Source organism: Lampetra planeri, chromosome 14 (genome assembly GCF_965212315.1).
Source record: "Lampetra planeri chromosome 14, kcLamPlan1.2.h2, whole genome shotgun sequence".
Taxonomy (NCBI): domain Eukaryota; kingdom Metazoa; phylum Chordata; class Hyperoartia; order Petromyzontiformes; family Petromyzontidae; genus Lampetra; species Lampetra planeri.
This window is the reverse complement of record NC_136120.1, coordinates 9,934,866-10,511,581: the sequence shown is the minus strand read 5'-3', so window position 1 is coordinate 10,511,581 and position 576,716 is coordinate 9,934,866. Positions and strand designations below refer to the sequence as shown.

General features: G+C 48.3%; 14 protein-coding genes and 1 long non-coding RNA gene across 28 annotated transcripts; 2 read left to right on the top strand and 13 right to left on the bottom strand.

Annotated features, from left to right (window-relative positions):
- Nucleotides 1–43,344: 43,344 nt before the first annotated feature.
- Nucleotides 43,345–84,050, bottom strand: LOC144722459 (solute carrier organic anion transporter family member 5A1-like). The gene is made up of 9 exons (XM_078600721.1): nucleotides 83,183–84,050; nucleotides 65,488–65,620; nucleotides 57,310–57,539; nucleotides 53,512–53,676; nucleotides 49,926–50,124; nucleotides 48,581–48,743; nucleotides 46,696–46,940; nucleotides 44,646–44,710; nucleotides 43,345–43,925 (listed from the first exon to the last, which is right to left on the bottom strand). The coding sequence occupies exons 1-9, from the start codon at nucleotides 84,048–84,050 to the stop codon at nucleotides 43,345–43,347; spliced, it is 2,649 nt and encodes an 882-aa protein (XP_078456847.1).
- An 11,768-nt stretch (nucleotides 84,051–95,818) lies between these two features.
- On the bottom strand, nucleotides 95,819–126,412 carry LOC144722369 (tyrosine-protein kinase HCK-like). 3 transcript variants are annotated; one of them, XM_078600569.1, is made up of 13 exons: nucleotides 121,967–122,078; nucleotides 121,756–121,853; nucleotides 118,605–118,942; nucleotides 112,849–112,939; nucleotides 110,981–111,079; nucleotides 110,291–110,394; nucleotides 108,652–108,786; nucleotides 106,912–107,064; nucleotides 105,899–106,078; nucleotides 102,905–102,981; nucleotides 100,567–100,720; nucleotides 99,811–99,942; nucleotides 95,819–98,190 (listed from the first exon to the last, which is right to left on the bottom strand). In XM_078600569.1, the coding sequence occupies exons 4-13, from the start codon at nucleotides 112,887–112,889 to the stop codon at nucleotides 97,997–97,999; spliced, it is 1,269 nt and encodes a 422-aa protein (XP_078456695.1). In that variant the 5' UTR covers nucleotides 112,890–112,939; nucleotides 118,605–118,942; nucleotides 121,756–121,853; nucleotides 121,967–122,078; the 3' UTR covers nucleotides 95,819–97,996. The 3 variants fall into 3 exon arrangements, with proteins under 3 accessions (XP_078456695.1, XP_078456696.1, XP_078456694.1); XM_078600570.1 differs by lacking the exons at nucleotides 121,756–121,853; nucleotides 121,967–122,078 and adding an exon at nucleotides 126,200–126,412; XM_078600568.1 differs by lacking the exon at nucleotides 121,756–121,853 and having other exon boundaries at nucleotides 121,967–122,093.
- A 109-nt stretch (nucleotides 126,413–126,521) lies between these two features.
- LOC144722370 (DGAT1/2-independent enzyme synthesizing storage lipids-like) lies at nucleotides 126,522–137,767 on the top strand. Of its 2 annotated transcripts, XM_078600571.1 has the most exons (7): nucleotides 127,283–128,576; nucleotides 129,815–130,153; nucleotides 130,972–131,139; nucleotides 131,741–131,934; nucleotides 134,282–134,342; nucleotides 134,646–134,785; nucleotides 136,865–137,767. In XM_078600571.1, the coding sequence occupies exons 1-7, from the start codon at nucleotides 128,546–128,548 to the stop codon at nucleotides 136,967–136,969; spliced, it is 1,038 nt and encodes a 345-aa protein (XP_078456697.1). In that variant the 5' UTR covers nucleotides 127,283–128,545; the 3' UTR covers nucleotides 136,970–137,767. The 2 variants fall into 2 exon arrangements, with proteins under 2 accessions (XP_078456698.1, XP_078456697.1); XM_078600572.1 differs by lacking the exon at nucleotides 134,646–134,785 and having other exon boundaries at nucleotides 126,522–128,576.
- Nucleotides 137,768–164,381: 26,614 nt separating this feature from the next.
- KCTD6 (potassium channel tetramerization domain containing 6) lies at nucleotides 164,382–168,250 on the bottom strand. Of its 2 annotated transcripts, none has more exons than XM_078600567.1 (2): nucleotides 168,142–168,231; nucleotides 164,382–165,855 (listed from the first exon to the last, which is right to left on the bottom strand). In XM_078600567.1, the coding sequence occupies exon 2, from the start codon at nucleotides 165,818–165,820 to the stop codon at nucleotides 165,104–165,106; it is 717 nt and encodes a 238-aa protein (XP_078456693.1). In that variant the 5' UTR covers nucleotides 165,821–165,855; nucleotides 168,142–168,231; the 3' UTR covers nucleotides 164,382–165,103. The 2 variants fall into 2 exon arrangements, with proteins under 2 accessions (XP_078456693.1, XP_078456692.1); XM_078600566.1 differs by having other exon boundaries at nucleotides 164,822–165,860; nucleotides 168,142–168,250.
- Nucleotides 168,251–173,191: 4,941 nt separating this feature from the next.
- BPNT2 (3'(2'), 5'-bisphosphate nucleotidase 2) lies at nucleotides 173,192–181,581 on the bottom strand. The gene is made up of 5 exons (XM_078600565.1): nucleotides 181,163–181,581; nucleotides 179,153–179,312; nucleotides 177,413–177,508; nucleotides 175,744–175,908; nucleotides 173,192–174,648 (listed from the first exon to the last, which is right to left on the bottom strand). The coding sequence occupies exons 1-5, from the start codon at nucleotides 181,517–181,519 to the stop codon at nucleotides 174,395–174,397; spliced, it is 1,032 nt and encodes a 343-aa protein (XP_078456691.1). The 5' UTR covers nucleotides 181,520–181,581; the 3' UTR covers nucleotides 173,192–174,394.
- A 4,025-nt stretch (nucleotides 181,582–185,606) lies between these two features.
- On the bottom strand, nucleotides 185,607–212,904 carry LOC144722365 (ADP-ribosylhydrolase ARH3-like). Of its 2 annotated transcripts, none has more exons than XM_078600563.1 (7): nucleotides 212,861–212,904; nucleotides 199,885–200,067; nucleotides 198,357–198,450; nucleotides 195,572–195,785; nucleotides 193,763–193,941; nucleotides 190,565–190,662; nucleotides 185,607–188,598 (listed from the first exon to the last, which is right to left on the bottom strand). In XM_078600563.1, exons 2-7 carry the CDS (start codon nucleotides 200,057–200,059, stop codon nucleotides 188,246–188,248), a joined length of 1,113 nt encoding a protein of 370 aa, XP_078456689.1. In that variant the 5' UTR covers nucleotides 200,060–200,067; nucleotides 212,861–212,904; the 3' UTR covers nucleotides 185,607–188,245. The 2 variants fall into 2 exon arrangements, with proteins under 2 accessions (XP_078456689.1, XP_078456688.1); XM_078600562.1 differs by lacking the exon at nucleotides 212,861–212,904 and adding an exon at nucleotides 201,480–201,560.
- On the bottom strand, nucleotides 190,691–193,756 carry LOC144722366 (uncharacterized). Its single transcript, XR_013586041.1, has 2 exons — nucleotides 191,827–193,756; nucleotides 190,691–191,646 (listed from the first exon to the last, which is right to left on the bottom strand). It is a non-coding gene; the product is annotated as an uncharacterized LOC144722366 (long non-coding RNA).
- LOC144722363 (zinc transporter ZIP12-like) lies at nucleotides 205,324–237,170 on the top strand. Of its 2 annotated transcripts, none has more exons than XM_078600561.1 (12): nucleotides 205,324–205,375; nucleotides 220,117–220,192; nucleotides 221,371–221,453; nucleotides 222,139–222,322; nucleotides 224,130–224,302; nucleotides 225,773–225,922; nucleotides 228,307–228,369; nucleotides 229,668–229,754; nucleotides 231,339–231,387; nucleotides 232,196–232,348; nucleotides 234,402–234,589; nucleotides 234,996–237,170. In XM_078600561.1, the coding sequence occupies exons 3-12, from the start codon at nucleotides 221,385–221,387 to the stop codon at nucleotides 235,122–235,124; spliced, it is 1,245 nt and encodes a 414-aa protein (XP_078456687.1). In that variant the 5' UTR covers nucleotides 205,324–205,375; nucleotides 220,117–220,192; nucleotides 221,371–221,384; the 3' UTR covers nucleotides 235,125–237,170. The 2 variants fall into 2 exon arrangements, with proteins under 2 accessions (XP_078456687.1, XP_078456686.1); XM_078600560.1 differs by lacking the exon at nucleotides 205,324–205,375 and adding an exon at nucleotides 212,592–212,824.
- Nucleotides 237,171–240,290: 3,120 nt separating this feature from the next.
- PPAN (peter pan homolog) lies at nucleotides 240,291–268,358 on the bottom strand. The gene is made up of 12 exons (XM_078600559.1): nucleotides 268,189–268,358; nucleotides 264,839–265,009; nucleotides 263,703–263,804; nucleotides 263,079–263,129; nucleotides 261,358–261,528; nucleotides 253,746–253,822; nucleotides 251,154–251,261; nucleotides 250,233–250,356; nucleotides 246,315–246,393; nucleotides 245,855–245,984; nucleotides 244,181–244,356; nucleotides 240,291–242,680 (listed from the first exon to the last, which is right to left on the bottom strand). Exons 1-12 carry the CDS (start codon nucleotides 268,198–268,200, stop codon nucleotides 242,178–242,180), a joined length of 1,704 nt encoding a protein of 567 aa, XP_078456685.1. The 5' UTR covers nucleotides 268,201–268,358; the 3' UTR covers nucleotides 240,291–242,177.
- Nucleotides 268,359–271,658: 3,300 nt separating this feature from the next.
- On the bottom strand, nucleotides 271,659–293,311 carry LOC144722361 (uncharacterized). The gene is made up of 12 exons (XM_078600558.1): nucleotides 293,172–293,311; nucleotides 289,841–290,043; nucleotides 289,173–289,328; nucleotides 288,392–288,532; nucleotides 285,112–286,407; nucleotides 282,497–283,847; nucleotides 281,622–281,725; nucleotides 277,272–280,148; nucleotides 276,838–276,909; nucleotides 275,142–275,166; nucleotides 274,465–274,607; nucleotides 271,659–272,603 (listed from the first exon to the last, which is right to left on the bottom strand). The coding sequence occupies exons 2-12, from the start codon at nucleotides 290,010–290,012 to the stop codon at nucleotides 272,554–272,556; spliced, it is 6,387 nt and encodes a 2,128-aa protein (XP_078456684.1). The 5' UTR covers nucleotides 290,013–290,043; nucleotides 293,172–293,311; the 3' UTR covers nucleotides 271,659–272,553.
- A 6,070-nt stretch (nucleotides 293,312–299,381) lies between these two features.
- Nucleotides 299,382–318,396, bottom strand: CHEK2 (checkpoint kinase 2). 4 transcript variants are annotated; one of them, XM_078600554.1, is made up of 15 exons: nucleotides 317,951–318,396; nucleotides 315,820–316,243; nucleotides 313,411–313,541; nucleotides 312,579–312,708; nucleotides 311,037–311,127; nucleotides 309,731–309,827; nucleotides 308,001–308,054; nucleotides 307,162–307,226; nucleotides 306,348–306,444; nucleotides 305,254–305,340; nucleotides 303,765–303,928; nucleotides 302,669–302,784; nucleotides 302,198–302,283; nucleotides 301,974–302,057; nucleotides 299,382–300,937 (listed from the first exon to the last, which is right to left on the bottom strand). In XM_078600554.1, the coding sequence occupies exons 2-15, from the start codon at nucleotides 316,148–316,150 to the stop codon at nucleotides 300,851–300,853; spliced, it is 1,620 nt and encodes a 539-aa protein (XP_078456680.1). In that variant the 5' UTR covers nucleotides 316,151–316,243; nucleotides 317,951–318,396; the 3' UTR covers nucleotides 299,382–300,850. The 4 variants fall into 4 exon arrangements, with proteins under 4 accessions (XP_078456680.1, XP_078456681.1, XP_078456682.1 ...); XM_078600555.1 differs by having other exon boundaries at nucleotides 317,965–318,396; XM_078600556.1 differs by lacking the exon at nucleotides 317,951–318,396 and adding an exon at nucleotides 317,881–317,903.
- A 7,589-nt stretch (nucleotides 318,397–325,985) lies between these two features.
- On the bottom strand, nucleotides 325,986–377,812 carry MCM3AP (minichromosome maintenance complex component 3 associated protein). Of its 2 annotated transcripts, none has more exons than XM_078600552.1 (31): nucleotides 377,749–377,812; nucleotides 374,167–376,164; nucleotides 371,736–371,956; nucleotides 371,264–371,345; nucleotides 370,005–370,170; nucleotides 368,289–368,488; nucleotides 367,356–367,495; nucleotides 365,404–365,601; nucleotides 362,673–362,941; nucleotides 360,653–360,815; nucleotides 359,886–360,043; nucleotides 358,691–358,890; nucleotides 357,363–357,697; nucleotides 356,445–356,750; nucleotides 355,037–355,137; nucleotides 353,693–353,803; nucleotides 352,838–352,942; nucleotides 352,281–352,481; nucleotides 351,419–351,577; nucleotides 349,753–349,821; nucleotides 348,490–348,618; nucleotides 347,501–347,691; nucleotides 346,609–346,983; nucleotides 345,109–345,206; nucleotides 343,012–343,173; nucleotides 341,810–342,035; nucleotides 340,444–340,734; nucleotides 339,297–339,411; nucleotides 338,505–338,651; nucleotides 335,737–335,821; nucleotides 325,986–326,602 (listed from the first exon to the last, which is right to left on the bottom strand). In XM_078600552.1, exons 2-31 carry the CDS (start codon nucleotides 376,091–376,093, stop codon nucleotides 326,390–326,392), a joined length of 7,143 nt encoding a protein of 2,380 aa, XP_078456678.1. In that variant the 5' UTR covers nucleotides 376,094–376,164; nucleotides 377,749–377,812; the 3' UTR covers nucleotides 325,986–326,389. The 2 variants fall into 2 exon arrangements, with proteins under 2 accessions (XP_078456678.1, XP_078456679.1); XM_078600553.1 differs by lacking the exon at nucleotides 377,749–377,812 and adding an exon at nucleotides 377,050–377,259.
- Nucleotides 377,813–379,251: 1,439 nt separating this feature from the next.
- Nucleotides 379,252–417,741, bottom strand: LOC144722358 (uncharacterized). Of its 2 annotated transcripts, none has more exons than XM_078600549.1 (27): nucleotides 417,125–417,741; nucleotides 414,542–414,706; nucleotides 413,435–413,567; nucleotides 412,384–412,518; nucleotides 411,233–411,342; nucleotides 409,611–409,739; nucleotides 406,613–406,709; nucleotides 406,023–406,144; nucleotides 404,011–404,086; nucleotides 402,770–402,876; nucleotides 401,883–401,989; nucleotides 401,005–401,144; nucleotides 399,353–399,463; nucleotides 397,223–397,354; nucleotides 396,625–396,747; nucleotides 394,304–394,381; nucleotides 392,651–392,755; nucleotides 391,927–392,073; nucleotides 391,223–391,365; nucleotides 389,818–389,981; nucleotides 389,128–389,332; nucleotides 388,246–388,345; nucleotides 387,056–387,130; nucleotides 385,451–385,594; nucleotides 384,243–384,362; nucleotides 382,694–382,846; nucleotides 379,252–380,585 (listed from the first exon to the last, which is right to left on the bottom strand). In XM_078600549.1, the coding sequence occupies exons 2-27, from the start codon at nucleotides 414,655–414,657 to the stop codon at nucleotides 380,565–380,567; spliced, it is 3,093 nt and encodes a 1,030-aa protein (XP_078456675.1). In that variant the 5' UTR covers nucleotides 414,658–414,706; nucleotides 417,125–417,741; the 3' UTR covers nucleotides 379,252–380,564. The 2 variants fall into 2 exon arrangements, with proteins under 2 accessions (XP_078456675.1, XP_078456676.1); XM_078600550.1 differs by having other exon boundaries at nucleotides 401,005–401,138.
- Nucleotides 417,742–422,298: 4,557 nt separating this feature from the next.
- On the bottom strand, nucleotides 422,299–530,270 carry LOC144722356 (sodium-dependent lysophosphatidylcholine symporter 1-B-like). Of its 3 annotated transcripts, XM_078600547.1 has the most exons (15): nucleotides 494,265–494,399; nucleotides 480,359–480,475; nucleotides 479,088–479,107; nucleotides 478,229–478,353; nucleotides 439,525–439,657; nucleotides 438,434–438,512; nucleotides 437,378–437,541; nucleotides 434,212–434,311; nucleotides 430,864–430,988; nucleotides 429,029–429,112; nucleotides 425,380–425,463; nucleotides 424,464–424,576; nucleotides 424,204–424,347; nucleotides 423,697–423,850; nucleotides 422,299–422,698 (listed from the first exon to the last, which is right to left on the bottom strand). In XM_078600547.1, the coding sequence occupies exons 1-15, from the start codon at nucleotides 494,335–494,337 to the stop codon at nucleotides 422,687–422,689; spliced, it is 1,527 nt and encodes a 508-aa protein (XP_078456673.1). In that variant the 5' UTR covers nucleotides 494,338–494,399; the 3' UTR covers nucleotides 422,299–422,686. The 3 variants fall into 3 exon arrangements, with proteins under 3 accessions (XP_078456673.1, XP_078456672.1, XP_078456674.1); XM_078600546.1 differs by lacking the exons at nucleotides 479,088–479,107; nucleotides 494,265–494,399 and adding an exon at nucleotides 529,700–530,270; XM_078600548.1 differs by lacking the exon at nucleotides 479,088–479,107 and having other exon boundaries at nucleotides 494,284–494,410.
- Nucleotides 530,271–546,323: 16,053 nt separating this feature from the next.
- Nucleotides 546,324–552,076, bottom strand: KLHL31 (kelch like family member 31). The gene is made up of 3 exons (XM_078600545.1): nucleotides 551,954–552,076; nucleotides 548,171–549,356; nucleotides 546,324–547,807 (listed from the first exon to the last, which is right to left on the bottom strand). The coding sequence occupies exons 2-3, from the start codon at nucleotides 549,349–549,351 to the stop codon at nucleotides 547,075–547,077; spliced, it is 1,914 nt and encodes a 637-aa protein (XP_078456671.1). The 5' UTR covers nucleotides 549,352–549,356; nucleotides 551,954–552,076; the 3' UTR covers nucleotides 546,324–547,074.
- Between the last annotated feature and the right edge of the window lie 24,640 nt (nucleotides 552,077–576,716).

Genomic DNA, 576,716 nt, shown 5'->3' with positions numbered 1-576,716 from the left:
GAATGGGAGGATGTTATGGCCATTTGAAACGTGACACGCCACCCATCAATCATCTCTATTTCGCAGTATTCGTAACGTTCACCTCGACTATATTCTTGGTTCTTTCGGTAAAGTCACGTAGAAGGGAAATAATAAAATAATTAAAAAAAAACATTATAAGATTAAATTCTCACGACGTTTCGGCCATAACGCAAGCAGCCGTCCTCAGGTGAAGAACAGGGCTGTCGGAAAGACAGCGTCCTAAACATTCACCCCGACTCTTGAAAACACAAAACCGCACGCTTAAATTAATGCGTAATGTACACTAAACCGAATGCGATGGCTTTTGGCACAACCGCGTTGCCTTAATGTTATGCATAAGGCAAGCGCCTTTCAAACAATGGTTCATTATTTATAGTGGTTTTTAGGAGGAAAAAAACTACGAATTTATTCATCTTTTTAAGGAGGCAAGCATTTAAAACGTAGCCAGTTTTTCCTTTAATTCAAAGAAGGCCTCACAACGCATTCAAATTAAAACAAAAACAGAAGCAAAAGTTGCATTTGATAAGCCGCAAATTAAAAAAAATCACAAAGGGAAAAAAACTGCATTGAATAGTTAAACAATCTGCAATCATACCTGCAAGCAAAACAGTGTACATCTCTGTGTGTGTCTTGAACAGATCAGCAATAATACAGAGAATATATTCCAGCAAAAAAACCCCATTAATTATTTGACAATAATAATTCAATACAATAATGAAACAGACACGCGCGCACAGTCACAGTAGGATGCGATGCTGCGCCGGTAAACCAGACGGATTGTGCGAACATACCTCAAACAGCGATCCGATCCTGTGCCTTTGCAAGTACGCCTGCAACCTTTCCTGTGACATCTCTTCCGACAACTCTCGCGATCACCTGCATTTGATGGGGGAGGGGGGTGGGTGGAGGGTGCGGAAGCACTGGGTCTCAAATACACAGAAGCATCGGCTACTGCTGCTGCCGTTCCTGCTGCGCGTTCATCCTAAGAGATGCAAACAGGACCGACCGCGTGCACAGCCCCGCACGCACACACACGCGCGCGCGCACAGACGCCCCGCTTGGGCAGAGCCGGTAATGAAGATTGCAGCTGCTGGACTATTGAAGGGAGAGGAGAGAGGAGGGAGTGGGGGGGGGGCACCTTTAGGTGATGTGCTCATCAAGCATGCTGCGCTTAGAAGAACATCATTTATCCAGATGCCAATACAATTTCCTATGAGCAATGTGTTCCACTGCTCAAGAATATGTTTATGTTTGATTCATTTATTATTCATTAGACGAGTGCATAGGACTATGTGACATCCGTTCTGCGTATGCGATTTTGACATTGATGTTGAACGTGGACATATTTTGTCGTTGCCATCGTCATCATTGTTATTATCAACAATATCAGCGATGGTCAAAGCACTGCTGGATGAAGAATTGCCCGAGATACCGCTGCCTTGCATGATCCTGCGATGCACTAATCCACATCGCGCCTGAACACAAAACTATTTCATTTCTGTAGCTTGCACAGCGGGAATACCCACGTTCCATTCCTTGGCTGTCACACTATTATTATATTTGACAAAAAAAAATGTCTTTATCATCGTATATATGTGTATATATATCTGTACATATACATGTGTATATTTTGGGGCCAAAATAAAAAGACAAAAGTGGCATACAAATGAAGCACTTCTTTAGACTTCTGTAGATCGTGCTTGCTACTGGAAGAATACAGATCTATAAATAGTCTGACGTATTGCAGCCCGCTAGAGATACATCCCATATTCCCAGGCACTCGCTGCTTCACTGCGCGAATATACATTGAATGTGTAATGACACAAGTCAAATATATAATGAACGTTTCATTTTGCAGAGATTTTTTTCGATGCAACTATTGATCTATAACAAAAAAACACTACGGCATTGTAAACATAGTAGATAAGCACAGTGAGTATTCTAAGTATTGTTGACAAATGCATTGATTTCCCACTGTGTGTGGGTTCTGGTGTGACAGAGTTAACAAACAGGAAACAGCAGGAGGTGCAAACTCGGCATTACTCAATAGCCCTGGGATGATAAAAACAAGATTGCACCGTGGTAATGGGGTGATGGTTTTGCTCAGAGGCCTAATTTATTTCAAATTTGGTCTCACAAGCCCATAAGGATAGTAATTACGGACAGAAATGGGGGCTTCGTTCCTTATTTTTTCCCCTTCTTCCTGACACCGGAGCTCTTGAAACAACCACCGTCAGTGGTTTTGCCAATACGACTGCGCATCCGACGCTGCGTGCACTTTACCAGATGATTATGACGCTTCTGTGGCCACGTGCCAAACTGAAATCAAATGGAACATTCAAGACGAGACAGAAGGGTTTTATATTTTATTTTTTAGGGGGGTACGGGGGTGGGGTGGGCTAGTGGCAAGTCTTCTGAGATTATTTGCATGAATCGAACCAACGGACTGCACTGTTTTAAAAGAGAAGCTGACCTTACAGACGTCTATCACATCACACCCGGGGTGGATTTCAAGGAGTAACAAAAAGGATACTGGTGCTACGGCGAGGAAGCTATTTCAGACACCGATGGAAATTGCAAGTGTCTCACACGAATGTCGAAATATGTAACACTACTGCTTTGAATTTTGATTTAAAGCTTTCGTGACTGCAGGGATTCATATTATTGGTTCTTTCGGTAAAGTCACGTAGAAGGGAAATAATAAAATAATATAAATATAAAACAATAAAAATTCTCACGACGTTTCGTCGTGAGACGTTTCGTCGTGAGAATTTTTATTGTTTTATATTTGTATTATTTTATTATTTCCCTTCTACGTGACTTTACCGAAAAAAAACAAGAATACTACTGCTTTGATGTACATTTCATGTGGGGACTATATTCAATGTCGAGGCAGATTCAATTGAAACAAGAAAGTCTGGAGGCTGCAGCACATAACATATTAAATGTGCAACCCTCCCAGAATTGCGATATGCCTAAGAACAAACACACGCAAGGGTACATTGTGATCTGAAGTGTTGTCGGTGTTGATCGGCACGACGTCCGACGTTTCACTCCACATGCTCGCAGATTCTCTAGTAAGCAAATATTCAAAATCGGACATTGTGCTGAACAGCACGTGGTCACAATCATAAAACACATCGGAGAGGGATGCAGCACGGCTGTGACAAGCTACACAGTAGTAGGTACGGTGCATTGTTGTAAAACGTACAGAGCTCTCGAATACGCAGTCTTGGATTCGAAACCAGGCCCCAAGAGGCCAAGGCCAAAAGTCATAAGGCCAAGGCGAGGAAGCTTGTGTAGATGGAGGCCTGTGCCAAAGCCAATCAATGCCGGGTCACCTTGGCTGGCTGATTAGTTACAGTGATAAAAGCTCATATTGCAGTATGAAAAGTGTGAAACACTCTGAAATAAAATGGACTTACATCTAATTAACATAGAGGAGAAAAAAAACATATATTTTGGGAAAACATGTTTTTTTTTTCACTAATAAAAATTAACAATCGATCACTATTTAGACATTTTATGAAGGTTATCGTTGTGACAAATGACACGTGACCAGTTTGAAATCATGAGACTCAAGCCATTGAAGTCCTTGAACCAAACCTATCGGCCGCAAGCTGAGAAGATGTCCTCGGGACTGGAAATATGTGACAAGTAATTGATCAATAATCCTGCCAATGATATTAAGAGGATGCGTCTGTGGAGGATGTTAGCCTACAGCGCAGAAAGCAGCTCCCCAAAAATTGTGCAAACACGAGGTGTGAATGCAATCATCGGTCATAATCCATGTGTGTACTGTTGATCATCGATAATTATCCGGCACGCAATAATTCGATTTCCAACATTATCCATTGGTTCGATTCGGCAAAGCCACTCCAAATGCTGCAATCAGTCTGGCGATCGACGAAAAAAAGTAGCTCTGCTTGATTTCAGTGTTAAATATTTTATGTACAGTACATTATACAATACATACAACTTACAGCATGAAAAAACTGCACGCATATACGTATATCACCCCACGCAGTCTTCGATATCTGAGTTGTAAGTACTGTACAGTAACTTTTTAAAGTAGGATATTTATTTATTGTATGTTTATTTATGCCAATTGCATATAGTAAACACGTAAAAACACTAAAAAAACATATAACAACACCTAAAAACGGAATATCATGTAAGAATATGCAAAAATAAGATGTTAAAAATTATGATGGTTGGTGATTATCTGACGATTTTTGGAAATCCGACGCTCCCTACCCCCCGAAGCCGCTGGATAATCGATTATCTACTGTGTGTAGATTATCGATTATAATCGATTATAATCGATTATCTACTGTGTGTAGAACTTCTTTTGCACCGTACGGAGCCAACCCTTGCAACCATTAAACGTCAAATTAATCATACCAGCACCTACTATCTGCAGACAGTGACGTTACACTCTGACCACATGTCAAGGAATGTGCCCGTTTAAACGAGTGAATGTTTAAATTGAAAGGCGAGTCAACGTGCTAAGCTTGGCGATGCTGTGGGCGATAATCTTAAAAGAACCTCCCAGCACGAGTGCAAGCACTGCTTGACTTTGCATCTTCTGCTGGTTTCACTGCTTCGAGATGTTGCTTCAAGATACAGGATGCTTGTGGGGAGAAGAAAGAAATATTTAAAGCTCATCGGATTCCTCCAAAATAAATAAATATTCCGATTCTGATGTTCAACAAGTTCCCTGAATTTCGATTTAAAGCTTTCGTGACTGCAGGGATTCATCTTCTTGGTTCTTTCGGTAAAGTCACCTAGAAGGGAAGTAATAAAATAATAAAAATAAAACATAATAAAATAATATAATAATAAAAATACAACATCATAAAATCATAATATTATAATATTTTATTATCTTCTTGGTTCTTTCGGTAAAGTCACGTAGAAGGGAAGTAATAAAATAATAAAAATAAAACATAATAAAACAATTCTCACGACGTTTCGGCCACAACGCAAGCAGCCATCCTCAGGCGAAGAATGAAACACCCCAAGCTTGGAGCGTATATTTAAGCTGGGTTAGAGGGGGGGGAGGTGGGAAGAAGAGCGCCTAAACAAAATAATTTGCATATCAAGAGGAATTCAGCATATGGAAAATGCGTAGGAGGTGGGCGGGGGGGGGTTCCAAATCAATACTATGCCCGTGCATTATGCAGGATTAGCAGCATCAAAGGGGGGGGGGGAAGGGGGGGAGCATTAACAAAGGAAAGGAATGTTAATAGTATGTAGCTGTAGTTACTAAACAACCACGTAAAAAACTACAGTATAAACTGCATGACAAACTAAAGTATAAACTACATAGCATCATCAGTAAACTTACTATACTCTACAATAAGCTGAGTTACTAACAGTAAGTAATACATGAAAAATTCTACGTTGTAAAAAATTATATAATATGCTTCCATCTAAACTTTATTCTCTTACATCACACGCGTCTATACCGTACTATATACTTCCATAGGCAAAACCAACATTAAATTACATACTGTATTGCTATAAACCACCCTATACCTTATACATTTTTAATATAACACTATGTATTATTCTACCCACCCTAATGTGTATCAAAATGGTTTATTACGTCCTTCCAGTGATTGCTAAGCCAGAATCCATCTTCTCGGTTAAAATTGTCTCTGTGTTTGTAAATGTGGATCGCCTCATGTACGAATCTCTCATGATAGCCAGATGGCTTGCAGAGAACCTCTGTCTTGGAGAAGTCAATGTCATGTGAGCCCACTGAGTTGTAACAGTGATCTGCCACGGCTGAGGTGTTTGTCCTACAGTGTTTCAGGTCAGCTTTATGTTCACGGATGCGGTCCGAGACATGTCGTTTGGTTTCCCCAATGTAACTGCTACCACAGAGGCAACTTAGTTTGTAGACACCAGGGTACTGTATGTCTGGAACCACATCTTTTACAGACGGTACCAGATCACGGATTTTATGTACTGTGTTGAATCGGACCTGGATCTTGTGTTTAATCAGGATTTTGGAGATCTTTTTTTTCCAAAATCCTGATTAAACACAAGATCCAGGTCCGATTCAACACAGTACATAAAATCCGTGATCTGGTACCGTCTGTAAAAGATGTGGTTCCAGACATACAGTACCCTGGTGTCTACAAACTAAGTTGCCTCTGTGGTAGCAGTTACATTGGGGAAACCAAACGACATGTCTCGGACCGCATCCGTGAACATAAAGCTGACCTGAAACACTGTAGGACAAACACCTCAGCCGTGGCAGATCACTGTTACAACTCAGTGGGCTCACATGACATTGACTTCTCCAAGACAGAGGTTCTCTGCAAGCCATCTGGCTATCATGAGAGATTCGTACATGAGGCGATCCACATTTACAAACACAGAGACAATTTTAACCGAGAAGATGGATTCTGGCTTAGCAATCACTGGAAGGACGTAATAAACCATTTTGATACACATTAGGGTGGGTAGAATAATACATAGTGTTATATTAAAAATGTATAAGGTATAGGGTGGTTTATAGCAATACAGTATGTAATTTAATGTTGGTTTTGCCTATGGAAGTATATAGTACGGTATAGACGCGTGTGATGTAAGAGAATAAAGTTTAGATGGAAGCATATTATATAATTTTTTACAACGTAGAATTTTTCATGTATTACTTACTGTTAGTAACTCAGCTTATTGTAGAGTATAGTAAGTTTACTGATGATGCTATGTAGTTTATACTTTAGTTTGTCATGCAGTTTATACTGTAGTTTTTTACGTGGTTGTTTAGTAACTACAGCTACATACTATTAACATTCCTTTCCTTTGTTAATGCTCCCCCCCTTCCCCCCCCCCCTTTGATGCTGCTAATCCTGCATAATGCACGGGCATAGTATTGATTTGGAACCCCCCCCCCGCCCACCTCCTACGCATTTTCCATATGCTGAATTCCTCTTGATATGCAAATTATTTTGTTTAGGCGCTCTTCTTCCCACCTCCCCCCCCTCTAACCCAGCTTAAATATACGCTCCAAGCTTGGGGTGTTTCATTCTTCGCCTGAGGATGGCTGCTTGCGTTGTGGCCGAAACGTCGTGAGAATTGTTTTATTATGTTTTATTTTTATTATTTTATTACTTCCCTTCTACGTGACTTTACCGAAAGAACCAAGAAGATGAATCCCTGCAGTCACGAAAGCTTTAAATCGAAATATTTTATTATGTTTTATTTGTATTATTTTATTACTTCCCTTCTACGTGACTTTACCGAAAGAACCAAGAAGAAGTTCCCCGAACACAACAAAATAAATAACTGGAGGGACACGAATAGGAGACCACAAAAAGGTATACGTACTTAGGCAGTGCTTAATTTCAGCCGGAACATTCCGGAATGCTGCTCCAAGGAATTATTTTGACACGCCACATCCATCATGCCTCGTGTTGTCTGTAGTCTGTTCATGGGATTATAGGAATGTATGGTAGAATATTATAGGATAATGGATAGGCGTACCTTATTTTATAGTGGTAGTGTACTCTTAGGTTTTATTCGGTAAAATCACGTAGTTAAAAAAAAATGGCAATAAAATAAAATTATAATAAATTAAAATAACTCAATTAAATCACGACGTTTCGGAGGCAACACAAGTCTCCGTCTTTTTACCTACGTGACTTTACCGAAAAAACCTAAGAGTATGAATCCTTTGCAGTCACGAAAGCTTCAAATCTAGAAATAGTGGTAGTGCCTTCCACCGATAATCTCCTACTACAGTACAAGGCAGCCTAGCAATGTTCTGTAGAATATCGAGTCAGAAAATGTAACCCTCTATTTAGGGCAATTATTTATGGTGGAAGGGTTGTAATGATGAACTACGGCCAGGTCAGTATGGGGTACTTTTGGAAATGTTTTACTGATAATGAAGAAAGTTTTCAATCAGTGTGCACTACCCTCCACGATGAACGGATGAGAAACAAAATGGCACAAACGTTTAAAGGAGTGCAAAAAAATATGGATAGGTACATGCTTGGAAGTACAATAAAAAGACATGAAGAAACAACTAGATCATAGAACATGAGTTGGAGATATCATATTCACTGTTAAGAAAATAAAGGGTTTCGGACAGAACACATTGTTAAGGAGGATAATTACCTATAAGATGGGACTGGTGAACGAGTGGCAGCTACAAGTTCAAGTTCATGTATTAGGTATAGCCCTGTGAGCCATTCGGCTCTTGAATCGGGTGCAACCGCAACAAACAAAAAACCAAAACATGAACAAAAAACATCTTAAAGTGAATATGTGACTAAGTGCAAACAGAAAATCCAAGAAAAGACAGCAAAATATTGCAGAAAAAAACACCGTGTACACCAACGCTGTGTGCAAAAATCCCAGTGGGATGCAAGTCAAACAACAACAACCATAAGACAACTTAGATTAAGGCTATCAGTCTAACTCTGTACTACAACAAACAAACATGGCTAAACCAATACAGGAGATAACATGCCTGAGAGGTCGACCACTATGGAGATGGAGTGATGAGATCAACTCACGTTCAGGAGCAAGATGGATCGTGGCTTTCCAGAAATGCGACGGATTACAGACATCTGATGAGACGTTCACCAAGCAGTGGATAGATAATGACCGATGATGACAATTAAAATGGGGTGGTTTGATGTCTCAGCAATTAATGTACTCGATTTAAAGCTTTCGTGACTGCAGGGATTCATCTTCTTGGTTCTTTCAGTAAAGTCACGTAGAAGGGAAATAATAAAATAAGAAAAATTAAACATAATAAAATAAAATTCTCACTTTTTTATTACTTTTTTCTTACTCGATTAGCTGAGCCTTCTTATCTGGGAGTTTGTTGAAGGATCTCAAAGTTACGTGGAATCCCTCCCCGTAGAGGCGGTTACATTTTGATTTAAAGTTTTCGTGACTGCAGGGATTCATCTTCTTGGTTCTTTCGGTAAAGTCACGTAGAAGGGAAATAATACAATAATAAAAATAAAACATAATCAAATGAAAATTATCACGACGTTTCGGCCACAACGCAAGCAGCCGTCCTCAGGTGAATAAACAGAACTGTCGGAAAGACAGCATGATGTATAAGCGTGAGTCCCTTGAGGATATGTTGGGACGCTGTCTTTCCGACAGCTCTGTTTCTTCACCTGAGGACGGCTGCTTGTGTTCCGGCCGAAACGTCGTGAGAATTATTTTATTATGTTTATTTTTATTTTTATTATTTTATTACTTCCCTTCTACGTGACTTTACCGAAAAAACCAAGAAGATGAACCAACATTCAATTCTGCAGCAATTTAAACGTACGCTTGCGATTAGCCATATGCTGTCTTAAATTGGTTATTTAACTACAAACACTCGTAGAAAACTGAACTTTCTCTAGAAATTATACCGTGTTCCGCGTTCACTCACCTCTCAAGCCCCGTGCTGCATCTTGTGATCAGTCAACGTGATGTACGATTGAGGAAGCATCTTCTTGGTTCTTTCGGTAAAGTCACGTAGAAGGAAAATAATAAAATTATAAAAATAAAACATAATATAATAATTCTCACGACGTTTCGGCCACAACGCAAGCAGCCGTCCTCAGGTGAAGACCAGGTCTGTCGGGGAGACAGCGTCTGAATGAAACAGCACCATGCTTGGAGCGTATATTTAATCTGGGAGGAAGCGTTAAACTCTGAAGCTGATCGTTAGAAACACATTGAGCCGCGGGAACATTGGGAAATGGTGTTATTGTTTCTGCTCGTCCTTGGCAGCGAATGAGATACAAATATTTAGGTGCAATGAATTACTTTACCTCCGAAGATCGCCTCTCTGTTTCGTTTGTTGTGATGAGGGCTTCCAAAAAAATATATAAAACGATGGCAACAATTATTCACCTCGTGCTTGGATGTAGATTGCAAACGACTCGTGTCGCAAATAAAATATAAAGGACGTCCCTTGCTGTTAGAGGTTTCTTTTGTTCAATTAGTTTTCGTCTCGTTGACGACTATGCCAGAAAGAATCGTCGTAATAACCATTTCAATTGTTTGACATCATTCAAATATGCAAACCAATTTTCATTTTTATTGTATTAGGTGACTGTGTAAATCACACATCGAAAGGCAATCTAAATGACAACACAACTGGCCGAATTAGTACCTTGTCCCTTTCATTGAACACTCATTAAAAAAATGCCACCCATTCTTGAAACCTTAACCAAATTTACACAATTTAAACAACATTATTTAAAATTCTGCATATAGCATGGCTTCTGACAACATACCTCCCAGAACCGAATAATAGCAATTCACAGCTATTGTTTCATTGATGTGTGCAGGCCTGGGTATGCATATGCTGTATATTGTATTGTATACCATCATAGTAATTGCTTAGCCACCTTTATTGTTGAAGATAAAAGCACTGGAGCCATGGCAATGATTAAATAATCTATTGTTAAGTGCAACATGTATTTAATTGCTTTCAGAATTATGTTCACAGTATATCTGTATTACTCTGTTGATGAACATCAAATAGTAATATTTCATTTTTTAAATCAACAATCTATTTCATGAGGACACGACAACGATTTGCAATTACTTGCACATCACGTAGCTGTGATGAAATTGGCTTTTTAAAATCTGTCGAATGTGGTCCGTTCAGCCTCGTTCCTATACCACTGCAGCTTCCCCTTTGGAACCCAGCAATTCCTATTAAATGTACAACTCTTCAGTTTAATGATTCTCTCATTGTAATCAGCAGTGAAGTAATTAAATTCTTTATATTAAGTTCACTTGCTTGCTTGCCCGTTTACGACCGTGCAAATCTTTCGGTCGTTTTTTAACCCACTTCCCGTGATCCAATCGAGCTGACATTTTGCACACAGACTCGTTGTGCGTGACAATTTCTTTTCGTGAAATTATTTTTAAAAAATTTACACTCTTTAGGAAAAAATTATATTTAATTACCAATTGCTTAATGGTGGCAGGCAATCATCTGACCCATAGGTGGCAGCCATCTCAAGCCAGAGGACGAGAGGACTCTAGCCGCCACGCATATAAAGGATTTATAGTGAAAAACTTTGTTTTTACGGGTTAATTTTTTTATATATTTTAAAGGACAGGCGACCACGCAGTTACGTTTATCAGTGTGTTGTTGTTGTGTTTTTGTCAGTGTATTGTTGTTGTGTTTTTGTCATATGCAGTCCGCTCACTCGCAGGATTGCAAACATATCCCTTTGCAAGCTTAGCATTTCCCACCGTTTGGTGTCGGATTATTATTTTTGTAATTTATTTATTCGCGTACTTGTTTGCCTTAATTCCTTACAAACTTCTGCAAATTAGATGTATGCAAAGACGTGGTTTTCGTAATGATGATTGAACAATAAAGTGTGTTATTCATGCACATTACTTCCTACACCATCTGGATCAGAATCAAGGACATCAACAAAGATAGAGAAACAAAAATAGCAGCTCAAAATAGGACGCATAAGCATGGAGAGCTGCATGCTTGATAACTTGAGAGATGGAAAAATGAACACGTGGATTACAGAACATGCTAAGTTTGAGACGTTACAGTGAGTGTTGATTAAAGTCGGTGGGTTTTGGGCACGATATGCAGCTGTAACGGTGTCCAGCCAAATGAGGAGCATCCAGCCGAGGAGATGCTCTACCATGGAGATGGAGCAATGAAATCGCCTCTTGTGCCAGTGCTAGGTGGACTGTTGCCTCACATGACTGAGAGATGGAAAAGGCTCGGGGTAGACTTTCATGCAGCAGTGCAGTGACCATAGCTGCCGATGACACTGAAGGCATCCGATCGTTAACTCATTTGCATTTAAAACCACTGACCCCCCGCCCCCAATCTAATGAATTCATGTCAGTTTGGGAAATGTATAACCAATATTTCAATTAATTTGATCTGACGTGTTGTTGGCATTATTTTGCGTAAAAAAAAACACGCGGAGAGATGTTTCCCAAAGGTTGTTTCCAAAAGTCATCAAAAATGCCACGTCACACCGCAACAGGCAGTCGAGTAAGAGGACAAAAAGGCGGATGTTATGACTCGGCACATAATGACGAGGACCTGGCAAAAAAAAATGTGTTGAAAGTATTTTTAGCATATTGTACACACATTCAGTTTCTTCCCATCCACTGCTGGACTCTTCAACAAAGGCCAGGGGCTCAAACTGACTTTAACGCTCAAACTGATTTTAACACAATATTTGCACAATGACACCCTGCCATATTTGCACTATGTTACCCTATTTGCATTTTTGTTTATTTTATATTGTATATTATAGCTATTGTATATTTTAGATTTTATTTTATTCAATTTTTAAATAATCTACCTCCTTAGTATTAGTTAGACTTGTACCTTTAGTATAGTTAGACTTGTAAACCACTTATTTAAGATTTAAAATTCCTAAATGTTGAATGTATGCACCTTCCGGCCAAAGTAAATTCCTTGTCTGTGCGAACTTTCATTGCGAATAAAACCCTTTCTGATTCTGATTCTGATTCCCGTGCACACGCGAGTCCTCAATTGACTGCTGTCGAAACGGGTCCTAGAATCGGCGTTACACGGTCGCATTGATTGCACCAAAAATCACTGAGTGTGGAATTTACGATCTCACTTCATCAGTAATACAGAGTGCAGCTTTTCTTCGCCTTAATTACTCCAGAGCAGAGGTATTCAACCTTTCACTCCCGGAGTCCCATTCCAATTCATATCATATTACTGGAAAGCCATATTACCCTTCCTACCACACGCGCAACCGAGCCGTGTGATTTATTGCTGCGGGCATTCGAGTGCTGTACAAAAGTGCTGGCGGGCCGTATATAGGTTGTAACCCATTGATTGGAGAGCCTAGCTTCAGCACATCCAGTTGAATTATTGCGGAGCGCGCGAGTGAATTACAGGTGAGGCTGTCGAACGTGAAATATGTGCGGCACACTCGGGCTGTAAATGCAGTCGCGAGTCTTTATTTTTATTTTTTTAACTCGGCAATTATTTCACCTAAAATGACGTGACTTGAATCAGGATGTTGGGTCCTTTAATTATCGAAGCTCAATATTTGGATAAGTGATTATCACATTTCCCTTTTTTTATTTAAATGCCGCAGTTTCAATTTTCAACAACAAACAGTGCAACGTTTAGGTTCTCATTATACTGTGTCCGTCTGGTATATTATTCTTACCGTGAAAAATGCCAACTCCACTGTGTTAACCATTTGGTAAAAAAAAAAACACACACACGAATACCCGGGGATAATATGATGAGCAATTGCACAAAAACAAAATGACGCACTTCCACCTGTAACCACAAATGTAATTATCAATTGAAATCGTTCGCATTGGTCACGGTACGCATTAGTGCGCTGGTAAAGTGGTTGCAGAGTTAGCATCGAGGTGCTCTGCTCAATGGAGAGTTGAGGATGGTTCAAATGAAAACCATTGTCTCATACTCTCGTCTCAATTGCAATAAATTATTACACGGAGACGCACAGCATTCTCTATGCAAATGCAAACCCCTTGAAAGCACAAAAGTCCCATAAGAATCGGCCAGCGTTTACGCAGCCTTTCCATCACCTTTGCACACAAGGATGACACCCACTGAAATCCATTTAACCTTAACCTGACTTTAGTCACATACACTCTGGCCTCTACAAAACACCAAGCCAAGGGCTTTTGGTTGTTATTGGTTTTCTAGAAATGTTGTCAAATGTATAAATAATACAAACCCGCAACATATACAGTATGGTATTTTTAAGGTTTGACATTATTCTTAACGCGATACAAATAATGTGCCACTTATAGTAATAGGTTTTTACCCTTTCAACTGGTACAAAAACTGACACCTTTATACAAGGCATCATGTTTGCAATAACCACAACACAAACAGTCAAAATGCAAACAAATAGAAACAACTCTGATGATGATAATGATATGCACTGTCCTTGAAGTTGATTGGTCCACACCCGAGACAGCTTTTCTTAGAGCCTAGTCTCCATTGGTATTGGACCAGATGATGCCAAAAGGCGCACAACTCAAAGACAATGCACCACTTGTTAACGTCCCTAGTTGGTTTACTTGAGTATGTACAGAATATTTTTCAATAACATAATGATGATGATGATGATGCAATTAGATGGATGGATTTAATTGCAAGCAACATGGTGACTGTGGTGGTATCCAGTAGCGATGTTAGTGGTAGGCAGCATAGGCGGTTGCCGATGGTGAAATATATATATCTAGTTAGGGACGGTGGCCAGGGCGTGGGGTATAGATATTGAAATAATTCAGAGGGCTCGTGGAATGCCACCTCGGGCAGTAGCACACCTAGCCCCTAGCCTGGGCAGTAGCTTTAACCGGATTCTCATGTTTAAATTTTGATTTAAAGCTTTCGTGACTGCAGGGATTCATCTTCTTGGTTCTTTCGGTAAAGTCACGTAGAAGGGAAGTAATAAAATAATAAAATAAAAATTATTATGTTTTATTTTTATTATTTTATTACTTCCCTTCTACGTGACTTTACCGAAAGAACCAAGAAGACGGATTCTCATGCACAAACCATTAGTACAAAGCAGTGGCCCTGTCTTCATAAAGTCAGACCCACCATTACCCCCCCACCCCATCCCACCACTCCCCTCCCCCTGTCCAACAGATGATCTTGTCATACACCACCAACCACTCCATCCAGTGCCCAACTGCCACATCTCAGCTGGCACTTCCCAGGGCATGCACATCGAGGGGACTTTGAAGATGAAATGCACGTGAAGTAGTAGGGGTCTTCAGTATGGAGATGTAAAACGAGAGGAATGGTATTATGCATGCTGAACTTCTTCTCCCGCCCTACGTAGCCAAGTGTGCTATTCGGTGCACATGAAGATACTTCATGGAGAAGCGGAGACCCACTCATTGGCAGAGAAGAAGGCGACGACGATCTTGACCTCGTTCTTGAATAGATTAAGTGTCTCTGCAGTAGTAGGTTTTTACCCTTTTAAACTGGTACAAAACTGACACCTTTATTCAAGGCATCATGTTTGCAATAACCACAACACAAGTAGTCAAAAAAGCAAACAAAAAAAAGAAGCAACTCTGATAATGATAATAATATGCACTTTCCTTGCAGTTGATTGTACCAGTTTAAAGGGTAAAAACCTACTACTATATTTTGCCACTGGTAAAAGAGATCTCATAGTGTCTCTGCAGTGTTGATGGCCAACCTAAGGGGCACTTCAAACAACATGGGCAGCTGTAGGGAAGATGTGACCTCAAATTTGTCGTCAGCGCAGGTCGAATAGAAGTTTCAAGAGCAGCGTTTCACCTGAATAAAGGTGGAGCTCATTGATCTCACACAGAGAGGATGGCAATCTCTTTGGGATGGTATTTGTGGAAACAACCGCATGGGCCGAGTTGTTAAGACCATGGATTGGGGGGCGTGGGGGGGGGGCGCGCGGGGGGGGGGGGCAGGAAAAGGATTTGTAAAATTTGAAGATGATAACTTTCCATCGAATTTCTCTAAGGAATACATTTTTCAGGATGGGCAGCAGTCTTGAGGGCTGGAAGAGCAGTGCCAGAAGAGATGGAAGCATCAACGAATCCTGTAATGTAGAGCGTTGAAGTGAGACTCCTTTAAAGCGTGGGTATTCAAGCCCTGAAGGCAATTCGTCGCATGGTAGCAATGCTTACATGCTCAATCATATTCTTAGGTTTTTTCGGTAAAGTCACGTAGGTAAAAAATTTAAATTAATAAAGTACAATAAAACAAAATAAATTTAAGAAAACAAAATCACGACGTTTCGGAAGCAACACAAGCCTCCGTCTTCAGGTGGAACCGTCACAGCCACGACAGCTGTATCAAGTAAATGAGAGATCACAAGAAATACCACCCCGTATATATAATGGTTGAGGGGGGAAGGGCCAGGAACGGCACACTTTTTATTAATATGGTAAGGTGAGGCTTAAGACTAAGAATAGACTGCATAACAAAGGACTGAGCCTTTGTTATGGAGAGGTGCGGTTTGTAACTAACACCTAGCATACATAACAAAAGTGTGAAAAAAGAAAGCAAGTAAAAATTAAAACTGGTAAAACAACAAACTGGCTGTCTATCAATAACCTGTAATAGTTGTCTGTCAAATAAGATGGTCCAAATAAGTGTAGTTACATCTTTTTTGCATGGTTAATCTTATTTTTATTTTGTTTAATTTTACTTTTATTAATTTAATTTTTTTTACCTACGTGACTTTACCGAAAAAACCTAAGAATATGAATCCTTGCAGTCACGAAAGCTTCAAATCTAGAATTAAATGCACAAAAAAAATATTCAGGGCCTACCTTGGCTCCTCCCACCCTCAACCAGTATATATACAAGGACGGTTTCCTGGAATTCCTCTCACTTGATACAGCTATCGTGCTGTGACAGTTCCACCTGAAGACGGAAGCTTGTGTTGCCTCCGAAACGTCGTGATTTTTATTTTATTTTTATTTTACTTTTATTAATTTTAATTTTTTACCTACGTGACTTTACCGAAAAAACCTAAGAATACGAATCCTTGCAGTCACGAAAGCTTCAAATCTAGAATTCATGCACATTCAGTTTAGTTTGTTGTCCTTCCCCCGCACAAGCCTTTAGCGATATTGGCTACGTACGGTTGTATTGTGGTTGTTGTTGTTGTTGTGGTTGTTGTTGTTGTTGTTTGACTTGCATCCCACTGGCATTTTTGCACACAGCGTTGGTGTACGGTGATTTTTTTCTGCAATATTTTGCCGTCTTTTCTTGGATTTTCTGTTTGCACTCAGTCACATATTCACTTTATGATGTTTTTTGTTCATGTTTTTGTTTTTTGTTTGTTGCAGTTGCACCCGATTCAAGAGCCGAATGGCTCACAGGGCTACAACCTAATACATGAACTTGAAATGAAATGAACTTGAACGGTGCAAAATAAGTTCTACATACTTACAAAGCTATCTTGCAAGAATGTGCTTCTCACTTTAAAAAAATAACATAATAAGCAGGGGATCAAGCCGATGGCATTCAAACTGTCATACACTTGCACATCCAGGCGAGCTTTCAATCTTGAAAATTGCCATTGATATGAAAGAAAGTATTTTGTTATTACCACAGACATCTGCAAATGTCTCCTGCATGTACAATTGTACAGGGGTCATTGTTCTAGATTAGAAGTTTTCGTGACTGCAAGGATCCACGTGACTTAACCGAAAGAACCAAATAATAATTCCTGCAGTCACGAAAGTTCTAAAATTAAGATTGTTTATACCAGTGTTGGCTGACAATAAAGAGTACTGTTAAACGTTAGGGATGTTAACACTTGGTGAAGTAAAATAGTGCCTGTCAGATAAGATGGTCCAAAAATGTGTAATTAAATCTTTTTTGCATGGTTGATAACATCTTTCCAATGATTAATAAGTTTGTACCCATCATCACGGTTGAATTATGTCTGTGTTTGTATATCTGAATGGCTTCGTGTACAAACCTTTGATGGTAAAGTCACGTAGATGAAAAATTAAAATAATAATAAAAAATAATAAAATGAAAATAAATAAATTAAATCACGACGTTTCGGAGGCAACACAAGCTTCCGTCATCAGGTGCAACAGCCACAGCAAAATTACTGTAGTGAGTAGAGAGAGCTATTTGTGACGGCCCCCCCCCCCCCCCCTGGCTCCCCCCCCCCTCTTACCCTATATAATCGCTTGTCACAAATTTCTCTCTCTGCAGTCACGAAAACTTCAAATCTAGAACTTTCCACTCATGTTCGCCAAGGCTGAGATTCTGAGATTTGAACTCAGGCCACTGGCCGGGTTTCGAGTGCAGTGCACTAACCCAGGCGCTACTGCTCCAACTCCTGTCTGCCAGTACAGAATCACATGCCAGAGAGTGATTAAATATTTAGTGAATGAGATATGAAAAAAATTGTATTAAACATAGTGCATTTACACCATTGGAACCTCCTTTGCCAGTAGCAAAATATGATAATTGTTTTTTTACCCTTTTATCTGGCAACAAAACTGACACCTTTTTTACAAGGAGTCATGTTTCCATTGACCACAATACCTGCGGTCGGAATGCAAACAAAAAGACGCCAAAAGGCGCTTTTGGCGTCATTTGGTCCAACACCATGTGAGACTAGGCTCTAAGAAAAGCTGTCTCAGAATGTGGACCAATCAATTTCAAGGACAGTGCATACATTATCAGAGTTGTGTTTTTTGTTTGCATTCCGACCGCAGGTATTGTGGTCAGTGCAAACATAACTCCTTGTAAAAAAACGTGTCAGTTTTGTTGCCAGATAAAAGGATAAAAAAACAATTATCATAGTGCGTTAACTCACGTTTTTTATACTGTATAGGGACATCAAACAAATGCAGTACGTATAAATATATTATTACCATCAGTTTTTTATTTCTTAACAATTTTGTTATTGATAGCCCGTACATGGGAAATCAGAAAAAATTAACCCGTAAAAACAAAGTTTTTCACTCTAAATCCTTTATATGCCTGGCGGCTAGAGTCCTCTCGTCCTCTGGCTTGAGATGGCTGCCACCTATGGGTCAGATGATTGTCTGCCAGCATTAAGCAATTGGTAATTAAATATTTTAAAAAATTTCCCTAAACAGTGTAAAATTTTGGGAAAAAAATTTCACGAAAATTAATTGTCACGCACAACGAGTCTGTGTGCAAAATGTCAGCTCGATTGGATCACGGGAAGTGGGTTAAAAAAACGACCGAAATATTTGCACGGTCGTAAGCAAGCAAGCAAGCACGCAAGCACACAAGCACGCAAGCAAGCAAGCAAGCGAACTTAATATAAAGGATTTAAAAAAGATGCACAACTCTGCTATGAATTCAGGAACCCGAGTTTGATTTCCAGCCACTGCAACAGCATTGGTGAGTAATATCTGAGTCGGTCCTTGTTTCCACAACCCCCACCCGACCCACCCACCCACCCTCCCTCGCCAACCTACACTGACCAGATTGGTGAAGTATGGTCAAACCACCACAATTATTGACAACACGGGTGGCCCAAAAGTCAGGAGACATAGGGGTTTTTTTACTCACTTTAATACATACACAGAAAATATTTTCATTTATTATTTAAGTTAATATTTTATCTCTTATCGTGATTAGTGTCTATGTTTAAATTTCCTTTGGGGTCACCTCAAATCCATCGTTTACAAAACTCGGGCCAAGAACCCTGTGAATGAATTGAGACGAAACATAATTGATGAATGTATGTTCAAGGTTACACCCGCAATCTTTGAAAAGTCCGAAATTAATTTTGAAATTGAATTCACGCACGCACGCATGCATGAATGTTAATAGAAGTCAGTTTGAACCTGTGTTAAAGTAAATGAAATAACCACGTTTGATTTGCAAATATATATATATAACCCTATATGTCCTGTAATTTGGGCAACCCCATAAATCTTAATATGGGACTTCAAAAACCCTAAAGTCATTTGGGTTGTTGGCATTCAACTTTAAATACCACATTTTTACGTACTCTACATTTCATTATTAGAGGTTCCTGCAATAAATTAATCATTGTAAACCATCAATATCTTTGGTTGCTGCACCCTAAAAGTTCACGCGACAATTTTCCCAATGAGAATTGTGTATTGATGATGCAGCCAAGGCAAACGATGTAAACCGCATCTCTTCCACGATATTTCAGGATCTCAGAGGGTATGGACATGTTTAAAATGCGCCATTAAACCTATGTGTACGCTTACGCTTATGAAACTGTTAGATAGTTTAGTAAAGGATTATTAAAATGTATTTATAATATTCAGTTGATGCTGCGTGTCCGCCACAATATATTGCTGTAAAAATATAAAAACAATTGCGATACTATGTAAATAAAAAAGAACAATTTGCTAAAACCTTGGCCACAATATCTAGACTTGTCTTCATATAAATCAATGCATACATTTCTGTTTATATGGTTGTGGTCATGGTTGTACTTTATGAATCCCTAATCTCTGCTATTACATACAATGAAACAAGAAAATGTAACAAAAGAAAAAAACAGCAATGTAATACAATACACTATTATATATTATTGTAAAAAAAAAAATTATTAGCGAATTTTTTTATATTTTAGGCAGAAAATGGCAGGAAAATAGTTTTCAAATTTAGATTTTTTTTCCTGGGGGTGGGTTTTCAAAATTAGATTTGGTCCCCCCCAATGTTGACTCCATGGCTACGGCCTTGTTACAGCTTCTAACAAAAAAGTAAAACTTCGAGGACAAACGCGTGTTGGCAAGTGTTACCATCTTCCTCGGCACAAAGTCAAATCTTAATTGGTCTTGGGCCCCCCATTTACCAACTTTGGTGAAGTATGGTCAAACCCCCACAACAAAACTTGGCGTGGCAAGGCCTCCATCCAGCAATTCTCACTATTTTATCGCTACTACCATAGCTACTTCTCCCCATGAACATCATGTATTGGTTCCTCCACCCAAATCGAAGGTCTGTTCTACCAGATTGACTAGGCACAATAACACGACTGAGATGATTCTGCGGGGACCATCGGTGAAGGTGAAGTCATCGGCACTCAGAGCACGCAGCAATTTCCAATGAGCCACATCTCGATTTCTGCTTAGGGGACCGTCCATAAATGACGTCACGCACCTGGGGGTGGGGGGGGTCAGACATTTGTGACGATGTGTTACGAGAGGGGGTGGTGTAAGAAATGTGACGTCATATCAAAATGCGCAACTTTAAATAAATATAGACAACACGTTCTACTTAATTAAATAGACTTTTTAATAAATGTGTTCTCCTATAACATCAGAGTGCAGCGCCACATTAAATACGCACTACAATGACAATAGTTTAAAGCGATTTGAAGCATGTTCATGGTTTCGGGGGGGGGGGGCAGAGCTTTGTGACGTCATATTTGAGGGGGGGTCTGACTTTTTGTGACGCCGTGTGACGAGGGGGGGGGGGAGTCAAAAATCGTCCAAAATCGCGTGACGTCATTTATGGACGGCCCCTTAAACAAATAACAGTATATTAATTACTGCCTGCTATACGGGTTAAGCTTCCGCGGTAATTGATTAGACTATCTGTGCCAAACGACTCCAATGTCCGTAATGATTGTATAACATGCTAATTACACTTGCCATTACATTCATTTGGCCAATGACACTTCAGGTCGATGTTATCTTTCTCCGTTTTGTCATCAAATATAGTGAACAAATACGTCACCTTTTCGATTTAAAGCCTTCGTGATTGCAGGGATTCATCTTCTTGGTTCTTTCGGTAAAGTCACGTGACGCCGTGTGACGAGGTGGGGGGAGGACGGCTGCTTGCGTTGTGGCCGAAACGTCGTGAGAATTGTATCTTATTATGTTTTGGTTTTATTATTTCATGATTTCCCTTCTACGAGGCTTTACCGAAAGAACTGAGAAGATAAATACGTCACCTTTACAACAGCGTGTATTATGCACGGTGCATTGATTAAAACGATAGTTGTTGAAAAGCATAATCTATATCACAATAATGATAACAGGCTCATTTATAGAGCCCTAATTCAGTTCACAGCTGGGTGAATGTCTCCACCGCAGGTTGTGTGGGTGTTGGCCATACTTCACCACAGGTGAAAGGTGAGCAGAAGTGGCTGGTGGACAGTACCGGTTCAGCCTCATTGGGGAATAAAACTCCGGCCACGAAATTCGTATCGCTCCAGTTCCTCTTCATCATCACTGCACCCTTAGATCAAGGACTCCAGCACTGTTAATGTAACTCACGTACCTGTGGGATCGTCTATCCTACAGGTTTTCAAATATTATTATTTAAACTACAACATCACCAGATTTTTAAATCCTTTATATTAAGTTCACTTGCTTGCTTGCTTGCGCGCTTACGACCGTGCAAATCTTTCGGTCGTTTTTTAACCCACTTCCCGTGATCCAATCGAGCTGACATTTTGCACACAGACTCGTTGTGCGTGACAATTTATTTTCGTGAAAAGAAATTCCAAATTTTCCACTTTTTAGGAAAAAATAAATTTCACTAACACAATCATATATTTTTCCTAAACACAGAAAATTATTCAAGAAAACAACAAAAATGTACAATATAAGCAATCATACAAAAACTGAAAACCTTATAATCCTTATATACGACTTTCCTTATATTTAATTTAAAATACCAATGTGATAAAAATGAAACTCTTACTCAAGAAAAACAGAAATGAATAATAAAATAAAACCGATGCCACGCATATAAAGGATTTATAGTGAAAAACTTTGTTTTTACGGGTTAATTTTTTTTCACACCATGAGCACACAGACAATTCTTTACGTACGCTGCTCATTGCTCGAGTGCACACAGCTGCTGTTGATTTCGCGAGGATACAATGTTTAATTAATGCTGATTTGGACAGCGCAGGCTTATGTAATTATTGCAAGACAACCAGTCATGCGGTGGTTAATTGGTGCACCATCTCCGGCAGTGATCCTGTATGTTTGTCATACTTTGCACGGTGCCAATTTGGCATCACTATAAGGAAATGAGAACAAGTTGTACAATGCTTGTTTTCATCTTCTTGGTTCTTTCGGTAAAGTCACGTAGAATGGAAACAATAAAAATAAAACATAATAAAATAATATAATAATATAATATAAATTACTTTATTATATTATTTTATTATGTTTTATTTTATTATTTTTATTGTTTCCATTCTACGTGACTTTACCGAAAGAACCAAGAAGATGAATCCCTGCAGTCACGAAAGCTTTAAATCGAAATTTTATGCTTGTTTTGTTTCTGAATGACTATCATGTGTGCAGGCCAGCTTGCTGATTATAATTATTATTATTTATAAAGGAGATACTTACTGCAGGTCAATATTTCACATCAAATGTAAACTAACCTAAAACTATTTTATTTTTATTTTATCAGGTAAGGCCCACTGAGCTATATAGCTCTTTTTCAGAAGCGACCCGGCGACAAATGCTAGCTCAACAAAGTTGCTTAACATGTGGAAATGTATAGCGGCCAAATGCTCTCGCGCATGTTTATAAATGTGGAGGCAAAACAATCCAAGCGACATTGGGGAGACCATGCAAGCTCCAAACGCAGAGGTGTCAGGGTCGGGATCGAACCCACGAACCTCCTGTATACCAGGAGAGGCAGTTAACATCTCGCCACCGTGGCGCCCTGTGGGTAAACGTGAGCTATCTGTAATGCAACATCCACGGAGAGATTAGAACAGAAAAACCAGGAACACGTGGCATTGGATGAGGCAAGACCCCCATTGAGATTAATTGTCTTCGTTAAAATGCACATCTCATCAAGTACGTTTTAATACGGACCAGGGTTTTCCTAGGAGTTCATTTGTTTTTTTTTGTATGTGGACACTGAGCAAAGCCATCGATAAACAGTTGCCTAGTTTTGCAAGTAATACCGTAAGGTATTAATTCTAGATTTGAAGCTTTCGTGACTGCAAGGATTCATATTCTAAGGTTTTTTTCGGTAATTAATTTTAATTTTATACCTACGTGACTTTACCGAAAAAACCTAAGAATATGAACCGTAAGGTATTTCATTTCCACTGTTTCTGCAGGAGCAGTGCATTGTGGTTAGCCTGAGTTCCTTCACGTCACTGACGAGTCAAATCTTAATTGGTCCTGGGGCCCCCATTTACCAGCTTTGGTGAAGTATGGTCAAACCCCCACAACAAACTTAGCGTGGCAAGGCCTCCATCCAGCAGTTCTCACTATTTTATCGCTACTATCATAGTCACTTCTCCCCATGAACATCACTTATTGGTTCCTCCACCCAACTTGAAGGTTTGTTCTACCAGGTTGACTATTTAGTCTCGTCCACAGTGTTCAACCACCACACAGCAGGTTACAAGAACTTCTCTTGCTGCTGCTTTCCTCACGTTGCTCGACTTTGGAATGCTCTGCCCGCCCTTCTATCTGGCAACAAAACTGACACCTTTTTACAAGGAGTCATGTTTGCATAGACCGCAATACCTGCAGTCATAATACAAACAAAAGAACATAACTCTGATAATGTGCACTGTCCTTAAAGTTGATTGATCCACACCCGAGACAGCTTTCCTTAGAGCCTAGTCTCATATGGGTTGGACCAGATGGCAAATGAGGTTCCCATAGTGTAGATGCTTGCCCCGAGCTCTCATACTCTCATACTCTGATGGTGCATTGTCTTTGAGTTGTGCGCCTTTTGGCGTCATCTGGTCCAACCCATATGAGACTAGGCTCTAAGGAAAGCTGTCTCGGGTGTGGATCAATCAACTTTAAGGACAGTGCACATTATCAGAGTTATGTTCTTTTGTTTGTATTATGACTGCAGGTATTGCGGTCTATGCAAACATGACTCCTTGTAAAAAGGTGTCAGTTTTGTTGCCAGATAGAAGGGTAAAGAACCAATTATCATATTTTTTACTGGCAAATGAGGTTCCCATAGTGCTCTCCACGCCGTCAACATTTTCCGACTTCTTATGAACCACTCTTTGCTTCTTTCGGTAATGTCACGTAGAAAGAAAATAAATTAAATCGTAATAGAATGCGACGTTTCGATTGCAACACAAGCAACCGTCGTCATGTAAGAATGAATGAGAAAACAAACATAGTCAACTTGATTTGAAGCTTTCGTGACTGCAGGAATTACTCTTTGGTTCTTTCGCTAAAGTCACGTAGAAAGAAAATAAATTGAATAATAGAAAACGACGTTTCGATTGCAACACAAGCAACCGTCATCAGGTAGAAAACAAACCTAGTAAACTTAGAAATACAATGCAATACAAACACAGAGAGTCGGCTAACACAACAGTCAACACCCACCAAAGATTGCTAAATTTGAGAGAGAGAGACAAAACACAGACACGGAGACAACATAGACATACACACAAGCAGATAAAGACCTTTCTCCATTCAAGAAAACGTACTTTTAACTCTTTTATTTTCCCTCTTCAATCACGCTGTTAGTTGACGGTCACCTGACTTGTTTTTTTATGGCCCATCGGCCTCGTGGCTCAGAAACGAAAACGGAAATTGACCGCATTGCAGAGACAAGTTTGCGATATTTTTGTATGATACGCACGCACGCACGCTTGCTACACACCCCACACACCCACCCACCCTTCCCAGTTGCCAGCTCAGAAAGGGCCACGCGCTGCCAGCAACACAAACGCTGCCCTCGAGATTAAACGGCGCACGGACCGTTGCGAATTAAAGTGAAATATGTCCTTCATTTTGCACACTTATCGTGGACGCATTTCCCCCCCCCCCCCCACCAAAGAGGACATCTGCTCCGAGCTCAAGAATTGTGATGTCTACATTGGCGTGCATTTTTCGATTTAAAGCTTTCGTGGCTGCAGGGATTCATCTTCTTGGTGCTTTCGGTAAAGTCACGTAGAAGGGAAGTAATAAAGTAATAAAAATAAAACGTAATAAAATATTTTATTGATAAAAATAAAACATAATAAAATATTTTATTTTATTATGTTTTATTTTTATTATTTTATTACTTCCCTTCTACGTGACTTTACCGAAAGAACCAAGAAGTTGAACGTGCATTGTTGAAATCCAATCTGTCGTCGAGCACGAGGCTTCTTTGTTCTTGTACTTTTTTGTTGTTGCACGAAATGTAAAAATATGATTGTGTGCGTGCGCCCGTGTTTTCTTATTTCGTGTGCATGCCAAGGCCCAGTGTGCTGTGAAAGAAAAAAAACAACCCCAGCAAGACATTATCCACAGTGCAGTAACTCACCTTGGCTGTGCACCCGGCATTTCTGCCTCTATGCATTATTAAACCCCGATGGCAAAAGGGGAATACAAAATAGTCTCTTGGCAAAATAACTCCTCTGTTCGATATGCTCGTTACAACACCGGCTTTAATTTTCAAACCCACTGGCCATTTTCTAAAGGCAGATAGGCTGTTGTGTAATAATGTCCATTCAGTGAGGGCAAATGATGCCTCTGCTTGTGAGGATGGTTGCTGCTGGAACGTGATTGCCTCGTTCTTTTTAAATGATCGTCGGTGGTTGTTAATTTTATTTTATTATCGCTTTGTTGGAGGATCTTTGCTGGCTGAGACAGTTTCATGATGTTATAATCACCGTTACCTCTGCGCCGTTGTAATGAGAAAGGAAGCTAACGTAATAAATTGATAGCCACATTTTTTTTGCATTCTGATATTCGAAAAATTCAAAGTGTGTTGGAGAAAGGGCCCTCTGGGGAGGATATGTGACTCAAAAGAAAGTTCAGACGAAATAGATTGTTCACATAAAACGACTTGTCTCGACACACCGTACGTTGTCAATACTGGGGGGGTGCTTACTGAGCACATTGTAAAAATGTCTTTGCTGAAAAGTAATTTATATTGAGCTGCAATCATTAATAGCACGTGCCGATATATAACACAGTAAAGAGAATCAATATTTCCTGTGACCATTTGACTAATATTACATCATACATAAAACATAACAACACACTTTAAAAATATATTAGATATTATTCCAAAACAATTGCATTGACATGTGTAGGTGAGTGCTTTGCACTAACAGGGTTCATTTGCAAAAAAAAACCTGCCAGGCCAGCAGTAATCAAGCAGCTTCGAGACAACATATTTTTGTTTCATAGTTAACACAACATCTTTCATCTGACATCAGTCGTCTTAGCACACGTATCAGAATGTGTAATTTTCTTTGACAGGTTTCCAGGTTAAATTGGTTTTGTTTTCTAGGACTGACATCACTGCGTTTTTCCCTATCCATGTGTAAGCACGACTAAAAAATATATACTCTTCGTTACGACATAGTTTCGCTTTCAACGTCAATGAACGTAATTCACTGGCAAAAAAAGAACACACGACCATTGCACTTTAATAATCTGTTGCCATTAAAATATAGATTTCGTCCAACGCAATGATCACTGATCGTAGACTTGAGATGAAATGTAACAAAAATCCGGCCTTGAAATCCACTGCAAGATCTGGAATACTCACATCGAATCACATCAGTTAGCTGTTGCAAGGTCCAAAACAGACTTGTATTCTGCTCTTGCTGGCTTCCTCCATAGCACTGTAAGTTGCCAAGTCTAAAAAAACACCTCCTATACTTTAGAAGCTAACCCCCTCTTCCTGATGACGAACGCTTTTGTTGCGATCGAAACGTCGTAGTTTTTGTTATTTTTCTTTGAAACTATCTACGTGTAAATTTTGATTTAAAGCTTTCGTGAGTGCAGGGATTCATATTCTTGGTTCTTTCGGTAAAGTTACGTAGAAGGGAAATAATAAAATAATACTAATATAAAACAATACAAATTCTCACGACGTTTCGACTGCAACACAAGCAATCATCAGGTGTCAAATCTACGTGACTCAATTAATATTATGTCAAGATAAAACACCTTTATATTATATATTATGTTATTTTATTATATTATTTTATTATATTATTATATTATTTTATTATGTTTTATTTTAATTATTTTTATTATTTCTCTTCTACGTGACTTTACCGAAAGAACCAAGAAGAAAAGGTTGAAAAGGTTGAGAAAATCTGGAATGGCATTCTGTCATCTGACTCTCCTAACACTGTCGCTTGTCCTCATATCTCCCCACTCAGCCTGTCACCATAAATAACATCACGAAACTCATCTCCAACCTATACACGTTTTCTTTAAACCTCAAATCTCTGCTCACCAAATGCATTCCTAGCTGCCTACCTATCCTGGTTCCCGTACATTACCAGCTGTGTCAATGCCTCCATCTCATCCAACACCATTCCCTTAGCTGTCTGGACTGCTGCGACGGCCACACCCAATCCTGAAAAAAAATTAACCCGTAAAAACAAAGTTTTTCACTATAAATCCTTTATATGCGTGGCATCGGTTTTATTTTATTATTCATTTCTGTTTTTCTTGAGTAAGAGTTTCATTTTTATCACATTGGTATTTTAAATTAAATATGAAAAAAAAAATTTCCCTAAAAAGTGTAAAATTTTGGAAATAAATTTTCACGAAAATAAATTGTCACGCACAACGAGTCTGTGTGCAAAATGTCAGCTCGATTGGATCACGGGAAGTGGGTTAAAACACGACCGAAAGATTTGCACGGTCGTAAGTGCGCAAGCAAGCAAGCAAGTGAACTTAATATAAAGGATTTAAAAAGCCTACACCGGACCCTGACATCCCTGTGAACTCCAACCCTATCTTCTCCGATCTTCCCAAACACCTCTCTTTCTATGGCATCTATGGGCCAGTACAGCCTGGCTTCTGCCAAGGCCATTCTGCTGAAATTGCTCTCCTAAATGTGATAAATAACGGTCTCTCTCTTCAGACTAAGCTAGTAGTGGCAGACCTTTCTGCTGCTTTGCAGACCACTGCATTCCCTCCGGCGTCTACAAATCTGAGCCTTTCTGCGGCGCTTCATCTCACCTCTTTAATGGTGCCCAGCAAGGCTCTTTCCCTGGTCCCCATTTATTTCTCAATAAATATCCTGCCTTTTGGAAATATCGTCTCCAATTTGAATGTCGACCAGCGTGTCTATGCTGACGACACCCACCTCACCATGAAACTCATGCTCCCGTTTCTCTTGTCTTACCTCGACGTGGTCTCATCTTGCATTGGATCTGACTTCTTCGAGCTGATCGTTGCCAAAACCGAATCCATCGTCATTGGCAAAAAAAGTCCTTTCCCAATAAAGAAATTAAGTTTGAGTGTTGCACCTCCAAAAGTCTGACAATGCCCTTGCAAAGAGTGTGAAACCTTGCAGTTGCCATTGATCCCAAAGCTCTCATTCTTTTCCCACAAAATGTCAACTCTGCTGGACCTCGTACCTCCTCCATCTGCGCAACATCAGCCCAAATATCCCCATCCCTTTACTGGCCCTCAAATCCAGCCTCGGATCAAATTCAGAATTGCACTCATTTCAAGATGCTCTCACGGTATCGCCAATGCCCACCTCTCCCCCGCTTACGACACTGGAGTCGCCTCCACGCATTCTCCACTGCAGCAGTAATCAAGGCCTGCCATCGAAGCCTCTGGTCAACAATTATCTCAGTGCAAGGTCACTTAATTGTTCTCCGCTGCAGCTGCCATAGTACGGGCTGTCTCTTGCCCCAGCCACCTGTGCTGCTGTTTCCCCGGCGCCGGATTAATTCCTGGCTCCAAAGAAACAATGTTGTACTCTGCCTATGACCGACTGCCTCTTCTCTCTATATATAACAAAAAATGCCGAATGTTTCTTTACAGAGCTTTGAGAAAACGGGTCGGGCTTTGAATGGTTGCATCAATCCCAATTGTGTTGTGTCATTGTACCGTCGGTCAATTCACAGAGCTGACAAAAAAGTAGCATGTGCATGGCATAGGCATATAATTATATTTGTATGCTCTTTTAAAAAAAAATGGCCAAATGATGTCGGCTTGCAGATGCTCACTTTGTAAAATTCTAAGCTCACTCGGCTCCTGAACATATGCTGGCCGTAACACATTCCTGCGGAGGGAGCTGGTAGGAACGTTGGGTTGCTCGGTCAATGGCCAGGGTCAACGGCGGCGTGGTGTATTCCGCAAATATGCCCGACTGTGAGGGCGGGCACAAGCCGGCGTGAGTAGGTTAAACGTTGAGTTTTATAAGGGCACCACGGGGTGACCAGCCCCTCCCCACCCAGCCCCTCCCCACCCTCCCCACCCAGCCCCTCCCCACCCTCCCCTCCACTCCCCACCCAGCCCCTCCCTCCCCACCCAGCCCCTCCCCACCCTCCCCTCTCCACCCAGCCCCACCCCTCCCATTTTTGGATGCACGACGGACACAATAATCCCCTGTGGGCTGGTGGAACCAGGTGGTTCCTACCAGTATAAATGTATTCCTATTCAACGATTGTGTGGTGAACATTACTATTCACGATGGCATGCGCGCGTTTGAGTGGTGAAGGGCTGCCCTCTACAGATAGGACAGAGTAGTGAGCAATGATTTAAAGGAAGAGAGCAGAAGACATTGAATTCTATGGACCATGAAAACCATTACTAAACAATGTTCAGGGAAGTATGAAACGCCTCGTTACTCATCTCATTCGCTGAAGATATTTTAACTAAAACACTTTTTTCGTGACTGCAAGGATCCATACTCTTTGGTTCTTTTGGTAAAGTCACAACTAAATGTAGTTGTTTTCACTTTTTATTTCATTTCATTATTACTATTTTCACCTACACGACTTTACCGAAAGAACCAAAGAGCATAAAAAAAAATGTTCGCAAACACATTCACATGGAATCACACCGTAATGGAATTAATCGACAGATACGCCATGTGTATGTCATTTACACGTTATGTATAAAACAATCACGTGTGTTTCATTATTTATTGTATCATACGCGGCATCATACATATACAGTGTCAACAACATCGAGCACAATAATCAAACGGTAGCATACGCTAACACATGCTATTATTATTACTGCAGAGATTATGTTAATTTGCCTCTGTATTCTTCTTTGGTTGTTTCATAGTAATTATGCTGCGTGTGTGAATGTGTTTGCAATTTGATCTACGCAGACGTGCTACTGTTTATGTCAACGATGCCACAGCCTCTTTGGAACAATTCAAATTCCCCGTGACTCTTCCACTCATAAGGGGCCGTCCATAAATGACGTCACGCACCTAGGGGGGTGGGGGGTCAGACATTTGTGACGATGTGTGACGAGGGGGGGAGGGTTTGAGAAATGTGACGTCACATCAAAAAGCGCAACTTTAAATAAATATAGACAACACGTTCTACTTAATTAAATAGACTTTTTAATAAATGTTTCTCCTACAACATCAGAGTGCAGCGCCACATTAAATACGCACTACAATGACAATAGTTTAAAGCGATTTGAAGCATGTTTTATTTTCAAAATGGAAATATGGTTTTGGGGGGGGGGGGCAGAGCTTTGTGACGTCATATTTGAGGGGGGGGGGGTCTGACTTTTTGTGACGCCGTGTGACAAGGGGGGGGGGTCAAAATGTCCAAAATTGCGTGACGTCATTTATGGACGACCCCTAATACACTAGGGAAGCTGCCGTGTCCTCATGGTTAGCCGTTCGCGCAATCGACTTCAAAACCTCCGCCCAGTGCCGGATTCTTCTAGTAGCACAAATAGCTGCTACATGTGTAGTAGCTACTACATGTGTAGTAGCTACATATGTAGTAACTACATGTGTAGTAGCTACTACATGTGTAGTGGCTACGGGCCCCGCACTTTCTAGGGCCCCACGCTAAACGCTTTCAAGCTATCAACTCCGGTGCAGTGATGCTGCACTTGCTCTATTACTATAGTACTATACCGCCTTAAACTTTTATGAACGACTGCGTGTTTAAGGTTAGCGATTTGTCGTATTATCTGGTTGTATAGTAAATGAAAAAAATACAATTACTTTACTATTCACGTTTAAAAATTTGTGTTTTAATATTTATTTATTTAGGGCCCCCTTTATAACGTATGCTACAGGCCCCGCACTATCTCAATCCGGCACTGCATCCACCTCATTGCTCATCTCCTCCGTCTCTCCAGAAAATCATCCTCCTCCTCCTCTTCCTCCCCGAGGTTCCGGCTTTCTCCGAGCCACACTTTGACCGGCCGTCGTTTTCTCCCCGCAGGCTTCCCCCAACGGAAGTGCTCCACGGAATAGGACCTCTTTCCATCGTAGGCTCCCTCGGGGTCGCTAAGCTCGGCGCTTGACGTCTGCGCGTTGTCTTCCTCGGCCCACGCGTTCCTCTCGGTCGCCGCGACGATCCCGTCCGGGCTCATGAGTTGCTGCATTCGACGTAAATAACGCGAGATGTAGTCTTGCAGCAGCTTGGCCTGAGACGTGTCGTCGTTACCGTCGCCGCCGACGCTGCTGCTGCTGCTTCTGTCGCTGGATATGCATTCGTTTTGGATGCCTGGCGCGCAGAGCTGCAGCAATGGCACGAGGAAGCACACGCACGGTCCATTGATCGGTATGAATGGCGAATGTTACGATAGAAAACGAATTTGAAGTCTCTGCGACAGCGTCTACAAAAGCTCAGCATATTGGTGAATGATAATTGTTTTTTTACCCTTCTATCTGGCAACAAAACTGACACCTTTTTTTTTTACAAGGAGTCATGTTTGCATCCCATTTCAAACGTCCACTGAAACTTGGCCTTGCACCACTTTGCTTGAACATTTGAATGCGTTGGGGGATTTTTTCCCACCCATTGGGGACACAGCAATTATTGCGCGAGAGAGAAAAACGAATTATCTGGTACAACAAACCACCCCTTATTGAGATGGGATTTTTACGTGAATATTTTATTTTTTAATATTCTTTGCTTCTTTCGGTAAAGTCACGTAGATAGAAAATAAAACAAATTTAGCTTTTATTTTATTTTCATTGTTCTATATACCTGACTTTACCGAAATAAACAAACAATATGAATTCCTGCAGTCACGAAAGTTTTAAGTCAAAATATACTTTTTTATGTTTATATATCTTTTTTTGTTGTAAAATTCATGGATAACCTCACCTTGCCAATGATGGAAGCACCCACCGCTGAGCCCAGCACACAGGCGAGCAGCAGAAAGAACCGCGTGTGCATCTCGAAGTGAATCTGGAGGACACCGCGCATCACGCGGGTTACATCACACCCACACAGAGGTCGCAAACGGGTACCCGATACCCGTACCCTACCCGATACCCGGCTACCCGTACTCGGCCGGGTACGGGTAGCCGTTTGTGACCCTGGTGCGGCCGGGTACGGGTACGGGTAGGCCGTGAGTCACCGGTGAGTAACCGTTTGTCACTCATCTCGGGTAGGGAACGGGTAGGTAACGGGTACCCGTACCCGGCCGGGTACCCATTTGCGACCCTGGTGCGGCCGGGTACGGGTACGGGTAAGGAATCAAAACCCGTTTGCGACCTCTGCACCCCCCCCCCCCCTTTCACAGCTCCGCTCCGGCAGCATTTGCCAAGAACCCAAACGCGAGCGAACTGTTGATGCCAAAACCTGCGCATTGTCACTGCTTGAACAGAACGCTCAGAATCGTTTGTAACACGACGCGAGGCACCAACAGCTGCCTAGCTGGTGTCTATCGCCCCCAGGCGTGGCGCTAGGCATAAGCTAAGCAACGCGCTGTGGGCACCAAAACACCGTCAAGGGGTTCCTGGATTTGTGAGAGAGAGAAATAAATGTGGGTGAACCCTACATCTGCTTGGTTCTTTCGGTAAAGTCACGTAGAAGGGAAATAATAAAGTAATAAAAATACAACATAATAAAATTAAATAAACATCTAATTTAAATAAAAATAAATTTAAAAGAAAATTAAAAGAAAAGAAAATTCAAATAAAATAAAATAATAATAAATTAAAATACAAAAATAATATTAAATAATAAAAATCGAAATTGAACCCTACATCTCTCTTCACATCTGACTGCATATTTGTCTCCTATCTGCATGTGTTTCACTTCAATACGTCTCCGTCTGGTCCGTATTTCTCTTTTTCTATATCACTGCATCTCTACCCCTGTCAACGTGTTTTCTGTCGTCTCAGTGGAAGTTGATACATCGAAAGGGGACCTCCTAAAAATTGATTCTGTTTCGGGCTGGTCGTGGGGTAGCATCACCACTGCTTAGAATGAATGAATGTGTATGTTGGTGAAGTGATCATCGTAATTTAACTTGACGGGTCTTCTTTGCACACCAGTTCATGTGCATTCGCCTTTTTTGCAAGCAACAGTTCCAAATTGTTCAGTTTTATGAACATGTGAATAGCATGATAACGTTGTTGATTACTTGAGATTTGCACAGATTTTCAAGTGTGTGAGACCAAATGTAAATGTTTGGATTGTATTTTATATACTGATGTACGTGAAGTTAAAATTCAATGAATAAAATCAGCAATATTTGAAATGTACGCAATAATGTTTGTAGAGATACAAATTTAAAGACGAACTTTTCATATTAATGTGCTTAGAACATTATTGTTCCTGTTAACTATAAGATGTGCTTTGTAGTTATATGTGCAATTAAATCAAGTAAATGCGGCCACAACTTTAGAATGCATACGCCTGACAACAGATATACATTAAAACTACACTTGCTTTCAGCATTGTACGAGCATTTTTGTTTTTACAATCACGTAAAAACGAAAAGTCAGTGACCCGAACCAACGAAAACTTACAACACATTTTCACCGTTGTGATATACGATGCAAACGAGAACGGAATAACATGTTACCTTTTGCGAAGTCGCTGCACAACAAAGAGCTTCAATTCAGAATCTCAGCAGTTCGAGACACGTGCGGACTGAGGTCAGGATTCTGGAGAAGTAACGATACAGGCAGCAACGGAGGGAGACCTTATAAGATGTGTGTGTGAAGGGGGCTGGGTAGATTAATGCATGCGGTGGGTGTATAGCACAAACGTACATTCGCATATCTAAAGGACCTACGCGTTTTGCGCGGCTAAGTGCACTTCCATAGGTACCGCTCTCAGCAAATCGAACCATGCTGTATAGGTGAAAGACTAAGTGATGGGTGGGGAGATCGGTGCAGTGTTTTCGCACGCTGCACTACGAATCCAGCCACCCGAGTTTGACTCATGGTCCCATTGCATGGATGTTGAACTTCTTTTGCACTTAGATACGTGGCCGACCGTGCTAATCGGAGGTGCGGGGGAAGGAAAACAAACTAAAACACAATTTTGAGTTCTAAAGAAATGAGTTTTCAACCTATATTTAAAAGTGGCATAGCTCCCAATGGCTTCCTAACATCGGAAGAAAAAGCGTTCCAGACGGCCGCAGAAGCGCATCTGGAAGCGCGTGAAGGAATCGCCGTCTTTGTTCGTGAGGATGACCACTGGTAGTGAGTTATAATATAGACTGATCCTGGACTCCCCAATAACCCACGCTGACCGACGTGGTGAAGTATGGTCAAACAGCCCTTCATGACTGACAATGAACGGGGAGTCCATCAACAAGCAGTGCGTTGACAAGGAGCTGGACATTCATTGCCTGGTGATTGCAAACATTTTCAATTAATACCGTCAAATAAAAAAAGTATATTTAGCTTAATTACAGCCTTTGTAACTTCCATATTTCTATGACGGTAGCGGTTTCAATATATAGGACAAGTGACACTGAGGTTTCACAAATTAGTATCGATGTTATTGACCACTTAGCAATGCAGGGCTGAGTCAATCAGGCATCAATGTTTAAACGTACAACCTTACGGTTGCGAGACAAGCACACGAACCTCTGCACCACCCAACAGGATATCCCGATACATAACAACATTTTCATACTGTATCGTTGTTCATATCATTCATTGAATTCGCTCATTCAAACGATATGCCTGTAGTAGAGTTGATATGTAAACACACAAATAAAATACCTGCATGCCAATGTATATGCTATTTCAATAATCCCTATCAGATGTTAAGAATGCAAGTTCTGCATTTATTTGAAATATCTTTATTGGCGTCTAAAACTACGGGCAGGATTTTTTGTTGTTGTTAATTCTCTCCTCTGGCCTATGTGCACGTTCTATAAAGGGCCATTGCCGGAAACGTCACTTCTTGGACCCTTTAACCTGTGTCATTAACGAATGTGTTGAATTTATTTGTTGTGTGTACAACATTGTGCCGTTTTTTAAAAACAAAGTGCTCATCTCTGGTGCGTCAGTCATGATGGGGGGGGGGAAGAGCTTGTCCATTCTTCACCATGCGAGGCAGTGCGGATAGGTGAAGGAAGCAAGGTTTAAATTTCGATTTAAAGCTTTCGTGACTGCAGGGATTCATCTTCTTGGTTCTTTCGGTAAAGTCACGTAGAAGGGAAATAATAAAATAATAAAAATAAAACATAATAAAATAATTCTCACGACGTTTCGGCCACAACGCAAGCAGCCGTCCTCAGGTGAAGAACAGGTCTGTCGAAAAGGCTTGGAGCGTCTATTTAAGCTGGGTTGGAGGGAGAAGAGAGCCTTGACAAAAGAATTTGCATATCAAGAGGAAGTTAGCATATTTATGGGAAATGCAGATATGGGATTAGTACTACTTGTGAAATGCGTAGGAGGTGGGCGGGGGGTTTAAAGTCATATTATGCCCGTGGATTATGCAGGATTAGCAGCATCAAAGGGAGGGGATAGGGGGTAGCATTAGCACTGTTCTTCACCTGAGGACGGCTGCTTGCGTTGTGGCCGAAACGTCGTGAGAATTATTTTATTATGTTTTGTTTTTATTATTTTATTATTTCCCTTCTACGTGACTTTACCGAAATAACCAAGAAGATGAAGCAAGGTTTGTCTCGCCTGTTGCCAGGCTAGTACGAATTATCCAATCTAGAATAGCTTGGTAACACCTAGATGGAGAAGCCTCCGTCCAGCAGTGGATTGATCATGGCTGGCTGATGATCATAACTCTTTTCAGAGTATACTTCTCAGAGTATACATCTGCTGCTGTGTCCTCACCGAACTCTAAACAGATTTTACTTCTTGCATCTTGAATCCCTGCCTCACTTGATGCAGCAAATCTGGCTGTGACGGTTCCACCTGATGACGGAGACTTGCGTTGCCTCCAAAACGTCGTGATTTTTATTTTATTTTTTATTAATTTTAATTGCATTTTTTACCTACGTGACTTTACCGAAAGAACTAAGAATATGAATCCTTGCAGTCACGAAAGCTTCAAATCTAGAATCTTCTCAGAGTCTCCGAACCGTGTCTAAATATTGTCCTTGACGTAGATTATTCTTTTAATTCTACACATTAATGACATTTGAAAATTACAAGTGAATTCATGAATGGTCAAATTCCGGGTGACGACCAATGTCTATTCGTAGGTGAATGTGACGTATTTATACACGGCATGATTATGGCAACGTTGCAAGATAAACATAGCAAATAAACCATACAATTGTGGTTTTCATTTATTGTAGATGCAAAATATACATCGAAATTCAAGCTATATATATAAACATATTTCATGCAGTTTTTTTTTTACATTTTTAAAGCATACACTGATTGCCACCATCCTTAAGTGATTATTTTCTTACAGCCAGTCCCTTCAAAATAACACACACATCTCGAAAGCAAACGTCACAATGTTCACATACATGTGTATATATACACACACACACAGAAACGTATTTTACTGTATGTGGGTAATTATTTTACAAAAAAATCAATTCCACTTGAAAAAGTTGTTAGCATAATTTTGCATTATAGTTGCATATTGCTAAGTATGACCACTGGGAGGACAGTGCCACTGATAAAATATTTATAGTCATAAACCAACACATGTGCTATCATGAAGCTTAATACAATTCCAAAGACAGATTGTAAATTCCTGTAAACAAGTGCACATGTCGTTACTAAACCACGTGTATACCTGTCCCAAATCGATCACCAAGCAGTGGTCCAAAAATCTTTTGAATGTTACCACTGCACTCATACTTTCGGCTGCAGCTACAAGCAAGCGCATTTCTTTTCGACTTAAAGCTTTCGTGACTGCATGGATTCATATTCTTGGTTCTTTCGGTAAAGTCACGAAAAAGGAAAATAAGAAAATTAAAATAATAATAATAATAAACAATTCTCACGACGTTTTGGCCACAACGCAAGCAGCCGTCCTCAGGTGAAGAACAGGACTGTCAGAAAAACAGCGTCCTAATGGCTCATTATGTTTAATTTTTCTTATTTCTTATTTCCCTTCTACGTGACTTTACCGAAAGAACCAAGAATATAAGCGCATTTCCTTATGAATCTACCAGTGTTTCTCCACGCCTGCCGCGAAGACGGTCGCTATTTTGAAAGTTCGCTTTGAACACGTGAGTGGACGAAGAACAACGTGATAAGAATGACAGGTTGCTGAGCTCCTTTGCATGGGGGAACGATTGGGCATCTACGGCTGGCCAGGTCATGCTGCTATAGGGTGCTGTGAGAGTGCACAGTGTGTTCTATATAAAGCGGATGCAATAGATCGATAAACATTGATAAGAGGACAAGCGCTGGCAACATATCCAGCAAATATATTACGACTAAATAATAGTAAGAATAATCAACGATTTTTGGGTTTAGATCGCGTTATTTATAAATGTGTCGTAACCCTCCACCACCCGACACGGCCAATCAGTAAAAAAGTGTCACGTTGACAAAAGACAAATAGTTCACTGCTTTAGCCCACCGGTGTGTTGAAGCGCGAAACCACAACATTTACAATTTGAGTTGTACGACGTTTCGCTGGCAATTGCATCCAGCATCATCGGGCAATTAGCCAATTAGCCCGATGATGCTGGATGCAATTACCAGCGAAACGTCGTACTCAAATTGTAAATGTTGTGGTTTCATGCTTCAACACACCGGTGGGCTATTTGTCTTTTGTCAACGTGACACTTTTTTACTGATTGGCCGTGTCGGGTGGTGGAGGGTTACGACACATTTATAAATAACGCGATCTAAACCCAAAAAACGTTGATTATGAACAATATTGGTCGCGAAAGCCTACGTGTTAAACTGAATAGTAAGAATCACTGTCGAGTTTAGTCTATTCACGTGAGCGTGCCTTGCAAAAGAGATGGTGCAACTCAACGTTCTATGTAAAACAAACAAAAACATTAAATTGCGTTGACAAAGTAGGAACGTGCACATCAGATGGAGAGACTTGACAATCGTTCGGCATACTAATGTGCACGTGCAAAACAATCCGAGAGTAATTGAATATCGCAGCGCATTTCTGTTGGCCTTGGTGATACGCTTGCCAGCATCAATATTGTCAATACGGTCGGTACCGTCTCCTGCTCGCGGGAGAATAGGGTGATTCAAGCACAACAGTTATCCCTGAATCTCTTGCAAAATTTCGTTCTCGATAAATACAACACACTCGGCTATTTGAGTCCATTCTTCCCACACCGTTTCAACCCGACTAGATTCTACACGCTGCTCATGTACGCAGTCGTATTAAAGTCCGATTTTAAACCTTAGCACAATTAATCACAGCCAAATAAGAGGCTCGAGAAAATATGAATACCATAGGTGTAAGAATGAAGCCACGTATACAAATTCTGACTCTGCCACAATTCAAACACAATTTTGTTTTAAATAGTGCTTTGATGTCATTACTTTTATTGCCACAAAGCCACTATATTACGACCACAATATATATCAACACAATTCTACACAATGTCATTCCCATTGTGTGTATCAGCATTACGTCTCAAGGCGAATAATCCATTCGGAACTCTTGCAGGGCAGTGCAAAGCCACCTGTGTTAGGGGGGACAGGAAAAAGAGTACCTGGAACTACTTTTGAATGCCATTAAAGCAAACAAACCTCTTATCTGCATTAGGGGGAAAACTTTTTTTCATCCAGCCTGTAAAAAAGAGAAACATGTGTCACGTGACAGTCAAACATGATGTTTGTCATTTTCAACAGTGGGAATATAGCCAACATATTCTTAGGTTTTTTCGCTAAAGTCATGTAGGTAAAACATTAAAATTAATAAAAGTAAAATAAAAAAAATCACGACGTTTCGGAGGCAACACAAGCTTTCGTCTTCAGGTGGAACCGTCACAGCCACGACAGCTGTATCAAGTAAATGAGAGATTGCAGGAGCTACTATTTACTTGATACAGCTGTCGTGGCTGTGACGGTTCCACCTGAAGACGGAAGCTTGTGTAGCCTCTGAAACGTCGTGATTTTTATTTTACTTTTATTAATTTTAATGTTTTACCTACGTGACTTTACCGAAAAAACCTAAGAATATGAATCCTTGCAGTCACGAAAGCTTCAAATCTAGAATATAGCCAACATTAATGAAAAACAAAACGCTTTGACCTGGGGTGTTTTTGTTTATCGTGTGTGCAGTCATTCGTGAACAGGATGAGACCATTAACTCGCTACACGTGAGAGTCCGATTTAATCGCAGGTGACTCTAGGGCGGTGGTTCTTCTTAACCCGGGGGGCACGCGGCCCTTTCTGCGGGTGCCGGACATGGCCAGATTTTTTTGTTCAAAGCGTTTTGCTTTGTATTTATCAACATACATTTTTTTTTAAGATTCAAAACCAAAGAGGCGCAGGCTGCAGTGAAGGTTAAGGACCCACTGCTCTAAAACACAAATGTTTAAACCAGGATCTCTGAGCTTTGATGTCCGAGCCGCCCATCTATCTCCGTCACCAAATATTTTAAACTCGGATAAATATAAGGAGTGTTACAATTAGCCAGCCCCCCCCTCCGCATCCCAATTCAATAATAAATGATTTCATGTGTTTACATTGCGGTGAATGTAGTGGCTTCCAGTGGCTAGAGCAGTCAGGCCAATCCGTTACGTACAACATTCACAAACTCAAAACGTGTACATTCTTCGCACACGTTTGTCCGTGACGTGTAGCGCAAGCTACAGCGATCAATATTCACCGATGAATCATTACACGCGTGTTGTTACATCGAGAGCACTTGGAGCAATCCTGACAAGCTCCACTCTCTATACATTTGTCGGCGTTTTTATACAACATGCCATTCTCACGAGAACTCAAGTCAAGGTAATATGTACAATGGAGCTCGGCGTTTATATTTAGCTCAATTTGCAGAGACTAAAATCGATCGTGAATCACACGATGATTTGTAAAAAGGGAATTATCGTCGGTTGTAAAGTAGCAATGACCAGACCAGTATCATCCATTCTTCTCATTATTCTTGCAAAGTGGTTCGTTCGCAGGTGTCGTATTGCTAAAAAAGACGTGTTATATTATAAGAACGTACATTATATTGTATGTGCATCTCAATAATAATACATATATTACAATGGTGTAGTATACACTGAGCTAATTTTTGTGAAAACACTCTACATAAATCAAATTGCTTTTTGTGGTTAAGTACTGCATTGAGTTACAATAGTGTATGTGTTCCACTTATATTTACATTCATAGCAGAAGGTAAAAAAAAAAACTCACGATGAATATTGCATCCAATCGTTACATTGCGGTAGCAATTATTTCGCAATTTCTTAATCACATTTGCATATGAATGATATGTAATTCATACCTGTCCAAGTGGATCCAATGCATCTGGACAGGTGCACGACGCCACAAGCCAAACAAACGCATGAGAATTGTTACCAAGGGAAGGCATCGTTTCGCGAATCTCGCCGCTAGATCGGCGCTTGCAGACAACGCACTTTTCCGCGTGTACTATGTACAATCTTATCGACGCACAGTGATTCGTATCAAGCAAATATCAGGTCGAGCATAGATCCAAGTGTATTATGCCAGGTTGGGCTGCGTGTTGAGCATTTACTCTCTCTCTCACTCGAGCTTTTGCCACGCACGACTACTGCCGAATTATATCAATCGGAATATGTACTGGTAGGAACTTCCTGGTTACACCAGCCCACAGGGGATTATTGTGTCCGTCCGTCCGTCGTGTATCCAAAAATGGGAGGGGTTGGGCTAGGTGGAGAGGGAAGGGTGGGTAGGGGCTGGGTGGGGAGGGTGCTTGGGTGGGAGGGGTTTGGCTGGGTTGGGAGGGGCTGGTCACCCCGTGGTGCCCTTGTAAAACTCAACGTTTAACCTACTCACGCCGGCTTGTGCCCGCCCTCACAGTCGGGCATATTTGCGGAATACACCACGCCGCCGTTGACCCTGGCCATTGACCGAGCAACCCAACGTTCCTACCAGCTCCCTCCGCAGCAGGAATGTGTTTCATCTGATAAGTCAGACGAATGCAGAGAAGTGAGTGTATGAGTATGAACACGAGTAAGATTTGCTGTGCATGGCGAAATTTCACGAGGATAAATTAACGTACGTTGAACTTCTTTCGCACTGCACGTAGTAGCCAAAGCGTGCTCATCGGAGGTGCAAATGCTCAACGCAAGCGGCTGTGAAAACTTGCGTTAGGTTAAGAATGTAGCTGCACAATATTTTTAAATGTTTCGTATCAATGTGTGTTGTAGGCAAAGTGTTATAGTTCCATTACACATATAAGGTTATAACTAGTCTGAGCATGAGAGTGTAAGCCATCAGCACACGTGTTTCACATGTAAACTAAAGTGTTATTGAGTTACATATCCAGTTTATTGTATATACGTGTTCCTTATGCATGTGTCTTTCCGTATTTATTCGTGTGTTCTTAATGATGTCTTAGTACAGTAGAATTGTAAGCAGATTGTAACGTTCCAAAATAAATCATCTTGCTTCACTGACATTATTCAGTGTAACCAGTGACGATTATGTACGTGCGGATGAAATGATGCTCCGTTAAAGTGAGTGTATAATTTACATGGTTTGTTTAACATTTTACTTCTGAGCGCAGGCTATTGTGATGGCATGCCTTGCCATACAGCACCGAGTGACCGGCATAGATGTCCGAGTGAGTGCAATGTTTGCGATGTTTTTATCAGGTTATTGTACGCCGCTGCATTGCATGTAATGTACACTTTCTATACATGGGACCAGATCCACATATTTATTAAGCAGCTGACATGCAGCATTGCTGATAATTCCATCCTTTCCTTTTTGCAGGTAAAGGAGACATCAACACACTTTCATCTAAAGTCATCACGAGTTTAGCCCCTACTCTATTCATGACCGTTTACACACATATCTGTAAATATGGCTATAAATTCCAAATGTTGCGAAGTTTAATTTAAGTATTTTTTTTTCGTATTTATTAGCCGAGGTGTTTAATGTTTTTTTTTTAGCACGTGACGTTTTTACGGTTTATAACGAAATACTGCACAAACGTGGCACGTTCATATTTATTTATCTCTATATTGCAAGACGCACACGTTTATACTCCCTTCACAGTTCTAATCGCCATACGTACAATATATGTCTGTAAGGTGTCAACATCCAGCACTAACTCCCATCTTTGCCAAGACGTGTCGAGCCAACGTGGAAGAGTAGGCCAAAGAGCCCACCGTCAGGGGCCTCATAGGGCTTCCTCTGGGTGGAGACACCATCGCCACATTGCGATGCTGTCCCCTTACACTCGGTGCAACGATGCGACGCACGTACGTAAGCGCGCACGCTCGCACACGCACGCACGTAAGTACGAACGCGCGCACGTAAGCGTGCACGCAAGCACGCACATGAGCGTGTACCCACGCACACTCAAGTGCTTGCGTACACGCACGCACGCGCGCACACGCACACACGCACGTAAGCATGCACGCGCGCACACGCATGCACGTAAGTACGCACGCGCGCACGTAAGCGTGCACGCAAGCACGCACATGAGCGTGTACCCATGCACGCTCACGTGCGTGCGCGCTTGTGTACTCGCACGCAAGCGCGCACGCACGCGCGGACGACGAAGGCACCGGACGCGCGACGAACCCCTACACCCGGGTGCTGCCGAACACGACGTTGTCGTTGGAATCGGCCGGCGCCATGGCGCTGCACAGGCTGATGGACGCCGCCCCGTCGCTGTAGTCCCGGTGATGGACCAGCGCCGGACTGCCGGCGGGCGCACCCCTCGGATCGGCCGCCGCCGCTGCGGCCGCGGCGGCGGCGGCCGCAGCGGCGGTCGCGGCGGTCGCGGCGATGGCGAGGTTGCCCGTCACGAACGAAGGGCAGGAGCGAGTTCGCATGCAGCCGCGAATGCGCGCGCTGCGTTCGGCGCCGTGACCACCACCACCGCCGGCGCCGCCGGGCCTCCCATCGGCCGAGGAGACGGCGCTCGGCTTGTCGCCGGCGGCCATCGAGGCGCGCTCCTCGCGCCGCTTGATGGAGTACCACGTGAGGAAGATGAAGATGAAGCCCATGAATTTGATGCCCGCCACGAGGCCGAAGTAGACGAAGCGGAAGGAGGTGACGTCGTACTCGAGGCACGAGCCGTAGGCGCCGCAGTCGTGCTGCTGCCACAGCATGCACGTGGTGTCGATGACGGCGCCGAAGTAGATCGGAGTCGGGATGTACGCTGGCGGGAGCGAGGGAGGCACGAGCGCCGCGTCAAGTGCCGTTAAGCGGCGAGAGCTCTCGAAACCGGGCTGGTAGAACTGCCTTTTTGTGTTTTAGTTGATTTATTTTCATTTAGTTTGTGCTTAGAGCCCGCTCCTTTAGTACCATGGAATGATAATAAAAAAATACTTTCATTTTATATAGCATCAATCAGCACACATATTCACCAAGCAAAAGAAAACTCTACTACCAAGCAAAAATCTAAAATTAATAAACAAATTAAGAAATGTCACTGAGGCGAGTGTCAACGCCTTCAACCTTTGCCCCCCAAAAATTGAAAACTTTAACTGAAATTAACCTCAAGGTTTACTCAACTTAAAGTTACAGGACTGCGCATTGCAAGCTCGCCACTGAATACTTTGGTCATCATTTTCCTGGTGGCCTGGGGGCTGTGTAGCATGGGTGCGGGCTTAGCATCGTTGGGTTGCTGAGAGTGTGGAAATGTTTATCTATAGAGGTGGCCTTTTTGGCTTGCAGATAGTTATTTTGCTTGAACATTTTGAGCCAGGCTCAGTCTGAATTCTGGATACGTGAAGTCCGGTTAGCCGGGGGTTTATTGGAGAATTAAATCGCATTATTTTGCTTTACCAGTTTCCAAACCGAGCCTGGCTCAGTCTGAATTCCATACACACGAAGTCCGGCTAGCCAGAGTTTACCGAAAAATGAAATCTCATGTTACCTAGAGTGCGCAGCAACACAAACTGCATGCCGAGTGCCAAAGGCCTTTCTGTTTCTTCCACCGATCTGGATCAAGACAAAGATAATCATCATTCGGTCTTCCACGATGACAAAGCACAAGAAAACACAAACACTCGCGTATTGCACCTACACCACGAGTATACCGCATGTTCGTTGCAATCATTAACGACCATCATCATCATCATCATCCTTCATGGTCTTCGGACACCATCATGCAGTCTGACTTCTGCACATGTTATTGCTCCGTCTCAGCGGTGGTCATACTCTCAGCTGTGGCCCTTTCTTGGCTACCGCTCCGTCACCAGTCTCGTCCATCGGCCAAATTACCTCCCAGCTATATGACGTGTCCAGCCCAAGCCCGCTTACTTCTATTGACAGTCAACACGATGACCCACCTCCTCCCCCCACCCCATAACTTTTGTTCATTTTTCCTCGCCTTCCCCTTATAACAAAAAAAAGTGCGTGCTCACGCACGCACTCCCTACGCAAGTGGGGTGGTGAGATCATTTCATTCAGAGAGTATTTGGCTGCGATACATTTCCACATGACGAGAAGCCAATTCATTAGGCGATGGGGTTTTTTTAGTGATAGCCAGGTCGGTTCTGATAAAAAGAGGCAATGGGCCTTACCTGGTTATTTTTTTTTTTAGGTATTCGTAATAAATTTCTCTCCCTCTCCCCCAGCCAGTGAGCTCTACGTTTCGGGCTTCTGCCCACGGGGTTTCTGTGTCTCCTTTTCTCTTTTTAAATCCTTTATATTAAGTTCACTTGCTTGCTTGCGCGCTTACGACCGTGCAAATCTTTCGGTCGTTTTTTAACCCACTTCCCGTGATCCAATCGAGCTGACATTTTGCACACAGACTCGTTGTGCGTGACAATTCATTTTCGTGAAAAAAATTTTCCTAAATTTTACACTTTTTAGGAAAAAAAAAATATATTTAATTACCAATTGCTTAATGGTGGCAGGCAATCATCTGACCCATAGGTGGCAGCCATCTCAAGCCAGAGGACGAGAGGACTCTAGCCGCCACGCATATAAAGGATTTATAGTGAAAAACTTTGTTTTTACGGGTTAATTTTTATTGCTCGTGATATGTACCGGGCTTTTGTCAGAATAAAACTATTTTAAACAGTCAATGCGATGACTCCAATTTCAGTTTGCCCTCTGCTTTCCTCCTTCTGTATGTCGGCGTAATTCCCAGCACACGACAAATCAGACGATACATGCTCATTGAACATTTCTCCTTATCGCACATTGGTTTTATTAATCATCATATTGTGCTTCCTCGTGTCTGTGCAATTCCCACGTTCTTCACCAATATCGGTTATTGATAACACGTAGCCTGCCTGGGGCTATTAAAACGTGCATATTAATTTTCTCTTGTTTTGGCGGGGAATTGGTGGTACTGTGATTAGCACACTACGCTATGTACCTGGCGACCTGAGTTTGAACTCTGGCCACGGTTAACACCAGCCGTGAGTGATACCTGAACTGGTCCTGGGTCCCACGCCTTCACCAAACCGCACGGTGAGGTATGGACAAACAATCCTCCATAACTCACGTGGTCTACGGAGACTATTATCTCGTAGTCTGTGACTTTCAATGCTTCATTGTTCTTCAGTGGGGCATGAGCAGCTAAATGTAAAAAATAATTTTAAAAAAATCACTGGCTTTGAGTTCGTAAAAATAACCAAATGTAGTTTTACTCAAGAGGGCTTATATATATTTATTTATTATAAATCCACTGCTGAATGAAGGCCATATCGATCACAGTGGTTGTTTTGACCATACTTCACCACGCTGGTCAGTGTAGGTTATTGGTGATAGGCGGAGGGGAGACCAGGACGTCTTCATATATCCCTCGCCACTTGGTGTCATTTGCCGTAACCGGGAATTGAACTCAGGGTGCCGGATCAGTGGCGCGGTGCGCTGCGCGCCAACCGCCGCACTACCGCCACTCCCAATGCGTTCCCCTCTACGTCAGCCAATCGGACCTTTGCCCGAGCCTAGCACGGAAAGGACCGCAGCACCTGAGCGTGACGATGATGGCGGAGGGTTGAGCGCAGGCCGTGATGAGCGTGACAATGAAGAGGAAGATCAGGAAGGGCACCAGCGTGCGGCAGTCTCTGGTGCACTTTCCCGGCAGCGCGTGGCCGCTCTCGTGCAGGAACGTCTTGATGATCACCAAGTGGATGTGTCCCCGATGGCCGCTCTCCGTCTGTGCGATCACCTTCTGGCTCTGGATGCACGCGCAGTCCGTGAAGTTGTGGATGTTCTGCGAGCGGCCGGAGTGGGAGCGAGCGGGAGGGCGAGAGTGGGAGGTCACACGGATGTCGGTCGAACGTCGGGTCACGTGCAGGGCGCTTTGTACGCACGTGCGTTGAACCTCTTTCGTGCCGTGCCTAGCCAGCCGTGCTAATCGGAGGGGAGGGGATGGCAAATAGGTGCACGGAGCAAGAGCACAGCACAGCGAGCGGCTGAATTGCTCAAGTTTCGTGATAATTATTAAATAGTTATAGCTAGCCATCGAACAAAAATGGTGACTGCATCGCACGCTTTCAGATGCGCTTCTGCGGTCATCTGGAATGGTCTTCCTTCCGATATTAGGAAGCGACTGGAACTATGCACTTTTAAATGTAGATTGAAGACGAATTTCTTTAAAACTGAATCGTTGTGTTTAGTTTGTTGCCCTTCCCGGACAACTCCAATTAGCACGGTTGGCTACACACGGTGTGAAATTAGTTCAACATTTCTATCTAGATGGAGTGTACAAGGAACATTTTGGATTCCATCATCTTTTCATAGTGTGATGCACAACGTACATTTTCAAAAGGGGCCTGGTCACAACTGATAGCTCTACTGAGTGGCTTATCGTGTGGAAATTTAGAGCAGCCAAATACTCTCAACGCACGTTTCTAAAAGTGGAGGTAAAAACCGGAGGACCCCGAGAACAATCCACGCGACTACGGGGAGAACACGCAAACTCCAAATATACAGCAGCAGGCGTCAAGGGTTAGGGATCGAACCCACGACCTCCTGTATACCAGGCGAGGTAGTTAACATCTCGCTGCCATGGCGCCCAGCAGAGACATCCAAACTCTTTAATTTCAACCGCCTCCATCTAAAGTTTTATGCCATACCCAGCACCAACCACCAAGAGTTGAACGAACCGAAGATGCCCCGCGGCAGCACGTGGCCAAAACCACGAGGGAATGAAACGCTCAACCCGCAACTCGGCAGTCGGATTACAAGTGGCTCCGACAACCTACGTGGCAGAACCGCCAACGGCAGCAGCAGCAGCAATAGGCACAAACATGGCCACGCACACCATACAGACATTCACAACAACAACAACAACTGTGGGGATAAAAAAAAAACAATTGGTCAGGCCCGTTGGGAACGAACACACTTGAGCCCTCTTCTTGGTTCTTTCGGTAAAGTCACGTAGAAGGGAAAAATAAAATAATAAAAATAAAACATTCTAAAATAATGCTCACGACGTTTCGGCCACAACGCAAGCAGCCGACAGACCTGGTCTTCACCTGAGGACGGCTGTTTGCGTTGTGGCCGAAACGTCGTGAGAATTTTTTTATTTTTGTTTTATTTTTGTTATTTTATTATTTCCCTTCTACGTGACTTTACCGAAAGAACCAAGAAGATGAATCCCTGCAGTCACGAAAGAAGCTTTAAATCGAAACACTTGAGCCCACTTGGTGGTTAGTGGTGATTGGTGGTGGCGGTAGTGGTAGTGGTGGCGGTGGTGGTGGTAGTGGTGGCGGTGGTGGTGGTAGTGGCGGTGGCGGTGGTGGTGGTGGTGGTAGTGGTGGCGGTGGTGGTGGTGGTGGTGGTGACGGTGGTAGTGGTAGTAGTCGTGGTGGTGGAGCTGCAGTGAGCCAAGCGCGTGTGGCGTCGTACCCCGCTGGCCGAATCCCTGGCGGCGGCCGTGCAGCCGGCCAGGCAGGGGTTGAAGTATGTGATGCCGTCAGAGCCGCACACGGGGCTGTACTGCTGCATGCGGCAGCCGCAGTTCACGTTGCACTCCCACGTCAGGTTCCGCCGCGTCACCTTCAGGGAGGGCCTGACAGCAGACCCGACGGGGCGTTGGGTGGCGGCCCGTTTGACGCGTTTGCTCGGCGCGAACGGCGGGGTTTTCGTAGCGGCGTGTCGCGTACGGTGCCCGGGGGACGCGCGTCAACGGGGCCCCTCCGGTTAGCTACGGTCGGCTCGGTAGGGCGCGAAAGAAGTTCGACGTACATGCATAGATAGGTAACGGGCGCGTACGCGCATTGACGGGCATTGGGCGACGGAGCAGTTTAACGCCACGGCCGCCGCCGCGGTGCGATGCGGAGTGCGCGTTTTTCGTGGAATCGTTGCGTCGATCGAGATTGATCGTGCGCTCGAGATGCGTGGATTGAATTGTGGTGGAGAAAGAAGTGGGCTTTTTTCTTCTTGGTTCTTTCGGTAAAGTCACGTAGAAGGGAAATAATAAAATAATAAAAATAAAACATAATAAAATAATTCTCACGACGTTTCGGCCACAACGCAAGCAGCCGTCCTCAGGTGAAGAACAGGTCTGTCGGAAAGACAGCGTCTGAATGACAGACCTGTTCTTCACCTGAGGACGGCTGCTTGCGTTGTGGCCGAAACGTCGTGAGAATTATTTTATTGTTTTATTTTCATTATTTTATTATTTTCCTTCTACGTGACTTTAGCGAAAGAACCAAGAAGATGAATCCCTGCAGTCACGAAAGCTTTAAATCGAAATTTAAGTGGGCTTTTGTTTTATTAAATCTGTATCGCAGGCGAAGGCGGCCGCTTGCGGTAGGCCTTCATCCAGCAGTGGATTGACCTTTGGTGGTGGTGCTGAAAATGATATGCTAATGTTACCTTTGCAGGCTACTGGATGAAACTGGACTGTATAAACGAGAGCAACACAACCGAATCGTGACTGTTCCTCGAATCGCTGTGGGGGAAAGGATCGTTCCATGAAACATTGTTTAACAGTTTACACGCCGCAGCATTGATGCCAAATGCACGTTTCATTTCAACACGGGTGCACGTTTTTGATACCGCCAATAAATCGCAACGCACGTTAAATCCACGAGAGCGTGACGTTTCCGCGCGCCAATTATTTTTTGTTATCTTTCGTGCCGTCGCAACTTCGTAATTTTAACGATTAAATTGAACCGCCCATCATTGTGTCGCGAGCGCTCGAAGCGGTGGCGCGAAAGTCGGCCGCAACTGGCTTGCGAGGTCTGACCCTGTGGTGTAGGGGATATTGATGCCTCCCAGGTTGATGCTCTCGCATCCGGCGATGAAGAGCGTCGAGAAGCAGAGCAGAGAGACTCCGCAGCAGATCATGGCCAGCTTGGCGGATTCGCGAGCACCCAGCTTGAGTTTCTTGATGATGAGGCCGCCAATCACAATGCCCACACCCGCGCTTGGGACGATCACGATGCCTGCGCGTTTGGTCAAGAGGTTGCGGTGAATGAATTGGTCAAAGGAGGTCAAAGGTCACCGTCGTATGTTCTCCATCTAGTGTGCGATGATAATAATATCTACCGAATGTTGTGATGTCACCAAGTTGACTTTCTGGTATCAGATACGACGTATTACAAACTCCCACTGCACAAAAAATGTATCGTCTTTACGACCCTGTTTCCATTCCTCCCTGAAAACAACCCCCCTCTCTTCTCCCATCCTACAGCGACTGCTACTCCCCAGATATCACCAGGCATACCCCAACCCCTACCATTTCCACTACCCCTATCACTACCCCTAACATTACCCCAATCACTACCCCAACCCCTATTACTACCACTACCCCTATCACTACCCCTGTCACTACCCCTATCACTACCCCAACCCCTATCACTACCCCAACCCCTATCACTACCCCTATCACTACCCTAACCCATATCACTACCCCAAACCCCATCACTACCCCAAGCCCTGTCACTACCCCAACCCTTGTCATTTATTGTATGCCAACCCCCCCTGAACCACTCCCACCTATTTTCCTGTCGCCACAAATACACCGCCACTTTTGATCACCACACTCTTTATCTCAACCACGATCATCTGATGTATAATTTGATAATTGCTCTAAAGCACCTCGAAATATGGTGCGTTATGAATCGATATAAGAGAAGGGGCTCCAACAGAAGGGGATTTAGAGAGCCCCTCGCAAGGTCATTTTGGCCTGCTCTTCCGCACTGACCAATCATCTTGGAGGAGGTGGCAGTATCCACACTTTACCCCTCCACACACGATCCACCAATCGACCAACTCAGATGTAACCATCTCCACTGCTGGATGGATAGAGGCAGTGGTGGATTTAATAAACTCGTCGATTGCGTCAACTGTCGCGCCATAAGATCGAAGTCAGTGACCCCTGGATTGCAAGTCGTCCAGAATGCTAACCATTACACAACGGTAGCATCCCTTAGCTACGCTACCGGTGAATAAATTCCAAAAGGCCAATATACGGATGTGCGTTGTCCACTTGAAAGAAAATACAATTTCCCACCATTTGGCTCTGGATTTCAAGGTTACCTGAAGACTGAGGCTTTTATGATTATTTCCTTCAGAAATGCAATCACTTTTGCCGCAAGGGAGTTTTTTTTTCCCGATATTTTTCTTATCACACAATTGCATGAGAGCCACTGACGTCAATCGAAGACCATTCATTCGGGCTGTATGGGTGGCATGTACAGCGTCTAAACAATAGTGATTGAGAGGCCGTGTCTACTACACGGGGACCATTCTTCGGGAAAAAGCATTTCCCAATTCATGAACATCGCTTAAAGTTAACCTTGAGCACAAAATTTAGGTAATTATGCCATTTTGGACATTCCTTCTTCCATGAAAGAAAACAAAATCTACAATAACATGTCTGCTGAAGGCCTTGTAACGTCATTACCAATGATCGGCTGAATCTAACGTGTAGGCTAATGCTATTATTTACCATTGATTTTATTTATCACAATATCGCACCCAATGTTGAATAAGGATTGGCTGTTGTTATAGTTCCGAAATTTACAATCAAATATTAAAATAAAACTGCACATCAACGTATATTAAATTTCCTATCATCACGTCACATGAGACTCGTGCAGAAAATTGACGACACATTTAATGGAGGCTCCATTGTAAAAGCCACTGACTTTCTCACCAGACTGTATAGAGCAGAAGAAAATGGTGATTACACAGTTACACATCTATAGTTCTAAGTTGTCCCTCTCCCAAGACGTCTGGTGAGCATAAAAGAGTAGGCCAAATACCCTCCAGAGGGGCTGTCTCGTGCTCCCGCAAGTGGAGACCCTCAAACAACAATGGCACGAGCAAGATATTGCAGGGCTGCCCCTTTACACCTATTACTACGTAACGTGTATCGCCAGAAAGTCAATGGTACATGGGGCATAGACGTTAGACAGGATGTGACGTCACAACATCCGGTAGATATTATTACAGATTAATTAGAGTTATTTTTACATATTTTGATTATATATACACGTGCAGATATGAGCAGTCACTGTATACACTCACACAACCACATGATGCAACTCTTTAGGAATGCATCTTCTTGGTTCTTTCGGGAAAGTCACGTAAAAGGGAAATAATAAAATAATAGAAAGAAAACATAATAAAATAATTCTCACGACATTTCGGCCACAACGCAAGCAGCCGTCCTCAGGTGAAGAACAGGTCTGTCGGAAAGACAGCGTCTGAATGAATCCCTGCAGTCATGAAAGCTTTAAATCGAAAGTTCTTTAAGAATGCTTATAGTTCGTTAGGATTGACTGAGGCACCTTGAGGATTGATTTTCTTTGGTTCTTTCGGTAAAGTCACGTAGATAGACAAATAATAATAAAAAAATAAAGTGAATAAAATAATAAAAATAAAAATAATAAAAAACAAAAAAACACGAATGTAAACTGTAGACTGGTTCTTAACCGGAGTGAGTGTACTGGCAGTCTATAATGTAAACTGTAGCCTGGTTATTAGGATTCTTGAGATTCAATGTTATTTCCCTTGGCTCACAAAGGCATAGTGGAGCACACTCAGGATACCTAAAGTTCAGTGTTACTGTTGAGGCACAGAGCCAGACTGAAACATCTGTAGGACTCTCAGGGTGCAGCATTATTGCCTGAGGCCCAGGGAGACAGAAGAAAGCACTTTCAGGTTTCTTATCATTCAATGATATTGCCTGAGTCCTCCTGAAGCCAGACTAATGAGCCTCGAGGAATCTCGGGGTTAAACATGAATGCTTAAAACTCAGAGGTTCAGTATCAAGGGCAGCATGGAGACCTCGCTACGTATGGGCTCATTAGATGCGACACTGCGCACAGAAATTTGACATTGTGATTAGATGCAAGCATATGCTGCCCTTCATTGTTGAACTATTAAAGATATTTTTTATTATACCAGGTAAGGCGCACTGAGCTGTATAGCTCTTTTTCAGAAGAAACAATTACACCTCAATGTGGAAATGTATAGCAACCAAATACTCGAAAACCCGTGTTTCTAAATGTGAAGGGGGAAAACTGGAGGATCCGGAGAAAGATCTACGTGACCACGGGGACAACACGCAGACTCCAAATATATACAGGTCAGAGGTCGCAAACGGGTTTTGATTCCTTACCCGTACCCGGCCACACCAGGGTCGCAAACGGGTACCCGTACCCGTACCTGGCCGGGTACGGGTAGCCGGTTATCGGGTAGGGTACGGGTATCGGGTACCCGGTTGCGACCGCTGATACAGGTGTCAGGGGGTCGGGATCGAAGCCACGACCCTCCCCGCCTACCAGGCGAGGGAGTGAACATCTCGGCGCCCCGTAGCGTACCCGTGTAGATGCTGGCGCTTGAGGCTCGGATGCCGAACTGGGACTCGATGAACTTGGGTATGAAGGTGATGAAGGCGGTGACGATGGCGTTTTCCGCGGTGTAGGAGAGGCTCATGAAGAGGAAGGTGCAGTTTCCCAGGATGCGCGCGGCCGCTCGAGGGAGCTCTGCGGTACAAACGGGCACACAGAGTCAATCAGTTTGATGGGGGGTCACGGGGGGCTGTTGTAGGTTTGGGGGACGCCCTCTCTGTGTATTCAATCCTTTCCCTCCTCGACTGGGGGACTGTGTGTTGTTGTCTTGGGGGGAGCGGTGGTGTAGCGGTTAGCACGCCGCGCTACGAACGTTGCGACCCAGATTCCATTCCCGTTGACGCCAACATCCAGTGACGATTATCTGAACCGGTTCTGGGCCTCCCCTAGGTCGACTCAGCCACAAATGAGTACCTGGTGCAGTGTGTAAACATCGTCACTAGGGAGACAAAGGCGACCGGGCGTGGTGTTGGCCGCCCACCCCCTCGTGTGCCGTGCCGGCCTTCATAGGTGCTCGCTAACAGCACTTGCCCCTACAGTCTGTTAAGGCTACACGGGAGATGTTTGTCTGCGTTTTCTTGGTGTGGTCTTGGATTGTTCTTGCTGTTGTTTAATTGCCTTGCCCAAGCTTGGCAGTTTGCTGTACTTATGCAATTCGAACCTATATGCTTTATCTATTAAATAAATCTATTTTCAGTGATTTTCTTTCCTTTCCGATGCTTTGCACTCCTATAGGTTTATTTTTGCATTTGGTTGTTGCTGTCACTTTCTGACCCCGTGCCCCTACTGGACATATGAAAAAAAAAACAGCTTCATAGCTCATCGGATTTCTCAAGGTTAAAGAAAGATTCAGATTTTCACCACCACCTTTTACTTTGGTTATTTCAGTACTAGTTTTTGTGTGATATACGCATATGTAAGCCTACACTACACTATGCATAGTGTGGTAGTAGTATACGTAGTAATGGGCTTGCTCTAATTACCAATTTTATGTCATTAAGCCCCTGAATTAATCTGGCCCTGCTTACAGGCAGATGGTAAATTCATTTTTCTGACAGAGCTGGGTCATTGATCCTTAACTACGCCGCACTTAATGGGTTACATGATAGCGATTACGTAGCATGCCTATTTTAACTACGTTCTGGAATTAATTGTACACTAAACACCATATTCTGACCCTGCCATCTTTGTCGGCATTGAGGGCATTGCTTTATGGCCAATAGTGCCGCACTTGCGAATGCAATTAGGCAAGCCATTTGTGACTGGACCATTGTTCATGGCAGTTTTGGAAGAAATAAACAACCCAACATTTTTTTTATTTAAAGCTTTCTTGACTGGTTCTTTCGGTAAAGTCACGTAGAAAGGAAACAATGAAATAATACAAATATAAAACAATAAAATTCTCACGACGTTTCGATTGCAACACAAGCAATCATTTGAAAAAAGTGGCCACTTTTTTCAAATTTTCTTGCTGTGGTTTTCACACCTGATGATGATTGCTTGTGTTGCAATCGAAACGTCGTGAGAATTATATTGTTTTATATTTTTATTATTTTATTGTTTCCCTTCTACGTGACTTAACCGAAAGAACCAAGAATATGAACCCAAAAACAGGTACTTTAAAATAGCAAATGCACTTGTTATTCACGTTGTGTTTAAATACCATTTGAATGCCATATGTAAGTTTCTCTCACTTGTGTCAAATATGTTTAGTTTGGATTGCCTACTAGATTTTCCCTATGTATCGTACTGGTTGTTTATGAACCGTGTTTATAAAACATTCTCCCCTCTTCTCTTCCATGAAACTCCTGTAAAGCAATGATCACTGTTTCATTGCTTTTATCGCTTTATTTTGGTGATTTCGAAAACGTCTTGGTTTAGCCATATTTGTTTGTTGTAGTACAGATTTAGACTGTTAACATTAATCTAAATTGTCTTGTGGTCGTTATTGTTTGGCTTGCATCCCACTGGGATTTTTGCACACAGCGTTGATATTCGGTGCTTTTTCTGGAAGACTTTGCTGTCTTTTCCTGGATTTTTCTGTTTGCGCATAGTCACTTTAAGATGTTTCTTGTTCATGTGTTTTGTTTGTTGCGGTTGCACCCGATTCAAAAGCTGAATGGCTCACAGGGCTACACCTAATAAATGAAACTGAAACTGGAAACCCTCCATTCACCATGTGACGTGCTTGCCATTTTAGCCAGGTCACCATTGCAACGAGACCTCCTTAGCTCAACTCTCATTAAATCACGGGGGGGGGGGCGGGGGGGCTTCTACACAACCGACCAATGAGCTTGCCAGGAGAAGCGGCCCGTGGATCATCTCCTGAGATGCCCCGCAGCACCACAATTCTACTCCTCAAGATTTTGCAATGCCGACGCCAGAAACGGTGGCCTGTGCCGAACGTTGGGAGAAGACTGCGTAGGTCGGACAGGAGACAAAAAAATAGCCGAAATAATCTGACTAACTGATCTGCGTTTGGTGTAAGATAACAATGGCTTTTTGTTTAGTGTGTGGTGTGTGTGTGTGTCGTAAGCCAGCACGGTTAAGGAAGTGAAATATAATAATGGGCACGCAAAATTTTCACTCCGCAAAACTGATATAGGGAGAGAGGCTCAGGCAGCGAAAGACATCGAGACAAGTCAGCAATAGACGATGATGGAGAGACACAGACACAGACGGACAAGATGAGACAAAGGGGGAATTCTAGAGACAATGACGATGAGACGGAGCGAAGGAGACAGGTTGAGGAGACAGAGGCAAGGTAAATTAAACACGGAGAGAAAGATGGGGAGGGTTACACGGAGGTCGACGGACAAGAAAGACAGAAGAACACAGAGGGAGACAGAAAGACAAAGAGATTAGGAAGATTATTCTAGATTTGAAGCTTTCATGACTGCGAGGATTCATACACTTAGGTTATTTCGGTAAAGTTTCGTAGGTAAAAATAAAAATAAATAATAAAAACAATAATAGAAACAAAATAATTTTCTTATTATATTATTATTTTATTTCTATTATTATTTCTGTTATTTTTATTATTTATTTTTATTTTTACCTACGGGACTTTACCGAAAAACCTAAGAGTATAAAGAAGATAGATAAAAACGGTTGATAGTAAGAGGGAAACACGGACAATGAGAGACACAGGGATGCAAAGGGAGATACAAACAAATAGAAAGGGAGACAAAGTAGGGAGCAGATGAATGCAGCGAGAGGAGAGGAGAGATGAATACATTGAGACAGGGTGACAACGACAAAATGCAGATAGAAAGAGACGTTCCAGTATAGATATATTAAAAGAGTACTATTCGGATTATAATTTCCAAATACCTTGCCAAACTTAGATAGCGTACAATATTTGGTTTTTAAGAGAAGGTTAAAGAAAAGGTGGTTTGCAATGCACCCTTAAATATAATGAACTCGGCGACTTGCCTCCGAAGCTGCTTATAAATTATCTATTCATTTTCTTGGTTCTTTCGGTAAAGTCACGTGACTTTACCGATAGAACCAAGAAGATGAATCCCTGCAGTCACGAAAGCTTTAAATCGAAAAATAATGTATTGTTTAAGCATGTGGGTATGAGGACTTGGAACGCTCGAATTTTAATGGTGATCTTGCTATCTCGTCATCATTTTAGATCCGTAATTTTGGAACCAATTTAGTTTTTTTGTACTACTTCTACACAGCTAGCACCACCGGCGGTTCGAATCGCATCCATTAACGTTTGAGGTTTGCGCGGCGAAGCCAAACGCTTCCACGGCTAACCTCTGATGTCTTTGCCAAAGCCGACGGACGAAGAAGCGTTCGATTCCTCGTTGCTGGGGCACTTCTGCTTGAGTCCGTTGTCTTCGCTCTTCCCAGGGTCCTCGGCTCCCGGCTCGTCACTGCCCTGCTTGGATTTCTTGTGCGGCCGCGGGGGAAGCTTCTTTGGGAAACTGAACATCGGGGCGACCACCAACGACATGGCCACTGCGCACATGAGGAAGCCGCTCCACCTGCAAGAGCAGAATGAGGCTCAGAAACATGTATATATATATACACGTGTTAAGAGAACGTAAATGAACCGTGCTCACATTTATTATACACGTGAAGAGGAGAATCGAGCTGGTCGAAAAAGGGTCTTTATATGGACACCAGAGGTCGCAAACGGGTTTTGATTCCTTACCCGTACCCGGCCGCACCAGGATCGCAAACGGGTATCGGGTACCTGATTGCGACCTCTGGGATGAAGCCATGTTGCAGGCGCGGGTGGGTTGATTCTAGGAACTTGAATTGTGAGAAGAGACAAGGCGTTGGGAAATGAGTGACAAACAGTTACTCACCAGTGACTCACGGCCGACCCGTACCCATACCCGGCCGCACCAGGGTCGCAAACGGGTACCCGTACCCGGCCGGGTACGGGTAGCCGGGTATCGGGTAGGGTACGGGTATCGGGTACCCGGTTGCGACCTCTGATGGACACCAGCTCACACCCCACTTACACTCATCATCCCAAAAGCCAACTCCGAACTCCCCAATTCAATCCCCTTTCGTAGCCCGTCTCCCCACTTTTCCGCCAAACACCTTCCCTGGTCTTTTACGATCCGTCCCCGTACCAATCCGATCAGTGTCTTCCACTCAGATATCGCATTGCGTGTCGTGCACGGCAGTGCTCACGTGACCCCTGACCTTTAACCCGTGTTGGTGTTTGTGTGTGAGGGTACCGAAGAACATCCTCGACACATCCTCTGCAGGGAAAGCATGGCGATGTTTAGTGCTTTCGATTTAAAGTTTTCGTGACGGCAGGGATTCATCTTCTTGGTTCTTTCGGTAAAGTCACGTAGAAGAGAAATAATAAAATAATAAAAATAAAACATAATACAATTAGTTTATAAAATTATTTGAAAGTCACGTAGAAGGGAAATAATAAAATAATAAAAATTTAACATACAATTATTTTATCTAATTATTTTTTTTTTATTTCCCTTCTACGTGACTTTACCGAAAGAACCAAGAAGATGTTTAGTTCGTCGCATATTTAATTGCTTGACATGGCCAGCGATCTTCCCTTTCATCAACCCATGCTCAAGTATGGCATATATATATGTAAATAAAGATCCGCTTGGTGTTGAGGAGTCTTTATCCAGCAGTGGATTGACAAAGGGCTGAAAGATATATATATATTTTTTTGTTCATACACACATGTACGTATATTGAACGTCTTTCGCACAGTGCATAGCCAACCGAGGTGCGGGGAAGGACAACAAACTCAACACAAAAAGCACTTGTAAATAAATGGGTGTTCAATCTAGATTTAAACGTGCTTAGCTCCAGTGGCTTCCTAATATTGTAAAGAAGTGCGACACGGCCGCAGAAGGGCATTTGAAAGTGTGCAATGCTTTCACCGTCTTTGTTCGATGGCTCCCTAACATAATGTCACTTTACTTGCCAATGAAAGCCTCTCAAGTGTGCACTCAAAAGCATCTAGAACTGTTATTGATGAGCATTTTTGTTTATATTTTTTAATAATTTCATAGAACAATGTTTTAATGTACGTGTGGTATACATCTACTCTGCAAGAAGAGCATTTGCGGTGCTCAATTTACACGCATATGATAAACCAATCTGCCCTCTAGTGGTGCATTACAATATCATGTATATTTTTTGTGACACTATTCAATTCAATTTAGAAAAATCCAATACACTATTTCAAACATGCGCCACTAATGCAGGAGGCTAAGGTCAATGGCCTGGGAGGGGTGTCCATTATTGATGGCTGCGCAGTTATTTTTGTCTATCGCAATCAAGGCAAAAACATTTCAATGTGACCTTAGCTCCTGAGAGCTTGCAGTGCGTTCTCAATGGATCATGAATTTCGATGGCGTTACGCAATGCAGCCGGGCTGAGAGTGCCCTCTGCTGTTATGACACGTTGGGAGGACGATTAAGCACCACGTGGGGTTTCCTTGAGGATTACACTGGTCAACAACAAAAAAATAAATTTTTTCTGGCCTCGACTTTTGCAGCTGTTTTAGACTAATTTCAGGGTGCTGATTCCAAATCTGATCTCAGATTTGCTCTATCACATCTCATTTTTATGCTCTCGGCATACCCCATTTTCATAGATTTTTCCCGAAATTAACTCTGTCACTTATGATTGCAAGTTGTTGCGAGTCAGTGACTGCTTTAGTGTTAAAATATGGTGCTGTATTTTTAGGATAGTGCGTTTATAATTAAATTTTATGTAGATATCCACATTTATTTAATATATTTCTTCTGCAGTTTTTATTGAAAATGCAATATTTGATATCTCAAAAATAGACAAAAACTGATGCCAGATTTGGAATCAGCACCCCAAAATTACCTTAAAACCATTGAAATACCTTGTGCCAGAAAAAGTGTGTTGACCCAGTGTTATCGGTATATGACGAGTGCTTACGATCTCTGCAGATACAGAGTGATCCCACAATTAAGGAGCATTACATGTTGTTTACAGGAAAAGAAAAACAAGTCACGTGACATAAAATAAACATTAAATATAAACGGAATGTTTTTTTTTTGTTCATATGTTACTTTAACTTCCTGGAAGAGGCTCAGAGTCGAGCCGCTCGCTGCTCCTCCGGATTGAGAGGAGCCGGTTGAGGTGGTCCGGGCACCTGGTAAACGATGTCCCCCAGTCAGAACCGGCCCTAGACCTTTGGGGGCCCTAAGCAAAATTTGGTTGGAGGCCCCTTTGATGTATGATTTTTTTTCACCCACTCGCTAGCAGTGACTTTAGGGGGCCCTCTGCTGGCCACGGGCCCTTTGCAATTGCAAGGGTCGCTTAGTGGCTGGGCCGGCTCTGCCCCCAGTAGACTCCCCTTGGAACTCTACCGGGCAACACGTCCCACTGGGCGAAGACCCCGGGGCAGGCCCGGGACACGCTGGCTGGACAATGTCGCTCGGCTGGCCTGGGAACGCCTGGGAATTCTCCAGGAAGAGCTAGAGTCTGTATAGAGTCTTGTATAGTAGGGTGATGTAGTGTATAGTAGTGTATAGTGTATAGCAGAGGTGTGGACTCGAGTCATGTGACTTGGACTCGAGTCAGACTCGAGTCATGAATTTGATGACTTGCGACTCGACTTGGACTTGCATAACAATGACTTTGTCCCACCTATGAGATGTGGACTCGAGTCATGTGACTTGGACTCGAGTCAGACTCGAGTCATGAATTTGATGACTTGCGACTCGACTTGGACTTGCATAACAATGACTTTGTCCCACCTCTGGTGTATAGTAGTGTATAGTAGTGTATAGTGTATAGTAATGTAGTGTATAGTGTAGTGTATAGTGTATAGTAGTGTATAGTAGTGTATAGTGTATAGTAATGTAGTGTATAGTGTAGTGTATAGTGTAGTAGTGTATAGTGTAGTAGTACTGGAGTCCGTTGACAGGGAGAAGTGAAGTCTGGACCGCCACTACTCAACACGCTGCTGCCACGACCCTCACCAGGACAAGCGGATTGAGAAACGAACGAAGTTTAACTTCCAGAAATCAATCATTTGTAATTAAATACGAAATCTGACTCTTTTGATATTCATTAAATATGATCTAAAACACGGCATGTAGAGAAATTATATGATTAATCAGATGTTTATCATCATCAAGGGCCATATGAATCCATCGCCGGATGAAGCTATCCCCAATCTCTTCCGCTCTCATGATGCCATCGTCTATAGCAGTGGTTCTTAACCTTAACTGCAGCAGCTTTGCACCCCTTTGATACTCAACCGTTATAAAATGTATCATTCATAATCAACGTTTTTTTGGGTTTAGATCACGTTATTTATAAATGTGTCGTAACCCTCCACCACCCGACACGGCCAATCAGTAAAAAAGTGTCACGTTGACAAAAGACAAATAGTTCACTGATTTAGCCCACCGGTGTGTTGAAGCGTGAAACCACAACATTCTGGCGAATTGCCCGATGATGCTGGATGCAATTACCAGCGAAACGTCGTACTCAAATTGTAAATGTTTTGGTTTCACACTTCAACACACCGGTGGGCTAAAGCAGTGAACTATTTGTCTTTTGTCAATGTGACACTTTTTTACTGATTGGCCGTGTCGGGTGGTGGAGGGTTACGACACATTTATAAATAACGTGATCTAAACCCAAAAAAACGTTGATTATGAATAATATTGGTCGCGAAAGCCTGCTACGTGTTAAAATGTATCATGTTAACAAATACACATAGGGTTTGACGAAACAAAGTAGTTGCACTTTTGTGCCCGTGCTTAATTCGTTTTTCGAGGATTTACCTTCTAAAAAAGAAAAATCTGGCCACGTCTCGCACTCCGGGAATAAAAAGGCATCACGCACCCCCAGGCGGTGCGTGCACCCCAGGCTAAGAACCACCGATCTCGAGTCTCATCGCTCGTCCCCTTGGTGCCTCCTCTTGGATGTTGCTCCCTCGTCTGGCTGCCATTCCGTCACCACTCTCGTCCATTGGCCGTGATCCCTTCCAGCGGTGTCCTGCCCGTGCCCACTTGCCGTCTGTGACACGTCTTCATTTGCAAATCAGTCTCCGGTTCGTTGTGTTGCTCCTCACGTCTCTCCGCATAATCCCAAGCGTGCATCTCTAAATACTTCTGTGTGTCCTTTTAAGTTTTGTGTGTTCATGTATGTGACCCATATGCCTTCGCTGCAATATGCACTGACTGAAAACTTTCCTCCTTTGGCGGATCGGTATGATGCTTTTCATTATTAGTCCCATCAGACATACAGCTTTTACATGGTCTTTTCAATGTATCCTGTTCTCAAAGCGTCGTTAGGGGGTGTGTTTTGCACTTTTTGTTTTTAGATCTATAACCAAACAAAGATTTGCAGTACACTCAGAAAATTAGCTGGGGCACGTCGTGCCACTAGAACGAATGAGTATCATTGGTCAAGAATAGTTACAAAGGGGCAATCGAGAGCACGTCCACCGAAGAGATGGAGCGATGCAATCAGCTCGTGTGCCTGTGCTGTGTGGAATGTTACATCGCAGAATTTGCACGAGATGGCTATGGTGACTTGGGGAGGCATTCATCCAGCAGCAGAATGACCATGGTTGCTGATGATGTTGTTGATGATGGTAATGAAGGAGTTTATACTGGTAGGAACCTCCTGGGTTACACCAGCCCACATGGGATTATTGTGTCCGTCGTGCAGGGAGGGGCTGGGTGGGGAGAGAAGGACTGGGTGGGGAGGGGAGGGTGGGGAGAGGCTGGGTGGGGAGGGTGGGGCTGGGTGGCGAGGAGAGGGTGGGGAGGGGTTGGGTGGGGAGGATGGGGAGGGGCTGGGGGGGGGGCTGGGTGGGGGGTGGGAGGGGAGGGGCTAGGTGGGGAGGGGCTGGTCACCATGTGGTGCCCTTATAAAACTCAACGTTTAACCTACTCACGTCGGCTTGTGCCCGCCCTCACAGTCGGGCATATTTGCGGAATACACCACGCCGCCGTTGACCCTGGCCATTGATCGAGCAACCCAACGTTCCTACTAGCTGGAATGTGTTGCCATTTTGCCCAGCTTATAAAGCAATTACGTACCGATATACTTTGTGGAGAACAACCACAAATATATACCCACGCTTAGAAAAATAAATATCTGACAAAGTCTATGGGCACATATAGATGTGTACCTTGTACTGAAATAAATACATCTTTCTTTACTTATTCGGAAAAAAATGTCCCCAACATATTATACACAATATTTCAAAAAAATTGCGATAACTATACGAAGACAACTGCATTTGCTATCCATTGTAGAAATATATAAAAACTTTTGTCACTAAGTTCACAGGGAGATATACCAAGCACTATGAAACTACCACGTGTCCATTCGCTACTGTGCAATACGAACAATTGTTCAAGGAATCATTAAAATGGTAACTATATATGTGTGCCTGTTCTCCACCTGAGCACAGAGTCAATCAGACTCTGTCTTCTCGACAGACCTGTTCTCCAACCGAGGACGGCTGCTTGCGTTGTGGCCGAAACGTCGTGAGAATTAATTTATTATGTTTTATTTGTATTATTTTATTACTTTCCTTCGACGTGACTTTACCGAAAGAACCAAGAAGAAGATCACCAGTTCATAACACAGTGCACGTACCAATTCCACCGACCATCAGCAGCTATAGCAGGAAATCAAAACAGACGGGTACGGAGGCCCAGTGCTCGAAGCCCTGCGTGTAGCAACATAAATTATGAATCTTGGATCAACGCATTAAAACTGTAGTCGACAAACACCGCGGACAAAATGAATTGCCAGACTGTGTCATTTATAAAAAGTGCCTTACTCCCCCTCCATGCGTCTCCTAATGAAGTGCACATTTGTTACAAAGGTCCCCAGTTTTCGGAGAACGGAGTGTACCTATCCATGTCGTTGTACGTTCATTCAAATCGTTCCCCCCCTCCCTCCTCCCCCCACTTTAATGGGATCAGCAATTGTAAAGATTGCTGACTTCAGCTTCGAGCATGATTACTCCTTACTTGACAACATTGGAGATTTACACGCCAACAAAACTATGCTGACCTTGCAAAACTTTGGAGATTAACTTGCACAATTAAGAGAGCGGTAAACGCTCCATTGGGGAATTCCATCCACAAGCTGCACTCTGCATCATTCATAAAATTCCATCGGGGGGTTTTGGTACAAAATAGTTCTTATTTTTTTCAACGAGCCAAACTGGGACATACCATCATAGAGGAAAGTATCGCTGTAAAAGTGCCATTTTTAATATTAATGTTCCAATAACGCGTGTAATAATAGAATTCTACTAAAATAATGATGGCCTCCCTCAAGCTGTCAGTAACGAGGACAGTTTAAATTTCGATTTAAAGCTTTCGTGACTGCAGGGATTCATCTTCTTGGTTCTTTCGGTAAAGTCACGTAGAAGGGAAGTAATAAAAAAAAAACATAACAAAATAATATAATTCTCACGACGTTGTGGCCGAAACGTCGTGAGAATTATATTATTTTGTTATGTTTTATTTTATTACTTCCCTTCTACGTGACTTTACCGAAAGAACCAAGAAGATGAGGACAGTTTAACCATACTTCACCATTGCTGGTAAAGGACCCATGAACCAGATGTGATCATACCACTGACATGAGCCATGGGTGTGGACCGAACACAACGGAGTCCATGGCCCAGTGCGCTAATTACTGCACCACAAATCTACCCCATAACTCATACATTACTGTAAGAGATGACGTTATGCTTTCAGCAAATTACCGTTCTGCACCGTGGAAGGTTGTGCTGTACATTGGAGTAGGTTTGTAGTAGCGTAGCTAAACAGTAGGTTATTGCTGTGGACAGATCAGTAGTCCATGAAACAATAATGCCTCATAGAACAACTGCGTTTGGTCAAAGATAAAAGTGTAAAACCGTGCAAATCCCATAGCAGGTGGTGGTGTATGTATGTTGATCTACTTTCGCACCATATTAAACCAACAATGAAGATCAGAGGTGCGGGGAATGCACAACAAACTAAACACAGCACCTCCGATTAGCACGGTTGGCGACGTACGGTGTGAAAAAAGTTCAACATAAATCCAAAAATCCGTGCACAATATTGATAAGTAGGGAGTGGTCACATTATCATAGAAAAAAAAATGAGAAAAGGCCTTAATGCATGAATGGTGAACTTCTTTCGCACCGTACGTTCTAAATAAATGAGTTTGTCAATCCAGATGATGATTTAAAAGTGCACAGCTCCAGTGGCTTTACTAATATCGGAAAGGAAGAGAGCATTCCAGACGGCCGCAGAAGCGCGTCCGAAAGCGCCGCGCGACGCAGTGACCGCGCCTCCGTTCGACGGCTCGCCAAAAGTTGGCGAAGGGGTGTGACGTGTCCTACCCCCTGTCTGCAGCTGACGTGACATTGACGCGTGGATGCTTCGAGGGAACGACGCGTTCTCTGACGGTGGTCCTCTCACTCACCAGTTCCCGACAAAGCGCGGGTCGCCCTGGTCTCCGGGGGCCTCCAGCCAGGGGTCGACGTACAGGCCGATGAGGATGCCCCCCAGCAGGTATCCGACTGCAGGGCCCAGGGCTCCCATCACGTAGAGCATCGCTGGATACACGAGAGCAAAAGGGAAAAGCGAGCGTTCTCCGTTGTACATCGGGTAGACTAAGGGCAAGCGATTGTTAAGTGGAGATCAGCAACAACACCAGCAGCCGGCATTCGCAAACTAAGTGTTGGTGATGACGTCAAAGTTAAAAGTTAATTTATTAGGTATAGCCCTGTGAGCCATTCGGCTCTTGAATCGGGTGCAACCGCAACAAACAAAAAAACATGAACAAGAAAACATCTTAAAGTGACTATGTACCAACAGAAAATCCAAGAAAAGACAGCAAAATATTGCAGAAAAAGCACTGTACACCAACCCTGTGCAAAAATCCCAGTGGGATGCAAGTCAAACAACAACAACAACCACAAGACAACTTAGATTAAGGCCATCAGTCTAACTCTGTACTACAACAAACAAACATGGCCAAACCAAAAAACTTCTCGAAAATCACCAAAATAAAGCCATAAAAGCCATGAAACAGTGCAGGTCATAGGAACTGTGACCGAATTTTCACAATAAACGACGTAATACAACATGTACTACCAAACTCTGCAGCCATAGCTGGCTGCATGAGTCACTCCACAGCAGTAGGAGCATCACCGCGGCACCTGTGCCAGGCCATGTGCACATTGAGGCCGAAGTGAAGGGTCGAAGCCAGTGCGAACACCTTAGTCACCCACACATTCGTGTTCCTGACGACGTAATACAGTGCACGAAGCACCATGTTACTACCGCAGGGCACACACACACACACTCCTCCACAGGAAAAAAATGAGTTTCATATATTCACCATGACTCTGATATTCGTATACGTAACTGTGTTTATACGTTGTCATTTTATATTCGAGATAGTTTTCTCCTTTTAAAAAAAATGGCTAAAAATGTTTGCAGTGACATCATAATAAATGCATGCTGACATTTCTTCCTCGTGACTTGATTTGTCCAGAAACTGTATTTAGCTTTACAAAAGAGACTTGTATATAAGGGCCCTGAAAATGTCTCACGTTTGGTATTCATTGAAACGAAAGTCAACCACATTTCTTGGAATATGTGATCGGGATATAAAAAAAAACAATTATATCAAGCAGAAGAATGTGAGCAGAATGGAGTGAATAAACCAAAATATTTGATAATAAACATTAACATACCAACGTGCTTAAAGAATTACATTTTCAATCAGTGCACATTACCTGCGATGATATTTTGATCAGAAACGTTGCCAATTGCAACGAAATTCTGATAAAGACACGATTCACATTTTGTGAATCGCACTCAGGGACAAAGAGAAAATCACGTGGATCAGAGAAGAAACACGCATTGTTGATATTATGTTGACTGTTTTAATTAAAGCAAGCGGACCTGACGAGGAAACGTCACAAGGAGCTATAATGGCTGTGGAATGATGATGATGATCATCATCATGATGATCATCATCATCATCATCTCGTCATTTGTTTCCAACTTTCCTCTCTTGTCTTGTGCCGTCAATCTGCTCATGTAGTGGCGACATCTTTCTGGCACCAATCTCGCATGTCCTCGTCAAAGCCATTCTCTGTTAGCTTTTCCACTCTTTACGGTTCCTTCCATTTTTCCAAACGACAACAACAGCACATCTTCTTGGTTCTTTCGGTAAAGTCACGTAGAAGGGAAATAATAAACTAATAAAAATAAAACATAATAAAATACAATTCTCACGACGTTTCGGCCACAACGCAAGCAGCCGTGAGAATTGTATTTTATTATGTTTAATTTTTATTATTTTATTATTTCCCTTCTACGTGACTTTACCAAAAGAATCAAGAAGATGAATCCCTGCAGTCACGAAAGCTTTAAATCGAAAAAACAACAGCACACTTTTTTATTTTCCTGTTCTTGTCCATCCTACATACGTGTACAAACAGTGCGGGATTCTTTCTCGTGACTGCCTGCATCAGCTCTCTGACGACGTCCAACGTTTTTCTCACTTCTACGTTGGTCACTCTTTGGTTCCGGTTTAGATGCAGCAGTATCCTTTTGCGTACATTTCGAGTGCCAATATCTTATCTCTGCGAGGCTTTTTTTCATGGCAAGCTGCTGGCAGAAAAAGTGGCGGCCAAATGAGAGAATGTGCCCAAGAGGATGATCACCGTGGCGATGTGGAGGTGAGATGAGCTCAGTCGAAGGAGTGAGATGGATTGTGGCATCGCATAAATTGATGGATGTCGTTGGTGTGGCCATGCATTCATCCGACTGTGAATATATCATGGCTGATGATGATGCGGTTATTTTTTTAAGTTTCATGTCTTTCTACAATTTTCAGCTGATTATGTTGCTCTATTTGGCTTGTACGTAGAATATACCCAGGTTTACAAAATAAGACGAAGCTTGCAGACACATCGCTGCCACAGCTGCCTAAACGATTTCATAAAATAAATGCAACCTTTTTGCAGCTCCGATTCAGCACGGTTGGCAACATATGCTGTGAGCATAGTTCGACATACATACATGCATACTTTATGTCGTTTGCTCTGCCGTGTTCTCGCCTGTGGCCTGAACCGAACAAACACGGCGCATTGCAGTTCTTCGCAGGACGGTATATCAAACTCACGATTTAATGTTCCAGAACCTTGAAACTGCACACGCCGATCTAGGTCGTGCACCATTCGCAGCCAAAAAAAAAGCAGAGTCACTAACCAAAATAAATCAAGCTCACGTTGTGAAGAACGTGGCAGCAACTCACCGACAACCGGTAGAAATCGATCTGAAAGGCTTAGCGGAGCATGGCCAATCTTTTCCGATGAATTTGTGCCACGCTGGCACGGACAGCCACACGCACTCTTAGCATCGTGAGTGGTGGGGAAAGAGGAAGGATAGCATCAGCAATGTTCTCTTTGGATCGCCACTACGTACGCTGCCTAATTTTACAGCCGTAGCATTCAAGCTGTTCCAGTCCATCTTCTTGGTTCTTTCGGTAAAGTCACGTAGAAGAGAAGTAATAAAATAATAAAAATAAAACATAATAAAATTACATTTTATTATGTTAAATTTTAATAAAATAACATTTTATTATGTTTTATTTTTATTATTTTATTACTTCCCTTCTACGTGACTTTACCGAAACAACCAAGAAGATGAATCCCTGCAGTTACGAAAGCTTTAAATCGAAACTGTTCCAGTCCATTAGGATGTAATGCTGCAAAACAGTTTTTTTTCATCTTTACCCATTCTTATTTTCCAGGTGAATTGACCATCCGTCGAATTGTGTCTTTTCCCACCAAGGTAAATGCAATGATCAATTAAATTAAAAACATGAAAAAAACTTGGTACAAGTAAACCCGTAAAAAAAAGTTTTTCACTATAAATCCTTTATATGTGTGGCATCGGGGCGGCTAGAGTCCTCTCGTCCTCTGGCTTGAGATGGCTGCCACCTATGGGTCAGATGATTGTCTGGCAACATTAAACAATTGGTAATTAAATATTTTAAAAAATTCCCTAAACAGTGTAAAATTTTGGAATTTTTTTTTCACGAAAATGCATTGTCACGCACAACGAGTCTGTGTGCAAAATGTCAGCTCGATTGGATCACGGGAAGTGGGTTAAGAAACGACCGAAAGATTTGCACGGTCCTAAGCAAGCAAGCGAACTTAATATAAAGGATTAAAAAAATAGACCAACTCACTTGCAATAGTGCATTGAACCAGCTGAGGACCCAATGAAAACCATCACCTTATAGCAGGGGTCACCAAACATATTTCCAAAATCATAAGCAAACACAAGATCCAGATTTGATTTAACACATTACGTTAAAATTAGTGATCTGATCATTGTTTTAATGTGGTTGGCTCACACAAAATTGATTTCTCTAAGACGAAGTTACTTTGCAATCCCACTGGCTATCAACAAATATTTATTCATGAATCCATCCTATATATACAGACATAGACACAATTTCAACCGAGAGGATTGGTACAAACTCAGAAATCACTGGAAGGACGTTATCAACCAGTTTAAGTCATAACTGGCTGTAATGTTCCCATTTTAGCACTGTCCGTTGCTCACCAGTTTTTTAATCCCTCACATTAACCTAACCTTCTCCGCTGAGTATTAGTTAGACTTTGTAATTTTAGTATAGTTATACTGTATACCACTTATTTAAGTTTTTAAGATTCCTACATGTTGAATGTATGCACCTTCCTGCCATAGTAAATTCCTTGTTTGTGCAAACTTTCATGGCGAATAAAACCTTTTCTGATTCTGATTCAATATGCCGAGGCCCACCGTTTTTAATCCCTCACATTAACATAACCTTCTCCGCTCAATATGCCGAGGCCCGCCATTTTTAATCCCACACATTAACATAAGCTCCTCCAATCACGCTCCCCCAGGGCTCTTATGCCCCGCCCACTCCGTTCTGACACTTGGGCAACGCCCATTTTAAACCTTTATAAACAGTTTGCCTTTAGAGGCTAACCCCTCTTTTTTCTCTCCACCTGATGACGACCGCTTGTGTTGCGATCGAAACGTCGTAGTTTTTTGTAAAAAAAAAAAATTACTGGTAGTAACAAGGCTGGATTATGGACCAGGCCAATGGGGCCAGTGCCCCGGGGCCTGGGACTGCCGGGGTGCCTCCAAGCCTCAGGCCGTGCGCGGTGCGTGGCCCAAGACTTCCGGAGGAAGTTGAACGCCAGGGCTGTCAGTGCGCACAGTGCAAGCTGACCACTAGGGCCCCCCAGACCCCTCATGCGCTGACAGATTGAGGGCTTGATTGTCTGTGAGTGGATTATACTGGTAGGAACCTCCTGGTTACACCAACCCACAGGGGATTATTGTGTCCGTCGTGCAGGGAGGGGCTGGGTGCGGAGGGTGGGGCTGGGTGGGGGGTGGGAGGGTTGGGGCTGGGTGGGGAGGGGCTGGTCACCCCGTGGTGCCCTTATAAAACTCAACGTTTGACCTACTCACGCCGGCTTGTGCCCGCCCTCACAATCGTTGACCCTGGCCATTGACCGAGCAACCCAACGTTCCTACCAGCTCCCTCCGCAGGAATGTGTTCAGATCGTGCATGCCTCGGGGCAGCTATTGAAGGAACCAAAATAATAAAGACAAAGAGGCGAAAGTGAGCAGCTTGCTGAGATTTTAGAAACGTGAAATTAATAATGAAAAGCAACGTAAAGAAGAACGGTTTTTTTAGTCAGTTTATTTATGAATCAGAAACATGGATATTGTCAAAGAGGGTGAAACTAAATCTGAAATATGTGTACAGGAATATGAAGGTACACACTTGGAATTGCGCTGAGAGAGAGGAAAAGAAACACGTGGATAATAGAACATGCGCAAGTTAAATACACCATATTGATTAGTCAGAAGAGTAAGTGGGTTTGGGTAGATATGCCACGAGAAGGGGGGATGGAAGGTGGAAGGTGAAACTGATGATGGAGTGACAGCCAAAGGAAAGAGCATGCCTGAGAGGATGACCGCTGTGGTGGAGATCACAAGATCAGCTCAGCTGATGAGTAGGATTGAGTGTGGCATTGCAGGACTGTGAGGGGGGTGGTGTTGGCATGATGATAATAATATCTGAATAGCAAACAGAGAATGATAATTGGTGAATGTAAACAAGAATTTTGAACGCCAAGGGGGAAAAAAAACATCGGTATCCCAGCTGCAACAAACAAAAAATATATATATATTGCTTTTCGATTTAAAGCTTTCGTGACTGCAGGATTCATCTTCTTGGTTCTTTCGGTAAAGTCACGTAGAAGGCAAATAATAAAATAATACAAATAAAACATAATAAAATAATTTTCTACGTGACTTTACTGAAAGAACCAAGAAGCTATGTATTGCTATCAAGTCCAAATATATACCACAACAACATATTTTCCAATTAAAATCAGATTTGGTTTCATGATAAAACTCAATTGCATTGTTCAATGGGTACTGGGGGGGGGGCAGACCACGGGGCGGGAGGGGGCAATAGCTACACACTTTGGCAGACACATAACCTCATTTTTCAATTTTCGCTCAGCTCATATAAATCGGAGTCTTGGCGTGTACCCCTTGTGTCTACAAGCTTTAAAATACCGGCCACGCTAATTGCACGTTGCGCTTCAGAGAGCAGCTTTAATTACCCCTCATGCATAAGCAGCAGTTTTACTTTTTTTTGCCCTTCAAGCACCTCCATTTCCCGCAGCACAGAGAGCGTGACTCACTTCGTTGCGTCTTTCTCTCAGCAGCGTTACGCAAGAGAGGGGAAGAAAACATTAATCACGCGAAAATGCAAACAAATATTGTTGCGCAACATTTCCATCCGTTGAACAGAGGCCCTGTTTCCCAACCACCGATGCTTAAAGGGAAGTTGTTGTTTTTTTACGAATGTCCTTGAGAACACATTCACACTTTGCTTGTCCGGTATAAATTGCCGTGAAATAAAATCCATGCCGTATGATCTTGGATGCCCACCAAGTTATACGGTTACACAAATAGCACTTGATTATAGTGACACATCACCTCTACATTTAAGCAAGGACACCCAAGGTAATTCAATCACACCAGCCCTGTCGTTAACAGAGAAATGCTCCCGGTTGAGTGAATTTCAACCTTTATTGAACCTCGCTGCTCTTGGACTTGACTTGTTAAATCGGCCCAGCGACCACTATCACGCAGCCGAACGTGGCAATGAAATAAGACAAGATATGGATCAGAAGACGATGCCCAATTCGCATGACACCCTCAGACCAACAGGCAGGCTTTCGCCACTAGCCACGTCACATTAGGGCACTGCTGAATGCGACAAAGGCATACAAGCAATCTGACATTAAACTTCAAATACTTTTATTTTTAAATCCGTTATATTAAGTTCGCTTGTTTGCTTAGGACCGTGCAAATCTTTCGGTCGTTTTTTAACCCACTTCCCGTGATCCAATCGAACTGACATTTTGCACACACACTCGTTGTGCGTGACAATGCATTATTGTGAAAAAAAAATTCCAAAATTTTACACTGTTTAGGGGGAAAAATTAAATATTGAATTACCAATTGCTTAATGGTGGCAGACAATCATCTGACCCATAGGTGGCAGCCATCTCAAGCCAGAGGACGAGAGGACTCTAGCCGCCACGCATATAAAGGATTTATAGTGAAAAACTTTGTTTTTACGGGTTAATTTTTTTAAGATTTGGCACATAAGAAGTCACCCACGCAAACCCCGGCGATTCGATGACTTGTCACAACTCGGGGGGCATCGATTCGAGTTCCGTCTTATTTGTGGGGTTTATTTGTTACTTCATTCCATTAGCCTCAACGGGACATCGGCAAGTCACGTGCATATGAGCATAGACGTACGTGAACATGTTGCACACTCGAAATGAAGGACGTGGGCAGGTGCTCCAAATCGAGGGCAAGCACATTTATTTATTGTGGTTAATATTAATCTTGGGAAGAACAGCGCCGTCACTCTGCAAAATGCAACAACACGTGTGTTACAACCAGCCTTGCGCCCGAGCCGCCATTAACCATGTGACTGGTATATCCGCGCGGTCATTCAATAGCCCTGCCAGCCACCTACAGGCCCGACTCAGTCATCACATGCTGCTGTACACACATGCATTGATGCACTGCACAGCACATCAGGACTTTCACAGAACCACACTTTACTCCCTTGCTGCACAAGGACATACTTAAAAGAGTGATCCATTCCTAATGTGCCACATATGCAACAATTGATATCGTTAAAGTGGGAAGCCTTCAATTGGACATGCGCAAATGTACGGACGTGGCACATGCGTGGCCTAGTCTGTCTGTCAATCCACTGCTGGTTAAGGGCCTCAGTGCAGCTTGTAGGCTGTGAGGATTGTTTGACCATACTTCACCTGGCTGGTCAATGTAGGTTCGTGAAGGTCGGGAGGGCACAGAACATCAATGGATGTTTATGCACTGCCCTCTGCTGTTCACAGCACCTATTTAACCTGTCTTTTAGGCACGGTCATCACCCATCCAAAGTTATTCTCTAGTTCCAAACCTGCTTAGCTTCTGAGAAGACTGGCCACACGTACTGAGTGAATGTACACTTCCTGCGTTCAATTTGCACGAAACAATAATTTCACACACGTGCAATTCGATGCATGTATCGTGAGCGGAAGTTCTCTATTTTAATCATTACATGATAATTAAGGATTTGTTTTAACAAATGCAATAGCACAACGACCACTTTTGGCGTTCTCTGGTCTAACACTGGTGAGACTAGGTCCTAAAGAAGCCTGTCTCTAGTGTAGACCAATCCGTTTCAAAGACAATACATTTCTTATCAGAGCATGTTTTTGCGTGGGGTAATGCAACAAAACTGACACCTTTTTTTTACAAGGAGTCATGTTTGCAAAGACCACAATACCTGCAGTCGTAATGCAAACAAAAAACTCTGATAATGTATGCACGGTCCTTGAAGTTGATTGGTCCACACCGAGACAGCTTTCCTTAGAGCCTAGTCTCACATGGTGTCGGACCAGATGACGCCAAAAGGCGCAGATAAAAGGGTAAAAAAACAATTATCATATTTTTTCTCCTGGCAAATGAGGTTCCAATGGTGTAAATCTTAACACCTGTTTTATTGCCATGAAGGGTCAAACCTATTCTTATTTTTTTCATACTTGGAATAAACAAATTGACCTTCAAGGCCCTATTTAAAAACAATCGAACGCCAATGCAAAGCAATGCACAAAAAATCGTGATACTGCACTGCCAGTTGAACCGCAAAAGAGACAAACAGCACAACGCATTCATCAATAACACTTCCCATAAGAGAAAACACATTCCTGCGGAGGGAGCTGGTAGGAACGTTGGGTTGCTCGGTCAATGGCCAGGGTCAACGGCGGCGTGGTGTATTCCACAAATATGCCCGACTGTGAGGGCGGGCACAAGCCGGCGTGAGCAGGTTAAACGTTGAGTTTTATAAGGGCACCACGGGGTGACCAGCCCCTCCCCACCCAGCCCCACCCCCAGCCCCTCCCCACCCTCCCCTCTCCACCCAGCCCCACCCTCCCTCCCCACCCAACCCCAACCCAGCCCCTCCCTCCCTACCCAGCCCCTCCCCACCCGTCCCCTCCCAACCCAGCCCCTCCCTACCCACCCAGCCCCTCCCCACCCTCCCCTCTCCACCCAGCCCCACCCCTCCCATTTTTGGATGAACGACGGACGGACACAATAATCCCCTGTGGGCTGGTGTAACCAGGAGGTTCCTACCAGTATAAACATAACATACGTGACGTTTAGGCAAATGGTCCTTCTCGAAAGGGCAACATTATTGACAACCGTGTTGAGTCTCTGTTAGTTGCGTGTGTGTATGTGTGTGTATCATTTTAGATTAGAACTTACGAGATGAATTCATATTCTGGGGCTCGCTGGTCAAGGGAGGAATGCATCTACTGGGTTTTTGATCGTGCAATCCATCTCGCGACTCCCAACGTGGAAACGTGCCCATCGATCTCAATGAGGCATTGTTGCATGAGGACGGGCGCATTGATCTCTTGCTGAGCCTGAAGGGTTTCTCATTGTACGTCAAGTGCGACGCTGGCACAATGCATCCCCCCCCCCCCGCTTTTAAGCGGTGATAGAAATGTGATCTTGCCACCAAGTGCAAGCAACTACTTAGAGGCAGTATCGTGAACTGTCACACTGACGAATATAATGAAGTGCTTTGTGATTCGTATGCCATCGTCTGCTTGGTCAATGCTTTTTTTGCGTGTGTGACAACGTGAAATACACAACGACCACCAGCTGTTGTCCAGTTACGAGCAAAGAAAAAATAATCTCATTGCATATGTCGACAGCACTGCCTTCGAACACAAACACACATATACACTAGGCCGACGTTTCAAGCAAATGCCCCTTCTTCGGAGCAAACACCGTCATTAAGATTGTGGTTCAGCACCGTTGAAAATATTTGATGCTGGTTTAAATGTGTCCAAATGATGAGCCGATAGCAAATGTCGACCAAGGCTGTCACCAAGACATTTGCCATGACTATTATTATTATCATTATTTCATGACTGATAATTACATCATAATTTGTAAAAATGGAATGCACGCATTCAATAATAGTAATTGCATCTACATTGTGGGAAAAGGCTAGGAATGTTTTGCACATTTAATACCGAGTGGAGATTTTCACGACTAATAATAATTATGTGAAAAGGTCAAGTGCAGCCCTGCAATTGCAGAACTAGAGGGAGCTCCAGATCCCCCCTCTAAGACAGCCCCTCTAGAGAGCAGGGGTGGGGAACCTTTTTTCTGCCAAGGGCCATTTGGATATTTATAACATCATTCGCGGGCCATGCAAAATTATCAACTTAAAAATTAGCCCGTTGTTATATTTGGTCAAACATTTAATTAACTCGCCCCCTAATGTGACGGCTGGAACTGCTTCTCTTTGGCGAGGCGTGTGATGATGTTAGCTGGTCTTGATGATGTTGCTGCTACTCGCAACTGCTTTTCCAGGTTTGCTCCTAGCTTTATTGAATTTCGAGGCCCGCCTGCGGTTGCCTTGGCAGGGCCAGACACCAAATAATTTCGCGGGCCGGACGTTCCCCACCCGGGCAGTCTAGAGTGTATTTGGTCTCCACTTTATTGCTCCCCAGAAGTTTTGGAAGAGGTGGGTGTCCCGCACTTTACTCTGCCGTGGGACTCGCCTGAGTGCACCAATGCACACTGCTGTATGGACGGAGGGAGCGGAGCGGAGCTATAGAAGAAACATGCCACTGGTTTTTCCTGCCACGTCGGGGCTACGAACCGAAGACATCTGGATTACGAGTTCGGTGCGATAACCATGCCACCACGTGCAGTGTCTCTGAGCTCGTGTATAATGGAGTAAAGTACCTTGTTTTTTCGTGGCAACATTCAGCAAAACAAACAAACAAAAAAGCAATGCTGCAATACCACTCTTTACAATTTGCCGTGCATATAATTAAATGCCATTGCAATTCGATGACTTTTCGTGATTGCATGCAGGAATTCAATGAAAACAAATGTACTATTATTTCAATACCGTTCTGAACATAGCAGCCTTCAGTGGTAGCAATGGCTCATGTGGGCCGATTACATACTAAGTAGACGAATCTTAAATATCTTCTTGGTTCTTTCGGTAAAGTCATGTAGAAGGGAAGTAATAAAATAATCAAAATAAAACATAATAAAATAAAATGTTATTTTTATTATTTTATTATTTCCCTTCTACGTGACTTTACCGAAAGAACCAAGAAGATGAATCCCTGCAGTCACGAAAGCTTTAAATCGAAAAAGAATCTTAAATAATGAATTGTTACATGCACGATTCAATGTGGGCATTGTGACCATTAGAATCAATTCAAATCGATGAAGTGATGCATTGTTCTTCTTGGTTCTTTCGGTAAAGTCACGTAGAAGGGAAGTAATAAAATAAAAATAAAATAAACATAAAACATAATAAAATAATTCACCTGAGGACGGCTGCTTGCGTTGTGGCCGAAACGTCGTGAAAATTATTTTATTATGTTTTTATTATTTTATTACTTCCCTTCTACGTGACTTTACCGAAAGAACCAAGAAGATGAATCCCTGCAGTCACGAAAGCTTTAAATCGAAAAATATATGATGCATTGTTGCAACAATTTTGTAATTTTGGCCAAGAATCGTTTTGTTTTTCTCGTGACCCAGGGCCTCCTCCTGGTGCCTTAAGTTCTCGCCAGATTAAACGAAATAAGCTTGAAGTTGAACCATGATAGACGGGAAACATTATTTCACATTCAAAGCCCACACATTATCTTCGTTTGCCAACTTGACCGTATGGGCGTTCACTGTTATTGTGTACGATATTGACCGCGTTCAGTCTTTGGCCAAGCGAAAAAAAAAGAACATGACCTCCCATGGGGATCCGCAACGGGCTGAAAAATGGACAGCGACACCGAGGAGGAAGGGAAGGGAGGAGAGGCCTCGTGCGCTGCCTTACATCGCTGAATTTCCGTCCCACCGTGTATCTCTTCGCAGTGATTTGTGCCCCCCCCTTCCCCCCAGGACTCGTGTGTACTTCTGCAGAGGTCAGGGACGTGTGCGCTAATTGATCTTGGAGACAATCACTGCCAAATCTCAAGGACTTTTCCCTTTCAATGCCGCAGACTTTCCACCCCCCTCCCCCTCCAAACCCCGAGGCCGTAAGCAGCTACTGCCACTGCAGCCGGTGCTTTGGGATCGGGGGATCGGGGGGGGTCAGCCGGTCATTGCTGACAGAGAACGATAGAACGAGAGCAGCAAAAGGAAACTGCTGCGCTTGAGAAATACACGCCATTGTGGCCGGAGTGTGAATGCGACGGGGATTTATTTTTTTTCAGAATGCAAAATAAAAATGTCCTCGCTCTCCTAATCACCCCCCCCCCCCCACACCTTTTGACTGTTTAATGTAATTCAGCAAAAAAACAAATGCGTCCGGTATTTCACGCGTGCGGTGTTGGATGCTGCATTGGCAATAACGGGCTGCACTGCTGTGCACAGTTGTGCCACCTCTGCCCTTAAAATGACCTTCCCATCTAACGCCTGTGGCAAGTCAATATGCCGGCGTTCTGCAGCAACTCCGTTCTTCGCATATTATATAATTAGCGGGACAATACAATGTGCCATAAAGGCCGCTACAAAATACATTTGAGCATTACAATAATTTATTGCGTCATGTTTACATGTTTGACAATTGCAATGTCAATAAATATGTGTATGTATTTATTTCCTAAGTAAATACATAATGGCCTGATCAAATTGCTGAGAAGGTGTTGAGACAAATATATGAAATATCTTATTACAATGTCTTACAATGTGAAAATCATAATTTTTCTGCCAATCTAGCCATCCATACATTCATTCATTCGCTTCAAATGGCTGAGAAATGATGATCAAATTTTGACTTGTGAATGCTGTATGAAGTCATTGTATTTAATACAAAACAGTTACAATGCGGTGGGAATTATGCAACAATGATGATGTCACAACAATGACGAAATTGTTTGAAGAGAGGCTAAAGAGAGAGAGAGAGGATGATGCAGTGTTGTGATAAACTAAAGCATGGACATTTATAGGTGGTATTTAGTAAGAATCATTGTCACCACCGCCATCACCATCTTCAGACGTAATGTGTCCACTGCGGGGTGACGGCCTCCCCAAGCCATCTCAATCTTTCAAAGTCTTACGCTTCGACAAATCGTCATTAACTTGCACACGAGATGATTTCATCACTCCGTCTCCACGGCGTGTTTTTACCTTCTTTAGCTGCCACTCTGTCGTTAGTCTCGGCCACTGGCCATCATCCCTTTCCAGCAAACAAATTGAATTACTGAACACATTTTTGTCACATTTTATTTTACCACTGAGCTGTTCAGCTCTTTTTCAGAAGCCACCTGGCCACAAATGATAGGTCAACGAAGTGGCTCATCACGTGGAAATCTATAGCAGCCAAATACTTTAAACGCATGTCGATTCTAAATGTGGAGGGAAAACCGGAGGACCCGTAGAAAAAATCCACACGACCACGGGGAGAGAGAGAGAGACATCCAAACTCCAAATATACAGCAGCAGGCGTCAGGGTTGGGATTGAACCCACGACTTCCTGTATACCAGGCGAGGGAGATAACATCTCGCCACCGCAACAACGTGTCCTGGACAAATCTATGTGCTTTGCGGTGTCCCTAACTTGCATATGTTCTCCAATCTTCTCCAATCAAGTTCAAGTTCATGTATTAGGTATAGCCCTGTGAGCCATTTGGCTCTTGAATCGGGTGCAACCGCAACAAACAAAAAACAAACACATGAACAAAAACATCTTAAAGTGAATATGTGACTAAGTGCAAACTGAAAATCCAAGAAAAGACAGCAAAATATTGCAGGAAAAAACACCGTACACCAACGCTGTGTGCAAAAATCCCAGTGGGATGCAAGTCAAACAACAACAACAACCACAAGACAACTTAGATTAAGAAAACTTAGATTTATCCATGTGTCCCTCAGTAGAATTCCCAGCGTGCACCACTCCATCCTTTGTGGGACATTATCGGCTTTTGTTCCACTTTGGAAATTTCCCTATTTCTGACCCATACGTCATAGCAGGTAATATACACTAATTAAACACTACATAGGTACACCGAGAAATGACTAATGATCAGATTTTGCATAGTGATGGGCATTTCCAGTGACCATTAGAGGCATACTGTATGTGAACTTAAGCAGTCCTGTTTACGACCACAAAGGCGCTTGATTTTCTCTCTTCAGACGGCACTCTACACAGAATTGGTTTCCATTAACATGCAGAAGTTTACAGGTTACCTCAAGACTAAATGCAACTTTACTCTGCAAACATCTTCAAGGATCATAGGATGAAAATGAATGAGAGCTCATGAATCACTCGGCACATACAGCATTTCAAGTGGTGTAGGCCAGATAATTAATAATAATATATTAACTTCTTTTTCTTCATAAAATAAGGACAAAACTAAGGTTGCAAATGCACTAAAATCGATTATTGAAATGATCTGGATGATGCACAATTACTCAGCGACACATGTTCAGCATTTTCAAGCAGAGTATTTGAGCCAAAATTTGCCACATTGTATTTGTCAAGCCTTTGGTTGGCGACCTATGTGGTAATTTTTTTTATTCATAGCAATTAATTGGAGGTAAGTGACATCATATTTTGTTTTGTAAAACTGTATCTGCTGGTGACATACGTAGTGCTTGTGTTGGTTGCGTGGCATGCTCTAAAACTGAGCATCAATACACTGCAATTCAAGGTGACGTGACACATTAGAAATTAAACGTATTCTCAAACTCAACATATGGTCTAACAAAACCTATGCGGGGAAATATTATGAAAAAAATATGAGGTCACATGTTAATGTCCGCACTTTACAAAGGCAATGGTACTATCACTACAGTAATCAAGAAATTAGTTAATTAAAATTGATTGTTTCAATCATTCTAGTGACCCTGAGTTAATTGTACTTGTCCATCATACCAGTGACTGCATCAGCACATGCGTTCTCTGTCTTTTGGAATGCCCTCATTGTTGTTCAATACTCGGTCGTGTTGTTCAACGTAACTACTCTGATCCGAAATGTACTTGTGACAGTTGTGACAATGCACGGTCTGATACGCTTCGGTACATGACAAACGAGGCCCTGAATTAAACACATTCCTGCGGAGGGAGCTGGTAGGAACGTTGGATTGCTCGGTCAATGGCCAGGGTCAACGGCGGCGTGGTGTATTCCGCAAATATGCCCGACTGTGAGGGCGGGCACAAGCCGGCGTGAGTAGGTTAAACGTTGAGTTTTATAAGGGCACCACGGGGTGACCAGCCCCTCCCCACCCAGCCCCACCGCCAGCCCCTCCCCACCCTCCCCTCTCCACCCAGCCCCACCCCACCCAGCCCCTCCCCATCCAGCCCCTCCCCTCCCACCCCCACCCAGCCCCACCCTCCCCACCCAGCCCCTCCCCACCCTCCCCTCCCAGCCCTTCCCCACCCTCCCCACCCAGCCCCTCCCCACCCTCCCCACCCAGCCCCTCTCCACCCTCCCCACCCAGCCCCTCCCCACCCTCCCCTCCCCACCCAGCCCCTCCCCACCCTCCCCTCCCCACCCAGCCCCACCCTCCCCACCCAGCCCCTCCCCACCCTCCCCACCCAGCCCCTCCCTGCACGACGGACACAATAATCTCCTGTACCAGATTCCTAACTTATTCTTCTTCATGATGATTATTATTTAGATTTTTTTTTTACCAGGGAAAGCCTCCCTGAGTCTCGTGACTCTTTTTCAGCAGGGTCCTGCCAAGTTTTCACAGTAGGAGGGGGGGTGCAATGATTGTTCTGTGATCACTGTTACATTATTTCATAGTTTTATTTTAGTGATTTTGAAAACGTCTTGGTTTAGCCATGTTTTTTTTTGTAGTACAGAGCTAGAATGATAGCTTTTATCTAAATTGTCTTATGGTTGTTATTGTTTGACTTGCATCCCACTGGGATTTTTGCACACAGCGTTGATATTCGGTGCTTTTTCTGCAAGACTTTGCTGTCTTTTCCTGGATTTTTTTGTTTGCGCGTAGACACTTTAAGATGTTTTCTTGTTCATGTTTTTGTTTGTTGCGGTTGCACCCACGTCACGAGCCCCATGGCTCACAGGGCTATACCAAATAAATGAAACTGAAACTGTAATATTCCAATTGAGTTCTTTTTTGTCTTCTTCAAATTTGTAAATATTGGATGGTAATGCAGGAAAACAATGTAAGGCTATTCACACTGTGTACAAGTTGTTTAATCTTCGTCAGCCATTCATTTCTGCTGAATCGTATAGATGCCAATTTCATCGCTCGCTGTCAAAAGGGTAAAACAAGTATAACCCGTAAAAACTAAGTTTTTCACTCTAAATCCTTTATATGCGTGGCGGCTAGAGTCCTCTCGTCCTCTGGCTTGAGATGGCTGCCACCTATGGGTCAGATGATTGCATGGCAGCATTAAGCAATTGATAATATTTTTGTCCTAAAAACTGTAACATTTAGGAGAGAAAAAATTTTCACGAACATTAATTGTCACGCACAACGAGTGTGTGTGGAAAATGTCAGCTCGATTGGATCACGGGAAGTGGGTTAAAAAACGACCGAAAGGTTTGCACGGTCCTAAGCAAGCAAGTGAACTTAATATAAAGGATTTTTTAAAAAGTAGACAATCGCCGTTCAGCCAGCCAGGCTGATCCTGTCATATCCGAGAAATTACTTGAAACAAATTTGACAGGATTTGTTGTAAAGGTCAATGATTAGCATCGTTGCCTGATATTTCTTACCCGATGAAAAGCAAACGTGAATAGCATTAAGGTCATGAAGTTACGCCGTGTGTAAAAACTGCCACAATCACAATAGCAACTAGATTTTATAATGAATAGCTAAATTCATCTCAGTATTGTATTCACCTTCTGTGTCTGACTTGGCAGGTGATTAATTTAGTAAATTAATCCATTTAGTTGCAGAAGAGAAATCACCAACGGTACAGTATAAAGTTTAAATAACACCGCAAATGAAACGATATGGGAACCCTAATTGTCATCGAGGCAATGTGTATTTCAATGTATAGTGGCCATTCCACCTATTCTTGTTTTCAGGATGGTCCTGCATTTAGGATGTTTGGACATTTCCTTTCATTCGTGTTTGCCTTGTTGTGACACCACCAGAGTACCGTGGGAAATCAGCATTCAGGCGCGGCGGGGTGGTAAACAATCAAAGCTCTGCACAGTTTGATTTAAGAATGCAAAGCCATGCAGCCTCCCCCCGCCCCGTTTAGCATGTCACGTGACCACACTTCAGCACGCTGAACAGCGCGTTTGTGAAAGCGGCGGTGGGGGGGGGAGGCATAGACGTCGTATCAGATTACAGTGGTACCACAATGGAGTTTTCCCCACGCCCCAAATACTGTCAACCGTGCAGTGTTTGAGCACGCTGAGGCTTTACACAACGTAACCAACCAACATGCCGCATGGCAGACGGGAGGCCCGACCGCCATCAGTAGCGTCCACCCCTCCACCACCCCCCATGCGACTCACCCAGATAGAGCGACGCGTTCTCCTCCTTCACGTTGTCATCCAGGTAGGTCGGCCCCAGGATGTAGATGGGAGTGGAGCCCATGCCCACGAGGATCTGGGCGCTCATGAACAGCGCCAGGTAAATCCCGTGACTACCTCCCCCGGTGTTCCTATCGCACGGTTTGGCCGCCTTGGGAACGTCCGGAGACGGCAAACTTTCGTTGGCGTTGGCGGCGCCGCCGCACAGAACTTTGTCGCTGTCACGACGCTCTGCCTCGAGCTCCTGGAAGCGCGCCGCGTAGTTTTCGTGGTAAGGCGGCGACAGGAAGTGGGGCAACGTGAAGATGACCGCTCCGAGAGCAATGAGAGCTCCGCCGACGGCCAGCCAGCGTGGCCGGTGGCCGCGGCCGCCGTAGTAGCTGACGGCCACCACCACCAAGAGGCTGCCGATGTCAAAGCAGCTGACCAAGAGGCCCGACTCGGAGCTCTTGAGGTTGTAGCGCTTCTCCATGGTGGTGATGACGCTGCTCAGGTAGCCGGACACCATGAGCGCCTGGATGAAGGTCAGAATGCAGATGCAGAGGAGGAAACAGCGCGAGTCGGCGAACTGTCTCGTGCTAATGTACCTCCTGACCCGCAGGATCACTGCCTGCCACGTGCACGCCAGGTCTGTCGTGCCTCCGTGATGATGTCCGGCCACCACTGTCCCACCACCACTCTTGTTCGACTCCGGGTCGGCCGTCGCCGCCGTCGCCGCCGTCGCCCGATGGACACCTCCGGCCACGCCATTGAGGTCGGGAAGGCTCTTGGACTTCATCCGCTCCTTGTTATCGTCCGCATCTTCTTCCTGTCGTGGCTGCTGCTGCTGCTCCGCCGCTCGGCAAGGCATGGTCACGCAGACGCATAGATAGATGATGATAACGATGCGGAGCTTGTTGTTGTTGTTCTTGTTGTTGTTGGGTTCTGAGTGTGTGTGGCTGCTGCTGCTGCTGCTGCTGATGATGATGCCCACCACTGCGAGCTCCTCGTCTCTGCACGAGCGCGCTGCAACGCAGTGCAATGCGGTGGGGATGCAGAGCGGGTAGAGTGTGTGACCGTGTGTGTGTGTGTCTGTGTGTGACTGTGTGTGTGTGTGACTATGTGTGTGTTTGTGCTCTCGCAACACAAACGCTCAAAAAAGCGCAGAGCAGCAGCAGCAGCAGCGTATTGCCACCGCAGGCGAAGTGTTCATTCAGAGGACGTCCCGACCGACACACGCCTGCTGCCTGCACGCGTACGCCTGTTCCGCTGCGCAAAACGGATGCCGCCTCTGCTGCTGCTGCTGCCGAAGAACAGTTGTACGTACGGAGGAAGACACTGGACGGGCAAATACGCATCCTCTTGCTCCCGTTGCTTGCTGCTTACTGCTGCTGCTGATGCCGCTGCTGCTGCAGATGCCCGAAAACCCCCTAGCACCGCTGTGTTGAAGTTCTGGGTGGCTGTGATGTCACGCCTGGGCTTTGTGCTCACTCAGCACGACTGGGCATCCACGAACCACTCACGTCACCCGCATGCACACCCTGGGAGGCTGAAGCAATGACGTAACCGCACTTTGAAGTCTGCATGAGACCGCCGCATGTGCCTCTCGCTCGCTCTCTTTCTCTCTCTCGTCGTATGCCGCAGCGCACGTTAACATTGAATCCGCATCGAGGGGAATTTCGCTGAGCTGTCGCGTTAACACGGAGCCGTACGAATCGTAACACACACGTAAATAAACGATCCATAAGTCCGCTTGTTTGAGCCGCGGGCATTTTCTGTATAGGAGAAGCCTACACGTACCTTAGTTTTGGCTCTATGAGCCTCAGGCATTAACACTGAACACGAATCAACGAGCCTTAATCTGGCTCTATGAGCCTCATGTATTAACATTGAACCCTAATAAATGAGACTTAATATGGCTCTACCAGCCTCAGGCATTAACATTGAACCCTAATCAAGGAGCCTTAATCTGGCTCTATGAGCCTCATGTTTTAACATTGAACCCTTATAAATGAGACTGAATATGGCTCTATGAGCCTCAGGCATTAACACTGAACACGAATCAACGAGCCTTAATCTGGCTCTATGAGCCTCATGTATTAACAATGAACCCTAATTAATGAGCCTTAATCTGGCTCTATGAGCCTCATGTATTAACATTGAACCCTAATAAATGAGACTGAATATGGCTCTACCAGCCTCAGGCATTAACACTGAACCCGAATCAATGAGCCTTAATCTGGCTCTATGAGCCTCATGCATTAACATTGAACCCTAATCAAGGAGCCCAATCTGGCTCAACGAGCTTCAAGCATTATTCATACTAAAACCTATAAATCATAAATTAAAGATGAGTCTGCATCTTTGAGCATTGAGCATTACTACTTTTAATCATAAGAAGCCTAAACGTGCCTTAGTCAGGCTCTGTAAGCCTCTGGCATGAATACCCAATCACAAGATTGCCCAAGTATATTTTGTCTGGCTCTATGAGCCTCAGACATGAACCTTGTATCCCAATGATCAAGGATCCCAATGGAGCTCATATCACACAAAGCAATCGGTCAAATACCCCAAATACATTACCCCGCTAAAGATACTAATTGAAGGCTTTCCAGGAAATGTGTGTGATTATGTCTGGCACTGTTCTTTCTATGGGTGTATATATGTATAGGAGACCGCTGTGCATATATATAATTTGATTACAATACGGAACATTCGCATGAGAAATGAAGCTGTGGTGGTAGTACACTGTAAAAAATGTGACACATTGTTACTTAAAAAAATTATGGCAACAAAGTGACACGTGATATAATTGAGTAGATTTTAAGCACTACAACTTTGAATAAAAAGTATTGAATAAATTAACAAAAAAATAATAATAAAAAATAAGTACATGGTAATAAAAGCAACAGTTAAAATATGTTGGATTTAGTAATAGGATTCCAAATGATGAGTTATAGAGCCTAAAAAAAATTGTGTAAATCCAAATAGATTTTACAAGAAAAAGTGATATATATTTACTTAATATCTGAGCAATGGTAATTTAGATTTACTAAATATCTGGTGGAATCTGATTAATATTTATTAATGATCTGGGTGAAATTGATTTACATTTACTAATTGTCTGGGTGAAATTGATATAAGCTTACTAAATATCTGGATCAAAATGATTTGGATTTACTAAATAAAATACTTATATTGAATGTCTGTTACTACTATAGTAGTAATAAAAGTGTCTGTCATGTGATGCGGGTTCCACACGTTATTCATGTCGACGTTAACCTACAGGGTAGAAAGCGTGATGATGACTGACACGGCGTGGGAAGTTGACACAGCAGTAGATTGACATTGGGCTTGTAATGTATGTTTTTGTTGTTGTTGTTATAATAATGATATACATTTTCAGAGAAAATGTAATGAAACGTGCCTGGGGTCGCGTGTTTTGTGCTCGGTAGAATATTATATCGCCTGCTTACCCCGAGCTCTCAATACTCTGATAGTGCACTGTGTTTGAGTTGTACGCCTTCTGGTGTCATCTGGTCCAACACCAATGGGGACTAGGCTCTAAAGAAAGCCGTCTCGGGTGTGGACCAATCAACTTCAAGGACAGTGCATTCTATTATCATTATCAGAGTTTCTTCTTTTTGTTTGCTTTTTTGACTACTTGTGTTGTGGTTATTGCAAACATGATGCCTTGAATAAAGGTGTCAGTTTTGTACCAGTTTAAAAGGGTAAAAACCTACTACTATATTTTGCCACTGGTAAAAGAGATCTCATAGAGTATTATATCGCCTGGTTGTGAGAGTTGGTGACGGCTTTGAGAGGTCTTCATCTAACAGTGGATTGATCATGGCCCTTGATAAGGGGCCGTCCATAAATGACGTCACGCGATTTTGGACGATTTTTGACCCCCCCCCCCCCATCGTCACACGGCGTCACAAAAAGTCAGACCCCCCCTCCCTCAAATATGACGTCACAAAGCTCTGCCCCCCCCCCAAAAAAATAAAGCATGCGTATTTAATGTGGCGCTGCACTCTGATGTTGTAAAAGAAAACATTTATTAAAAAGTCAATTTAATTAAGTAGAACGTGTTGCCTATATTTATTTAAAGTTGCGCATTTTTACGTGACGTCACATTTCTCAACCCCCCCCCTTGTCACAAATGTCTGACCCCCCCCCCCCCCAGGTGCGTGACGTCATTTATGGACGGCCCCTAATGATTATTACGAATCGGTAGCGAGGTTCGACTGCTTTTTGTTTGTTTTAGCGTCACACTCAGTGAGGAGCACATTACCTGGTTCACTGATGACGAGGATCAGAGTTGTTCATGTAACTAAAACAATTTTAGAATAAACCTGCCCTATGAGTCAGACCAATTTGTGGGGACCTTATTTATAAAATAAAGGGTTTTTGGTATTTTCTTCAGTATCTGTAAGCAAAATATATGTTTAGCTTAATATTGGCTTCCTAGTATTTCTAGAACGTGTTTATAATGTACACTAGTAACGAGCATCTACATGTATTCATCATCATAATCATAATAAGCACTCCCAGCCATTATGTATTCACTGCTGAATGAATGTTTACCCATATCCTCACCATCACTGCTACGTTCCTGGGATGCCAACATCTATTTGTATATAATAGAGGTGCTTTTGGGTTAGATCGCGTAAATATATAAATGTGTCGTTAAACCCGCCACCACCCGACACAGCCAACTAGTAAGGGTTGTCACGTAAACAGAACGTGGCCAATTCGTCACTAGTACAGCACTAGTGTGTAGTGTATAGTGTAGAGTAATGTAGTGTATAGTGTAGTGTACTAGTACAGCACTAACCGGTGTGTTGGAGAGCCAAGCCACAACATTCACAATCTGAGTACGACGTTTCGCCAGTAATTACAACTAGCTTCATCAGGCGACAGCCAGATTTGTGGAGAAGTCCTCCTGTTTCGTTGTGGCTTTGCCTCTCCAACACACCGATGTGCTGTACTAGTAACGAATTGGCATGTTCCGTTTACGTGACAACCCTTACTAGTTGGCTGTGTCGAGTGGTGGCGGCTTTAACGACACATTTATATCATCCTCACCGTACGTAACCGACCGTGCTAATCGGAGGTTTCAGCTGCTGCACGTGACCTGATCTATTCGCTCCATCTACACGGTGGTTGCCGTTCCATTCCCAGAGTTGGTGATCAATTATAATCATCTCTTCTTGATGTTCCCTGCGCGAGCCCGCTTTGTTTCTCTTCATAGTCAAAGGCATGTCACGATTGTGTGCGATATTGGCTGTCTGATCCGTGTGTTCTTCTGTCAGGCACTCGGTGTCGTTGTTTCTGATCCACGTGATGACAGGTTCCATTCAATGACTAAAGTTTGTATGTTCTAGCTACCTTGCTTTGTCTTCTTGGTTCTTTCGGTAAAGTCACGTAGAAGGGAAGTAATAAAATAATAAAAATAAAACATAATAAAATAATATAATATATTTATTTGTATTATTGTATTACTTCCCTTCTACGCGACTTTACCGAAAGAACCAAGAAGATGAATCCCTGCAGTCACGAAAGCTTTAAATCGAAATTTACCTTGCTTTGCATTACCAAATACACTTTCACAAGAACATTGCATCCTGTTCTCGTGGACGTCTTTGCGTCATCATTTTGATCAGTCCGTCCGCAAGGACTCCTCCAGATTTGTGTGCCTACAAATCATCGTCGTTTCCTTTTGTACAAAGGTCATTGTGCTTGACATTGTTGAGATGCACACCTTATATAGTTTGTGCTGGTAGCTCTATAACAGGAACCGTGTTTATAATGCAGCACTCTGAAAGCAGCGTTCTTAATCGCAAGGCCCGCGGGCTGATAGGGACCCCCTGTTGACTTGTAGTACGGCCCCTGACAATACACGAATGTGAAAACACTCCACCCATCATCAACATCGCGCTGCTGTCAAACCCCACAATGGTTTAAAATTGTTTGGCGGCACTCAACACTGGCGACGTTTTATCGGCGAAAGTGCCTCGCCTCTGAAACTTCGTGATGAACACTGCCCGAGAAGTATCCTTCTTCGTAGCGTAAACATACTTGTCTCTCCGAGTTCTACCTGAACGAGGTTATCTGCGATTTGGTATGCAATTGTGAAGAGTGTGCACGTACATGTGCAGTCATTTGTTAACTAACCGCTGGATAAAGGCCTCCCCATGCCGTGTCAGTCATTGGGGGTTTCAATTTAAAGCTTTTGTGACTGCAGGGATCCATCTTCTTGGTTCTTTCGGTAAAGTCAAGTAGAATGGAAACAATAAAAATAATAAAGTAAAACATAATAAAATATTTCTCACGACGTTTCGGCCACAACGCAAGCAGCCGTCCTCAGGTGAAGATCAGGTCTGACGGCTGCTTGCGTTGTGGCCGAAACGTCGTGAGAAATATTTTATTACGTTTTTTTTTATTATTTTTATTGTTTCCATTCTACGTGACTTTACCGAAAGAACCAAGAAGATCATTGGGGCTTATTTATCCATACCTCAGCAAGCTGGTAAGTGCGGGCTGGTGAAAGTGGGGAGCGAAAATGTGGGCGCGTTTAAGTCCGTCTCCAATAGCTGTTGCTGCATTCCCCTCTGCTGCCCACAGAGTGTCTCGCGCGGGAGTCGGCCTCGCCTCCACAGTGCTGCATCGCAGCCATGCGCCACAAACGATTGTTGTATGTGGAACATATTGTCAATATCGAAAGGTGCACAGTGTAAAATGAGCAATGTTCCGTGTTATACGCACACTGCATTTGCCAGCACATCTAAAATATAGCCTATGTGCATTGTTGTATGCAAAATGAAACACAGTGCACGTACAGTATTTATTTTCCACACTTTTGCCAACGTAACCAATTTCGATTTAAAGCTTTCGTGACTGCAGGGATTAATCTTCTTGGTTCTTTCGGTAAAGTCACGTAGAAGGAAAATAATAAAATAATAAAAATAAACATTATAAATTAATAATAAAAATAAAACATTATAAAATAATATATTTTATTATGTTTTATTTTTATTATTTTATTACTTCCCTTCTACGTGACTTTACCGAAAGAACCAAGAAAACGTAACCAATCTTCAGTTCAGCATACTGGTGAGCATCCTACATTGTATCTCCTGTAAGCAGGGCGTTATTCATCACTGGAAATTTTTCCTTGGTCGCTGGCAGACCACAATGGGCACGAAGCCAGTGGCCATAGCGAAATGCCGGTATTGTGGATGTGGTGTGAAAATATGTTCTGGTTTACAAGTCGGATATTAACACATTCCTGCGGAGGGAGCTGGTAGGAACGTTGGGTTGCTCGGTCAATGGCCAGGGTCAACGGCGGCGTGGTGTATTCCGCAAATATGCCCGACTGTGAGGGCGGGCACAAGCCGGCGTGAGTAGGTTAAACGTTGAGTTTTATAAGGGCACCACGGGGTGACCAGCCCCTCCCCATCCAGCCCCACCCCTCTCACCCCCCACCCAGCCGCACCCTCCCCACCCAGCCACTCCCCACCCTCCCAACCCAGCCCCACCCTCCCCACCCAGCCCCTCCCCACCCTCCCTTCCCCAACCAGCCCCCTCCCTCCCCACCCAGCCCCTCCCTGCACGACGGACACAATAATCCCCTGTGGGCTGGTGTAACCAGGAGGTTCCTACCAGTAAAACACTTTACTGTGTCTCAGTGGCGTATATAAAAAGAAAAGTGCTCGTGGCCATGAAGGGCACATTGGCCCTTGACACGCCCCATCCTCCTTGATTTTCCTGGTGTTCTGTGCTCTTACATAAATAGAGAGCAGCGTCGTTGATGAGATCAATAAATAAACATGATTAAGCAGTCGTGAACAAGCTAAATAATGTCCCTCATTACCACTGCCTTAAAACAGACACACGTAAAATTATAAACATGTAATTCGTATATGGCACTTTTTTTTATCAAACATAGTTTGCAGACTAAAATAGATTTTTTTTTTCCAAGACAGCAGTAATGCACACGTGCAGCATTCATTTCGTATACTGCATAGTTCACAGCATTGCCGATGACCAAAGTGTCCGTGACGTGCCCGATCTTATCACATTTCAGACTTTGGGTTGACGACCGTTACGCATCACCGGTTTCATAGACTGCGGGATGACGCGGTTGGGCAGGAAGCGGGTGATTGGAAAATGTGTTGTACTGTACTACACGTGTACGCTCCGACGTCTATGCTCCCTAACTTTACAAACCCACCACTAACGAGCGTGGTGAAATAATCTGGACCATGGGGAGAAGATAATTATTTAAACAAAACGATTTGAATAAAGACCGAGATACATTTGAATGCGTATTCAGCAGTTACACGTTTCCCTGATTCTGCAGAACCCTCTGCCGCATTAATCTGTAAACTTTTAAAGACAGCACGAGAGGATGTACATAAACGAAATGGCCCAACTAACCCAGGTGTGCCATTCTCAATGCAGTTCCTGAACGGGTGGGTAATAGTTGACAGACTCTATATAAAATTGCAAGCCAATAAAATCTATCCCTAGCTTTTAAGGTAATGGCAACACTATACCTTTGCAACTGGTGCATTATATGGGCGGAATAAAATGCGTCGTTGTGTTGTAAAACAACCTTGGGTTTCCAACTGTCTTGGTTTTCCCGAGATCGTCATCTGACTGAGGTAGCTGCAGTCGTGTAAAATCTGTCAGTCGTCCCAGGACATTCGTAAACGTCCCAGCTTTTGTCACAAGGCATAACAATACACCAGTCAAGACAAGCCATAACAATAGACCAGTGACGACAAGGCATAACAATTGACCCGTCAAGACAAGGCATGACAATAGACCAGTGACGACAAGGCATAACAATAGACCAGTCAAGACAAGGCATGACAATACACCAGTCAAGACAAGGCATAACAATAGACCAGTCAAGACAAGGCATGACAATACACCAGTCAAGACAAGGCATAACAATAGACCAGTCAAGACAAGGCATAACAATTGACCCGTCAAGACAAGGCATGACAATAGACCAGTCAAGACAAGGCATAACAATACACTTGTTAAGACAAGCCCTAACAATACACTTGTCAAAACAATGCATTTACACGTATTTCTCCCTCTTGTATTATGATATATTCTTCCCATGGTATGTCCCAGGGCAACCCTAACACAATCGTTTATTGCGCACAATCATCAATGAAAGCAATTTGACAATTTTGTTATTGAAAAAAATTAATGTTTACAAAAAACATGACGGGGTAATTTTCTGCATAATGAAGCATTCTCCATTAAACTATTCCCAATCACTGTGAATCGGCTTTATTGGCGGCCACGTAGAGTAGTGGGAGCAATGGGAACGTCACGTTCTCAATGATGTCATCCCTAAATGTGGAAAATAATTCTTGATCGCCCTCTTGCGGTGAAGCTACGGAACAAAGGCAATGGTCACATGCATAGCCCACTTTGACTAGTGAGGCAAGTGCTGTTAGCGAGTACAAAAACAAAGATCCCCCGTGTAGCCTGTAACAGACTTTTGGGGCAAGTGCTGTTAGCGAGTAGCACCGCTGAAGGCCGGCACGGCACACGAGGAGGGGGTGGGGTGACCAGCACCACGCCCGACCGCCTTTGTCTCCCCCAGTGGCGATGCTTACACATCGTACCAGGTATTCATTTTGAGGCTGAGTCGACCTAGGGGAGGCCCAGGACCGGTTCATATAGTCGTCACCGGTGTTGGCCGTGCGCAGGAATCGAACTCGGGTCGCCAGGTTCGTAGGGCAGCGTAGCGCTAACCGCCACACTACCGCTCCCCCAGTGTATTTTTTCATTTGCTATACAACCAGATGATACTACAAATCGCTAACCTTAAACACCCAGTCGTTGCTAAAAGTTGAAGGCAGTATAGTACTATAGTGATAGAGCAAGTGCAGAATCACTGAACCGGAATTGATGATGATTTGAGCCAAGTTGCTGTAGAAAACGCCAAAACAAGATGCACAGCCTGGGGGATAGATGTGGACAGAGGAAGATGGCAGGAGAATTGGCAAGAGATGCAGGACTTTCAGCAGAAGAAGAAATTGTGCGCGTTATGAAGAGCGTACTTTATCGACTTCAACAGGAGATGTCAACACGGTTTTTACGACTAAAAGACCTGAAGACAAAATATGGATTTCTGCTGGACATCAAAACTCTTCTAACCGACACAGATGTCGATGCAAATCATCTAAATTGCACATATTTTGGAAATTTCTATGACACCGACATCAATGGCCACGAACTTTTCACAGAAATTGGAGATTGCAAAATGCTGCTCAGTAACCGGAATGAAGTTCTACCAGAAACTCCTTTGGATCTTCTTAGTTTTATTGTGTTTTATGGAGACGACATATTTCCGAATTTGCGAATTTCACTGCAAATGTTATTAACAATAGCAGTTTCAATTGCAAGCTGTGAGCGGTCGTTCAGCAAATTGAAACTTATTTTGTCGCATTTGCGTGCTTCAATGGGACAAGATCGTCTCAGCGATCTTGCTCTTCTTAGCGTTGAAAGAGAAACATTGCAAAAAACAGATTTTGATTACGTGATTGACCAGTTTGCGACAGTGAAATCAAGAAAAATTAATCTTTTGTAGACTATGTCAACCAGTCTACGACAGTGACTGAGTGAGCCATGTAATATAATTTCTATAAATTTGCTGCTTTAAATACAATGTTTCATTAAAATTTAAATTGTTATTCCTTATTCGAAGTAATAGGAAAATGTGATTAAACGGGGGGCGTCAATTTTATAGTTCGTCTCCGGGCGCAAAATATCCTAGCTACGCCTCTGATTCTACGTGACTTTACCGAAAGAACCAAGAAGAGTGATGCACATATTAGCATTTGTAGACCCAGCTACCTGGGCTTGGTTGCCGTCAAAGGCCAACATCATCAGTGGCAAATGACATCTGAACTGGCCCTGAGCCTGCCGCAAAGTCGACTTAATAAAGTATCTGAAGACGTGATAAAAATAAGAAATAATCAGCACTGGTAAGACAGAGGCGGCAGCGAACGTGGCCACACGGCCCCATCGTGCACTTCTCACCGGCCTTTATAAGTGCTCGCCAACAGCACTTGCCCCCCCCCCCAACAGGATCTATTAAAGCTCACAGCAGGTGGCCTTTGTCTTTGTTCACTGTTTGCGGTGCGTGGCAGCAGTCGTCGGTGGGGACTTACCGGCCGCACTATAATTAGTTCCAAAGTAATAAAGACAGTCGATGAAATATCCTTACGAGGTTTAAAAAAGGGGAGAGAGAGAGATAGAGATATAGAGACGGCGTTGTGTGCGGCGGTGTGTTTGACATCCACGTGGGTTATTGCCCCGTCGGCAGAGGAAGTCCACGTGTGACGTCAATGGAGCGAGCAGCCTTTCGCTAATTAGCGAGATGCACTTGGGGGGTGGGGTGGCACGTGCCCCCCCCCCCCAATGATCCGATCGAAATCCCTAATTTCGATCGGATCATTGGGGTTTATTAGTAATAAATCGGCATTTTGCGACCCCCACTGCCACTGTGTAGCATATTATTATGTGCCAGGGACTCTATGAGATGATAGGACAATAGTCTGAGTCCGTAATTGGCAATAAGTAACGGCAAAGCAGTTATAGGTTACTCACAGAATTGTGCGCAGTTGCGTATACAGCACACACGACTTCCCTGAAGGCAAACACCTTCAGCGAGCGCGATGCCGATCACACAACGCGGTTCGAATGCAACCCTCGATCGATGGCTGCGCCATCGCCGCACAAGCGTCGGATCAAGATCAAGGGACAAGTCCTTACTTACTAACAACTCCTTACTTACTAACAACTCCTTACAAACTAACAACTCCTTACAAACTAACAACTCCTTACTTACTAACAACTCCTCTATCCCATTGGAACCTCATTTGCCAGTAAAAAAATATGATAATTGTTTTTGTACCCTTTTTGTACCCCTTTTACCCTTCTATCTATCTGACCTGTCAGTTGTGTTGCCAGATAGAAGGGTAAAAAAACAATTATCAACTACTCTATCATTTTTCATTGCTGGAGGGGTTGCCCCCCCCCTCCCTACCTGGAAATCCGGGCTCCACCATTGCGCTAGACAGCTCGGGTTTTTGATGTTGTTGGTTTTGTTGCCAATGTTTAATATATTACAAAAGAAATCCACCGACAAGTGATGATATTTTTGGTTTAACACGTAGGCTTTCGCGACCAATATCATCGAAAAATTAATGAATACAGGGTTTTTTTTGGGTTTTATCGCCTAAATATGTATACGTGCGAAACGTCGCACTCGGATTGTAAATGTTGTGGCTTGGCTCTCCAACACACCGGTGTGCTGTACCAGTACACTACACTACACACGACACTACTCTACACTATACACTACACACTAGTGCTGTACTAGTGACGAATTGGCACGTTCTGTTTACGTGACAAACCTTACTAGTTGGCTGTGTCGGTTGGTGGCGGGTTTAATGACACATTAATATATTTACGCGATCTAAACCAAAAAACCTCTTATATATATTTCCGTCTCATTTGTCCAACATTTCTTAGTTGTAAAATAACAAAAAGCTAAAACGAGACGCAAATCTTATACCAAATGACAAAAAACACACCTGTGAGCAAAGTGTATTGCGTTTGTATTCAAGTTTGCAAAGGACTGCATCACGATGACACTTAATATATTTACAGATTCTGATATCATCATACTTTAATAATTTTAAATGAATGATTCCACGGGTGTAGAAAATATGTATCAACACGCAAAGACTGTTTTTTTACTTTTTTTTGTTATACATATTACATATTACGGCATATGCGATGTGCTTACGTGGTTATATTCACAATTTTTTCGGAACATACGTTCAGATTTGACGGATAAAAGTGTGTATGGGTGTGCCTACACAAACTTTTGTAGCACGTATATACAGTACAGTGGAATCCCGAAGGTTTAGCCCTAATCCATTTAAATCAAATTCCAGTTTTGATCATTGAACAGACCATTCGGATTAATGTTTTTGAGTAAAACAAAACCTTTGCTCAATAATAAATATTCTTGAGTAGCCTTGGAACGTTAAAGAAATCGTAGAATCTCTAAAAGCCTCAAGCTTTCTTCTAAAAAAAAACCTCTCAACTTTAGTGTTATCAACTATGCGTGTTAAATTATATCGGTGTAATTGAATTAATGTTACATTTTTTTATGGGATTTCATATTTTATTTTTAAGGACCGGTTGGACCAGACCCATGGATAAATACGGGTTATCGTAACCCTTACAATAACATAATTTACACTGCTACGATTTTCTTTTAGAAATCAACCAAAGAAACCATCTAATCCTTTCACCTCAAGTAACAAAAAATCATGCTGAGTGGTAATTCTCATTTTTCTTCCCCATTTAATACGAGCTAAGTGTCGCTACATTTGTGCAAACCCCTCGCCTTGCCTGCGGACAACATTTGTAGTGCTCCAACAACAACAACACAACACTTCCCATGTGTGTATGCCGGGGGGTGGGTGATGGGGGGGAGAGGTACGGCAGCATTGAAAGCGATGCCCGCTTCTTCTTATCTGCGGCAAATCAATGACTGGCGTGGACTGAATCAGCAGTACTGAGTCTCCGTGTGCTCGAGAGGGACGGCGGTCTTTGGGTAACACTTTGAGACGGGGGATCGAAACGGCAAACAACGCGTGTGCTCAAAGCGTGCAAAGAAAACACAACGGCGTGTTTAGACAACTGCGTCACTTCCAGCATTCCCTTGTAAAACTTGTAATAAATTCTACCAACCGTCTCCCCCCCCCCGCACGCATCACCACACGCCAGGCTACGCTGAGATGCAGTCCCCTCGATTCAAAATCGTGGCAAGGAAAAATGCTGTGAAGGCAGAAACGTGTCACGTCCCAATTTACCACCCCCTCTCTCTCCCCCCTTGCCCCCCCCCTCTTCCTTACCTATATAACCTCTTGCCACGGCAATTCTCTCGCCTATTTCAGGATTTGTTTTCTTGCTGTGGTTGTTCCACCTGATGAGGATTGCTTGTGTTGCGATCGAAACGTCGTGATTTGTTTTCGTTTATTTCTACCTACGTGACTTTACCGAAAGAGCCAAAGAGTACCATCCGTTTCTTTATGTCGCTTAATAAATACGATGACAAAAAAAACACCCACGTGATTAATTCCAGGTATTCACGAATGTATGAGTCTCTTTTTAGCCTCAATGTTATTATCTTTCCACGCACACACACAACTCACTGAAGGAGGTGAGATCAGTGCTATACAAAATAAGATATGTAGACAATGGTAAAAAAAAATCAAACGAATACCACAATCACAGTGGCATAGTTGTTGAGAACGCAGGCGGTGCAACTGCACCAGCACCACCTGTGGGCCAGAGTGGCTCAGGCACCAGACTACAAAGAGCGATGTTATTGGCCAGGGGAGGGTCACCTGTGATTCTTTGCAGCGGGGCTCATGCTAACAAAGCTGCACCCCTGTACACTCACCGTCGAACAGAGACGGCCACAATGCACCGCGTGGCGCTTTCAGATGCGCTTCTGCGGCCGTCTGGAACGCTCCCCCTTCCGATATTAGGAAGCCACTGGAGCTATGCACTTTTAAATCATATAGATTGAGAACACATTTCTTTCGAACTGATTTATGTGTTTCGTTTGTTGTCCTTCCCCCCGCACCTCCAATTAGCACGGTTGGCTACGTACGGTGCGAGCGAAGTTCGACATACATACAATACATACAATCAATATTCATTTTTGTAAACATTTTCAGTGCATTATTCCAGCATTGCCTACTGATATTGTGCTTCGGTGCTAATGTGGAAGTCGTAGAGCATATCCTGCAGGAACTCAAAGGTCGGCCTTTCTTCCGCTTTCTCGTTCCAGCACTGCAAAATCTGATCGTAGAGTTCGCTTGGGCAGTTTACTGGGCAGGGCATGCGGAATCCTTTATCCAGGTTCGAGATCAGTTGCTGGTGTGACATTCCTGAAGGGAGACGAATCATTCGTGTGTGGAGACACAGAACAGAGGGTTAGTTGGAATATGTTATCACCCCATAATGCTCCACAACGACACATCATTAGTTTTTGTTTTTTATATACAGTTGTGTGTGTGTGTGTTGAACAGGGCCCATCGTTCCGATGAAGCGCTATTGCCAAAATAACATCTGGCAACCAAGTCCCGACTGCTGATGAAGCCCATAAGTTGAAACTTGTTCAGAGCTTGCTTTGCTTGAACAAATGTTACTGGATAACTTTGGTCTGGAAAGCCATTAGGCTAATATTTATCAATATTTTATTTTTATGCAGAAACACAAAACATAAGTCCCTTTATATGTTATATATGCACACGCGACTGTATGTGGGCTTTACTGAAGGTCATGTGAAAGCGAATCACTGCTCCAAAAAGTATGGGGCAATGTTGACCTCCACTGTTGGCCCTGAACAAATAGTTGAAAATCACTCGTCCACTGAAGTTGGCCACAAAATCAAACTCGGATCGCCGGTGTCATAACATCGTGTATCAAGCACAATAATACCACAACAAAGATCCCCCGTATAGCCTTAACAGACTGTTGGGGCAAGTGATGTTAGCGAGCACCTATGAAGGCCCACACGGCGCACGAGGGGGTGGGTGGCCAGCATCATGCCCGGCCGCCTTTGTCTCCCCAGCGGTGTGATGTTTACACACCGCACCAGGTACTCATTTGAGGCTGAGTCGATCTTGGGCAGGTTTTGGACCGGTTCAGATAATTGCCACTGATGTTGGCCGTGAGCGGGAATCGAACCCGCGTCGCCTGGTTTGTAGTGCAGCCCACTAACTGCTACACTACCGCTCCCCGCTGCACCAACCCACACCCCCTATTGAACTTCCTTGCGTATAGCATTTTACTGCAAAGCCAGGCGCTTTCATGACATCCATTGCCTTGGTTACAATCTGTTGAACGAAACATCTTGAACACGAAGACTCATAACCGAGCTTCTCATGCTAAAATGTAACCCTCGCGAGATTAGCGGCCATTCCTTTTCGCCTTGCTTAGATTAAGGCAATCATTGTGGCGTGTAAGTAAAAATTTACAATTGCCGATAAGTCTACCGTGCCTGGTGACCACTTTTATTGCTTTCTCAGCGGACCCCAAACGACCGCGGTGCACGAGGAAATAATGCACCCAGTCAGCTGTTTAAAAAAAAGTTGGACTGTAGGCAACCTTTAGACACTTTCAGGGTATGCAAATTATCCACTGCCTGCATGAGTTCACTTCAATGCCACGCCACTCCGTTAACAACTCTGTCATGAGATCTGCAGAGTACCCCATGAGAGGGATAAGTGCAGCAACGTTCAATGTGACGATGACGATAACCCCAATAAAAGTCTAGAAATGTATAACAACAATAAATTGTGTTCGCCATCATGGCCGGCCGAAAAGGTTTGCAGGCCTCAGTACAGTACTGTTAAGTTGATTATACAATGCAAGCAAAATATATTCCCAATACGTAAACAAAAATGCACAACGCTCTCCACGCATGAAATGTAGTCCACACCCAAACTGAGCTGTGTTGAAAATCCCTACAGGTCTCAAATTAGCATTTGGCATGAAATCCTCACCTGCATATGGGATCTTTCCATAAGTGATCATCTCCGTGAGGAGGACCCCGAATGACCACACGTCAGACTTGGTGGTGAAGTGGCCAAAATGCATCGCCTCTGGTGATGTCCATCTGATTGGGAATTTGGTACCTGCCAAGTAAAAAGTACAAGATGAATATTAATATATACCACACAGCTCTATCTGTTTGCAGTTGCCAGCTTAACTGGTGGTGCTAAAAGTGTCTAGGTGGCCGAGCGGTATCGGTGTTTCCCACATCGCAGAAGTTTGCCGATCAAATCCTCGACCGCCCTGGGTCACCATAAATGTGCGCCGTTTAAATCGCGGCGGCCATTAAAGGCCCCGTCACATTATTCCACGCGGGCCGGTGTCGTGATCCATATTTTGACATTATTATTAAAATGATTCTCTACTTTCCGAATTGATATAGCCAAGAGCATCACCGTCACCCTGCTAAGATTCTATGGGCCCCACTTGCAGCCTGGAGACGCCATTGCATTGCGACGTGTGATGCCATCTGTGAAAAAAAAATAGCTGTGTAGCTCCATCGGATTCCTCCAATATGAATAGATATTCTAATTCTGAAATAAATATTCTGACATTCTGACATTGTGCCACACGCGGGCACCTGTCAATCAGATGTCCTCTTTGCTTAAAAAAAAAAGAAAACGACAGCTGGACATTGAAATGATTACGATGAGACGTAAAAAGGCCCTTTGACATTCTCATTGCTATCACGAGCGAATGGCGCTGACCTGCTTTGGACGTGTATTCGTTATCTTCGACGATGCGTGTCAGCCCAAAGTCGGCGACCTTGCAGTTCAGCAAGCTGTTCACCAGCACATTTGCCGCCCGCAGATCTCGGTGGACGTAACGCATCTTCTCCAGGTGATGCATGCCATCGGCGACCTGCCCAACGGATCGCGAGGTCACGCGCGTAGCCAAAGACGGTGGTCGCCAACATTGCGCACCTTCAGACGCACTTCAGCGGCCGTCTGCGACGCTCTTCCTTACAATTTCGTTGCCTCCGAAACGTCGTGATTTTTATTTTATTTTAATTTTACTTTTATTAATTTTAATTTTTGTAGCTACGTGACTTTACCGAAAAAACCTAAGAATATGCTTCCTTCCAATGTTCGGAAGCCACTGGGGAGCTGTGCACTTTTAAATCATCTCGGTTGAAAACTCATTTCTTTAGAGCTGCTTTTTGTGTTTGGTTTGTTGTCCTTCCCCCGCACCTCCAATTAGCACGGTTGGCTACGTACGGTGCGAAAGAAGATCAACATAGGTCGTTCGGCTGCTTGCGTTGTGGCTGAAACGTCGTGAGAATTGTATTTTATTATGTTTAATTTTTATTATTTTATTATTTCCCTTATACGTGACTTTACCGAAAGAACCAAGAAGATGAAGCCCTGCAGTCACGAAAGCTTTAAATCGAAGAAAAAAAAAGGTCAACATACATAGATGCGAACCACACACTCGGAAACCATGATATTCCAACATCCTCAATCAACAAAGATACTAGGCCAAAGGCATGTTGCCCATTCTCAATTGAGTTGCACTGGTAAAAATTACATTGTGCTCATATCATGATCATTTTAAATCGGTCTCTTTGCATTTAAAATAATACACTTTCATCTCAAAGGGAAGAATTTAATTATGTTTTCCCCCCCAAAACCGCTCGTTCAAATTCGAGCACGCGTGCATGCGCACAGCTCTGCTGTCAAACCCCAGGTGATGAATGTGGGTTCCTTGAGGTCACCTGTGATGCATAACATTCTCCTTACGACGGTAATTGGTGCCACGAAATCGGTCGTTAAGCGAGGAAAGGAAAGACACGTGAAAGGCTTCATTTGTTTCGATGGCACCGAAAGTTACCCCCTTTTTCACCCCCCAAAAAGTACTTTGTCATATTTGAAAGATATATGTGAACGCATAAAGATATTAACAACATTATAAACACGTAATAGTTAAAGAAACATGGTTAATCAATGCATGAATTGATTAGCCCGTCGTTAACAGGGGGATGGTCTGTAAGCGAACGCATTGGGCTTTATGGAGGCAATCTCGTTAAGCAGTTAGTCGTTAACAAGGGTGGTCGTTAAGATACTCTACACTACTATACACTACACTATACACTACACTATTATACACTACACTATACACTACACTACTATACTCTACACTACTATACACTACACTACGATACACTACACTACTATACAATACACTACTATACATTACTATAGACTATACACTACACTACTATACACTACACTACTATACACTACACTATACACTACACTACTATACACTACACTACTATACACTACACTACTATACACTACACTATACACTACACTACTATACACTACACTATACACTACACTACTATACACTACACTATACACTACACTACTATACACTACACTACTATACACTACACTATACACTACACTACTATACACTACACTATACACTACACTATACACTACACTACTATACACTACACTATACACTACACTATACACAAAACTATACACTACATTATACACTACACTACTATACACTACACTACTATACACTACACTATACACTACACTACTATACACTACACTACTATACACTACACTATACACTACACTACTATACACTACACTACTATACACTACACTATACACTACACTACTATACACTACACTACACTATACACTACACTATACACTACACTATACACTACACTACTATACACTACACTATACACTACACTATACACAAAACTATACACTACATTATACACTACACTACTATACACTACTATACACTACACTACTATACACTACACTATACACTACACTATTATACACGACACTATACACTACACTACTATACACTACTATACACTACACTACTATACACTACACTACTATACACTACACTATACACTACACTATACACTACACATTAGGCTCTATGGAGGCCCGTCGTTAAGCGGTGAGTCGTTAACAGGGGTGGTCGTTCAGAGCGGGCTTCTACTGATCATGTAACTCGATGATTTCACTCCCAACATCGGCGAATGTGGATGAGTCTCACCTCCGCTGCCATGAGGATGAGCCTCGGAATCCGCACCTCTTTCCCCTCCTCACTCCGCAGGAAGTCCAGCATGCTACCTGTCGGTGACACGTCCACCGCGGAGTCAGCGAGCATCACTGATGGACCACGCACACTGCACGCATCATCAGCCGGGCCCCCCACACCTGAGCGATCAGCCCCACGTGACTTGATTGCAGTTCAATCGAATCGCTGAAACGCGGACGTCCCCGCAAAGCAGTCGCCGAACCTGTTTAAAGGACTTCACGAAGTCGTCCACACACACCCATAGGGTTAATGTCTGTATAGAGTAACGCATAGAGATATACACACACACACCCATAGGGTCAATGTCTGTATAGAGTAACGCATAGAGATATACACACACATACCCATAGGGTCAATGTCTGTATAGAGTAACGCATAGAGATATACACACACACACCCATAGGGTCAATGTCTGTATAGAGATATACACACACATACCCATAGGGTCAATGTCTGTATAGAGATATACACACACACACACCCATAGGGTCAATGTCTGTATAGAGTAACGCATAGAGATATACACACATACCCATAGGGTCAATGTCTGTATAGAGTAACGCATAGAGATATACACACACACACCCATAGGGTCAATGTCTGTATAGAGTAACGCATAGAGATATACACACATACCCATAGGGTCAATGTCTGTATAGAGTAACGCATAGAGATATACACACACACACCCATAGGGTCAATGTCTGTATAGAGTAACGCATAGAGATATACACACATACCCATAGGGTCAATGTCTGTATAGAGTAACGCATAGAGATATACACACACACCCATAGGGTCAATGTCTGTATAGAGTAACGCATAGAGATATACACACATACCCATAGGGTCAATGTCTGTATAGAGTAACGCATAGAGATATACACACACACACCCGTAGGGTCAATGTCTGTATAGAGTGACGCATAGAGATATACATACACCCATAGGGTCAATGTCTGTATAGAGTAACGCATAGAGATATACATACACCCATAGGGTCAATGTCTGTATAGAGTAACGCATAGAGATATACACACACACACCCATAGGGTCAATGTCTGTATAGAGTGACGCATAGAGATATACATACACCCATAGGGTCAATGTCTGTATAGAGTAACGCATAGAGATATACATACACCCATAGGGTCAATGTCTGTATAGAGTAACGCATAGAGATATACATACACCCATAGGGTCAATGTCTGTATAGAGTAACGCATAGAGATATACATACACCCATAGGGTCAATGTCTGTATAGAGTAACGCATAGAGATATACATACACCCATAGGGTCAATGTCTGTATAGAGTAACGCATAGAGATATACATACACCCATAGGGTCAATGTCTGTATAGAGTAACGCATAGAGATATACATACACCCATAGGGTCAATGTCTGTATAGAGTAACGCATAGAGATATACACACACATACCCATAGGGTCAATGTCTGTATAGAGTAACGCATAGAGATACACACACACATACCCATAGGGTCAATGTCTGTATAGAGTGACGCATAGAGATAAACACACACATACCCATAGGGTCAATGTCTGTATAGAGTAACGCATAGAGATACACACACACATACCCATAGGGTCAATGTCTGTATAGAGTGACGCATAGAGATACACACACACACACACACCCATAGGGTCAATGTCTGTATAGAGTAACGCATAGAGATACACACACACACACCCATAGGGTCAATGTCTGTATAGAGTAACGCATAGAGATATACACACACATACCCATAGGGTCAATGTCTGTATAGAGTAACGCATAGAGATATACACACACACACCCATAGGGTCAATGTCTGTATAGAGTAACGCATAGAGATATACACACACGCACACCCATAGGGTCAATGTCTGTATAGAGTAACGCATAGAGATATACACACACATACCCATAGGGTCAATGTCTGTATAGAGTGACGCATAGAGATACACACACACACCCATAGGGTCAATGTCTGTATAGAGTAACGCATAGAGATATACACACACATACCCATAGGGTCGTCCATAAATGACGTCACGCGAGTTTTAACGATTTTTGACCCCCCCCCGCCTTCGTCACACGACGTCACAAAAAGTCAGACCCCCCCCCTCAAATATGACGTCATAAAGCTCTTCCCCCTCCCCCCCCAAAAAAATCTAAAACATGCTTCAAATCGCTTTAAACTATTGTCATTGTAGTGCGTATTTAACGTGGCGCTGCACTCTGATGTTATCGGAGAAAGCATTTATTATAAAGTCTATTTAATTAAGTAGAACGTGTTGTCTATATTCATTTAAAGTTGCGCATTTTGATGTGACGTCACATTTATCAAACCCCCCCCCCCCCCTCTCGTCACACATCGTCCCAAATGTCTGACCCCCCCTCCCAGGTGCGTGACGTCATTTATGGACGGCCCCTTACTGCATGTATGCATGTTAAACTTCTTTCGCACCGTACATATCCAACCCTGCTAATCGGGGCAATAGCTGGTCGACACACACACACACTCATAGAGTCCGTATCTGGCCAAAGTTCGGAAAGCACTATGCAGCCAAGATTAGCCTCATGAGTCATATGCAAAGTCAAGTTCCTATTGTATTGTCTCGGCTTTGCCCGGCAGTCACTGTCGTCAGTTTCAAACAACACCCGGACACGTGCAAAAGCCCTCTCGTCCTTTTGTGACATTATGCAAAACAACTAGCAGCAGTTCCTGGAGTAGTGCAGAATGTCGGTCCTTATTTCCCCTTTCTATTCTTTTGTGTTGCATTGTGGTCCTTCCTCTCCTAGCCTTAGGTAGCAATTATTTTCGACAGCCATCAACGCGCACAATCGCAACAACAACAACGACAACAAAAACACGCGCCTCTGTACGCGCGCGTGGTTCGCTCGGTGCGAACGCGTCTGCCGGTGTGGGCCAAAAGAGTGCCGACCTTTCTCCATGTACTCGGTGATGATGAGGATGGGCTCCGAGGACACGACCGCGTACAACTGCACGAGTCGCTCGTGCCGCAGGGTCTTCATGATGTTCGCCTCGCCGAGGAAGGCTTCGCAAGACATGCTTCCCTCTCGAAGCTTCTTCACCGCCACCTTCATGTTCTGCTTGTAGAGGGCTGCGCGCAGACACGTTTTAACCGCTTCTTGTGAAATGCCCCTGCGTGTGTACGTTGAACTTATTTCGCATCCTACGTCGACAAACCGGGCTAATCGGAGATGCCGGTGGAGGGAATGACAACAATCTAAACACAAAAATAACTTCTAAAGAAACGAGTTTTAAATTTCGTTTTCTCAATACTTAAACCTATTATGGTACATCATGCGGAGCGGTGGCACAGTGCACGAGCCACTGCGATACGAAGGAATACACTCGGGTTCGAATCTCTTGTCTACGACTAAGAGTGCTAAGCGATATCTGATCTTGTACTGGGTTGCCCCCGTCACTGAAACTCGCACTGACCAGCGAGGTGAAGTATGGCCAAACAATGCCCAACAGTTGCTGGAAATATGTGTACAGGGTGCCCACAACCCCCCTTTGCAATGTGCATCCTTGCAGCAAGATGGGGCTCAGTCACATTACGCCCTCGCAATTTGGCAATATTTGACTCGGGAATTCAGTGGAGGGTGGATTGGTAGACGCTTTGATATGACGTGGCCATCCCGAAACCCAGTCCTGATAAACTCCGACAATTCCCTTATGGAATGTTTGCCTTGTGGGGATTATCATGGGCAATGCTTCACAATATTGAAGAGATTACAAAACGGCAGTCCAGAACCGCTCTCACAGTCGGTCGCCATCCATTTGGAAGAATCTGTCAATAAGAACTTTGGGTGTGCGTGCACGAATCCAGATATGTGCTGAGAATGGTGAAGGTTCATTCTCTATATTTTTTTCATGCAGTTAAGATGCGAGAGAATAAAGTGGCGTGTTCATTGATATTTCTCTTACCCAACCAGACTTCTCCGAACTGGCCACTTCCAAGCTTTGCAATGTCTTTGAGGTCCCTCCGATCGATCTCCCACGTGTTATGTTCAAACGGCTGGGCTGGGGTCACACTCCGACAAGGATCTGTCAATCGCTGGCAGAGCCCAGCATTGGTGCCTGCAAGTAGAAAAGTGTGTTTGATTAAAAGAAATAAATAAAACATTCAACGGGCACGAGAAAGTATACGGAATAAAACTACAACAGAATAAATGTTATGGTGACACTACGTTGGCAGCAGTGCACAATATTGATAAGTAGGGATAGGTCACTTGTCAGAAAAAAACATGAGAAAAGGCCTGAATGGATGCATGATGTTGAACTTCTTTCGCACCATACGTTCTAGAGAAATTCGTTTTCAATCTAGATTATTTAAAGGTGCATAGCTCCAGTGGCTTCCTAATACTGGAAGGAAGAGCGTTCCAGACGGCCGCAGAAGCGCATCTTAAAGCGCGCGATGCAGTGACCGCCTTTGTTCGATGTCCAGCCAAAAGCCTCGATGAGTTCGCGTGATGGCTTATGTTCCTTGGCCAGATCAGCAAGGTCATTGCGCTTGATTTGTGGCTCGAACTTTGCGTGCAGTGAGCGCGACCTCATTTCGCATTCGTTCGGCAACTGAAACCCGATGGCAACTCTGGCGAGCACTGGACAGCCGCGCATGGTAAGATGTGGGAGGTGATTAGAAGTGCAGGTGACTGGGGAGGGTGATTTCCAAACTCTTGAGACAGCGCATGAGGAGGAGCATTTTGCGACCCCCACTGCCACTGTGCAGCATATTATTACGTGCCAGGGACTGGACAATAGTCTGAGTCCATAATTGGCAATAAGTAACGGCAAAGCAGTTATAAGTGACTCAAATTTGTGCGCAGTTGCGTATACAGCACACGACTTCCCTGAAGGCATCAACACCTCCAGCGAGCGCGATGCCGACCACACGACGCGGTTCGAATTCGACCCTCGATCGATGGCTGCGCCATCGCCGCACACGCGTCGAATAAAAATCAAGGGACAACTCCTTACTTACTAACAACTTCTTACTTACTAACAACTACTCTATCATTTTTCATTGCTGGAAGGGTTGCCCCCCCCCCCTACCTGAAAATCCTGGCTTCGCCATTGAGGAGGAGGAACCTAACTTCGGGAGTTAAATGTAGGTTTTACCAAGAGGAAATTGTTGCTGAAGTTCAGAGTCCAGTGTCCATCGAGATTATCTTTAAAAGAGTAAGGCTGATCTTGAAATCGCTTGTAGATTTAATTGGCAGTGAAAACAATTGAGGATTGGCAAAAATATAAACCTTTTCGATGGGTTGGGTCAGAGGTCTAACGGTATCACTCTGGATCATCGGGCAGAGATTTGCAGTCAGCAGTGTCTTCATGTTGCGTGAGAATATAGCATGCCGAATAACCAGGCAAGCCTCACGGATTCCCACTTGTCTATTTCAGGAGGGTCCTGCACTAAGATGGTTGTCCAATTTCCATTCATGAGTGTTTGGCTCGTTGGAGGAAAGCAGGCAAAACCCATGCATATGAGTGGGATAACATTTTCAATCCATCTCTGTACTGCTTTATCCTGGCTAAACTGCAGATCTGTCAAGTTTGAAGAAAACATAATTTTCCTTCTTATTATTTTTTTGTTGTACAAATTAACAGCGTGTATGTGAAAGGTTTACAAAGAGATATGATGAATGAGCAATGTTGGACACGTACTCTGATAATGGTTGACGAGTTCATGCAAGCTTTGGAAGACATTGCGCGTTGAGATGTAAACGCCTCCATTGTCCATGCGGCGGATCTTGTAATGCTTCACCATGTGTTCGTCGCGTATCGAGAGAGAGTAGCTGTCTGTGAAAATAGAGGAGGTGCATACACGTCATCGCCGTGGTCGCTATCATTTCGCGATATCATTCACAACATAAATCTCTCTACGGTGCTGTAATTTATGGTAGTTTTTGTTGGTACTCCACCCTAGACGGTATGTATTCAGTTACGAGCTTTAGATTATATATATGTGTGCCTGGTTCCTTCCCTTGGTCATTGCAAAATTCTGACCACAACCAAAGTACAGGAGTTCACTGGTAGATCATCAACGAGAATGCCCAATTGCGTTCAGGCTTGTGTATGCAAAAGGGAAATCAGCACACGTGGTATCTTGTTTCTGGGCAAAACAGAAGAAGACATCTTCGTGGTTCTTTCGGTAAAGTCACGTAGAAGGGAAGTAATAAAATAATAAAAATAAAACATAATAAAATAATTCTCACGACGTTTCAGCCACAACATTCATTCACAACATTCATTCTTCACCTGAGGATGGCTGCTTGCGTTGTGGCCGAAACGTCGTGAGAATTATTTGATTATGTTTTATTTTTATTATTTTATTACTTCCCTTCTAACGTGACTTTACCGAAAGAACCAAGAAGATGAATCCCTGCAGTCACGAAAGAAGCTTTAAGAAGGGGACATTTCAAGCCGACTACTTTTGTCGTCTGTGCCCAAAATGTTTCGGCCGCAGCTTCTCTGCACGACCGCTTCTACTGCCAGCAAAGGCCCCAAGAGTCGAACTGCATTGACGTGGCACGCGCATGACTCTGCTCTCATGCCAGTTTGACGTATTGGAGGAGGAGCAGATGGGGGGGGGGAGGCTCTTTCCATACCGGCCAGACATCTAGGAAGAGGTGGGAAAACTCAGGTTTTGTTTCAACCACAAATGACTTGCTGGTCGACTAACAGCGGTGCACCTTTTTTTTTACACGCTTTCATTTAACTCACTCTGTCTGTCGTCGTTGTTGTTGTATCCTCAAATCTTGTAAGTCAATTTTAACCCACTTCCCAATGTGGTATCGACTGCAAACTTGGTATACTTGTGTTATACTGAGGATAATACTATATTCTATCATAAAAAAATATAAATTAATATTTTTAAACATTCTTTATTATATGTTATGTTTCGGCTTGGGTCAAATTGTCCACGGTAAACTGACGTTGGCTGTAATTGGCCACGGCCCTTTACGTTATGCCAAGCTTCGGGGCCACTTCCTGGAGTCGTGGAGTTCTTCCATTACTTGTACATTTCATAAAAGCGTGTTTTAAAAAAAAGTTTTTTTTTTTATATTACATATTATGACTGCATCGTCGACAGATGTGGATGGGAGGGGATGACAATAAAAACGCCTTTCACCGTTGTTTCAACATAGCACCGGCGAACTCTGGCTTGCGAAGTCGATTGCGCAAACGGCTAACCATGAAAACACGGCAGCTTCCCTAGTGTATGATTACTATTATATGAGTGGGTCACCTAAATACTGCTGGAGGAGTAGCTGTATTGGCAGTAGTAAAGCATGAGCAATACCTTTCACAGTCTCGCTTTCGCGAATCAGAAAGGAGCCGTTGGTGTTCCCTTTTAACAGCAGCAGATTTTCAGCATCGCTTCGCCTCGTGTTCTTGAAGAACCACCTAAAGTCAAACGCCAACAATGAGCATATTTCACAACTTTTTGAACGGGGCAAAAACATATGCCATTCATAGATAGCATAGAGTTAAAATTGCTTAAGAAATTAAGACATGATAATAGGTTTTTTACCGTTTTACTGGCAACAAAACTGAAACCTTTTTTTACGAGGAATCATGTTCACATTAACCACAATACCTGCAGTCAGAATGCAACAAAAAAAAACACTGATAATGTATGCATTGTCCTTGAAATTGATTGGTCCACACCAGAGACAGCTTTCTTTAGAGCCTAGTCTCATAGGGTGTTCGACCAGATGACGCCAAAAGGCGCACAACTCAAAGACAACGCACTATCAGAGTAATGAGAGCTCGGAGTAAGCATTTATATCACGAGGCCTCCTTTACCAGTAGCAAAATATAACAATAGGTTTTTTTACCCTTTTTTCTGGCAACAGTTTTGTGGCCAGAATGAAGACATCGGTTTTTTTTTTACATTTTGTTGATTATAAATCCACACAGCACAATAGGTAGAAGTAGTAATGCATTCACGAAGACGAGCTCGCGTTTGTGTTGCCATGATAAAACTTACTCCTCTTTCTCAACAGAGTTAGCTGGCACCACGTAGTTACTCGGGATGAAACCTTCCTGATTACTTTTGATAAACCGAACCTTCCACCAATCTGTTGATCTGTTAAAGAGATAACGATGAGAACATTCAACATCATGATCAAATGAATATTCTGCCCCACGGCATTGAAGAGGGGGGGGGGGGGGTGAGAGGAAAATGCATGATAGAAAAAAAAACATAACTACTGTTACTCATTCTGTTTTAGCATTTAACTATTGTTTAACTTTTGCTTATTGACCGTTTCATGCGCCCCAAGAATTGTTTACACACCATTTAAACAAGGTCGTGCTACGGGACGACCGCATTTGTATTTCATTTGCTGTTAAAGTGTCTCAAATGCATCGCAGCGCAAGGCGATATTCCTAGACTCGGAGTCGAGCTGCACTGCATCGGTGCACTCTGCTCGGGACGCGGTGGCCCGAGTTGAATTCCCTCGGCCAAAATCGGTGGCGATCGATATGGATCTCATCTTCTTGGTTCTTTCGGTAAAGTCACGTAGAATGGAAATAACAAAATAATAAAAATAAAACATAATAAAATAATTCTCACGACGTTTCGGCCACAACGCAAGCAGCCGTCCTCGGGTGGAGAACAGGTCTGTCGAGGAGACAGAGTCTGAAAGACGTCGTGAGAATTATTTTATAATGTTTTATTATTATTATTATTTTATTATTTACATTCTACGTGACTTTACCGAAAGAACCAAGAAGATGAATCCCTGCAGTCACGAAAGCTTTGAAATCGAAATTTTATTATGTTTTATTTTTATTATATTATTATTTCTATTCTACGTGACTTTACCGAAAGAACCAAGAAGATGAATCCCTGCAGTCACGAAAGCTTTAAATCGAAAGATATGGAACTCAATCCTGGACACCACCCGCCTCGCCGTCCTCGCCCACCCCTGCACGAAACCCATGCCAACGAGCGTGAATTCTAGATTTGAAGTTTTCGTGACTGCAAGGATTCATACTCTTTGTTTTTTTCGGTAAAACCACGTAGGTAAAAAATGTAAGTAAATTAAATCACGACGTTTCGGGCGCAACACAAGCGTCCTTCTTCGGGTGGGGACAACTTAGCGAAAGCACAACCGCTTAAGTGCGTCTCAGAGGTGATCAAACCAACCCCCTAAGATCGACGTGGTGTTGAGACAGTGTCGTCCAGAAGCTACCGGACATCTGCGAAACTGGCAAAAGAGCTTCAAGTCTCGATTTAAAGCTTTCGTGACTGCAGGGATTCATCTTCTTGGTTCTTTCGGTAAAGTCACGTAGAAGGGAAATAATAAAATAATAAAAATATAAAACATAATAAAATACAATTCTCACGACGTTTCCTCCAACCCAGCTTAAATATACGCTCCAAGCCTGGTGGTGTTTCATTCAGACGCTGTCTTTCCAACAGACCTGTTCTTCACCTGAGGACGGCTGCTTGCGTTGTGGCCGAAACGTCGTGAGAATTGTTTTATTATGTTTTATTTTTATTATTTTATTATTTCCCTTCTACGTATTTATAATAAAATTGTATTTTATTATGTTTTATTTTTATTATTTTATTATTTCCATTCTACGTATTTTATAATAAAATTGTATTTTATAATGTTTTATTTTTATTATTTTATTATTTCCATTCTATGTATTTTATAATAAAATTGTATTTTATAATGTTTTATTTTTGTTATTTCATTATTTACATTCCTCCAGTCGAAATAAAGATCATGATTAAGTCGATCAGCGAAGGAACTGTTGTTATTATTTCGAGTGCGTGTGTGTGTGTGCTTTTACGGCATTATTTCTTCAACGATTCATCTCAAAGTCGTTTCGGTGACTTACTTATCAAGAACCACCATCCTCTGGCCTTTGTTGAAGCTCATGTCGTCGTTGTACAAGGCCGTGTAGGTGAAAATTGCCACGTACACATTGTCTGGAATAATAAAGGTATTAAGCGAAGATTATGTATTGCTCAGGTTCAATGGATCGTATATATATACACACAGCACAAGCACGCAATGCAATCACACGTTTGTGCATTTTGTTCAAGAGAAATGTTACACGCGCACACAGATGCTGCTTTAAATCAATGCGCTGTCATCACGAAAATGGTTATTTTGGTTTTTTTTTACAACAGACGTCAGCGCGAAAATACGAGCAAAGAAAACATCGCTAAGGCGTATCGCTGTACGTACCGATTCCCCGACCATGCGTGTGATTTATGAACAAAATTAATTAACGGTTCGTGTCTATATGCGGTACATGTTTAGAGATGGGCGTTTCATATCCTGGCTCAACGAAATAGGGCCATTCAAGGCAGGTGGTTCGTGATAGAACACTCGTATAACACTCCGGCTTTACAGGAACACAGAAGGTTGCTTGTAAAACGTGTTTTTTTTATATCACTTTCGAAACCAATATTCCACCTCAATGATATTATCATCATCATTAACATACGCAGGGTGGTATAAGCAATGCACCTGCGTTGAATTTCCATCTTAATTTCATATTAACGTATTCTTAGGTGTTTTCGGTAAAGTCAGGTAGGTAAAAAAAATGTTAAATTAATAAAAGTAAAATAATTTTAAAAAATGTACCTACGTGACTTTACCGAAAAAAACCCCTAAGAATATGAATCCTTGCAGTCACGAAAGCTTCAAATCTAGAATTCATATTAACGGTTTAATAGAAACTGCAATATAGTCACGTCAGCCCTTTGCAACGTAACGTGCTCTCCACAGACATAGAATATGTGTGATGTCATACATGTGCCACACACAGGAGTGAAACTACTGCGGAAAGTTTTTTTTGCAGCGCCGATGTACAGCGCACCGTTGCGTTATCAGGCTTGGGTTCCGATTTCATGGGACCTCCTTTGCCAGTACCAAAATAAACTAATAGGGGTTTTCCCCTTTTTTCTGACAACAAAGCTGACACCTTTTGCAAGGAATCATGCTTACATTAACCACAATACTTACAGTCAAATGCAAACAAAAAAACAATACTCTGTTTCAAAGACAATGCATAAATTATCAGAGTATTCTTCTTGGTTCTTTCGGTACAGTCACGTAGAAGGGAAGTAATAAAATAATAAAAATAAAACATAATAAAATCAAATAATTCTCACGACGTTTCGGCTACAACGCAAGCAGCCGTCTTCAGGTGAAGAATGAGACACTGCCAAGCTAGGAGCTTATATATAAGCTGAGTTGGAGGTGGAAGAAGAAGAGAGCCTTAACAAAAGAATGTGCATATCAAGAGGAATTTAGCATATTCATGGGAAATGCGTAGGAGGTGGGCGGGGGGGTTTCAAAGTCATATTATGCCCATGCATTATGCAGGATCAGCAGCACCAAAGGGAGGGGGGTAGCATTAACAAAGGGAGGGCATGTTAATAGTATGCCCTCCCTTGTCTCATTCTTCACCTGAAGACGGCTGCTTGCGTTGTAGCCGAAACGTCGTGAGAATTATTTGATTTTATTATGTTTTATTTTTATTATTTTATTACTTCCCTTCTACGTGACTTTACCGAAAGAACCAAGAAGATGAATCCCTGCAGTCACGAAAGCTTTAAATCGAAATTTATCAGAGTATTGTTTTTTGTTTGCATTTAACTGCAAGTATTGTGGTTAATGTAAGCATGATTCCTTGCAAAAGGTGTCAGTTTTGTTGCCAGAAAAAAGGGGAAAACCCCTATTAGTATGTGTTCCGATTTGTTTGGCGCGACGTTGCATACATGCGAAGAGCTTCCTCGGGAACTGAACTCATTTAAGTTCCTAAATAAATCCACAACATTTACTCTCCAAGGCACCGGTGGGCTAAAGTAGTAAACTAATTCTAGATTTGAAGCTTTCGTGACTGCAAGGATTCATATTCTTAGGTTTTGTTCGGTAAAGTCACGTAGGTAAAACATTAAAATTAATAAAAGTAAAATAAAATAAAAATCACGACGTTTCGGAGGTAACACAAGCTTCCGTCTTCAGGTGGAACCGTCACAGCCACGACAGCTGTATCAAGTAAATGAGAGATTACAAGAGCTACCACTCCGTATATATAATGGTTGGAGAGGGGAAGGGCCAAGTACGGCACACTTTTTATTAATATGGTAAGGTGCGGCTTGAGACTATGAATAGACTGCATAACAAAAGGCTAAGCCTTTGTTATGGAGAGGTACGGTTTGTGACTAAGCCTGGCCTACATAACAATAGTGTGAAAAAAGAAACAACTAAACATGGTAAAACAAGCCTGGCTGTCTATCAATAGCCTGTAATAGTAGTAAACTAACTCGCGCTTTGTTTACGTGACGAACCTCACTAGCCGTGTCGGGTGGTGGAGGGTTACGACACAACATTTACGCTTACGCGCAATCTAACCAGATAAAGGTTATTATTCTAAAATAAAGCCGAGTGGAACTCACAACTGAAAAGTTTCTGAGGAATATCCCAACATATCGAGCAAAATGTCGGGACATCAATACGCAGTAAAACATTGAAATACATTGGAGGGAAATAACATTACGAAGGGCAGAATCCCTTTTTAAATCCTTTATATTAAGTTCGCGTGCTTGCTTGCTTGCGTGCTTGCTTGCTTGCTTAGGACCGTGCAAATCTTTCGGTCGTTTTTTAACCCACTTCCCGTGATCCAATCGAGCTGACAATTTCCACACAGACTCGTTGTGCCAGACAATTATTGTTCGTGAAAAAAATTCCCAAAATTTTACACTTTTTAGGCAAAAAAAAATATTTTACATATATTAAAATAGAACGCATTCATGGCTTTGGCTGAACGTCAGAGTGTAAGAGCCCAGAGCGTAACCCCTCCACAGGCCGTGGCGGAGTAGCGCAGTTGGAGGCGCCCTCGCTTCCCATGCCAAAGGTCGCGGGATCGATCCCTGCGTCCTCCACAGGCGAATATATTTTTAAATCCTTTATATTAAGTTCGCTTGCTTGCTTAGGACCGTGCAAATCTTTCGCTCGTTTTTTAACCCACTTCCCGTGATCCAATCGAACTGACATTTTCCACACAGACTCGTTGTGCGTGACAATTAATGTTCGTGAAAATTCTTTTCCAAAATGTTACACTTTTTAGGACAAAAATATTATATTTAATTACCAATTGCTTAATGGTGCAATGCAATCATCTGACCCATAGGTGGCAGCCATCTCAAGCCAGAGGACGAGAGGACTCTAGCCGCCACGCATATAAAGGATTTATAGTGAAAAACTTTGTTTTTACGGGTTATACTTGTTTACATTTCTTGCAGTGTTAAGTTAGGACCTGATTGATGCAGTGGGGAGTGTACTCTGAATAGGTAAACATTTAAATAGCAGCTGATTATGGACCTGGTGCAAGTGTGCTCAAGACAAGAAACGTAATACTGCACATAACCGACAGATAAAATATCAATTCCATTCATAATCAGAGGGGTTTAGAACACCACAGATGGAGATATTCGATAGCGATTACAAGTTAAGCGTTTTTTTTTACTTGTTGGCAATCTACTCCAAGGGTAATTGTATCTCATGTGGGTTCCACATGTTTAGTTTGTTGTCCTTCCCCTGCACCTCCGGTTAACACGGTTGGCTACACACGGTGCGAAAGAAGCTACAACACATGATAATTGTTTTTTTTACCCTTTTATCTGGCAACAAAACTGACACCTTTTTACAAGGAGTCATGTTTGCATAGACCACAATACCTGCAGTCGTAATGCAAACAAAAAACATAACTCTGATAATGTATGCACTGTCCTTGAAGTTGATTGGTCCACACCCGAGACAGCTTTCCTTAGAGCCTAGTCTCACATGGGTTGGACCAATGGTGTAAATGCTTACCCCGAGCTCTCATACTCTGATGGTGAATTGTCTTTGAGTTGTGCGCCTTTTGGCGTCATCTGGTCCAACCCATGTGAGACTAGGCTCTAAGGAAAGCTGTCTCGGGTGTGGACCAATCAACTTCAAGGACAGTGCACATTATCAGAGTTGTGTTTTTTGTTTGCATTATGACTGCAGGTATTGTGGTCTATGCAAACATGACTCCTTGTAAAAAGGTGTCAGTTTTGTTGCCAAATAGAAGGGTAAAAAAACAATTATCATATGTTTACTGGCAAATGAGGTTCCCATGGTGTTAACTACAACACACTTGTGGCAATAAACGAGTAAGACAGTGAAATGACTTTTGGCTGAAAGAATTCAACTGTGCACGCAAGCGCCGCTTTAGTTTTCGTTCGTATTTATGACTTTCAAAGGCTCCTTGCCCACCTCTGTTCTGCGTGAGTCTGTCTTTTGTAATCACTCCGATCATTTTAACACGTAGGCTTTCGCGACCAATATTGTTCATAATCAACGATTTTTGGGTTTAGATCGCGTTATTTATAAATGTGTCGTAACCCTCCACCACCCGACACGGCCAATCAGTAAAAAAAGTAAAAAAAGTGTCACGTTGACAAAAGACAAATAGTTCACTGCTTTAGCCCACCGGTGTGTTGAAGCGTGAAACCACAACTCCGATCATGCTAAACATTCTGATTATTCTTTTTGTTGTTGTTGTTGTTGTTGTTGTCATAATGCCTTCCCCCCCCCCTTTTTTTATCATTATTAAATGTTTATTGGTGTGTATTGCGAAGCGCTTATGAATATTTACACATTTAATCGCTCAATAACAGCACGCGATTATCCCAACCCTTATCTCTTCTTGAGGTTAAAATGAGAATGGGTAAGTGAGCCACTTAGCAGTTCGGTAAGGGTTCCCACGCTGATAATCAACAAACTTAAACAAATTGTTTGGTGATATTGCGTTGGCAGTGATGCACAAGGACAAATAATAACAAAAAAACAACACATTCGTCAATTCCCTAACTTGTCAGATGAGCGATGACTTGACCGACCGAAGCTATGATAACGAACTAAAAACTGTACTTGTTCATCAAGGCCTTTGCAGACAAACGTTCAAATTGTCTCCCAAAATGTACGGTTTAAGATTAACCTAATAATTTTAATCGCATTGTTTTATTTTTGTTATTAGATCATCATATTAATAACAATGTGTGTACAGGAGTCTTGGCGTGTGAAGTTTGATTTATTCAATAGCGTGTCCATGTGGACATGGCGAGGCCAGAAAAGGAAGAGCCATTCTCGGCGGTATTATTGATGCGTCTGTTGAGTTTGTGTTTTATTACTCTATAATCAACAAAGTCCATATCACAAGGCACGCCCAACAATCAGTGTGTCACGCAACCACTGGACATTCATCTCCTCCCATCATCTCGTTTTCCCCAATTTCTTATCGCCTTTCTTCATCAAGATACAGATTCACACTCACGCGCCCACACATTCAATAGCACCGCGTTCTTCCGGCCGATTTGCATATTTGTATTTTTTGGGGGGGATTCTGAGGCTGCGTTCGGCAAACGTGATAAGACAAACGGTGCGCTAAGTGCATTTGTTTTAATATGTCCTTTAATTTTTTCACCGTAGTGTGTGGTTCAACACAAAAGTTATGCCGACTAAAATAATCTTTCTACAGCCAGTCAGACGTCGGAGGTATGACATTTTAAAGTGTAAAAAGTGAAATGAATGCATTCATGAATAAAAACATACCTGACTGCTGGATACATTTCAAGTTCACACGGTGTTGAACATCGGCGGTTGATGAGATCAAAGAGAGAAAGAGGAAAAATATACGTTAAGTTTAATATACACTCTTCACGCAATTGCGTTTTAATACTTGTGGGTTTTTTTTGTCAAGAAAAATGTGACTAAGAAAATATTCTGTAAATAAGGGGCGATATTATTTATGACGATCACGTCAAATATAAACAAAGCAGAGAAAAGGGTGCTGTTGATTTCACTTACTTTGATTACAGGTTCCGAGATTCGTCGATCACCTTTCTCCTTTCGACTTGAGTTTCCCATTTCGCTGACGAGGTGTGATGAAGCTGAAAAAAACATCAGTTTAATTCTAGATTTGAAGTTTCCGTGACTGCAAGGGGTCCATACTCTTTGGTTTTTTCGGTAAAGTCACGTAGGTTAAAAAATAAAATAAAAAATAAATTAAATTACGACGTTTTGGAGGCAACACAAGCTTCCGTCTTCAGGTGGCACCGTCACCTTGACACAATAATTTTGCGGTGACGGTGCCACCTAAAGACGGAAGTTTGTGTTGCCTCCAAAACGTCGTGATTTAATTTATTTTTATTTTTTACCTACGTGACTTTACCGAAAAAAAAACAGTATAAACATCAGTTTTTTTGTATTAATATATATAAATCTAAATCACTCACAAATTTTACTCACAAGTTAAAAAAAAAACGTCAAGCGTCAACATCGCCCACTATTGGCAGACTTAATGCGAATTTACAGGCTGGTTGCTGCGTGTACCTTGTTGCCAAGACTGCAGTAAGAATTGGTCCTTACTCTTAAAATTATTGTGAGCTTATAGTAAACAAAACAAATATATAGTACACACCTAAACGCGAAAATGTGCAGGATACATTAAAACATTCCGCTTATTGTGACATGGTCACAGTGTAGATTCGTTGCAGTTGGAGGGTATAATTGTCTACAACTGTGGACCCGTAAACACCATAAGATGACGAGAGGCTGAACGGCTCATGGCCAGACACTGATGATTAAAGTGGAGTCTCAAATGTAACAATTTGAAGGCACAAAAAAAACCACCATCACATAAAATGTAGTCCAACGCTCAAACTTGAGACGTTAAGACAATACAGCTGTGAGATCGAAACTATATTCGGTTCAGTTTCGATTTGAAGCTTTCGTGACTGCAGGGATTCATCTTCTTGGTTCTTTCGGTAAGGTCACGTAGAAGGGAAATAATAAAATAATACAAATAAAACATAATAAAATAATTCTCACGACTTAAAGCTTTCGTGACTGCAGGGATTCATCGTCTTGGTTCTTTCGGTAAAGTCACGTAGAAGGGAAATAATAAAATAATACAAATAAAACATAATAAAATAATTCTCACGACGTTTCGGCCACAGCGTCTCCCCGACAGACCTGGTCTTCACCTGAGGACGGTTGCTTGCGTTGTAGCCGAAACGTCGTGAGAATTATGTTATTATGTTATATTTTTATTATTTTATTATTTCCCTTCTACGTGACTTTACCGAAAGAACCAAGAAGATGAATATTCGGTTCGAATGAAACACAGAGAAATCGCATTCACAGGGCACATACCAAGCGTGACCCTATTGTGGACAAAGCGGTCCACTGAATTGACCCCTCAGTGAAGTGATCTTTCTAGTTCCCAGAACCAGTTCATACTGATCAGGGTCGCGTTCTCAAAACCAGTTATCGCAAGACATCTGGACCTACTTGTACATGTAAAAAAAACTGGTTTCACCTGAATTTGAAGCTTTCGTGACTGCAAGGATTCATACTCTTAGTTCTTTCGGTAAAGTCACGTAGGTAAAAAAGTGAAATTAAAATTAATAAAATAAATAAATAATAAAAGTACGTTTCGTAAAAAAAGTGAAATTAAAATTAATAAAAAAAATTCAATAACACAATCGCGACGTTTCGTTACTTAATTATTTTATTTTTATAAATTTTAATTTAATTTTTTACGAAACGTCGTGATTTAATATTTAATTTTTTTTCTTTTTCTTTCATTTTTTACCTACGTGACTTTACCGAAAAAACTAAGAGTATGGTTTCACCTGTCCATGCAAATAATCAGCTTTTACAAGACAGTCTGATTGAAAAAAATAGGAATTCAAACGTACAACCCTTATGCAAATGCACTGCCAGTTGAAGGCCTCCCCTATGCTTTGTCGCGCACTGGAGTTGGTTGTCTGGTCATACTTCACCATACTGGTCAGGGTCGAGGATACGTGAAAATATCACTCCACACTGATCCGTGGCTCGGAATAAAACCGAAGTTGGTGGTTTCACAGCATGGTATGTCATCTTCTTGGTTCTTTCCCTTCTACGTGACTTTACCGAAAGAACCAAGAAGATGAATCTCTGCAGTCACGAAAGAAGCTTTAAATCGAAAGAGCATGGTATGTGTTAACCACTGCGCCACCAATGCAAGTGAGTAAAGAAATATCACCAATTTGTTCACCAGAGGACGATCGCTTGTGTTGCGATCGAAGCGTTGTGGGGTTTTTTTTTTACCTTTTTATTATTTTCCATCTACGTGACTTTACCCAAAGAACCAAAGATTATCATTTAATAGTAATATGGAAAAGGGTCTTCTCTTGCATTTCCTCCCGAGGTAATAACAAAAAAACGAAACATAAAACGGAATTTTTGATGTTGTTTAAAGTTTGCGCCGAAAAGCTGCAACTTTCTCCTTGCAAAAAAGGAAAGACTACATTCACTACTACATATTTTCAAAGTGAGAACACGTAATATACTTCATGTGAGAGATAAAGTTTACAGGCCGGTAGCGGTGACACACTGTGCTATGAGCCAACTGATTCACTTCACTTTTATACGTGGCCACGGCTCACCTCAAGGGATAAGAAATATATCTGAACCAATGATGCCCCCCCCCCCTTTCAAAAACCTGCACTGACCATTCTAGATTTGAAGCTTTCGTGACTGCAAGGATTCATACTCTTAGATTTTTTCGGTAAAGTCACGTAGGTAAAAAATAAAAAATAAAATAAAAAATAATAGAAATAAAATTATAAATCACGACGTTTCGGGGACAACACAAGTCTCCGTCATCATGTGGGACCGTCACAGCCAGATTTACTGTATCAAGTGAGGCACTGACCAGTTGGGCGAAGTATGGTGAAACAACCACCTCACCGACACTGGGTGAGGCGGCCTTCATCCAGCAGTGGATTGATAACGGTGGCGTAAATCGTTATTCTAAAATACAAAACAGCGCAATGTGTGTGGTCATGTACATATTTACATTAACATTTGAGTGGCTACTTAAACTTATTCGCACATTTTGACCCGATAAAAGTCGAGGTACTCACAATTTTAAATGATCCCGATGTCAAAGGATGGACGACAAACGTTATCGTTCTGTACGCTCAGACGTGTGCATGACAAACCTCCTGGCTCTGTGCTTCAGGAAGTCCGCATGCAGCATTTATATGGCACAAGTGTCAGAGACCTCGGCTTTTCACTGATTATTGGACTTCCCTGAGCAAAGCTCACCTCGCGAGCTTTGCAACTAGCTGCAATTACAACTGGGAAAACCCAGCATCAGAAAAGCACCATTGCCAGTCACAAGTACAACGTGTAAGGCCGTCATAATACGGCGATGATAACATATTCAAGCGAGGAACCATTCGTCCCAACGGCGTTGAGAACTTTACCTCGTGTGACGTGAACGTAAATAAACGACGAATAATCCTTAAACTAAATCTTACAGCCGCGTAGACGCAAAAACGGCCGACGGCTGAAAGTGCCACAGCTGAGTTTAAAACTAAACCGGTCACAAGTAAAGGAACCTGCTCAACCTGCACAGACCGAGGATGGAACTTTTCGACAACTTAAAGCATAAGAGAGTGGAGAATGGAACGCAGGCCAGTGAGTAAGACATTCTCGCAAACGGTGGTGCCGCGCGCATAAGCAAATCAAGCAAAATGCATCATTCCCAGAGCAACACAAGTAGCCTTGGATGTATGGACCAGACATAGAGGTGCATGAAATCTCAGGCCAAATTAAAACAAATATTCTAGATTTGAAGCTTTCGTGACTGCAAGGATTCATACTCTTAGGTTTTGTTCGGTAATGTCACGTAGGTAAAACAATTTAAATTAATAAAAGTAAAATAAGACAAATTAAAAATTCACGACGTTTCGGAAGCAACACAAGCCTCCGTCTTCAGGTGGAACCGTCACAGCCACGACAGCTGTATCACTTGACGGTTCCACCTGAAGACGGAGGCTTGTGTTGCTTCCGAAACGTCGTGAATTTTTAATTTGTCTTATTTAACTTTCATTAATTTAAAAATGTTTACCTACGTGACTTTACCGAAAAAACCTAAGAGTATAAAACAAATATTCCCAACCAACGATACAAACCAACTAACGCGAAGAGCCAATTCATCGATCTCGTGTCTATCTGGTCTCCATTTCTCTTCTCTCAATGCGCTGTATCTTTACGTGAGTCTATGTGTCTCTACTCGCGCTTTAACTATAATCTCATGTCTGTGACTCTTCTCAAGGTCGTAGCCATGGAGTCAACATTGGGGGGGGGGGGACCAAATCTTCCAGGGTGTCCCAACCCAGAAAAAATATCTAAATTTGAAAACTAATTTCCTGCCTAAAATATTAAAAAATTCACTAACACATGAGATGGACTTTTTTTGACAAAAATGCCTAATAGTGTATTGTATTACATTGCTCTGTTTTTACTTGTTTTACCATTTCTTGTTTCATTGTATGTAATGGCAGAGATTAGGGATTAATAAAGTACAACCATAACCACAATCATATAAACAGAAATTTATGCATTGATTTATATGAAGACAAATCTAGATATTGTGGCCAAGGTCTAGCACATTTTTGTTTTCTTTACATAGCAACATTTTTTGATAGCAATATATTGGGGGGGGGGGCATTTTCAGCATATTTGAAAATTGGGGGGGGGGAGATCTGCCCCCCCCCCCCCCCAATATATATTATAATTACGGCCTCCTTGACTCTTCTATCATCTCAGGATTCTATCAATTTAAAGGGATGGTGCAAAGAACATTCATGTTCAGGGCCCTCAGTGGGCCAGCACCACCACTGTGCAGCGTTGTGCAATCCTGCTGTGGAGGGTTAAGTCCACTTTTTACTGTGAAGCAGCCCCAGTTAGCAGTGCCCGTAAAAACACAGAACAAGATAAGGAGAATTCTACCGTGAGGGATTGACCCTTGTTATAAGGTATCATGCAAGGCTTTGTACAAGCCAGATTCACTCGTCGTATTAAAATTGCCCTTTCGATGTCATGTTGGAACGGAGGCAGACTTGAGCGTGGAGACCATTCATAAATAACCATTTTAAATATTCTTAGGTCTTTTCGGTAAAGTCACGTAGGTAAAAAATAAAAATTTATAAAAGTAAAAAAAAATCACGACGTTTCGGAGGCAACACAAGCTTCCGTCTTTTTTACCTACGTAACTTTACCGAAACAACCTAAGAATATGAATCCTTGCAGTCACGAACGCTTCAAATCTAGAACCATTTTAAAACCACCTTCAACGTCTGAGTGTCAATGTGATGACGGCGCCTTGGGGTGTCCGATTTGTGCCAGCAAAGTGCCACGTGTTTACGCACAAGCGTAATGAACTTGACGCGTTGATTGTGCGAGATCCCCACTCCGACCAACATGCTCAGCACCTTGCTGCCCATCCCCCGCGCCTCCGATCGGTACCGTTGGCTACGTACGGTGCGAAAGAAGTTCAACATACGGACGTACAACCCCGTCTCGGGCATGTTATCCCCACTTCTCCCCTTGTCTCCCCACCCGTTGTGTAAGAAACGTTCTGCCCACCCTGTCACGTCTCAAAGAGAAGGTCGGTGGACAAGGACACGCACGACTTGGAGACGCGGCAAGTCATCATTGCAACAATGTATCACGCAACAGGAAATGTTCATAGAGAATAGAAAAGAATGCTTTCGGTGGATTCGTCGATCGCACCGCTTCGAAAGGAAACTACAGTAGGCAAATGCGTTGTGCAATGGGCGTCCTTCGTGGCACGCCGGATTTGGAGAGACCAGAGCAGCCGAGTCAAATCTGACACGAAACTTCGCCTATTTGTTTTCTGTTCAAGGCAGCGGCATTGACCAAAGTCTTGAGTTCTTTTGTTATTTGTGCTTGTGTCATCACATGCCAAACTATTAGGTTTTTTTGTCGGTAAAGTCACGTAAAAAAAAAATATTATTTTATTTTATTTCTATTATTACTTTTATTAATTTTAATTTTTTTACCTACGTGCCTTTACCGAAAAAACCTAAGAGTATGAATCCTTGCAGTCACGAAAGCTTCAAATATAGAATCAAATGCCATGCCATTCGAGGATTGTTGTATTTTTTTAAACAATACTTTAACCACGCTGGTCAGTGGGGTTTTGTATAGGAGGGGAAAAAACCCAGTTTACATTTGACTCGCTACTCGTGTTAGCCATGGCTGGGCATCGAGCGTGAGTTGCCAGGTTTGTAGCACAATGTGCTAACCACCGCAACGCTGATAAGAGTTTATTTTCTAAACCAAAGAATATTACATTCTACACCAAAGAAGGTATATGTTTGTACTGTTATGTAGTACATTGTGCATTTCACATACCATATACAAATTTAACTGTATTTAATGGGCATGCTACTGAAATATTAGGCTTTGGGGAAGCACGTTATGAGGGTGTTAGACCAATTATTCTGTAATCAAAGTGTGTACTCAGCCAGAAGTTGTGCTCTCCACACACTCGCCTCAATCAGCTAAATGCCCGAGCATCCACTGACAAGTACATTTGGCAATTGTTGGTAGAAAAACATTTGCTGGACTACATACTCTTTGGTTCTTTCGGTAAAGTCACGTAGGTATAAAATAAAATAAATTAAAACACGACGTTTCGGGCGCAACACAAGCGTCCGTCATCAGATGGGACGACCACAGCAAGAAAAAATGCTGAAGTTGCTGGACTGTTTATCATTTCACTCTTTGTGTATTTGGGGATGCATGTGGAAAGTAGGTAGGGTAGGGTTAGGAGATGTTTTGTTTTATGCGCTCACAAATTGTGTACCTTGTATGCATGTTGGACCTATTTTACAGCGTACTTAGTCAACCGTGCGTCGACACAGAGACACAGTCGGACACAGGGTGACTGTGACAGAGACACAGGTGGACAGAGACACAGGTGAGACAGAGACACCGACACAGACAGAGACACAAGTGAGACAGAGACACAGACAGAGACACAGACACAAACCGAGACACAGACAAAGACAGAGACACAGAGTCACAGACAGAGACGCAGGTGGGACACAGACAGAGACAGAGACACAGACACAGACAGAGACACAGACAGAGACACAGAGTCACAGACAGAGACGCAGGTGGGACACAGACAGAGACAGAGACACAGACACAGACAGAGACACAGACAGAGACACAGACAGAGACACGGGTGAGACAGAGACACAAGCAGAGACACAGACAGAGACACAGCTGAGACATTGACCAGTGAGCCCCACTATTTCAAGTTGAACCCGACTTACCAGCGTGTGACAGCGAGCCGCAGTCGGAGAGTGCCCACGATCCAAAGTCAGTGTGTAATGAGTTATTGGGCTATCAGTCTCACTCTGCTTACCCTTCAACCATGGAACAGGAAATCCTAGGAATATTAATCCAGAGGTGAGAATAGGTCACCAACTACACGAAACAAAACCTAGATTTGTTTTGTTTTAGAAGGTTAACGACGTAACTGACCACGTGTAAATGTATTGGCAGCCACGTCCTCTAAACGCGCGTTTCTAAACGTGATGAGAGACAAATGCACGCGACCAAATATACAGGCGTCAGGCTTGGAGATCGAGCCCACGATCGCTCCTTACCAGGCGAGGTCGTTAACGTCTACAGCACCGTGGCACCACTGGTTGCCAGGCGCTGTTAGCTACCGCGTGCCCTAGGTGACTCTCAGGTGTGCGTGCAAGGTGACGTGACTGACCTTCATGAGACCTCCTTTGCCAGTACCAATATGTAAGGATTTAGGGGTTCTTCCGCCTTTTTCTGGCAACAAAACTGAAACCTTTTTACGATGAATCGTGTCTGCGTTAACCACATAACCCCGAGCCCTCATTACTCTGATAGTGCATTGTCTTTGAGCTGTGTACGCCTTTTGGCGTCATCTGGTCTAGCACCAATTGAGACGAGGCTCAAAAGAAAGCTGTCTCTGGTGTGGACCAATCAGTTTCAAGGCCAATGCCAATATATTATCAGAGTGTGTTTTTTGTTTGCATTTTGACCACAAGTATTGTGGTTAATGCAGAGAAGATTCCTCGTAAAAAGGATTAAGTTTTGTTGCCAGTAAAAGGTGGGAAAATCCCGATTCTTATAACTGACCTTGTCAAGGGAGTCCATTTGTCCCTGCACCCACGTATCTGTAACCTGGTCTTGCGTCTCGGGCCTGCTCTGATCGTACTGTTCCTTGGCAGATCGCGTTCTCCAGAGCAAGGACCTGAGACTGGATGAGCTCTAGGAACTGGACGAGATCTGTGGACTGGATGAGATCTGTGGACTGGATGAGATCTGTGGACTGGATGAGATTTGTGGACTGGATGAGATCTGTGTACTGGCGTGGCGGACGCTGTACCACTGTGTGTGTGTGTGGGTGAAAAGTGGCTTTGTGTTTTTTTGTGTTTTCTTATTGTTGCCCTGATGCACCTCGCCGTTCAGGATGAAGAATTCCCCACGGACACTCGACGCATTTCGTTGTTGGTGGTCGTTTCGGTGTTGTTAAACAATAGTTTTAATAACACCGTATCAGCCGAGCTTAGTCTCCATTTTTGAACGTGCTGTACGTATGTTGAACTTCTTTCACACCGCACCACAAGCCAACCGTGTTGAATCGTCTGGGGTGAGTGCCGGGAAGACCTTTTGGGTGATCGTGGTGGAATACAAGTGGGGAGACTTACACCTCACCCACAGAATGATAATGTGAATGGAGAGTTACGAACACCTTGCACTCAAACAAGACAAAAATCCCCGTTTAGCCTGTAACAGACTGTCGGGGCAAGTGCTGTTAACGAGCACCTATGAAAGTCCGGCACAGCACACGAGGGGTGGGTGGGTAACAACCACGCACGACCGCCTTTGTCTCCCCAGTGGCGATGTTTACACACCACACCAGGTACTCATTTGAGGCTGAGTTGACCTTGGGGAGGCCCAGGACCGGTTCAGATAATCGCCACTTGGTGTTGGCTCTGAGCCGGAATCGAACTCGGGTCGCCGGGTTCGTAGCGCAGCGTAGCGCTGACCGCTACACGACTACTCCCCAAACAAGAACACACTGCCACACACACACACGCGTGCTTCATCACGGTCTGTTGCACAAAACCGACAACCGGTGAACCTTGGACTGACAGCACGGACTTTGTTTCTGGCTGCCAAGTCTAGGCGGGGATTCTTCGCAACTACACATCGAGTTTGGTGGACAAATGACCATCATGCGTCTGTAATGTGGATCAAATGATGTGCAACCTATCACGGTGAAGGTAACACGGTCGTGATGCCTTCACGTCCTAGATTTTTGGTGCGTGGTGCCAACAGACGGGAGAAAGTGGCATTTCACACCTGCCGTTGATGGCACGGTGTATCACAGCTGTTTACATTGACGCTCATTTGGCTGCAGATTTCTGATACACGAAGGGAGCGAGGAGGGGGGGGACAGGGTCGTAAAGGTACAAGCGACGGTAAAAGTCCACACGCCACAGTTCAGATTAGCAAGTTACATTTGACACGTTGCTCACAATGCAAATCTTCGACTGCAAGTAGTCAAGCAAACAGTCTCGCATGTTGACACGTTTTTTGTGGCTTTTTTCTTTCAAAACAAAGTCGAGTACTGTATGAATCTGCAATGCGTTTCAAACGTGTACGGTACGTACCAGTAATATTTTTTAACGAAATTAACTTTGGGATTATTTTCCAGTATCGTGTTTATAGTGTTGGTGCACTCTTTGTACTTGACGGAAATGTTTGGTAATTTAAGCAACGCGGGATATGTTACAACTCGGCCCGTTCCTGACAACATTGGAACAAATGCAATGTATTTGACCTTTTGCAGCCCATTTTTAATCCACTGCTGGATTAGTGGCCTCCCCCACGCGTGGTTGGTTTACTATACTTCACCGGATTGGTCAGTCGGTGGGGACAGCCGATAAATATGTTCAGATAAGCACTGGTCACTGATGTTAGACCACGACAGGGAATGGAGCTCAGGTCGCTGGTTTTCATCTCGTCGTGCACTGATCTCTTGTCACCGCTCGAGACAATGTTACTCAACAAGTGGGAATGATGGTTTATAACAAAGGTAGTTCTAGATTTGAAGCTTTCGTGACTGCAAGGATTCATACTCTTAGTTCTTTCGGTAAAGTCACGTAGGTAAAAAATGAAATTAAAATTAATAAAAAATAAAATAATAAAAATCACGACGTTTCGGAGGCAACACAAGTCTCCGTCATCAGGTGGGACCATCACAGCCAGATTAGCTGAATCACTCACTCACTTGATTCATTGTTTTATTTTTATTAATTTTAATTTCATTTTTTACCTACGTGACTTTACCGAAATAACTAAGAGTATGTCATAACAAAGGTGTTTTGTTTGTTACCCCGAACTAAGTCTAGTGGGCATGCACGTCTTAATGCAACACTCAGCTTGAAACGCTGTAAATTATTGACACTGACCAGAAATGTTCCCTTATTTGCGCAGTAAACTTACACAAACATTCAGCCGCTCAGTTGTTCCAAAAATCAGCGTTGTCGGTAAACAGTGTCATCGGTTTATGTGCTTAGATGTGGCTCCACTGATAACATCCCTTCCCAATATAAGGTACAGACCACGAACTGCACAGTCCACCGTTTGGATGATTATTGAGCAGACTAATTGACAACAAGTGCCATAGCATGTTGTGTGTATGTATGTTGAACTTCTTTCGCACCGTACGTAGCCAACCAGAGGCGCCGGGGGAAGGACAGCTGAACGTCACAATGGGCTAAGCGCGTGCTCAACGACCTTATAACAGGATTACGATGCATTGCATTGTTCTTCAAATAATGCATTATTAGAGGGCTAAGCGTCGACCTCAGTTGGACATGGCCATGTGCACCTCTCAGATGACACTCTGATGACGGTTACCGAGGAGCGCACCACGTCGCCGATGGACGATCTCGAGTGGCCGGGTCTCCTGCAGTGGCCGTGGTCATGGTGGGAGGACTTGGAGGAGATGCCCATCGTCTCGAACGCTGCATTCCTGCTGTGGGCGCTGGCTTCTCCCCTCCTGCTCGTGTTTGTCCTGCCACTCTTCATCCTGCTCTTTCTCTACCTCTCCACCCTCTTCCTGTACCTATACGGCATCAAGAATATCGTCCGCAGCTCTCGCTCCGCCGGAATTTGGAGCGAGGCTCGCCGGATCTTGGCTTCTCTCTGGGTTAAACACGCGGCCTTCTGGCACGGTAAGGACGATCATGCAACCATTACACTTCGACAACCATTATCATCTTCTTGGTTCTTTTGGTAAAGTCACGTAGAAGGGAAAAATAAAACATAATAAAATAATTCTCACGACGTTTCGGCCACAACGCAAGCAGCCGTCCTCAGGTGAAGAACAGCGTCGTTCCGACAGACCTGTTCTTCAGCTGAGGACGGCTGCTTGCGTTGTGGCCGAAACGTCGTGAGAACTATTTTATTATGTTTTATTTTTATTATTTTATTATTTTCCTTCTACGTGACTTTACCGAAAGAACCGAGAAGACTTCGACGAAAATTTTGAAAGTCAGAGGCGGCCCTGCCCTGCGATGTCGTCGGCCTAGTTTTTCACGGCTCGAAATGTGTTCAATGTGTAGGTGTAGAGAAGTTCCGACGGACGCACTCGTAGACGGAGGTAAGTTAAGGGCTTCCGCCAGGGTTTATTAAAGCTGTTACAATACTACACAGCAGGGTACACAACTCCCAGGGGCTAGGGGGGTCCTACTCTGAGTCCGGGTCCCTGCCGGCTAGCTCCGGTCTCTCTCTCTCGTGTCGGATCGTGGACTCTGCCGACTCCACCGAGCGGAGAGAGAAGCACCTCTACGGCTACCACCGGCTTCTCCCCAGACTCACCACTCGATCCCTCTCTCTACCCCTGGTTCCCTCTTCACCCTTCCTACTCTACCCGTTCTCACAGTGACCCCGCTTACGTCACGGGGTATCCCTTAAGTACCCTAGGAGACGTGACGTCATCGCACTGAACGGCACACCTGACGTCATGTCCCCATTTTACTCCTCTACACAGGTTACGAAGTGCACGGTCTGGAGAAGGTTCCAGACTCCGGCCCGGCACTCATTGTGTACTACCACGGAGCCATCCCCATCGACTACTACTACCTGCTCTCTTCAATAATCCTGAGCAAAGGCAGGATCTGCTACTCGGTGGCAGATCACTTCCTCTTCAAGCTACCTGGTATATAAGTGGAACGGGTCTCCGAAAGCTCTACAAACTCCTCCATTGATGTTTCATTTGCCAAAGCATACCTACGTGATAATTGGGTTTTTACCCTTCTATCTAGCAACAAAACTGACACCTTTTTACAAGGGGTCATGTTTGCATAGACCGCAATACCTGCAGTCATAATACAAACAAAAGAACATAACTCTGATAATGTGCACTGTCCTTGAAGTTGATTGGTCCACACCCGAGGACAGTGCACATTATCAGAGTTATGTTCTTTTGTTTGTATTATGACTGCAGGTATTGCGGTCTATGCAAACATGACCCCTTGTAAAAAGGTGTCAGTTTTGTTATCAGATAGAAGGGTAAAAAAACCAATTATCATATTTTTACTGGCAAATGAGGTTCCCATAGCATACCTACGTGACTTTACCGAAGGAACCAAAGAGAATATGGATTACCTGCATTCACGAAAACGTCCAATCTAGATCGACACATTTAGATTTACGCGATCTAACTCCAAAAAAGCACTTTTTCACACGAATTCTAATTTCATTCGACGCGTTTTCAGCGTTGGGCGGTTGCGTTTGACCACCCGCTCTTTTCGCCGCAGGCTTCAGGTTGTTGCTGGAGGTGTTCAGGGTGATCCACGGGCCGAGGGAGCAGTGCGTGCGTGTCCTGCGTCGCGGCCACCTCTTGGCCATTTCTCCCGGCGGTTTGAGGGAGGCGCTTTTCAGCGACAACGCTTACAGATTGCTGTGGGGCAACCGCAGTGGGTTTGCCCAAGTTGCCATTGATGCCAAGGCGGTAAGGAACAGCGATGGACTTAAACCTTCTTCTTGTTTCTCGATTTGAAGCTTTCGTGACTGCAAGGATTCATACTCTTAGGTTTTTTCGGTGTAGTCACGTAGGTAAAAAAATAGAAATAATAATAGAAATAAAATAAAAAATCACGACGTTTCGGGCGCAACACAAGCGTCCGTCATCAGGTGGCACAACCACAGCAGGAAACAAATGCTGAAGTGGGCAAAAGGGCTGCTGTAACAAGAGGCTATATAGGTAAGAGACGGGGGAGGAGCCAGGGAGGAAAGCGATGGGTATTACCTTGTTATCGCGGCATCTCTTGAGGAAGGCCAGCGTCTCGAGAAGCTGTGACTTCTTGTCTCGTTGTCTGTTAAAAACTCTAACAGATAGGTGGAATTCCTCCCCGCAGAGGGCATTCATTCTAGATTTGAAGCTTTCGTGACTGCAAGGATTCATACTCTTAGGTTTTTTTCGGTAAAGTCACGTAGGTAAAAAAATGAAATAAATGAAAACTAAATTAAATCACTACGAAGTCACGTGTTCTTCTTCTTCGCTGTTTATATGCGAGGGAAGTGAAGGCGTCTGTATCATCATAGTAGTCGTTAAGGAGACGTTGCAATCCTGCAATTACTTGCTCACACCACCGTGGTCAGAAGGGCCTCAAATTTGGTCGAACATGTTATGTATATTGTTTATTCTTCTTGGTTCTTTCGGTAAAAGTCACGTAGAAGGGAAATAATAAATAAGAAAAAATAATTATTTTATTATTTCCCTTCTACGTGACTTTACCGAAAGAACCAAGAAGATGAATCCCTGCAGTCACGAAAGCTTTCAATCGAAATATATTGTTTATTGTTACATTTTAATCTCAGTTCCTATGATTACTGTTGTTACATTGTTTTTATAGCTTTATTTTGGTGATTTCGAAAACATATGGTTAAGCCATGTTTCTTGCGGAAGTGCGGAGTTGGCCTGATAACTTTAATCTAAATTGTCTTATGGTTGTTATTGTTTGACTTGCATCACACTGGGATTTTTGCACACAGCGTTGTAATACGGTGTTTTTTTTTCCTAGAAGATTTGCTGGTTTATCCAAGATGTTTCTGTTGCGCGTCGTCGCTTTAAGATGTTTCTCTGTTCATATTTAGTTCGTTGCGGCGGTTGCACCCAACTCAAGAGCCACATGGCTCACAGGGCTATACCTAATAAATGAAACTTGAAGTAGCGGTACGTCTCAAGGAGCCGTTCTGAAGGATATTTGGCCCACTCGTCCATGCTGGACAGATGCCTTGGAAGAGGTGGAAGTATCCACACATAATACCTTCGGTTTTTTTTTAAACAGGGTCATTCATTCTAATTGCATCCCATAACGCTGTGCATTCATTATATATCAGGACCATATGTATCCCACATACAGCTACTACCATGCAAATGAAAGCCCTCCGACAAAAAGAATAAATAAATGTGGCACCGAAACTAAATGCACACACAACATCAAGTTATCACAACGTAAACATTAGTCCAATAGGTCACATCCCAGACCACAATGCCAACTTCTACAACCGAACTGGCGATCGACTAATTGTCGTTGTACCCATTCGCACGATGGGTGGACAGCGGCAAGCTTTAGGAAACTTGCAAATTTTTTCCACTGCCGTGCCAGGAGATCGACTCAGAATCCGCATCCTCTGGATTACAAGTCGCAGAGAGCTAACCATTGTACAGTGGCATCGTCCTGCACAAGCTAAAACATCTCGATATCTTCTTGGTTCTTTCGGTAAAGTCACGTAGAATGGAAATAATAAAATAATAAAAATAAAACATAATAAAATCATTCTCACGACGTTTCGGCCACAACACAAGCAGCCTTCCTCAGGTGGGGACAGACCTGGTCCCCACCTGGTCCCCACCTGAGGACGGCTGCTTGCGTTGTGGCCGAAACGTCGTGAGAATTATTTTATTATGTTTTATTTTTATTTTATTATTTCCATTCTACGTGACTTTACCGAAAGAACCAAGAAGATTAATCCCTGCAGTCACGAAAGCTTTAAATCGAAATCTCGATTATAATGTAGAAATTCGAATAATGTTGGGTCTTTAATCAAATCCGTTGCTTGGTTAGGGAAATAACTTCCAATGCTGTCCCGGCTACTTCGTCATGCTGGTCAATGCGGGTTGGTGAAAGAGGACTCAGGACCAGATCAGGCGTACCTTTTCACTGGACGTTTGCTGCGGCTGAAAATCAAAGGTTGCCAGATTCACAATACGTAGAACTAAGTGATGCACCACTGTGCCCCCTATTCCAATATATGGCTCTCTAGGTGAGTGTATTTTCATCATTCTTTTGCAGCCCATCATTCCTGTGTTCACACAAAACCTCCGAGAAGGATTCAGAACACTTGGAAGCCTGTGTAAGTATCCACTCACTCTCACAAGCAGGCGAATGTAACAATGGATTTAATTTGTATGTGTACAGCACTTGGGTAAATCAGGACAAATGCAAATCATACTCCATAACAATTTCAAAGCCTTCATTTGGCTGTCTGAGCTCAAGGGGAATCTTTTTTTTTTTACTATTCAGACTCTGGGCAATTTGACTATACCAAGCCTATTGAATGAGTTCTAACTTTCCGTACACCGGGCGAGGTAGTCAACATCTGGCTACGGTGTGCGCCGAAGGCTGGCTGGGGGACTGTAGTGCTGTTTGCCCACAGGTGTGTTCCGCTGGCTGTATGAGCGATGCCGTCTGCCCGTGGTGCCAATCTACGGTGGCTTCCCTGTGAAGTTCCGCACCTACCTCGGAGACCCCATCCCCTATGACCCTGGCACCGGTGCAGCTGAACTTGCTGAGAAGGTGCGGTCCAAAAACAAAACAAAAAGCTACGTAATAAAGATAAAATAATAAATTAAATGATAGCATACTACGACGTTTCGATTGCAACACAAGCAATCATCATCAGGTATAAAAGAAACAGCAACAAAAATCTAACCAGAAAACTATAGACAGACATATAAGCAGACAGATATCACAAAGATACACAGAGAGAGAACACGTATCGGCACAAAGAAAGAGATCGTCTCTGTGACGAGGCCTTAAATAGAGAGATTTTTGTTGCTATTTCTTTTATACCTGATGATGACTGCTTGTGTTGCAATCGAAACGTCGTAGTATGCTATTATTTAATTTATTATTTTATCTTTATACGTGACTATACCGAAAGAACCAAAGAATAATCCCTGCAGTCACGAAAGCTCCAAATTAAAAAAGCTACGGTTGAGATAACCACCAGGGTGGGTTGGGTGTTCACAGGGTGGGTGTCACTGTAACTGCCACCACTGCCAACGGCAGTCTCGGAATGGTCGTTCAGAGCTGCGTCAGTCGATGGGTCTCCGCAGCCGAAACAAAGGTCGAGTTTGATTTCCTCGACTCGTCGAGTCGGCGGTCTAATCGACAAAGTAGCCGCCACATTTCGTCCGAGGGTAATCCTCGGCCTTGTTCTCCGTGACACTTTACACGAGATCGTTGTGTTGTCATCATATTGCCTGTGACACAAACGCAACGCATGGTGACCAAACGCAACACTCGGGTAACGTTGGGGCACCGCAGACAACCTGTGGTTTTTTTTTATTCAGTCGTTTATTGCTCCAGTAAGCAACATTTGACACTATAACCATGCCTGGCTACTGAGCACACCGACGCAATGGTGGTTGTTGGTGGTTATTCCCTTATGACGGCCTCACCCCATGGGTCGTCCAAGCTAATGAATGTTTGAGGTCGAACCAGGCGGCATTCTTCTGAGTTAAATTCCCACTGTTTGCTTTTTTGCAACGTTTTCCGACACGTGCCAGTGATGGATTTACTCAACAAAAAGTAGTTCCCCTTCGTTTGTGGTCACGTCGAAAAGGGAAAAGGTAAAGTCGCGGTCCCGAAATTGATTTCTCACAAGCGGGCCACTCACATGTGAGCTCTGTGTTTTAATTATGTAGTAGGTTCAAATAGACTTGGACGACGTAGTTGGAGGCACACTTATTTATTAAACGTTCCACTCTGTACAGGCCAAGGTATACAACACTCGAAGGGGTATCGGCCCCTTCACCCGTCTAACAGGGAGATCACACAATCTCTGTCACGGCTAGCCTACTCCCAGGTCCTCCACTACAGAGCTAGGAGAGGCTACCTGATCCAGCTCTGGCCAAGCTGGGATCACGGCACCCTGAGTCCCCAGACCGGCTCTTACAAGAACATCGGCTCTGGGCTCTCGGGGCCACGCCATTGGCTTGTCCTGGTCGGTCCTTAGAAGGACAGCGATCCAGGGGAGTCCCAGGGCCTATTTAGCCGGTCTTCCTTCTTCACTGGCTTAAGCTGAACACTGAACTCTGAGCCCACCGGCTCAGCACCTTATATAGCAACTCCCCCCCCCCCGAGGGGTGGGGCCGTGGGAGATCACAGCGCCGTTCCAGCCCCCCAGGCTAAACGATGCGGACGTGGATGTAAGCATCCTTCTGCGTGCGGGCATAACCACCCCTGGTGTGTTTGTTCGCCCTCCCGTAACACCTCTACAATTATATAAACACGCTCCACCGACACCTAAGGATGGAAACCCCAAGGCAGACTTTGATTGGTTCTGTAACCTGGAGCCTCGGACTACAACTGGTGCTGCATATCCTGCATAACAGTGTAATGCGTAGGGAATACTCCAGGCTAAAAAAATAAAACACCTGAAAGCATTGATAAATACAGCTCGGTGACATGCCCGTCACATCCTTCACTGTAATGTGAATGCTGATGCTTATACAATATTGATGCGGATAGGTAACAGTCGGACGGATATGTGACGTCGGATTGTATGATGTTAACATATGATGATAACGTTTGGAAAATTCAACCGCATTCTGACGAATTGTAAAAAAAAAACTGACTTATTCTCCGCAGACCAAACAGGCAATGCAGGGCCTGATTGAAGAGCACCAAGATATCCCAGGAAACATCCTTCACGCTTTGGCGGAGCGACTGAGCGGAACGCCCAAGGTGGACTAAGGAGTGACTTTGCAAGTAAAGCAATGAATAAAACGTTTTTAATGATCCTTCCATGTGCCGATTGAATTGACGTCAGCGTTGTAACTGCCCCAAAGACTCAACCTGATCCAGAGGCTTATCGCTGATCAGCCAAGAGTTTTTTCTCTGTCTTAGGAAGCGGGGCAAAGTGACGTGATGGTTCCTCCATTCGTAAGTCAGCAGGTTAACTCCGTCTTGGCTGAATGGGGCAATTGTGCTTAAGCTCTGGGCTCTGTCGATGTGACGCACGTTAAAAAAAATTTGTGGGATGCCTCCTTTTCTATACACAAAATCAGTATGCGTTTTTGTGGAGCATCGTGGGTTAAAGCATATGTTGTGCAAGCAAAAAATCCAATCTGCTTTTCCACATAGAAATCAACGTATGTTCCGTCCATTGGATTTTGGCTTCCACGCTTTTCCATACACAAAATCAGTATGCGTTGTTGTGGAGCATCGGTGGGTTAAAGCATATATTGTGCAAGCAAAAATCCAATCTGCTTTTCCACATATAAATCAACGTATGTTCCGTCCATTGGATTTTGGCTTCCACACTAATATTTATCGAGCAGCGTTTGTTTAAGCAAGCAAACTCTGGACAGGTTTCAACCTTCTGTGCCTCATCAGCAGTCAGATATTTCTTGTCACAATATTGCCGGGCACTGTTGTGTGTTTTTCCAAGTGAACAATGACGATACATGATAGTCATAATGAAGCTTGCCTTTTTTTCTTTACCAAGACACATTAAGTGCAATAATAAAGCTCTCTGCCATCAATATCCAATTATTTTATAAAATCGTGTTTTTTTTTTATTTTTGACTCTGAAACAATTTAGGTTCGTAGCACAGATTGTAACTTGGGTGGTTGCTGGGTCATGTATGTTCGTTGAACTTCTTTCGTAGTGAACCGTGCTAATCATGGTGCTGAGCAAGCTATTTTTATTTGACACGTGCATGAATACATTGTCGAGTGCAAGGCACTAAGAGTGTGGTTGGCTTTCACAGGACCCTCTGGAGATAATCATTATACTCTCTTACATCTTCTTGGTTCTTTCGGTAAAGTCACGTAGGATGGAAACAATAAATAATAAAAATATACATAATACAATAATTCTCACGACGTTTCGGCCACAACACAAGCAGCCGTCCTCAGGTGAAGATCAGGTCTGTCGGGGAGACAGTGTCTCATTTGTCAGCCCACGGTAAAATATCACTTCAGACGCTGTCTTCCCGACAGACCTGGTCTTCACCTGAGGAAGGCTGCTTGTGTTGTGGCCGAAACGTCGTGAGAATTATTTTATTATGTTTTATTTTTATTATTTCATTGTTTCCATTCTACGTGACTTTACCGAAAGAACCAAGAAGATGAATCCCTGCAGTCACGAAAGCTTGAAATCGAAACTCTCTTACGTGTAATACAATAACGGTCACACCAGTGACCTAGCATCTTGCAGGCGGCAAATAACACGTTGGTAAACAAATGGCCGATAATGTAATCAATATTCCGTGTTAGTCATGTACACAATCGCAAGACGCATTTGGGCTGGGAGTAAATCTCTCCTTCAGTTCCGCGCCAAGCTGAATTTCCTGCATCATCTTTTCGTCGAAACAATGATGAGCGTTCAAGCATGGCATGCCCCCTTAATACATGGTCTGGTAGTATTAGTGCAGAATAAATTACATGGGGTGGAGAGGTGGTGCAGTGGTTAGTCTACCGTGCTATGAACCTTCTCCACGTCTACATCAACCCGCACTGACCAGTATGGTGAAGTATGGTTAAACAACCCGCATAACCAACCAGCAGTGAATTGACGGAGCGTTGTGAATTCCGAATTTTAAATCCTTTTCTCCAGTGTCTCATTTGTCAGCCCACGGTAAAATATCAACGAATTGTTCAGCATCCTTTGTTGCAAAATAAATAGCTGTACTAGCTAACATGCATATTTACGGTGTTTATTAAGTTTTTTAGATAAAGTCTTGCCGGTGTGAACAATGCAAAACATGCAGCATTATATCATAACATTTTAAAAAGAAAAAGTGGAATTGTTTGTGTGTTGCATTGATTGTATTGACATTATTTGACTAAACGCTAATGACGAATGGAGGTCGTCTTGTGCCTCACTCTTAAGTTGTAATCGTTATCGGTGGCTTCCTCCTTCTCACGCCAGCTCTTAGCTATGATTTGTTAACATCCAACACTGCGTTGATTTGCAGCTTTCGTGACTGCAGGAATCCATACTCTTTGGTTCTTTCGGTAAAGTCACGTCGTTAGAAATAAAATCAAATAAAGCAAATCTAACTACCTGACTTTACCGAAAGAACCAAAGGGTATCTAGCACTGCATTAAATTAAATAATCTATGCTTTAACAAATTAACATGTGTAAAAAGCTATTTGAATCACATACATTGTACCTTTATAATCAGTATTAAACGTGCACGTCTGACTCTTTAATTTGAAACAAACGTCAATTAGAGTGTGCACGCATACCACCATCCAATATTTGCAATCAACAAATGTAAGCATTTTAGCAAATTTCGATCGTCTAGAAAGTCTTCGTTTAAGTCAAATACCAAACTCTCCTGTTACAAGAAGCACTTGTTTCCAACAGCATTTCAAATCAAACGTTGAGGGTGCATCTTATAATCTGGTAGACGTGTGTGTGTGCGTGTTACCAGATTTGCATAATTGTATTGATGCCAACCAGAAGTTTGAGGTGCATCTTACTTTACAATCCGGGGAATGCGATAAAGCTTGTTCAGTCCAAAGTCAACTTAGATGGCTGCTTCTATTTAGAGCAAGAGATACACTCATATATGCTTTCCAGTTTAAGACACATTCCAATAGTGTGGCCACTACATGCACTCACCTGCTTTTCTCATTAAACTTTTTTTCGTTTACGAAAATGACTTGATTTTAGGATGGATTAGCACAAATAAAAGTTATTTTCCAAATGACAGGCACTTAGAAAGCTGAACTGGTTCATACAATGCAATAATAAGGATTGTAATGTTCTTTTGATTGTGGTGCTATGATGTAATACGTACTTGTGATCCAATAAATATTTATCACCCAAATGACCAGCGAATGCGTTTATCTAAAAAAAAAGTAGCGCCGATTTCACAGCACTGATTGGGCTGTGCTTTCAGCATTAAAAGTGTCAAATGTATTATATTGAACTACAGGTGAGTGCGGTGTTTCTACGTTAAGCGTGCCACGCTGAAGATCGTGTATTCTGCATCCGATTTATGCACCAGCCCGACATCGTTCGGCCGAAATGTAAAAGTGTCCAATACATCTTGGGTAGCGCAAGTGTCAGAGTCACATGGAAAGCGAGGATGCTTCGTTTGTAGCACAGATGCTCCTCGCTGTCATTCAGTCGATGAACTTGCTAATGTGGTATTTTTTTGACAATATTAGCCATTGGTCACTGAATTTAAAGGACTTGATCTGCTGAGCATATTGTCGCAAATAAGGTGCTATTGAATGGGATATTTAAAATGTCTTGAAAATCCTCATTTGACATTCGGGTCTTTTGGCATGTAAGAACAAGACAGCATTTCTTTAAAATTAACAAGGACCTCAATGCGTTGGAATGCCAAGCCTTTAGCTTTGAATCAACGACAATTGCCATTTATTTTTTTACATCGTTTTAAAATATACATTAAGACATGTATTGCTTAGGTGCCGTCCATAAATGACGTCACGCACCTAGGAGGGGGGGGGTCAGACATTTGTGACGATGTGTGACGACGGGGGGGGGGGTGAGAAATGTGACGTCACATCAAAATGTGCAACTTTAAATAAATATAGACAACACGCTCTACTTAATAAAAACATTTTTATAAATGTTTTCTCCTCCAACATTAGAGTGCAGCGCCACATTAAATACGCACTACAATGACAATAGTTTAAAGCGATTTGAAGCATGTTTTTTTTTTTGGGGGGGGAGGGGGGGCTGAGCTTTGTGACGTCCAAAATCGCGTGACGTCATTTATGGACGGCCCCTTAAATGATGCGTTGAGCATTCAACGAAGCAGCCGTCAAGGGTAATTTCTGATGCACGGCTCTCTGCCCTTATGAATGCCAATTTTAAGGATCGTTAAAGCACATCATGTCAACACTGAGACGAATTGCTCCACGACAAGGTGTGATTAATCACAGTCCCACCTGATGACGGAGACTTGTGTTGCCTCCGAAACGTCGTGATTTTTGTTTTTATTTTTTTTTTATTTTATTTTACTTTCTACGTGACTTTACCGAAAAAACCTAAGAAGATGATTCCTTGCAGTCACGAAAGCTTCAAATCTAGAAGTAATCACAGGCAACATGCCCAGCAGATGTGCTGTCTAGAACTCGACGGTGCTGCTTAGAAATCTCGTGGGACCTTGAGAAACACTGCTGGGAATACGCGCATGAGCAAACAGGCAGTACCGTTAAAACTACTCGAAAAACTAGGACTTATTTTTTTAATACTTCACGCTGGGCATTGAAAGCAACGCACATATTCGGTGCTTAATTTCACGCCCCATAGTGTTCATGTAAATGTGCACATGGATTGGTTTTAAGCGCTGTAATGGCACACAGCTGACAAAAGCTTATATCTTGAATATTACGGCTTTCCCCATTATATAAATACGAAGCTTAAAATCGAAATGTTTAACAACAGCATGTCTATTACACAGCTGGATTGGGTCAGGATTTTTTTTTTAAAGAGGAAAAACATTTTTCCAAAATAATGTTATGACACTAAAAGCCCATTATTTTTTATTCAATTTTGGTTGTGAAATCTAAACGATTGCTCTTAACAGCTATCGGGTTCTAGATTTGAAGCTTTCGTGACTGCAAGGATTCATACTATTTGTTTTTTTCGGTAAAGTCACGTAGGTAAAACAATAAAATAAAATAAATGAAAACAACTAAATTAAATCACCACGTTTCGTCACAGCCATCTCTTAGACAAACACTTAAGCGGTTGTGCTTTCGCTACTTTGTCCCCACCTGAAGAAGGACGCTTGTGTTGCGCCCGAAAGGTCGTGATTTAATTTAGTTGTTTTAATTAATTTTATTTTATTTTTACCTACGTGACTTTACCGAAAAAAAAAAACAAAGAGTATAGTTTTCGGGTTGTTACTCGCATGTGAACTTGAACAGCACTGACTTGTACTAATATCATAATTTAAATTCTGTGCAACTGAATATTTCTGTGAAAATGCCCAATCATGCGTCACGAATGGATACTGGTAAATCACGTGGTATATACAAGTCACGGCACCAATTAGACTTACACATTGCGTCAAGTTTTTTTTTAAATAATTATTGCACCTGACATTTTTCATATTAATGCTCTAAATGCATAATCCCTGGCATACAATGCACACAATTGCTTAGCAATGTAGACCTGCTCATGAACACAGGTCAAATACTTATCTGGGCATTATAGCCTCTGCATAGTCAATGTTATTGTAACGAGAGTAGGGTGGTCATCAAAATGAGTATAGGTTGATCGTAACAAGTATATCGCGGCGGTCGCAAGGAGTGTACAGTGGTGATCGTAGCAAGCATGGAGTGGTATTCATTAGCTTAGGTGATGAGTGCAATGAGTATAGGTGATACATTTATAGAAAAAGCCTTCATTCAGCAATGGTTTGCCAAAGGGCTGAGATTTTTTTTTAAACATTATTACTGTTGGTTCAGATACATACAGTCATTGCATAAGGATTTAACTCTCTGTGGCTTAACAATTTAAAGTTATTGTTTTCCTTTTAAACATAACTGGTAGTCAAATGTAGCAAAGAGCGTGACGTTACCATAGCTTTGTTTCTGGCGCTGAGTCTGGACAAACTGCTTTTACTTTGGAGCGTTTCTTCACTCCGATGTCAACGTCAATGTCCAAACATTGCATAATGCACCTCTTTAAGCCAGCGGCCCATGCAAGAGGCACATGCGAAGCATGCAGACAGAATGTCAAGCTGCGTAAAACTCAAACCCACGGCAGCCTATTCATATTCTTAGGTTTTTTTCGGTAAAGTCACGTAGGTAAAAATTTCAAACTAATAAAAGTAAAATAAAAATCACGACGTTTCGGAGGCAACACAAGCTTCCGTCTTCAGGTGGAACCGTCACAGCACGATTGCTGTATCACGGCAGCCTGTCCAAGCAAACACACGGTGCAGCTTCTTTTTTTGCAAAACAAAAATTATCTCGAGGCGAAAACAAATCTGAAGATCTACAAATAAAAGAGAAAAAATATATACGAGCTACCCCCGACATTGAATTACCACGCTAATTGAACAGGCAGATTTATTTGCTGGCAATAAGCCAGCCTCCGGCACTAATGTATCTGCGTTGACAGCACCCAGCAGAATGATTGTCAATCATGGACACGCTATAAATGCGTATGCCTCAAGCTACCAGCCGTGAATGCCACTTTTTTCTAAAATACGATATCTCACCGTGCTATGTCTGAGTCGATGTTTCTGACTATCAATGTAATTTGGGAGAACAAAAATGGACCAATTGTAAAATAGTTGAAGGGGCAGCCCTGCAAATGCTTGTTCATGCCACTGCTGAGAGAAGGGCCTGCATTGGAGGGAGCTCTAGAAAGCCCTTCTATGGGCTACTTTGGCCTACTCTTCCACGCCGGCCAGATGCACTTTGAAGAGATCAGAGTAGACACACTTTACATCCACGTAAATTCACGGCGTCGCAGCGCAATTCAGCCTGGGGAAAGCCTCAGTCAATTCTCTGGCCTCAGGGAAAATCGTGGAGAATGTCCCCCCTACGAGGAGGGCTCCTGGGTGAAAACCTGTGGGCCAGGCGACTTCCCGCGAGGCTCTATGTGGGTGTGTTTGTGTGCGGCCTGGCACAAGCGTCGTGGTGACGTCACCGCCACTTAGTGGCGAATGGCGGTTGTTGTTGTTGTTTGTGTGGGGGGGGTGATGGAAGAGCAGCGTCGGCCCCGTCGCTTGGTGGTGGTGGGGTCGTAGGTGGGGCGCCCGCAGAGCGGCTTCGCGGCTGCGGCATCACACAAGTGGCTTTGTCTCCCCAGTGGTGATATTTACAGACTGTAGCAGGTACTCATTTGAGGCTGAGTCGACCTAGGGGAGGCCCAGGACCGGTTCAGATAATCGTCACGTCTGTTGGCCGTGAGCGGGAATCGAACTCGGGTCACCGGGTTCATAGCGCAGCGTGCTAACCCCTACACCACCGCTCCCCACTAACTTACACAAAGATCCCCCGTATAGCCTTAACCGACTGTAGGGGCAAGTGCTGTTAACGAGCACCTAATGAAGGCCGGAACGGTACACGAGGGGGTGGGTGGCCAGCACCACGCCCGACCGCCTTTGTCTCCCCAGTGGCGATGTTTACACACCGCACCAGGTACTCATTTAAGGCTGAGTCGACCTAACTTACACACACACACGTGCACGTACACAATCACTCCCAGCATAAGGCCCGACTCAATACATCTCGCGGAGGACCGCGCCGCTGAACAAAATAGTTCCGCGGTTCAGTTTGCAAGCACGAGTTTGCGTTTTAAGTCAATGCCAAATATATATTTCATGGAAGCTGGTTCGTAAGTGCAGCTGTTTGTATGTCGGGTGCTCTTAAGTCGAGGACTGCCTGCATCTAAGACAGGACTCACGTGTTCTGATGGTGAAGCAGCTCAACGTAGAAGGCTAAATTAAGCACGTGTAATGGGCCCTGCAAACTTGCCGTGGCTTGTACATTGTAAATATGGAAATTTAAGAAAACACGATCTTCAACTTCCAATTTGACTCCATATATTTGGCAATCGCCGTTCAAGGGAGTTGATAGATGGCATACGTTCACTCGGCCACAATGGTGTCAGACCAGGAATGTGAGAATTTGGTGAATTGTGAAGTCCTTATTGACTGGACCTATATAAACACAGCGTACATTCGCTGACCTAGCAGCTCCTGTTCTGCCTTCGTTTGCTGGGAGAGGTGCTGCCACTGCAGAACTTTAGCACTTGCTTCACATTACAAAAACCATTAATACTCGATCTGCGTAGCACCAAACCTTCCTAACCATTGATGGTCTTGTGGATTCATACCAAGCTTTGAGCCGTTTTAGACTGCATGTTTATTGTGAGAAAAATGGTACTGCATTTCATTTAATATTTACTTTTGTTCATGCAGTATTTAATGTAATATTTATTTAAGTTCATGGACTAATTTGAATTTTCGGTAAAGTCACGTAGGTAAAACATTAAAATTAATAAAAGTAAAATTAAATTAAAATCACGACGTTTCGGAGGCAACACAAGCTTCCGTCTTCAGGTGGAATCAGGTGGAACCGTCACAGCCACAGCTGTATCAAGTACTTGATACAGCTGTCGTGGCTGTGACGGTTCCACCTAAAGACGGAAGCTTGTGTTGCATCCGAAACGTCGTGATTTTTATTTTATTTTACTTTTATTAATTTTAATGATTTACCTACGTGACTTTACCGAAATAAACCTAAGAATATGAATCCTTGCAGTCACGAAAGCTTCAAATCTAGAATTAATTTGAATTTCTTCTGCAACGGGGTTGTTTGTGCCCTGGATTATATTTGTCTCCTTGTACTTTATCTCTTGTGATTTGTTGTGCCATTTTAGTGGCGCAGGTCACTCTTGGAAATGAGTCTCTCCTGGTCTCTTGAGTTCTCACTCGCTTAAAGAAACACGGAACATGGAAACTCGCGTAAACATCGTTTCCACATGCCAGCCGATCAGTGAATATAGCTGTGACCTGTCACTGTGTTTTGGTGGCGCAAAGTGAGTTGGGATCGCATTACAGACTTGTGACCCCAAGGGTAGTGTTAGGCAGTGAAAGCTAGGATGCTATTCCAGTCCTGCCATTAATATTTGTGACAGTGACAGATGTGTGGGTGTTGAACTTCTTTCGCAGGCAACGGTTATGAGTTTATACAATTTAGCTACAGATGTACGTAGACACAATTGCTATGTTCTTACGTGGAAGCAGGATGCACATGTATAACCTGTTACTTTCTCTGGTGCCAGAATCAACATTAAGATTATTTTGCTGATATAATTTTCCACATGCCAAGCTACTTTGTGGAGCTATCATTTTATGGTCAGATCACTTCTGAAAAAATAAGTTAATTTCTCAGTGGGCTTTGCCTGGTAGGATGGGGATGATCTTGATTTGAAGCTTTCGTGACTGCAGGAATCCATACTCTTTGGTTCTTTCGGTAAAGTCACGGAGGTAAAATGGTTTAGTACTGGTAGGAACCTCCTGGTTACACCAGCCCACAGGGGATTATTGTGTCCGTCGTGCAGGGAGGGGCTGGGTGGGGAGGGGAGGGTGGGGAGGGGCTGGGTGGGGAGGGTGGGGATGGGTGGGGAGGGGAGAGTGGGGAGGGGCTGAGTGGGGAGGGTGGGGCTGGGTGGGGGGTGGGAGGGGTGGGGCGGGTGGGGAGGGGCTGGTCACCCCGTGGTGCCCTTATACAACTCAACGTTTAACCTACTCACGCCGGCTTGTGCCCGCCCTCACAGTCGGGCATATTTGCGGAATACACCACGTCGCCGTTGACCCTGGCCATTGACCGAGCAACCCAACGTTCCTACCAGCTCCCTCCGTAGGGATGTGTTTTTATAAGGATGTTTTAGTTTTATTTGTATTTTTTTGGGTGGTTTGTTTGCCTTTCCTATACTTTGCACTACTATCGTGTGTTTGTACTGTTTGTTGTTGTCACGTTCTTACTCGCTCCTACTGAACATGTGTGAAAAATAACTTTATAGCTCATCAGATTCCTCCAGTATAAATACAAATTTTTATTCTGACTCATTGCACATGATACATTTGCATTTCAACAACGATAGTGCTCTGGAGAAAAGCATTTGGAGTTCATAATTGTTTTTTCCAAGGTTTCTCGCAGTGGTTCAATTTCACACGAAGCTTCACGGGACGACAAAAAAATCTACCCAGGACGACCACTGTGGAGATGGATCTATGAAATAAGTGAATGTGCAGGGGCGATTTGGATTGTGTCACTGCACGACTGTGAATGAGGGATGGTAACAATGCGGGGAAACCTTCACTTAGCAGTGGATAGGCAGTGGATGATATTGAGACTAATGATGGTAATGGTGGTGATGATAATGATGACATGGGCATGCGGTTTTGCGAGGGATTGCTGAACTGATTTTATGTTTATAGCAAATCGGAAAATCACGTTACGTGAATATTCAGCAGAGGGGGGTTATGAGTACCGCAGCTCATCACTGCTATCAGTTTTACCCAAATGAAATCGTGACCTGAGGGCAATGTACTAATTTGAAGCTGAGTCGACCTAGGGGAGGCCCAGGAGCGGTTCAGAGAGGCGTCACTGGGTTGCTGGGTTCATAGTGCAGCCGAGCGCTAACCGCGACACTACCGCTCCCCACAAAGAGATGTGTGCGCACACTAACACACAAACTGACACAAACTGATGCATTCATTAGGCTCCGGATTATATCTATGCAGCTTGAGCAAACAGCGCAACAATCATCTACAAGACAGTTGTGAAAAGGTAAGAAAAGTTAGTACGTTATTTTAGGTTCCCATATTAATGTTGCATGAAATAATACGATCGGGCCTCCACTTGGTTACAGAACACAGACTAGAATAATGCACAGCATGGCTAAGAAATGTACATGACTCCACTCATTCCAATTGCAAGCCTGGGCACTCCTCCATAAGCTTGGGTCCAAATGTGATGGCCCAAATTAGAAAACGCTCACCCCAAGCAAAGGTGCAGCAGCCAAACGGACTTCCAGGCAGTCGACCGAAGCATCCTAATGGTGTAGAGGGGCCTCCAGGATGATTGGTCGGGAGGCAACGTTTGAAGGGATGGGTATAAAGGTTCAAACGGGAAGCAGAGTTGAACCAGGAGGCGACGGTAAGAACCAGAGGTCGCAAACGGGTTTTGATTCCTTACCCGTAGCCGGCCGCACCAGGGTCGCAAACGGGTACCCGTACCCGTACCCGGCCGGGTACGGGTAGCCGGGTATCGGGTAGGGTACGGGTATCGGGTACCCGGTTGCGACCTCTGGTCAGAACCGTTTAGAAAGAAGGACGGGGATTGGCTGGGGTAAACAAAAAATTGAGAGAAAGTTCGAGAAGGATGGCTCGAGAAAAATAAAAGGGGAGAGCACGGGGAGAGGGGACGTTCTAGGGAAGGGAAGGGAAGAGCTTCAACAAGACCAGGAGCAAGCCGGGCCTGGGGTGGTTGCTGTGTATCAACAATAAAGAGACTCCAAGTAACGCAGTCATCGTTGCACAAACATCAACTGAAAGTGATGGTCAACGCTGCAACTCACTCCCAGCACTCTTCAGATGTGCAAGCTGCACCGTGCGTGTCAGTCAGCATGCGGCTCAGGTGGCTGACGGATGGGTTGAGGACGGACCGGCATGTCGTGGCCTCCCTGCCGTTCGCCGAGCGGGCTGAAAAAGCGCGGGGCAGCGCGAACCATCCAAGTCAAGCGGATCGCCGTTATGTAGAAAATCTCACGACGAATTGACTTCACGGCATTCGCTTGTCGGCGTCACCACGTGCACCGCGTGCTTTAGAGCCAGTGCCGCCATTAGAGTAGTCGAACACCCGTGCTCAAGCACATTCGTAACACACAAACAGGGCCCCGGCTATGATTTCAGGTCAAGCAACGCGATAGTGCATGGCACGTGCATTCCACATGCCCCACTTAGAAGCCCTGTCACATTTTGTGACATAGCACATGCATAAGGCCAACTGTGCGGATCAGCTGCCTCATTACTTATAACGATCATCATCCAAATGAATGAAAGCCACAGCTGAGCGAGGAGTCTCACGATTCCTACCTTAGAATCAGGAATACGATTGCTAACGGAGCCATAGGGTAGGAGGAATTCTAGAATCATGGGCAGGACACAGGTTACGTGGAGCATGGCGTGGAGTCGTTCACGGTGCACACTGCCTGTTTATCTCAAGTACATTCTACGTGAACCGGCAGTGTACACAATTTAGTTATTCACTTGTTCATTTATGTGTTCCACTGGGTATGATATATATTCAATGTCTCGATTCAAACTGTATGCGATAAAGATTTTAAAAATTATGTTTACGAGTCATTCATACTTGCTATGAATGTGTTGACACCCTGGATACACTCGGAAACGAGATGTTCTATTTCAACGGATATTAAAAATTAAATGTCAATTAATATTAAATTCATCTTGATTTGCCGTGCCTTTTTTTTACACCTGATGAAGGAAGCTTGTGTTGCCTCCGAAACGTCGTGATTTAATTGAGTTGTTTTCATTTATTTTATTTCATTGATTCTTTTACCTACGTGACTTCACCGAAAAAAACCAAAGAGGAATTAATATTTAATTAATATACAAGGTGCTTCAAATACATGTTTACATTTATATGGTACTATCGTTTTTAATGGAAAAAGAACGGAAAATAATACACTGTAACATGATAACAAATGTAATGTTAATATCTTCAAAAAGTCAAAGAGTCTCAACTTGTTCGCCATCATTGTCAACAGATGCCTGGAATCTTCTCCAGGTGGTCTCCAGAGCCCGGAGCCACATTTCTTGTGGTTATTGTTGCAAATTCTCCGAGGTGTTCACATTTTTTTGAAGCACCCTGTAGTAATGTATATGTGTAGAGGAGTAAAATGGGGACGTGACGTCATGGTGTGCCGTTCAGTGCGATGACGTCACGTCTCCTAGGGTACTTAAGGGATACCCCGTGACGTAAGCGGGGTCACTGTGGGAACGGGTAGAGTAAGCAGGGTGAAGAGGGAACCAGGGGTAGAGAGAGGGATCGAGTGGTGAGTCTGGGGAGAAGCCGGTGGTAGCCGTAGAGGTGCTTCTCTCTCCGCTCGGTGGAGTCGGCAGAGTCCACGATCCGACACGAGAGAGAGAGACCGGAGCTAGCCGGCAGGGACCCGGACTCAGAGTAGGACCCCTAGCCCCTGGGAGTTGTCTACCCTGCTGTGTATTATTGTAACAGCTTTAATAAACCCTGGCGAAAGTCCTTAACTTACCTCCGTCTACGAGTACGTCGGTCGGAACTTCTCTACATATGTACAGACAATCATTCATCTTTTTTGTAGAGAGCAGCAGGGTGGGGCATTTTTCACACATACCCGTCAACCCATAAGGTATACCCGTATTCTTGTACAGGGAAATTGAGTTTTCAGGTCCAGACGGTGTACAGCCGTTTCAATACGGGCAAAAAAAGTGTCCATTTGTTCGTGGTTTCTCTCTTGTGATGGAACTTTGTAGGATGAACGTTGAGATTTATAAGGGCACGGGATGACCAATAAGGTCTGAATTGGTGTGTAATAAGGTAGGGCACTGATAAGGGGTTGACAGGTATGCACCTGTAGTGTTTATTTATGCAGTTGTCTCGCTCATTAGAGGTGTCTCGTTACAGGAATAAGGCATTGTAAATGGTAGATGGTGGATATATACATTTATATGGTGCTATCTTAACGATGATCCTCCCCCATCCTGCACACACACATACGTCCCAATCCTACCCTAACAGTCTCTCAAAAGTGTTCTCAGAGCACCGTTTGAAATAAAATCAATTATTTCATTCTGAAATAAGTAATATTTTACTAGTAATGGCAGAACTCCACGGCTCCAAGAAGTGGCCCCGAAGTTTGCCATAACGTAAGGGACCGTGGCCAATTACAGCCAACGTCAGTTGACCGTAGACAATTAGACCCAAGCCTAAACATAACATATAAAAAAGAACGTTTTAAAATACAGTATGTGTTTTTTTATGATAGAATATAGTATTGTCATCAGTATGACATAAGTATACCAAGTTTATAGTCGATACCACATTGGGAAGTGGGTTAAAATTGAGTTACAAGATTTGAGGATACTGTAGAACAACAGAGTGAGTTAAATAAAAGCGTTTAATAAAATGACGATGTTCGATTTGATATCATAATGTCTATTTAAAGACTCAACTCAATGATTAATATTTTTTGTGTAGGTCATTGATTTGTAGAATCTAATAAGAGGGTGCATTTTTTTCAAGCCTCAAAATTTAAGCGCGCCCATAATAGGTGCACATCGCATGTCACTCAATACAATTGTAAACCTTTGCATTCTCCACAATTCACCATGCTTACTTACTTGGGGTGTAATCATTCATAGATTGACAGGTGCATTTGCGTAAGAATTAATGTTTTTCGATTCCATTTGTTTTGTAATCGTTCCATGCGATTCCCTTCAGCCACTCGAGGCTGCTGCATTTGACATGACATTGCAAGTGGGGTTGGTGGTTCACACACAGTCGTGTCCGAAGAGTACCAATCCCCAGGGCTACACAGCTGCCAGTTGATGGAAGTACAACAAGTAGTTGCTTTGCTGATTTACAACGCTTTCTTCTCATACGCTGAAGGTTAAGAATAACGTCCCAGTGCAGGAAAAGTATTTCGACCCAGTGACGCTTTCATGATGAAAGTGTTTTATCTCCACATATATAAAAGGCAAAGTTGTGAATATGTGTATCTGTTCAGAATGTTTAGCGTACTTCCCGACATGTAACAAACTGGAAATTTGCCATGTGGGTACTTTCCAGACTGTACACCATGCAAACATTATAACAAAAAAAAATACACTTCATTTTTATTTGGGGGGGGGGGGGGGAGCTCAATAATGCATAGATTTTTTTTCGCACAGCAAGTGAGCTGTGACGTCAAATCGATCACGTGACCCACGCACGTGGAAGCGTAACGCATTGTCGTGTAGTGGTTAGCGCGCTGCGCTACGAACCCGGCGACCCAAGTTCGATTCCCGCTCACGGCCACCACCTGTGACGATTATTTAAACCGCTCCTGGGCCTCCCCTAGGTCGACTCAGCCTCAAACGAGTAACTGCTGTGGTGTGTGAACATTGCCACTGGGGAGACAAAGGCGGCCGGGCGTGGCGAATCCAAGTCCCGGGCGAAGCCGGGTAGTAAAGCTAGTTATTGTATATATATTGAACACTTCGCAGCACACAATTTTAATGGCATTCGGTCATATTGGCCATAAAAATAGGACCACTATGCTTACACTCACACAAGTGCTTGCATGTTAGGTGTAATTATTTTGAAACTGCACACTTCTTCACCATCAATGTCATGCAAATAATTATATGTTACAGGGCACCAATAGCCATCAATTATACTGTTTATGGCCCAGCTCGTTTACCAGGTGAGTTCTATTCTAGTTCGGATTTATATTTCGCCCTGTCCAGTTGAAACACCAGCCGGATAGCTCAGTGACAGAGCAAGCGGCTCGCAGTTGAAATGTTGCGAGTGGAAATCTTGGTTGCGGGTTGACTCAGCCCATCATCCCTCGGGGGTTGATAAAATTAGTACTACCTTGTGGGGAAGTCAATAGTGGTTGCCCTATAGATAGACAGGACCCACCATACGAATGTGGAACTTCCACCACTGTTTCTGGGCTGTAAACGGATGAGCACCAATGCCTCAATGCTCATTTAGTGTCCATTCAAAACGACTCCATTAAAGTTGTACCAAAAAAATGCTTTCAAGTCAAGGAAGACTTTGTGGTGGAGAGGGGCAATGGCACAGCTCCATGGCCATCTTGGAAACAAAGGCATTAGCCTCCACTATCAAACGCGTGACATTGTCGGCGACAGTATTGTAACTAGTTATTAGTTTGTTATTACAAAATAATCAATTTTCTCAAAAAGATATACCAGCGCCGCTTTTGATGAAAGGCCAAGTAGGTCCCTGTTTTTGTATTTTATCTTTGCGTTTTGCGCACCATTACAGAACAATAATAAATAATCTACTCAGTTAATTTGTGTGTGACAATTTTTTTTGACATCGAATAGAAATTAAAATAAAGAAGCAGAATCACGTTTAATTTGAACTCAGTGCAGTTTCACTTTGATGACTTTTGCTTGCACTTATAGTGAACATTTGAACCTTAAGTGCATTTTGTAAACGCCACCAAGGACATCTCGAGGACGGACGAGTGCACTCCTGACGCCACGGCCAAACTCGTGCATGGAAACAAAAGGACACACTGTGCCAGTCGGCATGGCTATATCTGGGAAATAAAGAGTACTTCGTGCGTAGCAAAGGACAAAGATGTGTTCTTATAGATATGGAAACATTCTATTTTAGCGCTCTGCATGTAATAAAAGCCATGTTAGTCTTGAAAAAATAATTATATTGTTTGATTACAAAAAAAGAACACGATACATTTAATTGAATGGGCGCCACGGTGATGAGACGTTAACTGCCTCGCCTGGTATGGAGGAGGTCGTGGGTTCGATTCAGACCCCGACGCCTGAATATTTGGAGTTTGCATGTTTTCCCCGCTGTCACGCAGATTTTTTTCTCTCCACGTTTAGAATTTAACGCCACGCGTTTAGAGCATTCGACTGCTTATACATCTCCACGTGATAAGCAACCTTGTTGCACTATAATTTGTGGCCAAATGAGATATATAAGTCAGTGAGCCTTATCTGGTAAAAATAATGTTTAGTTATAGTGTTTTATGTTCTATGGTTCTTTCGGTAAAGTCACGTAGATAGAAAAAAAATAACAATAAAATATTTCGATTTAAAGCTTTCGTGACTGCAGGGATTCATCTTCTTGGTTCTTTCGGTAAAGTCACGTAGAATGTAAATAATAAAATAATAAAAATAAAACATAATAAACATAATAATAAAATAATAAAAATAAAACATTGTTTTATTTTTATTCTTTTATTATTTATATTCTACGTGACTTTACCGAAAGAACCAAGAAGAACAATAAAATAATAAACATGAAAATTAAAATAAAGTGAAAAATAAAATATCACGACATTTAGGAATAGGGAGGTTAGCCTCTGAGGGCAGGCTGTTTATAAAGGTTTAGAGATGGGCGGGGCAGCTAATGTTAATGTAGGAGAAGGCCCCGACACCGGCAGTAGGTCTACACCAATCAAAGCATTGCACCTCACTCCACACATCCACACTTTTGACGGTGGAGGTGGACAAGAAAACACAAATCAAGTCATGACCCAAAGTGGTTGATGACATCTTTCCAATGATTGCTGAGTTTAAAACCGTCGTCTCAGTTGAAATTGTGTCTGTGTATATATGCATGGCTTCGTGGACGAATCTTTGTTCATAGCCAGTTGGCTTGCAAAGTACCATCGTCTTAGAGAAATCAATTTCACGTGAGCCAGCCGCATTAAAGTAATGATCAGCCATGGAAGAAATAATGGTAGATCTGCCTTATGTTCACGAAAACGGTCTGAGAAATTACGTTCGGTTTCCCCAATGTAACTGCTGCCGCAGATACAGCTTAGTTTGTAGACGCCGGGATATTGCATGTCAGGAATCTTGTCCTTCACAGATGGGATCAGGTCACACATTTTATGAACTGTGTTAGATCGGACCTGGATCTTGTGTTTGTTCAAGATTTTGGAAATCTTTTTGGTAACACCTGCTATGTATGGTAACGTGATGGTTTTGATCGGCTTCTCAGGGGGTTGTTTCTCCATGGTTGGAGAAAAAGCTTTTCGAATAATGCGGTCCGAGTACCCATTCATCTTGAGGGCCTGATGTACGTGTTCCAGTTCACTGGCTAGGTGGTGTTGGTCGGAAATGCAGTGGGCCCTATGGTGTAGTGTTTTGATGAGGGAATTCTTCTGTGCCGGATGGAGTTGGGAATCAGGTTTCAGATAGGAATCTGTGTGAGTGGCTTTCCTGTAGACAGTGTCCCAACGAGCCGTAAGGTCTCTTCTCAAACAAAACATCCAGGAATGGTAGCTCACCATCCTTCTCCACTTCCATGGTGAATTTGATGGATGGGTGTATGGAATTGGTTCAATAAGAGCTGTTTGAGTTACATTTCTATCAGGAAGAACGTAAACGAGATATTTCAATCAAAAATTGGTTTTCCAAACTTTTATTTTCCTTACCTGCGAGAGTGAATAAAACACTATAAACACTCGGTTCTCAACTTGTGTTTGTTGCAAATGTGCAATTGTTGTAGGAATAATTTAATCATTATAAGTATCGAACCTATGTACGTGACTTTGCCGAAAGACCCAAAGAATATAAGTATCGACTTACTGCATTTTGTATTGATGCGAATTTGAAAAAAAGTTACTATTTATTATTCATTGGAAGGGGGGAGGTCGGTGTTCACAAATTTTCACAAATGAACCTTATGGCGGGACCCCCGGGGTCCCATAAGCCCCCGGCTCTCGCATAAACTGCGTTGCGACGTCATTTTACGTCTGTTGAAGGCGAGCGACACGGCGATCTATTCCTTTCGACGAGATCTACACGATGCGCTAATCAAAGTCTCAAAGTTTTGTTTCTTCTGCGCATTCGTCCTCGCTGCTGCGCTTGGACGACACGACAACAGAATGATCCGCGCCAGGTGGGTCATGGCGTTTATGTGTGCGGTGGGACGGAGTCGCCAAAAATAAACTAATTAATTACGATTTTTGACTTCCGTTTATTCGAGAATCCGGGGTCCCTCCATAAGGTTCAAATGTTCACTATAAGTGCAAGCAAAATTCATCAAAGTGAAACTGCACTGAGTTCAAATTAAACGTGATTCTGCTTCTTTATTTCAATTTCTATTCGATGTCAAAAAAAATTGTCACACACAAATTAACTGAGTAGATTATTTATTATTGTTCTGTAATGGTGCGCAAAACGCAAAGATAAAATACTAAAACAGCGACGTACTTGGCCTTTCATCAAAAGCGGCGCCGGTATATCTTTTGGAGAAAATTGATTATTTTGTAATAACAAACTAATAACTAGTTACAATTTTTCTAATAAGCCATTCGTGAAAAAAATTAAATTGCATGAAAATCCACGTAGCCTAGCCACCGTTACACACAGATTACAGTGTCAGGCGTTAGGCACAGATCACCAAAAATATATATTTCGAATTCTTTAATATTTGTATTTACTTTATGGTTATTATAATCTATATTTGTGTTAATAGCTTAATTCATTAAAAAGATAGGTATTCGTAAGCCAGTATCATTATCCGCGAGCCTTGCTATTTACAAGCATCTCCGGGACGTATCCCTCGCGAATAACGAGGGAAAACTGTAATTCACATTTTTGGCTCACGTTGGCTTTTCTCTGACTGCGTAATGAACAGTGAATGTCCATCTGGTATTCCTGTTACCCGTGGCTATGAGGAACAGACGAACTATGAATAAAAGATTCAAACATGGATCAGCAGAGTTCCACGGGAACAGGAGTAGTTTCATTAACAACAATATGTTAGCTACAAATAAACCAGATTATATGCAAAGAGCTGGATAAAATAAAATAGGCACAGAACCAACACGTATTTACTGACTGACCTTACATGGCAAACTCTTTCAACATGGATTTTAGCGTAAAGTGAAAGATCGCTGGTACTCACAAAGCCCTTTGAGAGGCAGACCTGCACGCTGCTAGTTTTGTATTTTACTTTTATTAATTTTATATTTTTACCTACGTGACTTTACCGCAAAAAAACTAAGAATATGAATCCTTGCAGTCACGAAAGCTTCAAATCTAGAATTGTATCAACACTTTCGTCTAAAAATGCAATTGCTGGAAAGTTTTGCATTTAGGGGCAGCAGCAACAACAAGAAACGCTGACTACGAGACCACAAGCCCATGTCGCCACCCCGAGCAACGCACCCAAGGCACTGCGTCCCTGGAGACTCCAATGGTAAATGTGACCGTTGGGGGCAAACGGCAGTCGTTCACTTCATCGCCTCAGTCCACGTGGCACCAGTCTCGGCCGCTATGGCACCTAGAAGTGCATCCCCGAGCAGGGAGAGCGCCCGCTCCATGCCATCTGCCTGCCACTCGAGCGAGTCCAGGTGGCGTCCCTGCTGCTCGTAGATGCCTCGCGCCCCGCTCAGCAAGGTCAGGAGGGCTCGCAGAGGCTCCTCCGACTCCTCACGCAACGCGGGTTCCTGTGGCCCCCGGCTCGTGTTCTCCAGCTGAGCAGTGACTTCTTGTTGCTGTGGTGCGTCACTATTGTTCTCCAGCTGAATAGTGACTTCCTGTTCTATGGCATTGTTCTCCAGTTGAATAGTGACTTCCTGTTCTATGGCATTGTTCTCCAGTTGAATAGTGACTTCCTGTTCTATAGCATTGTTCTCCAGCTGAATAGTGACTTCCTGTTGCATGGCATTGTTCTCCAGGTGAACAGTGAAGTCCTGGTCCTGTGGGGTGCCACGATTGTTCTTCAGCTGAACAATGACTTCATGTTCCTGTGGGCCCCCACTCGTGTTCTCCAGTTGAGCAGTGACTTCTTGTTGCTGTGGTGCGTCACTATTGTTCTCCAGCTGAATAGTGACTTCCTGTTCTATGGCATTGTTCTCCAGTTGAATAGTGACTTCCTGTTGCATGGCATTGTTCTCCAGCTGAACAGTGAAGTCCTGGTCCTGTGGCGTGCCACGATTGTTCTTCAGCTGAACAAAGACTCCCTGTTCCTGTGGCATACCGCCATCGTTCTTCAGATGAAAAGCAACTTCCTTTGGAGCACTGCTAATGTCCTCTGGCTGAAGACTAGCTTCAAACGGCGTGCAACCGCTCTCCCCTGACCGAAGAGCGCCAGGCTCCGGCGCTTGAGTGGCGTGAGTGGCACGGAGGGCTCGCACGCGGTCCCCGAGCATGCCGAGCACGTGCAGCGCACGCTGCTGCGCCAGTTCCAGCGCAATCACCCGCAGAGCCAGCTCCTCCACGAGGCCACGGGTCGGGGCCCGACCACGGGACCACGTGCCACCGTCCAACGAGATGGCACGCTTGCGCTGGCTGGGAGCCTCCGACTCGTCCATGAGCCCCCGCCGCCACCACTAAGTCCTGAGAATGTGAGCGACGCGATGGGCCGGCGGGGGCGAGGTGGCAGGAGAGTGTCGCGCGAGTCGTGGTGTCTTAGACGAGTGCGGCGCAGATGCCCGAGCAGTTACTGCTGCTGCGGTGAATGTGCAAATGGCCAGACGTGCTCCCTTTGCAACGTGAGTGATCATGCTGAGCTCTGCAAAGGAGAGGAGGGTGAAAGTGAATAAGGTGGGGGGGGGGGGGTGCATATGGCGGCTGAGTTAAGAGCTCAGATTGGGGGTAGGGGTTGGGCTAGGGTTTGATTGGCAGGTGTGCTCGAGGGTTGGGTTAGTGTAGAGTTGTGTTGGCTAAGTATGGTTAGCGGGAAGGTTAAGGTTCAAGTTTGTAGAGTGTTGTTTGGATGCTATGGGCGAGTGCGGCAGGGGTAGGTCTTTGGTAATGATCTGATTTTCTAGAGTGGTGAGAGCTTGGAGTAGGGGTCTGGTTAACAACTGTGATTAGAGTTATGTGTAAGTGTATTCATGGAGTCTGATTAGCTCGTGTGGTACATCCCTTAACAATGTGCTTCTCTCGCCAGGTAACAGAATTGGCCTTTACATTTTTTAAATTCCACTTTACTCTTGGTTGTTCACGGTGCCAACACAGCGGCCATTTGTGGCTACAGTAACAAGGGAATGCAGAGGCCTCTTTCCGTTTTAGACTCCGAGAGCTGTCGACAGCTTTGTGACGCAGAGTGGAGCGAAAGAGATGCTGGCATGTGCAGAACACTGGCACTCTGGCGTCCGCCGCTAAGAGCCAAGCGGTTAATACATTCCACAACTTGAGGGCACGCCGTGGCCAATCGTCCATAGAACACAATCTGTCAATAAATAATATACACAGTACGTACGTAGTGGTCACTACGATGTAGTCGGTTCTCTACGATAACGTTACTTGAAATTGTATTTGACGGAGAGCCTTGTCTGTTCAAACACTAGGGCCAAAATAACCCCAAATCCATGTTGATGTTTCTGTAACGCACGTTAACTTTAAACAGTTGTTAAAAGTAATGTGTCTATGCCAATACTTGTTACAGAAAATATATTAAATTTAAGATTCACTGTACATTATTTTCTATCCCTTCTTGTTTTTGCTCTGATTTATATTTACTTTAAAACTTATTGCGTAGGTATATTAGCATCGGTACTAACTGTATGATTGTAGCGAATCGGTTCTTGATCAATCAGAATTCATGCCATTATCCTGATGATTAACAACGGCTTGTTTTTTTACTTAAAACTTTCGTGACTGCAGTAATTCATATTCTTGGTTCTTTCGGTAAAGTCACGTAAATAGTAAAAAAAAAAATCATTCAAATAATAAAAATACAATAAAATAAATAAAAACCTCTACCGTCAGCAGTGTGGGTGTGTGTAGCGAGGTGCAATGCCCCCCCACCCATCTCAACCCCCCCCCTGCCCCCCTATCTCTACCCCACCCCCTCTCTCTCCCCCTGTCTAGCGTTTATCTGTTTGCTGGTGACTTTGTGTGTTTCGTATCGGAATCGCCTCCAGTGCTGTTGCTGCTGGCGGCAATAAAAGTTGTTTAAAAAGTAAAAAAAATTAACCCGTAAAAACAAAGTTTTTCACTATAAATCCTTTATATGCGTGGAGGCTAGAGTCCTCTCGTCCTCTGGCTTGAGATGGCTACCACCTATGGGTCAGATGATTGCATGCCACCATTAAGCAATTGGTAATTAAATCTAATATTTTTGTCCTAAAAAGTGTTAAATTTTTGGAAAAAAATTTTCACGAAAATTAATTGTCCCGCACAACGAGTCTGTGTGGAAAATTTCAGCTCGATTGGATCACGGGAAGTGGGTTAAAAAACGACCGAAAGATTTACACGGTCCTCAGCAAGCAAGCAAGCGCGCAAGTGAACTTAATATAAAGGATTTAAAAAGTCTCCCCCTGTCTCTGCCCCCCATCCCCATTGTCTGCTCATGGCTGCCCCGCCCATGCTGTTTGCACTGCACAAGCTCACCTCCGCCCAACTCCGCCTTTGTGTTGATCCTGCACGAGCGCGCTACTTACGCAGCTCGTGTTGTTAGCTCAGCTCTTACCGCCGCCCACTCACTTTGGAACCCTGATAAGCGGCTACATTTGGAGGCTTGCCCCCTCTTTTCTCTCCGCCTGATGAAGACCGCTTGTGTTGCGATCGAAACGTCGTGGGTTTTTTTGCTTTATTTTCAATGTATACATTTAATTTTTATTTTTATTATTTTTATTTGATTGTTTTTATTTAATTTTTATTTATTTTTTTGTTTTCTATTTACGTGACTTTACCGAAAGAACCAAGCATAACAATGGCTTATTTATCCAGGAAAGCCACGCTGAGTCATGACTCTTTTTTCAAGAGGGTCATGCATTTGGTTTTAATTTTAAAACGTTTTGCAGCCAATCAATGAATGTTTACACGTGGGAGGAAACCAGAACACCTGAAGAAACCTCACACAAGCGAGGGTGCGACAATCTATATATAAAAATGGGAAATTTGTGAATATGTGTGTCTGTTCGAAATGTTAAGCATACTTCCCGACATGCAACAAACTTGAAATTTGCCATGTGGATAGCTTCCAGACTGTACACAATGCAAAAAGTATAAAAATAGACTTTTCAATTATATTTGGGGGGGGGGTTGAGCAATAATGGATATATTTTGCACGGCAAGTGAGCAGTGACGTCACATCTGTGATGTCACCCGCATGCGGCAGCGTCACGCGGTGTGCCTGCTGACGTCACGCACCCCCCCCCCACCCTCCGCACAGGCCATCTATTAATCCAAGACAAGAATCCAAGTCTCGGGCGAAGCCGGGTAGTGAAGCTAGCAGAGGTGGGACAAAGTCATTGTTATGCAAGTCCAAGTCGAGTCGCAAGTCATCAAATTCATGACTCGAGTCTGACTCGAGTCCAAGTCACATGACTCGAGTCCACATCTCATAGGTGGGACAAAGTCATTGTTATGCAAGTCCAAGTCGAGTCGCAAGTCATCAAATTCATGACTCGAGTCTGACTCGAGTCCAAGTCACATGACTCGAGTCCACACCTCTGGAAGCTAGTCTCTGTATATAGTTTCGGGAAACAGGTGGAGGTGAGTCCCCTTGTCCGACTGCCTTCTCCTGGTGAGACAAGGTATTGGCAGCAGATTGGACTGAAGGAGGTGGCAGTTCATCTTCTTGGTTCTTTCGGTAAAGTCACGTAGAATGGAAATAATAAAATAATAAAAAATAAAACATAATAAAATAATTCTCACGACGTTTCGGCCACAACGCACGAGTGAGGAGCGGTGGGGTAGTGGTTAGCGCACTGCGCTACGAACCCGGCGACCAGAGTTCGATTCCCGCTCGCAACCATCACCAGTCACGATTATCTGAATCGGCTTCCCCTAGGTCCACTCAGCCTCAAATGCGTACCTGTCTCCGGCGTGTGTGTAAACACGGCAACGATGGAGACAAAGGCGGCCGGGCGTGGTACCGGCCACCCCACTTCATGTATGTGTGTTGAACTTCTTTCGTACCGTACGTGGCCAACCATGTTCACAGCACTTGCCCCAACAATCTGTTAAGGCTACAGGGGGGGGGGGGGGTCTTAGTCTTTGACTACCCCACGGTATAAGCCAACGATGCTTTCGGGTAGGGGCCGCCCATAAATGACGTCACGCGGTTTTTGACCCCCCCCCCCCCTCGTGACACGGCGTCACAAAAAGCAGACCCCCCCCCTCAAATGACGTCACAAAGCCCTGCCCCCACCCCCCAAAAAAATAAAACATTCTTCAAATCGCTTTAAACTATTGTCATTGTAGTGCGTATTTAATGTGGCGCTGCACTCTGATGTTGTAGGAGAAAACATTTATTGAAAAGTCTATTTAATTAAGTAGAACGTGTTGTCTATATTTAAAGTTGCGCATTTTGATGTGACGTCATATTTCTCACCCCCCCCCCCCCCCCGTCGTCACAAACGTCTGACCCCCTCCCCCCCCCCTAGGTGCGTGACGTCATTTATGGACGGCCCCTAACCCTGAACTATTTTAACCCCTAGCCCAATGTATATGCACCTCGCGTTTCTACAGAACGCACCGACCAATGAGGTGAACCTCCACAGCCCATGCGGTCTGGGTCGGTCGGCTGTCATCCAGCGGTGGATTGACCATGGAGAGGCTCTCTACGCGATACACTCCGCGTGCCTGTAACCCAGAGGTCGCAAACGGGTTTTGATTCCTTACCCGTACCCTACCCGTACCCGGCCGGGTACGGGTAGGGTACGGGTATCGGGTACCTGATTGCGACCTCTGGGATGAAGCCATGTTGCAGGCGCGGGTGGGTTGATTCTAGGAACTTGAATTGTGAGAAGAGACAAGACGTTGGGAAATGAGTGACAAACGGTGACTCACCAGTGACTCACGGCCTACCCGTACCCGGCCGCACCAGGGTCGCAAACGGGTACCCGTACCCGGCCGGGTACGGGTATCGGGTAGGGTACGGGTATCGGGTACCCGGTTGCGACCTCTGCTGTAACCCTCCCAAGTGGAACGCTGCTGGCTCCTGCCTCTCTGACTTTGGGATGTCCCCGTTGTCACCTCACTTTCGCTTCCTCCCCGAGTAAGACGACAGGCTCTGGTTTCACCCAAAGCTCCGTCACGAGCGAAATGGAACGTTTGGGTTTTCCCAATTAAAAACAAATACATTTAAAGTGTCTCCCCCTCCCGCCCTCCCCATGCAGACAAAACTGATTCCGGGTCGTACTTGTGTTTCATGGCAAATATGCATTTGAGTGTACGTGGCACAGACAATTCTGCGAATACATTCGCTGCCAAAGTAACAGTATTGTCCAACTTCTTGGTTCTTTCGGTAAAGTCACGTAGAAGGGAAATAATACAATTATAAAAATAAAAGATAAGAATTATTATTAATTATTATGTATTAATAATTATAATAATTATTACAAATTATTACAAATTATTATTTTATTACTTCCCTTCTTCGTGACTTTACCGAAAGAACCAAGAAGATGAATCCCTGCAGTCACGAAAGCTTTAAATCGAAGTATTGTCCAAGTTCATTTTTTATTGAAAAACAGCAATTATGAAAATAACATGTTTGCCTGCGTTTCCTGGTCACGCAGTTATATGCAACACAAGTTCAGAATTAATCAGGGCGGCCACAAAATTCGAACCAGGAACCTCGGCCTATGAAGGACAACATGGCAAACAAGGAGAGGGTGTGGCCAGTACCATGCCTGGCCGCCTTTGTCTCCCTCGTGCTCACCTTTACACACTACACCAAGTACCGAGACCATCACCTGTTAAGATAATCAGCACGGATATTATCCGTGGATTGGAATCAAACCCATGTTGCTGGGTTGATAGCGCAATGCACTAACCACTACGCCACCGCTCAGTTTACCAAAGATCCCCTGTAGAACCTCGGGGCCGTCCATAAATGACGTCACGCGATTTTGGGCGATTTTTGACCCCCCCTCCCCTCGTCACACGGCGTCACAAAGTCAGACCCCCCCCCCCTCAAATATGACGTCACAAAACTCTGCTCCCCCCCCACCCCCCAAAAAAAAAACATGCTTCAAATCGGATAATTGTTTTTTTACCCTTCTATCTGGCAACAAAACGGACACCGTTTTTACAAGGAGTCATGTTTGCATAGACCACAATACCTGCAGCCATAATGCAAACAAAAACATAACTCTGATAATGTATAATAGGACAGTGCATATATTATCAGAGTTGTTTTTTTTGCATTATGGCTGCAGGTATTGTGGTCTATGCAAACATGACTCCTTGTAAAAAAGGTGTCAGTTTTGCTGCCAGATAGAAGGGTAAAAAAACAATTATCATATTTTTTTACTGGCAAATGAGGTTCCAATGATGCTTCAAATCGCTTTAAACTATTGTCATTATAGTGCGTATTTAATGTGGTGCTGCACTCTGATGTTGTAGAAAACATTTATTAAAAGTCTATTTACCGTGATTAAGTAGAACGTTTTGTCGATATTTATTTAAAGTTGCGCATTTTGATGTGACGTCACATTTCTCAAACCCCCCCCTCCCCTTGTCACACATCGTCACAAATGTATGACCCCCCCCCCCCAGGTGCGTGACGTCATTTATGGACGTCCCCCTAAACAGGCTGCTGCGGCAAATGCTGTTAGCAAGCACCAAGGCAGGCTGGGTTGCCAGCACCACGACTGGCCACCTTTGTCTCAATGGTGATGTTTCCACACAGTCCCAAGTTCTCATTTAAGGCTGAGTCGACCTAGGAGAGGCCCAGGGCTGCTTCAGATATTCTTCACTGGTTGGATACGAGAATCCCACTCACCAAACATACACATACTACAACAGTGTATGGCGTGGTGGTGCAGTTGTGTACTGCATTAACATGTGAATATTTCGATTTAAAGCTTTCGTGACTGCAGGGATTCATCTTCTTGGTTCTTTCGGTAAAGTCACGTAGAAGGGAAATAATAAAATAATAAAAATAAAATTCAACATAAGAAAATAATTATAATTATTCTTTTATTGTTTCATTTTATTTTTATTATTTCCATTCTACGTGACTTTACCGAAAGAACCAAGAAGATGTGAATATGTCTTGATACCGGAGGAAACCATTATGATTCTGGCAGCATGGGTTCGATCCCGATTCTGTTGTGGGCCTTCCAGAGGTTGCTCGACCTGATAAGAGCCCCTGGTGTGGTGTGTAAACATCACAACTGGGAAGGCACTGGGTGGCTGGGCGTGTTGCCGATTAACATCTAACCCCAGCATCCCAAAGCACATTATATAACCTCTCATCCCAAATACACGAAACATACCACTTCGAATCCTATTGTACCAGCTCTTCCTGCCCTATGCCAGTCTGATTATGCGCTCGCTGAAATTCGTGGGCTGCGAGGCGAAAACCGGATGTCACGAAATAAAGATCCCCCAATAGTCATACACTGCTGGGGTACGTGTTGTTAGCGACAATAGGGTCTGGTTATATCAGCCCATCGGGGCCTGGCATGAAAACCCGGCGTCCATGTTCATTGCTCAAGGACAAGACATTGTGCCCACGGAGAGGTGTTTTGGTAAAAAAAAAAAGTAGGAGCGATGGGCGATGCGTAACTTTGTAATTTCATGGCATACACTCACTGGTTCGAGTCCCGACATCTAAACTCACAGGAGGTGCAAACGGGACAAGGTGGTGAAAAATTCATCAGGCCACGAGATGCAACGCGACGATCAATCGTCGCTCTTCCGCGCCAGGCGGCAAAAGCTCCAGTTGTGCTCGACTGTGTTCTCATTGGCACGCTCACTCATGTGGTGCACGCGGGAGCATCTCAGAGAAAACCCCTGGCGTGCAATGTACTCCCACAGGTGCACGCGCAGCGACACTTCTTGCGTATAATCACACGGCCCAAACGTGAAAGACATTTGCGCGTCGCGCGTATCCATCATGTGCTTGTTCCAGCGCGTGAAGTTTCCGGCGATACTCTGGAGCAGTGCAAACACCTTGGTTGTGATGGTGAGCTGCGTAATGATCACAGTCACTGGGTTCGAGTACTTGCTTAGCTTGCGAGTGCTTGCCAGCTCCACTGTCTCCTCGTAAGTATCCAACGCGTAAAGGGGCTTTGGCTCATTGAGGCATTGGATGAGCGGCTCTATTTGATAAAAGTCAGCCTCCTTTCGTAGGAGATCAATCTCCTTGAAGTCCTGCGGGAGGGTGAGTTCTGAAGTGCGCAGGAAGTTGAGCACGTAGCGGAAGAGCGGCCCGTCGCGGTCGATGAAGTAGTGCCCCTGCGCGTCTCTGGCCGTCGGCAGATCCCCGCTGAACATGGCACCCAGCATGGAATCCGAGTAGCGCGTGAGCGTGGCGCGCGACGTGCTGTAAAGGTGTCCGCCCACGTTCAGCGTCACAGGCTCCGACATTATTATTATGATGATGATGATGTCTCCCATGGCTCCTCATCTTCACCGCGAGATGCAGATGGGCACTGGGCTGGTTGGAAAAACAAAATGTATTTTAAGCATTATAATCATCAGGCCCAAAGCAAATATTGGCAGGTACTTTATCATCATAGCAATCCATGAGCAGATAGCCCGTAGGTGTCCACTGAACATTTCGTAATTTGTTTCCACTTTCCTCTATCTTGTGCCAATATGCTTAAGTAGTGCCACATCTTTTTGGCACATAGTTATTTGAATAACACAACAATACAGTGAGCCATTTAAGTTTTGCTGGAATGTGATAAAAAAAAGTCATTTCTGCATTTCGTGGCATGAATTATTTAAAAAAAGTGTTGGGTATTGCCGCACAATTACTGCTTGAACATTCACAACCCAGGGTGTTCTGAGCTCGCCACGCGAAACACGCCGTGTGGGACTTGAAATAAATGCTGCATTGGACATGCCATACCGCGCAAACCATACCAGTGTGCAGCATCACAGACACGATTCTCTATACCACACCTTGTTTGAAAGACATGAAGGAATCCAGTCTGGGATGCTTGTTTAACAAAAATTACACAATTATTTGTAATTCAACGTTGAAGACAATGTCCTTGCCAATACGTGAAAAGAGTCTGCAGTTTGTAAAATGTGGTTCCTTGAAACTTGTAGATTTGAAGCTTTCGTGACTGCAAGGATTCATACTCTTAGTTCTTTCGGTAAAGTCACGTAGGTAAAAAATGAAATTAATACAAAATAAAAACAATAAAATCACGACGTTTCGGAGGCAACACAAGCTTCCCTCTTCAGGTGAAACGGATACAGATTTTTTTGCTGTGACAGTTTCACCTGAAGACGGAAGCTTGTGTTGCCTCCGAAACGTCGTGATTTTATTTTTTTTATTTTTTATTAATTTTAATTTCATTTTTTACCTACGTGACTTTACCAAAAGAACTAAGAGTAAGGTTCCTTGAAACGCAACACAATCGTCGCGAGCGTTGCTCTGGAGAACGTACCAACCATTATCACGCAAGCAGACAACACACACGGCCTCTCCTTCCCACGGCCTGACCCCTTCACATCATCAGCACACGTCTCACGCGTACACAGCGCCCCGAACCAGCCACGCCGGTGCAACTTGTGCGGGCGCATAGGCGATTCAACCACAAGTTGAACTTCCGGTAAACGCAATCTCGTCGGCGGTCAGCTTTACTTAAGCTAATTAAACACATTCCTGCGGAGGGAGCTGGTAGGAACGTTGGGTTGCTCGGTCAATGGCCAGGGTCAACGGCGGCGTGGTGTATTCCGCAAATATGCCCGACTGTGAGGGTGGGCACAAGCCGGCGTGAGTAGGTTAAACGTTGAGTTTTATAAGGGCACCACGGGGTGACCAGCCCCTCTGCTGCTATTGCATCCCACTGGGATTTTTGCACACAGCGTTGGTGTACGGTGTTTTTTCTGCAATATTTTGCTGTCTTTTCTTGGATTTTCTGTTTGCACTTAGTCACATATTCACTTTAAGATGTTTTTTGTTCATGTTTTTTGTTTGTTGCGGTTGCACCCGATTCAAGAGCCGAATGGCTCACAGGGCTATACCTAATAAATGAACTTGAAACTTGATCACATTAAAGAAGAGAGGGGAAAAAACCCCGCCATGTGTTCGGTCACAAACATCGCTACGAAAGTCGCGCCTCGCATCAACAAGTCCCTGGGTTCGATCCCCTAATAACAGCTGTAATCAATGAAAACACCCACACGCGCTTTTCACATTGGCCACACAGATCCCGACGCTGAAACGATCATCTGGCAATGCCCTCGATTGGGATTGCACCGCAGCAGCAGCAACAACTTCCTTCGGAGACGTGAGACTCGGCTGAGCCTTTCGCGAGTCATCAATCTCGGTAGCTACGACGACGACGACAAATCAAATCGTATTCTTGGTTCGTTCGGTGAAGTCACGTGGAAGAGAAATAATAAAAAATAAAACAATTAAATTCTCACGTTTCGATTGCAACACCAGCAATCATCATCAGCTGTGAAAACCACAACAAGAAAATATGTTTCATGTCCATTATTTTATTATTTCCCTTCTACGTGACTTTACCGAAAGAACCAAAGAATATTGATCCATGCAGTCACGAAAGCTTAAAATCGAGATCAAATCGCGTCCGCGAGCCAAGGCCCCCTCGACTGCGAGCCGGCCTGGCCCTGGGCTCGAGGCTTGCGGCCTTTCCGTCAGCCACAGGCACGGGGCCCTTGGGGAATCCGCCCACCACGACCGCCTCCTCCTCCTCCTCAACGCCAGTGAGGGCGTCTCGGAGCCGCAACTCTACCGGAGGAGACGTCCCCGCGCGGAGGCTCCTCCATCGTTGGCGAGGCGGCAGCGGCAGCAGCAGCAGCGAACGTCTCTCCACGTGGCGTCACAGCGCGACATGACGTCACCGGCCTCGTTTGGCCGACGTGATGTCACGGAAATAACATCACAGCGTGACGTGATGTCACCGGCCTCGTTTGGCCGACGTGATGTCACGGGGATAACATCACAGCGCGACATGACGTCACCGGCCTCGTTTGGCCGACGTGATGTCACGGGGATAACATCACAGCGCGACATGACGTCACCGGCCTCGTTTGGCCGACGTGATGTCACCGGGGATAACATCACAGCGCGACGTCACCGGCCTCGTTTGGCCGACGTGATGTCACGGGGATAACATCACAGCGCGACGTGACGTCACCGGCCTCGTTTGGCCGACGTGATGTCAGGGGTAACATCACAGCGCGACATGACGTCAACGGCCTCGTTTGGCCGACGTGATGTCACGGGGATAACATCACAGCGCGACATGACGTCACCGGCCTCGTTTGGCCGACGTGATGTCACCGGGGATAACATCACAGCGCGACGTCACCGGCCTCGTTTGGCCGACGTGATGTCACGGGGATAACATCACAGCGCGACGTGACGTCACCGGCCTCGTTTGGCCGACGTGATGTCAGGGGTAACATCACAGCGCGACATGACGTCAACGGCCTCGTTTGGCCGACGTGATGTCACCGGGGATAACATCACAGCGTGACGTGATGTCACCAGATTTGAAGCTTTCGTGACTGCAAGGATTCATACGCTTAGGTTTTTTCGGTAAAGTCACGTAGGTAAAAAATAATAAAACATTATAATAAATGAAAATAACTAAATTAAATCACGACGTTTCGGAGGCAACACAAGTCTCCGTCTTCAGGTGGAACAGCCACAGCCAAATTTACGGTTTCTCTTCACTTTATACAGTAAATGTGGCTGTTTCGGTAAAGACACGTGTATAGAAAATAAAAATAATAAACTAAAATAAAAAAAATATTGTATTTATTTTATTTCATCAAAATAATTAACTAAAATTAAACATTTTTTATTTTATTTGTATTTTCTATCTACGTACCGAAAGAACCAAGAATATGAATTCCTGCAGTCACGAAAGTGTCACAATTTAAGGTAGGCACTGATCAGGGGCTGGCAGGCATGCAACTGCCTCATACCAGTGGCCATCTAGGTGCCATCGCCCGACTCGCCAGCAGAAGGAAGTGGAGCAGGTGGACTCAGCGCCATCTACTTTCCATCTGTACGGGGATCGAGTGTTGCCCCCTCGCGCAATGCGTGGGGTTTTCTCCCGGTGCTCCGGTTTCCTCGCCACGCGCACAAACACTCATTCACTGCCTGAAAACACCCCAAAATAATCCAACGTAGCAGGACGCGACTGATAAGATACCGTGACAACGTGTGGTTTCCTGGATAAACAAGTCATTATTATTGGTTTTGATTGTATTTGTTGGCGTGGGTAAAATACATTCAGCCTGAAGTTGTTTTACACAATACTCCACGTGGGACCTAGGCGAGTCCACAGCGTAAACATACACATCATAAGAGCATAAACATAATGACACTGGGCACCGAGTAGCACACACAATCGAGGAAACAGGTTACCTCGTTCCAAACGTTTCCAAAATATTGTGTAACACACTACAGATCATATGGAGATGTCACAGCCACTTGTATGAGCTTTAATATGGGAAACACACCAAACATTACAAAATGGGAATAAAAAAACCCAGCCCACAGAACCCCGTAAATCCCACCTTACATACAAACATAACACCTCGAAATAATTTGATGTTGCGACATTCCCTTATCATTACAGAAAATTGAATATTTTAACAACCAACTGTGTTTCATCTCCAAACATTCGAAACCGCTCAACCAAGGTGACCTCACGAGAGAATCGTGGGTTAGGGACTTCAGTTTCTAGGAGAGAGATCGGTGCCATCGACCAGGAACAGAAGCCTGAAAATGTCGACGGCTGAACGATGTCGCGATGGAGGGAACTGCAGAAGGCACTGGCAATATGGGGATGCCTTCTTAATGTGTTCTCCACAGCCGGCTGAGGTTGCTGTCGACGCCCTCGGTGAAGATCACCGCATCAGTCGTGCGCACGACAACTAACGGCATCTGGGAGACATCTCGAGCACACTGCGTTAAGCTGAAAGACATAATCGTTATACAGTAGAACCTCGGAGATCGAACGCACCAGAACTCGAACAAATCGGTGTTCGAACGATATTTGCGAACATTTTTTGCCCCGGAAACCGAACGAAATTCGGAGGTCGAACGGGCAATCGTGACTTGAAAGAACCTGTGCGGCTGAGACGCGTATGGCCAGCGTGCGTGACGCTTTCCCAGACGAAGGTTTTACCGTGTGAGAGGCTCGGTTAACACGAAACTCTCACCCAGTGCAGACCCGCAAAGCATCATGCCTTAACTTTTTCGTTAATTTCCATAATTTTAGTGTTTTTTGTGTTTATCCATACACAATGTCTCCATTTATTTATTGTTTCTTGTTTTTTTTCCGTATGATTTTATGCATGTAATTACTGTAAACTTCGTGTAAAAATACTTTGAGAGATTTCTTGTGTCTGGAACCAATTAATGTCATTTACATTAATTCTTATGGGGAAAATTAATTCGGTGTTCGAATGGCATTCTGGAACAAATTAAGTTCGATCTCCGGGGTACCACTGTACAGCTGTTTTGATTATCAGATGTAACAGAAACTGTGCTGTTCACTTTGGCGGCGAGATTTAATTCACACTTATGTTTTCCTAAAAGTATCTGTGAAGTCTCAAGAACAACCAAACCTCTGCCATCTTCTCCATTCCTCATGTATGTTAGAAACATGCATTGAGATTATTTCAATTAATTTCCTGCTATAAATGTTCAAATGACAAGCCACTTTATCGAGCTATCATTTGTGGCCAGGTCGCTTCTGCACCATAAGGTAATACCTCAGTGGGCTTTGCCCGGATAGGATGGGGATTGTTTAGTTTTATTTGTTTGGGTGATTTGTTTACCTTTCTTGTACTCTGCACTACCATCGTGTTTTTGTATTCTTTGTTATTGCGACGTTCTTTCCCGCCGCGACTGGACATCTGTAAAAAAATATCTTTATAGCTCATCGGATTCCTCCAGGATAAATATTTAGATTCCGATGTTCAAATAGGATCACACGTTCGAGTTCGCGAGCAGCGAGTAAACGTGTCGTTAATTTTCCACGAAGGTGTGGCATATCGACACGCTTTAAACCTTGATGCCAGGAGAGAGCACATCAAACACGAGGGACTGTGTCCCACGTGGACTCGAGTTGTACAGGTTTTAATGCGCTAAGTGTTTAAAACAATGTTGCGTCGGCACTGGAGAAGGGACAGCATATCGTTACCCTCCCAGCACCGGTCTCACCCTCGGTACGTGTGTCTGCGATCTGAAACCCAACGCAGGTAAGAAGGGAAGACGCAAATATCTGACAGCAGCCCATGCTGCCAAACCCTCAGCACCACTCCCACTGCAATAGGCACAGCCTGCTCCTCTACCTCTCATCAAGATATAAAGTTCCAGCAGCTCAAAAAATTCACTGCGTTCAATACGATCCTACCATATCAGTCCAAATAATTCCCCGCACCACTTTCATTCTAGCCAGGAAAATCACTGCAGGACTGACACGATGAACATCAATACGTTTCTTCTAGGAAAAAACCCAAGACCACCTCTCTCGGTGTTTAACTACCACTACGGTGCTCTAAAGAAGAAACCGTTGTCAATATTTCAGTAAGCAGAGGTGTTAAAATTACTCCCAATAATGTGTAAGCTTATCATTTGATGTTTGCTTAAACGTACGGCTATTTTACCATTCTGGAAAAGCCTAACATGTGATATGTTTATAGCCAGATGCGCAAGACACTGGGATATTCATAAAAATATTGTTAAAACTATGAACATTACCAAAAAAATTAAAATAAACCTCACCTTATATTGAGATATTTAATTTGATGTTCCTTGAACCTCCCCACATTGTGAACACACCCTGGGTTCCCCTTAAGCAGACTGCTGCTTATCAAGGACGTATTGGATCGATGGCGTATTATCCGAATGTTGGTAAACACCTTCTATGAAAGCTCAATAAACATATTCAATTAAATATCTGCACTCAGCCCCACTTATCTTGTAACCATATGAAAATAAAGAGAGGCACAACCATAAGTATCTATCCCGTATCTGCTCCCACATCAAAAATAAACCTACAGCATTCTATACAAATCCCTTCTGGGAGCATATCATTTTCAGTAGCATTGGGTCACCACAAATATTTACACCAAGAAAAAATTAACCCGTAAAAACAAAGTTTTTCACTATAAATCCTTTATATGCGTGGCGGCTAGAGTCCTCTCGTCCTCTGGCTTGAGATGGCTGCCACCTATGGGTCAGATGATTGCCTGCCACCATTAAGCAATTGGTAATTAAATATAATTTATTTTTTCCTAAAAAGTGGAAAAATTTGGAAAAAAAATTCACGAACATTAATTGTCACGCACAACGAGTCTGTGTGCAAAATGTCAGCTCGATTGGATCACGGGAAGTGGGTTAAAAAACGACCGAAAGATTTGCACGGTCCTAAGCAAGCAAGCGAACTTAATATAAAGGATTTTAAAAAGCCCGTGGAACAAAACCGCTCAGTTCCAGAGGTACCCATGAGGTGTATAAATTAGCTCAAGTCACTGACGATGCCTAAAATGACCAATGTCTGAGGCCCAAAAGAGCAGAACGCCATTCCCAACCTCAGAATGCCAAACCACCTGGGTGGAACGAACGTCTCAACGTGTCTTTCGCACTCTGGTGAATGAACGTTGTGTGCAAATTCAATTTTAACACAGGTGACCTTGCAGACTCTGAATACATTCACAGTCTTCGTATAACAGCTAGGGTTTGTACAGTACTTACATCGTTACGTGCAAGTACAAGTGTGTGTATATATATATTGTGGATAATTGTGTACGGACACGTTTTACAGCCCCTATGTATCGACTGACTTGGCGCAAGAGACTTTAATTGGCCAAAATACATAACACATTACAACCGATCTTGATTCCCAGAGTGACTTGAGACATTTCCCTAAATCGATACATGCATTCATTTTTCGTTTCAGCTTTTCTTTCTAATTAAATGTATTTTGGTTACCCAATGGAAGCTATTGAGCTATAAACAATATACACATCTCACGTACAATTCCCCACCGTTTTCAAAGTACCACGTGATTAAATTAATTCTCAAATTACAATTAAATCTGAATGTACTGGCTGCTCTCTGCTCCGAAAAGACGGCACTAGAAACGCGAGTATTCTACGTTTGTTGGCTGCGGCAGTGTTCATGAAGATGCCAGGGAGTTTTTAATTGGTCTGTTAATATTGTGTTTTTGGAACTTATTGTTACACAACTATTCTTATCCACAGCCCTATGATCTACAAATCATAGTATCCGTGGAGGCTATAGGATATTTGAAAACTCCTATTATCCACGGTCCATATTCTTACAATTATCCGTGACTTATCCCCCATAAATCTTTGCAGAAGAGCATCCTATTACGCGTGATAAAAATTGCATTTGCCAACACTTTATGCCTCAAATACCCCTGCTGCATTGGAGAAAGTCCTAATAACCTGTGATCTTTTTGCTGAGAAGGGGACTTGCGCAGATGTTTACTCCGTGGATAAGAGGACTAAAATTGTGGATAACCGCGTGGTTAAGAGGATCTGTAATATTGGTCTCCTAATTTCTGTAAAATTGGTCTCCCATCGCACTTCCAAATAGAACGGTTGCCTACGTACATTTCAAAAGAAGTCCCAACATACATACATACAGACATTTCCCTGCAGATAAGAGGAGTTCTGCATTTTTATAATCCAATTCGTTTATCCAGCATGGCCTCAATGAGTCTCAAGATGATACTTGAGGAGGGTCCTGACAAGCTTTCGCAGAAGCGGCGCGATGTTGCTACGTCCAATTCCAAACGAGGCATTTACAGGTCATTTTTCAGCATTGTGTCTGTGCTTTTTTTAGCTTATAGGAGAAAACAAGAAATCCCAGAGGAAACCCATGCAGAACAGAGGGAGAACATACAAACCCCAAAAAGAAAGACGCCCAAGTTAGCAATCGAACCCAGGGGGCCTTCTTGCCGCCTGTGCTGTAACCTGCGGTAAGGACCTCCGTTACAGCACAGACAGCTTCTTCAGCAACAGCGTGTGGTCGAGTGTTGCACTTGCCAGCAGGCCACCCTCGTTTTTGGGCGAGCCCTCGTACACGATTTCCTCTCCGCGCAGCGTGGTCATGTGGCCACCCAGTGCAGTCAAAATGGCATTGCCAGCGCAGATGTCCCACTTCTTGATGAGCGTCGTGTGGATGTACACGTCCGCCTTGTCCGAGTCGTCCCCCGTCACGTCAAGCAAGGACAGCACTTTGTACCCTGTAGTGACGGAAAGAAAACCACATACTTGCCTGGCACCACACAACAACAACCGCCATTCGCCACTAAGTAACGGTGATGTCACCACCGCGCCTGTGAAAACCTATGTGCATTTTAAAGCCACGTGAAGTGTCGAACGCCCGCTGGCAGGAGGTCATGGGACAGACCCAGGTGCCATGGCTTGACTTACTGAGATGACAGGCAGATGCGCCACCTGTGTTTTAGCTGCCCGGCGCTGCACTCATTGTTGTGAGCGTCGCTCCTCTGCCCTCCATTGTTGCCCTCATTTATAAAACGGTGCATCCTTGCTCGTTCACGCCCGATGGAGATCTATCGAGGGTGTTTGGTCTACTCTTCCACACTGCCCAGTCGTCTTGGAAGAGGCCGGAATACCCACACTTTACCCCACCGCACACGACCCGCTGATCGACTGAGGTGCGCCCGTTTACACGGCTGGATAAACAGAGGTGGTGGTGGATTTGAGAAACTTGCCCAGATTGTTTCAACCGCCGTGACGGGAGATGGAATCGCACGAGACACGTCCGGGTTGCCAGTGCAGTATGCTCACCATCACACCGCGTCTCTCCACTGAAATGTCGCGTTTGTCGCGACCATCTTTACCCGTGTCTGCACCGCAGTCACCGGCGAGGCAAAGAAATAGTAATAGGTTTTTACCCTTTCAACTGGTACAAAAACTGACACCTTTATACAAGGCATCAAGTTTGCAATAACCACAACACAAGCAGTCAAAATGCAAACAAAAAGAAACAACTCTGATAATGATTGTTGTACGCCTTTTGGCGTCATCTGGTCCAACACCAATGGAGACTAGGCTCTAAGAAAAGCTGTCTTGGGTGTGGACCAATCAACTTCAAGGACAGTGCATATCATTATCAGAGTTGTTTCTTTTTGTTCGCATTTTGACTGCTTGTGTTGTGGTTATTGCAAACTTGATGCCTTGTATAAAGGTGTCAGTTTTTGTACCAGTTGAAAGGGTAAAAACCTAACACTATATTTTGCCACTGGTAAAGGAGATGTCTCATAGCGAGGCAAAGAAACCCCGCAACTGAACCGCCCCTCGTGGTCGACTTTTACCTGCGCCTCCAGCCGGGACGATCACGGACTTGTTGCCAAAAGCTGCGTGTGCCTGCCGAGCGACGTTGCCGGCGTGGGACCGAGAGACGATGAACACCGGAGACTCGTGTCCCGCGTGGCGCTGTTGCACATTGGCCGAGTGCCCACGGCCAACAAATCCCCACACTGCAAGCAGCGCACCCCACGCATTCACGCACGGAAATCACAAACGCACGCAAAGGCAATTTACACACAGTTTAAGCAGCAGGGGGGCAGTGCAAGTGGCAATACTCGTGCCTCACAGCAAGAGGGCCCTGGGTTCAATTCCCAACTCGGGCGGCTTTCTATGTGGAGTTTGTTTTCTCTCCCCCTGTTCTGCAGTCGGAGTGAGAGCTTGCCGAGTTTGTATTCTCTCCCCCTGTTCTGCGTTTCCTCCGTCTTCTCTATTTACCTCCAATAGCGAAACAACGTAACATACATTGTCACTGGTATTAACCAAAACATCAAAATTCTGAAAATAATTACCGTAAATAACTAATTGAAATCACACATTGCGACATTGCCGCTCCTGAAAAAAGAGTCTTGAGACCCGGGTGAGGCTTCCTGGGTAAACAAGCGGGAGAGGGACGTGGGCCAGAGACATGTGGACTACCACCACCACGACCATGCCCAAGCCAGAAGGTGAACACGACGTGAGTGCGACCTTCTCCTTTCCCCAATTATGCGGCAGGAAGCAGGACCACAGAAATCCCTCCAAGTATCCGTGACAGCGGTGAAAGTTTCCGGATTCGTACCCCATGCAGTGAAATCACTGCCGAACCGCACGTTCACTCAACACTCTCAAGCAGTTCTAGATTTGAAGCTTTCGTGACTGCAAGGATTCATACTCTTAGGTTTTTTCGGTAAAGTCACGTAAGTAAAAAATAAATAATAAGAAATAATAGAAAGAATATTATTTCTATAATTTTTTATTATTTAAAAAAAAATTTTTTTACCTTTTACCTACGTGACTTTACCGAAAAAACGTAAGAGTATACTCTCAAGCAGCCACACCGGCTAGCTGCGTCGAGTGGACATAATTCCAAATGTACAAGCAACTCCATCAGAAGACTCCTCGTGTCTCGGTTTAATGGCAAACGCACAAGAAAGCATCGCGGTGTTTGACTCAAGGCATGAGGGGCTCCACCAGCAAACATAGAAACCGCCTCCAACCTGACAGCCCGTGCGGTGCACACAGCCGCGTGCGCTGACCACAGCCTACTACTCGCACGTTATCCATTCCCCTACATACGTGTAAATTGGTTCAATTTAATGTTTAACAAAAACACATTTCAACTCATTAATACCATTAAATCTCACGAGAACGAGAGCTCAAGGTCAGTACGAGCCCACGTGGGCGACGCACAGCACACGGGGTACGGCACAGATTACAGGATCACCGCAGATTAGGCTCCCCCCAGATCAACGCAGCTGATTACTGAAGTTCTGCTGTGTTTCCCATCATCTGCAGTATGCCCCCATTGGTCCAGCTTCACAAGAGCTATCGGTTTTATAGCCCTCCCGAGAACATCCCTGGCATGTATTATCGGTCACTCAGTCACGACTGGCTCTGAAATTATTTGCTTGTACACTCAGCAACAATGACCACAGCAACAGAGAAAATACAAACGCAACGACGGCCTCTACGCACCGGTCAGCTTGAGGAACGGCTTGTGGATGACTCCGATAACCGGCTTCCCATTGATGGCCACACACACCATCGTGGTCACGTACTTTACGAGGTTATCTGCATCCAGGGAAACGACACGAGAGGAGCCGGGTGAGGTGCTGTACGCAGACTCGCGAGTAATTGCATTCAGCGAGAGTGGTGCTGGATCGTCACCAGAGCCACTGCCATCACCTGGGTGTTTGGGAAGCTCATTCATTGCAAGGCCCATTTGCGCAGGATCAGCACCAACACAAGATGCGATGCTCCTGCTGTTTCGGCGAACGCGCGCGCATCGTCCACACGCACTTGGCGACTCGTAGTGGGAATCGCAAATTGTAGCGGCTGACATTCCCGCGAAGCTCTATCCTTCGTTTTAGTGAACACAAAGTGGGTGAACAAACACACCGGTGCCCAGCAGTGAAAAATTTAAACCTTTCCGATTTCTCTCTTTTGTACCTGCACACAAAGTTATTGAGCAGTCTGCTCGTCTTATGGGGCACGTGCTAAAACCCCAACGTTCCCAAAGCCCCCCAGTCCATGAGAAGTATTCGCTTGTGTAAATTCCAAAACCACTTCTATTGATAAACCATAAATGATTACCTTGTGTAACTAATTTTTGTAATGCATATTAGTTTGCACATTCCCTCCTTGCAATGTCTTGTGTAACTGCTGCCACTGACTGCCCGCTGTCTTGGGCTGTGGTTGTCCTTGTCACAGTGTGGTCAAGCTCAATGGGCCTTAACCAGCTGAAATAATCAAGTGTGAGGCTGATTAGGTCACCGTGAGTCCACTCTGCAGGTAAAGATGGCCCCACAATTACCACAACATGAAGGCGACGCTGCTTGTCCCCAAATTAAACGCAACCACCGCTCACCGACTCCAGTGAGAGTGTTTCAGTGTTTGTGTGTGTTTTTTATGATTTCTTTCATAAGAAACCCAACCGTACAGTCCTTCGCGAGGTATACATGAAAAACCAAACGCACAGCGAACTAAACTATCAAGTTTTCGGGTATGAGACCTGGGGGAAAGTTGGAATCAATGTCAGTGTTAAAAACAGGGGCTACATCCACGATTCACTCGGAAAATAAAAAAAATTATTTAAAAAGGGTAAATTCCTTTTTAGCCCAATGCCAGGAGTTCTTGAGCAACTCAACGTACAGTAAACCCTTCTTATTATTAAACATTCCGAATTATGTACAATGATACTCCCCAGTGCATCTTGCCCCAATAAAACACTCACACTGCATATATGCCGAAAGCGCAGCCATGTCGAATTATCCCCAATTACGAATTATCAAATACTGAAATAACGAGGTTTTACTGTAACGTAGAAAAGCCGTCCTTCAATCCGGAATTTTAAAATGACCCAAAGCGGAGAATAACTTTTTCCTGAAGAATTATCAGGGAATCGAATGTTTTTTTGTCATTCCACTCACGGGTTTCGTTCAGCTGTATGGCATCTCAAGTCTATATGTTTGATTATGCTCAGATTTCTATTTGCCAACTCTTCGTTCATGTCAACGCTTTATTTTTGGCTGACCCAAGTCACTCTTGCATTTGAAAGTCGTCCCGGTCTCCTGAGCTCACCCGGTTAAACAAAATCAACTTGACAATAGATCGTGCCAGTTCGTACAGTGCATGTATCCATTTCAGTGGGTGAACGCATGCTAAAATTAGAATGCAACGCGTCCCACTGACTTAACATGTGTGTGCGTGTCAAACCCGTGTACTCCTGTGTGGCATCCAGAGGGTCCAGCCACACTGTCAGGGCCTTCTGCAAGGCTGGCTGGGGGTGTGGGATCCGCTCCAGGACCTCACGGTGAATGGAGTGGTCCCATTCCACATCCTCCACGTCCGTGTTGTCAGTCTCCTCGGAGATGACCTGTGGCGACGTCGTCACAGCACCCGCACGTTAACCGCACGGCGTTCGGAGCGCGTGAATCAGGGTGCTCGCGGTCATCGAGAGGAATGCAGACTGGGAGGGTGTGGACGGAAAGTCAAGTGGAGAGAGACAGACAGAGAGAGAGAGATCCCGCTGAGTCAGGTGGGAGAAGAATGCGATACGTTCGGCTCATCAAGAAGAGTAAGAACATCTGGGGATTAAACAGGTGACAGTGAGAGGGAATGAGGTGAAGGAGGTGGCTGGACAGGTGGCATTGAGAGGGAATGAGCTGAAGGAGGTGGCTCTACAGGTGGTAGTGAGAGGGAATGAGGTGAAGGAGGTGGCTGGGCAGGTGGTAGTGAGAGGGAATGAGCTGAAGGAGGTGGCTCTACAGGTGGCAGTGAGAGGGAATGAGCTGAAGGAGGTGGCTGGGCAGGTGGTAGTGAGAGGGAATGAGCTGAAGGAGGTGGCTCTACAGGTGGCAGTGAGAGGGAATGAGCTGAAGGAGGTGGCTCTACAGGTGGCAGTGAGAGGGAATGAGCTGAAGGAGGTGGCTCTACAGGTGGCAGTGAGAGGGAATGAGCTGAAGGAGGTGGCTCTACAGGTGGCAGTGAGAGGGAATGAGCTGAAGGAGGTGGCTGGGCAGGTGGCAGTGAGAGGGAATGAGGTGAAGGAGGTGGCTGGGCAGGTGGTAGTGAGAGGAAATGAGATGAAGGAGGTGGCTGGGCAGGTGACAGTGGGAGGGAATGAGCAGGAGAGAGGCGTGGTGAACACACACACACGGGGGGGGGGGACAGTCACGTGGTGAGCACACACACACAGGGGGGGGGACAGACGCGTGGTGAACACCCAGGGGTGGGTAGTTGGGGGGGGGGGCGACTTGGGGGGGGGGGGACTTGGGGGGGTGGGGTGACCCGGGGGTGGGGGGGGGCGACCCGGGGGTGGGGGGGGGCGACCCGGAGGTGGGGGGGGGGGGGCGACCCGAGGGTGGGGGGGGTGACCCGGGGGTGGGTGGGGGGGCGACCGGGGGGTGGGTGGGGGGGGCGACCCGGGGGTGGGTGGGGGGGCGACCCGGCGGTTGTGGGGGGGGCGACCCGGGGGTGGGTGGGGGGGCGACCCGGGGGTGGGTGGGGGGGCGACCCGGGGGTGGGTGGGGGCGACCCGGGGGTGGGGGGGGTGACTCAGGGGTGGGGAGGGGGTCCCCGTGGTGTCCCGAAGTGGAGGGGCCTTGGCGACCCGGAGGTAGGGGGACGACCCGTTGCGACCCGGGTGTAGGGAGGGGGGGACCCGTGGTTGTTGTTGTTTGACTTGCATCCCACTGGGATTTTTGCACACAGCATTGCTATACGGTTCTTTTTCTGGTAGACTTTGCTGTTTTTTTCCTGGATTTTTCTGTTTGTGCGTAGTCACTATAAGATGTTTTCTTGTTCATGTTTTTTGTTTGTTGCGGTTGCACCCAATTCAAGAGCCGAATATCTCACAGGGCTACAACCTAATAAATAAAACTGAAACTGACATTCGGGTGGTGGTGTTGGTGGTGTTGGCCGCGCCGACCCTTCACACCAGTGGTCGCAACCGGGTACCCGATACCCGTACCCTACCCGATACCCGGCTACCCGTACCCGGGTACGGGTACCCGTTTGCGACCCTGGTGCGGCCGGGTACGGGTAGGCCGTGAGTCACTGGTGAGTCACCGTTTGTCACTCATTTCGGGTAGGGTACGGGTAGGGAACGAGTACCCGGGTACGGAACGAGTACCCGTACCAGGGTACCCATTTGCGACCCTAGTACGGCCGGGTACGGCTACGGCTACGGAATCAAACCCCGTTTTTGACCTCTGCTCCACGCACCTTGACGCCGGGCAGCGCGTGGTGGAAGGCCGCGACCATGGCGCGGTGCGACGCGATGTCTCCGGGCGTGAGTAGCTCCTCGGCTCCCTCCCGCGTCTTGCCCTTGCTGCGGACGCGCCCGGCGGCGTTCGCCCCGCGCGCCGCGGCCACTCGCGACCCGCCGCGCTCGGCCGCCAGCAACGCCACGCTCAGCACGACGCGCAGGTCCAACTCGCGGTTTCCCGCGGGCTGCGAGGCGAACGGGGGGCCGGCACCCGTGGCGCCGAGGGCGGCGAGCAGGCGGTAGAGGAGAGCGACGGTGGCGAGCGCGATGAGAGCGATGCAGAGGGTGGAAGAGCGGAGACCCAGCAGCGCCATCACCACCACCAGCTTCCAGCTCCACGTCCACGTTGCCTCAGTGAAGACACCGCGTCGATTTTGCCGGATCGCGCACAGGAATCGATGCGTTCGATTCTTGGCGTCGGCTGCCACTCACAACGTGGACTTTTCATCTTCTTGGTTCTTTCGGTGAAGTCACGTAGAATGGAAATAATTAAATAATAAAAAGTAAGCTTTCTTTATTTTATTATTTCCATTCTACGTGACTTTACAGAAAGAACCAAGAAGATGAATCCCTGCAGTCACGAAAGCTTTAAATCGAAATTTAACGTGGATTTTCAAAATTTTTAAAAAAAACTACGACTTCTGAGTTACTCTTTGGTTCTTTTGGTAAAGTCACGTGTAAAGAGAAAATAATAAATGAAATACTAGCATACGACGTTTCGATTGCAACACAAGCAATCATCATCAGGTATAAATTAAATAGAAACACAAATATAGTATACTTAGAAATGTAATGTAATACAACAAGCTCCAAATTCGGAGTACTCACAAAAGCCATCAAACTCATTTGTTTCGTTGTTGTTGTTGTTGTCTTACCAGGAGGTTGTAAGGGCCACTGTTTAGCTCTTGTTTCATCAGACGATCGCTCAACACCGAGTGGCATATTCCAGATGGGGCAATCTTGATTTGACGTTTTCGTGACCGTAGGAATCCATACTCTTTGGTTCACGTAGATTATACTCTAAGGTTTTTTTCGATAAAGTCACGTAGGTGAAAATAAATAATAAAAATAAATAATAAAAATAATAGAAATCATAATAGAAATAAAATAATAAATCCGCCATCAGGTGGGACAACCACAGCACCTGATGACGGACGCTTGTGTTGCGCCCGAAACGTCGTGATTTATAATTTTATTTCTATTCGTTTTATTACTTATTTTTATTTTTTATTTTTACCTACGTGAGTTTACCGAAAAAACCCCAAGAGTATGAATCCTTGCAGTCACGAAAGCTTCAAATCACGTAGATGAATTTGCTACCTACGTGACTTTACCGAAAAAAACAAAGAGTTATACAGAAGTGGCAATCATCTTCTTGGTTCTTTCGGTAAAGTCACGTAGAAGGGAAGTAATAAAATAATAAAAATAAAACATAATAAAATAATTCTCACGACGTTTCGGCCACATTTTTTTTATTATTGTATTACTTCCCTTCTACGTGACTTTACCGAAAGAACCAAGAAGATGAATCCCTGCAGTCACGAAAGCTTTAAACAGAAGTGGCACTTTTATTAGCGGCCACGTCCTCCAAAACACGTGTCGTTGGATTCTAAACGCGGAGGGGGGAAATCGCCACGTGGAGTTCAACTCCTGGACGTGCCATCACGATGTCGCCCAGGGCCTCCTCCGGCAACCTTTCGAAGAAGAACAAGGTAATTTGCTTTTGTTTAACGCGTAGGCTTTCGCGACGAATAACATCCATAAGGGGCCGTCCATAAATGACGTCACGCACCTAGGTCGGGGGGTCAGACATTTGTGACGATGTGTGACGAGGTGAGGGGGGTTTTAGAAATGTGACGTTACATCAAAATGCGCAACTTTAAATAAATATAGACAACACGTTCTATTTCATTAAATAGACTTTTTCATAAATGTTTTCTCCTACAACATCAGAGTGCAGCGCCACATTAAATACGCACTATAATGACAATAGTTTAAAGCGATTTGAAGCATGTTTTATATTTTGGGGGGGGGGGGGGCAGAGCTTTGTGACGTCATATTTGAGGGGGGGGTCTGACTTTTTGTGACGAGGGGGGGGGGGGTCAAAAATCGTCCAAAATCGAGTGACGTCATTTATGGACGGCCCCTAATGCAACACACGGGTCTTGCTGTACAGGCAACGAATTGGCACGTTCTGTTAACGTGACAAACCTTACGAATTGGCTGTGTCGGGTGGTGGCGGGTTTAACGACACATTTATATATTTACGCGATATAACCTAAAAAGAATTCGGTTTTTACGTTGACCCGTCTTTCCAACCAATACATTCGCAAAAATGTTGAGAATTTACACTATGAGACCTCCTTTTCCAGTGGCAAAATATAGTAGTAGGTTTTTACCATTTAAACTAGTACAAAAACTGACACCTTTATACAAGGCATCATGTTTGCAATAACCACAACTTCAAGGACAGTGCATATAATTATCATCATCAAAGTTGTTTCTTTTTGTTTGCATTTTGACTGCTTGTGTTGTGGTTATTGCAAACATGATGCCTTGTCAGTTTTTGTACCAGTTTAAAGGGTAAAAACCTACTACTAAATATTGAGAAATTAAGTGTAATTCATATTCCATCTGTACGCTCGCGGGAATTGATGTGACATCGTTATTGTTTTCATCGAATTTGGTGCCCCACTTAACTTGGCGCCCGAGGCGACCGCCCGAGTTCGCCTGTACGGACGGGCTCTCCCTGCCCCCAGGCCGTCTGCTCGGTGCGAGACCCATCCTGGACCCAGGTTCAATGTCGGCCGTGGTGACAGTGCCGAATTAAGCAAGTGCGGGGCCTGTAGCATATGTTATAAAGGGGCCCTAATTTTTTTTTTTAACATTAATATTGAAACACAATTTTTTTTCTTGCATAGTAAAGTCATTACATTTTTCATTTGCTACACAGCCAGATAATACGACGAATCGCTAACCTTAAACACCCAGTCGTTCATAAAAGTTGAAGGCGGTATAGTGCTATATTAATAGAGCAAGTGCAGAATCACTGAACCGGAATTGATAGCTTGAAAGCATTAAGCACGGGGCCCTTTAAAGTGCGGGGCCTGTAGCATATGTTATAAAGGGGCCCTATTGTTTTTTTTAAACATTAATATTGAAACACAAATTTTTTACTTGCATAGTAAAGTCATTTAATTTTTCATTTGCTACACAGCCAGATAATACGGCGAATCGCTAACCTTAAACACCCAGTCGTTCATAAAAGTTGAAGGCGGTATAGTACTATATTAATAGAGCAAGTGCAGAATCACTGAACCGGAATTGATAGCTTGAAAGCATTAAGCACGGGGCCCTTTAAAATGTATACGTTGATTTGTATTTAGAAACCCATTTTAAAAGTTGCTGACATATTACACCCCGGGTAACCATGTTGTATTGTGATGCTATTGAATAGACCCTTGTCTGATATACAATTGTCTGATACTGCATTGGCAGTGGTGCACAAGCACAAAAACTCATCAATATAGAACAAATTAACCATCTATGATTGGCCAACAGCTATTTTAACGTCTCATGAGGATGAACTACTAGATATGTTACAAGCTTAAATATACGCTCCAAGCCTGGGGTGTCATTCACTCTGTCGTCTCGACAGACCTGTTATTCACACGAGGACGGCTGCTTGCGTTGTGGCCGAAACGTCGTGAGAATTATTTTGTTTTATTTTTATTATTTTATTATTTCCATTCTACGTGACTTTACCGAAGGAACCAAGAAGATGAATCCCTGCAGTCACGAAAGCTTTAAATCGAGGTGACGAATGACAAAACAAAGGGCATGTGGATATTACTGTTGCTTGGGCATGAAGTGGCAACATGGGACACTGACAAAGAGGAATACATGGTGGCTCGGACAACACCCGCTGTCGACATTGATCACTCTTAAGTGGGCTTGGGCAGGGAACGGGATGACGGCCGAGGTCGAAACTGACAAACAGAATGGGAGCCAAATGAGGGAACATGCTGGACAGGACATCCAATTGGTTCGTGCGCAGATCCTGCATGGAGTTTTGCACCATGACCCCGTGAGAAATGGTGATGGCTTGGGGAAACTATTAGTCAGCAGTGTATATAGATCAAGGCTGCTGCTGATGATGATGATGTTCATGATCTGTCTCCTGCCAGCGTTGGTGTACGGTGTTTTTTCTGCAATATTTTGCTGTCTTTTCTTGGATTTTCTGTTTGCACTTAGTCACATATTCACTTTGATGTTTTTGTTTTTTGTTTGTTGCGGTTGCACCCGATTCAAGAGCCGAATGGCTCACAGGGCTATACCTAATAAATGAACTTGAACTTCATCTGGACTCAACACACAATAGTATGGACAAAGACAACACAATTTCAAACAGTTTCAGCGGTTTTAATGCTGGAGAGTAAAATAGGGTATGATGCAGAAACCCAACACACATGTTTGCATTGCTGAACATTGCCATTCGTAGGCTTACTCAACCTGCATATTTCCTGTAAATCGATGGGGACGCTCATTTAATCCACAAGTTGGCTCAGTATAAATATTGTATTTATTTTATTGTCCTTCACCCGCACCTCCAATTATCATGGTTGGCTGTGTACGGTGTGAAAGAAGTTCAAGATACACTCATAGAAATATGCATACGGGCAGTCCCCGACTTACGAATGGGTTCCATTCCTGAGACCCGTTCATAAGTCGAAACAAAATAATGTCCTATTCAAATGCAAATAGGTTCGATGCAAACCCCGACGCCTGTATATTTTGAGTTTGCATGTTCTCCCCGTGGTCACGTGGGTTTTTCTCCAGGTCCTCCAGTTTTTCCCTAAACATTTAGAATCAACATACGTTTAGAGTATTTGGCTGCTATAAGTTTCAGCATAAGCCACTTCGTTGAGCTATCATTTGTGGCCAGGTCACTTCTCAAAAGGAGCTATATAGTTCAGTGGGCTTTATCCGGTAAAATAAATATATATTTTTGCTTTACCTGCTAAAATAAATAAGAAAATATGTTTTTATACGGTCACTGTGATAAAATGTGTTACGGTTCAACAAGAAAAAAAATGTGTTAAACTGGTATAAAGAAATATAAATTTGCATGTAATACTGTAATAAACTGTCCAGTAAATAAAACATAAAATAAAGTAAATAGAAAAAAAAGTTTAATCTTCACTGGAAGGGGCGTAATGAGTCCTCACAATTGCACACACACACACACGGGTGCATGCGTGCACGTACTTGACGGACACGCACACCAATAATCCCCCGTATAGCCTACACAGGCTGTTGGGGCAAGTGCTGTTACTGAGCAGCATCTATAAAAGCCGCAACGGCACACAAGGGGGTGGGTGGCCAACATCATGCCCGGCAATCTTTGTCTTCCCAGGAGCGATGTTTACACACCGAACAAGGTACTCATTTGAGGCTGAGTCGACCAGAGAAGGCCCCAGACCGGTTCAGATAATCGTCACTGATGTTGGCCGTGAGCGGGAATAGAACTCGGCTCGCTGTGTTCGTAGCAGAGCACACCAAACCGTGACAATACAGCTCCCCACTTGCACACACTTGTCCGTGCGTCAGATGTCGCAAACGGGTTTTGATTCCTTACCCATTCCGTACCCGGCCGCACCAGGGTCGCAAACGGGTACCCGTACCCTACCCGTACCCGGCCGGGTACGGTTAGGGTACGGGTATCGGGTACCTGATTGCGACCTCTGGGATGAAGCCATATTGCAGGCGCGGGTGGGTTGATTCTAGGAACTTGAATTGTGAGAAGAGACAAGACGTTGGGAAATGAGTGACAAACAGTTAACTCACCAGTGACTCACGGCCTACCCGTACCCGTACCCGGCCGCACCAGGGTCGCAAACGGGTACCCGTACCCGGCCGGGTATGGGTAGCCGGGTATCGGGTAGGGTACGGGTATCGGGTACCCGGTTGCGACCTCTGCGGTGCGTACACACTCCCAGAGGGATGCTGTGATTCGTTACATCTAACAGAGGATTGCTCCACTGAACAAAATAGTTCCACAGTTCGGTTCGCATTTGCGAGTTCACAAATTCGGATGAACAAAAAATATCTTACGGAAACTCGTTCGTAAGTGCGGACATTTGTATGTTGGGGTCTGCCTGGACGCAAATACTATCAAATGCATAGCACTTCAAACGCAATGACTAAAATTAAATTAGCAGTTATCAATATGAACAATATCACGTAATGTCTTCATGCATGTTTGTGATAGCTATTATTTGAGAATTCGGTTCTCATTTCAATAAAACGTGCATTTCACAAATTCCGAAAGCATTCATTATATTAAATTTCGATTGAAAGCTTTCGTGACTGCAGGGATTCATCTTCTTGGTTCTTTTCTCTTCACGTAGAAGAGAAATAATAAAATGATAAAAATAAAACATAATAAAATACAATTCTCACGACGTTTCGGCCACAACGCAAGCAGCCGTCCTGCCGAAACGTCGTGAGAATTATTTTATTATGTTTTATTTTTATTATTTTATTATTTCCCTTCTACGTGACTTTACCGAAAGAACCAAGAAGATTAATGATATTATTACGCTTGTTCACCCAGTAGAGCCTGAGCCTCAAGACTCCAAAGGCAGGAGGGTCTTCACAAGCGTTCGCAGTAGTGGCAATGCATTCTTGTGAGTATGGACACTGAACTTCTTACTAACCTTACGTAGACAATCGTGAGTAATCCCCATCGAGTAATTTGCAGATAATTTTTCAACAACTGGGATGTTTGGCCAATACCAGTTACAAAGTATGTGTTTTTTTGCTATGGGAAAAAACAGAGGAAACCCACGTAGAACAGGGGGAGAACATACATACTCAAAAAACCTCTATTATGGATACATACTCAACACAGAAAAACGTTATTGAACCCAGGAGCTTCTAGCTAATGAGGCACGGGTGACACCACTGCACCGCCCTGCCGCCCAATATAGAATCTCAACATCCAACTCCACGTCTAGCAAAGTGGTCGTAGGTTCTCTTCACTTTTGCTCAGCGTTGCAGTTTCCAGAGGGCTTGTGATCCACGCTCGAGCTACTGCTGCGGAGATTCCGCTGGTACTGCTCCAGCAGCTGCCGCGCCTGCGTGCGGGCATCCTGCACCCCTTCACTGAGCTGGAGCCATGAGGCCGGCAAGCCACCGTCACCGTGATAAGCCCCTGCGATGGCTCCAGCCATGCTGGCCACCGTGTCGGTGTCGCCACCCAGGGAGATGGCGTAGAGCAGCGTGCGCGCCACGCCACCTAGCTCGTCGGGAATGTCGGGCTCGGGCTGCAGGCAGCGCAGGAAGGCGTACACGGCAGTGGGCACCGACTCCAAGGCTTGCACGTTGTTGCCTGCGTGAGTGACGCAAACATCCAAACAAGATCAACAGCAATGTTGATGGAATTTCGATTTAAAGCTTTCGTGACTGCAGGGATTCGTATTCTTCGTTCTTTCGGTAAAGTCACGTAGAAGGGAAATAATAAAATAATTAAAATAAAACATAATAAAATTTCGATTTCAAAGCTTTCGTGACTGCAGGGATTCGTATTCTTCGTTCTTTCGGTAAAGTCACGTAGAAGGGAAATAATAAAATAATAAAAATAAAACATGATCAAATTTCGATTTCAAAGCTTTCGTGACTGCAGAGATTCATCTTCTTGGTTCTTTCGGTAAAGTCACGTAGAAGGGAAATAATAAAATAATAAAAAATAAAACATAATAAAATTTCGATTTCAAAGCTTTCATGACTGCAGGGATTCATCTTCTTGGTTCTTTCGGTAAAGTCACGTAGAAGGGAAATAATAAAATAATAAAAATAAAACATAATACAATTTCGATTTCAAAGCTTTCGTGACTGCAGGGATCCATCTTTTTGGTTCTTTCGGTAAAGTCACGTAGAAGGAAAATAATCAAATAATAAAAATAAAACATAATAAAATTTCGATTTCCAAGCTTTTGTGACTGCAGGGATTTGTATTCTTGGTTCTTTCGGTAAAGTCACGTAGAAGGGAAATAATAAAATAATAAAAATAAAACATAATACAATTTCGATTTCAAAGCTTTCGTGACTGCAGGGATCCATCTTTTTGGTTCTTTCGGTAAAGTCACGTAGAAGGAAAATAATCAAATAATAAAAATAAAACATAATAAAATTTCGATTTCCAAGCTTTTGTGACTGCAGGGATTTGTATTCTTGGTTCTTTCGGTAAAGTCACGTAGAAGGGAAATAATAAAATAATAAAAATAAAACATAATAAAATGTCGATTTCAAAGCTTTCGTGACTGCAGGGATTTGTCTTCTTGGTTCTTTCGGTAAAGTCACGTAGAAGGGAAATAAGAACAGGTCTGTTCTTCACCTGAGGACGGCTGCTTGCATTGTGGCCGAAACGTCGTGAGAATTATTTTACTATGTTTGATTTTTATTATTTTATTATTTCCCTTCTACGTGACTTTACCGAAAGAACCAACAACAATGTTGATGGCACTCGCTATTAATTATTGCTGCATGTCCAATTGAATACCGCTCACAAGCACACACTCAAATATAACATAATAACTCAAATCTTTCAGGACTAAGCAGAACTTTTAAATGAAATGCAGAGATGGGTGAAAGAATGTTCCATAAGCAATTCCTAAATCACCAGTTTCATATGTGCAGTATTAAAGATATTGTCACTCGGAAATGTAAGTGGAATCATAGGTGATGCCGCCAAAGCTTTGGGAGTGGAAGATCGCAGCATTCACCCAGCCCACTCTGTTCAGTTTGAATTCGCGACGAAAGCCGTCGACGCGGCGACCGAACATCGATCATCGATCTTCCAGCAGAGGTCGCAAACGGGTTTTGATTCCTTACCCGTACCCGGCCGCACCAGGGTCGCAAACGGGTACCCGTACCCGTACCCGGCCATACCCGTACCCTACCCGTACCCAGCCGGGTACCCGGCCGGGTACGGGTAGGGTACGGGTATCGGGTACCTGATTGCGACCTCTGGGATGAAGCCATGTTGCAGGCGCGGGTGGGTTGATTCTAGGAACTTGAATTGTGAGAAGGACAAGACGTTGGGAAATGAGTGACAAACAGTTACTCACCAGTGACTCACGGCCTTCTCACTCATTGGTTGGGGTGAGTCACGTGCGGCTACCCGTACCCGGCCGCACCAGGGTCGCAAACGGGTACCCGTACCTGTACCCAGCCGGGTACGGGTAGCCGGGTATCGAGTAGGGTACGGGTACCCGGTTGCGACCTCTGTCTCCCAGTGTTCAGAGCAACAACACAATGCACTCTTCTCACAAGCAAACTCTCCCCCCCAGTCTCACCGAGGTACTGCACAACATCTTCTCTCGGCACGTCTTGCAGGTTCAAGAACTCCTTGATCTTCTCCAACCTATTGCAATAGGGGGTTGCACTTTTTGCACTGTGGAAAAAAAATGTATTAGATAAAGTTACAGGATGTGATAACCTTTTATTGTAATCATTTGACAAGCTTACAATGTGCATTTATACAACATCCACTCATTGAATCCTCACAAAGTGAAATAACCTTACGTGAATTAGTCATCATCATATTTATTATATCACGATGTAACGCGATTTTTGTTCCTGGTTAGTAAGTGTTATTTTCTAATTGCTTATTCCTCAAAAGTATATGAAATGGCTGCTATTATTCCCCACAAACTTTGCTTTCGTGACCAGGACTTTTACGTGAAGGAATGACACAAATGCACACCACGTTTTCTCTTTGAAAATAGGTACATTTCAAAATATCACTGTCCTGGTCACAAAAGCAAAGTTTGTGGGGAATAATAGCCATGTTCTGTACTTTTGAAGCATATGAGACTAGGTTTTTCCTCTTTTATCTGGCAACAAAACAGGTGTTAAGTTGTTAAAACACCAAACTGAAACCTTTTACAAGGAATCATGTCTGCATTAAAAAAGCATACTCTGATAATATATGCATTGTCTTTGAAACTAATTGGTCCACACCAGAGACAGCTTTCTTTTGAGCCTAGTCTCAAATGGTATTAGACCAGAGGACGCCAAAAGGCGTACAGCACAAAAATAACGCACTATCAGAGTAATGAGAGCTCGGGATGAGCATCTACATCATGGGACCTCCTTTGCCAGTTCCAAAATATGAGAATAGGTTTTTCCCATTTTATCTGGCAACAAAACAGGTGTTAAGTTGTTAAAACAGGCATAAGCAATTGGAAAATGACACTTCCTACCCAGGAGCAAAAAAAAATTTGTTACACAGTGAATTATCAGCCATGGTCTCTCCTACACTGCTGGATAAAGACCTTCCCATGCCATCACCATTCCTCAAGGTCCAGAAATTTCACAATCTATCTCCCGCAATGTGCCGGGTGTTGGCCAAATGCATCCCAATGCTGAAAAATACCTGAAAATTAATTCTAGATTTGAAGCTTCACTTGATGCAGCTAATTCGGCTGTGACGGTCCCACCTGATGACGGAGACTTGTGTTGCCTCCGAAACGTCGTGATTTTTGTTTTTATTTTATTTTATTTTCATTAATTTTGATGTTTTACCTACGTGACTTTACCGAAAAAACCTAAGAACCTGAAAATTAACCAATGGAGATTACACAGAGCAGCAACATCACCCCCAGCTACAACAAACTTGGCAGGACCCTCCTGGAAAAAGTCCGGAGACTCAATGAGGCTTGGCTGGGTAATCAAGCATCATGATAAAGATGAGAACTGATCTGTGTCAGATGACCCACATTTACACAGCGGAAAAAAATAAAGTCAGCCTACAGGCAGGACACACACACGTGGCAGAAATGTGAGACATGGCCTTGGTAAGGTCAGGATAAATGAATTCCGCACTTGTACTTAGTGGGAAGCATTGTCCATCATAGAGGGAAATATGATGGTTATTATGAAGTGGGAATTTTAGTCCCTCGAGGAATCAAAACTGAAGTTTTTGGATATATGGGATAGAGTTTCCCAGCTATCAACAAGACTCTGAAACACTTAGCGATGTGAGGATGTTTCAGATATCACACGTGAAATAGTGACCACTTCTCTTGGCAGAAAAAAAAATTTGAAAGCTCCCAAACCAGATGGAAAAACTGTGACCTCTTCATAAAAGCAGCACTACTATTTTCTAATGCTTACAAGCTATGCAATGCCTCCATCATGGAAATATGCCTAAATTATTACACGTCACCGATGCGTTTCGTTTTTTATCCTTCCCCCCGCACCTCCGATTAGCACGGTTGGCTACGTACGGTGCAAAAGAAGTTCAACATATGAACATACAACCAAATAATGGATATTTTAGAGGCCAACCCATACATAAACAAGCTGCAGTTACAAATGTTTCTATAATTTGTTGCTTACTCATCAGATTTTAATAACAAATGAATATCAAAATACGCTTAACATGTAGGTTTTCGCGACCAATATCATCCATAGAGGTTTTTGGGTTAGTTCGCGTAAATATATAAATGTTTTGTTAAAACCGGCCACCACCCGACACAGCCAACTAGTAAGGGTTGTTCTGGTTACGTGACAACCCTTACTCGTTGGCTGTGTCGGGTGGTGGCGGGTTTTAATGACACATTTATATATTTACGCGATCTAACCCAAAAACCTCTATTATGGATCATTACGCTTAGCTTTCGTAGAAGTCCTATGAAAAAGCATTTGATTCGGTGGAACTAATGCAGTCAACCAGGCTCTCAAAGTCCACAGGCTTAATAAAAAATATAGAAGTGATCAAATAATGAAAAAATATGAAATAACTCCACTGAGATTACAACAAGAACACAAATCTCATAAGAGGACCCAGGCAAGGAGGGCCACTCCTCTCAGAGGCACAGACACATTACAATACATTTCAAACATTATATCGGAGAAATAAACAAGGGCATTTTCTGATGGCATGGTCCACAACATAGCCAATGACAATGCAGTAGATTTCTGCTGGAGGAAAGTCAGAAAATCTTGAACCTTAAATATGTTTTAACGTCTGAATGTTGCACTATGAGATCTCTATTACCAGTGGCAAAATATAAACGTAGGTTTTTACCCTTATAACTGGTACAAAACTGACACCTTTATTCAAGGCATCATGTTTGCAATGACCACAACACAAGTAGTCAAAAAAGCAAACAAAAAGAAGCAACTCTGATGATGATAATAATATGCACCGTCCTTGAAGTTGATTGGTCCACACCCGAGATGGCTTTCTTTAGAGCCTAGTCCCCATTGGTGTTGGACCAGATGACACCAGAAGGCGTACAACTCAACACAGTGCAATATCAGAGTATTGAGAGCTCGGGGTAAGCATTTACACTATGAGATCTCTTTTCCAGTGGCAAAATATAATAGTAGGTTTTTACCCTTTTAACTGGTACAAAACTGACACCTTTATTCAAGGCATCATGTTTGCAATGACCACAACACAAGTAGTCAAAAAAGCAAACAAAAAGAAGCTTCTGAATGTTGGTTCAGGAAATGTAAAAAAGAAAAGTTCGCGAATAACCAACCTTGCCTTGTCATTTGAGGATTCCTCGACCTCGAGCATCTCTTGTATCAGTTTGTCAACAAATGTCAAAGCACAAATGTTATCCTCCGCAATCGCAAAATGCACAGCTAAGGCCTGCAAGATGGTGCCGTTGTAGCCCAGGGAGTTGGCGTGGGTGATGCGTGCACTCAATCTGGCGATCTGCAGCAAAACGGAAGGCACTGTTATGGCGAGAATCACACACAACACGTGATATATTACAGCAGACTCTTCATTATCCGAAAAAAATACCATTTTCCGCCGATCAGTGATAATACTTTCCTGCTCCCACACAGAATAATCCGCCCACTAAGTGGGTAGCAGAGCTACACCAATCAACATCAAACTCCGCCCATTGTTGCAAAGACATGCAACTACTGTACTGTAGAGGCGATCACATGGATTTCGGATTAACCAGAGCACATATTTGCTTGGCTTAAGCACGTGACTTGTAATAAACGTTTCTAATAATATAAATGTATAACTGTTTTTACATGATTAATTTGGGCTTAAGGGGAAAATCCAAGAGTTTCTAATTTATGTCAAAATCTCAGGTGCGCAGTTAATCGGCAAATCGGATAAACCGCAAGTGGGTAATTGATAGTCCACTGTATTATTATCATTACACTTGTGAACCCAGGAAAGCCTCACCGAGTCTCAAGAATGTTTTTTTCCAGAAGGATCCTGCAGAAGCTTTCGCAGAAGGGGGTGATGCAGCTACTGTGTGTAATCCCAATCAAATAATTTTCAGGGATTTTTTTCAGCAATCGGTTGTTGAATAAGAATATGGCCAATACCCATCAAGTTCCTGACTCAAACACCTCTCTGTGTGGAGTGTGTATGTTCTCCCCCCATTCTACATGGGTTTCCTCTGGGTTCTCCAGTATTCTCCCATACTAAAAAAAAGCCGTACAATGTAGCTGTTAAAAGGCTGAGCATCCCAATGCTGAAAAACTACCTGAAAGTTGATAATTGTTTTTTTTACCCTTCTATCTGGCAACAAAACTGACTCCTTTTTTTACAAGGAGTCATGTTTGCATAGACCACAATACCTGCAGCCATAATGCAAACAAAAAACATAACTCTGATAATATATGCACTGTCCTTGAAGTTGATTGGTCCACACCCGAGATAGCTTTCCTTAGAGCCTAGTCTCACATGGGTTGGACCAGATGACGCCAAAAGGCACAAAACTCAAAGACAGTGCACTATCAGAGTATGAGAGCTCGGGGTAAGCATTTACACCATTAAAACCAATTATCATATTTTTTACTGGCAAATGACGTTCCAATGGTGTACCTGAAAGTTACTCAATTGTGATTACACGCAACATTGCACCCCACTGCAAAACAACATCTCAGTACCCTCCTGATTAAGAGGCTTGAGAATTGGCGAGGCCATACCCGGGTAAGGGCGCGTAACGTATTTCTACATGTAGATTGGATTTGAATAGATTTCATTTAAACACGCATCATTGGTCTTCTTGGTTCTTTCGGTAAAGTCACGTAGAAGAGAAGTAATAAAATAATAAAAATAAAACATAATAAAAAACCAGGTCTGTCGAGGCGACAGCGTCTGACAGACCTGGTTTTCACCTGAGGACGGCTACTTGCGTTGTGGCCGAAACGTCGTGAGAATAATTTTATCATGTTTTATTTTTATGATTTTATTACTTCCCTTCTACGTGACTTTACCGAAAGAACCAAGAAGATGAATCCCTGCAGTCACGAAAACTTTAAATCGAAATATTACGCATCATTGGGTTCGACACATGTCCACTGCATTTACCTACGTGTTTAACATCAGCAGTGGCGGGGTAAGCGAGAGCCACCGGTGCCACCCTCATGGCTCCACCATTGCCGAAGGAACCGTGCCCCTCAAACTGCTCAGCCGCCGGCGTAAATACATCGTCGCCAGCGTACGCGCGCTGCTGAAACTTCTCAAACACAGTCACCACGCCCGCCCCGTAGCCACGCAGTGGCTCCTTCTGGTATTCTTTGGCAAATCTGAAAAACAGGAAACCGTCGCAATTAAAGCAAATACGCTCAATGCTTTTGTCCGTAATAATATTTAGTTAAAAACGACTTAAAATAATATTGCAAATTCATTGGAACCTCATTTGCCAGTAAAAAATATGATAATTGGTTTTTTACCCTTCTATCTGGCAAACAAAACTGACACCTTTTTTTTTTACAAGGAGTCATGTTTGCATAGACCACAATACCTGCAGTCATAATGCAAACAAAAAACATAACTCTCATGTGAGACTAGGCTCTAAGGAAAGCTGTCTCGGGTGTGGACCAATAAACTTCAAGGACAGTGCACATTATCAGTTATGTTTTTTGTTTGCATTATGACTGCAGGTATTGTGGTCTATGCAAACATGACTCTTTGTTAAAAAAAAAAGGTGTCAGTTTTGTTGCCAGATAGAAGGGTAAAAAACCAATTATCAATGTTGCAACTTATTTACACTGGGAATTATTCTTAATCATTATTATTACTTATTCTGTTTGCTTACCTAGGATGTCTGACCTGAGTCTCAAGACTCTTTTCAGGAGGGGCCTGCCAAGTTTTCGCAGTAGGTGGGCGATGTTGCCGCATGTAAGCCCAATTGAGTAATTTGCAGGTACTTTTTAAGCATTGGGATGTTTGGCCAATACCAGTTGCACTGCATGCTTCTTGTTTAGCTATGGAATGAATCCATGCAGAACAGGGGGATAACACACACAAACTTCACACAGAAGGAAGCAGTCAGGAATATAATCCAGGCGCTTTTTACTGAGAGGCAGGAATGTTACTACTGCACTGCCACTTTGCCGGAATGAAAATTAAAAGGGTAAAGAAAAGACCTAAGAGTATGACAGAATGTTTTCTCGTGCAAAGAACATCAGCACGAAAATAAAAGTGCATCAAAATGATGTAATCAGTTATCTGCCAGGGTGGCTAGGAGATGGCAGTACAGAAATTGACTGAATTAACCTCGTCGCTCTCACTGTATCATGCAATTTGACTGCAGTGATATATACAACACATGGATTACATCTGAAGAATCGAACATTCCCAATTTAGGGGTCACTCTCCCATCTGTTCAGGTGTCAGCTTCTAAATAGGACAGCCTTTGCTTTCATTTGGCTTATTCTTGAAGCGGAGATAGGGATACAGAGAAATGTATCCATTTCCACCAGAAAATGTAGTCTTCTTCACCAAAGGGAGAACATAGGAAAACTTTTCAGTTGTAGGTACCAGAGATGTGATAGAAATCCAAAGTGGAGGTCAGTGGATTATTGTAGAGTTGACCTTTTTAAGGTGCTCATCAGGTCAAATTCAACATTACAAGCCACAACTCCCCAAGCTACAGGAGCTACCAAGAATACATATACATAATTGGAAACCTCTCTTTCAGAACTTGTAAAGGACACCACATATTCCAATTAAAGTGTAGAATTATTTTGCAACAAAGTTTGGTGACCTTTGCTTTAATCCTGACCAAACGCTCCAAAAACTCGGTCGACTTTCAAACACTAGGTCGTGTCTATGTCTTAAATGTTTGTCTCTGTCTCCGTGTCCCTAATAGGGTATTAGTATTCTTAGGTTTTTTCCGTAAAGTCACGTAGGTAAAACATCAAAATTAATTTATAAAAATAATAAAATAAAATAAAAATCACGACGTTTCGGAGGCAACACAAGTCTCCGTCATCAGGTGGGACCGTCACAGCCAGATTAGCTGCATCAAGTGGCTAATCTGGCTGTGACGGTCCCACCTGATGACGGAGACTTGTGTTGCCTCCGAAACGTCGTGATTTTTATTTTATTATAATTTTTTTAATAAATTTTGATGTTTTACCTACGTGACTTTACCGAAAAAACCTAAGAATATTAATCCTTGCAGTCACGAAAGCTTCAAATCTAGGGTATTAGTGTGTGTGTTGTCTTGTGATCATAGCAAGTTTCCGCCCGTGCACTTGTTTTAATCACGGGCATTTGATGTTTAAACTCACAGATAGCGGAGAGGATTTGGAGTAATTTGGCGAGCGACTACTCGTATCCGTGTAAAAATTGCATGAGGAAGCCGCTTTGCTATGCATTTTAGGTAAAATATAATCTTAAGAAATAAGATCGTGAATAAGAGTTTTCACAGACTCTCCATCTGCCATGAATAATATAAGTTTGAGGAAATAGGGCCATGGATATGACAGTTCTGTACTATCGCATCCCATATCTTCCATATGGGATACGACTTGCATCACACTGGGATTTTTGCACACAGCGTTGTAATACGGTGGTTGTTTTTGGAAGATTTGCTGGCTTATCTAGGATGTTTCTGTTGTGCGTCATCGCTTTAAGATGTTCTCTGTTCATATTTTGTTTGTTGCGGTTGCACCCGACTCAAGAGCCACATGGCTCACAGGGCTATACCTAATATATGAAACTTGAAACTTGATCAAGGGTCAGTACTTAAAGCCTCTGGGAAAAAGAAATCTATTGGGAGTCTTAAACCGTGGGATTTCATGGGCGTTTCCAGTTGGCTCAAGCAATCGTAATAAAAATAGTGTGACCAGTCTGGATGGCTCCATTACCGTTGAGACATGTCTTGAGCATCGAACCGCCCATTGTCGATGAGGGACTGTGCCACGGATCTCAGCATGGCAGTGTCATCCGTGTACTGAAAATCTACGATAAGGAAAAACATCTCGGTGTTAACGAAAGAGCACGAGACAAATTTTGTATTTTTTTTGCAACGTAAATCCAGCGCGGTGAAAGTGGCTCCGACTCTGTAAAAGATGTGATTCCAGACATACAGTGCCCTGGCGTCTACAAACTAAGTTGCCTCTGTGGTAGCAGTTACATTGGAGAAACCAAACGACATGTCTCGGACCGCATCCGTGAACACAAAGCAGACCTAAAACACGGTAGGACCAACACCTCAACCGTGGCAGATCACTGTTACAATTCAGTGGGCTCACCTGACATTGACTTCTCCAAGACAGAGGTTCTCTGCAAGCCATCTGGCTACCATGAGAGATTCGTTCATGAGGCTATCCACATATAAAAAACACAGAGACAATTTCAACCGAGAAGATGGATTCTGGCTTAGCAATCATTAGAAGGATTTGATAAACCATTTCGGGTCTTAATTGATTGTGTTCACGCTTACGGTGACTTTCAGACCGCATTCCATTCTCTTTCTCTCCCCCCTCCTCCGTTCCGCCAGTTGCTGTCCGTGGTCCTGACGTTAGGAAAAAACTGCCACCTAGCCTGGCACAACCGCCGTGGTGGTGACGCCGCCGCCACGTATTGGCGAACGGCGGTTGTTTAGGGTGCAGTGGGGTCGTGCACCTCTTGTGTTGTGTGCGTTGTCTGTGTTTAGGTAAGGGAGCGGTGGTGCAGCGGTTTGCGTGCTGCGTTGCAAACCTCGCCGGACCACCAGAGTTCAATTCCCTCACACGGCCACCAACACCGGCGACGATTATGGCAACCGGTCCCGGGCCTCCCCTAGGTCGACTCGGCCTCAAATGAGTTACCCCGGTGCGGTGTGTAGTTACACATCACCACTGGGAAGACAAAGGCGGCCGGGCGTGATTGCTGGCCACCCTCACTTCCCTCTACGTGTCTTATCGGCCTTCATGCGGTGCTTGCTACTCGCAAACAGCACTTGCCGCAACAGTCTAGGGGCCGTCCATAAATGACGTCACGCACCTGGAGGGAGGGGGGTGTCAGACATGTGACGATGTGACGAGGGGGGGGGGTGAGAAATGTGACGTCACATCAAAATGCACAACTTTAAATAAATATAGAATTGTTATAACAACACTATTTGTTACAACAACACTCCTACAACATCAGAGTGCAGCGCCACATTAAATACGCACTACAATGACAATAGTTGAAAGCGATTTGAAGCACGTTTTATTTTCAAAATGGAAATATGGTTTTGGGGGGGGGGTGGGGGTGCAGAGCTTTGTGACGTCATATTTGATGAGGGGGGGGGGGCGGTCAAAACTCGTCCAAAATCGCGTGACGTCATTTATGGACGGTCCCCTACTATAATCATTACCTCCTACACGGCTGGGAATCGTGGTGCGTGCGTGTCCGTGTCCCGCGCACCGTCATTGCGTCGCAGGTGGAAGTTTCGTGCGTCTTTGGCGAGTGCCACGGGGCTCACGAAGCCGCGGCCTTCGTAGCGAGATCCCACGACGTCCCCCAGCAGCGCGCCCAGCAGCGCGCCCTGGAAGCGCGGGGCGAGGCGCTCCAGGGTCGAGATGGCGGGCGAGGCGCTCATGGGAGGACCTGCTCAGAGACCAGCACCACCACCACCACACACACACAGACACCACACACACACGCCACACACACACGCGCGCGCTCCTACCACGGGGGAAGCCCGTTCACGCGATGAGACCCCAACACAGAGAGAGACCCACACACACAGAGAGACCCACACCACACAGAGACACAAACAGAGACACACACAGAGACCCACACACAGAGACACTCACAAAAAGAGACACACACACACAGAGACCCACACACACAGACAGACACACAGAGACACTCACACAAAGAGACACACACACAGAGAGACCCACACACACAAAGAGACCCACACACACAGAGAGACCCACACACAGAGACCCCCACACACACAGAGAGACCCACACACAGAGACCCCCACACACAGAGAGACCCACACACAGAGAGACCCACACACACACAGAGAGACCCACACACAGAGAGACCCACACACACAGAGACCCACACACACACAGACACACACAGAGAGACCCACACACACACACAGAGACCCACACACAGAGAGACCCACACACACAGAGAGACCCACACACACACAGAGACACACACAAACAGAGACCCACACACAAACAGACCCACACACACAGTGAGACCCACACACACAGTGAGACCCACACACACAGTGAGACCCACACACACAGTGAGACCCACACACACAGTGAGACCCACACACACAGTGAGACCCACACACACAGTGAGACCCACACACACAGTGAGACCCACACACACAGTGAGACCCACACACACAGTGAGACCCACACACACAGAGACACACACACACAGAGACACACACACACAGAGACACACACACACAGAGACACACACACACAGAGACACACACACACAGAGACACACACACACAGAGACACACACACAGAGACAAACACAAACAGAGACCCACACACACAGAGACTCACACACAGAGACCCACACACACAGAGACCCACACACACAGAGACCCACACACAGAGAGACCTACACACACAGAGAGACCCACCACACAGAGACCCACACACACAGAGAGACCCACACCACACAGAGACACAAACAGAGACACACACAGAGACCCACACACAGAGACACTCACAAAAAGAGACACACACACACACAGAGACCCACACACAGAGAGACCCACACACACAGAGACCCACACCACACAGAGACACAAACAGAGACACACACAGAGACCCACACACAGAGACACTCACAAAAAGAGACACACACACACAGAGACCCACACACAGAGAGACCCACACACACAGACAGACACACAGAGACACTCACACAAAGAGACACACACACAGAGAGACCCACACACACAAAGAGACCCACACACACAGAGAGACCCACACACACACAGAGACCCACACACACAGAGAGAGACCCACACACAGTCGCCGTTTCGCGTTGCTCCCCACACAGCCCAGCGTCTTCTCTGCCCACGTGGTCGCCGTGGCGGCCAATGGGGAGGCGTTCCTTCCCGTGACAAACCGCGGAATCGATTCGCGATCTTCGATGCGAGGTTCGGCGTCGATTCCCTCGCGCGAGCCAGTGGACAAATCGCACGGCGGGGGGTCCCCCCCCCCCGAGGTCACGGCGTCAGTACATTTGCTGCAAGGCCGCGGCCGTGGGGTCAACATTGTGGGGGACCACATCTTCCAGGAGGTCTCCCCCCCCGAGAAAAAAAAAATCTACATTTGAAAACTAATTTTCTGCCTAAAATATACAAAAAATTCACTGACACATGTGATGGACTTTTTTATGTATTTTTTTTTACAATAATGTAAAATAGTGTATTGTATTACATTGCTCTGTTTTTTCTTTTTTTTTTACCTTTTTTTGTTTCATTGTGTGTAATGGCAGAGATTAGGGATTTATAAAGTACAACCATAACCACAATTATATAAACATAAATCTATGCATTGTTATACAGTGGGGGAAAAAAGTATTTGATCCCCTGCTGATTTTGTACGTTTGCCCACTGACAAAGAAATGATCAGTCTATAATTTTAATGGTAGGTTTATTTGAACAGTGAGAGACAGAATAACAACAACAAAATCCAGAAAAACGCATGTCAAAAATGTTATTAATTGATTTGCATTTTAATGAGGGAAATAAGTGTTTGACCCCTGCTCAATCAGAAAGATTTCTGGCTCCCAGGTGTCTTTTATACAGGTAACGAGCTGAGATTAGGAGCACACTCTTAAAGGGAGTGCTCCTAATCTCAGCTTGTTACCTGTATAAAAGACACCTGTTCACAGAAGCAATCAATCGAACAGATTCCAAACTCTCCACCATGGCCAAGACCAAAGAGCTCTCCAAGGATGTCAGGGACAAGATTGTAGACCTACACAAGGCTGGAAGCGATTTGAAGCATGTGACGAGGGGGGGGGGGTCAAAAATCGTCCAAAATCGCGTGACGTCATTTATGGACGGCCCCTATGTGTCTTCATGGGCATTTATGGTTTACGATCTGGTCCATAGTTTGAGTTGCATGGCCACAATCGCGCGTCTGTAATTTTTTCCAACTTAGATGATACCGCAAGAGGGCAGCGTTGTTACATTGTTAGCATCAGTTGGCACATTCTGCACGGATACTTTGGTGCCAGACAGACGTGGCACTCCTTGGGGGCCGTCCATAAATGACGTCACGCGATTTTGGACGATTTTTGACCCCCCCCCCTCGTCACACGGCGTCACAAAAAGTCAGACCCCCCCCCCCTCAAATATGACGTCACAAAGCTCTGCCTCCACCCCCCCAAAATAAAACATGCTTCAAATCGCTTTAAACTATTGTCATTGTAGTGCGTATTTAATGTGGCGCTGCACTCTGATGTTGTAGGAGAAAACATTTATTAGAAAGTATTTAATTAAGTGGAACGTGTTGTCTATATTTATTTAAAGTTGCGTATTTTGATGTGATGTCACATTTCTCAAGCCCCCCTTGTAACACATCGTCACAAATGTTTGACCTTCCCCCCAGGTGCGTGACGTCATTTATGGATGGCCCTAAATGTCGTGTTTGTTAAAACCGCTTACATCGTAAGATTGGCACTCAGACGAGTGTCTCCACTCGCGCATGGCAGATCCATGTAGCTGCTACGCCCGGTTTTACAGAATTCAGCCCCGTCTATAATTTTCGTGAGACGATGATAGCTGCCATTCCAACCCTCTTTTTACTCACACAAAAAAGATAAGTGAAAGAAAAGCAGTGCAAATAAAAACACAAAGTAAAAAAGGTGTGCAGGTGAGGTTGGAAACCCAAGACGGATTATATTAAAACCACACCAAGAAAAAGAACAATGTGGATACAAAACAGATTGTTTATTTAATGAAACAAAGCATACTAACTACGATGAAACTTGTTAAAATGAAATTTCGATTTAAAGCTTTCGTGACTGCAGGGATTCATCTTCTTGGTTCTTTAGGTAAAGTCACGTAGAAGGGAAATAATAAAATTATAAAAAATAAAACATAATAAAATAATTATCACGACGTTTCGGCCACAACGCAAGCAGCCGACCTCAGGTGAAAGACAGCGTCTGAATCATTCATTCATTCAGACGCTGTCGTTCCGACAGACCTGTTCTTCACTTGAGGACGGCTGCTTGCGTTGTGGCCGAAACGTCGTGAGAATTATTTTATGTTTTATTTTTTATAATTGTATTATTTCCCTTCTACGTGGCTTTACCGAAAGAACCAAGAAGTTGTTCAAATCAGTGTTTAAAAACCATGTTTGTTTTTGTGTGCACATGTGTGCATATGTATGTGTGAGTATGTGTGAGAGTTCGGCTACATGGAGGAGACTACGCGCAGTCTTGCTCATCACACTGACCCATCGTCAATGCTCCATCGCCAACCGGGGGGGTTAGGTTCCTGGAAAAGGGTTCTATGGAAAATAGGGGTTAGGGCAACCAAAGTCATGGTCAGACTCGTCATAGCTTAACTAACTTGCCTGTTTATTAACTAAACACCGAATAAAATAATTACATTACACAATAACATCCTGAACCATAAATATTACATTAACTTTACAAACCTTTAATATTGAGGATAGAAGTCGATTATGATGACGATGACAATGACAATAACGATGACAATGAGATGATGGGGGAACGGGTGCTAAGACGGAGGTGCTCAGCCCACCCTCCCACCTCTTTCTCCGGGTCATCAATGACAGATTAGTTGGGCAGGCGAGGAGTTCAAGTTCAAGTTCATTTATTAGGTATAGCCCTGTCAGCCATTCGGCTCTTGAATCGGGTGCAACCGCAACAAACAAAAAACAAAAACACGAACAAAAAACATCTTAAAGTGAATATGTGACTATGTGCAAACAGAAAATCCAAGAAAAGACAGCAAAATATTGCAGAAAAAAACACCGTACACCAACGCTGTGTGCAAAAATCCCAGTGGGATGCAAGTCAAACAACAACAACAACCACAAGACAACTTAGATTAAAGCCATCAGTCTTACTCTGTACTACAACAAACAAACATGGCTAAACCAATACACTTTTCGAAATCACCAGAGGCGATGGGGCAGGCGAGGAGGCAGGCACAGTGGTGCCGCTGGCTAAATCGGTGGTGCTGTTTTTTTTCCTTTAAAAAAAATTGTTCGGATGCATGGCTGCTGCGTTTTTGTGTGCAGGTCCCGGTACACCTCCCTCTATGGTTGCGATGCGGCACGGTCTGTGGCCTGCGAGAATCGCAACAAAGCAGATGGACAGCTGGTAAGCTACGACGCAGCCTCAAGAGGTGCGCAGAGGTGCGGCGGAGAATCACACCCCCACTAAATCGGTGAATGGGTGTTGCGGACCCGTGCTTTTGGTAAATTGGTATACAGATGATAAACCGCGTGTACATGCATTCCGCGGTTGCCAAGTCCGCAGTGTATACGTAAATAGATGTATAGTGCAAAGAAGAGGAACAAGACAGACAAGGTAGTGCACGTGACCATCAGAGCACAGCCGCACATATCGATAAATAATTATAAGTGGTGCACACCACCGGTCCATGTGTAGTGGTGTGGCACATTAGGAATTGACCACTCTTTTAATTATTTCCTAGTGCAGCAAGGGGGGAGTAAAGTGTGGTTTTGTGAAAGTCCTGATGTGCTGTGCAGTACATCGATGCATGTGTGTGCAGCAGCATGCGATAACGGAGTTGGGCCTGTAGGGGGCTGGCAGGGTTATTGATTAACCGCAATTGTATGCCAGTCACGTGGTTAATGGCGACTCGGTTGAAGATTGCTGTGTGTGTGACACGTGCTGTTGCATCTTACAGGTAAAGGACCCAAAGGTTGTTTTTTATCGTTATAGAAATGTTCTAGACTTGTTCTAGACTTCAAGCTTGGCTTTGAATTGTTAGTTTGTGATTATATCCAATAGGAGGGGTTTTAGCACTGTGCACTGTAAAGGATGACGTACTGTAATTGTAATTCTCTAACCCTAATACTGTTTATTGTATGACCATGCACCCAGAGTATGACTACTTGCAAGGCTATTGAGAATAGAACACAAGCACAGTCGTAAATGGTACAATGGTGACAAGTACAGTACGTATATTGTACACATACAGTTCAGGTAATGGGTGTAAGATAACGATATAAGTGGATGGTATAGATAGACATACAGCTTAGGATTAAAGTAATATGCGAATAGTGAAGTGCAAAGGATACTGTCAAAGACAAAGATGGTTTATCAGCAGTAGAATTGGGTTTTAGATAAACTATGATTGATTAACCGCACTTGTACACCAGTCACATGGTTAATGGCGACTCAGTTGCAGATTGCTGTGTGTGACACACGTGCTTTTGCATTTTATAGATTAACCACAATAAATGTTTCGATTTAAAGCTTTCGTGACTGCAGGGATTCATCGTCACGTAGTAGGGAAATAATAAAATAATAAAAATAAAACATAATAAAATAATTCTCACGACGTTTCGGCCACAACGCAAGCAGCCGTCCTCAGGTGAAGAACAGGTCTGTCGGGAAGACAGCGTCTGCAACAAGTGAAGAACAGGTCTGTCGGGAAGACCTGTTCTTCACCTGAGGACGGCTGCTTGTGTTGTGGCCGAAACGTCGTGAGAATTATTTTATTATGTTTTATTTTTATAATTGTATTATTTCCCTTCTACGTGACTTTACCAAAAGAACCAAGAACACAATAAATGTGTTTGCCCTCGATTTGGAGCACCTGCCCACATTCTTCATTTCGAGTGTGCAACAATGGCATAGCACTGGCTGCTGGCAGGAAAGGGGATCTGCGGCGTACGGAAGTTCTGACGTCAGCAGGCCACGTGATATACACGAGAGGGGGATGCAGGGGAAAGGTCACAGAAGGGGCACACCAGAAACCCGCTAGTAGGTTCCATAAAGGGGGCGTGGCCAAGGTGGAGCGAGACCACGTGACAGTAAAGAGGGGCCCCTGTGGGGGACCTTGGGGCTTTTGTTGATGTGGGATCCCCGCTCGTCAGGCAGCCTACCAACTGTCCTGGCTGAGCAGTGTCGCCGACAATAGACGGCCTAATGATTAAGAGTGTTAACCCCGATGGTGCTTGTTAATAAAGAAGTGCCTCCAAGTCTTATCGTCTCCGAGTTAGTCACTACACATATATAGCATGCTCTGTGAGAGCTTCAGGTGATGGAGATTTCAATGAGCTGGGAATGCCAGCAGATTTCTGTTCATCTGGAAAAGCTCAACGCATTTGTGAATAACACTGCAACCTTAAAGCCATATAACAGGTGACATTCCGCGCAATGGCCTATTTTCGTAGCACATGGGATATGGCCCATCTTCAAAGCATGTGCTATGAAGGACCATTGAACAAAACGTTGCCAATTATATATTGTTTTCTACGAAGGCAATGTTAGTGATTGTCTGCGAGACCGTTGTAGGTTGAAGCAGCTTTGTGTCCGAGCAAGAGTGCCCCTTCGGGTTTGAATCTAGGGACACTTCAACGGTTACGATGTTGGGACCGAACAGCAGAGTTATGATGAGCGTGAATGATAGCTGTCGAGTTAGGGGGTGGGGGGGGGGTTGGACATTTAAATGTACACTTTTGTAGTAAATGATTCCCAGTGAAGAGCCACCCATTTTGGAAATTAAACCTCAAAAGCACAAGTGTAAAGGTTTGAAATGCATTCATGTGTTTGGATCCACGTTTACAATAAACCTTGACAGAGTAACTATTGCTGCAGTAAACCATCAGACGCAGCGGCAGGTTGCATCAGTTCCAGTTTTGCAACGTGGAACAAAGGTTACGCATTACAGCTTTCGTATCAGCATAAACGCCTGAGATTGATTGTATTTTATCTCACGAGAGTCACTACCTTAGACTTTGTAACATGATATGGGTGTAATAAACGTTGCATAGTCTGTTGCCATTACATTTGCAAAAATTCAAGGGATCGTTTGCAATTGTTCAAATCCAGTTTAAACGTCATTATAACCAATTTGAATAAAGTTCTTTATCAATAGAATTGGCAAAAAAACATGGTATTTATAGTAAAAACCCAAAGGCTCATTAAACCATAGAAAATATCAAAGTGTTACAATAGGAATAGCATGAGATTTGTCCAGCTGCGAGATGCCATCATCATACATTAAACAGGCACAATCGAACATTTTACTGATTCAGCATGATTATTAAATATGCAGACGCACACAAAGTCGAAGGAGCAAGAATTGCCCAGGCTTGGAGATCCCTCCAACCCAATGAGCCCAGATGCGGTATGATGATAGCACGTTCCAAGTTAATTTTATTCGAGCAGGTCAAAGAGGTCAAGATAGGTGTATCACTTGCAGGAGTTACCTGGGTCACCAACATGATAAAAGCAAAACAAATAGATTAGACTATCGATTTGTGCGGTTTGCACAGTTTGCGGATTAACCCCGCACCTGAGGATTGACAAATTAATAACTCATGGATTTTCACTTTAGCCCAAATTAATAATCTAAAACCGTTAAACATTGTCTTTCTTGGAAAAGTTTATTACAAGTCAGGTGCTTAAACCGAATAAATATGTTGCTTTGAAATCTATGTGGTCTGCTCTACAGTACAGGAGTTGGAATATCTTTACAACAGAGGGCAGAGTTTGATTGATGTTGATTGGCGTGGCTCTGCTATCCACTTAATGGGTGGAGTGTACTTCGTGGGAAAATGTGGTTATTGGCATAGAGGTCGTGAGAAAATTGTTATATTTTTGGATTATCCACGAATTAGAATTATGGCGCGGCCGTTCTCCCCGTCATTAACACGGATAATTGCGAGTCTACTGTAATATGAATTACAGCAATGAAGTAAATAGACATCTGGGTAAAAACAACTTTTGTCACGTGAAGAAAAATCGAAAATATTGCACTCACATAAAACAATGTTAATCAAGTAGTAAATTCCCTGTACCACAAGCTAGCTAGCTCAGGCACGTTATTTTTAGATTGATCATCGCTCAGTGATGCTTTCGAGGTCGCCTGTATAATAATAATATTGTGGGTATGCTTGTTTTCCTCGGAATGCCTCACCGACCCTCAACTCCTTTCAGGAGTCTTGAAAGGTTTTCGCAGTAGGGGGGCGATGCTGCTGCTGTGTTGAATCCCAATTGATGAATTTTCAGCTAATTTTTCAGCATTGAAATATACAGCCAGTACTGTACCACTTTGTGTGTGGATTTGGGAAAAAAGCCCATGCAGAACAAGGGGAGAACATACAAACACCACACAGAAAGGTGCGAGTCAGGAATGTAACCCAGAAAATTCTTGTTCTGAGGCACGAGTGTTACCACTAGGCCACCATGCCACCCAAATACAAGCTCCTTTTTTACCTCCCCTCTTTTGGCCTACTACCCAGATCTCTCCCCCAAGCTACCACTAGTTCGTCGTACACCAAGTCATGTTCTTTGTTCCTTTCCATTAGTCATGCCTGCTCTCAGCACCCTAAAATGCACTCCCAAATTGGAGTTCAACGCCTCTTGACCGCAACACTTTTATCTGCAAAACATGAGTTCACAGATAAGGTCGTTGCGATGATAATGGATGTGACCGATGGTCGACATACAAAAGGTCCAATTAAGAATGTCCACATTTCCGCGATTCTTTGTTTACGCTTTACAAGGAAGGTTTAAAACATGTATGCATTGGCTCTGTCTATGTGTTAACCAGGGAAGGGGCGAGGCCCCGATTATGCTCGTAAATATGCAAGATGAACTGAAATTTGATTTCAAGTTGTGATGTTATTCGGAACTTTGCTGAGAGAAACCCGGCCACATTGCTGAAGGCGTTCCCACACCTTTGCCAACAGGCACTGAGCTCTACGGATGTACAGCTTCCTGTGCGCCTTGAGTAGATGCTACCGTTATTTCCGATACCTTTAGAGGGCCAACGTATATTGGAGAGCATTCCAGAATCCATGCCCAATTTTCTTCCTAAATGATACTGATTTGTTTGATATGGCACCCTCCTATATTAGCCGGGACGTCCAAGTGCTTTACATCACATCTCTTCACAACACATTTTAATGGGCCCCTCCAATGGCAACTGTCCATGGGCACGTGGCGATTCAGCACCTGGTCTGCAAGCGGGCACTAGTCTGGCAGTAGAGGGTGATGACTGATATGGGTACTCTCCACTAAGTAAAACAAGGGAGTGGAAGATGGCAGCCTTCACGCGGCCTACTCTGTTAAGTGAGAAATCACGACGAATGGCATCAATGCGGCGACCGAACATTGATCATCGATCTCCCGCTCTCCAGAGCATCGAAACAAGCCACGCCTATAGCCCTGTTCAGGGCCAAACAATGCGCCAGATATGCCGTGGGACAAGGATCCTCCAACTGAATATTGAGGGTCTCTCCCAGGCCAAGTGTGAGTATCTTGTGAACATAATGAACACACGTAACATTGATATCCTGACACTCCAAGAAACTTATGTCTTGGATGCCCTACATGCTAGTCGTTACCACATCGATGGATACAATATCATGATGAGCCGCTGCCATCAAAAATAGGCTTGGCCATATACGTGAAGAACATCATCACAGAGTTATATGCCTTCCCACCAACTAACACGTTCCTTCGGAGTGGGCAGGTAGGAACTTGGTTGGACAGTGCATTCGTGCGATCCGTGTCACGCGGCGCAAGCTGCGTGGGGCGGCGCGTCACGTGGTGCTGAGCCCGCCCGAAGCGCTCTGTGAAATACAAATCAAGGGCGTGGCTATGCACGACAGACAGACAAATAATCCCTGGTGGGCAGTGTGGAACTGTTGTTCCGACCTGTAAAAGAAGCCAACTACACCTCCAGCATCAAGATAGGGCAGCTACACATCACCAATGTGTACAAAGCCCCGAATTTAAAAAGGCCAAAACCAGCGCTCCCAAGTGCACCAATCTCAGTCCTAAATACGTTGGTGACTTTAACAGCCACCATACTATTTGAGGCTATGCAGTAGATCAGGCCGATGGTGAAGAACTCACTGACTGGATGTCCACCGAAGATCTGCACCTGGTTTTCAATCCCAAGTAGCAAGCAGCTTTCCACTCTGCTCGCTGGCAAAATGACTACTACCCAGACCTAACCATCGTTTCCAAAGATCGAAGTGGGAACACACTTCACGCATCCCGCAAAATACTTCCAACTTACCCCAAAAGTCAACATAGGCCCATCATCACTCAGATTAGCATCGAAATCCGTGATTATGTCAATACGATTACCAAGATGGAACGTCATCAAAGCAGACTGGGACCACGAAAAGGAGACGATAGAAAGAGTAGCGAGTGGAATTCCTGTGACATCCGAACGCCATCACTGTTTTGTTGGCCTCCTTACTGCAGCCGCCAAGAAGCGCACCCCCCCCGCCCCCCAGGACCTGCTCTGACAGTAGAACCAGTCAAGCAGCTCACAGGTTGGTGAGACTCAGCCAGCCGCCAATGGTGGATTGAGTGCGTTGAAGGCCCTGGACTTTACACACTCCAGCCACTGTACCTGGGCCCGACTATGATGCCTGGGTGCTGAAAATCCAACAGAATATCACACTGCAAGAGTCCTGCCCAACTCCATAGCCTCCAAACTAGTGGAAAACACAAAAAGGACTGCTTGACAAAAACTTCAAGCGAGAGATCCATTGCCAATTACCCCATACAATGGTCTCAATTTCTTCACAAGACCCCACCGTCATCAGCACAGAGGAAGTGAGGGAGGCTCTGGCTGTAATGAAGAAAGGCAAAGCTGGCGGCAAAGATGATATCCCTCCAGAATTCCTCCATCACTTAGGCCCTTGTGGACTCCAATGGCTGGCAAAACTGTACACAAAGCATGAAAATTGGATGCATCCCAAAAAACATGACAGGAGGCGATGGTCATTGCCATACCCAAACCGGGCAAGCCAACCGACGACCCGGGAAGCTATAGGTCGATATCACTCCTGTGAACGACCTATAAACTCCTGGAATGCATCATCCTCCAGAGAATCAGCCTCCTTCGTCAAGTCAGTGATCCCAGAAGAAAAAGCAGGATTACAGTCTGGACGCAGCCGCTGTGATTGAGTTTTGGCCCTTGCGACATATCTCGAGGCCTGATTTCAGAAATCCAAGATCGGTGCACCTTTGTAGACTTGTCATCGGGCTACAACACAGTCTGGATTAAGCGCTTGATGTTGAAGCTCACGAGAACCATTCCCTCACTCATAATAATATAGACAATGCTGAGCAATAGGTGACCGCGTGTCTATATGGGCAATAAATCCACGTCAACCCAGTTTCTCAACAATGGATTGCCACAAGGTTCAGTATTCGTGCCAATGCTCTTCAATGCAACCCAAGCAGGCGAGTGGCAAACAGTGGTTGTCCTATTGATAAATTCATCACCTACCATAGCAATGTGGAATTTTGACCACCGGCTCAGGGCTGTGAATGGGAAATGAGCACGCCTCAATGCTCATTTGAGCAGGAAGTCGCTTTAATGCCGACTAATCGTCCACGACACGATTTGAGAACTAGACTTGTGAATGTCAGGAAAATCCACCGTGGATTTGAGTTGGATCCACGCTCCCGAATGACACATCCACGCAGCATGGAATAAAGCCACACAAGCTAGCTCGTGATATTACGCGTTTGATGTGCGTCAGGAGCCACCATGGACAGTCTTGCAGATGAGGGGTTCCTTTAGTGACGTCGCAGGCGAGTGGTGACTTAATATGAAAACGCACAAAACCATGACAAACACTGTACTTCTACACAGCGGCCAATGTGTACAGAGTTGAATTCTTAGCGTGCAGCACTCAAAGGAGAACCCTCCCCCCACCACCTGCCCCCATTATTGAACCCGTGAAACTAGAGCGACGCCCATGTACCTCCGCCTGCAGTTAAAGACTAATCTCATGGCACGCTTGGTTCTGCTGACTGGACGGTTCACAACTCAACGCGTTATGGAGCACGTCTACAGCTTAATCAGCGCGTTACAGAATGGGCGTCATAAAGCAGGTCACGGCGGTTGGGCTTGTAGTTTATGGCCTCGGACATATAGAGGCCACGGGCCTGGCGACGTCTCGGTGCAATCCCGGGTCTGTGCAAATCACTCAAGCCTCCACCACCATCACCACCACCCATCATGAAGCCAGGGAGATGCGAGGCGATGCGATTTGCGATGCTGCTACTGCTGCTGCCGATTTCCCTGTGGGCTCAACGCGCACTAGCGGCGCCACACGGACGCGTGCCATACACCACTACCTCCACACAGGTAGGCAGGTAGGTAGGTAGGTGCGTGCGGCAATACCTGCGGGCGCAGCCTCCCTCAACCACAGTGGCGCCCTGCTTCCCGCGAGTATGGGAGTGTGGGCGAGTGGCGCCTTATATAGAAGATGCGGAGCGCGCCGTGTGCAGCGCGTAGGACCGTGTGCAGCGCGTAGTGCCGTGTGCAGCGCGCCCCGGGGAGGAGGGGAGGGGGGTGCGATGGGGTCGACGCGTGGGGCCGTGTGCAGCACCGTAGCCCAGTGGCGCCACGCGGGGGAGACTCGGGGCTAACGCGTTGGGCAAAACTACGACTTTGACGACGAGACCTAGGAATGTCGAAGCTGCTCCCAGAGTGTCCCCCCTGTAATTGTGTCGACGTTGTTGGGGGGTTGTACGCTCCCAACGGGCCGTGCGGCCGATGGGCTGGTCATGTCGAGAGGAATGTGTGTTCAGGTGTAATGTTTGCTTTCTTAACGTTGTTATATGTCACTGTTTAACACCGCCGCCTTCCTATCTTGGTCTCCTATTATAAAAATTAAATACAGCGTAATTAAAGTATAATTACAAATGCAGTGCACAGGGTGGACCAGATGGCCTGTGACCCTCAATTAATTGACCACTAACGTTTTTTCACTTTACATCTTAATTTCTGTTTTGAATAAACGTTACTTTAAAAATACGTGATAATCCACTTCGTTGAGCTGTCATTTGTGGCCAGGTCGCTTCTGAAAAAGAGATAATATCTCAGTGGGCTTTACCTGGTATAATAAAACTATTTGTTAGTTTATGAAGTTTTACAGAATTAAATGTGCGTCGCAAGACATCTGGACCACATGTATATCTGGACCACATGTATATTATATTTAGGCCTAAATTAAGCCGTCAATATTAACTTCCATCGGTAATCACACATGCACACACGTACGACATTTGAAACTGATAGAGCTAGAGTACATTCTGCATGGACCGGTGGCGTGAACCATCATTATTCGCTCATGTAAAGTACGTCTGTATTTGAGTTATATCATTGTAAATTGTATTAGTTATTACAGATGTATCATGTGTACACGTGCCATTTTAGGTGTTGCTATGTATCCGCCAATCAACACGCAAACGATCTGTTCAATCTCATGTTATTTTTTTACAGGTAAAATATTTTAACTGATAAACAGTAACGTACACTTTTATTGTACACGACGACGCGCATTATTTTGTGATTCATAAATATTTTTTTTGGGCTAGGCCACTTAATTATCTGACCAATTCGTTAAGACCCCCCACCACTCGATACAGCCAAACAAATTAAAAGTCACCTATAAGCGTTTAACGTGACCGTTACAATATTCATCTTCTCGGTTCTTTCGGTAAAGTCACGTAGAAGGGAAATAATAAAATAATAAAAAGAAAGCATAACAAAATAATTCTCACGACGTTTCGGCCACAACGCAAGCAGCCGTCCTCAGGTGAAGACCAGGTCTGTTGGGGAGACGCTGTGGCCGAAACGTCGTGAGAATTATTTTATTATGTTTTATTTGTATTATTGTATTATTTCCCTTCTACGTGACTTTACCGAAAGAACCAAGACGATGAATCCCTGCAGTCACGAAAGCTTTCAATCGAAACATTACAGTATTATTATTATTTCAGCTCACCAGTAAGTTGAAGAACAATTCTCACAACCAAATTTAGCAATTAGATATGCAAATTTTGCTTGAAACTACGTCAAGCATCTTCAGGATAAGAACCAGGAAGTCAGAATGACCAAGTCACCTAATCCGACCTCTTATATAGGAACCACCAATATGACTGAAACGAGGGTTGGCCATTTGTAACCAGTATACCGGAAACCTAGATCCGGTTTACAAAACGTCAGGAACTGACTCCCAGTGGAGTTGTAGTAATGATTGCACTCACTGTGTGTGTGTCCATGTGTGTGTGTGAGTCGATGTGTGTGTCGATGTGTGTAAGTCGATGTGTGTGTGTGAGTCGATGCGTGTGTGTGTATGTGTGTACGTTCATGTGTGTGTGAGTCTGTGTGGAGTGTAGCGGTTAGCACGCTGTGCTATGAACCTGGCGACACGTGGTTCGATTCCCGCTCACGGCCAACACCAGTGACGATAATTTGAACCGGTTCTGGGCCTCCCCTAGGTCGACTCAGCCTGAAATGAGTACCTGGTGTGGTGTGTAAACATCGCCACTGGGGAGACAAAGGCGGTCGGGCGTGGTGCTGGCCACCCATCTCCTCGTTACCGTTCTGGCCTTCATAGGTGCTCGCTAACAGCACTTGCCCCTACAGTCTGTGAAGGCTATACAGGGGATCTTTGTGTGTGTGTGTGAGTCGATGTGTGTGTGAGTCGATGTGTGTGCATGGGTCCATGTGTGTGTGGAAGTCGATGTGTGTGTGTGTGTAAGTCGATGTGTGTGCATGGGTCCATGTGTGTGTGTAAGTCGATGTGTGTGTGTGAGTCGATGTGTGTGTGTGTACGTCCGTCTGTGTGTGTGTGTAAGTCGATGTGTGTGTGCGTCTTTTTCGCCCGGGCAACGCCGGGACTTCCCACTATCTTACCTATAAAAGTATTTTTTGTGTGTCTGTCTGTGTGTGGCCGACACTTGCAAAGGAATTTGGCTCGCGAACCAAGGATTATTCAACATCGCCTTGCTAGGCATGCTGAGGAGAGGCTTGCGGAGCCCCAATGTGGTTTCAGGAAAGGGCGGTCCTGCACAGATGCCATATTTTCTGTCCGTCTGCTACAGCAGAGGTGTAGGGAATTCCAACAAGACTTACATCTCTGCTTTATTGACCTGGTCAAGGCCTATGATACCATCAGTAGGCCTGGGCTCTGGGTTGTTCTTCATGCTTTCGGAGTCCCTGACCCTCTGCTCACGATCATTAAGGACCTTCATGATGGTGAGCGGGCCCGGGTTAAACTATGTGGCTGGGAGTCAGAGCCATTCCCTGTACACCTTGGGGTGCGACAGGGATGTCCTCTGGCTCCCACATTATTTAACATCTATTTTGACCACGTAGTTCGTGAAGCCTTCATTAGCTGTACTGGAGGAATTTCCATCTGGTACAGATACAATGGGAGGCTGATCGATGCCCGGGTGCGGTCAAGGGATGGCTCCCTATTGCTCAACCACGTTATGTATGCCGATGATCTGGTAATTGCTACTCACTCAGAGGAGGAGTTAGAGGCGCTGCTGCTGAACCTGGAGCTTGCCACCAAGAGGTGGGGCCTTACCATCAGCCCCACTTTGGATTCAGGACTTCAAGCCTCTTATAATTTTGTTGATGGAAAAATGGACAGACAAACGGGACGCCGGGCTTTCACAATAGCTTAATACTTGTGTATGTATATGTTATGTTTTTAAGAGAAGTTTAAAAATATATTTATATAGGATTACCGGGTTTTTCGTTTGATAGAGTGTTAAACCTCAAATACAATTCAATCGAGAAATATTTTTTCTAACTTTTAACGATTTCGGATGAAAGCAGTTTTTAACGAAAAATACGCATTTTATGATGTTCAAATCTGAATAATTTGAAAACGATAAAAGATAGTAGAGCTTCCCCTCATAGAGTATTAAGTCCGTTTAAGTTTTGTTCTTTCTAATAAAAAGAAATGGGAATCTTTAAATTGAGCGGTTTCTAATGGATACATCTTTAAATTAAAGTTGAATCAAGTCATCAACAATTTTAGTTTTGTGGAAAAATGTACATTTTTGGAGTAGCTGTTAGTGTCCGATCGTTGATACAAATTGTAAAAAAATATAATATCAGGTGAATTTTTATATTTATCGAAAACTTTTGCCTGGCGAAGAAAGGCTTCATTGAACTAGTCACGAATTCATGGACTCGAGTCGCCCTGTGGCCGCACTTTTGCCACTCAAATTCTTTACCTTAACAACAAATGTTGAGTTTATGGTTGGATCCTCTGTCCTTCTGCCATTTGGACTTTTCGTGAGTTCCGTAACCGAGCTCACGAGCAGATTACGCATCACTGCGCAGGCGTCAATACGAGTTCATGAAGATACAAACCGATGTGATCCTGAGCTTTATTAATGGACATAGCATAGGTGAGCTTCGTTGTAAATACGCATTCAATAATGCCAGTTCACCCCCGATAAAGGGGTTCAAAGGAACTCACAAACAATACTGCTCGCGAAAGGCCCAACGCAGAAGATCTCTGCGTTTAGATCTTCCACGAAGCTCGTGACCCACCCGAGATCGCATCCACACAAACCATGGCAGTAGATTCGGATAGCCGATGCACAAATGGAACATTAAAAACTCTCCGACGTTTACACTATGAGACCTCTTTTACCAGTGGCAAAATACAGTAGTAGGTTTTTACCGTTTTAAACTGGTACAAAACTGACACCTTTATACAAGGCATCATGTTTGCAATAACCACAACACAAGTAGTCAAAAAAGCAAACAAAAAGAAGCAACTCTGATAATGATAATAATATGCACTTTCCTTGAAGTTGATTGTACCAGTTTAAAGGGTAAAAACTTACTACTATATTTTGCCACTGGTAAAAGAGATCTCATAGTGTAAATGCTTACCCCGAGCTCTCAATACTCTGATAGTGCACTGTGTTTGAGTTGTACGCCTTCTGGTGTCATCTGGTCCAACACCAATGGGGACTAGGCTCTAAAGAAAGCCGTCTCGGGTGTGGACCAATCAACTTCAAGGACAGTGCATATTATTATCATTATCAGAGTTGCTTCTTTTTGTTTGCTTTTTTGACTACTTGTGTTGTGGTCATTGCAAACATGATGCCTTGTATAAAGGTGTCAGTTTTGTACCAGTTTAAAAGGCTAAAAACCTACTACTATAACTCTCCAACGGTGTGCAACTGCGGTCGTCCCGAACAGAGACCGTACAAGGCATAGCGACGCAATGCCTCGATCCGCAAACACCAAGGTGGCGACATCGCTGCGACACGCTCCGCTACCGCTCCTGACACGGTTGTTATCTGGTTCGACCACCTGAACGTGGAATTGTCGCCATTGTTCTGCATCGACATCAGTGGTCATACGGAAGAATATTGTTATTACCCGTTTGTAAAGGTTAAAAGGAATGCTTGCATCCGATGAAGTATCCAATGATACCCTCGGCAGTAGAGTCATACTGCCGAGTGATCCTCCAGTAATTCCTTCCACCGTTGCAACATTGTTGAAACCTCTAATAATCGTGCATGCCCCATTGCAGAGCCCACTGCCATGGGATACAGGTCTGAGTGAGTAGCAGGACAACTGCTCCAACTGTGAGGTTAAGTTCTTGGGGAGGAAATCCAGCAGGATTAAGGCTGCCAAAAAATTGCTGTGGTTGTCCCACCTGATGACGGACGCTTGTGTTGCGTCCGAAACGTCGTGATTTGTTTTATTTTATTTCTAACTTTTTTTTCTTCTAACTAACTACGTGACTTCCAGTTGTTTGATTTTCCTCGGTCGTGTTCTCGCTTCGCCTCGCGCACGTCTCCTCTCCAATCACGAATCCATCGTGTGCTCCATGTTGTACTGCGTGTGTGCTGCGTGTGCGCTCCATGTTATACTGCGTGTGTTCTGCGTGTGTGCTGCATGTGGTGCTGCATATGTGCTGCGTCTGTGCTGTGTGTGTTGCGTGTGTACTGCATGCTGTGCTGCGTGTGTGCTGCATGTGATGCTGCATATGTGCTGCGTGTGTGCTGTGTGTGCTGCGTGTGTGCTGTGTGTGTTGCGTGAGTGCTGCATGCTGTTCTGCGTGTGTGTTGCATGTTGTGCTGCATGTTCTCCTGCGTGTGTGCTGCATGTTGTACTGCATGCCGTGCTGCATGTTGTGCTGCATGTTGTGCTGCGTGTGTGCTGTGTGTGTTGCGTGTGTGCTGCGTGTGTGCTGTGTGTGTGCTGTATGTCGTGCTGCGTGTGTGCTGTGTGTGTGCTGCATGCTGTACTGCGTGTGTGCTGCGTGTGTGCTGCATGCCGTGCTGCGTGTGTGCTGCGTGTGTGCTGCATGTTGTACTGCGTGTGTGCTGCGTGTGTGCTGCATGTTCTCCTGCGTATGTGCTGCATGTTGTACTGCATGCCGTGCTGCATGTTGTGCTGCATGTTGTGCTGCGTGTGTGCTGTGTGTGTTGCGTGTGTGCTGCGTGTGTGCTGTGTGTGTGCTGTATGTCGTGCTGCGTGTGTGCTGTGTGTGTGCTGCATGCTGTACTGCGTGTGTGCTGCGTGTGTGCTGCATGCCGTGCTGCGTGTGTGCTGCGTGTGTGCTGCATGCCGTGCTGCGTGTGTGCTGCGTGTGTGCTGCATGTTGTACTGCGTGTGTGCTGCATGTTGTACTGCGTGTGTGCTGCGTGTGTGCTGCGTGTGTGCTGCATGTTGTACTGCGTGTGTGCTGCATGTTGTACTGCGTGTGTGCTGCGTGTGTGCTGCGTGTGTGCTGCGTGTGTGCTGCATGTTGTACTGCGTGTGTGCTGCGTGTGTGCTGCGTGTGTGCTGCGTGTGTGCTGCATGTTGTACTGCGTGTGTGCTGCGTGTGTGCTGCGTGTGTGCTGCATGTTGTACTGCGTGTGTGCTGCGTGTGTGCTGCGTGTGTGCTGCATGTTGTACTGCGTGTGTGCTGCGTGTGTGCTGCGTGTGTGCTGCATGTTGTACTGCGTGTGTGCTGCGTGTGTGCTGCGTGTGTGCTGCGTGTGTGCTGCATGTTGTACTGCGTGTGTGCTGCGTGTGTGCTGCGTGTGTGCTGCATGTTGTACTACGTGTGTGCTGCGTGTGTGCTGCGTGTGTGCTGCATGTTGTACTGCGTGTGTGCTGCGTGTGTGCTGCGTGTGTACTGCGTGTGTGCTGCGTGTGTGCTGCATGTTGTACTGCGTGTGTGCTGCGTGTGTGCTGCATGTGTGCTGCGTGTGTGCTGCGTGTGTGCTGCGTGTGTGCTGCATGTTGTACTGCGTGTGTGCTGCGTGTGTGCTGCATGTTGTGCTGCGTGTGTGCTGCGTGTGTGCTGCGTGTGTGCTGCATGTTGTACTGCGTGTGTGCTGCGTGTGTGCTGCATGTGTACTGCGTGTGTGCTGCGTGTGTACTGCGTGTGTGCTGTGTGTGTGCTGCATGCCGTGCTGCGTGTGTGCTGCGTGTGTGCTGCATGCCGTGCTGCGTGTGTGCTGCGTGTGTGCTGCGTGTGTGCAGCATGTTGTGCTGCGTGTGTGCAGCATGTTGTACTGCGTGTGTGCTGCGTGTGTGCTGCATGCCATGCTGCGTGTGTGCTGCGTGTGTGCTGCATGTTGTACTGCGTGTGTGCTGCGTGTGTGCTTATTCAGGTGGCATTGACCGCCGACTACTTCCTGGACTACATCTTGAAGAGTTACGGGAACGGCTCTGTGCTCACGACCCACGGTACAGCGCCGGCTGCCAAAGTGTTGCCGTCCAGGCCGATAGCAATTCGCTTTTATTCAAATGGGCCGTCCATAAATGACGTCACGCACCTAGGGGAGGGGGGGGGTCAGACATTTGTGACGATGTGTGACGAGGGGGGGGGGGGGTTGAGAAATGTGACGTCACATCAAAATGCGCAACTTTAAATAAATATAGACAACACGTTCTACTTTATTAAATCGACGTTTTAGTAAAAGTTTTCTCCTACAACATCAGAGTGCAGCGCCACATTAATACGCACTACAATGACAATAGTCTAAAGCGATTTGAAGCATGTTTTATTTTTGCGGGGAGGGCAGAGCTTTGTGACGTCATATTTGAGAGGGGGGGGGGGGGTCTGACTTTTTGTGACGCCGTGTGACGGAGGGGGGGGGGTAAAAAATCGTTCAAAATCGCGTGACGTCATTTATGGACGGCCCCAAAGTCGTTCAAATCGAGTTAACGACGAGGCACCCCGCGTTTCGGAGCACTTCGTGTCTCGGCACGGACCCCCGATGATGCCGTCGCGTGGTTGAAGGGGGACGTTTGATGTGCCCATCGATTCGGTGCATCTTGTTGCGTTTAGCTTTTATGTGACGACTGGTCGCATTTTATATCCGTATATAAACCAAGGCCGTAGCCATGGAGTCAACGTTGTTGACTTCATGGGGTGTGGGGGTCCGCCCCCAGAAAAAAAAATCTAAATTTTAAAACTAATTTCCTGCCATTTCCTGCCTAAAATATTAAAAAATTCACTGACACATAGGATGGACTTTTAATTTTATTTTGTACAATAATGTCTAATAGTGTATTGCATTACATTGCTCTGTTTTTTCTATTTTTACCTTTTCTTGTTTCATTGTATGTAATGGCAGAGATTAGGGATTCATAAAGTACAACCATAACCACAATCATTTATAGCAATATATTGGGGGGGACATTTTAAGCATATTTGAATATTGGGGGGGGGGGGAGATGTGTCCCCCCAATATATATTATAATTACAGCCTTGATATAAACATTGAAACATTACCCACGACTACGTCACTCAGTTATACATTTAGAAGGTGCAGACACTTTGAATAGATACTTTTCGTACTGTTGTTCATCAGCATTTCACAAGCGCCTTGTACACATATAACGTATATGTTTCCGTGCAGGACTGGAGAAAATTATGCAAGACCTGGGTATTGGTGAAGAGCAACATGAACATACGAGGCAACGTCAATTAAATGCAAATGAGGTAGGAGCTGAAGTATTTCCCAACAGACCGTGCACCTATTTTTCGATTTAAAGCTTTCGTGACTGCAGGGATTCATCTTCTTGGTTCTTTCGGTAAAGTCACGTAGAATGGAAATAATAAAATAATAAAAATAAAACATAATAAAATAATTCTCACGACGTTTCGGCCACAACGCAAGCAGCCGTCCTCAGGTGGAGAGCAGGTCAAAGTCATTCAGAACCAAGAATATGAATTATTGCAGTCACGAAAATTTTAAGTAAAAATGTAACATTGCCCCTCCCGTGAAACCTCTGTGGACTGTGTCCGTGATACACCCCGCAAATCACTTAATTGTAAAACATAGTGACCATCTTCCGCTGCTCCTGAAAAACGGAGACTCGGTGAGACTTTCCTGGGTAAACAAGCATAATATAAAAATTAACAACCTTCTTGGTTCTTTCGGTAAAGTCACGTAGAAGGGAAGTAATACAATAATAAAAACAAAACATAATAAAATAATTCTCACGACGTTTCGGCCACAACGCAAGCAGCCGTCCTCACCTGAGGACGGCTGCTTGCGTTGTGGCCGAAAGAAGATGAATCCCTGCAGTCACGAAAGCTTTAAATCGAAAATTAACAACCTATTTGACTCATGTACCTGCATAGACGTGATGTAAATGCTTGCCTGTACCATGTGTTTACGCAGATCCAGGCATGCATCTCATCACACGATTTGACGGAAATCTTCGGAGTGTCAGGCGAGGTGTGGTCACGTAGCGAACTGATGTCCGCGTCTCCGGCCTTGCTTCAACAACTCCTGAGCCACGCGTGCCGAGCGCCCAATGACACTCACACGGGAGAAACAAATTCGCGCCCCTCGAAAGCCCACAGTGAGTTTATTTTATACACATAAACGCTCACGAAAGGCCCATATGCACATTGTGCCCACATATTTTACATGCTAACGCGAGCGGTGTATTACCCACACTTGAAACTTACATTTCACCAAAATTCAGCCGTCGGATGATTTTCAGAGGACATGGATGTTGAAATGAACCATCATAGATAATGGTCACTGCGTTTCATGTTGACTGGATGGTACAGTTATGGTTACGAGTCAAAAATGGATGTGGTGGAACATATTACGGATTAGGTGCGAGGGCATTCAAAATGATGGCCCTGCGGGTTGTTGGTTATAGGACTCCAGTCCAGACAGGATGTGACAGAATGACAGAGGCAGACAGAATAGACCCATTGTGTTGTGTTGACATGAACACAGCTTTGGGCAGCCACGTGATGGAGTCATCGGTCTCCCCGAGCGGATGGCCCGAGAGGACCCACCCAGTGGCAGGGATCAGGGGAAATTAAAGGGACCAGAAGAGAATGAGACTTTGACTTTTAAACAACTTTTATTGCCGCCAGCAGCAAAAGCACTGGAGGCGATTTCAATATGAAACACACAAAGTCACCAGCAAACAAAACAAACGTTACAAATCGTTACAAATCCACGCGCTGTGGTGCTGAAAGCACCGCGCACAATACAATAGAAAAGTCACGTGGTGGTTGTGGTGTCATCGCGCACGCCACGGTGACGAGCGAGCGCTTCAGAAGGTGAACACCACGAGGGTGCCGTCCACGCTGGTGCAGAGAGGGCCTTGTCCGGCTCCCCAGCGTTCGAAGAAGACGTGCACATCACCGACATGTGTGTGGTACATGGCGTGCTCCAGCCGGAGCCGCGCCTTAAGCAGGCCTCTGAACACTGGAAGCACAGAGCAGCCGTCAGTGTCACCCTCCAGCATCTTTTTTTCTCGTTCTGTAAACACCGCCATCTTCGCTTGCGCGCAGGCGAAGTTGGCGAGGTCATGGCGCTTGTTAGCCAGGTAAGGCACCACCCCATATGAGAGGGAGTGACGTGAGGACAGGGTTAGGGTTTCATCTCGGTAGGAGTGAGACGAAAGCGCCGGGCTCGGAGCGGTCGTGTGAAAGATGTGGGGGCAACGTGGCGCTGTCGAGTTTGTGCACTAGATAGCTGGCGATGGATTGTTGATGGGAGTTATTTTGCTTCGTTTCCCGAGAGAGTGAAGCGCTTCCCCATTGTGCCCACGTCATGTGTGCCTGGTGTTAACAACGTTGCTCATTTGTTGGAGAAGCTGCTTTGGCTGAGTTTACGTTAAGTCGAGCTAATCTTTCTTGCCGAGGAGATGTTTTTTTAATCAAGGGTTGGGAATTCCAAAGTGGAGCAGTGCAAGGGAAGGAACAAAGAGAAGCGTTGTGCCTTGATAGAGGTGGTGGTTGAACGCGGGACAAATGAGACTGAATGCATACTCTTAGGTTTTTTTTCGGTAAAGTCACGTAGGTAAAATAAAATGAAAATAACTGATTTAATTTAGTTTTTTTTATTTTATTCTTATTTTTTACCTACGTGACTTTACCGAAAAAAACCTAAGAGTATGAATCCTTGCAGTCACGAAAGCTTCAAATCTAGAATGAGACTGAATGGTCTGCTAGAACGGGCCTTCGACATGTGAAGAGGACCCAATGAATGCAACTCAATGGAACACTAACCATGGTAGTCGCGCTCGAAGGGCGATAAGGAAGCCACCGACCGCCGATGTATTTATATAATTGTTATTAGATGGCAGGTGATAACTGACAAGGTGATAACTGACAACAATGATCGTTATGGCTAATCCACAGAGTACGGATATGGAACGCTGGCATCCTTGCTGGTGAGCGCTCTGTCCCTCATCGGAGTGGTCACCTTGACTTGTTCCTCGTGCACTCACGTCTACATGTACAGCCAGCAGGCGCTCTTCGGCCTTGCCGTCGGAAGCATGACTGGGGACGCCATACTGCACCTACTGCCCAAGGTGAGTTTAACACGCAGTAGGAGGCTTTCGCGACCATTATTATCAATAGCAAAGGTTTCTATGGGTTAGATTGCGTACATATGAATGTGTCGTCAAACCCGCCACCACTCAACGCAGACAATTAGTAAGGTTTGTCACTTAAAGAAGACGTGGCAATTCGTTATTAGTTCAGCACACCGATGTGTGAGAGAGTAAACCCACAACAATTACAGTTCGAGTGGCGTGACGTTTCGCCAGTGATTACAACCAGCCTCATCAGGCGGCAGCCAGAGTTGTGGAGAAATCCTCCTCCTGTTTCAATCTTGAATAGAGGGATAAGTAAATGAAATAATTAAAGAGGCGTACATGTCATGATGATTCCTAAGGTGAGTGGAGAATTCCTGCCACCTACACGCAGATCACGTCACTTCCCGGCCAGGTGGCAACTCTAGCATAAATGCAGTTTTATGGGGTCAACAAAGTATACTTTTTGTAGTAATAAGTTTTTACCCTTTCAACTGGTATAAAAACTGACACCTTTATACAAGGCATCATGTTTGCAATAACCGCAACACAAGCAGCCAAAATGCAAACAAAAAGAAACAACTCTGATGATGGTAATGATATGCACTGTCCTTGAAGTTGATTGGTCCACACCCGAGACAGCTTTTCTTAGAGCCTAGTCTCCATTGGCTATGAAATACTTCTCTAAACTCATTCATCGTAATGTGGTTTACAAGGGTAACCAGCAAGCTCAAACAAATTACGTTACGTACGCAGATTTTAGTTTGCGTTCGCTTGCGGTTACCAGCTAGATAGGGTACCTCACAAATTGGACAAATAGGTTAAATATTGGTGTTCATTATTCGTACTTTTACTTCTCAGAACCATGTTGGGTCAGGCAAGGGGGTTAACTCGGTTGAAACTACTCAAGAAGGGGGGTAACAGCAGTAGTCAAACAAGACTGAGAACCACTGGCTTAGTGTGCAATGTACATTACCTGCTGTGAAATTGATCAGAAACGTGGACATTGACTAGGAATATAACAATAGATTTTAAAAAATGATGAATACCCAGAGAATGTTAACCGAGATGAATTCCCAAAACGAGACGGTGAGATATTGCCAGAGTCGAGGCAAAGCCCAGATAGTAATTGTCCAAGATGTGTGAGCAGGGAGTGATCGTGAACTGTGGTAGCATCACAACTCGTGGCATTGATGTCCTTCTTGTCATCAATTTATTTCAGTTATAGGAGGTGCCGTTCTACTGCGTAGCCAATTTAAGGATATGTCTGTACTCCGACTTGGCCTAAAATGAACACCTTGTTTGGCATTTGACACCATCACTGGATAGCATGCAATAGTCTTCACATCCATTAGTTTAATTCACTTATTTTACACGAATTAACACGGTTTCATTCATGGTGCTTGCCTTAAACATGAATTTAAACAAATGTATGTTTGTCTCTGTGTGTTGTTGTGTGTTCACCAGCTGTTGGGGTTGCACGTTCATTCCACGGAGGACGACTTGCATGCTGACGACAATTTATACATTTGGAAGCTCTTAACCGTGATTGGAGGCTTATATGTGTTTCTGATGCTGGAACAACTGTTCACTATCTTGACAAGAGACGACGCAAAGGTAGCAGCAATAAACAGGCACGTGTGTGTGTACAGAAGTGTCATGATGCTGGGTTCGTGTGCTTGCAGTGGTATCAGTACGACTACGGTAGTATGAGTGGTACCGCAAAACAGTGAATAGTGCTGCACACAAAGCAACATGGGGCAGTGAGCTAGCAATGCAAACTTTTGTAAATCCACTCAAAAACATTGATTTAAACTTTGACATGAGTGATTGATTCACTTAGCCGTGTATATATGCTAAACTTATTTTTGGTTCTTTTGGTAAAGTCACGTAGAAGGGAAATAATAAAATAATAATAAAACATAATAAAATACAATTCTCACGACGTTTCGGCCACAACGCAAGCAGCCGTCCTGTGTTGTGGCCGAAACGTCGTGACAATTGTATTTTATTTGTTGTATTATTTTATTATTTCCCTTCTACGTGACTTTACCGAAAGAACCAAGAAGATGAATCCCTGCAGTCACGAAAGCTTTACATTGAAATTTATGCTAAACTTTTTTTACACCGTACGTATCCGATCAGAAGTCCGTTATCTCACCACATAAGAAGCCTAATTTCCATTCTTCTATGATGCCAAGTGGGGCATGAATAGCAGAGGAAAACTCTGATTATAGCCGTGGTAAATATGTTCGTTAAAATATGATACATGTATTTAGCTTTTCATATAACCTTTCTTTTTGTATTGCTAGCAGTGTTGCAGGGCTGTCCACAGCTTTAAGAATAGATTTTAAGAATCTCACCTCATGAGGCTCTGGAACCCCGTTGTGGTTACCGGTTATGTAGTTAGGGGCCGTCCATAAATGACGTCACGCACCTGGGGGGGGGGGGGTCAGACATTTGTGACGAGGGGGGGGGGGGTTTGAGAAATGTGACGTCACATCAAAATGCGCAACTTTAAATAAATATAGACAACACGTTCTTCTCAATTAAATATACTTTTTAATAAATGTTTTCTCTTACAACATCAGAGTGCTGCGCCACATTAAATACGCTCTACAATGACAATATTTTAAAGCGATTTGAAACATGTTTTATTTGGGGGGGGGGGGGGGTGGGCAGAGTTTTGTGACCTCATATTTGAGGGGGGGGGGGTCTGACTTTTTGTGACGTCATGTGACGAAGGGGGGGTGGTCAAAAATCGCGTGACGTCATTTATGGACGGCCCCTTACCTCGTTGTGGTCGTATAATAAACGTGTTGCCTCCTGAATGAGTGTGTCTCTCGAGTGAACCCACTACACATGGAATCTGTGTGTGGGCAAGCAGCGTAGTGGCCGCATTATCAGCTCAGCGGGTGCGGCAATGGGTCAGATGGAGGCTCCATTGTCTCGCACGGTCTCACCTAAGAGGCCATGAGATATTACGGGCTCGCCTTGCCTAATCGCATCGCTACGCTCACGGTCTCGAACATTGAACGCTGTGGGGGCGCTCCGTTTTCAATAAGTGTTCTTGTTGTTGTTGTCCTCTGACACTTGTTGTTGAAAACACGTCTCATGGTGGTTGCCAAGGAGGGGGCCCAACTCGTAGCTTTGGCCATCAGTGAGGCCACCAGTGGGGTCACCAGTGAGGCCACCAGTGAGGCCACCAGTGGGGGGGCCACCAGTGGGGGGGCCACCAGTGAGGCCACCAGTGGGGCCACCAGTGGGGCCACCAGTGGGGCCACGAGTGGGGCCACGAGTGGAGGCCACCAGTGGGGCCACCAGTGGGGCCACCAGTGGGGCCACCAGTGGGGCCACGAGTGTGGCCACCAGTGGGGCCACCAGTGGGGCCACCAGTGGGGCCACGAGTGAGGCCACCAGTAGGGCCACCAGTGGGGCCACCAGTGGGGCCACTAGTGGGGGGCCACCAGTGGGGCCACGAGTGGGGGCCACCAGTGTGGCCACCAGTGCCCCGCGCTCATTACGCGACTGCTGGATCGTGTCCTGTCTTAAATGTACGCCAGATATCTTCTACAATCGTTTTTTTTTTATTTCACAACCGTTTTTTGTGAAATTCGATTCGCCGTTCAAAGTGCAAATTGTACTCGAGGAGACGCTTTAGGGTTTCGTATCGCCACTGCGAGCTGAATACAGTCTCAAGTCGAGATTGGGGCTCTATAATGGCCAATGGGGGGGGGGGGGCGGGGGGCTATGGGATACTTAGAACCTGTAGGGGAGAATGTGTGGCCTTTGGATCTGTGGACATGGGGTAGAATGGGATCCCAGGAGACTGCATGGAAAGAGAGTTCAATAAACTCCATGGGAAGTTCAGCAGAATGAGGGCTCTGTAAAGCCCATCACGCAGGGAGGGGGTGTGATGGACGTCCACTCGACGTAGATGCTGTGTGTGTGTGCGCCAGTGAGCTGGCTGCTGTAACCACGCCGCTGTTTTGTGATTGCAGGTTAACGATGAGCGTGATCTTCACGGATGCAAAATGGAGACGTGTACAGACGTCGGCAAGACGGTGCAAATAACCACACACGCATGCGCGCGTGTTCTCATACGTACATAGCTCAACAACGACAGCCGCTTGATAACCAAAACTACGTGTGTAAACATCCCCCTGGATAAAGGCAGGGTTCATGTTAGAAATAACCAAAACGCAACACGTAAAAAAAATGGATATGTATTAAACTCATTCAAAATAAAATGTTGCATCTTGGGTAGAACTGCTGCAGAGAGGTCAATGTAACGATCATTCGCACAATGCACGTTGTGACGTATTCCTGAGCCCAATTCTAATTTCAAGAGGGTTGGGGAAGCTCTCAAGAACTCGGAGCGTCAAATGGGCTTCAAAAGTTTAAAATTCCTGGACTTTCAACAGGGTAAAGGCATTTATGGGAGACAATGTAAAGCTACAGCAGTGTAATTTGAGTGTCTTTTTAGCTTTTGCATAGAGCATTCATCATTTAAATGAAATAAATGAAACACAGGCATGAAATCAATCTCTTGCTAACAACAAGTTGATATTCAATCCAACGAAAATGTATAAATCAAGTCCCTTACCCATGACTCCTAATATTAGCAGGGTTGGAACAATCATCACTTCTCCCAACCGTCATTCACCACTCCTAACATAGGCGATGGGTGCTGAAATCATCTCATCCATAGCATCCGTGGACACATAGAAATCACGACAGTCGTGTCATTGACATCCTACAAATGTCGTCTCGCTCAACGGGCGGCCATGTGGGCAGAGGCCCTGGCACGGGGAAATAATTAAATAATAAAAATGAAACATTTTAAAATACAATTCTCACGACGTTTCGGCCACAACGCAAGCAGCCGTCCTCAGGTGAAGAACAGAGCTGTCGGAAAGACAGCGTCTGAATGGCAGACCTGTTCTTCACCTGAGGACGGCTGCTTGCGTTGTGGCCGAAACATCGTGAGAATTGTATTTTATTATGCTTTATTTTTATTATTTTATTTTTTCCCTTCTACGTGACTTTACCGAAAGAACCAAGAAGATGAATCCCTGCAGTCACGAAAGCTATAAATCAAAATTTAAGTCATTTGTATTTTAAGAATATGTTTTTACCCTTTCCGGCAATAAAACAGTTGTGTTAAGATGTTAAGACACCAAACATAAACCTTTTAGCAAGGAATCCTGTCTGCATTAGACACACACGTACTTGTGGTCAAACAAAACACATGCTCTGGTAGTCTATGCATTGTCTTTGAAACTGATTTGTATTTGGTAATAACGAAGATGGCAAAACTATTCTGTTTAGCTGAAACTTCTCTTTAACTTCTCTTGAACAGGACCTCTCCGACAAAGAGAAACAAGACATTTCATATGAAAAGGACACCCAACAAACGGGAAAGATCAACTTGTCAACGATTGATTTGGTACGTTTTGGTTTATTGTGTGCTACTTTGTGGTGAATAGCAAATATCGTTTGTTGTCATCTGTTTTGTTAAGATGCCCAGTGGCAGTGTTTGTATTTGAACTTCGTTTGCATCTTGGGCAGAACTGCTGCATCGGAGGTGCGGGTTGGAGGGAGGGTGTTTGACGGACGGTGGCAAGATTTGTAGATCAGCTGGTAGGGGATGGAATTGTGGAGATGTGAAATTGCAGATAAGGGTTCTCTGCAGATGAGGTCAACAGACAATGCATCTTCATATATCGGTCTCCACGTAAAAAAGTAAAAGGTCTTTTTAACCCAACCTATTGCGCCCCACGGCCTTCTGGGACTGCATCATTCCTGCAGCGTTGATTCAATGTGTAGTAGTAGGTTTTTACCCTTTCAACTGGTACAAAAAACTGACACCTTTACACAAGGCATCATGTTTGCATTAACCACAACACAAGCAGTCAAAATGAAAACAAAAATAAACAACTCTGATGATGATAATGATATGCACTGTCCTTGAAGTTGATTGGTCCACACCCGAGACAGCTTTCCTTAGAGCCTAGGCTCCATTGGTGTTGGACCAGATGACGCCAAAAGGCGCACAACTTAAAAACAGCGCACTATCAGAGTATTGAGAGCTCGGGGTAAGCATTTACACTATGAGACATCTCCTTTACCAGTGGCAAAATGTAGTAGTAGGTAAAAACCTACTACTATATTTTGCCACTGGTAAAGGAGATGTCTCATAGTATAAATGAGACATCTCCTTTACCAGTGGCAAAATATAGTAGTAGGTTTTTACCTACTACTACTATATAGGTAAAAACCTACTACTATATTTTGCCACTGGTAAAGGAGATGTCTCATAGTGTCAATGTGTAGTGTTGTACACGGAGACACATACTTGTTCTTGGAAGCAACACGTTCATTACAACACACCAACAAGGGTTCCTACATAAACGTACACCGGTTCTACATCTAGGTGATAACTACACGGTTAACTAGAACACAACGGGGTAACTACATAACAGGGTCAGTCAGCTAACACAGTGCCTGACCCACGATGCCGAGCGTAGACAACGAAGACCGAAGAATGGAAATAATAAAATAATAAAATTAAAACATTATAAAATAATTCTCACGACGTTTCGGCCACAACGCAAGCAGCCGTCCTCAGGTGGAGAACCGGTCTGTCGAGAAGACAGCGTCTGAATGACACACCCCAGGCTTGGAGCGACTATTTAAGCTGGGATGGAGGGGGGAAAGAGTGCCTTGATATGCAAATTATTTTGTCAACCCTATATAAGCATACACCAGCCTGCAACCCTATATAATCCTACACCAGGAGCAGCCTTCAACCCTATATAATCTAAAGAGAAAGTGAGCTGCTCCATTAAGTTTTTGAAGAAGCTCCCAGCACATTTAGCGAAATGTCAGACATCATGCCAAACATACAGGTCAACCTGACGAAACAGTGCAGTGAGGAGTGTGTGTCATTGTCATTCCGTGACAGCCATGAGCAGTGCCGGTTAAGTATTTGGTCTCGGTGATTTTCACATTTCGTCATTTATTATTGCAGATTGCAGAACATGAAGCGTCTCACCTGCCAATCTCCATCAGAAAAAAAGGCACGTGAGCTCAAGTATTGTGATGCCAAATGAAGTGTATGCGTGCGTCAGTCAGAGAATGTTCGGAAAGACTTGTAGTAGTACGGGCGTGTCTCGCTTAACGAGCGTTCTTTTTATGAGAAGCCCACCATCAGGACCATCACTGACAACTACTACCATCACCACTAGCAGCAACTTGCCTTACATTAGCATCAGCTGCCCCGCCCATGCTGCTAACACACTTGGGCTACGCCCATTTTAAACCTTTATAAACAGTTTGCCTTTAGAGGCTAACCCCCTTTTCCTGATGACGACCACTTGTGTTACGATCGAAACGTCGTAGTTTTTTGTTATTTTCTTTGAACCTATCTACGTGACTTTACCGAAAGACCCAAAGAATATGAATCCTATATACCAGTAGTAGTCTGCAACCATAAATAATTATCTTACACTAGCAGCGTGCCAATTGGTTACTAGTTCAGCGCTAACCGGTGTGTTGGAGAGGAAACCCACAACATTTACAATACGAGTAGCGTGACGCTTCACTGGTTGTACTCGCCAGCGAAAACGCCGCAGTTCTCGAATTTGTAAATATTTACGTGACAAACATTCGCTGTGTCGGGTGGCGGCGGGTTTAACGACAAATTTATATTGACGCTGCTGCTGTTGCTGCTGCTGTTGCTGCTGTTGTTGCTGCTGCTGCTGCTGTTGCTGCTGCTGCTGTTGCTGCTGCTGCTGCTGTTGCTGCTGCTGCTGTTGCTGCTGTTGCTGCTGTTGCTGCTGCTGTTGCTGCTGCTGCTGCCGCCGTTTCTGCTGCGGGTGATTTCAGGTCTCAACGCGATCGTGCTCATGGTGCTGATCGGTGACGGCCTCCACAACTTCGCCGACGGGCTGGCCCTGGGCGCCGCCTTCTCGCTGTCACTCGGCGACGGGCTGGCCACCATGCTGGCGGTGGCGCTGCACGAGCTGCCGCACGAGATCGGTGAGCCCCCCACCCCTCCCCACACCCCTCCCCACACCCCTCCCAGCCAGGGCGGCGACGAGAAGAGGAAGATGAGGAAGTAGACCATCGCCGTGAGTGGCGCGCTGGCCCCGTGCCCGGGGGTCACCATGCCGAAGGTCACCGTGCCCGGGGGTCACCATGCCGGGGGTCACCGTGCCAGAGGTCACCGTACCGGAGGTCACCGTGCCCGGGGGTCACCTTGCCCGGGGGTCACCGTACCGGAGGTCACCGTGCCAGAGGTCACCGTACCGGAGGTCACCGTGCCCGGGGGTCACCATGCCCGGGGGTCACCGTACCGGAGTCACCGTGCCCGGGGGTCACCGTGCCCGGGGGTCACCGTGCCGGAGGTCACCGTGCCGGAGGTCACCGTGCCGGGGGTCACCGTACCGGAGGTCACCGTGCCGGAGGTCACCGTACCGGAGGTCACCGCGTGTGTTGAACGCAGTTCTCTAGCCCAGTGGTTATTCTCAACCTGTTTTTGGCTCCTGTTGATCCCCTTGTTGAATTTTGTTTCAACTGAGTAACCCCCTTGCCTGACCCATCATGGTTCTGAGAAATGAATATTTTAACCAATTGTCCATTTTGTGAGGTATCCTAACTAGCTAGTCACTGCAAACGAATAACAAACAAAAAATCAACGGACGCTGTGCACGCGTGAGGTCATTTGTTCGCACTCGCTGGTTACTCTTGTAGACCGCATTGCTTACGGTCAGTGAGTTTAGAAAGGTTTTTTTTTTACATCGTGCTCGGTTACCGTATGCATTTAAATTACAGCGTAGTTATTTTATATTGGCAGATTCACACATGATTATTCAGCGATGACTCACGTGTCTGATATAATTTCACACCTTTATGAATAAAAAAAACCACCCCACGTGTCCGCTGGGACATTGCCGCATACCCCCGGTTGAGATCCACTACTCGCGTGGCTCACGCCGCTGACGCGTCGTTTCCCGCACGAGCTCCGTCATTACATTCGCGCAACTTCTCATCCTTATTGTTGTCGTGCGGCTGATGCAGATGCAGAGCAACAGCGACAATTCCACATTCGGGTGGTCAAGCCAGATAAATTAAATGCGACGAACGAGAGCCTTGCCAGACAACATCGCCATGGGCACGTGCGTGCCACGTGTGTGGAGTGACAAAGTGTGGCAGAGTAAGAGGAGAGGGACACTGCCACCAAATTTGATGGCATTCGAGATATTTGATCAACTCAAAACGAAACTTAGTTTTTTGGTTGATAGCCGAGGGCGGTGATGCCAAATCTACCACGCTTCTGTGATCCATTCTAAAATATAGCGCTGACTTTCTCCGGTGCCTCTTGGTCTCATGTTATATTTTCGCTGTTTTTTGTTTGTTATTCTCGTGTGTTTTGTGTACGACCGCTAAATACCTTTGTGTGCTCGTTTTCTACAACGTTACAAATATTTGTCTTTTAGGTTTTGTTGTTGCTGTGCCTCAAGCACCAAGGATCCCCCTTGTGAAATAGCCTGGCAACTGGCTACACGGGAACATCCCAGACATATAAGCAGACAGATATCACCAAGATACATAGAGAGAGTAACACAGGTACAGAGAGGGAGATCGTCTCTGTGGGGTGGCCTTAAATATCTGTCTGCTCATATGTCTGTCTATAGTTTTCTGGTTAAAATGTTTGTTTCTATTTCATTTATACCTGATGATGATTGCTTGTGTTGCAATCGAAACGTCGTAGTATGCAATTATTTAATTTATTATTTTATCTTTATACGTGACTTTACCGAAAGAACCAAAGAATAATTCCTGCAGTCACGAAAGCTCCAAAATTAAGAGGGAACATCCCAGTGTCGCCACGGTGGCTAGGAGATGTTAACTATCTCGCCTGGTACACAGAAGCGCATGGGTTCGATCCCGAGCGTGGTGCTGGCCATCCACCCCCTCGTGTGCCGTTCCGTCCTTCATAGGTGCTGCTACTAGCTAACAGCACTTGCCCCAACAGTCTGGTTAAGGCTATACCAGGGGGATCTTTGTCTTTGTGGAATGCTCCTCGCAGGGGACTTTGCCATCCTGCTCAACACGGGACTGTCTGTCCGGGCTGCCCTGGGGCTGAACCTGCTCAGTGCCCTCACCGCGCTCGTCGGCTTCTACATTGGGGCCTCCGTGTCGGAAAACGAGATGGCCATGCAGTGGATTATCGCCTTTGCAACGGGCATGTTCCTGTACCTGTCCATCAACAACATGGTGAGTGCCATTCTCTCGTCTGTGCAGGGCACCGACAGATCGCAGTCACTGGGACTCCGTGAATAGTAGCAGCAACAAAAACTGCCTATCCTGCCTACCTCTCTCTGATGTAACTCTCGGCTGTCTTTCTCACCCCGTGTCCCCCTCTCCTCCACTCCCACCTCGTGTCTCTCTTCTCAACTCCACTCTCGTCTCCACTCAAACCCCGTGTGTCCACGATCATCTCCGCGTTTATACACTCTCCCCTCGCATCTCTCCATCCCCACTCTCATCTCACACGTCTCCTCGTATCTCTCTCTCTCCTGTCTTTTTCTCACTTCTCTCGCCTCTCCACTTTCTTCAGTGTCCACGTCGCTGAGTCGTAGGGATGCGTTTCCTCTAACGGTGCACTTTGCTCCCTTCGCAGATCTTCGAGATGAAGCGATCCCACGTGGACCGGCCCTGGCTCCTGCTGCTGTTGCAGAATCTGGGATTGTTCCTGGGCTGGGCGTGCATGCTGCTCTTGGCTCTCTACGAGGACAAACTCCACTTTTAATACTCAGCTGACAGACAGCCTCTCACCAAACTCACACACGCGCGCACAAAGACAAAGATCCCCCGTGTAGCCTTAACAGACTGTTGGGGCAAGTGCTGTTAACGAGTAGCAGCACCTATGAAGGCCGGCATGGTACACGAGGGGGTGGGTGGCCAGCACCACGCCCGGCCGCCTTTGTCTCCCCAGTGGCGATGTTTACTACACACCGTACCAGGCACTAATTTGAGGCTGAGTCGACCTAGGAAAGGATGCCCCGGGACCGGTTCAGATAATCGTCACTGGTGTTGGCCGTGATCAGGAATCGAACTCGGGTCGCCGAGTGGGGAAGGACAGACGACCCGGGCTGTTTCACGGTTGATTCTCCTGCACGTTGGAACCACAAACCCCCGAGAATGGAGAACGGAGTACGCGACACCGCTGGCCCACGTGGCAATGACCGAGTTCGCAAGCTGTCACAGTGCATCCATTGCCTTGAGGTCATTTTTATTAAATCCTTTATATTAAGTTCACTTGCTTGCTTGCTTGCGCGCTTACGACCGTGCAAATCTTTCAGTCGGTTTTTTAACCCACTTCCCGTGATCCAATCGAGCTGACATTTTGCACACAGACTCGTTGTGCGTGACAATTTATTTTCGTGAAAAAATTTTTTCCCAAAATTGTACACTTTTTAGGAAAAAATAAATTATATTTAATTACCAATTGCTTAATGGTGGCAAGCAATCATCTGACCCATAGGTGGCAGCCATCTCAAGCCAGAGGACGAGAGGACTCTAGCCGCCACGCATATAAAGGATTTATAGTGAAAAACTTTGTTTTTACGGGTTAATTTTTTACACAATGGTGTTGCGTTTCAAACCTTCTCTTATTGTTCTCTGTCCACAAAAGATTGGGGAAATCTTTGTATTTTTTCAAGGCTCACTTCTTCCGATGAAGCTTTGCGAACGATGAGAACGTAAAATTTTGATGTAAAGCTTTCGTGACTGCAGGGATTCATATTCTTGGTTCTTTCGGTAAAGTCACGTAGAAGGGAAACAATAAAAGAATAAAAATATAAAACAATAAAATCACAGGGAGAAAATTTCAAATTTTCTTGCTGTGGTTTTCACACCTGATGATGATTGCTTGTGTTGCAATCGAAACATCGTGATAATTTTATTGTTTTATATTTTTATTATTTTATTTTATTGTTTCCCTTCTACGTGACTTTACCGAAAGAACCAAGAATATGATGAGAACGTTGTCAACCATCGCAAGAGAGCGCAACTGTGAGCCTGGGCATATCCACATCACATTACACTGACGGTCATTTCGGTAAAATTCTCTCGCACACTCAAGCTCGTATTCACGCATCATCTCACGGTACTTGTTGACATGACAACGTTAAGACACATGCATGAGTCTCATCCGTTCCAAGTCAATAGAAATACCATAGAGTACACTACAACATCAAATGCAAATCTGTGTGTGCTTAAAACAGGTCGTGGACTACACTGACAATACATCGAGACGCAATGCAGCGCATGCCCCCGGTATTGCTGATCTACAAAGATCCCCCGTGTAGCCTTAGACTGTTGGGGCAAGTGCTGTTAGTGACCAGCACCTATAAAGGCCGGCACAGCACACGAGGGGGTGGGTGGCCAACACCACGCCCGGCCGCCTTTGTCTCCTTAGTGGCGATGTTTACACATCGCACCAGGTACTCATTTGAGGCTGAGTCGACCAAGGGGAGGCCTAGTACCGGTTCAGATAATCGTCACTGGGTGTTAGCCGTGAGCGGGAATCGAACCCGGGTCGCGAAGATGATAGCGCAGTGCGCTAACCGCTACACCACCGCTCCCCACACACACAAGACACACAACACACACGACACACACACACCCACAACACACACACATACAACACACACACACATCACACACACGCGCATCAACATGCCCAAACACGCGTCAACACGTCACGGCTCCATCACGTTTTAATCTAGAAAGCGGGACTGTGTATGGCAACGACACGATTGAGGTGTCGCATTTATTAAACTATTGAAAATCATGATATTGACTTGCCTAATTTCGCTATTAATAGTCCGAGGACAACCGTAGGAGGCTTCAAAGTCGACACTTGTCCCGGTTTTAACTGTGGAAAATGTGGCAACCCTGCCACTCCGCAACTCACCCACTCACACTCTCACCAACTCACTCCTTCATGAATTCATTCATGAATTAGCCAAGCCTCTGAGCAACTCAACCATTCGCACTCTCACCAACTCACTCCTTCATGAATTCACTCATGAATTAGCCAAGCTTCTGGGTAACTCACCCACTCACACTCTCACTAACTCACTCCTTCATGAATTCACTCATAAGTTAGCCAAGCATCTGAGTAATTCACCCACTCACACTCTCACTAACTCACTCCTTTATGAATTCACTCATGAATTAGCCAAGCCTCTGGGCAACTCACCCACTCACACTCTCACCAACTCACTCCATCATGAATTCATTCATGAATTAGCCAAGCTTCTGAGTAACTCACCCACTCACACTCTCACCAACTCACTCCTTCATGAATTCATTCATGAATTAGCCAAGCCTCTGGGCAACTCACCCACTCACACTCTCACCAACTCACTCCATCATGAATTCATTCATGAATTAGCCAAGCTTCTGAGTAACTCACCCACTCACACTCTCACCAACTCACTCCTTCATGAATTCACTCATAAGTTAGCCAAGCCTTTGGGTAACTCACCCACTCACACTCTCACCAACTCACTCCATCATGAATTCATTCATGAATTAGCCAAGCTTCTGAGTAACTCACCCACTCACACTCTCACTAACTCACTCCTTCATGAATTCACTCATGCATTTGTAGTGACAAGGTCTGCAGGCATTAAACACTTATCACAGGTCATTAGGAGTGTGGGAATAACCATCAGATAATCTGACGATTTCAATTCATGACAAAATGTATTCATTGGGTGCCAAAATGTTAGCGGACACCCATCTTATATCTTATATATAAAAGTAATTTTTTGTCTGTGTGACTTTTATATATATGATTATGAGCGCTAAACGGGATCATCCGTGTAACAAATGAAATGAACGTCAACTCTAGTTCAGAGCCCGAATCGCAGAGCTCTCAAAGGGAACGCCCAAGATTCTCCAGCAATACAATCTCAAGACACCCATTGTCTGCCACGGAACAAGCGGCCTCTGAGAAGCGACGTCTCACAGATGGTCACCGGTGCTTCGCGTTGTGACTTGGAGAGAAAAAAAACTGACGCTGGTAAATCGATCGGCAGAGTCAGCGAGACAATGCACCTCAATATTCTTGGGTTTTTTCGGTAAAGTCACGTTGGTAAAAAATTAATAAAAGTAAAATAAAAATCACGACGTTTCGGAGGCAACACAAGCTTCCGTCTTCAGGTGGCACAGTCACAGCACGATAGCTGTATCAAGTGAGTGAGATTCCAAGAAAACAGTCCTATATATACTGGTTGAGGGTGGGAGGAGCCACGGTAGGCCCTGGATATTATTTTTGTGAATAATAAAATAAAAATCCAGGGCCTACCTTGGCTCCTCCCACACCTCAACCAGTATATATACAAGGACTGTTTTCTTGGAATTTCTATTACTTGATACAGCTATCGTGCTGTGACGGTTCCACCTGAAGACGGAAGCTTGTGTTGCCTCCGAAACGTCGTGATTTTATTTTATTTTACTTTTGTTAACTTGAATTTTTTTACCTACGTGACTTTACCGAAAAAAACCTAAGAATATGAATCATTGCAGTCACGAAAGCTTCAAATCTAGAATGCACCTCAAGCCAGCACCCCCCCCCCCCCCCATCTCCACTAACGCGCACTGCTCACGACGCAGACCGGGCTGAGCGCCCTGGGACTCCCGTCTGTAGGAGATGTTCATTGAAAACCTCGGGGCTGTGACGAGGAGGCGGCTGATAATTGTTTTGTACCCTTCTATCTGGCAACAAAACTGAAACCTTTTTTTTACAAGGAGTCATGTTTGCATAGACCACAATACCTGCAATCATAATGCAAACAAAAAACATAACTCTGATAATGTATGCACTGTCCTTGAAGTTGATTGGTCCACACCCGAGACAGCTTTCCTTAGAGCCTAGTCTCACATGGGTTGGACCAGAAGACGCCAAAAGGTGCACAACTCAAAGACAATGCACCATCAGAGTATGAGAGCTCGGGGTAAGCATTTACACCATTGGAACCTCATTTGCCAGTAAAAAAATTGATAATTGTTTTTTTACCCTTCTATCTGGCAACAAAACTGACACCTTTTTCAGGCTGTGATTGCTGCGGTGCGGTCGAGGCTGATGGTGACCACGAGATGACCACGATGCTGGCATTGGGACACTCGTTGGCCACCGAGGGTCACCCCCCCCCCCCCCCCGGTCGTGGGGACTGACGGCGAAGCCTCCCTCGTTGATGCTAACAAATGATAACTCTACTTTGTGGACTTATTAACATCTCCCCTGTACGTTTGTGTAACAAGAAATCTTTTCTAGATTTGAAGCTTTGGTGACTGCAAGGATTCATACTCTTAGGTTTTTTTCGGTAAAGTCACGTAGGTAAAAAATAAAATAAATTTATATTTTTTATCTACGTGACTTTACCGAAAAAAAATCTAAGAGTAATACAAGAAGATGAATCCCTGCAGTCACGAAAGCTTTAAATCGAAAAGTAATACATCTTTTCATTTTACAAATAACGATTTATTAACCGAGTGGTTGTACGCATAAAATAGCTGATGGAGCGTTCATAATGAGAAAAAAAATATTTTGCCTTACAAATTCGTCGTTTGCGTTTGGAAATTCCAGGGTGCCTACTGTCCAAATACATTTCACAATCTGTATTTTGTTTGCGTGGAATCCGAATGTGAAAATGAGGCCGTGGCTGATGGGATGTCTATTTTGGTTGGGGAACAGACATAAGGAGGTGGTGTCTGTTGCTTTACCATGTTTTACAACCATTGTCGAGACACACAAAGTATTTGCACAATTTAGCGATGATTTTATCGTGTAAATCGACCTCGTTACTTTCCTTGAAAATCACTCGCAACATGCCAAGGCGAAGACTGCTACAGCAGAAAGCTTTCCAGGTGAATAAACCACAATCGAGACCCCGATGCCAAACATGTTTCTCACTTAAAAAGGGGCAGATTTATTCCCACATTTCATCTCAACTTGAAAACAACGTGGTGCGAACAACTTTCCACTCAAGCTCGTGAGTGAGACGCTTCAACGTTACGCACTCACTCCCACCACCTCCTCCCTGCCCTCACGCCAAGCGATCTCCGTCCATCTCCACCACTCCTCTTGGCCACTCATCTACAGCCGACTCTCGGTTATCCGCGTTCATGACGGGGAGGACGCCCCGGGGATATAATTCAAAATCGCGGATAATCCAAAAAGTATCAATTTTCCATGGATCTCTATGCCAAAAAAACCCACTACTAAAGATAAAACATTATTTTGAAGTAAAGAAAATGTTATTCTTGGTTCTTTCGGTAAAGTCACGTAGAAGGGAAATAATAAAATAATATAAATATAAAAAATAAAAATTCTCACGACGTTTCAACTGCAACACAAGCAATCGTCATCAGGTGTGAAATTCACAGCAAGAAAATGTTATGATTGCTTGTGTTGCAGTCGAAACGTCGTGATAATTTTTATTGTTTTATATTTATATTATTTTATTATTTCCCTTCTACGTGACTTTACTGAAAGAACCAAGAATATGAATCCCTGCAATCACGAAAGCTTTAAATCAAAAAGAAAATGTTGTTTGTTAATGAACAAAATAATTATTTCAAGTAAATAATCGACTGATCGACGCGCGTGCTCAGTGACGGAATTTTCCTGCTCCCACACAGATGACTCAGCCCACCAAGTGGACAGCAGCAGAGCCACGCCAACCAACATCAATCAAACTCCGCCCACTGTTGTAAATAACTGCAACTACTGTACTGTAGAGGCGATCACGTGGCTTTCGGATTAACCAGAGCACATATGTGTTCGGTTAGAGCACCGTGTGACTTGTAATGAACCTTTCCAAGAATAACAATGTGTAACAGTTTCGATTTAAAGCTTTCGTGACTGCTGGGATTCATCTTCTTGGTTCTTTCGGTAAAGTCACATATTGTATTTTATTGGTTTATTTTCATTATTTTATTATTTCCCTTCTACGTGACTTTACCGAAAGAACCAAGAAAATGTGTAACAGTGTTTAGATTATTAATTGGGGCTTAAGGGAAAATCCATGAGTTATTAATTTATAAAAAATCTCAGGTGCGCAGTTAATCCTCAAATCGGATAAATTGCACACGGATAACCGAGTCTACTGTACCTCCCTGTGCCCCAAGAAAATCATCATCATGCGTCGTTGTGGAGCGTATAACGGGGAACAAGCAGACGGTACAACTCAGTTACACATCTGTCCCTTCACGGAAAAGGTTGTTCAGCACATCCCATCAGCCACACGGCCTTCTCGGCGGCATCGTCGAAAATAGATGGCACCGGCTGTTTAGGGGATAATGTCGATCTACCATCTCACAATACATCCTCTGCATCCAAGCGGGAATCGATATTTTAATCGGCAGCGAGAGGCTGTTAAATTCAGCACAATGTCAATTTAAAAAAATCGAATTTTGAATCGTGATCCCGAATATCAATAATTAATTTCACGGGAAGGTGGTAGAATCGTTACATTGTATAAAAATAAATCGTGGGTTTTCTTAAAAGTAAATGCTACGCTTGGGCTCGGGGAACATACGATAACATTCTACATAAACAATACAAAAGAGATGGTACAATTGAAACAAAAAAGTTATATTCTTTACTTGAATCAAGATACCAAACTGTGACAATGCCTGTCAGTCCTGGCCGTGGCGAATGGTGACGGGTCTGAACGTGCTGCCCGTGTCGCCCGCACAGCGCCCTCAAACAGCTGCAGCAGTTGCAGCAGCAAGCTGCAGTCGCGTGCCGCGCTGGCGTCTCCCATTGCTCCGCTGCGATGCCTCTTCACTTAAACTTCCGACCTCTCCCACCCGAACCCTTGGCAGCCTTGGGCCTGCTGTTCCTCAACCTCTCGTTGCGCGCCTCCGGGGTCCTGAACCTCGCCCCCGCACCTCCCCTGTCCCGAGAAGAGCCCCTCCCTGGACTCCCACCACCACGACCACCACGACCACCATCACTGCCACGACCACTACCACCACGACCACCACGACCACCACGACCACCACGACCACCACGACCACCATCACTACCACGACCACCACCACGACCACCACCACGACCACCAGCGGGCCGCTGCCCTCTGCCTCTCTCGCCCTGCATGCCACCCCTGCCCCTACGAGCGAGCCCTCGGTCGGCGCTGCCCCCGCGTCCACTCCCAAAGCTCCCACCCCTCTTCCCGCCGCCACCCGTCCCACCCCTCCCCCCGGCGCGGCCCCTCGCGCTTCTGTCGTAACCGCGGTTGGGAGTTCTTTCGTGCGAAGTTTTTCGTCTCTTGGCTGGGAAGAGATCTGTGAGGAGCACGGAGGGATAGCGAGAGAGAGAGAGAGGAACACTTTAGAAAACGCAGGGCGTGCATCGGGTGCCCACCACTGTGGACGTGCGTGTTGACCTGCGGTGTCTCACGCTCGTCAGAAACCGTGTCGAGCTTTGAAGTTGCGTGTGAAGATGCCGTCTGATATTTTTTGAACACATTCGCACACGTGGGAAGAAACACAAACTTCTCAGGCCAACAGCACGAGGGATTCACATTCAAACAAAGTGAGAGTGCAGAGCCAAAGCGTTGGCGTCTGAATCCTCAACAGGAAGAACGCCAATAGACCACACACAGTTAAACGCCGACTGTGAACGGCGTGGTCCAATAAAACCTGTCGCCGGGTAGGCAGGGTCAGATTAATGTTCTTGTAAGGCCCTAGGCACTTGTGTTAAGTCGGCCTTCAGAGATAATTGTCAACAGTTGTTACTGCAGATGCCCCACGTCACGACCACCACCGCTGTCACTCCGCTTGTTTCACGCGGCACTTTGTCCAGCGGCTGGACAGATGTCATTACTGTTGACGCGTTCAATCTTTAGTCTGTGCACTCATTCGATGGAAAGTGTGCTGCGTGCCACAGATAAGCAGATGTCATTTAAAATTATTGAAAAAAACACAAGGTCAGCTTAAAAATGTTAGAAGCAAAAATGTCTTCAACAATTTTTTCCTACGATTATCATATCGCATGACGCAGCTTTAAAAGGATGCCGCGTGGTGAGCGCCAAGTTGCTTTACTTTCGTTTAAGCTTAAAGATTTGCTTGAGTGTTATTTTACAGTCAAGCAAATCGATGCCTCGTTAGCACTGCCAAGTAATTGCAACGAGCAGCCAACAAATGGAGTGGCATAAAGAATGAATGAGTGCGAAAAACACCATTTGAAGAAGTTACTGCTAATTTTGTAATAAAAAAAATCGAGAGATTCATCTCCGGTTTTAGATTTGAATCTTTCGTCGTTTTGGAGGAAACCTCCAAAACGTCGTGATTTCATTTAGTTGTTTTCCTTTACTTTATTGTATTGATTGTTTTACCTACGTGACTTTACCGAAAAAACCAAATAGTATTTATCTCCGGTCTTTATTTCTCACACCTTGTGAAAAAAAAACGAATGACATTGACATGACTCTGCCTCTTTGTATATACACCTTTTTTTTATCTTTGCTATATAAATATATATTTATTCAAGAAGATATCTTGGTTAAATTTTTTATCACACAAACAACAACAAAATTATTAAATGTTTGTTTGGTAGGCCGTTTAGTTTTCGTAGGCACCAAGCACAGTGCCTCCTGGGCACTCGGGGGGGGGGGGGACCCCAGTCAGGCTGAGCGGGTCTGTGCGCCCCGGGCTCAGCGCGTGACCAAGCAACGCGCGCGAAGCCCCTCACATCGCGGGCAGCGCGCAGAGGACGGGCGCCTCCACGCGCGACCACCTCCCGCGGTCCCGCGAGTGCACCCGGCGCGCGTCTTCCCCACCCACCTGCGTCGGGTTCCTCCCCGACCGCTTGCCGGTAGAACTCTGCCTCGTCATCCTCCTCCTCCTCCACGTCGCCGCCGCCGCCGCCCGGCTTCCCGGACGAGCACGGGTCCTCGGCGTCGCTGTCCGCCTCCTGCACCTGGGACAGCTTGCGCTTCATGCCGGCCAGGCTGCGCAACCTGCAGCAGCGGTGGCAGCAGCAGCAGCGGTGGCAGCAGCAGTGGTAGCAGCAGCAGTGATGACAGCAGCAGTGGCAGCAGCAGCAGTGATGACAGCAGCGGTGGCAGCAGCAGCAGCGGTAGCAGCAGCAGTGGTAGCAGCAGCAGTGATGACAGTAGCAGTGGCAGCAGCAGCAGCGGTAGCAGCAGCAGTGATGACAGTAGCAGTGGCAGCAGCAGCAGTGGTGACAGCAGCAGTGGCAGCAGCAGCAGCGGTAGCAGCAGCAGTGATGACAGTAGCAGTGGCAGCAGCAGCAGTGGTGACAGCAGCAGTGGCAGCAGCAGCAGCGGTAGCAGCAGCAGTGATGACAGTAGCAGTGGCAGCAGCAGTGGTGACAGCAGCAGTGGCAGCAGCAGTAGCAGTGGTAGCAGCAGCAGTGATGACAGTAGCAGTGGCAGCAGCAGCAGTGGTGACAGCAGCAGTGGCAGCAGCAGCAGCAGCGGTAGCAGCAGCAGCAGTGGTGGCAGCAGCAGCAGTGGTAGCAGCAGCAGCAGTGGTAGCAGCAGCAGTAGCAGCAGCGTTGGCAGCAGTAGCAGTAGCAGCAGCAGCAGCGGTGGCAGCAGCAGCGGTGGCAGCAGCAGCGGTGGCAGCAGCAGCAGTAGTAGTAGCAGCAGCAGCGGTGGCAGCAGCAGCAGCAGCAGTAGTAGTAGTAACAGCAGTGGTGGCAGCAGCAGCAGCAGTGGTGGCAGCAGCAGCAGTAGTAGTAGCAGCAGCGGTGGCAGCAGCAGCAGCAGCGGCACCATCGTTAGCATTTTGGATGTCACAAGCAGAGTGATTCCCTCTCCGGGCAACATTAAAAGTGGCTCCTTGCTCAAAATGGCACTGGGTGGATGGTGTGTGGTAGGCATGGTGTGTATACAGGGTGTGTGGTAGACATGGAAACACGGCACCAGCACAGGGTGTGTGGTGCATGGTGTGTATACAACGGAGGGTGGAGGAGCGACGCTCACAACAACGAGCGGAGCGCCGGGTGGCTAAAGCACAGCAAGTTGGCACAGTAGGGGGCACAGGTGGTGCATCAGCCAGTCATCTCGGCCATCTCGGTCAGTCGACCCGTGGCACCTGCTGGGTCTGCCCCGTGACCTTCTGCCAGCGGGCGTTCGACACTTCACGTGGCCTCAAGGTGCACATGGCCTGGCACAAGCGTCGTGGTGACGTCACCGCCACTTAGTGGCGAATGGCGGTTGTTGTTGTTGTATACAGCAGTGTGTGGTAGACATGGTGTGTATACAGGGTGTGTGGTAGACATGGTGTGTATACAGGGTGTGTGGTAGACATGGTGTGTATACAGGGTGTGTGGTAGACATGGTGTGTGTACAGGGTGTGTGGTAGACATGGTGTGTGTACAGGGTGTGTGGTAGACATGGTGTGTGTACAGCGGTGTGTGGTGCATGGTGTGTACAGGGGTGCGTGGTGTGTTTCCCTGTGCTGGAGGTGTATGGTTCTGTGCTTGCTCACCGGTTTTTCTCACGCTCGTCCACTTTGCGCATCACGTCGTCCTCCTGCCGGCGCCGTCGCTCGTCCTTCAGCAGGAGCTTGGCCTCGCGTCGACGCAGCATCTTCGCGAGCTCATCCTCCGACTTGTGCTCTGCACAGAGACAAATACACGCGCGCGCGCGCGCGGGCACACAGATCGTTATCCAGGACCGTGGCTTGGAAGTTCCCGCTTTAAGACAAATTCGGGTTCAAGGGTTCACGTTGGGAGCTCGACAGAGCGAGGAACGAGCGGACGCGTCGCTTATTTGTTTCTTGTTCTCCCAACTCGGCGTGTTCGCCGCAAGCTTGTCGCGATGCACCGCACGACCCCCGGACGGAAACACGGCGCTCCCTCGGACGCGGAGGCACGGGGGCGCGAGTAGCGGCGAGTCGCGTCGCCAATCCGTGGGATGTCGGCACGGCGCGATGGCGTCGCGCTTACCAAACTCGTGGAACAGGACCTTCCCCTCGCACAGGCCCTCCTCGATCTTGATCAGCTGCAGAGTCATTCGGGGACCGATCTGTAGGCAGGAACAAAAAAACAAAGATCCCCCCGTGCGGCCTTAACACACTGTTGAGGAAAGTGCTGTTCGTGAGCAGCAGCTATGAAGGTCGGCACACGAGGGATTGGTCTGAACCAGGACCGGTTCACATAACTGCTGCTGGTGTTGGCCGTGAGCGAGAAATGAACTCTGGTGGCCGGGTTCATAGCGCGGCTTGCTAACCGCGACGCTACCGCTCCCCAACTGGGCAGGCACGCACACACACACACACGGTCACAACGACAAAAACCGCCATTCACCACTAAGTGGCGATGACGTCACCACGGCGCTCGTGCCATGCTAGGCGCACGTTGAGGCCACGTGAAGAGTCGAAAGCCCGCCGGTAAAGCGTGGATCAGGCTCCATCAGCACGTACACAGACACGCATGCACACAGCGCCACACTCTCAACACAGAAGCAAGCCGATAACAACGCACGTAGCGCGTTAGCGCCACCAGTAGGCGGGGACGCAAATAAAAAGTTTGATTGAGCGTGACGAGCGGCGAGAACGGTTTCACCGACGTCGTCGCCAACGACGGCAACCAACGCGAACTAACCCCCAACACACACAGAGTGACCCCCAGCACACACAGAGTGACCCCCAGCACACACAGAGTGACCCCCAACACACACAGAGTGACCCCCAGCACACACAGAGTGACCCCCAACACACAGAGTAACCCCCAACACACACAGAGTGACCCCCAGCACACACAGAGTGACCCCCAACACACACAGAGTGACCCCCAGCACACACAGAGTGACCCCCAGCACACACAGAGTGACCCCCAACACACACAGAGTAACCCCCAGCACACACAGAGTGACCCTCAACACACAGAGTGACCCCCAGCACACACAGAGTGACCCCCAACACACACAGAGTAACCCCCAGCACACACAGTGACCCCCAGCACACACAGAGTAACCCACAACACACACACAGTGACCCCCAGCACACACAGAGTGACCCCCAGCACACACAGTGACCCCCAACACACACAGAGTGACCCCCAGCACACACAGAGTGACCCCCAGCACACAGAGTAACCCACAACACACACACACAGAGTGACCCCCAGCACACACAGTGACCCCCAACACACACAGAGTGACCCCCAGCACACACAGAGTGACCCCCAGCACACACAGAGTGACCCCCAGCACACACAGAGTAACCCCCAACACACACAGAGTAACCCCCAGCACACACAGAGTGACCCCCAACACACACAGAGTGACCCGAGCACACATAGAGTGACCCCAGCACACACAGAGTGACCCCCAGCACACACAGAGTGACCCCCAGCACACACAGAGTGACCCCCAGCACACACAGAGTGACCCCCAGCACACACAGAGTAACCCCCAACACACACAGAGTAATCAACGTTTTTTGGGTTTAGATCGCGTTATTTATAAATGTGTCGTAACCCTCCACCACCCGACACGGCCAATCAGTAAAAAAAAAAGTGTCACGTTGACAAAAGACAAATAGTTCACTGCTTTAGCCCACCGGTGTGTTGAAGCGTGAAACCACAACATTTACAATTTGAGTACGACGTTTCGCTGGTAATTGCATCCAGCATCATCGGGCAATTCGCCAGAATGGTGAGGCTCTGCTGTCTCCCGTTCTTATATAGAGCAGCAGCAGGGTGACGTCATCATTAACTCATCAGGTGCAAAGATTTGAGGGGGGGGTTATTGTAATTATATACTTGATTAGTAATAAGGCTATTGTTACGATGCGAGTTGTAGATTAGTAATCATTTGGAATGTGTTCTATTGTGATTATGCTACATTAATAATCAGTTAGTGCTTGTTTCCCTTATAAGGAATTGTAATGCATCTTATTTAATAATACGCTTCCAGGCCGCACTAAGCCTACGTGTTAAACTGACACACAGAGTAACCCCCAGCACACGTGTTAAACTGACACACAGAGTAACCCCCAGCACACATAGAGTGACCCCCAACACACACAGAGTGACCCGAGCACACACAGAGTGACCCCCAGCACACACAGAGTAACCCCCAACACACACAGAGTAACCCCCAACACACACAGAGTGACCCCCAGCACACACAGAGTGACCCCCAGCACACACAGAGTGACCCCCAGCACACACAGAGTGACCCCCAGCACACACAGAGTGACCCCCAGCACACACAGAGTGACCCCCAGCACACACAGAGTGACCCCCAGCACACACAGAGTGACCCCCAGCACACACAGAGTGACCCCCAGCACACACAGAGTGACCCCCAGCACACACAGAGTGACCCCCAGCACACACAGAGTGACCCCCAGCACACACAGAGTGACCCCCAGCACACACAGAGTGACCCCCAGCACACACAGAGTAACCCCCAGCACACACAGAGTGACCCCCAGCACACACAGAGTGACCCCCAGCACACACAGAGTGACCCCCAGCACACACAGAGTGACCCCCAACACACACAGAGTGACCCCCAGCACACACAGAGTGACCCCCAGCACACACAGAGTAACCCCCAACACACACAGAGTGACCCCCAGCACACACAGAGTGACCCCCAGCACACACAGAGTGACCCCCAGCACACACAGAGTGACCCCCAGCACACACAGAGTGACCCCCAACACACACAGAGTGACCCCCAACACACAGTGACCCCCAGCACACACAGAGTGACCCCCAACACACACAGAGTAACCCCCAACACACAGAGTGACCCCCAGCACACACAGAGTAACCCCCAGCACACACAGAGTGACCCCCAGCACACACAGAGTGACCCCCAGCACACAGAGTGACCCCCAACACACACAGTGACCCCCAGCACACACAGAGCGACCCCAAGCACACACAGAGTGACCCCCAGCACACACAGAGTGACCCCCAACACACACAGAGTGACCCCCAGCACACACAGAGTGACCCCCAGCACACACAGAGTGACCCCCAACACACACAGAGTAATCCTCGGTACACGGAGCGTGGCTGTCGCAGAGACTCACAAGGAATCACTCCCAGCCCCGAGTGGTTTCCTTGTTTAGAGGGAATGCCGCCAGGCAGCGCCAAGTCAGGAGTGACGTGGCAGCACGGACCGGAGTTATTCTACAGTCCGTCAAGGCCGCACGGGGAATCTTTGAAACTAAACTATTTTTCGATTTAAAGCTTTCGTGACTGCAGGGATTCATCTTCTTGGTTCTTTCGGTAAAGTCACGTAGAATGGAAATAATAAAATAATGAAAATAAAACATAATAAAATATTTCTCATGACGTTTCGGCCACAACGCAAGCAGCCGTCCTCAGGTGGAGAACATTCAGACGCTGTCTCCCCGACAGACCTGTTCTCCACCTGAGGACGGCTGCTTGCGTTGTGGCCGAAACGTCGTGAGAATTATTTAATTATGTTTTATTTTTATTATTTTATTATTTCCATTCTACGTGCCTTTACCGAAAGAACCAAGAAGATAAACTATTTTTATTTTACCAGGTAAGGGCCCACTGAGCTATTAAGCTCTTTTTCAGAAGCGACCTGGCCACAGGTGATAGCCCAACCAAGTGTCTTATAGCATGGAAATTGAAAGCAGGCAAATACTCTAAAGGCATGATTCTAAATGTGGAGGGGAAAAACCGGGGTTCCCGGAGAAAATTCCACGCGCCCACGGGGAGAGAGACGCACGCAAACTCCACATATACAGCAGACGTCAGGGTCAGGATCGAACCCACGGCCTCCTGTGTACCAGGCGAGATCGTCAACATCTCGCCACCGTGAATGCGCGTGTAGTTGTGTTGGCGCGCGGACGCGGCCGCATCCATCTCCACCTCTGTGAGCCGCACGGCACTCTGCTGGGCGGCCATGTTTCCGCGGCCCGACAGAGACTGGGGCAGCTCGGTGATGTTGTGCTCTCCATCTACCTCCGCCTCACTCTCAGAGAGGTTGCCTCCCCTGCACGCACGCGCACGCGCGCACACACACACAAAGATCCCCTGTGTAGCCTTAACAGACTGCTGGGGCAAGTGCTGTTAGCGAGCGCCTACGAAGGCCGGTACGACACGCGAGGGAGGGGGTGTGGCCAGCACCACACCCGGCCAGCCTTTGTCACCCCAGTGCTGATCTTAACACACCACACCAGATACTCATTTAAGGCTGAGTCGACCTCTGGAAGGCCCAGGACCAGTTCAAATGTTCGCCACTGTTTAAGCTCGTGAGTGAGAATTGAATTCGGGTTGCCGTCGGGGAGTGCGCCAGAGGTCGCAACCGGGTACCCGATATCCGTACCCTACCCGATACCCGGCTACCCGTACCCGGCCGGGTACGGGTACCCGTTTGCGACCCTGGTGCGGCCGGGTACGGGTAGACCGTGAGTCACTGGTGAGTAACTGTTTGTCACTCATTTCCCAACGTCTCGTCTCTTCTCACAATTCAAGTTCCTAGAATCAACCCACCTGCGCCAGCAACATGGCTTCATCCCAGAGGTCGCAATCAGGTACCCGATACCCGTACCCTACCCGTACCCGGTCGGGTACGGGTAGGGGTACCCGTTTGCGACCCTGGTGCGGCCGGGTACGGGTACGGGTAAGGAATCAAAACCCGTTTGCGACCTCTGGAGTGCGCTCACCACTACGCCACTACTCCCCACACGCACACACAACCCACACACGCGCAAGCACGCTCACCCCACAGGCACAGACCTCGAGGTGTGCCCTACTGCCAGGCCGGAGGCAATCGCAACGAGCACGAACCTTAACAAAAGGTCGCTGATGTCTGAAAACCGCGACATGTTGGGGAATCGCTCCTGCAGCAGCTTCTTCACTCCCTTGCTCATGCCAACAGGGACCACCCTCAAGTTGCTGCGCACACACACGCAAAGGCAAAGATCCCCCGTATAGCTTTAACAGACTGTTGGGGCAAGTGCTGTTAGCGAGCAGCACCTCTGAAGGCCGGCACGACCCACGAGGGGGTGGGTAGCCGGCACCACGCCCGGCCGCCTTTGTCTCCCTAGTGGCGATGTTTACACTGTGTGCAATTACTACTATAGGGTCGGTAGATACTAATATTATAGAGCTTACGTACTATTACTGTAGAGCGGGCGGGGGGATGGTGGGGGGGTAGCGGCCCAGCCCCAGCCTGCCAAGTTGCACACCTCGGCCGGCTGGGCAATCTAGGCGAGGCCGGGGGCTCTGCACGGGACTAGGCCTCACCACTACACTAAGTGAAGTGAGTACTATTATAGAGTCAATATATACTATTATAGAGTCTGTATATACGACTATAGAGTCAATATATACTATTATAGTCGGTATGTACGACTATAGAGTGGGTAGATACTACTGTACAGTATGTGGGTACTGCTACTGTACAGCGGGCTGTGGGGGGGGGGGTATAGCAGCCCAGCGTTGTGTGTGTGTGTGGGTGTCTGTGTGTGTGTGTCTGTGTGTGGGTGTCTGTGTGTGTGTGTGTCTGTGTGTGTGTGGGTGTCTGTGTGTGGGTGTCTGTGTGTGGGTGTCTGTGTGTGTGTCTGTGTGTGTGTGTCTGTGTGTGTGTGTCTGTGTGTGTGTGTCTGTGTGTGTGTGTCTGTGTGTGGGTGTCTGTGTGTGGGTGTCTGTGTGTGTGTGTCTGTGTGTGTGTGTCTGTGTGTCTGTGTGTGTGTGTCTGTGTGTGTGTCTGTGTGTGGGTGTCTGTGTGTGGGTGTCTGTGTGTGGGTGTCTGTGTGTGGGTGTCTGTGTGTGTGTGTCTGTGTGTGTGTGTCTGTGTGTAGGTGTCTGTGTGTGTGTGTCTGTGTGTGTGTGTCTGTGTGTGTGTGTCTGTGTGTGGGTGTCTGTGTGTGTGTGTCTGTGTGTGTGCGTCTGTGTGTAGGTGTCTGTGTGTGTGTGTCTGTGTGTGTGTGTGTCTGTGTGTGTGTGTGTGTCTGTGTGTGTGTGTCTGTGTGTGTGTGTCTGTGTGTGTAGGTGTCTGTGTGTGTCTGTGTGTGGGTGTCTGTGTGTGAGTGTCTGTGTGTGAGTGTCTGTGTGTCTGTGTGTGGGTGTCTGTGTGTGGGTGTCTGTGTGTGGGTGTCTGTGTGTGGGTGTCTGTGTGTGGGTGTCTGTGTGTGGGTGTCTGTGTGTGGGTGTCTGTGTGGCTGTGTGTGTGTGGGTGTCTGTGTGTGGGTGTCTGTGTGTGGGTGTCTGTGTGTGGGTGTCTGTGTGTGGGTGTCTGTGTGTGGGTGTCTGTGTGTGTGTGTCTATGTGTGTGGGTGTCTGTGTGTGGGTGTCTGTGTGTGGGTGTCTGTGTGTGTGTGTGTCTGTGTGTAGGTGTCTGTGTGTGTGTGTCTGTGTGTGTGTGTCTGTGTGTGTGTGTCTGTGTGTGGGTGTCTGTGTGTGTGTGTCTGTGTGTGTGTCTGTGTGTGTGTGTGTCTGTGTGTGTGCGTCTGTGTGTAGGTGTGTCTGTGTGTGTGTGTCTGTGTGTGGGTGTCTGTGTGTGGGTGTGTGTGGGTGTCTGTGTGTGGGTGTCTGTGTGTGTGTGTCTGTGTGTGTGTGTCTGTGTGTGTGTGTCTGTGTGTGTGTGTCTGTGTGTGGGTGTCTGTGTGTGTGTGTCTGTGTGTGTGTCTGTGTGTGTGTGTGTCTGTGTGTGTGCGTCTGTGTGTAGGTGTGTCTGTGTGTGTGTGTCTGTGTGTGGGTGTCTGTGTGTGGGTGTGTGTGGGTGTCTGTGTGTGGGTGTCTGTGTGTGTGTGTCTGTGTGTGTGTGTCTGTGTGTGTGTGTCTGTGTGTGTGTGTCTGTGTGTGTGTGTCTGTGTGTGTGTGGGTGTCTGTGTGTAGGTGTCTGTGTGTGTGTGTCTGTGTGTGTGTGTGGGTGTCTGTGTGTGGGTGTCTGTGTGTGGGTGTCTGTGTGTGGGTGTCTGTGTGTGGATGTCTGTGTATGGGTGTCTGTGTGTGGGTGTCTGTGTGTACGCATCCGTGTGTCTGTGATGGGGAGCGGTAGTGTAACGGTCAGCGCTACGCTGCGCTACGAACCCGAGGACATGAGTTCGATTCCCGCTCACGGCCAAAACCAGTGGCGATTATCTGAACCGGTCCTGGGCCTCCCCTAGGACGACTCAGCCTCAATTGAGTGCCTGGTGCGGTGTGTAACCGTTGCTACTAGGGAGACAAAGACGGCCGGGCGTGGTGCTCGTGTGCAAGTATTCATGTTGAATTTCTTTCGCATTTCTTATGTAGCCAACCGTGCTAATTGGAGGAGCCTTCATAGGTGCTCGCGAATAGCACTTGCCCCAACAGTCTGTTAAGGCTATACAGGGGATCTTAGTCTTTGTTGTGTATGCGCGTGTGCGTGCTTGCGTGCGTGCAGGAGTCTCTTACTAGTGGCGGAAGTCCATGAGCTTGGTGTCAGGGTCGTAGTGAAACAGGACGCAGCGCTTGATCGTGTTCAGCCGGACCTGCCAAAGCACCGAGAACGAGTGACCAATCGGCACGAGCGATCGGACCCCACGGGATCTGCTCATCCTCGTGAGCAGCAGCACGGAACGGCGTGCCACGACTCCCACCATCTCGCAGCACAGAATCCCAGTCTCTCTGCTCGTCCACAAGGAGGACGGGAAGGCGGACAGAACCGGCGCTAACCACGGCCCGAGCTCTGTGGTCCGACATTGCGAGATTTTGGTCGACTCCACGAACGACCGTCTGCACGTGCGGGCCAACACGGGGGGAACCCCTCGGAGGAAACCCCACGCGTACCAAGAGAGGCCCACACTCAATCCCCAAATAGAAGGAACGCAGACGGAGCCCCACTTGCTGCAACGCAAGTCCCTGGCAAGCCAGGAAGTGGTGCCCTCACAGTGTGTGTGTATATGTGTGTATATGTATTTATGTGTGTGTGTGTATTTATGTATTTATATGTGTGTATTTATGTGTTTGTGTATGTTTGTATTTATGTATGTGTGTATTTATGTGTGTGTTTGTGCACAGACTGCCCTACATGACATCATAACAACAGTCTGGACCACTGGAAGGGTTCCGCAGGACTGGAAGGATGCCCTGGTGGTCCCCCTCTTTAAGAAGGGGGACCGTACCGACTGTAACAACTACAGGGGCATCTCACTCCTCAGTGTGCCGGGTAAGGTCCTGGCAAGGATTATTCAAAATCGCCTTGCTAGGCACGCTGAGGAGAGGCTTGCAGAGCCCCAATGCGGTTTCAGGAAAGGGCGGTCCTGCACAGATGCCATATTTTCTGTCCGTCTGCTACAGCAGAGGTGTAGGGAATTCCAAAAAGACCTACATCTCTGCTTTATTGACCTGGTCAAGGCCTATGATACCATCAGTAGGACTGGGCTCTGGGTTGTTCTTCGTGCTTTCGGAGTCCCTGACCCTCTGCTCACGATCATTAAGGACCTTCATGATGGTGAGCGGGCCCGGGTAAAACTATGTGGCCGGGAGTCGGAGCCTTTCCCTGTACACCTTGGGGTGCGACAGGGATGTCCTCTGGCTCCCACATTATTTAACATCTATTTCGACTGCGTAGTTCGTGAAGCCTTCAATAGCTGTACCGGGGGAATTTCCATTTGGTACAGATATAATGGGAGGCTGATCGACGCCCGGGTGCGATCAAGGAATGGCTCCCTATTGGTCAACCACGTTATGTATGCCGATGGTTTGGTAATAGCTGCTCATTCAGACGAGGAGTTGGAGACGCTGCTGCTGAGACTGGAGCGTGCCACTAAGAGGTGGGGCCTTACCATCAGCCCCACCAAATCTAAGCACCTGCCTGGGTATTTTGTACCATCGGACACTCCACCCCCACAACTCCCAATTGGTGATGGGGCAGTCGTGGAGAGAGTGGAGAGTTTCCCATACCTGGGCAGTGTGCTTATGACCGGCTCCAGTTTATCAGCAGAGGTCTCACTCCGAATCAGTCGAGCGGCAATATCTTTTCATCGGTTGCGTAACGCTGTGTGGAAGCTACCTGGTCTGTCGCTCCGCACGAAGCTTCAGGTCTTCTCGGCCACGGTCATTCCCTCCCTTCTCTACGCTTGCGAAACGTGGACCCCCCTAGTGGAGCATCTTTGCCGGTTGGAAACATTTAGGCTGGCCTGCCTACGATCCATCCTGGGTTTAACCAGGCTGGATTGTGTGAGGAGCTCACAAGTCCTTGAAAGATCTGGGCAAAGTCCCATCAGTGAGCTCCTCCGGCAGGCAAGGCTGCGTTGGCTGGGTCATGTAGCCCGCATGCCCAGCCACCGCATGCCTAAACAGCTTTTGTTGGGCCGGATCGAGGGGGCTAAACGGGCGCGGCACGAGCTAGAGAAGAGATGGAGTGATGTGGTACAGGAGGATGTGGAGCTGAGTGGACTTGCCGATGACTGGTACCAGCGGTGTCAAGATCGGCCTCAGTGGAGGAGGCTCGTGAAGGACGCTATTGGGCAGTTGGAGGCAGTCGCCCTCCAACAACAACGGAGGGCGGAGGAGCGACGCTCACAACAACGAGCGGAGCGCCGGGTGGCTAAAGCACAGCAAGTTGGTACAGTAGGGGGCACAGGTGGTGCATCAGCCAGTCATTTCGGTCATCTCGGTCAGTCGACCCGTGGCACCTGGGTCTGCCCCGTGACCTCCTGCCAGCGGGCGTTCGACACTTCACGTGGCCTCAAGGTGCACATGGCCTGGCACAAGCGTCGTGGTGACGTCACCGCCACTTAGTGGCGAATGGCGGTTGTTGTTGTTGTTGTTGTGTGTGTGTATTTATGTGTGTGTGTATTTATGTGTGTGTGTATTTATGTGTGTGTGTATGTATGTGTGTGTGTATTTATGTCCGGCAAAACAACCTCCTACCTCCTCGCGGTGCCGGACGGGCAACATTGTCGTGGGCAGTGCTGTGGGGGGAGGGCCAATGCCCATTGGCCTCTCCCCTCATGGCGTCTGTGACCACCACAGTGGCTAAACGGGGGCTCTGGACGGGTGCGAGGGGCTGGTAACCCCTCCACCTTCAATTAACCACCACTAAACTACGAAGTAAACATAAACCTGTAATTAATAAGCTTGTGCCGGAGGCCCCGGGGGGTCAGGCTTTCATGACGTCTCCTGGCCAAACCCCATTTGGCGGAGCCAGGAGATTGAATTTTAACCCTCGGGGCTCCTCCAGAAACAACGAAAAACCATTGCGGATGGCCACGTGGAATGTTCGAACGCTCACTGCGGAGGAGAGGCTGCCACTCCTCTGTCGGGAGCTGGACCGGTACCGCCTGGATCTCTGTGGCATTCAGGAGGTCCGGTGGACCGGTTCTGGCTCCTGCCACCATGAGGGGTGGACAGTCCTCTACTCGGGGCAGGAGACTGCCAAACAACAGGGTGTGGCTCTTCTTCTGAACAAAAGAATGAAGGGGGCGTGGGAGCGTGGCGGTGAGGTGTGGGAAGCTGTAAGCCCCAGGCTACTTTGGGCTCGCCTTCCCATCAACCAGAGGCGAGGAGTGGTGGTCGTGGTTACTTATGCCCCCACCGAAGACGAACATCTGTGGAGGGATGCAGGCAAAGCCGATGAGTCGGACGCTTTCTATGACCTCCTGTCACAGGTGCTGGCTAAAGTGGCCACTCGGGACAGAGTCATCTTGTTGGGTGACTTCAATGCCCGAGTTGGTCATGATACTGGCACCTGGTCTGGAGTGATTGGAAGGCATGGGCCAGATCAGCTCAATAATAACGGTAGGAGGCTGCTAGATTTTTGTGCAGCCCATGGGCTTGCAATTACCAACACGCTCTTCCGGCATCGGCGCATCCACACAACATCATGGATGCATGCCGGGTCCAAGCAAGAACATCTGCTGGACTACGTAGTGACGGACCAGCGGATGCGAGCCCATGTCCTTGACACCAGGACCTACCGTGGAGCTGATCTGCCCTCTGACCATCGACTAGTCATCTGTAAGATGCGCCTGCCATTCTTCCACTCCGGTGGTGGGTGTACACCCAGGATCCCATTCCAACCAAAAGTGGCCTGGTCTAAGTTAGCTGATGAAAGTTGCAAGCGAGAATTTCATCATCGCTTGCAGCTGGGGTTGGCATCGTCCCCCACTCCACCTGATGTCGAGGGTAAATGGGCGAGGTTTAAGACTGTGACTCATGCAGCTGCAATGGCTGCTTTGGGTACGCGGTCCAGACCTCCCCGGGAACCCTGGCTGACGGAGGAGGTGTTCAGGTTAATTGAGAAAAAGCGACAGGCCCACTCTCATCGCCTACAGCATCCCACGTCAGAGAATGAGGAGGTTTACCGCAGTCTTCGCTCGGAGGTTCGGAGAGCCGTGAGGCGCTGTAAGGATGGGTGGTGGTCGCGGGTTGCTGAGGAGATGGAGTCTGCCTCAGTGGCCCGCGATCACAAATCACTATTTAACTCCATCAAAAAAGTAACCTGCAGCGCCACACCTATTACCATCATTAGAGGAAAAAACGGTGATCCAATCTCCGACCCCCAGGAACAGGTTTGCAGATTTGCTGAGCATTTCTGTGAGGTCCTGGGGGAGGGAAAATCTCTCAGCCAGGAAAACATCATGGCACAAAGTGGGGATAACCCTGCTGAGGCTGCGGTGCCTCAAATATTGGAAGAGGTCACCCCCTGTGAGTGGCTGGCTGAGGTACCGGCTGTTGAGGAAGTACTGAGGGCGATCCGGAGTCTGAGACCAGGGAAGGCACCGGGCAGAGATGATCTCCCAGGCGAAATGCTGAGGGAGGGTGGCGTTTGTGCACAGACTGCCCTATATGACATCATAACAACAGTCTGGACCACTGGACGGGTTCCGCAGGACTGGAAGGATGCCCTGGTGGTCCCCCTCTTTAAGAAGGGGGACCGTACCGACTGTAACAACTACAGGGGCATCTCACTCCTCAGTGTGCCGGGTAAGGTCCTGGCAAGGATTATTCAACATCGCCTTGCTAGGCATGCTGAGGAGAGGCTTGCGGAGCCCCAATGTGGTTTCAGGAAAGGGCGGTCCTGCACAGATGCCATATTTTCTGTCCGTCTGCTACAGCAGAGGTGTAGGGAATTCCAAAAAGACCTACATCTCTGCTTTATTGACCTGGTCAAGGCCTATGATACCATCAGTAGGACTGGGCTCTGGGTTGTTCTTCGTGCTTTCGGAGTCCCTGACCCTCTGCTCACGATCATTAAGGACCTTCATGATGGTGAGCGGGCCCGGGTAAAACTACGTGGCCGGGAGTCGGAGCCTTTCCCTGTACACCTTGGGGTGCGACAGGGATGTCCTCTGGCTCCCACATTATTTAACATCTATTTCGACTGCGTAGTTCGTGAAGCCTTCAATAGCTGTACCGGGGGAATTACCATTTGGTACAGATACAATGGGAGGCTGATCGACGCCCGGGTGCGATCAAGGGATGGCTCCCTATTGGTCAACCACGTTATGTATGCCGATGATTTGGTAATAGCTGCTCATTCAGAAGAGGAGTTGGAGACGCTGCTGCTGAGACTGGAGCGTGCCACTAAGAGGTGGGGCCTTACCATCAGCCCCACCAAAACTAAGCACCTGCCTGGGTATTTTGTACCATCGGGCACTCCGCCCCCACAACTCCCAATCGGTGATGGGGCAGTTGTGGAGAGAGTAGAGAGTTTCCCATACCTGGGCAGTGTGCTCATGACCGGCTCCAGTTTATCAGCAGAGGTCTCACTCCGAATCAGTCGAGCGGCAATATCTTTTCATCGGTTGCGTAACGCTGTGTGGAAGCTACCTGGTCTGTCGCTCCGCACGAAGCTTCAGGTCTTCTCGGCCACGGTCATTCCCTCCCTTCTCTATGCTTGCGAAACGTGGACCCCCCTAGTGGAGCATCTTCGCCGGTTGGAAACATTTAGGCTGGCCTGCCTACGATCCATCCTGGGTTTAACCAGGCTGGATTGTGTGAGGAGCTCACAAGTCCTTGAAAGATCTGGGCAAAGTCCCATCAGTGAGCTCCTCCGGCAGGCAAGGCTGCGTTGGCTGGGTCATGTAGCCCGCATGCCCAGCCACCGCATGCCTAAACAGCTTTTGTTCGGCCGGATCGAGGGGGCTAAACGGGCGCGGCACGGGCTAGAGAAGAGATGGAGTGATGTGGTACAGGAGGACGTGGAGCTGAGTGGACTTGCCGATGACTGGTACCAGCGGTGTCAAGATCGGCCTCAGTGGAGGAGGCTCGTGAAGGATGCTACTGGGCAGTTGGAGGCAGTCGCCCTCCAACAACAACGGAGGGCGGAGGAGCGACGCTCACAACAACGAGCGGAGCGCCGGGTGGCTAAAGCACAGCAAGTTGGCACAGTAGGGGGCACAGGTGGTGCATCAGCCAGTCATCTCGGTCATCTCGGTCAGTCGACCCGTGGCACCTGGGTCTGCCCCGTGACCTCCTGCCAGCGGGCGTTCGACACTTCACGTGGCCTCAAGGTGCACATGGCCTGGCACAAGCGTCGTGGTGACGTCACCGCCACTTAGTGGCGAATGGCGGTTGTTGTTGTTGTTGTGTATTTATGTGTGTGTGTATTTATGTGTGTGTGTATGTATGTGTGTGTGTATGTATGTGTGTGTGTATTTATGTGTGTGTGTATTTATGTGTGTGTGTATTTATGTGTGTGTGTATTTATGTGTGTGTGTATTTATGTGTGTGTGTATTCATGTGTGTGTGTATGTATGTATGTGTGTATTTATGTGTGTGTGTATTTATGTGTGTGTGTGTGTGTGTGTATGTATGTGTGTGTGTATTTATGTGTGTGTGTATTTATGTGTGTGTGTATTTATGTATGTGTGTGTGTGTGTATTTATGTGTGTGTATGTATTTATGTGTGTGTATGTATTTATGTGTGTGTGTATTTATGTGTGTGTGTATTTATGTGTGTGTGTATGTATGTGTGTGTGTATTTATGTGTGTGTGTATTTATGTGTGTGTGTATTTATGTGTGTGTGTATTTATGTGTGTGTGTATGTATGTGTGTGTGTATGTATGTGTGTGTGTATTTATGTGTGTGTGTATTTATGTGTGTGTGTATGTATGTGTGTATTTATGTGTGTGTGTATTTATGTGTGTGTGTATTTATGTGTGTGTGTATGTGTGTGTGTATTTATGTGTGTGTGTATGTATGTGTGTATTTATGTGTGTGTGTATTTATGTGTGTGCGTATTTATGTGTGTGTATTTATGTGTGTGTGTATTTATGTGTGTGTGTATTTATGTGTGTGTGTATTTATGTGTGTGTGTATTTATGTGTGTGTATTTATGTGTGTGTGTATTTATGTGTGTGTGTATGTATGTGTGTATTTATGTGTGTGTGTATGTATGTGTGTGTGTATTTATGTGTGTATGTATGTGTGTGTGTATTTATGTGTGTGTGTATTTATGTGTGTGTATTTATGTGTGTGTATATTTGTATTTATGTGTGTGTATGTTAACTTCTTCCACAGCCAGCCGTGCCAATCGGAGGTGCGGGGGAAGGACAACACGCTTTAACAAAAAAGCACGAGTGTTTAATTGAGATTTTTTAAATGCATCGCTCCGGTGACTTCCTAATATCAGAAGGAAGAGACCCAGACACCCATGGAGATCAAGAGACTCGTATAGAGGCATAGAGACCTATCGAGACCCATACTCTTATGCGTGTGTGTGTTGAGTTTCTTTTGCGCTGTACGTAGCCAAACACACTAATCAGAGGTGCAGAGAAAAACAAAAGACTAATCCATTTTTATCTTAGCAGGTAAGGGCCACTGACCTGGCCACGAAGTGGTTCATCAAGTTGAATTTGATAACAGCCAAATATTCTAAACGCACGTTTCTAAATGTGAAGGCAAAAACCGGAGGACCCGGAAAAAAATCCACATGGCCACAGAGAGAGAGACGTGCAAACTCCACATATACAGCAGGCGTCAAGGTCCGGATCGAACCCACGACCTCCTGCATACCAGGCGAGGTAGTTAACATCTCGCCACCGCGGCACCAGCGCGTGGCGGCGGCTGACGCACCTTGTGCACGTTGATGCTGGGGAACATGTTCTGCAGCATGGCGCCGGTGAGCTTGAGGTGCGTGTGCTCGCGCGACAGGTTGTTGCACACGAGCAGCGGCGGCGTCGTGAACTGCTCCTCGTGCATGCGGTGCCTCTTGATGGACGACACCACGTCCCTGTGCAGGCAGTACTGCGCACACACACACACACCGCCACACACACACACACCGCCACACACACACACACCGCCACACACACACACACCGTCACACACACACACACCGTTACTACCGCTAAGACGTCGGGTATCTTCGCGACAAGCATCTCTGTAGGACGCCGCGATGGGGGAGGGGTCGAGACGGCAGAGGTCGCAACCGGGTACCCGATACCCGTACCCTACCCGATACCCGGCTACCCGAACCCGGCCGGGTACGGGTAGCCGTTTGCGACCCTGGTGCGGCCGGGTACGGGTAAGGAATCAAAACCCGTTTGCGACCTCTGCGAGACGGACACCACATTCACCACATTCACGGCATTCACCACATTCACCACATTCACCGTAGCCGACACGACGCGGGGCGCTCGCTGCACACGGAGAACCGTGATGCGGCCTGCTCGGTGGCGATTGGTCGGAAGGTTTTTGAATGCGGGAGAAGGCGGGGAGATTTGAACGAGGCAAGGGGTCCCGTAGAGGCGGTTAGAAGGGAAGCAGAGGGATTGGTTTGAAGGAAGGGGATGGGGCGGAGACGTGAGAGGGGGGAAAAGGATAAAAGGGGAGTGGCGCTCGGGGTGAGGGAAGGCACGGGACCGCTGGTGGCTGGTGGTGGGCACTGGACCTGGTTGTTGAGGGCAACGACAATCGATCGGCGTGTGGAGGGGGTTCACAGACAGGAAAATAAATAATGGCCACTGCAATCCTCGTGTGGTGACCAAGTCCTTGCGGGGCAGTGGACAGCACGGCTGGGTTCACATGCCCTGGCTGTGTGTCATTGTGTGTGTTTGTTACGCGTGCCTCAACAGACACCCTGGGAAACGAAACGTTCCATCAAGAGATATTCGAGGTGAAATATTTCAAATGTTTACACTGTGCGAGGAAATTGTAATTTTCGGGATAAACGCAACATTGCCTTCAAGTGAGTGAATACTGTACGAGTGTTAACGATGACTCATGGGAGCATACAGAGAGCCAAGCAATTGAACCACGATATTCATCTCAACTACGTCGTAAACAGCCCGGTCACAGACACGGACACAGACGATAGCGACTGACCGAGGAGACACCGGTGGCAAGATGCGGTCATCCCATCACCACGGACGAGACGTGGCCTCTGGGTAGCACATTCACCGCACGCTGCACAGGTTCACGGTTCGATTCCAAGTGGCCGCCCTGGTTGCTGGCGCGGATTTTTCTCTGGGTCCTCCGGTTGTTCCCTCCACATTTAGAATCACCGCTAAACACGTTTAGAGTATTTGACTGCTGCTATAACTCTCCACGTGACGAGAAACCACTTTGTCGAGCTATCATTTGTGGCCGGGTCACCTCTGAAAAAGAGCTACATAGCTCAATGAGCTTTAACTGGTAAAATAAAAATGTGTTGGTTTTAGTACTGCTACGGGTGTAGCCACCTGGCAGTGTTGCACAAGATAGCATTACATTTTTGCTTGACCCTGTTGTGGGTGTTGTACATTTTTTTAAATATCGATTACCATTTTGCGGTAAAATATAAAACGACTGCTCACCTCATTCACTTTGAAGGTTATTGTCGGTCCGTTGGGAATGCGCGCGAGTTTCTGTGGGATAGAAAAGAACCACGCACTCCATGCATCATGGTCGTCGCTCACTTAATGAGGGTGCGCAACACACGACGGGTAACGATCAACACGTGGCGAGAAGATACGAGAGAAGCAAGATACGGTGGGACAAGACAATGGAGGGATTTGTAGACAAGAGTGAGATATTTAAAAGGACAGAGATAGTGGACAGCGAGCCAGTGGAGTTGGGAAAGTAAAGCAGCAGTGTGGGGGGGGGGGGGGAGGTTTTAAATCCGGCAGAGCAATGTCGTGTCGGTGGAGAGAGTGAGAGGAGGGGAGGGATGTTATGATTGCTGAACAGGTGAGATCAGAGAGTCTGGGTAGTGTCAGAGGGAGTAGTTGAAGGTGGCACCGAGGTTGTGAGCAGAAGATTCGAGAGGAGTGAGGGAGAAGGGATGGGGGAGAGAGATGGGTGAATTCGTGTTCTCATGATATCTTCTCGAAAGGAATTCATATTTGAGAATTTACCAAAATAGGGCAATAGTGAACACACCGGTTGAACGCCCCTTTCCAGAACAGAAACAGCACGGGAGCAGTAAGTCATCCACTCACCAGGTTGATGCCGTCCAAAGTTTTGGAGAAAATCATGAAATGCGTGATGCCCAAGGGTCCGGACACGGTCACAAAATCTTTGAGGACGTTCTTGCGGCCAACCTGCACACCCAGAGGGATGGAGAACCGCACGAGGCGACGCAGTTCCACAAGCGATGATCTGCCATGCACAATCACGATCGGGCTTTGAGCTGCAGAAGAGATTTGATTTTGTGATTATGAACCTTAAATTTCGACTTAAAGCTTTCGTGACTGCAGGGATTCATCTTCTTGGTTCTTTCGGTAAAGTCACGCAGAAGGGAAATAATAAAATAATAAAAATAAAACATAATACAATAATTCTCACGACGTTTCGGCCACAACGCAAGCAGCCATCCTAAGGTGAAGACCAGGTCTGTCGGGGAGACAGCGTGGTGGTGTTTCAGTCAGACGCTGTCTCCCCGACAGACCTGGTCTTCACCTGAGGACGGCTGCTAGCGTTGTGGCCGAAACGTCGTGAGAATTATTTTATTATGTTTTATTTTTATTATTTTATTATTTCCCTTCTACGTGACTTTACCGAAAGAACCAAGAAGATTATGAACCTTACTAGCAAAGCCTACCCGGGCCTCAGTGCTTAATGAAGAGGGTCCTACCAAGAGTTCTCAGTCGAGCGTGACATTAGTACATGTAATCACAATTAATTAAATTACAGATACTGTAATTGTTGATGATTGGTGTGTGTCGAGAGTGTGTGTAGCGAGTGTGTGTAGAGTGTGTGTAGAAAGTGTGTGTGTAGAGTGTGTGTGTACAGAGTGTTCAGAGTATGTGTTTGTGTAGTGTGTAGAGTGTGTGTAGAAAGTGTGTGCAGCAAGTGTGTGTGTCGAGAGTGGGTGCAGAGAGTGTGTGTAGAGTGTGTGTAGAGAGTGTGTGTGTACAAAGAGTGTGTTCAGAGTATGTGTGTAGAGTGTGTGTGTAGCGAGTGTGTGTGTGTAGCGAGTGTGTGTGTGTAGCGAGTGTGTGTGTGTGGAGCGAGTGTGTGTGTGTGGAGCGAGTGTGTGTGTGTGGAGCAGGTGTGTGTGTGTGTAGCGAGTGTGTGTGTGGAGCAAGTGTGTGTGTGTGTGTAGCGAGTCGTGGCGGCCGTGCTGCGTGCGAACCTTGAGGCTGCTGGCGGTGTAGGGCTGCATGACGCGCCGCGTGTCGGTCACGAGCTGCGTGAGCGTGCGCGACGGGGTACCGCGCGAGAACACCAGGGTGTGCGGGACCCCCGAGAAGGCGTCCTGCGCCGCCTGCTCCGCCAGCGACGCCGCCTTGCGCTGGTTGCGCGTCTGCAGCCCCAGAGAAACGACAGCCCCCCCCACGTGATCGCTCGCACGCGGACAACTGCAGTTGCGCCGCACGTGCGGGGTCACCGGGTTCAATGAACACCGCTTTGGTGACCGCTGTGGAGCTCTGCCGGGTTCCTCGTAAAAACCTCGTCGAGCATCACCCCCCCCCCGCCCCCCATCAGAGGTCGCAAACGGGTTTTCATTCCTTACCCGTACCCGGCCGCACCAGGGTCGCAAACGGGTACCCGTACCCGGCCGTACCCGTACCCTACCCGTATCCGGCCGGGTACGGGTAGGGTACGGGTATCTGATTGCGGCCTCTGGGATGAAGCCATGTTACAGGCGCGGGTGGGTTGATTATAGGAACTTGAATTGTGAGAAGAGACAAGACGTTGGGAAATGAGTGACAAACGGTGACTCACCAGTGACTCACGGCCTACCCGTACCCGTACCCGGCCGTACCAGGGTCGCAAACGGGTACCCGTACCCGGCCGGGTACGGATAGCCGGGTATCGGGTAGGGTATGGGTATCGGGTACCCGGTTGCGACCTCTGCCCCCCATCCACTGCTCCGCACGACTTGGATCTGTCAAGAAAACTGTGGCGGCTCCCTCGAGCCGCGAGAGACACGTGGGGTCGTTACAGCCGACCCCGCAGTGTGACTGCGGCCACCTGAACCTAGCCACGCGCCGTACCATATCACCAACGGCTGGATTTCGACACCCGCGGACTGGACAGAGTTAGTCGCGCTACTGCATGGATCACAGGCTTAAACCTGGATGTATAATTCAAGCGTAAGGTACTTGCACTACCGTGAAAAAAAAAGACTGGGGTTAACCTCGTACCAAAAAGGCAACTTCAACTGTCTCGTGCGGTTGGGGTCGCACTTGCAGTCGAGGCGACGTGCCACGTGTCTCAATGGGTTTATTTTGTCTCCTGGTTGAACGATATCGACACGGCGGCGCTCTCGGCCGACCTTCAACATTGCACAGCCACGTCTACCGCTGTGCAATGCAGTGGCCACATCTCCACAAACCCATCGGCCCGCACCTGATAAATGAAATGTTTCCCCCCTATTCATCCTCAAACGAATGCAAAGGATAAAACTCTATGCGGGTGATTCTGTCTTTGACCATAAAACATCAATTCGAGCAAAGAGCCGAGCCAAAAACAAACACGTGCACCCAAATCACCAAGCCCTGGCTCGACTGCTACAACCATTGCCCCTTTCCAAAGTTGTATGTATGATGTGTGTATGTTGAACCTCTTTAGCACCGTACGTAGCCAACCGTGCTAATCGGAGGTGCGGAGTGCCGATACTAATCACGCGGCCGTTCCACCCATTGTCAAGCCTAACACTGGTACCAAAGTGTTCCGCTTTGCTGGAACACACAGTCCTGCGGAGGGAGCTGGTAGGAACGTTGGGTTGCTCGGTCAATGGCCAGGGTCAACGGCGGCGTGGTGTATTCCGCAAATATGCCCGACTGTGAGGGCGGGCACAAGCCGGCGTGAGTAGGTTAAACGTTGAGTTTTATAAGGGCACCACGGGGTGACCAGCCCCTCCCCACCCCCCACCCTCCACCCAGCCCCTCCCTCCCCACCCAGCCCCTCCCTGCACGACGGACGGACACAATAATCCCCTGTGGGCTGGTGGAACCAGTGGGTTCCTACCAGTAAAACAAACACGTGCCCAGTCGTTAGACCGGTATGTGTTGGACAGTACGCGCACAGCATACACACAATTCGAGTTACGACGTTTCGCAAAGCGATTACGACCAGCATCATCAGGCGACAGTCAGAATGCAACGCTGCGCAAAGAAGCATAGGCACAAAGAAAACCTCCCCAAAACCCTGTGATCACTTCAGAGAGAGATAAGAGAGACGCCGAGAGGGACGCGTGGCTTTGAGAAGGGACCGGCAAGTTGCTGCTGCTGCTGCTTGCTGCGTTCTGTGGAGAGAGGCCTCAAGACACGACACGTGGCTGGAAAGGAAGCCGGCATCTCGCTGCGCGTGTCTCTACATATATACGTCTCTGTATGCACGCCGGCGTATGTCCGCGTGCTTCTGTATTTCTCCGTGCATGTGTGTACCTCTCTGTATCACTGTGCGCATATGTATGCGTGGGTATCTGCGTGAATCCCTGTACGTACACGTGTGTGTCTGTCCCGGGGCAACACGTGTATCTAAGCGAGTACGTCTCCGTCTCTCGATCTCTTGTATTTCAGCACGTGTCTGTATACAGCTCTCTGTATATCTCGCTGCGTCTCTGTGTGTATCTCACTTTATACTGTCTGTGCCAGTGAATATACCTTCGTGTCTTTCTCTGTGAATCTCTCCGATTATATCTGTATAGTCTTGTGTATAACTCTGTATGTATCTCACGTTCTCCCTGTATCTCTCTCTCTGTACTGTTTCTATGTAAATCTCTGTCTATCTACCTCTGGTATCTATCTGTGTCTCTCACCTCTGTGTATCTCTTTGTGTATCTCTGTCTCTCTCTCATTTTCTTTGTATCTATGTGTATCTAGCTCTCTCGCCTTCTTTTCTGTCTCTCTGTATCTCTACCTCTCTATCTCTGCCTCTCTATATCTCTCGCTCTGTATCTCTCTGTCTCTCTCTCTCTGTCTATCACTCTGTCTCTACCTCTATGTCTATCACTCTGTCTCTACCTCTGTGTCTATCTCTGTCCCCTCTATCTGTCGATCTATATCTCTGTCTCTCTCTATGTCGGTCTCTCTATATCTGTGTCTCTGTCTATCTATCTCTCTGTATCTCCGTGTCTGTCTGTCTATCTCTGTGTCTCTGTGTGAGTGTGCCTCACCTTTCCCATGCTTCTCTCTCCGTGTCTATCTATGTATCTGTATCTCTGTGTCTAGCTCTCTGTGTATCTCTGTGTCTATCTATCTGTGTCTCTGTGTGAGTGAGTGCCTCACCTTCCTCCCCATGCGTCTATCTCTCTGTATCTGTGTCTATCTATCTGTATCTCTCTCTATCTGTGCCTCACCTTCTCCCCCATGCTTCTCTACATCTCTCTGTATCTCCGTGTCTCTCTCTCTGTATCTCTGCGTGTATCTCTGTATCTCTCTCTATCTGTGCCTCACATTTTTCCCCATGCTTCTCTCTCTCTCTGTGTGTCTCTCTCTCTGTATCTCTGTGTGTGTCTGTGTCTCTGTGCCTCACCTTCTTCCCCATGTTGCTGCTGCTGTAGCTGCTACTGTAGCTGCTGTAGTTGTAGCTGCTGCTGCTTCTCGTCGTCTGCTCTCCGTTCCCACGTGCGCGGCGAGGCCCCAGGAGCCACTTCCGGTTCCTCGCAGGGCGGAATTCCGCCGCGCACCAACAAAAACCGACGAACAACAAAAAGGTTCCGGGTGGATTTTGTTCCCCCCCCCCGCCGCCTTCAACCTCTCGGGCTCCCCCTCGTGGTGGCCGAGGGGGGTTTGAGGAGACGCGATGGGGGGGGGGTGTGGGCGGGGCTCGATGTAGCTGCGCTATGCTGAGATGACTCCGACGACGCCACCGACTTGAGTGGGAAATCAGCAGCAGGAGCAGGAGCGTGTCCCAGCCCTTGCCACCCGCTCACAGACACCGAACGCCCCAGGGAATGGATGATGGATTCACACTCTTTGGTTTTTTCGGTAAAGTCATCTCGGTAAAAATGTAAATAACTAAATTTAATTTTGTTTTTTCATTTATTTTATTCAATTTTTTTTACCGACGTGACTTTACCGAAAAAAACCAAAGAGTGTGAATCCTTGCAGTCACGAAAGCTTCAAAGCTAGAATTGATGGATTATTGTTTTTAAATCCTTTATATTAAGTTCGCTTGCTTGCTTAGGACCGTGCAAATCTTTCGGTAGTTTTTTAACCCACTTCCCGTGATCCAATCGAGCTGACATTTTGCACACACACTCGTTGTGTGTGACAATGCATTTTCGTGAAAAAAAAATTCCAAAATTTTACACTGTTTAGGGATTTTTTTTTTAAATATTTAATTACCAATTGGTTAATGCTGCCAGACAATCATCTGACCCATAGGTGGCAGCCATCTCAAGCCAGAGGACGAGAGGACTCTAGCCGCCCCGATGCCACGCATATAAAGGATTTAGAGTGAAAAACTTAGTTTTTACGGGTTTACTTGTTTTATGTACTCGACACAGGAGGGACTTGGGCTGTATCGAGAATCGGCATCTTTATGTCGACTGCAGTAGCAGCAGGAGGAGCAATCCGAAGAGCTATGAAGCGCTTTTCATTTTCACGGATGTCCAGTATGGGCACGTGGTCAGCGAGTTACAGCAGCAGACAACAACAATAACGATAGGAGTACAAAATAGAGATAAGGGTTCGTCCATAAATGACGTCACGCGATTTTTGACAATTTTTGACCCCCCCCCCTCGTCTCAAAAAATCAGACCCCCCTTAAATATGACGTCACAAAGCTCTGCCCCCCCCCCAAAACCACATTTCCATTTTGAAAATAAAACATGCTTCAAATCGCTTTAAACTATTGTCATTGTAGTGCGTATTTAATGTGGCGCTGCACTCTGATGTTGTAGGAGTGTTGTTATAACAATTAGTGTTGTTATAACAATTCTATATTAATATTCTTGGTTCTTTCGGTAAAGTCACGTAGAAGGGAAGTAATACAATAATAAAAATAAAACAATACAATTCTCAGAACGTTTCGATTGCAACACAAGCAATAATCATCAGATGATCATCATCGAATGATTGCTTGTGTTGCAATCGAAACGTCGTGAGAATTTAATTGTTTTATTTTTATTATTTCCCTTCTACGTGACTTAACCGAAAGAACCAAGAATATGAATCCCTGCAGTCACGAAAGCTTTAAATCTAAATTCTATATTTATTTAAAGTTGCAATTTTAATGTGACGTCACATTTATCAACCCTCCCCCGTCGTCACACATCGTCACAAATGTCTGACCCCCCCAGATACGTGACGTCTTGTATGGACGGCCCCCTACCTGTCAACCCCTTATCAGTGCCCTACCTGGCAACCCCTTATGGATCTCTGTGGGTCTCTACGAGTCCCTTCTGCTATGAAGAAGTAACTGGGGCTATGCATTTTCAAATATAATTTAAAAACTCACGCTTTCTGTTAAGTTTGCTGTCCTTCCCACGCACCGCCAATTAGTACGATTGGCTACGTACGGTGCGAAAGAAGTTCAACAAACATCGGTGACATGGCTCGCAGAAGCAATGTTTATGAATGTAACCTTTGACCCGTGGCAGCTTTGACATTCGCCAGCTGCTGGAGGCTTTTCTCCCCGTGGACCCGCTCCGTCTCCGCTCGCTGTTTATTGCTAAACTTCGGCGTCCATCCGTGTGCTGTCATTCTGTGTTGCGTGTATGAGCAGCAGCGCCGAGTTCAGGAGTTGGGTGCCGATGTCGAGGTCTGGCTGCTGGTCCCACGACGAGAGGGCTTTACGGGAGAGTTTCTTCTCCTCTCTGCTCTTTCTTCCCCGTTATATAAAAAAAAAAACATCTAGAAAGTATGTTTTTATTATAAGAGTAATATAGCTTTCGATTTAAAGCTTTCGTGAATGCAGGGATTCATCTTCTTGGTTCTTTCGGTAAAGTCACGTAGAAGGGAAGTAATAAAATAATAAAAATAAAACATAATAAAATAATTCTCACGTTTCGGCTACAACGCAAGCAGCCGTCTTCAGGTGAAGAGACACTGCCAAGCTTGCGTTGTAGCCGAAAAGTCGTGAGAATTATTTTATTATGTTTTATTTTAATTATTTTATTACTTCCCTTCTACGTGACTTTACCGAAAAAACCAAGAAGATGAATCCCTGCAGTCACGAATAACGCTTTAAATAGAAAAGTAATATAGCTCTTTTGCTGAAGCTACCTGGCGCTTACAAATGATAGGTCGACAAAAGTGGCTGATCGTCGTGGAAATTTATAGCAGCAAAATAATCTAAATAATCTCCATGCATGTTTCTAAATGTGGAGGGGGAAAAAACGGAGGACCCGGAGAAAAATCCACGTAACCACTGGTTCGATCCAGACCCTGATGCCTGTTGTATATTTGGAGTTTGCGTCTCTCTCTCTCCCTGTGTCATGTGGATTTTTCTCCGGGTCCTCTGGTAATCCCCTCCACATTTAGAATCAACATCACGCGTTTACAGTATTTGGCTGCTGCTGTCATTTTTTTTTACAAATAACCCACTTCGCTTCTGAAGAGCTATGCCGTACAGCTCAGTGGGCCTGACCTGGTAAAATAAAAAATTTAGTTTAGAAGCTTAATGTGGATATTATCTCTGCATTTAACAAGTTATACCCTTCTTATCTCCACAGCCATAATTGGGAAAGATAATGGACGTATCCATCAATGGCCCTTTGGTTTTTTGGCTGAGGCCAAACATAACTGTTGCATCAAGGGCGACTGGCCGATAAATCTAAGCTATATATTTTTATTTGAAGGCCAGTGTCTTTCATGAACGTGATGTAATTCTGCACCACTGCCAACGCAGTGTGACCAAATACTGTCATGTATGACGCAGTGTGACCAATCCATATCATGCACACGTGTTAATTCAGCGATTGGTATATCTGCAATGCTCAAAAGGCTGTAAAAAAAAACCCACTGAATTGGAGGTGGGTGGACCATTGACCAGTTAAATCTCTCAAGGAATGTTCCTTTATTTCCAGTTGTTTTTGCATAAAGACCTGCCGAGCCATGAAGACCCTGACACCCAACACACGAAGCGCGTGTAAGCTCCCCCCCACGTGTTTACATAAGGAGTTCGTCACAGAATGCCAGCATTGTAGCTCACAACGAGTGAAATATGTTTACGTCTTAAAAGCCTTGCAAACACAGGTAACGCACGACTGTATATACGCATGCATCTCTCATTACAAATTCACGTCATCTGTGAAATGCACGCTGCGTAGTCAAAAACTTTAACAAGCAAAAAACATTAAAACGGCACGATAATTTTTTTATTATAGCCTTAGTTCCCTATTTTTATTTATTAAATATTTCATCACTTGACCCTGTTTCCAGTGGTTGACTACATCTGAATTAAGGGCACTATCTGGAACTTGTTGACCTGGAGAAATCATTACACGATTCTTAAAAAAAAAACACTTCAGTAATCAATCCTGAACGTTAGCAATAAATATTGTTGTACCAAGAGCAAAGTTAGTGAGAATGGTGCATGAATATATCTGTGTGTTTCCAGGATCATTTCAGTCGGCAGTGGCATCATCAGCACAATGTGAAAGAGTGATCCTCAAGAGCGGTGAATCCACACACCCGTGTGTGTTGCCCTCAGGCCATAACGCATCACTTCATCTCCTAGATAAGATTTCTCCAGATGGTAGTGCAAAAAGAGTGTAATTTTGTGTATCACCACGTAAAATGATTGCTAAGTACAAAAGCGTTGAAAATACCTAAAATGCTAACGTGAGGTGAGATTTTGTACAAAACGGACATTTAATGCTCACATAAAAATGTAACTAAAATATACTAGTTACACGACGACTCAATACTAACGCCTTCCTTCAACAAAAAATCATTTCTTTTTCCTTTTTGACGGTGCGTGACTTCCAGTCGCAGTTACATCTGAAAAAAGGGAGAAAAACAAGCATTTGTTACAGCTCAGCCACATGTAAGGCTTCTCACACGACCATCAACATCACCACTAAAACGTGATGTAAAAACGGTGTAACAGACTGATACAGTAATTTTGCTGTGACGGTGCCACCTGAAGACGGAAGCTTGTGTTGCCTCCGAAACGTCGTGATTTTATTTATGTTTAATTTATTTTTTTTACCTACGTGACTTTACCGAAAAAACCAAAGAGTATGGACCCTTGCAGTCACGAAAACTTCTAATCTAGAATAGAAGACTCCTAGAGGCTTAATCGCCACTACAAGCACACAGGTCTACACGCTGCAACAGGACACGGGAAACACACCTGGATTAATCTTTACTGTCTGTATATATTCTAGATTTGAAGCTTTCGTGACTGCAAGGATTCATATTCTTAGGTTTTTTCGGTAAAGTCACGTAGGTAAAACATCAAAATTAATAAAAAAAAAATCACGACGTTTCGGAGGCAACACAAGTCTCCGTCATCAGGTGGGACCGTCACAGCCGGATTAGCTGCATCAAGTGAGGCAATGATTCAAGATGTAATCCCTTAAAAGCAAGTTGAGGGGGGGAGGAGAGGGGGGGGGGAGCTCATCAGAATGTGGTAGCCAATGAATGGAACGTATCGGGAGGGGGGCGGGGCTCAAAAACGGCACGGAGTGCCAACGTACAACGCATCGGGAGGGGGAGGGGGGCGGGGCTTTACCGAAAAAACCTACGAATATGTCTGTATATATTATTATCGTGCACCTTTTATAAATCAATAATGTCGAGGGCAGAGCACGGTTGGCTACGTATGGTGCGAAAAAAGTTCTCTATACATTTAGCAAAATCAGCACTCTTAAAAAGTGCAATCGATGAGAGTGAATCAATTCGTTGAATTGAGCAAGGTTAGTGATTGAGTAGGTGAGCGAGTTGGGTTGGTTGGGGTGTGTATGTCTATTATTATGACCTGGAGTGTGACGGTTGAAGTGAGGATGAGACAAAACTGCCTGTCTGGTAGACCAAGTCCTCAATATGAGTGGAGGAATCAACGAGTCATTCACAGGAACGGTAAGCACTGTCGCAGCGATATGAAAAGTGATAAGGAGGAAACAGACTGCCGGTAAATAAGCGAGTGATCGGATTGATTAAGCGCTTTCTGGATCATCCATTAACGGGACTGCTTTACCATGAACTTTATCAGGTACAGTGAGGGAGAGAAACTGGGTGCTTTACCCCGGTAATTTTTTTAAAAGTTATATTTGTATGATGGTTGTTTACCCAGGAAAAATCCCACCGAGTCTCACAGCTATCGAAAGGGTCCTGCCAAACTTTTTCATAGTGGGGAACATTGATTGTTATGTATAATCCCATACGGTGTAATTTACGGGAAATTTTTCACATTTTTCAAATTTGAACCGAAATTTAAACGACAGCACACGATGGGCCTACGCTTTAGAAATGTCAAGGGATGTTTAACGCTCACGCTGAAGCAATTGTTACCGGCGAAACGTCACGGTACTCGGAATATAAATGTTGTGGGTTTACCTCTGCAACACACCGGTGTGTTGAACTAGTAACGAATTAGCACGTTCTGTTTACGTGACAAACCTTACCATTTGGCTGTGGTCGAGTGGTGGCGGCGGGTTTAACGACGCATTCATAATTACGCGATTTAACCCAAAAAATCTGTTATCGATAATATCGGTCACAAAAGCCTCCGATGTGTTAAACCGCAAAGGGCGTAGTGTTGGTGGCTTTTTTCAATTATAATTTGGCTTCAAGGAGGGAGGTTATCATTGCGCGATGGGGACAGCATGACGCCTTGTGCCGATGTTAACATCCGCACCTCTCGCTACGCAGTACGACGCGGATCGCGTTGATCTCTTTCGTTGCAAGACGTCCATCTCCTGCTGCACTCCGGGGTCTTCCGAATCTTTTTCCTTCTGTTTATTCCTCGACGTTTTATCCACCTCCACAGTAGTTTTCGCACTAAGAGCAGGAGAAAACGCGCGTGCATATGCAAAGCGAACGTCTGCAATGGCTCGTCAGATAATTTGCATTCACGGGTGCGTATTTGATTTCCCACTCTGCTTTCTCAGCAACTGAAAAGAACACGGGGGTGAAAGGAACTGCTTGGAAGCTGTGAACCGTCGTCCCTGCCCTCGGCAGACTGCTACCCCGAGTGCACATCTACTCCTGGCTTGCATGCAAGTGCCTGTACCCTCGGAGTGAGATAAAGCCAAACTAAGACACGAATTGTCAAAAATAGCCACGTGCAAGCTCACCTAAAGATGCTGCGCAAAAACAGTGGCAACATCTACATGGTGGAAAATATCATGCATACATGCGGAATAGCAGGCATACATATTCACACGTCATGGGGATAGCAGGCATATATATATAGACGTCATTTGAATACGAGCCCTGGGAGACTTGAGTTTGGAGTGCAATTCACGTTAAGTTTACATCAAAGATCTAGCATTTAATCAAATTAATTCATCAAATGATAAAAGGTCGCATTACCTTAATTCACTCTCCATAGGTGCACCTAAAGGAGAAAAAAAATGCATTAAAAATGGTTATCCAACAACCTAACATAACACACTGCATATAAGACAAAAACTGGGCCAATGCACTGGATATTGTACCAATAACATGCCTCCACACACAGCGAGCTTGAACTACACTACAATTACACGACAGAATGGAATTTATTTTTATCAATCCAATAATATAATTTGCTTTTTCCCCAATAACCCCTCCCAACCATCCCCCACTACCCCTCCCCCTCACCATGAATGTGTCACAAGTAAATTTAATATGCTTTGACTATGGCATATATTTTTCACATTGTACATCCTGTCACATGTTGTAGTGCATTTTTATATGCATTATATATTACATAGCATAAATCAAGTATCTATGTAGATGTATAAGAAAGGTTTATTGGGTTAGATCGCGTAAATGTGTTGTTAAACCCGCCACCACCCGACAGCCAATTGGCAAATCCTCCAACTCTCCAACACATCGGTGTGCTGAAGTAGTCACTAATTATTCTTGGTTCTTTCGGTAAAGTCACGTAGAAGGGAAATAATAAAAATATAAATATGAAACAATCAAAATTCTCACGTTTTTTTATTGTTTTATATTTATATTATTTTTATTATTTCCCTTCTACGTGACTTTACCGAAAGAACCAAGAATATGAATCCCTGCAGTCACGAAAGCTTTAAATCCAAATAGTAACTAATTGGCATGTTTTGTTTATGTGACAAACTAATTCTTGATTTGAAGTTTTCGTGACTGCAAGGATTCACTCTTTCGTTTTTTCGGTAAAGTCACGTAGGTAAATAAATTAAAATAAATTAAAGCACAACCGCTTGAGTGTGACACACTTAAGCGGTTGTGCTTTCGCCAAGTTGTCCCCACCTGAAGAAGGACACAAGTGTTGCGCCCGAAACGTCGTGAGTTTATTTATTTAAATTTTTTACCTACGTGACTTTATCGAAAAAAACAATGAGTACGTGACAAACCTTTACTAATCGACTGTTTGGCGGTGGTGGGTTTAACGACAAATTTATATTTACACGATCTAAGCCAAAATGCCTTTACCATGGACACAATTGGTCGCGAAAGTCTACCACGTGTCAAACTATATGTAAATTATTATAGGTGTACCATTTTTGTTTCACTGCATTTGCATTTTAGATGTTTTTTTTGTATTAGCCGACATAGTCTGGACTCAGTGTGAAATCCGACTAGCTGGGGCTTTTACTGAAATTTATTTCTTTCATTGGGCCTGCAGGTTAAGGCTGCGGTGCGCGTGTATTGACCAAACACCACGACGCACAATTCGCTTTCACGGTGGACATTTAGAGATCGCGTGATGTCGTCTGAACAAGCGTAGGCCACCGTGTGCTGGCGTCGTGGTCCAAATTTGCCATATTTTTTAAAAGTTGCCTGCAAACATCTGTATTGGAAATCACACAGCAATGGAAGACTCAGAAGGACCCTGCTAAAGAGAGTCTTGACACAGTGCGAGGCTTCTCTAGCTAAGCACGGGCAACAATAACATTTCCGACATTATCTACGCTTAATCTAGATGGACAAAAATGTATGGATCCTCGTAGATTATAGCTCCGCCATTGGCGCAAACGAACGGAGTTGCACTGCACAATGCAAATCACAACGTGGAGGAGGCCGAGCAAGGCAGACGTACCGCCCTTGTCACCCGCCGTGTCGACTGCACTCTCTCCAGCTGCTGCCTCTTGAATGGAACTGCTCCCCACATCTGTTTTGGGAAAAATAATGAATAAGCAGCTTAAAATGCATCCCCGCGTAATTATCTCTTGAACAACGATACTGTAAACATATAAGTTATCTTGATAAACAAGTATGCAAGGATAACAAATTACGCCACGGCAAAGTGCATTTACCCTATTCATATTCTTAGGTTTTTTCGGTAAAGTCACGTAGGTAAAACATTAAAATTAATTAAAATAAAATAAAAATCACGACGTTTCGGAGGCAACACAAGTCTCCGTCATCAGGTGGGACCGTCACAACCTACGTGACTTTACCTAAAAAACCTAAGAATATGAATCCTTGCAGTCACGAAAGCTTCAAATCTTGAATTAACTGCATTTACCCTACCTGTGGATTGGCTTTGTGTAGCAGCGTCATCTGATGTAGAAGTTGAAGAATGATCTTCAAGTGTCACCGCATCAGTCGACACCGGTGTGTTGTCCGTTGGCCCTACGAGTTGAGCCTGGCTCTCAGCGGGAGCAATGGCACTCGGCTCATCCTTCTCACTCGACTCCAACTGCTCTCCAACTCCACTTTCAAATGGCGTTTTGGCATGGTGTGACTTTTTACAACAGGGAACAGCACCAGCATCATGAATGATTCCAGAGCCGATTGCAGACTCAGCAGAAGAGCTACATTCTGAGACAACTGAAGAACTTGCGACTTTAGAAGCGTCAGAAGTAGCTTGTTGGTCATTTGCCGACGTATGGCATGACTGGGATTCCAAGTAAGATTTATCATCAGGTTCCGGTAATTCTGCGCTTTTCCTTTCTGGCGACACGTCCATAGACGATTTAGCTGCAGGCGACTCTACAGGCGCGCTTGATTTAGCAGACTCTGATGAAATCGAGGATGTGATGTCACACGATGTTATATTCGAATCAGACTCATGTTTGACGGCGACATCTTGGGGAGCAGTACTCTGCTCCGGCTGCTCGGTTTTAGAAACCGCAGAATGGACAACAGCTTCTTTCACATTCGTCGAGTTCAATTCGTTTTCTCTTTCGCCGGCGTTAGATGGTTCAATTACGGGAATAGAACTCGATTTGCTTGTTGGAGGTTCACTACTTACGGGGTTGGTAGTATCACTGCTACATACAATGTCAACATTGTCCACCTTCTCAGAGACCATCTGATCTTGTGCACAGCTTGGAGGTGAAGACAAACCACTGTCATTTTTCACCGATGACGTATCTGCGGCACCACGCTTCTCTGGTGGAATCACGTGGAGAGGCTTTGCGTGGGTATCCACGGCACCGCCATCAGCTGGTGCGGAGAAACTCTGCTCCTCTGATCTCTCTGTTGGGTTCACCATTAAGGTCGTTGCGATCGGTTCATTTGCTTCTCGCAATGAAATCTTGGCATCGTGTTTATTAGTTGCCTCACTGTTCAACAGCTGCAGAGCATCCCCATTTCCGTTGTTTCTTTCGGGGCTTTTAGTGTGTATTTGAAGCGACGCATTGCCGGAAACAGGAAGAATTACGGTTGTGTTTTTGTCATCGGGCACTGCAGAGTCGACACTCTTAGACTCGAGTGTACCAAAACCCATCGCCGGCTGCGCCGTATTCCCAGCAAAGCACTCTTCGTAATTAGAAGGCGTTGTTGGCCACAGAGGCGGCTTGTGTGCAGAAGCAACAGCGGGATTCTCCAATTCACTGGACAGCGACGGGGAAGGTGCCGTGCTAGCAGTGAAGGGCAAGGGAGCGTACGACAGATTGTGTTTAAGGATATTTTCTCCAACACCCGGCTGCAGGAGAGATGAAGGGCTCTTCATTTGTGCCATTGGTGGAATGCTCGCTGGTGTTACTTCGGTCACGGACGGCTCAGCAGCTGGGGCGCTGGACTTGAAGTTGGGCAATGTCGGCAAATAGATATTTCTAACCAGTGGCTCATTCATGAAAGAGGCGTTTTTGTCGGGTGCACTTGTCAGGATGCTATGCTGCAGGGAGTGTTTATTGATCTGTGCTCCAGGACTGTCTCCTGCTCTCCGCGTACCCGTCACACTCAGTTTTCTATTCGGACTGGGGATGCTTTTCTTAACGGTGCACTGCGTACCCTTCCTTGAACTCGGGCTGCTGCGTTTGACGCCGATACTGGTCTGCCTCTCTTGGTAGGGCTCCTCCGACTTGACGCTCACGCCTCCCGGCATCTGCGGAAATGCAGACTGGTTGCCGGGAACCTGCCCTATGGCTTTCAGTGTCGTGGGATTAAGCCCTTGCTGCTCCAAAGTCCGTGCGTTGAGACAGGGTTGTTTGGGTGGCAACGGGACGTTAATTTGTGGTGGAAAGAGGCCGGCTATCGATGCATTAAGTCTTTCTGGAGAGAGACTGATCTCAGATGGCTCTGTGCTGGGTGGGCAGAAAGACGGCGGTATTGCGTTATAAGGGCGAGGGCTCGCGCGGTTTGGAGTCTTGGGCCGAGAGACGGACGTTTGCAGAGTACCTAATGGTGCACTGAGTGCTTGGTGCTGAGAGCCAGACACTGGTGTTTGGGAAGGCACGGTGTTAGAAGAAAACGCGATTCGAGTTCCTCCGTGTAAAATTTGAACAGATGTGTTCCCCTGCTGCCCGATCTGACCAGGTGATGCCAGTTGAGACAAATCTCTGGTACTTCCACCAAATTTGATATTTGCCGCTGGCAGAGACTGCCCCTGGGAAAAGGGTGAAGCTGCAGAACCAGCGCAAGCAGTCGGGGATGTCTGAAGGTGTCTCGCTTTGGAGTGATCGTCTCGACCAAAGTGATTATTCGGTTTATTTTCTACCATCGCACAACTTTCCTCCTTGATGGAAGGCATAATCGTTTCAGATTTTTCTTGAGAGAAACTGCTAGAGCCGGCAACATCGGCACCCAAAGGCTGAGGCCCCTTTTCACAAACGGCTGCATTATTTGGTCCAATCGGTGCATTTTGCCCGGCAGGGTACACAGCGGATGGTCCATAAAGTGGAAGGGACCGTGGGATTTCCACAGAGTTCAATATAGTTGGTGCAACTTGAGGCTTCAGTGGCTGTAGGTCATGTCCCGATGTAGCAGGAGGGCCAGACGTAGCCAACTCTAGTGTGGCGCTGCTGGGGTCATAGCTGTCGAACACATTCTGCTTCTGTGGCAAATGATGCTCCGTCATTTCTGAGACTTCCCGTGTTGGGTCGGCAACGTCCCGCTGCACGTTCAACTGAAACGATGTCTGGACATCCGACTGATGCTGCTCGTTCATCTTACTGCTGGCTCCTGGAAATTACAACAGACAAAATCGTGCCATTGTATCAGCAAAACAATGTATCCGCACTCTCATTGATACCATAAATGTATTGAGTTTATACCATCAATGACTTAATTTTTAAATGTATAGGTTTGCGAAAATCTGTCTTAATATTCAGAAGATCGTGAAAATGTTTCGTAACATTGTGTACGGTACACATAACATCCATCTATTTAATTACGTTGTATAATAAAGCAAATAGATTACACGAATAAATAAATAAAACATCTATACTGTAAATGTGGCAGTTTTATTTACCTTGGATAATGATGCAGGTGTGATGATGAGAGTGTGATGATGATGATGGAGGTGTGATGATGGTGAAGGTGTGATGGTGAAGGTGTGATGGTGAAGGTGTGATGGAGGTGAAGGTGTGATGATGAAGGTGTGATGGTGATGCCACTTTGGCGATCACCGGTGCACTTGCTGCCACACTCTCACCGAGTGCCTTCTCGTTGTTGTTTATAAATCCGACTGCAGACTCGTTTGCTATGCAATAGCAGCCAACATCAGACGCACTGACACCACGAGCAAGGTCTCTCCAACGACTCGACTTTTTGAGATGGGCAGCAATCCCTCACCAACCGCGTTTTTCCGCATCTGCGGTATTTATGTATCGACGGTTTTCCTTCGGCGTGCCAATTTGCTCACCGCGTGGGTATGAAGTTTTGCGCTTGCGATTTCAAATCACCCCGCAATCGGCGTTCTCTCCGTGCATCATCATCTCATCTCCCAGCTCCCTCCCGTTTCGATCGCAACACAAGCGGAAGAGGGAACGTTTGTGTTGCCATCGAAACGTCGTAGTTTTTTTGTTATTTTCTTTGAACCTATCTACGTGACTTTACCGAAAGACCCAAAGAAGATGAATTCCTGCAGTCACGAAAGCTTTAAGTCAAGATCTGGTAAACATTGTCAAACACTGGACTAATTAACCAAAAATGTGAAGCCACAATAACGCATTAGTTCCTAGGGTGGCTCCCCCCATAAAGCTATGGGCTTTAGCGTTTGCTACAGACCATAAGGCAAAGGTCACAACCGGGTACCCGATACCCGTACCCTACCCGATACCCGGCTACCCGTACCCGGCCGGGTACGGGTACCCGTTTGCGACCCTGGTGCGGCCGGGTATGGGTAGACCGTGAGTCACTGGTGAGTAACTGTTTGTCACTCATTTCCCAACGTCTTGTCTCTTCTCACAATTCAAGTTCCTAGAATCAACCCACCCGCGCCTGCAACATGGCTTCATCCCAGAGGTCGCAATCAGGTACCCGATACCCGTACCCTACCCGTACCCGACCGGGTACGGGTAGGGTACGGGTACGGCCAGGTACGGGTACCCGTTTGCGACCCTGGTGCGGCCGGGTACGGGTAAGGAATCAAAACCCGTTTGCGACCTCTGCCATAAGGCCCTCATCATCAGGCTGAAATTGAAGAGGACTTACCTTGCATGCTCACGCCATGCTGAGTTGCGTTCTCATGCTCCTCGCTGGGCTCCACTTTCGTTTTTTCTTGCAGCTGCACGTCGTGCAAAGCGTCCCCATCGGAGCTGCAGGGACAAGGGAGAGAGATCGTCGCAGTGAACATTCGACTTGCGGAAGATCGCGGAGCGAGCGACACGGCTACCAGGCCGATGCGCTGTTGCTTCTTGAGCATTCGTGCTACAATCAACATGGGGAAATAGGACAGCGCAATTTCCTTGTGACCAGTGGTTTTCGCTTTTTCATTACAGAGTCAAGAGAAGTGATTTGCTTGCAATGTGCAATCTTCAACTCTTTACGATGCGGGGATCTTTTATTCAAGGAATCATTTTCATAGCAGGATAGGAGGTAAACATTTGCTGTATTTATCCCTCGTATGTGCTACAGAAGTGTAATCGTTTATATGTTGACACATGTCCTTCAAGTTCAACAATGGGAAGGCCATTTTTTTAATGAGGCAATTTTAAATATAAAAATCTGTAATACTTCGTGTCATGAAACTCTTCAACCGAACATAAGAGACGATGCATGTAAATCCTGCCAGGTGGCTCAGTGGCAGAACGAGTGGCTCTCAGTTATAAGATTACGAGTTCAAATCTTGGTTGGAGGTCGACTCAGCCCATTATCCCCTTTGGGGTGGATAAAATATTGACCACTTTGGTGGGGAAGTCAACGATGGTTGTCCACTCGACTTCCATCATTGGAACGTGGAATTTCCACGTCTGACTCCGGGCAATAAACAGGAGATAAGCACCATCTTAACACTCATTTGAGCAACAAGAACTCACTCTGACCATTCAGCAACTCTTAGTTTCATTAAAATGATCATCACCACTCACCTGGACTGTACTTTGTCCTGGCGACCAGGAGGGTTTTTCTTCTTTTGATTCCTCACTGGTTTCTTCCGGTTTGCTCCGTTGGCCCCTTGCTTGTTCCCGTGCGCAAACTGCGACGAGGTGATGTCGCTCTGGAGCAGATTGACGAGCAGTGGGCTCGTCAGGGTGACGTCCTTGTTCGCGAGCGACGCCGCCGCCTGCGCCCGCGTGGCCGCCGCGGCTGCCGCCGCCGCCGCCGACGTGGGGTTCATGGCGCCCGCCGAGAAACCGTAGGGTAGAGCGGGGGTCGGAAACCTGCCGACAACCACGCCGCCGGACGTGGGCGACGCGCGCTCACCGACGAGGGCCGGCTCCAACGGAGCGCCAGGAGGGCAGGCGTCACTCCCCGGCGTCCCGGCGCTACGGACTCTGGGACCGCGGCCGCCCTGCTCCTGGCCCTCGGCCTGTTCCGACGCGGATCCGGCCGACGCTCCTTGGCCCCTGCCCTGAAATTCCGCGGTTTGGTTTCCGTGGCCGACGCCCGTAATCAGTTGCTGCGTTAGGGCGGCGCAAGGCGACTTGCGCACGTTGCCGTGGCCCGTGGTAGACGACTTCTCCACCGTGTCTGCCGACGGCTCGGGCACACTTTCAGAAGCGCTCGTCACGGCTCTTATATGGGAAGTAACATTCATCACTTGTCCTTGTGCACCGGGCACCTGATTTTGCAACGCAACCATTTGACTCTTTGTCGTTGTTACCAACTGCACTTCGGTTTTCGCCATCGTGTTAGGAGGGTGTTCTTCTCGCTGCGCACCGACCGGATTACAAGACACGGCCACCTGGCTTTGACTCGCGCCATCGAACTGCGCGTCGCTCTGTCTGTGAAGAGCGTTGCCCGCGTCCTGCTGGTTTCCCGACGCAACAACTTGGCCGGATCCAGCAGCGTTCATCTCCGACGACGACTGGTTTCCTAAAGGTCCCCAAGATGCGTTTCGTCCGTCCTGCTGCCCCCCACCAGATGCAGCTGCTCTCCGAACGTAGGTTCCCACCTCGCGCTGACTCCCGGCAGACGCCACCTGACCCGGCTGGAAGCTACCCATCTCCAGCTGGGTCACCGCAGCCTTGGCCTGCACTCGAGGAGTGGGGGGGCCCTTGTCCTGCTGGGCTCCCATCGCTCCCCGGGGAGCGTTACCCACGTTGCCCAGCGCCTGCTGACTGCCCGTTGGGCCTCTGCCTTCGCCTTCGGGCTTTGTGGGCACCACGTGGGCAACTCTGGGCATTGCCGCATTCTGCTTCATCGACTCTTTAGCCGCTTCCCTCATTTCAGCTGCATTCATTGATCTCTGATCCTTTATAGTAGAAACGGCGGGAGACCCTGCAGAAACACGAGTGCACACCGACCGCTGCTGAACAACACCGCCTCGACAGACTCACAAGCACCGGGGCTCACGCTCTGGGCATTTTAGTACGCAAACGTGAATAGATTCATCGTAAAAATATATTTTAAAAATACATATATTTTCACTTTCTTTTTTTACGTGGCAATACACGCGGTAAACCCTCGCCATTCGCGAGTTTCACATATTCGCGAGTTACTAAATGTATAGCAATTCCCTATTTGCGACTCGCCGTACTACCGTGTTCGCGAGTGTACGTAGCACCAGACTGACACCGGGGAGGTGTGCGCAGAATGTGTTTACATTTTAAAGTGTCTGCTGTGAAGATTTGGCACACCCTCTTGGCTGCACGCACAGTCCTCATTCTCGCAGTAATCCCGCTCTGAACTCGCGGTTGTGTATTTTTACTTCATACGTACTTACAGTTGACTCGTTTATACATTTTGGCATAAACGAGGCGACCGAGGTCCATTAAAAAGAACGCAAATACAATCGGGGAAAGTGTTGCTGCCAGCGCTACCCCCAGTGCTAAAATGATAACCACTGTGCGGCATTGTTCTCAAACACCTGCATTTCCCAAGCAGTCATCCTCCTGAATTCCTCATCATCACCTCCGTCGTCAAATCATCAAAGATAGTTAAAAAAATAAAAAGACATTGTTCTGTATTATTTATTGTAATCATTGTTATTAAACGTTTACCATTTCCCCCCTATGTTCACTCGTACCAGGAACGTAACCCAATTTTTCCCATTGGAACAAAGTTTCTGTATTCATGAATTCTGCATTTGAAGGTGTTGCTGATCTACTTTATTTATATTCTCCACAAATAATGCAAACAATTATTGAATTATGCAAAACTAGGGTTGGTCAACGATAACCGGAAACTGTTTTGACGCGTCGATCCACTTATGGTAAATATCCTGTGCGTACCGATTCCGAACTAAACCAATGATGAAGCCAAGAGCACCGTCTAACTCAAAAGTATTAATACTGTATTATATTTTCCTTTTTACATGCTTTTATTTAACTCACTCCGTCTTGTATTTTTAAAAAATCTTGTAACTCAAATTTAACCCACTTCCCAATGTCGTATCGACTGCAAACTTGGTATAGGTATGCCATTACGAGTACGGTACATTTAATTAAAGCGTGTTTAAAAAAATATATATATTTTAGGGACGAAAAATGCCGATGACACAACTGGAAATCACCCCTCGTAAGCCGCTACGTAGTTTCCTTACCATGGAATGGCACGGGCTTGTTCCCGCGGGAAGCAGCTTGACTCTCCTGCTGTGCATGGCCGAGGGCGGCAGGAGCCGCACCGGCCGCCTCCCCGCCGCTTGCCTGCATCGCTCCTTGAGCCGCGTGATGCGCCTCAAACTTTACGGCGTTTTGTGCCATGTGGTAGTGGGTGCTCTGCATGTGACCACGGTTTTCCATTTGACTGGTTGTCGGTACAGGGGCCATGATCTCATGATTTGGAGCGGGCCCTCCCGGATTGGACTGGACCGCAGACATCCCGAAGGGCAATCGATTCCTCACCCCGGGTTGCTCAAGGCGACGCTGTGGCTGTATGGGAGATGACATGACTGGCGGGTAATGCGTCATGTGACCTGGGGGCGGTCCTTGCTGCAGAGATGCTTGGGAAGTAGGAGGCAATGCATTACCGCTGGGTTTATTTTGAAGCATAGGAGACATCTTAGGAGCAGAAGATGAATGAGCCATCATAAAATGTGACTGTACTCCGGCTGAAACCTGCTGACTGCCAAAAGGATAGGGTGGGGGCGGATGAGGAGGGGCTGTGCTAGGGGTCATCATGGGTCTGTGAAATTGGCTTGGCACCTGTGCATTGTTTTGAAACGTTTGCATGGACATTCCCATGCTCCCTTGCTGCATGCTGCCCTGCTGCATGCTGCCCTGCTGCATGCTGCCCTGTTGCATGCTGCCCTGCTGCATGCTTCCCTGCTGCATGCTGCCCTGTTGCATGCTTCCTTGCTGCATGCTGCTCTGTTGCATGCTGCCCTGCTGCATGCTTCCCTGCTGCATGCTGCTCTGTTGCATGCTGCCCTGTTGCATGCTGCCCTGCTGCATGCTGCTCTGTTGCATGCTGCCCTGCTGCATGCTGCCCTGCTGCATGCTTCCTTGCTGCATGCTGCCCTGCTGCATGCTGCTCTGTTGCATGTTGCCCTGTTGCATGCTCCCTTGTTGCATGCTGCCCTGTTGCATGCTTCCTTGCTGCATGCTTCCTTGTTGCATGCTGCTCTGTTGCATGCTGCCCTGCTGCATGCTTCCTTGTTGCATGCTGCTCTGCTGCATGCTTCCTTGTTGCATGCTGCTCTGCTGCATGCTTCCTTGCTGCATGCTTCCTTGCTGCATGCTGCCCTGCTGCATGCTGCCCTGCTGCATGCTGCCCTGCTGCATGCTGCCCTGCTGCATGCTGCCCTGCTGCATGCTGCCCTGCTGCATGTGACTGTATGATTGTCCCGGCATTCGGCTCCACATCACAGGAGCAGGTTGATGCCCTGGTGGACGGGATCCTGTTGATGACAAATTCACACTCTGTGATGTCTCCGACTGATTAATGATCCCAAGCATTCGAGCTCTACTCGGGTCCGGTGCAGCTGGGAACAAAATTAAGAAATAAAATTAATAGGTAACATTGCCAAACACTTAAAATTTTTTATGGTTAAATCACTGAAGTAGAAATTGTATGATAATTGGTTTTTTACCCTTCTATCTGGCAACAAAACTGACACCTTTTTACAAGGAGTCATGTTTGCACAGACCGCAATACCTGCAGTCATAATACAAACAAAAAACATAACTCTGATAATGTGCACTGTCCTTGAAGTTGATTGGTCCACACCCGAGACAGCTTTCCTTAGAGCCTAGTCTCACATGGGTTGGACCAGATGACGCCAAAAGGCACACAACTCAAAGACAATGCACCATCAGAGTATGAGAGCTCGGGGCAAGCATCTACACTATGGGAACCTCATTTGCCAGGACAGTGCACATTATCAGAGTTATGTTTTTTGTTTGCATTATGACTGCAGGTATTGCGGTCTGTGCAAACATGCCTCCTTGTAAAAAGGTGTCAGTTTTGTTGCCAGATAGAAGGGTAAAAAAACAATTATCATATTTTTACTGGCAAATGAGGTTCCCATAGTGTAGAAATTGTATATCAACATGAACATAACAATTCAATGAGGGTTCTGTAAACTATACTGAAGCTGAAGCGTGGTCATATTCATTTCCAATTGATTGCAATTCATGTGCTTAGAGCTAAGTTGGTGAAAAAAACAGCCGGTATTTAGCAGGAACCAAACGTGCCTCGTGTCCTGCATATCCAAAAATGAACGTTTTTGCTCTGTTAGCGACATTCACAATGTACCGTGATGCTCGGTGAATCAAGCACCGGAGTGGCTTCAAAACTCCATCACCCACAAATTTCTCACAAAATGTGAAGTTATCCAAAGGTGACTTCAGACCAAACAAATTCATCTAAAAATAACTCTCAATTAATTTTCACGTGCAACTGCACCGATTACATTTCTGCGAAAGGAAGTGAGAACTTAAGCTATCAGTAACTAATCATGATCGTTAATCTATCGTTAATTATTCACTATCATTGATCGATATTTCGTAGTTGGCAACACGAGACTCAACCACCGCTGACACGGCACTCCCAAACCCAGTCACTTATCCTTGAAACACACAAAAAATTAACCCGTAAAAACAAAGTTTTTCACTATAAATCCTTTATATGCGTGGCGGCTAGAGTCCTCTCCTCCTCTGGCTTGAGATGGCTGCCACCTATGGGTCAGATGATTGCCTGCCACCATTAAGCAATTTGTAATTAAATATAATTTATTTTTTCCTAAAAAGTGTAAAAGTTTGGGAAAAAATTTTCACGAAAATAAATTGTCACGCACAACGAGTCTGTGTGCAAAATGTCAGCTCGATTGGATCACGGGAAGTGGGTTAAAAAACGACCGAAAGATTTGCACGGTCATAAGCGCGCAAGCAAGCAAGTGAACTTAATATAAAGGATTTTAAAAAGTAGAAGTTTCTGAAACAAACTCTTTAGTTCTTTCGGGGAAAGTCACGTAGGTGAAAATAATAATAAAATAAAATAAAAAAGCGAAAACTAAATTAAACCTCAGCAACTGTTTTCGCTGTGGTGGTCCCCACCTGATGAAGGACGCTTGTGTTGTGCCCGAAACGTCGTGATTTAATTGAGTTGTTTTCACTCTTTTATCTTATTCTTATTTTCACCTACGTGACTTTACCGAAAGAACCACAGAGTATGGATCCTTGCAGTCACGAAAACTTCAAAATCTAGAATTTCTGAAACGACTTCGTTTTGCAACACAGTAACACGTTGGTCAGACTTGGGCCAGCTTTTTGGCCGAGAGTGCAGGAGTAAAAGTGGCCTCCGTGAGCGTGCGTCTCGAGCACCGCCCTCGAGCTGGGGAGAGCACCGGCGGTGCAGGATGGATGGTGCCGGTCGCTGGTTACCTGGCACACTCTGCATGCCGCGCCCTGCGGGGGCCGCGGGGTTCGGCAGAGACGAGGCGGTAGCTGCAGAGGCCGCGGCTGCACTGCTTCTGTTGTCCAAGTGCTGCGTCTGCACTGGCGCGAGACGAACGACTCCCTCTCCTGAGTAAACGAGACGCCCCATCAGTCGTGTGCACAAGTCGACACAATGCTCGTGATATACACTCATGTTATACACACAATTCTAACATGTTTTATTCCTTCTACAGCATTTGTTTGCATACTTCTTGATTGCAAACAGTAATATAGAACTTAAAGCTTTCGTGAGTGCAGGGATTCATTCTCTTTGGGTCTTCCGGTAAAGTCGATTGCTTGTGTTGCGATAGAAACGTCGTGATTTTTTATTATTTTTCAATCTACGTGACTTGTCAATCCACTGCCAGATGAAGGCCTCTCAATGCCACCCGACACAGCCAGTGAGTGAGGTTTGTCACATAAACAAGACGTGCCAATCAGTTACTGCTTCAGCGCACCGCTTGTGTGTTGGAGAGTATAATCCACATTTACCATTAGAGTACCGTGATGTTTCGCCGGTTGTAATCGAATTGTAAATGTGCTGAACTAGTAACTAGTTGCCATGTTTCGTTTACGTGACAAACCTTACTAATCGGCCGTGTCGGGTGGTAGCGGCTTTAACGAGACATTTATATTTACACGATCTAACCCAAAAAACATTTTTTTTTAATGGATTTTGGTCGCGACAGCCTGCTACATGTTAAACTCAGGAAGGCAGATTCCTCACCTTCTATCTGCACCGAGAGAATGCCCAGCTCGCGGAGCTGTTGAGGATTTCCCTGCGCCAGCTGCCGCAGACGCTGAGCGGCGTCCCGCGGAATGGTGAAGGTCACCCGCACGCTGTTCCACGGCTCAACCATCTTCAACGACACATCATCGCCACCTACACAAGCGCGCACACGGTCGCACTTGTCACGAAAAATATTTCAAACCCATTGAGCAATTGAACAGCACAGAATGTGTATGTAAAAAATCACATTGGGTTATACGAGACAAAATGTCGCAAATTAAACTAAAATAGATTTTATTTCACCAGGTAAGACCTACTGAGCTATATAGCTCTTTTTCACAAGTGACCTGGCTATAAATGATAGCTCAAAGAAGTGGCTTATCATGTGGACAATTTATAGCAGCCGAATAATCTCAAGGCATAAATTTCGATTTAAAGCTTTCGTGGCTGCAGGGATTCATCTTCTTGGTTCTTTCGGTAAAGTCACGTAGAAGGGAAGTATTATTATTATTATTATTTTATGTTGAATTTTTATTATTTTATTATTTCCCTTCTACGTGACTTTACCGAAAAACCAAGAAGATTAATCTCAAGGCATGTTTATAAATTGATATTTACATCCCTTTCAGGCATGCGTTGTTTTCAACAAGCTTCAGAACATGTACCTATTTTCAGCATGCGACACATTGCAGACACCATCCCTTCCAGCTTCTTCCGGAAACCCTTTTCTCCAATACTTCCTTCACATGTCAGGACCACGGCGGAGTGTGCGTTCAGGTGCCACTCGCGACAAACGCCCTCTCCAAGGTAGCAGCTCGTACTGCTGGTCTTTTCCATCTCTTCATCCAGTCACACGACAAGAGAGAATCTGCAAAATAACATTACACAAACGCCGCATTGTGAGCAATTCATGCTATCGATGGTTCAACATAATGAAAATGTCTTGAATAAAAATGGCTTTAACATAGAAAAAACGTTATACTTTTACAGTGAAATTCATCTTATTGTCACCCTCTGTAAATGTTTTCTATCTCACATCAAGGAATCTGCACGTCTTCACATATTATTAACAGATCCCTGATGATAAGTTAAGTTAGATGACGTAAACACATGACAGGTATCCAAAGAGGGTGGAGCCCCTTCAGGATACCTACATCATGAGGTGACGGTACCTTCCTGGGATGTATTTAAAGACACGTACCACCAGTAACACCGCGAGGAACACAATTACAGAACAAAATACCTGTCAACCCCTTATCAGTGCCTACCATATTACAGACCAATTCAGACCTTATTGGTAACCTCATGCCGTTATAAATCTCAACATTCACCCGACAAATTCCCATCACAAGGGATAAACACAAACAAATATTTTTAAAAATGTGCCCGTATCGAAACGGCTGTATGCCGTATGTACCTGAAAACTCTATTTTCCTGTACAAGAATACGGGTACACCATGTGGGTTGACAGCTATGCAACAAGTAATGGGAGCATGACGACAGCTAAACAAGTTGCAAATGTCTTCTTGGTTCTTTCGGTAAAGTCACGTAGAAGGGAAGTAATAAAATAATAAAAATAAAACATAATAAAATATTTCTCACGACGTTTCGGCTACAACGCAAGCAGCCGTCTTCAGGTGAAGAATGATACACTACCAAGCTAGGAGCTTATATATAAGCTGGGTTGGAGGTGGAAGAGCGCCTTAACACGGTTCGGCCACGACTCCTGGATCAAGACAATCATAAAACTCGTGGAGTAATTCTAAGCGGAGGAAAAAAAGCAGTCGTGACATCACTCTTGGAAAACGTAAATGACCTCTGACAGAATGACAATGGGAAAGTTCCTGGAGCAGATGGTTTCACTGCAAACAATGACAGCAGCGGGCTCAGCTGTTGAATTTTTTTTTAGCAGACCTGTCCACCGTTTACACAGAACACCGAAATCGTCGAATGATGTCTCCATTCTTAAATGCAAAAAGGGGAAATGAAACTGCAGCATTACAGATGCACGGCAGGCTGTTGTAGAAAATATCTATTTTTAAATCCTTTATATTAAGTTCGCTTGCGTGCTTGCTTGCTTGCTTACGACCGTGCAAATCTTTCGGTCGTTTTTTAACCCACTTCCCGTGATCCAATCGAGCTGACATTTTCCACACAGACTCGTTGTGCGTGACAATTAATTTTCGTGAAAATTTTTTTCCAAAATTTTACACTGTTTAGGGAAATTTTTTTAAATATGTAATTTCCAATTGCTTAATGCTGGCAGACAATCATCTGACCCATAGGTGGCAGCCATTTCAAGCCAGAGGACGAGAGGACTCTAGCCGCCACGCATATAAAGGATTCATTTTTTCTACTCAACCAGATTCTAGAAAGAAAACAAAACATGAAGAGTGACAAATTCATATCAAATACTTTACAAATATGCCTGGCTTTCGCGATGCTATGAAAAGGCATGTGCAAGTACTGACATCACTGCCGAGCTAAGCTGATCAGATAACTAAAATGTATGAGCAAGAGATGAATGGAATAGCGAAAGAGCAACACGTTTGGCTGTGGTGAAAGTTGTTTTACCACAAGGCATTGTAACTGATATAAGATTCCTATATGTTGAATGTAAGCACCTTCCTGCCAAAGTAAATGCCTTATCTGTGCGAACTTTCATGGCGAATAAAACCCGTTCTGATTCTGAAGAGAGCTCACGCCTGGCTTTAAAACGTTACATCATTCTTAAGACACTTGGAAAATTGTAAAAAAAAAAAACACGAGACATGCACCTGTCTCCTTACATGCAGATGCATTTCGATGCTGTAAATCATAATTATATTGGAAACCAATTCATGTTCACTGTTTAGCGTTAATCTTCCATCACCACCATGACGGATCATCATTATGGTTATCATAACTAATATTTACGAATGATGATCATGATCACGACCACCGTTAATCACAAATGATGATCACTGGTTATCACCGAGATCTACTGACATTGCCACTGGACATCGTGACCACATTAGATCATCACCACCACTGATCATTTCTTCAGTGTCCCAAGCCACGGGCCGCGAAACATCAGAGGCCCTCCCCTGCAGAAAGAGGATCCCCAACTTTGTGCCCCCCCCCAGACCCCCTCACCCAGCTCACCCCCCCAGACCGTCACCCCCTCACCCCCCCCCCTCACCGCCACCCCCTCACCCCTCGCCCCCCCCCAGACCGTCACCCCCCTCACCCCTCACCCCCCTCACCGCCACCCCCCCCCCCAGACCGCCACCCCCTTACCCCTCACCCCCCTCACCGCCACCCCCTCACCCCTCGCCCCCCCCCCAGACCGTCACCCCCTCACCCCTCACCGCCACCCCCTCACCCCTCGCCCCCCCCCAGACCGTCACCCCCCTCACCCCTCACCCCCCTCACCGCCACCCCCCCCCCCAGACCGCCACCCCCTTACCCCTCACCCCTCACCGCCACCCCCCTCACCCCTCGCCCCCCCCCCAGACCGTCACCCCCTCACCCCTCACCGCCACCCCCCTCACCCCTCGCCCCCCCCCCAGACCGTCACCCCCCTCACCCCTCACCGCCACCCCCTCACCCCTCGCCCCCCCCCCCAGACCGTCACCCCCCTCACCCCTCACCCCCCTCACCGCCACCCCCCCCCCCCCAGACCGCCACCCCCTTACCCCTCACCCCCCTCACCGCCACCCCCCTCACCCCTCGCCCCCCCCCCCCAGATCGTCACCCCCTCACCCCTCACCCCCCTCACCGCCACCCCCTCACCCCTCGCCCCCCCCCCCAGATCGTCACCCCCTCACCCCTCACCCCCCTCACCGCCACCCCCTCACCCCCCCCAGACCGCGACCCCCTCGCTGCAGGCCCCCTCCCGAGCCAGGCGAGGCGGCGCCTTGCAGGCCGCGCCGATCGCTCCGCCCCTCGCGGTGCCTCGCGCCCCCTCGCCCTCTGGCGCCCTCGCGCCCTCGCGCCTCAACTCCCGCGGGTTACCTTGGCGCGGTCCTGCCCGAGGGTCGGGGCCTCGATCGTCGCGATGTTCTCCGCGTCGCCGTCTCCGAGCGGCGGCGGCGACAGCAGCAGCAGCAAAAGGGCCTAGGCCTGGGGCGGCGCGAAACCCGGAGCTGAGATCCGGAGCGGAATCTCTCAAATCCCGGAAAGGATTACCACCTCCAGCTCCAAACTCCGGAGAGGATTGCACTCCCTCAAACTCCGGAGCGTTCTCCCTCAAAGCGGCCAAAAGCCCCAAATCCCGGAGAGGATTCCCTCCTCCGGCTCCAAATCCCGGAGCGTTCTCCCTCAAAGCGACCAACCACAAATCCCGGAGAGGATTACCTCCTCCAGCTCCAAACTCCGGAGAGGATTGCACTCCCTCAAACTCCGGAGCGTTCTCCCTCAAAGCGGCCAAAAGCCCCAAATCCCGGAGAGGATTCCCTCCTCCGGCTCCAAATCCCGGAGCGTTCTCCCTCAAAGCGACCAACCACAAATCCCGGAGAGGATTACCTCCTCCAGCTCCAAACTCCGGAGAGGATTGCACTCCCTCAAACTCCGGAGCGTTCTCCCTCAAAGCGGCCAAAAGCCCCAAATCCCGGAGAGGATTCCCTCCTCCGGCTCCAAATCCCGGAGCGTTCTCCCTCAAAGCGACCAACCACAAATCCCGGAGAGGATTACCTCCTCCAGCTCCAAACTCCGGAGAGGATTGCACTCCCTCAAACTCCGGAGCGTTCTCCCTCAAAGCGGCCAAAAGCCCCAAATCCCGGAGAGGATTCCCTCCTCCGGCTCCAAATCCCGGAGCGTTCTCCCTCAAAGCGACCAACCACAAATCCCGGAGAGGATTACCTCCTCCAGCTCCAAACTCCAGAGCGGAGTCCCTCCCTCGTACTCCGGAGCGTCCTGCCAACAGCTCCAAATCCCGGATCGGATTTCCTAAAACCGACACGGATTTCACCCCCTTCCGAGCGGACTGACGGGCAGGTGACCCCAAATCCCCGACGTTTCCCTCCCCCCTCCTCATCCAGCTCAAGGAGAGCGCAGTGTACACTGAACAGTACAGACAGGGACAGGGCCAGAGAGACACGGGAATGGATTCGGAGGCACGGAGAGACAACAGCAGCAGCGCGCAGCCATTCACCACCACACGCCAGACACGGCGAGGAGGAAGACAGCTAAGCCACACAAATAGCCTCAGGGCGCACAAAGCGGCAATCGATTATCTGCATTTGTAGATTAAGAGAAGAGGGTAGTGACGTAATGTGCGCGGTCCGGTGCGATGGCGTCACGGGACGTGGGGTCACATGACGACACAGCTGCTCGAGTATAAAGGGGGGGGACCCCGTGACGTAAGCGGGGTCGTAGCTGGAGGTCAAGTTCAAGTTCTTTATTTGGTTATTTCGGTAAAGTCACGTAGAAGGGAAGTAATAAAATAATGAAACTAAAACATAACAATTATTTTATTTTATTACGTAGAAGGGAAGTAATAAAATAATAAAAAGAAAACAATAATTATTTTATTTTATTATGTTAAAATTTTATTATTTTATTACTTCCCTTCTACGTAATAAAATAAAATAATTATTATGTTTTATTTTTATTATTTTATTACTTTCCTTCTACGTGACTTTACCGAAAGAACCAAGAAGACGCATCCACTTTGTCCATTCTGCTCCTCACCCGCTCAATCAACACCGTAGTAACCAACTTGATTTTAAGTCTTCTTAGTTCTTTCGGTAAAGTCACGCAGAAGGGAAATAATAAAATAATAAAAATAAAACATAATAAAATACAATTCTCACAACGTTTCGGCCACAACGCAAGCAGCCGTCCTCAGGTGAAGAACAGGTATGTCGGAAAGATAGCGTCTGAATGAAACACCACCAAGCATCTACGTGACTTTACCCAAAGAACCAAGAAGATGAATCCCTGCAGTCACGAAAGCTTTAAATCGAATTTTGATTTGATGTGTTACCGTAGTAATACTTCTCTTGCTGCTGCTGCTGTCACTTCTCACGCCGTTGCTCCACTTGCAAATTCGTTCCCATCATCGTCGCCTCTTACCGCAAGCCTTCGCACAGAAGAAGCCGAGCTTTTGGCTCACACACACCATTTATTTCGAGTAAAACAAGTATAACCCCTAAAAACAAAGTTTTTCACTATAAATCCTTTATTTGCGTGGCGGCTAGAGTCCTCTCGTCCTCTGGCTTGAGATGGCTGCCACCTATGGGTCAGATGATTGCATGGCACCATTAAGCAATTGGAAATTAAATATAATATTTTTGTCCTAAAAAGTGTAAAATTTAGGAAAATTTTTTTCACTACCATTCATTGTCACGCACAACGAGTCTGTGCAAAATGTCAGCTCGATTGGATCACGGGAAGTGGGTTAAAAAACGACCGAAAGATTTGCACGGTCGTAAGCGCACAAGAAAGTGAACTTAATATAAAGGATTTAATAAGTGTAGGGTGGACGTTTGTTGCCAGCCGCTCGTCATTTGGTGCCTTTGATCGGCAACTGCGTTTGAATAAATATTCCGACAACCAACAGATGCTTACTCAATAATTCACGGTGAGTTTATGGAAGAACTTGGGAAAAAAGGCATTTTGTTTTCGCACTTCATGTCATATGCCTTCTTTTTGGTTTGTTACACACGGAATTAGAACAAGGATATCGATGGCTACGACCGATGTAGCATGTTTACATAAAAACCTTGCACTGCCAGTTCACAGACATGTGTGAGGGTCGCTCGCCCCCGAGATCCCTCCCTCGATAATGCCAACGGCCGGGCTAACATCGTCACTCGCCCCCCCGCTGCTAGGCGAACCGCTGCTGAGTTCCTCACCCATGGTGTGGGAGCCGTCTCTGGAGGATTCCCCTCCCCCGCGGGTCCGCGTAGTAGGCATGGTCAATTACGTACGCGCACACCCACACACAGCTCTGCGCGGCACTCACTCAACACTGACCACTCACGTTAGGATCGCGCACCTGGGGTACGCCGATTACGCACGCCGCGAGCTTACGCATACACAGTACCACACGCGTTCGCACTTATAACACGAGATCACACGAGGCCACGATCAACTATTAATGATTTATTATCCGCTACCTGGAACTAGATGTTAAATCAGTGAGTCGACGAGGCTGGCCTACGCTGATACCTCTGAATCTATTCTCTATTTATCTGCTATGATTATAATTCACCTCCTTACTCACTGTTAGGTGCTCACGGCGGTCCGTTGATCCCCTGCTCGCAGCGTACCTCGGTGCGTCTCACGGACGTCCGGGTCGCTGGGCTGGAACTCGTGGTGTCGCCTGGTGCTGGAGTCAAGAGAGAGCCCGATTTCCCCTTTGCGCCCACTATTTATCCTCCCTACCTCAAAGGGATGTGGCTCTGAACAATGGGCTCGCGCCCCTCTGGCACGCGCACCGCGGTTCCGGGCGCCTGTGATATGCTACTTAATGCTCAACCTGCGCGGCGCAAATTGCAATCAATCCCTTTCTCACGCAGGCCCCCCCATTATCGCAGTTTATGCGGCGGCGTCCGTCACAAAGGTGCGCCATGGGAATTTGTGCACGGCTCCCCGCGTGACCCCGCTCTCCCGATTACTCATACTAACAGCCTTATCCTTTTACTCCCCTAACAATGGTGCCTGCGTGCCCGAGCGTAATTATGCCGTCCCTCCGCTCCCTGTGCGGGGGGTGCCTGATTATGCAATTCAGATGCGCTGCGTGTCTTCTAATAATGCTCCTCCATCACAATGCTTATTCCCTCTGCCTGCCCCGTCGATACTTGCGTGTGTGGGGTGTGTGGGATGCGTTTCACCCGCGGTGGCCGAGTGGCCCATCGCTGCGACCTTGCAATCTTAAGGCCGGTCGCAGCGCCGTGGTGCAAGGTAGCGTCGGGGGAGGTCGTCCAATTCCCTGGTCGCCGGAAACCGTGAAAGTTTAATCCCGGTAAGGGCTTCTCGGATAAAAACCGGTCGGCCAGGTGACCTCCCCTAGGAGCTCTATGGGGGGGGGGGGGAAATGCGTGCGGGTGTGTTCATGTGAGGTGAGGTGAGGGGGACGCGGGGTCGGCTCCGTCGCTTGGTGGTGGCGAGGTCGGAGATGGGGCGCCTGCTGAACGGCTTCGTGGCGGCGGCATGACACATGTTGGTAGGGAACTGTCAAGAGCCATAACGAAACATATCTCGCCACACTTTCACAATCTCGAGCACAGGCAGCGCCACGGTTAAAGATGTGGTGCATCTGGGAGGCCCTATCGTGTGTATTTATGGTAGGAACCTCCTGGTTACACCAGCCCACAGGGGATTATTGTGTCCGTCGTGCATCCAAAAATGGGAGGGGTGGGGCTGGGTGGAGAGGGGAGGGTGGGGAGGAGCTGGGTGGGGAGGGTGGGGCTGGGTGGGGGGTGGGGCTGGGTGGGGAGGGGCTGAGTGGGGAGGGTGGGGCTGGGTGGGGGGTGGGAGGGGAGGGGCTGGATGGGGAGGGGCTGGGTGGGCTGGGTGGGGAGGGTGGGGCTGGGTGGGGGGTGGGGCTGGGTGGGGAGGGGCTGAGTGGGGAGGGTGGGGCTGGGTGGGGGGTGGGAGGGGTGGGGCTGGGTGGGGAGGGGCTGGTCACCCCGTGGTGCCCTTATAAAACTCAACGTTTAACCTACTCACGCCGGCTTGTGCCCGCCCTCACAGTCGGGCATATTTGCGGAATACACCACGCCGCCGTTGACCCTGGCCACCCAACGTTCCTACCAGCTCCCTCCGCAAGAATGTGTTTATGTTGAACTTGTTTCGCAGCCAACCGTGCTAATTGGAAAAGTGCGGGGGAAGAACAACAAACTAAACACAAAGCGCAGTTTTAAAGAAATGAGTTTTAAATTGAGATTTAAAAGTGCAAGGCTCCAGTGGCATTCTAACATTGGAAGGAAGAGCGTTCCAGACGGTCGCAGAAGCATATCCGAAAGCGCGCGATGCGGTGACCATCTTTGTTCGATGGCCAGCCAAAATCCGCCGCTGCGAGTAGGCCTTGGCAAGGTAAGGTAAAAGTCTAAAAACAACGAGCCTACCTTTACCTTACCACAATACAATCACTCTACCCTACCTTTTACCCTTTAGCAGGTAAGGTAAAAGTGTAAAAACAACGAGCCTACCTTTACCCTACCTTTTACCTTACCACAATACAATCACTCTACCCTACCTTTTACCCTTTAGCAGGTAAGGTAAAAGGTAAAAAACGAGCCTACCTTTTACCCTCCCCTTTACCCTTACCCGTTGGCATGTCGACACCTTTACCATTACCCTTTCACCCAGTAAAAAGGGTACAATTACCTTACCTTGCCGAGGCCTAGCTGCGAGGATGAGCGGAGTTTGCCCGGTGGTGGTTTTATGTTCCTTGACGAGATCAGCGAGGTGTTCGTGGGTCGTTTGTGGAAAGCAGGCCACGTGTTGAGCTGGCAGGCCGCCCGCAGCATGCCCCCGCCCACTTGTACATAGCCACACCTACTCAGCCGCTGGCCCACTCAGCCATTGGCCTCTCCTCGATGTTGGCCCTGCCCACTACCCAGCTGGGCCCCACCCCACCTTTTGTCCGTAACACGAGTCACGGATACATAAGCCAGGATAATTGTGGGAAAAATCGACATTTTTATAAAATGAGCATATTGGCGGTACACCGGTGGGGCGCAGTATAAAAAAATGTTTTTCGCAATCATTTTTTCTTTTCCAGTAATTCGCAACCGCCGGTCAGAAAATCTTGTGGGGTGGTGCGTCAAAATCAGTCCTCGTGATGTCGAAGCAGTCGGAACACGAAGCTTCACAGTCTGTTGCCGTATAGTAAGCACCCAGCCTCATAACGATTGGCTGCTCCGTGTTCCAAAGGCAGATTTGACTCACGTGCCCGAGACTTGGTGGGACGGTTCCTCAATTCGTAGGGGCCCAAATCAACGGTCAACGTTAAACTTTTTTTTTGCAAGTGTCAGTAGACCGAGTAAACCTTCGAATCTCGTCAAACTTGGCGTTAGGAGTGAATTAAAGACCGATAGATTTACCGAATGAAATTTATGACCGGTGTATTATGTTGCACCAGCGGACTGCCAATACGCCAAAATACATGTCGGGGAAACGGGGACTGACTTTGTGAAAGCGGAATGTTTTGTAGCTTTTTAGCCACATTAGCAGACATTACCCTCACCCCCATAAAAAAACCACTGCGAGATATTTAAACTGTAAAAAAAGTGTTTATTACCAACACGTACATTTAACTCTTAAAATTCTACTAATAGTACAGTACAAGGGTTTTTTTTAAGTTTATCATGCCATCGCTTAACGAAGGGGACGCCGCAGGCAAGCGGGTCGGGTTAAGAGGGCATTATTCGATTCCGTATCAAGTGGTAGTTAAAACTTAACTTTCTTGCTTTCCGAAACATCCTTACATTCTTAAAATGCTGCACAACTAATGTGTAAAAACAAAAAAAAAACTGCATCTGTTTCTCGTTTTGCGACGCACAAGTTTGGTCGCCACGCTCGTCAGACAGACAAAAAAAAACGCCAACCTGCTCCTCGTCCTTGGGTCTATCAACGCCGTGGGGCATCCTGCAATCACAACGCTCAGCATGATGCCAGCACACCTCGGCGCCAATCCATCCTTGACGATCGAACACAAATCACAGCAATTCGCTGTGATTTGTGGGTCAAAGCAGGACAAGGTGGCTACCCTGGTAAATGGGCCGATTGTAATCGATCACAGCCAACGTTTTGACGTAAATACATGCGGAGAGGTCCCGCACTCCGCTTTTGCCAAGGCCTCCTAGTCCAGGAAGCCTCAACCGGAGAGTTTCCACCCGTTACGCGCACCAGCACAGCCTAATGCCATCATCACCCAGGCTCCCGGGCATCAAATCAGCCCGATACAAATGAAAGCACTGCACGCACGTGCGAAGCAGCAGCAGCAGCAGCAGGGCACCGAGGCAAAGGCTTGGTCTACGAATAATAATAAAAGGCTATGGAAATGAGGTGAAAGTAATAAAATATTAGAAAATTAACAATTACGGTGAGCATTATCTTCACAAAGAAAAATGAATCCGGACAAGATTCGCTTCTCTTGTACCTCGCCCAGCCCAACAAAAAAACGTTTCACAGACGGCCTCCAACTCCATCCCATCTATGACAGCGTCCCCCCCCCCTCCTCATGCCTGATCTCCGATTGCAAAGTAGTGTCGCTGCCACAGTCGTCAAGTGGTGAAGTTCCTCTGTGTGGAATTGTATCAAAAATCATAACATCTGCAAGCAGCGCGCACGTGTTTAATATGCATGTTTGGCACTGTTGGTTGTTACTGTGGGTTAGTTTACACGTGTGCAACGTCATTAGGCCGGCTCACTTTCTGCATTAAGCTGTGACAAGAAATCACACCGACAATCGTTTAAAATTCAAGTACAGTAAATTGACATTCAAAAGCTTTGACGCGTCCACGCATCATCGATCGCCCCGCACGTTTACACTGGAATACAGCGTCCGACCACCGTCATCTCTTCAAGAGAACATCCCCAGAGTGATTTGTGTGTGAACCCAGCCGCCACGTTCCGCTGGCAGTGGCTTTCCACTGGGGATGGTTAAACAGCGGCACACGTCCCGATCTCCCCCAGGTGGCACGACATCGGAGCACCGGGGGAGCGTCACCGCCGACGGCTCATCTCTTCATGGGCGGCATCTCGAGGCACAGCTTGCCACCGCCACCTGCTCCCTCTTCTGCCGGTCTCTTGCGGCCTGCGCCCGGCTAGATGGAGTTAAAGTGACACCAAGTTAGCCGACGTTACCGTTTGCAAAGACAAAGATCCCCCGTGTAGCCTTAATAGACTGTTGGGGCAAGTGCTGTTAGCGAGCACCTATGAAGGCTGGCACGGCACACGAGGGGGTGGGTGGCCAGCACCACGCCCGGCCGCCTTTGTCTCCATAGTGACGATGCTCACACACCGCACCCGGTACCCATTTGAGGCTGAGTCGACCTAGGGGAGGCCCAGGACCGGTTCAGATAATCGTCACCGGTGTAGGCCGTGAGCGGGAATCGAACCCGGGTCGCCAGGTTCGTAGCGCAGCGTAGCGCTAACCAGTACACTTAGCAGATGTTTCCATTTGCGCACGCACACACGCGCATACACCTCTTTTGCGCGTCTCTCTCCCCGTGGTCGCGTGGATTTTTCTCCGGGTCCTCCGGTTTCTCCCTCCGCATTTAGAATCAACGTCACGCGTTTGGAGTATTTGGCTGCTATAAATTCCCACGACAAGCCACTTCGTTGAGCTACCATTTATATTTCGATTTAAAGCTTTCGTGACTGCAGGGATTCATCTTCTTGGTTCTTTCGGTAAAGTCACGTAGAAGGGAAATAATAAAATAATAAAAATAAAACATAATAAAATTTCGATTTCAAAGCTTTCGTGACTGCAGGGATTCATATTCTTGGTTCTTTCGGTAAAGTCACGTAGAAGGGAAATAATAAAATAATAAAAATAAAACATCATAAAATAATTCTCACGACGTTTCGGCCACAACGCAAGCAGCCGTCCTCAGGTGAAGAACAGGTCTGTCGGAAAGACAGCGTCTGAATGAAACACCACCAGGCTTGGCAGTGTATGTTTAAGTTGGGTTGGAGGGGGAAGAGCGCCTTGACAAAGGAATTTGCATAGCCAGGTCGCTTCTGAAAAGAAGCTACACAGCTCAGTGGGCCTTACCTGGTGAAATAACAAACAGTTTAGTTTTAGGTGGTTTTGCAAAGGCTGCCGCACCAGCGCCTCCTCCGCTTCCTGCGACTCACCAAGAAGTTGGCCACCAGGGGTGGCGGCATCGCTCCACTCCCGGCTGCCATCAGCGACCGCGCTTTGTGGATCATTTCTTGATCCTTTGAGGAAACAGGCGCGGATTTTCGGCGAAGTCAATCCCTCATCCGGACGCAATCCGGCGTGAACCCGCATGAGCCCCCCGCGCGCCCCGTTCACCGGGGGCGGCCCAAGGATGGCCGTAACCCCGAACTCCTCTCACCTGTAACCAGCCGTGCCCCAGCGCCTGCTCGGTCGTGTAACGCCGCTTCACTTCAACCACCATCAACTTCCTCACGAGGTCTTCGGCTGACAAGAACATTACACGAGTTGGGACTTTAGCAAGAGGACGGACGCGTTGACAAAAAAAAAGTGCTTTCAGATGCAATTAACTGGTCGGATCTCTAAGAGAGAGTAAGAACCGCCAACGCGCATGCTCTCTACATGAGTGTGTACGTGTGTACGCGTCTGTTACGCGTGTACGTGTGTGTTTTATGTGTACGTGAGTGTGTACGTGTGCACGCGTGTGTTATGCGTGTCAACCCACACCTGGACACCCTTGCACATGAGATGCTCCATCTCAGGTGATTTTCCCGGTGAAATAATTTAAGGATTCTGTTATTGCGTGGGATCTGCATGATTATCGACTGCTACACAGGATACTGTAGTGTACGTATGTACGTATGCATCTTACCTTCTTCCGAGACATTTTTCCATAGATCCTCAGGGAAGTCAAACGTCCCAGTGCAGATCTGGTCGTGCACACTCATCTCCCCAAACTCCTCGCTGAACGGGGGGTAACCACTCAGGCTGTTGGGACACGGACCACACGTCGACACGTCGATACGTCTGGCGGCACGGCGCGGGAGAACGGCGCTCACCCTCGCACCACAACAACCACAACACGCGTCTTGACTAAAAAAAAAAAAAATAGAGGCATTGGAATGTTTGGCCATCGAATGTTCATTTTAACAAAGGGAGGAAAATATTCTACCTACGTGACTTTACCGAAAAAAACCTAACAATATGAATCCTTGCAGTCACGAAAGCTTCCAATCTAGAATTAATGTGGAGGAAACCCAACACAGAACAGGGGGAGAGAATACAAACTCCACACAGAACCCAGGTCCTTCTGCGCCACCCTGCAGCCGTGGCGTATTGCATCATACTGTGCGTTTCATGGTAGCGCAGCGGCTAACGCGTTGTGCTATGAACCCGGCGGCCAGAGTTCGATTCCCGCTCACACCCAACACGAGTTTGGCACGAGAGAGATAAAGGCGTCCGGGCATGGTGCTGGCCGTCCACCCCCTCGTGTGCCGTGCCGGCCTTAAAAGGCGCTCGCTAACGGCACTTTGCCCCAACAGTCTATCCAGGCTAAACGCTGGATTTTTGTCTTATTCTTCATGCACAAAAATTGGACTGACCAATTAAACACGTCGCAGACACATCGTCTCACAGGGGGCGAAGTCAAGTGCAGGACACTGGCAGCAGGGTGGCGCTACCACCAGCAGGAGCCTCCCCCGCTAAGTCGGCAGGAGCCTCCCCCTCTAAGTCGGCAGTCGCGACGCTCGTTGAGGCGGCGAGCGCCGGCGAGCCAACCAGGAGACGAAACGAATCCGCGGAGACGCACGAAGCGGCGCCGTCACCCCTTTCGCGAGGGCGACGCGAAGTTACACCAAGGATTGAACTGAGCTAGTTGGCAAAGGCTCGCTGAGGGAGGGGAGGGGAGGGAGGGAGGGAAGGGAGGGAGGGAGGGAAAGAGGGAAGGAGGGAGGGACTCATGCGGTCACCATATGAAGAGGAGGACACCCAGGCTCCAGTAGTCCACGGCGCGGGTGTAGCCGCCCAGGCCGCAGGAGGCCAACACCTCCGGGGCCTGGTACGCGGGGGTTCCGCACAGCGAGCGCATGAGGTACTGCTCCCCCACGAAGCGCGACAGCCCGAAGTCCGACACCTGGCGGGGAAGAGACGCACGGCACGAGGGGCGCTCGCTCGGGAACGCGCTCACCGCTAAGCGGCAGAAGGGCATCGCTCTGTAGCTCCGGAGAGTTTATTTGTAGAAATTAAACATCCTAAAAGAAGGGAAATAATAAAATAATAAAAATAATACAAATATAAAATAATAAAATATTAAACAATAAAATTCTCACGACGTTTCGACTGCAACACAAGCAATCCTCATCAGGTGTGGATTTCACACCTGATGATGATTTTATTATTTCCCTTTCTACGTGACTTTGCCGAAAGAACCAAGAATATGAATCCCTGCAGTCACGAAAGCTTTAAATCAAAATTCAAAAAATAGTTTCAGTTCATAGTGGAATTTCAGTTAGGCTTTCACTTCATTTTTTTATTCATCAAAACATTTCAACTGAAAAGTCCCTTGAGATAAAACATTCCCTTCGCAAAGACGGTCAGCTGGCAAGTGACACCTACTGTATGTACTGTACAGTATCCCCTCATTATCCACGAACTTGCTATCTGCGAATTTGGCTCGCCGCGAATCGCATCTGGAAGCCGACATGAGAGCATTGCGAGAGAAAATCATGAGATGTGACGAGAGAGAATGTGATAAAGTAATGACGTAAAGTGATGGGGAAGTGATGGGAGAAAAAGCGATGAGATAAAGAGATGAGAGAGAAAGAAAGATAAGAACTTCTACAAGCTTTAGAAACATTTTTGTGTTGTGATAATTTTCACGTACTTAATAGTTTATTTATGTTTTTATTTCAGGTAATTAATTAAAAATATCGCAGGACATTATCCACAAAATGTGCTACTCACTAGCATCTTCAGAACGTATCCCTTGCGCAGATAACGAGGGAATACCGTAAAACACGTGTGCGCATATTTTAGAACCCGTAAGCGTACTTTGTGTTCATAATCGAGGTTTTTGGGTGAGATCGCGTCAATATAAATGTGTCGTTAAACCCGGCGCCACCATCTGACAGCCAATGAGTGAGGTTAATCAAGTAGACAAAACATGCCAATTCGTTACTAGTACAGCACACCGGTGCGTTGGAAAGTAAACCGACAACATTTTTATTGGTCGCGAAAGCCTACGTGTTAAACACACTTTGTGTTCATACGCACAACGTCACATGATGGTAGTGGGGGTGTTATACAACGATCCTCATCCGGACATTTTGTCTTACGAGAGGAGAGTCCTCGGAGGTTCGTTAACCGCGGCCGACGCGCCCAAGCCGTGCGCGGCGCGGCTCGGATAGCTGCACCTCGACTACACCGATTGCCGATCGCCCGCAGGCGACAAGTCCTTACCTTGACGAGGCACTCCGCGCTGTTGGAAGACAGCAGCACGTTCTCTGGCTTGAGGTCGCGGTGCGTCACCCCCTGGCCGTGGAGGTACTACAACGAGCCCGGCACACAAATTAGCGCGGGTGAGCGACCGCCACACAGAAGCACGCGAGCGACGTTCCAGCCAATCGTGGGCCTGCGAGCTCTGCGAATCTGCCGCGCTTGCCGCGCGTTGCAAGAGGGCGAGGCTTCAGCGCCGCGTCGCCACCCCTGGGCGCCCGTCGTGCTGAACGGGGAACCAGAGCTCGCAAACGGGTTTTGATTCCTTACCCGTACCCGTACCAGGCCGCACCAGGGTCGCAAACGGGTACCCGTACCCGTACCCGGCCGTACCCGTACCCTACCCATACCCGGCCGAGTACGGGTAGGGTACGGGTATCAGGTACCTGGTTGCGACCTCTGGGATGAAGCCATGTTGCAGGCGTGGCTGGGTTGATTCTAGGAACTTGAATTGTGAGAAGAGACAAGACGTTGGGAAATGAGTGACAAACGGTTACTCACCAGTGACTCACGGCCTACCCGTACCCGTACCCGGCCGCACCAGGGTCGCAAACGGGTACCCGTACCCGGCCGGGTACGGGTAGCCGGATATCGGGTAGGGTACGGGTATCGGGTACCCGGTTGCGACCTCTGCGGGGAACCCACGCACGGACTGCTACGCTACACGAGGAAGCACGCGTGCTCCGTACTCAAGGCGAACGAGACCCGACTGATATTTTCTGACCATTTCAGAGGAATTCACCTCACTCGTACATTTTCTCGCAAAACGGCACTTTTCTCCAACCGTTGATGGCAGCTTCATTCCACGGTGTTTTTTTAATTTTCACGCGAGTGGCACAAACATATGCAATGCAAAGTTATAAAAAAAAAACTAAAGCTGAAGAATCAAAAGGCTAAGTGGCACGAAGTTGACGCCAGCAGACGGGTTCATTTATATTTACATCCCAAAGTGGACCTTTGTTTTTTGTGCAACTGCCAAACCACCATTTTGTCCACATTTCTAAAAACGCCGCAGCGCCCCAGTGCAGCAGGCCCCACCACTGCAAGGGAGCACTTACTTGCACAGCCAAGACCAGCTGATAGAAGATCAACTTCGCATTGTGTTCAGGAAGAGCACCCTTCTTCACCCTGTTGTAAAGTTCACCTCCCTCCATTCTGAAACGAAGACGGAAACATCGACCGCGCGTGTCCCGGCTAGGGCCGCGTTTCGTTCCACACGGGCATCCACTCCTGACAGAAGGCAACGACCAGTGAAATAAAACCATGCGATGATCAACATCATCGTCATCAGCCACAATCGATCCACTGCCGGACGAAGGCCTCCACAAGCCCGTTGGCTTCGCAGTGCAAGCTAAAGATCCCGTCACTCCAGTTCAAGAAGGGTTAGGCCATTGTGTACTGGCATGACGGTTCGAAATTTGAAAAATGCTTGCCAATGATTCGACTTGGAAACACACGACAAACATCGCACCCGACAGCTGTGAAAACCTGGCAGGCCCCTCCTGACAAAGCGTTACGAGACTCAATGAAGGCTTTCCTGGGTAAACAAGCAGAGTAGTCTTCTTGGTTCTTTCTGTAAAGTCACGTAGAAGGGAAATAATAAAATAATAAAAATAAAACATAATTATTATTTCCCTTCTACGTGACTTTACCGAAAGAACCAAGAAGATGAATCCCTGCAGTCACGAAAGCTTTAAATCGAAATTTAAGCAGAGTAGTAGTAATAATAATGGTGTTTAAAAAGCAAATCTAAAACATTTTGTGGAATTCCACACAGACATGAATGGGCAAAACCTTATCGGGAAGACTACAACCAATGTAGCAACCTGCACCATGGAAAACAGAGGGCCACGCAACAAACAAAATACTTACAGCTCCAGCACCAGGTAGAGCGCGTCTGCAGAATCGATCGCATCTTCCAGCGTGATGATGCACGGCTGCAGCACACGCGTGAGTCACAACCGTCAGGCAGCGTCAAAATGCGCCGAAAACATGTTTTTTTTTGCACTTTAAGATACGGGAACCCAAGAGACATCTCGCCACGGTGGCGAGGTGCTAACGACCCCGCCTGGTATACAGGTCGTGGGTTCAATCCCGACCCTGATGCCTGTATATTTTGGAGTTTGCATGTTTTCCACGTGATTGTGTGAATTTTTATCCGGGCCCTCCAGTTTGTCCCCTCCACAGCTAGAATGTACACGCGTTTAGAGGATTTGGCCGCTATAAATGTTTACGTGATAAGCCACTTCCCTTGAGCTATCATTTGTGACAGTCACGTTCGAAAAAATTAACCCGTAAAAACAAAGTTTTTCACTATAAATCCTTTATATGCGTGGCGGCTAGAGTCCTCTCGTCCTCTGGCTTGAGATGGCTGCCACCTATGGGTCAGATTATTTGCCTGCCACCATTAAGCAATTGGTAATTAAATATAATTTTTTTCCTAAAAAGTGTAAAGTTTTGGAAAAAAAATTTCACGAAAATAAATTGTCACGCACAACGAGTCTGTGTGCAAAATGTCAGCTCGATTGGATCACGGGAAGCGGGTTAAAAAACGACCGAAAGATTTGCACGGTCGTAAGCGCGCAAGCAAGCAAGTGAACTTAATATAAAGGATTTTAAAAAGAGTTACGTGGTAGCTCAGTGGTGGCCTTTCCTGGTAGAATAAACCAGTTTCAGTTGAAAGCTACCCCACGCAGCGTCGCCGCACTCACGTGCTTGAGCTTCTTGAGAATGTCCGCTTCTGTCTTCACATCCCTGCAGGAAGACTACCGAGCAGAGTGGCTTAGCGGGGGGCTTTGCTGTTGTTGTGCCTGTGTGTGTGTGTCTGTGTGTGTGTCTGTGTGTGTGTGTCTGTGTGTGTGTCTGTGTGTGTCTGTGTGTGTGTCTGTGTGTCTGGGTCTTTGTGTCTGTGTGTGTGTGTCTGTGTGTGTGTGTCTGTGTGTGTGTGTCTGTGTGTGTGTGTTTGTCTGTGTATGTGTGTGTGCCTGTGTGTGTGTGTCTGTGTGTGTGTGTCTGTGTGTGTGTGTCTGTGTGTCTGTGTGTGTGTCTGTGTCTTTGTGTCTGTGTATGTGTGTCTGTGTGTGTGTGTCTGTGTGTGTGTGTCTGTGTGTGTGTGTCTGTGTGTGTGTGTGTGTTTGTCTGTGTATGTGTGTGTGCCTGTGTGTGTGTGTCTGTGTATGTGTGTCTGTGTGTGTGTCTGTGTCTTTGTGTCTGTGTGTGTGTCTGTATGTGTGTCTGTGTGTGTGTCTGTGTGTGTGTCTGTGTGTGTGTGTCTGTGTGTGTGTCTAGGGGGGGAGCGGTGGTGTAGCGGTTAGCGCGCTGCTCTATGAACCTGGCGACCCGAGTTCGATTCCCGCTCACAGCCAACACCAGTGACGATTATCTGAACCGGTCCTGGGCCTCCCCTAGGTCGACTCAGCCTGAAATGAGTACCTGGTGCGGTGTGTAAACATCGCCACTGGGGAGACAAACGCGGTCGGGCGTGGTGCTGGCCACCCACCCCCTCGTGTACAGTTCCGGCCTTCATAGGTGCTCGCTAACAGCACTTGCCCCTACAGTCTGTTAAGGCTATACGGGGGATCTTTGTGTCTAGGGGGGGAGCGGAAGTGAAGTGGTTAGCGCGCTGAGCTACGAACCCGGCGACCCGAGTTCGATTCCCGCTCACCGAACAAACCAGGGACGATTACCTGAACCGATCCTGCGCCTCCTCTAGGTCGACTCAGCCTCAAAAATGAGTACCTGGTGCAGTGGGGAGACAAAGGCGGCCGGGCGTGGTGCTGGCCGCCCACCACCTCGTGTGCCGTTCCGGCCTTCATAGGTGCTCGCCAGCGCTAACAGCACTTGCCCCGACAGTCTGTCGAGGCTATACGGGGGATCTTTGTCTTTATATCTAGCGCAATCACTTAAGTCGCACTGAGAGATGCGGTGCAAGACGCGATATCGACGGAGCGAGAGGCGCTGGGCTGGGCGTGTTGCCGGAAGAGACGATGTCCGTATGGTAAACTTCTTTCTCACCGCCAACCTCGCCAAGCGGGGCAAGGGCAACAAGATGGCCGACGGTCAAGACAAGGGGACAATGGCAGCCACAGGAGGGCACGGGAGAGGACCGCCCCCTCGGAGACGGAGCGATGAGATCACCGAGCGAGGCTGCGAGAGACATCGCGACCGAGCGGGAAAAGCTTTCGCCCGGCACAGCACCGCCGCCGCGGGTCACAGGACGGCCGCAGGTGCTCCTTGCGAGCGGCACTCCCGGCGACATGCGACGGGGGAGGGGGGCCCACGTGGGAGAGTGGCCGTGAGCGTGCGGCACGCCGAGAAAACCGAGCGCTGCACGGAAGCAGAGGACGCGCGCCGACAGCGAGAGAACAACGCGGGCACACGCAGAGCGCGTGGCACAGGCTGGGGTCGTGTCACAAAGACCGTGCCCCCCCCCCCCCCTTACTTGTGGGATGGGCAGGCCTCTCTTTGGAACGACTTTGATGGCCACCTTCTTTTCGCTGCCCTTGTGGAAAGCCAGCTTCACTTCTCCGAACACGCCGCTGTCACGGAGAAACCGAGTCAGCGAGGGGACCACGACGACGGTGCTGCACCACCCGAGCCTCGTGCGTTTTCGCACGGGGAAATCCCCGCAGAATTTGCTTGCTCAGTAACATTAGTCAACTCAAACTAAACTATAGTAATAGGTTTTTACCCTTTAAACTGGTACAAAACTGACACCTTTATACAAGGCATCATGTTTGCAATAACCACAACACAAGTAGTCAAAAATGCAAACAAAAAGAAACAACTCTGATGATGATAATAATATGCACTGTCCTTGAAGTTGATTGGTCCACACCCGAGACAGCTTTCCTTAGAGCCTAGTCTCCATTGGTGTTGGACCAGATGACACCAGAAGGCGTACTCAAACTAAACTAGTTTTTTTATATTACCAGGAAAGGCCCACTGAGCTATGCAGCTCCTTGTCACAAGTGGCCTGGCCACAAACGATAGCAGAAGCTAAATGCTCGAAGCGTACGTTGATTCTAAATGTGTCGGGAAAACCGGAGGACCCGGAGAAACATCCACGCGACCACGATGAGGGAGACAAGCATACTCCAATATACAGGGGGCTTCAAAAAAATGCTAACACTTCTTGCAACCACACCACGATGAATGTGCTTCCGGGCTCTGGAGACCACCTGGAGAAGATTCCAGGCACGCGTTGACAATGATTGCGAACAAGTGGAGACTCTTTGACTTTTTGAAGCGATAAACAAACATTTGTTATCATCTTCTTGGTTGAGAACAATGCAAGCAGCCGTCCTCAGGTGGAGAACAGGTCTGTCGTGAGAATTATTTTATTATGTTTTATTTGTATTATTTTATTATTTCCATTCTACGTGACTTTACCGAAAGAACCAAGAAGATGAATCCCTGCAGTCACGAAAGAAGCTTTAAATCGAAATTTGTTATCATGTTACAGTGTATTGCCCGTTCTTTTTCCAATTAAAAACGATAGTCCCATGTAAGTGTTAACATTTTTTTTGAACCACCCTGTACACAACAAGCGTCAGGGTCGGGATCAAACCCACGACCTCCTGCACACCGGGCGACGGAGTTAACCACCGCGGGCGCCCCATGCGGAGCAAACCGTATCGGCATCGTGTACGGATTCCTCACCCTCTGCCAGCGTGAACAGGGGTGGCGACGCTGAACCCGCCACGCCCGGGTTGACCGTGCGTGCGTGCGCGTGCGTGCGCACATACCTCCCGAGGGTATGCGTGATAATGTATTTCTTCTTGATTTCCTCCGGCCAATGGGACTCTTCGTATCTTTCCAGGTTGCTGAAGACGAACGCTGCGACGGTGAGAATGGTGGTGTGGGCGGTTGGTGAAGGAGGCAGGAGGCAGAGGGAAAGTGGAGATCAAGTGACGAGATAAATGAGCAGACAATCTGCCCCCTTCCCATATAAAAATATATATTTTTTTCATAATCAACGTTTTTCCACACGACCACGGAGAGAGACAAACTCCAAACATACAGGGGTCAAGGTCAAGATCGCACCCACATCCTTCCTGTATACCAGGCGAGGCAGTTGAACACGTAGCAGGCTTTCGCGACCAATATTATTCATAATCAACGTTTTTGGGTTAGATCGCATTATTTATAAATGTGTCGTAACCCTCCACCACCCGACACGGCCAATCAGTAAAAAAGTGTCACGTTGACAAAAGACAAATAGTTCACTGCTTTAGCCCACCAGTGTGTTGAAGCGTGAAACCACAACATTTAGAATTTGAGTACGACGTTTCGCTGGTAATTGCATCCAGCATCATCGGGCAATTCGCCAGAATGGTGAGGCTCTGCTGTGTCTCCCGTTCTTATATAGAGCAGCAGCAGGGTGACGTCATCATTAACTCATAAATTTTCTTTTACACATCCAATCAGCCACACAGCCTTCTGGGAGTGCGTCATTTCAGCAGGATCACAGGTGAATGGCTGGACCGGTTTTAACATTCAGTCTCTCATCAGCGCTGCTGAGATCACGCACTCCCGGAAAGGCCGTGTGAACTGATGCGTAAAAAATATTAAAAAATTTTTATCCGGGCAGTGACAGGCATGGGAAGAAGAAGGCAGCGTCTGCTTGGTTTTCATGGCACTGGAGTGACACTGTTAATGACGACGCGAGTCAATGAACTCTGTCACGCGGCAGAGGTCGCAAACGGGTTTTGATTCCTTACCCGTGCCCGGCCGCACCAGGGTCGCAATCGGGTACCCGTACCCTACCCGATACCCGGCTACCCGTACCCGGCTGGGTATCGGGTAGGATACGGGTACGGGTACTCGATTGCGACCTCTGGGATGAAGCCATGTTGCAGGCGCGGGTGGGTTGATTCTAGGAACTTGAATTGTGAGAAGAGACAAGACGTTGGGAAATGAGTGACAAACGGTTACTCACCAATTCTAGATTTGAAGCTTTCGTGACTGCAAGGATTCATATTCTTAGGTTTTTTCGGTTAAGTCACGTAAGTAAAACATTAAAATTAATAGAAGTAAAATAAAATAAAAATCACGACGTTTCGGAGCCAACACAAGCATCCATCTTCAGGTGGAACCGTCACAGCCACGACAGCTGTATCACCAGTGACTCACGGCCTACCCGTACCCGGCCGCACCAGGGTCGCAAACGGGTAGCCGGGTATCGGGTAGGGTACGGGTATCGGGTACCCGATTGCGATCTCCGACGCGCGGTGACGTGCGGGTGAGCGGCCTCGCTGGGGATATGCGCTCACTTCGTGGCGCATTACCTCTGTGCGTGGCCAAGGCGATAGAGATCTCCGCGTTGTTCGTGAGCACGTGCCGCTTGTTCTTTCCGACCTTCTCGCCGTTGATGTACGTGCCGTTGGAACTGTAGTCCTCCAGGAAAACCTCTTGGCCCTGGCAGAGGCAACATTGACAATTCACCCCGAATTAAACCCAACGCACGTGGAAATGCAAATCAACAAATATTGGCCGTGGCTCCCCGAAGCGCAGGTCGCCAGGCTACGGCGCTTTTCTACGTGCAGGCCGACGTGAAACGCCCTGCGCACACAGCGTGCCCGCCGCCCCCCCCCCCGGGCTGTCTGCGAGAACTTCCCCTCCGGCAAAAAGAATTGGGAGAAAAAAATTCCGAGCGACAAAAGCTGCTGAATGGAGCCTGCGAGGAATCAACCCCCCCCACCCACCCCGGTAACCAGAACCGGGCGAATCTCACGGCCACGAGATAATTCCACGTCTTATAATATCCCCGGCCACGATCTAGCCGCTGCTCAATATCACTACCCACGTGATCGATCGCATCTGACGTTAGAAACTGCCGTCCCTCAACTCTCCGATCACGTACCGACCGCTCCCCTTGCAACCTAAGCGTGCGTGAGTGTGTGTGCACCCTGTATGTGTGTGTGTGAGTGTGTGTGCACCCTGTATGTGTGTGTGTGAGTGTGTGTGCACCCTGTATGTGTGTGTGTGTGCACCCTGTATGTGTGTGTGTGTGAGTGTGTGTGCACCCTGTATGTGTGTGTGTGAGTGTGTGTGCACCCTGTATGTTTTGTGTGTGAGTGTGTGTGCACTCTGTACGTGCGTGCGTGATCGTGTGTGCACCCTGTATATGCGGAAGTGCTTGGAGCTGTAGGCAGAGTAGAGGTCTCCCAGGCAGGCGCGGATGTGCGGATCGTTAAAGCAGACGGAGCACGAGGGGGCCCGTCCAAACAGGTATTCCTCACACACCAAGTCTAGGCGACAAACACGGAGCTCGTTCACATCACGTAACACACAACACACACACACGCAGTGCACATAGCACACACACACGCGCAATGCACGTAACACACACACACGCAATGAACATAACACACAACACACACACGCAATGCACATAACACACAACACACACAATGCACATAACACACAACACACACACAATGCACATAACACACACAACACACGCAATGCACATAACACACAACACACACACACGCAATGCACATAACACACAACACACACAATGCACATAACACACACAACACACACACGCAATGCACATAACACACAACACACACAATGCACATAACACACAACACAAGCAATGCACATAACACACAACATAGCTCATCGGATTCCTCCTCCTCCTGCAATCTAAATATTCAGATTCTGATTTACCAACGTGATGGTCATGTGATTGTAATTGCGTGACTGTAAGCATGTCATTGTAATCCTGTTATTGTAATCGTGTGATTGTAATCGTGTGATTGTAATCCTGTGATTGTAATCCTGTGATTGTAATCGCGTGATTGTAATCCTGTGATTGTAATCCTGTGATTGTAATCCTGTGATTGTAATCCTGTGATTGTAATCCCGTGATTGCAATCCCGTGATTGTAATCCCGTGATTGTAATCATGTGATTGTAATCATGTGATTGTAATCCCGTGATTGTAATCCTGTGATTGTAATCCTGTGATTGTAATCCTGTGATTGTAATCATGTGATTGTAATCCTGTGATTGCAATCCCGTGATTGTAATCCCGTGAATGTAATCATGTGATTGCAATCCTGATTGTAATCCTGTGATTGTAAGCGTGTGATTGCAATCCTGTGATTGCAATCCTGTGATTGTAATCGTGATTGTAATCGTGTGATTGCAATCGTGTGATTGTAATCGTGTGATTGTAATCCTGTGATTGTAATCCTGTGATTGCAATCCTGTGATTGTAATCCTGTGATTGCAATCCCGTGATTGTAATCGTGTGATTGTAATCGTGTGATTGCAATCGTGTGATTGTAATCGTGTGATTGTAATCGTGTGATTGTAATCGTGTGATTGTAATCGTGTGATTGCAATCGTGTGATTGTAATCGTGTGATTGTAATCGTGTGATTGTAATCCTGTGATTGTAATCGTGTGATTGTAATCATGTGATTGTAATCATGTGATTGTAATCCTGTGATTGTAATCGTGTGATTGTAATCATGTGATTGTAATCGTGTGATTGTAATCCTGTGATTGTAATCGTGTGATTGTAATCGTGTGATTGTAATCGTGTGATTGCAATCATGTGATTGTAATCGTGTGATTGCAATCCTGTGATTGTAATCCTGTGATTGTAATCCTGTGAGTGTAATCCTGTGATTGTAATCCTGTTATTGTAATCCTGTGATTGTAATCGTGATTGTAATCATGTGATTGCAATCCTGTGATTGTAATCGTGTGATTGTAATCCTGTGATTGCAATCCTGTGATTGTAATCCTGTGATTGTAATCCTGTGATTGCAATCCCGTGATTGTAATCCCGTGATTGTAATCCTGTGATTGTAATCGTGTGATTGTAATCCTGTGATTGCAATCCTGTGATTGTAATCCTGTGATTGGAATCCTGTGATTGCAATCCCGTGATTGTAATGCCGTGATTGCAATCCTGTGATTGCAATCCCGTAATTGCAATCATGTGATTGTAATCCTGTGATTGCAATCCCGTGATTGTAATCCTGTGATTGTAATCCTGTGATTGCAATCTCGTGATTGTAATCCCGTGATTGCAATCCTGTGATTGTAATCCTGTGATTGCAAGCAATCCCGTGATTGTAATCCTGTGATTGTAATCCTGTGATTGTAATCCTGTGATTGCAATCCCGTGATTGTAATCCCGTGATTGCAATCCTGTGATTGCAATCCCGTAATTGCAATCCTGTGATTGTAATCCTGTGATCGCAATCCCGTGATTGTAATCCTGTGATTGCAATCCCGTGATTGTAATCCTGTGATCGCAATCCCGTGATTGTAATCCTGTGATTGCAATCCCGTGATTGTAATCCTGTGATTGCAATCATGTGATCATGTGATTGCAATCCCGTGATTGTAATCCCGTATTTGCAATCATGTGATTGTAATCCTGTGATTGTAATCCCGTGATTGCAATCCCGTGATTGTAATCCCGTGATTGCAGTCCCGTGATCGTAGCCGTGCGACTTTAAGTGTGCGCAGCGAGACCGCGAGCGCGGCACGGGGCCCCGCACCCAGCGTGGGGAACGCGCGGTGCGTCGAGTAGAGGCGGCCCCAGGGCTTGGGCCCGGCGGCGTCGCCCTCCCCCTCGCCCAGAGAGGGCAGATCCTGGCTGGGCAGCGTGTCCTGCGTGCTCTGGGTGCCCCCCGAGCTGCTGCTGCCCTCCGTGCCCGAGCTGCTGCTGCCCGGCGGCAGACTGCCTCCGCCCCCGCACGTCGCGTTCTCCGCGCCGCGAGCCGGTCCCTCATCGGGGGCCCGCGTCGCCGCCGCCGTCGCCGCCGCGCCGGGCCTCGCTTGCGTGCCGCCGGGCGGCCTGGCTTCCCGAGCCGCGAGGGGAGCCGACATCCCTCGGCGGAGAGGTAGCGGAGGAGGTCCCGAACCGACCGGCGTCCGCGGCTCCTCCGGCCCTCGTGCGCGCGAGGCCGCAGGCCACCTTCTCTGCAAACGAGAGGCACGCGGCGTCTCTCGGTCAGCCTGGAGCTGTGAACGCGGGGCACAGCGACGGGGCTCGGCGCGATGCCGGCACCGGGTCTCGGCACGAATCAATTCCCGGCACGGGTCACGCCAATCCCCCGGCCGGGACGGGTGGCGACCGTGGCCTCGGGTGATGTGGGAGAGGCTGCCCACGGGAAGCAGAGCGACAGGGCTGACTGGGACCCAGGGCAAGGGGCTCGGGGCAGGGACCCCGGGGGTAGAGACCGAGCAGCAGCTAGAGCTGTGGGTGGGCGCTATGCAGAGCAAGTGGCACAAAGTAGGTAGGGGTAGGGAAGAGCCCCCCACTTGGCAGGAAGAGGGGGGGTGAACACCAGACTCTAGCCCCCCCCCCCATGAAAACAATATCTCAGACCAAATCAGCAGCAGCTGACAGGAGCGAGTCCTGTGTAAACATCTCTGGAAACAAGCTTAATTTTCGATTTAAAGCTTTCGTGACTGCAGGGATTCATCTTCTTGGTTCTTTCGGTAAAGTCACGTAGAAGGGAAATAACAAAAAAAATAATTTAAAATTCTCACGACGTTTCGGCCACAACACAAGCAGCCGTTTTCAGCGCTCAATTGGTTTGAGCGCTGTCTGTCAGACAGCTCTGTTTCTTCACCTGAGGACGGCTGCTTGTGTTGTGGCCGAAACGTCGTGAGAATTTTATTTTATTATATTTTATTATTATTTTATTATTTCCCTTCTACCTGACTTTACCGAAAGATAAAATGGAATAATAATAAATGAAAATAACTAAAGTAATTTAGTTATTTTCATTTATTATTATTCTATTTTATTATTATTCAATTTCAAATAACTAAATTAATTTAGTTATTTTCACTTATTATTATATTTTATTATTATTTTTACCTACGTGACTTTACCGAAAAAACCTAAGAGTATGAATCCTTGCAGTCACGAAAGCTTCAAATCTAGAATTTACCGAAAGAACCAAGAAGAACAAGCTTAATCTTTACATTAAAAAGCACGCGATTTTACAACGCTTCCTGTGGATGTTGGACTAACGCGTGGAACACATCGCGACAGAGTTAAACGCCGCAGGCCGAGAGTGAACTCATGGGGGTTTGATTCAACTCGTGGCAGGGTCAACTCACGGCCCAGTCAACTTGTGTGTGAGTCAACTCGTGTGTGAGTCAACTCGTGTGTGAGTCAACTCGTGTGTGAGTCAACTCGTGTGTGAGTCAACTCGTGTGTGAGTCAACTCGTGTGTGAGTCAACTTGTGTGCGAGTTAACTTGTGTGCGAGTCAACTTGTGTGTGAGTCAACTCGTGTGTGAGTCAACTCGTGTGTGAGTCAACTCGTGTGTGAGTCAACTTGTGTGTGAGTTAACTTGTGTATGAGTCAACTTGTGTGTGAGTCAACTCGTGTGTGAGTCAACTCGTGTGTGAGTCAACTCATGATTGACTCATGTGTGAGTCAACTCATGGATGAGTCAACTCATGATTGACTCATGTGTGAGTCAACTCCTGGCCGAGTCAACTCATGGCCGAGTGAGTCAACTCATGGGTGAGTCAACTCATGATTGACTCATGGGTGAGTCAACTTGTGCGTGAGTGAACATATGGTAGAGTCAACTCACGGCCGAGTCGAGCCGTGTCTCCCCACCCACACACGGAGCTCACCACCACCACCACCACTTCGCTCCTCACCCCTTAGTCCTCACCCCGTGCGGAGCCGATCGCGACTCCGCGCCTCTCTCCTCCTGGTGCCCCAAGTCGCTGCTGCTGCTGTTGTTGTTGTGTCGCCGTCTCGCACTTATTGTTGTTGCTGCTTTGTGGTGCTTATTGCTGTTGTCTCACGTGGTCGTCTCGTGGTTGTGTGGAGGTTGTGGTCTCGTGGTGGTTGTTGTGGAGGTCTCGTGGTGGTTGTTGTGGAGGTTGTGGTCTCGTGGTGGTTGTTGTGGAGGTCTCGTGGTGGTTGTTGTGGAGGTTGTGGAGGTCTCGTGGTGGTTGTTGTGGAGGTCTCGTGGTGGTTGTTGTGGAGGTTGTGGAGGTCTCGTGGTGGTGGTGGTGGTTGTTGTTGTTGTGGCTGCTGCTGTTTCGTGTCGCCCGCGTGGCCGCGCAGGCCCAGGACCATGCATAGTGACGTCACATGCGACGAGATGCGAGTCAAGGCGGATCACTCACACACACTCACACACAATCACTCACTACTCACACACACACTCACTCACACACACACATACTCACCTACACACTCACTCACACACACTCACACTACTCACTCACACACTCACTCACATACTCACTCACCTACTCGCTCACACTCACTCACCTACTCACTCACATACTCACCTACTCACTCACATACTCACTCACTCACACACTCACACACACACTCACTCACACACTCACTCACACAATCACACACTCACTCACTACTCACTCACTACTCACTCACACTCACTCACCTACTCACTCACACTCACTCACCTACTCACTCACACTCACTCACCTACTCACTCACATACTCATCTACTCACTACTCACACACTCACACTCACACTCACTCACCTACTCACGCATTCACTCACCTACTCACACACTCACCTACTCACTCACTCACACACTCACTCACTACTCACACACTCACTCACACACTCACGCTACTACTCACACACACAATCACTACTCACTCACACAATCACTCACACTCACTCACTCACACTACTACTCACTCACACACTCACCTACTACTCACACACTCACACACTCACTCACTACTTACTCACACACACTCACACACACATACACACTCACTCACACTACTCACTCACACACTCACTCACACTACTACTCACTCACACACTACTCACTACTCACACACACCTACTACTCACACACTCACTCAAACACACTCACACTCACTCACACACACTTACACACACTACTCACTCACTCACACTCACCTACTACTCACTCACCTACTACTCACTCACACACTCACCTACTACTATCACTCACTCACACACCTACTCACTCACTCACCTACTACTCACTCCTCTACTCACTCACACTCATTCACCTACTACTCACTCACACTCACTACTCACACACTCACCCTCACTCACCTACTCACTCACAATCACTCACCTACTCACTCACATACTCACCTACACACTCACTCACACACTCACTCACTACTCACTCACACTCACTCACCTACTCACTCACAATCACTCACCTACTCACTCACATACTCACCTACACACTCACTCACACACTCACTCACTACTCACTCACTCACCTACTCACTCACATACTCACTCACCTACTCACTCACACTCACTCACCTACTCACTCACATACTCACTCACCTACTCACTCACATACTCACTCACCTACTCACTCACTACTCACTCACACTCACTCACCTACTCACTCACATACTCACTCACCTACTCACTCACACTCACTCACCTACTCACTCACATACTCACTCACCTACTCACTCACATACTCACTCACCTACTCACTCACACTCACTCACATACTCACTCACCTACTCACTCACATACTCACTCACCTACTCACTCACATGCTCACTCACACACTCACTCACCTACTCACTCACATACTCACTCACCTACTCACTCACACTCACTCACATACTCACTCACCTACTCACTCACATACTCACTCACCTACTCACTCACACTCACTCACCTACTCACTCACACACTCACTCACCTACTCACTCACATACTCACTCACCTACTCACTCACACTCACTCACATACTCACTCACCTACTCACTCACATACTCACTCACCTACTCACTCACTACTCACTCACACTCACTCACCTACTCACTCACATACTCACTCACCTACTCACTCACATACTCACTCACCTACTCACTCACACTCACTCACATACTCACTCACACTCACTCACCTACTCACTCACATACTCACTCACCTACTCACTCACACTCACTCACATACTCACTCACCTACTCACTCACATACTCACTCACCTACTCACTCACATACTCACTCACCTACTCACTCACTCACCTACTCACTCACATACTCACTCACCTACTCACTCACATACTCACTCACCTACTCACTCACACTCACTCACATACTCACTCACCTACTCACTCACATACTCACTCACCTACTCACTCACACTCACTCACATACTCACTCACCTACTCACTTACATACTCACTCACACTCACTCACTCACCTACTCACTCACCTACTCACTCACATACTCACCTACACACTCACTCACACACTCACACACTACTCACTCACACAATCACACACTCACTCACACTCACTCACCTACTCACTCACATACTCACCTACTCACTCACTACTCACACACTCACTCACACACACACTCACTCACCTACTCACTCACACTCACTCACCTGCTCACACACTCACTCACCTACTCACACACTCACCTACTCACTCACCCACACACTCACTCACTACTCACACACTCACTCACACACTCACGCTACTACTCACACACGCAATCACTACTCACTCACACAATCACTCACACTCACTCACTCACACTACTACTCACTCACACACCTACTACTCACTCACTCACACACACACTACTCACTCACCTACTTACTACTCATTCACTCACACTACTCACCTACTACTCACTCACTACTCATTACTCACTCACCTACTGCTCACTCACTCTCACTACTCACCCACTCACACTACTCACTCCCTACTCACTCACAAACTCACCCACTCCCTACTCACTCACTACTCACAAACTCAGTACTCACTCACCAAGTCACCCACTCCCTACTCACTCACTACTCACTCACAAACTCACTCACTACTCACTCTCAAACTCACTACTCACCGACCAAGTCACCCACTACTCACTCACCAACAAACGCACGACTCACTCACCAACTCACCCACCCACTACTCACCAACTCACCCACCCACTACTCACCAACTCACTCACCTAAATCACGAATATGACGCCCCAATCACTAACTCACCTAATTCTCGGAACTCACCAACCTAAATCATTTACTCACCAACTCACCAACTCACCCACCCACTACTCACCAACTCACCCACCAACTCACTCACCAACTCACCACCCACTACTCACCAACTCACTCACCAACTCACCACCCACTACTCACCAACTCACCCACCAACTCACTCACCAACTCACCACCCACTACTCACCAACTCACTCACCTAAATCACGAACATGACGCCCCAATCACTAACTCACATAATTCTCGGAACTCACCAACCTAAATCATTTACTCACCAACTCACCCACCAACTCACCCACCAACTCACCAACTCACTCACTGCGATGTTGACGCGGCCTCACAGTGCACCTAGCCTGGCACGCACACCGAGCCAGCTGCGATGTTGACGCAGCCTCGCAAGTGCACCGAGCCTGGCACCCACACCGAGCTGGTGGCATCGACGGGGAGCGGTGCCGCAAGTGGTTGGCTCGCTAATGATCTGAACCGGTCCTGGGGTTTCACCTAGGTCGACTGAGCCTTAAATAAGTAGCTGGTGTGTAAGCATCACTTACTGGGAACACAAAGGCGGCCGGGCGTGGTGCTGGCTACTCACGCTCGCAGCACGTGCACACACAGCACGTGCAAACGCAGCACGTGCACACGCAGCACTTGCACACGCAGCACGTGCGCCCGCAGCACGTGCGCACGCAGCACGTGCACACGCAGCACGTGCGCACACAGCACGTGCGCACACAGCACGTGCGCCCGCAGCACGTGCGCACGCAGCACGTGCACACGCAGCACGTGCACACGCAGCACGTGCACACACAGCACGTGCGCCCACAGCACGTGCGCACACAGCACGTGCGCACACAGCACGTGCACACACAGCACGTGCGCCCACAGCACGTGCGCACGCAGCACGTGCACACGCAGCACGTGCACACGCAGCACGTGCACACGCAGCACGTGCGCACGCAGCACGAGCGCACGCAGCACGTGCACACACAGCACGTGCACACACAGCACGTGCGCCCGCAGCACGTGCGCACGCAGCACGTGCACACGCAGCACGTGCACACGCAGCACGTGCACACACAGTACGTGCACACAGCACATGCACACAGCACGTGCACACACAGCACGTGCACACACAGCACGTGCACACACAGCACGTGCACACACAGCACGTGCACACAGCACGTGCACACAGCACGTGCGCACACAGCACGTGCACACAGCACGTGCACACAGCACGTGCGCACACAGCACGTGCACCCACAGCACGTGCGCACACAGCACGTGCACACAGCACGTGCACACACAGCACGTGCCGGCCATACGGATGATCTTTGTGTGTGCACGCAGTAAAACCCCGAGGTTAAATGCACAAACAATGCACGTGTTGTGTGTACGTAGGTTGAACTTCTTTCGCACAATACGTAGGCAACCGTGCTAATCGGAGTTATGGGGGATGGGACAACACAAAAATCGGTTCTAACACTAAACACAAAAACGCAGTTCCAGAGAAACGAGTCTTCGATCTTTCGATTTAAAGCTTCTTTCGTGACTGCAGGGATTCATCTTCTTGGTTCTTTCGGTAAAGTCACGTAGAAGGGAAGTAATAAAATAATAAAAATAAAACATAAAAAGACAATTCTCACGACGTTTCGGCCACAACGCAAGCAGCCGTCCTCAGGTGAAGACCAGGTCTGTCGGGGAGACAGCGTCTGAATGAAACACCACCACGCTGTCTCCCCGACAGACCTGGTCTTCACCTGAGGACGGCTGCTTGCGTTGTGGCCGAAACGTCGTGAGAATTATCTTTTTATGTTTTATTTTTTATTATTTTATTACTTCCCTTCTACGTGACTTTACCGAAAGAACCAAGAAGATGAGTCTTCGATCATTTTAAAGTGCACAGCTCCAAGCGGCTTCCTAACATCGGTAGGAAGAGCGTTCCAGACGGCCGCAGAAGCGCATCTCAAAGCGCCACGCGATGCGGTGACCGCCTTCGCTTGCCGGTTACCCAAAATCCGCCGCTGCGAGGTTGATCCGCGTTTGCCCGATGGTGTTGCACGCTCCTTGTCGAGACCAGCGAGGTGTCGCGGTCCATTCGTGGCAAGCGCTTCGTGTGTGACGAGTGCGACCTCGCGACGCGCTCGTTCGGCAACCGGAGGCCAATGCAACTTCGGCGAGCACCGGACGGCAGAGGTCGCAACCGGGTACCCGATACCCGTACCCTACCCGATACCCGGCTACCCGTACCCGGCCGGGTACGGGTAGCCGTTTGCGACCCTGGTGCGGCCGGGTACGGGTAAGGAATCAAAACCCGTTTGTGACCTCTGCTGGACGGACACTGCCCATCAACGACCCATGCCAAAGAGTTGAGGACACGCTGCAGCTTGCCGTTGTTTGCCAGAGGTCCCCAAAGAGTAGCGAGTTGCTACAATCGAGCCTTGTCGATAACGATGCCACACACCACCACTGTGTTGGCTGTGTCACGACTCAATGTGTCGTAGAGCCCCGATATGAAAATTGCAGGACCCGACGATATTTTGCACCTGGCGATCCATGTACGTCGTCTCTACCCCTGTCCACTGTTTCATGGCTTTATTTTGGCGATTTTCGAAAAGTTTTTTTGGTTTGGCCATGTTTGTTTGTTGTAGTACTGAGTTAGACTGATGGCCTTAATCTAAGTTGTCTTGTGGTTGTTGTTGTTTGACTTGCATCCCACTGGGATTTTTGCACAGGGTTGGTGTACGGTGATTTTTTCTGCAATATTTTGCTGTCTTTTCTTGGATTTTCTGTTTGTACTTAGTCACATAGTCACTTTTAGATGTTTTCTTGTTCATGTTTTTTGTTTGTTGCGGTTGCACCCGATTCAAGAGCCGAATGGCTCACAGGGCTATACCTAATAAATAAACTTTGAAACTGTCGAAACGATATTTGTATTTTACCAGGTAAGGCCCACTGAGCTACGTAGCTCTTTTTTAGAAGCGACCTGGCTATCACAAATGATGGCTCAACGAAGCGGCTAATCGCGTGGAAATTAATAGCAGCCACATATAATCTAAACGCACGTCGATTCTAAATGTGGAGGGAAAAAACCAGGCGACCCGGGTAAAATCCACACGACCACGCGGAGACAAACTCCAAACCTACAGGGGTCAGGGTTGGGATCACTCCCACATCCTTCCTGTACACCAGGCGAGGCAGTTTGACACGTAGCAGGCTTTCGCGACCAATATTATTCATAAACGTTTTTGGGTTATATCCTGTTATTTATAAATGTGTCGTAACCCTCCACCCACCCGACACGGCCAATCAGTAAAGAAGGTGTCACGTTGACAAAAGACAAATAGTTCACTACTTTAGCCCACCGGTGTGTTGAAGAGTGAATCCAGCTCGCCACAGTGGCGTCCAATCTTACCCGCATCTCTCCGTGTCTGTGTAGTAAGTATTCAGGAGGCTTTGCCGACGGAGTCGGAGGGACACTTATTTATTAACACCAACTTGTGCACAGTAACGGGTACACACAGCACTTAGAGGGGTATCGTCCCCTTCACTCGTCTAACAGGGAGACGCAACATCTAACCCCACTAACCTACGCCCGAGTCCTCCACTACGGAGCTAGGGGAGGCTACCTATCCCAGCCCTGGTCAAGCTGGGATCCCGGCACCCTGAGTCTCCAGACCGGCTCTTATAAGAACGTCAGTCTGGGCTCTCGGGGCCACGCCACCGGCTTGCCCTGGTCGGCCCTGACAAGGACAGCGAGCCAGGGGAGCTCCGGGGCCTATGCTAGCTGGTCTTCAGTCTTCGCTGGTTAAAGCTGATACTCCGACCTCGAGCACTCCGGCTCACCACCTTTTATAGTACTCGGCCCCCGGGAGGGGCCCGTAGGGGATGCAGGTGCAGACGTCGGTGTGAGCACCTCCTCTGTGTACGGCCCTAACCACGCCCCTTGTGTTTGTTAGCCATCCGTGCCCATACACAATTACACCTCTACATCTGCATCAAACCACGTGTCTGCATCAAACCCCGTGCCGATGGAAGCGCCCAGGAGGTTGAGGTTCACGACGAAGTGGCACTCCTCCTCAAGCTCGGACGCATGCGACAAGCCACAGGGCAGCTTCACGAATGTGACCGGTTTAAACCCTGGAATCATTTGATCGGTTTTCATTCTAGAGCAGGAACATCTATCTTCTTGGTTCTTTCGGTAAAGGCACGTAGAAGGGAAATAATAAAATAATAAAAATAAAACAAAATAAAATAATAAAAATAAAACAAAATAAAATAATTCTCACATTTCGGCGCCATTCAGACGCTGTCTTTCCGACAGACTTGTTCTTCACCTGAGGACGGCTGCTTGCGTTGTGGCCGAAACGTCGTGAGAATGATAGTATTTTTTATTATTTTATTGTTTCCCTTCTACGTGACTTCACCGAAAGAACCAAGAAGATGAATCCCTGCAGTCACGAAAGCTTTAAATCGAAATTTAACATCTATCTAGTTTGGTGTTCACCTAGTTAATTGAGGTTACAAGGGCTCTGGTTTTTGGTTCGACTCCCAGGCTCCGATCTCTGCACGCGGTTTCCGGGTGCCAGACGCAAGGGAACGGCGGTCAAGGGGGACGATGCGGGGAGCCAACAACCGGCACGAAAAAGAAGCCGCGCGCACACAATGCACCACCACCGGCAGTTTGATAAATGCGCTTTATTGAATTACGAAAACATTCTTGCAATGGCAAAGGTTAAAGCAACGTGAGAACGTTTGACATCTGTAACGGCACACTTCTGAAATGCTAAAACACGGTGGGCGTGGACGGATGGGCGACGTTTCTTGATTTGAAAGCGACCGCCCGTAGCTTACTCGTGAGACAAAACCAAAAGCTGAAGCGAGCTTCCTCGCGAGCCGTGATCTCGCGGTCGTCAAGCCGTGGACAACATTCGCATCATGATCAGAGGTTTCCCCCCCCCCCAACTCGCAACTAACGAAGTATTCTGTAACAACAACAAAAAGAAACATATAAAAACGTCACTTGTTAAAACTTGACCACGGTGGAAGTGGAATCGGTCTCCCCGCGCTGTGACGGCTAAACGAGTCTACGCGTCCGCTTCCAAGAGGCTGCGCAAGTAACGCTCGTAGCAGCGATCGGCCGATTTCCCGGCGCGGATCTTCCGCCTGAGACGAGAGATGCCCCGGGAGAGCGACTCAGATGGGTCCCTCACCCAGGCCTCCCCCCCCACCACCACCTGCTCCTCCTCCTCCTCCTGGGGCTCCTCCACATCCACCTCCCAGTTCTCTTGCGGCAGCAGCTGTGAAAACAGAATTAGTCGGCGCGTTGTATCTCCTGCAGCTCAAACGAGCCGCGGCGATGAGGCATTGGTGCTCATCCTCCTAGAGGGTATTCATTCTAGATTTGAAGTTTTCGTGACTGCAAGGATTCATACTCTTAGTTCTTTCGGTAAAGTCACGTAGGTAAAAAATGAAATTAAAAGTAATAAAAATAATTATTTTTAAAAATTTTATTTGTATTAATTTTAATTTCAAAATAAAATACTTATTTTAAATGTTTTTATTTTTATTACTTTTAATTTCATTTTTTATCTACGTGACTTTACCGAAATAACTAAGAGTATGCTCATCCTCCTGTTTGCAGCCCTGCCACACAGCCCGTGGTGGAAACTTCCACATTTTTAAATAGGAAAAAAACGATGTTTTTAATCGGTCAAAAAAAATTGGTACTAAATGTATCAACCCGAAAGGGATGATGATGATGATGGGGCTGAGTGAACTCCCAACTTGGATTTCAACTCACGACCTTGGAATGGGGTGGAGGCCACTTGTGTTGGCATAGAGCGATGTTCAGCCATTATTAAATAATGGAAATGATGAAAACGTGTGAAACGCTCTTTAAAGATACGCTCCTTGAAAATCCGAAATTCATCCAGAGCACCCAAGGCATGAATCCTGCTTCAAAAGCGATTTAATGTAGGGATGCACAGTGCTGTATCACAAGCACAGGGCACAGATGGTACCAGTCACATTAGAAGACTCAACAGCTGCCATCTGCAAACGCACCCTCACAACCTCAACTCACACTGGCACTGTATTTATAATTTATTTGATCTTACATAGCAGTGCAATTAATGACATTGCATCTCAAATACTGGAGAATTTGTAACGTCGAGCGTTCACAGACGCGCTGGAAACCACAAGCAGTAAGGCAGCCATAAGTTGTGTCAACATTTGCTCAAGGTCTGTGGGTCCTATACCCGGATGTTTGGCCAACTCCATGAATGAGTGTTCATATTCTTGGTTCTTTCGGTAAAGTCACATAGAAGGGAAATAATAAAAATAAAACATAATAAGATAAAAATTCTCACGACGTTTCGGCCACAACGCAAGCAGCCGTCCTCAGGTGAAGAACAGGGCTGTCGGTAAGACAGCGTCCTAATGAACACTGCTAAGCTTGGCAGCGTATTTTTAAGCTGGGTCAGAGGAGGAGAGAGCCATGACAAAGGAGTTTACATATCAACAGAGGAATTTAGCATATTGATGACAAATGCAGATATGGGATTAGTCACTACTTGTGGAATGTGTAGGTGGTGGAGGGTCTGAAAGTCATATTATGCTAGTGTATTATGTAGGATTAGCAGTAATAAAGGGAGGCAAATAGGATTAGCAGTAATAAAGGGAGGGAAATTTTTATAGTAAAGAGCTGCAGCAGCCAAACCACCGCGTATCAAGCTCATGCATTATGTGGACAACAAAAAAGGAGTTTCTAAAGAACTGCGTGTTTGTACTTGTGGAAAACTCATGCGTGCGAGTGGGGAACACTCAATTCCCGTATAGATGGAGATTGGTCCACAGTTGCTGGACTGCCTTCATACGCTGGCCATAATCCAGGAGATGGTAACCTCGATATTCACAGGTAGGAAGGATTTCGATTTAAAGCATCTTTCGTGACTGCAGGGATTCATCTTCTTGGTTCTTTCGGTAAAGTCACGTAGAAGGGAAGTAATAAAATAATACAAATAAAACATAATAGAATTATTCTCACGACGTTTCGGCCACAACGCAAGCAGCCGTCTTCAGGTGAAAACCAGGTCTTAGCATATTGATGCCGCGACTCTAAGACCTGGTTTTCACCTGAGGACGGCTGCTTGCGTTGTGGCCGAAACGTCGTGAGAATTATTTTATTATGTTTTATTTTTATTATTTTATTACTTCCCTTCTACGTGACTTTACCGAAAGAACCAAGAAGAGGTAGGAAGGAGTTGTACAACATTTGTGTGCTCCACCAACCCTTGCTGCCTCCACCATGGTGGATGACAACAACTGTCTGGAGGTGGTGCAGCACAGCTACCAGGGCCCGGCGGCAAGTCCACCGACGTGTGTGTGTGCGTGTGTGTGTGTATGTGTGTGTGTATGTGTGTGTGCGTGTATGTGTGTGTGCGTGTATGTGTGTGTGCGTGTATGTGTGTGTGTGTGTATGTGTGTGTATGTGTGTGTATGTGTGTGTGTGTGTATGTGTGTGTGCGTGTGTGTGTGTATGTGTGTGTGCGTGTATGTGTGTGTGCGTGTATGTGTGTGTGCGTGTATGTGTGTGTGTATGTGTGTGTATGTGTGTGTGTGCGTGTATGTGTGTGTATGTGTGTGTGTGCGTGTATGTGTGTGGATGTGTGTGTGTGTATGTGTGTGTGCGTGTATGTGTGTGTGCGTGTATGTGTGTGTATGTGTGTGTATGTGTGTGTATGTGTGTGTGTATGTGTGTGTGCGTGTATGTGTGTGTGTGCGTGGATGTGTGTGTGCGTGTATGTGTGTGTGCGTGTATGTGTGTGTGCGTGTATGTGTGTGTGCGTGTATGTGTGTGTGCGTGTATGTGTGTGTGCGTGTATGTGTGTGTGCGTGTATGTGTGTGTGCGTGTATGTGTGTGTGCGTGTATGTGTGTGTGCGTGTATGTGTGTGTGCGTGTGTGTGTGTGCATATGTGTGTGTGTGTATGTGTGTGTGTATGTGTGTGTGCGTGTGTGTGTGTGCGTGTGTATGTGTGTGCGCGTGTATGTGTGTGTGTGTGTATGTGTGTGTGTGTATGTGTGTGTGTGTGTATGTGTGTGTGCGTGTATGTGTGTGTGCGTGTATGTGTGTGTGCGTGTATGTGTGTGTGCGTGTATGTGTGTGTGCGTGTATGTGAGTGTGCGTGTATGTGTGTGTGCGTGTATGTGTGTGTGCGTGTGTGTGTGTGCATATGTGTGTGTGTGTATGTGTGTGTGTATGTGTGTGTGCGTGTATGTGTGTGTGCGTGTATGTGTGTGTGCGTGTATGTGTGTGTGCGTGTATGTGTGTGTGCGTGTATGTGTGTGTGCGTGTATGTGTGTGTGCGTGTATGTGTGTGTGCGTGTATGTGTGTGTGCGTGTATGTGTGTGTGCGTGTGTGTGTGTGCATATGTGTGTGTGTGTATGTGTGTGTGTATGTGTGTGTGCGTGTGTGTGTGTGCGTGTGTATGTGTGTGTGCGTGTATGTGTGTGTGCGTGTGTATGTGTGTGTGTGTGTATGTGTGTGTGTGTATGTGTGTGTGTATGTGTGTGTATGTGTGTGTATGTGTGTGTGTGTGTATGTGTGTGTGCGTGTATGTGTGTGTGCGTGTATGTGTGTGTATGTGTGTGTGCGTGTATGTGTGTGTGTATGTGTGTGTGCGTGTGTGTGTGTATGTGTGTGTGTATGTGTGTGTGCGTGTATGTGTGTGTGCGTGTATGTGTGTGTGCGTGTATGTGTGTGTGTGTGTATGTGTGTGTATGTGTGTGTATGTGTGTGTGTGTGTATGTGTGTGTGCGTGTGTGTGTGTATGTGTGTGTGCGTGTATGTGTGTGTGCGTGTATGTGTGTGTGCGTGTATGTGTGTGTGCGTGTATGTGTGTGTGTGTATGTGTGTGTGTATGTGTGTGTATGTGTGTGTGTGCGTGTATGTGTGTGGATGTGTGTGTGTGTATGTGTGTGTGCGTGTATGTGTGTGTGCGTGTATGTGTGTGTATGTGTGTGTATGTGTGTGTATGTGTGTATGTGTGTGTGTCCGGCAAAACAACCTCCTACCTCCTCGCGGTGCCGGACGGGCAACATTGTCGTGGGCAGTGCTGTGGGGGGAGGGCCAATGCCCATTGGCCTCTCCCCTCATGGCGTCTGTGACCACCACAGTGGCTAAACGGGGGCTCTGGACGGGTGCGAGGGGCTGGTAACCCCTCCACCTTCAATTAACCACCACTAAACTACGAAGTAAACATAAACCTGTAATTAATAAGCTTGTGCCGGAGGCCCCGGGGGGTCAGGCTTTTATGACGTCTCCTGGCCAAACCCCATTTGGCGGAGCCAGGAGATTGAATTTTAACCCTCGGGGCTCCTCCAGAAACAACGAAAAACCATTGCGGATGGCCACGTGGAATGTTCGAACGCTCACTGCGGAGGAGAGGCTGCCACTCCTCTGTCGGGAGCTGGACCGGTACCGCCTGGATCTCTGTGGCATTCAGGAGGTCCGGTGGACCGGTTCTGGCTCCTGCCACCATGAGGGGTGGACAGTCCTCTACTCGGGGCAGGAGACTGCCAAACAACAGGGTGTGGCTCTTCTTCTGAACAAAAGAATGAAGGGGGCGTGGGAGCGTGGCGGTGAGGTGTGGGAAGCTGTAAGCCCCAGGATACTTTGGGCTCGCCTTCCCATCAACCAGAGGCGAGGAGTGGTGGTCGTGGTTACTTATGCCCCCACCGAAGACGAACATCTGTGGAGGGATGCAGGCAAAGCCGATGAGTCGGACGCTTTCTATGACCTCCTGTCACAGGTGCTGGCTAAAGTGGCCACTCGGGACAGAGTCATCTTGTTGGGTGACTTCAATGCCCGAGTTGGTCATGATGCTGGCACCTGGTCTGGAGTGATTGGAAGGCATGGGCCAGATCAGCTCAATAATAACGGTAGGAGGCTGCTAGATTTTTGTGCAGCCCATGGGCTTGTAATTACCAACACGCTCTTCCGGCATCGGCGCATCCACACAACATCATGGATGCATGCCGGGTCCAAGCAAGAACATCTGCTGGACTACGTAGTGACGGACCAGCGGATGCGAGCCCATGTCCTTGACACCAGGACCTACCGTGGAGCTGATCTGCCCTCTGACCATCGACTAGTCATCTGTAAGATGCGCCTGCCATTCTTCCACTCCGGTGGTGGGTGTACACCCAGGATCCCATTCCAACCAAAAGTGGCCTGGTCTAAGTTAGCTGATGAAAGTTGCAAGCGAGAATTTCATCATCGCTTGCAGCTGGGGTTGGCATCGTCCCCCACTCCACCTGATGTCGAGGGTAAATGGGCGAGGTTTAAGACTGTGACTCATGCAGCTGCAATGGCTGCTTTGGGTACGCGGTCCAGACCTCCCCGGGAACCCTGGCTGACGGAGGAGGTGTTCAGGTTAATTGAGAAAAAGCGACAGGCCCACTCTCATCGCCTACAGCATCCCACGTCAGAGAATGAGGAGGTTTACCGCAGTCTTCGCTCGGAGGTTCGGAGAGCCGTGAGGCGCTGTAAGGATGGGTGGTGGTCGCGGGTTGCTGAGGAGATGGAGTCTGCCTCAGTGGCCCGCGATCACAAATCACTATTTAACTCCATCAAAAAAGTAACCTGCAGCGCCACACCTATTACCATCATTAGAGGAAAAAACGGTGATCCAATCTCCGACCCCCAGGAACAGGTTTGCAGATTTGCTGAGCATTTCTGTGAGGTCCTGGGGGAGGGAAAATCTCTCAGCCAGGAAAACATCATGGCACAAAGTGGGGATAACCCTGCTGAGGCTGCGGTGCCTCAAATATTGGAAGAGGTCACCCCCTGTGAGTGGCTGGCTGAGGTACCGGCTGTTGAGGAAGTACTGAGGGCGATCCGGAGTCTGAGACCAGGGAAGGCACCGGGCAGAGATGATCTCCCAGGCGAAATGCTGTGGGAGGGTGGCGTTTGTGCACAGACTGCCCTATATGACATCATAACAACAGTCTGGACCACTGGACGGGTTCCGCAGGACTGGAAGGATGCCCTGGTGGTCCCCCTCTTTAAGAAGGGGGACCGTACCGACTGTAACAACTACAGGGGCATCTCACTCCTCAGTGTGCCGGGTAAGGTCCTGGCAAGGATTATTCAACATCGCCTTGCTAGGCATGCTGAGGAGAGGCTTGCGGAGCCCCAATGCGGTTTCAGGAAAGGGCGGTCCTGCACAGATGCCATATTTTCTGTCCGTCTGCTACAGCAGAGGTGTAGGGAATTCCAAAAAGACCTACATCTCTGCTTTATTGACCTGGTCAAGGCCTATGATACCATCAGTAGGACTGGGCTCTGGGTTGTTCTTCGTGCTTTCGGAGTCCCTGACCCTCTGCTCACGATCATTAAGGACCTTCATGATGGTGAGCGGGCCCGGGTAAAACTACGTGGCCGGGAGTCGGAGCCTTTCCCTGTACACCTTGGGGTGCGACAGGGATGTCCTCTGGCTCCCACATTATTTAACATCTATTTCGACTGCGTAGTTCGTGAAGCCTTCAATAGCTGTACCGGGGAATTACCATTTGGTACAGATACAATGGGAGGCTGATCGACGCCCGGGTGCGATCAAGGGATGGCTCCCTATTGGTCAACCACGTTATGTATGCCGATGATTTGGTAATAGCTGCTCATTCAGAAGAGGAGTTGGAGACGCTGCTGCTGAGACTGGAGCGTGCCACTAAGAGGTGGGGCCTTACCATCAGCCCCACCAAAACTAAGCACCTGCCTGGGTATTTTGTACCATCGGGCACTCCGCCCCCACAACTCCCAATCGGTGATGGGGCAGTTGTGGAGAGAGTAGAGAGTTTCCCATACCTGGGCAGTGTGCTCATGACCGGCTCCAGTTTATCAGCAGAGGTCTCACTCCGAATCAGTCGAGCGGCAATATCTTTTCATCGGTTGCGTAACGCTGTGTGGAAGCTACCTGGTCTGTCGCTCCGCACGAAGCTTCAGGTCTTCTCGGCCACGGTCATTCCCTCCCTTCTCTACGCTTGCGAAACGTGGACCCCCCTAGTGGAGCATCTTCGCCGGTTGGAAACATTTAGGCTGGCCTGCCTACGATCCATCCTGGGTTTAACCAGGCTGGATTGTGTGAGGAGCTCACAAGTCCTTGAAAGATCTGGGCAAAGTCCCATCAGTGAGCTCCTCCGGCAGGCAAGGCTGCGTTGGCTGGGTCATGTAGCCCGCATGCCCAGCCACCGCATGCCTAAACAGCTTTTGTTCGGCCGGATCGAGAGGGCTAAACGGGCGCGGCACGGGCTAGAGAAGAGATGGAGTGATGTGGTACAGGAGGACGTGGAGCTGAGTGGACTTGCCGATGACTGGTACCAGCGGTGTCAAGATCGGCCTCAGTGGAGGAGGCTCGTGAAGGACGCTACTGGGCAGTTGGAGGCAGTCGCCCTCCAACAACAACGGAGGGCGGAGGAGCGACGCTCACAACAACGAGCGGAGCGCCGGGTGGCTAAAGCACAGCAAGTTGGCACAGTAGGGGGCACAGGTGGTGCATCAGCCAGTCATCTCGGTCATCTCGGTCAGTCGACCCGTGGCACCTGGGTCTGCCCCGTGACCTCCTGCCAGCGGGCGTTCGACACTTCTCGTGGCCTCAAGGTGCACATGGCCTGGCACAAGCGTCGTGGTGACGTCACCGCCACTTAGTGGCGAATGGCGGTTGTTGTTGTATGTGTGTGTGCGTGTATGTGTGTGTGCGTGTATGTGTGTGTGCGTGTATGTGTGTGTGCGTGTATGTGTGTGTGCGTGTATGTGTGTGTGCGTGTATGTGTGTGTGCGTGTATGTGTGTGTGCGTGTATGTGTGTGTGCGTGTATGTGTGTGTGCGTGTATGTGTGTGTGCGTGTATGTGTGTGTGCGTGTGTGTGTGTGCATATGTGTGTGTGTGTATGTGTGTGTGTATGTGTGTGTGCGTGTGTGTGTGTGCGTGTGTATGTGTGTGTGCGTGTATGTGTGTGTGTGTGTATGTGTGTGTGTGTGTGTGTATGTGTGTGTGCGTGTATGTGTGTGTGCGTGTATGTGTGTGTGCGTGTATGTGTGTGTGCGTGTATGTGTGTGTGCGTGTATGTGTGTGTGCGTGTATGTGTGTGTGCGTGTATGTGTGTGTGCGTGTGTGCATATGTGTGTGTGTGTATGTGTGTGTGTATGTGTGTGTGCGTGTATGTGTGTGTGCGTGTATGTGTGTGTGCGTGTATGTGTGTGTGCGTGTATGTGTGTGTGCGTGTATGTGCGTGTGCGTGTATGTGTGTGTGCGTGTATGTGTGTGTGCGTGTATGTGTGTGTGCGTGTATGTGTGTGTGCGTGTGTGTGTGTGCATATGTGTGTGTGTGTATGTGTGTGTGTATGTGTGTGTGCGTGTGTGTGTGTGCGTGTGTATGTGTGTGTGCGTGTATGTGTGTGTGCGTGTGTATGTGTGTGTGTGTATGTGTGTGTGCGTGTATGTGTGTGTGTGTGTATGTGTATGTGTGTGTGTATGTGTGTGTATGTGTGTGTATGTGTGTGTGTGTATGTGTGTGTGCGTGTATGTGTGTGTGCGTGTATGTGTGTGTATGTGTGTGTGCGTGTATGTGTGTGTGTATGTGTGTGTGCGCGTGTGTGTGTATGTGTGCGTGTATGTGTGTGTGTGTATGTGTGTGTATGTGTGTGTGTGTGTATGTGTGTGTGCGTGTATGTGTGCGTGTGTGTGTGTGTGTATGTGTGTGTATGGTGAGCGGCAGTGCAGCGGTTAGCGCGCTGCGCTACGAACCCGGCGACCCGGGTTCGATTCCCGCTCACGGCCACCAGCACTGGTGACGATTATCTAAACCGGTCCTGGGCCTCCCCTAGGTCGACTAAGCCTCAAATGAGTACCTGGTCCAGTGTGTAAACATCGCCACGAGGAAGACAAAGGCGGTAGGGCGTGGTGCTGGCCACCCACCCCCTTGTGTACTGTTCCGGGCTTCATAGGTGCTCGCTAACAGCACTTGCCCCTACAGTCTGTTAAGGCTATATGGGGGATCTTTTTTTGTATGGTGAACTTCTTTCGCACCGTACGTAGCCAACCGTGCTAATGTAAGGTGCAGGGGAAGGATAACAAACTGAACACAAATTAAGTTCTAAAGAAATTACTTTTCAATCTATATTTAAAAGTGCATAGCTCCAGAGGGTTCCTAATATCGGAAGAGCGTTCCAAATGGCCGCAGAAGTGTATACGAGAAAGTGCGCGATGCGGTGACCCCATCTTTGTTCGATGCCCAACCAAAATCCGCTGCTGCGAGGATGACCGGAGTCCGCGTGGTGATGGTTTATGCTCCTTGACGACATCAGCGAGGTATTGCCGTGTTCCCAACGGGCGGTCGGAGTGCTGTTTCTATCACAGCGGCGTGCAACTCACCTTTGCTTTAGCGGGGGTGCAGGTGAGCGAGCTTGCCGACATCTCGGCGGGACCGCAGAGCCACGCTGAGAGCTGCCGCTCAAAGCTGCGACGACAACGACGACGATGACGACTTCACGACAAACGCAGGGAGCCCAGTTCCTCGACGCGGTCACGCAAACGGATGCCACCGAGTACCGGGTTCGAATGAAATAAAACAAATCTTAACGCGTCCAATGTGCGTGCGGCTTTCCGGGCTGGGCGGCGCGTCGAGCATTTTCTTAGAATCTCGAGCCACGCGCCGCTTGCGGGCACCTTCAGGAGTTACAAAGACGAGCCGCGGCCCCCCAAAAGCGCTGCCCAACTCAGAGCACCGCACCGATTACGTGCAGCTGTGGAAACTTATCGAGAGAAAAGTCATTAGAAATTGGAAAACGTTCTGTCAAATAATTACACTTGCCAATTGATGCAACATGGCATGTAAACTTGGCACTCCGCACCCAGTTTTCCACCAGTGAATTAGCCCGAACAAATTTGGGTCCCAAACACCGCCACCTGATCGGTTCTTGTGGACAGGGAAATGTACAGTGAGAGTCGTAACACTGCAGATAAAACGTCAACAGCCTCTTTGCCACATTTCAAAAAATTGTTCACAACCCATCATCCACACAGCCTTCTGAGGTCGTATAATTTCAGCAACGTTAGTTGCATAATGCGAACTCTGTACCGGTTTTAACATTCAATGTCTCATCAGCGGTCAGGCTTGCTCAAACCAATGCACTGCCAGATCTTTGTAGTCAAGGAATCTTATTCTTAGGTTTTTTCGGTAAAGTCACGTAGGTAAAACATCAAAATTAATTAAAAATAAAATAAAATAAAAAATCACGACGTTTCGGAGGCAACACAAGTCTCCGTCATCAGGTGGGACCGTCACAGCCGGATTAGCTGCATCAAGTGAGGCAATGATTCAAGATGTAATCCCTTAAAAGCAAGTTGAGGGGGGGAGGAGAGGGGGGGGGAGCTCATCAGAATGTGGTAGCCAATGAATGGAACGTATCGGGAGGGAGGGGGGCAGGGCTCAAAGACGGCACGGAGTGCAACGTGCAACGCATCGGGAGGGGGAGGGGGGCGGGGCCAAAAGGATGGACGACGGCTTGGACGCGGTTTCTGCTGCACACGCCAACGCATTGGACAGAGAGGGGGAGGGGAGGCCTGATACACATGATAGAAAAAGAACGAAAATGCCCATGTTTATACCAATGAAGAGAGTACTGTTAAACACTGGGGATGTTAACACTCGGTAAAGTAAAGTAAAATAGTGCCTGTCAGATAAGATGGTCCAAAAAAGTGTAATTAAGTCTTTTTTGCGTGGTTGATAACATCTTTCCAATGATTACTAAGTTTGTACCCATCATCACGGTTGAATATACAAACACAGACATAATTTCAACCGTGATGATGGGTACAAACTTAGTAATCATTGGAAAGATGTTATCATCCACGCAAAAAAGACTTAATTACACTTTTTTGGACCATCTTATCTGACAGGCACTATTTTACTTCACTTTACCGAGTGTTAACATCCCCAGTGTTTAACAGTACTCTTTTCATTGGTATAAACATGGGCATTTTCGTTCTTTTTCTATCATGTGTATCAGGCCTCCCCTCCCCCTCTCTGTCCAATGCGTTGGCGTGTGCAGCAGAAACCGCGTCCAAGCCGACGTCCATCCTTTTGGCCCCGCCCCCCTCCCCCTCCCGATGCGTTGCACGTTGCACTCCGTGCCGTCTTTGAGCCCTGCCCCCCTCCCTCCCGATACGTTCCATTCATTGGCTACCACATTCTGATGAGCTCCCCCCCCCTCTCCTCCCCCCCTCAACTTGCTTTTAAGGGATTACATCTTGAATCATTGCCTCACTTGATGCAGCTAATCCGGCTGTGACGGTCCCACCTGATGACGGAGACTTGTGTTGCCTCCGAAACGTCGTGATTTTTTATTTTATTTTATTTTTTTATTAATTTTGATGTTTTACCTACGTGACTTTACCGAAAAAACCTAAAAATATGATTCCTTGCAGTCACGAAAGCTTCAAATCTAGAGTCAAGAAATCTCTCTATAAGGCATGGCGGGGCTCCTAGTTCAACAGAAAACAGTATCATACGTAATAATGATCTTATTTCAATTGATATGGCACTTTCTTAAATGCCTCAGCAATTTAAAAGTGCTTTCCATCCAATCTCGTGTCAATACAAGAGAATGCTGCTCTGTGCAATCTCACTTCAGGAATTTGCAGGTAGATTTTTCAAGAGCAGCCAAATACTCTGAACGGGTGATGTTCACTCTGAATTTGTAGGAAAAAACCGGAGGACCCGGAGAAAAATCACACGACCACGGGGCGGAGAGAGAGAGACATGCAAATTCCAAATATGAAGGCGTTAGGGTTGCGATCAAACCCACGACCGCCTGTATACCAGGCGAGGTAATTAACATCTCGTCACTGCGGTGCCCTTAAGCCAGGGGTGGGGAACCTTTTTTCTGCCAAGGGCCATTTGGACATTTATAACATCATTCGCGGGCCGTACAAAATGATCAACTTAAAGATAATCCTGTAATATTTGTTCAAACATTTCATTAACTCACCCCTAACGTGATAGCTGGAACTGCCAAATGATTTCGCGAGCCGGACGTTCCCCGCCCCTGCCCTAAGGCAACGTAATGACGAGCGTGTGGGGGGGCGTGCGGTGCATTGTGGGAGACCGCACTGCTGTCGTCGTGACGTCACAGCCTCACCTGGCGTTGTCCTCGCGCTCGCGCTGCAGCGCCTCCTGCAGCTCGTCCGTGAGCGACTCCGGCAGCAGCGCCGCGGCTCCGTCCACCACGGCAAAGCGGACAGGCCGCCGCCGCCGCTGCTGCCCGACGTCGGCACCCTGCTGTGATCTGCAAGGCAGTCGCCGACTTTACGAGCCCCATCAGCACAAAGTGCCTTTTGCGTTTAGTTTGTTGTCTTTGCCTCGCACAGCCGATTAGCATGGTTGGCTACGTACGGTGCGAAATAAGTTCAACGTACACAAATAGAACGGTTGGCTAAGTACGGTACAAAAGAAGTTCAACGTACATGCACACATAGCACGGTTGACTACGTACGGTGCGAAATAAGTTCAACATACACAAATAGAACGGTTGGCTACGTACGGCGCGAAAGAAGTTCACCGTACACGCACACATCGCACGGGTGGCTACGTATGGTGCAAAAGAAGTTCAACATACACAAATAGAACGGTTGGCTATGTACGGTGCGAAAGAAGTTCAGCATGCACGCACACATAGCACGGTTAGCTACGCATAGTTTTTTTTTTTATTATTATCTGGTGTATGTACGTGACAAGCCACTTCTTGTTGAGCTATCATTTGTGACAGCCAGATCGCTTTTGAAGAAGAGTTATACAGAGCTCAGTGGGGCCTGACCTGGTAAAATAAAAATAGTTCATAGTTGTGTCCAGTTGTATTATTCTCCGCCGTATGTACGTGTACATGAACGACGGCGGCGGCGGCCGGCGTCTGTGGCAGCGCTTGTGCACGTACCGAGCGGCCCTCAGCGTGGCTGCCTGCGCCTCCTCCCACGAGGCCGGGGGCCGGTAGCTGTGGAGGTCGCGCTCGAGGTAGTAGACCAGCGCGTCGCCGCCTTCGCACAGCGCGTCTGCAGGGAGAGCGGCGACACGAAGCGGCAGCCGTGAGGCAGCGGCACGCACAACGCTGCGCCAGAGGCCGCAAACGGGTTTTGATTCCTTAGCCGTACCCGGCCGCACCAGGGTCGCAAACGGGTACCCGTACCCGGCCGTACAGGTATCGGGTACCTGATTGCGACCTCTGGGATGAAGCCATGTTGCAGGCGCGGGTGGGTTGATTCTAGGAACTTGAATTGTGAGAAGAGACAAGACGTTGGGAAATGAGCGACAAACGGTGACTCACCAGTGACTCACGGCCTACCCGTACCCGGCCGCACCAGGGTCGCAAACAGGTACCCGTACCCGTACCCTACCCGTACCCAACAGATTAAATCCGCTCGATTTATTTTATCTTCGGAATCGTTACGTGTAAAGAGCAGAATCGTAAAACGTCATCTCAGTCGGAACTCGATAATTATCATTATTATGAGTCCACTTTATTGCCCAGGAAAGCCTCCATACTGCTCTTCTGCAAGTGATAGCAGAAGTGCAAAAACGAGACCTTGGATATTAAGTACTATTTTAAGTACTGTTACTAAAAATATTTTATTTTAAAATTATCGATGTTCAATTAAATGTGCTTAAAACATTATTTTTCTGCATTTTATTACATATTGGGACCAACATTTTTCCATAATAGACGTCAATGGCAAAACATGGTTCGATATACGGAATTTCTCTTCACGGACAGCTTTTGAGGAACACATCTGTTCCGTTATCAAGGGATTCCCGTAATTGTTAAAATTCGGCTAAATTAGGACGATGACACTGGCACACGATGACCGACCACCCCTCTTCGAATGACGTCATGGGACGTCGACATCCACCACGAAGCAATCGGCGTGTCGTTATTTTTTTGACGGTTGATACACAGACACCACGGTATTAACCAGGGCGGCCGGTCGAAACCAATACGGGGAACCTCTGCAAGCGGCGACCGCGCCACCGCCGGGCCCGCGCCCTCAGCCTCAACTGCGAGCATGGGGCATGTCGGGTGCGTGCACCTGAAGAGACGTGTTCCATCTCAATGAAGCACTCGGACAACTTGTGTCCAACGCAGCATTCGAGCAGCTCGTCCCACGGCACGGCACAGCGCGCTCCGAGGCGTCGCTCCTCCTCCTCGTCCTCCTCGTCCTCCTCCTCTCCCCCACACGCACCGCGGTTCGAGTCCCTCTCCGCGCCGGCGGCTCTCTTCAGAATCCGCGCCAGGTTTGACAACAGCACCGGCCGGGACTCCACGGAAGCCACGCGTGGCACGTATTTCTCCAGGGCGTCGTCGACAGTCGACCAATCGGCTGGGGAACACAGGACAGCGCCGCGCGGGTGATTGGCTGAGACCGTTATGGGTAACGCGCGATTGCGTTGTATTGACGCTGTGCACAACAACGTCTCATTAAATTTCGATTTAAAGCTTCTTTCGTGACTGCAGGGATTCATCTTCTTGGTTCTTACGGTAAAGTCTCTCCACCTGAGGACGGCTGCTTGCGTTGTGGCCGAAACGTCGTGAGAATTATTTTATGATGTTTAATTTTTATTATTTTATTATTTCCATTCTACGTGACTTTACAGAAAACGTCTCATTAGTTTCAATGTCAACTTGCCTCAACGTGAAATGTCAAGGTGCAGCCCTGCAATTGATAGCTCATGCATCGGCGGCAGAAGGGCCTCCACTAAAGCCAACTCTCGAGGGTATTTCGATCTCCTCTTTCAAGCTGACCGAGGGCCTTGGAAGAGGCCGGAGTACCCACATTTGACCCCACCATATGTAACCTGCCCATCGACTGCGGTGCAGCCATCAATGCATCTGCATGGACAGTTGGCACGGTGGGAGGGATTGGAGAAACTTGCTCCATTTGTTTCAACTGCCGCACCGAGAGATGGAATTGCACCCGGCGCCCCTCTGCATCCCAAGTCCGTTGCGCGCGAGCCGCTAACCCTCACACCGCTGCGGGAGCTCCCTTCGTTCATCAGTCAAAAATGGGGAAAACGTTTCTTCGTCGCTCGACATTCCTCTACAGGTGTGGGCAAATTCATAAACAGGTGAGGAATTCTGTCTTGATGCGCAAACTCCAGCAGCAAATTGCGCACTTTGGTTGGCCGTCGACGTTCGAAGCGGACCGCGACCTCCCCCCCCCCCCACTCAAAGGATTGGCGCCACCCCCGTGGTCGCCCCCCACGATGCGTGGATGAAACACATCGGTCGAGACGCCGGTGTACGGCAGCCAAGAGCGGTTGATGCGAACGCTGTCGCAAGAGGTCACACGTTTGCCGCAATGCTCCTTCGCCAACTGTTCTGTGATAAACTAATGAATATTTCGTTCAAATAAAAACGCCTCGGCGTTTCCCGCGTGGGCACCCCCCCCCCACCACCTTCTTGCGGGGGCGGCGGCGGCAGCTGGAACCCCAGGAGGACGGTCTCGAGCCACCGCAGGTGCCGCGGCGAGTTCCAGCCCAGGTGGGGCGGCAGGGCCTCGGCGCGCGAGCCCCGGGAGAACTCCGCAGGCGGCCAGGACAGCGCGGCCAGGCTCGCGGAGCAGGCCACGGCCGCCAGGTGGCGGATGATGCCGTTGTACAGCTCCACGATGGCCCGGGGAGACTGCAGCGGAGACACGCGGCGTCCGCGCACGGCGAAAACCACAACACGCCAGTGATGACTCGCAACAAAGCTCGGGAGTAATAAACAGTTCCACTAATCGCATATGTGCATTTTCCATAAATATGCTAAATTTCTTTTGATATGCAAATTCTTTAGTCAAGGCGCTCTTCCCCCCTCCATCCCAGCTTAAATAGTCGCTCCAAGCCTGGAGTGTGTCATTCAGACTCTGTCTTCTCGACAGACCTGTTCTTCACCTGAGGACGGCTGCTTGCGTTGTGGCCGAAACATCGTGAAAATTATTTTATAACGTTCTATTCTTATTATTTTATTATTTCCATTCTACGTGACTTTACCGAAAGAACCAAGAAGATGAGTTCCACAGGAGTGACAAGGTAAACCTCGTGTTGCTGGCGAACTCCTCCACCCGTATTCTTGGTTCTTTCGGTAAAGTCACGTAGAAGGGAAATAATAAAATAATAAAAATATTAAACTATCAAATTCTCACGACGTTTCGACTGCAACACAAGCAATCATCATCAGGTGTGAAATCCAGAGAGCGCACGCTTGGAATTACACCGAAAAACTGAGGTAGGGCGGGGAACCCGGGGCCGGCCCAGGACACGCTCGCGGGGCTATGTTTTCTCGGCTGCCCTAGGAACGCCTGGGAATTCCCCAGGAAGAGCTAGTCTCTCGCCAGGGAATAGGAGGTCTGGACCGCCCTACTCAGCATGCTGCTGCCGCCGCGATCCTCACCAGGACAACAGGACTGAGAAACGAATGAACGAACTGACGTAGGAGTGAGAGCAGACACCCCCCCCCCCCCCCCGCAAGGGGTGTCGGAGGGTGTGCGGAGTCTTTCATCATTTTAATAATAATGTACCCACAGTAAAATGCTCGGGCGGACTGCGCTGACCGAACGAGTTATACGCGGAGATTCTACGCCCAGTCACAGTGGACGAGGCGAGGCAAGTCGGACCTGTGGCCCCGCTTGGGCCCGGCGTCGGGCGGCCTGGTCCGGGTAGAAACGGCTCCCAAACTCTCGGCAGACACCCTCCTCCAGGAAGCCGCGCACCGAGTCGCAGCAGAGAGGCGGCGGCGTGGGGCAGCGGGACGCGAGCCAGCGCACGGCCTCTTTGAGCTGCACGGAGACACGCGGCACATGTTCACTCTCGGGGGGCGGTAGCGGTGGCGACAGCGCAGTGGTGGTGCTCATTTACTTGATACAGCTGTCGTGGCTGTGACGGTTCCACCTGAAGACGGAGGCTTGTGTTGCTTCCGAAACGTCGTGAATTTTTTTATTTGTTTTATTTTACTTTTATTAATTTAAATTTATTACCTACGTGACTTTACCGAAAAAAACTAAGGGTGTGAATCCTTGCAGTCACGAAAGCTTCAAATCTAGAAGTGGTGGTGCAGCCTGTTTGATAACACGGCGGGGTTAAGTGGTTGCGTTCCTGAAGAACACTGAGAAAACCTTGAACAACAGAGAAAATTAGCATTGCCGCGTCAAGGTTTAGAATCGTTCAACAAGACGATTGTTTCGTCTGCTACATCAGTAAGTCGATTCTGAGAGAGAGAGAATATTTGTACGAGCAATTCATGTTTCGATTGAAAGTAAGTTACCAGTAATATTTGGGTACAGTATTGTTTTTGGAAGCATATCGTACTATTACACTCGTACTATTACACTGTGAATTCTATGGCATAATTAACTATTTTTGTGCTTACAAATCTTTAAAAAACAATATTTATATCCAGTTTCTTCGGAGTCTGGAACGGATTAATCGTATTTACATACAATCCAATGGGGAAATTAGGTTCGAGTCACGACCAAATCGGGTTGCGACCAAAGTTATGGAACGAATTATGGTCGTGACCAGAGGTTCTAATGTAATAAATAATGTAGGGTAAAGCACGGTCCACAGTAACACGAGAGATGCGTACGCAGGCTGAACAAATCCAGAATAAGAGTTTTTTTTTGGGTTAGATCGCATGAATATAAATGTGTCGTTAAACCCGCCACCGCCCAACGTAGCAAATCAGTAAGGTTTGTCACGTGAACAAAACATGCCAATTCGGTACTCGTTCAGCACACCGATGTGTTGGAGAGTAAACCCACGACATTTACAATTCGATTACCGTGACGTTTCGCCGGTAATTGCAACCAGCCTCATCAGGCGACAGCCAGAGCAGTGGCTAAATCCTCCTCCTGGTTCGGTCTTAAATAGAGGGGTGGATGTGCTGACGTCACTTGTGAGCCAATTAGGTGCTGCGTCTGGTGGTGGCGGGTTAAACGACACATTTCTATTTATGGGATCTTACCCAAAAAATAATATTGGTCACGAAAGCCTCCGTGTTAAACAGGCTGAATAAAGACTGAGGCGCGTGGGTAGCATCTAGAAGAATCCAGCAGCATCCCGCCTCATCTGATGCTACGCCGAGGCAGCCGTACAACCGCTTATTCCTACTCGCGCGACGTAGTTCCGTTCGCTCCATATCAAATTTGCATCCCCGTTATAAAAAAAATGTGGTCCAATACATTGATCACGTTACATCCAATTCAAGTTATGAAAACACTCAGAATTTTCGGAGAACGGGCTGTAACCATCTTCTTGGTTCTTTCAGTAAAGTTACGTAGAAGGGAAATAATAAAATAATAAAAATAAAACATAATAAATACAATTCTCACGACGTTTCGGCCACAACGCAAGCAGCCATCCTCAGGTGAAGAACAGGTCTGTCAGAAAGACGTCTGAAGTTTATTATGTTTTATATATATATTTCTTTATTATTTCCCTTCTACATGACTTTACCAAAAGAGAACCAAGAAGATGAATCCCTGCAGTCACGAAAGCTTTAAATCGGGCTGTAACCACTCGTGCCTCACATCGAAAAGATCATGGGTTCCATTCCCAACTCTGCGTGGAGTTTGTAGATTCTGCATGGGTTAGATACTTGTTACTCACAAATGACTCAATTGGAATTGCCCGTAGCGACATCCCCCCGTGGGTTTGGTGCAGCAAGGCGTCGAGTGTAAATGCAGGAGCGGTTTATGGTTTGCAGATGCAGTTACCGCTTGGTTGGTTTTAAGGAAGGTAGCGTCTTCAGCCATGTGCACGACACTGTAGTCGCTGATCCTCCGATTGGATACCAGCTCCTTCAAACTCAAACCTGCATACAAAACACACAATGGGCTCCATAGTAAAGGTTTTGTTGAGTTAGATCGCGTAAATGTGAATGTGTCGTTGAACCCGCCACCGCCCGACGGCAGCCAATTAGTAAGGTTTGTCACGTTATGACTACAGCACACGGGAGTGTTGGGGAGTAAACCTGCAACATTTACAATTCGAGTACTGTGACGTTTCGCTGGTGATTACAATATTTATCCGATCTAAGCCAATTTTGTAAACATTATGGAAAATTTTGGTCGCGAACGCCTACGTGGTAAACACACAATGGGGTTTTAACACTTATGTTGAAGGCTATTTTATTGAAATGGAGATTATAGTGTGTCTCCTTTCCATATCTGTCACTGCACATGAATCACTTAAGATTTCTTTACACATCCTATCAGCCCACACGACCTTCTTGGAGTGCATAATATCAGCAGGGTTGCTTCATTAGAAGCAAACTCTGTATTGGTTTCTGATCAGCAGAGTCAGGCTCGCATACACCAACGCTGATGAACTGCCGTATATGTATAGGTAAGGAACCCTGTCTATTGGGTAAGGGTCCAAGTTTGGGGCAAAACGAAATCATACCCAACACAATATTGTAATTTGCTCTATCAGATTCATCTGAAACCCACTGACTGAGCAAATATAAGCACATCTACGAAAGCCGAAAGGGAATTGAGCCAGGAGCTACAGGCTGCAGTCACAATGACAAGAGAGAGAGAGATGAGCTGCACTGGGAAGCGCTACCAGCGGGTACCCGCCCACTCCACACTGCACCACCCGCTGATCGGTGATCTCGGTTTGATGGAATGGGGGGGGGGGCTCCTTAGCGCACTCGCTCGAAAATATCGCCCTCCCATTAAATTCCTGGAAAACATCCCCCCCCCTTCTTCCCACCCCTCCTTTTTTCTTTCCCCACCTTCTCCCCGCCTCCTCTACTTCCCTTTAGCACTTCCTCCATTCCCCTCCCCGTATAAAAGTACAGGCTCCCGCTCGCGGTCCCCACCTAAACTAAAAAACTAAACTATTTATATTTTAAAAGGTAAGGCCCACTGAGCCATACAGCTCTTTTTCAGAAGCAATCTGGCTATCACAAATGATAGCTCAACGAAGTGGCTTGTCATGTGGAAATTGATTGCAGCCAAATACTCTAAATGCACGTTGATTTCTAAATGTGTAGGGAAAAAACGAAGGACCCGGAGAAATAATCCACGTGACCACAGGGGGAACATGCAAACTCCAAATATACAGGCGTCAGGGTCGTCCTCCTGCATACCAGGCGAGGTAGTTAACATCTCGACACCTAGGTGAGAATTATTTTATTATGTTTTATTTTTATTATTTTATTACTTCCCTTCTACGTGACTTCATAGCATTAGAGACTCGCAAAGTCTTACCGTGCTCAACCTGCCGGGTGTCCAGCATCCGCGCCGTGTGGGGCACGAGCACGGCCACGGGCGTGGGGGGCCATCGCGGGCCGCCCTCCAGCGCCTGCGCCAGCTGCCGCCGCCCGCTTTCCCAGTACTCTTCACCCGTGGTGGCGCGGGGCCAAGCGGGCGCGGTTATGCCGGGCGCACCGACGCCGCGGTGGAGCCCTCTTGCAGCCTCGGGCTCCGGGAGGAGCAGCAGCACTGCGCTCGTTCCCAAGAGGGCCCGGCTCTCCTCCGCTCGCTTCGCTTCTGTCGCGCTCGGCGTTCTCTCCAACAGCCGTACGCACACGTGCGCTGGCACCGCGTTTCGGAGACTGGATGCCCAGTCTTCCTGTTCCAAGTCTAGAATGACGGCATCGCAGCACAAACGTTATAGCCGATCCCGCAGCTATTGCAGTCGACACGCGGCGATCTCCGCAGTCGGCCCTGACAGTCTCTCACCGTCCGCCTTCAGGGCTTCTCTTCGCCTTGGTGGCCGGCAACAATGCCGACAATCGGCCCTCCCTAGTCCCGCACGAGTGTCCCAGCCGGGGCAGCCATCCCCTTGGTTCATGGTATCTACGTTGACCTGCCCCACCTTCCCATCCGGACTTCTGCAACGCTCATCCTGTCTTGCCACTAAATTCCCAGCAACCGTCTCAGGTGCCTGCGCTCGTTTTGCCAGAAACGTTTCTTTGAGCTGCTTAAAGGCCGGCTGTCTGAGCCACACATTAACACCGCACTCTCCTGCCTCGAATCTGCCTTTCCATTACACTCAACACTCAACTCGAATTACCACTGCCATAACGTTCACTGCATTCCAGATCATTGTATGTTCTGGAGGCAATTAATGACGGAACCACCCGATCGTCACACTCACTCATTGAGTCTTCTCCATTCGCGGCATCAAAGCTGCTTGCCGATGTGCTCCCGGGTGTGCAGCGCACGGTATAGAGCGACAGAGTCTTCAGAGATTCCTCCTCCTCAAACTCCTCCTCAGTCCCCGCGGCCCGGTGATTTGCGTCCACATTGCCTCGCTGAAACTTGATCTTCAGCCATCGGCACAACAGCCTGCGGAAAAAAAACCAGCGACAGCAGGCGGAGCAGACGGTATGATCTCGACTGACGCCTGCAAGTCGAGTGGTCTCTGCCAAGGACGTGACGATGACTTGATTCATCCACTCGCATCAATTCTCACGTGACACACGTGCCGATTGCGCCCGTAAGAAGCAAGCGTTTATGAAAATAGGTAAGGTATATGTAAAAGACGCACCCGTGTAGAGTGGCGAGAAAATGTAGAGCGGAGAGAACATTGCACGCGACGGACAAACCAAGAAATGAAAGAAATGAGACGGAAACAGCAAGATGAGAATTGCTCCTCGAGTTGAATCATGGCTCCGAATCGTGGCATTCACCGCAGCCTTCATTCACTGCAGCCTTCAACCCACCGCAGCATTTATCTCCCCCTCTATGCAGTGCCCGAGTCGCGCGAGCAATGAACTCGTGAAGCCATCGGCAGCACGGCAGTCCCTGGCGAGCCGTGTGTGTGTGTGTGTAAGCCAGAGTGGCTGTACGGCCACGGTGAGTCTCTGTACAGCACCCACGGTGCCTGCGAGAGGAGACGGCCACCTTGCAACGTTTCTTCTCTGAAGGGGTTGGAGTTTATCTGCACCGTCTCTTTCTCTTTGCTTTGACAGCTAATTCCTGTAAATGTATCTGGGTAGCACACTAACAGCGCTGATGCATTCATGCTCCATTTGTCGCTGTTCTGGGGATACTCGGCAGACAGTGGCAGCCTTGATGCGCTCTTTACAACATCTTGGGAGTGAAAATGCTGAAAACACTAAATTTGGTGCCTTCAGAACTGACCTGTCCTGTTTTGACCTTGCTCTGCTTGGAGGCAGCACGAGCAGCAGCTTCCAGTAGAGAGCCGGCTGTGGGCTGGGCACGCTGCTCACCAGCAGCTGGGCGAGGTCCAGCGGGGCCCACACAGCCTCCCTGTCAGGAACACGCACGCACATTCGCTTACACGCACGCACGCTTATACGCTTACACGCACGCACACTTACATGGACACACACACACACCTTCACGCACGTGACGGAGGCGTAGGGAACAACAACTCACAAAGATGAAACCCGGTCCAGGATTTGCCCCGAAGACCTTTTGGCTAATGGACTTAAATGTCACTATATTCAGTAAACTACTTTTCTCCGAGCCTTATTGGCCCACTCTCTCCAGCCACCAGAGTGCCATGCTCTGACCTAGAAATGTTCACATCTCAGTGCCAGGGCCAGTGGAAACATAATCAAACATGCCTCGAGTACTCGCACCCTACACCCCACCGCCATCACCCATTCGCACCGAGCTCTCTCTTTCCCCCCCCCCCCCCATCTCCACCCTCCCCATATAAGGATGTCACGATTTTTATTTGACCAGGTAAGGCACAATGAGCTGTACGGCTCTTTTTCAGAAGCGACCTGGCCACAAATGATAGCTCAATGAAGTGGGGTATCATGTGTAAATCTATAGCAGCTAAATACTCTAAATGGATGATTCTAAATGTGGAGGGAACAACCGGAGGACCGGGAGAAAAATCCACATGACCACGGGGAGAGAGACACGCAGACTCCAAATATACAGCAGGCGTCAGGATCAAGATCAAACCCACGACCTCCTGCGTATGAGGTCAACGAGTTAACGTCTCTCCACGTCTGAGCTGCAACAACTGCATCACCACAGAGGACTTGTTGAGATAATCGGAGCCACAGCCTCTTCATGGTGTCGCCATCATACGTGTCCCCCGCCATTAAATTCTAAATCACGACTCGGTCATAAGAAAATGCCATCTGCTTCAAGAGTAGGTTAATACTGCGAGTATATTAACCGTTAAACGCACGTCATCTGTTTCACAGAGTAGGCCTACTGCATACCGGCATCATTGTGACATTTTTGACAATTTAAAAAAATCACTCGGCAAATTCTTTGATGTCGAAACGCAAAGTGATCGTTGCCCCCCATTGTGAAATCTTTGAGCAGGACACTCCTGCAATCGGGTCTTTCTTGGGTAAACAAGTGTCAGGTAAATGAAACGTAAATCCGTTGGGTCAGAGCACAGCACAGCGGTCATACCCGAGTAGTTTCCGGTAGATGCTTTGCACGTTGATTTGATGAGTGACGTGCTTCCTGAGCGCGAACAAGCTGTCAACACACAACACATCACGCCCAACTGAGACATGAGGGAAACGGGAAGTGACATATCCCTGCGTTGTAGTTACAACACGTCCAGGAGACGACTCGCTGTCATGGTCCCCACTCATCATCTCAGATGACTCGCCACCGGTGGTGGTGGGGGACAGGGCGTGTTCGGACAAATCACGTAACGTCACGACAACACGAGTTCACATCAGAGGTCGCAAACGGGTTTTGATTCCTTACCCGTACCCGGCCGCACCAGGGTCGCAAATGGGTACCCTTACCCGGCCGGGTACGGCTACCCGTACCCTACCCGTACCCGTACCCTACACGAAATGAGTGACAAACGGTTACTCACCAGTGACTCACGGCCTACCCGTACCCGTACCCGGCCGCACCAGGGTCGCAAACGGCAACCCGTACCGGTACCTGGCCGGGTACGGGTAGCCGGGTATCGGGTAGGGTACGGGTATCGGGTACCCGGTTGCGACCTCTGGTTCACATCCTGGGGGCTTTGCAGAAACGTAACGCAACGGCTTCTGCCAGCGGCACCGCACGGTAGACAGCAGTGGGAATTCGTTTCACGTACGATGTCCTCCACAGGTTTGCGTCTAACCCTATTGAGTTACGCAATTAAGCACACGGAGTAATTTTCACAATTACGTTTAATTGTTCAATTAAATTGGGCAAAAATGCCTCCGAGGCTCTGTACCTGCCTGAGGCTCGCTTGTAATTACCAACACGCCGACTGGTACCAGCGGTGTCAAGATCGGCCTCTGTGGAGGAGGCTCGTGAAGGACGCTACTGGCCAGTTAGAGGCAGTCGCCCTCCAACAACAACGGAGGGCAGAGGAGCGACGCTTACAACAACGAGCGGAGCGCCGGGTGGCTAAAGCACATCAAGTTGGCACAGTAGGGGGCACAGCTGGTGCATCAGCCAGTCATCTCAATCAGTCGACCCGTGGCACCTGGGTCTGTCCCGTGACCTCCTGCCAGCGGGCGTTCGACACTTCACGTGGCCTCAACGTGCACAAAGCCTGGCACAAGCGTCGTGGTGATTTCACCGCCACTTAGTGGCGAATGGCAGTTGTTGTTGTCTACACCAGGTACATGTCTATGCCATAATGATTACCTGTGGTTGTTAACTGAATTGTTGTGAGACTGGTAAGTGGTGCTTATCTCCACCAGTGGCACCGAGGCCAGGGAGAGACGCGTCAAAGTTTGAGCGTGGCATCTAAATCGCTATTATACCAAAAGAATAACCGTAAACACTGCGCTTTAAATAGGCGGCATCCTAACGAATGCAACGTCATTCAATTTCATGAAGCAAAACTAACATTTATCACTTCTGGCTATATTAAACAATCGGAATGTTGTGGAGGGGTTGACTCGGCAAATCGTCCCTCATCCCAGAGCCGCGACGATAAGCAGCACTCGGGAGAGAAAGCCAACATCGATTGTCCTATGGGGAGGAGGAATGTAGAAATTCCACCGCTGGCTTCAAGCTTTAAAGAGTAGGTGAGAGCCTTCAATGCTCATTTGAGCAGCAAGCCGCAGTCTCCGCGTGCAGCCTTTCAACCGCCTGCCGCGCTCGCACTCTGCACCTGCCCGTGTCGATGTGATCGCGCGGCTCTGTGCCGCCCTCGCGCTCCGCCAGCGGGAAGTGGCTGTGGTGGAAGGCCGACGCGCAGTAGGCCGGCGCCGCCGGGAAGGTCAGCATGGACCTCCGCAGGCGCTTCCTGGCGGCCAGCCTCGTGCTCCACCTAGCAAGCAACAAACCATCCGAGTGACATCTCGAGCGCTCAAGCGGTGGAAATCCCTCACTCCTATGTCGGGGGCCATGTCTATCCGTAGGACAACCGCTGTTCGAGATGTTAACTCCCTCGCCTGGTGTGCGGATGGTCGTGGGTTCGATCCCGACCCTGACGCCTGAAAAAATATGGAGTTTGCATGTTATCCCTGTGGATTTTTCTCCGGGGTCGATAAAATTAGTACCACTGGTGGGAAAGTCAACAGCAATTAAACTTAACGTTTTTATTTTACCAGGTAATGCCTACTGACCTATTTAGCTCTTTTTCAGAAGCGACCTGGCCAGAATTGATAGCTCAACAAAGTGGCTCATCACGTGGAAATTTATAGCAGCCAAATACTCCAAACGCGTGTTTCTAAATGTGGAAGGAAAAAACAGGAGGACCCTGATAAAAATCCACACGCCTGATGGGGAGAAGATGCAAGCTACTAATACATAGCCGTCAAGAGTTGGGATCGAACCCACGACCTCCTGTATACCAGGCGAGGTCGTTAACATCTCCTAGCCACCGTTGCACTGTCCTGATAATGATGATTTTATATCCTCACATTAACGTGCAAAATCATCGTTTGAAGTGAAGAACTTTGCTCATACGCATAATGTGTCTACAGAATCGCACGAAGAATCTCTTGTAAGTACGCTGGGGGGGGATATACCTGTGGAAGTACTGCCTGGTACGAGACAGCGACACGGCGGCCGCTGCCAGGGCGAGGCTGCGAGCTCGCTCTCGTGCCTCCCGCTGCAGCTGAGTGACGAGCTCCGACACCTCGTCAGCCACGACCTGTTCCAGCAGGAAGCCGCCGACCTCTTCACCGCAGCGCGAGATCCGCTCCCTCAGCATCTGCTCCTCGGCGAGACTGCGCGCCCAACAGCCATTCCAGCAAGCGTCAGCGTGGGGCATCGACGCCGACAATAGACAACGGGCGACAACGAAGCCACCTGCGTTCATCCGCATCTTCCTCAAGACCAGGCTGGACATGCACTGAGAGGTACAAAGATCCAAAACATACACAGTCTGTTCTTCTATAACAATGGTAGTTGCGTTCCTGGAGAAGGCCACGTTATGGATTATTTCCCTTCTACGTGACTTTACCGAAAGAACCAAGAAGATGAATCCCTGCAGTCACGAAAGCAGCTTTAAATCGAAAAATACAACAAGTTGAGTTAGTTGTGTGCGTTGTATGCGGACGCGGCCGGCAATGCAAGAGCTCACTGGAGCTGCGTGGCCGCGATCTCGGAGAGCACAGCGGACGCCACCTCCTCGGCGAGTTCGTGGCAGATGGCCAGCGCAGCGTGCTCCCGCACCTCGGCACGCAGCCTGTACACGCATGCACACACACGCACACATATGCACGCACACACGCACGCACGCACACACACACACGCACGCACACAAAGATCCCCCGTATACCCCTTGAAATACTGTAGGGACAAGTGCTGTTAGCGAGCACCTATGAAGGCCGGAACGGTACACGAGGGGATGGGTGGCCAGCACCACGCCCGACCGCCTTTGTCTCCCTAGTAGCAATGTTTACACACCGCACCAGGTACTCATTTGAGGCTGAGTCGACTTAGGGGAGGGCCAGGACCGGTTCAGATCATCGTCACCGGTGTTGACCGTGAGCGGGAATCGAACCCAGATCACCGGGTTCATAGCGCAGCGCGCTAACCGCTACACTACCGCTCCCCCACACGCACGCACACACACGCACGCACACATGCGGCAACACGCAATCGAGTCACCGGCAAGACAGCCACCACAGCATCATCAGCAACACTTCCATCTCTAGAATCCCGCCTAATTAAAGTAGAATGCTTCCTTAATGGCCCACAAGGAGAGCATCCCAATTTAAACGATTGCAGGGAATGTCTGCCCTTCCTTTTAACCGCGACTTCATGCAAAACAAAACGTGGCACAAGAGCGCATCTCAAACAACAGGTGTCGCACCGTCGGATGTAAAATCAACAAAGTAGAAACCGCGTGCATTACGATCAAATAATTAGCATTTTTTGTCACGACAGCAAAAACGAAGAGTTCAATGACACGAGTGTGGTGCGGCTCATTCACCGCTCTTGTAAGATTTTCTGTTTCTCCTCGGCGATGCATGCACTGCCGAGCTCCCGCACGGCTTCCAGCGTGACATCTTCAGTGAGCGCGCTGGCAATGCCCTCTGCGCACCTACGGCACCGTAGCCAGGATCCCAGGACGCACCGTGGTGGAGATATACATTGTCACTATTATTACAGAGTCCAGGACAGCATGCTTCGCAGCTCAAGATTAACATCATAAGCAAACGGCCATTAATACGATTCATCGTAAAATGATCAATTTGGGAGAACCCAAAAATAAATTATGAACAAGAGATGAATCTAAAATATTTCAGACACAAGGTTTCACGTCACCTCAAGGTTACCCAAGACACTAATGCTGATCTGGGTGAGTATTGGACGCATAATGGCAGTCCGGCTTATGATGGTCGTAAAAGTAAAATCACTATTATAATGAGCCAAGAATGTCTGTGTGTAACGCGCGTGACGTCACTCCACATCGACCAGCCCCCCTCGTTAATAATCATGAACAGGTGGGGTCCTCCACATGGACCCCCTCCCTCCCGTCATTAATAATCATGAACGGGTGACCGCACTCCGCATGAAGAAGATGGGGTGGAAACCAAAAATTAGTTTACGCTAATTCTCTTTCATTTTGACCTTTCTTTGTAAAGCTTGTAAATAAATCAACGCAGCAACTAATATAACGAGCCAAAAACGGCTGTGTGTGTGTGTCCTGCGCGTGACTTCACTCCACATGTGCCGCCCCCCCCCTCCCCTCCCCATAATTGACTAACGCAGAAGGTCGAGCGGTTATGATAAAAAAAATTGCGCAAATTAGCTTTCGATTTTATGTATCTTTATAGAAAGTGAAGGCAATACATAATTCTACGCCGCATCACTGTGCATTTGGTGCCTTTATTTGTTTCTTCGGCACGTCCAACAAAAGGTAAGTCTACTTTACGCTTCCAAATCATGCCACAATAAACATTTCTCTGCTACTTTGCAGACACTGTATCGAATTCCAATTGTTTTCAACCCCAGCGAGCGAAAGTGGAAGATAAGTACGTATCAGAGTAGTGAATTGCAAGTAATTGAACGTCCGTTAAATACAGTGCTACTGTGACATTACGTCAGGTGTTTGATGACTTAGTTGCGTGCAACAACCACTGCCATTAATGCAGTGCTGCGGTCAAATGCTGTGAGGTGTTTTATGACTTCCTTTAGTGCAACAGTCACTGCCATTAATACCGTGCTAGAGTGAAATGCAGTGAAGTGTTTGATGACAAAGAGCTATATAATAGCTCCGTGGGGGGCCTTACCCTGGTAAAATAAAAATACCACAAAAAAACAGAAGGCATACCCATATGCGAGGCTGAAGTGGCGCATCACCTCCACGGCGAGCTCCCCGCTGAGCTGGGGCACCACGGAGAGCAGCAGCTCCCCCCACACGGACTCCACGACCTGGCACACCACCGCATGATCACGCGTCACTCACGCCACGCACAACCACGACACGGGGCAGATGCCCGTCCCCATACACGGACCTCGACATAGAAAATGGAGCCAAATGACAGCGGCAACAACAGCAGCAACCGCAGACAGTGGGAGGGAGGGGGGGCAGTAGGGGGCGATCATTGTTTCCTCTGTGTAGTCCCAATTGAGTGATTTGTGTATATTTTTTATACATTTTTAGTACCCCAAGTACCCCCGACGCCGATACACAATGGCCTGCTTATTTCGAATGACATCAGGCGATCTGTAACGACCACTGCGAAGCAGACGGCGCACGGTAAATTAACGCACCGGAAGGAATAACCGGGGCGGGCCGTCAGATTCTAATTGTAAACCTCCGTAACAAGCGTTACCGCTGGGCCATGTTACAACCACAATGTGGCCATCTTTAGTGGAATGATGCCAACTCAACTATTTATATTTCACCAGGTAAGGCCCACTTAGCTATATAGCTCTTTTTCTGCTATTTTTCAGCTCAATTAAATTACTTATCATGTGTGAATTTATAGCAAACAAATACTCTTAACGCATGTTTCTAAGTGTGGAGGGAAAAACCCGGAGAACCTGGACAAAAACCCAACTTGGTTACGGGGAGAACATGCAAATTGCAAATACAGAGGTGTCAGGGTTGGGATCGAACCCACGACCTCTTGCATACCAGGCAAGGAAGTTAACATCCCACCACCATGGCACCCCTCTCGCCACTGTGCGCAATAGCACTCCTCTGAATGCGCAGCCATGCGTCCGTGTGTTAGTGTGGTGGCGTGGCTCAGTGGAAGCAGAGGTTGGTGGTTCGAGCCTGTGGGCGCCCTAGTTGATGCACGGTATTAGCCACGGTATTAACCATGGTATTAACCATGGTATTAACCGCGCCGGGTGGAGCGCATTTTCTGAAAGAAAGTAGGGCCACGTGTGCCAGCGTCATGGTCCAAAATTGAGAGAGAAAAAATGGCTTGCAAATTACTTCATTAGGAAACGCATAGCAAGCGTTGTCCCTTGTTGCGAAAACTAAGCAGGAACTTCCTGAAAGAAAGTCTTCAGCCTCGGCGAGGCTTTTCATGGGCCATCGAAAATATAAACAATCATAAAAATGTGTTGGAAAGTCACCTTGGTGAAGGGTTGAGAGCAGCACGTTTCACCAAAACACGCACATTTTTGTAGGCAACTTGACTAAGACACCAACACCCGTTTCGCCCTGGGGTGCCCCATCCCGTGAAGCCCACCCTAACCCCGGCTGCGTGGCGCGTGCACGTCACCTGCTCGTCAATGAGCGCAGGAGGCCGAGCAGCGGCAGCGACGGGGGCAGCAGCAGCGGCGGGTGGAGGAACGGCGATGGGCGGAGGAGCGGCGATGGGCGGAGGAGCGGGCGCAGGAGCTGGCGGCAGTGGCACGGCCGCGGCAACCCTCGAGGGGCAGGCCGCGGCAACCGACGGCCGCTGGGGGGGAGCGAGTGGCGGCATCGGGGCCACGGCGTCCGCCGAGGAGCCTCGGCCCTGGGCCAACATGCCAGCCTCGCCACCCGGCAACGGAGGAGGCTCCGTTAACTCACGGGGACGCTGAGGCTGCGCACGCGCATGACACGTAAGGGAGGGCCGGGAGAGGGAGGCAGGGAGGGAGGGAGGGATGCTCGGTCAGAGTTGAAACAATCGTAATCGTCTGCAGCTGAGACAGGAAGCAGAGGTCACGGTGGCTCAGGAGGTGATGGTAAAGTGGGTGAGGAAGTTAACAGCAAAGTTCACGCCAATCTTCTTGGTTCTTTTGGTAAAGTCACGTAGAATGGAAATAAAAAAATAAAAACATAATAAAATAATTCTCACGACGTTTCGGCCACAACGCAAGCAGCTGTCCTCAGGTGGAGAGCAGGTCTGTCGAGTAGACAGAGTCTGAATGACACACTCCAGGCTTGGAGCGACTATTTAAGCTGGGATGGAGGGGGGAAGGGCGCCTTAGAGTCGCGGCATCTCTTCAGAAAGGTGAGAGACTCGATTAGCTGAGCATTCTTATCCCGGAGTTTGTTGAAAGATCTTAAGTTTTGTGGAATCCCACCCCGTTAGTGGCGGTTAAATTTCAATGTGAACCTGAGATTTCCCGCACCTCCAATGATCACGGTTGGCTATGTACGGACCACCGATAAACACCAGCCGCTGAGACCCGGTGCCACTCCACGAGCTCACCTCTGGAGAGAACGCCGGGAGTGAAGTGGCGGCGTCGGGCGCATCTTGCTCGGCAGGTGGCGCGTGAGAAGACGCGCGCTCAGGAGGCTCCGAGGACGTGGGAGCGCACGCTTGTGTCAAGACCACCGGCGCAATCTCCACGGCAGCCACGGCCTTGTGCGAGGAGGCCGCAGCGGTGCCCAGGCTCACCGCCGCCCTCTCCGCTGGTGCCGACTGAACGGTGGCAGGAGTACGTTTGGGGCTACAGGCCGCGGGGGTGTAGGTGAACTCCATATCCTCTACGAGCAGAACTGCTCTCTCCGCAGGCTTTCCGAACACAGGGGTATCCTTGGGATCTGAAAACAACATTTAAAACACAACCACTCTCAGGATAAAAAACATATATGAAGACCGGTAGTGCTAAACGTGTATGATGGTAAATACAAAAACAAACCCATACAATGGGATGGATATTGGCCAAATGTCACAATGATGACAACTTACCTGCAAATTACTGCATTGGGATTACACAAAGCAGCAACATCACCCACAGACATCACAAACTCGGCAGGACCTGCAGTGACCGCGTCCATGACACGCTCCTTAAACCTCGATTGAAAACTCCTTTCTTTCCAACTGCTGTTTGTGTTTATTTTGTTTTCCTTCCCCCGCACCTCGAATAAGCACAGTTGGCTGCCTACGTACGGTGCGAAAGAAGTTCAAAACACGTACATACATACGAGTATGGGTCTCTGTGGGTCTCTATGGCTCTATGCGAGTCATTGGATCTATGTGGGTCTCTATGGGTCTCTTCCTTCAGATATTAGGAAGTTACTGGAACAATGCATTTTAAAATCAAAATTGAAAACTCGTGCTTTCTGTGTTTCGTTTGTTGTCCTTCCCCAACACCTACGATTGGCACTGTTGGCTACGTAAGGTGCAAAAGAAGTTCAACATACATACAAGTATGGGTCTCTGTGGATCTTTGTGGGTCTCTATGGGTCTCCTCCTCCTGACATTAAGACGTCACTGGAGCTATGCACTTTTAAATCTAAATTGAATATTAATGATTTAAAGCTTTCGTGACTGCAGGGATTCATATTCTTGGTTCAGGTGTGAAATCCACAGCAAGAACATTTTCTTGCTGTGGTTTTCACACCTGATGAGGATTGCTTGTGTTGCAATCTAAACGTCGTGAGAATTTGATTGTTACATTTTTTTTATTTCATTATTTCCCTTCTACGTGACTTTACCGAAAGAACCAAGAATATGAAAATGCATGCTTTTAGCACGGTCGGCTGGCTATGTACGTTGCAAAACAAGACAAACGCACGCAGACACACGCGCACCTTCAACGGAGAGGTCGCCCGCGTACTGTCCCTGGAGGTCGAAGCTGCTGCTGGGCACGTGCCGCGGAGCTCCGCCGAGCGGCGCGCCGTTCACCACCTCTCCCAGCAACGTCGTGAGCTTGCCCTCGATGGAGGAGGACTTCCTCATCGACAGGGTGCACTCGGGCTCGATGAACGACGAGCGATTCAACTCCACAGTCCTCCACACAGACACGCGCACGAGATAAATCAGCCTTCATAGGGGGTAGTTGGAAGACAATGTCGACATGATACAATGTAATCAGTCATTGTGGAGAAAATAACAGTGTAAATAAACCTACAGGATGCCTCCTTCCCATATCAGTCCCACTGCTTACAAGAAGCAAGTATTTTTTTACACATCCATCAGCCACACGGCCTTCTGGGAGTGCATAATTAGAGCACTGTGCAGTTCAAATTTAGACATACGATGCAATTCTTGTTCAAATTTACTCTACTCCTACTCTGTGATGTGCTAACATTGTGTGCGTCATTTCCCTTGTCCCAATGCTGCTCTTTTGCAAGGTCTCTCTCTCTCTGTCTCTCGTCACCGTCACGGATGGGGGTGGGGGGGGCGGCACGAGTCATTACCCACCAAAAAAATTGGACGGTCACAATTATCCACTCCGTTTGTTTCACTCGCAAACACACCGAGGCAGGAACTGCCCGGGGGGGGGGGGGGGGTGGGGTGGTTCTTACTCTTCTTAGGTTTTTTCGGTAAAGTCACGTAGAAAGTAAAATAAAATAAAAACAAAAATCACGACGTTTCGGAGGCAACACAAGTCTCCGTCATCAGGTGGGACCGTCACAGCCAGATTAGCTGAATCAAGTGAGGCAATGATTCAAGATGTAATCCCTTAAAAGCGAGTTGAGGGGGGAGGGAGAGGGAGGGGGGAGCTCATCAGACTATGGTAGCCAATGAAAGGAACGTATCGGGAGGGAGGGGGGGGCGAGGCCAAAAGGGTGGGCGATGGACGTGGAAGCGCTTGTGCGCAAGCGGCCAATTACTGCACACGCCAACACAATGGAGCGATTGTGCGCAAGCGGCCAGCCACTGCACCCGCCAACACAATGGGCAGAGAGGAGGAGGGGGAGGTCTAATACACATGATAGACAAAAGAACGAAAATGATGATGGGTACAAACTTAGGGGGAGCTCATCAGACTATGGTTCTTACTCATCGTTCACATTGAGGCCGTAGTGTGAGAAGAACTCGGCAGCTTCCTTCTCGCTCGTGAAGAGCAGCATGCGCATCATCTGCTGGAGCGGGAAGCTGGCGCTCCGCTGCGGCACCGTGAACGCCACGTTGAGGGCCTTCAGTGCGTCGCGACGGACCTGCACGACCCAATCACACAACACATTCACTCGCAATTCCACGACTAAACTAAATGATTTGGCGATGCAGCCGGTTCGCCTATAACGTGGAAGTGGCGTTCCTGGAGAACACCGCACGATGGGAAAATCGCGTTATAATAATGTATAATATAGGGTAAAGCACGGTCCACGATAACTCCTGAAATGCGTACGCAGGCTGAATAAAGACTGAGGCGAGCGGATAGCGTGATGCTACGCCGAGGCAGCCGCACAAGCGCTTATTCCTACTCTCGTGACGTAGTTCAGGTCGTTCCATCCCATTGTATCTAAATTATATCTGCGTTAAAATATGTTCCCTCGTACATTGTGTTAAATCAAATCCGCGTTTTGAAAACAAGCGGCGTTATAAGAGAACAGACTCAACTGCGCTGTGGCCTAAAAAATAAAACAATCGGAGACGTTTTGGGTAATGGCCCTTCTTCACAGCACAGAGATGCCAGAAAGGTAGCAGGAGTGTTTCTGTTACTCGTATCTAGCACAGGAGGTGCGCGTGTCAAGGCTTCTCTCGATACACCAGGACGTGTGCGTGCACGGCGGGGGGTATCGTCCCTCACACGCACTCATTCGCACCTGGGTGAAGTATCTGTGCAGTAGGCAAGCGTTCAGGTAGGAGGCAGACTTCACCAACTTGAAGAACCGAACGAAGTTGTTACTGTTGAGCGCTGCAAACACTTGCACGGCAAACTTCACCGGTGGAGAATTTCTTATTTCCTCTCGAAACTGTTGCACCTCTCTGCCAGAAACACAGTACACACAAACATTTGTTGAGGTACGAGGAAAGAAAAAAGACGCAGAGAAGTGTAGAAGACAATGACGAGATATTTTGGTATGATGGACAAATTCTGACGCAGCGCCAACCGCGTCAATAAAATGCCGCTTCGACGATGGTAGCAACAAGACAGCCGCTGCCACCATCGTGAGCTACCACCATCGTGAACTACCACCATCGTGAGCTGCCACCATCGTGAGCTACCACCATCGTGAGCTACCACCATCGTGAGCTGCCATCATCGTGAGCTACCACCATCGTGAATTATCACCATCGTGAACTACCACCATCGTGAACTACCACCATCGTGAGCTACCACCATCGTGAACTACCACCATCGTGAGCTACCACCATCGTGAGCTACCACCATCGTGAACTACCACCATCGTGAACTACCACCATCGTGAGCTACCACCATCGTGAACTACCACCATCGTGAGCTACCACCATCGTGAACTACCACCATCATGAATTATCACCATCGTGAACTACCACCATCGTGAACTACCACCATCGTGAACTACCACCATCGTGAACTACCACCATCGTGAACTACCACCATCGTGAACTACCACCATCGTGAACTACCACCATCGTGAACTACCACCATCGTGAATTATCACCATCGTGAACTACCACCATCGTGAACTACCACCATCGTGAATTATCACCATCGTGAACTACCACCATCGTGAATTATCACCATCGTGAACTACCACCATCGTGAACTACCACCATCGTGAACTACCACCATCGTGAACTACCACCATCGTGAACTACCACCATCGTGAGCTGCCACCATCGTGAACTACCACCATCGTGAACTACCACCATCGTGAATTATCACCATCGTGAACTACCACCATCGTGAGCTACCACCATCGTGAGCTGCCATCATCGCAGCAGCGGGACAGCCGCTGCATTCCGGCGTGCCGCTCGATGCTCACGAGCACAGCTGAGTGCAAATTGTCACTCAAAGGATGACGGCACGGAGGGTACCAAAGGAACTGGACAAACAACTACCGTACACACCTGCACGGTAATTAAAACCCTACATTGCACGTGACTGTAGTTGGTGAGATAAAAAAAAACATTTGGCAGATAAAGAATTAATCTGCTGAATTCATTGAAATAACAAGGAAAGTGATCATTCATGTACAAATGAAAATATACTCTATATGTGGGTTTTGTATGGCGTGACAATGTTAAAAGGGAGGAAGCTTGGTCTTCGAGCAAAATAAATTCCTTGTAGCGTCTCCTGGAAAGGATGGTGAAGGTCACATGGTTGGTAATGCATGGCCTCTGCATGTGCTTTTAATATGCACCTATTCACGCGTTTGGCTCAGTCTGATATTCACTGTATGAACGCACACTGTGAGAGTCACAGATTTTAAATGTTTGTACGCGTGTATACCTCGTGTGTTTTCGATGTGTGTGCGAGTGTATATTTAGTGGGGAGCGGTGACGCAGTGTGCAGTGCGCTGCGTTACGAACCCAGCAACCCGAGGTCGATTCCCACTCGTGACCAATAAGTGACAAATGTGTGATCCGTTCCTGGTCCTCCCTCATGTTAACAAAGCCTTAAGTGAGCACCTGGTATGGCATGTGTAAACATCACCACTGGGGAAACCAAGGTGGCGGAGAGTGGTCTTGGTCACCCACCACCTCGTTCCAGCCTTCATAGTTGCTCGTTAAAGGCACTTACAGCCTGTTAAAGGCTACACGTGGGATCTATCTCTTTGTGCGTGCCATACGACACGCTTGTTGCGTGTGTGTGTGTGTCGATCGACAGCCGAAGATTTGTCTGGCCGGGGGGTGCACCTGAGGATGTCTCCATGGTTGAGGTTGAGCAGCACACTGTACCCTCGGAACTCTGGCTCTCCGGGACAGTAAATCCCCTTATTGGCCAGGTCCTGGTACATCTCCTTCAGACTCTGCAGACATTTGGTCAGGTTCTCGTTGTTTATCTTGGGCTCAAACGTGGCCATGGGCTGCTGGCAGAGGTGGTGTGCGCAGAGCACGTGGAACCGGGTGCACTTCTCGATGAGGGACACCGAGATGGGTTCACACAGGTGCTGCTGCGTGATATCCTGCACACACACACACGCACAACACAAAGATCCCCATTATAGCCTTCACACACTGTTAGGGCAAGTGCTATTAGGCTAGACACCTATGAAGGCCGGAGCGGCACACGAGGAGGCGGGTGGCCAGCACCACGCCCGACCGCCCTTGGCCTCCCCAGTGGCGATGTTTTTACACATCGCACCAGGTATTCAATTGAGGCTGAGTCGACCTAGGGGAGATAATCGTCACTGGTGTTTGCCGTGAGCGGGGTAACTCTGGTGGCTGGGTTCATAGCCCAGTCCGCTAACCGTTGCATTACCGCTACAAAACGACAAAGATCCCCCGTGTAGCCTGAACAGACTGTTGGGGCAAATGCTGTTAGCGAGCACCTATGAAGGCCGGCCTGGCCCACGAGGGGATGGGTGGCCAACACCACGCCCGGCCGCCTTTGTCTCCCCAGTGGTGATGTTTACACGTCACCAGGTACTCAACTGAGGCCGAGTTGACCTAGGGGAGGCCCGTAACCGATTCAGACAATCGTCACTGGTGTTGGCCGTGAGCTGAAATAGATCTCGGGTCACCGGGTTCGTAGCGCATGACGCTAACTGTTACACTACTGCTCCCAGAGGTGTGGACTCGAGTCATGTGACTTGGACTCGAGTCAGACTCGAGTCATGAATTTGATGACTTGCGACTCGACTTGGACTTGCATAACAATGACTTTGTCCCACCTATGAGATGTGGACTCGAGTCATGTGACTTGGACTCGAGTCAGACTCGAGTCATGAATTTGATGACTTGCGACTCGACTTGGACTTGCATAACAATGACTTTGTCCCACCTCTGAGATGTGGACTCGAGTCATGTGACTTGGACTCGAGTCAGACTCGAGTCATGAATTTGATGACTTGCGACTCGACTTGCATAACAATGACTTTGTCCCACCTCTGAGGTGTGGACTCGAGTCATGTGACTTGGACTCGAGTCAGACTCGAGTCATGAATTTGATGACTTGCGACTCGACTTGGACTTGCATAACAATGACTTTGTCCCACCTATGAGATGTGGACTCGAGTCATGTGACTTGGACTCGAGTCAGACTCGAGTCATGAATTTGATGACTTGCGACTCGACTTGGACTTGCATAACAATGACTTTGTCCCACCTCTGAGATGTGGACTCGAGTCATGTGACTTGGACTCGAGTCAGACTCGAGTCATGAATTTGATGACTTGCGACTCGACTTGGACTTGCATAACAATGACTTTGTCCCACCTCTGACTACTCCGCACACACACAAAAGCACACCAGGGGAATGTGGCTTCAATAACCTTCCTACACTGCTAATGCTTTGTTGTTTATAGTTACGAAAAAGCACGCTGACATTTGTACACAATCTGTACCCTTTAAGAGTATGGCCCTCACAGACAACAGATAAATAAACAGACAATAAATACACCACATACCCAAATGCGAGTCTGGGCATAGAAGGCGTAATTATTTTTACACATTCCATGAGCCACACAGCCTTCTGGGGTTGCATATAAAAATATGTATATTTTTCCAGCCGCATTAGTTCAACACAGGAAAACTCAAGGTCGGTAATGACGAGTGCCTGCTGCGGTCTGTAACTTCAGCAGTGGGAAGACAAAGGTGGCCGGGCGTGGTGCTGGCCACTCAACAACCCCTCCTCGTGCGCTATACCAGCCTTCAGAGGTGCTCACTAACAGCATTTGCCACAAAAAAGTCTGTTACGGCTATATGGGGGATCTTTGTCTTTGTTGAGTTGAGTGGAGGTGAGTGGTGGTGTGTTGGGATGAGTGGTGGTGTGTGGAGGTGAGTGGTGGTGTGTGGAGGTGAGTGGTGGTGTGTGGTGGTGAGTGGAGGTGAGTGGTGGTGTGTTGGGATGAGTGGTGGTGTGTGGAGGTGAGTGGTGGTGTGTGGAGGTGAGTGGTGGTGTGTGGTGGTGAGTGGAGGTGAGTGGTGGTGTGTTGGGATGAGTGGTGGTGTGTGGAGGTGAGTGGTGGTGTGTGGTGGTGAGTGGAGGTGTGTGGTGGTGAGTGGAGGTGAGTGGTGGTGTGTTGGGATGAGTGGTGGTGTGTGGAGGTAAGGGTGGAGAGTGGAGGTGAGTGGTGGTGAGTGGTGGTGAGTGGTGGTGTGTGGAGGTGTGTGGAGGTGTGTGGAGGTGAGTGGAGGTGTGTGGAGGTGAGTGGTGGTGTGTCAGTGTGAGTGGGGGTGTGTGGAGGTGAGTGGTGGAGAGTGGAGGTGAGTGTTGGTGTGTGGAGGTGAGTGGTGAGGAGTGGAGGTGAGTGGTGGTGTGTGGAGGTGAGTGTTGGTGTGTGGAGGTGAGTGGTGGTGTGTGGAGGTGTGTGGAGGTAAGGGTGGCGAGTGGAGGTAAGGGTGGCGAGTGGAGGCGAGGGTGGTGAGTGTATATATGCATGTGGACATCTCTGATCGAGTCTGCCGCAAGCTCCGCTGCGCGTACCTTGCGGATTCCTCGCGTGCGATTCCACACAAAGTCGTACCACTCGGCCCAGTTATCCTCCCCAACGTGCATCACGCTGCTCACGAGGTACTGCATCGTCATGTCGAGCACGTGCGGCGGCCGCAACTCGTGCGGCAGAGGCTCCTCCTGGTCCGCCGACGAGCGACTGTACTCCTTGATCACCGCCGCGTGGTTCACCTACGGGGGCGGACCGCGGCGGGGGGCGGGGGTGGGCACGCGCGCCGCGCGTATCGGACGTGAGGTTTCACCACACTTTCGTAGGGCCCCCGCGCCGCAGGTTCAACTCCCGCATGAGGAATCAACTTGGACCATCACCCCCACAGGGAATGCGAGCTTCCCTTGGCGAGGCCATCAAGAGAGGTCATCGCACGGGAAGGCTGATCCCTGCCATAGGAAGGTGGCGTTTCCCACGACAGCTTTTAGCGTCACCGTTTAACATTTTACTTAAGATTAATCGTAAACGTCTTTCTTGGTTCTTTCGGTAAAGTCACGTAGAAGGGAAGTAATAAAATAATAAAAATAAAACATAATAAAATAATTCTCACGACGTTTCGGCCACAACGCAAGCAGCCATCCTCAGGTGAAGACCAGGTCTGTCGATAAGACAGAGTCTGAATGACACGTCCTAGGCTTGGAGCGTCTATTTAAGCTGGGAGGGAGGAGGAAGAGCGCCTTGACAAAATAATTTGCATATGAAGAGGAATTTAGCATATTTATGGGAAATGCATATGGGAAATGCAAACATATGCTAAATTCCTCTTCATGAAGATGAATCCCTGCAGTCACGAAAGCTTTAAATCGAAATTTAATCGTAAACGATCGCCATCATCAGCCGTTCCCTATCCGCTGCTGGATGAAGTCCTCTCCCCCAAGCCGTCATCATCCCTCGAGCTCCCGCAATGCCACAATCTATCCAGTCCCTGCGTATGAGCCACTCCAATTGCTCCATCTCCATACTGGAAGAAGTCTCAGACATAGTCCCTCCCGCCTTTGGCTACCACTCCACTATTAGTACTGACCACTGGCCATCACCCCACCTTCCATCAATGTGTCGTGGCCACGGCACCTTTAGTCAGCAGTCAATATGATGTCTCCAAATTGCGTTTCTTCTCTTACCCATTAATCCAGGAGCTCAGAGCAGATCTCAATTAAACACGTAGGCTTTCGCGACCGATATTATCCATAAGAGGTTAAATTTGCATCAGATAGCGTAAATATAAATGTATCGTTAAACCCGCCACCACTCAACACAGCCAATTAGTAAGGTTTCTCACGTAAACAAAACATCAAAATAAGTTACTAGTTCAGCACACCTGTGTGTTGGAGAGGAAACCCACAACATTTACAATTCGAGCACAGTGACATTTTGCCGGTATTTAAATAAATTGTTGATACAATTTTTTGTTACAAACTACTTTCACACTCTTTGGTTCTTTCGGTAAAGTCAAGTAGATAGAAAAAAATAACTAATAAATCACGACGTTTCGAAAGCAACACAAGCCATCGTCTTCAGGTGAAAAACAATACAGCAGGCGGACTGCTGAGGAGGAAATGTAGCGAGAGAGCTACTGCAACCAAAGGTTTAGACGTTTGTGGTGGGTACAACCCAAGGGTAAGTGGGCTTTTGCCAAATTCCCTTGATCAATGTACACTCGTGCAATCATCGTGATCCGCCACGGTGAATCCACCGCTTGACGTAGGCCTCCACAAGCCATTTCTGTCTCTCAGGTCCTGCAATGTACGTATGTGTGTTGAACTACTTTCGTACCGTACGTAGCCAACCGTGCTAATTGGAGGTGCGGGAGGGGGGAAAGGACAACCAACTAATCCAATGTAAAACCGAGGCAGCTGGCACAATGCTGTCATCGGCCACCACCACAACCGCAGCAGCGGCAGCGGCAGCAGAGACCGCAGAAAAACTGGGGGCTTACCTTGTCAGTGCCAGGGATCACTTCATAAATGCTGAGCTGTTTCCTTATCTCCCTCAAGTACCGCTCCTTCTCAGGACACATGTCCGAACATGTCCCCACGATCGCCTTGGCCTTCTCCAGTTCAGTGCGTCGTGTCCGGGCTTAGCGAAAAAAGAACAAAGAAACTCAAGTCACAATCAATTTCAAAAGTAACTCATGTCACTTGAAACAGGTTGACTTTGTTTCCTTGTTGCGATTTTATTCGTGTTTTGAAAACTGGTCTTGCAGTCATTTCACTTTTTCAGTTTAAGTTACATATACGTTTTTAATCCGAATGCTAAAGTCCAGAATAGAACGTGGCAGGCGAGTGTTGTAGAAAGGATACGGCAAGAACGGCTGCGCTGGGCGGGGCCGATCGCTGGGACTGGCATCGAAGTGGTCTCAAAGAGTCCGGCGGACATAAGACCTTTAAACTAAAACTGAACAAAAAAACCGATTTTACCAGGTAAGGCGCACTGAGATATGTAGCACTTTCTCAGAAGCGAACTGGCTATGACAAGTTCAACGCAGTGGCTTATCACGTGGAAATGTATCGCGGCCAAATACTCATGAACGTACGTCGATTCTAAATGTGGAGGGAAAAACCGGAGGATGCGAAGAAAAATCCCCGCAATGACGGGGAGAGAGACACGCAAACTCCAAATATACAGCAGGCGTCCGGGTTGGGATCGAACCCACGACCTCCTGTATACCAGGCAAGGTTATTTAACATCCCGCCACCACTTCGGGTACGTGGCATCAGTAACGCATTTTTGTGTTCGAGTGGCAGCATCCAAGCCTCGTGGAGCAAAATAAGGAAAAGAGAGTGGTACAGCCAACTCAGCAGATCATTGTGAGAGATGAGCACTCTACCGTCGCGCACAAATTCTCACTCTTTAGATTCCAAGTCCGTACCTTGTCGCATTTGCTTGTCTCTCAACTCCAGCAACTGGTACTTCTCCTCGGAATTGCCGGCAGCGGAGCCCTTGAGATGGGCAAGCGGCACGCTGGTGAACTCCTCCTTGGATGCTCCCCCGCCCCGTGACACCTTCACCGGGAGCTCCACACTCTCAGTGGCGGCGTCTCGTAGCGGCTCCAATCGTTTTGATGGAGACCTGGTGGACAACACCTGCTTTAAAATCATATCATCACACGAACCCCGGTGCTTTTGGCATGGCATCGGCATGGGCTATTACCAACCAACTGTTAAAGCGTCAAAAGTATTCTCAGAAAACGCACACAAGATCATGGCAAGGTAGACATTGCTTTACGTAATTAGTAACACAACTTGAAACTCAAGTTACATTTATACTCAATCATCCTAGTGAGATAAATATTGACCCTGTGTTTCACATCTCTGTCGATTTATTTCTCTCTCTCCTCTTCATCAGCAAGCCTTCGGGTGGTTTCAATTAATTTACTCTATTGTTATTTTTAAAATCCTTTATATTAAGTTCACTTGCTTGCTTGCTTGCGCGCTTACGACCGTGCAAATCTTTTGTTGTGCGTGACAATTTATTTTCGTGAAATTTTTTGTTCCATAACTTTACACTTTTTAGGAATTTTTTAAAAATATTTAATTACCAATTGCTTAATGGTGGCAGGCAATCATCTGACCCATAGGTGGCAGCCATCTCAAGCCAGAGGACGAGAGGACTCTAGCCGCCACGCATATAAAGGATTTATAGTGAAAAACTTTGTTTTTACAGGTAAATTTTTTTTACCCTTTCCCCCACTTTCAATGCACTTTCCATTACACTATGCTAGTTATTAATTCATTATATAAAGTGGTGATAACACTCACACACATTTTCTCTGCTAAGTATTGGAAACTGTTGCTGTAGAGTTCATCTAAAATTAGTTCCTGTGAAAGGCTGTAATAGCTTTGCCCTCTCTTAGGCTATGTGTGCCAGTCTGTTTTCCCTTCCTGTGTTGAGTTTGTTGAGGACACAGCTGGTAGCAAGATGTTAACTATCTTGCCTGGTATATAGGAGGTTGTGGGTTCGATCCCGACCTTGACGCATGTACATTTTTGAGTGTGCATTTTCTCCCTGTGGTCGCGTGGATTTTTCTCCGGGTCCTCCGGTTTTTCCCTCCTCATTTACAAACATGTTATAAATTTCCACGCGATAAGCCGCTTCGTTGAACTATCATTTTGGCCAGGTCTCTTCTGAAAAAGAGCTTCATAGCTCAGTGGGCCTTACGTGGCAACATGTTTTTTTTTTTAAACTAATTCACTGTCACTTCTAAATTCACCACTAGGGCTTCTCCGTTTCCAAGATGGTTCACCAGCGCCACTACTGGACATCTGTGACCTACTGGACACCTGTGAAAAATAGTTTCATAGCTCATTGGATTCCTCCAGCATAAATACATATTCTGATGAAACCGAATAGAGCGCTTGTATCTCTCATTCCCCCACTCAAGTGCCAAATGTACCAATGTTACAGATATAATGTTAATTCGGATGTTGCCTTGGTAAAGAACGAATATCGACCGATAAATCGGTGCATTCGTTACGCTGGTCAACTAGACGCAAGTGTAAAGAACGGACCACGACAAAGGTTTTGTGCTTAGCGCAAGCCCCGCGCACGTCTGGAACGCGCGACGGCCACACACTCTGTTCCACACCTGGTCTTGGCGGGTTCCCGCGTGGCGAGGTGTGTGGATGTCACAAGGCCGCTCGCCTCTTCCGCTCTGCAGGAGGCCTCCTCTGCTTGGAAAACTGTTGCGGACACTTGTCTGAAGCCTGCTTCGATGTCTTCAGTCGGCTCCACGGGCGACTTGGAGATAGAGCCTGGAGAGCGCAAACGACGTTTGGCATTGAGTCAACAACATGCGTACTTGCTGCTTTCGCTTGGTCTTACCCATAATGATCCACAGGAACGTGTGATGAGTTGGTGTTGTTGCATTATGTGCGTTGAACGGGGTGTTCATATTTTTTACGAAGTGCTCTTGCCAATGACACCTGGCAATTCAGCGTTCGTTTATAAGGTCGGACTGCTGATGAGACTCACGAAGTCAAAATCGCTCAGAAGTTGAATTGCTTAAACAAATTCTGCTTGATAACATATCTGCAAAACGAATAGACCCATGGAGTAAACTATTACTTACGTGATGACACAGAATGAAATTTCACTTGCTTTTGCTTGTACCCGCAATGCACAATGAGTGTGTGTGTGTAGAATAAAAACTGTGATTGACAAGGACAGGACAGTAAAAGGGCAGGTGGTGGTGAAGACAGGAGAGACAAAGCCACGGCACATGGCGGCGGGGGTGCCAATGTGGCCGCACGGCAGCGCAAGACACGTGGCCACCATCCAGCAGTGGACTGTTCCTAACATTCCAATGTCTAAATTGTTAAATAATTAACTACACTGAACGACTGATCAACTTATCGTACTAATATTAATTTACAATTTCAAAATTCTGATGCGCCCCACGGTATTCGCTCGCTTTCAAAGAGACTCAGAGGAGCGAAGAACTACAGATGAGCGTAAAGGCAGGCATACTGGGAGCCGGTGCCAACAATTGCCCAAGCTCTGTGATCCTATACACAGGTATCAATCGAATTCAGAACGTTCAGTTTACGAAATTTCCCACCTTATTCCACTGCCGAATGAAGTTCCCCCGACACTCCGGACATTGTGGAATTTTACCCAAATACATCTTCACCATGCCGATCAGTGCGGGACCAGTTCTGATATTGCTCGCTACCGTTGTTAGCCGTGGCCAGGAATCGAACTCTGGTGGCCAGGTTCATCGTATAATACGGTCACCACTGAACCACCGCTCCTCCGCGAATATAACCGAACAATGAGATAGTTATTCAGAATACTTAAGCGGTGAGATAGTCAATAACCTCGATGCATTGTCAAAGGTGGGTGTACCTGATCGTCGACGATACCAATAGAGAGACACCTCCTTTCCTCCAACTTTCCAACCTTTCCGGAGAGCAGCGCTGGCCATGGCCTGTGTAGCACAGCCAGAACAATCCACGTCACATCAAATGGTACTTGGTTAAACAACGGAGCGAACATATTTTGATCACCATCATCTCAGGCAACATCCCCACAATCAGTGTATGACGGTGTATGATATGAACCGTCTCCTCCACAGTGGATATCAAAGATCCCGTGACGTTATGAGAAAAATAGTAGGGCATTGTGTGCCTGGTGTCAGGAACCAAATTTTCCTAATTACTTGCAAATGACTGAACTCGATAACACCCAACTGCGAAGTCATAAGCCGGACCCTCCCTGAAAAAAGAGAGAGAATCTTGAGCCTCAATGAGGCTCCTGCGTAAGTGAGCCGAGTAATAACAATGGTAGCAGCAGTAGTTGTGAGAACAGTGGCGCTCACGTGATCTTCAAAGTGCACGATGGCCTGTTGCTTCTGCGGGTGGCAGCTGATGCGACGCACTTTGCCGAACCACGCCCGCACGGCGTCTCGCGTGTTCCGCTCGGGGGGAACGTGCTTGCACACAATGGAGCACAGTTGGGAGGACGATGGTGATGGCGAGGCCACGTTCAATGGAGGACTCTCAGAACTAACTTTCTTGATAAGCAGGTTTTTCACAGACCCTGCCAAACACGAAAAGAAAAACAAATTGACACTTTTACCACTTTAAATTACAAAGCACGGATATGCAACGTAATCCATAATTATGATTTAAAAAATGTTTCACGAAACCCGTTAATATGAACTATTCACCAAAACTCGGCACTCTTCACATTTTAAGCGTTTGCATTATCGAGTCAATTCACTGGTGCACCAAACATTCCACTCCGGCTCAGCAAACAGTGCACCGAGCCAGACGCGATGGTACAACAGGCAGCACACTTGAATGGAACAGGGTTGTTATTACGAGGTGTTGAGATTTTAAATAGCAGCAAAAACACATCACCAACCAATCAATCAATGACTCATAAACCCTCTTTTGCAAATGACCAGACTTGAGAAATACAATTTACATTGTCAACTTCTTTTCTCATCCCATGATATCACTGACGTCAGAAAATGTAGTTCGACTTTATCAACGGTGATTGCCCTATGGAAATACTCGTCCTGTCATAGCAATGAGGAATTTCCACCACCGGCCCAGGCTGCACACGCGGGACAAGCACCACCTCAGTGCTTATGTGAGCAGGAACTCACTTTGAACATTGGGCTCATCCTCAAACCAACAAACAGGCAGAGGGAGACCACGGTTAAGCAGGAACTCAAACTCAAAAGCAGGGCGGATTAATAAGGCAGAGGCCGCTTGCTACGTGCAGGCATCTCTGATAGAGCTTGCCAGCATACAGGGAATAATAATGGTTCAGATTTGTACTCAAATTTAAAATGTTATGGATTTACTCTCCAAAAACACCAGTGTGCTGTACTAGTAACGAATCGGCATGTTCTGTTTACGTGACAAACCTTACTAATTGGTTGTGTCGGGTGGTGGCGGGTTTAACGACACATTTATATGTACGTGATCTATCCCAAAAAAACTTATATTATGGATATCAATGACTTCTCTCGAAATTCCAATAAAATGTTGAACTATGATGAAAGCGAATTATAATAATTACAGAGTAATCCAATTAGACAACACGATTGGTTATTAAATCTTAAGTTACAGGTGTAGTGGGTTCAACCCAGTTGCAGACGTACTCTTGGATGCAACACATTTATTTAACACCAACACACGGGGCAACTGCCCCTTAACAAAATAACAACCTATGGTTGTTATATATCTGCCTGCCCGCCGTACCTTTCTTCATTATTGACAACTTGCAGCTCAGCACACGGCAGATGCCTGCGCAGCGCGACTCACGACCTCCTCTTGATACCAAGATCCAGGATGGTCATGTCTATGCGCCGCTTCTCGGTGGCAGCCCCAACAGTCTGGAACGCCGTCCCTCTGCACATTCGCAGCATCACCTCAATCGCCTCCTTCAAGAGAGACTTAAAAACTCACCTCTATAACCACGCTTTTGAGCGACTCTGAGCTTGGCTCCGCGCCTCTTGAGTTGCGGCCGTTACGTCCGCAAATTTGCGCGCGTTATAAATTGATTATTATTACCACAAGGCTAACTACACTAATTACAACGTAACTAACTACAACGGACCAGACCACAGCTCGGGTCCGGGTCCACGTGTTGGAGACTTGTAGAACGTAGTACGTAGACGAAGGTTTCTTCAGGATGAACAACAACGCCGATCCCTCACGGGGGACCCGGCTTATATCCTCTGCGGCGTGGCTGGCTCCACCCTTGGCCACGACCACCTTCCAGAATCCTCGAGCAGGATCTGGACCACCTTCCAGAATCCTCGAGCAGGATCTGGACCCCGACCAGGTGACCACTCCGAGCCCCCACTTGGGGCCCCTTTATAGACTTAACCGGTCAGGTGTCCTCTCGGGTCAACCAGAGTGCCATGACCTTTAGTAACCCCATTCTTACGGCCAGCACTTCGACACCCTATCCTGTAGGGCTGGCACTACACGCCAAGCATGATGCCATCCAGCGCAAACAATCGGTGCTGACCAAGCCTCTCTCGGGCCGGCACTACACAGTGACAGCCCGCGATGTCGCTATACAGGGATGCAGAGATTTAAAGAAGGTGGGGAAGATACAGGGCAGAAGAGAGCAGGAAGATGAGGAGAGTTGTACAAGAGATGTAAGGATGTGGGGGAGAGACACGGGGAAATGAGACATGGGAAAAGGGGGCAAGAGATACGGATGAGACAGGCGAGCAACACAGGAGAGACGAGGCAATGTGGGGGAGACCGCTGCTCTCATCTCACCTCTTCGCGTTCTCCGTTGTGAAGCCTCCATCCTCGTCTTTTTTGACTCCTCGGCGACGTCATGACGAGGCGAAACGGAGTCCTTTTTCATTTTCTCCGCCTGGAATTTTCTTGCTCCGCTTACGTTAGCCGCGGAGTCTTCAACGTCCTTCGCAACGCTCCCCACTTGTTGCTTTGTCAATACGACCGCGAGGCTCGAGTCCTTTGTGTTGCTTTTTTTCCCTGGTTTTGGTTCCCTGCTTCTCATCCTCGTCAACTCCCGCTCTGCGTGGCGATGCGCCAACGGTTTGTCTTCGTCCACCCTCAATTTCTCGTAACCCTGATGCTTCCTTGCACCCCTCTTTGTCCCGGGTGCCTCAGCGTGCTCCCGCGAGGTGGAGGGTTCAGCTTTATCTGCACGACTCTTGTCTCTGTCGTCATAATCAAGCGGTCTCTTCGACGCCCTTTCTCTCTTGTTGCCCTGGCAAGCGTCCTGCAAAGCACGGCTAAAGAGGTTCCCTCCCCTCTGAGCCATGCGCCCCGTCCTCTTCAGCGGAGGTTTGTCGCTCTTCTCCTTACCCTGGGGAGATCGCTTCCTCTCCTCGAACCTCCTGTCTTTAGACGCGCCAAACAACGTTCCGGACGCAGAGCCGCTCTCGCGGTCACTCTTTGGGAATGGTTCAGCGCTGTAGTGTTCGGTTTTGGACAAATTCTGTTCCGCGAAACGTTCTTTGTTTAACGGGAGTCCGGTACCTTTCTCCTCCTCCTTCCTTGCACCAAATAATAAGCTGTTGGAATCAGGATGGTTAAATGTGAAACCTGTGGCTCCACCACTGCTGGCGTTTGATGTAATGGGGTTTGTAAATCTAAACGTAGCGGTGTCAGGCGCCGCATCTGCAATTTTCCTCTCAGAAGCTTCTGATACGTGGTGCGATTTGTGTTCATCTGGTTTGCTAAAACTGAAAGGCATTGCTCCTAATCCTCTGGAGGCAACCAGAGGCTGCCTGGAACCGGTTTCCTGGTTCACGGACACTTCAATACCGAAGCGTGCAGACGAGCCAAAACCCTCTGGGGCAATGTCAAAAGGTTTGGCCATGTTAGTTGACCTCGCGAATCCAGAACCGGTGGGCGGATGGTCAGATCCTTTGTTCGGAGACGGCTGTTCGTTGTTCACCACGAAACGTTGCAAGGTGATGTTGGGGATCATTTTTTTACTCTCATCAAAAGGCTGGCCGAAATTTAATTTGCCCGTTTGTTGATAGCTCACACCTCCGGACTGACCAACTCTGGTGGATGGAAGTTGTGAAGCAGTGTCAACCGAGGACTGAAAAAATGTATTTCGGGACGGGCTGGAAAATGTTGAGCTACTGGCATTACCGATTCCAGCTTGCCGAGAGCTATTTGCACCTAACAGACTATTAGAGCTCATCCTTAAAGGACTAAAGCCTTGACTCGGTGGTGCATTAAACAGTGAACCACCGAGCCTTGCCTGGCTTGAGGGCTGGCCGAAGAACGCACTCTGACCCGCGTTCATGCCGTCTCCTCCTAAACGTCCATTAAGCCCAGAGCCAACAGACTGTCTCGTGGCGACGCTGGATCCCGAGGTCTGACCAAAAGCCGGGGGGGCTCTTGTTTGACCAAAGGACGGGACTGCCGGCTGAAAGAAGGAGACTCCAGTGTTGCTCTGACCAAAGATCGCATTGGAAGGCTGCTGAAACGCGCTGCTCTGCTGAGAAAAATTATTACTCGACTGGCTAAAGGCTGGTGGCTGCTGAACGAACGTTGACGGATGCGAGGCGGTTCCATGATTGGAGAGGGCGTTGAATGGTAAGGAACTTCTTTGGCCAAAAGACTCGAAGCTTGGCTGACTTGTCAGGGGCGGTGGAGGAGGCTGGCTTGACGAGTTGGCAATGCCAAACGAAAAGCCGGTGAAGCCGGGGTTTTGCATGATCGCCCAGGCAAGTGAGAAGAGGTGACTTTGCACCCTGCTCGTGGAACTGTATTTTTTTTTACAAAGATCTGCAACGTAAAAAAGAACACGGCGGGTGAGCGGTACATATCAGCGAGTAACAATGTCACGAAATACATATCACAAAGTTACATGTCACCGACTTGCATGTCACCGGCTCAACACTGACAACAACACTTCACATTCTGCTTACTCTCTCGCTGTCCCCATTGGAATTCCCTCCAATCATCGCCTTGACTAATCTCTTTTCACACCACAACCTCTTATCACACCACAACCTCATCATCATAAATAACCTTGCTCTCAGCTCCAGAAGAACCGTCTTCACGCTCGCCGATTACAACTCTGTCCGTGCCAATTGTCGCCATCGGCGAGACCTTTCACCAGTGACTTGTGTCCAAATGAAACAATGTAAAGATGTAATTTCTGCAGCATAATCCTGCAAGGTTGTATAACAATCACGTGTAGTAGTCGTAGTATCTTGCACGTGAGTTCACGACCCCTCGGTCTTGTGTGTACGCGCTCTCGGATGCGTCCCATTCATTGGCCGTCACTCCGTTATTACTCGACCCACGGCAACTTTTCAAAGAAGAATAAGAGAGAGAGAGACATTGTTTTGGGTTTTTTTTGTGTCTTTGACCCAAATAGTTGGGAGGGCTGCATCACACGCACAGCAACTTGTACACAGCACACAGCAGCAGCAGCGTGTATACAGCCGATAACGACAACACATTGTCTATTTATCTTCTTGGTTCTTTCGGTAAAGTCACGTAGAATGGAAATAATAAAGTAATAAAAAGAAAACATAATATGATATGATATTTTTATTATTTTATTATTTCCATTCTACGTGACTTTACCGAAAGAACCAAGAAGATGAATCCCTGCAGTCACGAAAGCTATAAATCGAAATTGCGTCTATTTAGTTTATTTACCCTCCTTAGTCGCTCGTCAACAACACAGTTTGACTGCTGTACATTGTTTTGGTCACCAACACATTCCGTAACGACCCCCATTCCCTGCCACATTTAATCAATAATCCGTGTCTCTGTGGTCCCCGTGTCTCTGTCTCCGTGTCTCTCCCCGTGTCCCCGTGTCTCTCTCCGTGTCTCTGTTGTCCCCGTGTCTCTCCCCGTGTCTGTCCCCGTGTCTCTCCCCGTGTCTCTCCACGTGTCTCTATGTGTCTCTCCCCGTGTCTCTCTCCGTGTCTCTCCCAGTGCCTCTGTTGCCCCCGTGTCTCTCCCCTGTCTCTCCCAGTGTCTCTCCCCAAGTCTCTCCCAGTGTCTCTCTCCGTGTCTCTGTGTGTCTCTCCCCGTGTCTCTCTCTCTCCGTACCTCTGTCCCCGTGTCTCTCCTCGTGTCTCTCTCCCAGTGTCTCTCTCCCCCGTGCCTCTCTCCCCGTGTCTCTGTTGTCTCTCCCCGTGTCTCTGTTGTCTCTCCCCGTGTCTCTGTCTCTCCGTGTCTCTGTTGGCCCCGTGTCTCTCCCCGTGTCTCTTTCTGTCTCTCCCCGTGTCTCTGTTGTCTCCGTGTCTCTCCCCGTGTCTCTCTCCGTGTCTCTCCCCGTGTCTCTCTCCGTGTCTCTCCCCGTGTCTCTTTCTGTCTCTCCCCGTGTCTCTGTTGTCTCCGTGTCTCTACCCGAGTTGCCTTCTCGCCGCCATCTTCTCTCGAAGCTCCGCGTGACGTCATCAGGGCGCGCGCCGCGATTACGTCACGGATTCAGCACGGGGGGGGTGGGGGGGTCGCGACGAGTATCGCGATATCACGAATATCGCGATATAATGGATATCGCGATATCACGAAATTACGAATATCGCGATATCACGAATATCGCGATATCATGCATATCGCGATATCACGAAATTACGAATATCGCGATATCACGAATATCGTTGTATGAAGAGTATCGCGATAAATCGTGACGTATCCCTCGAAGAGCAAACGAAACGGCAATAAAACTCAACCACAGCGAGATGTCACCCATTCACGGTCTATCGTGTAATGTGAACAACGCACTCGCTTTGTACTTGAATTGTAAATGTCGTGGGTTTTACTCTACAGCAGAACCGTTTTGCTGCCCTCGTAACGAAATTGGCACGTTACGTTTACGTCCGCAAACCTTACTAAGTCGGCTGTTAAATTTCGATGTAAAGCTTTCGTGACTGCAGGGATTCATTTTCTTGGCTCTTTCGGTAAAGTCACGTAGAATGGAAGTAATAAAATAATAAAAATAAAACATAATAAAATAAGACAGACCTGTTCTCCACCTGAGGACGGCTGCTTGCGTTGTGGCCGAAACGTCGTGAGAATTATTTTATGTTTTATTTTTTATTATTTCAATTTTACGTGACTTTACCGAAAGAAACGAGAAGAAGTTGGCTGTTGTCGGGTGGTGGCGGGTTTAACGACACATTTGCATATTTAGGCGATCCAAGCCAAAAACCTCGATTCACAATGAAAATCACGCCAGCCAGTCACATCGCAAGTCTAGTACGAACACAGTTTGTCATTGCACAACACATTTAAAATAAGTATAACCAGTAAAAACAAAGTTTTCACTATAAATCCTTTATATGCGTGGCGGCTAGAGTCCTCTCGTCCTCTGGCTTGAGATGGCTGCCACCTATGGGTCAGATGATTGCATTGCACCATTAAGCAATTGGTAATTAAATATATTTTTGTCCTAAAAAGTGTAAAATTTTGGAAACATTAATTGTCACGCACAACGAGTCTGTGTGGAAAATGTCAGCTCGATTGGATCACGGGAAGTGGGTTAAAAAACGATTGAAAGATTTGCACGGTCCTAAGCAAGCAAGCGAACTTAATATAAAGGATTAAAAAAAACATAAATAATTGCCCACAGCCCGAATTTTAGCCGGTGTGTTTACAAATGCCTGGGCCGAATTTTAGTCGGATTGAGCCGCATGTGGGCAATATCGTGCTTATCTTACCTTTGAAATTGTCATCCTGCACATACACAGCGAGATGTACCATGCAGATAAAACAAGACACAAATAACGCGAATGTATTTCAGAAAATAGCTAAATATATTTTATTAATTTGAAAAACAAAGACGCATGTGTTGTAATATTAATTGCAAATACCTGAATTTGAAACACCAAAGACTGTGAACAAACTAAATCAAGAACAAACGTGTTTATTTACAAATACAGATATAAATTACATTTAATCTTATTCCTGTGAATAAATACTCAAGTAAAATGCAAATAAATTCAAAGTTGCTTCAACATGACATCACATAAAGGTGAAGAACAGTTGTGGCAACGACGCTGTACTGAAACTAAAATTTTATTTTAATTTTATTTAACCAGGTAAGGCACCCATGAGCTCTATGTCAGAAACGACCTGGCCACAAATGATAGCTCAAATAAATGTCTGATAACGTGGAAATGTATAGCATCCAAATACTCTAAACGCATGTTGAGTCTAAATGTGAAAGTAAAAATCGGAGAACACAGAGAAAAATCCACACGACCACGTGGAGAACATGCACACTCCAAATATACAGGCGTTCGGGTCGGGATCGAACCCACAACCTGCACAGCTGGCGAGGCAGTTAACATCTCGCCACCGTACTGGTTTCATTTGGAGTCTGTGTGGAGTTCTCCCCCTGTTCTGTTAGGGTTTCCTCATGCAATGTAAACTGGTATTGCCCAAAATATTCCAACACTGAAACATTACCTGCAAATTACTCGGTTGGAATTACACGCAGAAACATTGCCTCCTACTGAAAAAAAGTATCCCAGGAACTACTGACAAAAAGGATCCCAGGCAAAAAAAAGTCTCGAGACTTAAACAATAAACGATTTTATACTGGTAGGAACGAAGTGAACCAGCCTACAATAGATTATATCGTCCGTCAGTCCGTCTGTGTAGCAACATCGCCCCCTACTGCAAACACTTGGCAGGATCCTACAAAAACCTTGAGACTCAGTGAGGCTTTCCTGGCTAAACAAGTGTAATAATACATTATGTTTATATTCTTTGGTTATTCGTTCCTACCAGTCCACCCCGCAGGGTCCTGTTACTATGATCACGTGAAATTTAGGGCAGCCAAATACTGTGAAAGTGTGGCGTTGATTCTAAATGTGGAGGGAAAAACCGGAGAGCCCAGAGAAAAATCCACGTGACCACGGGGACAGAGACATCCAAACTCGAAATATATAGTGGGGGTCAGGGTCGGGATTGAACATACGACCTCCTGTATAGCGGGCGAGGCAGTTAACATCTCGCCACCGTACTGGTCTAATTTGGAGTCTTCACAGCCTCGTCGTGCTGCGTGTGGGGTGGTCGTAGCGCCGGGGTGAGAGAGGCCCTCATCGTTCCGTGACCACGTGCTCGTCGCGGTGCGGTGCCCTCGTGCGGTCAACGAGCCGTGACGTCCACCGCTCCACGTGAATCGTAACGCCTCGTCGACCCCGTTATACGACCAACTATCTACGGAAATCGGAAACCTGACACAAAACCCACCCGAATCTTGACGTTATTTTGTTCCATGAGATGTGCTCAAAAATACGTACATTTTGTTTTATTTTTTATTAATTTTAATTTCATTTTTTACCTACGTGACTTTACTGAAAGAACGAAGAGTATGAATCATTGCAGTCACGAAAGCTTCAAATCTAGAACGTACATCTATATATATAAAAGGGCAATTTGTGAATGTGTCTGTTCAAAATGTTTAGCATACTTCCTGACATGCAACAAACTGAAAATTTGGCATGTGGGTAGCTTCCAGACTGTACACAATGCAAAACGTATAACAATAGACTTTTGTATTTTGGGGGGGGGGGGGCGCAATAATGGATAGTGAGCAGTGACGTCACATCTGTGATGTCACCCACATGCGACAGCGTCACGCAGTGTGCCTGCTGACGTCACGCACCACCCCCCACCCTCCGCGCAGGCCGTGTATTAATCCAAGACAAGAATCCAAGTCTCGGGCGAAGCCGGCTAGTAAAGCTAGTTTAAATATATGTCGGGTGGTGGAGGGTTACGACACATTTATAAATAATGCGATCTGACCCAAAAACCTATATTATGAATAATATTGGCCTACGTGTTAAAATGTAAGTTTATACAAGTAATTTAAGTCAGGATTTATCGTAATGTAAATTTATATCAAATACAGTGATACCTCGGTTCACGAACTCCGCTTCGGTTCACGAACAACTCGGTTCATGAACAGAAAATTTCATAAAAATCTGCTCCGGTTCACGAACTCCGCTTCGGTTCACGAACAACTCGGTTCATGAACAGAAAAGTTCATAAAAATCTGCTCCGGTTCACGAACTCCGCTTCGGTTCACGAACAACTCGGTTCATGAACAGAAAAGTTCATAAAAATCTGCTCCGGTTCACGAACTCCGCTTCGGTTCACGAACAACTCGGTTCACGAACAGAAAAGTTCATAAAAATCTGCTCCGGTTCACGAACTCCGCTTCGGTTCACGAACAACTCGGTTCACGAACAGAAAAGTTCATAAAAATCTGCTCCGGTTCACGAACTCCGCTTCGGTTCACGAACAACTCGGTTCACGAACAGAAAATTTCATAAAAATCTGCTCCGGTTCACGAACTCCGCTTCGGTTCACGAACAACTCGGTTCACGAACAGAAAAGTTCATAAAAATCTGCTCCGGTTCACGAACTCCGCTTCGGTTCACGAACAACTCGGTTCACGAACAGGAAAAGTTCATAAAAATATGCTCCGGTTCACGAACTCCGCTTCGGTTCACGAACAACTCGGTTCACGAACAGAAAAGTTCATAAAAATCTGCTCCGGTTCACGAACTCCGCTTCGGTTCACGAACAACTCGGTTCACGAACAGAAAAGTTCATAAAAATCTGCTCCGGTTCACGAACTCCGCTTCGGTTCACGAACAACTCGGTTCACGAACAGAAAAGTTCATAAAAATCTGCTCCGGTTCACGAACTCCGCTTCGGTTCACGAACAGGAGCCGCGGCCATTTTTATGCTAATTCCAGGCTGTCACGTGGTCGTGACTTCCTGTAGGAAGATCGTGGAGAGACGCAGAGACACAGAAAGAAGTACTGTGAAGACACTTTCAGTGACTTTGATTTTTGGTGTGCTTTTTAGCACATACAGTACTGTACTACTGTACTGTACAATACTGTACTTACTGTATTGTACAGTTCACCCGTTTGAGTGCTTACTGTCTCCCACCCGCCTCCCACCTGCCTTCCTCCATGCCAGAAGTCATCTCAAGCAAGGTTAGTGTTCTCTCTTTATACATTACTATACTGTACAGTACTACAGTAATGTGTATTGTCATTTGTTTCATATTTTTGTGCTTCAAAAACCAAAAAAATAAGGTCAGAACGGATTAACCGGATTTACATTGAACCCTATGGGAAAATGTGCCTCGGTTCACGACCAATTCGGTTCACGACCAGAGTCAGTTCACGAATTAAGTTCGTGAACCGAGGTATCACTGTAGCTCAACTTCGGATGAAAATATCACGAGTTATGGACAGTTGCACAATGTTTCGCAGATAACGGTGCAAAATTTGCCGCGTTCAGCCGTGCGCACTCGCGCCCCAACCTCTTGCCGAGGGCGGCTGCCTGCTCCCTGCTCGCTGCTGCCCGCTCGCTGCTGCTGGTGCAGCTCTCTCTCTCGCTGCACCTCGCTCTGCAGCTGCGTCTCTCTGGCCTGCGACGCTCCCAGCTGTTCGGCAAGACGCCACACCTGCTCGTCCTGCGAAGACGACGACGACATCCGCGCGCACGTCAATGCAGATCCAGTCCCACATTTGTTATGAAGAACACAGCGGCACATGAACGTGTCGTGTGCAGGCATGCAGCGGCGGCGGGGGCACGATGCTGTTGGTGAGGGTCGAGGTAGTGGCGATGGTTTAACTCCCGTATTAAGGACCAGATAAACTTAGTTGTAGTTAAAAAGTAATGGATTTGAAAACTCACTTAAGACCACTATGGTACCCTTATGGCTCACTGGGCATCGATTCTCTACAAATTGATGTTAAGTTAAATGCCGCCCGTACTCAACATCTCTCCTTATACTCCAGCACTTACTCTACTCTTCGGTCCCAAAGTCGTAACAGTTGTGTGTGTGTGCACCGTACATGCGTACGTGTACTACGTGTTGCTGTGTGTACGTGAGTGTATACGTGTGTAATGACATGATGACACCTGCTGGCTGGGAAAGGGAAGCACGGGTACGGGCACCGCTAAGACAACATCCAATCCGAGAGGGAGACGAATCTGGGGCAAAGGTAATGGGCGGGTTTGGCCGAGATGCTCCGGGAACCTGCTGGAAGGTTCCACGAGAGGGCGTGGCCGGAGGCGGAGCCTAGCCGCGCCTGGGGAGATATAAGCGGGGGTCGGACCGGGGCTCGGGGTTCGTTGGTGGATTCTCGGACTGCGTCGCTACTCGCCGTCATCTCTCTTCGTCGTCCGGCCACGTGGGGCTTCCATCGCCATCCTCGTTACGCCGCCAGCCAGCGGCGTAGCCGAGTGAGGGCGGTGAGACCGCGCCGAGTGATCGGCCGTGTGTGTAGCCAGTAGAGACGTTAATATCTAAGTGTTGTACTCAGAGAAGGATAAGGTTGGCCTGTGTTGTGCCCGTGTAAGAAATAAAAGAAGAAGTACCCTCGACACGACGTGTCGCGGAAGTCGCTCATTACACGTGTGTACATTGGGGAGCGGTAGTGTGGGGGTTAGCGCGCTGCACTACGAACCCAAGGACCCGAGTTCGATTCCCGCTCCCGACCAAAATCAGTGACGATTATCTGGACCGGTCCTGGGCCTCCTCTATGTCGACTCAGCCTCAAATGGGTACCTGGTATGGTGTGTAAACATCGCCACTAAGAACAAAAAGGCGGCCGGGCATGGTGCTGGCCACCCACCCCCTCGTGTGCCGTGCTGGTCTTCATAGTGCTCGCGAACAGCACTTGTCCTAACAGTCTAGTTAAGGATATACGGGGGATTGTTGTATCCATCACGTGTGCGCTACGTGTTAATCAACCGACATCCCGGCAGACTCCCTTGCAAACGAGGCGTTGCACCCCAAGGGGATTTTTTTTTTTCACGTTAAATGTTTTTTTTTGGGGGTGAAATGTAAAATCGCTGCATGCCTTCTCTCTGTTGAGGCTCTCCCTCTCCTCGATCTCCTGGTGGAGTCGTTCCACCTCCCTCTGCAAGTTGACGAGGCGGCACTCAAACCCTTCCGCGCGGGCGCGCAGCTGCAGGCAAACCTGGTGGGAGACGTGGTGAGCGTTATACTGGTAGGAACGAAGTGAACCAGCCTACAATAGATTATATCGTCCGTCCGTCCGATGTCGGATTAGGTGTAGCAACATCGCCCCCTACTGCAAACACTTGGCAGGACCCTACAAAAACCTTTAGACTCAGTGAGGCTTTCCTGGCTAAACAAGTGTAACATTCCCTTATAATTCCCTGAGATAGTTTTTAATTAAAACATTTAAATTAAAAATTAACTCACAGCGGCCTAAAGCCTACAGCTAGGCCTAAAGCCTAGAACTAGGCCTCAAACTCTCCCTTTGTATCGTACCCCCGCCATTTCATTTTATTATAGCCATTCATTTGTTCGTTCCTACCAGCCCACCCCACAGGGACCTGTTTATTGCTATTGTTCCTCCGCCCGTTTACCCAGGAGGGCATCGCCGAGTCTCAAGACTTTTTCAAGAAGCTCCTTCCAATTGTTCGCCGCAGCGTGCCAAGTTGCTACGTGCATAAGCGCAGTGCCGTAATTTGCAGGTAACGTTTCCACATTTCGGATGTTTGGCCAATACCGCTTACATTATATGATTGTTGTAGTTACGGGAGGAAACTGGGGAATCTAGAGGAAACCCATGCAGAACAGGGGGAGAACATACACACGCCACACCCTATCACTCACACTGCAGAACAGGGGGAGAACATACACACGCCACACCTATCACTCACACTGCAGAACAGGGGGAGAACATACACACGCCACACACTATCACTCACACTGCAGAACAGGGGGAGAACATACACACGCCACACACTATCACTCACACTGCAGAACAGGGGGAGAACATACACACGCCACACTGAAAGGCGCCCGAGTTGGAAATGGAACCCAGGCCCTTCTTGCAGTGAGGCGCCGAGTGTCACCACTGCGCTGCCGCCCTCCCAGCCTTAATGAGCATCTGGTGCGGTGTGTAAAAACATCAGCGCTGGGGAGACAAAGGCAGCTGGATGTGGTGCTCTACCGACCTTCATCGGTGGCTCGCCAACAGCACTTGCCCCAACAACGGTCTTTTAAAGGCTACACGGGTGATCTTTGTCTTTGTACCTCACGTAGGCTTGTCAGTGCTTGAGACTTCTCCTCTGACTTGGCCTGCAGCGTGACGACCAGCGCACGGTTCTTCTCACCTTCCGCCGTTTGCTCCTTCAGCTTGGTGTTCAGCTGCTCGCATCTTGTCTGCATCTGCAAGATCTTTGAGAAGCAAGATTGGGAGAGAGTGACGTTGGCAAGCATGGTGGTGGCAGAACTGTTGGTGTCAGCCCGAGCCCACAATGTCTTTGGTGCTGCCACTGCAACTTGTATTTTTTTTTTAAGCGTCAAATTTTCATTCAACATCTCTGCCGGACTTCTATTGGTCCCCCAGGTGAAGTGGTGATTTGGATGGATTCAGGTGACGTTGTCGAAGGCGATCAAAGAACGAGTGCCGAAGTTGACTTTTCAAGAAACGCTTTGACTGACGGTAAAATGTGCAATTCCCCCGTCCCAGCCTAGGGTCGTCAGCAGCCCAGGTTTCACACGCACGGACAGTCCAAGAATCGATATCCGTGTTTGGGTGGCAGGAATCGATTTGTACGGAGGCATGGTGCCGGCATTGTGTTAAAATGCATCGCAGGATACCACAACGTTGTTAATAGGCCTAAGCTGACTGAGAAATCCGAGGAGGGTTGGTTGGCTGTGGAAGAGGCAGCAACCCTAACTGGGCCGCAGTGAGCAGGACAATACTCTGGGTGCTCTTAGGGGAAGACTCGGCAGGAGAAACGGCCGGCGTCCAGTGGAGAGAGACAGGAATTCACGGCGGGCTGGGTGGACGGCACAAGCAAGAGGGCGCGCGTTCCACGCTCTAGCCTCCCGGTGTGTGGGACCCCCCCTCCCCGTGACGCCCACGGAGCCCAGAGACCCGGCATTGCTGGGTAACCCTCCCGAGTGCGTCTCTGCCGGAACACGCGTCGGATAGAAGCCACGGGATGCCTCCTCTTGAGAGAACTCGGGTGGTCAATGAGTAACACTTCATGAGGAAGCCAACAGGGTTTGTCATATGGATAGATCCGCTCCCATCTTAGGAATGTGGAATTTCACCCACAGGCACAGGGCTTTAAACAAGAGATGAGCACCAATGCCCCAATTTGAGCAGGAAATCACTTTGGCCTTGTCTCTCATCATCAAGAGTGGCTATTAAGAACTAAAGAAAGTGTCCTTGCTCTTTTTTCTTCTTGGTTCTTTCGGTAAAGTCACGTAGAAGGGAAATAATAAAATAATAAAAATAAAACATAATAAAATCATTCTCACGATGTTTCGGCCACAACGCAAGCAGCCGTCCTCAGGTGAAGACCAGGTTTGTCGGGGACCGCTGCTTGCGTTGTGGCCGAAACGTCGTGAGAATCATTTTATGTTTCATTTTTATTATTTTATTATTTCCCTTCGACGTGACTTGACCGAGAGAACCAAGAAGATGAATCCCTGCAGTCACGAAAGAAGCTTTAAATCGAAAAGTGTCCTTGCCCTTTTAACATTATGCTGAAAGCAATCTGCGTGGTGATGTACGACGTGGCCTCGCGTGTGCGGAGCACGCGGAGCGGGAGACGTGGCGCGTGAGTGGCGCGAGCTCGTGAGCGACGCGCTCCGTGAGCTCGTGTCGGCTGTCAGTGCCAGCACCTGCTCCTCTTTTGCGTCCACCTCCGTGCGGAGCGACACCACCTGCTCGCTCACTCGCCCTTCCAGCTCCGACAGCTGTAGGGCACACACACACGCACACGCGTTCGGGCGTCACCGTGGTGACGCGGGGAGCTGCTGGCCGCGCGCGTTTCAATCCGCGTGCTCCGACAATCATGACCTCTATTCAGAAGGCGCAAAATCACAACAAACGCTCCGGATATCCAATGGATGAAAACATCTATTAACAAGCCACTACATTAAATGTCATTATTATTATTTTGCTTGGTATACCCAGAAAAGCCCTACTGAGTCTTACCGAGGCTCTTGTTAAGTTTTCGCACGAGATTTGATTTGATTTTGTTTAAGCAGGCGAAACAAAAAGAAACCAGGATAGAGTCTCATTTGCAATCGTGGCCTGGGCCACCAAAATGACGAAAGCAAAACAAAAGAAAGTACACCACTGAAACGAACAGAAATCAGTGTAAAAACAACGGTGTCACATGAGAACTCGACAACATTGCATGATCGTAAATCGATGTGAAACAGTGTATTCCCTGTAGCGTAGGCGGCAATGTTGCTATGTTCAATCCAAAGTGAGTAATTTGCAGGTAATTTTTCAACATTGAAAAGTTTCGCCAAATCTATTTACTGTACATTGTATGTTTTTAATCTGAAGGAAACCCATGCAGAACAGAGGTAGAACATACAACAATAGCTGCCATTTGAACCATGAAGTGGCGGTGACATCACCACGGCGTCTGTGCCAGGCCAGGTGCACTTTGAGCCCACATGATGTGTCGAAGGCTCGCTGACAGGAGGTCAAGGGACGGACCCAGGCGCCATGGGTTGACCGACTGAGATGACTGGCAGATAGACCAGCTGTGCCCCCTACTGTGCCAACTTGCTGCATTTTAGCCGCCCGGCGCTCCGCTTGTTGTTGTGAGCGTCGCTCCTCTGCCCTCCGTTGTTGCTGGAGGGCGACTGCCTCCAACTGCCCAGTAGCAGCAGCAGCGTCCTTCACGAGCCTCCTCCACAGAGGCGGACCTCGACCCCCGCTGGGACAAGTTATTGGCTGCCTCTATCCAAACACTCCGATTCATCCGCTTACAATCTGCAGTCCAGGGGGAGCCATGTGAACACTAAGAGGCTGCCCCCGTGTTGTTGGCGTTGTGCAGCTGCACGACGTGTACCTGTGTGGCTCTGGCGATGAGCTCCCGCTGGCGCTCCTCCAGTTCCACTTGCAGCTCCTCCACCTCCCTCTCCCTCTCGCACAGGGAGCCGCGCAGCTGACTAGCGGCACACACAGCACGCAGCGCCGCATTGCACCACCTCACACCCTCAAACACTCACACCACGCCACCTCGACACCACCACGCCACCTAACACCACCACGCCACCTAACACCACCACGCCACCTAACACCACCACGCCACCTAACACCACCACGCCACCTAACACCACCACGCCACCTCACACCACCACGCCACCTAACACCACGCCACCTCACACCACGCCACCTCTCACCACCACGCCACCTCACACCACCACGCCACCTAACACCACGCCACCTCTCACCACCACGCCACCTCACACCACCACGCCACCTAACACCACGCCACCTCTCACCACCACGCCACCTCACACCACCACGCCACCTCACACCACCACGCCACCTAACACCACCACGCCACCTAACACCACGCCACCTCTCACCACCACGCCACCTCACACCACCACGCCACCTAACACCACGCCACCTCTCACCACCACGCCACCTCACACCACCACGCCACCTCACACCACCACGCCACCTCACACCACCACGCCACCTCACACCACCACCACAAACCCATGACCAAATCATCTGCCCTGTCTTTATAACAATAACCACACAACCCATTTCGTTTTAAGAATTTCTACCTGGAAGCAAACCAAACGCTCGTTCGCTTGCCAAGCGTCTCAACGGCCATGCAAGTGGTTCCGCTGGGTCGGTGGCGAGCGGCAAGCGACGTGAAAAAACGTCGCCTTGCAAGGCCCCCCCCCCCCACCCCGCGCTCCTACACCCCCCTCACCCGTGACTCTCCGCCATCGATTGCAGCCGCCTGTCCCTCTCGTGCAGCTCCGCGTGCAAGCGCCGCTCCGTGGCGCGGAGCTCCGTGCTCAGCTCTGCGGCCGCCAAGCGCTCGCGCTGCAGTTCGGCCCGCGCCCGCCCCAGCTCCTGCTCCGTGTCGCCCGCCTGCTGCAGGCCGCGCGCCAGGCTGTCCTGCAGCTCCGTCGCTGCGGGGGGGAGGCGGGGGCCACGTCGAGGACGACGATCAACCTGTTGAGACGGTGCCTACCGCCCCCCCCCCCCTCCATCGCCAATCAAGGCCACGTGTCCCCGCCCCCATCCTCACTCACGCGCGAGTGTGCGTCGTGCATCGCCGCGTCTCGACGCGCTCACTGGCGGGGAACCGGTGGATCGGCTTTGCGGCCCCTTTTGAGATCCCGCCGCCACAGTGAGATTCTGCGTACGCCCAAAGTAGCAGGGATTTATTTGAGCCGTGACGGTTAAAGTCACGGATATCGGGGGTGAGAACCGGTGGCACAGTGCCATGTGCACCGCGCCGCAAACTTGAAAACCTTAGTTCCACTCCTGGTCACAGCCGACTACGTCGATGAGGGATGTCCGAACGGGTCTTGGGGATCCCCGTTAACTGGCCCGCGGTGACGGGTGCAGCGAAGCATGCTAAACAGGAGCTCCGCCAGGCGCTGGCGCCCACCCAGCTGCGTCTTGTGACGGAGCTCGTTCTCGGCCTGCTTGAGCGTCGCCAGCAGAGACAGCGCCCGCTCGCCCTCCCGGCTGCCCTTCTCCCTGGCGCTGCCCAGCTCGGCGCGCGCCCTCGCCACCTCCTCCTGGCCGTCGCGCACGGCCGCCTGCAGCTCGCTGCCAGGGGCGAGAAAAACCCTCTTGAGCCCCCACAGGCCACGCTGCGGCACGTGGCCCCCGTGGCATCTTACTGTGCGTGTGCGAAAGCAAAACCTCAAGCGCATACAGAGGTATCAAACGTGACAGACACACGCGCCCAACGTTAAACGATGCGGAGTTCACACAAACTGTGGACCAGCTGGCTCAGCTGACTGCTTGTGTCGTGGTTATTGCAAACATGATGCCTTGTATAAAGGTGTCAGTTTTTGTACCAGTTGAAAGGGTAAAAACCTATCACTATATTTTGCCATTGGTAAAGGAGGTCTCATAGTTAAATGCTTACCCCGAGCTCTCAATATTCTGATAGTGCGCTGTCTTTGAGTTGTACGCCTTTTGGCGTCATCTGGTCCAACACCAATGGAGACTGGGCTCTAAGGAAAGCTGTCTCGGGTGTGGACCAATCAACTTCAAGGACAGTGCATATCATTATCATCATCAGATTTGTTTCTTTTTGTTTGCATTTTGACTGCTTGTGTTGTGGTATTTGCAAACATGATGCCTTGTATAAAGGTGTCACTTTTTGTACCAGTTGAAAGGGTAAAAACCTATTACTACAGCTGGCTCAAAGTTAAGTTGCCGATGAGAGTAGCAGTGATGACAATCGCGCCACACAACAAGAAGCTCCTAGGTTTGATTCCTGCCTTTCTGAGTCCTCCCCCTGTTCTGTAAGTGTTTCCTCATGCAATGTAACTGGTATTGCCCAAATTATTCCAACACTGAAACATTACCTGCAAATTACTCGGTTGGAATTACACACAGAAACATTGCCTCCTACTGAAAAAAAGGATCCCAGGAACTACTGACAAAAAGGATCCCAGATAAAAAAAGTGAGACTTAAACAATAAACGATCATAAACTATGATCACGTGAAAATCTAGGGCAGCCAAATACTCTAAACGCGTGGCGTTGATTCTAAATGTGGAGAGAAAAACCGGAGAACCCAGAGAAAAATCCACGTGACCACGGGGACAGAGACATTCAAACTCCTGCACAGCAGGCGAGGTAGTTAACATCTCGCCACCGTACTGGTCTAATTTGGAATCTTCACGCCTCGTCGTGCTACGTGTGTGGTGGTCGTAGCGCGAGCCGTGGGCCGCTTGGCGACGCTTCCGGGAGAGAGCGGGCCACAGCGTGCCGGCACCCACGGTGGTGACGCTTCCTGGGCGAGCGTGAGACTCGAGTCGAGCCAGACTCCCCACCTGACGCTGCTGCCGAGGGCGGCTCCCCGCTCCATCTCAACGTGCAGCTGGCGCTGCAGCGCTCGCTGCTGCTTCGCGCTCTGCTCCTGCTCGCCGCGCGACTGCTCACGCTCCGCATGCAGACTCTGCTCCAGGCCGCACACCTGCCCACACACGTCACAGCCGCGAGAACATATGAGCTCCACGGAGAGAGGCGCCCGAGTCCGGAATCGAACCCGGGCCCTTCTTCCTGCGAGGCACGAGTGTGACCACTGCGCCACCAAGGGTCACAACCGGAGTGCCCGACGTGCTATCGGGGGAGTGGCCCGTAACTCTGGTGAAGCCCAAACCGTCAAACGCATCGCTGACGAACGTGCCATCCACGCACATCCTCGCAGCGTCTACCACCTCCTGGGATTGGTTGTATGTATGGATGTTGAACTTGTTTCGCACCGTACGTAGCCAACAGTGCTAAATGAAGGCGAGTGGTTGGGGCGCCGCGGTGGCAAGATGTTTACTCCCTCGCCTGGTACGCAGGAGGTCACGGGTTCGATCCCGATCCTGACGCCTATTGTACAGTGGGGCCTTAGTAGTTAATAGGGCGACCTTAAAATTCAACTATGACCACCATAAAAACTGTTGCTTTCTCCCCCACCCCACCATGCCTTACGAAAGATAGAAAGAGATGGAGAGAGTGTCCCGCAAAGAGCGAGAGGGCACTCCACCTGCGTCTGCAGCTGCGCCTGCGCCTCCTCCAGCGCCTCCACGCGTGCGGCGCCCAGCGCCAGCATGGCGTCGCGCTCGCACAGAGCTCGCCGCAGCTCCCCCGCCTGATCCTCCGCCTCGGACACGGCGCCGTTCAGCAGCTCCAACTACGCACGCACGGAGACAGGAAGATCGCCACGCACCGTCAACCCCCCACGCCGTAGAGCAGGGGTGGGGAACGTCCGGCCCGTCGAGAAGGCAGATACTCTGCCTTCTCGACAGACCTGTTCTCCACCTGAAGACGGCTGCTTGCGTTGTGGCCGAAACGTCGTGAGAATTATTTTATGTTTTATTTTTATTATTTTATTATTTCCCTTCTACGTGACTTTACCGAAAGAACCAAGAAGATGAATCCCTGCAGTCACGAAAGCTTTAAATAGAAATTATCAGAAGTGTTCACATTTTTTTGAAACACCCTGGAAATGCCTACACACCCTACATATTTTACTCATACAATAGTCAGCATTACCAGGTTATGAACATACACATCGCGCAAGCGATTTACCGGAATGATCACTCATGAGAGTGAGATCTGGAGCATCCTCCTCTTTTGAAATGAGGAGGATGAGTTGTTTTGACACGGAGAGATCTGCACAAAGCGCAGCGATTCCTCCAGCTTCCCGACCGCACAAATTCTTCCTTGGGTGTGAACGCAAAGTTGCACGTCCGTTTCCATCCGCTCACCTGCTCCGCCTTGGCCCGTAGCTCTTGCTGATTCTGCTGCAGCTTCTCTTGGCAGCGCACACGCTCCGCCTGCTTGGTCGCAAGTTCAGACTCCATTTCCAGAGCCTCGGGGAAAGGGAAGTCAATATTTAGATTTGACGTTTCCGCAGCCTTGGTTAAAAATGCATATTTCAACTTAATTGGCGTGTGAATGTACTTCATCATTGGACTGCTGCTGTTGATATTATACAGACTGCTGCTATTGCTGTACAGACTGCAGATGTTACTGTACAGACTGCCTTTATCTTCTCACCCATAATAAGCTCAATAACTTCGAGAGTAATATCAGTCCTCGAATAACATATTTAGGGGCCCTCCATCAATGACGTCACGCGATTTTGGACGATTTTTGACCCCCCCCCCCCCGTCGTCACACGGCGTCACAAAAAGTCAGACCCCCCCTCAAATCTGACGAAACAAAGCTCTGCCCCCCCAAAAACATAAAACATGCTTCAAATCGCTTTAAACTATTGTCATTGTAGTGCGTATTTAATGTGCCGCTGCACTCTGATGTTGTAGGAGAAAACATTTATTAAAAGTCTATTTAATTAAGTAGAACGCGTTGTCTATATTTATTTAAAGTTGCGCATTTTGATGTGACGTCACATTTCTCAAACCCCCGCCCCCCTCGTCACACATCGTCACAAATGTCTGACCCCCCCCCCCCCTAGGTGCGTGACGTCATTTATGGATGGCCCCTAACCGCGCGAGGAGGGCAGCGGGAACAGCGTTGGGGAACCCAAGCGAGCGTGCGACACAACGCGGGCTGGCGGCAAGTACCCACACCCCAGGGACGTGCGGTCAGGGGAGGCAGAGCCTCAGCTGTCATACTCCAGGTAACTTATTTCACGTATGTGTATAAAGATATTTAGGCTCGCTGGTCTCGTCATGAAACTGCAATGAAAAAGCACCAGGGGAGGCAGCTATTACATCTGCCTCACTGAGGGGGACGTGTCTAACACGCCCCCTCAGTGAAGACACGCCCCCTCAGTGAGGCCACGCCCCCAGTGAGGACACACCCCCCTCAGTGAGGACACGCCCCCTCAGTGAGGCCACGCCCTCAGTGAGGACACGCCCCCCTCAGTGAGGACACGCCTCCTCAGTGAGAACACGCCCCCTCAGTGAGGACACGCCCCCCTAAGTGAGAACACGCCCCCTCAGTGAGAACACGCCCCCTCAGTGAGGAGACGCCCCCTCAGTGAGGCCACGCCCCCTCAATGAGGCCACGCCCCCTCCGTGAGGACACGCCCCCTCAGTGAAGACACCCCCTCAGTGAGGGCACGCCCCCTCAGTGAGGACACGCCCCCTCAGCGAGGACACGCCCCCCCTCAGCGAGGACACGCCCCCCTCAGTGAGGTCACACCCCTCAGTGTGTGAATCTGGCCAGTGCCTCCCCAGCCATTGACCTCACCACACGTCACTGCCCCACCCCTCCTCCTCCTCTATGCGGCCGACCTCACGCGGTGAGCGCAGGCATCGGGACCTGGCGTTCACCCTGTGGTGCAAACCTCTGGGGACGCGTTCAGTTTATTGTACTTCCCCCGCACCTCCGATTGGCACGGTTGGCTACCACGTACAGTGCGAAAGAAGTTCAACACGCGCACATCAACATACCTTGGCGGAGGCGTCCGCGAGCTTGCGCTCCGCCAGGCCCAGCGCCTCCTCACTGCTCCCCCGCTGCCTCCTCGTGTCCTAGCCGGGGGCACCATGCGCACACGTTACCACCAACTCACTACGCTTTTACCACGGGAGTTGACAAACAGTACCAACCATTTTTTTTTGTAATACAGGGTGCTTTAAAATGTTTTAAACACTTTTATGTTAATCATTGTCAACACGTGCCAGGAATCTTCTGCAGGTGGTCTCCAGAGCCCGAGGGCACATTTCCTGTGGTGTTGTTGCAAATTCTCGGAAGTGTTTAAATTTTTTTTAAGCACCCTCTATATATGCATAGAAAAGGTATTATAAACATTGCTTACTCTCATAATACAGAATCAGAATAATAACATGTGTCGTGGATTCAACCTAGTCGCGGACGTACTCTTTGGAGGCAACACATCACAAAGTTATAACTGCCCCTTTACCAGATAACAACCTACGGGGGTGGACCACCAGGCTAACTACACTGGGAAGGGAGTTTCACAACATCTGTGTGATCCACCCACCCTTGCTGCAGCCTCCAGTGCTGGATTAAAGGCGTGCGCCACCACTGCCCAGTGGATCGAATCATGCGCATGAGAATCAATCATTGATCACTTCTGTAAGTGATATTCTGCAAAGAATCTGTCAATGTTGGGGGCTGCATGGCTACAGGCGCTGTGGTGGTGAGCTGTCAACTCCCCCGCCTGGTCTGCAGGAGGACGTCGTGGGTTCGATGCAGACCCCGACGCCTGTATATTTAGAGTTTGCATGTCTCTCTCCCCGTAGTCGCGTAGATTTTTCTCCCGGTCCTCAAGTTTTTCCCTCCACATTTGGATACACGTACTACTCGTATTGCAAGACCTCGCTCGTTTATCAAATTAATATTTATTTAAAATGTTTGCCCGTCTTGGAAAACACTCGCAGACCAAGTTACTCGCAATCCAAGGTTTTACTGTATTTGGTTGCTATACATTTCCACACGATAAGCCACTTTGTTGCGCTATCATTTGTGGCCAGGTCGCTTCCGAAAAAGAGCTCAACAGCTCAGTGAGCCTTACCTGGTAAAATACAAAAAAAATGGTTACTTTTTTGTAACAAAAGATGGCGTTTATACACTGGGATAAGGGGTTATCAACCTTTGTTGGAACGGTGGCCCCCCAACCGAGACCACTGGTCCCGGCACCGGCCCCCCCTCAAGGCGCCCACAACACGTCTCCACCACTGGTTGCACAAGTCGCTCGAACACCGTTGATCAAACTGTGGCGGACATGCTCTCAGGCGAGGTTCCCCTCCTTTGGCTGCCAATCATCCATCGTGAGGTCTCCCCCGCCGGCCATTGTGCCTTCCCAGCCACGACGTGCCCTGCCCAAGTGCGCTCACGTCTCCTGCCATTCAGTAACGTAACCATCCGTTAATACTCTTTGGTCCTTTCGGTAAAGTCACGTAGGTGAAAAAAAATAAGAATAAAAATAATAAAATAAAATAACGACGTTTCGATTGCAACATCAAGCAATCATCATCAGGTGTGACAACCACAGCAAGAAACATTTTTTTACTGAAGTGGGAGAGATGCCGGCGTTAAGAGGGCGGTGGGAGGGGGGGGTAATGAGGAGAGGGGGAGCGTTGTGTGTGTGATTGAGACTGAGCAGGGGGGGGGAGTGGGCGGGGTTGTAAGTAACCTGACCCGGCGTCAGGTGCGGAGAGGAGAGCAAAACGGCTACACGATTGCCGTCAAGGCAGATGCTGGAGCTCAAAACAAAATAGCTGCACTGCTGTACGCTGAGGATGTAATTAACTCGGTGAAATAGACAACTATGAACTGTCCGTTAATGTCCACTATTTCAGAAGGCAAGAAAGGAAGCACTTTCCCCTGTGCCGGTTATTGCCTACAGGCTAGTTTTTGGTCAAGAGGCAAACAATCATCGTGGCTCACAACTCTAAATGGTGGCAGCCGCTGTTGCAGGTGGGGCGCTATTCACGCGGCCCAGAAGTGATTCCACAAGCACAGCAGCAGCAGCAGCACGGGCTGCACCCAAAACCACGCGTGTTGGGAGGGACGTCCTTCCAATGAACTCCAGGCGAGGCTCAATCCGGAGCGCGCGAAGGACGTGGTGACACCTGTAGCCTGCAGGAGGTCACCGAGCATTTACGAGTAATTTCCCCTGCACGGTATCCACGCCGCAGCCTGAACCTCCCTCCCATGAAAGGCTTTCACGACCCCCCCAGCCCACCCGCTCTGCTTAAGATTTGCTCGTTAGTGGTGGCAGCCGTGAGCACGCAGGCTCATCACGTACCTCGAGGGACATCTGTAGCTCCTGTGCACGCAGCTTTTCACGTTCCAGCGCCTGGCGATGGTCAGCAACTTCGTTCTGCGCCCTCTGCATTCTCTTCTCGGCCTGCTCGGCCATCTCGCACAGCTGCGTGAAAACCGACAACATCAAAGAGCAGACATCGGAATCAGAATCTCTACTCATCCTGGAGAAATCCGACGAGCCATGAAGCTCTTTTTCACAGGCGTCCAGTCGACGACACGCCTTCTCCTTCCCAAATCTGTGCCTCCACATCAACAATACCAAAGTAAGTTGTCACACAGCCCATCGGGTTACGCGGCCTAATGCAAGTGCATAAAATCAGCAGCACACAAGCAAAACTCTGGACCGGTTTTGATGTTCAGTGTCTCATCGGCAGTCAGGCTCGCTTGCGCGCGTGCGTGTCTGCATGTGCGTCCGTGCGTGCGTGGCAATGCGTGTGTGCGTGCGCTGGCGTGTGTGCGTGCGCTGGCGTGTGTGCGTGTGCTGGCGTGTGTGCGTGTCTGCGCGTGCGTGCGCGTGCGTGCGCGTGTGTGCGTGCGTCTGCGCGTGCGTGCTTGCACTGCCACTGCGGGTGTCCCACCGTTGCCGCGCGTCGCTTCAGGTCCGCCACCTCCTCGTCGTGCTTCTCCCTTGTGCTCCCAGCAGCTCTCTCCAGCTCCTGGGCCTGCTCGCGAAGGCGCCTCTCCAACTTGCCCAGAGCTCGCGTCTTACTCTGCGAGCGCCAGCGGCAGCACACGGGGAGCACCACATCTTAACCGCCGCGACTCAAACCGTTTCGCTGTTGTCCACAAGCAAATCCTTGCACTCGAAATCAAAACATAGTCCCCCCTGTTCCACGAGGGTTTCCTCCGGGTTCTTCGGTTTCCTCTCACAGCTTAAAAACAAAAAAAACCCCATCGCGTGTAAGTGGCGTTGGCCAAACATCCCAATTTTCGATTTAAAGCTTTCGTGACCGCAGGGATTCATCTTCTTGGTTCTTTCGGTAAAGTCACGTAGAATGGATCCATTCTACGTGACTTTACCGAAAGAATAATAGTTCTTGGTTCTTTCGGTAAAGTCACGTAGAATGGATCCATTCTACGTGACTTTACCGAAAAAACCAAGAAGAAACATCTCAATGTCGAAGAATGAAAACGTGTCAGAGGCGACTTAGTGGGCAAGAAGGGGCATTGTCCGAAATGTCGCCTCTCACGTGTTCCGTCGTCTTTGAGGGCGGCGGCGTTATTGACGATGGCATCGGAGTGTTTGTTATCCGCGCTCGTGCGCAGGTGCCAACGTGGTGTCACAAGCGAGACACGGAAGGCGAGGGTGGTGACTAGCTATTTATGATAAAATAATAAAAATAAAACATAAAATAATTCTCACGACGTTTCGGCCACAACGCAAGCAGGTATGTCGGAAAGACAGCGTCTGAATTCAGACGCTGTCTTTCCGACAGACCTGTTCTTCACCTGAGGACGGCTGCTTGCGTTGTGGCCGAAACGTCGTGAGAATGATTTTATTATGTTTTATTTTTATTATTTTATTATTTTCCTTCTACGTGACTTTACCGAAATAACCAAGAAGATGAATCCCTGCAGTCACGAAAGCTTTAAATCGAAATTTAGCTAATTATACTTCGTCATGTCCCGCGGACGTTTCGTTTTCTTTTCACCGTTGACATTTTGCGAAGTTCGATGTACTTCTGAGTGATTGCAATTGTTCAGAAACTTGACCGACCTGCCAGCTTAGCAGAGATGTTACATCTGAAGAGCATGAGTCAAGAGTACGATATGAGACATTGGACTGTACTTACAAATAGCAAAAAAATTCCCACACACACAATGTAAATGGTATTGGATAAAAATCACAGCCAATGACCCAATTGGCATGACACACACAGGGCACCATCACCCTACCGCGAAAACTTGGCAGAACCCTCCTGCAAACGTCTCAGTGAGGCCATCTGTGTAAGTTTAATAAAAAAAAAATACGATATTGACCACAAAATTTGGTTAGAAACACCGACTTTTCCGGAAACACATTTGCATTTGTATCATCTCAACATTACTTACAATTTGAGTAATTTGCAGGTAATTAGCATTGTGATGTTTAACCCCATGGGTTTTTGTTTTAGCTATGGGAGGAAACTGGAGATTGTATTCTTAGGTTTTTTCGGTAAAGTCACGTTGAAGGCGATGGTCTACACAACAAAGACTCATTTCCTGGCAGCGATTTCAGCCGCATCATCTCTACATAACAAAAAGGCTCAGTCCCTTTTACATGCACCTTTACATCATCCGTACCTAGTTTACACAACAAAGGCTCATTCCTAACAGCGTGCTTCAGCCGCACCGAACCTCACAAAAATAATATTCAGGGCCTACCTTGGCTCCTCCCACCCTCAACCAGTATATATACAAATACTGTTTTCTTGGAATTTCTTTCACTTGATACAGCTATCGTGCTGTGACTGTTCCACCTGAAGACGGAAGCTTGTGTTGCCTCCGAAACGTCGTGATTTTTATTTTATTTTTATTTGACTTTTATTAATTTTTTTTTACCTACGTGACTTTACCGGTAAAAACCTAAGAAGATGAATCCTTGCAGTCACGAAAGCTTCAAATCTGGAGATTGTATGTTCAAGTCGGGGATCAAACCCAGGGGGCACGTGACGGCGGTCGTGCTCCATGGTAGATGGCAGCGTTCGTCAGCGACGCTGCGATCTCACCTCCACCTCGCGCTGCAGCTCGGTGCAGTGCCCCACGCTGGCGTTGAAGGCGATGGTCTTCTCCTCCAGCTGCCTGCACAGCGCGGCCGTTTCACTCGCCCCCTTCTTCTTCTGCGAAACCGAACAACAGCCGCGAGCGAAAGCCACACAGAAGGGCAACCGATGAGCCAGTACCCACCGATTCACTCCGGCCACTCGCTCACTCACACCGGGGAACAATCTACTCCCTTTTTTTATCGCCCGTTCATTCCACGAACCTCACGGTCTTCCACAAAGCTCATGGTCCACAATAGATGACATCTACCGCACAAACCATGGCAGCAGATGCGGTCACCTGATGCACGAACGGAAAATTTTAAACACTCCAGCAGGGTGCGACATTTGGTCAACCAGAACAGAGGCCTACAACGCATAACGACGCGATTCCCCGGTCCACAGATAAGTAGACCTCACAGAACTACACACCGCTGCTTCCGACGCGGTTGTCTGGCTTGACCACCTGGAAGTGCAACTGTGGTGGTTTCTCTGCATCTACAATCAGCCGTACGAAAGAAGGAGACTCGTATATTATGAGTAAAGCGGTTGTGGTTCCCGTGAACTCAAGGCAACGGTCGTTGCCCACCATCGTTGACTTCCCCAACAAAGCGGTACTCAGTTACGGACAGCTTTTCCCGCCCCACAATCATAGGAACGTGTAATTTCCACCACCAGCTGAGGGCTTTAAATAGAAGATGAGCAACCACCCCACTGCTCAGTTGGGCAAGGGACTTCCCATCGACTCGCTCCGCGCCCACAGAGATGACATTCCAAGGGGGCCTCTGGCGGTGGCGGCGGGTGGCGGCGGTGGTGGCGGCGGTGGTGGCGGTGACGGTGGTGGTGACGGCGGCGGTGTTGGTGGTGGTGGTGGCAGTGACGGTGGTGGTGACGGCGGTGGTGGTGGCGGCGGTGGTGGCGGTGACGGTGGTGGTGACGGCGGCGGTGTTGGTGGTGGCGGTGACGGTGACGGCGGTGGTGGCGGGTGGCGGTGACGGCGGTGGTGGTGGCGGCGGTGGTGGCGGTGACGGTGGTGGTGACGGCGGCGGTGTTGGTGGTGGTGGTGACGGCGGTGGTGGCGGGTGGCGGTGTTGGTGGTGGCGGTGACGGCGGTGGTGGCGGTGACGGTGGCGGCGGCGGCGGCGGTGGTGGTGGCGGTGACGGCGGTGGTGGTGGCGGCGGCGGTGGTGGTGGTGGCGGCGGCGGCGGTGGTGGTGGCGGTGACGGCGGTGGTGGTGGCGGCGGTGACGGTGGCGGTGGTGGCGGCGGTGGTGGTGGCGGTGACGGTGGCGGTGGTGGTGACGGCGGCGGTGGTGGTGGTGGCGGTGACGGTGGCGGCGGCGGCGGTGGTGGTGACGGCGGCGGTGGTGGTGGTGGCGGTGACGGCGGCGGTGGTGGTGGTGGCGGTGACGGCGGTGGTGGTGGTGGCGGTGACGGTGGTGGCGGTGGTGGTGACGGCGGCGGTGGTGGTGGTGGCGGTGACGACGGCGGTGGTGGTGGTGGTGGTGACGACGGCGGTGGTGGTGGCGGTGACGACGGTGGTGGTGGCGGCGGCGGCGGCGGTGGTAACGACGGCGGTGTTGGTGGTGGCGGTGACGACGGCTGTGGCTGTGACGTACCTGCGCCTCCAGCTGGGAGGCTCTGCACGACGCCTGCGAGAGCTGGGACTGCAGGGAGGTCACAGAGGCCTCCGCCTCGCGTAGACGCTCCTGCAGTGCCTCGGCCATCGTGTCCCCGTGCAGCCTCGTGTCGTCTGATCCTAACGGGGAAAAAATAAGCTGAGCGCGACAGCAGCTGTGTTTCAGCACCAGCGTTCCTCGAGGCAGCCTCTCCCGTGCCCCGAGATGACCGTTTGGACGCTTTTAAGGTAAAGAGGTTAACATAAACAAGCGACCCCCACTGCCACTGTGTAGCATATTAGTACGTGCCAGGGACTCTATGAGATGATAGGACAATAGTCTGAGTCCATAATTGGCAATAAGTAACGGCAAAGTAGCTATAAGTGACTCAAATTTGTGCGCAGTTGCGTATACAGCACACGACTTCCCTGAAGGCATCAACACCTTCAGCGAGCGCAATGCCGATCACACGACGCGGTTCGAATTCGACCCTCGATCGATGGCTGCGCCATCGCCGCACACGCGTCGAATAAAAAGCAAGGGACAACTCCTTACTAACAACTCCTTACTTACTAACAACTCCTTACTTAATAACAACTCCTCTATCATTTTTCATTGCTGGAGGGGTTTGCCCCCCCCTACCTGAAAATCCTGGCTCCGCCATTGATTGTTTTTGTAGTCATTTGCACCCGAGAAGCTCGTAGTCTGTGTGGACGATGCGGGGGGTGGGGGGGGTGAGGGTGAGGGATCAGGAACGTAACCGCGGTGTCCAACTCTGGCGGCGTCCCTCCTGCCAAGACCGCACGTGCCGAGCGTGCGGTCACGTTGCCCGCCACGTTGCCCGCCGCGTACCGTCCGTCTGTGTTGACGACACGTACCGTCCGTCTGCGTTGACGACGCGCTCCGCTGCGCTGCCGCACAGCGACTGCTCGGGGCACCTCTCTGCAGCGCTTCCAGCTCCCGATCTTTCTTGCAAAGCAGCGACCTAGAAGGGGCGCGCACGGCTCGGCAATGAAAAGCCTGTCCCACGCTCGATCGGCTGTGCGGCAGTGCTCGGCTTTGCTTTTGGTTGCGAGTCACGATTGAAAATTCCATATCGCAATACAATGGGCCTTTGTGCTACACTTATACTTCATGCCTATTGTGAAAAATAAATGACAACCGAACACCTAAGTTTTTGCAGTCAATGTCATAATAATTCTGACTTCCTGGACCGTCAATCTGACTACCAAGGATCTTGTCCTATAATGAACGACACAGATTAAAACGAAATGTCTTATCTACTCGATAAATCTGGTTACGGGAATTGTTCTTCAACATACTGATGCGAGCTGAAAATGTAACAACCAACGGGTAAAACGCTTGTGCACGTGACAACTTGGCTGTGTCGGGTGGTGGAGCGTCACAGGTTTGGTGAGATCGTTAGATGACCAAACAGAAAAATGTATTACGAATAAATTATTTCAGCTTCTTGGTTCTTTCGGTAAAGTCACGTAGAAGGGAAGTAATAAAATAATAAAAATAAAACAATAAAATAATTCTCACGACGTTTCGGCCACAACACAAGCAGCCGAAACGTCGTGAGAATTATTTTATGATGTTTTATTTTTATTATTTTATTACTTCCCTTCTACGTGACTTTACCGAAAGAAACAAGAAGATGAATCCCTGCAGTCACGAAAGCTTTAAATCGAAATTATTTCAGGTCAAAAATACATGACCCCTGAACAACCAAGGTGACACATATTGCACGCTGAACACAAACCTCATCTCCGTGATGTCATGTGACCCGAGGCTGGGAGAAGGTGGCATATCCTCTTCATCAGGCCCACATTTCACGTTGCATGAGGATGAAGGTTTCCGTTCCAGCAACTAGAGAATAAAAATAAAAATTAGTGACGCTTACATAGGAGTTTGTTGAACTTCTTTCGCACCATACGTAGCCAACCGTGCTAATCTGAGGTACGGGGGAAGGACAACAAACTAAAGGCAAAGCTCAGTTCGAAAGAAATTAGTTTTCAATTGAGATTAAAATTGAATAGCTCCAGTGGCTTCCTAATATCGGCAGGAAGAGCGTTCCAGACGGCCGCAGAAGCGCATCTGAAAGCGCCACGTGATGCAGTGACCGTCTTTGTTCAATGCCAAAAGCTGCTGCTGCTGCTGTGAGGATGACTGGAGATCACATGATGGTTTATGCTCCTTGACGCGATCAGCGAGGTGTTGTGGTTCATTTGTGGCAAACGCTTGGAGTGCAACGAGCGCGACCTGAGAATAAATTCGTTCAGCAAACGGAAGCCGAGCAGAGCCAAGGCCAGATAAGCATTGAGAGTCGTCACACAGCTTAGCTCGTTTTCGTTGTACAGTGTGTTCGACAGCGTGTCACATCACGAAGTTTAAGGTGGTGGATGACATTTCTGAAAAAACACAGCACCTCCCTGGGACCCCACTGTAAATTATTGCATCCTTCAAACGTTGCACGTAATGTCAACGCAACTCACTTGCTGTTGTTTTGCTACACAGCTGTGTAGTCTGTTCTCCAATAACACGTGTTGTTTTTATGACGCGAATTTGATAGAACGCGATGAATGTATGAGGGAACACGTTTTATCAACGCAAGTAGGAATGAGCGGTTGTACGGCGGCCTCGGCGTAGCATCGCACGAGGCATTGGGATGCTGCTGGATGCTTCTAGATGCTACCCACGCGCCTCAGTCTTTGTTCAGCCTGCGTACGCATCTCACGTGTTATCGCGGACTGTGCTTTACCCTACATTATACATTATTTATGAAAACGCGATTTTTCCATAACGCGGTGTTCTTCAGGAACGCAACTACTACCACCGGTCCACTGCCCTTCCCTCTCGCCTGGAGTCAGACGCAGAGATACGCCCTGACCAAGGCTGTTGCAGCAATTTGAAAACCTACGGTATGTGTTCAGAAATTATTATCTGAGATCACGGTCATCGCTTCTGTCCGCTCGTGTTCTCAACGGCACTTGGCCACCTTACCGGTTGCATAGTCTCCAGCTCCTTCTTCAGACGGCAAACCTCGGCCTCAAAGGTCTGGCAGTTTTCTTGTAAAGTACTGCATAGACAAGACAAAGATTCCCCCTGTAGCCTTCGCAGAGTGTTGGGGCAAGTGTTGTTAGCGAGTCAGGATGGTGCACAAGGGGATGGATGGCCAGCACCACGCATGCCCACCGTTGTCTCCCTAATGCCGCACCAGGTACGAATCAACCTCGAGGAGGCCTAGGACCAGTTCAAATATACGTCAATGATGTTGGCTGTGAATGGCAATCGAACTCGGGTCGTCGGGTTGTAGCACAATGTGCTAACACTGGTAAACAAAAAAAAACATTTTTTTCTGGCCTGGACTTTTGCGGCTGTTTTAGACTAATTTCAGGGTGCCGCTTCCAAATCTGATCTATCACATCTCATTTTTATGCTATCGGCATAACCTATTTTCATTGATTTTACCCGAAATTAACTCTGTCACTTATGATTGCAAAACCTCGTCAGATCTTGGAAGCGAGTCAGTGACTGCTTTAGTGTTAAAATATGGTGCTGTATTTTTAAGATAGTGTGTTTATAATATCATTTTATGTAGATATCCACATTCATTTAATATTTTTCTTCCGCAGTTTTTATTGAAAATGCAATATTTGATATCTCAAAAACCTGATGTGACAGACAAAAACTGATGCCAGATTTGGAATCAGCACCCCAAAATTACATTAAAACCGTTGGAATACCTTATGCCAGAAAAAGTGTGTTGACCAGTGCAATTAACCACTTCGCCGCTGCTTCCCATGAACACTCGCACACAGGGCGATTAATATTTAGCTGGGTGAGAACCCATTGGAATTACAACATTTTTCTCATAATCTGTTTAAAGATTTTTTTTTTAGTTTGTGATTTTATCTGAAGGGTCTTCAATGACCATGTTTTTTTAACAGGCAGAAGGCATCCACAATTGCCCAAATGGACGAAGACGTGAACATAAAACCACGGCCTCCGTACGGAGTCGGTGACGGGTGCGCTCACCAACAGGCGAAAGAGCAGCCCCGCAACTGCTCGCTCGCGGCACGGGCCGGTGGACAGGCCTCCACCAGAGAAAACTCCCAGAGGGTACAGCCCGTTCTCCTCTAATGCGTGTTGCTTTCATAATGCGCTTTGGATATAACACGATGAGTGTGTTAAGTGACGTACGTGGAGTCACTATGGCGTTAAGCGCTAGCTGCTGTCACAAGAGTGGAACTTGTGTCTTGGCACCAGAGTTGGTATGGCATGGAAGTGGGCCCTAGGGGGCAGAGGTCGCAAACGGGTTTTGATTCCTTACCCGTACCCGGCCGCACCAGGGTCGCAAACGGGTACCCGTACCCCGCCGCGCACGCGAGTTCGAATTGAACGGCAAACCTTCTGGATGCCAGGTCCGGTGCACTAACCATCACACCGCTGTAGCAACACCCTACGCACACCAATAGGCTTATCCAAATGTTACCGCACTTAGCGCGAAAAAATATCGAGTGACAAACGAAATACCGTTACATTCTGAACCGCATCGATCTGCAAGCTCTCATTACTCTGATAGTGGCGTTGTCTTTGTGCTGTACGCCTTTTGGCGTCCTCTGGTCTAACACCTTTTGAGACGAGGCTCAAAAGAAAGCTGTCTCTGGTGTGGACCAATCAGTTTCAAAGACAATGCATATATTATGAGAGTACGTGTTTTGTTTGCATTCTGACCACAAGTATTGTGGTTAATGCAGACATGATTCCTCGTAAAAGGTTTCAGTTTGGTGTTTTAACATCTTGACACAGCTGTTTTGTTGCCAGAAAAAAGGAGAAAACCTATTCTAAAGTTTAAAAATGTTGAGACACACAACACACACTGTGTAGACAACACACACTATGTAGACAGCACACAGCACACACAACTTGTAGACGGTACACACCACCGTTTACACAACACACAGCACACACCATGTACGCAGAACACACAGCGTGTGAGGAGAGCGACTTACCTGACCAGCAGTGTGAGTTCGTGGTTGTCGGAGACCGCACCAGCCCGCTGCTCGCTCACCGACGCGCACTCCGACAAGGCCCGGCTCAACTCAGACACCAGGGACTGCTCTCTGCTGCGGTACTACAACACGCACGGCACGCACGCGAACACACACACACACACACACTCGTCAACACAGAAATACACTCAGGCACGGCAACACGCTCATTGACAGTCACACGTAACATCTCTGGTGTCAGTTTAACACGTAGCAGGCTTTCGCGACCAATATTATTCATAATCAACGTTTTTGGGTTTAGATCGCGTTATTTATAAATGTGTCGTAACCCTCCACCACGCGACACGGCCAATCAGTAAAAAAGTGTCACGTTGACAAAAGACAAATAGTTCACTGCTTTAGCCCACCGGTGTGTTGAAGCGTGAAACCACAACGTTTACAATTTGAGTACGACGTTTCGCTGGTAATTGCATCCAGCATCATCGGGCAATTCGCCAGAATGGTGAGGCTCTGCTGTGTCTCCCGTTCTTATATAGAGCAGCAGCAGGGTGACGTCATCTGGTGTGTCTGTGTGTGTGTCGTGTACAGACCTGCAGGAGGCTCTCGGACAACTGGGTCCGGTAGCCTTGAAACGAAGCCTTCACCTCCTGCAGCTGTTCAGACAGTTCACGTTTCTCCGCATCAGCCCTGCAAGGCCAAACATGCTCAGTTCATACAAATATACCTCGGTCGAGCACTGCCCTGCGTTTGTGACAGTATTGTGTTCCTATAATAATTCAGGATACAAGTTTTTGTGGGTTAGATGGCGTACATTTGAATGTGTCGTTGACCCACCACCACCCGACACAGCCAATTAGTAAGGTTTGTCACGTAAACAGAACGTGCGAATTAGTTTCTAGTTCAGCACACACCGGTTGTGTGTTGGAGAGTAAAACCACAACATATTCTTGGGTCTTTCGGTAAAGTCACGTGGATAGTTTAAAAGAAAATAACAAAAAACCACGACGTTTAGATCGCAACACAAGCGGTCGGCATCAGGAGAGGGGGGTTAGCCTCTAAAGGCAAACTGTTTATAAAGGTTTCAAATGGGCGTAGCGCAAGTGTCAGCAGCATGGGCGGGGCAGCTGATGCTAATGTAAGGGATTAAAAACGGTGTGCCCCAGCATGTAGGGGGGTGCTAGAAGGTGATGTAGGGCGGTGTAACAGGTGATGGTACTCAGAGGGCGATGACGGCGCTGGTGGTGGTTTTCCACCAATTAAAGGGCTACTGCTAGTGGTGATGGTAGTAGTGGGCAGTGCTGGTGCTGGTGGTGGTTTTCCACCAATCAAGGGCTACTGCTAGTGGTGATGGTAGTAGTGGGCAGTGCTGGTGCTGGTGGTGGTTTTCCACCAATTAAAGGGCTACTGCTAGTGGTGATGGTAGTAGTGGGCAGTGCTGGTGCTGGTGGTGGTTTTCCACCAATAAAAGGGCTACTGCTAGTGGTGATGGTAGTAGTGGGCAGTGCTGGTGCTGGTGGTGGGTTAACACCAATTAAAGGGCTGCCAAATAATCACTGCACCTCGCTTTACACACTCAGAGTGTTGACGGTGGAGGTTGCGGCTAGAGGTGATGGTACTCGTAGAGAGTCACGACGGCACTGGCGGTGGGTGGGCTTCCACCAGTAAAGGGCTACTGCTAGTGGTGATGGTAGTAGTGGGGGCAGTGATGGTCCTGGTGGTGGACTTCCACCAATTAAAGGGCTGCCAGGTCTAAAATGGAAACGTTATAGCCAGTTATGACTTAAACTGGTTGATAACGTCCTTCCAGTAATTGCTAAGTTTGTACCCATCTTCTCGGTTGAATGTGTGTCTATGTCTGTATATATGGATGGCTTCATGAACAAATCTTTGTTGATAGCCAGTGGGTTTGCAAAGTACCTTCGTCTTAGAGAAAACAATTTCGCGTGAGCCAACCGCATTGAAACAATGATCAGCCACGGCACGAGGTATTGGTCCTACCGTGTTCCAGATCTGCCTCATGTTCACGAACACGGTCCGAGACATGTCGCTTAGTTTCCCCAATGTAACTGCTGCCGCAGACACAGCTTAATTTGTAGACGCCGGGGTATTGCATGTCAGGGATCACATCCTTCACAGATGGGATCAGATCACTAATTTTATGTACTGTCCTCTTTGGTTCTTTCGGTAAAGTCACGTAGAGAGAAATTTAATTAAATAATAATAGAATACGACATTTCGATTGCAACACAAGCAGCCATCATCAGGTACAAATGAATGAGAAAACAAACATAGTAAACTTGGAAATACAATGCAATACAACACAGAGAGGCCAACACAACAGTCAACACCCTGCCTGGTTGATTGCGTTCTTCCAAAGATTGCTACATTTGAGAGAGAGACAAAACATAGACACGGAGACACACAGACAGACACACAAGCAGAGAGAGAAACTCACACAGAGACAAACAGAGAGAGACACACACATAGACACACCTGTGTGCCTATGTGTGTGTTACTTTCTTTGAACCTATCTACGTGACTTTACCGAAAGACCAAAAAATATGAATTCCTGCAGTCACAAAAGCTTTAAGTCAAGATAAAACCACGACATTTACAACTTGAGTACCGTGACATTTCTCTGGTAATTACAACAGCCTCATCAGGCGATTACAGCCAGAATTATATTGTTGCCAAGAACCCAAGGCTGGCCACACACTGGATCATCTCCCTTGTAGAACAGCTGGATAACCGGCTAAGCGGGACCATCCGTGCAACAAATCAAATAAACTCAAACACACAGGCACCGCTGCACGACCTGCGCTGATGACACTACCGCACGGATGCTGTCTGCCTCGAGGGGAACATGCCCATAATGTTACTGCGACTGTCATTCCCACTGACGCAGGCGGCCAGAAGCCCGGCACACGCACACACAAGCGTACACAAGCACACACGCGCATACACGCACGCACGTGAACACGCACAACAACCGCCATTCGCCACGAAGTGGTGGTGACGTCACCACGACGCCTGTGCCAGGCCATGTGCATCTTGAGGCTACCACGTGAAGTGTCGAACGCCCGCTGGCAGGAGGTCACGGGGCAGACCCAGGTGCCACGGGTCGACTGACTGAGATGACTGAGATGACTGGCTGATGCGCCACATGTGCCCCCTACTGTGCCAACTTGCTGTGCTTTAGCCACCCACACACAAGCACACACAAGCACACACACACGCACACACAAGCACACATGCGCACACACAAGCACACACACAAGCACACACGCGCACACACAATCACACACACGCGCACACACAAGCACACAGAAGCACACACAAGCACACACACGCGCACACACAAGCACACACGCGCACACACGCGCACACACACGCACACACACGCACACACAAGCACACACACGCACACGGAACCAGACAGAGGAAGAAGAGCAAAGATGCACCAACCCCGAGCGCAGTGGCGCAAAGTCAAGGGAGCGGTGACGCCGGAGTGAGACGGTAACAGGTGGAGAGATCTCACTCCGCCTCGTCGAGACGACGGTGGAGGATGGGGAGCGCGTGGACACTCACTGCTTGGTCCGCGCCGCCCTCTCACGGAGCTCGGCTCTCAGTCGCTCGGCGTCGCGCGTGAGCCGCTCGCACTCCGCCTCTCGCTGCTGACCGCGCTGCTGTGCCAACTCCAACGCTTCCTCCGCAGCCCTGACTCGTGCAACACGGGGCATTCAGAATCCCAGCAATACGGGGCATTCACAATCCCAGCAATACGGTGCATTCACAATCCCAGTAACAAGGGGCATTCACAATCCCACAAACAAGGGGCATTCAGAATCCCAGCAATACAGGGCATTCACAATCCCAGAAACAAGGGGCATTCACAATCCCAGCAATACAGGGCATTGACAATCCCACAAACAAGGGGCATTCAGAATCCCAGAAACACGGGGCATTCACAATCCCAGCAATACAGGGCATTCAGAATCCCACAAACATGGGGCATTCAGAATCCCAGCAATACAGGGCATTGACAATCCCAGCAACAAGGGGCATTCACAATCCCAGCAATACAGGGCATTCACAATCCCAGCCACACGAGGCATTCACAATCCCAGCAACATGGGTTTGTGTACTGATCATAAACACACGCGTGCCGTCTGCTTCACGGTGGATATTAAAAATCCCGTGAGATCATTCCAAGAAGAGTTGGCCATTGTGTGCTGGCACCTTGGTCCAAATTAGGTCACTTAGAAACGTTACTAGAAATCACTTTATTTAACACGTCGTGGGCTTTCGCGACCAATAGTATCCATAATAGAGGTTTTTTGGGGTAAGATCACAACGGTGTGCTGAACTAGTCACGAATTGGAATGTTTTGTCTACGTGACGAAGCTTACTAAAATTGACTGTACTGGGTGGCGGCGCTTTAACGACACAAATAAAAATTTACGCGATCTAAACCTCTATTGTGAAATTACTTTATTGGGAAGTGTGCAGAAATTGTCAATGCCTTCAGCAAAAACTTTGCGGGATAGTCTTGGATGAATAACAATAATAAATACACCATAATGGTGGCAATGCTTTCCTCTGAACGCTCCCGTCACAATCCGCTCTGAGATTTATTCAGTGCCCTCTCTTCTTTCTGGGCTCACTACAAACTTCTAGAACCGTCCGCGAAGGCTTCGCAAGGTGTCAGGACAGTCACGGCGGTCCCGTCTTCACGTCACGCAAGCTCCTACATTCAAGTCTGCACGTTAGAAACCGCACCCAAGCTGATGTTCACGGAGCAAAAATGTCGGGCGAAGGGAATGCTCCCATCGACACGTGTGTCAGTGGTCAGCGGGTGTCGTGACGACAGGCACATACCAACCTTCTTCTTGGTTCTTTCGGTAAAGTCACGTAGAAGGAAAGTAATAAAAATAAAACATAATAAAATAATTCTCACGACGTTTCGGCTACAACGCAAGCAGCCGTCTTCAGGTGGAGAACAGGTCTGTCGAGAAGGCAGAGTCATTCAGACTCTGCCTTCTCGTGGAAAACAGGTCTGTCGAGTAGGCTGCTTGCGTTGTTGCCGAAACGTCGTGATAATTATTTTATTATGTTTTATTTTTATTATTTTCCTTCTACGTGACTTTACCGAAAGAACCAAGAAGATGAATCCCTGCAGTCACGAAAGCTTTAAATCGAAACATACCAACCTCCTCATAGAATGTTGCTCTGCGGATCTTAACTCCAAGCCTGACACCCTGTCTTCCACGTCTCGAGACCGTTTCACAAAGGCAGTCACGTCACCTTCCAAATGCGTTATCTGTAACATAAAACATACACGCGTACATAAAAACGTATTCATAATCAACGTTTTTGGGTTAGATCGCGTTATTTATAAATGTGTCGTAACCCTCCACCACCCGACACGGCCAATCAGCAAAAAAAGTTTCACGTTGACAAGACAAATAGTTCACTGCTTTAGCCCACCGGTGTGTTGAAGCGTGAAACCACAACATTTACAATTTTTGAGTAGTACGACGTTTCGCTGGTAATTGCATCCAGCATCATCGGGCAATTCGCCAGAATGTTGAGGCTCTGCTCTTGCTCCCGGTCTTAAATAGAGCAGCAGCAGCAGGGTCACGTCATCATTGAACTCATCATGAAAATCAAACGGTTGCAGGAATTTGCCGATACAATTTTTTGTTAGTTTTTGTTTGGAGGGACAGGCGACGCTCGTGATTCACGTGTGCTGTGTACCCATGGCATGGCTATGATTGTGAGCAGGAGCACTTAGCACCTCTGATTAGCACGGTCCGCTACGTACGGTGCGAAAGAAGTTCAACAAACTTACACACGCGTACAGCTCTGCTTGAAGTGTGACTCCTTTTTATTTTCCTCTCGGTTTTGAGGTCGGAATTTCCGAGCGATTTGCGGTCAACTTATCCATTTTTATTTTACCAGGTAATGCTTCACTGAGCTATGTAGCTTCATTCAGAAGCGACCTGGCCACAAATGACAGCTCAACAAAGTGGCTTATCCGGTGCAATATTTGGAGATAGCAGCCAAATTCTCCAAACGCACGTTTCTAAATGTGGAGGGAAAAACCGGAGGACCCGGAGATAAATCCACGTGACCATGCCGAGAGAGAGAGAGGGAGAGACGCAAACTCCAAATACACAGCAGGCGTCAGGGTCGGGACCGACCCCACGACCTCCTGTATACCAGGCGAGGAAGTTAACATCCCTCCATCGTAGGAGAGCAGCTCACCCCCGACACGAGCATCAGATCCGAGGTGCTGCCGACGTGCCGGGCGCGTGCGCTCGTGCCGCCTGTACGACAGGGGCGCGACGCCGTTACGCACCTCAGCGTTGGCGCTATCGAGCTGTTGAAGCAGCAGGTGGTTCTCCATCACCAGAGAAGAGTTCTCCGAACACAGGCTGATGAGCTTCCGTCTCAGCTCCAGGTTTTCCTCATCTACGCGTGATACAGGTGGCATCTGCAAGCCCGCACGCACAAATGCCTGTAGTCCAGCACCGTGGAGGCAGCGAAGATTGGTAAATCGCATCGACGCCGTTCAACTCCCTGCCCGTGCGCGGGCGGTCGAGGAGGTGCCATAGGTTGGCTTGCCGAGAGAAGGCGGCACAACAAGTGTGGGCTCCACTCGCTCTGCGGCGTGTATGGGATAGAGCGTTGTTCCCCCCCGCGCGCATGCGTTTTCTCCATGAACTGGCCGATAACACCTTCGTATATTGAGGACGACAGAGCTTGGAAAATTGTTGGCACTGGCCCGACGCCCTCGCCTGCGGTATATTTAAGCTGGGTCGGGGGAGGAGAGCGCCTTGACAAAGGAGTTCACATATCATATATAAATATACGCTGCCAAGCTTGGCGGTGTTCATTGGGACGCTGTCTTTCCGACAGCTCTGTTTCTTCACCTGAGGACGGCTGCTTGTGTTGTGGCCGAAACGTCGTGAGAATTTTTATTTTATTATGTTTTATTTTTATTATTTTATTATTTCCCTTCTACGTGACTTTACCGAAAGAACCAAGATGAATCCCTGCAGTCACGAAAGCTTTAAATCGAAATATAATATTTTCTATAGGTAACAAATACTCTTAACACTCTGAACTGTATCCAAGTTTTCTTCCTGTGTATGTCGCACAACCTAACTGCTCAATTCCACCGGTTTGAGTGCTTCGTGAGGTCATTAGAGTTGGCCAAACATCCAAATGTAGGACCACAGAGCTCGGGTAATCGTCGGCGCGGGTTCTGGCCACCTTTCCGCTTGTCTGCCATTTAAATTAAACGGCGTTTCGAGATGAAAAGTGCCAGATAAAATCAGAGCAGCAGCATTACCGCAGACAGGAGGTTTGCGTTATTTGTGTAAAGCAGCGCCGGCAAGAGAAGGCACCTTGCTGGTGGGCGCGGTATCCACCACGCGGCTTCCACCTCGCTGCGAGCGGCAGTCGTCGTCGAGGGCGCCACTGCCGATGGGTCGCTCCGAAAGGTCATCCAAGGTCAGGTCAGGGATCTCTGCATCCTCACTAAACACACGCCCATTCACTGGCGAGATGGTTCATTGTTGTTATTCATCTTAATACCTGTTTTATTGCCAAAAATGGAAAAACCTCTTCTTGGTTCTTTCGGTAAAGTCACGTAGAAGGGAAATAATAAAATGATAAAAATTAAACATAATAAAATAATTCTCACGACGTTTCGGCCACAACGCAAGCAGCCGTCCTCAGGTGAAGAACAGGTCTGTCGGAAAGACAGTGTCTGAATGACACTGTCTTTCAGACACTGTCATTCAGACAGTGTCTTTCAGACACTGTCTTTCAGACACTGTCTTTCCGACAGACCTGTTCTTCACCTGAGGACGGCTGCTTGCGTTGTGGCCGAAACGTCGTGAGAATTGTATTTTATGTTTTATTTTTATTATTTTATTATTTCCCTTCTACGTGACTTTAACGAAAGAACCAAGAAGATGAATCCCTGCAGTCACGAAAGCTTTAAATCGAAATGGTGAAACCTATTCTTATTTTTTCATACAAAAAAAACAATAATCATCATCACACTTATTTACCCAGGAAAGCCACACTTGAGCCCTAAGGCACTTTTTTAAAGGATGGGTCCTGCATCGGGATGCTCGGCCGATCCCGGTTACACCGTATGGGCGGTTCGTTTGTTTGTTTTTTTAGCTATGGGAGGAAACCAGAGGACCCGCAGGAAACCAATCCAGAACACGGGGGACGAACAAACTCACGCCACACTGAAAGGGACTAGAACCCAGGCCTGCGCTACGAGGTAGGTGGTTCTTCTTCTTCTATCGTACGGCACGATGATGTAACAGCTGAACGTCAAGCTCCTTCGAGCAACCCGAGGCGGCGGTGGACGCTGCACGGATCGCAGTGATAGCAGCGCCAGGGAGTGCGTGCGAGGATGGCGATCGCCGTCGTCGCCGTCGTCGCCGCGATGCGTTTGACGAGGCGTGGGAAGCTCGCCGGCCCGTCTTACTCACGAGCGCTGGCTGGCCGGGCGCCGCGGACCCAGGCCGTGCAGGCTGCGCTCCGTGAGCCTCAGCATCTCCTGCAGCGAGCGCACGTTGCCCTGCAGCCGGAGCTGCTCTTCCGACATGGCCGAGACGTCTCCCGTCACGTGGCAACGAGCAGACGCCTCTGCCTCCCTTCACAGGAACATGCACGTGACACATCAACACTCGGGTAACTTCTGACACATCTCATCAGCCACGCGGCCTTCTGGGGGACAAGACAGCAAATATCCACCCCCCCCCCCCGTCCTAAACAACAAATGATAACTCAACAAGGTGGGATATCATGTGGATATGGAGAGCAGCAGTCAAGGGGCCGTCCATAAATGACGTCACGCACGTAGGGGGAGGGGGGTCAGACATTTGTGACGATTTGTGACGATGTGTGACGAGGGGGGGGGGTTTGAGAAATGTGGGTGGTTTGAGAAATGTGACGTCACATCAAAATGCGCAACTTTAAATAAATATAGACAACACGTTCTACTTAATTAAATAGACTTTTAATAAATGTTTTCTCCGACAACATCAGAGTGCAGCGCCACATTAAATACGCACTACAATGACAATAGTTTAAAACGGGATGTTTGCACATCTGGTCAGCCAATCACGAGGCAGAGGGGTCACGCAATCGGTTGACAAGGAAAGGGGCCGTCCATAAATGACGTCACGCGATTTTGGTGCGATTTTTTACCCTCCCCCCCTCGTCACAAAAAATCAGACCCCCCTCAAATATGACGTCACAAAGCTCTGCCCCCCCCCCAAAACCATATTTCCATTTTGAAAATAAAGCATTCTTCAAATCGCTTTAAAACTATTGTCATTGTAGTGCGTATTTAATGTGGCGCTGCACTCTGATGTTGTAGGAGAAAACATTTATTAAAAAGGAGGCGTTGTAAAGCTGAAATTTAGCATAAAATTCACTAGAAAATATTCAACGTCTAACTAAAACTACAGATGTTCAGACTATTTTATTGAAATTCTCTTATAATTATAAAATATTAAAAGTAATAATAACTATAAAAAATACTTGAAACTTTGTAGTAGAACGAAGCAAAATGGAGAGTACAATTATAACAATCACATATTCATTTCACAGATTGAAAAGCTCCTGGTAGAATCATTAAAATTAAAATGTTTAATAACAATCATTCAAACATTTTACAAAATGTATGCTTCTCCATTCTCCCATGGAATAAATAAAAGGTGACCTTAGTAAATTTAAATAATCAAATAGTTAATAATGACAATTAATACAAATTAGTGTTGTTATAACAATTATATTGTTTATATTTATTTAAAGTTGCGCATTTTTATGTGACGTCACATTGCTAAAACCCCCCCTCCCCCCGTAGGTGTGTGACGTCATTTATGGACGGCCCCAAATCACGCTGCCAGACAGACACGGGGTGAAGGTGGCACGAGACTCATAGGGGAGTGAGACACGGGGAGAGAGACACGGGGAGTGAGACACGGGGAGAGAGACACGGGGAGAGAGACACGGGGGGAGAGACACGGGGAGAGAGACACGGGGAGAGACACGGGGAGTGAGACACGGGGATAGAGACACGGGGTATGGGAGAATGAGACATCAAAGTTCAAAGTTTATTTATTAGGTATAGCCCTGTGAGCCATTCGGCTCTTGAATCGGGTGCAACCGCAACAAACCAAAACATGAACAAGAAAACATCTTAAAGTGACTATGTGACTAAGTACAAACAGAAAATTCAAGAAAAGGCAGCAAAATATTGCAGAAAAAATCACCGTACATCAACCCTGTGCAATTATCCCAGTGGGATGCAAGTCAAACAACAACAACAACCACCACAAGACAACTTAGATTAAGGCCATCAGTCTAACTCTGTACTACAACAACACAAACATGGCCAAACCAAAAAACGTATCGAAAATCACCAAAATAAAGCCATAAAAGCAATGAAACAGTGCAGGTCATAGGAACTGTGACCGAATTTTCACAATAAACGACATAAACAACATGTACTACCAAACTCTGCAGCCACAGCTGGCTGCATGAGTCACTCCACAACAGTAGGAGCATCAGTCATGGGGGGAGAGACACGGGGGGGGGGGGGAGGAGAGACACGGGGAGTGAGACACGGGGGGTGAGAGACACGGGGGGTGAGAGACACGGGGGGTGAGACACGGGGGTGGAAGACACGGGGGCTGAGACACGGGGAGTGAGACACGGGGGTGGGAGACACGGGGAGAGACACGGGGGTGGGAGACACGGGGGGTGAGACACGGGGGTGGGAGACACGGGGAGAGACACGGGGGTGGGAGACACGGGGGGTGAGACACGGGGGTGGGAGACACGGGGAGAGACACGGGGGTGGGAGACACGGGGAGAGACACGGGGGGTGAGACACGGGGGTGGGAGACACGGGGGTGGGAGACACGGGGGGTGAGACACGGGGGTGGGAGACACGGGGAGAGACACGGGGTGTGGGAGACACGGGGGGTGAGACACGGGGGTGGGAGACACGGGGAGAGACACGGGGTGTGGGAGACACACAGGGGAGTAAAGTAGGTGCTCACCTCTTCCCCAGAGGTCTCCGTGGTGTGTCTCTGTGTGTCTATGTCCGCCACTGTCTCAGTGTGTCTGCTAACTCCCTCCGTCTCTCTCAGTGTCTTTATGAGCCTCAGTGCGTCTCTGTGTCTCTCAGACTCTCTGTGTCTATGTCTCTGTCTCTCTATGTCTATGTGTGTCTCTGTCTCTGTGTCTCTCTATCTCAGACTCTCTGTGTCTCTGTCTGTCTGTGTCTCTGTGTCGCTGTCTCTCTGTCTGTGTGTCTCTATGTCTGTGTGTGTCTGTGTCTCTGTCTCTATGTCTGTGTGTCTCTGTCTCTGTGTGTCTTTCTCTGTGTCTGTCTCTGTCTCTATAAGTCTCTGTCTCTGTGTCTCTATGTCTGTGCCTCTGTCTCTGTGTATCTAAGTCTCTGTGTCTCTGTCTGTCCCTGTGTCTCTCGTCGCACTGTCTCAGACTCTATGTGTCTGTCTCTCACTCTCTGTGTCTCTAAGTCTCTCTCTTTCTCTATGTCTCAGACTCTCTGTGTCTGTGTGTCTCTGTGTCTCCGAGTCTCGGAGTCTCCGCGTCTGTCTCTGTCCCCGCGTCTGCCGCTTCAAATCGCGCCACTGCGTCACGTGATGACTCCCCGCCAATGGGTGGCAATGCGTGAGCACCAATGCAGTTCCGAATGCCAGATAAGAGGGATTACCTCTAGATCTGGGGTGGTGCTGGTGTCAAGTGGGAGGGATTACCTCTAGATCTGGGGTGGTGCTGGTGTCAGGTGCGAGGGATTACCTCTAGATCTTGGGTGGTACTTGAGTCAGGTGGGAGGGATTACCTCTAGATCTGGGGTGGTGCTGGTGTCAGGTGGGAGGGATTACCTCTAGATCTGGGGTGGTGCTGGTGTCAGGTGGGAGGGATTACCTCTAGATCTGGGGTGGTGCTGGTGTCAGGTGGGAGGAATTACCTCTAGATCTTGGGTGGTGCTGGTGTCAGGTGCGAGGGATTACCTCTAGATCTGGGGTGGTGCTGGTGTCAGGTGGGAGGAATTACCTCTAGATCTTGGGTGGTGCTGGTGTCAGGTGCGAGGGATTACCTCTAGATCTGGGGTGGTGCTGGTGTCAGGTGGGAGGGATTACCTCTAGATCTGGGGTGGTGCTGGTGTCAGGTGGGAGGGATTACCTCTAGATCTGGGGTGGTGCTGGTGTCAGGTGGGAGGGATTACCTCTATATCTGGGGTGGTGCTGGTGTCAGGTGGGAGGGAATACCTCTAGATCTTGGGTGGTGCTGGTGTCAGGTGCGAGGGATTACCTCTAGATCTGAGGTGGTGCTGGTGTCAGGTGGGAGGTATTACCTCTAGATCTTGGGTGGTGCTGGTGTCAGGTGCGAGGGATTACCTCTAGATCTAGGGTGGTGCTGGTGTCAGGTGGGAGGGATTACCTCTAGATCTGGGGTGGTGCTGGTGTCAGGTGGGAGGGATTACCTCTAGATCTAGGGTGGTGCTGGTGTCAGGTGGGAGGGATTACCTCTAGATCTGGGGTGCTGGTGTCAGTTGGGAGGGAATACCTCTAGATCTGGGGGTGGTGCTGGAGATGTGTTTCTGTACGAATTTGAGTGCCGCAATTAGGAGAGCGGTGGTGCAGTGATTAGCGCACTGCGCATCCGCCGACCCAAATCCAATTCCCGCTCATCACGACCAATAACGAGTACTTCGGTGTGCCAGCAAGGGGCCGTCCATAAATGACGTCACGCACCTAGCGGGGGGGGGGGGGGTCAGACATTTGTGACGATGTGTGACGATGGGGGGGGATTGAGAAATGTGACGTCACATCAAAATGCGCAACTTTAAATAAATATAGACAACGCGTTCTACTTAATTAAATAGACTTATTCATAAATGCTTTCTCCTACAACATCAGAGTGCAGCGCCACATTAAATACGCACTACAAGGAGTTGTTAGTAAGTAAGGAGTTGTCCCTTGATTTTCATTCGACGCGTGTGCGGCGATGGCGCAGCCATCGATCGAGGGTCGAATTCGAACCGCGTCGTGTGATCGGCATCGAGCTCGCTGAAGGTGTTGATGCCTTCAGGGAAGTCGTGTGTACTGTATAACGCAACTGCGCACAATTCTGAGTCACTTATAACCGCTTTGCCGTTACTTATTGCCAATCATGGACTCAGACTATTGTCCTATCATCTCATAGAGTCCCTGGCACGTGATAATATGCTGCACAGTGGCAGTGTGGGTCGCAAAATGCCGATTCTTTACTAATAAACCCCATTGATCCGATCGAAATGAGGGATTTCGATCGGATTGGGGGGGCACGTTCCACCCCACCCCACCCCCCATTGGCTCCGCCAGGATCATGGAACCGTCGACCAGGCGAGGAGGAGGTGAACGTCTCGCCACCGCGGCCACGGAACTTCGGTGTTTCACTTTCGCCATGTCCGTGAACATTATAATTTGCTTGCTTCCCACCAATACTGTTCACGGAAATCGGGACAGTGACCAGGAACCGTGACCCGGGACCGTGACCCGGGACCGTGACCCGGGACCGTGACCTGGGACCGTGACTCGGGACCGTGACCCGGGACCGTGACCTGGGACCATGACTCGGGACCGTGACTCGGGACCGTGACCTGGGACCGTGACTCGGGACCATGACTCGGGACCGTGACTCGGGACCGTGACCTGGGACCGTGACCCGGGACCATGACTCGGGACCGTGACTCGGGACCGTGACTCGGGACCATGACTCGGGACCGTGACTCGGGACCGTGACTTGGGACCGTGACCGTGACTTGGGACCGTGACCTGGGACCGTGACTCGGGACCGTGACTTGGGACCGTGACTCGGGACCGTGACTTGGGACCGTGACTCGGGACCGTGACTCGGGACCGTGACTCGGGACCGTGACTTGGGACCGTGACTCGGGACCGTGACTCGGGACCGTGACCTGGGACCGTGACTCGGGACCGTGACTTGGGACCGTGACCCGGGACCGTGACCCGGGACCGTGACCTGGGACCGTGACCCGGGACCGTGACTCGGGACCGTGACCTGGGACCGTGACTCGGGACCGTGACCTGGGACCGTGACCTGGGACCGTGACCCGGGACCGTGACCTGGGACCGTGACCCGGGACCGTGACCTGGGACCGTGACCTGGGGCCTCGTTCCGCACCGATGCCTCGCAATGGCTCCAACGTCTCCTCAATCGTTGAGCACGGCCTTTCTGGAACGCACTCTCGGAACGCACTTACCATGAACTGGCTTCACCGTCACTCAATGAAATGTCCAATACCGTCCCTGAACACGAGGGAATTTAGAACGTCTTGCTTTTTTTGTTTACGCTCGCAGGGTTGGGTTTTGCAATTTGTCAAAAAACGTCTGACTCAAATCCGTCAACACGCGACTCAAATAGCATCATTGTTTGCGTTTCATCTTGGGTGGGCGGCAGAGTTGTCGAGTGTTGCCTGCTGCCAAACCCCGAGGCGTATTTTGATTTTCCAGTTCCCCTCCGTTCATTTTATTGGTACGGCAAAAATAAAAACATCCAAGACCTGTTGGCGGACTGTTTCCGACGCTGCCTCCCGGCCTTTGGCCTGGGCTTCATTTGACCCGTGGAGGACTCGATCAGGCCCTGCCTTGACCCCGTTAGTGGCGCTTAGAACTGGGGCCTGGGGTCGCCACCTGACCCGTGTTTGACCCGGACAGTCTCCGACTCACCTGGTGACTGAGAGAGAAAGAGAGATCATCACACTCCCAACTCACCTGGTGACTGAGAAAGAGATCATCACTCTCCAAACTCACCAGGTGAGTGAGAGACAGAAAGAGATCATCACTCTCCGACTCAGGAGAAGGATGTTAACTTTCAGGGATAATTAACAAGGTGAGCAAACCAATATAAAGCAGATAGGTACAACGATAAAACTCGTGAAAATAGTTAGAGAAAGGCGAAGGTTCGATTTTTTGGACATGGCATTTTATTTTTATTATTATTTTATTATTTCCCTTCTACGTGACTTTACCAAAAGAACCAAGAAGATGAATCCCTGCAGGCGCGAAAGCTTTAAATCGAAATTTATGGCATGAGAAAACAAGAGACTGAATATTCTGTTTTGATGGAAAAATTATGGGTACAAGGAGCTGGGGAAGACAGCGAATTAACTTAGTTAAGCGGTCTGATCAATTGGAAGCAACTGTATCCAATGCAAGGTTGCTGAGCAAATATAAAGGACAGAGCTAAATTGAGGAAGGCCATGATCGCAGGCATCTTTGAGAAAGGACATCATGGCACACAGAGAGTGGCAGCAATGGATTTGTACCGAGATCTGGTGCCGATATTGCTCTGCGTACGTACGATGAACTGCTTTCGCACCGTACGTAGCCAACCGCGCTAATCGGAGGCGCGGGGGAAGGACAACAAACTAAACACATGTTGCACACTCGAAATGAGGGACGTGGGCAGGTGCTCCAAATCGAGGGCAAGCACATTTATTTATTGTGGTTAATATCAATCTTGGGAAGAACAGCGCCGTCACTCTGTAAAATGCCACAACACGTGTGTTACAACCAGCCTTGCGCCCGAGCCGCCATTAACCATGTGACTGGTATATCCGCGCGGTCATTCAATAACCCTGCCAGCCACCTACAGGCCCGACTCAGTCATCACATGCTGCTGTACACACATGCATTGATGCACTGCACAGCACATCAGGACTTTCACAGAACCACACTTTACTCCCTTGCTGCACAAGGACATAATTAAAAGAGTGATCCATTCCTAATGTGCCACACACAGAAGGCAGCTCTAAATAAATGAGTTTTCAATTGCGATTTAACAGTGCAGAGCTACCCGTGGCTTCCGCATATCGGAAGGAAACGCATCTGAAAGCAGGCGGTGTCCGAGCCCGTCTTTGTTCGATGGCCAGCCAAAGGCCGCCGTGAGGGTGAGCGGAGTTTGCGTGACGCTTTATGCTCCTCGACGCAAGAGGTATCGTGGATCATTCGTGAAACTCAGTGAGAGTGAATAGGCCCAGGCTGAGCTAGAAGCGTGCCTAGGCTTGCTCTGCAGTGGAGAGAACGTGGCCACCCTGGGGTCTTGAGATGTTGCTGTTCGTGTAGCAATCAGCTTGCTCAAGATGTTTACATCTATCAGGGCCACCACTGCTGCACATGTAAAACAATTGCACAAACACTTAACAAGATGTATTTATTTATTTTTAAAGGACACATTCCATGAAAAATACCAGAGTGAAAAGTCTTCTGAGCGTAATGGCACCAGTAACAAACAAAAACAAAATGTTGAAAATATAAAACGTGTAACACCCAACAAAATAGTCATCTTAAAAATACTGTTTAGATTTTTTTTTTAACATACATTCCATAATTTAAGAGTAAATAATTAAATTTGTTTCAAAGATATGGACAGAGAGAATTATAGTTTTCTTAATCTTAACACTGTTCTTAAAAAATATGTAAAACAAAATAATGTATTGGTGTATGTACAAAAGCTTGCTCTTCTGGTAGAAATAGTAAATCTTCAGTAAACGAGGTACGAGCAGGCCAGGGATCAACGCCTTCACGTCACGCCGCTCCCTGCAAGACAAACCACAGCGGCGTGAGGCTGGGCACGGGCAAAATCCTCGCAACAATCGCACGGCTCCCATCAGTTGTCCACACGGCGAGCGTTCAAGGTTTTTTTTTTATATTCCAGAAAAAATTTCCGTGTTCGACAAGGAATGCGCGTAAAGCTTCAGCATTTCTTGGATGCTAAACTAAGACTAATATGTTTTATTTTACCAGTTAAAGTCCACTGAGCTATGTCGCTCTTTTTCAGAAACGACCTGGCCACAAATGATAGCGCAACGCAGAGGCTTATCACGCGGAAAATGTATAGCAGCCAACTAATCTAAATGAGGACCCCGAGAAAAATCATCACGACCACAGGGAGAGAGACATGCAAACTACGAATATACAGCAACAGGCGTCAGGTAAGGCCTACATAGCTCTGGGCTTTTCCTGGTAGAATTTAAATGTTTTTTTAATTTAAGTTTTTCAATGGCCTGCTCTTGCGAATGACGTGAAGGGATCTCTAACGTCAACCGTCTAGCTGACAGTGCATCGTATTACTACTACTACTATGGTTATCACACACCGCAGCAATAACCAGGGCGGCCATTCGATTCGAACCGCGAACCTCTGCAAAAAGCGGCGAACACGCTACTGACTGCCAGGTGACGTCACCGTCTCAAACAGATTCTGATCCGGCAGGCCGGTCCTGGTTAACGCCGCGGCCTGTATTAACCACAACGCAAACAGCCTGCTTCAGAGTGGACATGTGGGTCCCGGCGACATCATCACCAGGAGAGGACGCCATTGTTGCGTGACGGCTTCACGCTCGGAATTCGGAAGAAGAAAAAAACCTCCGCAAATCGCTTAGTTGGGAAATACGAGTGGCAACCGTCGTCCCCCGAGTATAAGAGCAGGGCCCTGAGACTTTCCTGGGTAAACGTGCGCGGTGACAATGATGATGCGCGATTCACCAACGACGTCTCCTGCGTGATGGCACGGCGGGCGATCGCCCCCCACGTTACCTGGTTCTGCGGCGGGCGGTGCCCCAGTCTGTATGGGTACAGCACCGCGATGCCCACAAAGCTGAGGATGATGGGAGCCGGAGCCATGAGAACTTGAAGCGTGAGCATCACATTCTTGGGCTGCTCCACTCCCCGTGGCACGTACCCAGCGAAGCTGCGCACACGCACACACACGCGCGCGCGTGCGCGTGAGTTCACGGGCCACTCATAGCTACACGCCTTCTCTAAGCGGCAGCTGATAACGAGGGGCTGGAAGATTGGACCTCCGGAAATGCTGTGGAATGTGTCAAGATGCAGGGCTGTGCTGAGACTCAAGAATCAATTGATAGTCTCGTTTTTACCATCTCATTGTTATTGTTTGTTCGTTTTTTTCCTATCTCTGACCTATGTTTAGTCTGGCCCCTTGTCTAGTCTGGCCCATGTGTGTCTGGCCTGTGTGCAGTCCTCCCCGTGCGTGCCTGGCTTGCCCCTGCCTGGCTGCGCACGCGACTCTATCCTAGCAGTCACCTAAGGCAGAGGTTGGAGATGCCCAGCGTGGCCCCCACTGCGAACTTGTTGAAGAACACGAAGAACGAGTAGAAGAGCGCCTCCTGGCCCGGGTAGTCTCCGTGGCGCTGCCGGAAGTCCGTGATGGTGTCCGGCAGCATGGACCTGCAGGGGGACACGACAAGTCGCGGTGAGTGGCGACGAGTCACAACGAGTGGCGGCGAGTGACGGGCGGGCGAAGGTCTGCCGCCGGCGGTGGCTTCGACGCGGTGGGGTCTTACCAGGGCAGGAACGACGCGGTGGCCACCGTGATGCCCGACGCGGCGCACACCACGAACGCCAGCGGGTCGCTGCTCGGCGCCAGTACGATGGTGACGAGGAACGGTATCCACCACTGCGGTGCACAGGTGGGTGCACAGGTGGTTGTATAGGTGAGCACAGGTGGTTGTACAGGTGAGCACAGGTGGTTGCACAGGTGGGCACATGCTCAACACACAATGCTTTCGAGATGCGCACCGCGCAACACACAAAGCATTTGAAAATTCTAAATTAGTAAAACCCAGCACAGGCTCTCGCTCAGACACAGAGCCGCTTCAGCAAGCAGCGATCTGCCAGACTCGGTGCCAAGCGCTGCCGCGTCGGCTTATTTCGTTCTCTCATTAATGCTCGTAGACACTCACGACGTCTGGCTGGGTCGGGGCGGGTCAGGGAGGGGGTCAGGGCAGGTCGGGGCGAGTCAGGGCGGGTTGGGTCAGGGCGGGTCAGTGCGGCTCGGAGCAGGGCAGGGGAGACGGGTCAGGGTGGGTTGGGTCAGGGAGGGTTGGGACAGGGTGGGTTGGGTCAGGGAAGGTCACCCACCTGCAGAGGAAGGAGAATAGAAACAAATGTACAAAACTACGAGCCGGAAACGAGCCGTGTTAGTGGTGGCTGGGTCGGGGCGGGTCAGGGAGGGGGTCAGGGCAGGTCGGGGCGAGTCAGGGCGGGTTGGGTCAGGGCGGGTCAGTGCGGCTCGGGGCAGGGCAGGCGAGACGGGTCAGGGTGGGTTGGGTCAGGGAGGGTTGGGACAGGGTGGGTTGGGTCAGGGAAGGTCACCCACCTGCAGAGGAAGGAGAATAGAAACAAATGTACAAAACTACGAGCCGGAAACGAGCCGTGTTAGTGGTGTCGACGCCGGGGGGCACGCGAGCGAGCACATACCAGCATTCCGAAGATAATCATGTTCTTCTTCTGAATCCTCTTGAGCATCCACTGGCTGATGGGCAGGAAGAGCACGGCAGATACCTGCACGCGGCGCAGCGGGGCGGGAGGGGACGCCGCTAGTCACGCGCGCAGAGCTTCGTAAGGGTCACCGGCGGCGGACGCGATCGTCGCCACCGCACCGGAAGATTCGCCGCTCTGAATTCACTTCTCTGTTGTTGTTATTGTTGTTGTTATCAAGGTGGTGACACAGGGATTAGCAGTGTCCATACATTCAATGGACGGTGGGTCTTACGAATGAATATATTAACGCGAAGACGGTCACTGCACCGCACGCTTTGGGATGCGCTTCTGCGGCCGTCTGGAACGCTCTCCCTGCCAATATTAGGAAGCCGCTGGAGCCATGCACGTTTAAAACATCATCGAGATTGGAGAGTAAAGCCCGTAATTTGAACGCACGGGATTAACGCGAATGCGGCTTTTGTCACTTGTCTAAAAAAACGCACTTGGGGTGCGGCGATCGAGTTTTAGGGACAAAAGAAGCCACGCGTGGTGATGTCCGTACGACAGTCCGCAGACGTTCCCATCGGGGAGGGCCTGCGGGAGCGACAGCACGGAGCGCCTGCGGGAGCGACAGCGCGCTCACGAGAGCAGGGAGCGATTTCCGTTGCGAAAAAAGGGCAGAGTTGCTCGACATGAACGCGTTCGTATTATTTGTCAAGATTCGCTGAAGGAAAGAATGGCGGCACTCCGCGTCGGGGGAATTTCAACTCTTGCTTCTCTCTCGCTCACCTGGCCTGCACGCTGCTGCTGCTGCTGCACAGTGCGGGGACGCGGCGACACGGGGAGCGAGACGGAGAGAGGGGGGGGAGGGGAGCAGCGCTCCCAGGAGGAGCGTGCGGAGCGCGGTGCGGCCACGGGGAGGCGGTGTGAGCCTGCGCGGGGCGCGCCGGGGGCCTCGTCACCGCCGGGAGCGCCGTAACGCGGCTCCTTGGCAAGACGCCGGCAAAGTCTACGAGCAGACCGCCCCCACCCCCACCCCCCTCCCGCATCCGTAGCTTCACGGACAAAGTTTTTGTCTTTTTACACATCAGCCGCACAGCCTGATGGGAAATGATGAACCTCCCAGAAGGCCCTGTTGCGGCTGATGTAGTCTGTAAAGGATACTGAAGTTTTGTATGCGCAAGCCAGATATGCGGAGGCGCAGTGTCTGCTCACCAATGAAGTTGGTTCTCCACATTGATGTGTGTGATTACTCGGTGTCAAGACACTGAGGGGTCGAATGCAGCCCAGTAAGCTGCGTAGGAACACGTGTGCTGTTAACTCCCTCGCCTGGTATGCAGGAGGTCGTGGGTTCGATCCCGACCCTGACACCTGCTGTACATTTGGAGTTTGCGTGTCTCTCTCCCCGTGATAGCGTGGATTTTTCTCCGGGTTCTCCAGTTTTTCCCTCCACATTTATAATCATCAACACGCGTTTAGAGTGTTTGACTGCTATACATTTACACGTGATAAGCCGCTTAGTTGAGCTATCATTTGTGGCCAGGTCGCTTCTGAAAAAGAGCTACACAGCTCAGTGGGCCTCACCTGGTAAAATAAAAAACTTTACAGTTTTAGTTGATCGCAACCTGACTGCGACGGGTTTTATAACCAAACGAGCGGCACGCGGCGGCACTGAGCGCCCAAATTACATCAAAGGGATGAAAGTTCACAGCCCAAGGGATCTGCCCGCCCAATCTTCTCTCTGTGTGCCAATCATAAAAAATTTTACCCGTAAAAACAAAGTTTTTCACTATAAATCCTTTATATGCGTGGCGGCTAGAGTCCTCTCGTCCTCTGACTTGAGATGGCTGCCACCTATGGGTCAGATGATTGCCTGGCACCATTAAGCAACGAGTCTGTGTGCAAAATGTCAGCTCGATTGGATCACGGGAAGTGGGTTAAAAAACGACCGAAAGATTTGCACGGTCGTAAGCGCGCAAGCAAGCAAGCAAGTGAACTTAATATAAAGGATTGAATGAGCGCGGCGGTCGTCAGTTGGCTGCCCGACAGCTTGGACGCGAGGCTTCCACCGTCGGCCTGGGCTGTCGGTTGGCTACGAGCAGAGCCCCAGAGAGACACTCGGATGTGTCACGACTGCAAACCCCCTCGGCACTTAAATTTCGATGTAAAGCTTTCGCGACTGCAGGGATTCATCTTCTTGGTTCTTTCGGTAAAGTCACGTAGAAGGGAAATAATAAAATAATAAAAATAAAACATAATAAAATAAGAGAATTCTCCTCACCTGAGGACGGCTGCTTGCGTTGTGGCCGAAACGTCGTGAGAATTGTATTATTTTATTATGTTTTATTTTTATTATTTTATTATTTTCCTTCTACGTGTCTTTACCGAAAGAACCAAGAAGATGGACCCCTAGGCACTGTTCACCAATGCAGGCCGCAGGGTCCCCATAGCCAAAGCCATCGCGTGGAAACGTCCTCAACCCTCGCGTCCCACTCTGACGTCTTTACGGAGCGCAGTGAGTTTCCACGCACGGCCATTCCGGCGTCCTTTACAACGTTCCAGCTTTGTAAAATATATAACCGTGAAAACGGCACGACCTTTGAATCTCTCCCCATCTGGGGCTGTGGGAAGCTAGAATGGTGAGATGTTAACTATCTTCTTGGTTCTTTCGGTAAAGTCACGTAGAAGGGAAATAATAAAATAATAAAAATAAAACATAATAAAATAATTCTCACGACGTGAAAGACGCTGTCTTTCCGACAGACCTGTTCTTCACCTGAGGACGGCTGCTTGCGTTGTGGCCGAAACGTCGTGAGAATTATTTTATTATGTTTTATTTTTATTATTTTATTATTTCCCTTCTATGTGACTTTACCGAAAGAGCCAAGAAGATGAATCCCTGCAGTCACGAAAGCTTTAAATTGAGATGTTAACTACCTCGTGCGATATACAGGAGGTCATGGGTTCGACCCTGACACCTGTTTTATATTTGGAGTTGGCGTGTTTGCTCTCCCCGTGTTCCCATGTATTTTTCTCCAGGTCCACTGGTTTTTCCCTCCACATTTAGGATCAACACGACAAACCACTTCATTGAGTTAGAAGGTAGCCAGGTCGCTTTTGAAAAAGAGCTCGGTGGGCCTTACCCAGTAAATAAAAAAATCTGTTTATAGTTTTACAAAACCGGATCAGCAGTACAGCCGGCAAGCCTACAGGCTGCTGGGGGCGCGACCTGCCTGGGGACACTGCGTGACGCACGACCACCCCGATGCTACGCCCACGTGCTGCTCGGCATTGCGGACGAACGGCGTTGTTCACGGCGTGCCGTGCGAACCCTCGGGTGCGGCGACGGTGCGAGTTGGGGGGGGGGAGGCGGCGCGACGTTGCTCGCGCTTTCACGCCTGCCGCCTTGTTTGAAAGCAATGCCGCGGCACTCGCAAAGTCGTTGCGGCCGTGTTCAGGGGGCCCTACCGCGGTACGATATGTCAACGTACGGAGAAGTCTCATTCATTCTCAATTTAATCAGCAATCTAAGTTTAAGAACGGCGATGAGGCCGCCACCACCACCACCACCTTCCGATGCGTGGGCACTCCGTAATACGCGCGGTCGATTTCACGCGGACGAACGGCGGCGCTTGCTTGGCCTTACCAGCACGGTGATGACCATGATCTGGAACTTCCCCTTCATGCACAGCACGTGCTCGAAGAACAACGCCAGGTTGCCCTGCACCAGCTGGGGAGGGGGCGGGACAGGGGGACGGTGGGGTCAGGGGTCGGGCGTTAACCCTCAGACCAGTTGTTGAGCACCCGAGCGACAAACAGCGGTAACACAGCAGCCTCGCCCTGGGGTCACATGACCCACAGCAGCCTCGCCCTGGAGGTCACGTGACACACAGGAACCTTGCCCTGGGGTCACGTGACACACAGCAGCCTCTCCCTGGGGGTCACATGACACACAGCAGCCTCGCCCTGGGGTCACATGACACACAGGAACCTCGCCCTGGGGGTCACATGACACACAACAGCTTCACCCTGGGGGTCACATGACACACAGGAACCTCGCCCTGGGGGTCACATGACACACAACAGCTTCACCCTGGGGGTCACATGACACACAGCAGCCTCGCCCTGGGGGTCACGTGACACACAGGAACCTCGCCCTGGGGGTCACGTGACACACAGGAACCTCGCCCTGGGGGTCACATGACACACAGAAACCTCGCCCTGGGGTCACGTGACACACAGGAACCTCGCCCTGGGGGTCACATGACCCACAGGAACCTCGCCCTGGGGGTCACGTGACACACAGGAACCTCGCCCTGGGGGTCACGTGACACACAGGAACCTTGACCTGGGGGTCACGTGACACAGAGCAGCCTCGCCCTGGGGGTCACATGACCCACAGCAGCCTCGTCCTGGGGTCACATGACACACAGGAACCTCGCCCTGGGGTCACATGACACACAGGAACCTTGCCCTGGGGTCACGTGACACACAGAAACCTCGCCCTGGGGGTCACGTGACACACAGCAGCCTCGCCCTGGGGGTCACGGTTGGTTGTCATAGACGTCAAGCGAGCGTGTAAAGTGATGAGGTGTGCTGCAGTGCCTCTGGCTGGCATGGCCACACGCCCCGTGTGTGGGCACGCACGCCTGCACTGCGCTAATCGTGGACGCGCGCTGCCACGGGTCACGGGAGACGTCCCGGCAAATGGTCGTAGCCCAGCGGAGCTATTCGTGACGATGCTCATAACTTCGTCATTGTCGTTATAATCAACGTGACTACATTAGTAGCTTTTATGTGATAATGTGCACGTGTAAAACTGGAGGACCCAGAGGAAAAATCCCCACGACCACGGGGAGAGAGACACGCAAACTCCAAATATACAGCAGCAGGCGTCAGGGTCGGGATCGAACCCACGACCTCCTGTACACCAGGCGAGGTAGTTAACATCTCCTAGCCACCGCGGCACACAATGCCGATTGGAGATGAACGCCAATGCTCTGCAAGGTCATCATCTGTAGTGAAGCCGAATGGAAGCTATTCAACAACAACAACCGCCGTTCGCCACTAAGTGGCGGTGACGTCACCACGGCGCTTGTGCCAGGCTAGGTGCACGCTCGATGGCGCCCGCCCGGATTTGACGCAGGAATTGCCGCGATCGCCGATTAGGCGGCAGGAGTTGATTTGGACCGAGACCTGACACCGCTGGCACCGCTGGCACCGCTGGCACCGCTGTCGTGTTGAACTTTATTACTGCGGCAAGTGCGCGATTGCCTCGTGCCCGGTGCGATTGCCGGCGGTTGAGGTGACGGCTCTTTCCTGCCAGTAAAACCCAACGTGCTCGTCGACAATGATCCACTCCCTGCCGAGGGTGACACGTGACCGCGGTGTGACGAGAACGCGACGAGGTTGGCACGACGAGGAGCAGAGGGCGCAGGGGTCGGGGGGGGGGTCAAGGAGGAGGAGGCGCCGGCGAGTCACCTGCAGGGCGATGGAGGTGCTCACGTAGCTGCCCATGAGCAGCAGGTAGGGCCTGTAGGTGAAGATGCGGCGCATGCGGCGGTGCAGCGACAGGCTGCTGGGGCGACGGTTGAGGTTGGGCGAGTCTGCGCAAGACAACGCGAGCGCCGCGTGGGTGAGCGAGTGAGCGTGTGAGCGTGTGAGTGAGTGAGCGTCGTGTGAGTGTGCGAGTGAGCGAGTGAGCGTGTGAGTGAGTGAGTGAGTGTGTGAGTGAGTGAGTGAGTAAATCCCGCGTGAGTGAGTGAGTGTGTGAGTGAGTGAGCGTGTGAGTGAGTGAGTGAGCGTGTGAGTGAGTGAGCGAGTGAGTGAGTGAGCATGTGAGTGAGTGAGTGTGTGAGTGATAGAGCGCCATGTCAGTGAGCCCGCGCACACCAGCGGCCAAGGCACATTCGGCAACGACACCGTAGCCTTGACGGGAACGTGACTGCACAATTAGCCCCTTTCTACGTAGCACATCCAAGAAGAGCCACTGCCATGAACGTCGCCTTTTTCGTATTTCTCCTCGAAGCCCCGAGGAGCGTGCACTCATTACACACACAAAGCGCTCGCCACAATTGAACCACGATACCTCGCTGACCATCGCGTGCACCCCGATCATCCTCGCGCTAGCGGCTTCTGGCTAACCATCGAACAAAGACGGTCACCGCCACGCGCGCTCTTAGATGCGCTTCTCCGGCCGTCTGGAACGCTCTTCCCTCCGATATTAGTTAGCCACTGGAGAAATGCACTTTTAAATCATCTAGATTGGACACTCGTTTCTTTATAATTGCTTTTTGTGTTTATTTTGATGTCCTTCCCCCCGCACCTCCGATTATCGTGGTTGGCTACGTACGGTGCAGAAGAAGCTCAACATACAGTAAGTACGTCCAGTGGTGAGTCGTTGTTTGTGCGGCACAAAGCCATTTGTTTCCCGCATACAAAACCGCAGGGAGAAACCAGTCACGCGGAATGTACTGGGCCATGAAGGCACTCACGAGTGACCGGCAGCAAGAAACCAATGAATAAATAACCACATTCACGTGTCGCAGGTTTAACGACAATTTTATATAACACGTAGCAGGCTTTCGCGACCAATATTATTCATAATCAACGTTTTTGGGTTTAGATCGTGTTATTTATAAATGTGTCGTAACCCTCCACCACCCGACAAGGCCAATCAGTAAAAAAGTGTCACAAAAGACAAGTAGTTCACTGCTTTAGCCCACCGGTGTGTTGAAGCGTGAAACCACAACATTTACAATTTGAGTACTGTGACGTTTCTGGCGAATTGCCCGATGATGCTGGATGCAATTACCAGCGAAACGTCGTACTCAAAAATTGTAAATGTTGTGGTTTCACGCTTCAACACACCGGTGGGCTAAAGCAGTGAACTATTTGTCTTTTGTCAACGTGACACTTTTTTACCGATTGGCCGTGTTGGGTGGTGGAGTGTTACGACACATTTATAAATAACGCGATCTAAACCCAAAAACGTTGATTATGGACACTTTTAGATATCTACGCGATCTAACCCAAAAAAAAACCCGTATTACGGATCACTGTAATTATTTTGTGCTCATGTTGAACCAACGCCGCTGAAATGATGCACTCCCACAAAGGTCTGCGTGGCTGATGGGATTGAGTAAAAGATATTTGAGTTTTTTTTTACGCGGAGGCACAGAGATGGGGAACGAGGCGTCTCGCTCGCTGCCGTGATGAGAACACAGCGGGAAGGGGGGGTCCGTGTTCGGCAGGCTCCTTAATAACTGACGATAAGAATGATCGGCGCATCGTTGCCAGTAAGAATCAAATGTAAATTCGTACAGGTGGAGGGTACGTGCGGCTTCGTGTGTGTGTGCACTTGCGTGTACACACACACGTGTGTGCACTTGCGTGTACACACACGTGTGTGCACTTGCGTATACACACTTGTGCACTTGCGTGTACACACACACGTGTGTGTACGCAGTTCCGATTAAATCTAAACGACGGGATCGGTGGTGTGAGGGTCAGCGCTACGCTGCGCTACGAAGCCGGCGACCCGAGTTCGATTCCCGCTCACGGCCAACACCGGTGACGATTATCTGAACCGGTCCTGGGTCTCCTCTAGGTCGACTCAGCCTCAAATGAGTACCTGGTGCGGTGTGTAAACATCGCCACCTCGTGTGCCGTGCCGGCGTTCGTAGATGCTTGCTAACAGCACTTGCCCCTACAGTCTGTGCAGGCTACACGGGGGATCTTTGTCTTTGTCACGAGCAACGCAATCCCAATGAAATGTCAACGACGACGTCGAGTCTCGGCGTAACGAGAAGCGTCGAACGCATCCAGGAGGCGCGAGCGGTAGCAGCGCGTTTCAGGAACCAGCTCATGAAAGTGACAACGATCCGGGCCGAAGCTACGACCCGTACGCACGGCACGGACAGCGCACGTGGTGGACTGACAGCGACGAAGCGCTGAGCGTGCACCTCTCCCCGTCCTAATTTTAGCTCCTCCTGTCAGGATCAGCGCCCGCCCGCCCCCCCCTTTACTCGTGAGCGAAACTCTCCTTGTCCCTCCCACCTCGCCCCCGCCGCGCGGGGTGGGAGGCTGCCCCCCCGCCGGGGTTACTGCCCCCATCTGGCCGGCTCCCACGGGGACACGGCAGCCCCCCACTCACCATGGAGCGCAGAGTTATCCCTCCTCCCCCCCCCCGCTGCTCACCTCCCGTTCACGGCCTCGAGCCAGCGGTTTGCTATCCGGCCGCTTTCCTACGCCGGGGGGGGGACGAGGAGCCTCTCCACGGCGCACCGCCGCAGCCACTTGCCCTCCCCACACCGCGTGGTGGGATCACCGAAACCCCCTCGACCCCGTCTTGTGGTTGTTGTTGTTGTTTGACTTGCATCCCACTGGGATATTTGCACAGGGTTGGTGTACGGTGCTTTTTCTGCAATATTTTGCTGTCTTTTCTTGGATTTTCTGTTTGCACTTAGTCACTTTAAGATTTTTTTTTGTTCATGTTTTTGTTTTTTTGTTTGCACCCGATTCAAGAGCCGAATGGCTCACAGGGCTATACCTAGAAAATAAACTTTGAAACTTTGACCGAGATTTGAACTCGGAACCTTCCGGCTGCGAAGTCACTCGCTCAAGCGCCGAGCCACCTGGCCGGTAACCCGAAGGGGTGCCAGCGCTTGACCAACGAGAATAGTGGGAGCAGGGTGAAGAGAGAGAGCGGAGGGAGCGGAGGGAGCGGAGGGAGCGGAGGGAGCGGAGGGAGCGGAGGGAGCGGAGGGAGCGGAGGGAGCGGAGGGAGTGGAGGCCTTGCGGGGGCCGTGCGTCGCCACGGTGACTGACCCTTGATCTCGCGCACGCCCAGGAAGAGGACGATGATGCACGCCAGGTAGATGCTGCCGATCACCACGGCCGCCGTCTTGTAGGCTTCCACCAGAGAGGCCTGCACACCCAGCGCACGCAGCGGCGGACACAGCGGAAACGAGGCGTCGGCACGCAGCACGCACGGCCAGACGGCGCAGCCCCCACGGCTTGCAGGGCTGCACCCCCGGCACGCACCCCCTCGGAGGCACCGCCGCCGCGTGTTCGACCGCGTGTGCGTCAGTGGGCACTCCAGGAGCCCTCGCGGAGGAGAAGTTCCCCATCCCGAGGGATTCTCCGGGTGAAATATTGGAACGCGACAACCGAGAACCAACTCGCCGTGCGCCGCAGGGGAACCGGGGCGGTCCCCTAACGCGTTCGAATCAAACCCAAGCTCGGAGGGGTTCACGCGAACAACGCGGAGCCTTGCTCGGCGCTCAGCTCTGCAGCTCGGGCGTGCGTGGAGACCGGCCGAGGGGGGCGGTGGGACGTCGCCAAAGTTACCTGTCTGCGGAATCACCGGCGCGCTCACCGCCATCGCGCTCGGCGGGGCAACGGCACGGGGGCAGCCGACACACGGCACCCACCCACCGCGTACGGCCGCACGGACACTCAACACCGCACACACACGCACACACGCACACACACGCACGCACGCACACACGCACGCATTCCTCCCGCCAGCATGAAGCATCGCCCGCGTGCCTTCGTTTGGCATCTTGGACCTGAAGGCACGCCCGCTCAGTCTCCAAGAATAAATGTCTCGCGCTCCTCTCTCGCTCTCACTCGGAGAAAGTCCCGGCAACAGCTGGAGCAGCAGGTGGCGGCACGCGCCAACTTGCCGGCTCGGCAAGCGGCACATCCCTGCAAACGGTCACGGACACTGATATCGTGCCCGCGCCACCGACACTGTTCCCATGGCGCAGGCTGCCATAACGGCGCTGTCGGGGCGATGTTGCCACGCGGCTTTACCGAATTTTTTTTTTATTTTGCCGGTGATTTCTCTAATTAAGACAAATCTGGACCGTGGTAACGTCACGGGCGGCGCGTGGCTCTGCGTCAACCGGCACGCGCGCGGTATTAACCAGGGCGGCCGCTGGGCTCGGACCATCGACCGCCAACAAAGCAGCAAGTGCGCGGTCAAAATCGCCTTCTTCCGACGCCCCGCCGGGGTTTGAACGCGCAACGACTCCGCGCTCGCGAGCGTTTTTGCGGGGAGAAACCCCTCGGATGGGCAAGAGGAAGCGCCGTGTGCCTGTCGACGAGCCGTTATTTTTAGGGGTGCGGCAAGCGACGCCGCTCACGTCCTCCGCGAGGCCATCTCCCTGACGCTCGTTTCAAGCCGCGTATTTATAAACGTTTTTTTTTTTGGTCGGTCTGATTTTTATTAGCCCCCGGCGCTCGCTCGCTGACACGTTTAGCCGGCAAAGATGCTAAAAACAAAATCCGCGTTCATAACCAAAGGGCGCGGTATTCGGGTCTTGAACAAACTTTGCAGGACCTCTCACCTCGGCTGCGCGTCCGACGCTTCCCTTTCATCGTCGCTGCAAAAAAAAACCTTCTTCGTGCCTTCAGAACATCTGGCTCTGACCACCGCCACTCTCAATTCCATGGCTTCCCCGAAAACCCTCTCAGCTCCAACCTCCAATGGACCTGGGACGGTCCACTGCAAGGCCACCTGTACACGTTGCCCCGGCTCCAGGCTCCCTGCAACGTCGCCTCAACTCCACAATCCCCATCGCCGTTGTCAACATCATCGCCCTGAGCGACCCGTCTGGACGCCTTGTATCGCTTCGCCCCCCTGGCGCGCCCCCCCCCCCCCCCCTCCGTTCTGGGTTCGAATCCGGTGACTGGCCCCCGGGTTATTGCTGCGGACGTAGTCGCGGTGGTGACACGACAGTAGAACCCCTCTCAACGGCGGTAATTATTTGTATTTAAAGCTTTCGTGACTGCAGGGATTCATCTTCTTGGTTCTTTCGGTAAAGTCACGTAGAAGGGAAGTAATAAAGTAATAAAAATAAACATAATAAAATAATTCTCACGACGTTTCGGCCACAACGCAAGCAGCCGTCTCATTCTTCACCTGAAGACGGCTGCTTGCGTTGTAGCCGAAACGTCGTGAGAATTATTTTATTATGTTTTATTTTTATTATTTTATTACTTCCCTTCTACGTGACTTTACCAAAAGAACCAAGAAGATGATTCTCTGCTCCTGCTTCCTGCTGCTGCTCCTGCTGCTGCTGCTCCTGCTGCTGCTGCTGCTGCTGCTGCTGCTCCTGCTGCTGCTGCTGCTGCTGCTCCTGCTGCTGCTGCTCCTGCTGCTGCTGCTGCTGCTGCTCCTGCTGCTGCTGCTGCTGCTGCTGCTCCTGCTGCTGCTGCTGCTGCTGCTCCTGCTGCTGCTGCTGCTCCTGCTCCTGCTGCTGCTGCTCCTGCTGCTGCTGCTGCTGCTCCTGCTGCTGCTGCTGCTGCTGCTGCTCCTGCTGCTGCTGCTGCTGCTGCTGCTCCTGCTGCTGCTGCTGCTGCTGCTGCTCCTGCTGCTGCTGCTCCTGCTGCTGCTGCTGCTGCTGCTCCTGCTGCTGCTGCTGCTCCTGCTGCCTGCTGCTGCTGCTGACATGGCTATTTCCCCCAGAATCACTGTGGCCAAAGGCTGCGTTAGGAACCTGGAGGGATCTCACTGATTCAGAATTTCCGGTGCAATTCTATAGATCCGAGGCGGTTCACGGATGGGCCAAACATTATGGAGGAGGACAGCCTTTCCGCGCAACACGCGAACTCCGGTCATCCTCGCAGCGGCTTTTCGCTGGCCATCGAACAAAGACGGCCACTGCACCGTGCGCTCTTCCTTCCGACATTAGGAACCCTCTGGAGCTATCCTCTTTGAAATCTCAATTGAAAACTCGTTTCTTCAGAACTGATTTTTGTGTTTAGTTTTCTGTCCTTCCCACCGCACCTCCGATTATCACGGCTGGCTACGTACGGTGCGAAAGAAGTAAAAAAAAAACCACTTGCGTGTGTGCGACGCACAGCGGTTCACGCGCATAAGAATCCTATTTTGCGTCGGTCCGCCACTTGGCGGGGGCGGAGGGTTGCCCGCGTCCCGTGTCCCGTGTGCACGTGGCGGTGACGCCGGCTCCGTGCCCTCACCCACCATGTCGTTGAAGGAGGAGTTGGTGGCGTTGGCTGCGTGCGGCGACGTGCACGTTCCGTTGCTCTCGACGATACCCCTGGGGCCACCCTGCAGGCCGTACGCCTGCAGGATGAGGCCTTGCACCAGGGCCCCCACGAGAATGCCCACGAGCTCCAGCGTCATCCCTGCCACAGCGCCACGCGGGGGGGGGGGAGTTCAATCGGAACGGTGATCTCGGCCGTATTTATACGTGTTTTTTTTAAAGTCACGTAGAATGGAAATAATGAAATAATAAAAATAAAACACGATAAAATAATTCTCACGACGTTTCGGCCACAACGCGAGCAGCCGTCCTCAGGTGGAGAACAGGTCTGTCGGAAAGACAGAGTCTGAAAGCTTTAAATCGAAATATATAGCTCCTTTTCAGAAGTGACCTGGCCACAAATGAAAGTTCAACGAAGTGGATTATTATGAGGAATTTTACGGCAGCAGCCAAATACTGTAAATGCGTGTTTCTTCTAAATGTGGAGGGAAAAATTTGGAGGGCCTGGAGAAAAATCCACGTGACCACGTGGGAAAGAGAAACGCAAACTCCAAATATACAGCAGCAGGCGTCAGGGTTGGGATCGAACCCACGACCTCCTGTATGCCAGGCGAGGTAGTTGACATCTCGCCACCCAGGAGAGCATCGCTGAGTCTCGAGACTCTCTTTCGGGAGGGGCCCTGCGTAGTTTTCGCAGGAGTGGGCGATGACTGCCGTGTGTTTCCCAACCAAGTCATTTGCAGGCGATTTTTTTTAAAACAGCCGACTCTACTTAGAATGACGAAATTGGACCTCCGACGTCGACTGTGAAGCAGGCGGCACGTAGTATATATTATGGTTAATTTCCCCCGAGTATTAACCGTGGCGTAGTATATTATTGCAAATGTACGCGGAATATAAACTCCGGGGTACATTAACCATAATTTACCAGGGCATCCTGCAGGATTCGAACCGCGAACCTCAGCGAATGCGTCACGAACGCGGACCGTAGCGGAGGGAGGGGTGGGGGAGGGAGGCAGGAGGGGGATACTTACTGTGCGCGGTGGCCGAGTCTCTTTCTTTGGAGTCGCGGCTCAGGAACATGGTCATGGCCGCGTACGGCACGTGCAGCGTCTGAACGCGACGAGGGTGTGGGGCGGACAAGCAGGGCACGCGTCAGCGACCCAGCGGCACCGTCGTTACGACGCACGCGCGGGGCTACGTTCGTGCGACGCCTTTTCTGGCAGCAGTGAGCACGAAAGTGAATCCCGCCGGAGCAGCGGTTCCAAAACTGTCTGCGTCCGTGGACCAAGCCGATCTGCGGATGAGCACGCGGTGATGACCCTGCTGCCCCCGCCGTAGCGATCGACATTACAGGTGCCACAAGACTTACGCAGAGGCCTTCCCACGGCCTTGTCGGCCGGCGGACTGAAGGCCGGGCACCCACTGCTCTTTGCACGACACTTTGTATATTTTTTTTACTGTTTTTATTTTACATGATAAGGCCCCACTGAGCTATGTAGCTCTTTTTCAGATGCGACCTGGCTATCACAAATGATAGCTCAACGAAGTGGCTTGTCATATGGAAAGTTATAGTAGCCAAATACTCTAAACGCGTGATGTTGATTCTAAATGTGGAGGGAAAAACCGGAGGAGCCGGAGAAAAATTCACGCGACCACGGGGAGAGAGACACCGCAAATTTCGATTTAAAGCTTTCGTGACTGCAGGGATTAATCTTCTTGGTTCTTTCGGTAAAGTCACGTAGAAGGGAAATAATAAAATAATAAAAATAATGTTGTATTTGGAGTTTGCGGTGTCTCTTCTTGGTTCTTTCGGTAAAGTCACGTAGAAAGAACCAAGAAGAGACACCGCAAACTCCAAATGTACAGCAGCAGGCGTCAGGGTCGGGATCGAGACCCACGACTTCCTGCACACCAGGCGAGGTAGTTAACATCTCGCGACCCAGGGGAGTCCCAAGCCTTTTTTTCAGGAGGACCCGCCATCGTTTTCGCAGTGGGCCCACGCAGATCATCACACAGACGTGCAATGCGCAGCGCGAGCTGTGAGCACGGCTGCAAGGTGACGGCGCCATCTGCTAACGGCTGCGATCCGTGCGGCGCGAAGGAGGGACGCGGGGCGACTCACGTTGAGGAACGTCTTGAAGAGGCAGTAGGAGATCAGGTACCACCACACCTTGGAGGACGTCTCCATGTGGAAGTTGGGAACGTACCACAGCAGGAAGTAGAAAATGACTGCGAACGGCGTGGAGCAGACGATCCTGCGGTTGGAGACACGGCACAGCAGGCGCGCCAATATAGTGTGTTCTCCTATAACGCGTTGTGACAAATAGTGTATAATGTAGGGTAAAGCACGGTCCGCGATAACTCGTGAGATGCAGGCTGCACAAAGACTGAGGCGCGTGGATAGCTATATTTAAGTCGATGTTTGTGGCATGCTAGATAAAGAGAAAAGGAAACATTTACCAAAACATTATGTGGATTATTTCCTGCTGCACTAAACCGACGAAAACCCCGGGAGAATGTGGACTGGATTTTAATGGTGCAGTGAACAAAAATACAGCCTGTCCTCCTATAACGAGGTAGTTGCGTTCCTGACGAACACCGCGTTATGGAAAAATCGCGTTATAATAAATAATGTATAATGTAGGATAAAGCACAGTCCACGATAACACGTGAGATGCGTACGCAGGCTGAACAAAGACTGAGGCGCGTGGATAGCGTCCAGAAGCATCCAGCAGCATCCCAATGCCTCGTGCGACGCTACGCCGAGGCCGCCGTACAACCGCTCATTCCTACTCGCGTTGCGACGTAGTTCCATTCATTCGCATCCCCTAATGCATTCATCGCGTTGTGAAAACCACGCGCAGCGTTACAGGAGAAGGGGCTGTTCTTCACCGGGAACGCGTGTTGTTCGGTGGCTCGTGATGCAACGTTCACCCCGGGCTCGCGAGCAGTTCAATCAATTCAGACAAATTGCAACCCGACGCATTACGTAACGATTTACGTGTACGTGCCGTTACACGCAGCAGCGGCGCCTTTCGTGCGGACCGCATCTCGAGACGCTGCCCGAGACTTTGTCGACGCGCGTGTCGCACGTGCCGCACGTGTCGCACGGAAGGGTTTAGGAAGCTGCAGTCAAGCGGGAAGACGGCCAGAAGACGAGCGCCGCTCATTTACAAGCTCTGGGGGAGGGGGGATAGGGGGCGTCCTTTCTTGGGATGTTTGGCCGACTCCACTGTTGGGTGTCTATATACCCGGAGAAAACCCAAGGTTGGGTGGGGGGGAAACGCTCAATCCCCGTACAGATGGAATACAGATGGAGATTAAGCGGCGAGCTCGTGCTGGAATGTCGTGGTCACGCCAGGAGGTGGCGTCTCTCTCGACACCCACGGGGCCCTGGGAGGGAGGGGGGGAGAGCAACGCATGCCGGGCCCACACATGCCGGGGCACAGTTCCCAATCACAGGGTCGTGAATTAAAACCACCGCGGTCCATCGTCTCTCTCGCCGGGATCGTTCAAATGAAACGATAAAACTAAAAAAAAATTATTTTTTATTTTACGAGGTAAGGCCCCACAGAGCTACGTGGCTCTCTTTCAGAAGCGATCTGGCTCTCACAAATGATAGCTTAACACAGTGCTTATTGCGTGGAAGTTTAAAGCAGCAGCCAAATACTGTAACCGCGTCATGTTGATTCTAAATGTGGAGGGAAAACCGGAGGACCTGGAAAAAAAAGTTCACATGACCACAGGGAGGGAGACACGCGAACTCCAAATATACAGCAGGCATCAGGGTCGGGATCGAACCCACGACTTCCTGTGCACCAGGCGAGGTAGTCAACATCTCCAAGCCACCGTGGCGCCCCAAATGTTCACCACATTGCCGGGACTTCAACAGCGCGGTTATCCGTTGCAGACCTCCGTCCACAGGAATGTGGCCCCTGCCTGCCGGCCAGGAGGACCGAAGTCAAAACCTCGTGTGGCTGTCCGGACGAACAGAGCTTTAGTTTGAAGATGCGCAGAAGCGTGGATCGCTTCTGGTGACAATGTCAAGGTGAGGGTGTTAGCGGCAGAGGTCGCAAACGGGTTTTGATTCCTTACCCGTACCCGGCCGCACCAGGGTCGCAAACGGGTACCCGTACCCGGCCGGGTACGGGGAGCCGGGTATCGGGTAGGGTACGGGTATCGGGTACCCGGTTGCGACCTCTGGTTAGCGGGGCACGAGCTCACCAACGCGTCCACTTCAACCACGTGGATTCAGCCCGGTCCGTTCACTGCGATCGAGGGACGTGTTTGCGTGTGGAGCCGTTGATCCGATTTGCTAATGGCGACGGAACCTAACCAAACTCGCTCAGGAACTCACTTTCTTGAGAACTGCTTCTCGTGTTTAGTTTGTTGACCTTCCCCCCGCACCTCCGATTAGCACGGTTGGCTACGTACGGTGTGCGAAAGAAGTTCCACATACAAAGAAAGACAAAAATCCCACATATAGCCTTAACAGACTGTTGGGGCAAGTGCTGTTAGCGAGCACCTATGAAGGCCAGAACGACACACGAGAGGGTGGCCAACACCACGCCCGGCCGCCTTTGTCTCCCCAGTGACGAATGTTAACACACCGCACCAGGTACTCATTTGAGGCTGAGTTGACCGAGAAGAGGCCCAGGACCAGTTCACATAATCGTCACCGGTGTTGGCCGTGAGCGGGAATTGAACTTGGGTCGCCAGGTTCGTTGAGCAGCGCGCTAACCGCTACACCACCGCTCCCCACGTACACACACGCACACGTACAGGAACAAACGTCGGTGAGCCGACACCAGCAACCGCCCAAGCTCTGCCGTCCCCTACGTATTAACAAGCGTCCAGCCAATCGATGATGAGCGTTCAGGCGTGGCAGGAAACCGGAGCGCCCGGAAAGGGCCCGAGCGCGCACAAGGGGGCAACACGCGGGGGTCAGGCCGGCCAACAGGGCACCGGTGAGACGGGCGTGCGTGTGTGACCCGGAGAAAAATCCACGGAGAAAGATCCACGACGGGGAGAAAGACGTGAGGACTTCAACTATTCAGCAGGCGTCAGGGTCGGGATCGAACTCACAACCTCCTGTATAGCAGGCGAGGGAGTTAACATCTCCCAGCCACCGTGGAGCCACGGGGAGCTGGCCCACGGCAGACCGCCGCCTCACCAGCCTCGAGTTACCCCCTCAACTTTGCCCGGCCAAATCTCACCATTACCGCCGCGGCCGAAACACGGCTCTCGTTTGACCCAAATATCCATTGCGGACGAACGATGAGAATTAAATGTCTTTCGTTTTTTAGACGCCTGGGCTCGATGTTTATCCAAGAGCGCATTTCCCCACGAAGGAATCGATCGACGGAGAAGCTGAAAGCGACGAGCAGCACGGCCACAACCCAACACGGGGGGCTGCCGATTAGGAAGCTCGCCGTCGCGTTCTCATGCTCGCCACCGACATTTAAAAACCACCGACGACGACGACAACACCGGGAAAAGATTTACTTCGGAACGTTCCAGCTAAATGCTAGAACCGATTTAAACTTGTTCATGGACGCGAGTCGCTGCGGGCTCTTGCTACGACGGACTCCGTGGTCGGGTCGGAGCGGTAGAGGCGGCGGCACGAGCTGCCCGCGGTTCAACCGCCACGGAGCCTCAAACGAGTACCTGGTGCGGTGTGCAAACACCGCCGCTAGAGAGACAAAGGCGGCCGGGCGTGGTGCTGGCCACCCACCCACCTCCTAGCGTGCCGTGCCAGCCTTCACAGGTGCTGCTCACTAACTACACTTGCTCCAACAATCTGTTAAGGCTACACGGGGGATCTTTGTCTGTGTGGGGAGCGGTGGTGTAGCGGTTAGCGCTACGCTGCGCTACGAACCCGGCGACCAGAGTTAGCTTCCCGTTCACGGCTAATACCCAGTGGCGATGATCTGAACCGGTCCTGGGCCTCCCCTAGGTCGACTCAGCCTGAAATTAGTACCTGGTGCGGTGTGTAAACATTGCCACTGGGGAGATAAAGGCGGCCGGGCATGGTGTTGGCCACTCACCCCCTATCGTGCCGTGCCGGCTTTCACAGGTGCTCGCTCACAGCACTTTCCCCAACAGTCTGTTAAGGCTACACGAGGGATCTTTGTCTTTGGTGCCGGTTAAATAAAAGCCTCTTCGGGGGAGCACAGCCTGAAACGCGGCTGAATACATTCGTGCCCTTCCTCTTTACGTCTTTTGATCTTCACCCTGTTCACCCCGCTCATTAGTGCTCTGCGAGCAAGTGCTGATGATGATGCTGATGATGACGTGGGGAGGGGAGATATCGATTTGCAAAATGAAGGCGAGCGTGCGAGGCACGGGCCTCCCAGGAGGATGACGATGAGAGCCTCCTGCTCGAGGCCGGGGCGCCAGCACGCAGCGGCCGACTCTTCTTCCACAGGGCGCCAGGAGGATCCGTCGCGAGTCGGAACCACGCGCCTCCTCCTCAACAACAACCGGCGGCATGGGCGTTCGAGATTGACCACGGAGTGGCGGCCGAGGAGAGATTTGGCGCCCCGGAGAGGAGACGGAGCGACGAAATCGGAGGGATTGCCACCCCGGAGGACCGTCCAGCGATAGGAGACGGAGCGACAAAATCGTCTGGCGTGTAGCTGCTGGGTGGATCGTTCCATTGAAGGAGCGTGGGGCACGGCCGCCAGCTTGGGGAGAGGCCTTCAATCCAGCAGCGGAGTGATCGTGGCTGGTGAAGGCGACCCGCCGCCGCCAGGCGCCACGCCGTGACATCGTCGGAGGCGGTCGCGTGGATCGCGACGAGCGATATTTTTCTGATCGACGATTTTTGCGCAGCGCTTTGATCAATGTCCCAACCGCTTTTTATCCTGCAACGCCGTCCGTGCGGGTCGTCCCTACGGACGCCATCACCACGCGAACCATCACCACGCCAACTATCACCGTCACCATCACCACGCCAACTCCGCTCCTCCTCGCAGCAGCAGCAGCAGCGGCTTTTGGCTGGCCATCCAATAAAGACGGTGGTCACCGCATCGCACGCTTGAGGATGCGCTTCTGCGGCCGTCTGGAACGCTCTTCCTTCCAATATTAGGAAGCCGCTGGAGCTACGCTCTTTTACACCATCTAGTGCAGTGGTTCTTCACCTTTCCTGCAGCCTGCACCACTTTGGTTCTCAGAAAGGGCATTTCGCACTCCGGGGTTGGCAACCACTGATCTTGTTTGAGAAACGAATTTCTTTAAAACTGCTTTTTCATCGTTTGTTGTCCTTGCCCCGCACCTCCGGTTGGCTGCGTACGGTGCGAAAGAAGTCCAACATACACACGTACGTACACAGACAGACACAGCTAAGCTACAACGCTTCCAACCTTAGTGGGAAAGCGTTAAGAGGACGCAAAAAAATCCCCAAACATGGGAATAAAGCAAGCTTCCTCCGGCTCTGCTATCGAGAATAAACATAAAAATAACTATTTAGACACGGGACGAAGCTGTTTAAGTGCACCACCGTGCAAGAGTAAATACAGTTCACTCATCGGGGAAGATCGTGCAAACAAGCGAACAGGCTGCCGCCTGCAGCTTTGTCGGACTGCGCCTCCACAGCTCTCAAACCCTCCAACCCTCAACCCCGTCCATGCAAATACTTCCACATCTGCGGGTGCCCAAGATTGCCGATGATAGACACGCGTGCCCCTTCGCCAAACTTTGCACAGGCTATAAACAAAAGCAACAGAAGATCAACCCAGCAATTGTTCGTCTGCGCAGGTGACAGTTTAGCAAAGTAAATTCCTCACCAAACGAGCAATCGGGGCAATGCTCTTCTCCCGTCTACAGCCCGGCGCCAGCCGTGAAAATTCCACATTCCTATGGCAGGGATGTTGCTCATCCACGGGATAACAACTGTTGACTTCCCCACAAATTGGGTTTTCATTTGCCGGGATGTTGGGCCGAGTGAAGCCCCAACCGGGTCTTGAACTCTCTGTGAATATAACCGGCCAGGCAAATAGGACAGCGGTCTGTCTCGCCGACTGCCATGCCGTGCCGTGGGCAAGTTACGGGGCTACGTCCGTCGTCAGCGCGCTCGGAGGGACGCGGGGCGACGCTGGCGACGTGCCGTGGCGACCTTCGTGCCGTGGCGAGGGTCAAGAGAGTTGATGCCAATTCGCGCGCGAGATCCGTACCCTCTTTTTCGGCTGACAAACGGCGCCCGCCGATTTGTGATGACGAACGGGATAAACGCTGCCTGACCCAGAGTCCACAGGGCTCAGCAGAAGCCCTCGGCTTGGAAGCCCAAATATTTACCGAAGCCCTGGCGGCGATGCCAGCTATCTCTCCACGGCGGCGCTCAGCTGTTTGCTTCTACTAAGTTCCCGTGCCCAATGGTAACAGCTGTTGTGGATGTCACACGAGCGGTGTGGGAAACGGCGTTCGGCACGGTACGGCCGATCCGCGCCGCGACAGCTCCTACACAGCGGCCGTGCCGCGGGCATCGGCGATGGCCGGTGACGGCGATTGGCTACGTACGGTGCGGAAAAAGTTCAACATACGTGGACACACACACGACCTCCTGTATGCCAGGCGAGGTGGTTAACATCTCGCCACCTCAAAACTCGCTCCGCCAATAAGCGAGCGCAATTAATTTACTCGATGGTATTATGTACGACGAATGCGTGGACGAGCGCGTGGATGTGCCAGTAAAACATCGGCAAGGACTCTCTCTGCACGTTACAAGTGTAAATCATGACAATTACTAAAAAAAAAAAACAATTTTTTACTTTGTTTATTTTACCAGGTAAGGCCCACTGAGCCATGTGGCCCTTTTTCAGAAGCGACCTGGCCACAAATGAAAGCTGAGCCAAGTGGCTTATCACGTGGAAATGTATAACAGCCAAATAACTCTAAATGCACGTTTCTAAACGTGGATGGAAAAACCGGAGGACCCGGAGAACAATCCATGCGACCACGGGGAGAGACACGCAAACTCCAAATGTACAAGCAGGTGTCAGGGTCGGGATGGAAGCCACAAACTCCTGCACACCAGGCGAGCTGGTCAACATCTCGCCACCGCAGCACCCCGGTGTGGGCCTTAGATTCCACGCACAACCCGACGCAGCGACGAGTGTCGCACACCGCTCCTCGCTCAACCAGGGGACGGCGGCGCGACGACGACGAGACTAGACGTGCACACCCCAGCCAAGCGAATGGCTTCTAGATTTGAAGCTCATAACAAATTTCAATTAAAGTGTGGCACTTTGCACCTGGCAGGTGCAGGCCTTTGAACACAGGAACAGGAAGAGGTACCTGAAATTCTAGATTTGAAGCTTTCGTGATTGCAAGGATTCATACTCTTAGTTCTTTCGGTAAAGTCACGTAGGTAAAAAATGAAATTAAAATTAATAAAATAAAATAATAAAAATCACGACGTTTCGGAGGCAACACAAGTCTCCGTCATCAGGTGGGACCGAACTAAGAGTATCAAGCGAATGGCGGCCGCGCAGAGCTGGCGAGAGTGACGGCGATTACTCCGCAGCGATCCTGCCAAGAATCGGCACGCGGGCAGCCGCGAAAGTCCGCGCCAGGCGACCCCACGCGCTTGCGATCGCAGCGGTGGCGGCAGACAGGAAATAAGACTCCGCGAGAGCGTCTCCTCTCTCGGTCTCGAGAGCGTCTGCGGATTAGAACGCAAAATTAAAAAATCGAGGTACGAAGCGGAGGGATTTGGCACTCACCACGCGACGAGCGTCGCGCGGCGCCGTGTGACTAAACTAAAAGCAAACTCTCTTTTATTTTAGCTACTGAGCTATGCGGCTCTTTCTCAGAAGCGACCTGGCCACAAATCATAGCTATCAGCACGTGGAAAATGTATAGCGGAGAAACACTATAAACGCGCGATGTTGATTCTACATGTGGAGGAAAAAACCGCAGGACCCGGAGAAAAATCCACGGCGACACACAAACTCCAAATATGCAGCGGCAGGCGGCAGGGTCAGGATCGAACCCATACCTCCTGCATACCCAGACGAGGGAGTGAACATTTTTGTCGCCAAGTGACTCGATAACCAGGTGACTAGGTAATCAGGTGACTCGGCGATCAGGTGATCAGATAACCAGGTGACCAGGTGACCAGGTGATCAGGTGACCAGGTGACCAGGTGACCAGGTGATCAGGTGACCAGGTAATCAGGTGACCAGGTAATCAGGTAACCAGGTCACCAGGTGACCAGGTGATCAGGTGACTAGGTGATTGGGTGACCAGGTCACCAGGTGACCAGGTGACCAGGTGATCAGGTCACCAGGTAAACAGGTCACCAGGTCACCAGGTGACTATGCGTTGCTGTCGTCAGAATGCTGAATGTGCCGCTGCTGTTGTTGGGAGACGGCTGACCAGGGCAGCGTTTGAGAAGCGAGGCTGGGACGGGTCAAACTTCTCTCTGGCTACACTCAGCAGGGATTTCTCTTAAACCTCGCAGACAGATTTTTTTTATTCCTTATTAGTTTAAGACGAACAAATGCCCACGCGAATACAGCAGCCGACGGTAAATATCGCTCCGTTTATCTCCAAAGGGAACCAATATTTCCGAGCTCGTGCTTAATGATTAGCATGCCGCCTGACTCGGAGCTCGTGAAGCAGCAGCACCCTCCAGGCTCATGTTTCCGGCTTTAAGATGTTAACAGAAAGCACATGAGAGTGGCGGCTTCAGCTGGCCCCGGCCCTGGGCCACAGCCGAGCGGGAAATGACGCGACGAGGATATCAAAGGCCCTGCTAGCCCGCCACCCCGTGCGCTCGGCTCACGCCATGCGTCCGTCGCCGCCGTCGTCGTTGTGAGCACGCGAGGCCCAGCTTGCGGACACATTTCACCGAGAGAGAAGTGGGGGGGGGGGGGCACAGGAGGCCTCCAGCGCCGCGGCCCACTCAACGTAACGTCTGTGCAGGCCGTTGTCAGCGTTGATGGGATAGCGCAGAGCAGCGCGGCTTGGTTAATGAGCAATGGGCCCATTTATCTTCTTGGTTCTTTCGGTAAAGTCACGTAGAAGGGAAATAATAAAATAATAAAAATAAAACATAATAAAATAATTATCACGATATTCAGACGCTCTTTTCCCGACAGACCTGTTCTTCACCTGAGGACGGCTGCTTGCGTTGTGGATGAAACGTCGTGAGAATTGTATTTTTATTATGTTTTATTTTTATTATTTTATTATTTCCCTTCTACGTGACTTTACCAAAAGAACCAAGAAGATTAATCCCTGCAGTCACGAAAGCTTTAAATGGGCCCATTTATGTTTTGGCAAGGGGTCAGTGACAGGGATGAAGAGAAGAGAATGCTACTCTGGTAGCCTTCGCTGGCTCGGGGAATTCTTTGCTTGATTGCAGAATTTGATATCTCTGGTTCGACGAACGCCGCTCCACCATGCGCCACGGAACTCTGGGACCACGGGACCACGGGGATGTGAGACTGTGGGTAGGTGGAACCACGGGGCTGTGTGTCTGTGGGACTATGGGACCGTGAGTCCACAGGGCTGTGAGACTGTGGGTAGGTGGAACCACGGGGCTGTGTGTCTGTGGGACTATGGGACCGTGAGTCCACATGGCTGTGAGACTGTGGGTAGGTGGAACCACGGGCTGTGTGTCTGTGGGACTATGGGACCGTGGGTCCACAGGGCTGTGAGACTGTGAGACCACACATCGCACCAGGTACTCCCCACTCTATCCCGTGCATACAAGTCGCATGTAAACTGAAGCGTGACCTTTAAACCCACCAAAAAATAACAACTCAATTTATAACAAAATAGAACGGACAAAATGCCTCCACATTTCCTCCACGTGAAAAAAATATATTATTTCTTACACAACCCATCAACCCAAACGGCCTTCTGGGAGTGCATAATTTCAGCAGGCGTACATTTATATATTATTTATAAGACGTACATTGATATTTTTGTTGCATTTTACGTGGAGGTTCAGAGTCTGCTGACGCGGCTTGCTATTTACATTCTCCACGGCGGCGCAAGCGGGCGCCTTGCGAACCGCGTCTACACGGTTCATTGTGCAGTTTCAAATCCAGATTTTTGGAGCGCACATCCAGCAAACCGACAACGTTCAGCGGGGGCGGCTAAACGCGGTGCCAGATGGCGCGTCGAACGACGACGGGGAAACGCGACGCCCGCGGTGGGTGCGACGTCCACAGTCGATGAGCCGCGCAGGGTGGGTGCGACGCGCAGGGTGGGTGCGACGCGCAGGGTGGGTGCGACGCGCAGGGTGGGTGCGACGCGCAGGGTCGGTGCGACGCGCAGGGTGGGTGCGACGCACAGGGTCGGTGTGACGCGCAGGGTGGGTGCGACGCGCAGGGTGGGTGCGACGCGCAGGGTGGGTGCGACGCACAGGGTCGGTGCGACGCGCAGGGTGGGTGCGACGCACAGGGTCGGTGTGACGCGCAGGGTGGGTGCGACGCACAGGGTCGGTGCGACGCGCAGGGTGGGTGCGACGCGCAGGGTCGGTGCGACGCGCAGGGTGGGTGCGACGCACAGGGTCGGTGTGACGCGCAGGGTGGGTGCGACGCACAGGGTGGGTGCGACGCACAGGGTCGGTGCGACGCGCAGGGTGGGTGCGACGCACAGGGTCGGTGCGACGCGCAGGGTGGGTGCGACGCACAGGGTCGGTGTGACGCGCAGGGTGGGTGCGACGCACAGGGTGGGTGCGACGCGCAGGGTGGGTGCGACGCGCAGGGTCGGTGCGACGCGCAGGGTGGGTGCGACGCACAGGGTCGGTGTGACGCGCAGGGTGGGTGCGACGCGCAGGGTGGGTGCGACGCGCAGGGTGGGTGCGACGCACAGGGTCGGTGCGACGCGCAGGGTGGGTGCGACGCACAGGGTCGGTGTGACGCGCAGGGTGGGTGCGACGCACAGGGTCGGTGCGACGCGCAGGGTGGGTGCGACGCGCAGGGTCGGTGTGACGCGCAGGGTGGGTGCGACGCACAGGGTCGGTGCGACGCGCAGGGTGGGTGCGACGCACAGGGTCGGTGTGACGCGCAGGGTGGGTGCGACGCGCAGGGTGGGTGCGACGCGCAGGGTGGGTGCGACGCGCAGGGTGGGTGCGATGCGCAGGGTGGGTGCGACGCGCAGGGTCGGTGCGACGCGCAGGGTGGGTGCGACGCACAGGGTCGGTGTGACGCGCAGGGTGGGTGCGACGCACAGGGTGGGTGCGACGCACAGGGTGGGTGCGACGCACAGGGTGGGTGCGACGCGCGCCTCTGGCCGTCAGCCTGACACCGCCGCCCGCGGATAAACCCTCGCCCCGCGCATACCTTCCCCCGGCGGGGGGGAACGCGAGTGATTCTCACGTGACGGGGCCAATCCCTCCGTGCCAATCATCGTGGCGGCGGCGGCTGCTGCGTCGTGATCAGAGCGGCCCCGGCAGCCGGCTGCATTTCAGACCCGGAGATCGCGTGGCGTCTCAAAACACGCGCCGCGTCGCTTCACTCTCGCGGTGCGTCGCGGCGATACCTCCGCGGTGGCGGAACGCAAGCACATACATAGGTGCGTGTGTGTACGTACGTCTGTGTGTGTACGTACGTGTACGTGTGTGTGTGTGTATGTATGTGTGTGTGTGTGTACGTATGTGTGTGTGTGTACGTACGTGTGTGTGTGTGTATGTATGTATGTGTGTATGTGTACATACGTACGTGTGTGTGTACGTGTATGTGTGTACGACACTTCACGTGGCCTCAAGGTGCACATGGCCTGGCACAAGCGTTGTGGTGACGTCACCGCCACTTAGTAGCGAATGGCGGTTGTTGTTGTTGTATGTACATACATACGTGTGTATGTACGTGGGTGTGTGTGTGTACGTGTGTGTACGTGTGTACGTACGTACGTCGAATTTCTTTCGCGCCATACGTAGCTAGCCGCGCTGGTCGGGAGCCCTCGCATCATTACACGCAGTCAATTAGAACACAACCCACGAGCCTCCGTGCTAACTAGAACCCATAGAGAGAGAGGGTCCCTCTCGATGGTCATCTGACGCTTCCCCAGCTGTTGGTTTCAGCGAGCCTGACTGCTGATGAGACATCGATTGTCAGAAGCGGTCCGCAGTTTGCTTGCGTTGAACCAACGCTGCTGAAATGAGGGGCACGGCCGATGTGCTTTGTAATCAAATACTCGAGCCATTTGATTACGTGCGCTGCGTGTTGAACTTCTTTTTCACCTTTCGTAGCCGACCGTGCTAACTGGAGGTGCAGGGATGGGGGTGAGGACAACAAACTAAGCACAACAACAACAACAACAAGTTCTAAGAAAATGAGTTTTCCATCTCGATTTAAAGGGAACGCACCGGGAGTGCGGAGTTCATATCGCTCAACCAGGCGGGGAAGGCAAGCGGGACTGACCTGGCTCAGAGTTTAAATCACAGCCCAACGGCACTCAGAGCAGAACGAGGGGATCAGGTGAGCTGGCCAAACACGCGAGAGCGCGTTGCGCGACGGGGCAAGATTCCGGGAAGGCGGAGCGGATTTCCCAGCGTGGCCGCCTTCTGACAAACCGAGCCACCCCCCTGGGGGAAAAAAGAACGAGCGGCCAAAAGCCTGACAGGCGAATCCGGGCGACTGAGATGCCCGGCAGAGTCACAGCGTGGCGGCCCCTTGGCTCTACAGGGTTACACGCGGCTCCCCTTTCCTTCATCGCCGACTCTCTGGACAGATCTGCAACGCGATACCGTCATCCAAGTGCAGCCAGTCACGTGACGACTGCAGGCGACTCGCAATAAAAGTTTAAACTGAACAACTATTTTCGTGTTTTTCCAGGTAAGTCCCACTGAGGCTATGTAGCATTTTTTCCCGAAGCTCGAACGAAGTGGCTTATCGCGCGGAAATTTATCGCGGCCTAAGTGGTGTCATTCATCACGGAGTTGACACACACGCGCACGCCCACCACTTGAATAGTTGTGTTTAATTGTTAATTGCCGTACAAGCCTGCTCACACAAGGCCCTGTCTCTCTACGAGGTGTGGGGGGGGGGTAGCTGCTTCCAGCGCGATGAGTCACGGGGGAGCACCGCTCGCTCCAACAGCGGCCGCAGCCGCCGCCGGCTTCCCAACCTTCTTGGTTCTTTCGGTAAAGTCACGTAGAAGGGAAGTAATAAAATAATAAAAACAAAACATAATAAAATAATAAAATTATATTATTATATTATTTTACTATGTTTTTTTATTTTATTACTTCCCTTCTACGTGACTTTACCGAAAGAACCAAGAAGATGAATCCCTGCAGTCACGAAAGCTTTAAATCGAGGCTTCCCCACCGGCAAGCTAAGGTGAAGGAGCAGCCCTGCAACTGGCAGCTCGCAACGCTGCTGGCGGAAAGGCCTCCCCGCAGGGGTCGCCCCCGGAGCCGTGGGCAGCCCTTTGAGCGACTGCCTCGTGATGTTGTCCATCAAGGGAACACCGTCTCTCGTATTCGCGTGCATTGTGCGGCTCTGGAAATATTGAGGGGTTTATATTTTTTCTAACGAATTCGATAAAGATGGCCCTTCTTATTATTCTTGGTTCTTTCGGTAAAGTCACGTAGAAGGGAAGTAATAAAATAATAAAAATAAAGCATAATAAAATAATTCTCACGACGTTTCGGCCAAAACGCAAGCAGCCGTCCTCAGGTGAAGACCATGTCAAGGCGCCCTTCCCCCCTTCCAACCCAGCTTAAATATACGCCCCAAGCGTGGTGGTGTTTCATTCAGACGCTGCCTCTCCGACAGACCTGGTCTTCACCTGAGGACGGCTGCTTGCATTGTGGCCGAAACGTCGTGAGAATTATTTTATTATGTTTTATTTTTATTATTTTATTATTTCCCTTCTGCGTGACTTTACCAAAAGAACCAAGAATATGAATCCCTGCAGTCACGAAAGCTTTAAATCAAAATGGTCCTTCTTGTTATTTTGGTTGCCGACCCCCTGCTCTGGAGAGAATATCTAAACTTAACTAAACTATTGTTGTTATATTCTTTGGTTCTTTTCGGTAAAGTCACGTAGATAGAAATTTTCGTTTTTAATAAAATTGTAATTATTTTACCAGAAGCGACCTGGCTATTGCAAATGACAGCTCAACAAAGTGTCTTGCCACGTGGACATTTATAGCAGCCAAACATGCGTGGAGTAGATTCTAAATGTGGAAAGGGAAAACCGGAGGATCCCGAGAAACATCTCGACTACCAAGGGGAGAGAAAGACTCCCCTTGGTAATATACAGCGTCAGAGTCGGGATCGAACTCAAGACCTCCTGTATACCAGGCGAGGTAGTTAACATCTCATAGCCACCGCGACGTCCCTATCAGCTCTTCCACGAGGAGGGTAGTGCCCACACTTGACCCCACCGATCGACTGAACTCATCCATGGCGCTTTCGACCGCCGCACCAAACCGGCGACCCCTCTGCATTTGCGAGTCCCGCGAGCTGTCCACCCGGAACCCCGCTGGTACCGTCCCAAGCGATCGGCGCAGCTTGATGGGATCTGGAACCGGCGCTCGTGTAAGGCACGGGGTGGGGGGCGGGATCCAGTCGAGCAGGATCACCGCGGGGAAGAGAGAGCGGCCACGACAGCGTACTTCTGTACGTGTCCGCTGACGCGCCGTGAACGCCGTCACGACGAGTCGGGACAGGAAGAGCGGCGAAACCCGAGCTGGAGGAGCTCGGGATGCACTAAATCAATGCAAGACGTTGGGGGGGGGAGGGGGGGGGGGAGAGCGACAATGGGGAGGGGGGTTCTGCTGCAGTGGTGTACGGTGGCCGGTCCGGGTTTTCATTTCCCCCGAGCAGCCACTTGACTTCTAGATTTGAAGCTGTCGTGACTGCGAGGATTCATACTCTTAGGTTGTTTCGGTAAAGTCACGTAGGCAAAAAAAAATAAAATAAAAGTAATAAAAATAATAGAAGTAAAATAATAAATAACATGTTTTTTAATTTTTTTTAATTTTTTTACCTACGTGACTTTACCGAAAAGACCTAAGAGTATCATCCCCTTGCCCTTTTGCCAAGGATCAGACCCGCACCGGGGGGCAGAGCTGCAGTGCCGAGCTCGGCACGCGACCCCCGAGCGATGGGCCGTGGGGGACGTGCCACCGCTCGGCCACCGACACGCTCGCGGAGTGGCCGGTGGGGGTGCCCCCGTCCAGTGTGGCAACTGTCGGAGCTTCTTGTCTGTGTGCACGTTGAACTTCTTTCGCACCGTACGAAGCCAACCGTTGCTCATCGGAGGTGCGGGGGAGAGACAAACAACACTAAACACAACAAAGCAGTTCTAAAGAAATTACTTTCAATCTAGATGATTTAAAAGTGCTCAAGTGGCTTCTTAATATCGCAAGGCAGAGCGTTCCAGACGGCCACAGAAGCACACCTGAAAGCGCGCGTTGCGGTGACCGCCTTTGTTCAAAGGCCAGCCAAAAGCCGCCACTGCGAGGATGACCGGAGTGCGCATGATGTTTTATGTTCCATGACGAGAGCCAGCGAGGTGTCGTGGTTCGTTTGTGGCGAGCGCTTTGTGTGCGATGAGCGCGACCTCGTGCCGTATTCGTTCGGCAACCGACTTGACCTCGCCCGCGTCCGTCTCTCCAAGTACAATCTAAACCGTCTTGGTTCTTTCGGTAAAGTCACGTAGAAGGGAAATAATAAAAGAAAAAAAGAAAACATAATAAAATATTATGTTTAACGAAATATTCTGTTTTATTTGTATTATTTTTATTATTTCCCTTCTACGTGACTTTACCGAAATAATAAATAAAACATAATAAAATATAATGTTTAACTTTTATTATTTTATTATTTCCCTTCTACGTGACTTTACCGAAATAATACATATAAAACATAATAAAATATTATGTTTTATTTGTATTATTTTTACTATTTCCCTTCTACATGACTTTACCGAAAGAACCAAGGAGATGAATCCCTGCAGTCACGAAAGCTTAAAATCGAAGTACAATCTAAACCGTCGCACTCCGCCCCAAGGCCCGAGAGCTCGTCGCCACGGAAACCAGCGCGAGGAGGATTGTGCCCGAGGACCGCGTGGGAGTCCACACGCAGCTCGCCTGACCGCTCGCCGACCGATGCTGAGCGCGCGTGCGGCACGAATAGCCGCTCCGGGACAAACACGGGGACGGGCCTGTGATGTGCGAAAAGGCGGCCCGGCAGAAGGGCTGCTGGAGTTGGTTTGAGCAGATTGCGATAATCGTTCAGTGAGCGCGACCGTGGGGGTGTTTCCAATGCAATTTTTATCTCTCGGTGAAATGGGGGCATCACCGAGAGGTGATGGGACCTTAAGGAGTTTGGAATCTCGTGGAACAGTTTCGCGTTGTCCGGCGTTTAGAGCGCAGGCAAGCAGAGCCCTCGCATCATCGCAAGCAGTCAAATAGAGCATAAACCACGAGCCTTCGCGCTAACTAGAACCCATAGAGAGAGAGAGCTTCCTTCCAGATGGACATCTTTATAAACGCAGCCTCGCCGTGCTGTGAGCTTGGGGGAAATGTTTTACCGTGGCAAAAACTGGTTTCGTTAATCAATGCCGCCCTCCACAGGAGGTGTCCTATTCCTTTACACTGAGCGCATTCCTGGCCCGTGTCCCGCAAACCTGCGGCAAGACGCTACGTTCAAAGGGTAAGAAGAACGATAGAGAGAAACGACCCAGCGACTAAGTGCGAGTTGTCCAGCGGAGGCAGGGACCCGACACGAGAAGGCAGCAGCTCTCCCCCAGACCCGCCGAGTGTGTGAAGGAGCCCCGGGGAGCGCAGAGGGCAGAGGAACCCCCCGTAAATCTCAATCGGTGTGCGACTCAACCGGCCGCCCGCCGGCTCGCTCGTTGGCTTGTCGGCAGAGGTCGCAAACGGGTTTTGATTCCTTACCCGTACTCGTACCCGGCCGCACCAGGGTCGCAAACGGGTACCCGTACCCGTACCTGGCCAGGTACGGGTACCCGTTCCCTACCCGTACCCTACCCGAAATGAGTGACAAACGGTTACTCACCAGTGACTCACGGCCTACCCGTACCCGTACCCGGCCGGGTATGGGTAGCCAGGTATCGGGTAGGGTACGGGTATCGGGTACCCGGTTGCGACCTCTGCTTGTCGGCTCACCGGTCGGCCTGCTGATTGTCTCAGTGGCCAGCGTGCGCTCGCGGTTTGAGCAGCCTCCCCCAGACCCGCCGAGTGTGTGAAGGAGCCCCGGGGAGCGCAGAGGGCAGAGGAACCCCCCGTAAATCTCAATCGGTGTGCGACTCAACCGGCCGCCCGCCTGCCCGCTCGTTGGCTTGTCGGCTCACCGGTCGACCCGCTGGTTGTCTCAGTGGCCAGCGTGCGCTCACGGTTAGAGCAGCCTCCCCCAGGGGGTTTGCTCGCTGCAGCCGTGACCCGCGTGCTCCCCGCACGCTCCCAACAGCTGCAGGAAACGGATGCCGCCCGAAACCTCGTTAATTACTCCGCTCGTAGGCTGGCCCAATTTGTGCACAGCGTCTGACGGAGCAATCAGCGCGCCTCTGCCCGGACGACCTCTCGGGCTGATGCCGCTCAATTTGACTTCATCTGCGGCGATCGCAGTCGATGAAAGGAAGCGCGGCTTATTTATTTATTTACTTGCACCTGCACCTTGACACGCCGTACATCACGGTGAGTGCCCCGGCCGGGAGCTGCTGCGCTTTCCTGCGAATGGCGCGGTGTCACGGAGAGCAACCACGTGACGGTCGTTCACCTCCGAGAGACCGACAGCTAGAGGCGGCTCACCGCGCCGTATCGAAACACGTGGGGGAAGAGTGGGGAGGGTGGTGATGGCAGAGTGGGGAGGGCGGTGTATAGCAAAGTGCCTCTGGAGGAGATGAGTTGGTGGTAGAGGAATAGAGGGACCGAATATTTGGGGTTTGCGTCTCTCTCTCTCCTCGTCGTATCTGGATGCTGCTATTAACTCCCACGTGATTGGCCACTTCGTTGAGATTTCATTTGTGGCCAGGTAGCCTTTTTAAAAACAGCTACATAGTTCAGTGGGGTCTTACCTGGTAAAATAAAAATAGTGCATGATAATTGGTTTTTTACCCTTCTATCTGGCAACAAAACTCACACCTTTTTTTTTTTTGGCGTCATCTGGTCTAACCCATGTGAGACTAGGCTCTAAGGAAAGCTGTCTCGGGTGTGGACCAATCAATTTCAAGGACAGTGCATACATTATCAGAGTTATGTTTTTTGTTTGCATTATGACTGCAGGTATTGTGGTCTATGTAAACATGACTCCTTGTAAAAAAAAAAAGGTGTCAGTTTTGTTGCCAGATAGAAGGGAAAAAAACAATTAGCATATTTTTTACTGGCAAATGAGGTTCCAATGGTGTAAAATAGTGCAGTATAGTAATGCCCTTTCGGCATTACACGCGCACTGCGTTTCACAGAAGGCACAACACGTCGACCAGGGCAAGTGGTTTAGACTCCGACTCCAAGTGCACGGCATCCCTAGAAGTGAACGCTCACCCTGCTGCTGCTGCGTTCACACTCGGCCGGCGCGGCCGAGTGTGAACGCTGTTCACCAGCATTTGGTTTCAAACAATGCTGGTGAACATTCGTTTGGTTTCAACCAAACCTCTCTCTGCTGATAAAGACGATATGGAATTTGGTCCACGGTTTTCTTTGTTTTTAACCAACGCTGCTTAAGATATACGGTCACTCCCAGAAGGCCGTGTGGCTGTCAGGATGTGTAAAAATATTTAGATTTTTTTTGTTGTTACGCGGAGAGACAATGTGAGCAGGAGGCGTAGTGTCGGCCTATTTATTTTCTGTAACGTCAGTCTGGATGGAGGCAACTGGACTCCGAGGTCCCACTCCAGCGGGAAGCCGCGTAATGCAATTTTCTTCCAGATTTGAAGCTTTCGTGACTGCAAGGATTCATACTCTTAGTTATTTCGGTAAAGTCACGTAGGTAAAAAATCCAATTAAAATTAATAAAAATAAAATAAAAATCACGACGTTTCGGAGGCAACACAAGTCTCCGTCATCAGGAGGGACCGTCACAGCCAGATTTGCTGTATCAAGTGAGTCTCACTTGATACAGCAAATCTAGCTGTGACGATCAAGTGAGCCTAACTTGATACAGCAAATCTAGCTGTGACGGTCCCACCTGATGACGGAGACTTGTGTTGCCTCCGAAACGTCGTAATTTTTTATTTTATTTTTTATTAATTTTAATTTCATTTTTTACCGACGTGACTTTACCGAAAGAACTAAGAGCATAACAATTTTCTTCCCTCCGCGTGTACCCACGGCCTTCTCGATTCGTTCCCAACACCGACCCGGCATTCCTCCACCGCGGCACCTGGGCACACCGCTCGTGTTTGATGAAAGTTTCGTCGCCGTCAATTTTGCGTGCCTGCCCTTGCACGCACGAATGCACGCACTGTCCGCGCGTGTGCCTGCTGCCAATCACGGCCGTGTCAAACGTGGCCTTTTAGCTCAACGATCGTGGTTCTCTCTCAGGGCAGGCAAGATTCGACCTCTAACCTACCTCTCTAACAGCGAGCGAGCGAGTGAGCGAGCGGTTCTCCCGGGAGTTGGCGTGAGATCGCGCCGGTCTCCTGCCAAGGTGGCGTCAGCACGCGGTTGTGGAGATTCAAATAATGAGGAGCTGTCGCTGCTCGTTTGTCTCGCTCGTGTAAAGGTTATCCTGTCTCTTGCTGGTCATGTCCCCGGATGCATCCACGGAAACCAACAATTGCTCACGTTGTGTGGCTTAGGCTGCGGCGATTTTTGGGAATGGTGGCTGTGCGCGCCGTTGTCCTAAACACGTGGTGGCCGTACATCGTAAAATGCATTTTAGAATTGTGGAATATATTTTGGGTACTGTAATTACAATATACTATACGATAAATGAAATGAATAAAATATGAATTGACCTATTAGTCAGAAGAACGCAAGCTTGAAGATTAGAGTGAAATCCAGATAACGGTCGCTTGGCAAATGGCACACCATGCCAGCCTCGATCAAACGCTTCAGAAATGTCAAAGCGCTCCCATCGTAGACTCTGCAACCTTGCAACATTTTTCAGGACCACCGAGCTAAATGTATTTCGATTTGTTAACTACCTCGCCTCGTATACAGAAAGACGTGGGTTCAATCCCAACCCTAACGCCTGTATTTACTACTATAATGAGCCGAGAATGTCTGTGTGTCCCGCGCGTGACGTCACTCCACGTCAGCCCCCCTCATTAATACTCATGAACAGGTGGCGTCCTATTCTTGGGTTCTTTCGGTAAAGTCACGTAGATAGAAACATTTTAATAGAAAATGAAGTGAATACAAATAAAAATAATAAAATAAAAATAATAAAAACAAAAAACACCAATGTAGACTGTAGCCTCGTTCAGGTGACGTCATCCACATACACCACCCCCTCATTAATAATCATGAGCAGGTGACGTCACACCACATCGAACAGCCCCCCACATTAATAACCATGAGCAGGTGACGTCTTCCAAATGGACCCCCCCCAATTAATAATAATTAGCTGGTGACGTCACTCCACATGGGGGGGGGGCGAGGCGCCTCCTCCCCCCTCCTCGGCGTCAACTTACAACCCTCACTACAAAGGCAGAACCCTCGCGTCACGCGATCTCCGTCACGCTGTTGAGACATCAAAGTAAAAAGGACGTCATGATGAACAAGGGATTATAACCTTTAAATTAAATAAGTCTGTACAATGAATACCACGTCGCGGTCTGATTTTCGTTTGCTAGTTTCAGATTTACTGCAATACACCCGTCCTTGGACGGGCAAAGGGCGAGTATTTGAGGTTTGCGTGTCTATTTCGCTGTGGTCGCGTGGATTTTTCTCTGGGTTCTCCGGTGTTTCCCTCCACATTTAGAATCATGCGCTTGGGGTATTTGTTCATTCGTTCGTTTCTCAATCCGCTTGTCCTGGTGAGGGTCGCGGCAGCAGTGTGTTGAGTAGGTCAGTCCAGACCTCCCTTTCTCTAGTGACAGACTCCAGTACTATATTACTATACACTACTATACACTACTACACTATACACTACTATACACTATACACTACTATACACTACTACACTATACACTACTACACTATACACTACTATACACTATACACTACTATACACTACTACACTATACACTACTATACACTACTACACTATACACTATTATACACTACTACACTATACACTACTATACACTACTACACTATACACTACTATACACTACTACACTATACACTACTATACACTACTATACACTACTACACTATACACTACTATACACCACTATACACTATACACTATTATACACTACTACACTATACACTACTACACTATACACTACTATACACTACTCTACACTATACACTACTATACACTACTATACACTACTACACTACTATACACTACTATACACTACACACTACTATACACTACTACACTATACACTACTATACACTATACACTACTCTACACTATACACTACTATACACTACTATATACTACTACACTATACACTACTATACACTACACACTACTATACACTACTATACACTATACACTACTCTACACTATACACTACTATACACTACTATATACTACTACACTATACACTACTATACACTACACACTACTATACACTACTATACACTATACACTACTCTACACTATACACTACTATACACTACTATATACTACTACACTATACACTACTATACACTACACACTACTATACACTATACACTACTATACACTATACACTACTATACACTACTATACACTACACACTACTATACACTACACACTACTATACACTACACACTACTATACACTACTATACACTACTATTCACTACTATACACTACACACTACTATACACTACTATACACTACTATTCACTACTATACACTACACACTACTATACACTACTATACACTACTATACACTACTATACACTACTATACACTACTATACACTATACACTACTACACTATACACTACTATACACTACTATACACTACTATACACTACTATACACTACTACACACTACTATACACTACTATACACAGACTTTAGCTCTTCCTGGGGAATTCCCGCGTGTTCCCAGGCCAGCCGAGCGACATCGTCCTGCGAGCGTGTCCTGGGCTGGCCCCGGGGTCTGCACCGAGTGGGAAGTCTACAGGGGGACATCCTTTACCAGGTGCCCGGACCACCTCAACCGGCTCCTCTCGATCCGGAGGAGCAGCGGCTCGACTCTGAGCCTCTCCCGAATTACCGACCTCCCCACCCGATCACGGAGAGTGAGCCGGGCAACCCTGCATAGAAACATAATTTCGGCCCCTTGTATTCGCGATCTCAATCCTATCGGTCATTAGCCAAAGCTCATGACCACTGGTGAGGGTGGGAATGTAGATCGACCTGTAAACCGCGAGCTTCGATCAAGAAGTCAGCTCCCGCTTCACTACCACGGAACGGCACGGCGCCCGCGTGACTTCAGACGCCGCACCGATCCACCGGCTGATCTCCCACTCCCACTCGCGAAAGAGACTCCGGGGTACTTAAACTCGTCCACTAAGGGCAGCTGTTCCCCCCTCACCTGGAGAGCACATTCCACCGTCTCCCGCGAGTGAACCGTGACTGCAGATTTGGAAGGTGCTGATCCCTCATCCCAGCCGCTTCACACTCGCCATCAAACCGCTCAAAGTGCACACACCACACACCGAACACGGTGGCTGAGTCCCCGCGGGGAAACTGCAAACTAAACACTGGCAAATTACAACCATTTTCACGACGAGCCGGTACATTATATGACATAGCGGAATCACCAATAATACGTTCCATAGACGAAACGGCACTCGTATATATTCTACAGACGGCAAGAGACGCAGCACCCCGAGTACAGTGCCCTCACCGATCACCCCTTACTTGGCGGATGGCCGCGCTTGTTTACTTTTGTTTACATTTGGTGAAGACGTGGTCAGTGCCGAGCGTGTGGGGGCCGCTGGGCTGTGGTGCCACAGGGTACAGAGCTGCTGGGCCAGAGAACAGCTGAGCCGCTGGGCTGCTAGGCCGCTGGGCCGCTGGGCCACAGGGCTGCTGGGCCAGGCTGGGGCTGGGCCGCAAGGCCGCTGGGCCGTGGGGCTGCGTGCGCATCGCTGGGCTGCTGGGCCGTGGGGCCACGGGGCCGAGTGTGCGTCGCTGGCCCTTGAGGGTGGCCGTGCTGCTGCCGCGGTCCCCATGAGGTTTGGGCGGTCGTGGTCGCTGCCGTTTGCGTGAGCTACTGCAGATCGATACGGGGAGAACTGCAGATCGATACGGGGAGAACTGCAGATTGATATGGGGAGAACTGCAGATTGATATGGGGAGAACTGCAGATCGATATGGGGAGAACTGCAGATCGATACAGGGAGAACTGCAGATCGATACAGGGAGAACTGCAGATTGATACAGGGAGAACTGCAAAAAAACTAAGATTCCCCATATAGCCTTTAACAGACTGTTGCGGAAAGTGCTGTTCGCGAGCACCTATGAAAGGTTGGCACAGCACACGAGGAGGTGGGTGGCCAGCACCACGCCCGACCGCCTTTGTCTCCCCAGTGCTGACGTTTACATTCCACACTCAGTATTCATTTGAGGCTGGGTCGACCTAGAGGGGACCCAGGACTGGTTTTGATAATCCGTCACTGGTGTTGGTCACAGACACACAGACAAACGGATTATTATTATTTCTACGTCTGTGTGCGCACTCTCTCTCTCTCTCTCTCCCACCGTGCACACGGCGACATCAGAGAGAGGGAAAAAAAAAATTGCTCACGCGGGATAATTGCTTCATCTGAAAAGTAATTTATCCGGAGGAAGTTCACCGCCTTAAAACGTTCCCGCGATTCCTCCGAGACGTTCAGTTTCCGCGCGGTCGTTTCAAGCGGGGGCGCTCTGCTTTAAACGACCGCAAGCGAGCGAGCGCCTCCGGGCTCATTGGAAAAAGTCGCGGCACCGTCGGCACAGCGACGACAGCGGCGCCGTCGCCTTGCGGTGAAACGTGTCCCCCATGGCAGGGCGTCCGCTCGGGTGAAAAACAACAACGCTGAGCACCGAGAGTGCGACGACCGCGTCGATGCCGGTGCCACCGATGGCGCGGCCCCTCGCTGGGCGCCGGACGAAGGCTTCGACGCAAATCGTACATTTCCTCATTGCGGCGCGCATTTCGCAAGCCGCAACGAAGCGCGTTTCCCAGCATGGCACTTCCAAGCCATTGGGCAACCGAGCGCGCGCGTGCGTCACGTGCGCTCCTTGCCACACGCATCTCGACGGACACGTTCTCACAGACGGGGCGAGTCTGACGTTGACATGCCAACTGCAGGGCGGCGAGTGCTGTCAGCGACGAGACGGACTGGCGGCGAGATCGCCACCACGGGGCACGTGCCAGGCTGGGTGAACTTTCAAGTGTCGAAGGATGACTGGCAGGAGGTCACGGGACACACCAAGGTGTCACGGGTTGACTGGCTGAGATGATTCGGAGATGCACCAACTCTGTGTGTGCCCTCTGCTGTGGCACATAAACAAAGACAAATATCCCCCATATAGCCTTTACAGGCTGTTGGGGCAAGTGCTGTTAGCGAGGACCTATGAAGGTCGTCGCGGTTATACAAGGGGGTGGGTGGCCAATACTACACCCGGCCGCCATTGTCTCCCCAGTGGTGATGTTTTTACACATTGCACCAGGTACTCATTTGAGGTTGAGTCAACATAGAGGAGACCCAGGACCGGTTCAGGACCGGTTCAGCCAACACCAGTGACGATTATAATCGTCAAATGGTGTTGGCCGTCAGCGGGAATCGAACCCGGGTCGCCGGATTCATAGCGTAGCACGCGAACCGCTACACTACCGCTCCCCACAACAACTGCTTCCCACCACACACACACACCATACAAAGGCACACATCCAAAGACACACACATACATACACACACATACACACATTCAAACGCTCACGAGACTCGCACAGAGCTGATCAGGAAAATCCTCCAGGGATGCGTTGTGAAATTGAGATTTTAATCGGCGACACTCATTCAAGTTGCGGTCGGATAAACCATTGGGCAATTCCAAATGCACCCTCTCCGCGTGTGGAAACTTGCAAAGGGGGTCACGCAGAGTGCCATTGGATGACAATGGAATCCCTGTGGTCTTTGCATGGCCAGTGGACCTACCGACGAGGTTCCGTGGAGAGATTCAACCGTGCCGGTCTCCATCGGCCACGAAGCTATATTGCTCCTGTAAACTAAAAACTAAACTTGTTGAAGCAGGCAAGGTGCTGCTGAGCTACGTAGCTCTATTTTTTTCAGAAGCGACCTGACCATCACAAATGATCGCTCAACAAAGTGGCTCATCGTCGTGTGGGAAATTTATACTCCACGTGATGTTGATAATTATAAATGCGGAGGGGAAAACCGGAGGACCCAGACAAACATTCACACAACCACGGGGAGAACATGCAAACTCTAAATATATATCGGCATCAGGGTCGAACCCACGAGCTCCTGTACATCGGGCGAGGGAGATAACATCTCACCACGTCATCGAGTCGTTGAAGTGGTGAAAGTCATAACAACAAAGGATAGGAATCATCCTTTGTCAATCCACTGCTGGATGAATGCCATGTCGTTCAAGGGGGATTTGTGTGACCATACTCCACCGCACTGATCCCGCGTGGGATTATGCCAAGAGTTGGGCACCGGTTCAGATATCACTCGCCGCTCACGCGAGCCGTGACCGGAAATCAAACTCAAGTCGCCGGGGATTATCGCAGAGCATAGCGCACCAACGACTGCACCGCCGCTCCTCCCGCGAGGGTGCGAGGCAACGCCGTTGCTCGCCCCTCGTTGCTCGCCCCTCTCCACCAGGAGTCGATCGTTCCCCGGCCACGCGAGTCGTCCCCGTCGCCCCTCCGCTGCCTTGCTTGCACGGGGGGAGGCGTTGCCGGAGCCGCGCTGGAGCTTGCGTAATGGGGGGGGGGGGCGGCTCCCGGCTAATTCCACTGAGTGCCAACAGAAGCCCCGAGGGCGCAATTATTCACCGAGTGCGTGCGAAGCGCGGAGCGGCGGCGACGATGAACGATCACGTAACTCACTGTGAGCGTGCGTGCCACTTTTACGAGCGCGCGGGCAAAGTCGTGGCCCTCGGCATCGTTTGGTTCCCGCAAGCCCAATAGGCAATGAGGAGCGCGTTGCCCCGGGGAACCGGGCAGCGCTCCGTGGGCAGCGACCGGGCGGCCCTCGCGAGCGGACGCACGAGCGCTGTGAGCGACGGGAGCTGCGCGATCCATCGCTTGCCGCGCTCCGCTTGCCATGCATGGCAGAGCCTGGCAGGGCCTGGCAGGGCCTGGCAGAGCCTGGCAGAGCCTAGCAGGGTATGGCGCAGGTGGTGACTCGGCCTTAAATGAGTGCCTGGTGCAGTGTGTAAACATCGGTAGTGGGGAGACAAAGGGTTAGGGCATGGTGCCTTACAGGTGTGCCATTCCAGCCTTAATAGGTGCTACTCGCTAAGAGCACTTGCCCCAACACTCCGTGAAGGCTACACGGGGGATCTTTGTCTTTGGTGCGCTCCGCGCTCCGTGATGAGCGTTGCTGCCGCGGCCATCGCAGGAATGGGCTCTGAAGAGGAATGCAAATTCTTGCGGAAATCCGCAAAGCGGGAAAAGAAATAAATAAAGTTGTGGGCTCCAGGACGATAAAAGGCTCCCCCAGTGACCCACTCACACGGAGCCAGGGAGGGGGAGGCCTGCGAACACTCCGTGTGTGTGGGGGGCAACCCCTGGCTCCCTCAACGCCTCTCTCATGCCAAGGGTGGCATGACGGCACCGTGCCCTGGAGATGATGGCCTCTGGGCTCCTCACAGTGAGGTCCACAGTGAGATCCACAGTGAGATCCACAGTGAGATCCACAGTGAGGTCCACAGTGAGATCCACAGTGAGATCCACAGTGAGATCCACAGTGAGATCCACAGTGAGATCCACAGTGAGGTCCACAGTGAGGTCCACAGTGAGATCCACAGTGAGATCCACAGTGAGGTCCACAGTGAGGTCCACAGTGAGATCCACAGTGAGATCCACAGTGAGGTCCACAGTGAGATCCACAGTGAGATCCACAGTGAGATCCACAGTGAGATCCACAGTGAGATCCACAGTGAGATCCACAGTGAGATCCAGATTGAGGTCCACCATACACTGTGGTGAATACCATAACGTGCTGGCATTGTCCATCAGTAGTAGCTGTCCTCTGGGAAAACAATAAGAAATGGGCCCCGTTATGGTCACGTGGAGTTTGCACCATTGACTCAGGGATAGAAATGGAGTTTGGGCGCTGCCAAATTGCCCAATAAATGCAGCGGATCTCACTTTGCAACTCTTGTCATTACGCCACCCCTGCTGTCCTCTGCATTCCGCGGTTATTCTACTCCGCTCCAGCGGAGCGTTAAGAAGACGCGGGATACGTTTGCACAGACGAAGGAAGGGGGGAGAGTGGGGGCTCCTGAATAATTGAGCGAGGAGTGGAATAGCGGAGCGACGCTCGGCTCGCACGGAGGCACGGAGGTTGCGATCGCTGCTCCAAATGCCAGCGGTGCGTAGAGCACAACGCAATCATGAGCGTCGGTGTGGAGAATATCGGAAACAAAATATTGAAAAATTATCCAACAGTTCGCTCCCTTTGAATATTTGCCACGCGGCCTTCTGGGAGTGCCCAGGTTCTGCAGCGTTGAGCAGACGAACACTGAGAGGTGGATGAATGCCCAGGGTTGATCTGTTTTTTTTTACTTCGCAACAGGAACTCATCTGGAGGCATTGGAGCTGATCCAGTTTGAGATAGGAGGAGATACTCCGAGAATGTCTAAGATGAGGGATCTGAACAGAGCAAGGAAAGAAACTGAGAAATCATCATCATCTCCATGTCGGAGTGGTCAGTGGAGTCACGAATGGCGACGAGAGAGGGGACACCGCTGCGGGCGATGTCGTGGTCGTGCCGATATGTCGCTCCTTAGGACGCTCGTCGGATCGAAACGCCGGACATCGTACCAAACAAACGTGCGGTTTAACCCGCGGGCTCTGGAGAGAGAGCGATGACGCCGCGGTGGAGAGAGAGAGAGACAGGAGGGCACGTGACACAGCCAGAGGGAGGACTGCTGGGTGACCTTGATGATGATCCGGCCTCGACTGGGCAGTGCAGAGATGTCTGGCACGGAGGCAGCAGGAGGCCGTTTAGAAAGGGAGAGTTCGCCAGGTTTACAGTCACGTGGGGGTCAAAGAGAGTGCAGGGCAGGAGAGCGATTAAGGGATTGCACGTCTCGTAAACACGGCTCGTGCGAGGTACGTGCGGCGCACGGAGAAAGAAGTCATCGCGACCCATCTTTTTACGAGTCACCGTGAAGCGCCGTTGGCAAACTCAATTCACGCGGCGCTGCTCCCAGAGAGCCCATCGCGCCGTGTTTTTTACGGCCACAAGAGAGCCACAAAGACGCTCCGACTAAGTGCCGATAGCCACCGACGCCCATTTGCCACCACGGTGACCTCACAGCGGCCTGTCGGCATTCTCGCTCGCTTCACAAACGCGCGTCTCGCTGGGAGTCGACTTTCATTCGCAGGCTATCCCCACCACCCCCCCCAAATTGTGGGCCCTCGCAAAGATGATCACAAACATCGGGCGTGGGTCAATCTGCAATGCCAAGGCACTTTGGCTGCAACTGACATTAATTTAGAGCAGATCCCAAGCAGATGAGCCTCTTGCTTGGATTAGCAGCCATCCATAGATTATTCACGACGACACTGGTTATTGCCGAAGAGGCTCACACCGAGTCCCAAGACCCTTTTCCAGAAGGGTGCCGCTGCGGCGTGATGAGCGCCACGTGTTTCCCAACTCCGGTAATTCGCGAGTGCGTGCGTGCGTTGAACTTCTTTTGCACCGTACATAGCCAATCGTGCTAATCGGAGGCGCGGGACCCAACCCAAAATACACCAATTATGTATTAATTCTAGATTTGAAGCTTTCGTGACTACAAGGATTCATATTCTTAGGTTTTTTCGGTAAAGTCACGTAGGTAAAAAATTAAAATCAAAATTAATAAAAGTAGAACAAAAATTAAAATAAAATAAAAATCACGACGTTTCGGAGGCTTGCGTTGCCTCTGAAACGTCGTGATTTTTATTTTTATTTTATTTTTTGTTTTACTTTTATTAATTTTCATTTTAATTTTTTACCTACATGACTTTACCGAAAAAACCTAAGAATACAATTATGTATTCTCATATTGCTCGTGAAAGTACTATGTATGGAATTGTAAAACAAGCCCATCGTTTTCTTCCATTGCCTACAGGCATTGCACCACGGTAGCCACAGACAGAGAAATATAAACATAATCCGTCTATCGGATTCCCATTATGCCGAATTGGCCGTGCCAGGTGGTGGAGGGTTCAAGACACACACGAACCGCACGGCACTCAATGGGCCACGCTTCTTCAGATTGGCTTCGCGTCATATTTCATGTCCGCTGCGAAGCGGACGGCGCGTGGCGACCGTGCGGTTGTTGGTGCACGTCGCAGCATTAACCGGGGCAGCCTGAGCCTCCGCGCCACGGCTGCCGAGCGGTGTCTCCGCTCCCGGCAGCGGGGGGAGGGACACTAGGGGGCGACATTCGACATGCAGAGGCCACGCGGTTTGGTAAATGTGTGCTTCGAAGAACACCTGCAGTATATTTCTTGAATGTATGCATGATGAACTCTCGCACCGTTCGCAGCCAAGCGTTCAATCGTCGTGACACATTAATTGCAAGTTAAATTCATTTGAAGAAAATGTTTGCAAACTTTAACCTCAGAGAGGGCATGGGACCATCGTCCTGCGATCGTGGACGCTGCCCTGCCGCGTGTACGGAATCCGCGGCAGGGCAAAGCGGTCGATGGCCATGCGCTGCTTGCGAATGCAAAATAAAGAGCAACGCACATGGTGGTGGTGGTGGCGGTGGCGGTGGTGGCGGTGGCGGCGGTGGTGGTGGCGGTGGCGGTGGTGGCGGCAGGGCGAGCGCAGGCACGGCCCAGCGAGGGTCCGGTGAGACGAGGCCTGAGGGCCGCTGGAGACTCGCGTCGAGCAACGGGTGCAAACGCCGCCACGACGCGGACAGCGCAGCGGCGTCCGTCACTTCGCCACGTCCAAGTCGAATGAGCCGATACCCCAGAAATTTGATTAAATTCACTTTACGTTTCAACCGTGACACATCTTGCAAACGACAACAAAGAAGAGTTTAAAAAATTACAATTTTTTTTATGCGATCTCGTCAATTTCGCCAACGGAGGAATTTGGCTTCGAGTGTCACGGCTGCGGGAGCCGCGCACAGAGGGCGCATTGTGGCGCTGTCAGCCGCGCGAATCAGCGCACAGCCATCCGTCAGCGCGGAACGTCGCCGGGCTGTAACGACGGGGGCTGACACGCGCCAAAGACGGCTCCTGCGATACGCTGAGACGCGCGGGGCTCGGACAGCGGCGACCCCCCCCCCTCCTCCTCCTCTGCGTCCCGCGTGAACGCACGAGACACGGCGGGGACACGCTCGCCCAGTTGCAGCAGACTTTCGCGTGTCCCATTCCGCGTTGGCTTCCGGTTGTCGAATGAACTCGTTGCAAGGTCGCGCTCATTGCACACAAAGTGCTTGCCACAAATCAACCGCGACACCTCTCGTCAAGGAACATCAACCATCGCGCAAACTCCGGTCATCTTCGCAGCAGCGGCTTTTGGATAACCGTCGAACAAAGACGGACACCGCATCGCGCGGCGCCTTCAGATGCGCTTCTGCGGCCGTCTGGAACGCTCTTCCTTCAGATATTATGAAGCCACTGGGATTCTAGATTTGAAGCTTTCGTGACTGTAAGGAATCATCTTCTTAGGTTTTTTCGGTAAAGTCACGTAGGTAAAACATCAAAATGAATGAAAATAAAATAAAATAAAATCATTTTTTGATTTTATTTTATTGAATGAAAATAAAATAAAATAAAATCATTTTTTTATTTTATTTTATTTTATTTTCATTCATTTTGATGTTTTACCTACGTGACTTTACCGAAAAAACCTAAGAAGATGAAGCCACTGGGAGTTATGCACTTTAAAATCATCGAGATTGAAAACTCATTTGTTGCTGTCCTTCCCCTGCACCTCCGATCGGCATGGTTGACTGCGTACGGTGCGAACAAAGTTCAACATTTGTTCAGACATGCAGACGTCAGTAGTTTTCACCTTTCGTGCTTCACCCGTGTTTGGCTGCGACTGTGCGAGTGACTTCATTGCCGGTTCTTGCTAAAGTTGCCATCCTTCCACCCAGTCTCCGTCGGCCACAAAGCTAACCTCTCAATTAGGAATGGAAACGTGACGAGATCGTAAATACCGTTATGGTTTACTCCTATAAATTAAACAATATAAAAATATAATTCTATAGGTAAGACCCACTGAGCTATGTAGCGCTTTTTCAGAAGCGACCTGGCCACAATTGATAGCTCAACGAAGTGGCTTATCATCGTGTGGAAATGTATCGCAGCCAAATATCCCGAAACGCGCGATGTTGATTCTAGACGTGGAGGAAAACACCGGAGGACCCGGAGAAAGATCCACGTGACCACACGGGTCTCCCAAGCGCGGCGAGGCACGGAGAGGGCGCCGGGGCACAGCCTTGCCAGCGACGATTTACAGCGGATGCTCACGAATTCGCAGCGAACAACGTCAACACCACAACATCGTCGTGTCAGGCGGCGGACGCGGGCGGGGGCCGTGATTCGCGCGGGGCTACGGCTTTAGTGATTTAGCGCTGCTCTGAAACGTGGGGTGTTGGGTTACGGCTCGATGACATTTTTTGACAGATACTCGGCGGCGCTTGGGAGGCCGGCCCGACCAGTTAGCACTCGACTGGAATGTGGCAACAAGGGGCACGTCGCTGGCTCGGTGAGCGTCTCACGGCGGAGGAGAATAATAATAATTATAATAATAAACACTTTTCAAAATTTCAACAATTGATGAGGAAGGGACAAGAGGAAACCCAGATTCCATAAAGCATGACTTCTTCTTGGTTCTTTCGGTAAAGTCACGTAGAATGGAAATAATAAAATAATAAAATAAAACATAATAAAATAATTCTCACGACGTTTCGGCCACAACGCAAGCAGCTGTCCTCAGGTCTGGTTTTCACCTGAGGACGGCTGCTTGCATTGTGGCCGAAACGTCGAGAGAATTATTTTATTATTTTATTACTTCCCTTCTACGTGACTTTACCGAAAGAACCAAGAAGATGAATCCCTGCAGTCACGAAAGCTTTAAATCGAAAGCATGACTTGTCTATATATCCATATACCGGAGAGTCATGGAGTCTGTAAGTTAGAGATTTAAACTCTGTGTGTGTGTGTGTGCGAGTATGGGTTTGCTGTGTGTGTGTGTCAGCTGAGCTCCTCCAGCGGTAGTGTCACGGTTAGCGCGCTGCGCTACAAGCCCAGCAACCCCAGTTCGATTCCCACTCACGGCCAACGCCAGCTACGATTATGTTAACCGGTCCGAGGCATCCTCCACTTGGTCAACTCGGCTTCAAATGAGGTCCTGGCACGGTGTGTAAACATCGCCACTGGGGAGACAAAGGCGGTCGGGCGTAGTGTTGGCCACCCACCCCCTCGTGCGCCGTGCCGGCCTTTATAGGTGCTCGCTAACAGCACTTGCCCCTAGAGTCTACGCGGGGGAGCTTTGTCTTTCCTGACCCTCTGCAGACCCTGCATACGAGATGCTCGATCTTAACGGGGTTTACCAGGTGAAATATTTTAATACATTTAATGATGACGACAAGGAGTATGTGGATAACGTGTTAGCTGGGCAATTTTAATTACCCAGGATAAGTGAGCTTTTTATAAACCAGGATAACCAAACGGAAATGGCGAGTAAGGGTGTCGCGTCGGAGGATACGTGGTTGGTCAGCGGGACACGTACGGGATGTGATCGTCTTCGTACGCGGCTTTGCAAAGCTGAAGCTATCAACACGAACGCGAAGGGAAGGTTTTGACGAATGGCGGAGTCACGTCCGTGGTCCACCCACGGCGCGGAGAGACGGCCTTGCAACAAGGGGCGGCGCGACGCGGCCCAGCGGTCGGTCGCGCGCTCACCGCTCGTAGCGGAGGCTCGTGGGTCAGAGGCAGCGGCCGCCCCGGTCGTTACTGCGGTGGTGCGATGCCCCGCGCCGTCTGCCTTGCAGTGGACGTTAACGATCCCCTGGCGTGATTCGCAAGGGTAGGCCATCGCGCAGCCGGCATCACGGCCCAAGTTTCGCCAGATTTCAAAGTCACACCGCAAATTAATCAGTTGGGATTATGCAAAGGAAATTGTCGCCCCCCCCACCCACCCCCCCCCCTCTCACTGGCAGCCTGATGCCCCAGGGTGACTCTCGCCAATGAAACCCATCCTGTCCTCGCCCTGCTTAAACAGAACCGAATAAACTAAACTGCTGGAAATGCCATGACAAATATAGGGGAATTAATAAAATAATAAAAATAAAACATAATAGAATAATTCTCACGACGTTTCGGCCACAACGCAAGTAGCCGTCTTCAGGTGAAGAACAGGTCTGTGAAGGAGACAGCATCTGAATGTCAAGACGCTCTTCGCCCCTCCATCCCAACATAAATAGTCGCTTTAAGCCTGGGGCGTTCCATTCAGATTCTGAAGACGGCTACTTGCGTTGTGGCCGAAACGTCGTGAGAATTATTCTATTATGTTTTATTTGTATTACTTTATTAATTTCTTTCTACGCGACTTTACCGAAAGAACCAAGAAAATATACGGGAAGCAACGCGGAAGAATGGAAGCGCGTTTCTCTTCCATCCTTCCGGGTGCCTGCAAAGCACTGCACGGGGAAGCTGCTCACGTTGGTAGGGAGCCACATGAAGGCTGGATAAGGATGAATTGGTGGAAGACACTGAGGGTGGCTGAGCAAAGCAGAACTCTGAAGCCAAGAGTGCAGGAGACTGCCAGAGCCGATGTTGCGGCAGTTTTTGGGGAGGGGAGTCTGGTGGAAGACAGCGGTGGTGAGCTGTGGGTTTTGAGCGACAGCGTCGAGATATAATCGGCAGTTTAATTTTTCCCACAGGGCGATACTGTCACAGTCACTAGCAGGTATGCACGCTGCGGGGACGGTTATCTGCACACTGAGAGGCCTGCCGCGGCAATCTGGGGCATCAAACAAAAGGGGGACAATTGCTTTGAGAACTGATATTTACAAATGTATCTGCTATTGCAGGTTGTGTTATCATGTTAATTTAATTCGGGCCATTCTCAACTCCAGGCGTCAAGGGAGTCATGGGGTCGTGTCTCTAGGCTCGACGCGATGCGGCGACACTGCAATATCGATCGCGATTGCCGTTGCTCAATCTGTTTTGTAGCGTACTTCATCTCCCGGCGAAAATATTTACGACGTATCAAGTAACACGGTTCTAAAAGTGAATAGCGCTTACACATTACAATTCGTGCTTTTGCGGAAAAACAAACCGCAGTCATGGACGGCACGGTGGTCTGCATGGCGTCATCATTTTCGTAGCTCGATCAATGATTTATTCAGCGTGTAGCTGATACCCCCACGTGCGTCCCAAAGCGTCGCAGATTGTCATGTTGGAACGAGCGAAAGAGCGAGGGCGGTGAAGGAGCTTTTAAGTGGGTATTTGCACAGGAAATACTGGAAGTACAGCAAGGTACAACAAAAAAATAATGCAGTAATCAGGCTAAATACCATTACAAAAGTTACGGGAAACTTGATATTGTGATAATTATCGTTCACGTCGTATCGTGAAACACGATACGGCGGGAAGCTAATCGGAAGTAATTATATGCACTGGCTGCATTGCTGGTCGCTTGTCACGCCGCACTGTGTTGTGTACAAGTGGGGGCTAGAGAGAGAGGGCAGAGGTTGATCACCGGGATGTCACCAATTCGGGATGTTACCAATTCGTCATCAATATTCACAACGTTGCTGAGCACAGCACATCGCGTCCATCTCGGTGAGCGGTGTGTGGTGTGGGGTGAGCGGTGGGTGGTGTGGGGTGAGCGGTGGGTGGTGTGGGGTGAGCGGTGGGTGGTGTGGGGTGAGCGGTGGGTGGTGTGGGGTGAGCGGTGGGTGGGGTGGGGTGAGCGGTGGGTGGTGTGGGGTGAGCGGTGGGTGGTGTGGGGTGAGCGGTGGGTGGTGTGGGGTGAGCGGTGGGTGGTGTGGGGTGAGCGGTGGGTGGTGTGGGGTGAGCGGTGAGCGGTGTGGGGTGAGCGGTGAGCGGTGTGGGGTGAGCGGTGGGTGGTGTGGGGTGAGCGGTGGGTGGGGTGAGCGGTGGGTGGTGTGGGGTGAGCGGTGGGTGGGGTGAGCGGTGGGTGGTGTGGGGTGAGCGGTGTGGGGTGAGCGGTGGGTGGTGTGGGATGAGCGGTGGGTGGTGTGGGGTGAGCGGTGGGTGGTGTGGGGTGAGCGGTGTGGGGTGAGCGGTGGGTGGTGTGGGGTGAGCGGTGGGTGGGTGGTGTGGGGTGTGTGGTGTGGGGTGAGCGGTGGGTGGTGTGGGGTGAGCGGTGGGTGGGTGGTGTGGGGTGTGTGGTGTGGGGTGAGCGGTGGGTGGTGTGGGGTGAGCGGTGGGTGGGTGGTGTGGGGTGGGTGGTGTGGGGTGAGCGGTGGGTGGTGTGGGATGAGCGGTGGGTGGTGTGGGGTGAGCGGTGGGTGGTGTGGGATGAGCGGTGAGTGGTGTGGGGTGGGCGGTGTGTGGTGTGGGGTGAGCGGTGGGTGGTGTGGGGTGAGCGGTGGGTGGGTGGTGTGGGGTGGGTGGTGTGGGGTGAGCGGTGGGTGGTGTGGGGTGAGCGGTGGGTGGTGTGGGATGAGCGGTGGGTGGTGTGGGGTGGGCGGTGTGTGGTGTGGGGTGAGCGGTGGGTGGTGTGGGGTGAGCGGTGGGTGGTGTGGGGTGAGCGGAGGGTGGTGTGGGGTCAGCGGTGAGCGGTGTGGGGTGAGCGGTGGGTGGTGTGGGGTGAGCGGTGGGTGGTGTGGGGTGAGCGGTGGGTGGTGTGGGGTGAGCGGTGGGTGGTGTGGGGTGAGCGGTGAGCGGTGTGGGGTGAGCGGTGGGTGGTGTGGGGTGAGCGGTGGGTGGTGTGGGGTGAGCGGTGGGTGGTGTGGGGTGAGCGGTGGGTGGTGTGGGGTGAGCGGTGGGTGGTGTGGGGTGAGCGGTGGGTGGTGTGGGGTGAGCGGTGGGTGGTGTGGGGTGAGCGGTGGGTGGTGTGGGGTGAGCGGTGGGTGGTGTGGGGTGAGCGGTGGGTGGTGTGGGGTGAGCGGTGCGTGGTGTGGGGTGAGCGGTGGGTGGGGTGAGGTGAGCGGTGTGTGGTGTGGGGTGAGCGGTGGGTGGTGTGGGGTGAGCGGTGGGTGGTGTGGGGTGAGCGGTGGGTGGTGTGGGGTGAGCGGTGTGTGGTGTGGGGTGAGCGGTGAGCGGTGTGGGGTGAGCGGTGGGTGGTGTGGGGTGAGCGGTGGGTGGTGTGGGGTGAGCGGAGGGTGGTGTGGGGTGAGCGGTGTGTGGTGTGGGGTGAGCGGTGAGCGGTGTGGGGTGAGCGGTGGGTGGGGTGAGGTGAGCGGTGTGTGGTGTGGGGTGAGCGGAGGGTGGTGTGGGGTGAGCGGTGGGTGGTGTGGGATGAGCGGTGGGTGGTGTGGGGTGAGCGGTGTGTGGTGTGGGGTGAGCGGTGAGCGGTGTGGGGTGAGCGGTGGGTGGTGTGGGGTGAGCGGTGGGTGGTGTGGGGTGAGCGGTGGGTGGTGTGGGATGAGCGGTGGGTGGTGTGGGGTGAGCGGTGTGTGGTGTGGGGTGAGCGGTGGGTGGTGTGGGGTGAGCGGTGCGTGGTGTGGGGTGAGCGGTGGGTGGGGTGAGGTGAGCGGTGGGTGGGGTGAGCGGTGAGCCGTGGAGGATGGGCGGTTTAGTGCTGAACGGTCAGCGAGGAGACAAACGCCGCCCGGCTGGGCCTCCCCGCGAGCGATCGTTTTTCGTGAGCGTTCGTTTTTAACAACTCCTCGCGAATAGCTTCTTGGTGGCGCTCGAACCTCTGAAGGCGTTTGTGCGCCGGGTGTCCACGAGCCAAACCGCGCGTCCCTCCTACCGCGCTCGCTCGCACGCACGCACGGCCGCGCAAACACCCTCGCCAAAAAAGCACACGCCTCGACAGTTTGACCGAGTATTTCGCTGCCGGGTGACAAAAAAACCCTTTCCGCCTCGGCTCAATTTCTGACCAAACTATCTTCCCGCACGGCCCGAGGCACCTCATGTCCCGCGCGGAAGACATCGGGCACGACGGTCACGTATGTCTCGCGCCCGACGAAATATTTAGCGGGGCGACGACAACGAGGAGGAGGGCGCGCGCGTGCCTCGGTGACACCGGGCGCTGCGGTATTTTCCCGCTGACACCGCTGGCGAGATTCGGTGAATGGGGCGCTGTGTGGAGGCTCAAGAGAAAAGTTGAATTCGGCGTAAATCTGGGGCACGGTGTCCGCCGCGCGCGACATGAATGGCTGCTGTGGTCGGCAAACCCGCGCGGTGGGTGCGGAGGGGGGAGAAACTTCATCGGCCACCAGAGTTTGGCCACGTGCTTGATTTACCAAATAGGTGCGATGTGCGTCGGCGCGTAAAATCTCTTGTTGTTACTATTTAGCGAGATGGTGCGGGAATGAAATTGGTTGTTACATTTCTCTCGACCAAGACATTCCCAGCACCGCTTTAAAGCTGCTCTACACCGAGTGAATCTCTGCGCAAGAGACAACACAACATCTTCGTTCGCGTCGTAGTGGAGAGTACAAGTCACAACATCAATAGCGGACAGTACGCTCCCTTCGCGTATCTGTCCCTCGATGTGCAAAGAAAAAAAAGTTTTTTTTAACACATCAGCCACGTGACCTTCTGGGGAGTACATTATTTCAGCAGCATCGGCTCAACGCAAGAAAACTCTACACAGGCTTCCACACTCGGCGTTTCTTCAGCAGGGCGGGCAGAGGGTGCGTAGCGCAGGTAGATTGGTGGTCGTGGTTGAGCAGCTGGTCGTGTCCCCGCGAGACGCGTGCCAAACACCGTGACGGAGACCACCCCCATAGGCCGTGACCCCGAATCAACACAATTCGTCCGATTATCCACGCATCCTTATGTTCCCATGAGTGTTAAATGAGTCCGGTTATCCAGGGGATTTTGCAGATGACAGGTGCAAATGCACTCTGGAGTCTGTGTTCATCCACAGGTAAGAGGAACGGCGGAAAGTGGTCTCCTGGAGGCGCTTAAGAGTGGCAAATGCATCTCAGTAGCCTGACTCTGAACATGACTCCTGACTGTGACTTGGAACATGACTCCTGACCCTGACCATGACTCCTGACCCTGACCCTGAACATGACTCCTGACCCTGACTCTGAACATGACTCCTGACCCTGACCCTGAACATGACTCCTGACCCTGACCCTGAGCATGACTCCTGACCCTGACCCTGAACACGACTCCTGACCCTGACCCTGAACATGACTTCTGACCCTGACCCTGAACATGACTCCTGACCCTGAATGTAATTCTGACCGCGACTTTTCCGCCAGCTGTCAGCTCTCTGCTCGTCGTCTGTGATCATGTTTTCAGAGCCGATGGAAATGGGTCAGGATGGATGACAATTGACGCAAAATGAAAACCCCGTCTGTGTTTGTCACAGTTTCTATTATGACCACGCCTCACCCTCCGCTCACCCTCCGCTCGCCCTCCGCTCGCCCTCCGCTCACCCTCCGCTCACCCTCCGCTCGCCCTCCGCTCACCCTCCGCTCACCATGGCATGAAGCGGCCGATGCGAGTGCGAGGGCTCCGGCCGAGGAGGAGGCCCACGGCGGGGTCTGTGCACGCGTCCCACGCCCGTCCCACAAACAGGATGAGTGACACGTGGTGAGCCTGCATCTGTGACACACACACACACACAGACACACACACACACAGACACACACACACACAGACACACACACACAGACACACACACAGACACACACACAGACACACACAGCACGTGGTGAGCCTGCATCTGTGACACACACACACACACAGACACACACACAGACACACACACAGACACACACACAGACACACACAGACACACACACAGACACACACACAGACACACACACAGACACACACAGACACACACACAGACACACACACAGACACACACACAGACACACACAGACACACACAGCACGTGGTGAGCCTGCATCTGTGACACACACACACACAGGCACACACACACACAGACACACACACACACAGACACACACACAGACACACACACAGACACACACACACACACAGACACACATACACAGACAAACACACACAGACACACACACACAGACACACACACAGACACACATACACAGACATTCACACACACACAGACACACACACAGACACACACAGCACGTGGTGAGCCTGCATCTGTGACACACACACACAGACACACACACACATAGACACACACACACACACAGACACACACACAGACACACACACACACACAGACACACACAGACACACACAGACACACACACACACACAGACACACACACAGACACACACACAGACACACACACACAGACACACAAAGACACACACACAGACACACACACACAGACACACACAGCGCGGGGTGAGCCTGCATCTGTGACACACACACACACAGACACACACAGACACACACACAGACACACACACACACAGACACACACAGCGCGGGGTGAGCCTGCATTCACGAGTGTATTCTTTAAAGAGTGCATTATTTCGTGCATCTCAGGCTCGCGTGGATTATGCAGGCCCGTCAATCCCACGACCTCACAATGGAAGAGAGGCGTGACGGGATCTGAAGAAGGTGATTTCTGTATTCGATAAATACAGTGCACGTGCAGCGAATACATCTAATACGGAGATGCGAACCCAGACTCTTCTCTCTCGTCATGCGCCACAGCGAGCACATAGAGAAGTGCAAAACTGCCACGGTGGCGAGATGTTAACTCCCTCGACTGGTATGCAGGAAGTCGTGGGTCCGATCCCGACCCCGATGCCTCATGTATATTTGGAGTTTGCGTGTTCGCCCCGTGATCGCGTAGGATTTTTCTCCGGGTCCTCCGGATTTTCCCTCCACATTTAGAAACGACGTCGCGCGTTTAGAGCATTTGGCTGCCCTGAATGTGCACGTGACAAGCCACATCGTTGAGCCACCATTTGTGTACAACCACGTCGCTTCTGAGAAAGCTATAAATAGCTCAGTGGGGCCTTACCTGGTAAAATAAAAATAAATAGTTTGAGTAATAGTAGAAAATAGAACTCCGGCTGCACGGCGTGCAACCCGGGAGTTCCCCCCGGGTTGCACGCCAATTTCCCACTGGTGGTGGTGCGGTAATGTATTTCAAAAATCGGTCACGAAATGAAATGCCAAGAATCCCCCTTGGGGCTGAGCTGACTCCACACCGTGAGAACAAAGCCCCCGAAATTAATCTCGCGTAATTGACGCGCGGCCCAACCGGCTTTTCACCACAAATTATTACACATCGTGCGCATGCTGATCTTCCTTCGCGGCGGCACGTAGCCAACCGTGCCCATCTACAGCCCCGTTTATAAAATCACAACAATTGGTCGTCAAAGCCCACGTGCAAAATGAACACGAAACAGCTTCGCTATTTTCCCCCCTTTTTTTTCGTCCCCGGGGTGAATCTACCGGCCGATGATGAAGGGGCCCAACCGGTTCCCGTGCGACGCGACACCGGGGCGCTCTCTGCGTGACGGCTTTGGCTTTGGGGAAATGTCAGGACGGGAACTCTGCGTGCGTGCGAGCGAGCGCACGCAGAGAGGGAGGTAAAAATAAGGTGGCAGATTAAGAGGCGGCGGGGCCACGGGCAGGCCAGGGAGTCGTTACCTTGACAACGTCGAGAAGGAAGATGGTGAGGTAGAAGCCGACGACATTCTCGGTGATCTGGTAGGGGGCGCCCCCCACGGCGAAGCACAGCTTGCTGCACCGCGACAGCCGCTGAACCTGCACCGGCAAAGCCCCCCACACACTGGCGTCACATCACCGCCATCGTCACACCGTACCCCTCACACTCGCACCGCACGTACCGTGCATCACACACAGTGCAGGGCTCACCATACACCACAGCCACATGATACGCCATTCATACCACACATTATATATACACACCACATGCTCATTGTGTAACACGTGCTATACACCCCGCGCACTATGCATATCATGTACCACACATTGTACACCATGCATACACGTTGCACACCACACAATATGCACATCGCATTCCACGTATTGTACACACCATATGCAGTGCCACACATTACACACTATACACACCACAATGCACCAGCGCCTCATGCGTGGCGCATGACAACACCACACCACACGCTGCACGTACAGGACTCGGCTCTCTATCATCATGCAGTACCACACGCTGCACGGCGCATGCTCGGCTGCGTCGTGCTGCGCAAGGCGATGACACATCGTCCTGCTAAATTGACTCATCTCTCCCGAAAACAAGAATTGAGGTTACAAAGCATTTGCCGTTGCAGCACCAGCGTTTTGGAATAACACTGCTCTCTCGTTTGGGCGTCACGGCGAGATGTTGACTACCTCGCCTGGTCTACAGGAGCTCGTGGGTTCGATCGCGACCCTGACGCCTGCTGCATATCTGGAGTTTGCATTTAGAATCAACGTGCGCTTAGAGTGTTTGGCTGCTTTAAATGTCCACGTGATAAGCCAACTTCGTTGAGCTGTCATTTGTGATAGCCAGGTCGCTTCTGAAAAAGAGAACATAAGCTGAGTGGGGGCCTTACCTTATAAAATAAAACACAAATATTAAAACACAAATTTTTTACTTGCATCGTAAAGTAATTGTATTTTTTCATTTGCTATACAGCCAGATAATACGACAAATCGCTAACCTTAAACACCCGGTCGTTCATAAAAGTTGAAGGCAGTCGAGTACTATAGTAATAAAGCAAGTGCAGAATCACTGAACCGGAATTTATAGCTCGAAAGCATTTAGTGCGGGGCCCGTGAAAGTGCAGGGCCCATAGCCACTACACGTGTAGTAGCTACTACACATGCAGTAGCTACTACATATGTAGCTACTTTTGCTACTAGGATAATCCGGCACTGCATTTGACCTTGACAAATTTGCAAAGATGGATATACGAGGGCAATTTGTACTTCCGCGCACGATATATTTTTATTCGATTGACTTGCTTCACTTTTCTCCGTCTTACTCTTCTTCCTTCCTTCCTTTGTTGTACGATTTGTTGCCGCAACCCGCTGACCCGTCCCTTCCCGACGTCTGTGAAAAAGAGCTTCGAAGCTCATCAGATTCCTCCAGGATGAACAAAAAACAAAAACATGTAGATCCCGATGCAGCTGGAGTGCCACACCATACAAAGGTGGCCTGTGTTGCAAAGCGAATTGACCATTGCAGGTCACAGCGACGAATACAAACCACGCCTCGCCTTGCTAGGCCTTGGTAAAAACAAGGCGGTTAAAAAAAATAACGACTGGGAATTTTGTTGGAGGAGACCAAACACCCGAGGTTTTAGTTAAAGTGTACAAATTGCGCGGTATTTTACATGCGATATACATTTCTATTGAACAAGAGCCTCATATCCAGCAGGGAGAGAGAGGGCCCTAGCCGATGAACGTCTGGCACTTCACCGGCATTTGTTCAAGCGAGCGCCCGACCTTGCCGACGAAACACCGGAGTCATGAACCGGTCCAGAGACCAAACAATGCTGCTGAAATGACCGCACTCCCAGAAGGTCACGTGGCTGATGGGATGTGTTTACGTGGAAGTAAATATCTGCGAAGGAGGCGATCTGTCTGGTTATTGTGCTGCTGTGACTTGCTCTGTACGTTGCCTGGCACTGTAGCGAGGAGGAGGCAAGTGTGGCGGAGGCAGTGTCACCCGGCCACTCGAGTTCGATTCCCGCTCACGGTCAACACCGGCGACGGTTATGTGAACCGGTCATGGGCCTCCCCTAGGTCGACTTGGTCTCAAATGAGTGCTTGGTGCGGCGCGTAAACATCGCCACTGGGGAGACAAAGGCAGTCGGGCGTGGTGTCGGCCACCCACCCCCTCGTGTGCCGCAGTGCCGGCCTTCACGGGTGCCCGCTAACAGTGTTCACCCCAAAAGTCCGTTAAGGCTACACGGGGGATCTTTGTCTTTGTCACCACGCCAAGAGTGAAAGTGGCTTCTCCAGTTTCTTTGTGAGCACCGCAGCCTCGCACGCATCCAAAGGCATTGCCTCCGATCGCTATTATCTGTGGCCTCAGTTGATCCCCGAAAAAACGATTCTATTTATTCTGTGTTTGTCACGGACACGAGGAGCGACACAGAAGTGGTGGCAACATCGTCTCTACTACTGTGGATCTCACTGTGGATCTCACTGTGGATCTCGCTGTGGATCTCACTGTGGATCTCACTGTGGATGTCACTGTAGATCTCACTGTGGACCTCACTATGGACCTCACTGTGGATCTCACTGTGGATCTCAATGTGGATCTCACTGTGGATCTCACTGTGGACCTCACTGTGGTTCTCACTATGGATCTCAATGTGGATCTCACTGTGGATCTCACTGTGGACCTCACTGTGGATCTCACTGTGGATCTCACTGTGGACTTCACTGTGGATCTCACTGTGGATCTCACTGTGGATCTCACTGTGGACCTCACTGTGTACCTCACTGTGGATCTCACTGTGGATCTCAATGTGGATCTCACTGTGGATCTCAATGTGGATCTCACTGTGGACCTCACTGTGTACCTCACTGTGGATCTCACTGTGGATCTCAATGTGGATCTCACTGTGTACCTCACTGAGGATCTCACTGTGGATCTCACTGTGGATCTCACTGTGGATCTCACTGTGGATCTCACTGTGGATCTCACTGTGGACCTCACTGTGGATCTCACTGTGGATCTCACTGTGGACCTCACTGTGGATCTCACTGTGGATCTCACTGTGGATCTCACTGTGGACCTCACTGTGAGGAGCCCAGAGGCCATCATCTCCAGGGCACGGTGCCGTCATGCCACCCTTGGCATGAGAGAGGCGTTGAGGGAGCCAGGGGTTGCCCCCCACACACACGGAGTGTTCGCAGGCCTCCCCCTCGCTGGCTCCGTGTGAGTGGGTCACTGGGGGAGCCTTTTATCACTCTGGAGCCCACAACTTTATTTATTTCTTTTCCCGCTTTGCGGATTTCCGCAAGAATTTGCATTCCTCTTCAGAGCCCATTCCTGCGATGGCCGCGGCAGCAACGCTCATCACGGAGCGCGGAGCGCACCAAAGACAAAGATCCCCCGTGTAGCCTTCACGGAGTGTTGGGGCAAGTGCTCTTAGCGAGTAGCACCTATTAAGGCTGGAATGGCACACCTGTAAGGGGAGTGGGTGGCCAGCACCATGCCCTAACCCTTTGTCTCGCCACTACTGATGTTTACACACTGCACTAGGCACTCATTTAAGGATGAGTCGACCGAAGGGGAGGACCTAGGACCGGTTCAGATCTTCGCCACTGTGGCAGGTTTTGAGCTAGAATCGAACTCGGGTCGCTGGGTTCCTCGCGCAGTGTGCTAACTGCTGTGCCACCGTTCGCCGCAGCAGCAGCAGCAGCAGCTCACAGCAAGAACCTGGCTGAGTGCCATAGCGCCGAACCCAACCGCACAGCCAGCGTCTCCAATCAGCATGGGGCCCATCGCAATGCCACTGGGTGCTCTTAACAAGTCGTGGAAATTCCACATTCCTATAGTGAAGGAGAGCGCCTCCGCAGGACAACCACCGTTGACTTCACACAAAAGCGGCACTCGCTTTATCGACTCACGAATGATGATGGGCCAAGTGAATCATGACTGAGTATTGACCTTCTAACCTTCCGATTGTGAGTCAAGTGCTGTTCCACTGTGACACCTGGGCAGGAAATTCAGCCAGACATCTACATTAGCGAGCATTCACAACGCAGAGCAGAGCACACAACACGATCACCATCACGCTACTGGACATCTGTGAAAAAGAGCTTTATAGCTCATCGGATTCCTCCAGTATAAATGAATATTCTGATTCACGGCACATGCTCGAGTGAAGCAGAGGCTCACCTAGGCCACTGCTGCATCCCCTTCACTCATTCCCCACTTTCAGATCTGTGTTTTGCAATCGCAGGGTTTTACATATTTTTTCAGTTCTTGTTCAAGTCAAAATGTCTCCCTTAAGTCTGTTTATAATTCAGCATGTTTTGTTTAGAACGTTTAAAATACCACAGCCATTATTGCATGCAACATTACCGACTGCCTTAACGTGGGACTTGTCAAGCGCTCAACTCCGAATCTGAACACTCCCGATTGAGGCTCTGCGAGCCCCCCACCACCCCAAGCGTAGGGGAGTAGGAGATTATTACCGCTCGCATTGTTGCCGCTTCAATGCCAGCCGCGGCCATGGCATGCGGCGCACCTGCGCGGCGCACCTGTGCGGCGATCACAATGGGGGCACGCGAAGCCACCGCAGCCTCATCGCGCGCCCACGCCCCGGTTCACGCTTCCCTTTAGGCCAACGAGGAAATCGCCACGGTGATGAGCGTGGCAACTTCCCAGTGCGGGGGGCAGCGACCCGAGGCTAAAAAGAGAAAAATGACGAACTCCACCCCCCACCCCCATCCTCCCCGCTAATTTAAATGGAGACCACTATCACTTGTATCTCTTTGGACACACAACGCACTGCACGTGCGTTTGTCGCGAAGGACGTTGCAGGATGCGGCAGCAGCGACGTCGCGGCTACAGCGACGTTCCTCTGGCAGTGACGCAGCGAGGGCACAAACGGAGGGGCAGGCTACTCCGTGGCATCTCCACAGCTCTGCTGCTGAGGCAGCGTTGTCGGCACGGTGAACCGTGCGGACTGAGCCTCTCCACGTGTTGCCCACTCTGCCGTCCACTCAATCAATTCATCTTTATCGCACGTGCCATTGTCGCCCTCGGCAAAGTAGTGCTGTCACGTGCACATCACGGCGGAACGGGAGCGGCACAGGGGGGCGCGCGGAGCAACAGGGAAGAGAAAATAAACCCCGCACGACCTCAGAGGCTCACGTCGAATGAGCAAAGTAAATTGCAACCGCGCACGAGTAGTATAAAAAAGGTAAGTAGTAAAAAAAAAGGGTAAATTTAAACTCCCTTACATCTGATAATTGTTTTTTTACCCTTCTATCTGGCAACAAAACTGACACCTTTTTTACAAGGAGTCATGTTTGCATAGACCACAATACCTGCAGCCATAATGCAAACAAAAAACATAACTCTGATAATGTGCACTGTCCTTGAAGTTGATTGGTCCACACCCGAGACAGCTTTCCTTAGAGCCTAGTCTCACATGGGTTGGACCAGATGACGCCATCTGGCAAATCAGAGCAGCAGGGCCAGGAACGCAATGCCGACCCCGATGCATACATTATCTGCAGGGGTCATTCTGAAAGCGTCATTTGGCGGAATTGCGGTTTGTTTTTGCGGAAGACCGGCTCACATCCTCGAACTTTGTGGCTCGTGGAGAGACGACCGACTCCGCGCCTTCCAGACAGAATTTCATCATTGACCTCCCGAGCCGTGCCGGCAGAGGTGGGACAAAGTCATTGTTATGCAAGTCCAAGTCGAGTCGCAAGTCATCAAATTCATGACTCGAGTCTGACTCGAGTCCAAGTCACATGACTCGAGTCCACATCTCATAGGTGGGACAAAGTCATTGTTATGCAAGTCCAAGTCGAGTCGCAAGTCATCAAATTCATGACTCGAGTCTGACTCGAGTCCAAGTCACATGACTCGAGTCCACATCTCATAGGTGGGACAGAGTCATTGTTATGCAAGTCCAAGTCGAGTCGCAAGTCATCAAATTCATGACTCGAGTCTGACTCGAGTCCAAGTCACATGACTCGAGTCCACATCTCATAGGTGGGACAAAGTCATTGTTATGCAAGTCCAAGTCGAGTCACAAGTCATCAAATTCGTGACTCGAGTCTGACTCGAGTCCAAGTCACATGACTCGAGTCCACATCTCAGAGGTGGGACAAAGTCATTGTTATGCAAGTCCAAGTCGAGTCACAAGTCATCAAATTCATGACTCGAGTCTGACTCGAGTCCAAGTCACATGACTCGAGTCCACACCTCTGCGTGCCGGAGTGGTGGGCCGGGGGCCGGGGGAGGGGGGGGTCAAAGTGTGGCGGTGCTCAGACGCAGCCACAAAAAAACTTCCCAACAGTCCCAGTGCCCGCACAACAGCAGGAAATCGCGGCGTTGGAGGATGCGTGGGTCACTCAGCGAGTCCATTTGTTAGCGAACACTCAGCGCTCATTTACATGCGGCTCAAGACCTCTCGGAACGAGCTCTGCTTTCCGAACGTCAGATTTACAAATTCTACAGAGTGAAATGCATCAGGTTAGAACGTTGCTGTGATAACCTGAGCTGATACTGCTTTGACAGCATTACCGGAGTTATTCCCGATGATGGGTGGTGGCTCACGTGACGGCAGACTCCACAGCGAGTGCGAGCGTGTGCCAAGTATGACCTCAGGTCTGCTGCTGACCAAATTAACGCCTGAAATCCGGTTGACACCACACAACCGAACGCGTGGATGCCTTTCAACGGGTGGCGCAGTGGCGATGCTCGTGCCTCACACCAAGAAGCGCGTGGGTTAGATTCCTGACTTATGTGCGTCTCTGTGTGGAGTTTGTATGTTCTCTCCCCCCTGTCCTGCATGGGTTTCCTCCGGATTCCCAGGTTTCCTCCCGGATTGGCTAAAGGACACGCACGCACGCAATCCAACCGATATTGGCCAAACATCCAAATTGCACAAAAAGAACCTACGAATTCACTCAATTGGAATCACACACGATGGTAGACGCATCGTGTTAAACAGACGCATCATCTCCTTCTGCAAGGGCTTGGCAGGACCCTCCTGTAAACGGGTCTTGAGACTCGGCCAAGCTTTGCTGGGTAAACACGCGGTAGTTGGAGTAGAAACATTTATAATGCGAGCACTTCAATTCTGGCATTGAGAGCTCACTCCATTTGGCAGAGAGGAAAACACGTTAAAGGGGGAATGTAGTCATCATTAAAGGTGCAATATAATGTACAGTAGTCGTGTTTGTTTTAATGTTTGGAGTCTGCTACTTCTTCCCTGCGGAACCAGTTGGGTAAACAAATCTTTACGGCTTTAAAATTGCACGCAATGCAAACACAAAGCGTCCACTCAGTGTTCAAGCGGTGACCGCCGAACATTGATTTAGGCCAAAGCAAGCACGTGAGCTCCCTGGAGGCGCCTCCTCTGTGCAGTGTGTGCAATATTAACTTGACGCGTTTCCAAACCGTAGTATATTTTATTATCGCGACGAAGTAAACAAACTTGGCAAACAGCGATGTTTGAGGGCAAAGGCCCCGCCGGGTGAAAGGAGCCTAGTAACGAGACGCACACCAGGAGTGACAGTCAGAGGGAATTGAACTAGAAACTAAAACGAAACGATATTTATTTGATCAGGTAACGCCCGCTGAAGCCATGAATCTCTTTTTCAGATGCCACCTGGCCACAAACAATGGCTCAATGAAGTGGCTTATCACGTGGAAATTCATAGTCGCCAAATACTCTAAACGCGTGATGTTGACTGTAAATGTGGAGAAAAAAAAACGGGAGGACCCGGAGAAAAATCCACGAAACCACGTGGGGAGAGACAAACTCCAAATATACAACAGGCGGTCAGGGTCGGGATCGGGATCGAACCCACGACCTCCTGCATACCAGGCGAGGTAGTCAACATCTCATCACCGCGGCGCCTAATATGCCCCCTGTTAAGAAGATGCCCCTGTTCGCAGGCCACAACCCGGCGCTGTGGCTGTGACCGCGCCTGACGCGAGAGCACTGAGGGACGTTTGTGTCGGCCACCCCCATAATCACATCCACAGTGTTAGGCACTCTCAATGGCAGCACTGGGATGACGTTATCCGTGGAAAATCACAGATTGGCCTGGCAACGAAAATTCACGTACAAATAAATCAAAAAAACATGTTTTTACAGTGCTATCTCGTGGGTGCCAGGTAAAAACGAATTTAGAACGAGGTCTTAAATTCCGGACAAATACTGAGTGGTCCAGTCGTCTGGTCCACGTGTTTGTCCATGATGTAGGCAATGTTGCCTCAATGTACATTTTCTACCCTATTTCTCGAGTGCAAATTCATATTCTCCTATACCAGGGGTCGGCAACCAAAATAACAAGAAGAGCCATTTCTTTCCAATTCGGTACAAAATTCAGTATTTCAAGAGCCGCAATGCATCTATGTACATACGTACATATCGTCAAGAAGCAGCCCGTAAAGAGCCGCATGCGGCTCCGGAGCCGTAGGTTGCCGACCCCTGTCCTATACGGTACCTGATGTTCCTATTATGAACGCCTCCGAATCAATCCATGCAAAGCCCTACATCCGCACGACTTCCTAATATTCAGACTCTTTGTTCACCATGGGGGGAGCATGCTATAAGTAGCCAGAACATCGATCCGAATATCCGTGCCTTACGTTGGCAATACGTGACATTCATTCCAGCAGTGTGCGCTACCACGCAGATAAGAGGAGTCTTGCAGATAATACAATCCGTGCCAAGCGCTCAGAACATAAACCCAGAGGAGTTTCACTGTTTATCCCAATAATTGAATTGTAAATAGTTCAATCTTGATTTGAAGCTTTCGTGACTGCAGGAATCCATACTCTTTGGGTCTTTCGGTGAAGTCACGTAGGTAGAAAATAAAATAAATCACGATGATGGACCGCTTGTGTTGCGCCCGAAACGTCGTGATTTATTTTATTTTATACCTATGTGACTTTACCGAAAGAACCAAAGAGTTTGTAAATAGTTATTCATATTAAAAGCCATACCATGCATGTGTTCATGTAAAAAACACATTCCTGCGGAGGGAGCTGGTAGGAACGTTGGGTTGTTCGGTCAATGGCCAGGGTCAATGGCGGCGTGGTGTATTCCGCAAATATGCCCGACTGTGAGGGCGGGCACAAGCCGGCGTGAGTAGGTTAAACGTTGAGTTTTATAAGGGCACCACGGGGTGACCAGCCCCTCCCCACCCAGCCCCTCCCCACCCTCCCCTCCCCACCCAGCCCCTCCCCACCCTCCCCTCTCCACCCCTCCCATTTTTGGATGCAAGACAGACAGACGAACACAATAATCCCCTGTGGGCTGGTGTAACCAGGAGGTTCCTACCAGTATAACTTTCACTTAACTGCACTACTACTGGCGATACGAGCCATGTTTATTCTGCCCATTTAAATGAGCTCCTTTCTATGAGCAAGCGGAGTAATGACTGCAATCACGACGGCACTGCGTGAACTGGGTACAGGGGGATACGCGGACCCCACAACCACTGCGGGAGATAACGGTGCCAACTTGTGGAATGTGGATGGCAACCAACGTTGGGTGCAACTTGTCGTCATCCGTGTCACCAGGGAGGTTCATTTTGTCACCAAATATTCTTGAGTGGCTGGTAGACTGTAACCACAGGCTCAGAGGAAGGAATACTGGATGTGGTGTACCGGGTACGGAATAATTTTGTGGGTGGATTACAAGGACAGGCCCAGGTGCCATGTCGCTACCCCCCCCATCTCCCCCACATCAAGTTAGTTTGCTAGAGAGAACTAAGGGAAACTAAATAGAAAACGAATTTCTTAGCACGGTTGGCTACGTACGGTGCGAAAGAAGTTCAACATACATGCACTGCACTATGCAATACACAACACACTACACTATGAAATACACTACACACTACAAGATGCAATGCACAACACAATACATTATGCAATACACAACACAACACTTAAAAATAGACTACACACTATACTATGTACTTCACAACACACTACTTCGAAATACAGCGATACTTTTGACTTTCGTTGCTTCGATTTTTCGGCCGTTTTCAATTTTAACCACATTTCAAATGTCGTCCACGTGGCTTTCCACGACGTTTGCCGCCATATTTTTGGTTCATTCTTTGAATAGAATTCGTCCATCTTCTTGGTTCTTTCGGTAAAGTCACGTAGAAGGGAAATAATAAAATAATAGAAATAAAACATAATAAAATACAATTCTCACGACATTTCGGCCACAACGCAAGCAGCCGTCCTCAGGTGAAGAACAGGGCTGTCGGAAAGACACACACATACACAGCCCTGTTCTTCACCTGAGGACGGCTGCTTGCGTTGTAGCCGAAACGTCGTGAGAATAATTTTATTAAGTTTTATTTTTATTATTTTATTATTTCCCTTCTACGTGACTTTACCGAAAGAACCAAGAAGATGAAACCCTGCAGTCACGAAAGCTTTAAATCGAAAAGAATTCGTCCAGTGAGCTGCTCTTATATTTGTGTGTTTATTCATCTGTTATTAACACTGTCCTTATTTCTGTGATTATAAACTATTCACAGTAAAAAATGATAACAGTATAATACTACTACTACGGTGTTCATAGTTATTTCCGTGATTATAAAACACGGTCCCTTAGCTGAGCGGCTACACTGCTCCAGGAGATCTGCTGGAGATCAACATTTAACAAAAAGTAACGACTTTACAATACGGACGTGGTGACACCACTGATGCTCAGCTGAGGGACCCCCAGACATATACACTCACATACACAAATGACAAATATCCCCTGTATAGCCTTAACAGACTATGGGGGCAAGTGCTGTTAGCGAGCACCTATGAAGGCCAGAACGGTACACGAGGGGGTGGGGGTGGGCCAGCACCACACCCGACCGCCTTTGTCTACCTAGTGGCAATGTTTACACACCGCACAGGTACTCATTTGAGGCTGAGTCGACCTAGGGGAGGCCCGGGACCGGTTCAGACAATCGTCACTGATGTTGGCAGTGAGCGGGAATCGAACCCGTGTCGCCGGGTTCATAGCGCAGCGCGCTAACCGCTACACTACCGCTCCCCACTCACACACACTCACACACGTACACATACATACACACACTCACATACACACACACACATACACACACACACATACACACACATACACACATACACACACATACACACATACACACATACATACACATACACACACATACACACACATACATACACACACTCACATACACACACTCACATACACACACACATACACACACGTACTCACACGTACACACACTCACACACGTACACATACATACACACACTCACATACACATACACACACATACACACACGTACTCACACGTACACACACTCACACACGTACACATACATACACACACTCACACACTCACATACACACACGTACTCACACGTACACATACACACTCACATACACACACACACTCACATACACACACGTACTCACACGTACACACACTCACACACGCGCTTGCTTATTAGCCGCTTGCCTGCCGCTGCTTTGTCGCACAGCGCGCACAATAACCACACAGATCTACACTCCTCTACACAGATCCACACTCCTCTACACAGATCTACACAGATCTACACTCTACACAGATCCACACTCCTCTACACAGATCTACACAGATCTACACTCTACACAGATCTACACTCTACACAGACCCACACAGATCTACACTCTACACAGATCTACACTCTACACAGATCCACACTCCTCTACACAGATCTACACAGATCTACACTCTACACAGATCTACACTCTACACAGACCCACACAGATCTACACTCTACACAGATCTACACTCTACACAGATCCACACAGATCTACACTCTACACAGATCCACACTCCTCTACACAGATCTACACTCCTCTACACAGACCCACACAGATCTACACTCTACACAGATCTACACTCTACACAGATCCACACAGATCTACACTCTACACAGATCTACACTCTACACAGATCTACACAGATCTACACAGATCTACACAGATCTACACTCTACACAGATCTACACTCTACACAGATCCACACAGATCTACACTCCTCTACACAGATCTACACAGATCTACACTCTACACAGATCTACACTCTACACAGATCCACACAGATCTACACTCCTCTACACAGATCTACACAGATCTACACTCTACACAGATCTACACTCTACACAGATCCACACTCCTCTACACAGATCTACACAGATCTACACTCTACACAGATCTACACAGATCCACACAGATCCACACTCCTCTACACAGATCTACACAGATCTACACTCTACACAGATCTACACTCTACACAGATCCACACTCCTCTACACAGATCTACACAGATCTACACTCTACACAGATCTACACTCTACACAGATCCACACTCCTCTACACAGATCTACACAGATCTACACTCTACACAGATCTACACTCTACACAGATCCACACTCCTCTACACAGATCTACACAGATCTACACTCTACACAGATCCACACTCCTCTACACAGATCTACACAGATCTACACTCTACACAGATCCACACTCCTCTACACAGATCTACACAGACCTACACAGATCTACACTCTACACAGATCCACACTCCTCTACACAGATCTACACAGATCTACACAGATCTACACTCTACACAGATCTACACTCTACACAGATCCACACAGATCTACACTCCTCTACACAGATCTACACTCTACACAGATCCACACTCCTCTACACAGATCTACACAGACCTACACTCCTCTACACTCTACACAGATCTACACAGATCTACACTCTACACAGATCCACACTCCTCTACACAGATCTACACTCTACACAGATCTACACTCTACACAGATCCACACAGATCTACACAGATCCACACTCCTCTACACAGATCTACACAGATCTACACTCTACACAGATCTACACTCTACACAGATCTACACTCTACACAGATCCACACTCCTCTACACAGATCTACACAGATCTACACTCTACACAGATCTACACTCTACACAGATCTACACTCTACACAGATCCACACAGATCTACACAGATCCACACAGATCTACACTCCTCTACACAGATCTACACTCGACACTCTACACAGATCTACACAGAGCCTCTTCACTCTACACTCTACAGAAACAACAACATCGTCTGCTGCTGCTGTGCCCATTGGTTGCCGTGATGCCTGCCAAGTTGTCTCGCACAGCCACGGACATCACCAAGAACAGAGACAAAGGTCGCCCGGACAGCCTCTAACGGACTTTTAGGGCAAGTGCTGTTCAGGTCGGAAGAGCGCACGAGGAGGGGGGTGGCCGGCACCACGCCCGGCCGCCTTTGTCTTCCCCGGGGCTGTTGTTGGCAACAGCGTGCCGGGTACACATTTGAGGTCGAGTCCACCTAGGCGAGGTCCAGGACCGGTTGAGACAGTCAGCCGCTGGTGGTGGTGGCCGGGTTCGTGGTTGGGGGGTGAGCGCCCTGACCGCTGATCCCTCCTCACACCCACCAACACCCCCCAATACCACCAACACCACCACCACCAACACCACCACCACCAACACCACCCCCAACACAACCACCACCACCAACACCCCCACCACCACCCCCACCACCACTAATACAACCATCAACACCACCAACACCCCCAACACCACCAACACAACCATCACCACCACTACCAACACCCCCAAGGCCCCAACACCACCATCACACCCACCAACACCACCAACACAACCATCACACCCACCAACACCACCAACACAACCACCACCATCACACACACCAACACCACCACCACCACAACCATCACACCCACCAACACACACCACCACCATCACCGTCAGGGCTGGCTGTCACCTCTCCATGGAGGCGGAGGCGGCGGCTCTGCGCGAGTCTCCAGACGCCCGCCATGGGACTGCTGCTCAGCGGCCACCCCAACAACTCCAACAACTTCAACAACCCCAATAACCCCAACAACTCCAACAACTCCCTCCTCTCACGCCGCTCCAGGTCGCGTGCCTCCTCCACCACCACCACCACCAACCCGCCTAACGCGCCGTGTCCGCGTGTTGACTGATTGGTGTGTGTTGCTATTCACGCTACGGGGTCACACGGCTGCACGCCCGCCCGCCCCTCCACCTTCCTCGCCGTGTCGGTGTGGCCGGGGCGAGAGGACTAACAAGGGAACACGCGCACACAGTAACCTATACACTACACTATACACTACACCAGTGGCGGCTCCTGCAAAATCTCTCAGGGGGGGCAAATGTCTGGATGATTGATAAGGTCCACCCATGCAATGAATAAATTAACAGCTTAAGCATGTAAAGGCAACTTCACTTCTTTAATATGAAAAATAAAGTGACTCTTACAATACATCTTGTTTGTTTATATACTCACTATTAAAACAAACCACTCAAGTTTATTTTATTAAAGATTCCACTAGGTGGCGATAAATTATATTGTTGGATGAAACGTGCTTACGTATGATGACGTTAGCACGTATGATGACGTAAGCACGTTAGTGCGAGCCCTCCCGGAAGCCATAGAGAATGCATTGCAGCGCCCCCGTTCGAAAAAAAACATATTTGAATGTAAGTCTATGGGGCCACTCGGGGCGATTCTCAGCCGTAGTGAAATCGCCCAAAAAGAGGCGGTACTCCACAGAACGTGACATGACGCTGATTGGACTATATCCAGAGGCACAGTAACGGCTCGCGTAACTCTGGTTGAATGACATTGGTGGTGCGTCGCCCAATCGCCCTAATGAAGAAACCGCCCCTGCACTACACTACACACACTACACTATACACTACACTATACACTACACTATACACACTACACTATACACAGTACACTACACTATACACTACACTACACACACTACACCATACACTACTATACACTACACAATACACACTACACTATACACAGTACACTATACACTACACTATACACTACACTATACACTACACACAATACACTACTCAATATACTACACTACACACACTACACACTACGCTATACACTACACTATACACACTACACTATACACTACAACACTACACTATACACACTACACTATAGACTACAACACTATACTATACACTACACTATACACTACACACACTACACTACACTATACACTACACACACTGCACTACACACTACACTATACACTACACTACACACTACACTATACACCAGAGGTGGGACAAAGTCATTGTTATGCAAGTCCAAGTCGAGTCGCAAGTCATCAAATTCATGACTCGAGTCTGACTCGAGTCCAAGTCACATGACTCGAGTCCACATCTCATAGGTGGGACAAAGTCATTGTTATGCAAGTCCAAGTCGAGTCGCAAGTCATCAAATTCATGACTCGAGTCTGACTCGAGTCCAAGTCACATGACTCGAGTCCACACCTCTGCTATACACTACACTATACACTACACTATACACACTACACTATACACAGTACACTACACTATACACTACACTACACACACTACACCATACACTACTATACACTACACAATACACACTACACTATACACAGTACACTATACACTACACTATACACTACACTATACACTACACACAATACACTACTCAATATACTACACTACACACACTACGCTATACACTACACTATACACACTACACTATACACTACAACACTACACTATACACACTACACTATACACTACAACACTATACTATACACTACACTATACACTACACACACTACACTACACTATACACTACACACACTACACTACACACTACACTATACACTACACTATACACTACACACTACACTATACACTACACACTACACTATACACTACACTATACACTACACACACTACTCAATACACTACACACACTACACTACACACACTACACTATACACTACACTACACACACTACACTATACACTACACACACTACATACAATACACTACTCAATATACTACACACTACACGACACACTACATAATACACTACACACTACACTACTCAATATACTACACTACACACACTACACTACACAATACATAATACACTACACACTACACGACACAACACACTACTCAATATACTACACTACACACACTACACTACTCAATATACTACACGACACACACTACAATACACACTACATGACACAACACAAGACACTACACACACTACACTACTCAATATACTACACTACACACACTATACTACACAATACATAATACACTACACACACTACACTACTCAATATACTACACGACACACACTACAATACACACTACATGACACAACACAAGACACTACACACACTACACTACTCAATATACTACACTACACACACTACACTACACACACACACTACTACACACACACTACTACACACACACTACTACACACACTGCACACACTCCACTCACTACACACAACATTACACTACACACGACACACACTAAACACAACACTACACACACCGCTGGTCCAATTACTGCTGCCTCTCGCAGGGGAGAATGCGGGCTGCTGGCGGCTTCACAGCGCGTGAAAGCGTTCATTCTTTATTCATTCTTTATTCATTCTTTATTCATTCATTCACTCGCTCCCTCGCTCGCTCGCTCCGCACAACGCGCGCGTTCACGAGCCACGCTCCTCGCTCCGACCCCCCCCGTGGTGTCGGAGCGGGGACTCGGGCGGCTCCCCCCGTCCGCGCTGTTTGTTTCAGGGGGGGGGGGAGGGGGGGTCAAGTGATTGTTTGCGAGCACCTAGCAAGGCAGGACACGGTGCACGTGGGGGGGGGGGGGGTGAACGATCAAGCGGCGGCACTGCCCAGACGCTTTTGGGGCCGTACATAAATGACGTCACGCGATTTTGGACACCGCACCGGGTACTCATTTGAGGCTGAGTCGACCTAGGGGAGGCCCCGGACCGGTTCAGATAATCGCTGTCACTGGTGTTGGCCGTGAGCGGGAATCGGGTTCATAGCGCAGCGCGCTAACCACTACACTACCGCTCCCCACACGACACACACAACAACACACACCACACAACACACACACCACACACACACCACACACACCACACCACACACACACCACAACACACAACACCACACACAACATACACACACACACAACAACACACACCAACACACAACACACAGCAACACACACACCACACACAACAACAACACAACACACACCATACAACAACAACAACACAACACCAACACACACCACACAACAACACACATACAACAACACACAACAACACACACAACAGACCACACACACACCACACACAACACCCACACAACACAACACACACACACCCCACACATAACACACACACACAACACACCACACACACAACACCACACACACATCACACAACAACACACACACCACACACACACACACAAACAACAACACACACGGGATCACAATCACGACCATTATTCTCGCACACGAACACTGCCCCAATGCAGCACGCACGGCCTGCTGTGCCAGCTGCTCTGAGCCGGCAACGCCTGTGACGATGACGGCGGGGGGACGGGGGGGGGGCTGACAACACGCCCGGCCGTCTTTGTTTCCCCAGTGCACATGTGTACATTGCAAAACCCAGCTACAGTACTCATTTGAGGCTGAGTCGACTGAGGAGAGAGAGGCTCAGTGCCCGGCATAACGAGCGCGTGAACACAGCGCGTGAACACACAGCGCGTGAACACAGCGCGCGTGAACACAGGGCGCGTGAACACAGGGCGCGTGAACACAGCGCGCGTGAACACAGCGCGCGTGAACACACGGCGCGCGTGAACACAGGGCGCGTGAACATAGCGCGCGCGTGAACACAGGGCGCGCGTGAACACAGCGCGCGCGTGAACACAGGGCGCGTGAACACAGGGCGCGCGTGAACACAGGGCGCGCGTGAACACAGCGCGCGCGTGAACACAGGGCGCGTGAACACAGGGCGCGTGAACACAGCGCGCGTGAACACACAGCGCGCGTGAACACAAGGCACGTGAACACAGGGCGCGTGAACACAGGGCGCGTGAACACAGGGCGCGTGAACACAGCGCGCGCGTGACACACAGGGCGCGTGAACACAGGGCGCGTGAACACAGCGCGCGCGTGAACACAGGGCGCGTGAACAGAGGGCGCGTGAACAGAGGGCGCGTGAACACAGCGCGCGCGTGAACACAGGGCGCGTGAACACAGGGCGCGTGAACACAGCGCGCGCGTGACCACAGCGCGCGCGTGAACACAGGGCGCGTGAACACAGGGCGCGTGAACACAGCGCGCGTGTGAACACGGCGCGTGAACACAGCGCGCGCGTGAACACAGGGCGCGTGAACACAGCGCGCGTGAACACAGGGCGCGTGAACACAGCGCGCGCGTGAACACAGGGCGCGTGAACACAGCGCGTGTGAACACAGGGCGCGTGAACACAGCGCGCGCGTGAACACAGGGCGCGTGAACACAGCGCGCGTGAACACAGGGCGCGTGAACACAGCGCGCGCGTGAACACAGGGCGCGTGAACACAGCGCGTGTGAACACAGGGCGCGTGAACACAGCGCGCGCGTGAACACAGGGCACGTGAACACAGCGCGCGTGAACACACAGGGCGCGTGAACACAGCGCGCGCGTGAACACAGGGCGCGTGAACACAGCGCGCGTGAACACAGGGCGCGCGCGTGAACACACACAGGACGCGTGAACACGTGTTGGCATCAGCATCAGCAGCGTGCTCGCCAGCCAGCGCAGTGAGTGTGGCTCCACTCGCTCGATCGCGTCGAGATGTATAAGGGCACGGGGTGACCAATACGGTCTGATTTGGTCTGTAATAGGGCACTGACAAGGGGTTGACAGGTATGCGATTGTGTTTTCCAGCATTGTGATATTTTGGCCAATGGCGCTACTGTATAATATGTTGGGTGTCGTCTTTATGGGATGAAGCCATGGAACCCGGAGGAAACCCATGGAGGACAGGGGGAGAACATACAAACTCCACACTCACTCTCACTGCAGAACAGGGGGAGAACATTCTAACTCTACACAGAGGGGCGTCCGAGTCGGGAATCAACCCCGGGAGCTTGTTGCTCCGTCGCCACCGTGGCCCGTACCCACAACATCGCCGCACTGTAAGAAGAACCTCACAATTACCTAGCGAAGTTTATTTACTCGATGGAAATAGAAATCTTGTTATCATTAACAATAACCGTCCGGCACTCGTGTGCACTAATAATAATAACGACGACGACGACGATAATGGTCGCTGTTGTTTCAGAAGGAAGGAAATGATTTTAAAGGAATGCAATTAGGAGAGTTGCAAACAACCACGAGGCGACCCCACGGGGGGGGGGGGGGTAGGGGGGGGGCCCTGGGGGCCCTGGGGGCCCGGGGCGGGCCACCCTCGCCCCGTGGCCCTTACGCGTGTCACTGCCCCACGTGGAGGGGCAGGGAGAGGTCCAAAATCGGTTGACGAATATCTGAACCGGTCCTGGGCCCACCCTTCGCTATGTCGTGCCGGGCGGTGATTGTTATCCACCCACAGTGCCGCTCCTCGCTACTATGGACAGCGCTTGCCCCAACAGTCCTACGCGGGCAACACGTGGGACCTCTGCCTCTTAGTAACTGGGCTGCGTACGAGCTACGAGAACAACAGGCGCGCGTGCGCACGCACCTTGCGGCCTGTGGATGGCGACTTTCTCCAGTCCACGATCAAAGAGACGGGGCTGAGTTTTGCCTCTGCGCAACAGCATCTCTCAGTTCTAGATTTGAAGCTTTCCTGACTGCAAGGATTCATATTCTTAGGTTTTTTCGGTAAAGTCACGTAGGTAAAAAAATTTAAATTAATAAAAGTTAAATAAAATAAAAATTAAATAAAAATCACCACGTTTCGGAGACAACACAAGCTTCCGTCTTCAGGTGGAAATTACTTGATACAGCAAGCGTGCTGTGACGGTTCCACCTGAAGACGGAAGCTTGTGTTGCCTCCGAAACGTGATTTTTATTTTATTTTACTTTTATTAATTTTAATTTTTTACCTACGTGACTTTACCGAAAAAACCTAAGAATAAGCATCTCTCAGCCTCGCTGCGCGTTGTGCGAAACCACCAGTTCGGCAGAACTGCGTTGTGTGAGCGTTGCTTTTCTGACGGTCGCTGGTCTATTTCTCGTGACTGGATGCTGTCTTTAGGCAAGTGCTAATTGGGACCTCCCATGGTGTACAGGCACCAATCTTCTACATGCATGAGGCGTACGGCAGCAGGCAACGATGACTGGAACGCACTGATGAGTCCCAATAAGAACAAACCCAGTGTACAGCGGTGTCTGACTTGACCACTGGCTGTGGGTTGTCCACATCTGCACGGTATAAAATGACCACAATGCAGTTCTTCTGAACTGGTGGTTTTGCACAGCGCCGAGAGCTTCCGGCCTGCACTCAAGTCGTCTTGTCGTCGTCGTCGTCACGATGCGTCTCCGCGTTACTTACAGACGTGACGAGGGCATCGCCTCGTGCGCCGCTGCCCTCCCGCGTGCCACGATTGCCCCCAAGGCCCAGAGTGGGCGGGCGGGCGGAGACAGCGCCTGTCATCCCCAAACCTTTATTATTTCCGCTTTCTATTAAACACTTAGCTCAGGTTGTTGTTGGTGGTGGTTGTTGTGGTTGTTCTGGAAGTTGTTGCACTAAACCAGGGTTGGGCAACCGAACGAAACAAGCGGAGCCATTCTTTTCGAATTCGGTAAAAAAAAAACCCTCAATATTTCAAGAGCCGCAATGCAATGTGAATAACGCCACGAAGCGGTCCTTGAAAGAGCCACCGTTTCAGCATGCACTAAAACGTTGCAGCAAACGGGGGGACGGAGGCACACACGTGCACATACACAAGGAGCATGGCAGTATCGTTGGCAATGACAATGCTGCTGCTGCTGATATTGCACCCATCACGTGCACACTTTAAGAGTGCTGCGTTTAAACACGGTGCGTTTTTCGCAAAAAGGTCGCCTCTTCTTTTTCAACTGTGAACCAAACCCGCCACACGTTTCTCAGTGAGCACTCGGTCTGCTATCGGTGATAACGTACCGATCAATTGCCATCTCCCGAATACGGAACAGGTGGCAACCCTTCTCTATACAAGACGACACAACCCCCAGAGTGAGTTCCCCAGAGTGAGTTCCAGCTCAAAGGAGCATTTGATGCATTGGTTCTCATCCCCCGCCAGTGGTGAGATTTCCACATTCCTATTGCGGGGACAAGTCTATCCATGGGACATTCAGCCCCCCACCACCACCACCAATGCTGTGAAGGCCTTTGACAAATCCACTCGAAATGCGCTTGACCTCATCAGGTCTCAGAAGCTAAGCTGGGCGTGGGCTGGCGACGCGGTGACCGCCACGCATGCCGCCAGGTCCGCGTCGGAGGCAGCCAGGCTGTGGCTGCATCGCGGCACGCCGAGGCCAATTCAGCGAAAGACTTTTGTTGCGCTGTGCTTCTGTGCTCCCCGCCTTCAAATCACACCGCGTTGAAGCGTGGTCCACGTAACCTCTGCGGACCCACGTGGCATGGCTAGGGCCCTCATTCACCGGTGGATTGAGAGAAGAGCTGCTGCGGGGTATTAAACGGTTACTGTCCTGGTCCGAGGAGCAGCAAACGATCTCTTGGTCCTGAAATACCGCCACACGAACAGCATGCCAGAAATCGCACGGGATAATAGGGTAAGCGACGCGCACGTCGAGGACTGAATGTGGCAGTGTTGTGCCATACCCTCTGCGACAGACGCAATTTTTTGCCCCTCTGAAGTATTTTCAAGTAAAAGTTGAGGCTGCGTCTCACAATCCGTGTGTGGGCGTGTGGCGACTGAGTACCTGTTGCGGTGTGTAAACATCGCCACTAGGGAAACAAAGGTGGCCAGAGAGTGCAAGCCAAACGGGAGGAGACTGCAAGAAGAGACCGTGTAGATCGGGTGTCGACCTGCAACAGCCGCACAAGAAGATGTGGTGGCATCAACGGTGTTGGCTGTGATGGCCTCGTGACCTGAGTAATAATTCAATAGCTAAGAACGCCCACATGGCTTAAACAGAGGGCCATGTTCGTCTCTACACTATTTCACCTCGCATGTATTAACCACATTTGTGAGCAGATTGCACGGCAAATGCCACTGCCTTCGAACCAAAATGCGGTGAGACAGCTAAAGGCCCTCCCCACTGCTTACCAGCAAAGAGGGCACTTAGAAGTTAAACATTATTACGACTAGGTCGAGACAGAATTGTGATACGGCTCGTGGACAAGTTCTCTTACAATCTAAAATGTACTCGCAACAATTTTACCGTCATGAATATTCGACGAATATAAATTGAGCTCAAGCACTTGACCAAATTAACGTCTGCGAGTTGACGCGTGGGGGGCCGTTTGCGCTCGTATCTCTGCCAGCGACGCGACCTTAGCCCCGAGATTGACGGCAGCGCGCGGCTCGTGTGGAAGCTGCGCACTTCGCGCCGTCCGGCAGTCGTGAATTCCCGTGAGCCAGCAGAAGAACGATCGCGCACGCCACAGATCACACACACGCCTTGCGCGTGCCCTAGTTTACGCGGCGTTGCTGGATCGCGCCTAGTCCAGCCGCCGCTGCCGCAACGTTCGAACTTATCCACGACGAAGGGCGCGAGGCGATGGAAGGTAGGACGTGGAGTTCACGGATCAGAGGTTGTTGTATGTTGAACTTCTTTAGCACCGCTCCGTAGTCAACCAGAGGTGCCAACCGCGTTATCCGAACCCAGCATCTCCACTACGCTGATCTCCGCTGCGTCAGAACCGTCCAGCCACGAAGCGAGAATCCAACATCAACATCACGGTTAAACGTTACTAATAACCGTGATGGATCTCCAATAATTATAAAAGCGATCTCCCCGTGCTCCCCCGCGTCCCCCAGCGACAAGGTGAGCGCCTTAAACTATACAAAATAATAAGCATTTTTTTTTTATTTTAACAGTGAAGGCCCACTCGAGCGATAATAGGTATTTTTAAGAAGCAACCTGGCCACAAATTATAGCTCAGTTAAGTGTATTATCATATGGAAATGTATATAGCAGCCACACACTCGAAACTACGTTGGTAAATGTGGGGAGAAAAAACGGATAACCCGGAGAAAATCTACAACAGGTGTCACAGGGTTGGGATCGAACCCATGACCTCCTGCATAGCAGGCGAGGGAGTTAACATCTCGCCACAGTGGCACCCGTTTTGCCTGCAAAGAAAAGGATGACAGGACTGAGACAGTTTCTGAAATTGAGGTTTTTTTACCGACATAATACAAACTCTTAGGTTTTTTTCGGTAAAGTCACGTAGGTAAAAAAATAAAATTAATAAAAGTAATAATAGAAATAAAATAATAAATAACGACGTTTCGGAGGCAACACAAGTCCCACCTGATGACGGAGACTTGTGTTGCCTCCGAAACGTCGTGATTTATTATTTTATTTTATTTCTATTATACTTTTATTAATTTTAATTTTATTTTTTTTACCTATGTGACTTTACCGAAAAATCCCAAGAGTATGAATCCTTGCAGTCACGAAAGCTTCAAATCTAGAAAAAAGACATAATACATGTATAATTAAGACTTGAAATGTATCTCAGACGGCTGTCCGGGTTTCCTCCGTGTTTGAGAGGTAAGAGAGATTCCATGGTTTCTCACTTCTCAAGGGCAACGCTGGACCCCTTTGAGTGCAAAACCCACGAACTTTCTCCCGGCGCCCCACGCAGCGTGTCTCCCACCACGCACACACACAATGCGTGTAACTGCAACAAAGATCCACTTCATCTTCTTGGTTCTTTCGGTAAAGTCACGTAGAAGGGAAATAATAAAATAATACAAATAAAACATAATACAATAATTCTCACGACGTTTCGGTTACAACGCAAGCAGCCGTCCTCAGGTGAAGAACAGGTCTGTCGGGAAGACAGCGTCTGAATGAAACACCACCACGCTTGGAGCGTATATTTAAGCTGGGTTGGAGGGGGTAGAGCGCCTTGCGTTATGGCCGAAACGTCGTGAGAATTATTTTATTATGTTTTATTTTTATTATTTTATTATTTCCCTTCTACGTGACTTTACCGAAAGAACCAAGAAGATGAATCCCTGCAGTCACGAAAGCTTGAAATCGAAAAAAGATCCACTTCTTACGCGTCGATCGCAAACCCCGGGGTTGGAATGGATCTTAGAGGCCAGGCGCTGTACATGTGACCAGCGCCGTGGTTTGTCCCGACAGATTCAGCGACGTCTCCTCCTCCTCCTCCCCTCGCTTCCTGCACACGTCCTCTTGCCCAGAGAATTCAGCGCTGCTGTGTATTCTATCTTTTGTGGAAACTGTACCCGTACCTCGCTATTCGCGTCGTTGTTTCTATGCATTCATCACGTTCTCGCGCTTCTGAATGCTATTTCTGTCCGCGCGTACTCGGTCGAACTCCAGCGTGTATTGTGCGGCGCACGCGACTTGCTCACCGCTGTGTTATGTGCGTGTGGCGCCGACGCCCTATTCGGCGTTGTTGTTCCTTTAAAAGGGCAAGATGATCAGATGGGGCCGACCAGAAAGTTGCCCTGTCTTATTCACAATCAACGTTTTTGGGTTTAGGTCGCGCTATTTATAAATGTGTCGTAACCCTCCACCACCCGACACGGCCAATCAGTAAAACAAAGTGTCACGTTGACAAAAGACAAAATAGTTCACTGCTTTAGCCCACCGGTGTGTTGAAGCGTGAAACCACAACATTTACAATTTTTTTAAATGTATGCACTGTCCTTGAAATTGATTGGTCCACACCCGAGACAGCTTTCTTTAGAGCCTAGTCTCACATGGTGTTGGACCAGATGACGCGAAAAGGCGCACAACTCAAGGACAACGCACCATCAGAGTATGAGAGCTCGGGGTAAGCATTTACACCATTGGTACCTCATTTGCCAGTAGCAAAATATGATAAGTTTCACTTTCCTCCCATGTCCCAAGACCACCACCGCTGCTAGCCCTGCCACTTTCATTCTCACTGCCATCACTCGACTTCTCTTCTCAGCTTCCACGTGGACGTCTCCCATAATCATGGACATTAACTCTAATTGTGGTCCGCGCGCATTTCGAGGGTTTATCCGAAGCCTATTATAATTATTGGTTTCTTCACGCTGGGTTCGTTCCGTCGTCACGAGCCGCACTGCGATGGGCTCGTAACGTTGAGGCGACGTTCCAGTCACCTGGCCGTCCGCAGGGCGACTCCGCACGCGCCGCTGAAGCTTCCCGTTCTAATCCCCCGGCACCTGCGATGAGCACGGTTGGACGTGTACGGCGCGAAAGAAGTTCGACGCACATAGTCACCCACTCGTGTGATTGTGCCGAGTAAAACAGGACATCCATCGTGATCTGCGGCCAATGCCAGGTTCGCTGTGTGCGTGTCAGCTGTGGGAGGAAGCGGAGAGCCCGGAGAAAACCCAGGGGAAGAACATACAATCTCCACACACTCATTCTCACACTCACTCACACACTCACACTCACTCAGTCACCCTTTCACACTCATTCTCACACTCACTCACACACTCACACCCACCCACCCTCACTCACCCACACTCACTCACCCACACTCACCCACCCTCACTCACCCACCCTCACTCCCACACTCACTCACCTGCCCTCATTCACCCAACCTCACTCACCCACCCTCACTCCCACACTCACCCACCCACACTCACCCATCCTCACTCCCACACTCACCCACCCTCACTCCCACACTCCGCACGACAGGGGTGAGAAGGGACCCACTGCACACAGAAGGCGCCGAGTCGAGAGTCGAACCCCCAGGCCACGGCCACCAACAGCAGCGACGATGATCAGAATCGGTCCTGGACCTCCCCCCTCCCCCCTAGATCGACTCAGCCTCAAGTGAGTCCCTGGTTCGGCGTGTCAACATCGCCACTGGGGAGACAAAGGCGGCCGCGCCGTCGCGCTTGGCCTTCGTGAGGTGCCACTCGCTAACGGCACTTGCCCCAACAGTCTGTCGAGGCTATACGGGGGATCTTTGTCTCTGTCACCACGCAGCAGTGGAGGGCACCGTGCCTGGGACGGGGGGTGGGGGGGCTAAGGGGATCGGGGGGGGGGGCTGAGAGGGTAGGGGGGGGCTAAGGGGGTGGGGGCGCTGAGAGGGTGGGGGGTTAGGGGGGTAGGAGCTAAGGGGGTGGGGGCTAAGGGGTTGGGGGCTAAGGGGCGGGGGGCGGTGACGCAAGCCCGGGGGATGAGCGGGGGGGGGGGTGCCCCCCGCCCCCACTCTCTCGTTGGGACATCGCGGGGAGCTGTCGCAATGGGCGTCGCGAGCAGCGGGGAAGGGGGGGGGGGCGAATTGCGCCGTGGGAACTGGGGACGCCGCAGTCGCAGGGGGGCGGGGCCATTGCGCAATCGGTGGCGCGGGGCGAGCGGAGTCGGCGTGGCGGCTGTGGCCACACGGAGCGAAGATACGAAGAAGGTGACGTCACAGCCGCGACGATGATGACGATGATGATGACGACGATGATGATGACGATGATGACGACGATGACGATGATGATGACGACGATGATGATGATGACGACGATGATGATGATGACGACGACGATGATGACGATGATGACGACGATGATGATGATGACGACGATGATGATGATGATGATGACGACGAAGATGACGATGATGACGACGATGATGACGACGACGCACGACTCATTGACTACTCCTGCTGACGCCGTTGCCTGGCTCGAACATGTGAACTTGCAGCTGTGGCTCTGCATCGACACCAGCAGGCGTGCGACGGCAAGGAGGTGCGCACCCCCCCCTCCCCACAGAGCCCCCCCCCCAGCAAAGAGCCCCCCACCCACAGAGCCCCCCCCAACACCCCGAACGCGACACGGACGATGCCCCCCAGCGCAGCTGCCCCGAAGCACCGTGTGCAGAGCGGGAGGGTTCATGGAGGAGTAGGAGGATGGAGGAGGAGGGAGGAGGATGGAGGGAGCAGGATGGGGGAGTAGGGAGGAGGGAGGAGGGTGGAGGAGGATGGAGGAGGAGGGAGGAGGATGGAGGGAGGAGGATGGGGGAGTAGGAGGAGGGAGGAGGAGGGAGGAGGAGGATGGGGGAGTAGGAGGGAGGAGGATGGGGGAGTAGGAGGGAGGAGGATGGAGGAGGATGGGGGAGTAGGAGGGAGGAGGATGGAGGAGGATGGGGGAGTAGGAGGAGGGAGGAGGAGGGAGGAGGAGGATGGGGGAGTAGGAGGAGGATGGGGGAGTAGGAGGGAGGAGGATGGAGGAGGATGGGGGAGTAGGAGGGAGGAGGATGGGGGAGTAGGAGGGAGGAGGATGGAGGAGGATGGGGGAGTAGGAGGGAGGAGGATGGGGGAGTAGGAGGGAGGAGGATGGAGGAGGATGGGGGAGTAGGAGGGAGGAGGATGGGGGAGTAGGAGGGAGGAGGATGGAGGAGGATGGGGGAGTAGGAGGATGGAGGAGGGTGGAGGAGGATGGAGGGAGCAGGATGGGGGAGTAGGAGGAGGATGGGGGAGTAGGAGGGAGGAGGATGGGGGAAGATGGAGGAGGATGGATGAGGATGAGGAATAGGAGGAGGATGGAGTAGGAGGATGGAGGAGGAATGCTCCTCGCCTGCGAGTGTGACAGTGACGATGGCCTGGGACTACATATCAGCGCAAGCCACCGTGTGAACACACCGAGCGGGGCACAAATCGCCGCGCGATCTCTTTGATTTCCCCTATCGCGACTCGGTGGTTGCTCCCTTTGCGGGCAGGCGATTTTTTATTTTTAAAACTTAAATCCTAAACGTCATTGTTTACGTGAAGGTAATTGATTAAATGTGGCAGGGTCACTGTGCAATGTCTTGGTGATGACAAAATGCACAACAGTCAAACTGCGTTGTTCACGAATAACTAAGTGGGGGAAATTAACCAAAGAGACGCAAATTTCGATTTAAAGCTTTCGTGACTGCAGGGATTCATCTTCTTGGTTCTTTCGGTGAAGTCACGTAGAAGGGAAATAAAAAACCCCATAATAAAATACAATTCTCACGACGTTTCGGCCACAACGCAAGCAGCCGTCCTCAGGTGAAGACCTGTTCTTCACCTGACAGACCTGTTCTTCACCTGAGGACGGATGCTTGCGTTGTGGCCGAAACGTCGTGAGAATTGTATTTTATAATGTTTTATTTTTATTATTTTATTATTTCCCTTCTACGTGACTTTACCGAAAGAACCAAGAAGACAAAGAGACGCAGTTTATTACATCATTTGTTTACTTGTCAGAATGTCTGTTGTTGTTGTGTCCTCATCTGCTGTATACCCGCTGCTGTTGCCGTGTGTTGTGTACAAGGAGCTGTGCGTGTGGATTGCGGCTCTCCCAACTATTTCGGTCAAAGACAGAAACCAAAATCAACGTCTCTTCTTCTTCTCGTGGTTATTTGAAGGTTAACGCGACCCCCGCTCCAGCCAGTGGATGTCATTATGAGAGCTTCGCCCTCCGCCATGTGAATGTGGAAATTCAACCACTGGCTCAACCACAGGCGTAACCCCTCTTATCTTCTGTCATTGGGACACAATGCAGGCGCAATGCACGCGTGCACTACCATCATCATCATCGTCGCAGCGTCTGGCGCGCCAGCACGAGACAGCTGATTGCTCAATGGCCTCACACAGCATGAGCTTCAACTTCAGTGCAGGTGTTGCAAAGCGGTCCTGTGGCGTCTAACATAGCGGACACTCGGCTACTATCACGGCAACTCAATGCACCCGGTCGCAGATTATAATAATTATTAATACTATTGAAACATAATTGTTTTTTTACCCTTCTATCTGGCAACAAAACTGACACCTTTTTTACAAGGAGTCATGTTTGCATAGACCACAATACCTGCAGTCATAATGCAAACAAAAAACACAACTCTGATAATGTATGCACTGTCCATGAAGTTGATTGGTCCACACCCGAGACAGCTTTCCTAAGAGCCTAGTCTCACATGGTGTTGGACCAGATGACGCCAAAAGGCGCACAACTCAAAGACAACGCACTATCAGAGTATGAGAGCTCGGGGTATTATTAAAACATTTTATTTTACCAGGTAACACTCACTGAGCTATATTTTTCAGAATCGCTAACACAAATGATAGCTCAACGAAGCGGCGTGTCAGGTGGAATCATTTTTTGCGGTGTCAGGGAATCCAACTCGTGTGACTTGGGATTCACAGCGGCGTGTGCCAACGACTGCGCCACCGCTCCACCTTCCGCCGCGCCGCTACATCATCCCGACGTCATTTAGTAAACTGAGAGCTCATTGAGGTGCATGGTCGCTCCGGGCAACATCAGAGAGTGTGTGTGGTGTGTGTGTAAGTGTGTGTGTAGGTGTGTGTGTAGGTGTGTGTGTAGGTGTGTGGGGAGCGGTAGTCTTGCGGTTAGCGCGCTGCACTACAAACCTGGCGACCCACGGCCAACACCGGTGACGATTATCTGAACCGGTCCCGGGCCTCCCCTAGGTCGACTCAGCCTGAAATGAGTACCTGGTGCGATGTGTAAACATCGTCACTAGGGAGACAAAGGCGACCGGGCGTGGTGTTGGCCACCCACCCGCTCGTGTGCCGTGCCAGCCTTCATAGGTGCTCGCTAACAGCACTTGCCCCAACAGTCTGTTAAGGCTATACGGGGGATCTTTATCTTTGTGTGTGGGGGGGGGGCGCGGTAGTGTAGCGGTTCGATTCTCGCTCACGGCCAACGCCGGTGACGATTATCTGAACCGACTTCACCGAAAGAACCATGGAATATGAATTCCTGCAGTCACGAAAGTTTAAAGTCAAAATTTAAGTCCACTGAACCGTGTCGAGTTTTTTTCCCGAAGCGACCTGGCCAACAAACGACATCTCAACGAAGTGTCTCATCACGTGACACTGTATAGCAGCAGCCAAATACCCCAAACGCATGTCGCTAAATGCGGAGGGAAAACCCAGAGGACCCGGAGTGAAAATCCACGTGACCACAGGGCGAGAGAGAGAGATGCAGGCTCCAAATATTCAACAAGGTTGTGATCGAACCCACGACCTCCTGTATACCAGGCGAGGCAGTTAACATCTCGACACGGTGACGTCATGGCGGCCCCACACACGACTGCGCTCGCGTCCCCTACCCCCATCCCAGACGAGCTTGGATGTGAGCTTGTACTGAAGAAAATAACATTTGTCAATCATCGCGAGCTGTCAAAGCTTCACGTGGGTCCGCCTCGCAACATTATTCAGCCACCAGCGACGTGGCCGCAACTCTGCGCCGCACACACCGACACAAGCAGGGGGGTGGGGGTGAGGGCATCACGTTCGAGCTGCAGTTCGAGTGTGGGTACGTCCGCCTCTCCGAAGACGTCACCGTGAGCAGCAGACCGACAACCGCCGAGCGGGGAGGGCTTTCTGAGAGCGAGCGGTGGGATGCTGCGCCACGGTTGGGATGAGCGACGAGGGCTAATGTAGCGCGCGGTGCCTCGTGCCGCCGTGCCGTTTGTACGTCCGCGCGGTGCCGTTTGGTGAATTCGTCACGGACCTCCCAGCCGGGATCGGATCGCGGTCCTCGACTTTCGGAATGGGCAACCGAACCCCCTGACGACGGTGCACGACGGGAACATCAATTCGCAAGGCCAACTTACGAACATTTACCGCATGTGCTACGCAGAAGGGCCGTTGCCCGAAACGTCGCCTATTTTGTATAGACTAGCGCGCTGAGCTGCTGCTGCTGCTGCTGCCGATTACGAACGACGGGGAGGCTGGCGGGGAGTCCCTGGCGGGGCGGGGGGAGCCGCCTCCCGCCCTGCCAGGGACTCCCCGCACGCCCGTCCGCACCTTGACACGGAGACACGGGAGGGGGGGGGGGCGCTCTCCCTTCCCCCCAGCGGCGTCACTCGGCGTTGGGCAACATCCCAGGCGGCACCGCCACGCCGCCGTCTCTCCACGGGGATGCCCCGTGTCGCGCTCGGAATCGCATCGACACAGGGCGGTGGCACGAAAAGGGGGCCTCAACGTCGCGGTGGGAATGACAATCTGAATCCCGTGACTGCATTCCGGAAGGAATCAAGGATTCATATTTTTTTGTTTACTCAGAGATGGACCCCGAGACTAACAGAGAGACCCAGAGACACACTCAGAGACCCAGAGACACACTCAGAGACCCACAGACTCAGAGACCCACAGACTCAGAGACCCACAGACTCAGAGACCCACAGAGACCCACAGACACAGAGACCCACAGACTCAGAGACCCACAGACTCAAAGACCCACAGACTCAGAGATCCACAGACTCAGAGACACACAGACACACAGACTCAGAGACCCACAGACTTAGAGACCCACAGACTCAGAGACCCACAGAGACCCACAGACACAGAGACCCACAGACTCAGAGACCCACAGAGACCCACAGACACAAAGACCCACAGACTCAGAGACCCACAGACTCAGAGACCCACAAACACAGAGACCCACAGACTCAGAGACCCACAAACACAGACTCAGAGACCCACAGACTCAGAGACCCACAGACTCAGAGACCCACAGACTCAGAGACCCACAGACACAGACTCAGAGACCCACAGACTCAGAGACCCACAGACTCAGAGACCCACAGAGACCCACAGACACAGAGACCCACAGACTCAGAGACCCACAGACTCAGAGACCCACAGACTCAGAGATCCACAGACTCAGATACCCACAGACCCACAGACTCAGAGACCCACAGAGACCCACAGACTCAGAGACCCACAGACACACAGACTCAGAGACCCACAGACTCAGAGACCCACAGACTCAGAGACCCACAGACTCAGAGACCCACAGACACAGACTCAGAGACCCACAGACTCAGAGACCCACAGACTCAGAGACCCACAGAGACCCACAGACACAGAGACCCACAGACTCAGAGACCCACAGACTCAGAGATCCACAGACTCAGATACCCACAGACCCACAGACTCAGAGACCCACAGAGACCCACAGACTCAGAGACCCACAGACACACAGACTCAGAGACCCACAGACTCAGAGACGCACAGAGACCCACAAACAGAGACCCACACACTCAGAGACCCACAGACTCAGAGACCCACAGACTCAGAGACCCACACACTCAGAGACCCACAGACTCGGATACCCACAGAGACCCACAAACACAGAGACCCACACACTCAGAGACCCACACACTCAGAGACCCACAGACACACAGACTCAGAGACTCACAGACTCAGAGAACCACAGAGACCCACAGACACAGAGACTCACAGACTCAGAGACCCACAGAGACCCACAGAGACTCACAGACCCAGAGACCCACAGACTCAGAGACCCACAGAGACACACAGACACAGAGACCCACAGACTCAGAGACCCACAGAGACCCACAGACTCAGAGACCCACAGACACAGAGACCCACAGAGACCCACAAACACAGAGACCCACAGACTCAGAGACCCACAGATTCAGAGACACACAGAGACCCACAAACACAGAGACCCACAGACTCAGAGACACACAGACTCAGAGACCCACAGAGACCCACAAACACAGAGACCCACAGACTCAGAGACCCACAGACTCAGAGACCCACAGAGACCCACAAACACAGAGACCCACACGAGGAGCTAAGCTCCCTGCTCCCCCCCCCCTGCTCCTCCTCAGCTCTGGTGTAGGTCCACATCTAGATGGGTGGGTGGAGTGGAATCACCGATGAGTCCCGCCAGGCGTATATTGAATTGCCCCCTCTTGATGACAGAGTGATAATAGTGCGCGGCTGCTGGAACATCGCACGTTCAAACAAGACGCACGCACGGGCTAAACGTGCGTGAGTGCGTGCGTTATATAACGTGCACAGAGCCTGGCACAAGCGCCGTGGTGACGTCACCGCCACTTAGTGTGGAATGGCGGTTGTCGTTGTTGTTGTTATATAAATGTAGAGCGGCAATGCAACGAGGGGCGCGCTGCGCTACGAACCCCGGCCACATCATTGGACCGGATCAGCAACATTTGCATTCATTTATGACGATCATTAAGAAACAACAACTGTTGCTTTTCACAACGCCACACGAAAGGTTGAAGATTGCGACGGTGACCTCCCGTACACAACGCGCACACGCGCGGCAACCTCTGGCTGGCTGGCTGCCTGGCCGCGTTTCACGCAGAGGTCGCAAGCGGGTACCCGATACCCGTACCCTACCCGATACCCGGTACCCGTTTGCGACCCTGGTGCGGCCGGGTACGGGTAGGCCGTGAGTCACTGGTGAGTAACCGTTTGTCACTCATTTCCCAACGTCTTGTCTCTTCTCACAATTCAAGTTCCTAGAATCAACCCACCCGCGCCTGCAACATGGCTTCATCCCAGAGGTCGCAATCAGGTACCCGATACCCGTACCCTACCCGTACCCGGCCGGGTACGGGTAGGGTACGGGTACGGCCGGGTACGGGTACCTGTTTGCGACCCTGGTGCGGCCGGGTACGGGTAAGGAATCAAAACCCGTTTGCGACCTCTGGTTTTACGTCTCGAGTCGCGAGCGCTGCGTCCTGCGCCGCGCCGTGATCACGCAGCTGCAGCAGCTACACACGGCTCCCTCGATCCCTCCACATCCCTTCGACCCGACATCTCCGCGGACGTGAGGAGTCCCACGAACGTGACGATGCTGTGCTCGACCGAAGCCTGTATGCTGTCACCGCTGTACGATCGCTGCGTGGATTGGCATTGTTGCAACAATGCCAATGCAGTATTGTTGCTGCATTGGCATTGTTGAAACAGTTTGCCTTTCGAGGCTGAGTCCTTTGCCTGATGACGACCGCTTGTGTTGAGATCGAAATCGTCATTTCTACCCACGTGACGTTACCGAAAGAACCACAGAGTTTGGGATTCCTGCAGTCACGAAAGCGTTGCATCAAGAAGGGCAGCACACGCTGCAAAAACTCGCACTTTGCCTCCTGACAGCGCGCTGTGTCGCCACGTAAACTCTCGTTACCCCCCTCCTCCCAATATTAGCACGGTTGGCTACGTACGGTGCCAAGGAAGTTCTACGTACACACATCGGCAGGGGTTCCCTGCGTCCAGCGCGGCGTCTCAGTGCACGAGACGCGTTCCGCAAACCGCGAAGGGCGCCGCGCAGGACGGAGCTCATCCAAGTCGATCCGCACGCTCGATGTGGCCATTCGTTATTGGTTTATTGGCGCCCTAAAAAAAAATCGATCGCAGGCAGCGGAGGCTGCGCTCCTAACCTGCAGCGGTGCCCCCACGGTGGTTCCCGATGCGGGGAACCGCTGCGGGGTTTCTAAGCCGTCAACCGCCAGTCGACGATTTGACCCTCGGCTCGGCCAGACGAGTTGTGGCCTTGGGGCAGCAGGCAGCGGACATCGGCACGCCCCAGGATCTGAGCGCCTTGAGCCGAACGAGGAGGATGACACCGCAGAAATGCCACTGTCCCCAGCTCGGGACAGCGGTGGACACCCCCACGTCAGTCTGACTTGCCCCGCTGAATAGAATCTGGGCGTTGGTACCTGGCGGCAAATCTGTATAATGCGTCGTGCGGCTGTGAATGCGCCATCTGAGAGCGAGGACACTGGCAAAGGATAAAGAATGCGCGACTCTCTCTCTCTATCTATGAGAACAAAACAACCGGATGCTTGGGGACACGACACGGCGCTCACATTCAGCGTCACGGTGACGAGGAGGCCGAACGAACGAACGAACGACCACGCACGCAGCAACACAGAGTACACACAGAGTACAGAGTACACACAGAGTACACACAGAGTGCACACAGAGTGCACACACACAGAGTGCACACAGAGTGCAGAGTACACACACAGAGTACACACAGAGTACAGAGCACACACAGAGTACACACAGAGTACATACAGAGTACACACAGAGTACACACAGAGTGCAGAGTACACACACAGAGTACACACAGAGTACAGAGCACACACAGAGTACACACAGAGTACATACAGAGTACACACAGAGTACACACAGAGTACAGAGTACACACAGAGTACACACAGAGTATAGAGTACACAGAGAGTACACACAGAGCACACACAGAGCACACACAGTACACACAGAGTACACACAGAGTACACACAGAGTACATACAGAGTACACACAGAGTACAGAGTACACACAGAGTACACACAGAGCACACACAGAGCACACACAGTACACACAGAGTACACACAGAGTACACACAGAGTACAGAGCACACACAGAGTACAGAGTACACGCAAAGAACACACACACACAGACTACACACAGTACACACAGAGTACAGAGTACACACAGTACACATAGAGTACAGAGTACACACACACTACACACAGAGTACACACAGATCACACACACAGAGCACACACAGAGTACACACAGAGCACACACAGAGTATAGAGTACACACAGTGCACAGTTCTCAGATCACACACACACAGAGAGTACACACAGAGAGTACACACAGAGTACACACACACAGATTACACACAGAGTACACACAGAGTACACACAGAGTACACGCAGTGTACACACACACACAGAGTACACACACACAGAGTACACACACACAGATTACACACAGAGTACACACAGAGCACACACAGAGTATAGAGTACACACAGTGCACAGTTCTCAGATCACACACACACAGAGAGTACACACAGAGAGTACACACAGAGTACACACACACAGAGTACACACAGAGTACACACAGAGTACACGCAGTGTACACACACACACAGAGTACACACACACAGAGTACACACACACAGAGTACACACATAGTACACACAGAGCACACACAGAGTATAGAGTACACACAGTGCACAGTTCTCAGATCACACACACACAGAGAGTACACACAGAGTACACACACACAGATTACACACAGAGTACACACAGAGTACACACAGAGTACACGCAGTGTACACACACACACAGAGTACACACACACAGAGTACACACACACAGAGTACACACACACAGAGTACACACAGAGTACACGCAGTGTACACACACACACAGAGTACACGCAGTGTACACACACACAGAGTACACACACACACGCAGTGTACACACACACACAGAGTACACACACACAGAGTACACACACACAGAGTACACGCGGTGTACATGGCACACGCGGCGGGCTCTGCGTCCACGCGTGCGCGCACCCCCAGCGGACACAACCCTGCCAAAAACTTCGTGCGGATTTTCAGTTTCGACTCAACTTGAAATGTCACATTCTTGACACGAACAATAATAATAATAATAACGATAATGACGAGACTGTAATAACCTGCCGATTATAAAAATAAATAGCACCCGACGGCCAATGTCACCACAACGCGTCTCGCCGAGTCTCGGGGCGACGGGGAGAGAGACGTTTGCGGGGGGGTGGTGGTGGTGGTGGGATTATGTCTCTGCATTGGTTTGGATAAAATAGCAGTGACGCTATTCTGAAAAAATTGGTATATAGCTCAGTGGGCCTTTATCTGGTAAACAAAATAGTTTAGTTTTAGGATGGGAATCACTGCTCTAAGTTTGCCGTGCAGTAGGATTTTAAAAAGGGATACAATTATATCTCAACACATTTTGTTGGTCATTGGGGTTTAGAGAGAGAGGGGGAGCGGCCTCCTGAAGGAGTTGATTGGACATGTGGTAGTGAGAGGGAATGAGTTGAAGGAGGTGGCTGGACATGTGGCAGTGAGAGGGAATGAGCTGAAGGAGGTGTCTGGACATGTGGTAGTGAGAGGGAATGAGTTGAAGGAGGTGGCTGGACATGTGGCAGTGAGAGGGAATGAGATGAAGGAGGTGGCTGGACATGTGGTAGTGAGAGGGAATGAGTTGAAGGAGGTGGCTGGACATGTGGTAGTGAGAGGGAATGAGTTGAAGGAGGTGGCTGGACATGTGGTAGTGAGAGGGAATGAGATGAAGGAGGTGGCCGGACATGTGGTAGTGAGAGGGAATGAGTTGAAGGAGGTGGCTGGACATGTGGTAGTGAGAGGGAATGAGTTGAAGGAGGTGGCTGGACATGTGGTAGTGAGAGGGAATGAGTTGAAGGAGGTGGCTGGACATGTGGTAGTGAGAGGGAATGAGTTGAAGGAGGTGGCTGGACAGGTGGCAGTGAGAGGGAATGAGATGAAGGAGGTGGCTGGACAGGTGGCAGTGAGAGGGAATGAGTTGAAGGAGGTGGCTGGACAGGTGGCAGTGAGAGGGAATGAGTTGAAGGATGTGGCTAGACATGTGGTAGTGAGAGGGAATGAGTTGAAGGAGGTGGCTGGACATGTGGTAGTGAGAGGGAATGAGTTGAAGGAGGTGGCTGGACATGTGGTAGTGAGAGGGAATGAGATGAAGGAGGTGGCCGGACATGTGGTAGTGAGAGGGAATGAGTTGAAGGAGGTGGCTGGACATGTGGTAGTGAGAGGGAATGAGTTGAAGGAGGTGGCTGGACATGTGGTAGTGAGAGGGAATGAGTTGAAGGAGGTGGCTGGACATGTGGTAGTGAGAGGGAATGAGTTGAAGGAGGTGGCTGGACAGGTGGCAGTGAGAGGGAATGAGATGAAGGAGGTGGCTGGACAGGTGGCAGTGAGAGGGAATGAGTTGAAGGAGGTGGCTGGACATGTGGTAGTGAGAGGGAATGAGATGAAGGAGGTGGCCGGGCATGTGGCAGTGAGAGGGAATGAGATGAAGGAGGTGGCTGGACAGGTGGCAGTGAGAGGGAATGAGATGAAGGAGGTGGCTGGACAGGTGGCAGTGAGAGGGAATGAGTTGAAGGAGGTGGCTGGACATGTGGCAGTGAGAGGGAATGAGTTGAAGGAGGTGGCCGGGCATGTGGCAGTGAGAGGGAATGAGTTGAAGGAGGTGGCTGGACATGTGGTAGTGAGAGGGAATGAGTTGAAGGAGGTGGCTGGACATGTGGCAGTGAGAGGGAATGAGTTGAAGGAGGTGGCTGGACATGTGGTAGTGAGAGGGAATGAGATGAAGGAGGTGGCTGGACATGTGGTAGTGAGAGGGAATGAGTTGAAGGAGGTGGCTGGACATGTGGTAGTGAGAGGGAATGAGATGAAGGAGGTGGCTGGACATGTGGTAGTGAGAGGGAATGAGCTGAAGGAGGTGGCTGGACAGGTGGTAGTGAGAGGGAATGAGTTGAAGGAGGTGGCTGGACATGTGGTAGTGAGAGGGAATGAGTTGAAGGAGGTGGCCGGACAGGTGGCAGTGAGAGGGAATGAGTTGAAGGAGGTGGCTGGACAGGTGGCAGTGAGAGGGAATGAGATGAAGGAGGTGGCTGGACATGTGGTAGTGAGAGGGAATGAGATGAAGGATGTGAAGGAGGTAATCGAGAAGTCCAAAAAGAAGAAAAATGACGACGGCGCTGGGCAATGTTCGACAGGGACGCGTGGGCAGAGAGTCAGAATCTGTATTCTACTTGAAGGAATCCGATGAGCTATGAAGCTCTTTTTCACAGGCGTCCAGAGAAAGCAGCGGAGGGGGGAGCAAGTCAGAGTAGAGGACTGTGCAGCGCAGTCTGCCGACAGCACGGCGAGAAAGTTGTACGTAGGACTCAGAGAAAAGTCGCTCGGAGCAGAGGGAGAGAGGACGCGCAGAATACAACTTAACTACTGAAGCCATTTCGATTTAAAGCTTTCGTGACTGCAGGGATTCATCTTCTTGGTTCTTTCGGTAAAGTCACGTAGAAGGGAAATAATAAAATAATAAAAAGAAAACATAATAAAAATTATTCTCACGACGTTTCGGCCACAACGCAAGCAGCCGTCCTCAGGTGAAGAACAGGTCTGTCGGAAAGACAGCGTCTGACAGACCTGTTCTTCGCCTGAGGACGGCTGCTTGCGTTGTGGCCGAAACGTCGTGAGAATAATTTTTATCATGTTTTATTTTTATTATTTTATTACTGAAGCCATCTTTTTTATTTCTCCACTGATCTCTGTAGCTCTTTTTTTGCAGAAGCGAGCTGGCTATCACAAGTGAGAGCTCACCCAAGTGGCTTTTCATCATCACGTGCACATTCCTAGCAGTCGCCAAATACTCAAAACTCCGCAGAGAGAAAAAAAAAACGCGCTCGAGTCGTGAATCGAACCCAGGGAACTTCTTCCCGTGAGCGACGCACGCAGAGGCAGGCAGCCGCTGCTGATCCTTCGGCTGAGGGCGCCTGGGTGCCCGTAACGCGCCAATAGCCCTGTCCCTCCTTCCGGAACACACCATGACCATTGAGACCCAGTGGCCACAGCAGAGGTCGCAATCGGGTACCCGATACCCGTACCCTACCCGATACCCGGCTACCCGTTCCCGGCCGGGTATGGGTACGGGTACCCGTTTGCGACCCTGGTGCGGCCGGGTAGGCCGTGAGTCACTGGTGAGTCACCGTTTGTCACTCATTTCCCAACGTCTTGTCTCTTCTCACAATTCAAGTTCCTAGAATCAACCCACCCGTGCCTGCAACATGGCTTAATCCCAGAGGTCGCAATCGGGTACCCGTACCCTACCCGTTACCCGGCCGGGTATGGGTAGCCGGGTATCGGGTAGGGTATGGGTACCGTTTGCGACTCTGGTGCGGCCGGGTACGGGTACTGGTAAGGAATCAAAACTCGTTTGCGACCTCTGGGCCACGGCTATGGCTGCAGGGTTTTGGTAGTACATGTTGTTTGTCGTTTATTGCGAAAATTCCGTCACAGTTCCTATGCTCACTGTTTCATTGCTTTATTTTGGTGATTTCGAAAAGTTTACTGGTTTGGCCACGTTTTGTTTGTTGTAGTACGGAGTTAGACTGATGGCCTTAATCTAAGTTGTCTTGTGGTTGTTGTTGTTTGACTTGCATCCCACTGGGATTTGTGCACACAGCGTTGGTGTACGGTGTTCATTCTTCAATATTTTGCTGTTTTTTCATGGATTTTCTGCTTGCACTCAGTCACATATTCACTTTAAGATGTTTTCTTGTTCATGTTTTTGTTTGTTGCGGTTGCACCCGATTCAAGAGCCGAATGGCTCACAGAGCTACACCTAACACATGAACTTGAACTTGAAAGGAGGCACGTGGAGACGGGGCACTCGCTGCACCTGCCCCAGCGTGCGTGGGCAGCCTCGCCTGGGCGGTGGTGGGGCGATGATGCGTGGAGATATCGCTACAAAGGCAGCTGATTAACACCCAACTCACCTCAGCTTACCCCACTCACCCCACCTCATCTCACTCCACCTCATCTCACTCCACATCACGGTGAAGGGGCAGCGAGCGGCTGTACCAGGGGAGTGTTCACCAGCTCACGGTGACTCGGAGATGTTCACCACCTCGCCTGGTATGCAGGTCGTCAGTACGATCCCGACCCTAACGCCTGCTGTATATTTGGAGTGTGCGTGTCTCTCTCTCTCTGTCTCCGTGTTCGCGTGGATTGTTCTCCGAGTCCTCTGGTTTTTCCATGCACATTTACAATCAACATCGCGTGCTTAGAGGATTTGGCTGCTATACATTCCGCGCGATAAGCCACTTCTCGTTGGGCTCACATTTGTGATAGCCACGTCACCTGGAACATTTTAATCGTAAACCATTCTCAACAGCAATCAAACGCGGGCACCTCTTGTCCGCAAACGCGACGATACGAGGAGAGAAATCGCCCTTCGTGGAATTCCTCAACAGAGAAATCGTTTCGAAGGCATTCAAACCATCCCCTTGTTTACACCCCGGCAATTCCCGCCTGTCTCTGCTGCAATTCATCGCTCGTGCAACGCGGCACCCAAGAATCCTCTGCGCGTGCCAGCCGCGCTGCTCAGTGCGTGTTGCAGCAGCAGGGGCTGGGTGTGCGAGAGAGCGAACGCTAACATCGACTGCCACCCTTTGAAAGCTCATTCCTTAACAGCCGATTTGTGTGTGTGGTCGTTTCTTGTCCTTCCCCTGCACCGCCCGATGAGCACGGTTGGCTACGTACGGAGCGAAAGAAGTTCAGCATACGTACGAACTAGCGGCAGATCGAGCGGAAAAACAATCATCAGCGTCCTTGTAGAGAATAAACCGTGAGTCGTAAATACCTCCCCCAAAAAAAAACCTGTACTGTGGACAGATATCTACTCCTCCAGCACAGATCTGTTCCTCCACGTAAAAAAACACGCGTTTAAAAAAAAACACTTCCTTGCCTATAAGAAGGGTCATCGCCGAGAACGTCTGACCGATTGAGCAGCGTCGCTTCAAGGAGACCTCTCCTCGCGAGGCACCGAATGTCGGGACTGGCCCAGCGGTTTTCCTGCGCTGCACAAATGCTGCTGAAATGATCCACTCGCAGAAGGCCGCGTGGCTCGTAGAGATGAATGCAGGATGACTGTCGCTTTGTATTTGTTTCAATTTAATGCGATGAGACATCAACGTGACGGGAGGCGAGTTGCCTGCTCGTCTGCTCTGGAGGAGATCTCTGATTCCTGCCCGAGCTGCGCTGCGCTCTCTCGCGAGGACGCCACAAGCGTCGTGAGCTCGCCAATCTCCCAGCCCCGTGCCCAGAGTCCATCACCGGGGCCGGGGTGCGGCTGAGGATGCGGATGGGTGCCCTCATTCCAGCGTGACCGCGATCTTTACACGACTGCGTTTTATTTGTTATTTTAAACTGAGCAGTAGACGGCGGTGCAGCGAGTACGTTGCCGGTGTTCTCACGACACAAGCACTCGTCATCAGGTGGGACAACCGCAGCGAGAAACAGCTGCTGAAGTCGGCGAGAAATCTGTCGTGGCACGAGGTTATAGAGGCATCGGCAGTAGGGGGGAGGGGGGGGGGGCAGAAAGTGAACTCCGCAGCACCCCCCCCTTCTCTCTCCCCCCCCCCCTGCAGACGATCTATCCAGCGCTGCAGGTGTTCGCTTAAGGCACTCTTCGTCTTCTTCGTCTTCAGCTTCGTTTTGTTCCTGTTGTTGTCGTACGGCCGCCGATGCAGACGCACAGCACCGACGACAATTGCACATCGAGGCGGTGAAGCGCAGTCAAAGGCGTCAGCTGCGACGTCTCCTGCTCCGTCGTGTCTGTGGATCGGGGCACTGCGCGTTACCGGTCTCTGTTCTGGGTGACCGCGGGCGCAGGCTACTGGAGAGTTAAAAAAAAAATTTCCATTCGTGCATCTACCGCCGCCACGGTTTAGGGCGGACCACGAGCTTCGTGGAACGTCAAACCCCAGGAAATCTTCAATAAATAAACAATAAACGCGGTGGGCAAACATTGCACAGAAACCCCCGAGTGAGTGTTCGAGACTCGGCGATGCGCCTGCACAGACAATGAATGTCAATTATTAACAAGTCCTCTTAGCCCAGGGGATTATTTGGCACCAAGGCAAATCTACCGGGAATGCCAGTTATTTGTGAGAAAAAAAAATATTCTAACCGCTTGGCGTTTACCCAGCCAGGTGGCTCAGCGTTGGAGCGAGCGGCTCCCCATCTGAAGCGCACGAGTTCAACTCCTGTGCGGGGGGGGGGTTCTCTTCGGCCCATCGTCCCGATAACGCGTGGACTTCTTTGTCACGCGAACTCCGCCTGCGATCTACGAGACGGATGAGGAGGATGTAGCCGCGTAGCGACAGAGCCCAGAGCGCCGCGAGTGTGCGGTCAGAGCTCACGGGCTGCAGCGTGGCACGCACAACGTGATGCGTGGCACGCGTGACGATTATCTGAACCGGTCCTGGGCCTCCCCTAGATCGACTCAGCCTCAAATGAGTACCGGGTGCGGTGTGTGAGCATCGCCACTGGGGAGACAAAGGCGGTTGGGCGTGGTGCTGGCTACCCACCCCTCTCGTGTATACCATGTCGGCCTTCATAGGTGCTCGCTAACAGCACTTGCCCTTACAGTCTGCTGAGGCTATACGGGGGATCTTTGTCTTTGTGTTTGTATGTTGAACTTCTTTCGCACCGTACGTCGTCAACCGTGCAAGTCAGAGATGCGGGTGTTTTCCGTCCTCGGCGGCCCCGCTGTGAAACGACCCCCCCCCCCCCCCACATGGCCTACGAGTTTGAGATCGGACATCGGGGACGCGACGGCAATGGCTCACGCACGGCTCGGTGAGTGACGGGGCCGACCAGAGCTGAATCCCACTCGGAGCTGATTGGATCCGATCCGATTCGATCTCAGATCCAGTTTGCCCGGGGGCCAAATCCGATTCCGATTGGCTCCTCGGGCTCAGATTTTAATCATGGCCTGATAGAAATATTGCGCTGTGCTAGGATTGATAAAAAAAACACAGAAGTAGGAATATCCCTGCTGCTACCTTGGTTAGACGAGCATTCAAGCTACTGGTTACTTGCGCTTGATCATTAAACTTTGATTTTGTAACTGACGCGACACTCAATGCTCTGTAACGAACATTGATTAATTATAAAACGAAAGCTACAACTACTTTTTATTTATTTTACCAGGTTAAAGGCCCACTGGACTGCGTAGTTCTTTTTGAGAAGCCACCTGGCGATCACAAATGAGAGCTCAACGAAGTGGCTCATCGCGTGGACATTTATACGAGCAGCCAAACACTCTAAACGCGCGACGTTCATTCTAAATGTGGAGGGGAAAACTGGAGGACTCGGAGAAAAATCAACGCGATCACGGGTAGAGAGACACGCAAACTCCAAATATACAGCAGGCGTCAGGGTCGGGATCGAACCCACGCCCTCCTGCACACCAGGCGAGGTAATTAACATCTCGCACTCGGCTACCGACAGATGCAAAATCCACGCGCGGCCAGAATGCTGCTGCCTGGGTTGTGGTCACACACGCCCGTATCCTCAAAGGGTCTTTCGCGCGACTCGTGTGTCCCAGAAGGTCGTGGGCTATCAAGAGTTTGTTTGAGACACTGAGCATTGGCGATGGGACTCAACGCGCTCCATTCCTTGTGGTCGCACAGAATCCGATGCTGCCGGATGTCCGGCACAGAAGCCTGGCGAATTCTGCAGAAACCGCGAGATGTCGGTTTAGTTTGTTGTTTATTTTTGCTAGACCTTGGGAGAAATGGGGGCGGGGGGGGGGTTGTTTTCCGCCAGTGCCTAAATGAGGCTCAATATTTACTACTCCTCGGCCTCTTAAGATTCATCAGATAGTGAACGGCACGTGCATTGACTTGAAAGTTGTGTGCAGGGTTAACGGTTAACAGAGCGATGATTGTACCCCCAATGTGGGTCATGCTGGGCGATCAGCTCCTCCAGGTAAAAACTAAAACTATTTTTTTCATCTTCTTGGTTCTTTCGGTAAAGTCACGTAGAAGGAAAATAATAAAACAATAAAAATAAACATCTTTTATTATGTTTTATTTTTATTATTTTATTATTTTCCTTCTACGTGACTTTACCAAACGATCGTAATTTTGGAGCTTTCGTGACTGCAGGAATTATTCTTAATTTTACCAAAAGAACCAAGAAGATGAACCCCTGCAGTCACGAAAGCTTTAAATCGAAATATTTTTTTTAAAATTTAAACTTGATTTGGAGCTTTCGTGACTGCAGGAATTCGTTTTGGACCCAACCTACATACATCACAGCTAAAATTACTGCATCAAGTGAGCTGTGACGGTCCCACCTGATGACGGAGACTTGTGTTGCCTCCGATACGTCGTGATTTATTATTTTATTTTATTTCCATTACTACTTTGATTAACTTTTAATTTTATTTTTTACCTACGTGACTTTACCGAAAAAAACCTAAGAGTATGCATACGTCATGATTCACCAATGACTGACGCACGTACGATACGCCACACGTTAATACATCACCTCTCGTACCACACAATGGGAAATTGCCACGTAACGTCTCAGCCCCCAGGAAATAAACTAGAACACAACGACGTCTTATTTGAGCAGATAAGGAAGGTTCCACTGAGCCGTGTAGCCCGTTTGCAGAAGCGACCTGGTCACAACGAATGGCAGCTCAACGAATTGGCGGCTTATCACATGGACACTTATAGCAGCGGCCACGTACTCAATACGCATGTTGACGTTGATTGTAAAATGTGGAGGAAAAATCGGAGGACCCGGAGACAAATCCACGCAACCACGGGGAGAGAGAGAGACACCGCAAACTACAAATATACAGCAGCAGGCGTCAGGGTCGGGATCTAAACCACAACCTCCTGCATACCAGGCGAGGTAGTTAACATCTCGCCACCGTGACACCCCAAATGTAATTTTACGATTATGCCACTTCTGTAGAATCTAACATCATTGACCATTTTGCCTCTCCCGCCCATACGCACTGATTGTGTTGCACGGTGCACTGTGATTCGTAGACATTTTGCTGTTCAATTATTATGTCGGCCATCATTGCCCAGTTCACAGTGTTGGGCCTTATGGACAGACTGGTCCCTGCCACGGTAATGTGGAATTCACAGAAACACAGTCACCATTGCGTCACGCGCGCTCCAGCAGAAGATGCTGACGTCTGCACGTGTAGACACGCGTACACGTGTGTGTGTACACGCACAGGTGACGATTATCTAAACAGGTCCTGGGCCTCTCCAAGGTCGACTCAGCCTCAAATAAGTACCTGGTGCGGCGTGAAGTAAACATCGCCACCCACCCCCTCGTGTGCCACAGTGCCGGTCTTCAAAGGTGCTGCTCGCTCACACCACTTGTCCCAACAGTCTGTTGAGGCTACACGGGTGATCTTTGTCTTTGCACACGCACAGCCAAGCATACGCCCAGGCGATGTGTCTATATACATACACGATACATCTTCTTGGTTCTTTCGTTAAAGTCACGTAGAAGGGAAATAATAAAATAATAAAAATACAACGTAATAAAATAATTCTCACGACGTTTCGGCCACAACGCAAGCAGCCGTCCTCAGGTGAAGACCAGGTCTGTCGGGGAGACAGCGTCTGAATGAAACACCACCACGCTTGGAGCGTATATTTAAGCTGGGTTGGAGGGGGAACAGCGCCTTGCGTTGTGGCCGAAACGTCGTGAGAATTATTTTATTATGTTTTATTGTTATTATTTTATTATTTCCCTTCTACGTGACTTTACCGAAAGAACCAAGAAGATGAATCCCTGCAGTCACGAAAGCTTTAAATCGAAATTTATACACGATACACTGAACTTCTTTCGCACCGTACGTAGCCAACCGCGCTAATCGGGTGCGGGGAAAAGGACAACAAACTAAGCACGAAAAGGAGTCACTGTGTCAAAACGAATGGTGCAGCTGCCGCAGGCGCTGTCTGCCGTCGAGTCATCCCGCCCGACCGGTCTCAACCCAGGGCCGTGACCCCCAGCGGCCGCGCACTTGGACTCGCTCGCCCCGGGCTACACGCGCTCTTCCCTCTCTCTGCCTCTCCATCTCTCTCTCTGCCTCTCCATCTCTGCCTTTCCATCTCTCTCTGCCTCTCCATCCCTGCCTCTCTCCATCTCTGCCTCTCCATCTCTGCCTCTCTCCATCTCTGCCTCCCCCTCTCTCTCTGCCTCTCTCTCTCTCTGCCTCTCCATCCCTGCCTCTCGGCACCCTCGCTCTCATTCCTGGGTCGGCCCCCAGTCATTCGCCGCCTTGGCATCGTCGATGTCCGTAGCACCGGCGCGAATGCTCCCCCAGCGCGTGCTTGCCAGTGAAATGGACAGCAAATAAACTCTTCAGTAGGAGTGGTGGTGGTGGTGGTGCGATCGTGGTCACCCAGAACAGAGACCGGTACCATGCCGCAGCTGACGCCTTCATCTGGGCCTCACCGCCTCAATGTGAAATTCTAGCGGGCGCTCTGCATCTGCATCGATGTCCGTACAACAAGAAGACGAAGAAGAAGACGATCGCGCCTGAGTGCCCTAAGAAAACACCGGCGACCTGCTTGCTGCACCGCCGTCTACTGCTCAGCCACTGCTCCTTGTTGTTACCTGGCTCGATCACCTGCACGGTGATCTGCATCGACACCATCGGGCGTACGGCAGCAAGAAGACGAAGCACGTCTTGACCACCGCTCAACCTTCACCCCCCCCCCCTCTCTCTCCAGCACCTCCAGGGGTTCGGCCTGGCCTCTGTCGCCAACACTGTGCAGGTGGCAATGTCCAACACTGTGCAGGTGGCAATGTCCAACACTGTGCAGGTGGCAATGTCCAACCCTGTGCAGGTGGTAATGTCCAACACTGTGCAGGTGGCAATGTCCAACACTGAGCAGGTGGTAATGTTCAACACTGAGCAGGTGGCAATGTCCAACACTGTGCAGGTGGCAATGTCCAACACTGTGCAGGTGGCAATGTCCAACACTGTGCAGGTGGCAATGTCCAACCCTGTGCAGGTGGTAATGTCCAACACTGTGCAGGTGGCAATGTCCAACACTGAGCAGGTGGTAATGTTCAACACTGAGCAGGTGGCAATGTCCAACACTGTGCAGGTGGCAATGTCCAACACTGTGCAGGTGGTAATGTCCAACACTGTGCAGGTGGCAATGTCCAACACTGAGCAGGTGGTAATGTTCAACACTGTGCAGGTGGCAATGTCCAACACTGTGCAGGTGGCAATGTCCAACACTGTGCAGGTGGTAATGTCCAACACTGAGCAGGTGGCAATGTCCAACACTGAGCAGGTGGCAATGTCCAACACTGAGCAGGTGGCAATGTCCAACACTGAGCAGGTGGTAATGTTCAACACTGAGCAGGTGGTAATGTCCAACACTGTGCAGGTGGTAATGTCCAACACTGTGCAGGTGGTAATGTTCAACACTGAGCAGGTGGCAATGTCCAACACTGAGCAGGTGGCAATGTCCAACACTGAGCAGGTGGCAATGTCCAACACTGAGCAGGTGGTAATGTCCAACACTGAGCAGGTGGCAATGTCCAACACTGAGCAGGTGGCAATGTCCAACACTGAGCAGGTGGCAATGTCCAACACTGAGCAGGTGGCAATGTCCAACACTGAGCAGGTGGCAATGTCCAACACTGTGCAGGTGGCAATGTCCAACACTGTGCAGGTGGCAATGTCCAACACTGTGCAGGTGGCAATGTCCAACACTGAGCAGGTGGCAATGTCCAGCACTGTGCAGGTGGCAATGTCCGACACGTCCAGATCTCGGTGCGAGCCATTCCTACCATCCAAGGGCAAATCACACCACGTGGCAACCCTGCACTGATACTAATTAATCATTGAGGCATCGGTAATCATCTCCCCGTCTACAGCCCTGAGCCAGTGGTGAAAGTTCCGTATTCCGACGGCCATGGACAAGTTCATCCACAGGACAACTTCCCCACAAGGTGGTATCTATTTTTATAACTTTATCAGACCCCAGTGAGAGAGAGAGAGCGAGATGATGGATGGGTCGAATCAACACCCGGCCAGGATTTGAACGACCGCTCGTCTGCCGAGCCACCTGGCCGCACGATACGCGCGGGTTTCGTTTACGTCGCGATCACGGCCAGCGGAGTCCGAACCGAGGTGCCGGGAGGTCGTTCCGCCGTTCCCCGACACAACCACAACGTGCAGCGTCGAGCCGCGGGAGCGAGGGGCAGAGTGGGGGGCAGGCAGAGTGGGGGGCAGGCAGAGTGGGGGGCAGGCAGAGTGGGGGGCAGGCAGAGTGGAGGGCACGCGGAGTGGGGGGGCACACGGAGTCGGGGGCAGGCAGAGTGGGAGGCAGGCAGAGTGGGGGGCAGGCAGAGTGGGGGGCACGCGGAGTGGGGGGCACGCGGAGTGGGGGGCACGCGGAGTGGGGGGCACTCACTAGCAGACACACTCACCACACGCTACTGGTGTCTAACTGGGAGCGATGCTCCCAGCGGTCTCGCGAAGTTCGCACGGATTGGCAGTGAGCCTCACCTGCACGGGCTGACTCTCTCTGTCTCTCTCTCTCACTCTGTCTCACCTGCTGCGCTGTCTCTCTGTCTCTCTGTCTCTGTCTCACCTGCTGCGCTGTCTCTCTGTCTCTCTGTCTCTCTCTCACCTGCTGCGCTGTCTCTCTGTCTCTCTGTCTCTGTCTCACCTGCTGCGCTGTCTCTCTGTCTCTGTCTCACCTGCTGCGCTGTCTCTCTGTCTCTCTCACCTGCTGCGCTGTCTCTCTGTCTCTGTCTCACCTGCTGCGCTGTCTCTCTGTCTCTCTGTCTCTCTCACCTGCTGCGCTGTCTCTCTGTCTCTCTGTCTCTGTCTCACCTGCTGCGCTGTCTCTCTGTCTCTGTCTCACCTGCTGCACTGTCTCTCTGTCTCTCTCACTTTGTCTCGCCTGCTGCGCGGGATGTCTCTCTCACCTGCTGCGCTGTCTCTCTCTCTCACTCACCTGCTGTGCGGGGTGTCTTAGTGAGGCTCCGCGCAGCCTCGCGTCCCCGCCGTTCTGCTGCAGCTGCTGCTGCTGCTGGTGCTGCTGCTGCTGCAGCTGCTGCTGCTGGTGCTGCTGCAGCTGCTGCTGCTGGTGCTGCTGCTGCTGCTGGTGCTGCTGGTGCTGCTGCTGCTGCTGCATGTCGCCTCCCGCTGTCCCCCCCGGCTCTCCCGCAGTCCCCGTCGCGTGGCTCGCGGGAGCCGCCACGGTGGCGTCAGGGGCCCCCAGAGTCGTCTTGGGAGATCACGCGGCTCGCAGCTGCTGCTGCAGATGCTGGTGCTGCAGATGCTGGTTCTGCTGCAGGCTGCTGCTGGTGCGGCTGCTGCTGCTGCTGTTGCTGATGCAGCTGCTGCGGCTGCTGCAGGTGCTGCTGCTGCGGCTGCGGCAGGAGAGCAGGAGGAAGAGGAGGAGGATGAATGGCGAGGAGACCGCCTCATCTCACGTCGCCAGCGAGGCGCGGTGACAGCTCTCCGATGGCAGTCGTCGATTGCCGAGGCGAGGGAGGAGGGCGCATCGCGGAGGAGCTCAACACCCCACCCCCCAACTCCCTCCCCTCTCTCCCTCCCCTCCCCTCTCCCTCCCCTCTCCCTCCTCTCTCTCCCCGCTCTCTCCACGCTCTCTCTCCTCCCTCCCCCCTCTCTCCCCCCTCTCTCGCTTCGCTCTCTCGCGGCACCTGGGGGGCGAGGCGCGACTCTGCTGCGGTGGCTGTCACTCAGCCACCGCCCGCGGCGCGAGGGACGAAGGCAGCGCACGGGCGAACGAGCAGCGCTCTGGGGGGCCGTGGTGGGGGGGGGGGGGTCCATGGGGTGGGGGGGGGGTACACCGGGGGTGGGGGGCTCCAGCGGGGTGGGTCGGGGGGGGGGCTCTCCCTCCCCTTCTCTCCGTGTGGCGTCTCCAGCTCCGCGCTGCTCATTGGCCGCTCTGCATCGATGTGATGAGCGGCAGCAGCAGCGTGAACACGTGGGGGGGGGGGGTGAGCTCCTGTGACCACGCTGGGGAAGTATGCTCGGCTTGCTCCGATCGCCGCGTGCACAAATCACGGCGAGGAGCGGTAACCAGCAGCAGCAGCAGCGGCATCGGTGGTTGTGGTGGTGCGAGTGGACGAGTCGAGGGTGGACGAGTCAAGGGTCGAGTCGTGGGAGTGGTGCGCCCCCTGTTGGTCTCGCTTGGATGCGCGTCGCTGCTGTGTGGCGAGGCGAAAGGAAGATTTTCCCTCCCTCTCTTTTTTTAACGATCAGAAGATGCTCGGTGTAGTCGGCACTTTGCTTCGTTCATCATTTCGTTTTTTTCGTGTTTTTTTTTTCAGTGCTTTTCTTTATGTACCCCCCCTCCCCTGTTTAAATGAAATATTTCACGAAAGATTTCACGCTCTGCTCTCCTCCTTCTTACCCCTTCCCTCTCTCTCTACCCCCTCTCCCTACCCCCTTCTCTTTTTTTAAATATGTTTTTTATGATAGAATATAGTATTGTCATCAGTATGACATACGTATACCAAGTTTGCAGTCGATACCACATTAGGAAGTGGGTTAAAATTGAGTTACAAGATTTTAGGATACAACGACAACAACAATAGACAGAGTGAGTTAAATAAAAGCGTGTCTCTCCCTACTCTATGTCTATGTTCTCCCTGTTTTCTATGTAATTTTTATTTTTGTACTACAAGTCTCTCTCTCGTGGGGGAGCGGTGGTGGAGCGGTTAGCGCTTCGCTGCTCGACAAACACCGGCCACCCGAGTTCGATTCCCGCCCACGTCACCGACGCTGGTGAGGATTGTCTGAATAGTTCCTGGGACCCCCCCCCCCCCCCCGAGGTGCTGGCCACCCACTCTCTCGTGCGCCGTGCCGGCCTTCATAGGTGCTGCTCGCTAACAGCACTTGCCCCAACAGTCTGTGAAGGTTTACACTATGAGACATCTCCTTTACCAGTGGCAAAATATAGTAATAGGTTTTTACCCTTTCAACTGGTACAAAAACTGACACCTTTATACAAGGCCTTGTATAAAAACATATCACTATATTTTGCCACTGGTACAGGAGATGTCTCATAGTGTAAATGTTTACCCCGAGCTCTCAATACTCCGATAGTGCGCTGTCTTTGAGTTGTACGCCTTTTGGCGTCATCTGGTCCAACACCAATGGAGACTAGGCTCTAAGAAAAGCTGTCTCGGGTGTGGACCAATCAACTTCAAGGACAGTGCATATCATTATCAGAGTTATTTCTTTTTGTTTGCATTTTGACTGCTTGTGTTGTGGTTATTGCAAACATGATGCCTTGTATAAAGGTGTCAGTTTTTGTACCAGTTGAAAGGGTAAAAACCTAGTACTATAGTCTGTGAAGGCTATACTGGGGTATCTTTGTCTTTTGAGAGTGAGTCAGCGTGAGTGGGCGAGGAGTGTCTCTGTGCGTGTGAGCGTCGGTGATCACGTGGGGTCTTTGTATTTGTCTCTCTCTCTCTCACCGAGGGTTCGACCTCGTGGGTTCCCTCCCGCCTGCACGGCTACAGCTGAAGAACGCCACCAGTTGGAAATCGCCACGCGGCGGAGCGGAAAGCAACGGCGACTTTTTTCCGCATTTTACCCTCCACGTGGACATTAAGGACGTGACAATTTGTTTTTTCTATTTTTATTTTACGAGGTAATGCCCCACTGAGCTCCGTAGCTTTTTTTTTTTCCAGAAGCGACCTGGCTCTCACAAATGATCGCTCAACGAGGTGGCTTGCCGTCGCGTGGAAATTCACAGCAGCAGACAATCACTCTGAACGCGTGATGTTGATTCTAAATGTGGAGGGGAAACCCGTAGCGACCCGGAGAAAAATCCACGCGACCACGAGAAGAACATTGCAAACTAAAAAAAAACAGGCATCGGGATCGAACCGACGACCTCCTGCATACCAGGCGAGGTAGTTAACATCTCGCCACCGTGGCGCCCACGTTAACACATCCCATCAGCCACACTGAGAGCTATTTTATTCAGCAGCGTTGATTTAATTTAAAGCAAAACTCTGGGCCGGTTTCGACATTCAATGTCTCAGCAGCTTCGCTTGAACTGCTGTTGAACCGCCAGATGTTTATAGGCGAGGGGGTATGCCGATGTGAGCTCACTGTGTCCACTTCGTGTCCCCGGGGTCACGACTCGACCCCCCCCCTCTCTCTGATCAGACACCACGTGGATCTCACAGGGTCGAGATGTTAACTCCCTCGCCTGGTACACAGGAGGGCATGGGCTCGATCGCGACCCTGACGCCTGCTGCTGTATATTTGGAGTTTGCGGTGTCTCTCTCTACCCGTGGTCGCGTGGATTTGTCTCTGGGTCATCCGGGTTTTCCCTCGACGTTTAGAATCAACGTCACGCGCTTCGAGTATTTGGTTTGTGTAAATGTCTACGTGATGATGATAAGCCACTTCGTTGAGCTATCATTTGTGGCAAGGTGGCTTCTGAAAAAAGAGCTACATAGCTCAGAGGGACCTTTACCTGGTAAAATAAAATGTTGATAGTTTTTAGTTGAGAGAGGTCACACTTGGGCCCGTGGCGATGGATTTATTGTCTCGTAAATACCCAGACAGGGACGCCTCTTACCAGTATCTGTCACTCCACACACAATACACGAGGATTGTTTGCACACATCCCAATCAGCCACGTGGCCTTGGGAAATTGATTTTTCTTCAGCAGCATTGGTTCAACGTAAGCAAAACTCAGGAGCGGTTTCGATGTTCGGCGTCTCATCAGCAAATGTCGGGCTTTTGTGACAGCGGTTCCCTCGGGAGTGGAGGCGATGGCGAGAAGCCTCGAGCCGAGCGCGCTACAGCGAGACGCACACAGCCGCTATCCACTCACCCATCCACCCAATCAGCCACCCACTCACTCACCCACTCACTCACGCATCCACTCACTCATCCACTCACCCATCCACTCACCCATCCACTCAGCTACCCACTCACTCACCCGCCCACCCAATCAGCCACCCACTCACTCACCCACCCACGCACCCACTCACCCACTCACTCATCCACTCACTCACCCACGCACCCACCCACCCACGCACCCACGCACCCACCCACGCACCCACTCACCCACCCACGCACCCACTCACCCACCCACGCACCCACCCACGCACCCACGCACTCACGCACCCACTCAACCACTCACTTATCCACTCACTCACCCATCCAATCAGCCACCCACCCACTCACCCACCCACCCACGCACCCACTCAACCACTCACTCATCCACGAACTCACTCACCCACTCACTCACCCGCCACCTACTCACCCACCCACTCACCCAACACCCACTCATTCACCCACTGACCCCCCCCCCACCCATACAGCCCTCCATACCCAGGTAATTCACAGTGCGTTATGGCCGGGTACAGGTTGAGTTAATGAGTGACACGCTGGCATGTATGGTGCATGTTAATCATAGTGTACAGCCATGCATACCACTTTTAGTGAGGATGAGTGATTGAGCGATTGAGGGCGAGTGAGGTGAGTGAGGTGAGCGAGGGTGAACGAGGGTGAGTGAGGTGAGTGAGCGAGTGAGGGGGAGTGAGTTGAATGAGGCGAGTGAGGGGGAGTGAGGTGAATTAGAAAGTGAGGGTGAGTGAGCGAGGGACAACCAAATAGTGTATGTGGATGATCTGGTGATTGCTGCCCACTGGTGAATGAGTTTGAGACGCTACTGCTGAACCTGGAGCATGCTACTAAGATACCATCAGCCCCACTAAAACAAAGCACCTTGCGTGGGTATTTGATTTCATCAAATGCTCCACTTGCTCAGCTCCTCATTAGTGATGGGGCAGTTGTGAAGAGATTGGAGAAGTATCCGTATATGGGCAGTGTGCTTATGACCAGCTCCGGTTTGGCAGCGTAACGCTGTGTGGAAGCTACCTGGCCTGTCGCTCCACACGAAACTTCGGGTCTTCTCAGCCACAATCTATTGCCTCCCTTCCCTATGCTTGCGAGACGTGGACCCCCTCCAATGGAACATTCAAAACATTCGTGCTACCCTGCCTACGATCCATCCTGGGTGTAACCAGACTGGATTGTGCGAGGAGCTCACAGATCCTTGAAAGATCTGGACACATTCCCATCAGCGAGCTCCTCCGGCATGTCGACCGCATGCGCAAGCAAGCTTCTGTTTGGCCGCATAGAGGGGGCTAAACAGGAGTGGCACGGGCTAGAGAAGAGATGGAGTGATGTGGCACGGAAGGACTTGGAGCGGAGTGGACTTGCCGATGACCAGTACCAGCGGTGTCAAGATCGGCCTCTGTGGAGGAGGAGGAGGCTCGTGAAGGACGCTGCTGCTGGGCAGTGCCAGGCTAGGTGCACCGTGAGGCTACTGGGCAGTTGGAGGCAGTCGCCCTTCAGCAACATCGGAGGGCTGAGGAGCGACGCTCACAACAACGAGTGGCTGGAACGCAGAGAGTTGCCACAGTGGGGGTCACAGGTGGTGCCATCTGCCAGTCATCTCGGTCATTTGAGTCAGTCAACCCATGGCAAGCGCCGTGGTGGCGTCACTGCCACTTGTATGAATGTGGAACTTCTTTTGCACCGTACGTAGCCAACCGTGATAATCGGAGGTGGGGTGGGGGGGGTCGACAACGCTTATTGGTGAACGGCGGTTGTTGTTGTGAGCGAGGGTGAGTGAGGGTGTGGGGTGAGTGAGGTGAGTGAGGGTGTGGGCTGAGTGAGGTGAGTGAGGGTGAGTGAGTGAGGTGAGTGAGGGTGGGTGAGGGAGTGAGGTGAGTGAGGGTGAGTGTGAGTGAGGGTGAGTGGGGTGGGTGTGGGAGTGAGGTGAGTGAGGGTGAGTGAGGTGAGTGAGTGAGGTGAGTGAGGGTGACTGTGGTGAGTGTGGTGAGTGAGGTGAGTGAGTGGGGTGAGGGAGCGAGGGTGAGTGATGTGAGTGAGGTGAGTGAGGGTGACTGTGGTGAGTGTGGTGAGTGAGGTGAGTGAGTGGGGTGAGGGAGCGAGGGTGAGTGATGTGAGTGAGGTGAGGGTGAGTAAGGTGAGGTGACTAGGGTGAGTGGGGTGGGTGAGGGAGTGAGGTGAGTGAGGGTGAGTGGGGTTAGTGAGGTGAGTGAGGGTGTGAGGGTGACTAAGGTGAGTGAGGTGAGAGTGAGTGAGGTGAGTGAGAGTAAGTGAGGGTGAGGGAGCGAGGGTGAGGATGACTGAGTGAGGTGAGTGAGGTGAGTGAGGTTGACTGAGGTGACTGAGGTGAGTGAGGGAGTGACGTGAGGGAGTGAGGTGAGGGTGAGTGTGAGGTGAGTGAGGGAGTGAGGTGAGGGTGAGTGTGAGGGTGAGCGAGGGAGTGAGGTGAGGGGGAGTGGGGTGAGTGAGGGTGACTGAGGTAAGTGAGGGTGAGCGAGCGAGGGTGAGCGAGCGAGAGTGAGTAGGGTGAGGGTGAGTGAGGTGAGTGAGGGTGACTGAGGTAAGTGAGGGTGAGCGAGCGAGAGTGAGTGGGGTGAGTGTGAGGTGAGTGAGGGAGTGAGAGTGACTGAGGTGAGTGAGCGAGGGTGAGTGGGGTGAGTGTGGGGTGAGTGTGAGGTGAGGGTGAGTGGAGTGAGTGAGGGTAAGTGAGGGTGTGAGGTGAGGGTGAGTGAGCGAGGGTGAGTGGGGTGAGTGTGAGTTGAGTAAGGTGAGGGTGAGTGGGGTGAGTGAGGGTAAGTGAGGGTGAGTGAGCGAGGATGAGTGGGGTGAGTGTGAGTTGAGTAAGGTGAGGGTGAGTGGGGTGAGTGAGGGTAAGTGATGGTGAGTGAGCGAGGGTGAGTGGTGTGAGTTGAGTAAGGTGAGGGTGAGTGGGGTGAGTGAGGGTAAGTGAGGGTGAGTGAGCGAGGGTGAGTGGGGTGAGTGTGAGGTGAGGCATTTGGCGCCAGCCCCGGCTGTCGTCACGCGTCACGTGGGCGCCCCCTGGCGGGTTGTGGGCGGGGACGCGGTCGTGGGTGCGGCTCCACGCGTCACCACGTCTCGTTCACGTGCAAAAGGTTCGTGGTTTGAACCCGGCCGGCCGCCCTGGTTAATACCGCGGCTGTATTAACCATCAATACACATCATGTATTTAAAACTGCTTTTTGTGTTTGGTTTGTTCCCCCCCCCCCGCCGCAGCTCCGATTAGCGTGGTTGGCTACGTACGGTGCGAAAGAAGTTCAACGTGCACGTTTGCAAACACAATATACTATGTGTTGTCTGTCTCATACTGGGCGTTCAAGATCCCGTGACGTCACTTGAAGAATGCTAGGCCATTGCGTGCCGGAGTGACCATCAAGATTGGCCAAGTACGAACAGTTAACTACACACTACTTAATTGGGAAACGCAACGAGAGCTCTCAACCACCCCACGGTGAAAACTTGACAGGACCTTCTTGAAAATTAGCCTTGAGATCCAGAGAGGCTTTTCTGTGTAACCCAGTGGAGTAAAATCAACAGTTGGGGCACCACGATGGAGAGATGTTAACTACCTCGCCTGGTACACAAGAGGTCGTGGGTTCGATTCCGACCCTGGTCACGTGGGTTTTTCTCCGGGTCCTCCGTTTTCCCCCTCCACATTTCGAATCAACGTCACCTGTTTAGAGTATTTGGCTAATTCTATAAATGTCCACGCGATGATAAGCCGCTTTGTTGCGCTATCAGTTGTGGCCAGGTCGCTTCTGAAAAAGAGAGAAAAAAAAACGTGTTTTTAAGAGCTTTAGGAGTAAACTGCACAGAATTCACATCAAAGTGTTTGTCGTGTGCAGAGCGCTGGGGCATGAGTGTCACGTGCCACCAGATCTGCTGTCTTGGCAGCAGTCGCACTGGTACGTAGCGGTGTCCAGGACAGGATGTTGAAGGAACCTGGTGATTCTTGGAAATTGAGTGTTCAGGTCTATACGGCGTACATCCGTTTCAATACGGACAAAAAACATTGTCTACTTGTTCCTGTTTCTCTCTTGTGATGGGACATTCTAGGATGGACGTTGAGATTTATAAGGGCACTCGGTGACCAACAATGTTAGAATTCGTCTGTAATAAGGGAGGCACCGATAAGGGATTGACAAGTGTGTGATATATTCTTAGGTTTTTTCGGTAAAGTCACGTAGGTAAAAAAATAAAATTAATAAAAGTAAAATAAAATAAAAATCACGACGTTTCGGAAGACGGAAGCTTGTGTTGCCTCCGAAACGTAGTGACATTTTTAATTTTAATTTTACTTTTATTAATTTAAATGTTTTACCTACGTGACTTTACCGAAACAACCTAAGAATATGAATCCTTGCAGTCACGACAGCTTCAAATCTAGAATTAAAGTTTGTGATAGCCGCAATTTCGCTCCAAGTCCTTGCATAATTATTCAGCAAACGCCTTAATTTTGCAGGAGGTATTTGCTCCACGATTCTTCTCTGGGCTGGGAAGCTCATTTTGATTTGAGCATCCCGCAGGCCAACGAGGTAACGGCAGCTCGCTGCTCTTCGAAAGTGCCATGGTGCCGCCGATACAAAACAACGCGATGTGTCTGCCACCTAGCGGCAAAATCTGGAGAAAAATATAGCGTGTCTCTCTCTCGTCCCATTCAAGACACGAGTCTAAAATTGCAATGACGATTGTGACAGAACAAATACGTTTCCTGACAATACCAGAGGGGTATATACAGCATCTGTAGTATCTAAAGATGCTGTATAGAGACAGCGGGCATATGCATTGTACATAGAGAGAACGAAGCAGTCATAGGCGGAAGAAAAAAAGGGAATCTTGAGTCTACCCTTAAACAGGTTTAGGTAAGTTCCGTCGGACGCACTCGGAGACGGAGGTAAGTTAAGGGCTTCCGCCAGGGTTTATTAAAGCTGTTACAATACTACACAGCAGGGTACACAACTCCCAGGGGCTAGGGGTCCTACTCTGATTCCGGGTCCCTGCCGGCTAGCTCCGGTCTCTCTCTCTCTCGTGTCGGATCGTGGACTCTGCCGACTCCACCGAGCAGAGAGAGAAGCATCTCTACGGCTACCACCGGCTTCTCCCCAGACTTCCTATTCGATCCCTCTCTCTACCCCTGGTTCCCTCTTCACCGTTCGTACTCTCCCCGTTCCCACAGTGACCGCTTACGTCACGGGGTATCCCTTAAGTACCCTAGGAGACGTGACGTCATCGCACTCAACGGCACACCTGACGTCACGTCCCCATTTTACTCCTCTGCACGGGAACAGCACGGATGGTTCGGGGAAGAGAGTTCCCGACTATGAGGAGAGCAGCAGAGCAGAAGGAGCAACCTCCCCATTGAGTCGAGGTTGAAACTCGGCGTTTTGACAGAAGCTCGGCCTCAACAGTTGAAAACATAAAACTCCGAATTGACCAATTGATGTGTTTCACGGCATTTATGTAAACATCTATTTTAAAAGTCTGCAAGTATCAACGTTTTCAAAGTTTGCCAACCGCACGCCAGGATATATGCGGAGTCGTCTGTGACTTTTCCTTGACCAGTTTCAGCTGGGCTGTGCTGGGTGCTGACTCTGCCGTCCCAGAAATAAATAGCAGAGATCACAATCCCCAACGAGCACCGCGCTATTTTAGTGGTCGCTTCGTCATCTCTCTGCTCCACGTACCCTGTCCCCCCAATCTCTCCCAAACAGCTCCCAGTCTCTCTCTCTCTGTGTCCGTACAATACCAACCCCCCCGACCCACATCTCTCCCCCCCCCCATAATTCACAGTTTATTGTGGCCACATACAAGTTGAGGGGATGATGACCATGCTGATATGTTTCGATTTAAAGCTTTCGTGACTGCAGGGATTCATCTTCTTGGTTCTTTCGGTAAAGTCACGTAGAAGGGAAATAATAAAATAATAAAAATTAAACATAATAAAATATTTCTCACGACGTTTCGGCCACAACGCAAGCAGCCGCCCTCAGGTGAAGACCAGGTCTGTCGGGGAGACAGCCTGGTGGTGTTTCATTCAGACGCTGTCTCGCCGACAGACCTGGTCTTCACCTGAGGACGGCTGCTTGCGTTGTGGCCGAAACGTCGTGAGAATTATTTTATTATGTTTTATTTTTATTATTTTATTATTTCCCTTCTACGTGACTTTACCGAAAGAACCAAGAAGATGCTGATATGTGTTGTGAATGTTGATAATAGTAGCGTTTTGAGGGCCTAGGTTTGGTCCCTGGCGACATGCGGTCTGTCTTCGAGGTCGGGTAGCAGGTGGATTCGTGTGGGGCCTCACTGGAAGGTGGTGAATGTGAATATTGAAGGGCAATACTCACTCACATTCGCCCTTGGAAATTGATTATGCTGCAAAAAACTAGGTGAGACTCAAGAGGTCAGGATGATTCTCATTGGCGAAAATAATCTGGGTCATTAGTGTGCCAGTAGGGGGTGATGGTTGCGGCTTTGTGGTCTAACTTAGGGGCACTCCCGGTGGCAGCTGTCCCTGTGCACGAGTCTGCCAATTGAGGGGGTGATGTGGCTGTGTATCATCCCCAATTGAGTAATGTGCGGTGAGATTTTCTCGTTTGGAAAATGTGGACCCTGACGCCGACACACAATGGCTTACTCTTGCGAATGATGTCAAGGGATCTTGAACGTTGACTGGCAAGCAGATGGCGAGACGTATTAGCAGGGTTATTACACTGGCGGTAATAACCAGGGTGGCCGCTGGTGTTGAACCGTGAGCCTCTGCATCGGACCATCTGACCGGGCCAATGTGACCACGAACAGCGGGATGGGTCATGAGGATGTCGAGCCCTGTGACGAGGCTACAGGTTAAACCATTTATTTAAAAACAATTTTTAGTTACCAGTTACAGTCCACTGAGCTATGTAGCTATTTTTCGATAACGATATCTCAACGATGTGGCTTATAACGTGGAAGTTAATAGCAGCCCAATACTCTCTGGTTCTTTCGGTAAAAGTCACGTAGATAGAAAAACTAATGAAAGAAAACAAGACGTTTCGGCTCCACAACAGCTGAACATTTTTTCTCACCTGAAGACGGACGCTTGTGTTGCGGCCGAAACGTCGTTTTTTCTTGCATTATTGTTTCTACTCACGTGACTTTACCGAAAAAACCAGAGACTATGGATTCCTGCAGTCACGAAAGCTTCAAATCAAGCAGCCAAATACTCTAAACGCGCGATGTTGATTCTTAACGTGGAGTGAAACACCCGAGGACCCGGAGAAAAATCCACGCGACGACGTGGAGAGAGACACCGCAGACTCCAAAATATACAGGCGACGGTATCGCCACACGGATCCTGGCCAGCCACGAGAGAGCTGAGCGATAACTGTGCACACGATAACTGTGCACACGATAACTGTGTACACGATAACTGTGCACACGATAACTGTGCACACGATAACTGTGCACACGATAACTGTGCACACGATAACTGTGTACACGATAACTGTGCACACGATAACTGTGCACACGATAACTGTGCACACGATAACTGTGCACACGATAACTGTGCACACGATAACTGTGCACACGATAACTGTGCACACGATAACTGCACACGCGGCGTCGCTGAGGGTTTCGCGAACAGTGCCATAGTTGCCTACGTGTTGGTGTCTCGCTGTCGATACCTGCCGTACACATTGTGTCGTCATTTGCATGTTGCCGAATTCCGCTGTTTTTTAAATCCTTTATATTAAGTTCACTTGCTTGCTTGCTTGCGTGCTTACGACCGTGCAAATCTTTCGGTCGTTTTTTAATCCACTTCCCGTGATCCAATCGAGCTGATATTTTGCACACAGACTCATTGTGCGTGACAATTTATTTTCGTGAATTTTTTTTCCCAATTTTTTACACTTTTTAGGAAAAATACATTATATTTAATTACCAATTGCTTAATGGTGGCAGGCAATCATCTGACCCATAGGTGGCAGCCATCTCAAGCCAGAGGACGAGAGGACTCTAGCCGCCACGCATATAAAGGATTTATAGTGAAAAACTTTGTTTTTACGGGTTAATTTTTTTCAGTCATTGCAGGCGGTGCCTTGCCCCCCCCCCCCCTGGTGGGAAAAGCTACGAATTGGTGGGCCCCTTAAAAACCACCATGAGATGATTTGAACAGTATTGGGGCCCCGCGCCTGATCGATTGTCGGCACCGCCTTGAGCTGATAGCGCAGTTACATTCCACGCCACTGCCTTGCGCAAATCGCTCAGGCACACGAACTCCACAGCCAACCCCACCCCGAGGTGGGACAACTCCTCGATCTGTCAGGGGCATTGCCACGTGGTACATCGAGTGGTCTTGGAGCGACGTCTTCAGCGTCAACGTCACGTACAGCGGAGTGCGTCTACAGCGGCGTCCTTAACTCTTTTTCAGAGAGAGAGAAGAAGCACTTACGACAATACACATGCTGTGTATTGTCTCGGGGGGGGGGGGGGGGCACGTCAGGGGCCTTGCAATGAAGAATGCCGCTCCACGGACGTGTCAGGCGAAAGGAAGATGGGATAAGATGAATGCGATTATAAAGGTCTTATTTTAAAACGTGTTCGGGGTTAACCTACAATTCTAGATTTGAAGTTTTCGTGACTGCAAGGATTCATATTCTTAGGTTTTTTCGGTAAAGTCACGTAGGTAAAAAATAAAAATTAATAAAAGTAAAATAAAAATAAAAATCACGACGTTTCGGAGGCAACACAAGCTTCCGTCTTCAGGTGGAACCGTCACAGCACGATAGCTGTATCAAGTACGAATATAACCTACAATTGATATGTTAAAAGAAAAAAGCGCAACATTAAATACTCGTTCATTAACTGGTCAACCACACGAGTGCAGCACCTTCCTATAGAATGTGGGACCCAACGAAACTCTTTCCTGCGTTCACCCTCACTGTGTAAGCAACACGAGAGCGAATAACACGGCCATCGAGTTTGCGTCGGACACTTTTCTTGGCATTGGCTTCAGCGGTCACGACCCTCGCTTTGATTTTACGAGACATAATCCGAGCCCTGGTCTCGTGGCTTCTGCTCTGCAGTTTATAATTAGATATAAAACACCTACTCGTCGTTGTGATAAATCTGTCAAAGCATCAACACAAACATATCAGTCTAGTTAACTGGCATGCCAGCTGCAAGGGACGTCGTAAATCGCCTTACCCAACAACATAAAACGTGTAATTCACAGGTGCAGCAAACTGTGATAAGTTTCCACTTAGGTGGGTGTAAAATAACGAAAGCAATTCCGTGATATTTCGATTTAAAGCTTTCGTGACTGCAGGGATTCATATGTTTGGTTCTTTCGGTAAAGTCACGTAGAAAGAAATTAATAAAATAATAAAAATAAAACATTATAAAATAATTCTCACGATTGTCTCCTTGACAGACCTGTTCTTCACCTGAAGATGGCTACTTGCGTTGTGGCCGAAACGTCGTGAGAATTATTTTATTATTATTTTATTAATTTATTTCTACGTGACTTTACCGAAAGAACCAAGAAGATGAATTCCGTGATAGTTTTACAGGACTCCATACTCTTTGGTTCTTTTGGTAAAGTCACGTAGACAGGAAATTATTAATAGATCACGACGTTTCGATCGCAACACAAGCGACCGTCTTCAGGTGCGATCGAAACGTCGTGATCTATTCATAATTTTATATCTACCTGACTTTACCGAAAGAACCAAAGAGTATGGATTCCTGCAGTCACGAAAGCTTCAATGCAAGATTTTACAGGACTCGTTTGAAAGTGAACGCAACCGATGTTCCGTGGCAATGATTTTCCGTACGAATGTCGTCTTAAAATGAAACGTCGTTTTATTCTCAAGGAAAACCTAGCACAATAAATTAACTCAACAATCACAGAAACACGCATTTGTTAAGGAGCACAGCACGAGGGACGATGCTAAGACGTGCCCAGCGCCCGGTCACTGGAGACCAGAGGTCCAGGCCACGTGCGGTGACCGGCGTGCAAGAGGGGCACGGTCGAGGAGGGGACGGGTCAGAGACGAGAAAAGCCACTGCCATGGGGCCGTCAGGTCTGTCCGTCACGCCACGGTGCGTTTGTGATTCGATTTGACAAGCGGTACGGCAAGGCTCCTCGCGGTAGATGAGTACATACACGCGAGGCCGTTTGTGGTTGTGGGTAGCTGTAAATTAGAAAGTACAACTCCTGTACAACACAACGTGGTGCAACCGCAATGTCAAATGCCTTTCTAAAACTCGTTTTGACCACTTGCTCGTCACATTAATCAGCGATTGGTATGGAGGTGGGAAATGTTCGGAGAAACCTGACGCTCCGGAAGCATCGAAAGCAAGGTTCGACCATTGAAATGGTCCAAGAACAGCGAATGTGGGGGACCAGGGCAGATATCCAGCCAAGGAGCCCGCTTCACTCACCTCGGCGCCGGGGTGTTCGTGTCAACCAAATGCACAACTGCCCAGTAAATTCGGTGGGAAATCACTATGGGACGGACAATGGCTTTCAAAAATTATTTTAATTGTCTGACACCACAATGTGCATAATGCCAATCCAAATCCCGAATGTTTAAATTGTACCCAAAAACGAAATCACATGCGTCCATACATAGCCATGGCCAGGGCTAAATATCTGCTGGAGATGTCCTGGGGTCGATAGGAGCGAGTTCAAGAAAAGATTTCATCATTAAACTCTACATGAAATATTCCGTAAGAAATGTAGCCATACGAGATGAAGCTCTGGCCGCAGAGAGGTGAGACCACTTCTTTTTATAAGATCTCCTTTGTAAAAGAGATAATCTCACCGGGTTAAAGGCATCACCTTTATACAGAATGGATAGCAAACTTGAATTGGTTTAGGATGCTGTTAAAAGTAGACAATATATTATTACACCATTGGAACCTCATTTGCCAGTAAAAAATATGATAATTGTTTTTTTTACCCTTCTATCTGGCAACAAAAACTGTAACCTTTTTTTACAAGTAGTCATGTTTGCATAGACCACAATACCTGCAGTCATAATGCAAACAAAAACATAACTCTGATAATGTATGCACTGTCCTTGAAGTTGATTGGTCCACACCCGAGACAGCTTTTGTGCGCCTTTTGGCATCATCTGGTCCAACCCATGTGAGACTAGGCTCTAAGGAAAGCTGTCTCATGTGTGCACCAATCAACTTCAAGGACAGTGCATACATTATCAGAGTTATGTTTTTTGTTTGCATTATGACTGCAGGTATTGTGGTCTATGCAAACATGACTCATTGTAAAAAAGGTGTCAGTTTTTGTTGCCAGATAGAAGGGTAAAAAACCAATTATCATTATAATATATTACTTCAGAAGTTAACATGCCCAGGCATATACCATTCACTCATTCGTTCAAGTTAGATAATTAACTTAAATTAGCACTGCTTCAGTGATCATAACTATCCTGGTCCTTGTGCATGGCAACAGGCCACCTTACGTTGATGGACGCTTGTGTTGTGCCCGAAACGTCGTGATTCATTTTATTTTATACCTACGTGACTTTACCGAAAGAACCAAAGTTTATGGATTCCTGTAGTCACGAAAGCTTCAAATCAAGATTGAACAGGCCACCTGTTTCACAAAATCCCCACCATGAAAGTGTACATATAAACCATGCACCACCCCCAAAATCGCCCCCTCATACCAACATTCAAGATTCCATTCATAATCAACGTTTTTGGGTTTAGATCGCGTTATTTATAAATGTGTCGTAACCCTCCACCACCCGACACGGCCAATCAGTAAAAAAGTGTCACGTTGACAAAAGACAAATAGTTCACTGCTTTAGCCCACCGGTGTGTTGAAGCGTGAAACCACAACATTTACAATTTATAAATAACGCGATCTAAACCCAAAAACGTTGATTATGAATAATATTGGTCGCGAAAGCCTCACACGTGTTATTCAAGATTCCAGTTTTCCTGCTGGGGCAGAGGTCGTTAATCAATATGGTCGGGGGCCAAATGTGTAATGTCTGTGCAGGTCACAGCCACAGAGCCACACCGAGTCGTGGGCCATGGGTGTACGTACCGTCTCATGGACCACAGTCCAGATGGACGAAAACACTTTACAGAGATGGACAATGGCGACTATATGATGTATGGATGTATGCGTGCTAAACTTCTTTCACACCGTACGTAGCCAACCATGCTAATCGGAGGTGCTTCGAGTTTGGCAACTGGATGTTCAACGGCTACCGGGTTTGGCAGAAGTGACGGTGAGGTGTGGTAACGTCAATAGGCATTGGCTGTGGTGACCGCGTTGCTCTTGTGCCGATGGTGGTGGTGGTGGTGACGATAGGGATATGAAGGGAGGGGCATGGCTGGAGGTTCTCGCATGGGCACTGCTCTCATCATGGCCTGCAGCTCAGGCACGGGACACGAGGTTAGAACATCGCTTGCGTCATTTCACATTGTGATGAATAAAAGTGAGAAAATTTGAAAAAACAAACTTGTTAAAACGATGAATTAAGTCTGCACGGCAGTATTAACTGACAAAAAGGCAAAGTTTGGTGTCATTTTAGAAAACTCAAAGCACAACTCCAAAAATGATTCTAAAACTGAAACACATTTTCATAATAAAAAGATAAAACAATATATCAGGTAGTTTTTTTTTTAAGTATACAGACGGAAGACGGGGGGGGGGGGGGGATGGGCACATGACTGCCAGATTACTTCAAGTCAGGCATTTTATTTATAATCGGATACCATTTCCCTAATGTGTGCACAGCATAATTGCATACGCTCTCAAAGAACTTCGCTCAGATGGAAGAATGGAGAACGTCACACGTGAAAAATATACGTGAATACGGGTAAATCCCAGAAACCCTACGGGCTGCGCTTGCCTGGTTCCTCATGGCATCGTCAGTGCCACGCCACATGGGAGACATAATCACCCAGACGGGGGGCAGTGCTGCCAAAGCCTAGGACCTTGTTTGCTGAATTTTTTCACGACATATCCACGCAAATATAGACCGGGCAAAAGTGGCGTATTTTTTTATTGTTAATAATTCTCTCTTCTGCATAGGTAAACAAGAGATACGGGGTTAGAGGAGCCTTTGTGCACAGACAGTCACGATATCTCTGGTGGTTGTGCTAATCGTGGGGATGCACCACATCCTACCACACGACGCGGTGCAGGAAAATCCATTAAACCCGGGGAACTGCTGTACCATGCCATGGAATCTTCACCAGGGTCGCAATATTGCAAGTGCCGCTAACTTTTTTGCTGTTGAAATCTATCAGCCATCTTATCTGCAAATGCTCCCTCCATAGACAAAGGGGCAGAACGGCGGGTCTACTAATGCCCTCACAGGCAAGACGATTTGCAGATAAGGGGGGGGAGGACGGGGAGTTCTACCACGCAGGTACAATAACGGTGACGAGGCTGTGGATCCCCCCCACTCATCCCCGACGGCGGCGTTAGATGCTGAGTGGCACGGAAGACGCTGAGCTGGCGCGTGACTCGCGGAGGCCCCGGCGGGGCATGAGCAGCGCGCAGCACGAGACGCCCACCACGGCGTCGCACAGCTCGTCTTCCTCCGCCCACTCGTTATTCTCCGCGTCGAACACCTGGATGCACTTCTTGTACTTCTTCTCGCCCTCGTTCCAGCCGCCGCACACGTACAGCCTGTGGTTGAGCAGCGTCGCTCCCGCCGTGCTCACGCCGATTGCCAGGGGGGCCATGTAGCTCCACTGGCTCGAAAACGGGTTGAACGCCTCCACCGTCAGCACGTCGACGCGCTCCCCCCGCGGGCCCAGCTGGCTGCCGCCGACCACGAACACTCGCTCGCCCAGCGACACCGAGCAGTGCCAGCCGCGCGGGGTGCTCAGGCTGGCGCGCTCCTGCCACCGGTCCGTCGAGGGGTCGTAGCCGCACACCGTGCGCGAGTACGCGTTGCTTATGTATCCGCCCGTGACGAGGATATTGCCGTCGGAGACCGCGCTGGCGTGGCAGCAGCGCGCCACATCCAGGGCGGCCTTGGGCTGCCACTGGTTGACGGCCGGCACGTAGGACTCGACGGCCAGCAGGGGGCCCTCCAGGTTGCGACCGCCGATGGCGTAGAGCTGCCCGTTCAAGGCGCTCATGCTGAAGTGGGTTCGCCGTTGGCTCATGCTCGCGAGTTGGATCCAGTTGTTGAAACGAGGATCGTACCTGCGCAGGGGTACGGCAGCGATGATTTAATGTCAAAAACGGCACGATTGAAGCGCACCGGCATCACCATGCATGATGTCAGAGTTACGGCTGCTGAGCTGTGTAGCGCTTTTTCAGATGCGACCTCGTCACACATGATAGCTCAACAAAGCGGCTTATCACGCGGAAATTTATAGCAGCCAGCTATTCTAAAACGCATGTTTATAAATGTGGGGAGACAAAAACGGAGAAAAATCCAAGTGACCACGGGGAGAGACACATGCAAACTCCAAATATACAGCAGGCATCAGGGTCGAACCCACGACTTCCTGCATACCAGGCGAGGTAGTTAACATCTACCTAGCCACCGTGGGAGTGCGTTACCTGCAGACGGTGCTCACGGCGTGCTTGGCTTGATTCCTTGCGTCATTCTGGTCCTCGCCTCCCGCCACGTAAAGGAACCCGTCCATGACTGCCACGCACTGGTTAAAGCTTTTGGCCACCATCTCAGTGAGCTTTCCCCAGCCCATCTCGGGGTCTCGGTACAGCACGTCTCTGTTCAGCGACTTCTCCGTGAGCGCCGAGCGCCCGCCGACCGTCACGAGCACCTTGAGGCCTCCACGCAGCTTAGTCCGCCGAGACTGAAGCGTGTTCTGTTGGTAGGGCAGCAGGTGGTAGTTCATGGCGTCCACTAGCAGCTTGTGGCAGTCGTGGTCCTGCATCATTCTGGGCACCGTCTGCACGTACGTCACCAAGTCGTGAGCTGAAATGGTGCTGAAGCGAATGTTGCTGAGCAGATCTCCGGAGAACTTGAGGCGTTTATCGTCGTGCTCGAGCCACTTGAGAGCAATGTGAAAAGCGGTGAGCTCCGAATTAATCTCGAGCGTGTCATCTTGGAGGAACTGGTTGATTTGATCGAAACTCAGCTTAAGGAATTCCTCCGTTTCTGAGAAATCGACAAAATTCTCCCTGAGAAACTTTTCGGCCACATCTTTGGTGTTGTGCAGGTCAAAGGCACGGGCGATGTTGGCCACGTGGAGGCAATTCTCCACGTTCAACTCCTTCATCAAATAGTCGCAGCACATCTTGAGCAGGGACGAGACCTGCAGGCGGGTTGCCGAGGAGAGCACGCTTCCCACCGTGGCGAGGGACAGGCCGAGCCTGCCCGTGTAAGCGTACGTGACGACCCCAGCCATGCCCACGGCGGACACGTCGTTCACCTCAACCTTCTGAAGCATGGGGTCCTTGCGCAGCACACTCCTGATGTACTCGCTGCAGGACGCGACCACCACTTTGTGCACCTCGAACGACTTTGTCTTGGTGACCAGCGTGAAATCGCAGAGGAATTTCTCATTTTGCATAAACTTGAGCCCTTCCAGAAGCTTCTCGCTGTGCGCTGGATTGCCGACGTCGGAGACGGCCTTGGGTAGTCCGTTCCATTCGTCCAGGTGGTTATTCCAGATGTTGACTTTGTTGATCTCCTTTTCGGCGAGCATTTGCATGATGGACATGTCGGTAACCTCATCCTTGTTTACCTTCTTGTTGCTCTTCTTTTTGGGTGCCATTGGATCTGCGCCCGAGACACCCACACACCGTGCAAGGTTACGAGCCCGCCGCAAGCGGAGAGGGGAGCATTGGCGAGATCGCAGCGGTCAACGTTACATTCACCACGGGACACTTTTCCAAAACATTGCCAGCCAGCCGTCGTAAAAGTCGGATCGGCTGCTGACAGAGCAGCTTCAAGTTTCCAAATTCATATCGCTTAACCCAAGTGAGAAATCAAGAGATGGGGGGGGGGGGTTGGATAGTCAGTCGCACGCGCAAGAGTGACCTGGGTAGATAAAACCATGAGATTTAAACTACATCAGACACAAAAGAGATATATGGAAACTAATGAACCCTCTCTCCAAAAACATCGTAGCTCGCGGCAAAATATAACGCTCTTTCTGATTCATCAGACACCTGCAATTAAGGCTTTTACGCGGACGCACGAGAGCGAATGACATCAAATCTTTAAATAGGAGCAGGACGGGCGAGCAGCCGGCACTGTAGGACAGCGCCATCGCCTTGTAAGGCGGGCGACCCTACAAGGCGCCAGTGCCTCGCGCTATCAATACGCGCGCGGCTGCGCTATTCATAGCGCAGCGCGCTGGACAACAACGCTCAGCGCATTCCCGACCCGCGGCGACTCTCACTGCAAGTGTCCCACAGAGCCGGGCAAGTGTCCCACAGAGCCGGGCAGTGTCTCACAGAGCCGGGCAAGTGTCCCACAGAGCCGGGCAGTGTCCCACAGAGCCGGGCAAGTGTCCCACAGAGCCGGGCAGTGTCTCACAGAGCCGGGTAGTGTCCCACAGAGCCGGGCAAGTGTCCCACAGAGCCGGGCAGTGTCCCACAGAGCCGGGCAGTGTCCCACAGAGCCGGGCAGTGTCCCACAGAGCCGGGCAAGTGTCCCACAGAGCCCGGCAGTGTCCCACAGAGCCGGGCAAGTGTCCCACAGAGCCGGGCAAGTGTCCCACAGAGCCGGGCAAGTGTCCCACAGAGCCCGGCAGTGTCCCACAGAGCCGGGCAAGTGTCCCACAGAGCCGGGCAGTGTCCCACAGAGCCGGGCAGTGTCCCACAGAGCCGGGCAGTGTCCCACAGAGCCGGGCAGTGTCCCACAGAGCCGGGCAAGTGTCCCACAGAGCCGGGCAGTGTCCCACAGAGCCGGGCAGTGTTCCACAGAGCCGGGCAGTGTCCCACAGAGCCGGGTAGTGTCTCACAGAGCCGGGCAGTGTCCCACAGAGCCGGGCAGTGTCCCACAGAGCCGGGCAGTGTCCCACAGAGCCGGGCAAGTGTCCCACAGAGCCGGGCAGTGTCCCACAGAGCCGGGCAGTGTCCCACAGAGCCGGGCAGTGTCCCACAGAGCCGGGCAGTGTCCCACAGAGCCGGGCAGTGTCCCACAGAGCCGGGTAGTGTCTCACAGAGCCGGGCAGTGTCCCACAGAGCCGGGCAGTGTCCCACAGAGCCGGGCAGTGTCCCACAGAGCCGGGCAGTGTCCCACAGAGCCGGGCAGTGTCCCACAGAGCCGGGCAAGTGTCCCACAGAGCCGGGCAGTGTCCCACAGAGCCGGGCAAGTGTCCCACAGAGCCGGGTAGTGTCTCACAGAGCCGGGCAAGTGTCCCACAGAGCCGGGCAAGTGTCCCACAGAGCCGGGCAAGTGTCCCACAGAGCCGGGCAAGTGTCCCACAGAGCCGGGCAAGTGTCCCACAGAGCCGGGCAAGTGTCCCACAGAGCCGGGTAGTGTCCCACAGAGCCGGGCAGTGTCCCACAGAGCCGGGCAAGTGTCCCACAGAGCCGGGTAGTGTCTCACAGAGCCGGGCAAGTGTCCCACAGAGCCGGGCAATGTCCCACAGAGCCGAGCAAGTGTCCCACAGAGCCGGGCAAGTGTCCTACAGAGCCGGGCAATGTCCCACAGAGCCGAGCAAGTGTCCCACAGAGCCGGGCAAGTGTCCTACAGAGCCGGGCAGTGTCCCACAGAGCCGGGCAAGTGTCCCACAGAGCCGGGCAAGTGTCCCACAGAGCCGGGCAATGTCCCACAGACCAGGGGGCGGAATCCCCTTGAGCTGGGCGCCTGGTGCCCAGCGGGGTCACGGCTCGACACCCAACTGGGGTGCCGAGCCCTGCTCTCGCCTCCACCACCTCCTCCTCATCCTCCTCCTCCTCCATCACTTCCTCATCCTCATCCTCCTCCTCCACCACCTCCTCCTCCATCACCTCCTCATCCTCCTCCTCCACCACCTCCTCGTCATCCACCTCCTCATCCCTGTGACCTTGACCCCTGCGCTTTGTCGCCGCCCCCAGCGCCGACTCGGCCGATCCTGTTGCAGGTTCCTGTCGTCGAAGCGACCTGCCGGCGAGCCGACGGAGCGATTCCAATGTCTAGCCGCCACTACTGGACATCAGCGAGGGAACAGCAAGAGCTTTACGGCTCATCGGATTCCTCCAGAGTCTAAACAAAGATTCCGATGAACGCAAATAGAGTGCGGCACGGAAAACTCCGTGCATTGTCCAGCGTCATCCGGCAACTTTTTTGTTGTTTTGGGGCGACTTTCCGCAGTGACGCAGCCACGTGCTTTGGGGAACCCGTGGGTTCACGTGGTCTCGGGGGGACGGGCGGGGGTCTCTTACCGGCTTGGAGACCGTGGACTCCGGGAGCTTGCGATTCGAGAGACTCTGGGTGCCAGCAGAGCCTTGGAGCCCGTAGATTGGGAATCTGTAGCCCGGAGCTGGGAGCCAGGAGCTGGCGCGGGGGTTACGCGCGCACGGACACGCGCTTATGAAGCCACCGGCACTCGTTTTCTTCGCGCAGGGAGACACGGCCGGGGCGAATCACGACGGAGCACGCGCAGGAATCGGTAGGGGTTGGTGGTGTGGGGGGGGGTATCACTCCGCCAGTGATGCGGCTGTCAGCTGTGCGCGTCTGTCCGTGAGGGGGGTGGGAAAGTCGGTGGCTCGAAGGACAATTTCATCTTCTAGCGCAGGAGTTACAATTGTTAGGGGGAAACTCGTGCAAGTAGAAAGGGTGGTTTGCCGTTGATCACGTTTATTGTGTTTGATGAGTAAGATTGCGTTCGCGAGATCTGACTGCTGCTGCTGCTGCTGCTCTGGTGACGACGGTATCTGATGATAAATCATGAGGGATTAATTTATTTAATGTCAACACCATTGCAAACACACCAAGATACAACACAACCTCGTGGGACTGGATTAACGAAACGAAAATTCGTTGACAATGATTGGCCTCAGAAATATGAGGGCCCAAAAAAATCTAAAGTTATAGCTTTTTTGTTGTTGCTTAAAATCTGATGTCAAGTTTGAATTGTATGCCCTTGCAAAAAAACCTCCAAACGTAAACCCACGTGGGCTGAGACTCAAAACCAGGGGAGACATTTGCTCCTCAATTTGCCGAGGGATCCAAGATTTACATTTTCAATCCTTGTGCCACTTTTGAATTCAGCAATTGCTCGGACGCCCACGTACAAACGTTGCTGGGTTCAACAATAATGTGAAATGTGTTTTGTTCCCTCATAAAACATTCCTGATCAATCTTCTTGGTTCTTTCGGTAAAGTCACGTAGAAGGGAAATAATAAAAATGGCTTTTTTATTTTATTATTTCCCTTCTACGTGACTTTAACGAAAGAACCAAGAAGATGAATCCCTGCAGTCACGAAAGAAGCTTTAAATCGAAATTGTCAATCCTTGTGCCAAGTTTGAATTCAGCCCACGTACAAACGTTGCTGTGTTCAACAATAATGTGAAATGTGTTTTGTTCCCTCATAAAACATTGCTGATCAACTCAGGCCCTCAGTGCTCCAATGCCGAATCGTGCACATGGCAAACATATCACGCCAGCTAATGGGCACTCGTGCATCATGGGGCCGTCCATAAATGACGTCACGCGATTTTGGACGATTTTTGATCCCCCCCCCCCTCGTCACACGGCGTCACAAAAAGTCAGACCCCCCCCCTCAAATATGACGTCACAAAGCTCTGCCCCTCCCCCCCAAAAAAAATTCAACATGCTTCAAATCGCTTTAAACTATTGTCATTGTAGTGCGTATTTAATGTGGCGCTGCACTCTGATGTTGTAGGAGAAAACATTTAGTAAAAAGTCTATTTCATTAAGTAGAACGTTGATTTAAAGCTTTCGTGACTGCAGGAATCCACACCTGATGATGATTGCTTGTGTTGCAGTCGAGACGTCGTGAGAATTTTTATTGTTTTATATTTATATTATTTTATTATTTCCCTTCTACGTGACTTTACCGAAAGAACCAAGAATATAAGTAGAACGTGTTGTCTATATTTATTTAAAGTTACGCATTTTTACGTGACGTCACATTTCTCAAACCCCCCCCCCCTCGTCACACATCACAAATGTCTGACCCCCCCCGCAGTTGCGTGACGTCATTTATGGACGGCCTCCATAGGTACAGGAGGGATAGACATGGGACGTTGGGCCAACGTTGGGAGAAAGAAAGTTTTTTTAAAAATTAAGTTTCGTTGCAGTTTATTTTGTTTACCAGGTGAGTCCTCAAGCGACCAGGATAGTCTCATTTGCAAGAGTGACCTGGGGCATTAATCTGCCAGTAGGTGGTGATGATTTTCCTTGCGATGTATGTTGAACTTCTTTCACATCATACGTAGCCAACCGTGCTAATCGGAGGTGTGTGGGGGGACGACGACAACAAACTAAACACATAAAGCAGTTCTAAAGAAACGAGTTTTCACTCTAGATTTAAAAGTGTATAGCTCCTTATAGAGGAAGGAAGAGCGTTCCAGACGGCCGCAGAAGCACATCTGAAAGCGCGCGATGCCGTGACCGTCTTTGATTGATCGTTTGCCAAATTGATCGATCTGCGCAATCGAATTTGGAAAATGTCGACCCTGACTCTGGCACACGATGGCATAGTCTTGGGAATTACATCAGGGGATTTTGAACGTCATCTGCGAGGCAGAGGGCAGGAGGAACTGTTAGGGTTATTACACCTGTAGTGATAACCAGGTCGGCCGCAGGCTTTGAACCCCGAACATCTGCAACAAAGTAACGGTCGCGTTGTCGCTGGGCCGTGTCACCTGCCTATGAAATTCATTTTACTGGTAGGAACCTCCTGGTTACACCAGCTCACAGGGGATTATTGTGTCCGTCCGTCGTGCAGGGAGGGGCTGGGTGGGGAGGGGCTTGGTGGGGAGGGTGGGGCTGGGTGGGGAGGGTGGGGCTGGGTGGGGGTGGGAGGGGTGGGGCTGGGTGGGGAGGGGCTGGTCACCCCGTGGTGCCCTTATAAAACTCAACGTTTAACCTACTCACGCCGGCTTGTGCCCGCCCTCACAGTCGGCCATATTTTGCGGAATACACCACGCCGCCGTTGACCCTGGCCATTGACCGAGCAACCCAACGTTCCTACCAGCTCCCTCCGCAGGAATGCGTTCATTACAGTCCGTTCTATAATGGCGTGTTGTGTTCATAACGCGAATTGAATATAACGCGATTCACTGATGAGGGAACACATTTTTGTACAACTCGGATGCGAATTAAGTGAACGAAATTACATCGCGCGAGTAGGAATGAGCGGTTGTACGGCGGCCTAGGCGTAGCATCGCACGAGGCATTGGGATGCTGCTGGATGCTTCTATATGCTACCCACGCGCCTCAGTCTTTGTTCAGCCTGCGTACGCATCTCAAGTGTTATTGCGGACTGTGCTTTACCCTATACTATACATTATTTCGCGATTTTTCCATAACGCAGTGTTCTTCAGGATCGCAACTACCTCGTTATAGGAGGACGGGCTGTATTTTTTGTTCACTGCACCATTAAAATCCAGTCCACATTCTCCCGGGGTTTTCGTCGGTTTAGTGCAGAAGGAAATAATCCATATAATGTTTTGGTAAATGTTTTCTTTTCTCTTTAACTAGCATGCCACAAACATCGACTTAAATATAGCCACTTAGCAGACTGTGCACATATTTGCTATAGTTGAAATAACGACACTAATACTAGAACACAACTGTGGCTAGTGTAACAAAGACAGGATATTGGTCTATACACCGTGGTCCAGGATCACAATAGAGTCGGCTACTACAGTTTTGCTCGTCAGCCTGTGGGACACGCTATAACGAGCTTAATTAGATTACCTAAAAATACACACTTGTGGATTTGTTTCACTCTCTTGTTTAGTTTGTCACAAGCACCACGTGTCATTTTCCGTCTCGTAGGTCATCTTGGAGTGCAGACTGAAGCGAGGACATTATTATTTGAGCTGCAATATTTGTTGTTTGTGTGTCCCGCACCAAGTAGGCTATGCTTGGGGGGGGGAGGGAGGATGCCCTTTCAGCCTTGTAGAGAGTGTGAATGAGGATGCCCTTTCAGCCTTGTAGAGAGTGTGAATGAGTAGCGATCTTCTACTGCACAGAGGGGGGGGGGGTCACAGCAAGAGACTGCATTACGGACACGAGTTCCACGTCGCATTCGGGAAAAGTTAGTGGCAACATTGATAACACTGATGTTATGATGAAAATCTGTCAACAAGACAACATCACAGCACGATAACCATTTCCCTCCCCATTAACAGTAGGCGAGAGATGATTGCTTCTGGGCCCGCACGAGCACAGCGTCACACGGAGGCTTGACACTGGTCAATCACGCCGGCCTTGAGGACTTCCTTGCGCGTGTCGAGGATCACGTCGTAGCAGCACTGGAGCCGGCTCTGCTGCTCAAGCGTCTTGAGGCGTAGCGCGCGGATAAGACGCAGCAGCATGAGCCGGCGGTACATGATGAGGTGGGCCCGCATGCGCGCTCTGCTCTCCTCCCTCAGCTGCCTGTGCTCGGCGCAGGCGTCCCGGGCCCGTCTCAGCGCCTCGGGGTCGCGGCGCGGTGCGGAACTCTCCCGGGCAGCGGCACGCGTCGGCGAGGGGAAGACGCCGGAGCGATCGCCGCCTTCTCCGCCGTCTAGCGGCACCGCGGTAGAGGGGGAGCCACCGGTGCGTGGTGGTGGTGGTGGGGAGCGCTGGGGGTCCGCAGAATCTCTGTCTGAAATTTGACTGAAATTGTCATGCGGACGTTCAACATACGTGCAACTGTCAGCTTTGGCGTTCGAAATGTCGTTTTTGGGATTGAAAACATTTTTTGAAGAGTTTGCATCGTTTAACTTTGTGATGTTAGTATCATTATCCGATGCCACGTCGCCAGCGAGGAAGCCTTGTGAAGAATTACGTTCATGCTCTTTAATGTTTACATAGTTGAGGTCTTGTGAACTGTGTTCAGATTGTCTGTCACTGTATGTAGAATATTTTCCTTCTCTCGCCCCAACAAACTCAGAGCTGGGACTCTGTCCATGCAAATTTTTGCAATCAGTTTTGGAATCTGTCTTTTCAAAACAGGCTTGAGCATCTTCCCCAAGTGCTGTGTACAAGTCCTTAGAATCCAAACATATCGAGGCCTGTGTACTCGTTTCCTTATCCATTTCATTTCTTCCCTCTTCATTTCCTGAATTCACGTTCACTTCCTTTGAATCTTTTAGGAAATCCCTGGTAACGGAGTTTTCTTCTTTGCTTTTTGGAATTTCCAACGAGCCATGAGACTCTACGGAATCAAAAATTAACGTGTTCCCACCGGGTAGAAGTTTACAGGAGGAAGCTTGTGAATGTCCTGTCGGGGTGTGTTTAATTATGTCGACGTCGTATGTGTTTGTTTCCTTTAATTTCGCATCAAAGGAATGATTTAATTCGCTGTTCAAAACCTCGGCGAAGGCTGTTTGGCATCCACGAAGCGATTCGAGTTGTGGGGCAATTCCTGGCAGGGTGTTGCCCCGCTTAATGTTATCATTTGCATCGTCATCATCATCACTATTATCAACATCTCCAAAGCCATTGTCCGGCACAAAGCAACGTGCATTGGTTAGGTCCAAAATCTTGCCCACATTGTGAGTGCTCTGACCACGTGACACATTCTCGCTTGAAATTTGAGAGTACTGAGCCATGTGCTTCTCTTTGTTGATGTTCGCCTTCACGTTATGGTAATTCGCGAGGCCCACGTAGATGTTGTGGTTGTTGGAGTTGGCGTCGCACTGTGACGAGGGCACGTAGTTGTAGTTGCAGTTGCTGTCCTGTCCCTCGCGGTCGTCATCCTGTGCAGACACGTGGCCTGCCGCCGCCTTCAAGTCGTTGGCGTCACTGTCCTTATGACACAAAAAATAACACAAACGGGCAATCACCATTGGAACCTTATTTGCCAGTAAAAAATATGATAATTGGTTTTTTACCCTTATATCTGGCAACAAAACTGACACATTTTTTTTACAAGGAGTCATGTTTGCATAGACCACAATACCTGCAGCCATAATGCAAAAAAAAACATAACTCTGATAATATATGCACTATCCTTGAAGTTGATTGGTCCACACCCGAGACTAGGCTCTAAGGAAAGCTGTCTCGGGTGTGGACCAATCAACTTCAAGGACAGTGCATACATTATCAGTTATGTTTTTTTTGGCATTATGGCTGCAGGTATTGTGGTCTATGCAAACATGACTCCTTGTAAAAAAGGTGTCAGTTTTGTTGCCATATAGAAGGGTAAAAAACCAATTATCACAAACGAAAAATGTTTATTTCTGCATGGAGGAATCGTCAACGTGATAATATTGTTTATTCGGCAAATGGGATTGGCTGTTCAAATGAGCATTGAGCCAATGGTGCTCATATGCTGTATACAGCCTTGAGCCAGCGGTGGAAATTCCATATTTATATGGCGGGGTCAGACTATCCATAGGACAACCGCTGACTTCTACACAAAGTGGTGCCTTTTTTATTCATGCCAGAGGGATGATGGGCCGATTCTCTAATAAGTTAAAGCTCGCCTTTGTAAATATATGCCGTAATTTGTTGACAGCTGGAAACGTGGCGCTCTAATGTAAATGAAAGTGGGGCATCGTATCCACAGGCGACGGTGCAAAGGGTTCCTTCCGACGGTGGCTATGATGATGGTGACGATAATGCTGTTGAGGATCGTGATACTAATGATGACGATGGCTATATAGATGATGGTTATTGTGTGGTCAGAATAGTGTTGATGGTGATGAGAATGCAGATGATTATGATAGTGGTGACGATAAAAATGGAAACATCGTAGTGATGATGAGAATAGTGTTGGTGGATGAGAATGGAGATGGCGGTGATGATATTTGAGATGATGAATGGAGATAATGATAGTAGTGGCTTTGATGATAACGATGATACTGTGTTGACAATTGTGTGGCTCGAGATAATGATGATGATAGGTGTAAAAAGCATGTTTACGTCTTCTAAAACGAATCTATGAAGACACCTGAGACTGGAATATTAAACATCTTCCCTTGGAGCATGCAATCCGAGACTGACAGAGCAGTGTTGGATGTGTTAATCTCAATTGTCTTATGGTTTTTATTGTTGACTTGCACCACATTGGGATTTTTGCACACAGCGTTTTAATTAATATATTTTAATATTTGCTGGTTTATTCCAGGATGTTTCTGTTACGCGTCGTCGCTTTAAGATGTTCTCTGTTCATATTTTGTTTGTTGCGGTTGCACCCGACTCAAGAGCAGCATGGCTCACAGGGCTACACCTAGTAAATGAAACTTGAAACTTGATCTTTCAACCAGAGAGTCCAAAAACAGTCTCTGGCGAGTCGTTCAGCCAATAGCGGACACAGCATTTCCTTACTCTTTGGTTCTTTCGGTAAAGTCACGTAGGTTAGAAGTAAAATAAAACAAATCACGACGTTTCGATCGCAACACAAGCGATCTTCATCAGGTGGGACAACCAATTCTGAAGTCGGCTTCAAATAAAGACAGCATTTCCTCTTCAGAAATATTACCTTAAATCTACTCACACTGCGTATACACATGTATAACCACATTAACAGTGTGATGCATGAACACACACCGTGCTACATAATATACAAACGGACATACATGGCACGACTAGTAACTACGGCATACATACACACACATACATTCACAATTGCAGCAAATACTAACACTATAATACATACACGCGTACTTCCTCGCATACAATAGCATACACGCACATGCATAATGTGCACACACACTGCACGTGTGCACATCAATGCGCCGCGCTCTACACCATCATGACATCTCACACCACCCCCGCCCCCCCCGTGCATCCAGGCCACGCTGCTGGGGCAAGCGCTGTCAGCGAGCGCCTATTAAGCCCCGCGCGACACACCAGGGAGTGGTTTAGGCAGCACCACGCCCGGCCGCCTTTGTCTTCACGGAAGGCATTTAAGGCTGAGCGGACCTATGCTCGTTTGACAGCAATGGCTGGGAAGAAAATCAGGGTTAGTTGGGAGTGTCCGTGCACTGTGTGGTCTGACACACAAAAAGAGATAAAGATCCCGCCTATAGCCCATACGGGCTGAAGGCCGACACGGTGCACAAAGGGTGGTGGGTGGTCAGCACAGCTGATATTTACACACGATATGAGCACTAGGTTGACGCTGAGTTCACCGATTTAGACATTCGTCACTGTTATTGGTCACGACCGGGAATCGAACTCGGTCCGCTGGGGTTCGGGGCACAGCGCGCTAACTAATGTGCCACCGCTCCCCACTCACACACATTGGAAGACACACCGGCCGTCATTCGCCACGAAGTAGTGGTGACGTCACCACGGCGCTTGTGCCAGGCCAGGTGCACTTTGAGACCACGTGAAGGGTCGAAGGCTCGCTTGGGAGAGGTCACGGAACAGACCCAGGTGGTGCCATTGGTTGACTGACTGAGATGACTGGCAGATGCACCACCTGTGCTCCCCACTGTGCCAACTCTCTCGGATTTAGCCACCCGGCACTCTGCTCGTTGTTGTGAGCGTCGCTCCTCTGCCCTTTCGTTGTTGTTGGAGGGTGACTACCTCCAGCTGACCAGGAGCGTCCTTCACGAGCCTCCTCCATGGGAGACAGACACACAAAGACACACACACGCAAAGACACAGACACACACACACGCGCAAAGACACACACACACGCACGCAAAGACACACACACACGCGCAAAGACACACACATACACGCAAAGACACAGACACACACGCGCAAAGACACAGACACACACGCGCAAAGACACAGACACACACGCGCAAAGACACAGACACACACGCGCAAAGACACAGACACACACGCGCAAAGACACAGACACACGCGCAAAGACAAAGACACACACACGCACGCAAAGACAGACACACACACACACACTTAAAGACAAAGACACACACACACGCGCAAAGACACACACACACGCAAAGACAAACACACACACGGGCAAAGACAAAGACACACACACATGCACGCAAAGACAAAGACACACGCGCAAAGACACAGACACACACACGCGCAAAGACACACACACACGCGCAAAGACAAAGATACAGACACACACACGCGCAAAGACACAGACACACACGCAAAGACAAAGACACACACACACGCGCAAAGACAAAGACACACACACACACACGCGCAAAGACACACAGACACACACGCAAAGACAAAGACACACAGACACACACACGCGCAAAGACACAGACACACACACGCGCAAAGACACAGACACACGCGCAAAGACAAAGACACACACACACGCACGCAAAGACAGACACACATACACACGCAAAGACAAAGACACACAGACACACACGCAAAGACACACAGACACACACGCGCGTAGATGCTGTCGCAGCCCTGCGCATCATCTCGTTACCATCGTGCAGCAGCAGCAGCAGAGGCGTTGATCTCGCGCTCTTGCGCCGCGGGGTGGGATGACGAGGCGCACTGCGACCAGGGGGATGTGATGATGATGGTGCTGCTCACAGAGACGAGGGAGATGTGATGATGGTGATGATGATGGTGCTGCTCACAGAGACGAGGGAGATGTGATGATGGTGATGATGATGGTGTTGCTCACAGAGACGAGGGAGATGTGATGATGGTGATGATGATGGTGCTGCTCACAGAGACGAGGGAGATGTGATGATGGTGATGATGATGGTGTTGCTCACAGAGACGAGGGAGATGTGATGATGGTGATGATGATGGTGTTGCTCACAGAGACGAGGGAGATGTGATGATGGTGATGATGATGGTGTTGCTCACAGAGACGAGGGAGATGTGATGATGGTGATGATGATGGTGCTGCTCACAGAGACGAGGGAGATGTGATGATGGTGATGATGATGGTGTTGCTCACAGAGACGAGGGAGATGTGATGATGGTGATGATGATGGTGTTGCTCACAGAGACGAGGGATATGTGATGATGGTGATGATGATGGTGCTGCTCACAGAGACGAGGGAGATGTGATGATGGTGATGATGATGGTGTTGCTCACAGAGACGAGGGAGATGTGATGATGGTGATGATGATGGTGTTGCTCACAGAGACGAGGGAGATGTGATGTTGCGTGATGCTGTCGTGACGTCATCTGCTGAGGGCGCCTGCGCGGAGCAAAGAGGAGGGGCGGGGCTGGTGGACACTGATTGGGGGCCGTCCATAAATGACGTCACGCGATTTTGGACGATTTTTGACTCCCCCCCCCATCGTCACACCGCGTCACAAAACGTCAGACCCCCCCTCAAATATGACGTCACAAAGCTCTGCCCCCCCCCCAAAACCATATTTCAATTTTTAAACTAAAACATGCTTCAAATCGCTTCAAACTATTGTCATTGTAGTGCGTATTTAATGTGGCGCTGCACTCTGATGTTGTAAGAGAAAACATTTATTTAAAAATCTATTTAATGAAGTAAAACGTGTTGTCTATATTTATTTAAAGTTGCGCATTTTGATGTGACGTCACGTTTCTCAAACACCCCCCCTCCCCTCGTCACACATCGTCACAAATGTCTGAACCCCCCCCCCCGCTAGGTGGGTGACGTCATTTATGGACGGCCCCTTGGAGCTGTGCGCACCCATGGAGTTGCAATCGCAAGGCTGAGTATAACACACGTAATCATTTCTTAATTACACACGTAACCATTTATTAATGGTTATGTCGTCAGCTGTGCCAGTGTCATCCCCTACGAAAGCTTCTCTCCCGCCGCAAAGAGGCACATTGCATGGAACGTCAGACTAGACTACCCTGTGTTTTATTCTGTTATCAGTCAGTGTTGCTCATCATCAATCGTAATCTCCCTTCACACAAACACTGCTGTGCACATGACAGCTCACGTGATGCATCTGACTGATTCACAACAACCACCGTTCACCACTAAGTGGCGGTGATGTCACCAAGGCGAGTGTGCCATGCTAGGTTCACTTTGAGGCCAGGTGAAGTGTCAAAGTCCCGCTGGCAGGAGTGTCGCGGAACAGACCCAGGTGCCAGTCACTCTGTAAGTAGCCTTCTCATTCCTCTTCTGTCGCTATTGCTATGGTTAATGTTCCCGTGAATATCACTCATTCATTCCTCCACCCATGTTGAGGACTCGGTCTGTCATGCACTGTGTCCAACCACTCACACTGCAGGTCACAATAATACACTCACACTCACCTATACACTCAACTATACAGGACACACAAAGACAAATATCACCCGTATAGCCTTAACATATAGCTCCAGTGGCTTTTAAATAAAAGTGCTGTTAGCGAGCACTTATGAAGGGTGGCTAGCCAACACTATGCCCGACTGTCTTTGTCTCCCCATTGCTGATGTTTTTCATACCGCACAAGGTACTGTACTAATTTCAAGGCTGAGTCGACCTAGGGGAGACCACATGACCAGTTAATTTATTTACCACCGATGATTGCCGTGAGCGGGAATCAAACTCTGGTGGCCGGCTTCGTAGAGCAGTGCACTAACCGCTGCACTACCGCTCACCCACTCCACAAATACAAAGACCCCCCATGCAGCCTCTATCAGCCTGTTGGGGCAAGTCCGCACCCTCATGGACCCGCTATGCTCCATACCCGCATCACCAGGCCCTGCAGGCTGCGGCAGCGGGCAGCGGTGGTGCCGAAGTGTCATGCGGGTTGGTGGTGAAACTGCTGCTGGGTTGCAAGGTTGCCAGGAGATAACCAAACACACACACACACACACTTCATCCATTGGGCCCTTCATCTCACGGGGGACGTTTTGACTTTACAAACTGAGCTATTCCAGAACCCTATAACGCAGACAAAGAGTTTAGCGCCCACTGCCACTGGAGTGTGGGTTCACCTTTACAACGTGCCTGCACATGTGGTGAATCTTACATTGTTGGACTTTTATTCTTCCAAATAAAGCAACATTTCATCAAGTCGCTAGTATTATACCGTGCTCCACATATGGTCTCCGTCCACACAGAATTCTCACGGAAGATGCACTGTATGCCAGATTGTGTTCATCCAGTGGCGGTGTAATCCGATCATTTCCACGGGTTGCTGATGAACAATGCGCACTTGGGTCATGCGGCAACCCCAGCAGTGTGGCGCGTGCGTTCGCAGTGACGGCATGGCGGGTGTTTAGGGGAAACGCCAGCTCACAGTGGTAACTAAACACAGTATTCATAATCAACCAGCATCATCGGGATGCAATTACCAGCGAAACGTCGTACTCAAAAATTGTAAATGTTGTGGTTTCACGCTTCAACACACCGTGGGCTAAAGCAGTGAACTATTTGTCTTTTGTCAACGTGACACTTTTTTGCTGATTGGCCGTGTCGGGTGGTGGAGGGTTACGGCACATTTATTAATAGCGCGATCTAAACCCAAAAAAGTTGATTATGAATAATATTGGTCACGAAAGCCTGCTACGTGTTAAACTAAACACAGTATGGTAGCGGCTTGTCAATCACAGTCGTGTTTAGCATTGGTCCCAAGCAACAGCCCAGTCCTGTGGTAATGATGATGATATTGTTCGGTGCGGCAGGATTTACTTTGATAGCTGTATCAAGTGATACAGCTATCGTGCTGTGACGGTTCCACCTGAAGACGGAAGCTTGTGTTGCCTCCGAAACGTCGTGATTTTTATTTTATTTTTATTTTACTTTTATTAATTGTAATTTTCACCTACGTGACTTTACCGAAAAAACCTAAGAATATGAATCCTTGCAGTCACGAAAGCTTCAAATCTAGGATTGACTTCGCCATGTCAGGATGTCTCTGTGTGCCCGGCCCCGACTGTGTGATGCTTGTTAGTGCGATGTTTGGTGTTATTTCAAACGAAGGGGTGGGTGGCCAACACCACGCCCAGCGAAGTTTGTGATGGTGGCACCACCCACAGCAGACAATGGCTCAACTCGTGCGAATGCCGTCAAGGGTTCTATGTGTGGTGTGATGTCTGTGGCCGCACCACAAGCACCGTACCACAGAACGGCACAAACTTAAACCACCTGACGTAATTCGCAAGAGTAGACCATTGTGTGCTGGCGTCAGTATCCACATTTACCAAACTAGATAATCTCGATTTAAAGCTTTCGTGACTGCAGGGATTCATCTTCTTGGTTCTTTCGGTAAAGTCACGTAGAAGGGAAATAATAAAATAATAAAAATAAAATATAATAAAATAATTCTCACGACGTTTCGGCCACAACGCAAGCAGCCGTCCTCAGGTGAAGAACAGGTCTGTCGGAAAGACAGCGTCTGAATGAACAGGTCTGTCGGAAAGACATACAGACGCTGTCTTTGCGACAGACCTGTTCTTCACCTGAGGACGGCTGCTTGCGTTGTAGCCTTTTCCGAAAGAACCAAGAAGATCAAATCTAGAATTAATAAACATCAGGTCGCCGAGTTCATGGGGGGGGGGGGGGCGTGTTACTAACCGCTGCGCCACCGCTCCACACGGCTGTTCGCTTTATTGGCACGCCGCGCTTCGCTGTATGATCTAAGCCATGTTGGGAGCACGCTATGACTTTTTTAAAACTCCCTTTAATAAGCGAGCCAGGGCTCTAAGCGCTGTGCCGTGTTGTTGTTGTTGCTGTGTATCCATGGAGTCGTTTCGCCTGCTGCTCCTGCTGCCGCTTTTAATTAACATTCAGTCACTCATGTGATGGGGTAGAAAACCTCTATACTCTTAGTTTTTTCGGTAAAGTCACGTAGGTAAAAAAATAAAATTAAAATAAATAAAAATAATAATAAAAATAAAACCTCTACTCTGTGGCCAACACAGAGCATTTCAATGGCTCTCAACAGAAGCTGGAGTGCCCCAGATATCCTTTATCACTATTGTGAGAGAACAACCCAATGCTCTGCCACTCTTGTACAAAATAAACACGCGGGAAGAGCTCACACACACACGAGTGTTCATCTTCTGTATGGAGTTCTGGTTGTAAATATATTCTGTACTGAGAACACGTTTTGTTATATCGGTGCAAAGTGACGCAATAACCGCGATGATAACCTTCAGCCAGGCTCGTGTCCCATGATAAGAATGCATAGTAGATTTCAAGATGCGGTTAATGGAAACACTGTATGCAGAGCGACTTGCCATGTATGTAACACAGATGTTAAGGAAGGTCTTTCGATCAGCCACGTGCGGTAAGAGACATGGCTCGGTTCCGTGGTGAAGACGCAGAGAGAGAGAACGTTTTGGAATTCATGGCCACACAGGAAGATGAGTTAATTGGTTCATTCCGACTGACAAAGCTCCTTCAGCAGATGCGTGAACACGTCTTTAAACTGCTATCCAGAATCGAGCGGGACGCCGCGGTGGCTTAACATCATCTCCCTCAATCTTAATTTTAGAACTTTCGTGACTGCAGGAATTATTATTTGGTTCTTTCGGTTAAGTCACGTCTAAAGATAAAATAATAAATTAAATTAAATAATAGAATACTATTATTCTATTATTTAATTTAATAGAATACTATTATTCTATTATTTAATTTAATTTATTATTTTATCTTTAGACGTGACTTAACCGAAAGAACCAAATAAAAATTATAAATTAAATTAAATAATAGAATACTATTATTCTATTATTTCATTTAATTTATTATTTTATCTTTAGACGTGACTTAACCGAAAGAACCAAATAATAATCATCTCCCTCGCCTGGTGATGCAAACGAAGATCGTGGGTTCGGTCCCGACCATGACGCCGACACACATTTGGAGTTTGCGTGGTCTCCTCGTGGTCGCGTGGAGTTTTCTCCAGGTCTTTCGGTTTTTTCCCTCCACATTTTGAAACATGCGTTGAGAGCACTTGGCTGATATAATTTCCACGTGACAAGCCACTTAGTTGAGCTATCATTAGTGGCAAGGTCGCTTCTGAAAAAAACAGCTAATAGCTTCGTGGGCTTGACCTGGTAAGATAAAATAGTTTATAGTTTCATTTGAGAGTGACGGACAAACGAAACCCTGGTTTCAACAAAAGGTGCACAAAACTATTCGCCTGATACGCAACTGTGAAAGCAATGACCCCGTTCTGTCTCTTTAGGGGCCGTCCATAAATGACGTCACGCACCTAGGTGGGGGGGGGGTCAGACATTTGTGACGACGTGTGACGAGGGGGGGGGTTGAGAAATGTGACGTCACATCAAAATGCGCAACTTTAAATAAATATAGACAACACGTTCTATTTAATTAAATATACTTTTTAATAAATGTTTTCTCCTACAATATCAGAGTGCAGCGGAACATTAAATACGCACTACAATGACAATAGTTTAAAGCGATTTGAAGAATGTTTATTTGGGGGGGAGGTGGGGGCATAGCTTTGTGACGTCATATTTGAAGGGGGTCTGACTTTTTGTGACGCCGTGTGACGAGGGGAGGGGGGGGTCAAAAATCGTCCAAAATCGCGTGACGTCATTTATGGACGCCCCCTAGACCGGATTAAAAAAAAATTCCGTAGCTATTTCAGTAAAAACGAGTCGGGAGAAAAGAGGGGGGCTACAGTCGTATCTTGCACCCCCCCCCCCCCAAATAGTTCGTTGCGCTGTGGTACAATACAAGCGACGGACTGAACCAGCTGACATTAGCCAATCAAATGAAGGCGGCGTGTCAAATAATCAATTACTCGCTCCGATCGATTTCCAACTATTCCAGATTTGAAGCTTTCGTGACTGCAAGGATTCATATTCTTAGGTTTTTTTCGGTAAAGTCACGTAGGTAAAAAAAAAACTATTCGACACGACAACACCATAAATGGGCAAAAACAGGCCCCTTCCACCAAACTCCAAATCTCTGATCGTTGATTTCGTCGGGTGCACGATTTTATCGCTAAATTACAGCCCCCTACCCACCCACGTAACCCACGTCTCGCGTCCCCCCGGGGTCGTTTTCGGCCCCCCGCGCGCGCTACCGCCGCCTGCCGCCAGGGAGCGCTCTGCTGCCGGCCGGCGGCACCAACCCTGGCCAGGGGGCAGGCGCGGCGCCAGTGAAGGCAGATTTGTTTTGAGCGGCCGGGTGAGAATTCGCGAGAGACGAGGATGGTGACCGGTGTGGGTTAACGCAATGTCAAAAGTGATTTTTATGGAACAAAGCGGCACCGTGAAGCAAATTGAGAACAGGGCAAAAATCAACCGTCGTGAACAAGAAGCCAAACACGGTGCATAAACATTAAATAAAACATTTCGATTTAAAGCTTTCGTGACTGCAGGGATTCATCTTCTTGGTTCTTTCGGTAAAGTCACGTAGAAGGGAAATAATAAAAATTTTACGTAATAAAAGAATTCTCACGACGTTTCGGCCACAACGCAAGCAGCCGTCCTCAGGTGAAGAAACAGGTCTGTCGGGAAGACAGCGTCTGAATCAGACGGCTGCTTGCGTTGTGGCTGAAACGTCGTGAGAATTATTTTATTGTTTTATTTTAATATTTTATTATTTCCCTTCTACGTTACTTTACCGAAAGAACCAAGAAGGTTAAATAAAACATTTAATAAAACACAATTTGATATTTAACTTTGATTTCATATCCATTTATGTTGGTGTAATTCTTTCGATTTCCCATGCAATACAGTGTTTTTTTTCTATTTCGATTTACTTCATTGCTGTTCCTTGCCTCGTTTGCTTTACTTTTGTCACTTGGTGACCGAGATCGCTCTTGCAAATGAGCCTCATCATCGTCCTGGTCTCTGCAGCGCTCACATAGATTACTCAAAAGCAACTTGAACTACATTCACACTTCCACAACCTCGACTCTGTCCGCTGGTGGTCATCCTACGGCCGTGTACAGAAGAGCTCGAAGAACGGCGATGTCATCTTGCTTTGCAATCATCATGGGATTCCTGTCGCGTGTTGCTGTTGGAACACACCTATTGCTGGTATATTATGAATGTACGTTGAAGTTTCGCACCGTGCGTAGCCAACCGTGCGAATTGGAGTTGCGTGGGAAGGACAACAAACTAAACACACAACGCAGTTTTAAAGAAATGAGTGTTCAATCTAAATTATTTAAAAGTGGCTTCCTAATATCGGAAGGAAGCGCGTTCCAGACGGCCACAGAAGCGCATCCGAAACCGCGCGATGGCCATCCAGAAAGCCTGTTTTATTTTTATGATTTTATTATTTCCATTCTACGTGACTTTACCGAAAGAACCAAGAATACCTCTCTGCATTGTTTGAGTCTCTTCGGCTGACGCGTGGCTCGGGTACAGCTCCGGCTCCACACTTCACGCGCACAGACCTCTGCACCGTCCCGCGACACTGTCGGCCACACGGCCTTCTGAGAGGGCGTGATGAGTGCAGCATTGGTTCAACACGAACATAAACTCTGGAAGCGGTTTCAGTATTCGGTGCCTGAATGTCGAAGGCGAGTAGCAGCAGCAGCAGCATAGGCTGCGGGTGCTCTATTCTGTTACAGTGTTTTCAAGTAAATCATCATTCTATATTCTTTTGGTGTTCCATACTCGAGTGTCTGATTGTCTTCGTAATGAACGGCAGAAGACTCGGCGCACGTATGGTACTGCGGGTTTGCGGCATCACGCAGGGGATGTAAGGTGTCGTGTGAATGAGGTCACCCAGTCTCCACACCATGGCATCTGTGCAAGCGCTTACAACAGGCATTCAATAAACTGACACAAATTACGCGCGTCTTTAATTAACGCCAATTTCGTCACTGGTCACACATGCGCGTTTGAACCACGAGAAATATTTTGTAAAAAGTTTTCACTGTAATTGCCAATCTGTTAAAACTGGCAACAGCGTTAAAGCGGTGCCAGCAAAGATGGTGGCAGACGAAAGGGTTGCTCAGAGGCTCACGGCTGTTTCCGAGGACGTGAAGCGATTCCGTACATATAAAACTAATAAACTATTTTTTTAATTTTATTTGACTTGATAAGGCTCACTGAGCTAAATGTAGCTCAGTTTCAGAAGCGACCTGGCCACAAATGATAGTTCAACGAAGTGGCTTATCGTGTGGAAATTTATAGCAGCCAAATACTTTTAAACGCGTGATGTTGATTCTAAATATGTAGGGAAAAGCTGGAGGACCCGGAGAAAAATCCACGCGACCACGGGGAGAGAGACACACACCCTTCAAATATACAGGCGATAGGGTCAGGATCAAACCCACGACCTCCTGCATACCAGGTGAGGGAGTTAACATCTCCTGGCCACCGTGGCACCCTAGGGTGTGGGTGCATCGCTCCTGGATGAAACCATTTATAGAGAGCACAGAATTACTATTTATGCCACTTTGCTCCAAATTTAACAGGGAATTTAATAGTGCGAGTGTGCATATTACATTACAACTTATTTGTATTAACTCATCCAATTCTTAATGAGAGTAAGTGAATATTACATTATTATTGCTTGTTTTCTTGAGTGAAAATCCTGGAAAAAGGGAACGTCTTCATTGAAAATTGCATTCAAAAGATAATTAGCATAATCCCCTGGACACGATTTCGAGATTTCTTTGCCAGACGGAGCCAGAATCTGAATGGGATTTTCAGAGGCAGCTGTATAGCGAGTGTATGGGGGCCATTCAGCGGCAGCTGTGGTGAGTGCGGGCTGTCAGGAGGGCATGAACAAATACCCTTTCACATCACAAGAGCGCATCAACACTCGAGCCCGTCGCTTGATACAGCACACGATGCAACAACGAGGACTGCAGCCTTGACAAGTCATTCCACTTGGACATCTCCATTGAAGCGATGACTTAATGATTTGAGATGAATAATTACGTGAGGCATTTCACAGGGCCCTTGACACGTCAGTGCACTGCTGGATGAATGCCTCCCCACGCTGTCGGTCGCAGGGGCAGTTTATCTGCCACTCGCCACTGATGGTAGAAAACAACTTCATCCGCGGCATTCAAATCTCAAGTTTCAAGGGCATAACTCAAGAGCTCAAGACGAGTCTCATTTGCAACAGTGAGTGAATGAGTGAGTGGCTGAGCGAATGAACGGGTGGTTGAGTGAATTGGTGGGTGAGTGAAATGGTGGGTGATTGAGTGGGTGAGGCGATGAGTGAGCTCAAGTTTAGAAAGTGTATGTTTTAAGCAAGTAGTGAGAACTCAAGAGCAGAGGATTTCATTTTCACGAGTGGCATGGGGCATGAGCCTGCCAGTAGGGGCGACGATTGCCTATGTGCAATCCCAATTGAGTAATTCGCGTATAATTTATTACGAGTGGGTGTCTACGCAACACAAATCACACTGCTGCCTGTACCGGTGCTTACATTTATTTTGATGGCCACCTAAGGACAAGAAGACCACAGTGCAGTTCATCAGGAACTCATGATATGTTCTGTGTGTGTGTGCACGTGTCTGTGTGTCGTTGTTTGAATCTCATGGTGTCCCATCATCATCATCGTCATCACCATCAGAAACGCGCCACCGAGAGGGCCCGCCACGCGTCACGGCGTTGTAGGAGGAGCCCCCCCCACCCCCGCCGCAAGGGGAGGCCCCCTCGCTCGGCCGACTGCACGACGCCGGGATGGTGCCGCTGCGGGAGAGCTGCCCCTGCATTGTCAGGTGACCCAGAAGCAGGCCCCGGCGTGCGGGGGAGGCCACGCAGCCGGATGGGCCTCGAGCGGGTGATGCCACGGACGTCTCCGACTGTTCTGGCCCGCGCAATGTTTCCGTGATGGTTGGGGGTTTCTCAGTATAGATTGCACAAAACGCACTTCCTTGAAATGCTCTGCGGGTGCGAGCAAAGTGATCTAGAATACCATGGGAACCTCATTTGCCAGTAAAAATATGATAATTGTTTTTTTTACCCTTCTATCTGGCAACAAAACTGACACCTTTTTACAAGGAGTCATGTTTGCATAGACCACAATACCTGCGGTCATAATGCAAACAAAAAACATAACTTTGATAATGTGCACTGTCCTTGAAGTTGAGTTGGACCAGATGACGCCTTTTGGCGTCATCTGGTCCAACACCATGTGAGACTGGGCTCTAAGGAAAGCTGTCTCGGGTGTGGACCAATCAACTTCAAGGACAGTGCACATTATCAGAGTTATGTTTTTTGTTTGCATTATGACTGCAGGTATTGTGGTCTATGCAAACATGACTCCTTGTAAAAAGGTGTCAGTTTTGTTGCCAGATAGAAGGGTAAAAAACACAATTATGATCTAGAATAGTTGCGATAATCATATAGTAAAGCCGTTTAGCGAACCAGGTGGCTCAGCGATACAGCGAGTTACTCCTAATCGGAAGGTTGCGAGTTCAAATTCTGATTGAGGGGTTGACTCAGCCCATCACCGCTCTGGGGTCGATAAAACGAGTACTACTTTGGAGGGGAAGTCAACAGCGGTTGTTCTATGATAGACTCGCCTCTACCATAGGAATGATTCATTTCTTCCATGGCTCCGTAGAGTAAACAGGAGACGAGCGCCATTTACTCAATGCTCATTGCAGAGAAAACAATTTTTTTTGTGAATCAGTTCGCAGCTGGACGAACGCCTCCACACGAGGTGTCGTCATCAAGCGGGGTTGTTGCACCAATACCTCACTCACCACGCAGCTCAGTGCGGTTTGGTGAAGAGTGTGGATGGAGTGGTGGTGGTGGTGGGGGGGGGCGTAAGACCACTGATGTTAGCCGTGGCTGGGAATCGATCTCGGGGGAGGGGGTAGTGGGGGGGGCTTCACGGGCGTAGTTCGCTCCAGCGTCTCTCTATGCGCGCGAATCTTCTTCCGTCTCAGCTGCGGGGAGCGGTGGCGCAGCGCTGCGCGACGGGACACGGCGATCCGAGCTCGAGTCCCACTCACGATCAATAACGGTGGCGAAAATTTGAATCCCGTGCTGGGCCACCCTAAGGTCGACTCAGCCTTAAATTAACGTCCGGTGCCGTGCGTCACACAACAGCACCGGAGAAACGAAGGCGGCCGGGCGTGGTGTTGGTCACCCACCCCCGTCATAGGCAATTATTAACATCACTTCCCTCAAAGAGTCTGCTAAAGGCTACATGGGGGAAGTTTGTCTGTGCCCTGTTTGTGAAACTCACGAGCCCAAGCACTCGCGTACGGCTCTGATGCCGCGAGAAAGAGGAGGGGACTCACCCCGTGACATTCTATCGCGACACGGGGGAGGGTGGCCCCGGCACGGAACGACCACCAACCCCCTCCACCCCTCGCCCCCTGGCCCAGGGGGGGGGAGGGCGCCTGTGGGCATAAGTGGGGACCCCATGCAGAGCCGCGCTGAGACGGAGCGCAGAGCGGATCAGGTGCGGGACGAGAGAGAGAGAGAAAGAGGTGAGGCAGCGCTGCCCTTCGCAAGCAATGGGGAGACACCTCCAGTGGTGGCGAGATGTTAACTACCTCGCCTGGTATGCAGGACGTCGTGGGTTCGGTGCCGACCCTGACGCCTGCTGCTGCTGCTGTGTATTTGCTCCTCTGGTTTAGAAAGTTGCGTCGAGAGTGGCGGGGTTTAGGCAACCCGCGACTCCCCAGCCGCATGCGGCTCTTTAAAGACCGCTTCGCGACTCGTTGGTTATGAAGGACCTCCCTTCTCGTACTGCGGATCTTGATATCTTGAGTTTTGTTTTTACCGAAATCGAAACAAATGGCACGTCTTGTCGCTTTGATTGCCGACTCCTGGTTTGGAGCATGCGGCTGCTATGACTGTCCACGTGGTGACGGCAAGCCACTTTGGTTGTCACGTGGTGACGGCAAGCCACTTTGGTTGTCACGTGGTGACGGCAAGCCACTTTGGTTGTCACGTGGTGACGGCAAGCCACTTTGGTTGTGCACGTACTGACGGCAAGTCACTTTGGTTGTGCACGTGGTGACGGCAAGTCACTTTGGTTGTCCACGTGGTGACGGCAAGTCACTTTGGTTGTTCACGTGGTGACGGCAAGCCACTTTGGTTGTCACGTGGTGACGGCAAGCCACTTTGGTTGTCACGTGGTGACGGCAAGCCACTTTGGTTGTCACGTGGTGACGGCAAGCCACTTTGGTTGTCACGTGGTGACGGCAAGCCACTTTGGTTGAGCGATAATTTGTGGCCAGGTCGCTTCAGAAAAATATCTACGCAGCTCAGCGGTATTTTTTTTTAAGTTCAGTTTACAGCTCGCATCACGCTGTTGGACTCCATGTCATTCGGTGAGGGTCTACGTGAGCCTGTGGGTCTTTATTCGAGTCTACATGTCTCTCTGCAAGAGTCTGTAGGTCTCTGCGTGAGTCGATGTGTTTGTATGGGAATATATAGTGGACTGTCTGTCAAGTTGCCAAGTCTGTGAGTCGTTTCTCTATGCCGGTCAGTGGATCTCCGTAAGTCACCGGGGGATGGATCGGTGCTTGGCGGAGCGTTCGATTTTACGATGGTGTTCGGTACCGTATTGATCTATGCGAAGTGATCGGACATTCATCCCGACGTCACTCCACCGCTGGATGAAAGCCGCCCTCTCGCTCTCAGCTTGAGTCTCTCAGCGCGGTGTCCACCTCTGTGAGTCCGAGCGCCGCGTGTCCACCCCGCCGTGTTGGTGGTCCTTGTCCACCCCGTCACCCACACTCCGTGCAGTGTGGGGGTTCCACACGGCCGCTAAATGCACGCTTCTACCGAAACTCCACACATCACCGTGGGCTTAAAATTAACAAAATAAGTAATAGGCGACGTTTCGGGAAATGGCCCTCGTGTATGTGCTATAAAGGGCGATCGGATCGGAACATCATCCATGACATATATATCCTCATTAAGGCCACGGTGTTATAAATGGAGAATGTGGACAGTTCTAGATTTGAAGCTTTCGTGACTGCAAGGATTCATATTCTTAGGTTTTATCGGTAAAGTCACGTAGGTAAAAAATTATAATTAATAAAAGTCAAATTAAAAATAAAATAAAAATCACGACGTTTCGGAGGCAACACAAGTCTCCGTCATCAGGTGGGACCGTCACAGCTACATTTAGTGTATCAAATCTGGCTGTGACGGTCCCACCTGATGACGGAGACTTGTGTTGCCTCCGAAACGTCGTGATTTATTATTATATTTAACTTTTATTAATTTGAATTTTAAATTTTTACCTACGTGACTTTACCGAAAAAAGCCTAAGAGAATGTTGACAGTGGTTTGTTATCAGTGCACCACTGCCCAACGCAGCAGCAGCAGCGGCGTCAGCGGCGGTAGCAGCGACCTCACCGTCGCATGAATCACTTCGCGACGTTTCGCCTCGACTCCTCGGGTCTCATCGGAGCGCGCCGCGCGCAAGTTCCTCCGCTCCTCGGCGCTGTTTGATCATCTCCATGGGAACGATGTTCACCTTGCTCATCGGAACAAGCTCGCCCATTCATTGCGAGCCGGTCGCTGGCCGCACGCGAACAAGGGAGCGCTGTTGTTCCATCGCCGTGCACAGGCGCTCGAATTTGATGCAAAGTAAATGCCGCGTGTCATCTGCGCCCGCTCGAGACGCGCTGCTCTGTGATTCATGCGGAGACTCGTGTCCCCCCCCATCGCATTGTGTTCTGAACACGATCGCGCACGTTTTAGATTCGCACGGTTGGCTACGTACGCCGTGAAAGAAGTTCAACACACGTGCATACGTACATTTCCACCCCTGGCATCTCTCTGCCACGAAAAAGGGCCATTTCCCAAAACGTCGTCTGTAACAATGTCTTTTCCCTGTTAAGTGTTATTATTGACGAATGTGTTGAGATTTTTTTTCTCACATTTCACGGTAGACGATTTAAAAAAATGCAAGCAATTCCGTGGCTGTGCGCCCACATTAAGTCCAACAAAGGAATTCCTGCGGATGGCAAATTCTCTTACGCCAACGCATTGCGGTAGCAACACCACAAGAAACTCTCTAACCTGAAGCCCTCTCGTCGTGGCTAGCAGCAACAGCAGCAAACCATCCACTTTGGCATCGGGCTCCTGAACCACACCGATGCTACGGCTGCTGCTGCTGCCATCCCGTGCGGGAATATAAAGCGTGCGTGCAGTGGCGAAGTAACGACGACGACGACATTTGTCAGCTCGGCGGTACGGCAGTCGGTCAGGCACGGCCCCAATACAGTGGTACCTCGGTATACGTCGTTAATTCGTTCCAGAAGGTAGGACTTATACCGAAAATGACGTATACCAAACGAATTTTTCTCCTAAGAAATAAAGTGAAAGGTAAATAATCCGTTCCAGAGTATAAGAAATTATATTTTATATGGCATATTATACATTAATGGGGTTGTATAAAATAATGTAGACACTACACTATGGGAACCTCATTTGCCAGTAAAAATATGACAATTGGTTTTTTTACCCTTCTATCTGGCAACAAAACTGACACCTTTTTACAAGGAGTCATGTTTGCATAGACCACAATACCTGCAGTCATAATACAAACAAAAGAACATAACTCTGATAATGTGCACTGTCCTTGAAGTTGATTGGTCCACACCCGAGACAGCTTTCCAACCCATGTGAGACTAGGCTCTACTCACGCCGGCTTGTGCCCGCTCTCACAGTCGGGCATATTTGCGGAATACACCACGCCACCGTTGACCCTGGCCATTGACCGAGCAACCCAACGTTCCTACCAGCTCCCTCCGCAGGAATGTGTTTTGTGGTTTGACCTGCGTGGTGCAGACTACATCATCACTCCACTTGCTTTGAGGAGCCGCGGCATCTGGTGTGTTTACTGGCTCGGCCTCAATATCTATGAAGTGCCATCAACAAGGGTGTTCGCGGTTCTTCTTTTGCGCGGCTGAAGTAGACGAAGAGCAACAACGACAACTCCACATTCACGTGACCAAGTCAGGCAACCATGTCAGGAGCCAGCAGCGGAGTGTATCGCTGCGATGTCTCCATTGTATTTGTGGATCGGGGCGTTGCGTCGTTATAAGTTGTACGGTCTGTCCCGAATGACCACAGTCGCACGCTACTGAAGAGTTTTTAATTTTCCAATTGTACACTAGCTATTTGCATCTGCCACGGTTTTTGCAGTGGATGTGGTTTAGGGTGGAGCTTGAGCTTCGCGGAAGATCAAGCCCAGGCATATTCTGCTTTGGGTCCTTCACAACGTGCTGTTTGTGGGGTTCACGGTGAATGTTGA

What these genes read in the sequence shown, in the direction of transcription:
- LOC144722459 (XM_078600721.1), bottom strand. Translation starts at nt 84,050, where the DNA reads ATGCCTTGCCGAGCGGCGGAGCAGCAGCAGCAGCCACGACAGGAAGAA. An exon ending in AATATCCCCTACACCACAGG is followed by an intron (nt 48,744 to 49,925) that starts GTCAGACCTCGC and finishes GTCTGCTGTCAG; the next exon opens with GCCCTCCCTGAAGGTGACGC. An exon ending in GCCATCATCGTCACGCTCAG is followed by an intron (nt 44,711 to 46,695) that starts GTGCTGCGGTCC and finishes GTCTTGATCCAG; the next exon opens with ATCGGTGGAAGAAACAGAAA.
- LOC144722369 (XM_078600570.1), bottom strand. Translation starts at nt 112,889, where the DNA reads ATGAGCTTCAACAAAGGCCAGAGGATGGTGGTTCTTGATAA. An exon ending in CACCGAGTACATGGAGAAAG is followed by an intron (nt 102,982 to 105,898) that starts GTCGGCACTCTT and finishes TGTCACCGACAG; the next exon opens with GTAGCATGCTGGACTTCCTG. An exon ending in CGAATACACGTCCAAAGCAG is followed by an intron (nt 99,943 to 100,566) that starts GTCAGCGCCATT and finishes TTTACTTGGCAG; the next exon opens with GTACCAAATTCCCAATCAGA.
- LOC144722370 (XM_078600571.1), top strand. Translation starts at nt 128,546, where the DNA reads ATGAATCTGCAATGCGTTTCAAACGTGTACG. An exon ending in CTTCCTCTTCAAGCTACCTG is followed by an intron (nt 131,140 to 131,740) that starts GTATATAAGTGG and finishes TTTTCGCCGCAG; the next exon opens with GCTTCAGGTTGTTGCTGGAG. An exon ending in TTGCCATTGATGCCAAGGCG is followed by an intron (nt 131,935 to 134,281) that starts GTAAGGAACAGC and finishes ATTCTTTTGCAG; the next exon opens with CCCATCATTCCTGTGTTCAC.
- KCTD6 (XM_078600566.1), bottom strand. Translation starts at nt 165,820, where the DNA reads ATGGGAGACATCATCATCATCATAATAATAATGTCGGAGCCTGTGACG.
- BPNT2 (XM_078600565.1), bottom strand. Translation starts at nt 181,519, where the DNA reads ATGGCGCTGCTGGGTCTCCGCTCTTCCACCCTCTGCATCGCTCTCATC. An exon ending in ACGCGCTGCCCGGCGTCAAG is followed by an intron (nt 179,313 to 181,162) that starts GTGCGTGGAGCA and finishes ACGTCGCCACAG; the next exon opens with GTCATCTCCGAGGAGACTGA. An exon ending in TGCCACACAGGAGTACACGG is followed by an intron (nt 177,509 to 179,152) that starts GTTTGACACGCA and finishes CCCTGGATGCAG; the next exon opens with ATAACCTCGTAAAGTACGTG.
- LOC144722365 (XM_078600563.1), bottom strand. Translation starts at nt 200,059, where the DNA reads ATGAGCGCCTCGCCCGCCATCTCGACCCTGGAGCGCCTCGCCCCGCGC. An exon ending in CCACCTGCGACGCAATGACG is followed by an intron (nt 198,451 to 199,884) that starts GTGCGCGGGACA and finishes TCCTTATCGTAG; the next exon opens with ATTTTCAGTACACGGATGAC. An exon ending in GCTCAAGACATGTCTCAACG is followed by an intron (nt 195,786 to 198,356) that starts GTAATGGAGCCA and finishes CCTGTTTTTCAG; the next exon opens with ATTTGCCAAAGAATACCAGA.
- LOC144722363 (XM_078600560.1), top strand. Translation starts at nt 212,696, where the DNA reads ATGAAGCCAGGGAGATGCGAGGCGATGCGATTTGCGATGCTGCTACTG. An exon ending in ACTTGTCAACGATTGATTTG is followed by an intron (nt 229,755 to 231,338) that starts GTACGTTTTGGT and finishes TTATTATTGCAG; the next exon opens with ATTGCAGAACATGAAGCGTC. An exon ending in AATCTCCATCAGAAAAAAAG is followed by an intron (nt 231,388 to 232,195) that starts GCACGTGAGCTC and finishes GGGTGATTTCAG; the next exon opens with GTCTCAACGCGATCGTGCTC.
- PPAN (XM_078600559.1), bottom strand. An exon ending in TAACCTTCAAAGTGAATGAG is followed by an intron (nt 261,529 to 263,078) that starts GTGAGCAGTCGT and finishes GTGTGTGCGCAG; the next exon opens with TACTGCCTGCACAGGGACGT. An exon ending in CCAGCATCAACGTGCACAAG is followed by an intron (nt 253,823 to 261,357) that starts GTGCGTCAGCCG and finishes GTGCTTTGGCAG; the next exon opens with GTCCGGCTGAACACGATCAA.
- LOC144722361 (XM_078600558.1), bottom strand. Translation starts at nt 290,012, where the DNA reads ATGGAAAAGACCAGCAGTACGAGCTGCTACCTTGGAGAGGGCGTTTGT. An exon ending in GCATGGCGTGAGCATGCAAG is followed by an intron (nt 280,149 to 281,621) that starts GTAAGTCCTCTT and finishes TGTAATTTCCAG; the next exon opens with GAGCCAGCAGTAAGATGAAC. An exon ending in CACGGCGGGTGACAAGGGCG is followed by an intron (nt 275,167 to 276,837) that starts GTACGTCTGCCT and finishes TTTCTCCTTTAG; the next exon opens with GTGCACCTATGGAGAGTGAA.
- CHEK2 (XM_078600554.1), bottom strand. Translation starts at nt 316,150, where the DNA reads ATGTCGGCTCCCCTCGCGGCTCGGGAAGCCAGGCCGCCCGGCGGCACG. An exon ending in AGCTGGTCTTGGCTGTGCAA is followed by an intron (nt 305,341 to 306,347) that starts GTAAGTGCTCCC and finishes GGCTCGTTGTAG; the next exon opens with TACCTCCACGGCCAGGGGGT. An exon ending in GAAAAATGTCTCGGAAGAAG is followed by an intron (nt 302,284 to 302,668) that starts GTAAGATGCATA and finishes TGTTCTTGTCAG; the next exon opens with CCGAAGACCTCGTGAGGAAG.
- MCM3AP (XM_078600552.1), bottom strand. Translation starts at nt 376,093, where the DNA reads ATGCAAAACCCCGGCTTCACCGGCTTTTCGTTTGGCATTGCCAACTCG. An exon ending in AGACAAGCAAATGCGACAAG is followed by an intron (nt 367,496 to 368,288) that starts GTACGGACTTGG and finishes TTTTTCGCTAAG; the next exon opens with CCCGGACACGACGCACTGAA. An exon ending in GATGGAACACGTCTCTTCAG is followed by an intron (nt 339,412 to 340,443) that starts GTGCACGCACCC and finishes CTCTCCCTGCAG; the next exon opens with ACGCGCTGTGCGAAGGCGGC.
- LOC144722358 (XM_078600549.1), bottom strand. Translation starts at nt 414,657, where the DNA reads ATGTCGGAAGAGCAGCTCCGGCTGCAGGGCAACGTGCGCTCGCTGCAG. An exon ending in CGCCCGGCCAGCCAGCGCTC is followed by an intron (nt 413,568 to 414,541) that starts GTGAGTAAGACG and finishes GCGTGTGTTTAG; the next exon opens with TGAGGATGCAGAGATCCCTG. An exon ending in CCTCCCAGCTGGAGGCGCAG is followed by an intron (nt 399,464 to 401,004) that starts GTACGTCACAGC and finishes TCGGTTTCGCAG; the next exon opens with AAGAAGAAGGGGGCGAGTGA.
- LOC144722356 (XM_078600546.1), bottom strand. Translation starts at nt 529,879, where the DNA reads ATGCAGCAGCAGCAGCAGCACCAGCAGCACCAGCAGCAGCAGCAGCAC. An exon ending in TAAGACACCCCGCACAGCAG is followed by an intron (nt 480,476 to 529,699) that starts GTGAGTGAGAGA and finishes TTGCCGGTGCAG; the next exon opens with GTTCAGCGGCTGTCGCGGTG. An exon ending in TGATTATCTTCGGAATGCTG is followed by an intron (nt 424,577 to 425,379) that starts GTATGTGCTCGC and finishes TGTGCACCGCAG; the next exon opens with TGGTGGATACCGTTCCTCGT.
- KLHL31 (XM_078600545.1), bottom strand. Translation starts at nt 549,351, where the DNA reads ATGGCACCCAAAAAGAAGAGCAACAAGAAGGTAAACAAGGATGAGGTT. An exon ending in GCCGTGAGCACCGTCTGCAG is followed by an intron (nt 547,808 to 548,170) that starts GTAACGCACTCC and finishes ACCCCTGCGCAG; the next exon opens with GTACGATCCTCGTTTCAACA.